At 32.9% G+C, this 576,716-nt stretch overlaps 21 protein-coding genes and 2 long non-coding RNA genes across 38 annotated transcripts; 14 read left to right on the top strand and 9 right to left on the bottom strand.

The window, feature by feature from the left end:
• Positions 1-1,253: 1,253 nt before the first annotated feature.
• On the bottom strand, positions 1,254-1,785 carry LOC126738567 (rutC family protein UK114). Its single transcript, XM_050443960.1, has one exon. The coding sequence runs from the start codon at positions 1,698-1,700 to the stop codon at positions 1,284-1,286; it is 417 nt and encodes a 138-aa protein (XP_050299917.1). The 5' UTR covers positions 1,701-1,785; the 3' UTR covers positions 1,254-1,283.
• Positions 1,786-18,027: 16,242 nt separating this feature from the next.
• Positions 18,028-58,433, top strand: LOC126738556 (cadherin-23). 2 transcript variants are annotated; one of them, XM_050443936.1, is made up of 30 exons: positions 18,028-18,290; positions 34,155-34,306; positions 34,360-34,525; positions 34,578-34,715; positions 34,766-34,969; positions 36,093-36,277; positions 36,337-36,534; positions 36,587-36,754; positions 36,807-37,033; positions 37,090-37,367; positions 38,020-38,215; positions 38,272-38,389; positions 38,446-38,545; positions 41,505-41,719; positions 41,785-42,049; positions 42,103-42,371; positions 42,430-42,568; positions 42,628-42,874; positions 48,104-48,251; positions 48,303-48,560; positions 48,616-48,804; positions 48,857-48,989; positions 49,111-49,268; positions 49,320-49,509; positions 49,563-49,691; positions 53,921-54,164; positions 54,217-54,415; positions 54,469-54,664; positions 57,781-57,928; positions 57,989-58,433. In XM_050443936.1, exons 1-30 carry the CDS (start codon positions 18,083-18,085, stop codon positions 58,194-58,196), a joined length of 5,673 nt encoding a protein of 1,890 aa, XP_050299893.1. In that variant the 5' UTR covers positions 18,028-18,082; the 3' UTR covers positions 58,197-58,433. The 2 variants fall into 2 exon arrangements, with proteins under 2 accessions (XP_050299893.1, XP_050299892.1); XM_050443935.1 differs by having other exon boundaries at positions 48,104-48,560.
• A 4,150-nt stretch (positions 58,434-62,583) lies between these two features.
• LOC126738559 (U4/U6.U5 tri-snRNP-associated protein 1) lies at positions 62,584-81,887 on the bottom strand. The gene is made up of 8 exons (XM_050443941.1): positions 81,429-81,887; positions 76,677-77,314; positions 75,162-75,855; positions 74,107-74,316; positions 70,899-71,080; positions 67,765-67,966; positions 67,492-67,697; positions 62,584-63,070 (listed from the first exon to the last, which is right to left on the bottom strand). Exons 1-8 carry the CDS (start codon positions 81,613-81,615, stop codon positions 62,927-62,929), a joined length of 2,463 nt encoding a protein of 820 aa, XP_050299898.1. The 5' UTR covers positions 81,616-81,887; the 3' UTR covers positions 62,584-62,926.
• Positions 81,888-84,950: 3,063 nt separating this feature from the next.
• On the top strand, positions 84,951-133,533 carry LOC126738560 (tyrosine-protein phosphatase non-receptor type 9). Of its 2 annotated transcripts, none has more exons than XM_050443944.1 (10): positions 84,951-85,131; positions 87,139-87,290; positions 92,648-92,887; positions 92,951-93,181; positions 118,707-118,995; positions 122,892-123,216; positions 126,026-126,255; positions 129,800-130,029; positions 130,087-130,294; positions 132,747-133,533. In XM_050443944.1, the coding sequence occupies exons 2-10, from the start codon at positions 87,258-87,260 to the stop codon at positions 132,974-132,976; spliced, it is 2,016 nt and encodes a 671-aa protein (XP_050299901.1). In that variant the 5' UTR covers positions 84,951-85,131; positions 87,139-87,257; the 3' UTR covers positions 132,977-133,533. The 2 variants fall into 2 exon arrangements, with proteins under 2 accessions (XP_050299901.1, XP_050299899.1); XM_050443942.1 differs by having other exon boundaries at positions 92,948-93,181.
• LOC126738568 (uncharacterized) lies at positions 94,228-95,541 on the bottom strand. 2 transcript variants are annotated; one of them, XR_007661381.1, is made up of 4 exons: positions 94,831-95,541; positions 94,723-94,767; positions 94,480-94,661; positions 94,228-94,416 (listed from the first exon to the last, which is right to left on the bottom strand). It is a non-coding gene; the product is annotated as an uncharacterized LOC126738568 (long non-coding RNA). The 2 variants fall into 2 exon arrangements; XR_007661380.1 differs by having other exon boundaries at positions 94,723-95,541.
• Positions 110,776-112,514, bottom strand: LOC126738562 (uncharacterized). The gene is made up of 2 exons (XM_050443950.1): positions 112,037-112,514; positions 110,776-111,650 (listed from the first exon to the last, which is right to left on the bottom strand). The coding sequence occupies exons 1-2, from the start codon at positions 112,212-112,214 to the stop codon at positions 110,851-110,853; spliced, it is 978 nt and encodes a 325-aa protein (XP_050299907.1). The 5' UTR covers positions 112,215-112,514; the 3' UTR covers positions 110,776-110,850.
• Positions 133,534-140,576: 7,043 nt separating the features above from the next.
• On the top strand, positions 140,577-149,168 carry LOC126738806 (RNA polymerase I-specific transcription initiation factor RRN3). The gene is made up of 8 exons (XM_050444247.1): positions 140,577-141,273; positions 142,955-143,060; positions 143,345-143,497; positions 143,553-143,832; positions 143,888-144,087; positions 148,284-148,462; positions 148,520-148,778; positions 148,838-149,168. The coding sequence occupies exons 1-8, from the start codon at positions 140,802-140,804 to the stop codon at positions 149,028-149,030; spliced, it is 1,842 nt and encodes a 613-aa protein (XP_050300204.1). The 5' UTR covers positions 140,577-140,801; the 3' UTR covers positions 149,031-149,168.
• A 4,642-nt stretch (positions 149,169-153,810) lies between these two features.
• On the bottom strand, positions 153,811-157,268 carry LOC126738455 (translation machinery-associated protein 16 homolog). Its single transcript, XM_050443811.1, has 5 exons — positions 157,138-157,268; positions 154,506-154,582; positions 154,302-154,450; positions 154,106-154,246; positions 153,811-154,050 (listed from the first exon to the last, which is right to left on the bottom strand). Exons 1-5 carry the CDS (start codon positions 157,138-157,140, stop codon positions 153,836-153,838), a joined length of 585 nt encoding a protein of 194 aa, XP_050299768.1. The 5' UTR covers positions 157,141-157,268; the 3' UTR covers positions 153,811-153,835.
• A 6,830-nt stretch (positions 157,269-164,098) lies between these two features.
• Positions 164,099-171,195, top strand: LOC126738865 (chromobox protein homolog 1-like). Its single transcript, XM_050444328.1, has 4 exons — positions 164,099-164,247; positions 164,455-164,649; positions 164,744-164,944; positions 170,732-171,195. Exons 2-4 carry the CDS (start codon positions 164,472-164,474, stop codon positions 170,893-170,895), a joined length of 543 nt encoding a protein of 180 aa, XP_050300285.1. The 5' UTR covers positions 164,099-164,247; positions 164,455-164,471; the 3' UTR covers positions 170,896-171,195.
• A 15,068-nt stretch (positions 171,196-186,263) lies between these two features.
• LOC126738406 (vacuolar protein sorting-associated protein 26B-like) lies at positions 186,264-205,937 on the bottom strand. The gene is made up of 10 exons (XM_050443725.1): positions 205,751-205,937; positions 205,577-205,629; positions 200,605-200,748; positions 200,335-200,548; positions 200,090-200,273; positions 192,986-193,161; positions 192,765-192,929; positions 192,471-192,710; positions 191,909-192,027; positions 186,264-186,419 (listed from the first exon to the last, which is right to left on the bottom strand). Exons 2-9 carry the CDS (start codon positions 205,577-205,579, stop codon positions 191,918-191,920), a joined length of 1,236 nt encoding a protein of 411 aa, XP_050299682.1. The 5' UTR covers positions 205,580-205,629; positions 205,751-205,937; the 3' UTR covers positions 186,264-186,419; positions 191,909-191,917.
• A 3,376-nt stretch (positions 205,938-209,313) lies between these two features.
• Positions 209,314-221,654, top strand: LOC126738405 (amidophosphoribosyltransferase-like). 2 transcript variants are annotated; one of them, XM_050443724.1, is made up of 11 exons: positions 209,314-209,636; positions 213,890-214,030; positions 214,083-214,206; positions 214,261-214,451; positions 215,102-215,160; positions 215,221-215,489; positions 218,068-218,187; positions 218,240-218,345; positions 218,410-218,536; positions 218,609-218,718; positions 220,884-221,654. In XM_050443724.1, the coding sequence occupies exons 1-11, from the start codon at positions 209,467-209,469 to the stop codon at positions 221,030-221,032; spliced, it is 1,566 nt and encodes a 521-aa protein (XP_050299681.1). In that variant the 5' UTR covers positions 209,314-209,466; the 3' UTR covers positions 221,033-221,654. The 2 variants fall into 2 exon arrangements, with proteins under 2 accessions (XP_050299681.1, XP_050299680.1); XM_050443723.1 differs by having other exon boundaries at positions 215,102-215,489.
• Positions 221,655-233,920: 12,266 nt separating this feature from the next.
• On the top strand, positions 233,921-246,328 carry LOC126738951 (uncharacterized). The gene is made up of 9 exons (XM_050444451.1): positions 233,921-234,189; positions 239,314-239,587; positions 239,685-239,870; positions 239,932-240,147; positions 242,773-242,919; positions 242,973-243,311; positions 243,370-243,594; positions 245,804-245,995; positions 246,056-246,328. The coding sequence occupies exons 1-9, from the start codon at positions 234,106-234,108 to the stop codon at positions 246,226-246,228; spliced, it is 1,836 nt and encodes a 611-aa protein (XP_050300408.1). The 5' UTR covers positions 233,921-234,105; the 3' UTR covers positions 246,229-246,328.
• Positions 246,329-248,898: 2,570 nt separating this feature from the next.
• LOC126738952 (spermine oxidase-like) lies at positions 248,899-260,053 on the top strand. The gene is made up of 7 exons (XM_050444452.1): positions 248,899-249,153; positions 255,465-255,691; positions 258,700-258,928; positions 258,982-259,197; positions 259,250-259,416; positions 259,468-259,662; positions 259,718-260,053. Exons 1-7 carry the CDS (start codon positions 248,971-248,973, stop codon positions 259,956-259,958), a joined length of 1,458 nt encoding a protein of 485 aa, XP_050300409.1. The 5' UTR covers positions 248,899-248,970; the 3' UTR covers positions 259,959-260,053.
• A 5,965-nt stretch (positions 260,054-266,018) lies between these two features.
• Positions 266,019-268,693, top strand: LOC126738953 (uncharacterized). Its single transcript, XM_050444453.1, has 2 exons — positions 266,019-266,188; positions 267,229-268,693. Exon 2 carries the CDS (start codon positions 267,574-267,576, stop codon positions 268,405-268,407), a length of 834 nt encoding a protein of 277 aa, XP_050300410.1. The 5' UTR covers positions 266,019-266,188; positions 267,229-267,573; the 3' UTR covers positions 268,408-268,693.
• Positions 268,694-272,160: 3,467 nt separating this feature from the next.
• LOC126738950 (sushi, von Willebrand factor type A, EGF and pentraxin domain-containing protein 1-like) lies at positions 272,161-295,481 on the top strand. The gene is made up of 26 exons (XM_050444450.1): positions 272,161-273,076; positions 277,168-277,299; positions 277,362-277,620; positions 277,675-277,854; positions 277,914-278,456; positions 279,374-279,571; positions 279,743-279,844; positions 279,896-280,048; positions 280,101-280,331; positions 280,408-280,623; positions 280,677-280,768; positions 280,825-281,161; positions 281,213-281,374; positions 284,033-284,183; positions 284,249-284,424; positions 284,559-284,792; positions 284,844-285,069; positions 285,123-285,369; positions 287,906-288,015; positions 288,875-289,047; positions 289,100-289,317; positions 290,154-290,346; positions 290,401-290,574; positions 290,629-290,799; positions 294,530-294,796; positions 294,851-295,481. Exons 1-26 carry the CDS (start codon positions 272,684-272,686, stop codon positions 295,201-295,203), a joined length of 5,691 nt encoding a protein of 1,896 aa, XP_050300407.1. The 5' UTR covers positions 272,161-272,683; the 3' UTR covers positions 295,204-295,481.
• Positions 295,482-300,452: 4,971 nt separating this feature from the next.
• Positions 300,453-353,657, top strand: LOC126738949 (spectrin beta chain). Of its 7 annotated transcripts, none has more exons than XM_050444443.1 (13): positions 300,453-300,616; positions 320,594-320,756; positions 325,859-330,586; positions 332,704-333,496; positions 336,712-337,083; positions 339,365-339,581; positions 340,465-340,645; positions 343,741-343,827; positions 346,792-346,935; positions 347,342-347,442; positions 347,502-347,668; positions 347,736-347,981; positions 352,900-353,657. In XM_050444443.1, the coding sequence occupies exons 2-12, from the start codon at positions 320,627-320,629 to the stop codon at positions 347,923-347,925; spliced, it is 7,110 nt and encodes a 2,369-aa protein (XP_050300400.1). In that variant the 5' UTR covers positions 300,453-300,616; positions 320,594-320,626; the 3' UTR covers positions 347,926-347,981; positions 352,900-353,657. The 7 variants fall into 7 exon arrangements, with proteins under 7 accessions (XP_050300400.1, XP_050300402.1, XP_050300403.1 ...); XM_050444444.1 differs by lacking the exon at positions 300,453-300,616 and adding an exon at positions 300,665-300,773; XM_050444445.1 differs by lacking the exon at positions 343,741-343,827.
• On the bottom strand, positions 313,400-313,820 carry LOC126738954 (uncharacterized). Its single transcript, XR_007661498.1, has 2 exons — positions 313,748-313,820; positions 313,400-313,698 (listed from the first exon to the last, which is right to left on the bottom strand). It is a non-coding gene; the product is annotated as an uncharacterized LOC126738954 (long non-coding RNA).
• A 4,136-nt stretch (positions 353,658-357,793) lies between the features above and the next one.
• Positions 357,794-378,255, bottom strand: LOC126738644 (sorting nexin-25). Of its 2 annotated transcripts, none has more exons than XM_050444067.1 (14): positions 377,812-378,255; positions 376,184-376,365; positions 374,302-374,433; positions 374,047-374,219; positions 373,829-373,997; positions 373,512-373,767; positions 368,898-369,141; positions 367,356-367,660; positions 366,965-367,138; positions 366,590-366,895; positions 363,318-363,451; positions 362,990-363,261; positions 358,803-359,113; positions 357,794-358,337 (listed from the first exon to the last, which is right to left on the bottom strand). In XM_050444067.1, the coding sequence occupies exons 1-14, from the start codon at positions 378,049-378,051 to the stop codon at positions 358,290-358,292; spliced, it is 2,946 nt and encodes a 981-aa protein (XP_050300024.1). In that variant the 5' UTR covers positions 378,052-378,255; the 3' UTR covers positions 357,794-358,289. The 2 variants fall into 2 exon arrangements, with proteins under 2 accessions (XP_050300024.1, XP_050300025.1); XM_050444068.1 differs by having other exon boundaries at positions 362,990-363,258.
• A 6,044-nt stretch (positions 378,256-384,299) lies between these two features.
• On the top strand, positions 384,300-511,385 carry LOC126738976 (titin). Of its 2 annotated transcripts, none has more exons than XM_050444488.1 (11): positions 384,300-384,518; positions 390,157-391,814; positions 394,358-394,492; positions 396,640-396,799; positions 493,984-494,177; positions 494,235-494,579; positions 498,042-498,261; positions 498,320-498,804; positions 501,942-502,775; positions 504,790-505,121; positions 507,394-511,385. In XM_050444488.1, the coding sequence occupies exons 2-11, from the start codon at positions 390,162-390,164 to the stop codon at positions 507,584-507,586; spliced, it is 4,551 nt and encodes a 1,516-aa protein (XP_050300445.1). In that variant the 5' UTR covers positions 384,300-384,518; positions 390,157-390,161; the 3' UTR covers positions 507,587-511,385. The 2 variants fall into 2 exon arrangements, with proteins under 2 accessions (XP_050300445.1, XP_050300444.1); XM_050444487.1 differs by having other exon boundaries at positions 498,039-498,261.
• A 3,513-nt stretch (positions 511,386-514,898) lies between these two features.
• On the bottom strand, positions 514,899-526,211 carry LOC126738802 (synaptotagmin-12). The gene is made up of 9 exons (XM_050444240.1): positions 525,925-526,211; positions 525,504-525,696; positions 525,186-525,445; positions 523,009-523,226; positions 521,587-521,746; positions 520,695-521,037; positions 520,512-520,640; positions 519,361-519,480; positions 514,899-518,895 (listed from the first exon to the last, which is right to left on the bottom strand). The coding sequence occupies exons 2-9, from the start codon at positions 525,690-525,692 to the stop codon at positions 518,719-518,721; spliced, it is 1,596 nt and encodes a 531-aa protein (XP_050300197.1). The 5' UTR covers positions 525,693-525,696; positions 525,925-526,211; the 3' UTR covers positions 514,899-518,718.
• A 5,571-nt stretch (positions 526,212-531,782) lies between these two features.
• On the top strand, positions 531,783-555,182 carry LOC126738844 (synaptotagmin-5). 4 transcript variants are annotated; one of them, XM_050444308.1, is made up of 10 exons: positions 531,783-531,949; positions 537,361-537,566; positions 547,872-548,099; positions 548,151-548,503; positions 548,614-548,840; positions 549,313-549,548; positions 550,616-550,811; positions 550,866-551,014; positions 551,071-551,228; positions 554,113-555,182. In XM_050444308.1, exons 2-10 carry the CDS (start codon positions 537,375-537,377, stop codon positions 554,144-554,146), a joined length of 1,773 nt encoding a protein of 590 aa, XP_050300265.1. In that variant the 5' UTR covers positions 531,783-531,949; positions 537,361-537,374; the 3' UTR covers positions 554,147-555,182. The 4 variants fall into 4 exon arrangements, with proteins under 4 accessions (XP_050300265.1, XP_050300263.1, XP_050300264.1 ...); XM_050444306.1 differs by having other exon boundaries at positions 537,350-537,566; XM_050444307.1 differs by lacking the exon at positions 531,783-531,949 and adding an exon at positions 537,146-537,220 and having other exon boundaries at positions 537,350-537,566.
• Positions 555,183-561,775: 6,593 nt separating this feature from the next.
• LOC126738964 (probable DNA-directed RNA polymerases I and III subunit RPAC2) lies at positions 561,776-566,427 on the top strand. The gene is made up of 3 exons (XM_050444468.1): positions 561,776-561,979; positions 562,040-562,140; positions 566,232-566,427. Exons 1-3 carry the CDS (start codon positions 561,965-561,967, stop codon positions 566,425-566,427), a joined length of 312 nt encoding a protein of 103 aa, XP_050300425.1. The 5' UTR covers positions 561,776-561,964.
• Positions 566,428-566,429: 2 nt separating this feature from the next.
• Positions 566,430-571,212, top strand: LOC126738961 (separin). Its single transcript, XM_050444458.1, has 3 exons — positions 566,430-566,897; positions 568,812-569,153; positions 570,223-571,212. The coding sequence occupies exons 1-3, from the start codon at positions 566,430-566,432 to the stop codon at positions 571,195-571,197; spliced, it is 1,785 nt and encodes a 594-aa protein (XP_050300415.1). The 3' UTR covers positions 571,198-571,212.
• The last annotated feature ends 5,504 nt before the right edge of the window (positions 571,213-576,716 follow it).

Here is a 576,716-nt window from a genome sequence, read left to right as displayed (position 1 = left end):
TTCGTCCAGAACGCTCAAGATCTCTGAAACTTATGTATTTGGAGGAAGGTATATTACAATTAAGACCATTTTATCACCGTAATATCAAACATAATATCAACCGTAATATCAAAATTTACAAACAAAAGCAAAAATTCAAAATTTGCATTTATTTACATTATTTTTCACATATTAGGTTTGCTCTGACGTAAGCACCTATACCGACTTCAGCTCTATTCCCTCTATTTCTCCAGTAGAATCTGTGACCTGTTCTAAGTTAAAAAAAATCTTTTATAAGGAACCTGTGGAGTGATTATTGAGAAGAGACTCATGTCTAACAAACATTGGCGTTAGCAGATCAATATTAAAAACTAGGTAGATAGATTTCATTAAATCAACAAGATATGTGCATATTTAGAGCATTTCGTTACTCAAGAAATTCACAAGAAACTTCAAATGTGAATGCCGTAAAAACTGTAATAAATAAGCAAACGTTAACATTTGCTCCCTATCAAACGACCAATAAACGCATTTCCCTCCACCGAAAACAAAACCCCATAACGAACAAACAGTATTAGTGAAAAAGCCATCCACTTCTTCAGCGGCCATAAAATGGTAGCAAAACATCAGTCTATCGAGGCACGAAATCGCTACAGTTCGCTGAATAACTGTGCGCCGCGGTCTCGAGGAAATTTTATATTTTTCCTGGTTTATTGTAAAGCCTGATGCGTTTTGTGGTTAAAAAATGGAAGTTTAGTGGGTTCAATAATGACATTTTTAATATGTGATATCGTCGAATTTTTAAACCAAGTAAGTAATCTATTTTTTTTGTTTCAACTGTTTTTTTTAACAATTATTTGCTGTAAATCCTAAATGTTTCTTTATATTTCCACTTTGCCACTCATAAGCTTCTAACTCCATTTTACATATGAAGCCATTTACCCGCCATCCTTAAGCAGGATTAAATATCTATATCCAATAAAGCTTTTCACCAAATACTGAAATATTAACCAAAGGGATTCTCACCTTTAAGCGCAAACCCTTCATTTCCTTCATAAAAAAAACACCAGACTGTCGAGGTCAATGGCAAACTAATATTTGTATTCAAACATAAATAAAGGGGGGAAATCGTAACTTCATCAAGCGGAAGAGCGAATATCGTATCGCACAAAGTGAAACATGTGTGGCGTTGCCAGGAAGTGCTCATCGCGTCACGCTACCCAAAACTCATTCTGAAAATTCGGAAACTCAACCAAGCATATCATACCAAGGGCAAAAATACTAGTATATATTAAAATATAAAATTAATGTTTACAACAAACGGTTTTTAAAGTACCTACGGCTGCTACCACTTCAATTTCCACTCTAGCATTTAGTGGTAGTTTTGCCACCTGAACGGCAGACCTAGCAGGAAAATCTTTGGTGAAAAACTCATTATAAACCTGATTTATAGCGGCAAAATCATTTATATCGCTCATAAATATTGTTGTTTTGATTACTTTATCATAAGACGTTTCTGCTGCAGTCAAAATATGTCCAAGATTCCTCAAAGCTTGTCTGGTTTCAGTTGAAACGTCCCCTTCTACCAACTTCATGGTGTCCTTATCCAAACCTAAACATCCAGAAACATACAGCGTTGACTCTAATACAACTCCTTGGTTATAAGGGGCTATAGGCCTAGGGGCGTTGTTGGTGTTGATTATTTTTCTTAATAAAGGCATCTCATTGGGACAGCAGACTGAATTTAATGAGTAGTGTTTAAATACGTTATGAAATGTTTATTTATATATTTTTAAATACATGTCAGAAAACTAGCATCTGTCATTTATATGAAATTGGTGTAGCTTGTTCTGCTTTCTGATTTGAAAATTTAGCTTTCGTTATGTCTTAACGAGTGTAAAATTGGTGGATAAGAAATTAACTGGTGAACTCAATTCAATATTTATTGCGTCTAAAGATACCAGAAATTAAATTAACCATACTCGTGTTATGAAAGATACAGCATATAGCATACAGATTTCATGTCAAATCATCATTTTATCGAACTAATTTCCGATTCATGTCAGGGGCTATCGTAATTTCAATCAAGCTCTTCGTACCTTAAACTCCTTAGGAAAATCCATTGAGAAGCTGGCGACAATATAAAGGTTCGATGTCTAAGCAAAAGGGGAGAAGTGAGATTGTAGAGCTTTATCCATAAATTTAAAGGAAGGCTTTCTAGATAAGTAGGTATTAAAAACAGCAAGATCTGGAAATATTGGCTGTAGGAGCGTGGGTAGTCATATTGGCGGTCGGAGTCAGTAATACTTGGATGGGCAGGTTTTTTGAAGTAGAAACTTCAAGTAGAGAGGAATGGTCCGAAATATAAGCTGAACATCGAAGAGGCTTACTAATCAGATACAAAGATTACTTCAAAATAACCCACATAGGATAGGATTCAGGAGGAGGATATCAATAGCCGGTGTGAACAGGAGCAATATTGATAAGAGAAAGATTCTTCTACTACTCAGGCATGCAATATCTTTCAAGCAGAGATATTTGTCATTCTAGAAGTAGCTACAAGGAACGAAGTAAAGAAGGGCCCTGAAAAGAAAATAAGTATATATTCTACAGCCAAGTGATCCTAAAGACTTATCCAAGGACTCAAAGCTGAGAGAGAGTGTAAAGATGCGCTGGATGAGTTAGGCAGAAGGAAATCAGTTTGATTATCCTTAGGACATTATGGAGGGGAACGAGAAAGCCGATAAATTTGCAACTTCGGGGATTCGGCCTTTTATTAGAAAGATGGGTCTAGAATCTTATCACTATATACCGAGATTAGAGAAAAGGGACTTTTAGATCTACTGGCTGGACACTCGTCTCATTTCCGTTACTACTACTACTACTACTATTTTGTCCAAATGCTTTACTTTAAAAACTAAAATTGAAAATCAACGGAAAATCTACATCGTTTCGGATCGGTTCATAAATACCGAAATAGGTCTTTTAAAGGACAAGCATCCAACTCTATCCTTCACAAATGAAGGGTATAGGCTAAAAAGGGGGAATGTCACTTTTTGCTCATTTTGAGCTGTTCAGTCCGTTCAACTTTTAATAGACAGAAGTATCACCTAGTAACATTATACACGCGAAAAAAGGGAAGAGTCGCCAGATATCGACAATTTAAATTAAGCTGTACTGGCTAAAAAGGAGGAGAGTCCGCGCGCCACATGGTAAGAAGGGGCAACGTCACAAATGCACGTTATTCAGGAACTATCAGAAGGCTGTCTTGACTGCAGTTACTTTTATTTTCTGATTGTGTTTACCGGTTCTGGTGTTTATTTATTGTTCGTCAAACTTGTGGAAATATAAGTGACAAGTCGTATTTTAATATTGTAGTGCTAATAAACAGTATAAAATGAATCCAAGTGTCAGTGACAGTGAAGACTTTCTTGTTATGCCAGTTCAGGGAAAAAAGAGGAAAAGTTACGGAAGACTAACCGATGTTTCTAAAAAACTTAACCTACAAAGCCACGTGACAGAAAGCGACTGCCAATGTAAACGTCTCAAGTGTTTTGATAAAGTTCCACTTGGTACAAAACAAAAGATAATAAGTGAGTTTAATTTATTAAAATACGTGGATGAGCAAAACATCTATTTGTGTGGACTTAGTGTCTATCCTGTACAAAAGCGATGTCCACGTAACGCAGAAGAGGTCGCAAGATTACATGAGAGTTCATTTGCTTATCGTGTCAGAATCTCTTTAGATGGTGAGACAACAGAAGTACCAGTTTGTTTTAAGACTTTTCTTTCCTTATATGGTATAACCAAAAAAAAGCTTGACATTCTCCAGAAATCTTTAAAAATGATTGGTAGCGCCCCAATTGATAAACGAGGAAAACACTTAAATAGACCTCTCAAGCTAAAACAGGAAGCTAAAGATCTAGTAGTCAATCATATTAGTTCTTTCAAAGGACGACAAAGCTATTACAGCCTAAAGGATTCTTCAAAAACCTACCTGCCCGAAGATTTAAATATCAGAAAAATGTACAATATGTACAAAAATACCGTTACAGATCAAAAATATTGTGTGTCATATGAAACATATAGATCTATTTTCTCACGAGACTTCAACATTTTATTTGGTTACCCAAGGTCGGATACGTGCAGTATCTGTGACGAATACTTGGCAGATATTAGGTCCCTAGAAGCCAAAATGAAGAATGTGTCAGAAAATGCCATAGAAAAAAAACAATATTCATGTTTTGTCGACTAGTCAAAGTATTTTCTATACTTATCCTGAAACAAACGGTCGAAAGGCTCTGACGATGTATGTTCGATGTTGCATCATTTTATTTACAACTTTCTACCTAGTAGTGTTCGAGTCCTCGATATATTTTGCGACTCATGTGGGGGACAGAATATAAGAATTACACAGTTATCCGTTACCTCCATCACTTAGTGCATGTGCAAAAAATGAATGAAATCAAGATCAGTTTTTCCATTTATGAAATGCGACAAGGATTTTGGACTAGTTCAGCAAAAGTCGCGTGTGGAACTTCCAAATGAATGGGCTGAAGTTTTCAGATCTGCACAAGTTAAACCAAATCCTTTTGATATTAGGGAAATCACTTTCGATTTTTTTAAATGCTGGACTACACATTTTTCTACACTTTACAAAAATAAGTGTCCAATGAAGATCGAGCCCATACGTGAACTAAAAGTCGTTAAAGATCATCCCAGGCTTGTCTACCATCGATCAACATGAAATGGTATGTGGGAATCGGCTGTTTTGATTGAACCGAAGAAAAAATGTATCAATAATTTACCAAACAATTTGTTCAAATTACCAGGCCAATTATACAAAGATACCTAACTATACACATAATATTATTTTCCAATGTTAAGGATGTTTTATCTATTTGCAGAACTACTGCCTATAACACTAGCCAAGTATAATGACCTGCAGTGCTTAATGAAATTCTGTCGCAATCCAGCCGCTAGAAAATATTTCTCTACATTAAAACATACCAGAATTGTTAAAGACAAGGCTTCCTTTCTAAAAGCTTCGTGTGTAAGAAGCGCAAAAAAAGTGTTTGAATTTTTTCTGTATCTTTCCCAATTAAATGAGAAATTCGAATTAACCTTTGCTGTTTTGCTTTAGAATTGCTTGTGTATAAAAAACTGATGATCCCACAAAACTACAGTGAAAATATGTGACATTTCCCCTTCTTGTTCGCTACAATCTGAACTTTCTTCTTATTTTTTGCTCTAAAAATTTTTTTAAATGGAATTTCACTAATATTTTCTCAATTCCAATCCCAAATAGACATAACAAACTAAATCCATTAATACATTCAACACAAAGTAATAAAATAATAAGTTATTGGGTTTTAAAATTAAAAATTGATTTCCTGAAAATCAACGATTTTTGAAATTCCTCCTTTTTAACCTGTACCCTTCAAATGTCTTGCTTGATGCTTTTGATGCTTTTCCGTTTAAAGCACAGATAGAATAGGCTCTCCGCTTGGAAGTTAAATTGGATATGAGTTGACAATTGATTTGACGGTGAATTCAAAAATTCCTTTTTTATTTTGCAATTTTAAATAAAGATCATTTAGATTTATTAGTATTCGAAAATATGAACCGTATAATTGACAAATCACTGATAATGAACAACATATACAGTGAACGGCAAAAATATGGAAAAAATTCAATAAAACATAAATGAAGGCGTGTTCGAAAAAACGCTTGCACCCGTCGATTAATATTTTTCGTTGCGCATTTTTTCAACAAATACTTGTATAGGGTATACTTGTATACAGGGTGTCTCATATACAAATGGTCAAAACCGACTTTCTTATTTTAAATAGAATACCCTGTATGTAATTACATTTTTGGATTCTACACAAGATTATAAACATTTTCATGTATCATATGCCATATTTTTATTCAACTTTTTCTAAGATATGCGGTTTAGAAAATTGCTGTTTTTATGAATTTAGAAGCCTCAAAAACTTATTGTACTAAAAATAGAAAAAACAGATTTTACTTTTCCATTCCTAATTTTTAAATTTCTTTTTGGAACCATACAAAATATGATACATGTCAAAAAATATAGAGCAAATGCATTTAAAATTGTTTAAGTATTATTTAAGGTATAAAAAGTATATTGTCATGGTAAGTAAATTGTCAAATATGACTTATGTCAGTGCGTATTTAATGTAAATCTGGTTCTTTTAAATAAAACTCAACGACTTGAAATTTTAATTTTTATTAGATACGGATATAAACAAAGAACTCAAGAAGAAATTTGTAATTTGTTTAATCCAAAATATCCGGAAAGGCCCTTTACAAGAAGTACAGTAAGTAAAATTGAATGAAAATTTAGAGAAATAAGGATAGTGAAAAATCGTATACCGCCAGGTCGTCCAAAAATTAATGAAAATACAAGATTGAATATTTTATTAGAAGTGGAAGATAATCTTCTAATTCCATATTTCGTTTTCTGAAGTAGCCTCAAATAATGTTGTTAGCCAACGAACAACTTTGCGTCTATTGAAAAAAGAAAAGTATTATCCATACAAACTTAGATTACTGCAGGAGCTAAACGATGATGATTCTGATCGCAGACTAGAATTTTCTGAAAATCTGAAGAATGTGTAACTTAAATCCATTGTTCCATCGGCAGAAACTATTTAGTGATGAAGCCCCGTTTTGTTTAAATCGTACGGTAAATAAACAAAATTTTAGGTATTATGATAATCCCCATTGGATGAGAGAAAATCGTACACAGCATCCGCAAAAATTAAATGTTTGGTTAGGGATTTTTAACTAATAGAATTATTGGACCTTTTCGATCAAATTCTTACCAGAGACCCATATTTAAAATTTCTTCAAAATGCCTTAATTCCAACTCTCACAATGTCTTTTCCAAATCCAAATCAGCTTAAAATGCCAACAAGGTCTATTTGGTTTTAACAGGATGGTGTCACGTCAGGTATGCAAATATTTGGATGCGCTATTTCCCGGACAGTGGATTGGCAGGAGGGGTCTACGGAATGGCCTGCAAGATCCCCAGATCTCACACCTCTGGATTTTTTTCTTTGGGGGTATTTAAAATCAAAAGTTTATAGAGAGAAGCCACGCAATTTAGATGATCTTAAATTTAAAATCAGATATGATATTAGGCAAATTAATGAAAATACTCTTAGCAATATTTTTGATGCGTTTTTAAATAGGCTACCATTTTGTTAAGAAGTAAATGATGGGCATTTTGAAGCACTGAAGTACATTGATTTTTTTGACATGTATCATATTTTTTATGTTTTCAAAAAAAAGGAATTAAAAAGTAAGCATAGAAAAATGAAATTCTTTTTTTTCTGTTTGTAGTAGAATAGGTTTTAGAGGCTTTTAAATATGTAAAAACATATATTTTCAAAACTGCGTATCTTAGAAACAGTTGAATATATACCATACGTTGTGATACCTCAAAATGTTTATAATTTTGTGTAAAATCCAAAAATGTAATCACATACATAATTCCATATAAAAATAAGAAAGTTGGTATTGCCAACGGCTACAACGGTATGCAAAAATTTTGTTTAAAAAAATGCGCAACCAAAAATATTAATCGATGTGTGCGAGCGTTTCTTCGAATACGCTCTCATTTGTTTTTTATTGAATTTGTTCCATATTTTTGCCGTTTGCTGTGTGTATGATTTAGAGAAATTTGTAAAATTTCGTAAAATTAGATTTTTATAACATAGCAGACGTTATAGTTATTAGTACAAAATAGAATAAATACATTAATTTGAATACTGTCTAACATATCAGAGCCAAAATTAGTAATTAGTACTAATATTTTTTTGATGATCAATGACCTTTTTTGCATTAAAAATACTATCTATTAATCTATATCATAAATATAAACTTATATTCTACTTTTAGAAAGTTTAATAGCAAAACCACAGATGAAATTGAGACGAAATTAACAATAAAGCCGTTTCAGATCTGATTTAAGTATCTTAAATGTTTTCGTTACACTTTAACCATCTGTCGGTCTGAACAGACAATGGTGACTTAAAGAACCGTGATGGATATTAAAACTAGACCCAAATTATTATTATTACTGTTAAAGAAAATTAAGTGGGTAAATGGTACAATCGATAGATTTGGACGGTTAAAATCCTGTTAAAGTAGATCTCTGCACTCCTCTACCAGCTTTAAATAGATTCTTGGTACTTGGATGGCCTTTCAGACCGCTTGGCTCTTAGTGTGATAGTATAAAATTATTTTCTTTTCAGGGGATTCCCTTCTTTACTTACTATAATGTAATTGCATGCCCCCTTAGCACAAAAGTATGTCTCGTATCAATATCTCTCTTGTATATACCTGCAAGTCCTGTGCGAGCTCTTAATAGTCCTGTGCGGGTCATTCTGGAGCTATATATGTATCAGTTTAGTAAGAATTGATAAGCCATTCTTCTCTACTTGGCACTTAAACCTTTAAAGATCATCGCTCCTCAATCCGCCATATTGGCTATAAAAGTGTTCCCACACTTCCATATTCAATGTTTCCAGACCTAGGCGTGTTTCATCCTTATGTAAGATGCGAGACCTTTCTTCCGAATACTCAGATAAAGCATGGGAGCTAAGCAGATTATACAGTGCTGCACCAAGCGTTGATTTCATTGCTACTATTATGCAACGACAGTTTAAACTTTATTTAGTCAGCTTCCAAGCATATACGGTATTTTTTATCGCCGTCTAATACATTACCGAGCTGGTCTCACAGCTGAAGTCACTCTAAGCTAAAAAGTTGTTGTTGCTGGTTGCCATCGTTAGGGCTCATGTTTTAATTAGAAGTAAATTGATCTTTAACATAGTTATACTTTAAATTTGTCATCTTTATGATACATTTTTATTTGCCTCTTACGGTGGGGCTCTTGGTAATTTTACTGTTTTTGACTGCAAGGAACCTAACTGCTTCTTATTAGATCTACATAAAGGTATATTTCTTGTCTTTTTATTTCTTGTCAAGAATCACCATCCAAAGAGTCAAAAGAGTCAACATCCAAAGTCGGTAATTTCCTTAACAATAAACTGATATTATAATTCAGAAGGTTTCTATATAATGACTTTTGTTGATAAACTTTTGCTTATCTGTTGGCAGCTTCATGTATATCATTTTATAAGTTATAAAAGAATAGGCCCAATAATAGATTCTGATTAGGCCCCATTCTGATTTTCTGGGCTGATGATACAAGAGTGGGTGCACTCTTACTATTTGAGTCCTGTTTTACGAGTATGAACTCATCATGTTTTTGCTGTATCTATACTTACTAAGTTTACCTAATAAAATTGCATGGTTAACACAGTCAAATGGTTTAGTAAGATCACACATTAGTACACCGTTAAATTCCAAAGGAGTCAATCATATTGGAAATAAGATCAAGTATTACAAGAACTGTGTTTTCACCTTTTCGGAAACCAAACTGATTTTCAGTACAGATTATTTGATTTAAAATAATGTGTTATCTGCATGGACATACATTTTTTCATGAGCTTTGAAATGATAGGAAGCAGTCTATAATTTTGTGATTGGTTTACGTCACCCTTTTTGAAAATTGGAATTATTATTGCGGTTTTAGCAATGTGGAATATACATTCATCTAATCCAAAACTATTTTGGTTTGTTTTGTTTTCCAAGTCATTTTTCTAATCTCCCACATCTGGTTAAATAAATGAAAAAATATCTGATGCGTTATCCATTTTTATGTAGATAAGAACATCTTTATTTAAAACTGGAATATCTTTAAGTAGGTTAGAAGTAGGTTTAAGTGTTGAGAAATAATCATTAGATGTGAGATGATGTAGTGTGGAGAACATTTTGGATATCACGTTTTGTATGTTTAATAGTGTGTACAAGTGACCAAGTAATGGTCACCCAAAACTAGATAAGTTTTGTAAGTAAGTAAGTAATAAGCAAAAATAAGCAAAGGCGATACTCGCCGATCGTTTCTGCTTTTTGGTTCTTTATAGTAGGACAGCCAAAAAAAAAATAAAGAAATTTAAGCGATCACAAACAGTAGTAAACAACCAATTTAAGTGATTAGCTGTAGTAACTCTAGTTTTAAAGAAAAATACAGCATCTGCACAAGGGAAGCATAATATATGTGTGATAAAACTCGTATAAAATTGTTTCAAAGAAAGAAAGCTAGCACAGACAGTTCCATGTTAAAAGGTTAGATATCACGATACTCCATAAGACAGGAAGCAGAGGAAGTAGTTTTCAAGGTTTTCAAGTTCACTTCTGATTGCTGCTTAAATATTATAAAGACTCTCAGATAATGAATCTCCAGACCATGTTTCTTTGGCTATGTAAGATTCGACAAAATATCTAAATAGTTTTTGTCAATTTTATTTATCAGTTATTGCCATATTTTGGTTTGGATCGATTTCGAGATAAATTCCTGCATAGGCATTATTCTAGCTATTCAAGTATCCATTTTGTATAGTGAACAATATTTTTGCTTAGAGCTTGCTTTAGAGCCATTTTTTATTACTTATTTAGAAACGTATTTGCTGTAAACAGATTGCAAAGTAGTACCAAAAGTTAAACGTGTCACATCATTCGAAAAATTTTGAAATTTATTTTTTAGTTTTAGGAAATAATGATCACACAATAGACTACCATATTTTTTGAAATGATCTTAATATCCATCCACAAATAAGATTACTAATATTTGGATAATGTCACATCTGAAATCTCATCCATCAGACATTAGATCTGCCTCAGAAGTGACAGTTTTTAGGAAAGCATTCTGCTATGACTTGAGGAACTTTTTTTACGGGGTACATACCTTTTGCTGAAAAACTGATCTAATAATGAGTATCTGGTTTTCGTATGAGACTCTTATATAAAAATCTTCCTTTTTTTGAAAGAACCCAGAACTTGCCACTTTTTGGACATAAACAAAAATCTGTCTTATGATCATTAAATATTCTACTTTTGTCCAGTAAAATACCGGCTTAATTATCCTCTTTCAAATAGGACGGGTATGAATAGCATTTCATGAAACCATCCTTAAATTTAAAGCCTTAGCATGTCTAAGAACTAAGAAAGTCGAGGTGCTTTATTTCTATTAAATATTTTGTTTCATGACCAGTCTTCACGAGTATTCTTTCAGTCAAAATAAGATTTTGTTTGGAAACCCTACTCAAACCATTAACCAATTTTCAATGACACTCTTTTCTTTCTCAATAAGTTAAATGTACCTAAGACAATTTTCTATCGAGCAGATTTCTTACTAAATTCTATTTGTGTCACATCATCAAATCAATTGGTTTTTGCAAGACTTGCAAAACCAATTGATTGAGTCCAATAACACTGGTAACTAAGCCCGATTTGCGCCCTGACACTAAAAATATCTAACCTCACTTCACTGTAGGGCGTAGGTGAAAATTATAAAGAGTAAAGAATTAATCCCTATTTGACTGAAATTGAAAATATTCACCTTAGTAAAGTAGTAGACATGGTACATGAACTAAGGTGTAGTCCTAAGATCCACTGAGTAAGGTGGACACATAAAGAAGAGAGGAACTATACGTCCAAGCCATGATTAGAACCTGAGACCAAACCACACGATCACATCGTGAACGTATACTGGTGATATGATAACCTTAACTGTATTGGCTATTTGGTTAAGTTAGCTTTGGACAAATAACGTCTATTTTTCTTATTTCGGGCAACTTTTTGAGCAAGTGGCCTTGCTGGTCAATTACCTCAAATATTTTATTGGACTTGTAGAATTATTTTTTATTCTTATCATTTGTTCTGATTTAAGCAATGTATTCTATTTCACATTCTTTATGTATTTATGAAATAGCTGGACTCCCGAATTAGAGCAATCACTGAGTTTCAATTAAAATTATGGTCAAATTGAACTTGAATTACAATATATGGTCTTGAACTTCTCTCGTTATACTCGTAAACTGAAAGCGTCAATTTTCTAATAAATATATTTAATTTTCTATATGTTTCATTTCAAACATCTGGTGCTGACTGAATTCAGATAACCGTATTGCGTTTCTCTCAACGTCCAATCAATTCCAATTTCAAGTAAAAATTATGGCACTAATAACGTTAATAATAATAAATTATTGCGGATTTGCATTACACGGCTGATCCCGTTTAAATAATAAAGCGAGAAAAACGCGCGTACGATTTTCCTTTCGTTGGGGCCATAAATTATCTGATTTCACGTGCTTGATTTATTTATGCATTATAATGACGTCGATTTCCTCTTTTGTTTTACGTTTTTTTTCAAGTGAAATTTTATTGATCAAAGAACAAAAGCTCCAATTGAAACATTTAGAAGTTTAATTAGAAATTTATGTTTGTTGGTAGTAGAAACACGCCACTTATAAAATGTCAATCGAAAACTTGGACGTTTAAATTAGTTTTTTGAGAAGAATAGAAAATGTAGTTAGAACTTTTAGTTCGGTACAGTTCCAGGTGTAAACTAGTTAGTAGTTTATACTTGGCTCAGAAGTAGTCGTCTTTTTTTAATACGCTTAGACTCATTAGTTAGAGTATTGGAGTTATTAAAGGTAAAATATTAAAAATTTTAATTAAATTGCAATTTAATCATATTAAGCAATACATAATGTCTATTCAATAGTCAATAGTGATTCTTTAAAAGTTACTATAGAATTTACTATACTAGACAGTACATTGATGATGAAAGGAACAAATTCATTTAAAATCCAGGTGTTTCTATTTTTAGACACATCGATTAGTATTGTCACTTGTGCGTCTCCTAACTATGGCGCTAACATTCATTTTTATGTGATTTCTTAAAAAGTAAGTAGACTTTATTATTTGCGAACAGTTTCTAATTTTAGAACTTACTTGATAATTCTTTGTCATGCATTTGTGAGTATATTTGTCATATTAGTTGTCATTTCACGCATCATTTTTTAAATTCATTTTAAATGGAGAACGCTATTTGGACTTTCTTCAGTTTGAACTTATCCCTGCTTTGTTAATTCAAAATAATCACCCATTATTCTCAAAGAGACTTAAATATATGACCAAAGGGGGAGAGAGAAAGTAAACTCAAAGTCTCATAACTCAAGCGTCCATTAAATTACCCATTAGCCAGAATGTGTAGGCAAGTGAATTTACTACCACATAACATTGACGTTTTTAAACTTTCCTTAAATTAATTTAAGAATAAAGTCAAAATATTTTTAAATAGTCAACCTTTGTAATGTTTTTAATTTTTATTATTAAAACTTAGCCTGAATTATTTATGGTTTTCTTCTAAGTAACTTAAGTGTGAATATATGTAATCATCAAGTCTGTGATTGTGCGAAATTTTTTATATTGTCAAAAGTTGAATATTTTTACATAGAAATGGTGGTATATTATCACCGTTAATAAACTATCATTATTATATATTCTAAGAGGCTGCTAAATAACTAAGAAGCATTAGTTCTTATTGAACTCTGCATCCAAGTTTGAAAGTGTCAGTAGTTTCGAGTAGGCTTTCACTCACTGAGGCATTTTGATATACCGGGTGGTGCGTCGCCGAGCGGAACATAGGAAATCCCATGTAAATTTTAATGGGGTCAATTATTGGCTTTCCTGTATATTTTACAGAAAAAATGTAAGATAACTTTTTGAAGAGACCAATTTGGCAAACCCTCGTGCAAAGTTTCAAAAAATTTTAATAAACGAATCTTGAATTATTCAATTAAATGCAATTGCAAAATTACCAAATTTTTGCCCAATAATTGACCCCCTTAAAATTTACATGGGTTTTCCTATGTTCCGTTCGGCGACGCACCACCCGGTATGTATTGTAGTACGACTGAACATCTGAAATCTACTCGGAACTCCGCCAATGCCTTGAACATCAAATTGTTCTTAATAGAGTCAAATGCCTCTGCGTAATTGACAAACACCAGTATAAATGGCTTATAATATTCGGCCTTCCTTCTATCATTTCATTCCCGTCGATATCTTCTTATTGAACTTCGCACCCAAATTGGAAAATGTCAGTAGTTTCGTGTAGGATTACACTTACTGATGCATTGTTTGATATACATATGTAGTGTACTACGACTGAATATCTGAAATCTACTCGGACTCTGCCAATACCTTGAACATCTCATTATGTTTAATAGAGTTTAAATGCCTTTGCGTAATTGACTAACACTAGTATGAATGGCTTGATATAATCGGCCTTCCTTCTTTTCCCTGATGCTTGATTTACCCATATCGTGCAATAATAGTAACATAGAGGATATCTGGATTAAATTATGTTTTTCTTCTCAAAACTTATATTTATGTTAGTACTTATATACCTCCAAGGATGTCATATGACACTTATAGTGAAATTTTTGATACTGCAGAAAGGTATCTACAAGGCCAAAATAATAAAATTCTTATTTTAGGGGACTTTAATATACCCACTGTAGTAGATGTAGAAAATAAGAATATTTTTAATAACATAGAAAGTAGATATTTACAAATGATAAACCTGTTAGACTTGCGAACAACATAATAAAATTCTTAACGACAGAAATAGGGTTCTTGATCTTGTTTTGAGCCAATTTTTCTTTAACTTTAAATAGAAACGACTCTCTTTTTATAAGGGAATATCCGGATCATCCCACTTTGTTTTGCAAACTTGAATTTAGCAATACTTCTAACAAAAAAACTTTTAATAGCCAATATAACTATAAAAAGGCAGACTTTTTAAAACTTTACAGATTGTTTGAAATGTTAACTGGGATGACCTAAAAAGCAGTTCTGATGTAAACAAATATTTTTTACAAAAAAATATATGATATTTTGGATAAATGTGTACCAATGGCACGTGAATGTAAAAAGGATTACCTACCGTGGTTTACTAAAGAAATAATTTTAAATTTAAAAAGAAAGGAAAAGATTGAACACATCTCGTGAGAGTAAAAAATCTAATAGTCTCGCAGATAGAGCAAATTTCATTTATATTAGAAGTAAAGTAAAAAGTGACATTAAAATTGCATATAAAAAATACATAGAGGAGGTAGAAACAAAAATAGCTAGTGACCGTAGTAACTTCTGGAGGTACACAAGTTCAACAAAGTCAGGTACTTGTTCATCCAATACACCATTGTTATACAGAGACCAGAAAATAATCGAGAGCAGGGATATCGCTGACGCATTTGCCTCGCATTTTTCTAGTATTGTTCAATCAGATCCCTCTGGCTACACCCTGGATTTTGCTCCGGCGATTCCTCTGACAAATGCGACTTTGTTCGTAAAGCGTATTATTGTGGAAGATATTAGGGTCACCGTAAAAAAATTAAAACCTAAAAAATCGGTCGGGCCAAATAAGATACCACCCTAGATCTTTAAAGCATGTATTGATTTTCTAATTGAGCCCTTATTAATAATATTTAGCCTAATATTGGAAAAAAAATGTATCCAGATTTATGGAAAACCTCAAAAATAGCTCCGATATTTAAAAGTGGTGACAAGGCTGATATTTCAAATTATAGACCTGTAGCATTAATTTGTTGTCCAAGAAACTGAAAAACAGCACGGTTTTATGAATAAGAGGTCAACAGTCACAAATTTAACCATATTTTTGCAGAAGCTGAATGGCGTGGTTGACAGACAGGTAGATGTTATATATACCGATTTTTCTAAAGCGTTCGATAGAGTCAACTACGACATTTTGTTAAGAAAGCTAGATTGGTTTGGCTTATCGCACGATCTTCTGCAGTTGCTTGCTTCATTCTTGGAATCAAGGATACAGTATGTAGTATATAGAGGGTGTACATACTCGAAGTCTTGTCGCTTTGTCAGGGGTGCCTCAGGGGTCTAACCTGGGGCCATTGCTTTTCTTATATCTTATCAACGATCTACCATTGTGCTTAAAATATTGTGATGGTGAAATATTTGCCGATGATTTTAAATTGTATAGAGCAATTAATAGTATTAAGGACTGCGAACTCCTTCAGCATGACCTGAATAGAGTACTGCTTTGGGCAAAATAAAACAAATTATCTTTTAATGTTGAAAAGTGTATTACAGTAAATTTTACTAGAAAAAAAGTGCCAATTAATTACAATTATAAAATGGGTACTAATGTCTTAAAATGTGAAACAGAAATAAAAAACTTGGGAGTAGTTTTCGACAATAAGTTGCGTTTCGATGCTCATATTAACACAGTTGTTAATAAGGCATTTAAGATTTTAGGATTTATAATTCGTAATGCCTGTAACTTTACTAATTTAAAGACCATTACTACTCTCTATAATGTCTATATTTGCAGCATATTGGAATTTGCCTCGATTGTTTGTTGTCCATTCTATTCGGTTTACGAACAAAAGTTGGAAAAAGCTCAAAAAAGGTTTTTGCGGTATTTGTACTATAAAAAACATGGTGTGTATCTGATGGATATATCTTATGAAAACCTTTTGACAGAATTTAATTTAAAAAAACTTACTTCCGGAAGAACTGTGGCCTGCTATTGTTTACACCTGCTAGGTTTACACATAAGATCCTTCATAATAATATAGATTGTTCATTTCTTCTCGAAAAACTGCTGTTAACGGCAAATATTCATAACAATAGAGATATAGGAACTTTTTATATAAAAAAAACAAATATCAATTTAGGTAAGAAGTCGTCAATCTTTCGAATATCCACTGCCGCCAACCTACTATTTCATATTGACATATTTTACGAACCATTTGGGAAATTTAAAAAAAATATATCTAATGTAGAATATTTTTAAGTTTTTTTTTAAGTTACCTAATGTGTTGTCTGGGGGGCAAAGAATCTATTTTTTTTTTTAATTTTGTAATATGTAGTGCTTACTTACTGTGCTTATTAGTCATTAAGGAGCAATTGTAATCATTTAATGGACTTTGTGTCTGTAGATTGCATAAATAAATAAATAAATAAATAAAATCCGTTATGAGATGCTACTATCAGAATAGGACTCGCTATTACTATAGAGATCTGCGTAAAAATCTCTGACAGTGATAAGAATCTTCTCTTTGTTGATTAAAATGTTTCTATTTTTTTTTAATTTTTTGATCTCTGATTTTTCTTTGAAGTGTCTTTCTAAATATTTTCATACTTTTGTTTTCTTTAATAATATTCGTTATCCCTTGTGTCATTTTTGTAGCTTTTGATATGTTTTTTAATGCCTTTATGTCGAGCCTATATTTTGAATATTGTTGTTGCATTTTTTTTTCGGTTTCATCAGATCGCGTGTGTTTTTGGTGAGAATTTGCTCTTTCATACTTACATTTAAGTAGTGTTTTTGTTAAAATTCTTTTATTAGTTTTTGGATTTTTAACGACTTCATGAACAATTTGCTGCTTGCCTATTATGATGTATTGTATTTTTTGTAGTTGTATTACTTTCCGATGCTGTTGTTTTTTGAGGAAAGAATTCATTGCATTTGGTCGATATTTCTTTGTCATTTCTCTCTCCGTTTTTATGATGACCAAGGGAAAATTAATTGGCATAAGATTCATTGTTTTTCTTTCCCAGTCTTACATTAAAATCTCCCGTCAATATTTTCGTCACATTTGCCCATAAAAGCTTTCAACTACGTCTGAATGGATGGACAATGTTAATATTATATGCTTATAAATTTTAAGTTCCCATGACGTCTTGGTAGTTAACAAGTTTACAAAATGAAATGTAATATTATTACATACTTTTATAAAAACGTTCATTTTCACGGGAATTAAAATATATATCTACATTTTCATAGTTCTGCGCCGTTACGCCGTCCAAGCGCAACACTTGAAACCGTTAAATTTCGTCTGCACCGGCCGTTGACCATGTTTTCGTTATGAATACTGACCACAGAAACCGAGAAACATAAACAGTTTTATATTTTTTTTATATAATCAGTATTTCATAATTAATAATAATCATGATACTGAATTGCATTGAAAATCTTATAATAACCACGATTTTAATGAGAATTTTATAGTGAATTATTAATTTTTTTATTGGATGCCTACTGAATTATTTTAATTTTTTTTCCAGAAGGATAACGTCTTCTAATCATGTAGCCAGAACACCTTAACAAGTTAAAATGCTAAACAACGAATTCCATAAAAGGATATCCAGCAATGTACCTTGCAGCTTTACAAATAGATATAAAGAAACTTATTTATTTATTTTAATATTAGTGATTTCAAGGACAATTAGAGTGGTTTCATGCAACAAACCCCCCAGATTTATGATAGATGGACAAACTGAAATCGTTTTAAGACTGAAAGAGGGCGAAGAGACTCCTATAGGTAAGTAACCTATTATTTATACAGGTTGGGGAATTGAAAATTATGCATTGTCCAAAATAATGGCAACCCCGCTTTCTCTAATCACCTTCCTCTGATGGGTATTTACTGTTTTTATTTTTTACAGAAGTGATTGTAATTACTTATTATGGCTCATACTCCTTCTGAAAGAGTTCAAATTATTAAACGGTTTTATGGAGGCAATTCGGCAGTATAATATAGGGATTTATTTTCAATTACATTTGAAAATAGATAGATTCCTTGTGAAAAAAAAACAATTTTAAATGTAGAATTTTGAGACATCTTTTTGTCTTTAATATTGTCATAAATGCCGCAGTAAAGTGCAGAAACCTTTTATCAAAAAGGTCCAAAAGCAAGAACGACTGAAAGAAATGGTTTCTAGTGCGCAAGAAGTATATTCAACATGATCAAGTGTTAAAGAGGAACTGATCATAAAACTGTTACCTCTATTTGAAGAAAACGTGGGTACAAATGTTTCAAATATTCCAAAGCTCGGTAATATTTGCCGAAGACCAGTGGCGAAGAATGTAATTTTATAAAATCATGATGGAAAAAGCAAATGAGAATAAAATTTGGTTACAAAATACTGTTCAGAAGAATCTTTTTTCTATAATATGTGAAACACAATCCTCCATTGTTTGATATTAGTCTCCAGAAAATGGGTACAGAAGTTCCAGTACCGTATTCAGTGTCCTTCAAAATGAATGTTTGGGCTGGTATTTTGGGCGACCATATTATAGGGCCATTTTTCATTGATGGTACTTTAAACGCCCAAAAATACCTCGAGTTGCTGAAAAGCCAAGTTTTTCCTTGTATTCAAATCCTAACTTAGATCTGGGATTGGTCTATTTATCAACAACAAAACAGGTGTCATGCATATAATACGGTTATGATAAAAGAATTTTTAACGAATAATACTTTTGCTAACGGCCTTATTAGTGGGACTCCAAAATGTCCCCAAATGACTTTAATTTTTGGGACTACCTTAAGAAGACCAATTACAAATACGAATTTAGTAGGCGAACAAATTTAGAGTAGTTGCGAGAGAAAATTGTTGAATGTGCCAATTTCATTTCACCAGAAACTCTTTTGGAAGTATGAAATGGCTTTTATGATAGGTTAACTTATTGTTTACCTAAAGAAGGAGGTTTGTTTGAGCTTTTATTTAACAAGTTAATTTTTATTAAGTAAATATTTTTAAGGGTTTTAATTTTATTTTTGTATAGTGTTTACATTTTTCTACTTTTATCAGAGCATATAAGTTTTATTTTTATTGGAATAAGGCATTAATTTTTATTATGCCATAAACATTTTGATAAAACAATTATATGTGGGTTTTACTTTGATGTATGTAAAGCCTGCATCAGACAAATATTTTAGAACCTACGCGTAATATTTTGCAAAATTTTACTGCAAGTAATACAGTTACCTATATCAAAATTATGTTGTACCGTTGATTGAATATTTGGGAAGATACGCAATCCTGTGTTAAAAAGTGTACCCGGTCGACTATCGGATTGCCGTTCAGTTTCGTGCACCGTGTGGTGCTGCCGCGAAGCGTCATATCTAGGAACGATTTATCTTAGCTGTGTGGACTTGGCTTTTGGCTTCTTTGAGTCAGGTTTTCAACGACGCTGGAATCTCCGGTTACGCGGCCGTGTTGGATATTTTTTTAAGATATGGGATGATGCTGCCAATTATGTTTTTATTATTTTTTTTGAACATACAACACGGTGTCATTTATGTGGTGGTCAAGTGATAAGTGATATACTTAAGGGTGGAGGCATATTGAAATTTCTTAAAAGTTAAATTTTATAAACAAATAATTACTTACCAAAATATGTTTTTGAGACAAAAATTAATACAAAAATATATATAAAAAGCTATTTTTACAAAATTACCAACAAAGTTTAATACAAGTTATAATTCCAACAAACATTGTTTCCTTCATTTTGTGTTCAAGAGGGTCAAGTTTTTAAATAAAAAGCCCGTTGCACTTAATTAACTAAAAACTAATATACAAAAAATATGTGGAACAAATTTTAAGATATAAGTAGGTTTCACGTAAATATTATAAAGAATAATTGAAATAATTCATAAGACTTAATACCGATCATAATATAACTCCTTGATCAATAATTTTTTGTAAAAAGTAACCCATTTTGTCATGTGATTCCATATCTGAAAAATGTGCAGCGTAGTGACATCTGTAAAGTAAGGGGTTGTGAGTGAGGATGTTAATAGAAATTGAAAATAGGCCACATTTTAAGTTTTAAGCGACACAGGAAAATTCTCAATTACCAGTTGTTACAACTATACTTAAAACTATAAAAAGATACCTAGTAACAAAAAAATACATTTTGTTTAAAGACCCCGCATCACGGTTATACAGGACGTCAATAGAGGTGGAATAATTAGAGGAAAGTTGAGCAATATAGTGTCCTTTTATAATAAAATCTAAATACTTCCTAAATTTTGCAAAAAACTGAAATTTGGCAAAATCATTTTATTTTTTTCTGGCGTTATTTCAAAATATATGACAAAAGTATTTATTAAATGAATAAATTATTGTGACCACTTTTTCTCGCCTATACGATGACACCTTTAAAATTTAAAATACGACGTTCTGTCTTTAAAGAGCCATCATCAACTTTGTTTTTCTTTGTCGGCGCTATATTGACCATTTGCAGTTTAACGACGCGGGAATCTTTGGCCGCCCGGCCGTTTTGTTATTTTTTTTAAGACAAGGGCGATGATGATAACAGCGCTTTTATTTATTTTGTTATTGCCGATATTTAAATGCGCTGTGATCTCGCATAAATAACTATAAAGATAGTTATAGATAAATGTGGTGGTTAAGTAATGTATGAATGTTTGAATAAGGGTTGAAATGTTTTGAATAAGGGTGTAACAACACTATAAAATATCGAAAATAGGCCACACTTTAATTTGCAATACAGGGAAACACTTAATTACTAATTCTTAAAACTAGAAAAAGTTAATAAGAAAAAAAAACAAATATTTTGTTTAACAGTATGAAGGGTCTCATCGCGGTTATACAGGATGTCCAAAATAAGGATGAGCAATAAATGGTTTAATTAGGCGAAAGTTGCGCAATATAAATGCAATGATTGAATAAATGCAATCTAAAAATTGGAAAAATGCCAAATACTTCCTAATATTCAGGAAAAAGGTGAAATTTGGCAAAATGGTTTTTTTATTTTTTTCTGGCGTTATTTGAAAATATAAAATAAAATCATTTATACATTATTGTAAACGCTTTCTCTCATTTACAAGTTAACATCTTTAACTTTTAAATACGACGTTTAATAACTCTTAAATCCTTCTTTAGAGAGTCATAATCAACTTTTTTTTCTTCTTGTCGACTCCATGTTGGCCACTTGCAGTTTTGAATAACCCTTTTACAACAAGAATTACTTTTTCAACCAGGTAATTTCTAGTGAGTAGTTGGAATCATCCCTATTAAATATTATATACCTCTCTCTCTTTTAAATACAATTTCGAATTTCAAAAAATTCAAAACATACTTTATTCATAAATACATGGTACCTACTTGTTGACATGGTACTTCTATGATATAAAATAGGCACATTAATCGACATATTACTAACACATAATTTAAAAACAATACACAATAGTGGGTTCAACATATTAGTATAAACACAAAATGTATTTTCAATTTCAAAGCAAGACGACTTAAAAATTTTTTAGAGTAACATCACAAATTCTAACCTTTACATCTTTACTAAAAACTAATTATATACGATTGGCCTGTTCCTAACTATCTTAAAAAAATTCTAATGCTATAAAAATACTTGCTTTTAAGAAGTTTCGAACTTTTTAAAGCGAGGAGAACTTCTAGAGACTTTTATGACATTTGGAAAATGATTAAAAATTTTTATGCTCAAGTAAATAAGAGAATTCTTAGTTGACTTTTCGGGATGGGCATTGGAATATTGTATTCTTTTCTGATATTATAACGTTTTAAGGAGCCATTATTTTGAAGATACAATTTATATTTTTTATATATTAGGCAAGCAGACTCAACAATAAACAAGCAACACAAGGAAAGTATCTTTAAATAGGGGTCTGCATGTCCTGTGGAGATTTATGACACATATATTTAATGGCTCGTTTTTTAAAAACAAACATCGAGTCAAAAAGCCGTTTACTAATGCAACTCCAAAATGTTATTCTATACTGTAGGTATTTTTGTATGAAAGTAAGTTCCAGCTTTCGACAAAAAAAAAATAGACCGTTTTTGCAGATATCAATCTCAGTTCATTTAAAACCACTCTAACAGCATAACATCGTCTAGCCAGTTTTTGCCTCCTGACATATCTCCATAAAACTTACGTTTATGATCGATAACAATTCGAAGAAATCTGTTAAAATTATTCACTTCCAATTCTTTCTTGTGAATCATGAACTGCTCTGAACATAAAAACTTAACAATTTAGTCTTATCTATGTTTAAAGACAACAAATTAGCATCAAATCACTGTTTAATCATTAATAAATCTGTAGAAATTGTTTTTGTTAATGTGCTTTTATTATTGTCTGCCCATAAGATAGTGGTGTCATCTGCAAAAATAGTGAAGAATCCTCTTATCTGGAGAAACGCCAGGTCATTTATATACAATAGAAATAAAATAGGACCGAGAAACGAACCCTGCTTACTACACAAAGTTCAGACAAACTGCCATTTGGCCAAAGAAACTTTTTTCTGTCTAACAAAACAAAATTTTAACCATTCTAGAGCAACTCCCCTAAACCCATATCTAGAAAGCTTATCGAGCAATTTCCATGGTTGACACAGTCAAAGTCTTTAGAGAAGTCGCAGAATACCGCTGCAGCAAAGTGACCTTCTTCAAGCTCAAATATAATCTCTCCAGGAATGAAAACATTACTCGACATTCATTTAATATGTTATTTTTTTTATTAGGAAAGCTACCATTCGTCCTATAACCAGTTTCTCAATAACTTTAAAGGCTTTTTAGGCTTTATTTTTATCTTTTTCATGAATGAATTTCATCATGAAAACAATTATTGAAAATACTTAAAACACTAAAGACCATAAACATAATATATTGATTTAAAATTTTCTTAAAGTAAAAAAAAGAAAAAGAGAAAATGGCTCTCATAGACATGAAGAGACAGTATTTTTAAGAGTTCGGCTTGATTTTTGTAGATAAAATAGATAATTTTCTGTGAGGTTTATAATTAGATTTTTTTAAAGATTTTCTAATAAGATTTTGAGATTCCCATATTAGGTTGTTATAAATCAAAGTCTTAATTAATATACGCACACTGATTAATTTTGCTTAAAGGAGCCATCGTCTCACAAACTAAACACATTTACGTATATCTATCTATTTGTGATTATGATATCCAAGAAAAATTTTTAACAACTACCAAATTGCAATACGGCAAACACGAACCTGTGCAAAAACTCTCCCACACGACTCGGATGATCGGCCGATTACTAATGAGAAGCGACGGACGAAATTATTTTCGCGCATACTGGAGAGAATCGCCATCTATTTTTCACGCATATTTGCGGTCACGCTTTAGCCCATAAGGTTGCGTATCTTCCCAAATATTCAATCAACGGTTGTACTGAAAAACAACGACTTAAAGGTGAGTAGCAGAGCACATGAAATACACGCGTGCGCAGTGTCATATTTCGCTTTTAAGCAATGAAGCGAGATCGATTCCCCAACCTGTATACCCAGCTCTATACAAAACCAGTTATACGGGTCATTTGGATTCACTGCAGTCTAGTTTGTTTAACTGCAGATACTTTTTTATACAGATGCTTGCACCACCACCCATGGATTACACAACTATGATTTATTGGGGTATAACCGTGTTTTTACAAGAACAACAATATCACTTGATATTTTCTTCATTTTGGCTCAAAACTCCTTAATTTTATTTCATCATGAATATTATATGCTGACAGTATTTGGAACTTTATTTAGTTTAGGCATCCATTACATTTATATATAAAGATATATACAGTGCGGCTCTTAATTATCCCTCCTTTTATCTTTTGAATGCGTTTATATAAAAATTTGATTTTTGAATTTTTGAATGTTGAAATTGTATCTTATGTCAATGTCAAAAAACAAAAAAATCAAAAAACACTACAAACTACAACACACCTACACACAAATTACAGCTGAACAGGTGTGGTAAAGAAAATTAAAATCAATCAAAATGCGAAAAATAAGATTTTAAAAGATAAGAGGGGATGACAATTAAGAGACATAATATAATGTTAATAATAAATCTGTTATATTATGTAAGCTTGAACAAAACAAGGCACAATTTAGCTTAAAGATAACTATTCTACTGAACTCTGAAATAATGAATTCCTATGATATACTTAATATATATATATACAGTGCGAACGTAAAGGTTGGAATAAATTCATTTAAAATTCAGGGGTATGTTCAAAAAAAAACGCTTGGACATGTCGATTTTTATTTTTAACTGCGGGTTTTCTTACTATAATTTTATGTATACAGGGTGGCCCAAAAATAAGTTACGGTCATCAACGTAATTTTTTTAAATGTAAACACCTATTTTTTATTTTAGATTTAGGTTCTACATCAAATTCTAAGTACATTTCATGTACCATGTCCTATACCTAAACTCGACCGTTGACGATTGAACACAATAAAAGGCTATTTTTGGAAGAGTTATTTATATCAAGCAACCTATCAGTTATTGTTTGGTTATTTACATTTGTGGTTGGTGTTTTTGATTGTTAACTTGTCACAATTTGTTGACATCAAATAATTTTGAGTAAATTTAGTTTGATTTAGATGCCTAAGCAAAGTTTTGCTTGTGTTAAGTTTATCAAAAGATAAAATTAAAATTTCAAAAAATGGTACGTCTTAGTGAGCGAGAGCGAATAGAGATTTTGATGATGATTGGTTATGGAAACAGGATGCGCACTCAGATGGAAGTCTGTGAAATTTATCATGCCAAGTATCCTGATAGGCCACGTATATCTCAAAGTACTGTCAGTAAAATAGAACAGAAATATCGGGATTTGGGTCATGTCAGGGATAATTATACGAAAGGTCGGTCAAGTATATCAGAAGAGAAGCAACTAAATGTTTTGCTGGCAGTTGAAGAAGATTGCCATAAAACGACTCGCAATATTGCGTTAGAAAATCAGATATCCCAGACATCCGTCGTTAAGTATTTAGGTATAAATAAATGGCACCCTTACAAAGTTCAATTGGTTCATGAATTAATGAAGATGACCCAGATAGGCGTTTAGAATTTTGTGAGAGACTTATGGACTTGTGCCATGCTAATCCACAATTTTCAAAAAAAATTGTATTTTCTGATGAGGCAACGTTTCGTCTTCATGGTAGTGTAAACCGGCAAAACTGCCGATATTGGGCTACTGAAAATCCGCACTGGATGATGGAGTGCCACAGCCAAGTCCCTCAAAAAGTAAATGTTTGGGCGGGGGTGATTGAAAACAGGGCTATAGGGCCCTTTTTCTTTGAAGGATACTTGAATGGTGAGAGGTATTTAGAGTTTTTAGAAAATGACTTGGTTCCATGCCTTGCCACTTTATACCCCGATCCAGAAGACCCGGATATATTAGATAATTCCTTATGGTATCAGCAAGATGGAGCTCCAGCCCATTACACTCGTCCCGTGCGCCAGTACCTGGATACCGTTTTCCCTGGACGTTGGATTGGTCGGAGGGGTGCAATTGAATGGCCGGCCAGATCGCCGGATCTGACTCCTTTAGATTTTTTTTTGTGGGGGTATCTTAAGTCCAAAGTTTATGTTAATCGGCCAAACAACATTGAAGACTTAAAAATTAGAATAACGGAAGAAATAAGATTGATAGAACCTTCTGTCATCGATAACGTTTTACAAGAATTTCAGCATCGACTGGGATATTGCCAAGAGGTTCGTGGCAGCCATTTTCAACACTTAATAAATTAATTAAAATATTTTTATGTATTCTTGCTTGATATAAATAACTCTTCCAAAAATAGCCTTTTATTGTGTTCAATCGTCAACGGTCGAGTTTAGGTATAGGACATGGTACATAAAATGTACTTAGAATTTGATGTAGAACCTAAATCTAAAATAAAAAATAGGTGTTTACATTTAAAAAAATTACGTTGATGACCGTAACTTATTTTTGGGCCACCCTGTATACATAAAATTATAGTAAGAAAACCCGCAGTTAAAAATAAAAATCGACATGTCCGAGCGTTTTTTTTTTGAACATACCCCTGAATTTTAAATGAATTTATTCCAACCTTTACGTTGGCACTGTATATATGTTGGTCTTTCATAATAATAACATATCCTAGGGCTATAATATTTAAAAAAAAAAACTAAAGACATCTCTTGTCTTAGAACTTCCTGGTACCATTCATCTCTGAATATTCGTCGAAAGAGTACTGTGTGGTTTATGCAGTTTTCTTCTTCTTTTCCTTTCATTCAATAATTCTCTTCATCATTCTGCTCATTATTTCCCAATTTTGTTTGCTTTTTATAATAATTAGATTTTCTTTTTCCAATTTTCCTCTAACTGCAAGTTCAGCAAGTATTCGAAGTGGTGAAATCATTCGCAGTAATGAGAGTTAGTGCATTATTTGATATTTGATATCATTATTTGAATCACATTGAATTTGAATGAATAAGCCGCAAAAGAGCTATCACATGTTAGGAATTACGTAATTGGGTGTGGTACTTCGGCATAATCACTTTCAATGTGTTTTCTAACATTGTTGATAAGAGTTTTTGTTCATACTCCAGTTTCTCGTGTTGTTTCTCATTTTTCTGCTGAATCAGTTGAGACTGTGTGATATGGGGTTAGGCCTCTTAAGGCGTTGATTTGTAAGGAATTGTAAAAAAAGTGACAATATTTATTTCTTATTTAATTATCAAAAACGAACTAACGAAGGTTTAATAGAACCCACTAAATAGTCTCTTCCTATACCCGGAAACTGACCCTAAATCTTTCGAGAAATCAGTCCATACAATTAATCGCATACTTGTAAAGATTAAAATAATTATTTAGGTTAATTTGTTGTAAATATAAGATACAACAGAATAAATAATGATAAAAAATTACTTTTATTAGGTACAATAAATGATATACTATTTCACATCTAATACGTAACATTTATTGTTTTACGAAGAAAAAGAAAGTCTGTAGGCGGTATCCTCGCGTTCGTTCCATTGATGATATTGTTTTGACACGTGTGAGAATATTTCAATACTATGTAGGACGCCTGTAGATAGATTATAATTAATAATAAGACAAAATGAAACTAAACAAAATAAACTCGACGGCGCGGCCTCTCGTAAGTAATTCCACATAAATCTGAAACAATTAAATTTGCTGAATTTATTTTTATATAAATATTGGCATATTTCCAACATTGTCACACAAATAGTATAAACACCAGATCACATTAAATAGTCGCGAAGACTTTGAAAGAGTACAATAAATACATCGGAAAACTTCAAGCGAGAAAGTAAAAAAAAGAAAAAAAAACACTGGTAGAAAAAATTCTAAAAAAAACTGGTTGCAGAGAGAATATGCATCAATAAATAATAACATGACATAAGACAAAATAAATTTAATTTAATTAGATGGGAAAGATTAGATTAGATGAAGAAAGGGCAATTAATCTGAAGCTATGCCTGGCAGGAGAAGCTACAGAAATACTAAGAGTGGTGTCACTTGATAGTCAGCTTAATTTTAATGTCTAACGTACCTTAGAGATAAGATACGGTAAAGCTCATCTTTAAGTGTAAGGGGCCAGGCCTAATTTAAATTTAGGAGGCAACAATCCAATCAAGATCTCCAACAGCTTGAAGCCGATTAGTAAATTTGGCTTATCCTTCCACCGCAATAGAATTTGTACTGGAGTATAAGACGGCTTTTTAAGCAACTAGAAGGCAGATCCGAATAAGACAAATCAGAAGTTGGATAGAAAACCTGAAAATCCATTTTTCAGTTAGCTTAATGAATTTCTTTTGTTCATATTTACTTAGTAGATGTGAATGTGATGAGTATGAAAGCTTTAAATGGAAATCTTTTATTTCTACATCGGGTTTACTAAAGGATTCCAACCTCGGTCTTTTATTTACCTACCTTTTACCGATGTGCTATTATAATATAAACAGTATTGAGGACTGCGAAAGCTGTGTGAACTACTTGGAGTTAGTTATGCTGAAAACAGACTAATTACTAAGGCTTAGTCCACCAGTTAATCTAGGTCAAAAATCCTTGACCTAGGATTCTCACCTATCATTATTTCATTATCGATAAATGCTGAGCAACCTTGATGATTAGATTACAAATTTCAACTTTTTTCTTCGTCAACATTAAAAAGACTTGAATTACTAATTCAAAAGCTGTTAATCTTCGTAGCAAATAATCTTTAGTAGCAAAACAGCAGTCTGTCTACTACTTTGTCTGATTAATATTAAAGTATGGCTTCGTCAAAATATAAAACAAACATTTCAGTATAGTATTGATCTGCTTACTGAGCCGATCGTAATCATTAAAAATATTTTTTTTAATGAAACACTAGTGAAAATCCACTCCTTCATAATGAACAACGCACTTGACCAAGAGAAATCACTTTTCTCCTAGATCAGGAATCAAGGTAACTTCTGTCGAAGAAAATATAAACACAAACCAAACAAAATATGGATCGAATGATGATGTGGTCTTAATCACCATTCAGAGGCCGCTAAACTTAAATTAATGAGTCAAAATAAGCATAGGGAATCCTGTCGAAAGTATAATTATAAAGTAAAGAGATGTTTATCATTCTCAAGTCAATAGAAGTAATTAAAGATCATGGAAAAAAGGCAACAGGTAGTTTTGTTTAATTGTTAATTAAGCAAAGTCTAAGGAACATAGGTACGCAAATAAAAAATTAAACGGACTTGGTAATGTAGCAGAGCTTATAATAAAAGGTGATGCAATTAGAGAATCAACTATGTACAAATAATGGAAGAGAAAAAAAATAATTATATTTAACAAATAGGATAGTTTGAAGTGAAGCAGAAAATGGAATACGCGTGGAATAAGGCAGAAATTAAATCTGCTTGAGAGAATTAAGGTAATAATTATAATATTTTTTGAGTCATGTTTGAAGCAGCTGAACCATTTAGCTAGATTATTATAGTAGTAGCTAGCAACTAGTCATTGCAGCAAAGAGGATTAGGATGAATGTCCGCCTCTGAGTCATAAAATGACCAAAAATACCAATTGCAAATGCTCTCCTCTTGACAAACATCTTTCATATCGTACACTTGCACCACTGTATACTTGTATAATTTGTAAGAAAGGGTCTATATATTAAGATATGGCCCATTATTATATGAAGATACTAGGGATAGACAAAACCAAGCCCACCATGAGGAGTTTTTTAATTCCTGGTAAAGCAGTATTTTTGAATTTATATATGAGTTTGTTACAAACTATTAATACGTGAGTTAATTTAAAGTTTCTTGTCTATATTTGGTTCGAGATTCTTGATTACTTCTTGAAGAAAAGCAGTATTAGGTATTATCACTTTATAATTTTTAACTGCCTAGTCTGATATTTTTTTGCAAATGCCGACCAATCACAATCATATTACCAATGTTAGATTAGCCGATCATGTTGGTATTTGTCTACTGACTAAATAGCATACAATGATATTTATACTTAGAGGTCATCAGCAAACAAGTCATACTATTATTATTAAGACAGCTGATATAATGAGTACAAGGTCCGATGTGAAGAAGTGGTCTAAGAGTAGACCTCTGTGGAACTCTCTTTAACACCTTCTCTTCTACCATCCTCCTAACTTGTAACCCCATTCTTCCCCATAATTCCACAATCTGTCTCACATATGTAATTGTCAAATTAATTACACTTCAATGACTGATATGAGTTCATTTAGCAGAAGATTCAGATCTTAACTCTCAAATGTTTTAGTCATATCCAATAGCACACAAGGACAGCAAAACAAATTAACAAAAGCAATGGAAATATCGTTAGTGATTCTTAACGGAACAGTAACACATCCATCATGTGACCTAAAGCCTGACTGAAACTTTGGAAGTATATTTTTTATACAGGGTGTTTCAGAACTATGGGATCAAACTTCTGGGATTGTTCAGTGCAATAGAAGAATCCATTTGAGTATAGGAACCCATGTCCGGAAATGCGTCACTACGCCACTACGGCCCTAAGACGCGTTAAAATTTATAAAAAACAATAATTACCTAAATAGGATCTGCTGCATTTATTTTTACCTTTTGTACATGATACCATAACAACAATTGTTTAAAATCAACGCTTATCAATGTCAATTCTCAATGTCATGTTTAAAAATTTTATAGCTTACAATTTTTAAACATTTATTGCTAATAGAAAACTTTACCAATCAAGAATTGGCGGATATGCATTTAGCATACGGAGCAACAAACTGCAATGCACGAGTAGCATAGCGGTTGTATTATGAACGTTACCCCGAACGACAGCATCCTGGATACAAAAAGTTTATTGCGGTTCATCGGCGGCTCGCTGAGACAGGCATGTTTAAGACCAAGATGCATGATACTGGTGTTGCTCGAACCATAAGAACGGTCGAATTTGAAAAAGAGGTGCTTCAGCGAGTTGCCGATGAACCATCAAATAGCACATGTGACGTCGCTAAGAATATGAATACGAGTAACGCTTCTGTCTGGTGGGTACTACACGAGCAACAACTCCATCCTTACCACTTCCAGAAAGTTCAAGGTATGACTGCAGCTGATTATCATCCTAGAGTTCAATTTTGTCGATGGCTTCTGGATCACATCATTGCACAACCAAATTTTTTACGATATGTTTTGTGGACCGATGAAGCTTCTTTCACAAGAGACGGTATTTTTAATAGTAGGAATAGCCATGTTTGGGACGAAGAAAATGCAATTTTTCCAAGAAAACATCAGAATTGTTGGTCTGTCAACGTATGGGCAGGCATTGTTAATGATTATTTAATTGGGCCATATCGTCTGCCGGAACGGTTAACAGGACCTATTTATCTGCGTTTCTTGGAGGAAGTTCTCCCAGAACTCCTTGAAAATGTTCAGCATGATGGAGCGCCGGCTCACTTTACTGTACAAGTACGCGAGTATTTGGCTCAGCGGTTTGGGCACCGTTGGATTGCCAGAGGTGGAGCACTTTCTTGGCCTCCTAGATCACCCGATTTAACGTCGCTCGATTTTTTCTTGTGGGGACATGTAAAGTCTTTAGTCTACGAAACTCCAGTAGAATCAGAGCTAGACTTAATTGGACGAATAACAGCAGCATTTGAAATCCTTCAAAACGAGGTTAAAATTTTTAGTGTAGTCCGCCGAATTTTTTCCGGACATGGGTTCCTATACTCAAATGGATTCTACTGTTGCACTGAACAACCCCTAGAAGTTTGATCCCATAGTTCTGAAACACTGTGTAGAGAGAAAGTGTGCTCTGATTCTTTACCACTTTGTAAAGGATTTTGGAGTTGCTGGTGATATGCCTATTAACTTGAACTTATTTATACTTGATATATCATTTACCTTTAGGAATGAGGTAATAAGGACTATCTTCAGATACCTGGAAGAGAGCCAGTCTGTCAAGAGAAATTAACTAAGGCCTTTAAACAGATTAATAAACTTAATTAAGTATAAGTAAATAAATATATTTTCTTGCGATTGTCAGAAATATAGAAAAATAAAACCCAACTTAAAAAAAATAACTATTTTAATTACAATTTAAGATTTAAAAATAAAAGGAACAAAAGCAAACAAAATATAAAAGTCACCGGGATCGACTTAAACTTTCAATAGTCAAAGCCAATCTCTCTTTCACTTCATACCGATCATGCTCCAGGACTTTGCTGATCCTGTAAGGTCCTCGCCACTTGGGCAAGAGTTTTCTGCTGGTCCCAGTATTTGGAGACGCTGTAAGTCGCAACAGCACTAAATCACCCTCCACAAACTGATGTCCAGGAATCCTCTTGGAGTCAAATCGGCGTTTTTGCTCAGCCTGATGATTCTCGGCGAGTCTTAACATTTTTGCTCGGATAGCTGTCACGTCCAGCGGTTCCTCTTCAACTGATAAAATCTTGGTACCAACAACCTGTCAATTCCAGCCAGTACGGTCTCACCCATTTTCGAGATGCTTTTAGCCAAAGCACTCGAAGATGAGGAGTACCTTCTAGGGCTGCTTCTAGAGCGGTGATGTCTATCATGCTGCTGAGGCTGATTGTCTCTTCGAGAACGCCTTCCGCGAGCCACCCTATCGTCTTCCACCCTCGACCCAACGCCTTCTCTACTAGAAGAACGACTTGAGCCTCAACGACGATGACGTACCAGGGCTCTTTTATCACGCCGAGATTCGCGTTCTCGATATTCGCGGCGCTCATAGTCTTCCTCGTAACGCGGCATTTTCACACACAATTTTTTTTTTTTTTAGTTTTTAAATAATCTAACACGGCGCGCAAGCGTATAATCCTACTTCTGATGTCAGAAATATAGAAAAATAAAATCCAACTTTAAAAAAAAAATAACTATTTTAATTACAATTTAAGATTTAAAAATAAAATGAACAAAAGCAAACAAAATATAAAAGTCGCCGGGATCGACTTAAACTTTCAATAGTCAAAGCCAATCTTTCTTTTCCTTTAATGCCCCTTCATGTTTAAGCATTAACACAAAAGCTGTATTTCGAGTATTAAGTCAGGATACAGAACATACAGGGTAGGGTATCCCTTTTCAAATGGTCAAAAATGCTACAGTATGTACAGGTACCATAAAAGTGTAGTTTGAGATAGGACATCGATGGTCGGAAGTGCCCGGTTTCCAAAATACAGGGTGTGGTAAATTTTCAAAAAAGTCTTTTTTTCCCTCTGTATTAAAAACAGTTTAAGCGATTTAAATGATTTTTTTAAGTTGTAAATGATATAGGTGGTGAAGCAAGTTTTTGAGGAATTGCAAATAATTTGACTTATCCAAGGACGGATTTGCAGCACATAAATTTTGTATAAAAAAACAGATACGCCACTGTTTTTTTGAAGAAAAAATTGTCTGAATATTTTGTTTATTTTTTAAAAAACACAGCCCTTACATTTTTGTTCTCCGACGCACCGTTTTGTTGCAAAAAAATAAAAATGAAAATAAAAAAATTAAATTTTTAGTTTTTCATGGTAATCTCCATAAAATAAATAATAATAATACAATACTTAATTACAAATAATGTTAAGGCGATAACATGAACAAAAGAAAAATGATTCACAGTAATAAAACAAAAATCACTTTTATTATTATCACTAATTTAGTAGTAATTAAATTAATTAATTAATAATTAATAATTAATTATCTTGGCTTGCGTACGGTCATCTTGGGTCAACAGGTGCAGAAAATGTATGGAAATGCACGGAGGATACCTTGAGCATTTAGTTTGAATTGTTTATTGTTTAGTTAAATTATTTATTTTTTATTGTAACGATATAAAATTTTTTCGGTGTGACAGAAGTTTTGAAAGATCCTTGTAAGGAGTTTATTTTTTTGCACGAAAACTGTGCGTCAAAAATTAACAAAATATTTCAAAAACAATTTTTTTTTAAAAAACAGTGACGTACCTAAAACTACTTCTTTATGGTTCCTCTATATACTCTAGCATTTTTGACCATTTAAAAGGGGACACTCTGTATTTAATAACTTGTTCGAAGTTTAACTTAAATCGAAATAAATTCTTTGTATGTTTTTCATCTAATTTTTTATGCTTTATTTTTAGGCACTCTACTCTATAAGCTCAAAGGTTACGATCCAGATGGCGATACACTAAAATTCGGCATAAAACCCACTATGGACAATGACGTCATTGTCGTTAAAAGCATTTCAAATACCGAAGCCAATGTGTATTTAAATAAAATTCTTGATAGAGAAGTAAAGGAATATAGGTAATTTTCTATTCGACACTTCTTTAATATTTTTTTTAGGAAAGAGACGAGTATGCCTTGGTTCTCACACTTACCGATGGCAACCTTGGCCAAGGGAACTACGTCACTCAAAGCCTCCTTATATTGGTGGAGGACGTGAACGATAATGTGCCAATTTTCAAGAGCCATTCTAGCTCTATTTTACTTAGAGAAGATGCACCCAATGGTACCGTTTTATATTTAGTAATTTTTATATTTATAATATTTATATTGTTCAGGTATAATTGCACAACTTGAAGCAACTGATGCAGACGAGGGACCTTATGGACAAGTGGTCTATTATCCAGCTCCAGATTTAGAAAGAAACCTTTTTAGTATTACTACTGTTGGAGATAAGGCAATAGTTAAACTTATAGGTAATGTTGGTTATATTAACAAAAGAGTATATTAAGTTTTTTTTTAATAGGAAAACTAGATTATGAGAAACAAACAGTACATCAAATCAAGGTTCTAGCAATAGATAGGGCTAAGGAGGGTAAAATTAATACGGGAACTGCGGTGATTTTAGTAAAAGTCCAAGATGTTGAAGATAGGCCTCCGGAATTTGTTCAAGTTACTCCTATTACTCGAATTGTTGAAAATGTGCCAGTGAGAACTACTGTTTTACAAGGTAAAATTGCGTATTATTCAACTTAGTTTTAGTTTATCCCACATTACTTTAACCCAAATGCGAAAGTCAAACAATCGTCAAATAAACGGCATGCATGACGATTATTCCGAGCTGGGAAAAACGAATGCGGACAAACCGCTTAAATTGAGTGTAGTTTTTATCTCAATTAAATAAGCATAATCTACATTCTGTAATTTAATTTTAAGTAACGAATAAAACACATAGGGGTGATGACAATATTTCTGATAAAACAAAACTTAGAAAACTTAAAGCGTTTGCTTCTAGCTTGATTGGAGAATCCAATGATTTTAGTTCAGGAGTAACCCAGAGTGGAAATTTAAAAATAAAGTGGCATTGCTTCTTCAGATCCAAACACACATAAAAATTGTCAACTATTACATCTAGATTATCATTCAAAATTGAAATACAACTAAGACCGAAAGTAATCATTAACCCAATAACTGTTTAGATCTTTGTTTTCTTTTTTGGCTTAAATCTACAAGAATTTTTTTTTACTTTTGAACCAACTTTCCAATATAGGAAGTTCCGTTTCTTCCTTTCGCTCATTTTCTCGCTATTCTTGAACTGATGACAAATTAATTACACAAATAACGTCTCATCTTCCTCTTCTACTTCTTTTTTTTTCTAATAAACAAGTTCTACTTCTCAGCTCGCATATTAATGAACTTACCATTTTCTACTAATTTAACTAAGTCAATCATATACCAAATATATTACTTGTTAGCCAATCCGTTTTTCTTACTACATTACTTCCAGAATTAATAATATTGGAGAATTTACACCAGTGCCTTTTTGTAAAATATAAACAAGCAATTTTGCATGTTCTAATCTCCTCAATATTAATTTATCACTAATTAGATCTCACGTTATTTCTTTAAACTTAATGCACTATGTGAGTGGTGAGTGTATGGTGAGTCTCATAACATGCTCCTTCTTCCTCATCAGAATCTTCAAGTTGAATTAAAACAATCCTCTTTTTTTTTTAACAAACTTATTTTCGTTTTTAACCATTATTCCTTAGTTTAATTCCAAAATCAAACTAAACGAAAAATTCAATCCTTAAAATAAACTTCCAGTGTACTAATTACCATTTTTATCTCAGTTGTTGCTGTTGACGGAGATAGAGGTATAGATAACAAAATACAATACTCACTATCATCAAATAACTTCGAAAATATCCAGGATATATTCGAAATTCAGAAATTGACCGGAAGAATTGTTACAACGTCAGAGTTGGACCGTGAAGCGCTTCCTATAGGATCAAATTCTTACATTCTACAAATTACTGTAAGTTAGATTATTATATAAATTTAATTCCTTAATTTAAATGACTTATCGATATTAAGGCAACAGAACTTGGTAGTAAAGAAAAACCTCCTCCAAAAGCATCCACTGAAGTCACCGTGATAATCTCCGATGAAAATGACGAAATTCCTACATTTAAAAGTGAATTTTATGAATGTGAGATTGGAGAGAATGCCCCTATAAATACCCCTTTAAACTTTATTGGTGATGGAATCCCCGAAGTATATGATTATGATCAGGTAAGTCAAATATATTTTATAATTTTTATGAAGTAATTAACTAAATTTGAAGGGTATAAACGGCACATTTGAACTCTACATCAGAAACGGACAAAATATATTTGAAATTAACCCAAAAAGGGCCACCAATGAAGCACCGTTTACCATCAAAGTGAAAAACAGTACTGCCCTAGACTATGAACGTATCAAAAGTCTTAATTTTACTTTGGTGGCTAAAGAGGTAAGCAAAGCATCTTATTTTCTCCCAAAATTGTAAACTTTAATTTGCTTAGGTGGTGAAGCATAATCCAAAATTTAGCGAAGTACCTGTAAAAGTCTATATCCAGGATCGCAATGATAATTATCCGGAGTTTGTAAAAAACTCTTATGAAGTATGGGTGCCGGAAAATTGCGATGTTGGCACCACCGTAGCATGGGTTCAGGCATTAGATGATGATTCTGGTGTTTATGGAACTATGGGGGTCAGATATACGAATATTGCTGGAAGTATTTCTAATTTGTAAGTCGTCCATTCGTATAATCTAATTAAATTTCAGTAAATAGTTCTTATTTAAGGTTAAATCTTCATCCAGTATCAGGAATAATCACAGTAAAAACAGCCGGAGGGCCTTCGTGGGACCGAGAACAAATTTCCAAGCATTTTCTCACAATAGAAGCCAGGGACGATTTGGGAAATGGCAATCGGAATTCGGTCCAGTTGACCATCAATTTAGAAGATAAGAATGATAATAGCCCGGTGTTTCTGCTTAAAAAATATGAAGCAAGATTACTGGAGAATGAAATGGATTTTCATAATTTATTGAAAGTTGAAGCAAGAGATGCTGATTTAAATGGTAAGTAATAACAAGATTTTTGTTTTCTCCAAGAATATCAAATCAGTAAAACAAACAGGTTTTTGGGATAAAGAAGTCAGTTCACTTGAAGAGCACTCATATCCAAGATTATTTCTTTCTCTTTCCTAATAATATTCTTTTGAGTTCTTCTTCTGCTTCTGTCTTAAATTCTTCATTTGTACAGCTGCCTCATTTTCTAACTAAAGATGAAATTAACAATTTCAAAAGTAATCTATTGAGATGAGCAGTTCAGGTGAGTCATGGTTAGTATCCGGACCGATAAAGAAATATCTGGAGTAGATAGATTTAACAATAAACAGTTACTCTCCTAACTTTACTGTTTTTGTTAAGACGAATGTGAAGATCGTCAGATTTCATCAGATGGATCCTCAGATATCTAGGTCTTTAAAATTTTGGCAGTATCTCTCAATAAAAGAAACATTAGATTAAGTTCTAGTTACTCCTTGGAAAAATTTACATTGAACTATTTCAATTTTGACTATTATAGCGACTGACGAACTTAACAGATTCAGTTAAGTTGCCATAAAATAACTCATATATATAACTCAGGTATATGTTTGTTTTTTTTTTTATCGGCTTAATAGTTGAATAACGTTAAACATTTAGTAGGTATTGAAGTAAGGTTTTTTAGGTACAAAAAATAGTGAAATTTCGTATTCCCTTTCCGGGGAGCTTCATGAAAACTTTACCATCGATCCCGAAACAGGAATTGTTAAACCATTAAGCCCCATAGATTTTGAATTTATCGAAGGACCAGAAGAAGAAAACGTTAGAATTCTCTATTTGACTGTCCGGGCCACTGATTGGGGAGAACCGAGTCTATTTAGGTAAAGTCTTTTAACAATATTTTCAATCGTATTTTTACTGTTTTAATATTTCTTAGTGAAGTTCCGCTACTAATTTATGTTGAAGATGTGAACGACAATCCTCCAGTTTTTGAACAGTTATATTATAATATTAGCATCTCTGAAAGTACTGAGTCTGGTACAGATATTATACAGGTAGGTTCGATGATATTTATTAATTCTAGTTATAAAATATTACATTTCTTTTTAAGGTCAAAGCTATTGATTTGGATGGTTCAATACCCTACAACCATTTGGTTTATAGGATTCAAAAAGGAGCATACGATAAGTTTATTATTGATTCGGAAACAGGTAATTGTACATTATTTATCGAGAGCATAAAGTGACGAATACGTATACATAATAAATATGCAGTTATGAGTCCAAATTTCTACACTTGGATATCTGTGTTACTATTGGAGATTTGTGTTATATATGCTATTTTTATTCAGAGTTCACATTAAAGTTTCGACAAATTGAGTCAACCTCAGGATATAAGATATATAAGAAAATAAAAATATTTTTACATATGCAGGTTGAGTTATCATAAAATATGTATTTTTTTATAATAGATCGGCCTGTTTTATATTTCCTAAATTAATTAAGCATGAAGAGAGCATTATTTTGATAAAACCATTTCAAAATTTTCATGCAGCGTTGTCAGGTGATTAGCTTTTTTTGCTTTTTAGAAGGTTCGTTTAAAAAATTTCAACCTTAATCAAATCATTATATATATTTAACGTTGGAATTTGTCATAAAAATTACGTTATTTTTCTATCATTACGTCTATTTAATTCTGGACTGTATCGCAAAATTTACGTTATCGCTCGCAACAATGGAAATTATCCGAAAAATGTATCCCAGAAATTTTTCCCAATAATTCTCGGTAATGTTTTTTGTAATTTTAGCATTAAAAAATAACGCCATTCAAACGTAACAATTTATTATAAATATTACGTAATTTTTCGTAATTTATCTCTATGTAACTTTGGAATTCATCCTAAAAATTACGTCACTCTTCGTCATTGGGCCTATTTAATGTTGGAGTCTGTTGAACATTAGAATTCCTTATAGAAAATTAAGTATTCTTTACGACATAGGTTGTGCTTGTCGTTTTCATCAAACATCATTCTAACGTAAAAGTTTGCCCTAACAATTACGTCATTTAACCTAGATTTACAAAATTTGTACAATAGTTAGTCTAAGATACCTGTTAAGAACTGGTGGTCATATTTTGTCATTTTTATAGTACAGAGTGTCAAAAATTTTCGAATTTATCAATTTATCAATTAAATACGCAATATTAATTTTTAAATAAAACACCCGACATATTTCTATGTTATTAAATTTACCTGTAAAATACCTTTATTTTTTTTATTGCTCTGGTAGCTCAAGTATGACATCCCAAATTTTATGCAAAAGGAGACATTCTACATATATTAATAGAAAATAAGGCACTGGCTAATATAAAAAACCTTAAATCAGGAGACCAGTTCATTGAAAACATCAACAAAAATAAATAAATGAAAATCGAGAAAGATCCGCTCAGATATAAACTAGTGGTAGAGGACAATCCCTCAGAACAAGTGATGTAATTCAGATGTCTAAGCATAAACATACCGTGCACCCACGAGTCACTTAAAAACCTGAGTAGCCAGATTAACAAATACACTATCAGGATGCCTACAATCTGGTAAAATTGGAACATGCACAAACATAGCAAAATTAGAATTTACAAGACTTGGATCAGACCAATCATCGTAAGGTACAGAAATCTGCGAAGATACCAACAAAACGAAACACACGCTAAGGGTGGCCGAAATAAAAACACTGTGGGCAATAATGGGGAAAATACAAAGAAACGGAGTAAAAAACACAGATATCAGAGAACAATGCGAAATATAAGATATTGTGAGATGGAAAAGACAGTGGTACAACCATGTAAGACGGATGGATAAGAACAGACTTCCGAAAACAATCCGAGAAAACAATCTGCCGGGCTCAAGACCACCCAGGATGCTACCTAAAATAGATCTCCAAGAAGTCCAAGACTCCGAAAGCCCGCCACATAAAAAAATTACTATTAAATAACAAAAACCCTTTCAACTCCGTAAAAGGAATTTTTTGATATCAAAATAAATATACATTTATTATTAATTTATTAATTACTGGGCAGATGTAAGGAAAATACCTGAAATTAAATCAAAGATGCCTCTAAATAATTGGAAAATATGGGGTGTAACTGTTAAAGTAGGAAATAATACAAAAATTGGCTGAGTACCCCAAAATAAATACGAAATATACATATAAAGTAGGTTATTGATGATGGTCTTAAAAGTTTGGAATATAACTAAAGAAAACTACTTAAAATAGTTGGAAAATATAAAACCTTACTGCAAAATGCCTAAATATATAAAAGCGAAACTGCTTGGCAAAGGTAAGATACAGATTTTGTAACGAAAATGTTTGTTCAAAAAGTACATCTTTTTTATTTTATTCGGTTATTTACTTTTTTGTTTATTAAGTTTGCTATTATGTCTTAAAAAAGAGGATCGGATCCACACTTTGCGAAACACCTCATGCCAACTCACTTTTGCCATTGGCAATTTTTTCTTTTAAACTAAAATAGATCTAAGCCTTCTCATATTTTTTGTAACAAAATACACAGTGTCAAACGCCTTTGATAAGTCAGCAAAGATAGACAGCGCTTTTAAATTTTCTTTGACATGAATATTTATGAGCTTACTCAATTTAAATACAGCACTCTTAAAAACCGAATCTTCATAACTATATATAGAAATACCATCTTCCACGCTATCTGATCTGTTGTTAATAAAACCAGTTTCCTTAATTAGTTCATTATGTGAGAGAAATTTAAGGAAGATAGAATATTGCATGAGTCCCCTTCCTTTATTTTATATTTAGAATCAACGATTTTCTTTTGCCATCAACATAGTCTAAGGACTTCTCCAAATATTCACAAAAAACATGAATTTTTAAGAATATAATTTTCAAACAAACATTCCAAAAATAATCAAAAAATTATCCTATCAGATGTCATAGCAATTATGACAAGAAAGGTTACATGTTAACTTCTTACAAATTTATGAAACTATTGGTAATTTCCTCTCATTCTTATCGACACTTACGTTTCTTACCACTTATGCCATACGGAAAACCTTCTCTTCATGGTTGAAATTTCGTAACTTTGCGTGGTTATCGAAAAACAACCTTATACTTAAACTTATAAATATTTTAAATCTATTTCAAGGAGTTATTTCTGTGGCCTATGGAGCAAAACTAGATCCAGACCAAACACAGCCGCGAAAGACCAAATACACCCTAATAATACTCGCATTAGACGGAGGCCAAGGAGAAAATCAACTCCATGCAGCTGTAACTGTGGAAATATTTATCTTTGACGTCAATAATAAAAATCCCCAATTTATGGATGTTTTTGATCTAACTGTACCTGAAAATACTGCGGTAATTATTAATAATACAGTATATAGTGGTATTGATAGGGAGAACCATTTTTCATCCTTTTTCAGGTCGGAACCTCAATAACACAACTTAAGGCAACAGACTTAGACCAAACTGCAAACCTCACCTACCAACTTGACAATGAAAACTGTCAAGCTATCAACGAAAGAGCTATCGTTCAAAATGTTAACTGCACTAGTTATTTTTTAATCAATCCTTATAATGGGGTTTTATTTATTGCTAAACAGATTGACAGGGAACAAATTGAGGAATTCCTTATAGGAGTTATCGTTAGAGATGTTAATTCTGAAACAGAAATACAAGAGGATAGAGGTGATATTGGTAACAAGTGGTATTTCTAAATAAATACATATTATGTTTTACAGCAACTTTAAAAATTCGCATCCAAGACGTCAACGACAACAGTCCAAAGTTTTTCAAGCCATTTTATAAATTTGCTGTACAAGAAAACAGTAAAAATGGCATTTTTATCGGCACAGTTAAGGCAGAAGATCCCGATAAAAATAAAACGGTGTCTTATCAAATGGATAAGCGCTCTAATTATTTCCAGTTGGTACATGTTGGTAATGATAGTGGGGATATTGTGGTAGCTAGCAGGATTGACAGGGAAATGGTGGAATGGTTAAATTTTACGGTAAGTAAAAATGATAAAGTGTTTCACAGCCATTGACAACAAATTTCGTTAATTCTAGATTAAAGCTATAGATGCAGGTCTTCCAAGCAAATCATCATTTGTAGAAGTTTTTATTCAAATCCTGGACGAAAACGATAATAGTCCAATATTTAGTAAGGAGCCAAGTTCGTTAATTATTCCTGAAAATATTCAGCCTGGTAAGTTAGTTCTTATTATAATCACACTTTGATCAAACTAAATTAAGGCAATATTTTAGGTACCAAAATTGCAATAATAAACGCCACAGACGAAGATTCAGGAGAATTTGGAAAAATAACTTATATACTTGACCCGATATCTTCTCATAGAAAGTTTTCCATTGAAAGTGATACCGGTATCTTAAGAGTAGCAGAGTATTTGGATAGGGAAGAAAAGGAGAATTATTTTTTAATTATCGAAGCGTGGGATAATTATCAGTATGGATTTAATAATGGCGACAGTAGAAATTCTTTTAAGCATCTAAAGTACGTATGGGCCTATTAATATATTTTTAGTTAAGTTCGTTTTCTTTCTTGTTTCCTTCTGTCACATTTTCTTTATTTTATTTTGTCGTACTTTTTTTTTTAATAACACGGTTCAAAAACCTTTTCCTTTCTTTTATCGATTTGTAATGTACTGTAATTAATTTTAATGGAATGTACTTGTAAGGACAGACAAAGGGGCTGTTACGCCCACTAATGAACCCGCCGTGTCCCATAAAGGCTTACAGAAGCCTTGATGGAGCCTTCAATATAGTAATTAATAGAAAGTTCCGTTTAAGTTACTGTTTGATTTAATTTAAATTTGGTTATTAATCGACCGAACTTAATTGTCAAGTGTCAAAAATTTATGAAATCTGTTTATATTAATTTCTCTTAAATTTAATGATATTTTTGAAAATTGACAAAAATGACATTTGACGTTTATGACAAAGAGACATGAAATTAGCAAATGACAATACAAAAGTTACTTCCCTAAAGGGATAAAATGGGAGCTTTCATGAAGCGTGAAAACCGGATTCAATATGAGTCTGCTGATGAAATATTTCATTCGACAATCTTTTGACATTTGATAGTTATGACAAACATTTTTGACCAATAAAAATTCACAACTATCCTACATAAGGATATCGGCATTATTTATGTAAATTGTCAATGTCGTTCCATTTGTCAAGTACTAAGAGATCATCAATGTTAAATAAAAAAAATTATCTGTGGTAAGATTTTAATATTTCACATTTTGGTTGAACAAAAATTATTCTGCGCATGAGCAATTCGCTCCCAAAATAACAATTTCCTCCCTGACCGTTGACAGAAGGACATATTTTTATTATTTAACATTTGACAATTGCCATTTGATATTGATAACAAGAAGCAATGACCTTGACAAATAACAGTTAAATGAAAAACCTACAAATGGTTTTTGAACAAAATGTAAAACACTGTCACAAGGGGCTAAAATAGGATTCATGATCCCTCAGAGAGCGTTTTCCAAAAAACCGGATTCAAAATGGATTTGCTTTAGTTTTTTGTTGGAGACAACATTGACACTTGACATTGTTGACAAAAGGAATGATATTGACAAATGATAATTAAATGATATTTTTACAATCTTTACTGGATCTGAGTATGACTCTTTTCACAGCGCTATTAAGTTTGTATGTGAAACAGAAAATTCAAAGGTTCATTACCTTTCTTGATTTCTTTCATTACGGTATAAGAGGTCCGGCTTACAAATGGCCTGAATCATATTTGACAGGTAGAACCCAGGCTGTTAGATTGAGAGTTAGTGGTCAATTGCCCATATCTGATTGGGCAACTGTCGTCACTGGGGTTCCGCAGGGTAGTGTTCTTGGGTCCATTTTATTTTTACTTCTTATTAATGACTTGCCTCTCTTGGTTAATGACAGCTACATAACACTTTTTGCCGACGATACACTCAAAAGCCACCAAGTGTATAGCTGATACTGCGGGGTGGTCCCAGAAAAATGGTCTTTGTTTGAATAGTTTGAAAACCAATTTCTTTTTTTTTTACTCCGATTCGAGCTATTCAGGACCGGAGCTTACTCCTTAGAGAGCAGTCATCAAGTAGCCTCATCCAACAACACTCCACCAAGTTCTTGGAAATTGTAATTGATCGTGGGATCCTCAGGTGGAATCTGTGTGCAATAGATTATCCCGCAGCAATTATGCCATCTTGCAACAGCTTCGAGACTATGTGGATGCATATACACTTTAAAGCTTTTATTATGCCTCAGTGCATTCCACTCTATCCTATGCCTTATTAACTTGGGGTAATTCCTCCAGTGTTGGGGGAGTGCTAATAAATCAAAAGCGCATTGTACGCACGATGTTTAGACTTTGCTTCAGAGAAACTTGCCGTGGTACTTTTAAAAAAGAAAAATCCTAACTATAATTAAAATCTATATCTTGGAGTGCGCATGTCAAGTACATAAAAATCTTTCAAACTACATGAGATCTGCAGATCTTAATTTTTATAAAACTCGAAATGCAGATAAATTATACATCCCTTTTACCCGGTTGTCGCAGGTACAGGATGGTCCGGAAATTACATCTCTCAAATTTTTTAAACATCTCCCATGTAGAATAAAGATAGCTAAGACTTTTCCAATTTTTAAGAGGGCTCCTAGGACCATGTTAGCTGACTGTCCTTTTTACTCGTTGACAGAGTTCTTTAACTGTTGATTTATTGACTAAATTAAGTTAAATTTGTTTCCTTTCATATCTTTGTAATTTTATACTATTTTTATTGCCATTGTAGTTTTTTATTGACAATTCCTATACATTGTTATGATGTCGATGGAAATAAATGATTTGATTTGATTTATTGATCAAAGTACTAATTGGTCAAGTACTAATTCACTTAAATTTGAGATTTATATAAAACCTATAGTAACTGAGAGTGTAATTTTAACTTTTCTTCCAAACATTCTATTAACAAAAAGATTGCTGCATTCAGTTCATTGTTTTACAGACTTTTTAACATTCATCCTTCTTCAAACAACTCTCAGAAAGAACCTGACAATTTATCCTAAAGCTAGAAATAACGAATATCCTGACAACACCATTAATAAAATATATTGAAAACATCAAAATAAATTCTAAAATAAAAAACTTCTTTGCAAAGACATTAGAGAAATCGAATACCGACGCATCAAATTTTATGAGGAAATTTCAAATCAAGTGGCTAAAAGCTTTCAAAAGAATTAGAGTCAAAAACTAAATGTTTATTTCAGAACCTCAAGCTCCTTGTCAAAACCAAAGACAAGATTCACAAGATTCCTGTCACTCACAGATCTAGAGTTTACAGACTAAAATGTTCTCAATAACACTTGAATTGAAACTCGTGTAAAAACCCATACTAAATTAATAAAAACAACTATAAGAAGATATATTCTCATAGGTCTATTATCAATATATCTTCTCCTGTCACTAATCTCACTATTGAAAGGAGAAGATATATTCGTAAGTAATAGATGGATATAAAGGAAGTTGGAAGTTCTGGAAATTTATTTAGTATAATAAAATAGCCTTGAAAAAACCAATGAGACACTCTGGTTTAAAAGATTTAATGTCACTGATTAAACTATAGGTGTTACCCAGATATTTAGACATACCGCGCATGAGTGTTAGGCACTCTCCGAAAATGTGGTTTACATTTTCATTCTCCTCTTAACACCATCGAGGTTTAGGGTTCTCTGTGATTAAGAGTAGTCCGCAATACGAGACTTGTCACTAGTCGAGTTTTGCGTCTTTTTAAGCGCAGCAGTTGGTGAGACAGGCAGAGGGTCCATCTATATGTTCCTTAGCCTATCTCTTACCAGGTGCTTCTGTCCACCTTCGGAAGGCCCACTTGTCCACCAGTTTTACCGTTGATGCAACAGCTACACATTTAGCTATACCAATTATAGGTTCGGATGCTAGCCACCGTTTCGCAGATCTTGATAAATCAAGGGAGTTCGCTTTGTTGTTTCCAGCATAGTGATCGGGAACCCAGACAAGCTGAACCATGCAGTCCACCTAGCTTCTAGAACGTTTATGCAACTCCTTTCTGTCTGCGATATGGGATACAAAATCTTAGGTGTCATATAGTCACTGCTCATCAGGAGAGAACATTGCTGTATGGCTTTTGACCAGATTTTTGTATGATCGGTCTCTTATCAGCCCGCAGTTCACCAAGGACATGTAGCCTTCTGCACCTTGAATTTCACCATAAGGTTCAGACGAAAGGCTCAACAGACTCTTTAGTCAAGCGCTTTAGTTGAGGCTGTTTGCATGAAACCCGTTATTCTTAGGCATGCACGGTGTCGTACTCTATCCAGTTGAGCTCGAATTTTCATTTTCTCCATGCACAGTCGCCAAATGATAACCCCGTATGTGAGAAGAGGTTTGACAATATATAGGTAGATCCAGATACACCCCAGGTGCTACCGAGAGCCCTTTTGCAGGCCCAAAGCGCGTAGATGGCCTTCTTAATTCTGATGTCGTTATGATCATACTAAAAGAGTTTTTCATACTAAAAAAGAGAGAATCTAATGTGATTCCCAGAAATAGAACTGTCCTAGGGTATACCAACTACACACCTCCGAAAGGCACAACAGGTGGTGTGCCATAGTAAGAGCTCAATTTTTTTGCGGTTGATGCTTTGGTTCTACGAATGGTACTATTTTTCCACTATATGCAAGACCAGCATCATTGGGGCCCTGCATTGTGGCGGTGTTCTTCCTTGGGCAAAGGATTACCAGATGGTCAGCGTAGGCCTGTCTGAATAGGTCAGCCTATTTAAATAATTGGTTAGTCTGTTACTACTACACTCCAGAGGGTTGGGAAATACTCCTCCCTGTGGCCTTTATCCATCTCACCAGACAGAGTTCTGATCCGTAATATTCGAGTTCTCGGCAGATTATTGCGGAAGAAATTTTTATCGACTTTTTTTCATTCGTATTTAAAAAAAAACAGTGATGCGCTAATAAATTCTAATATTAGTAGAAAATTTAAATATAATAAAAGTAGGAAATGTATTTTTTTACTTCCTCTTTTTCTGTCTTTTCATGTCTTCTTCTGCTTATCATATATTTCTTTCATGTCTCTTCTTTTTAATCAATTGCAATTTTAAATGGTGAAACTAAATAGAATTAAATTTTTTTTGTGTTTTCTTCATTGTCCTATTTTCTATATTTCCAAATTGATAGGGTCATTCTAAGACAATTTAATACTTAATACCAAAAATATATAATTAGTTAAAGTTGAAGTAATGAATAGTTTGAGGTACTTCTTCTAAAAAAAATATAAAGAGTGTTTTTTTTCGTTTGTCGTGCTTTTCACCATTGTTTTACCTCTTTTGTCCCATCTTGTCTCTTTATTATTCTCCTTTTATCCCATCTTTTTTTTCTTTCTGATTCCTTTTAACCACAATTAACGCTAAAATAAGAAAAGTATATGCTATTGACAATATCTGTATCTCTTATATTAAATCTACTTAAAATACAACCCAACATCTTTCTTCAGCTTCTTAACATACTTTTGATTTTTTTTTACTTTTTGCTTCTTTATCTTTTTCTTATTACTCTTATTTTATATAATTTTCTCATATTCTTTTTTTTCTCTCCTTTTTATTTATTTCATACTGTTTAATAGTAGATGTTCTTAAGCACACCCAACAAATAAATGTCAAACATTACAAAATGTTTTCAGCGTAACACTTCGAGATGTAAACGACAACAAACCAGATCTAATAGTGGACAAGACCTGCATTAATATTACAGAATTTCATGAAGCTGGCCAACCGATAACGATCATAAGATCTTCCGATAAGGATGATCCAGAAACCTTAAATGGACAAGTAAGTAATTTTCCTGAAAAAAATCATATTTGGTTTAACACGATATTGCAGGTAATAATAGATATCGCAGATGGCAACCAGGACAATTTATTCGAAGTTTACCAAATAAGTGAGTGGTCCGTCCAAATCAAAACTACAAAATCGCTCAGGGGAAAACATGGCAACTACAGCCTGGTGATCCGAGCTCAAGATCTAGGAACCCCTAGTTTTTTAGTCGAAGAATTACTTCATGTTTGCGTTATGGATTATAACGATCATCCTCCTGTATTTGTGTCACCTCCGCATAATTCTACTCTAAGAGTACCAGAAGTAAGTTAGAATCTAGTTTATACATTTCTGTGGTTCAATCAGATTTGTTCTTTAGAATGCCACGGTGGGCAGTTCCTTAGTTCAAATAATAGCCACAGATGAAGACACCGGTCTTAATGGGGCGGTCAGGTATAGATTAAAGTCGGATCCAGCGGGTCATTGGAAAACTTTTAATTTGCAACCAGTGTCTGGCATTTTGGAACTGAGGTTACCGTTGAATAGGAAAAAACAGAAAATTTATGATGTAAGACTGTTTCTATTATCTTCAATATATTTTTCAAAACTTCTTTATACAGATTCGCATTGAGGCATATGATTTGGGAAACCCAACGTCATTAAGCTCTGATCTTGATTTAACGGTGTACGTTCGTGATATTAATGATTATCAACCACAGTTTATGCAAGATGAGTTTGTTGTTGAATTTACTGGTGAGATCATCAATTTCTTTAAGACTCTTTATCTTTTTTTCTTATTCTCCTTATTTTTTTGTTCATCTCTTTCTTTTTCATTTATTTGAAGCGGCTATTTATAAAGAAACTATATTTTTAGAAAATAAACAGCCTGGCCTGGAAATCAAAAAACTCCCAGATACAATCGACCGTGATGAATTTGATTATACCTCCACACCTTCCCCAATTTGTTATTTTTTAGTGGGAGGAAATGAAAACGGTTTATTTAATCTACATCCGTTAGAGCACACTTTGCAAGTAAGTTACTTACTAAAATAATTGCACGTATACATAAATGTATTTCTTAAGATAACAAAGCCGTTGGATCGTGAAGAGATGGATAAACATCTTCTCTTAGTGAAAGCTACTGAGGATTGCTCTTACCCGCCAGAACCCAGGAACTTTTTTGATTCAGATGATGATACTCAACTAAAAGTGGTAGTTAAGGTTCTAGATGTCAATGATAATCCTCCTAGGTTTGTCAGAAGAGTGTTTACAGGTAGGTATTTAAGCTATTTCAAGTATTTTTACCATAAAGATGTAATTTTTAAGGTGGCGTCAGTACTGCCACTGTTTTTGGTACAAAATTCATGTCGGTTAAAGCAGAAGATCCGGACTATGGAAAAAATGCTTTGGTGTATTATTATATTATTGGGAATGTACAAATGACTTTAACTGAAGGTAAGGTAAAAAAATGGGAGGATTAATTAAGTATTAGTTTTCTTATTTTCCTTTATTTATTTATTTATCTATTTATTAACAGTATCCACCAATTTTACAAAAATAAAATAATACAAAAGATACTAATATTAATACAACTTAAGCTAGATCATACTAAAACATAAACCAATGTCACAAATTAATCAAAAGAAACATGTTTGTCACGAGTCACTAATGAATTTGAGAGAACTACTAAAACTACTAAAAGAAACGAGCAAGTCAAGACTATACTTATCAAAAGAACGTTGCATTCTGATATCTTCATTATGATATTCTTCTTCGTCTTTTCGATCTTCTTTTTCGCGTTATTGTGTCTTTACTACCTGTTTCTTCACTAAACGCTTCAATGATATGTTCCTTTATAAAATGATCCGATTTTACTTATTTCAGTGTATGTATATGTATACTATATATATTTTTCTATAAAATCTTATATAAAAAATCTATAGAAGCATTTTTGGCTAACTTGAAAGCATCAGTTTCCATTATTTTGTTATACAAAAATATGAAATACATAATTTCGGCTACTATGCGGAACTTCAGAGATGAAAAAGATCACCCTTCTAACGCATTGGCGGATTTGAAATATTCTTCACTTTGTATAACGCTCAGCACCTTGTAGTACTCTTATCTTAAGTTCTTCATCTGATCATCAAATGTTTGAGTGCTGAACTCGTTGGCAGAATGTAAAACTCCAAAATCACTCGTCGTAATTCTTCGAAGGAAGCAACAAGATGTTTTAATTGTCTTTTTGTTTGGTTTCTCTATGCAAACAGCTAAAGAAATAATTATTCTACTGTTCCCTAAGCCTTATTACTGCGATATTTGGAATAGCAATTCTCTTCTACATCTTTTGTTCAACCAATTACTTTCAGTGAGTATTGTTTCAACCTATGGAAAGATAATCATTCTTGGCTATATTTAAATATAGGAAAGTAGGTACAGTCACTATACTAAAAATGTTGGACATAATTGTCAGTGAGATCCTTACATACAATAGACTGTCTCAGGAGCAACTTATAGGTTGATAATATTTATATTGATTTTCCAAAGGCATTCGATAAAATTATATTTAAAAATATTGTTGTAAAAATTAAGTAAAGGTTTGGTGAAAAAAATTATAGGATGGCTGGGAAGTGTATTCGCTTAATAAAAGCAATGTATCAGAAATGAAAAATGGACAAATCGCCAAATACTTCACAAAGTTCATGTCTGGCTCCCTTTTACTTAATCTCTTGTGATGTTAAATATCTCTGAGATTGTTTGAATTTAAAAAGATATGGTCATTTCAAGTTGTTCTCTGGCTTTTTTTGGCTTTAAGAAATCCTGATATTTGAATATACATTAATGAAAGATAAAAATGATAAGGGAAGTCAGCGAAATAAAAGATCTTGCATTTATTTTTGATAGTCATATCATACAGTCAATCATAACAAACAGTTTTTAGAAAATTAGATTTGATTGGGATTTCCAGATGAATCCAGAATTTCCAGATCTATAGAAATTTAATCGAGTCTATATAATTTATTTATGGGGTTTCATAACGCGTGCATATTGATAGACTTAAGATGAAGTTTGACTGGTGATTTCAAGAATGGAATATAGTAGTCAGAATCTCAATGATGAACAACTCAATGATCTTAGGATTTGTGATTTACTGTCCTATAAAAATTTAATTATTATTATTATTATTATTATTATTATTATTATTATTATTATTAAGGTTTTTGGACAGTGTTAAAGGGACAATTCCAGTGGATGAAATAATATACATTATCTTGCCTCCATTGTTGTTTTATCTCGTGAGCCAGATCTGCGTATTTAGCAAGTTTAGTGTGTGTCGTTTCTAGGACATTATTGGTATTTGGCACTGCTATATCAATTAGAAAGGTTTTCTTTTGAACTTTGTTTATTAAGATTGTATCTGGTCTATTTGAAGTCAGCGTCCTATCGGTCAAAACAGTTCTATCCCAGTAGAGGCGAAGGTCGTCATTTTCAAGTACAGTTTCTGGTTTGTACTGGTAATAGGGGCAAGTTTCGCCATTTAGCTGATAAAGTTTTGCCAGTTCTTGATGAATAATTTTTGCCTCCCAGTTATGTCGGTGCAGATATTCAGTAGCGGAGATGTGCATCCTGATGTTATATGTTGAATTGTCTCCGGTACGCGCAGGCATTTTCTACATCGATCGTCGATTACTTTCTCATCTTTAGTAATGTACTTAAGGTAATTTCTTGTAGCAATCACTTGGTCTTGTATAGCCATCATAAAGCCTTCAGTTTCAGGAAATAGATCTCTACGAGTCAACCAGTAGTTCGACGTTTCATAATCGACATGTTCGGCATTAAGTTCGTGAGGATGCTTTCCGTGTATTGCCTTCTGCTTCCGTGTGTTAACTTTAATGGCTGTGTGCTCTGATCTTGTTACAGTAATGTGTTCTGCTATACCTGCACGGAGATTCAAGGGTATGTATCCGTTATCCGCTAGCACTACTGCTCTATGAAGAGAAGAGGTTTCCCTCATAGTGAGGAATTATTTCTAAAGATCTGCTACCTGTTTTTTGAAGAGAAAAGAAATATCAGTTAGTTCTCTGCCACCCTTGGATCTGGGAAGAGTAAGGTGTGCTCGAAACGTCGTTGTTCTGGTCTACCTCTCAATCTCCTCTATATCAGTCTTTGTCCACCTAATGACTCCAAAAGAATACATTAAGACAGGGATAGCGTAGGTATTAACCGCTTTAATCATGTTCTTACCATTCAGTTTAGTTTTTAAAATTTGCTTAAGACGATTGATATATTCCTTTTGGAGGTTCTGCTTCATTTTCTTGTGCTCTGTATGGGCTGACTGATGTACGGCCAAGTACTTATTGATGTCTTGTGTTACTGAAACCAAACCTTATAACACATATATTCAGTAGATTGGCCTCTTTAAAAAATAAAGTACTTAGATACTTCACATTCTTAAACAAAATTACTTTAATGATATATTTTTGTGAAACAAATAGGGGAGACAAAGCGTTTTTACATACAGCATCCCAAGCTGAAATTCTATGTCATTATTGGTTCTACAAGAGCCTGATATAACATCCTTGACATTGTAAAAGACACCAATAACTTTGTCTTTGCCTGCTAATGACCCTTCACACCTCAGTCAAAAGCCTCAGCACAATTCCGATCTCGAAGCAAAATAGCAGTATCATCTGCAAAGCGGACTATTTTGCCACATTTTATGATGATGATCACTTCTTAGATAGTATTGATATGCAGGAAAAAGAATCGGATCCAGGGCTATACCCTGAAAAACTCCACACTCTATAATTTAAGCTTTACTGAAGGTATTTTTTAATTTTAAAACTTGAATACGGCTAGTGACGTACGACTCAAAAAAACTTAATAAAGTTCCCCTAATAGAAATATTTTCAAATTTTCATCAAAGTAGAGTGCTATGTTCCGCCGTATCAAAAGCCTTTAATAGGTCCAGGAAAACCACCAGTGGCCTATATCCATCATCACAATTCTCAAATATAAACTCTGCTACTTTAGAAACAGCATCTAGAGTGCTTAGTCATTTTTTAAGCCCAAACCGAAAGTTTGAAATTAAATGTTCATTATTTCAGAAAGAGAAAATAGATTTTATTAATTATGCTTTTTAATACAATTAGTCTGTTAACCTATTAACCCCTTTTTTTTATTGCCAGACTTGTATATATGGGAATGACAATGGATGTTTCATAAATTGTAGGGTATATAATTTATATATACAGATTGCTTTTGACAATTAGAGCAGAAATTTGATCTTCTCCTCTTATAAGTGATTGGACTAAGAAACATGGAGTCTCTGTTCAATACATAATCCATTATTTTTTCTGTTAGTACTTTAGTTTTACTACCCAATTTATTAGCTATTGTACTAAATTTTTAGAAGGTCAGAAATTTTAATTCAATTTTCACCCATTATTGATTTTTTTGTAGTGGGATTTGATTTCTAAGCTTATTTACAGTCTGCCAAATATTCCTTGAATTCACATATTGTTGAGTAAAAGACTTTTTATAGAAATCAATTTTACCATTCTTTATTAAACTTGATAAGTTATTTTTATATTCTTGGTACTTATTTGAGAAAGTGGTATTATTTAGATCTAGTGACTTTTTTTAGTTTGTGCCTTTTTTTAATGGCTGATTCTCTATTTTAGGATTAGACCATCTGAGTCGTCCTCCTTTCCTGATAGAACCAGATACTGGAGAAGTGCAACTAAACTTTGATCCTCAACAAGGAATGAAAGGCTATTTCGACTTTATGGTACTGGCAAATGACACTGGAGGCCTCGAAGACACCGCCAGAGTTTTCATTTATTTATTGAGGGAGGACCAGAGGGTGAGATTTGTTCTTAGACAGCACGCTCCAGATCTAAGAGATAAAATCGAGGTCTTTAGAGAGTAAGTTTCATGTTTAGAAAAATAAATTTAACTCTAAAAGCTTTTATTGCAGTATTTTAGGTAATGTGACAGGGGCTATAGTAAATATAGACGAATTTAGAATTCATGCAAACCATGATGGAACAGTTGATAAAACTAGAACGGACTTGTATTTGCACTTGGTGGATCGAAAAGATAATTCTATATTAGAAGTTGCAGATGTTCTGAGGCTTATCGATCAGAATACTGAAAAACTAGATGATCTTTTCAAGGTGATAAACTTTTAAAAAATGTATTCTCTGAATAACACGTTGATTTTTTAAAGGACTTCAATGTGTTGGATACACAACCAGGAGAAAGACTGGTGCTTCAATCAAAACTGGAAACCGCTGGAACAACTTTTTGGCTCAGCGCTTCATCTTTGTTTCTTTTTCTGATGCTTTTGCTTGTACTGATTCTGTTTGCTACTCAGAGGCATGCGTATCAGAGAAAACTTAAGGCTGCCACCGCTACTGCTTATGGTATTGTCATTTTTACTATTATGGTCTGTACACATATGCAAACTTAATATTTTGCTCAAAGTGTATTTTGTCAGAAAGTAATGTAGTATAATTCAAATTATTTTTCTTATATTAAGATGCAGGGTACTTATGTACTGTAGAGTTTTTTACCATTCGTTTACTAGTAGTAGTAGTTTAGTAGTTTACTAGTAGGTGTGAATTAAAACATTCGATGAACAAATCGCAATTATTATGGTAGGTGTAGGTACATAATTAAAAAATTACCCCTTTGAAGAATTTCATTGGAATTCTCTGAAATCTTTTCTTACGGAAGAAAAGAGATATTAGAAAAGTCTCCTTGCCTTATGATAAATACAAGAGATCTTGAACAACAAAATATATTAGGGTTTTAAGGGCGTAGATGCAAGAACGTAGGACCTGAAATTTCTCTTTTAGTTCCATTTGACAGGTGTATAGATGAATGCTGTGCCATTTACAAAAAAGAGTTCCTCATAAATCTGTGGTAAACAATCAATATCTCGTAAAAATGTCCTTTTTTATCGCTAGGACCCGTCAATTTTTTTGCAAAGCATATTTTGCAAAAAGAATTATACAGGGTGTCTCAAAAGAGCTTTGCGAAAAATTTTTTTTAAAATCTCAACCCAAATTTTTTGTTGCATTTTTGTATTGCCCTTGCAATTCTAAACATTTTTTATGTAGCATATGCTATATCTAAGTTCAAGCGTTTTAAAGTTATTCTCATTTAAAATTTGAAAATTTATTATTTCGGCATAACTCCTTAGTATGTTTTGTATTTATGACGCGGTAAACAAAAGAATAATTAATGTGAAAAGTTATTATCGTTGATAGTTCAGTGTGTATTTTCAAAATACTATTTTGGTAACTTTTCACTAGTTTTGCGGTCTGCCTTTTGTAACACTAAATTACATTAATATTCGGCTTACTGAGACACAGCGCATAGAAATATTGATGATGATTGACTACTGTTATCGAGTTAGAACCCATCAAGAATTTCGTGAGTTATTTAATCAAAAATAACTCAATATATCAACTCAAGACTGTTCGAGTTTTTCCTTTTAAGTTTTAAATTATTTAAAAAATAAATAGCGGCAATCTGTGTATTAAAGATGGCATTAACAGCACAACTGACTGAAAATGTTAAACGCTAATGCCGTGAGAGCGCGTCACTAGTGATGCTTCAGTAGCGTATTCCATGCTACTTACATTATTTAACTTCACATTATACATACTTTTTCTCTATTTTTTTCCAATAAATATGATTTTTCTTTGCTCTTCCTGCTTGTACCGGGTGTCCTATTTTCGTGTGTTTTATGAGGTTTCTCGATTATGAAAAGACATAGAGAGATGCGGTTTTCGCGATATCATGCTGCTTTTTAACTAAAGATGCAATAATCAGATTTGCCTAAACTATCTTAGCACTTGTGAAGTGTTTAGGTATTTTTATTTTAGTGTAGAAACACTTCGTGGAAAGTCGGTCTCTTTAAGATGTTTAACGATGAAAAAGACATATGAATGATACTGTGTTTTCGTAAAATTCTTATTATTGATGACTGAGGTATGCTCGATTCTAATGCTACTTGCCTTGCCTGGTAGATATTCTTTCAAATTTACCATTAAATATACCAAAGCCACCACTCTTGCTCATACGGATCCAAATTTCTTGAGATTTTGTGTAATTTTCTCGACAGTACTTTGTGTTGGTTTCTTTATCACATTCTTCATAAATAATAAATTAAATTAAATAATCTAAATGTGTGTAACTTAATCGTGCCGGCATGATTTATTATTGACAATTTGCAAATGATAAATGGCCAACTGATACAAGTTAGGCAAACCGTATAGTATTTTTACGCAAAAAAAAAATTAAATCGCTAATTACAAACTTTCGAATGAGGTATCTTATATAGAAAGTTACCCTAGTTTATTCTTAATGCTGAATATGATTAATTCATAAAATAGCAGATTTTCGTTTCAGAAAAGTCACTTTAGATGGTTTTTTAATATTCTTTACACGATATACACAAAAAGTTCCTAGATTCTAATGTTGAATCCAAAAATGCCTTATATAGGGTTTCATTTAAATCAACGAAGTTGACACCTACTTCCATAACCGAAAGTGCTCTTATCTTGAAAATGTTTTAGCCGAGTAGTCCTCATTGACTTAAGTATATTGTTAAATTTTCACATTTTTCCTAAATATAGTTTTCCCACAATCGATCGATACGGTTACTGGAGACTTAACCTGTAGAAAGACAGATTATAGAAATGTATCAATTTAGTACTATTTGCCAGTCTTAAACAATATTGGTCATTAATCATAAAGCCATGATGAGGAAATTTAAATTATGAGGAGAGTAATAAAATTAAAATATATTGCACAGGAAAGATTGTCGTAAGACACTCTAGATTAATTTAAATAAAATACCACATCTGGCAGAATACTGCATAATATGAATTTCACCCTTTTCTTCGGCTGAATACATTACATCTCTAATTTCATTGTTATTATTTGTCAACCATTTTACCACAAAATTAAAACTAAGATTTGGCTCGCTGTCATTATATTTTCAAGAAAATAGATTATTCTAATAAAATTAAATATTGGCCTAAAAACCTTCGCTGCATTAGAAAGTGTGTAATTAACTAATAAATTAGATTAAAATGAAAAAAAAATGTGTGGACTTTCACTAAACTTTTTTAAAAGAGATTTTAGTACAATCGATTTTTAATTAGCGCAGTCGGTAGGATTGTCAAAGATCAATATATCGCCTATTGATTCTTTTGCTTTTACAATTTACAATTACAAAACCACAAGTGTACTAATTGAAGTAAATACATCGTGAATTTAACTGGATAGTATCACAAACCCAGAAGGTTGATACCACATTGACCAGTTTCGCGAGGATTTGGATGAAATCGTCACCTGTAAACTTTCGTTCTTATATATATAGAATCCTTCCGACTGCGCTAATTAAAAACCAGTAGCACTAAAATGTCTTTTTAATAAACACAATTTATTTATTTTTGATTAAATTTGAACTTTCATTAATACTAGCATATTTTGCGTACGTAATATAATATTTTTAATTTATTAGTTAGGGCAGATTCTGAGATTGATGGACGAAATCTGAGCATTCTAAGCGGAAGAGTACCAAACACCAATAAGCACAGCATGGAGGGAAGCAACCCAATTTGGTTAAAAGCTTACGAAAATGAATGGTTTAAAGGACAAGATAATTTAAGGTAAGGAGCATAAAATATTTCTAGAGTTTTTTTATAGTTCGTGTTTTACATAAATTTTAGTACTACTTCTGATCGTGACTCTCTGGACGAAAATGCGGTGTGCGAGGGTGAGTCCACGGTCTCAATAGAGCAGATGCACCAGCCAAACAACGAGGATTTTCATAATGAGAATTTGGTCAACGATTTTTTCACTGCCAGACAGAATTTGTATCATACGTTGCCGCTCCCAGTGCCACAACCGAGGAAAATGGAAACTACGGAATTATGATATTTATTAAAGACGTTATGGAGAGACTGGGGAAAGAGTAAGGTTAAGCCAATGTATAGAAATAAGTAAAAATAAGAATAAGTAACTCATAGAGTTTTTTAATAATTTTTAATTATGCCTCAATTGATTGTAAGTATTTGTCTTAGTTCAGGACAAGTAATTTAAAGTCTGACTTTTTTCCACTTTGTATAGATATAATTTTACCTAAAATAGATAAATAAAGAGATTTGAGAACTCTTTTGATGTCACACCTGCCGTTTTTATGTTTCTTGCCAATTCATTATTGTAATATATAGTTAATTTCATTTTAGTTTTATTTTTAAGAATTTGTAAAAAAGCGTCTTAATAAATTGTACAATTATTAATGCCTTAATTATTATGACTCACCCTATTGCCTTTTTTTGACGTTCTGCTTAATTTTTTAAATTGACTACTGATTTTTTTTAACTTATTTTTAACGCTCGAGAGACTAACGATTAAGCAATTTTTTCACTTCTTCATAAAAATGTAGTAAATTTTTATACGTAACCAGTAAAGTTGATATAAATTCATTTCTTATTCTTTGCATCTATTTAATCACATTTTATATACCAGAAATATATTATACCATCACCAGTTTTCATACACATATTTAACTTTTAATGATAACCTAAAAAAACTGGAGGTATGGATATATTTTTTATAAAATCTCACGTAAAGCAAGATATTTTATTTCCCTAGGAAAGTACTCCTAATGGATTATCCTAGGAAAAAAATGAGTATATAAGGTTCCTTAAAAAGCTGGATCCCAAATGTCAATGTAGATAGACCAAAAATAGTGTTCTAAGTCTTACCAACTAAATCATGATAGTAAAATGGTGACTAAAGAGAATTGGGCCATTATTTGCAATAGTTATTGGTCATTATAATGGCAAATAAGTGCTTAGGAAGTGCAGGCTCATTACTGGAATCCTGATTGTCATACTAAAAGATGGATCAAGTCAACTAAGCCAGTACTATTCAAAAGTTATCGGCACTTATCACTGGGCCATCACTTTATCGCCATTGCTGTATTTACCGGCAACCACTCATTATTTCTCTATTTTAACATAAGTTCAAGTTTTTTTTTAAATTGGTTAAGCTAAGCCAAAATTGTGTACACTTTTTTCCTCTCCTGCTGCCCTAATTTAACAATTTATAGCAAAAAGGGTTAAACCAAAAAAATGTTGAATTTTACTAAAATTAGCGTCGCAATTACACCCATAGTTTAGGCGACTTGTTTTATATGTACATGAAATTGATTCTGTTGGAGATTATTTTTGCTATTTTTAAATGCATTAACGTATAAAAAATATATAACAAGAAGGTTAATATTCCATTTGCCTTAAAAAGATCTCTAACATCTGCCTGTATATTTTGTTAAAAGTGATATGAATAATTTTGCGGTGCTTAAATATGCAGAGAATGGCGGTTAAGAAGTAATTGTAGTCATCAAATGAGAGACAATAAGGAAACGATAAATCAATAGGATTATAAAATAACTATCTTTAGACTTAGATCAAGCTATAGTTAGCACTCCCAGAAATCTTAGTTTTATAGTTGTATTTTGTATTGAGTTCTCTCAAGCTAAATGTCATTTCTATTGGTTTTTCTAATATAAGCAGAGTTTATGTTACACCACTCCTGAGTTCTTGATAGCGCGTATCCCAACTCGATCTTTACAAGAGCTCATCATGTTTGTTAAAATTAATTGCAATTATATCATCAGAAAAGCAAAAGCAAAGTGCCATCTAAGGTCCCCTCAAGATCGTATATAAAAATAAAAAAGAATATGCTTGAGACAATACGTGTGCATAGACCGTTAGATCCAGTACTACCGCTTATCTCAACATACTGTTCAGAAGATTGTCAAATAGGACGACACTCTCCAAAATCTCCAGCTGCAAATCCAGAAACAAGAGAAATGTTTTAGCATCAAAGATTTTTTAATGAAATTACTAAAAAAATCGTCGCCTTCGGTAGGTATTTCCTTTTTTTGCAAATTTTTAAATGGTTCTTGGGGAGGAAATTCGGCAGTACAATGTAGGGATTTGTTTTCAATTATAATGGAAAATAGACCGGTTCCTCGCGAAAAAATAATTTTAACTATGATTTCGAATTTTAAAACATCCTATTTTGTCTTCAATATTGTCATAAAAGCCACACTAAAGTGCAAGAATCTTCTATCGAACAAGAACGACTGGAAGAAACAGTTTGTGGCCTAAAAATGGATTCAACATGATCCAGTAGAAGTATTGTAGAGGAAGTGGGTATGAACCATAAAGTTGATACCAGTATTGGGAAAAATTATGGCTGCAAGTGTTTCAAATATTCCAACACTCGAGAGATATTTTCTAGAGAAAAGCGGTGAAGAATTAAATTTTGTGAAACCATGATGAAAAAGCAAAATTAAACTTAATTTTTTTTACGAAATCTTCTATTTTTAGATGAATTTTGTTTTTCGTTACATGGGAAACACAATCCTTCCGTTGTTTAATTCTGGTCTCAGGAAAATAGGCAGCTTTTTAATCCGTACCTCAAGAATTGAATGTTTGGGCTGGTTTTTTGGACACTACTTTAAACGCCGAAAAATACATTGAGTTACTGCAAAACCAAGTTCTTCTTGCCACAGAAATCTTCTATTTTCAACAAGATGGTTCATAATGCGGTTATGGTAGAAGAATTTTTAACAAATACTTTATTCTAATCCTTTTTGTTAGTGGAACTGGCGATATTAAATGGCCTCCTAATCTCCAAATTTGTTGGGGATTTTTTATTTTTAGAATTATCGTAAAGACATCATTTACAATGACCAATTTAGTAAGCAAATAAATTTAAAGAAGTTGCGAGAGAATATTGTTGAATGTGCCAACTCCATATCACCAGAAACTTTTGAAAATACGAAATCACTTTTGTTACGTTAGCTTATTGTTTAGCCAAAGAAGGGCGTTTAAGCCTAACTAATAAATTTTTATTACTTTTAGGGTCAGGTCTTTTGTCAGAGTTTATATTTTATTTTTATTAGAATAATGCTTTAATTTTCATTAGGCAATATACAATTTAATAAACATTTTGAGATTACGATTCTGTGTGAGTTGTATACTGATGTTTGTAAAGCCTGCATCAGAAAAATATTTTAGAAACGCCTGAATTTTCGCGTAGTATTTTGTTGCAAGTAATGCAGTTACCATCAAAATAAGGTGCTTACTAACGTTGTACTGAAAACAACGACACAGCAGTCGAGTATCAGAGGGCACAAAATGCATGTATGCGCATTCCCCAACCTGTATACGGAGGATGGCAACCTAAACATCCTACACTCAAAATATTCAATTTTTAAATTATTAAAAGAAAGTAACTTGAAATACTGGGCAGTTCAAATGCTACAAACGATTAATAATATGACAAAATTTAATTTAAAAATGCACAACCGACATGTTCGAGCAACTTAAACAATAAAAATCTTTTCCGTGAAGAAATCACGATCGATTTTTCTAAAACCTTAGAACATTCAAAGATCTTTCAATGTTCTAAGTCTAAAACATAATTTTCGAAGTATTTATGAGCATTTTGAGTAGGTAACAACAATAATAAAATGGTATTTTCTTTTGTTAAATTAAAAAAAATGTTTAATCTGTAAGTAGGTATGGGTACTGGGTAGTCCTTTTGATAAGTATAGTTATTAGTAAGTACATTATTAATTAGTGCTATATAATGATATGCATAGGGGTGTATAACTGTATATATATCTTAGGTTGTCCTATGGTTGGAACCTGTGATGTGACGCTCAAATTACGACAGTTTTACCACTAACCAAACGTGTCGAGAGTAAAAATAAAGAATTTTGGTTAGTGGTAAAACTATCTGGTAATTTGATGTTAGGTTGTTTGTTGAGCTTATGTATCTATTGGTTGTTTAGCGAATTTGTTTTTGTTTTTCTTTTTTGTAGTTAGACTAAAAAGTGCCTAAGTTAACAAATGTGCTACAATTAAATAGACTTAATAACATTAAATATATGTTGTACACACACAGATGTTATACATCTAGGTGTAGAACTACATTCAAATATTGTAAAACTATATTTATTTTTCTGTAATATATTTGATTTTTCGAAGCATGTCTTCATTTATTTCAAACTACAGCCTCGTACTGTGTATCAGATGCTTTTAAAAAAATTCATTCTAAAAAAATGTGTTCCCTGAAAATGGGATGATCCGACGGGTAATGTTCGTTTATTAGAGCGGTTCGTGCGAGGACCGCGTCACTGTAAATAAAATACATTACAATTTTTTTTTGCCTGTAGTGTTTATTACGATACTAATCTAAGGGCTATCAGTAATTTTTTCTATTATACAATGAAAACACACAATATGAAACAATGAATATGTAATTAAGGAAACGTGCAAAAAAAACATCTGCCGGTTAACCATTAAACAAATTTACCCATAGATAAATAACAATAATTTAATGAAGTGTGAGTAGATAAAAATACTCAGAAGCGATATATAAAGGTCTCAGGGCTAGCGTTTAGAACTACCTCCTTCTATAATAAATTTCTTCCCAAAACCCCTACGTTGACCTTCAACTTTGAACTCCTCATATAAGAATTGACAGATTCCATTTTAGGTTTTACCTACACAAACAAAATGCAATTTAAAATTCCAGATATTTGACACTTATCGTTAATATAAAACACCGGTTATGCTGCATAATTATCGTCTGCTTTTCGATATGGCAGTTTGTTGCTGCTTACTGCCAGATAAAACAACAAACGGCGACTGGGTTTCTTTTTGTTTCGCTTGCAACATGTTTAGGGTTCCTAGAGGGGTGTCTGTTGAACTCATTTTTTTCATAAGCTGTAAAAAAAATGATTATAAATGTTAATTGCTAAAACATGACAAATAGTAAACTTAATCATCATTTCAATTACAATGCTACAAAGTAAGACAATTTGAGCATGTAACTTCAAGTTTAAATAATTAAATTAATATTATTAATATTATGTATTCCAAAGAAAACTGAAACCTTAAGAAAAAAAAGTAATGCTAATAAAGAAAAAGAAAAAGCAGGAGGTAATGTTTTAATTCTTAGTGCCACATAAGGACAAAGCTAAGACATAGAAATCAATAAAACCACTTGCTTATTTATTATTGCTTAATTTATTGCTTTTTCACTAAATAATTCAAATAGGCCAGGTTTATATAAATTAAGTATTAAAAATATTAATGGTAGCGTATTTGATATAAAGAAGGTAGATAAAGTAATAAACCATAAAGTAGCATAACTCTAGCTGTGGCTTTCAGTAAAAGGCTTAAATGCTTTATTCATAAATTTTATGAGATGAGAAAATAATAAATAATTCTGAATAATAAATAACTTATTATGACCTACAAAGCATTGGTTGAATCAATGATTAGATATGGTATTCTTGTTTAGGGTTCATTAAATGATAATGCTCTTTACGCCATAAGTGTAATGCAAAATTACATATTGAGGATGATATTTAGGAAGGACACATTTTTTTCCACTGCACGTTTATATTGTGACAACTCAATTTTAAATGTACGTCTACTTTATTTTCATGCTACTATCATGGTATACTAAAAAAATCCTCAGCTTAAAATAATTTCAAATCATACGCACAACATGAGACAAAAAAACGAATTCTAAAGGTACAACTTCAGCATACAACAGCAAGTCAAAGATTTGCAACATATATAGGGTCAAAAGTAATGAATATGCTTTCAATTAATTAGAAATATCAAAAACCATAAAAGGTTTTTAATTAAGATTTAATTAAGGTTTTTAATTAAGCTTATGAAAGGATGTTATATTTGTATAGATATATAGAGTAAGTTTTACACCGGTCTTAGTCATAAATTGTAGTGACACACACAGGATTTTGTTTTCGTGTGCATGTTACCTTTCCTATTTACTGATGTAATTTTATGTGATTACAATTATGTACAACAAGATTCCAAATAAGTTTTAGTAAGTTTTTTAGTTTGCCTAAAAATCCCCATATGAGAGCAACATTAATCGAATTTAGCCCCACAAAACCAAACTTCGTCAATTATTTCGCTCTATACCTTTTAAACGAGCAAGAGTAATAACTTGCAGTTTTTATGCTTTTCTTGCAAATGTAGTCAACTTTTCGAGTTCTATATCAAAACTATATCGTGCGATTTAAATCTTGGCAGCAAAATGGGAAAAAGTGTTATAATGAGAACACAAGTTTAAAACAGCTGTCTTTGTCTCCCAAACAAGCTTCAGGTTACTACAATCGACTACAACTTTCAATAGCTTGCTATTATGATTAGTAGGCCAATGAACCTTAAACAAAAATTATGTAAAATTTTCTATACTTTCTAATAGTGTGTCCACAAGTATGAGTGTATGTATTAGTTTTGGACAAGAAATCAGTATTTTATTTCTTTATTAACGCTGCCATGGAAATATTTCACGTTATTCAAATTCATTTTATTTAATTTATTAATTTAATTCATTTTATTCATTATTCACATTCAAGTTACAAAAAAAATATCAGCCGGTAGCGAAGAAATCCCTTGCTTTACTCCTACCACCAACTATATTGCCGGGTCGTTATGGCACATTTTTAAAACCTAAATGCTTTAGTGAGGATATTTTTCAATTAAAATTAAAAATTAACAAACTTCTATACCTAAAAAGGGTGATCAAAGAATCATAACTCACTATGGGTATTTTCGAATAGATTAGTAAAATACTTTGTCCTTAATAAATCCTTAAAATCTATTCAGCTTATCAACATTGTGTTCTTCAGAATAGGTCCACAGAAAACGACACGTTTTTAAAACACTAGTCTCTATAAATCGTTGCTTTAGATTAAAGTCTGCCAACGTTTGGAATTTTGTATTATTTATATTGATTAATGAACAAATGCTATAGTCGGATTACCGAACAGATGAAGTAAATGATGTCCGCGAAATATAGGCCCGCCCATCGATGCAACCTTGGCAGATTTAGACGAGGAGAATTATGCCTACTTATTTTAAATTATTTTACCGTACAGCTTTGCTTTGTAAGCAGCTTTTTTTTAAATATAATATGGTCGCCTGTAAAATGGGTCCAAACCGATTTTGAGGTTGTGCCAGGTAATAATATAATAATCCCTTTTAAGTATTTTGTTATGAAAAGTTATGTTAATATATTGGGGTTTACCGAAAAGGGATAGGTAATCCTTTTAAGTAATCATGCCAGGTCAAACATTTAGGGTGTAATTGGCCAGGTTCATCAGAACCGAGCGCTACCTGAGCGCTGGAAGTTATGCCTATAATAGGAAGGACCAATAAAAATTGTCATACCTGAGCAACAATCGAGCGCTTTTTTCTGATGAACCCGGCCATTATAAAATATAATTTTATGATCATAATCTGGTTTTGAGAATTCCTTAAGTAGCTTTTATCTTTTTTAGATATGTGTTTTAAAATGAAAGAAGGAATAACAAGTTAGGGGCTGCGCTCGTAGGCCTTCATCCTGGGATACACTGTATATTAAAAATATTTATTACATGCTGCTTCTGCTGTAAACTGGGCTTTTTGCACTTTGTTGTATGATGGATGCTCGTTATCACATGTTTTATATATGTTCATAATCACTTGCTTTTCAGCAATGGTCAAATGTTTTCGTACTCTTTTCTTGGGGGGTGACAATGGGGGTGTAGGTGGCGCGCCAACTTTTCAATATTGCGAACATTCAAATATTCGAATAGCAGAAAATTGAACCAACACGATCTAAAGCCGCTCGACTAATAAAATTAAATAAAACCCCAAGTCATGAACCCTATCGTGGCTCTAGGCCACACCTCCGGCGCAGAACAAAAACTGCAAGCTTATGGTATTTATGGCTCACCTGTGAACTCACTAATGTCTTACATTTCAGACAGACAACAGTTCACTTAAATAACAAATAACTAAATGAATATTAAATAGAAATCAAAATTATCCTTTAGGTCCTCGATATTTAATGTTAAATTTGTTGAGTTCCCCGGGACGGAATTCTTTTAAAAATGTTCTATAACGATCTAGCGAATCACATAAATAGTCAGACCGGATTTGCGTCAATTTGCGGATGATACTTCGATCATCCTCAAATTAAAACTAAAGATAAACTACACCCGCTATCTTCTCCGGGAGTTTATGAGATTAGGTAGGAAGAGTGTCCTGCAGTTTACGTCGCCTAGTCTGGTAGGAGGATTTCTACTAAGATTAGTGAACATAACGCCAAAGATAATAAATTTAAAAATACCCAAATTACAGTGACCAGATTGGCTTTTGCTAGTCAAGGACTCCAAACATAATTTTTCTGACAACCAAAATATCAAAGTACTTAATCAGTACAATAAAAGTAAAAAACTAGACTTGCTGGAGACAATGGGAATTAGTGAAGCGTTTGAAAGCCCAGATCTGTCCTCTGTTAATGAAAGGTTCGAATTTGATGGCCACCTAGTTTTTACAAATAATTTTAAAATAATTTTAGACACTCAAATGATTGTAAAGAAATAGTCCATACTTGCAGTGGATTTAAGGTAAAATGAAAATCCTTCAATCTCCCTCAACTTATTTAAATATAGTAAAATTTAAATAAGTGGAGGGAGACTGAAGGATTTTCATTTTACCTTAACTCAAATGATTGTTAGATTTCTGAAATGTATAATAATAGTGTGATAGTTTAGTTAATTTCTTTATGCATAAATATTGCCACTTTATTGTAAGCTTTGTTTATTTATATGTTAGGTGTTTTGTGAATGTTATGGTAAGTTTTTTGTTGAATTTTTCTTTCTTCATATTACATCATCATAATTATTGTAGGTCTGATTTATGTCATGCGGTAGTTTTGTGTTGTTGCTTTTTATTAAACATAATAAGTGTGACTTTTTTAGTATGAAAGACGGCATCCTCTCGAACCCATGTAAATGTTTTCCTATATAACATATATATGAGTGTCAGGGAGCTTCCGTTCAATTAATGTAGGAAACACTTAACTACTAGGTTCTTAATTGAAAGGGCGTTTTATGACTACAATCAATATCTTGATGGGCCTTGATAGGTATTAAGAATATGAATTTTGTGGATTTAGTAAATCGTACTTTTATATTTTAATTTAGAAATGTTTGCATTGACTAGTATTCTCTTTTTTTTAAGTGGTTTGCTATGATAAATAACGCGCTAAATCTCAATAAACTAGGACATGAATAAAATAATAATAATAATAATAATAATAATAATAATAATCTTACCTGTTCTTGTACACTTTTTTTAATCCTTTTCTCCACCTTATTTTTGCCGGGTCCCTTGCCGTGGAACTTGTGCGATAAATATCTAAACGCCTCCTTGGAATTTAAAATATGCCCGTCATCGTCGATGTATTCCAGTTTAACGTTCGGTTTAAAACTTTCCTTCTCCCGGAATTCTTGGATCGGTCCCGAATATCTTTCGCGACCACCTAAAGACGTCAGTTTTTTGTTAGTTTTAATTACTACTGCTTTATACTAAGTAAATATGTAACTTACTTCCTCTACCTCCCCTTTCATTGCCCTCCTCTCCGTAATTCTTATCTTCAATAGAGTAGTTTTGCGCTTGCAAATGAGCAAACCTGGAATTGCTCGGACGATTGTTTTGTTCCTTGTCCAAGTATCCTTTGCTCATTGCCAGTTTTAGTGCTGCGCCCACTCCTGTACTGACATCTGGTTCTTCGTCCAAGATCTGAACCTCCTGAAATAAAGGGAGCATTTATAAGAATATCGTTTAGCCTTAAAAACTACTGAATATGTTTACTAAGGACATATACTTTATTGGATAAAAGTAAGGCAACTTCTATTAAAACATACGATTTATAAACATACATTAGTTTAAAAAGCGATATAGTAATATAATGATAGAGTGAAAAATACTGATGAGTCAGAATAATTTTTTTTTTTGTTTATTTCAATGGCAAAGCCAATTTACAAGAAAAAAATTAGAACAAGAACAGACATACATAAGTGGCAACCATAATAAATATAATAAGTAATCAACGATATGGAAATGAAAAACATTATAGCCAAATAACAAAAATGTGACTTTACAGACAATGTCAGTCTTTTAGTTCCTTAAGTTTTAATTTAAATGAATTAACAGAGTTACCTACGAAGGATCAAGATCAAATTCATTCAGTGCTCTCATAATCTTGGTGATTGGAGACAAGAAGCCGCAATTAGCATGATGAAAAGGTAAACCAAACATCAAGCACCATTCTGATATCTATTATTGATATTGAAATTAAGAGATGGCTCCAAAATCCCTATAGCGCAAAATTCCTAAAACCCAAACGTCCTAATCAGAGCTGCTCGGCATTCATCGGAATTTCTGGGATCCCTATTTTACATTGAACCAAGGATAGATCGGTATTATATATGTCAACTTCGCATTTCATAATCATCATGGCGCCTGGCAACGGTCGGAGCGAGGATCGCCCATACATAAGCGTCGCACTCTTCAGGAATTTTCTACCTGAGTACCCCAATTTGTACTGTTTAGGGTTTGAAGTGATGTAAAAATAGCAACGATTTTTATTGTCTATGTCTATGAAGTATTGGGAAAAATGAGATTATTTAGATGAAATTTATAACGGAAATGCGTCCATTTTTAAATTAGAAGGTGTAAATCGAACTAAACTGAACAGAACTAAACTGAAAACTAACCCTACACACCTACGACGATAGTAGGAGTAGGTACCCGTCCCAAGACCCGACTCCTGTGAAGTCCTCTCAATAATGGCTTGTTAACACGAGCTTAGTGCTAATCATTAGTATTCGATAATCGCACTAATACCATGACGTGTAAACAAACCGAATATGCACTAAGTACTAGCAAAATTTCAAGAGTGAGTCAATAGAAACTGATTCTATTTACCAATCACTTAGTGCGAGTAGCGAGTACTAATGATTAGCACTAAGCTCGTGTGAACAAGCCATAATGAAAATACGAAACTACTGAAAACACTGCTTTTTACTATTCGGATCGGTAGGACAAATAAACATTAGGACAAATGTGGTAATCCCGAAATTAAATGGTCCATTTTCCAGAGTACGAGGGCAATAATAAATTCACTTTCAAAAACTGCATTTCAGAAAGAACTAGACACAATAAAACCTATTGCAGTTATTAAAGGCTTCCTAATTAATTCAATATATAAATAATTTTTTAAATTTTAAAATAAATATAAATTGTCTTCCAACATAGTTCATAATAAACAAATAAACCGAATTTAAAATTCCATTGTCTAGGTTATTTTGGAAACGTGGTTATTTCCTAATAATAAAAATACTTTTTATAATAATTTGTTTATTAATATGGACAAGAAAGGTAACTTAACTTAATCGGGACTGCAATGCGGTTTATGTGGGCCAATCTGGCCGTCAAATTCACAATATTGGAACACTTAAGCCTGTATAACAAGCATAGAGCCTCTGACGTCACGGAAACGAAATCAACTTTTGCTAACCATCTCTTTGCTAATTCTACTACCATACATGAGAAAGTGAAAGTATTTAATAAGTGTCCTAAAGGTAAAAAGTTGGATCTTCTAGAAAAGTTCGAAATAACAAAAGCCAAGAAAAGTCCAATGCTCAACTGTGTGAACGACATTTTTAGTTTTGAACTTCAGATTTTTAACAATTTGAATAGCCTTCAGATTCTCTTTAAATAAAACAAGTGCACTACACTAAGCCAATTTAACGTAAGGCTTAACGCTACCTACTTTTAACACAAGAGTTATCAATTTTAACTCTTAATTTCTACCCTTGACTTGTATCATGTAGTGTGGTTTTTTTTTGCTCTTTGATTAGTGAATACACAGGCCATAAAATTATTAGTTTGTAATTTTAGTGTAAATTAGATTTAATTAATAAGTGTTCCTAAACCTTATTATCCCTGTTTCTTATTCTGGATGATGATGTATAGTACAGGCGAAACACGTGCGATCCTTGATTTTATATTCCAATATATTTGAGATCTTTGTGACTGGGACCAACTTTAACTATGACTTAATTTATTACTATTTAATTTAAGCCAGTTTCTTTGAATAAAAAATAAAAAAAACAATTTCTTTGAGATAGTCCTTGAATGCATACGTTTTTTTATATCATTTATTAACGAAGACAACTGATTTATATGTTAGTACCGTTTTGCCTGTTTTTTGTTTTATCTTTCTTTTTTGTTTATAATCTCAATAAAAGTATTTGTTTTAGTATATCAAAAAAACTAATACTTTATATTAAGTAAATGTAACTATTATTTTTGTTTTTATATACTATATACAATAATTATATATGCAATTTTAAACTCTTTCTTTGATTCTATGAATTTTTAAAATTTTAAATATCTGTAATATTTTATATAATAATTTAATATATGTCCTGAGGATTACCTCATAAAGGTTGAAACATTAACATATTGCAAGGAAATGGTTGTCTAAGAACTTTTTATTTTTGGCCTGAATCTAACAAACATTGATTGTGCAAAATATTTACGCTTAATTGATGCTATTGAAAAATGGCGTTTAAGATTTTGCTGTTGGTTTTTTAATTTCAAATCCACGGCAAGATGTTAAAATGATAACTGTTTAAAAAGACAATTTATAAATAAAAAAGATTATGAAACATACCTGAGGTGCCAATCGACCCAAATCCAACTCCTGAGCTTTTGTATCCACCGAATTCCAACCAGTAGGCTCAATAATTTGACACTCATCGTCACTTTTTTCATCATTCATTCCTTCCTTTTCGTAGTCGAGTAAATCTTCGGCTTCATCACGGTTTCCTGCTTTGCCATATGTAGGAATATCACCTAAAATAAAAAATATAGGTAATATAGGTAATAATAACCGAATTATTCTAAACTCAATTTAAAAGGCACTAACCATTAAGCAAAAAATGTAGAAAATGACGATAAAAATGTTGCCAAAAATAATGTCATAAAATTTAAAATATACTAAACTATAACAGTAATAATAATTCCAGAAGAAACAAAACTTAAATAAATCCTATAAAAATAGTTTTCAAAAAACGAGAAAAAAAAAGTGTGTGTAGCTATTTTCAGTTGAAATTTTCAATTGAAATTTAGGTATTATGGTATCTAACAAAAAGCTGAATTGAAAAAAGGATATCGCCTTTTTTAAATAAATATATTTTCACAAAAAAATACAAACTTCTAATAAATATATGAAAAACAAGATAATAGTTCTTTTGGCACCAGTCGCCATCTTCAGTCGGCCACACAAACTTTTTACTTTATATTCATCAAGTAAGTACTTTTACATTTTCTAATATTAACTATTTTTTTATTAGTAGGTATTTTAGTATTAAGGTACGCTGTTTCTGTACAAAATTCATTCAACCGTCCTAGGATGTCTGAATTGGAAACAAATAACTTTTTCATCTATCTATTTAGTAATATGTCATAACTGTCCCTATTACGTTTTTATTGTAAGAACACTGCATAAACTTGGATTAAAGAAAACTTTTTCACTTTTTACAGGATTTGCACTTTATAAGGAATTTTTGTTATAATATCTGGGCCACCAAGAAATCTTAATTGATACTCTCATATTTTTAATTCTTTCACACTGCCATGTTACACTTTCACCACCTGTTTTACGCTTATTCCATTTTTCCACCATAAACACACTAAATCACGATAAGTTTACAGTTGGAAGTCAGGTTCAGAAAACTGACAAATCCTGGACATATCAAAATTTACAGGTAAATATACACATCAAAATGGTCTAAGGAACACTTAGAAAAATAGTTTTTTTGCCTTATAAATTTTTATATATTTATATTTTCATACGGAATAGATACTAGCTTTAATATTAAGATACCAACGAAGTAAAATAAATATTTGGGTAAAAAAAATCATGCCAGAAAAGCGTTTTTTGCTACTTGCACATTTTGTCGAAATAACGCAGATTATAATTTTTAAATTCTAACGCAATATCGCATTTTCTGTGGTTCCAACCGAACAATTGTGATTTAGTTTTTATTCAATAAAAATGGAAAGACGACATTTAACTCGAGAGGAAATGCTAAGAGCAGTCGGAATGCTTGAGGCAGGAACAAGTCAAAGAGACGTTGCAAGAGCTTTGGATACATCTCCCAGTGTAATTAACCGTTTGTGGACAAGATATAGAGAGACAAATGATGTTACAGAACGGCATCAAGGCCCGACGCGAGTTACCACACCTGCCCAAGACCGTTTTATAACTTTGCAAGCTCAAAGAAATCCCACGGTAACAGCCTCTGTTTTGGTTCAGCAGCTCTCACGAGTGCATAACGTCGAGGTTTCAGGTCAAACTATTAGAAACCGTTTGCATGAGAGAGGACTTCATGCCAGAAGACCCCTAAGTGTTCCTCGGTTAACTTTAGGAAATCGAGGTGCAAGATTAACGTGGTGCCAAGAACATGTTAATTGGAATCAAGAAAGATGGACCACAGTTCCTTTTTACGGATGAGTCTCGATTTTCATTTTATCCTGATTCTGGTAGAATTCGTGTCTGGAGAGAGGAAGGAAATGAAAGTCGTTCGCGTCATGCCCGGGAAGTAGTAAGGCAATGTGGTGGATCACTAATGTTTTGGGGTGGCATTAGACTTGACGGAAAAACGAACCTCATTTTTGTGAAAAATACAATGACTGGAATAAGTTATAGGGATAATATACTACTGCCTGTAATTGTTTCATATTTACGCGAAATGGCCCCAAATTCGTTGTTGCAACAAGATAATGCCCCACCACATCAAGCACGGCTTGTACGAATCGCTATTGAGAAAAATCAAATCAATCTTCTACCCTGGCCCTCTACCTTACCGGACCTTAATCCAATTGAGCATGTTTGGGATTGGTTAAAAAGGCAACTTCTTCAACGATTTGACTTTTTTCAAAGCGCTCTGGAGCTTCGTCTTGCTGTGACACATGTTTGAGAGGAGTTGCCCCAAGACTTAATTAATAATTTAATTTTAAGTATGCCTAGGCGATGCCAAAGTGTTATTAATAATAGAGGTGGACCATCTGGCTACTAGTTTAATTTGTATTTGGTAAATTTTTATTTTTATATTTTTTTTTTAATAAACGGTAATAAATGGGATTTTGTTCGTTATTTGGGACCTAAATTACGAGTAAATTATAGTCTACAAAAAAAGTTAATAAATATATTGTTATTTTATTCGAATAATGTAAAAAAATTGCAATAATTAACTTTTTTCCAATCTCCTCAAATATATTAACATATTTGTATGTGTTCCCTAGACCATTTTGATGTGTGTATAGTATTCGATACCAGTTAACGCGGATTTGTTTTGTTTATAAAGTAAATGATGCGTCTTGGTACATAGAAACAATTTATCGCAAAATGTCAAAAAAATTAAATGGTGGACTACCATTGTCTGTTTTTCCTTTATAGCTGAGTCATTGTGTAGTTACTTCAAAATTCTTAATTCCATATCAAGTTTCAGAAAACATAGGAAGACTAATAATAAGACATAATAAGAATTTTTTTTTATTAAACATCCAAGTAAAGTTATATAGTTTGTAATATTATTGGGTTTAGGGATCAACTAGGCGATCTTGAATAGGATTTGACTTTTATTTTATTGATCCCTAAGCCCAACATCATTACAAACCATATAACAATTGTCAAAATGTGTGCTAATATAATTTAATAGCAATATGCATCAGGCAATTTTTGAACCTTTAGTGGATGTTACATATAGGATGAAGCAAATTTACATGGCAATTTCGGAATAATTCACTCATTGATTACTGCTTTGAGGTTTCTGTTGGTTCTAAATAAACTATAACTATTGTATTTTTTTACTTACCAAGTGTCCTACAAAACTCTGCAGTGGAATTCAAAATAATATTTCCGCTATCTATCCCAGTATCATCCTCTGGTTCCTCTTTAGGCTCAATTTTTAATAAATCGGCAATAATAGTCTCCTTTTGCTTCATTTTTCTAGCTTTATGTAGCGCTTTTTCTAGTAAGTCGTCTTTGTCGTCTTCTAGTTTGATGTCGGTGGGAATGACAACATCTAAACAAAAAAAAAACAAGAATCTTAATTCAAATCATTTTCGACTTAATAGTAAAGGGAGCTCCTCATATTGAACTTGAACAGCAGGTGCTAACTGTTCTCTAGTATAGACATTTAAAATAAAGTGGCACAGTATATATTTAAATAGATATTATAAAAGAGATTTCCGTTATCCTATTTAATACTTATTATTTATATTGAATTTCTGAATTGATGAATAATGTCACTGTTCAACAAGGCCAGGGCGAAAAAACTAAAGCACTATTCTTGGATTTGCAGAGAGCGGTTGATACGACATCTTATTCCTACCGCATTAAAATGCTGGAAAGCAATGCTGTGTGTGAAGAGTTTTACTTTCGTTTTAGAAAAAAATTATCTTACAAATCGTACTCAATTTGTTAAAATATATAATATATCAAGCTCTTCCAAAACACTTAAACATAGTGTTCCTTCAGGTACCTTTCTTGGATCAATTTTATTTATTCAGTCTATAAATATGCTTTGTAATCTTGATGTGGGTATGAAAGTTCTATCATTAGAAGTTTATATGTGATTTAAATAGTAAATTTAGTTGCAACACAATATCACATAACAATCTCAAAAGTCATAAATTAAACCAAATATATAACATTTTCTGTAAAAATACTATGGAACAATGTTTTGTTAATTATTTGGGACCAAAACTTTATAATTTGTTACCTCAGACTATTAGATGCATAGAGAATGTGGGTAAATTTTAAAATAAATTAAAAGAATATATGTTCTAACACCCTTAATTTTTAGAAAAATTTCACTATACTTCAGTCCCTGTAAACAAAATTCAAGTTTAAATAAACTCGACTTACCAGGTACATCGTCAATGCTTATGTCAGGCTCGTTGGCTTCGACCTTTAACTTATTTCTCCTCGACCCGATTTGCTCAATTTGCTGCGACGAGATCAAGTCTTCAGCAGTCAATTTTCCTTTCGCCCGAATCCTCCTCGTCTTTTTCTTTGGTTTTTTAAATTTCGCCAACTCTTCCTCATTGTAATATTCAGAAGCCAAAACCAAATTCTTCTCCGCAATTGATTCAAGCCGTTTTTTGGCCAACTTATCTTTTACCGACTGAACTACTGCCGCCTTTTTGGCTAATAACTTATCGTCTTCTCCGATCCTGAAACTATCTCGTTTTTCCCCGTCAATTTCTTCATCGTATTTAGATAAAAGCGACTTTTCTTTCGGGTTGCCGAATTCGTCATACTCCTGATCTTCATATGCATTGTATAAAATTTTCTTTTTCTTATTTTCCACGTTTTTGGTGTATCTTTCGTTGTCTATCATGTTAACGTTGACTAAAACGTCATCCTCGTTATCAAGTACCCCACTATCTTTTAGGGTTAATATAACTTGTTTCTCTTCGGCAATTGAGCCAATGTCATGTTGCACTTTTAGACCACGCAGGTCTTTTTGGGTATATTGCCTGTTGCGCCGCTCTTTCTGTTCTTGCTCGATTATATCGCCTATGCCAAATTGAGCGTCCATTTCTTCCAACATTTTGGCCTAAAAATAATATTTATATCTAAGTCAAATAATAGGGGAAAAGAGATGTGGCAAATCATAAGCCAAACACAGAAAAAGAGTGTTAGAGCAAAGTCAAAGGAGTGAACTCACTATAGCCCAAATGTTTAATAAACTCCACCAAATCTAACTCTTTATCCAATAGGCACTAACTTTCTAAATAGTAATATAAAATCAATTCCAAATACTTTTATACCTGAAGACTGGCTAAAAGACATTCTAATGACTCAAACACTAATGGAAATATCTTTAACAACATTTTAAAAAATTGTGATATCATACCTCTCCTTCTAACAGCTCAAAAAGTGTTATCATGAATAATTTAGAAGGCTTCATCTTTACAGAAGATTGCCAAGAATATATTTGGGAAAGTTATTTTCTGGTCAAAAAAAATTATTTAGACATGAATGCAATAAGACAAATTTCTTTAAAAATTTTTTTTTTGTCAAAATATTATCAATTAGAAAATATGACAATCTCTGATAAACCTGCCTGTAACTCAAAAGGAGATATGCCTAATGTTAGTAACTTCTTACATAACTTACTTACTAAAATATTTTTTTTCTTTTAAAAAATCTGCACTTCATGTGCTTGCCTAATGGTATGAGAATTCTTGCAGAAAGAAATTCAAAAGAATAATTATTTATTCTACTGCTTCTACCTATATGTATGAATTGTGCATTTATGTTTATAAGAACAAAATTAAGTTCAAATAATGGAATAAATGTCTGAATTTTGTTCTTTGTTTTATATTAATACTGAAATCCTCTGGTCAATACAAAACTACAAATAAGTTGCCTTACCCTCTTTTCAGCTTCCAACTTTGCTTTCTCAATTTTCCTGTTCCGGTCCACCCAATTACTGACATCATCTTCACTATCACTTTCTCCCAGAGTTTTCACTTTCGAGAATTTACTTTGCAACATCCTTTTCTCTTTGTGCTCTGCGATTTTAGCACGGATTTTCTCCCGCTCCGCCTTTTGCGCCCAGTTTTCGGCAGGCTTATGATAAAACTCTCCCAAATCATCTTTTTTCTTCCCATCATTACTGGTTTCAGTTTGAACTTCCAACGGCTTCAATCCCAATTGAGCTCTCAGTTTATTGGTTTCATCAATTGAGAGAGTGTCCTGCGAACCTCCTTGTCCTGATGAAGCATCAGCCGATTTTGAGTCCTGATGAGATTCACGTTTTGATTCTGCCTTGGAGTCATATTTTATTTCTCTGCTATCATATTTGGGTTCTCTGGGCTCATATTTCGATTCCCGTGATTCATATTTTGACGCTCTTGATTCATATTTTGACTCTTTTGATTCATATTTTGACTCTCTTGATTCATATTTTGAGTCCCTTGATTCATACTTTGAGTCTCTATCATATTTTGACTCATGTTTTGATGAAGTTTCAATGGGATATTCTGTGTCTGGGATAACTTCAATGACATCTGAAATTTGAAGGTAAATTATGTTCAAAAATTTATAGTAGTAAATTGATATATTATAGTATTCCTTCCGCTTTGACATTAAAATATAAAAGAACCTAGTATTCAAATAAGATCTTTAGCAACCATGGAATTCTTTTGGATCTTATATTTACATATGTAAGTTTTATTGATGTGAAACCTGCAATAGAAACAATTTTTGAAGATAGCTTACATCACATGGCTATTAGCTTTAACCTTTATTGTTAGGAAGAATGTGAGATAATGAATATAAGAATGAATTTTTTCGTTAAATTAATTAAAAGATTTTAAAGAATTTTGTGTTAAAGGAAAAATTTTCTAAAGAAATATAAAACTTTTTCATCTTGATTTTCTTCAAAACTTTGCCATTTGATTATACAGAAAAAACAAATACATGGGAAGTTTAAAATTAGTGGGCTTGGACAGGTGGATAATGAGCTTTTGTATGCCTGTGTCCTTAAGATATCAGAATGAAGTTTTAAAAGATGCTTCTTCTAAACACTACATTAATAAAATTAAAAAAAAAAACCAAAAAGAGGAAAACAGTGAACTTTGTGTCTTGTTTTTAATTTCAATTCAAAAATGCTGCAAAAGAGCACACTTATCACACTCAAGATCAACTGTCTGTGCTTAATTGTTGCTTAACTTGTTTGGTAACAAGCTTTACTTTATACAAAGTCATAATTATTTTTAACTTTGTGAATAAATTTGTTGAAGAGAGAATTGTAAATGTAATAAAAAATTGTGTAATGCAAGTTAAGGTATGTGAACACAGGTACACCATTATCCTTAAATTTACAGAGTTGTGTCACAAAGAAAGGCTTAGCCTTTAGCCAAAGACTAAAAAAATTTTCTCCAATAATTCAAGGTTCAGTTCAATCAACTTTTTTAAAAAATTTCCAAAATAACCTTACAAAAGACATAAAAGTAATGAAAATTAATCTTTTATTAATATTAGGCACATACCTTCTAAAAGAAACTGACCCAATATTTTGATTTAGTTTGATATTTATGGGCTGGTTATGAACATTGCATATTATCAAGAAATGCTAAGAAATTTATTCCATTTAGTAGTTTAAGGCATGATATAAATCCTGACAAATTAATTCAACAATTTCTGATATGCTGAGGGATCTCTTTGATGAGAAGCTATAGCACATTCAATCTATATGCAACAAAGTATTAAGAAATCATTAATTATTGAACAAATGAATTACTTTAATAATGGACTGGGAACTAAAGTTTTTCACCTTTTGCTCTCCTAAAATAAGCTTTTATGAGCAAAATATTTTTAATAGTGCAATTAATTATTTTTTTAATTTAACTTGTGTTACTATGTACTAACTGGTACTAAACTACTGGCTGTTACTCAGATCTTTTAATGTACGTCCAAAAAAAGCCTAAATCATTCCTAATAATTTAATTGATGCTTATATCATTAGTAAGCATGTTTTTTAGTGAATTTCTGCAAAATACTTCTGATTGCTCTTCTAAAACAAGTTTTATGAAAAGAATATTTTTAATAATGCAATTCAATTTCCTTTTAATATAATTTGTATACTTACATTCATAGCATTGGTGCTAATGCTAAGTAAGTATTTTGCCAGTTTGATCAAGTGTGTGAAAGGGTGTTGTATAGTCCGTATATAACCAGTATTGTCAATTTCTGAACCAGTAGGTCAAGCTTAATAAACCATATTTTCAAAATAGAGTTCAAAAAATATTTTCAAATAATTCTGATGATGTTAAAAATCTTATCTGGAGTGCCTCAAGGTTCTATTCTGGGTCCCCAGTTGTTTATTATCTATCTACTTCTGATATACCTACTTATTTTAACATTTTTTTTTTTAAACAATATGGATGTTAACCTGGATGGTGTGTAATGAAAGGCTAGTAACTTCTGGTATGTATAAACCAGTGTCAGTAAGAATTCTTTCTTGGATGAATAGGGGCCTGCATGTATTCCTAGATTTTGCATTACAAATAGGATGAAGAGCATGTTATTGTAAAATAAAGAGCAATTGAAGAAGATAGTGACCGTAGCATTTCTCCAAAAATGGATTCCATATCCAAGACAAAACTCAATACAACCTGTAGACCAAGTTCCTGGGTTATTGGCCTCACTGCAAAACAACCAGAAGCAATCTTGGCAAGATTTTGTATGTGTTCTTCAAACTTCAGTTTCTCATATATGATATCATCACATGGTTAGTATCAACATAGTACTGTTTCTTCTTGTTTCTGTTTTTTCCCCTAATTTCATTTAATTCTATTTTATTGTTCATTTTTGAATAACTTTTATTTAAATATTATTTTCCTGAATATTGTTTTTTTGTACTACCTAATTATTTTGGATAGATAAGAAATGCACACAGTAAATTTAAAATACCATTATGCATGGGGTCTTTTTAGCAGTTGAGTAGTTGTGATTTTATAATGTTATAATGTATGATTGTATTGTCTGCTGAACAAGTCCTAATTTTTTGCAGGTCGGTAGATACAAAAGAGTAAAGAGATTTGTTGGAAGAGCTGTGCCATAAAATAGACATGTAAACTTTGCCTGTATAAAAAGATTTGCTAGTAATGATCTAGCAAATCTTGACATGCAGCAAGAAAGAATGGGACCTAAAATAGATCCTTGTGCAATGCCCCACTGCACTGCACCTTACTTACAAGCTTGCAGAACTTATAAACACCTGCTCAAACTCAATGCTGAAATTGATCTTTCAAGAATGATGAAAATTAAGAATGCCCTTGACTATGCCACTGAAGCTAAAGAGGTGAAGTTTCTGCAGCAGAAATTTATAACCGACACAATTAAATGCTTTTCATAAATCTTAAAGAAAGTTGTATATGGCATCATGGGTACCCATCTCCTCCCTCTTAAAGGTATGCGTCTCTGTTTCAGTTTTTTATCAATTTGGACATAGTGGATAATAAAGAAAGAGGTCAAAAGGTTTGCAGGGTCTTGAGGGTCTCTACCTTTAAAAATAGGAATCACTTTTACCAATTTCATGCAATTCTGGAAAGTTGTTGAATTTTCAAGATGTATTAATGGACTCAACCAGTGCAAACTGAATCAGGTAAGTTAAGGAATATGTTAACAGAAACCCCAACATCTCCTTTTGCTTGATTTTTGTTTTTCAAAAAGTTTAGTTTTCTTCAATTCATTTAGATTAATTGGAAAGAGAAAGAAAGAGTTTTGGATTAAAGTATTTCTGATGCAAGCAATGGGATTTTAGGTTGTATTGAGGCTTTGGTTCTTTTAAAGGTAATAAAGATCCTAATATTTGGATTACAAACATCTGACATTTCTCATATTTTTAAAGAACTTAACTGGTTGAAGATTGACAGGAGTAAAGAATTGCATATAGGTAGCTTCTTATTTAAAAGAAGTTTTTTTAAGACTATTTAGTTCAAGCCACAGAAGTGGATTTCAGTAGAGTAGCTGTGCGGTAGCTAGACTGTGCCTTACTTTTTTGATAATTATTTTTATAAACAATTATTTTTGTACAAAACAATGAAACTACAGATAGGTAGACTAATCTACATATTAGTGATGGGATAATTCAGATTAAAAATCATTCATAATTTGATTATTTTGAACAAGTGATGGAAAAATTAAAAGATTTAAATTATATTCTTATTATTAAAAGCATTCATAACCTAATAATCCAAGTATTGAAATGTGATTTTTCTCATCACTACTATATACTAAATGTGCATACCCAAAAATAAACAATATCTAGTTTCAGTAAATAGACACATTGGTACTGTTGGTCAGAAGTGTACCTTACTCTCATTGGCTTGACTCACCCTTTGACAGTTAATAGTGTTATTGATTGCAAAATAGTAATATTAATTTCAATGTAATACTGCCACATGCAGAATACCTTCTGACCAACAGGACCGAGGCTGCTATTTGTGAACCCAGTTATAGTTCACTTATGTTTATGTGTTTTACTTATGTGTCACCTCATTTTAATATGCCATTAAAATCCTTACATTTTAAGTCATTTGTTTTTGTGTTTTTTAATTAAACCACATAAATAGAACATATTTTTAATTATTTTATGAAGAAATAGTATGTTCCTACCATCATCAGAATTCTGCCTAGCCCTTTCTTTGGACCTCTCTCTTCTCTTCTCTTTATGATGCCTATGTTTATGCTTGTGCCGTTTTTCTCGGGGTGCATCATATTCATCACTCGGGCTGCCATGGCGTCTCTTTGACGGCCGCGAGGATTCTTTTTCCTTGTACTTGGACTTGCTGCTAGAACCCATGCTCTTTCAAGTAAGTTGAACACACAAGGAAATGCAACTTTAAGAGACACTTGGAAAAATGTGGAAAAACGTACCTATTATTTTCGGGGTGGCTGTTATTAATTTTTTAACAAGTTGGAGACGAGAGAATATATTTTATATTGGATGTTTTGACTTCACTGGATGATAAACTGTGAGTAAAACAGTAAAGGTTTATAGTTTAATTAATCCGGATTTTTACAACACTAATATAAACGGAGGACTACAACAAAATGGACGAATGACACATACCATTCGTGTCATAAGTCAATACTGACATATATATACAGGCTGTCCTTAAAATAATTTGACAATTGACGTATCCCCACTAGTGCATGGTGGTAAGAGATAATTAAATATTTAAGGTACAGTTTCATCAGATCGGCTTGGACCAAATTTCAAACCCTGCCCTGAAACACCTACCGTACAAGGCCAAATCAAATTTATTAAATTATAGTTACACAATTATAATTTAATATAGAGAAGTATAAAATATACAGTTAAAATGGCCGAAATGAATTTGAATTGATTATTAGGAACGAAGAACTAGATAAAAAACTCTAAAAACAGTTTCTATATAACGAAGGGGGAACAAAAAAAAGCATATTATGTAACCCTTATCTGCAGCCCCTTTGATAAGGTGAGATACACCCCTAAAAGCTTAAATAGAAAGAGGGGTCGAGTAATCTAGAAGCTCTTAAAAAATGATTTCCATTGTTACGATAGAAGGCCACATTTCAGAAAATTCTTCTCTGTCTATGAACGAAAACACTAAATAAAAACACTATTTTAAAGTTTTTATTGATATTTAATTAAATATTGAAAATGATTTGCATTATTTTTAAAATTATAATAAAGCCCACTTTCAAATTAACATTAAACTTACATTTGTAAATGTTTCTTTTGATACGGCATTCTTAAAGTATTCTATTCTGGAGTTGGTCTAGTGATCCACAGATTTTAGGTGACCCCAGAAAATGTCAAGAGTTGTAGGTCGGGGGATCTGGGTGGCGATTTAATAGGACCTCTTCCTCCAAACCCAATAGTCCAATGACTCAGCACGGTCTTTATTGAGTTGGCGACTCAGTAAACACAGCTCAACATTTTAACGAAAGGTCTCCATGTCAAAATGGAAGCCCGGAGTATGTTCGTCAACTAGTAGCCAAATTTAAAGAAACTGGTTCTGTCACGATAAAAAAACCAACCCAACCCTTTTAGGCCTACAGCTTTAGCTTCCCCACCCTTATTATTCTACTATTACTACTGCTTCAATGTGATTAAGAACCACTGCAATGCGATGACTGCCTCAGACCCTCTCGTGTCATTAGCAAAAAATGTGTATCTAACTTGAGGATAAATACATAGAAGGTAATTAATATAGTACATCAGATATAAAATAGGGCCAATACTGAACCCTGAAGCTTATCACACTTTCCGGTCGACAAACCAACACCTCCATCACCTGTTATCTGTCTTGCAAGAATGTAGTGATTATGACTTATAATATTTAAATTGTCTGCAATGATTATTTAACAAAAATTTTTGAAAATCTCAATTATTTTTGTAGGTATATTTACTATTAATTCCTTGTAGTATGTTGAGGATTCCTTTATAAATGATATTGAAAAGAAATTAAAATAACGATATTTTAACAAAAATACTTATGTTTTGCTATTTGGAGCACACTTGGAGCTTTGGACTGATTATCAAAGAAACATATGTAATCGTAAATATATTAACAAGTTTCTTCATTAAATAAAGATCGAAAAAAGTTGGTGAGTTCAAAGGAAAATCCAAAAGAAGACAAGCCAATTAATATCGTTGAGAATCAGTCGGCTCAACATTCCTATACCAGACTATCCTAAACATTCCTATACCAGAAAGTTTGTCTTATGGGAGAAATCATTATATTAACAAAACTTGGCATCTCTCAAAATATTTTTAATACAATAATTCCTATTATAAACAACTTGAGGGTACAGGCATGACTAACTGCCTCTCTCCCTTTCTAACAGAAGTTTTCATCGTTTTGTGTTAAATACAATAAATTTCAATAAAAAAATGCAATACTTTTCACGAGTTTGGTTAATATATGTTGATGCACTATTGCTAATTTTGTAGAACAACACAATAACTGCTTTCCATCCATTAAATTTACTTTCGTTCAAAAAACAAATAAATGTTAGAATTGGATACTCATATAAAAGAGACACATAATACTTTTAGATACATAACTAGTGACTGTAACCATTGTTTTCAACATAAAATGTCTAGCATGCATTTGTTGATACATCGTTTGGTCTTATTTCCTCTAAGTTGTAACAACTTTAACAAAGAAAATGAAACGACAATTAAAAGAGTTGCTAGGGCCAATAGTTATGACGATATCATTATTGATAAGCTAACTAGAATATATAAGTTTAAAGCTAGTCTTAAAAACTCTACCACATTTCAAAAAGATGCAAATAAGCAAACTTTCGTTGCAATATCTAAGACTAAGTAAGAATGGTTCTATCAAAGTTTGGAGAAGTAAGAAACCCAATAGATGAAATGAAGACCAATAAAAAATGGGGAACCTATGTACATAGGGTAAACAAGAAGATCAATTAATATCAGATTTAAAGAACATGTAGCCCATGTCAAATCTGAAAGAGTCGAAAAGTCAAGTTTGGCTGAACATGTGCCGAATACTGGCCATTTTGGAGGAACAGATAACTTAAAATTACTTACCAGTTTACAACATTCGAAAATTAGAGGCATATAAAAGTTTAGCGATATTCAAATATCAAAAAACCATTCTTAATAAGGATAAACATTCAATCCTTTATAGACAACTCTTAAATATTAACTTTAGTTAATAATTAAACTTTGATCAGCTTTGCTTCATTGAATTTTTCGCTCTGTTAGTTACATCATTAATATATTATAATACTTAGAACATTGAAAGGCCTTTCAATGTTCTAAGTTATAATACCACTTGTAAGTACTTTTAGTTTCGATTTAATCTTGTTCCGAAGATGCTAACAAGACTGTAAGATGCTATCAAAACTGTTTTGTGATTTAAGTATCATACCAAACGTTCCAACCATAGGACTAATAATACTATATAATAGTGTTTGAATTTTGTTGTAAAAAAATAATTGCGGTTGGACAATACGTCGCATAACCAAAAGAATCAATCTGAACTTGGTCAAGTAAAAATCTACCTTTACCATTATGTGTCAATTTGACTGAATCCAAGGAATGGAAAATGAGTTAGAAGAAGAAGAAGATAAATTTGACATATTTACAAACATGCGCACAAATGACATGTAAAGTAAGATTATTGTTCTAGTGATTGTGGAAATAAAAACATTTTTATTGTTTAATTAAATAGTTATAAATTAATGTAAATGCACCGCTCTGGGCTGGCCTACGTTTTATCTCCAGCTTATCCTCTAAATACGTCATATCCCTTGACGACATGAATGGGAGTATTTTCCTATCTACCTTTGGCCTGTGAGTCTTTACTTTTTTTGTTGTTTATTTGTTACTTTTATACATATTTGTACATTTAATCATTGCGTTATTGTATTGAAATAATTTGAAAAAATACCAACAGATGCCTCCTTTAAAATCCACCTAAATCATTAGCATTTTCATACATTAATAAGATATATATACTTATTTCCAGGTAAATTTTCGTAATGCCTTATGTATATCCAATCGTTTCACATATTTATATTCGTCATTTCCGCCTGTTTCGTTCCATTTTTAGTGTAGGCACAGTTTATTAGACTTCCTGTTAAAGTCAAAGAAAGTTCATTGGTATTTATACAATACATATCAACATTTGTTTTCAGAATAAAATAAGACCCTCATGAAACTATTATTTTTTATAGCAATATTAAAAATATGTGTGTCAGAACATCTGCATATTAAGGATGCTTAAAATTAGATAAATTTATTGAAATTTAAGGATTTTTCAATGCAAGGCAAACCTTTTAGTTAGAAAGATTACACTGACATTTTTTTAAAATTAACTTCATTCTAAGTATATTGTTAATTGCTGCAGTCAGGCACACTACTAAATAATGGGAATTAAAGCACTGAAATCACATAAGTAATGTAATTAAAAGCAATTTTTTCTTAAAATATTCAATATCCTGCTAAGCATTAGTCGGTTTTTAAAATAAATAAAAATAAAAAATGTTATTTACTAGGACCTGAATTGGATATTTAACATTCAGATAAATACCAATGATTCATTTGAGAAGGAAGAGAAACCTGAAATCCCAAAAATATTGCAATTTTATTATCTAAATCTTAGATTTGTTTACCTTTAATTTTGATATTCCAAGAAAACTAGTCATCATGTTAATTTTGAAATTCCCAATTTGGCTTATATTTATTACATGAATTTAATTATCAAGTAATATAATACTATAAATCAACAATCATATAATACTATAAATTTTACCTATAAGTAGAATAGGTTCAATCTTAGATATTTGTAAAACATTACCTCTTATAAGTAATCTAGAATATGCATTTTCTGTTCTTTCTACTTAGATATTAGCATTAAAAGATATTTATAAACAGATTAAATTAAATTTTTATTTAATGCCATGACCAGCTTAAATATGCTTGCTTTGTTGTTAGAATTATAGTGATTGAGCTTTGTTACTCATTATAAAAATTTGTTTATTTTGCTTAGAAATGCCACATTAGCCTTGACTCATGGCTTAGATATGGTATATTTTGGGAATCCTGTAGCCAGGGCCTTATGGAACCTATTATTGTTTGTGTACAAAAAGGCTCTGTTCGGTATATTTATCAGGCAAAACTTCAGGGAGGTTTTCGGGAAATTTAAAAAATATTTTGAGACCAATACTTAGGGTTTTTATTTTTTCTCTACTTATGTAGGTCTCTTTGAGATAATGGACGAGTTCTTTCAGACACATAGGGTGCCATTACCCATTCCCAGATTTAGAATAAAGCATATTTTGAATTTGAAAGAAAATTAGAGGATCATTGTTCAAGTTTTATGACTTGAGAAACATGGTTTCAAGTACTTTATTTAAAAATTGTATTAAGGTTTAGTGGAATCAGTGCTAACATATAGTATCACAGCATGGGCAGCTGCAAACAAAAGTGTAGTTAGCAGCCTTATTTGTAACTCAAAAATATGTAATTAAAAACCACAATGTTGATAAATAAAATGTACCCAAAATTAACCTTATTTGGAGAAGCCAAATTACTTAACTTAAGGCAATTGTACCTTCCAGCTGAACTTTAATATTATTTTCTAATAAGGCTCTTTACTTTTTCATCTGTTTGTATTTTTTGGTTAAGGATAGAAGTTTAGTGCTAGAAGTTATATTGTAATTATTTTAAAAAATGCCTCAATGATCTCAGGATAATGTTTGTCCCCTCTTGTAATTTATTTTTAGCAGTTAGTTATTTTCAATATATATACCTACTGCAGTCATTTAATCAATACTAGTAATTAATTATTTTTTTCAGAATTATACCTAATAAAATAGATTGTGATTCAGTGTGATGGTTGCTATTGCACCAAGGAGCTTTGTCGGCCTACAAATATTTAAGAGCAAGAGTACCAGTTAGCTATTTTTCACTGTAAAATGTCTGAACCATTAACCCCAGAACAAGAACTAGTAAGTTAAATATATTTTAAATTGTTCCAAAAACATGTCTATACTATACAGGATGATTGATTGATAGTACGTTAGCCGTATATGGAAAACGGAACGTACCATTTTAGTACTACAGTTACAGAGTTGCCGCTTATATGGAAAAATGCCAACACCTTTGATTTTTTAAATGAAGCGCTCTATATATATTTTTAATATTTTAATTCCCTGTTTCGTTTTGAGTTTTTCTATAATCATACTTCGCTATACCTATCGCGTGTTTATATGTATTTTTAATATAATTTTGCGTGTTTTTTGTTAAGAACAAGGGATAATTAATTAATTTTATTTTCTACTAGATAGTTAAAATACCTTTAATTTAATATAATACATTCCTATGCCTCAGTAGCCGCGTCTTAGAAATAAATACTTATTTTTATTAAATTTAGTAATTTTAAATATTTTTATTTCGTAAATTACTTAGTTAGCGATGAAAATGTCACAATGGTCTAATGAATGACAGTAATATTTTTAGTTATAGTATTATTATATTTTATAAGAAACATAATTAAAAAAAAGGAACATGTACAATCCATGGATAAAAAAAGCTTATTTATAAATCAAAAATCAAATCAATATATGCTTTATTGTCATAAAAGTAAATTTGTTGACAAAGCTGTAAAAAAGAAAAACATATACACAAACATGTAAAAAGGTTATTTAGCATGCTATGGTCCATTATCCTAAAGGCATTCTGCTTCCATGAATATGGTTTGCCTATACCGGTAAAACCAACAACATCCCCATTTTTCAGAAATACTCCTCCCAGACTCTGAACCAAAACATACAAAGCTAATGTAATGTCAAGAGTATCAATATGTATAACACGATATTATTCACTCCCGAAATATACAATTTTATTAAATGTAAAACAGTAAAAAAAAAAATTAATTATTGAAATAAATTTAGGCAAAATGATATGGTGTAAAAAATATAAAGAATATACCTAAAGTCCTGCAAGAAAAAGGTAAAAATGACTAAAATCTATCCGACAAAAATTCAGTTATTTCATAATAGCCCTTTGCAACTAAGAGTTTTTTTAACACATTTTCTAAAAAGTTTCCAGCTACCTATACCTTTCAAATCTGCAGGAAGATGATTAAAGAATTTTTTAACATCAAATATAAGTTCTTTTAATAAGTGAACTTGTAGGCATAGGCAAGAGCACATCATTAGCTCGTCGACTGCTATATTTATGCCTATTAGTTGTGTTCACATTTCTAAATTTCTTATGAACGAGGCAAACAGATTCCAATATAAATAAGGCAGGAAGGGTTAGGATTTTATAAGTGATAAATAGCTGTTTGCAAGACTCTCTCATACTCACATTACACAGACGTCGGATCGCTCTCTTTTGCAAAACAAAAACACTATTAAATAAGTAATGTGTGCATGCACCTCAGAAACACAAACCATACTGGGACTCAATTAAAGAAAAATAAACATTTCTCACCATGTCAAAATCAACCTCTCCTGCGACCACTTTAAGATCATAACAATTTGCTGATATTTTTCTACACAATTGCGTGATATGGCCCTCAAATTTTAGTTTATTATCAATAAATAAACCTAAAAATTTATTTTCGTCTAAGTTGTTTAGAATGTGATTCTCCAAAAACACATTATTTAAATTGCATTTAAAATTCATAACACGTTTTTGAAATATTTAAACACAGTTTGTTGGAATCACACCATTTCTTGATTTCAACAATATCTCTGTTAACTGTGGTATTTAGATTCATCGCACTCGTGTCATGCCATAAAATTGTTGAATCATCCGCAAACTGGACGAATTTACCTGAGATCCTAAGATTGGCCATGTCATTAATATAAATGAGGAATGGAAGTGGCCCAAGAACTGAACCCTGAGGAACACCATGAGTCACAAGCTGCTCCCTTGAAAGGGCACCATCCACAAAAACACTCTGCATTCTAGTATGCAAATAAGACCCAAACCCCTGAAGAGCCAGACCTCTGAATCCATACCGCTCAAGCTTCCACAGCAGTATTTTGTGACTAACACAGTCAAATGCTTTGGTCAAGTCACAAAACACTGCTGCAGCAATATCACCACTGTTCAAGCTCAAAAATAAGGACTCAAAGAATGAAAAGATTGCATCTGATATTCCCTTGGCACTTTGAAACCCAAATTGCTCCGATCTTATAATTTGCTTTTCAGCTAAATATGATATAAGTCGCTTTTTAACTAATTTCTCGATGATTTTTGAGAGGGTGGAAAGCAATGCTATTGGTCTCTGAGAAAAGGGTGATTCTGAAGCTCCCCCCTTAAACAAAGGCATGATTCTGGCTGTCATTGTTGAAAGAATGATTAATTGCAGATACAAGTACCTGCAGTGCCGAATCAGGTAAATTGAAAAATAACCGTACATTAAGTTCATCATAGCGACATAGCCAGACGTATTTTTCTTCTTTATCTCCTTTAGAGTAGACTTAAGCTCAACTAGATCAGTTGGCAAAAAGAAGAAAGAATCTGGTCCAGCCCTATACTCAAAAAACTGTTCATAGTTGGAAAAACCCTGAATTTGACTTGCTATGTTACTACCTATGGTACAGTAGAAGTTATTCAGCCTATCAGGTTCAATATTTACCTTTACAATATTGCCCCGTTTACCTCTTAGTTCATTTACTATCTTCCAAGCCTCCCCCTGAACATTATTTGAATTACCTAAGCGACTTTTAAAGTATTTTTGCTTTGCAGCCTTAATTGTTAGTCTGTACAGTGCTCTATATTTGTTAAAATAGTTAATAAAAGTTAAAATTAATGTTATTTATATAAAATTTCCGAATATAGTGATCTAAGATTTCCAGCAGAAATTTTCACAAATAATTGCGTGAAATGACTCTAAAGGGCTTGCAGTAGACAAAACGCGCTGCCAATCCTCTGATCTACCCAGTTGCAAAAAGCTACTATAGTTTTTTTTGCTATAAATTCTGCCCCTTCTCTTTCCCCTCATTTGACTCTTGTGACCTATGCAAAGTCACATGCAATAGCCTCATGGTCAGAGAGCCCTGAATTTATAACATTACAATTAAAATCATTTGCATCTATGTTGGTGCACACATAGACAATTTGAGTGGTAGAGTTAGAAGTTATTCTAGTTGGATTATTAACTACAACATTTAAACTATAAGACCTTAAAAGGTAAGTCAATTGGTTTGTAAAATAATTCGTTAGTTATACGTAAAAGTAAAAGAAAGTATTATTATAGGAAATTTTTGAAATGACCCTGAAATAGGTGTTCAGTTAAATTACTTCAAGAATATGTATAGAAAGTTTTGGAATTTTGTATCCATTGGTTTTTGAGTTATGCATTTTGTAAAATTTTTGAAAAAAATTAACCTCTCTAATTTTTTTTTTCTTAAAACTGTGTACATTTTTAAAAAAAATGCTGAAACAAGTATCTTCATACAAGTAAATCGACTTCTCTAAAATTAATTTTTTTCTCAAAACTTTGTTAATTTTTTGAAAAACACTAAAACAGGTGTGTAGTTAAATTATTTCAGGAAAATGTATGGATATTTTCAATTTTTTTTCTTCATTGGTTTATGGTTTATGGGCATTTTATGTTAAAATTTCGGAAAAATAAAATCGACCCCTCAAAATTTTTTTTTTCATAAAAGCTCTATACATTTAAAAAAAAAATGCTAATATGGGCGCTAAATTAAATTATCTCTTAGGAATACGTGTACAAATTTTCAAAATTTTGTTTCAACTGGTTTTTGAAATATAGGAATTTCGTGAAATTTTGGAAAAAAAAGAGTTTTTCCTCGAAACCCTGTTCATTTTCTTCAAAACGCTGAAATAGGTGTCTAGTCAAATTATTTTGACTTTTAAAGATATTTGATTTTTAAAGATTTTCAGAATTTTATTTCACTGATTTTTGAGTTATTTTGTGAAATTTTTGGAAAACCTTTCCAAAAAATATTCTTTTTCACAAAATTCTGAAGACTTTTTTAAAAACTTAAAATAGGCGTCCAGTCAAATTATTTCGGAAATATGTATAGAAATTTCCAAAATTTTATTTCCACTGTTTTTTGATATATGCATTATGGGCATTTTGAAAAAAAATCGACCTTTCCAAGATTTTTTTTTCAAAATTCCGTTAATTTTTTTGAAAACGCTGACAGGAATTATCTTGAATTATTATGTAGAATACGTATACAAATTTTCAAAATATTATTTCTACTTGTTAATATAAAAAAGGTTTTTTTCTCAGAATCCTGTACATTTTTGAAAAACGCTGGAAAAGATGTGCAGTCAATTTGTTTCTAGAATATGTATTAGAATATGGGCATTTTGTCAAATTTTTGAAAAAAGAATCGATCTTTCAAAAAAAACCAACCTGTCTAAAAAAATATTGTTGAATTTTTGAAAAACGTTGAAATAAGTGTCTAGTCGAATCATCTTTGGAATATGTGCAGAAATTTGCAGACCTTTATTTCTACTGGTTTTTGAGATATGGTTCTTTTGTGAAATTTCGAAAAAAAATCGACCCTCTCCCAAAAAAAATCTTTTTTCCAAAACCCTGTATATTTTTTGAAAAACAGTAAAATAAAAAATGTTATGTTATATATGTTGTTATACCATTGTGACATTTTCATAAGTAACTAAGTAATTTACTAAATAAAAAGGTCTAAAATGATCAAATTTCATGGATATAAGTATTTATTTTTAAAACGCGGCTACTTAGGTATAGGAATGGGTTATATTAAATTAAAGGTATTTAAATGTCTATTAGAAAATAAAATATAAGGTGTTCTATTGAAAAAAAATTACTTTTAGCCATATTAGTAAATTAAAAATTTTAATTTAATTTTCGACGATCCTATATAATGCTGATTAAATCAGGATAAAGGCACTATCATGGCTATAATCAAGATGGTTTCTTACAGTGATGTTTAAAATTTGAGTTTCTAAGGAACTTAAATAGCTGAGCAATAAACAATTAGTTATCTCTTGGTTTTTAATAAAAAAACAGGCAATTTTTTTTTCTCGACAACTGTTAGATTCTAGATCAAAACTAAACAGGGAATCAAAATATCTAAAATTATATAGGGCGTTCTCTTTAAAAAACCAAAGATGTTGCTATTTTTATATAAGCGGCCCTGCAGTGTTGAAAATATTTTAGACCTCACAAAAATGCTACGTCCCGTTTTCTACGGCTAACTTATCGGTGGTCAATCATGCTGTATTCCATTGTAAATTTATTAATGACATCAAATGAGCAATTCCCAAAATCACGACATAATCATAATAAAGTATGAAATGAATCTTGTAACTCTTCTTTGTTTTCTTCAAGATTACAAAAGAATTTCTCGAAAGGGTAAATATCCAAAGATACAAAAGAAAATTTGGCTCAACCCCAGTTTCATGGCCTACAGCGGTGCGTTTTTTGTATGCACGAAAATTCGATGTTAATCGAGCAGTTGCTTTGTTCGAGCAACACGAAGCAACTAGACAACGAGAAGGTTTAAATAAGTTCGATCCAAGGGAGGAACCATTGAAGAGCGAGCTGCTTACCGGAAAATTTACCGTGTTGGTAAGTTGAAACGGTAAAATGGTGAAAAACGGTGTTATTGAATATATGGTTCTTTTTGAGCAGCCGGGACGTGATTCAAACGATGCTGCCATAGCAGTATTTACTGCTCACAAACACGTGCCGGCCAATAGTAGTCATCAGACGACGCTTCAGGGAGTGGTTTACCAATTGGACGTCGCACTCCAGGACCATTTAACCCAGAAGTCCGGGATTGTGTTCATTTATGACATGTCCAACTCGAAGTATTCGAATTTTGATTACGACCTCTCTCAGAAGATTTTGACTATGCTCAAGGTAAGTGATTGTTTGTTGATATGTAATTATTATTTGTTCCGGCAAAATAAGCAGTGACGACGAACATACATAAGATATTCTTTTTACTTCTTTTTTTTTTTAATATAAAATTGGAATCAGTTTCCTGAGTAGAAGAAATTACCGCGTAACAGCACCAAACGACAAAATGAGAAACTCAAATCAAATATATTACAGAAAAAGTAATATATCTAAAAATTACATAAATAATAGTTGTACACCTAGATATATATCTGTGTGTGTCCAAGAGAACCTTAAAGCAATCCATCACTTATTATATTTCCTAATTCTAACAAGTATATAAAACTTATCTTTTAACAATTGATGACTTATACACCTAATTTGTTTAGTATAAACCTGAAATGCATTTTTATGACCTGTCCAAGATGTTGGCAAACATCAAAGTTTTGACTCAAATGTAATGAAATTTTTTTTAGTAAATAGATTTCGGTTGTGGATGCGTCTAATATCTGTAGGGAGAATATTGTAAAATTTAGGACCAATATATGTTAAAAATCTTTTATTTCTCGTTTTAGTCAGAAAAGGGATTTTCACATACTCAGACGTGCTTCTTGTATGATAATTTGTTGTATATTGTTGTCTTAAGCCAGGATGTTTGTACACTAATAAAATAATTAACTTAGCATATAATTGTTGTACCGTTATAACTTGAGCTTCCTGGAATAAGAGTTTATTTGAGTATCTAGCATTTTTTTTAAATATGACTTTTAACAGATATCTTTGGGTAACATTGAGAATATTTAAAGTTGTTGAATAAGTTCCGCCCCATATTGACTGATTGATTCCGCCAACGCAAAGTATAGCAATTTCAAAATTTTAGTTGGCATACAATTTCTAATTTGATAAAATTTATAAATTAATTTTCGCAGTTTTGTGTTTGTGTTTATCCCATTTCGTATTTTGATCCATTATAATTCCTAAATATTTAATACTTTCAGTTTTTTTCAAAGATTGGGTGCATTGACATGGAAATTCGTTTAGCAAACAAGGAAGAGTATGCATTTTAATTTCTTCGGCTTCATATTGATAATTGTCAAGAATACTAAAACACATAAATTTTGTTTTATCCATATTTATTGTTAATTTATTCTCTCCCAACCATTGATGAACTTTTGCGAATTCACGTATAATATGCTCGACTGTGTCGCTCCATTTGTCGCTTTGTACAGTGTCATTTGCATACGAGATTAGTCTACCTGTTGTTAAATAAAAGAGATCGTTAATGTATAAAGAAAATAATAGCTGTCCGAGAACAGTACCTTGCGGTACACCATATTGCACTATTTTATAAGTACTTTGCTCATTTCCAATTCCTACACACTGCCGTCGATCTTCAAGATAGTTTCTTAAATTAAATTTTGAGCCAAACCCCTCATACCATAAACTTCAAGCTTTTCTAGAAGAATAATATGACTAACAGTATCGAACGCCTTTACCAAATCTAAAAATATTGCCCTTGGTTTCCTCTTATCATTTATTGAGCTGTAAATAAATTTAGTTACCTCATAAACTGCGTCTTCCCTTGATATCCCTTGGCGAAACCCAAACTGATTCGGCGAAAGAATGTTATGTTTTTCTATGTATTTTGTTATTTTATCTCTTATACATACCTCTAGTAGTTATGACTATATTGTTTATTATTGAGATTGGTCGGTAGTTGCCTGGTAGGTGAGATTGTTTCCTTTTATGGATAGGTATAACAACGGATTTTTTTAGGTCAGGTGGGATTGTACTGGTCAACATAGAAATGTTAATGGTTCAACAATATATGTCTGTATTTCTTTTAGCACCTAAACTGAAAAAACTATTTGAACTATAGGCTTTGTTAAATAAATGACTAATGATCAGAATTTTCCTTTTTTGTGTATAATCAAAAGTAAATTTGTATAAATCAGTTTTCTGTTAATAAATCGGAAAAATTAGGTTTTATAAGCGAAAATATTGCTTGATCAGATATTGATATTTTTGTATTACATTATTTTACATTTTGTTTATCGAGTTTAACTTTAATTGAAAGATTATAAAGATTAAGATATTTCTGATGTTGATCTACCGCATTTTCTTCTACTTCACCTTCATGATACATATTTATAAATATTTTGTGAAGATACTCTTTTTGAGTTTTAATTTCTGTGATATGCAACCAGTTTATTTTAATACTTTTTGTGTCTTTTCGATTAACAATATACAGGGTGTTTCAAATTCGACTCTCAACATGGAGATCTCGGATTCTATAAGACATACGAAGATGGTTAAATTGGGGCAAAGAATTTTTGAGCTTAACAATATTTAATTTAAAAAAATTAAAAATTCGAAATGGTTCCAAATCGATGTTATTATTTTCTGAGTTTATTTCTTATCCGATCCTAAAATAATTTGCACATTTGTGTGGCCACTTTTTTCGTGTTACATGATGGTGTTTTTAGATTTTTAATACGTGATTTCGTCTTTCGCCAACCATCATCAACTTTGTTTTTTCTTATAGGCACTAAGATTGGTTTTTGCATTTTTAAAATCTTAAATATAAAAAAAAATTATTGGAATCTCTGGAACGAGTAAAAATTTCTTCAAATGTCTGAAATAATATATAAAATTAATCCAGTTTTCTGGAAAACCTGCAGAATTACGTTAAATGTCATAAAAAATTACTCCAAGCATCTGGAAAATAGAAAAAACTGATTCTAAAAACCGGGAATAATGACCAAAAACATGCCAATTTTTCAAATTAAAAAAAAAATCCTAAAAGGCAATAGTGTTAAATCAATTAAAAACCTGAAATTAAATAAAGATATTCTATTCCAATATTATGTATTGCAAATACCTGCAAGATATGAAAAAATTATTGCAAAATCTTGGAATAAAACAAAATGTTAGTACAAATGCGTGGAATAATATAAAAATACTCAAAAAGTCTGGAAACTGTTTAAAATTTATTTTAAAACATTAAAATAACTTTTTTTTAAATTACCTGGAAGACGTAGAAAATGATGCTGAAATGCTGGAATAAAACAAGATTTTATTCCAAATGCCTCGAATATTATAAAAATACCAAAAAAACTGAAAAATTTTAAAAATTATTTTCTAAATTTCAAAAATTCTGAAATTAAAAACTGAAAACAAAAACTTATCCTAAAACATTAAAATTAAAACAAAAATTATTTGAAATACTTGGAAGACGTGATAATTGGCCCAAAGTCCTGGAATAAAGCAAGATTTTATCCAAATGCCTGGAATATGATAAAAATACTCAAAAAATCTGGACACAATTGTTTTGGGTCATTAAAATTAAAAGATAAATTATTTAAAATACTTGGAAGACGTGGAAAATGACCCTGAGCTCTAGGATTAAAATGATGGTTTATTCCAAATGCCTGGAATATTGTAGGGATGTTCGAAAAATATGAAAAATTCTAAAAATTTTTTTTGTTAATTTTCAAAACTTCTGGAATTAAAAATTTGAAACAAAAACTCACCCTAAAATATTAAAATTAAAAGAAAAATTATTTAAAATACTTGTAACACGTGGAAAATGACCGTAAAGTCCAAAAATAAAACAATATTTTATTCTAAATGCCTGGAATAACATAGGAATGCCTGGAAAATCCAGGAAATGTTTAAATTTATTTCAAAAATTTAAAAATTCTGACTTTAAAAATTTACAAATACGTGGAATAATATAAAAATACTCAAAAAGTCTGGAAACTCTTTAGAATTTATTTAAAAAATTTCAGAAATTCTGAAATTGAAAACCAAAACCTATTTTAAAACATTAAAATAACTTTTCTTTAAAGTATCTGGAAGACGTAGAAAATGATGCCGAAATCCTGGAATAAAACAAGATTTTATTCCAAATGCCTCGAATATTATAAAAATACCAAAAAAATCTGGAAAATTTTAAATTATTTTCTAAATTTCAATTGAAATTAAAAACTGAAAACAAAAACTTATCCTAAAACATTAAAATTAAAACAAAAATTATTTGAAATACTTGGAAGACGTGATTATTGGCCCAAAGTTCTGGAATAAAACAAGTTTTTATCCAAATGCCTGGAATATGATAAAAATACTCACAAAATCTGGAAAATTTTAAAACTTCCAAAAATTCTGGAATTAAAAATTGAAAACAAAATTATTTTGGGACATTAAAATTAAAAGATAAATTATTTAAAATACTTGGAAGGCGTGGAAAATGACCCTAAGGTCTAGGATTAAAATGATGGTTTATTCCAAATGCCTGGAATATTGTAAGGGTGTTCGAAAAATATGAAAAATTTCAATTTTTTTTTTTAAAATTTCAAAATTTTTGGAATGAAAAATTTTAAACAAAAACTTACCGTAAAATAATAAAATTAAAAGAAAAATTTTTGAAATACCTACTTGAAACATGTGGAAAATGACCCTAAAACACAGGAATAAAACAAGATTTTATTCTAAATGCCTGGAATAACATAAGAATGCTCGAAAAATCCGGAAAATGTTAAAATTTATTTCAAAAATTTAAAAATTCTGACTTTAAAAATTTATTTTGAAACAAAAAAGATCAATTTTTTTAAATAATAATAATTTCCCGGAATTGTCGGGGATTTTTGCTCCAAATGCATTTATTATTTCTGTTAAACATGCCACAGTTTGTAAATGTACTTTTATCGCTCCATATTACCTTTATAATAAAAACAATAATTGCTTAAATTTTTAGTAAAATAACTGTTAGTTTGTACTAGAATACTAAAAAAATATAAAAATATTTAAAACATTTGATATTTAAGACAGTTTATATATTGTCTTGTCAGTTTATTCGAAAAATTCAGGTTATCGTGAAAATTAACTCGTACACGTTTGTTTTTGAATCCGATTTCATTAATAATGCATATTACCTAACAAATAGCACAGTTAATATTTTATAGAAAAGCCCTATGACGTCTTAAAAGCTTTTTAATTTCATTAACGTTACATACAATAAACTTCTATAGCCTAAAATTTAATTAAAATTCAAGCAGTCGGCATCTTTAATATCACGAAAATATTCCGTTTCCTGTCCAATCTTTGGCCAATCTATAACTACCTCATAATAATAAGCAGAAAGAACAATGATAATGGTTGACTTATAAGAGCAATAATACGTTACTGGCTCGATTTACATTATTATTTTTTTATGACTAAAATTCAGATCTAATAAAAATAATTAACGGTTTCAGAAGAAGAATAAAAGGTGCATTCTTCCTTATTGTAATTCGTAAGTTTCCTTTACCTAGTTTCATCTCAAAGACAGAAATGGCTGCAATAGGATCCCAATCCGCCGTTTTTTTTGTTCTAAATACCCCAGTCAAGCCTTAAACATATCAACACGTAATTATTTGAATTCTTAGAATATATACTCTGCAATAAAAACCAAAAAGTGATCATACTATAAAATAAAATTTCAAGGTTCTAGTATTAAGGAGAAGTGGCAAGAATTAAATAAAATAAAACCAATTGATAATTCACGAATTCCTGATAATATGAAAAATATTAATGGATTTAATAAGTATTTTACTAATAGCGGTAATAATCCAACAAAAGCAAACTATCATGAACTTTTACAATTTTACATAAATAACAGTGTTTAAAGAGAAGAACATATTTAATTTTGAAAGTATGAAAGTCTCTAGTAAGTTCAATATTACTAAAAATTAAATCCAACACCTTTGGAATCGACAGTTTAAGTATCTCGCTTGTTCAGCTTTGTTTTCCCATTGTTGTAAAAATCTAACCCATATAGTTAATGAGTGCAAAAAGATTTCCCTAAAATTTGGAAAAAGGCATTACGCTTTTACCTAAAGTCTCAAACTCTTCTGAATTCGTTCGATTTAGATCAATAAGTTACCCACCCTTTCCATAGTACTAGAACGAATTCTGGAACATCAAATACGTCACTTTTTAGTTAGTAATCTAATTTTTCTTTATAAGCAACTGACATAATTGATGAAATTATTGCTGAACGTGATAACGGTAGTCACGGCCTTGATATTACTAGATTATAGTAAGGCCGTTGATTGTGCCGATCATCAACTTCTTCGATTAGCATTGTGGAAGTGAGGTAGCAGTGAATTTTTTAAAATCATTTCTAAGTGACTCATTTTAGAGAGTTAAAATGGATGGTAAAATGTCAAAGGCTCTTGAAGTGACATCTATACGCGGATGATAAACAAAACTACTTTTCATTTTTAGCCCATGAATTAAGAGATGCCAAAAATAAAATTAATGAAGATGTAAAAGAAGAGGTGTCTCTTACATCATTAAAATACATGTCTAAGATTAACTTTCTGATATCTGATATGCTTCTTATTGACAACTTAGCGAGTAAGAATCAGATTAGATTTTAAAATAAATGATGATCAAATACAGATGATCGCTGAAATGTAAAAGTTTGGCATGAATGATAGATTCTACCCTTCGATTTAGAAACCATGTATCTGGAATCCTTGAAAGGCTTACATGGTGCAAAACATTAAAAACTCGCTATGGTTGGTGCTTGGATCAAAGTATATAAATTTCATATTTCATTTTTGTTAGACTGTGCTTGGACTATGAGAATAAAAGAAGAATACAAAAGCTACAAAATCCATGTATTCGACTCTTTTTTGGTATTTGCAGACGAAATCATGTACCACATAGGTTGAGTGAACTAAAGTAGCTGAATATGTCTAACCGCAGATTCATGCATTTATTGTTTTTTTATTATATAATTTAAAAAAACCGTTGCCTACCATACCTTTATCAAAATATTTCCTTTTAGTACTAATGTTCGTTATTTCAATCTTAGAAGAAAAACCCTTCAAATTCTTGAACGAACTGAACAGCAGTAGTGGGTGTGATCCAAAGAGCAGTTTCCAAAACTTGGTATCGTTAAGAACAGGCCTAAGCAAAGTCGCCAAAGGGTCACAACCGAACAACACGACCGTTTTGTATGTCAAATTGCTAGGAGAAATCCAAATGTTTCGCATCCGGAGCTAACACGCCAACTTCTAGAAGTACCGGTGTGAGTGTTTTCATTGAAACCATACGAAAAAGGCTTCGTGCACGAGGTCTATCTAGCAGAAGACAGTTACGAGTACCTGAGCTATCCAGGCATAATAAAATGGACCGGTTAAATCGTGAACATGACTTCCATGTAGTGGTATTCCCATCCAAGCTTGCATTCTTTCTTGCTCGGTGCTATGGTGTATGGGTAGCTCAAGCTCCTGTAGTTTAAGTGGTGTTGAGTCATCTGCTTCTTTATATCGACCATCCCTCATCCTCCCATATGTCGAGGCAGCGTAGTTTGTTCTACAGCACTGCGCGGATGGTGTTTATTGGCTTTCGTTAGGAGGGTTCTTGCCTTTCTTGGCAAGTTCTCGATGTCCGTTTTAATCCATGCTATAATACCAAAAGAGTAAGTTAGTGAACTGACTCCATAATTATTAATAGCTTTAAATCAGTTTCTACTATTAAGACTTGCTTTTACTATTAAGAAGTCGACGCACTCTTATAGTGAACTTAGTAGCCAGCTCATTCTTTACAGTTCTTCTTCGTCCATAGCATTAATTATCTGACCGTTTTTTATCTGAAGTCACCTGGTTGTTGTTTACCGTTCATAATGTTCCCAGTTCGGTACTTATCCAGTCCAAAGGTCATTCCTATATCATCAGAGAATTTTTCCACTCTGTTAAGCATCTGTTCTAGTTGATTTCGTGTTTTTAAATCATCCATATAAAGTAGATGGCTTGCTCTTGTTAGTTCTCTCTTATTATTTTTTAGGCCAAATTCATAGCTAGTTGAAATGAGTTGGCTAGTCAATGGGTTCGTGGCAAGGCAGAACAAAAGTAGACTTAAGGAATCTCCATGGAATATACTCCTACGAAAAGGAATCATATTAGTTCCAATGCAGTTACCGTTAGGCACCTGGAGTTTTATTAATGTTCGCCAAGTGAATTTTAAAAAGGAAATGATGTGGATATCTGTTGAATACAATTAAGTACATTAATAAACCATTTATGTGGAACTGCATCAAAAGCTTTTCAGTAGTCAATGTATGCTGCAACAAGGTTTCTCTTGTTATTAAATGCCTGATTGCGAACTACGAGTCGATAGTTAGCTGTTCTTTGAGCCTATTCGTTGAACCGCTATGATGCTATTTTGGTCACAATGTCTGTAAATACGTTCTGTAATGCAAGATGTAATTAGTATATAGAGTGTGGGTAAGCATTTTATTGGTCGATATTTAGCCGGCTTTTGATTGTGTTGGCAGTCCTTGGACAAGAGATATGTAGTACCTTCTGTTAAAAAATTGGACATATTCTGAGGATTACGTCGTTTAGAAGTTCGGTCAGTTGTTGATGTTTTGACCACAATTTCTTAATCCAGTAACTTTGGACGTGATCTGGGCCTGGAGCTTGCCAGTTATGTAGCTTTTTTATGACGTTAGTCACTTTATCAACTGAAAATGGTAAAAATGGCATTTGATTATATGTTTGACACTTTGCTCGTTCTTCGTCCAGCCATTCAGTGTCGAGGTTTCATTCATTCGGTGTTATTAATTGGGTGCCCCAGAACTTCCGATGTTTTCTTTAGTGGTAAATGTTGATGGCAGTATTTCTTGGATCAGCTTTTGATAAAATTGCTTTTCCAAGCGTTCAAAAAGTAAATTATCTTGTAAATAAATCCTTTTATTACTGGATGTTCTAGTCTTCATTTTGGGTTTCCTGATTTATCACTTCTGGTAACGGTGCCTGGTCTGGTGGGCCTAATTTATTCCGCTTCTGTTCTCTCTTGGTCGGCATTGTTTTGCAAATTGACCCTTACCTCTTTTAAGGCCTGTTGATCATCTAATTCTGCTGCAATTTTCCTTTTAATGGAGTTAATTCGGGTTTCTGGGATCAAGCCTAAGGATGACGCGGTATTGGTCAGCGACTCTCTGCACACTAGTCGCGTTCATATTTGGATATTTTCTGCAGAATTCAACATGTAGCTGTTGTCTGTAGCCAATCATCTATTGTCCCAAATTTGTTACCTTAAAGGAAATGCGCATTATAGATTCGTTCATGGCTGCTGTCCATTTTCAGCACTGTCTCGGTACCACTGGCTGAGTTTCCTGCGCAACATCTTCAGCAGGTTGGGTCCTGGTTGGTGTTTGGTGACCCTGTGCAACTTGAGGTTGTGATGGCTGTGATTTTTTGAATGATATTATTGAGGGTATCACAAAATGTTCTTTCAAAAAGCCAAACTTCGAAATTTCGCTTCGTCTATTTCCAGAGGGTATCTTTAACTTAACTAGGCCCAACCATTGAGGGCAGTCAATAATAGCATTGACAACCCGATACAAGAAACACATGTCAATCAGGGTTTTCCTCGCTTCCAAAGAATGTAAATTCAGACTTGATCTAACCGACTCACAGTCATATTCCTCTCTCTGATAACCACACCTGAAAGCCACAACTCTTAAAAAGTTCCTCTGCTCTCTTTCTATTTGATGGACATAACAAAGATATGAAGGAGACCATACAACCGAACAGTATTCCAAAATTCCTAAATTATTGCCTGAAGAAAAAAAAATTTTGGAGCATTTGTATCAAAATATTGCAGTATTCTATTAGATTCAGGCAACTCAATATATTGTCATGTTCATTGTTTTCATTGTGAGCTTGTTAATATAATAAATAAATTTTATGATTTAGAATTTCCTGTACGTGTTTTTTAAATTTATTACGTACTAATATACTATCTGCATTTTTTTGACTGATTTAATTAAGAAATATTTCGATTTGTGAAGTTATATGATGAAGAGCTTCTAAAAGGAAATTTAAATCACCTGGATTTAATATATAGTATATATATAGTGTTCGTTATTAATATTATCTACATTTAACACAAAAAAATAGGTTTAAACGAAACGATGAGATGTGCAATGAAAATAAACTATTTAGGCACTGCTGAACCCGGAAAGGTTGCAAACAGTTTGTGATTGAAGCAGATGCATGACTGCCCATTGGCATGGCAACCACAAATCTGCCGTACAAGTTAAAAAAAAGTACTTAAGCCACTTTTTTGACAAAAATGAGTTTTTTATATCAATCGATAGCCAAATCCACTTGACCACATCTATCTGCGAAAACGAAAATCTAAAAAAGTTTAGCGTTGTTTTTTTATTTGCATGTTTTATGCGACTATTACTTGAATTTTTCCAAAGAAAAAAGACCTGAGTATAGAAAAAGTTGTAGATATTCAGAAATGTCGTAAGTCGACTTAGGTCCTTTTAACTTGTAAAAGCATCGAAGATCGGCCTTGAGCGTTTTTACAAGTAAAAAATATCTTTGCCGACTTATGACTTTTTTCCCTTATATTTTCATTATTGCACTGACCTAAGTCGTTTTTCTTAGTGCAAGTAACAAAATTATTAAAAAAAATTTAACGGAATCGGAAAGAGCATCATCAATTTTTAATAAAAATGTTTTATCCGATATGGAAATATGAAATTTTAATATGTATTTGGAAGAAAATCGTTTTCGTCGATTTTCTCCGTTCCAAGCTGAACAGACCTAGGTAGTACTTTTTTGACTTGGACGGTAGAGATCTGCGACGTGCTTCGCGTGACGTCACATCGGGTGTATTCGATTCGAGATCCTGAGGAAATAAAGTTTCACCAACGTCGACTCATCATTATTTTACGCTTGGCGAAATTCTCAAAATTACTTTCCGATAAATTTCACTGTACGCGAAACCGGCTGCCGGGTTTTGGCTTGGATGGGAGGTTAATTATGTAGGTTACGAGGGGAGTTTATTAGTTTAATTGTTTATTTTTATTTTTAGCGAATTTAATATTTTTAATTTTATTTTATTTAAGCAGTAGGGGAGTTCGTGCCCCTGTGCTCCCTGGCAGCAGCCGCCACTGCTTTTACGACAGGTAGATAACATACCAGAGGACTATTCTTTGATCCCCGGTTCTCCACGGGGTTATTATTGTTATTATCATAAGTAGTTTTTCTACTCCAATTTCAGATATTTGCACCGAATTTTATTTGCAATCTGCAAATGCCTTGATGCACGCGAAAAATTAAAAATCTCAAAGTTTAAAACGCACATATATAACCGAAGGACGTCTTAATCAATCTCTAATCGATTAAATACAAATCAGGTTCAATTATTAAAACCATCAAGTTATATTCCGTGACCGACATTGAAAATAGAGCCGTCACCCTCTGACCGACCTCCAACCCCAATTAGATCCCGGGGACGCCCGGTATATTAATGAAAAGAGGGCGACGGGCGGCGTCTGCGTCGCGACGCCTCTCGTTCTCTTACGTCATCGAACATCGTCGTCGTCGTCGTTATCGATTCGTGCGAGTCGTTGTGCAGCAGCTGCTCTGCCCCAACTGCATCTATTTTCTCGTCCATCCATCCATTCATTATATTATTAGATATAAAAATATAATAACACGCAACGAATTATTTTTTTATCTCCGTCTCTCTCGTCACAACCGCTCGCAAATAAATAAATAAATAATAACGAATTATTCATAGACGCGTTTTACCTTGGTCCGGTCGTACATGGGTGAGACCGTGGGTCGTCAAGTTAAGTTCGCTTCGAATTTGTTGTAAACTGCGCTCTTTTTTTTCAACTAAATATAGTTTTGTGTGAATGTGCGCGCGTGTACATTAATCATATTTCTATTCGGGAGGATTTTCGTGGAAAACAGGTATGAACCTTATTTTTTTAAACTGTAATAGTGACCCTTATTTGTAGAGTGACGTTTCAAAGACTCCGTCGTCCTCTAATAACTAAAATTGCTATATTTGGTTGTTGTTATAATTGTTTATGATGGTGGTTTGTGTGTAATGTTAGTCTGCACATAAATTTTTTTATTATATACAGGGTTAATCGCGACATACGACACGGAATATTATGGCGAAGCCACAGGGTAAAAAAATAAAAAAATTTTGATCAAAAGCGTTCCAAAATATCTTTTAAAATTATTTTTATGATATACAGGGTGTTTCAAAGTGCAGGAACTTTTTCATTCTATATCGTAAATAAAGGTAGGTTTTATTAAGGTTTACCCAGCCTAAACATTAAAGTTGTCGAAATATTTTGTTTTGTGAAAATACTAAGACAGTTTCAATAAAAAATTGATTAACATGCGTTTTCCCCTTTTTTAGCATATTTGCACTAAGGACCATTAAAATATTAAATTTTACACTTCATTTGTAAAAAAATTACTATTTTATACAGGACATTCAAGAATTAGGTTTAAATTATTAGTTTTCACAAGACAATAAGTTGTTTAATTTAAATGGAAGACCCTGTATTTTATATCACGAATAAACATAAAAATATTGTCTTTTTCAAATTTAATAAGGTCTTCGTATACCCCTAAACCTCATTTTTATAAGAAATAGCAATATTTTAAAAACGAATTTTTTTTAAGTTACAGCATGTTTTATTGATTTTTTGTATGTAAAAGTAACTAATTTATGGCGGATAATCAAGTTTAGGCTTAACTAGATATGGCTTTTAAGGGAAAATGTCATTGTAATTCTAGCTAATTAATTACTATGTTTAAATTAAACACCCGATTATAAATGATTACAGCATGCAACACAATAGATTAGCGATAGGTAAAATTGTATGTATCTATTTTCAACTGGCTAATATAAGACATTATACTTAAAAAAATTTTAAAAACAACAATAACGAATAGGATAAAAATTAACAATTATAAAATAGGCTCAAAATGATGACCATCTAATTGCAAACATCGACGCATCCTCTTTTCAAAATTGACAGCGAGTTTTAACAAAATTTGTGGAGTAATACTTCTAAAAGCTTCCCTTATCTGCTCTTCATATTTTCTGATGTGGTCGGAGGTAACTTAAAAATAAAATCTTTCACATATCCCCATAACAAAAAATCCGGCGCTGTCAAATTAGTGGATCTTGGAGGCCAGTCGATAGGATTATCCCTTCCTATCCAACGATTATGAAAATTATTATTTAAAAATTGTCAAACCCCACGGTGGAAATGGGGCGGAGCTCCATCCATTTGAAGCCACGTAGTTTTTCAAAGGCGTACAAGAACATTCTCCAATAATATCGGAAATTCATTATTTAAGAACACCAATTATTATAAAGCCACCCCCATTACTCCTCCCCATACATTAACAGACCATTGTTGATTATGGACTACGCTAAACACATGCGGATTGAAATTGGAGTAATAATGGAAATTATGTCTGTTAAAAGAGCCTTTATTGTGAAAAGTACATTCATCGGTAAATAGAACATTATTACAAAAAATCGTTATCTGTAACCTTAGCCGAGACCCACATACAAGATTCAACTCTTCTATTAAAATTATTTCCCGAAAGTTCTTGGAGACGATGAATTTTACAGGGATCAAAGTGATTTCGGTTTAGTACCCTAGAAACACTTGCTTGACTTTGTTATGATTTTCTGCAATTTGGTTTTGCCCGATATGAGGAACTTCGACACTTCAGCCATAACGGCCAACTCAATATCTTTATTTTCCGTAATGGGTTTTATTTTAGGATCTGTCTTGCACTCAACACTTCCAGTTTCTTTAAATTGAGCCAACAGTCATTTAAAAGCGGCCTTATTTGGATGATTTCTATTGGGAACCCTTACAGCGTAGATGCGATATGCCAACAAGCTATTTTGGAGAAATTCGCCAAGAATAAATATCATATCAATTCGTTCTTTTATAGGGTAAACTTTAATTAAAGGAACACTTTAAGAAAGCATTTAAGTTATTGACAAATAAATTATAAACATGACCTGCCAACCTGTCATTGCCTACTCAGTGAGTGTCGAATAAACAGCAAAAAATCGATATGTTACAATACAACATGTATGTTAAAAATATAAAACATTAGGTATAGGAAGACCTTATTAAATTCGAAAAAGAATTCTTTATTAGTTACCATTTAAATTAGGAACCTTCTCGCCTTGTAAAAACTATAATAATTTAAACCTAGTTTTTGAACGTCTTGTATAAAATGTACTGTAACTTTTTTACAAATGAAATGTAAAATTTAATAATTTAGTGCTTCTCAGTGCCAATATGGTAAAAAAATAGGAAACATCTAATCATATTAAGGAATTTATCATTGGAATTTTCTCAGTATTTTCAAAATACAAAATATTTCGAAAACTTTAATGTTTAGGCTGGGTAAACCTTAATAAAACCTACTTTTATTTTGTTTACGATGTGGAGTCCAAAAATCAAAGAATATGCAGGGTGCTCTATTAAAAAAAAAACATAACTTCATAAAAATAATTTTAAAATATAATAATTTTAAATATTCTGGAAGGGCTCTGATATTTTCAATTTTTTTTATTTTTTTTTTAGCCTTTACTTGAGGGTAAATCATTCCGTGTCGTACGTCATGAATAACCCTGTAAATTTTTTATAGAAAGTATTTAAATTACGTATTAAATATTAATTTAACACTTAATCTATTTTACTCTTCAATATAAACAAATGAAATTTGGTATATTGCAGGAATTGTTACAAGAGCATCTTTTGACATATTCAATTGTTTTCCATCATGTCCTGTTTAAGCGGGAGTGACATTAACGTTCTTATTTTAAATCAGACACTTGGCATATTATTATGTATACCGATGAAAAATAATATTCTGAGAACATTGATTTGCTACTTTTTGTTTTATACTCATAAAAAAAAATATTTTTTTTTAGATAATAAAATAGATTGAAGATTTTAAGTTGAAAGTTTTAATTTTTAATCAAGTAATTACGGAAAAATAGTTTAATTGTATTTTATGACTAATTAAAGATTCACGTAATAAAATACAATGAATATTATTTTTCGGTGATTACTTCATTAAAAATAAAACTTCCACCGCATTCATGGCACCCTATTTCAAAATTTAAAAAATTGCTTTTTTCTATGAGTATAAAATAAAAAGTGACAAATTTGGTATTATTGTTCTCAGAATATTATTTTCTATCAAAATATGTATTATTATACCAATTGTCCCGTTTAAAAAAAAAAGTTAGTGTCACTTCCGGTTTAACAGGAAGTGTCGAAAAATAACAGAATATGCCAAAAGATGCACCTGTAACTATTTCTCCGGTATGTTTTCTAGATTAACTTAGTTAAATTGTAGTTCTTTGTTTAATATATTACAATTCAATTCACCATGGTTTGGTAACATTCGTCATTTTAGTAATAATTATAAAGAAAAGATTAAGTAATACTGAGTTAAAAATATTACCATTACACCATCAAAAAAATCATTAATACCATAAAGTTTGACCCTTATTTTTTTAACCTCAGCCTTTCTAGACTCTTGATAAGACAGCAGATATGCTGTGGAATCAAGTAGATTGCTCCAACATGCTTTTGACAAGAACCCTAATGTTGCCAAACTAAGAAATTATATAAGAAAGAAAAAGGTTTTTCATGTAAAAATTGCAGCTATGTAGTGTAGAGTCTGATGATGATGAGAACTCGTCGAAATGCATTACTCTTGACAAAAGATTGGCATTTTCATTTGTGGCGAAAAGTCTTCCCGCCCTTCCTAACCCGCCTTATTATAGCCACTCTACTTCAAGAATGGACTTACAAATAAGAAAGTATGTTGATACCCTCAACTGAAAGGATCACTTGCTGTGTAATTTGTTAAATAACTTTCGTTGAAAAATATTAATTAAGAAACTTAACGATTCAGAACCTACATAATTTTCTATTCGCTTATTATTAACTTCGCAATCCTACCTGTTCCCAGACCGCACCCGAAAAAGTCACATAGAACATCTGCTATTGTCAGACTTCTAGATTTACTGGACTGTATTATTTATTTTTAAGATAAATTGAAATATATGGTTTTCGAACGCACATTAGTGATGCACAATAGCTTACCTTATCTTCGTTGGAGTCGGGCTTGGTAGCGCTACCATTGCATCATTCCTTCCATATCAGGCACTCACACTTTATACAGGGTGATTCATTAAGAATGCGCAATCTCTGAATAAATAACAGTGGCTTAGGATTCTTCACTCTGAATGTTTAAAATGCAAATAACTTAAACACTGATAGAGTTACATGAAATAAATAAAAGCTTTTTTATTCAAAATTGAACTGCCTTTTAGATTTTCTAGTCGTTTTAGCCATAACTGATTAGGCAAAAAGATATGTTGTAATTTACCTAACTAACAGGGAGTAACTAACGCCCTGTATGGATAATGCTAAATTCACCACAAAATTCAAAATTTTCATGTCAAAACACATAAAGTCGCCAATTTTCAAGACTGTTTAAAATCACAAAATTATTAAAAAATTTTAAATTAAAATTCCAACTGTAAATACCCTGTATCTCGTAAACCTGCAACATTTGTATAAGACATGTTGAGCTCAATCGCCATATTTTGGAGCATCTTCGGTTCGGAGATTGCCCATTCTTAATGATCACCTTGCATAAAGTTTAACTCTAAAGTTAATTCATTTAATAATTACCGCAAGAAATTACCAACGGTCGATATTTATAAGGCTGTTAGCTGTTTTACAAAACCTACTTACAAGTGTGTAGGTACTAATTCACGTATTTCCTTCCAATTTTTGGCAATGCATTTTATCTGCATTGCGCAAGGTCAGTAAGGTTGCGTATTTTCGCGGACAATATATTTTAAATAAAATAATTAATTATTAAAGAACCATCCTATAATTTCCCCCAGTTAAATTTTCCCAAAATAATTTAAAAAAATATTCCATATTAATTAATTAATCTTGAATTGATATCCAATAACATCTAGAAAATAATTAAATTCGCATAGACGACGTAAATACTTAAAAAGGCATTTACTAATTTCTGCATTAAACCTAATAATAACAATACATTAAGGGTAAAAACACACGAGGCGGTTTGCAAGCGGTTTGCGCCGCGACGGCGGCCGGTGGACCGCCGCTCGACTTAAAACACACGCGACGGCTTTTGCAACTACGAACGGCACGAAAAATTACAAGACCAGTTTGATGTTGCCAAGCTTTGCGTACAGTTTACAGTTTTTTATTTATCGTGAGCAAAATGGACTCCGACAGTGAAGATGATTTTTTATTTTTGTTGGCGGCATCGGCACTGGCATTACGCAAAAAACCAAAAAAAAAAAAAATAGAACGAAACGTAAGCTATGGATACATCCCATAGTTATGGAAAGAAACAAGAAGGGATATTTCAATACCATCTAAAAGGAGATTTGTGAAGATCCGGAAAATTTTTTAAATTTCACCAGAATGTCAAAGGAATCATACCAGGAGTTACTTTTATTGATACAAGAGCCATGTACAAAAGCTAATACCATTATGAGAGATAGCATATCAGTGCAAGAAAAGCTTTTGATAACTTTAAAGTAGGTGATGAATTTATACCTATTTCTACAATTTTTGTCTTTATTAAATTATTGGTTATACCCCGTTTGCCTGCCTAATGAGGATTTAGTTACCTACTCCACATCTACTCGAAATAGTATTAACTCAATGGAAGTCTTAAAAAAACGCCTAAAAATGAACTAGATATAGATATAATATATTTAAACACAAACAAAAACAAACAAAAAAAAACTAAATTAAACTTATATGCCTATAAACTCATATGCTCTGAACCATCAAGAGAATATGGTGAGAATTGGGATTCGGGTGGCGCAACTCGTTGTAGCCCAGAAGGCCCTGGCTGATTCTGAAGGTGTGGTGTTGAAGTTGGTTGATGTTGTTGTGGTAATGAATTCTGTGGAGGCAATGAATGTGTATACCATGATGGTGGTTCAACGTGGGGTTGGAAGTGACTAGGTGGTTCGGAGAATGTAGTAGCATGATGTTGGTGTGGAGGTGGGCAAATATGCCTATTTAATAAAGCCATCAATTCCATTCTGACCAACAACTTGTTATCAATTGGAATTTTTTTAAAAAATGGCAACAATGACAACAAAAAATGCTTGTCATCATCCACACTTTCTTTTTCTTTCATCAGTTTTCCTTTTTGAATATCGGTGTGTGTTTGAAGAGCTTCACACAAAACTGTTTCTACCGAATCATTTTTTTTCTTCTTAATGCGCTCTTCACCATAATGCTGTTGCTGCTGCCTTTTTCGGGATTCCCGCTTGGTTGTATTTGGTTGATCTGGTGGCTCTATCGATGCATCTTCATCTGTACCTTCCTGAGGCGTGGCTGCAGTCTCATCATCTGTGGCTGCCAATTCATGTGTTGCATCGAGCGAACTCTCTGTTGCCCTTCTTTGGACCACATCCGACAAAAATGAGAGCTGTTGGGCACACATATATGGGGTTTTTCCTTTCCGGCCTTGCCCAGATTTGCCTTTACTTTCGGAAAGGTGTTTGGAATATCTGTCCCTGACATTTTTCCATTTTTTTTGTAGCATAGGACCTAAAAAATTAACGAAATTTTATGTTTTTTCAGGTACCTAACAACTGGTTGTTCATTTGTGGATTTGCTCTATGCATTTAGAATTGGAAAATCTACAGCAAGTTTGATTGTTCAAGAAGTTTGTAAAGCACTATGGGCGCATGTTAGGCAAATGGCTTTTCCAGTTTTAAATGCCGAAAAGTGGATGGAAATCGCATGACAATTTGACAGTTGATTCATTTAGCAAAGGGAATCCAAGAGCATTAAATGGCCGAGATAAATTTGCAAATTATTTTGTTAATATTTATCCACTAGAGTGGCAAAACGAATCAATATAAACTATATGTATATTATACCATTATTATTAAAATAAACGTACCTACTTATAGCATATAATATGTACATACCTATAATTTTTTTTTCCTCAACAGAAGCAGCTGCGCTTAGAAATTCTGTAGTAACTTCTTCCCATGCCTGTTTTTTTTTTATTCTGTTTGAATAATTATCATCACGCATATCCCAAATCGCTGGCCTCAATTGAACCTCAGTAATTAATTTTTCTATGTTGAATTCCCTGGTTTCCATAATAAATGAACACTTTTCAACACTGCACAAAAAAAAACGCACCAAAAAACCCTACGTGTGGTTTGCAACACAGAAGATAAGTAAATGATGTGCCGCGGTAGTGCCGCTAAAGCAATAAAAACCAAGCGGCGTGCCGGCGGCCCATGGTATCGAGCAGGGTACGCGCGTCGGACGCCGCGTTTTATGGGATTAGGCGGCGCCGTCTGTTTCAAAGCTCACAAGTCCCATAAACGAGGCGTCGAGCTCGACCACCGCGCGACAACCGTCGCGGCGCAAACCGCTTGCAAACCGCCTCGTGTGTTTCCACCCTAAGTGTCTAGCGAATAACGATATCTAAAGTTAAATTTAATTATTAGAACTTGATGGCTCGAAAGTCATGCTCGAAACTGAAAGAGGTGTAGAAGAAGTAACTGCTGATAAAAAAATGTTCATACATTATTAATTTTTAATTTGTAGCTACCTATCTTACACAACTAATCTACATAGACCTCTCCAAGACTTTTGATAAATATTTCACAAGGGGACGGGCAAACTCAGATGGCCCGAATATTAATTTTAAGTCTAGAAACAGAGGTCACCATTTTATAATTGGACTTTATCCCATTAATATTAAAGTAAATAAACCAAAAATGAACGTAAAAATTACTCGAAATGGTAATGAATCAGCCCACTTTATTATTATGAGCTTTTGAATTTTTTTTTTGGCCATTTTGATTTTTTGTGGTATGTAAAATGTAGAAAAATAGAGATTTCAGACATTTGGTCAACTTTCATTATTTTATTTGTTTTCCAAAATGTAGCTCTATAAATTGCAATAAATTGTATTTTCCAAATACCTTAAATTTAAATCTCTGAATATAATTTAGTAGTCGGTATGGTACGTGATTTCTAGATTCCCATATAATTACACTGAGCCAGTAATTAACATCACATTGTTTGTAGGCAGCATTTCGGTTATACAGGAAGTAGGTGTCACCTTCGTTATTTTCAATGGAACACCCTATGTATTATTACATTTTTTAAATTTTACATCAGAATCTAAATACTTTTTGTGTATAATGTCCTATATCTAAGTCTCACCGTCTTTGACATATTTTAGTTTTTATGTCAAAAATGATGTTTGCAGACCCTACAATAAATATAAATTTTTCCTATAAGGAAATCTTTATCATCATATTTTGGTCGGGTTCCTTGAGTGGGGAAATATTGTTTAATAAACTTTATATTAAATTTCGATAAATATCAAATAATTTTCAATAAATAACACAGGTTGGTCAAAAAAGAAGAATATACATGAAATTCTAATCGTCTAAAGTGACTTTTTTCAAATGGAAAGCTCCTCCTATTTTTATAATTTAATCGTATTAAGTATTAAAAATAAGGCTAACTTTGTATAAGAATCCCTATTGCGAAAATTTGTAGTTTTTAAAATATTTACAACTGAATATTTTTCTATCGTATACGGTTCCTAAATTGTATCAATTACTCTTGCGGTTATACAGTCCTGAAGAAGGCTATGTTTAAATTGTTAAAAATTTATTGAGGGTTGCGGTATAGTTTGCCCCTTTTATAAATTGAGGAGATTAAATACCAATTAGCTTTAAATTATCAAGAAGTGGTAGTTAATAGTCAAACATTAAAAAAATTAAATATTGAAGATCTTGGTAGAGGAGGGGTCTATATATGGGGAAAGACCTTGTACCTACGTTAGAAATTTAAGTTTATGTTATATTTGTTTCACATAGATATAGTATTTTATATTTTTTTCAATTATTGTATAGGAAAATAGTGACAAAGGTATGTTGCTTACTAAAGAAAAGTTAAATTAAAAGATAGCAAATTTAAAGTTAATTTCGGCAATAAGGTGTTTATGGCAATGCAAATTTACATGGCATTATTCATTATTTATTTTAGATCCGATAAAAGCACAACAGTTTATTCGGGAGAAAAAAAGATGGCTTAAGCTCTGGAGGATCAAAAAATTCGACTTCATTTTTTAGTCAAACAGAAAAGAAAAAACAAAAACATCAACTGTTTAATTGCTAATAACCAATTTATTTTAGCGACTGTTTCTTTAGATCAGAATTTTTAAGTGGTGGGGTATACGTAACAGTTACCTGTTACCGTAAAGTTGTCAATCAAAGGAGTAACCGCGGTTCTTACCAATTTCACGCTGAGAATTGGCTAATGTCTCTACTTGTCATCTGTCAATTATCAATAATAAATCATGCCAGGACGATTGAATTACACTCACGGAGATTATTTAATTTTATTTATTAATTACGCAGAATGTGAAAAAGTTATTTTAAGGACCTGTCTTACATTTGCGACCCTATTTACGGAAAACAAAATCATCTCCAAATACTGTCAAGAAAATTATGCAAAACTTTGTCAGATTCGTAAAAGTCAATGTGCAGAAAAATGACCAGAAAAATTAACTAATTATTACCAAAGAAAATATTCAAATAGAATGAAGAGTTACAAAAATTATTTTAATAAATGTTCAAATTGATGCTCTTGAAATTTTAGACATTTCTCGCACTTGCGTAGTAATTCTTAGTGGAGGCTCTCCTTACTGACTGAGAGTTACGTTCTTCAAATGCAGTTCTGACTCTCCACAGACAATCTTCCTTGGCGATTATTGCGATGTTAAAAACGTTATTGTTGACTCTTCGTCCACATAAAAAAATTGAGTACTGTCAGATCTGGGGGGTGAGGTGGCCAAAGATGTGGTCCTGGACCTTGTATATCTGTATTTGTTTTGTCGCTTTGTTTTCTGTTCTTTAAGTAACTTGTTACGTTACATCAGTTTAGAGAGCCTACTAATGGAAATATTTTTTAAAATTTGTATTAGTCACTCATGATTTATCGTATCAAATGCTTTTAACACGTCTAAGCACTTATATATTTCTAATGCATACTCAGAAGACTTTCTTTAAAACCAATTATTCATAGATATATTTATAGTTTCCAACTGCATTTTTACGTAAGTACTAACTAATTTTAAGCAGTTAAGAACATTAAAAAAAAAAAGATTTTAACATACAGAAGGTATTCTTGTATTATATGTTAATTTTAATAATTTATTCTTTTGTTAGGTAACGAATGTACCGCAATGTTAATGATTGGTATTTTCAACACCTAATAAAATCAGTTTCTTAATTATAAATAATTTTCTCACCTAAAGAAACAACTTTCATGTCAAAGTAACTTTTTGATATACTCTGTCTATAGTAAAAAGAACCAAAAGTAGTACCATAAGACCCGACATTGATTTCGCTATAAAACAAATTTGATTAAACGTGAAGTGAAATGGGAAGATTTAATTCTTAATGACCTGGCTTTTATTAAACTGAATTTATCGCAACTCCTCTATTTAAAAGATGTACACATCTGATCACTTCATTGGTTCCACAGGATAATTACCATCTACCCATCCTTACATCCATTATGGTTTCGAGAGGCAATTGGGGTAGATGTAATGACCAAATTTATACTTCAATAAATTGTTACCTAATTAATGAGCTAATAGGTTAATTGGAATTATGTGCTTCAACAAGATTCCCTAAATTTTATGCTAAATTTAGATATACTTTATGCAGTTACACATATTACGTTTCTTTTAAAACGAGTGTCGCGGCACTTTCCAAAATGGTTTTCTTCAGCTCTTAAAAATGTGTTAATGAAACAGGCGCATAAACTATTTAAAAGGCCAGGTTCTAGAGATGACTATAACTTTTTCTAGATTACGCTAGGAATCTAAATTACTTGCAAAAATCTGTTTTGAACGTTATGTTTCTGATTCTTTGGTTGCGGTAGTAAGAGCATGTTGCTAATTCCAATTTCCATTCCAATGGTTATTTGGGCCTAAGTTTATGCAATTTTTATCATAGATTTTTAATTTTTCCGTGAAACTGAAAAACTCTTTTTGGTTTAATTTGTGACCACAGATTATTCTTATTTTTTGCTATGGTGTGTTACAATTCCAAATATTATCTTTTATTAAAACCTGCAGTTCACATTCTAAAATTAAAAATGTTTAATTATAGCATTTAATCTTATGCCGAATTTCTTTAAGCCAGTTTTCTGAAATGAATTATTAAAGCTTTTCCGAGCAATCCCCTACATATTAAATATGTGCGGTGAGGTAATAAAATGTACACTTATAAATATTAAAAGCAGAGGTTTCTAATTAGGTTAATTAAGTTACAATATGTTGAAATATTAATTAATTCAACGAAAGCGTGTGTAAAGATTTTTTAGATTACACATCATTGTTCACTAAAATCTACTTTTTATATAAATTCCCAGAATAAAACAGGACTTTTGCTTTTATTTAAGAACTGGGTTGTTAACAATTTAAAAACAAATTACGAAGGTATTAAAAGACATTGGGTTTAATGCCAAAGAATTCACAACTTGGCTTGTGGTCAGCATTTTTTTAAGTGCAGGTGTAATTTTCATGTAGAATAAAATTAGACAGGTGGAACATCTGTGTTTCATACCAAATTTTGTCTATCATTAGTTACTTATAGTGAACAGAAACATATGGGATAACACAAAGGAACCACAGGTCAAATTACTCACCAATCAAAATAATAATTATGTTGAATGATTTGTTAAGCAGAAAAATATTTTTCTAAAATCGTTTTTTTTTTCAAATGCATTCAAATACATATTGTGTTCTTCCCACGACTATGGCCTTCGGAATAATTTCAAGATAAATTGTCGGTCTATGTTGATTTCACCCGTTCATTAAGTTATTGTGGTTTTTCTGTAAAAATTTAATGTGCAGCATTCCCCATAAAATTTGAATAGTATTTATTAGTGTAATAAAAACATGTTGCTAATAGTTAGAAGGATGTCCTGTTTTTATTTTTTAAATAGTTTGTTGTAATTGTTTTCAGGTAACACTTTAAAATTTATTTCAAATAGAACGTGTGATAGTCCAAAGTTTAATGTTTTTTAATTAGCATAAATAAATTGCCTTGGTTCTTGTTAAAAAAATCATGATTTATTAGAGTTATTATAAATTACAGTTGACACTGAGTTAAGGATTTAGATACAGTTAGGTCAGACAGTTTTGGTTGGAGAATTTTACTGATTTATTTGTGTTTGAACATGTAGATTTTATGCATAATTGGATATACATAACTTAACCCTTAAAGTATTCTTTTATTAAAACGATTACAAAATAGAGGACTTCCTTCGGTTTTAGGGTAAAAATGTGATCATGAGTGAACGATATGCAAATATTTGTTCAACATAAAAACACTTTTTTTTATACTTCTGCAAAACATTTTATTTAGCTAACCGTTTCTACCCTAATAACATCATTAGGATAACTTTTCAGTTTGCTTTTTTTACATTTGTAATTTAAATAAATAGTGTCCAATATATGTTTTTCAGCGTTAAATATATGTATGGATGGACGAGGTCCTTGCAGGGATGGAAAATAGACAGACTCTCTTAATAATTCGTGTATAGTCTCGGGCAGTGGCTTTCAGCATTCTGTAAACATTTAATGAAAATAGTCGCTATTACAGGGGCCATAAAATCAATGCTAAACAAGTATATCATAACTAATCTCATCAATACCTCATACATTTTGATTTAATTTGTAAAAATGATTTATCAACATCATATATACCATCTACAGAAGATTGAGAGAAGGTAATCTAGTGAGGCGAAAGCCTTGGGGATGCTATCCCTTACATCGAGGGAATCACGCTAGTCGATTAGCCTGAACTTAGGAACATGTGAGCAAAATCAATTATTTAACAAAATATTTGAATGCAGGATAATGCGACTCCACACACAGCTAGAATTACAGAACAGAAAAACAGAAAATTTGTGTTTTTTAGACTGGCCAGCTCGATTACCTGATCTTAATCCTATAGAGCATGCCTGGGATATGCTTCATCGAAGAGTTTTTCAGGGCCAGAATCAGTTCCCGAACCGAGATCAGCTATTTCAAGCTCTCCAACAGTGTTGGATAGCAATTCCTCAAGAATATCTGGATAACTTAATCCTTAGTATGGAAAGACGTAGAGCCACAATCAGTGCACGATTTTTTTTCTTTTCTATTTTTTTTTTGTAAAATTTTTGATTTCAAATTTTTTGTTTCGAATATATTGTAAATAAATTCAATTTTTTTTCACGGAAATCAGTATTTTGATATCACGTGATAATTTATTTGTTATGCGGGTATTTTCATTTATAACGGTTACAAAAAATATTTAATTTAAAAATTTAAAACCACTTCCATTAAAATAATGCAATATCCCCAGATTTTAAGCACGTATGTATATCAACTTAGTGATACTGGTTTATCATGACTATCAATTTCATATAGGACGTTTTTTTATAGGAGTAGTATCAATAAAAATAATCGTATAAAAGGAGGTCTTGACGATCATAGCAGCGGAACTTGTCCCTACAAAATGTCTTAATTTACTAAACCAAATAATCTAATATCTTATTTATTTTCAGGGTGGTTACCCAGCCAAACTAAAAAAAGTCCTAATTGTAACAGCGCCGTTGTGGTTCAAAGCTCCATTCAAAATCCTGCGCTTGTTTGTGCGCGAAAAGTTGAGGGAGCGCGTGTACACGATATCGGCTGCGCAACTGCAAGCGCACATACCCCGAGACTCGCTGCCACTACATCTGGGCGGTGTCCACGCGCTGGACCACGATGCGTGGCTCGAGCGCTGCGCCTCCTCGTCGATGAACCACGACCTTTTACTCAGGGCTTCGCCCACCGGTTTACCGCCTTCATATGGTGAGTACAGTTGTATACGATTATGTTATGTACACTATACAGGGTGTTACAGAATCAGATGCTGATCCTTAAGCTTAGGTCATTTTAAGAAGAAAAGTTTAAGTTAAGCTATGTTCTAAACTTTTGAACTACAGGGTGTTTAAATCTTAAGAAAAATTAACACGCTTAAAGGCCCTACACATTCACAGGCGGCCTGCGCAGACTTATTCTGTACGGGCCAAACTGGAATATACATGCGTGGATATAAATGCGGCATTTGCGCAGTTCAAATATTTGGCCAGACGATTTTCAGGTTCTGCTTGATATTTGCCTGCACAGACTTGTCAAAACTGTTAGTGTGGATGCTACAGAGATCGAATTTGTTAGTTTTAATTCAAGAGAAGCAAGGTCATTGGTGTGAATTATGGCAAAAGAATAAAAATAAAGTATTTATTACTGAATTTATTTAATTACATAGGGCACATCCATGTTTATCGAAGGTGAAAAGTAAGTAGTCCATGGACAAACATTAAAAGCAAGCGGCATATAAAGTTCTAATTTAAAAAATTCGTGAAATTGATGAGAATGCAAGTGAAGAAAGTGTGCTTAAAAACATTAACAATTTACGCAGTTCATTTAGAAAAGAACTGAAGAAAGTTAAAAGTTCTATGTCTACCGAAATGGAACAGTTTATTCCCCGCATTTGTGGTATTACACTCTTCTAATATTTTTAACGAATCAAGAAACCCCTAGGCGTGATATATCCAATATAACGTAAGATAGTAACGAAAATGAAGAACCGTTGAATTGTCAGGTAAGAATGCATAATAAAATACACATTCCAAAAAAAAACTATAAAATAAAAATGTGATATACCTACTACATAATTCATTAGTTTATATGGCATAGGAGACACAGCAAATAAAAGCGCGATTTGTAAACGTTATTAAATTGCTAATTAAAAAACAAACAGTATTATTATCAAATTCTAAAAATATCATATTTTGCATACCTACTACTAGATAGCTAAATGTGCATTGTTTTGTAATATCATGTTGCCACGGAACAGAACCTTCGTTGTTGAAATATCTGTAAAACTTTTCCCTTACTGATTTGGCATCAACGAAAGTATTCCAGTTGTTTCCATTATGTAAATGTATAAATATTTTTTGTTCAATGCAAAAGCCTCGTCCCCTATAAACGCATAAGGCAACGTTTTTTTGCACTTATGGCGGTTTTTTCTTCTACAGGCCACTTCAATTGGTTTTTTTAAGCTTTTCATAAAATTTTGTTGTTTCTATTACTCCTCCACCAGATATTCTTTCATTGACACCAAACTCACACATAATAAATTTATAGTTTCCATTCACTAAGGCCGTTAGAACCATACTGAGGCTGTCTTTATAATTATAGAAATAAGAGTCACTATTTATGGGAGGTATAATTTCCATGCAATAAGGCAAATTCCATCTTTGTTCAAAAACATTGGCAATGCGTTTCCATTCTTCACCGGATGGAAACTAGAAAATAAATATTAGTTAGATCCCTTCACAGCAATGCTTCCTGCTACATCATATAATAGTTACAAAATCCACGGGACATCAACATACCCCAGTAAAAAGAAAAGCTACTAAAACTGAGTCTTGAAGCGATCCGTAAAAAATTAGAGCACAGAAGGACGAAGATGAATTTGATGCGAAATAATAGTTAATAAATTGAGAAAAATATCAGATCAACAAAGAATTTTTTAGTGAAAAAATTATTGATGTTTCATTTGAAGCTCAGTTAGGGATACTGAATAGAAATACATTGTCGTTTAATTGTGAACAATACTGCTCAGGATATTGCATTATCTACAGCACTGAGTACGTTCAATTATAGTTATTCTGAGAGATGGAATGCTCAAAGAACATCATCAATACAGGGTGTCAATTTGAAAATTTTCAATACAAATATCTCTCAAACTAATAAAGTTAGCAAAAGGTAATTTGGTACAAATGTTATTCAAGTAGGGGGAACTAGAATCCTAAATTTTATACAGGGTCAAAGAAAGGTATATGTTAAATAAAATAAACTCTGTTTTTATGAAGTGTTATTTTATTTAACTAGATGCTCAAAACGCACTTCATTTTGACCTAACAAAATTATAATTTATTTTCGAACTCATTTCTCACATTTTGAAACACTTCTCTTGGCATAGATATACATTCTGTAAAATTCCGTTGCCGAAGATCATAGAATGAACCTGGTTGCGTTTTAAACACAGCAGTTTTTAAGTGACCCCAGAGAAAAAAGACGAGGGGTGTTAGATCTGGTGATCTCGCCGGCCATTTTATTGGACCTCTTCTTCCAATCCACTGATCTGGAAACGCATCATATAAAAATTAATAAATAGATGCTCGACAATAGTATCATCCAATATTCCCGCCCACACATTGATTTTTTCTGGATACTGTGTGTGTGTGTCCTTCTCTGAAAACATGCGCATTTTCATCACTCTAATATCTACAGTTGTGTTTATTTACAGAACTATTTAAAAAAAAAGGTGCATTCGTCGCTAAAACAAATATTTGTTAGGAACTCAGGAGTAATACGTAATTTTTCTGCCGTTCTCGCAAAATTCTATTCTTCGGTCCGGGTCGTCTTCATGCAATTCCTGAAGAATTTGCATTTAAATCTGGATGGAAATTACTTAATTTAAGTACCAATAGATTCATGACAAATTCCTGTTATCGCTGAGGATTGGCGTAGAGACAATGTAGAATTCATAACAAAATGTCCTAATACTTCTATTTGTGCCGCTTCTTCAAGTACTCTACGCTGAACTCTTTTTTTTTTTTGTTTTCCATTGATCCTGTTTCTTCAAATTTGAGAATTAGCTGCTTCGTAAGTATGACTTACATTTTTTCCAGGATTTCGTTCGTTAAATAATGCAGCAGTCTGTGTCAGTTGGTTTTGAGAACCATAAGTATAAATTATTTGAATTCTTTCAGTCATACTATAAACCATTATGTGAAGTATTTAGGTGAGTCGGTGAAAAGTCAGAAGACAAAATACAATGTAGACTATTCTTTGAAACTAGGTCCAAACATCTACTTTCTGGAACGACCTAAAACCTGCATTCCAACATACTACATTCCAAACTTTTTTATGGGATTTAAAAGATGATTGTTACTTTTGACTTTTTTGAGTGTGAAGTACAATCTGACTCACTTGACTTTATTTGGATATTGATCAGTTGCAAATAGGAATACTCCAAAAGACGTTTAATTTAACGTATCACAAAAGGGGTGGTGCCATTTAAAATTTTGGAATTCACATACATCGGGCCCAAGAGGTAACTCACCCTATAACAAAAATATCGTAGTTACGCTACCCCTACCCCTACCTGTATAACATTTGTACCAAACCGCCTAAAATTCTTAAGGTGGCAGTTAGTCTTTTGTAGCTACTAGAGACGCCATTCTCATTTTTGTATCGCGTTTTTCAGTTATTGAACCCACTAATGTTAATAAGTTCAAATATGTCTCTTCATCCATTCGCAAATAATTAAACCAATCCTGTTTTTTAAATTTTAATTCTTTTAATAAATTTACATGTGAATTTTTATATCTTTGCAGCAGCCAGTTTTTATACCGCTTCTTTTTTTTATTTACGTTTTTTCAATTTCAATTTTACCGTACAATCTTAGCAGGTTCACGTCACTCATTATACTTTATCTGTAGCACTACTTCAAGTCATACACTGACAAATTTAAATTTTGGTTGCGGCTGTATGGATGACAACTATTCAGACAAGATTTGCACAGGCCGCCAGCTAATGTAGTTAGCAAGGATCAGCATCTTATTCTATAACATCCTGTAATCAAATTATTTTTCCTTAATTATCTAATTAATTTGTTCTGTATCTTTTTCTAGACAATAAAAGTCCAACGTCGGGACGTAACCACATCGAGATCCTCCATCAAAAGTCGAAACTCGTAGGTGGTGATGGTGCGGAGGTGAACAAAGGAGCTGTGGTAGTGCAGTTCGGTGGTACTCGGAGTAAAAGCGGCGGTACCTTGGGGGGTGGCGAGGAGGGAGCCGACGTGGATACGGCGGATCAGTGGTCGCACTCGGACGAGACGAATTTGAATCCGCCGTCGTCCGCCTCGAGCGGCTTTAGCGACGACGATTCGCTGCCCGGGGACGGAGCGGCCGTCACGATCGGGCAGCTGGTTGAAATGGTGAGGTTAAGAGGCAGGTCAGTCACTGATATTTTTTTTTGTAAATATTTTGGTCCGCTATTTCACTTCCGCGTCATCTTTCACCCAGTCAACACGTGGTAGTTCTCGTCTTTTCCTATTCTACGGATTTATTTCTTTGACCCCTTGCCGTTAGTACAATGCGCATTTCAGAACTAAACTTTGTGAAATTTTCTATCCCACTTCTGCGTTATCCTTTATCCCATTAACATATGGTTGTTCGTCCTTCCTATCCTTTAAATCCCTTTCCCAGACTTTTCCCTACCCATTGCCGGTGGTAGCTGATCCTATTCACGCCGGATGATGCATCGTGGGGGAGGTGACATCGTGCATTAAAAAATTTCGTATTGTGATTGATGATTTAATATTGTGAAAGTGTCGATTCGAGGAACAGGGTACATAAAGTCCAGTGCAACGATATATTAGAATGATCACCCGTCAAAACACCAGCATTCCACCTGCCAAACAATGTCATCCACCTTCTATTTACATTGTTTGACAAGTAAAATGCTGGTGTTTTGACGGGTGACCATTCTAATATATCGTTGCACTGGACTTTACCCGACGGTTTTCCTGAATCTCCAAGTCGTGCTGGCAATTGCCTCGTAGCAGCGCCATCAATTGAACAAGAACAAATATTTTGGTGCAAGTAAAGGATGTTTCACTAAGAACGCAAGATTTCAATTGCGCACCATGTTTTATCATTAAGTCACATGATTATGACGTGTCAGATCGAAATTGACAGATGGGAGTTCGTAAAGATGGAGCATTAGGGCGCTTTTCAGAATTCACTGGTGGATACAACGGGTTGTACCGGCAGTACAACAAGCCTGTACAATAAACCCCAGGTTTAAAAATTAATGGGTGAAATCAGCTGTTTGAGACCGACAAGGTATCGTATTAAGCAGGATTTTAAGGTGGAATCTTGGTCAAATAGATTCCTAACCTAGTTTTGTATTTTTTGCGGCTGACTTTTTGTAAACTTATTATTGCTCAATTTTCATTTTGATTTTTTGTAGATATTTTAATTTGGTAAGTTAATTTTGGTGGTCGAGTGAGAATAGTAGAGGGATAACATAAAACTTTAATACAAATTTTTTAAATTCTGTTTATTTATAGGTACCGACTATAAAAGCCGCAAAAACTGAGCCGCAAAAACTGATTGCGACAAAAACTGAGCGTCTTACAATGGGCACTTTTCAGAATTCACTAACCGGCTAATTTTTAAAATTTCGGTAGATTTCAGGTTGCCGTTCGATTACTTAAACATTCGGAAACGCTTCGGTTGATTTCCTTAGAATTTGTTTGACAGTCGACAGCTTTAATAATATCGATTTCTGTTTATGTTTATATTTTTAAATTTTTCAAAGCAAACCAAACAAACTATGAATAAATGCTAGAAACGTTGCCACGGTTTTGATGTTTAAGAAACTAAAAATCAAATGGCCACAGTTCCATTGTAAGGGTTTTAATTTTTGTAGCGCAATCAGTTTTTATAGTCCTGTAAACCAACACAAATAATAAACAATACAAATTTTAAAAAATTGTATTAAAAAGGTGTGTTCTACTAGTCAAATAATTCACTAATAAAAAATTCACTCGACCATCAAAATCAACTTACCAAAATAAAAAATGAGCAACAAGAAATTTCCAAAAACTAAACCGCAAAAAATACAAAATTAGGTTAGATATCTCAAGAAGAATCTATTTGACCGAGATTCCACCTTAAAATCTCGGTTCGGGCGCTTTTTAGAATTGACCGGTGGATACACCGGGTTACACCGGCGCGGCGGTAACCCGGTACAAGAAACCCCACGTTTCAAAATTAACTGGTGAAATCAGCTGGTTGCGACCGACGGGGTATCGGATTACCCGGGATTTTGAGGTAGAATCTCGGTAAAAACGATTCTTCCATTTCTTCCTAGCATTCCTAACCTAGTTTTGTATTTTTTGGGCCTTAGTTTTTGTAAATTTATTGTTGTTCAATTTTCATTTTGATTTTTTTGACTCTCAATCAATTAATATACCTTTAATGAAACCTAATAAAAAATAATTATAACAAAAATGAAAACCTGTCAAAAACTATAGGTAAACGAGTAATTTCTAAAAACAAAGTTGATGAGATTTAGAGTGATATCCGGCAGTAAGACTAGGGGGACATTTTTCAAGAAATTGATGTCAATAAAGCTTTCACACGTTTTAAATCACTATAAACACATTAAAACAAAACTCCATTATATTTAGCAACAAAATTACAATTTAGAAGTAAAATTCACATTATTCCTGTTAGAACCAATAAGAAATCACTGTTGTTTTAGCAATATTCAGGAAGGAGGTGAAAAATTAAATTTTGCATAATATCAGATAACTTTATTATTCATATTTTTTTCTTCAATTCCCTAATTGGAAGTATTTGTTTCATATCCAAACATTACGATGACTACTGCATTAGTTTAAAGTTTGAAGTGGCTATGAAATGATAATCTAAGACCCTAGATTATCATTCTTAAGTTTTTCTTTCTCATTACTAATAGTACCCAAGGCTCTACTTTTATTTTTCTCATAAACAATAGATTTTCTTAATATTTCACCGACCTACTTTTCTCCTTTCATATAAGCAATATATAAATGGCATTTTTAATATGCAATCCTTTCATCTTCTCGAATGCATCATAAATAGCGTAAATGTAGGTCATCCCATTGTTTTTAAAAACCGAAACAGCAAAAAAAGAGGAGTTTATTAAAAACTTTCTTTTTATGTGTAATACGCCTTTTATTGTTGTGGTAAAGACAATTTTTGTTTTTTAGATCTGGTTTGGTGCAAGAATACGCCGAAATCAGGGCACGGTTACCAGAAGGTTCGTTCAATGTGGCGAAATCGCGTTGCAACCTACCAAAGAACCGATATACTGATGTGCTGTGCTACGATCACAGTCGAGTGGTCCTCTCCGAAATAGATTGTGATAAAGATAGTGATTATATCCATGCCAATTTCGTCGATGGGTACAAACAAAAGAACGCGTTTATTAATACGCAAGGTATGAAATCAATGCATAAAAATAGTTTTTGTTTGGCACTTTTAGGCTTATTTATAAATAAACCTGTATTTACAAAAATTGAAGTCAGCCAAACAAAGCCAAAGAGAAAAGTCATAATTTGAGAAACTGCTTTTTTTTTTAATTAATTATTAGTGATTAAATAACAACTTTTTAGTTTTTAAAAAATATCTGTATTTAATGGTTAGAAAGTTAACATTTGGCGACTAAAAAGTAGTTTTTAACGGTTAAACAATAGATTTTTCTCAAGTATTAAAAGTAACTTTTTAAAAGTAAATTCTTAATGCCATTAATAGATAATAATGATGCAGACGACAGGCTGTTTAAGTCCATCTCTCAGACAATGATATCAATCAGATTTACCAATTTTTCATAAATGTTTATTTTTCTTAATCTACTGATTTATTAATGTTTTGTATTTTGTAGTTTGTTTTGAGTTAAAAAATATTTGCTATCTAATAATATATACGTTGAGAGGAATCAACAGACTTTTTGTAATGAAAATATTGGTAATAAAAAAATTTATGAACAAAAGGCAAACTGGCAAAGTGGAATACTTGATATGTTTACAACGCAAGTATCCATTATTGTAAAAAAATATGAAAAAGCTATACATAATTGACTATTATGGAGTTAGATTGGCGTAAAATCAATTATTAATTAGCATATTAATAATTGATTTTAATAATAGTTATTATTATAAAAAAATGCTAAATTTAAATAAATCGATTTGGTTTACGGTTTTCAGGTAAATATTTTTACATTTGTATACGTACCAACAGCATTTTTTTTCCTCCGTTTATTGTTAAAAAAATGCTTTTAATGTCGGGAGTGTATTTACTTTACACCCTTTCACCCTTCTTGAAGACTTAATTGAAGCAAGAGGTTTTTTATTCCTTTAAAATAACTTCAATCCTTAATGTAGCTATTCATAACTGCCTTATGATATCCACATCAGCGAATCTAAAATTGTTAAAACATTTACTATATTATTATGTTTTCATGCAGTTTTCAAATCGATTTCGAATATGTATCACAGGTTTCATGAGAAATATTGTAGATTGAGATCTTGATCTGAATACCCGTTTTCGTATTCAAATCGTATTGGATTCTCTATGAAAACGTAGTAATTAGTCATTAACAAATTTTTAAAAAGATCTTATTAAATATCTTTTGTCAGTTTGCACAACTTTGATAAGGTTTATGTTAATGCGTGGTTTTTTGCTTCATAAATAAAAAACAACGATTTTAAATCCTGACCTGATCTTAAAAACAGTTGTATCCATTTTCAGTTTTGTACTTTCTGCAAGTTTATAATTTTATTATTAATAAAAAAAACCCACTGAAATCACTCAAAATATTTTGTTTTAATTCTAATACTAAAAGAAAAAAAAGCACCTACGACACCATTGAAATCAATTCACAAAGTGGCCGTTCTATGTAGAAATTTCAAATTATAATATAGTTATTACACGAATTTTACTCTCTCTTGCCTTATAATATAAAACTTATGTCATTCACATTAATTTAATATATTTTTTTTCTTTTCTTAAAATTAAGTAATCACTGGCAACGCGGATTACTAAGCATGTTTATCAACAAAATATTCCCTCTGCCCCTTGTGTAGCTAACCGAAAACAGCCAATGTCTATTCTATCAATGTTCTAAAATATAGATATTTTTTTATACTAGAAAGACGATATTTAAGCACTAACAAATAATTTCAAAAATCGTAGCAAATCGTTATCTTGTTTCAGACAATAAGAAATACTTTAAATTTTTGTGCTGGACAAAATGCTTGGAACTTTTTATAAAAGATGTATTTTACAGGCACTCTTTGACACACGAGTATGCAAGTGGGTTCTTTTTATTTATTTTATTTTGTTCTACCATGGGAAAAGGCAAGGCCTATTCCAGCGACATTCGCCAAAGAATTTTAGATTTTTACAATCAGGGTGTTAGGCAGCGTAATATTGCTCAAAGACTAAACGTTCCTAAGAACACCGTGTCACGGATAATTAAGAAATATCGTATATTTGGAAATGTGGTACCAGGTAAAAGCACTGGAAGACCTAAAGCCACGACTGCCCGTGTAGATAGGCGAATTTTAAATATTTCCCAGAATGACCCATTTTTGTCATCCTCCAAAATTTTACAAAAATTAAATGAAGGTGAGCCTTCCAATATCTCTGCAAGAACGGTAAGAAGGCGATTGTGTTCTGGTGGACTTAACAGCTACAGACCTGCTAAATACCCTTTGCTGCGGAAGAAAAATGTCAAGTTACGCCTACAATTTGCAATGGATCATCTTAACTGGACTGCACAAGATTGGAAAAAGTGCTATTCAGTGACGAATCTAATTTCAATCTGTTTTCCAGTGATGGAATACTTCATGTAAGACTACCGAAAGGTGAAAGACTCAAGAAAAAGTTTATCCGACCTACGATTAAACATGGAGGTGGTAATGTGATAGTATGGGGATGCTTTTCTTGGTATGGTACTGGGCCAATACATAAAATTGTGGGGAAAATCGATCGATTTATGTATCGGGATATTTTGCGAAATATAATGGGGCCTTACACATTTGAGTGTATGCCAGTAAATTTTGTATTCCAGCATGATAACGATCCAAAACATTCGTCAAAATTGGTAAAAGAATGGTTGGACCAAGAAAAGATCACAGTTTTAAAGTGGCCAGCCCAGAGTCCAGACTTAAACCTGATTGAAAATTTATGGGAACATCTGGGATCGCAAAATTCGGGCATCTGGAACAGTCAAAAATGCTGATGAACTATTTCATAAGCTTGTTGAAACTTATTAAAAACTCAAAATATTAATAAAAATAACCATCAAAAAAAGGTATGAGTCATCAGTTTTACTAAAATTATGAATTCCGAATTAAGCCTAAAGTTATGCATTGAAAGAGTTATTAGATACATTATAATATAAACTTTATTATATATAACTATTATTATAGTATAAACTCGGCATTAAATATTCTATTGCCGGTTATCTACAAGCTTAGTGTAATTTTGTGGTGGTAGTTATTGTAGTTGAACGTTGCTGCCCAACTGTGTATGATTGGAGCTATCACACGTAGATTTTTTTTTAACTCGGTCTTATAAATCCGCTAAAAAGATAAGGAAAAGAAATCGCGGTCTGTAATTAAGGCTGTTCGAAATGGCTTTATATGCTTATTATGTATTTATTCCAGAGCTTAAGTATGCATTTCTACCTGTCGATTGTAACAAATCTAATTTTTAGAGGAAGGAACGTTTTTCTTTTTTAAAATTGGCTTTACAAATATTTGACCATTTTACATTTTGATAGAGAACGTGAGCGTTTAAATTTGCTTAATAAATTACATCTAGGATCATATGCATTCAGATTATTGCTCAAAACAGATGGTCGTTGCTTGTAACTATACCATACATTTAGTTCTAAAAATTTAGGTTTTGACATAAACAATCATACAAAAGGATATTAAAAATAGAATCTTATTGTAAAAACCCTTTTTTTAAATAAGGTCCCTTGGCGAAAACCACTCCCGAATTCTGGCGAATGATTTGGGAACAGCACACCCTAGTGATAGTGATGACCACCAGGGTGATGGAACGGGGCAGACCCAAATGTCACCAGTATTGGGAGAGTGAAAAGGGGGCCGAGGTGACTTACGGTCACTTTTTAGTCAAAACGTTGGATATTGAGACTGATCCGAATTATACTGTCACTACTATTAGTTTGACTAATAAAAAGGTAAATAGTCTTTATTTTTGCAAAGGTAGAAAATGATTTTGGTAAAAAATCGTATAGACAGAGGAAACGAGGGAGGTGTCCCATTGGCAGTTCACATCATGGCCCGATTACGGGGTACCCTCATCGGCGAAGGCGATGTTGGAGTTTTTGGAGCGGGTGCGACGGCAACAAGCAGCGATGGTAAATAATTTGGGAGATACGTGGGCGGGGCATCCGCGAGGGCCTCCGATTGTCGTACATTGTAGCGCCGGCATTGGGCGAACTGGTAAGCTTGCATTTTATTGTAATTACACTATAAAAATTCAATTTTCAATCAAACTGTAATGATTATATTGCTTTGAATTTTAATGGATTAGAGTTATTTATTTGAAATAAATACTAGGAATTAGATTCTAGGTATAGTCTTCTAACAGACTAGGTCCTGTAAGGGAATGAAATGATCTATATTGGTGTGCTTATTTCAAAAAATACCAACAAACTTGAATTTGAAGTCTACCGCAAACCAAGAACTCAACAAATTTACCTCTAATTAATTCCCTTTGTTTTGTCGTCTTTTTAACTTCAAAGAAAGCTTTTCTTGGTGAGTTTGAACTTAAACATACCGCTTTTAAAAATGGTTTTCCGCTTGATATTATTAATCGCCTTTATTTTAAATTTTATAAGAAATCCAAACGCACCTACACTCTAATTCATCACAATAATAAAAATAGCCACCTTTATAGAGCAATATCCTTTTTTGGTAATATTTCTTGTCAGCTTGCAAAGTTTTTTAGGTCTTCAAATCTCACAATTGCCTTCAAAACAATTTAAAGAAACAATTAGTTGTGTGTTTAGTTAACACACTTAACTAAACATCCAGGTACACCAGAAACTAGGTGACAGCCATACTTCTTAGTGATGGTGGTTCAGGCCTGTAAAACAGGACGAATCAAACCTTCTTTATTTCGTGGGGCTGCTCGTTCCCTTTCAATCTTCATTAATCCCCATATGTTTTCAATGGGACTTAAATCTGGAAAGCTGCTGGCCATGGAATTGTTTTCAGTTGGTGTTCTTGCATTCAACTTGAGTATAGGCAAAAGTATGGCATCTTGCATTATTCTACTGAAAAGTCCACCCCTCCAGATATAAAGCTTAGCCGTCTCAAAAAGAAGAAAAGCATTTAAAATATCGCAATAATTTGCACTATTAACAGTGCCATCAACTATACAAAGAGGCGTAATATGGAAATTTGAAGGGTAACATTTTCTCTTGAAAGGATTTTGAGATGGTTTGCAACAATCTGGAAACAACTCTCGTCATTGATAAAAATATTGCTGAAATTATCTCCTTGACAATGTTGACAAAACTATTCTTCGTTGCTTTTGTAGAGGTGTTATTGCAGGGATCTTTTTTCGTTTCCTTTATATGTACCCTTGTCTTTTCCGTGCCATGCGGAGAGTTTTTGGATGCACATTTATTATTCGTTGATTTTTAAATCTGCTGGCCAGTTTTTGATATATATACCATAGGCTCGGATTTTGTCGTCCTAAATTCACTAAAGCGTTCAAATTGTTTCAGCGAATCTTCACATTTATCCCCTTAATTAACCGTCGCCTTTTATTTTTAAATTTTGTTAAAAATTTTTTTTGTTTAAATTTTCTTATTTAAGCTCTCATAACTTAAAATGTTTTTTTTTTAAAAAGATGTTTTTTGTTTTTTATTTGATTTTTTTTTCAAGGCCTTACTTAAAAATACCTTTTACATATATATTTAGTAATTTGAATTTGCAAAATGGATATATCAAACATCATCTAAATTATTTTGTTTTAGTTTTTGTTTAATTTTTTTTTATCAAGCTCTCATAAGCCAAAATGTATTTTTTTTTACAGAGATGTGTTTTATTTTTTATTTCAAGGATGCATCACTTGAAAAAATACCCCTTCCATATATAAACTCCTGGACAAAATTATCGCACCACTAATTATTTTGTCAAGAAAATTTAAATAAAAATAAATATCAGTTAAAACAGTTATAATATCTTTTCTCGTATAAAAAGCAAAACTGGACAAAAACTATGTTTATGCTTTATCATGGAACATGCTGCTCGTGAGGAGTGAGAATACATCCGCAGGAAAGTTTTCATAATTTGATACGAGGAATGCTGTGAAGACTTCAAGCGGTCATTGCAGCTAGAGGTGGCAATACACGTTATTAAGAATTCATTATGGGTCTATTGTTTTATTTTTGTATCAAAATTGAAGTTAGTGAAAATCGATGCTTTTCCTTGTATTGAATTTAGTTACTTAAATCTCGTTTTGTTAAATAGAATATAATTGTTTTTGTTAATTAATAATGCATAGTTAACAATGCTTATAAGTTTGCTTATTTTTTTATCTTTATTAAAAAAAAAATCTCTAAAAATCAAGTGGTGCGATAATTTTGTCCAGGAGTTTATTTAGTAACTTTTAATATTAGCAAATAAACGTTTTGAAGTTAAAGAGAGTTATTAATATAATTTTTAGAGTGCGATATAAATAATATAAACTATAGAAAACAACTTAAGATTTAAATTCCTGTCGATTCTGTTTTTTCACCGAGTGCTGGTTGATATGGTCTATCGAATTTCTTACTTTCCTTTTATACTACATAGTTAATAAAAATAAAGGGTTTTTAGAATATCAAATTGATTTATTACTATCTTGGGAAGATTTATGCTTATCACTATTATTGTTTTGTAGGTACCTTTTGCACCCTAGACATTTGCATATCTCGACTAGAAGATGTCGGAACGGTCGATATCCGCGGCACCGTCGAACGGATAAGGGCGCAACGCGCATATTCGATCCAGATGCCCGATCAGTACATCTTCTGCCATCTCGCCCTGATCGAATACGCCCTCTCCAAGGGCCACCTGCAATCGGTCGATTTGACCGATTTTGATCACGCCGTCGCTGAAGATTCCGATTAACTCTTCTTTATATGGTTAAAATTATTTTTTACCGCGTCGTTTTACTAATTTAATTGGAGAAATATTATGTATGTATATCCGAGACTTACCCCCTCCTCCCCCGCCCTGTGAAGCGTAATTTTTGTAATTTATCAGATTCAAGGTGTGAAAAATAAGGGTGTGTATGTCATACTTGACAAGTGACGTTTGAAGATCTGTCGAAAAAGTTTTCACCAAAGTTGACTTATTATGTCAAAAACTAATTTGAAATAACCGTTATTTTTCGCCGTTGATCATTATTACGCCAAAACTAATAGAATTAGGTAATAAATTAATATTTTCAATGTTATATACCGAATATTCCATGTCTTTTTAATTATTTATTATTTATATAAAACTTTAAAAAAAATATATTAATTAAGTAAATTGAATATCGATGTGACCATGGCAACGTTTATTATCTTTATGTGTTCGGAACGTAAGTAGATCATGAAAAGTGACATTCATTAATGGTGTATCGTATTAAAAGAAAAATTGTGGTCTATTTTTAATAATAAATGTCTTCTCTTCAGATATAAGAGTTTTATTCAAAAAAGGTACATATTTTTTGTTTATTGTAGGTGGCCTAATTTGGAAGTGAAAAAGCTACTCAAAATATACGATGAACCAAAGAATATAAGTTTTAAAATTTTTAGCAAATTTACTCTACACGTATTTCTGTCTATTTTTTAATGTGTGTAATAAATTTTCTAAAAAAGAATTCTATAGCCAAGATATTAAATTCAAGCAGTTTTTTGCGAAAATTGTTAGAAAAGCATTCCAAAAGCGTACAGGCTTTTTGGAAAAAGGACGAGAATTGTAGACATGATTTTCTACAACTTCTCATTGAGTCGACTTGCTGCGATGAAGAGTACAAAAAGTAGATGGCGCCAAAAATACTCAAAGAAGTGTTTTTTCGCTTCTTGTGCTATTTCTTTTATCGGAATAGTGACGATGAGAAAGTTGTTGGTCTCAAAAAAACCTAGAAAATTCATTTAAAAAATTTTTTCTTGACCGATAAACCGCTCATCAGTTATAGAGTTTTATATTGTAGCATTTTTTCCGTTCGTTAGGTGCAAATTAAAACACTCGATGCATAAAAATAGTCAATTAATTTATTTTACACGTACACACAAGCCACGATCACTTAAGAAAGACTACCAGAAATATTTATTTATTACTTTTTATGTCGATTTTAAAAGTCGCGCCAATATTCCGAATTCAACTGGACTCCCGGCAGCATATTTATATCTTTCACAGGCTATTGCAAAGCGAGCGATGCCCGAACGCAGTTCTTATCTATCACATGTTTTGCAAACGCGCCTCCTTAACTAGCACATGCGGTCGCCAAAAATGTTGTCTTTCCGATTAAATGCATTAATCGGCGGTCATTAAAAAATATAATATTTCGAATGCCTGCAATGTTCTTTCGGAACAACAGAAACACATTATCTATAAAATAACGACTGGGAAACCAAACCAACCTAATTTGCTTAAACCCCTTCTACTAAAAAAACATGTAACTGATGTAGAACAGAGTGTACCTTCACCCATAAAAGAAAGCCGGAATGTAAAGCTCAGTAACGATTTTGTTGTTAATATTGGGCACCCAGGGGAACAAGATATTGAAAAAACTGAGGTCACAGGCGTTTCAGCCGAGTGGAAAACATTAGTACACGAATTGGATCTTAATGTTCAACAAAATCTTTTAGATGATCCTGAGAACTTTGTAGGTGGGGTAAAGGCATTCATGCAAAACTCCAAAAAAAATATTAACAGTTCGTCGTCTCTTCTGAGTAGATATCACACAGCCTTTAAACCCTGCTGCTCATCTTTAAATAGGAAAGTGGTACACACAACTAGAAAAGGTACCAAAATTTCTGTCCAACCCGGAAGTGTAGCAAGGAGAAAGACCAAATTTACAGGAAGAAGACGATTTCAGTCTGGAAGAAAACCGAACAAATCAACCCATAACGAGAATCTAGCTCCTCATAGCCTTAAAAGTTGTGTCACGCAAAATCGAGCTCTAGGAGCTAGAAAAATAGCCAAATAATGTCAGGTTCTTATATTTGTATAATATACGAGTAGTATGTAGGTTATTAAAAAAAAATGCGAAAAATTTAAGAGGTAATTTTTTGTTCAAAATAAAGGGTAGTTTGTTGTATAAATGTTGTGTCAAAAGTCAACGTAATTAAAAGTAACTAACCATTATTAATCCGATATCTCCCTAATGTTTATACAACAAATTACCCTTTATTTGAACAAGGAATAACCCCCTTAAGTTTTTTGTACTTTTGTACCGTTATTTTGCTGTTTGTATTCAGATGTTTCTAAATGTTTAAAAAGTTTTGTTTTTTTTTATTATTTCATTTGATAGTTTCATGTACTATTCATGTCAAATAAAACTTGAGACATTATTGTCGTTATTATTTTGATCTATATAGTACTATAGGTGTACTTTTATACTGTGGTACTATACAGGGTGTAAATAAATAAGTACGAAAAAATTCAGGGTGTGACTCTTGGGTTAATTTTAAGAAAAAAACTTTATATGAACGTATTTCCTAGAAGTCCTAACTTTTGAGATACAGGGTGGATGCACAGAAAATGCATACCAAATTATACTACAATATCTACAGGGTTTCACAAATATTATAAAAAAACATATGTTGTTCTTAAATATTTACCACCCTGTATCTCAAAAGTTAGGATTTTTAGAACATACATATGCGTTCATCTAAAATTGTTTTCTTTAAATTTACCCAAGAATCACCCCCTGTTTTTTTTCGCACTTATTTATTTACACTGTGTATTATAGGATACAAAAATCGAGTTTGGAATTATAAATTTCCAATAAAATGTCATCATTCATAATATTCATAAAAAAGGTGCCTCTTTTAATCTGGAGATGAGAACACCTGGTTGCTGGCTAGGCTGCTGTCTACCTATATTAGAATCTTTCATGCAAGATTACTCGTTCTAAGTGCAAAATTCAAAAATATGATATTAATAAATCTTAAAGCATTTTTCTATATCTAGGGCATAACATCGCCATTTGTTTGTTTTTTTCTTGTTTTTGATTTTAACTTAAAAACCAGGCCCAAAAATAAAAGTAAAACGTGCTGTTATGCCCTTCATGCCTTCATCAATTGGCAGTACTGGCAATAAGACCACAACAGACTAACAACTTCGAAAAAAATAGTAAACATTTATTTTCCTTGTTTACTATTTTTTTCGAAGAAATCCTGAATAAACACGTTTTTTTTAAACTGTTGTCCTATACTGACCCCTGTTCGCAAGAACACAAAGCTAACGATAGATTGAATTATCAATCATTAATAAATATTGTGCACATACGATGCCATCGAGAGAGATACATATACCTGGACTGAACGTCGAGTTGAAAAGCCACGTAGTGGAGAGCGCTTGTCTTGTTTTCGCTAGGAAATTAAAATACAGTTTATTTAGCGATTACAGGTGATAGTTATGAAGGCGCGTTTGGCATAACATGTGATAGATAAGAAACTAAGTTCGGCTCTCGGGATGAGCGATAGCGTGTGATAGATATAAATATGCCTCCCGGCAGCAGAGCTCCTTATATACTCGGCAAACCATTCTGGAAGATAACCTTCCATGGGTCTACAGATATGTGCGGTATAACCGCTTACGTCACCGTGATGTTTTTAAAATGACGAAGAACAACTGATATTATATAAGATACATCTGAATTCAGCTGGTGTTGCCAATATCGTTATAGTTGTTTAATGAAATCAATTCTTATTCAAAACGTTTAAAAATGTTCTGCCATATTGACAATAGGGAAAATAATCAAGAATAATGTAGCTTCTTTACGATTAGGTAGGGGTGAATTAATACTGGATTGCACAAAAATAGTCAACTAATTTATTTACTTAACTATGTATGCCCGATTTAAATCTCGCGCTAATATTCCGAACTTTACTGCACTAAACTGACAACTCACTCCGGAGGCGACGTGGCTCCTTATATACTCGGATCATGGTTCGGTAAGATTCACTAACCTTCGAGACGTCGCGCGGTGTGCCACTTGTGTCTTTCCGGAATGATGGAAAATTAGTTGGTTTCTCAGCGTTTCCAATATCGTTAGCCTACTCCGTCTCCCACCCTAAGCTCATTTCGTCCCGAAATGATTCCATAAATAATGGATGTCGATATCCGCAGAAGGTTTACCTCTTGTAGAAATAACAATTAACTGTTTTCTCCAGAGAACGACGCTGGAGAGTCCAGGTTATCGAATCCGCATGCGAGCTTAGGAATTGCTAGACTTCTCAGATCCTCTTGCCCTAATCTGAGGTTAGACCGACGCAGTTCTTGTATTTTTTCCGAACTTTCTACAATAGAAAATCTTTACCTATTCCTCCAGACATTTATAAGCTACACATTATTCCGGAGCATACTCAACTGAAGCAGTAAACAGGTCTTGTTGCACTTCACAGATCACGCCGTACCGACTCTTTTGGCTATTAGAATGGGTTATGAAAGTATCGAATGCCAAATCCGACTCTGTTGGTATGTTAGTATCTGTTTGTAGCTCAGCGTCTTCGTTGTTTCGATAATAGGGAGCCAATCCGTTAATGTAATGAATGGCTTGAGCTTTCTCCTCGGCGGGTTTTGTATTCTGTAAAGAACATCGTTGATGATTTCCAGCACTTCGTATGGCCCATCCCAGGATGTTTGAAGTTTCGGGGACAGATCCTCTTAGGGTCCTAGAGTTGGTCACCGTTGTTGTACCTCTGGTCTTTGGTATTAACATCATATGCGTCTTTCAGCCGACCGCTAGCATAATGGAAATGCGCAGCTGAACATGAATAAGATCCATTCTCCTACCCAGCTCACATATTCCTCCCCGGAAACATCAGTTGTTGGGGGGTAACCAAACTTCAGATCTCATGGGAGACGGAATTCTCTTCCCTTCATCAATCGAGCCCGAGACTCGCATGTGCTGTCATTGATGACCGATCGAAAAGGCAGCAGAAACAAACGAAGAAACCTATCCTAGTCTCTGCCATATGCCTGCGGGTGGAATGCAGTAGCACTGGTTTTCTGGATTCCAAGCATCTTACAGATGTTCTAGAAAAAGCTGGGTACAAAATTTGGTTCTAGGTCTGAATGCAGCTTCAAAGGAACATTCAAACGACAGATCTATTATTTTATTAAGGCGTCGACGATAGTAGAAGCCTCCTGGTTTGGTATGCCTCAATCCATTTCCTGAAGTAGTCCATAACAACCACGATGTACTTATTCCCTGCTTCTGATTCGGGAAACGGACCAATAACGATAATAGCAAACCTCTTAAAGGCACTCCCACGTTGTGCAGATGCACTAAAGCCTTCTGCTTCCTCTGCAGCTCATTACTTGCCGCACATAGAACGCATATCCTGCACCAGTCCTTTACGCCTGCCTTGCTATTAACCAGTAAAATCTTTCCCTTACTTTTCCTAGGGTCTTTGTTACTTCAAGTTGTTCTCCTGAAACACCGGCATGCATTTTCTTTACTGAACTTTCTCTGAAATCTGACATTTAGGCACAACGATTTGCCTTCTTTTCTCTTTCGCATCATGATCAATTATTTTCTGCCGCAAGATTTCTTCTTTATTAATTATTTTATATTGGGAGAATACTTGGCTTCCCAAGTTGGCTTTTTCCCTTCCTTTATCTATACGTTAGGACTATCTGGATATCAGGGTCTTCTTCTTGGTCCCTTATAATAACTGAGCATTTTACTACTCTGCTCGCTTACAATGTTTGCAGTCCTCTGGACAAGGTCTTCTTGATAGAGCATTTATATTGATTCTCTGTGCTCGATATTCAGCGTCACAGTCACATTTCTGTAATCTCTCTATCCATCTTGGCACTTGACCTTCCGGATTTTTAACACAACTAAAATAACTTAACTCCTTGTTTATAACAATTTCAGGTTTAGTAATAAACACGCGTCAACTATTGCCAATATCTTTACAAAAATATTTAGCAGGCTGCCTGAATGCATATGCCTAGTTCTTATAGGTGAAAGTAGATTTGTTTAATGGAAATTTGTTTTATATATACCATCCATTGATTTTTATGATCATTCATTTATTTATTTTTATTTTTTTTATAATTTAGAGGGTCTTCTTTGAGTTGGCTCAGCTCCTACCCATCAGGTAGTGTCCATGTTGATTTTGGTAGTCACTGCTCTAAAGAACTACAGGCAGAGAACTACTACAGGGGTTTCCCAAGGTTCTGTACTGGGGCCGTTATTGTTTCTTCTTTATGTTAACGACCTTCATTTGCTCCCCAAAAAGGGTAGACTTACTATGTTTGTAGATGGCACCTCCATAATTTGGCATAGAAAACACATTGACCAACTGAAAATGTTTCTGGATACTGACTTGCTTATGATTAGGGAATGGTGCAATGCAAATCGAGTTTGTCCTAATACGTCGAAAACAAATCTGTTAAGTTTCAAATGTTCAATGAATTCTGTCACTCAATGAGAGCCGATTTCAACTCCATAGTGTTGCAGGTTTTTGGGATTGACAATTGATGGCAGACTCCAATTCCAGGAACACATAATTAAAGTGTGCAGTGTAGGGTGTCATCAGGTTGCTATGCCCTTAGAATAATTTCTAAGAACTTAGATGTTTACATTGCAAAAAAATGCTTAGCATACCATTGTGGGGTCACATCTCCGCTATGGGATTTGTTTCTGGGGATGGTGTGCTCACTATCTCTTTAATGCAGTAGGTACTTGTTGTCAGCATCTGTTTGTGCAAAATAGAATTTTGACCCTTTGTTGCTTGTATATGCTTGAAACAATATTTATGGTATTCAAAAAGCACCAGCAGGAAATTGTAGGAGATAGTTCGTTTGGTACTCGTTTTACATACACCCTTCTGTTACCCATTCGACATTCAGAGCAAGTGAGAAGTTGTTTTATTTGCATGGATCACCTTCCTCTTCATATAAGAAAACTCTTATATTACATTTAAAAAACCATTTAAAAAGTATACTATATATTAGACGAGTTTTTTAATGGTGTTTTGTCCTGATTACCAAATATGAATGTGTGATATGAAAAAAAAAATAGTGTAACTCTATTTGCTTTCTGATATCTATTAGTCCTAAGTTTTACTGACTTAGATTAATTAGAGCTTTGTCAATAACTCTGTTTGGGACAATAAAGCTACTTTTGGAATTTGAATTATTTTTAGAAATAACCATCTTGTTTCTAAAGGTAACTTAAAAAATATAAAGAAAGGGTGTTGCAATAAATATTCTTAGAATTTAAACTTCCCGCCCTTAAAGAAATTTCATTTGAACCTGATTGGTCAAATAGTAACCAATAGTCGCGGCTGATAAATGTAAACATTTTTCACAAATTTTATCGTGCATAGTCGATACCTTTTTGTCGAGTTACAAAAGTCGCGTGCAACTCTAATATAAGTGGACGTGATAGGGCAACATTTGCAGCGCGACATATATGCTGTTGTCAAGATTGACTTACCCTTATTGCCAGAATTTTTGACAGATGGCTTTTAAGATTAGAGGGAGGAGCGAGAGGAAGAGTCGAAATTCGCAAGAGAGATAGAAAAGTGAAACGTCAAAAAAACGTGCGTATTTGTGAAATCCTGTGAAACATTTTTCAAGGGAATAATTTCCCTTTAAAAACATTGTGTAATCTTTTTAAACCAACTTATAAATTTTTGTGTTTACCACCGAAACTTCATTAGTACTACTCAAGCTGGCGAGCCACCATAACCTAAAACATCCCTCCAAATCGGCGAACATGTATTGCAAAGATAAAACCCTGCTAAAAACAAGTTCCAAGGCTCGTAGTTCCGTAGGAGGCTCCTCAATTCTAAAAAAGACCTCCAGCATCAGACGACGTCTGACCGAAATAGTACAGACTCCTACAAAAGTGAGATTTCAGTTGCCCCATTCAAGGCGAGTAAGAAATATTCTTGAAGCATATGTCTCTTCAAAGGAAACTAAGGAATATTTGAGTTTGGTTTGTCTTATACGGGATGCGCAGCTTCTAGATTCAGACTTATCATCATTGATCAATGAAGCAACTGAATGTATTTCATTGCTGAATCAGGATTTGCGTCTATTTGTTGAGGCATTACTTTCAGTGAATTGGGTGGACCGCAGCTCAGATGTTGTCAAGGAGTATCAGAGTTTTATAGTAAATTTGCTCAGTGCACACAACTATCATGCTAAGTATGTGATTGATAAGTTGGTGGGGCTCTTTTTGCCAAGTAAGTATTTATTGCATTATTTTGTATTTCAATCATTCATTCCTCACTCAATCATAACATGATCTTTTTTAAATTCTAATTCATTTTTGAATGGTGCTTTTGAAAGTAAAGTTTAAATGAAAGTGTTTTCCTGTAATGTCTTTTGTTATGATTAAATATTAAAGATTTAAAATGCTGGCTCATATTTTCACAATCTAATAGAGTTATACAGTATTATCCCTTTGAAAATATAAAAATGTTACTTATTTTCAGTTATTTCACTATTTTGCTCTTATTTTGTAGTTTAGGTGTGTTGGTTTTTATTTAAGGTTGTAGTTTAGTTTATTAGTTTTTCCAATAGGGTCTAATTTTTAGGACTTGTTTAAGGTGTGTCTCAAATTTAGGTTACTTTATTGTTAATTGTCATAGTGTGAATTTTCTAGTTTTAATCATCATCTTGATTTTACTGTCAACTGTCTCTTGAATTTGTTGGTTCCCATCATTTAAAACAATCTGAAATGTTTGAAGCATATTATTAAGATTATTCCAGAGCCCATAGAAGGATCCAAGTTTAGTGATATTGTACTCAGTTCGGTTTATCCAGGAGACAATTCAAAGGTAGACAAGAAATAAAAGTGTTCCTGACATAATTCTGGTTTGAACAAATGTTTACTACCAATAAGTATGATCATATTTTCCATCTTTTTACAAACTACAATTGGTTATGAATGGAAAATCACAGACTGTAATATGAACTTTTTTTTTTTTAATTATTAGCCTCTCTATATCTAATAAGTTAAGAAGAACATTTACTTGATACAACTGTACACTTGGTCGGGACATTAACAGAAGAGACAGATATATATTTATATTATTGTAATAGTGTTTCTTTTTTCTTTTATTTCTTTAATTCCTCTTTTTGTATTACCTCCTTTATTTTAATATGGTTTGTTATTAATTTTGTGTTCTTTTAATAATCATAAAGTACACTAGAGATGTTATGCCCTAAATAGGCTGTCTATATTTAACACTATATACAAATCATTACAAATATTATTTGTCAACATTTGATTATCAATAAATTCAGTCACAAAATGCTTTATATAATTTGGCAAAGCTAACATTTAAATTCCAATTTATTTATAATAGGAAAAGTTATAATTAAATTACTTGTAAAGCTGTTAATGTGATGTTTAAAAGTTGAATTTGATGTTTAAAAGATGTATTTTATTTTAATACCTGAATGTCAATGGCTATTTGGATCCTTTAACAATTTACCATGATTTCAATAAACTGCCTATTGCTGTTTATTTAGTCTAGAAATCAATAAATTTTTTACTTTAAGGCAACATGAGAATTTTGTATGTATTTTATTTTAAACTTCTTAAGGATCTTAAGTACAAATTCTGCTACACTAAAATACTGTCTTTGTTGTTTGATAGTCCTGTTTATATTTCATTGTTTTTGACCATTTGAGATCTCAAGTGAATGAGTTTTAATCTTGATTTTAAAAGAAAAAATTAAAATTATTAGATTTTATTGTTTCCAGGAGTTATTGTGCCATATGTATTTTCAACTTTAAAACCCAGATTCATATGTTCCTAATAAATGTTGCTTCTAAAAATTATTTCAATAGAGGTAGCTCAAACTAACACATTTATACTAATAAAACAAGGTAGTATTAATATAAATTTTTTTCTAGATCCAAAAGATCCAGTATGGCCAGATGGAAAAATTACAAGTACAGACCTGCCAAAATGCCTAAATGTTCATGTAGTTATTAAAATACTTCTTGATGTTATTCCTATGTAAGTTATAATGATTAGTAATCTCAAATGCTCCATGCACACTAGCATAATGGAAATGAAAACTGGCAAAAATATTCAGATAAAAACCAATCACTCATCGATTTCATAGCTCAGTGTCTATTTTCACTGAAAAACATATTCCTGCTAATCAAAAATCGGCATTAAAACTTCTTTATTCTCTAATGTAAAACAATAATTTGGAATTTACATTTGTCACTGCCCTAGTGTGCTTATAGTAACTCTTCATATATGAATAATTTTATATTGTATTAATTATTTTTTAGGTGTAAAGATCTGCTATTACAATCTTTAAGTAAACAGTACCCATATTATAATAAACCCACTCATATTCAGGAGTATTATTTATATAATTTATTGATGTTACTTTCATATCAGCCACATTTACGGCCTGATATTCTGCATTTAGTATTTTCAAAGTAAGTAATATAACAACAAATAGTCAGCATCTTATATGTTTTCTCTCATTTTAAGATTAATTATAATGGATGTAAATGCTCCAAAAGAAGACATACTGAAACCATTGGAAGAAGATGAGGACATTTTCCAAATGGATGACTGTGATAGTAAATCAGTTAAAACTGTTCACACTGGTTTCACAGAAGTGAATAGAGCTTCTTTAGGTGTTGCTCTGGATGTTTGTATGAACAAAATATTTGAATTTATTGTAAAAGAATGTAATGGGGAAAATGGAGAACTAAGTTGGGAGAATATTAAGTCAATTTATCACGATTTGCTGTCTGTTTTTGATAAGGTTAGAAGATTTTGCTGGAAAATGTCTTCTTAATAAAGAATTATGTAAATTACAGGTGATCTTGCCTACTTACAGTTCCCTTCATGTTCAATTTGTGATGTTCCTGTTATGTTCCCTAAAACCAGCAGTAACTGAAGCTTTTTTGAATTATTTGTGGAAAAAAGTGTGTAATCCTAATTTGGCCATAGTGTTAAGACAGGCAGCTGTGACTTATATTGCCAGTTTGGTTGCCAGAGGAATGTTTGTATCTTTACCGTAAGTATTCAGATGAACATTTTAAATAGATATAATATTGTATATATTTGCATAACTGGTTTTGTATTTTCTAAAGCATTATATTATTAAGTGTTGTGCCTATTGTTCAGATCTTCCAGATTGAAGGTTATACGCAAGGTATTATAAATATTATAATATGTGTATCAAAATATAATCCTTTCTTTATCACTTTTAATTTGTCTTTACAAAGGCAAATTCTATATCAACTTAGCAAATATAGCACAATATCCTTATAGATTTTATTTGTGTTTTTTATTATTATTTGCATTTTCCAAGAAGAATGTTTTACTTGCTGAAATTATTTCAGACCATCAAATGATATTTTGTAAAGTAAATTCAAAAAATGAAAGCTGTACTACCAGTGTATTAAATATCATTGTTTTTCAAATTTTAATGCAGATAGTGTTAATGTTGATCGCATTTTCTTGTAAACCCTAATGAAATAAATAATTTTTTTGATACTTTGTCTCAAATTTACAGATTGTGAAGACCATATTTTCTCATTCTTATAATGACCATTTTTTTGTATTTACCAAGGTTTTTGCATTTAAGTTTAGTGATGTAGTAGAAGTAAATACAATTTTGAATATTATAAGGACAAATACAACTGGTACAAATAAAATCTCTATTTTTACTAGATTTATATTTAACAAACATCATACTTTCTTTTTCATTCAGTTCAACAAACTTTCCTTATCACTGGAAAACATCCATTGGAAAGCCACTCAGCAAACTTTCTAATCCTGTAACATTACATGATTCATTATTTGGAAGTGTGGTATATCACCAGATTCATAACTATTGTAAGATTAATGATATAATATCTAACATTCAATGGGGTTTTCGAAAAAAATTTAATACCATAGTAACCTCAATAACATTATCTAACGTAAATGTTGATGACTTGAACTTCTCTCCCCTTGAAGTTATTGTAATCCAATTTTTTTTTCTCTGATAAAATAACATTTATCCAACTGATAACCTGCGTTCACCAAGGTTCTATTTTGGGACCGTTTTATTTAGGCTTAAGCTTTTGGATGGACTTATTTATGATCAGTTGCATTTTCATTGTAAGTAGTTATTGGTGGGTGAGCAGCATGGGTTCACATCTGGAAAATCAACATTGACAAATTTGCTGATATTTCATTAGGATTTACTAACTGCCTTGGGGAAGGGGTGTCAGGTGGATGTCATCTACACTGACTTATCCAAGGCTTTTGATAGAGTTAATCATGGCATATTACTATGGAAGTTGGAACTGTTTGGCTTTCCTGGGAGATTAGTAGGGGAAGGACCCAGCAAGTTTGCATTGGTAATAACCAAGTTCGGTTGCAGCAGGATTTAAACAAGTTGTATGAATGGTGTATTAATAATTATGTATTTTTAAACATTAGCAAGTGTAATATTATGAGTTTTTACAGAGGAAATAAGAGGAATGATTCACCTTACAGTATTGCTGGCCGTAATATTCAGTACTGCAGCACAATAAAAGACCTTGGGATATTTATTTATTTTGATGAACAACTAACCTTTAATACACACATTAATAATATAATCTTAAAGTCGTCCAGGGTTCTTGGCTTTGTGGTTTGCAAGTGTAGAGCTTTCTTACTGGAGACCTGCAAGAGAGTTTATATCTCACTTGTAGTTTCTCTGCTTGATTATGGTTCAATGGTTTGGTCGTCATTTTACATGAACAGCTGTTTAGCCTTGGAACGGATTCAGAACAAGTTCGTTAGATTTTGTCTGTTTAAGCTAAATATGAGAATCCCTGATAATCATATATGTGACCATGCATTGGAGATGCTAAATCTAAAAACTTTAAAACAAAGACGTTTACATTCAGATCTTATTTTTATATTCAAGTTGTTAAATGGTCATATAAATTGCCCTGAACTCCTGAAGATGATTTTCTTTGTGCCAACTAGAAACCTAAGACATAATCGTTTGCTTTCTCTGCCTTTTCGTGATACTAATTATTCATCTCACTCTCCAATTGAGAGGACTTTAAGATTGTTAAACTCAGGTGAAGTGGATATTTTAGGCATTAGCTTGTCTCAGTTTAGGCATCAAATTAGAGAAATTATTTGAATCATTTTGCAAATTTTTTTTACTTTTGATTATGGAAGGTATTTTAATTTTTAATATTTGTTATGTTAGCTTTTAGTGCTTTGGGTGGTAGTTAAGTTATCAGAGCCAAATCAGTGTTAATGACAATTAAATGATTAATATGGTTGTTAATTCTGTTAGAATTTAATAGTTTATTATTGTGGTTAGGTTAAATGAATTATTATGTTCTATTATTCTTTTTTGTAATGGGGTTGATCACGTATAATAATTATAAAATTAAAAAAAATATATATATGCATGGTAGATCTTAAGGGCATTAAAATATGTTAAGTTATAGGCATTTGCCTATGATACGTAAATCTATTATATTTTATATTCCTTTATTTTTAAATTTATTACGACGTTTCGGTTGATGTGTATCTCCAACCGTTATCAAGTGATTATGTTAACGCCGAATTGTGTACAATTCAAGATTTAAAAAGACTGAATTCATTCTGAGAGAGTCTTATTTTAAAATTATTATATTATCAACTCTCCCCAATGTTTAGTTTACCCTTTAATCTAGTCAACTATAGGCTTGTTTCTCCACTCACTAGGATATTTCATTTATTTATTGAAAATAGCTTAGATTTATTTTCCAGTGGCTTCCGTTCATTCTTTTTAAGTTCAAGACTTTAATTTATGTTTGGTTACCTGAAAAATGAAGTGTTTACGTTTGTTAATGATTATTAGTTCTGAATTAGATTTCTGAGGCTTTATCTTGATATACTAGTATAAATATTTTTGTTATTCTAGTATTATTTTTGTATTATTATATTATCTAGTATTTGGTATTATCTAATATTATTTTTGTAAATTGGCTCTACCGCATATGATGTATACAATGTTTAGAATTCAATTGTGAATCTCTTGTGCTGTCACATTTTAACAACTATGATTTGATTTATGGTTGGATTTGGAAAGCAAAACCCGTATTCAAAGATCCAAAATGAATTTATAGGTGTTGGTTGGCTTAACTCTTTTATTTTGGTGTTTTGTAATTTAAAATAATTAATGAACTATCCTTCCCAACTTCTCTTAAAGAAAGATTAGTATTTCAAAGCAGTACTCCTAATTTAGGTCTCAGGTTTGGTAACAGATTAACAATTCCTCCTCACTGAAGTGTCATATGTTAGACCTTGTCTTACAATGAAAACTCTTATAATAGTTTCATTTAGTGTTTTAAATGGATATTTTGGCCTTTTCTTATATACTCATACATAACAATATACAAGAAAACTCTCCAACTTTAAAATTGTCCCTGTCAAAGCCTTGCAGAACTCGATATTGGTTTAAATCGCATATATTTGGTGATCCTCGTCGAAGGCATCTAGAAGATTCTCTGTAGTACACTGTTTCTGCAAAAGCCGAATTGTAGTTCACCTGCCAACCCATAGACTTATAACCAAGGATGATTCGAAAAGATTCGAAATTCGAAAAAAAAAAATTCGAAAAGATCCTTGGTTATAAGTCTATGTGCCAACCCCTTTGTTTGATAATGTTAATTGAGCTGAATCCGGACAATTTTGTCAGTTTCGACTGAACATAGTTGTAAATGTAAAAATTGTGTTTTTTTGCGTTGAAGTCTTATGGACAGATTTTTGTTGTATATTAACTTATATTAAACTTATATAAGTTCCTTTAAATACTTAGAGCGGCGACCAGAGAGGCTTGTTTTCGGAGGGTTGAGGAGTCGACTAATACCCCGGATTGTCAAAGTTAAGAGGGATTTTTGTGTTGTACGTGCTTATTTACGTACCTACGTGTGAAAACCGGCTACACAATAAACATGATTTCATTAAGTTTGTTAAGATTTGTCGCTGTGTTTTATCTCCTGTTTTGCACAAAATTCTCGATACTGAAATTCGAGAGTGATAAATTTTTAATTCACTCAATCATTATCGAGTGGTGTTTTTTCAAAGGAATGTAAAAAAAGCCACATAACACCTGTTCTAAAAAATGGCTCGCTATACTTATATATTAACTATATTAAAGTCCTGAAAGTTCATTCTTGGTCGTTAGTTCTGACTTGTAAATTAATAAATACTAAAAGATTCGTTTCACAGGGTTGTCAAGGAAACAATGCGTCAAATGGCCGAATGGATCCACTCGTACATCGGTAGTCAGGACAGTTTAGACAGTGTAAATTCAGACGTGCGAGTTCACACAGTATTTTACAGTGTATGCCAGGCTTTGTTTTATCTAGTTTCATTTAGGCACAAGGATTTAGTAGATAGGAAAAAAAGTAAGCATATTTCTTAACTCAAATAAGTTTTTTTTCTACAGAATGGTGTTTTTTTAGATATTATTTTCTTGGAAAGTCTTCAGTTAGGAAAAATAGTAACGAATCGCCTGAACCCCCTTAGAGTCTGTCAACCGGCAGTAGTTCAGAATTTTGCGGCGGTGACCCGAAAGTACCAGTTGGCTTATTGTTACACGATTATCGATCACAATGCGAGAAATTGTATGCCGACAATACACCAGGACGAAAAAGGATCGCAAATGATTTCTGATCATATTTTGAGCGACTTCTATCCCTTTGATCCGTATGTGTTGGAACGGTAAGAGGCATAAATTTCAGTTTTTTATTGTTCGTTAGTAATTTATAATGTATTTGTAGATCGGGTGAAAAAATTCAACCCTGCTACCGAGATTATCAAGAAAAACCGTATAGTAATGCAATGGAGGTGGACCAACGACAAAATGAAATAGATGATTTTTTAGAAAATGTCGAGGCTTCGCCCAGTACCAGTCATAAAAATGTATATAACTTTTCCTATAGTACATCGCCAGGGTTTAAATTTAAAATGTAATAAAATTATATTATTAGTTAAATTGAAATAATTTGAACATAATTTGAATTAGCTAAGTTGTAAATAATGAATATCTTTATGGGATATAATTATAGTGTTATTATCTTTTTAATATTATTACTACTAAACACGTTTTCATTTCTGTTTTTCATTCGATATAGATATAGAGCTTTACAGAACTTTTTATTTTACATATTATAATAATATACATATTTATTTTACTTTTCAATAAAAGAAATAATTTCAATGAAATAAAAGGTATTTTATTTGGCACGAAGAATTATTTTTAAGAAAATCGAAAATTGTATTTCATCGTAAAGGTGACTATGGTCTTTGTGACTCCTCCAACGTACTTACTGTCTGTTCGTAGACATTTTAAGAGTGCGGTCCACCACGTGACAAAATCGAAGCGCGACAGTAGTTTCGTGGCCGGTGCAGCTTTCGCTGAAAGTATCAACACTGGCTGCCGTAATTACCCACTCCATCGTTCTCTTCTCCCTGATATATCGAATCTCGATTACCAGGGACGCAAGTCAACTGGTCTTACTTCTTGTTAGGTTTATTAACTACTTTGTATATTATAAAGTTTTACATAATGTACGGACAGCGTGTTTCGGGAGGAAAGTTAAATTTTAATACTGTTAAAATTACGGATTTTCGGTTGAATGAACCTTCTCTACAATTAATCCAAGAGGGCTCCATACTACAAAGAAACAGAATTTTCTTTTAGTAACTTGCAACTGTCTTTGATAGTAATAGTTGTGGTTCCTTTTTAGATGTAAGGAACCATTTTCAATGGTAGCAAATGTAAGTTTTTTTTCTCTAATTCCCATTTCAGGACTAATTTTTGAAATTACAAATGGGCATTTAATTTCAATAATTTGAACGGAGACTCGTACTTAAATTTCTTACGAAATGAACTTGGAGGTCTTTTAGAAGATATACCATTAAATGTTAAGCAGAACATGTATTTTATGTAAGATACATGTTCGCACATTTTTCTCGACAGGTACCAGTGGCGAAGCGTGAACTTTTTTTTCGGGTAGACAAACAATAAAAATCGTTAATTAGAAAAAAATATGTCTTCAATATTATTCACTTTAATGAAATACAGAATGAAAGCGCATGAAATATTAACTCAAAGAGAAAAATTATGTAGTGATATAAAAAAGAAATAAATAATTACTACTAGCATAAAAAGATAGATAGATAAAAATAAATACTACTTACAAAAAAACACAACTAAAATAAAATTGCCAATATCGAACAGTCGTTCATAAATAACCACTAAAAAACCGTTTCTATACACCCAAAAATAAAAATACTAATTATTAAATTACTATAGCACGCGCCCCCACCAAATGCAGACAAAACTGAAGATGTATTGCGGCTGACCAGATCAAGCGTGTCCATAAACAATAACCCTCAACAGCATAATAAAATAGCTGGTCGACTTCGATAGACAAAAGCTCGAATGTCTTCCCCGCGAATAATTTTTGCATACGTAATAGGCTGAATGCGGCCGGACCTCTGTAGCCTGCTCGATGCGTATTTGGTTCGATATGCTCCAAATTTCGGAAGACAAATATCAATGTGTCTTTCTGGGGCTCGTATACATTAATTGGGTGTCAGCACTGTATTTTTATCTTAATCGGTGCGGCAGGCGGGGTGCGCCTTCGGATTAATCATGTTTAGATACTATATAATAATAGTAAGGATAGCAACTACGTTCTGTGTTATTTTTTTTAAATTTTAATTCAACAATTACGTGATAAATTAATGACAAATAACTGGATAATTTTGGGTAGACAGTGTCTACCTTGTCTACTCGTACGCTTCGCCACTGACAGGTACGCAATTATCTTGACGAACAATATCCCGAACGTTGGATTGGCCGTGGAGTGTTGAAATTTGTGGATTTGGGAATAGCAAAATAAAAGCAACGCTTCTGGTTTAGAGTTTTAATACGTACTACTAACAACTTCTTTAATACATAAAGTTAGGAGGTCGACAACCGTGCAAACAACAAAAGTGATGTCATGGGCACATGTACATATAAATGTATAGATGGCGCTACATATATTACGGTGAAACATTTTTTGATATACTGCAACATGGAGGACCTTTGCTTTGGCCTGCGCGTGGTCCAGACTTAAACCCCATGGACTTCTGTATTTGGGGATATTTGATATCAATTGTTTATGATAGTCCTATAAATAATTTAAATGAACTAAATGTAAAATCTGTAAATATGTTAAAAAATAATGAGTATCTTCTTTTTAAAATACGGCAGATATAAGAATTAACAAAAGTCGTAATATTTTTTTAAAAATAATCTTAGGTATTAATTGCATTGCTAAAAATCTAGTAAATTTAAGTCATTCACATATTATGAAAACTAACGCAACGAGCGCCGTCTACCAAAAAACACGAAAACTGTATAAAACTCCAAGTCACCGGTCTCAAATAACTTTAAAATTGTATAATAAATAAAATCGGTTACATATTTCGCTCTTATTACGAGCCTCTCTAGACCATATACAAATTAACAATATGGAAAATTAAAGAAAAGAAACTGACAGTGATACAAAAAGATGCTCGTAAAAGAGCGAAACGGGTTTTGTTGAAGGTAGATGTAAACCATAATTTTAACATTTACATACTATAAAATTTTAATTAAATATTAAATACTGCTACTTTGGAGTTTTATTCAAACTTATAAAAGATTGCTTTGTACTTTGTTTTAAAACCCCAACTTTTGTCCATATTTCACCAGTTATGTATCAGTTCGACGATTCCCGAATTCTCCAATGTTGGCCCATAAATTTGGGACACCTTGTACACTTATTAATTACAAAAAACAGCATTGTACTTACCAGACGTTTTTTGAAACACGTTTTTTACTTTTACGAAAAGTAGCTAAACCTAAATGTTTTTTATCCACAACGTTTCCTTTATTACGACCCATAACGAAAATTTTTAAACGACGAAAGTACACAATCACGAAAGTACAAAACACAATGCACTTATAAAATAAAGGAAAATAATAATAATTGCGAATATCACTTAGAACAAAATCAAGACTACTTAGCACTACCCGTTTATCGAAACCTATGGAGACCCAATTTTTAGCCAAAATTATTATAATTTTTTGGGTTAGGTTTTAAAAGAAATGGTTTCAAAAATGTTTACAACATATATATTTCGTGGGTTATGTTTTATTAGATTTAAGGAACAGGGGATGGTCAATTTTACATTGTTTTAATAAAAAATAAAAATTCTCAACACTGGTTTTTTTGATTTTCAACATTTTAGATAGCATCCCGCCTAGATAATCCAATAAACTAAAACCTACACAAAATTTGAGCTGTCTAACTTTTTTTGTCTTGGTACAGGAGCTAACCCCGTTTTACGCAGGTAGACCGCCCTCTTAAGGCAGTGATTAAAACACCATTAAGTTAAGCAACCCTAATTAGGGATCGTAATAAATACCAGATGGAAATAAAATCAAAGATGATAACGATAAATTCATAATAATCAGGTCAATTATCCTTCTAGATATTAACGTTATTTTGACGTGCGCTAGAGTCTAGCACACGCGTCACCTTCAGCATGACGTTGCTCAAGGATTTGCTATTAAAACATTTCCATTTGTGATGTATGCTAATGGCCTGCCCATGTTTCATCCGGATGCTTCTTTTATCTGTATGATAATATATAACCCATTCATATAATATATAAACTTCGACTTCTCTAGGAGACTAGGCGACTTCTAATAGATGACTTAAATGCTTGACTCCAAGCTTTTTTCTCGCCCTTCCCTTTGTCTCGGTTAATACCTGTAAGTCTCTTCACACTTCACACAGCTTATTTTGGATATTTTCATTCCTTAGTTACATACAATCTAATAAATTGGGACACTCGGCATTATACTAGAAGTGGCAATTCGTGGGTGGTAGCATCCACCGTTCACGTAGTAGCATGTTTACCACATCCGCTATAGACTTCTTTATCAACTCTAATTCAACTAAACTATAGAATGAATGAATGTATATTACTTTGGATCAACTCTACATACATATTTGCAGCAATTCGATTCATGTTGCAACGATTACAAATACAAGCAACAATTAATTAGGTTAGTACTAGAAATACTCTGCGCTAAATCTCCTGCAAACTGTTCAGCCATGCAGACAAAGACACCTTTGTTTTGTTGGACTTAGGTTACACAATTTTCTGCCTCTCTTAGATTATGCTTTAGATCAAAAAATGATTGTCAATTAAACATATGTGTATTCAATACTGAAACTCAGTGACAAATTTTGTAAGTATTTTATTAATGGCAAATTCTTCAATTTAAGTTTTAACTTTTCCTAAAACACTTTTGGCGTTATTCTTCTTCAGGTATGTTTTAATTTAATATGATAAATTGTATATAAGTATTTTGTACTTTTGACACTAATACATGAATTGCAATACTTCAACTTTGCTTAACTATTCTTTCTTATCCCTTACCAGAGTTACAAAAATCGTTTGATCTCAAAACATTTAATAGCTTTTATTAAATGAAAAGTGTGTTGCTACTAGCTAACACCGCCGAAATGTGTGTTTTGAAATATTTTCCTTATTTACTTAAGATTAATTTTTAAAATCTTAAGAACAGATTCCACCTTATTAAATTTGTTATTTCTTTATATTAGCAACTTAAAAAAGATAAAAATCCAACAAGAAATTTAAAGACTAACTAGATTCAGGAAATGTTTTGAGGTATCTAAACAAGTTTATATTTCAAACTATTTTATTTATCAACTGTCGATATCCATTGTAACTGATTTATCACCTATACTAATTTCTTGTTTTTCTTGCTTTACCTTTTCCACATTGTTCCCAATTTTTTCATTCTCTTCTTTCAAATGCTGTAAACTGAACCTCCTCAATTTGAAATTTTGCAAAAATCTCAACTCTCCATTCCAGGTTTTTAACATATTTAACTGACTGGCATTAAGCAAATCAGGAATCTCTATTTTAAAAAAATTAAAATATTACTTTTATTTGAGTACGCAAATATTTCTTACCAATCCCGCATGTTTTAAACTCTTCTTTCTCCCTCTTTAATGTCATATTAATAATGTCTTCCCGACTGGCATGTTGCCTATTTTTTCTCTGACCTATAGAGTGTTTTAATTTGATTTGCTCCAGTTCTTCATCAAAACGACCTGAAATACATTATTATTATAATAAACCCTGTCTGATAAGTACATTAAAATTAACCTAAATATTTTAATATTAATGTTTTGACCTCTGATGGTGAACAGGTCTTAGCATCACTATTTAAATTGTCTCGAAACCAAATGCATTTTTCTCCCAAAAGGTTTTGTTTTATTTGAGTGCCTAGTTTGGATTTATCTTTTGTACTTTTCCTAAAAATAAAAAAAATTTATACATTCAGTAAGTGGGAACAATTGAGTCTTTTACCTTTTTAACTGCTTGGCCAGAGCTTTTGTTTTCCTACTGTTTGGGTGTTTTAGTTTTTCTAACTGTTTGATTTTTGGCTGAAAGTATATTATTTGATTTACAAAAAATATTGTACAACTAGGAATATCTTTAATTCCAAAAAAATATTAAATTTACAATAAATGTGCATGGACTTGAAATGTTTACTTTTGATTATTGGGTCTGTTGTAGAAATAAACAATGTTCATGAAAACTTATCATGATTGCTTTAGGCACAATTAGAGCTGTATGCTGTAGTCCTTATCTTTTGGATTGTGTTCAGGCAGTTAAGTTTACTAGTGATACCTCTGAGAAACTTAATGTAAATGTAGGTATGCTGCATTGACTTGGTTCTCTTCTTTTCCCTCATTTATGTAAATGATCTTTTACAATTACAGATATCCTCTGGCATGACTCAGATCTCACTCAAATGGAGGCTTATATAAGAATACATTAGTTGAGAATAAAAGACTGGTGTGACGCAAATTGTTTGGCATTCAATGTTTAAATTTTAAAACCAATATCTTTAATTTTAAATGTAATAAAAATGGTATTTATTTGAACAATGACCCATCACCATGCCATCCTTTAGTGTTTTTGGGTGTTTCAATAAACAAATCTTCAATTTAAAAACCATATTGCAAACATATGCAAGAAAGTTTCATCTGGCTATTATGCCCTCTGAGTTATTGCCACCAATCTAGTTTTCCATTGCCAGATATGCATATTTTGCAATTATTGAGTCCCATCTTTGATATGGAATTTGCTTGGGGTTCATGCTCAAATTACCTTTTTAATTCAGTATAAGTTTTGTAGAAAAAGGCCATTACATATCTTTGTGGAGCTAAGCTCCATGACTTGTTGCCCTGTTCCTGACTCATAATAATTTAACTATGTGTTGTCTTTTTAGTCTGGAAACAGTTTGTTTGGTTTTTAGAAAATAATAACATGAACTAGGATTAGGTAATCAGTAAAACACTCAACAAAATTACCACCAACTCCTCAAGCTGAACTTATATGTGGCTCTACTGTACATGGAGGCTAAAAGTTATTTAATAATCTTCCACTAGAAATAAGAAGACTTAAGGCTGAAAAAAGCCTACATATGAAAACAAAAAAAATTATTGCTAGTAAAGATTACTACAACTTACTGGTTTAAGGGAAATTTTCAATGACTTATTTAATATTTTTTACATTTTAGTCTTAGCTTTTTTGTAACTTATTCTAATGTTTTGTAACTTATATTGTTTTGGCTTTGTCTACAACTTTTTTGTTTATATTGACAATAAATCATTTTTTGAGTTTGATAAGATTAAAACCCACATATTCAAAGTTCCTAGCATTAATGACATATTTTTATTCCACCTTGATTATCTGGTTTTTAAAAAGTTTGCATTTAACTCAATATATCTGAAACTTAAGCTAATATCTGAGGTTGCTTTGCAAGGTCTGTTCTAAGACTGCAACATATCAAGATAACTATACTGACTCCTAGATCAAAACATTTGAATGTATGAATTTAGAAACAATAGAATCCAATCCATCTCCCTGAATCTCAAGCCAGCCATCAGCCTGATACCCATTCTCTGAAGCCCAAAAAGTCTGGATCCTAAAATAAAACCCCATACCTAAGAGCATAATGAAATATAGAGTGATAAGTCACTATGGAAGGTTGTGGAGAACAAAAAAAAGCCCCTTTAACTTTAGCAAAAATCTGGCTTATTCCCATTTCAATGTAGAACACTCTTTCCAATTTTTACATTTCCAGAGTGTATGAGAGAAAAAACAACTTTCTCTGTTTCTGCCTCATTCATGATCAGCTGCCTATCCTCATGGCCTATAGTCACCTGATAAACTAATCCCACTGACAATGAGACTGTGGTATCATCTGCAAAAAGGGTATAATTTTCCTACTGTCTGTTTAAAGGAAGATCACTGATGAATTAAAATAAGATTGGGTCCAGAATAAATCTTTGAGTCAGTCCTATGTTTAGAAATCTTTCAGCTTAGCAGACCCCATTCACTCTTAACAGTCTGCTGGGATCTGTTTCTTAGATATAAATCCATAAGTCCAATACTATAATAATTAAAGTTGTAGTATGGCAGTTTACTAAACAGAACATCATGGGCACACAGTCTAATGCTTTCCCTAAGTAAGATTTAAAACATCCAAAGTAGTGTTCCTACCAGTTCGAAACCAATATTGAGCTTCAGCAAAGCATTCATTACTCTCAAGGAAATACATTATCTTCAGTGCCATGAAGTTCTCAAAAAGTTTTTGACAAAAGAGTAGGGAACATTGTAGGTATAGAAGTTGTATCTCTGGTAGTGATATTGGGAATGACATATTACAAAAAATATATGATATACTTTAATTCAATTTGGCATGATACATACAGTTAATTATTTATTGTGTATCAATGGGTACTAAGAGAGCCCAGACAACTAAATTCTCTCATATAACATATTAGAATCCCATAGGCAAAATAGATGTGAATTGTTGAATTGTTTTCCTAAAATAATGGCACCGCCTAAGTAAAAACGCATAAACGACAAGACATAAACACATGTAGGACATAATTCTTTTGATAATTAATATTAATTAATTTTTTACCATCCTGTTTATCGGTATTTAAGCAATTTGGGTAATCTCATCTGGGAATCGCAGTAATATTTGTGTGATTTTTTTTTCACCTAACCTTACTTTTACACGTGTCATTTGACACAAATCTTTACCTATTTGTCATATTAACCTTGACAATGTGCAGTAATTAATATGCGTCTTTACATGAAGCGAATTGCGATAGCGTATGCGATTGTCACTAGCAAACGCATGGCAAGAGGGCTGCGAAATTTCCAATTGCTGGCACATATGAAGAATTGTACATTAAAAATTCAATTGATCAAAATAGCGTCAAAATATTATTTAAAATTTGAAGGAATTAGCAGGTACTTAAAACAATACATACTTTTACCAGTGTAATAATTTAAAATTTTAACAATTACATTAAAGACTCGCAATTATTACGCTTTAATTAAAACCATTTAGTTGGTTGCTAAACCAGCTAATTATCTTACTTGTTATTTTTTTATTTCAAGAGGCAATTAGGATAAGGCATCTGCAATATTTTTCTCTGTCTTTATTAATTGAAGTTGAGTTGACCCTGAGCTTCATATCGACGTCGCCTTATTACAGGAGCTCTGAACTTACCAGGGCTCTGTTAAAGGCCTGGGTTTAACTGGCGGCACAATACATAAACATGTACCTTGTGAGAATCCCCGCGCAATCATCCTTATTAGGAATGTGCGGTGCTTTCTCCTCTCAGGGAGTCTCTCTACAAGGGACCTAGTAGCCGTCAAACTGTCAATGGATACGGGAAAGGATCTGGTAGTCTGCTCTGCCTACTTTCCCATCGAAATTGAATCACCCCCCCGGCCGTCACTGCGATGGTCAAATACTGTGAAGACTTGGGTCTCCCACTTCTCATGGGCTGCGATTCGAATTCACATCACGGCCTTTGGGGATGCGGAGATGAGAACCCAAGGGGCCGCTCCCTGGTTGACTTCTTGTGCTCAAATGGCCTAGAACTACTCAACCGAGGCAGTGTCCCAACTTTCTACTGCAATAGGCGTCAATCAATTATTGACCTTACTATCTGTTCACCTAGTAGTGTGAACCTTTTCAGCTCATGGAGAGTGTCTCTTGAGATCACAATGTCGAACCACAGGCACATTCTTTTTGAATTAAAGAAGCAGGCTCGGTGCGATACCCCAGCCTACAGAAACCCAAGGTGCACTGACTGGGACCACTTTCGAGAGGAACTAGTCGGTAGTTTTGCGGACATGCCGGCAAGGTACACACTTCCGGCTGACACAGAGATCGGGACTGTCAACCTGACTCGTGCAATAGTCGCGGCATTCGAGGGCAGCTATCCCCTCAGACGGAGACCCGCCAATACCAAGAATGCCTGGTGGAACAGGAACACGGAAAAGCACCGTGACACTACGCGTCGGCTCCTTCGCAGGGCTGAGCGCACTAAGCTTGGCACTGACTGGGATGCGTTCCAAAGCTCAAAGGCAATACAAAAAGACACTCAGGGACTCCAAAAGACAGTGCTGGAGGCGGTTCTGCGATGACGTTGAAAACACACAATCCGCAGCACGACTGTGCAAAGCACTGTCCAAGGAACCTGGAACTAAATTGGGGTCGCTCTCACTTCCAGATGGCGGCTTTACTACCAATGAGCGGGAGTCACTGGAGGTCATGCTGCGCACTCACTTCCCAGAGTCCAACTCATCTCACGATCCTCCTAGCTGTTCTCGGACTCCGATTCGCTTATAGTTCGAGACTGCTAGAGGAATAATACGAGAGGGTGAAATGGGCAATCAAGACATTCCCCCCCTTCAAATCTCCGGGCATGGATGGATTATATCCATGCCTTTTGCAAAACGGGTTAGAAGTACTAACCCCACACATAGTCAGACTAGTCAGACTATTTAGGTCGTCGCTTGCTCAGGGCTACGTCCCAAAGTTATGGCGTCAAGTGAAAGTCGTCTTCATTCCGAAACCCGAAAAAAGCGATTTTACAGATCCCAAATCGTACCGACCTATCAGCCTTACCAGTTTTATGGTGAAGGCGATGGAGAGGCTGATTGATCGATACCTTAAGGAAAGCATCCTGGTCAACAAACCACTGCATGTGCACCAATACGCCTATCAAGCGGGCAAATCCACGGCCGCAAAGGTAAGCTCCAAGCTTGTACTAGAGTGCATAAAAGTCCTGAAAAAACTGGTACAGGTTTGATGCAGGGTCCAGCTCGTCTGGATACATGCAGGTAACGAGGAAGCGGACTCTCTTGCCAGACTGGGATCCGCGAATGTGCCAACGGGGCCGGAACCCATAGTTGCTATCGCCAAATGCGTTGCGGTCGCGTCAATGAAGGGTCTGCTGGACTAGTGGACCCACCGAAGATGGACGGAGTCCCCTGGTATGAGACAGGCCAAAGCGCACATAGGTGGGCCCTCTGCCTGTCTCACCGAAAATCTACTACGCCTAAAAAGACGCGAAATTCGGCTAGTGACAGGTCTTTTAACCGGTCACTGGCACTTAAGAAGCCATCTCCATACTATCGGTATTGCGGACAACCCGGAATGCCGATGGTGATGTGAGGAGGATGACCATGTAGTCGGGGAGTGCCCAGCACTCACGCGCGCCAGGTTCAAATACTTGGGTAACACTTTCAGTATACCCAGCGACTTTAAGTCCTTCAGACCAGAGAGCCTTATCGGTTTCTCTAAGGCCGTTGGGCTCTGGTAACCCCCGGTGGCGCATGACGGATCCATCAGGAGACCTATATGCACAACTGCCTTAGCAGCCCACTGTTTCGTCAATTCAATTCAAATTATTAATTGAATTTCGTGATAATAGGGAGTTAAAATAATGTTCCATCTACTTGAGGCATAATTGAAAATCCGTCTTTTTGATGAAAAATTTGTTACAAGAGCTTTACTAACGCAGAACAAAAAAAAATCCAAAAAGATAAACATGGAATTTTTTAAACAAGAAATTATTCCTCTCCTTCTGGGTGTCAAGCTGACTATAAAGCTTTTCGGGATCTGATAAGGTGCGAGAAGCATATACTATAGAGTGCACCTCATCATGAAGATAAACATGCGAAATGAGCCTCAACAGCATAAGAACTTCCATCGCATGTTAGTATTACAGACAAGTAAGAGTTATCAGCACTTTGGCAGAAACTAATTCACTTTTTATTTTACAAAAACCATCATCTTGTAATTCAGTGCTTAAATCTGATGAATTTGCTATAAGAGTTAACCAACCTCTACATTTTAAAGTGGTAACATTACTTAGACCAATTGGAGTAAAAATTGCATTTAGTTTATCTGGCAAATGCTCGGTTATTTTTTATTAATAGCGTAACCCCGCAACTTCAAGTGTTAAAAGTAAGAACGGTCTAATAGGGAGGAAAACAGATACACCAATCAAGAAACTCCCAGTTCAGAGCATGCCTTCTAATACCTAAACATTCCAATTTGCTTAGAAGCAAGAAATTGTTGACTTTATCAAAAGCTTTTAAGTAATCAGCATAAATATTGTCCACTTGATAGTCCGTAAACAATAACCCTCAACGGCATAATAAAATAGCTGGTCGACTTCGATAGACAAAAGCTCGAATGTCTTTCCCGCGAGTAAATTTCGCAGACGTAATAGGCTGAATGCTGATGCGGCCGGACCTCTGTTACCTGCTTGATGCGTATTTGGTTCAATTAGATGCTCCGAATTTCGAAAGACAAATATCAATGTGTCTTCCTGAGGCTCAGCCCTGCATTTTTATTTAAATCGGCGCGGCAGGCAAAACGCGCTGTGAAGTTTGAATATATTGAAATGTTTAGATATAATAATAGTAAGGAGAGCAACTACGTTCTGAGTTATATTTTTTAAATTTTAATTCAACAATTACATGAAATAATTAAGTGATAAATTATTGACAAATAACTGGATAAATTTGGGTAGACAGTGTCTACCTTGTCTACTCGTACGCTTCGCCACTGGTGTTGATGCAATTTTACTTTTTCGCTGCAGTTTTGCCTTGTTAGTTACTACTTAGTAATTGGTGTAATAACAAGTTCATCGTGAAATGCATTTGAGTCGTTTTAATCAGACACAGTGAATAGGATCGTAATCGAAAATGCTTTAAAAAAATATTAAGACGCGATAATAGGCCTTAAAAATAAAAAATAAAATGGTAAAATGAAGCTGGTTTTAAAAACTGGTAAAAACCTATTAAAGATATGTTTAAAGACGATATAAAATTAGATGAAAAAAATTATGAGTCTGAATTGCATACAATACATGTAAAATTACAGCAGGAAAGCAAAACATGCAAAATTATATCAAAAATGCATACGTGCATTTTTGACTAATTTTGTCTAAGTTGTTAAAAATATTTACATATTGAGTGTTCTTATGTGTTATCGTACCTAAAATTATGAGTAAATGCTTAAAATGTGGGCAATTTTCCGAAAAAAATATTTTGATGGCGGAGTAGCGAAACTAATGAACAAAAAAATTATTTTTGACATTAACGCATTTTAATCGTACCTGGAATTATTAACCCAACCCAAATTTTAGGCCCGATTTTCAGAAAAGTTGCTACAACAGGAAAACTAGACCTTTACTGGATATTTTAATACAAAATTAGAATCCATTACTACAATTTTTTTTAAATTGGTTCAATGTCATTCAGACAAAAACGTCGATGAAGAAGTGATTGGCGATCCTGCCGAAGTCATTTATGGAAAATAATTTATATTTTCGATTCTTCTAGGATACCTACCTCTAGACAACATCATAGATTTTGGTTTAATGTAAACATGATTAATGTATTCATGTAAACATGAAATGATTGCTCACCGAAGGAGAAACCTCCTCAATCTTAAATGTTATGAATTGAATATCCTGAATTATAAAACAAAATTGGTGGATGATCAGCGAAGGCTGTCTTGATTGTCAGTAAATAAGTAATTTAAATGACGGCATTAAAAATGAAAGTCTTTTAGACAAATAATGAAAGAAAATCGTGTTATTTAGTGGCCTTTTAGATGAAAATTTATTGATTAAAGATTTGGGATAAAAAAATTGTGATTATCGGAAAAGTCAAATAGAATAATAAACGTATTCAGCGTAAGCATATTCAAGAAATATTATTTCTTACGCTGAATACGTTTATTATTCTATTTGACTTTTCCGATAATCAATTACAGTCTGATAATCAATTACTGACGAAATTAAAAAAAAATTGATTCAGGAACCGATGTTTTAATGTATAATAATATAAAATTTAATAACATGTTCATTTTTATTAAATATTACTGTCAATATCCGAAAATCGATGAAAGTCGGAATGATGATGTTTAGAAAAGTTAAAGAAACATTGAAGAATATGGGCCCTATAACTTGCCTGTCAATTATGCCAGCCCAAACATTAGTTTTCTGGAGATATTGTGTATTAGTTTCCCTTACCCAGTGTAGGTTCTCGTTAGACCAGTAGCGATAGTTCTGCTTATTAACATGGCCATTTAGGGTGAATGTAGTCTCATCAGAAAAAAGGATCCACTCCGAAGATATGCGATTTTCGTCAATGGCGTTCATCATTAATTCACAGAACTGAACTCTGCGATCTGGATCGTCTTCCAATAACTCTTGAAGGAGTTGCATTTTAAAGGGTCGTTTGTTTGCACTTTTTAAAATTTTTAGCACAGATTTATGATGAATAGAGTGTTCGCGAGCTACTCTTCTAGCTGCAGTTACCGGATTTTCTTCCATCGCTAACAATACATTTAATTGGGTGTTTTCATCGATTTTAGAAGACCTTTGTCTTGAAACATCCCTCACGAGCCCAACTTCTCGAAATCTGCTTTCGATTTTACTAACCGTACCTTGGTTAATAGGTAGCAGATCCGGATATTTCTGCCTGAATAAGTGGACAACCTCTAGCTGAGTACGACTTCTGTCCCCATAACCAATCATCATTAAGATTTCAATCTTGTGGGATTCGGATAAATAAGGCATTTTTTCAATATAAGTTAACTTATTTAACAACTGGCTGAAATTCACTTTAACAGTGACACTACAACAATGTCAGGAAATGTCTCGATACCAATAAAATAAACAAACACGCCAAAAATTTACCAACACAAAGTTTGGGTTAATTTGGACCCCCCCTGTAGGTGAAAAAATACAAAAACTATCTTGAAATGTGAAAAAAAATAAACAAAAATCGACGGGTCTCAGGAATTTTGCGAGATAAAATTTGATTAGTTTTAACTGAACTTATTCCAGTTAAAGCCACCACACTGTATAAAATTTAATAACATGTTCATTTTTATTAAATAATACTGTCAATATCCGAAAATCAATGAAAGTCCGAATGATGATGTTGAGTGGGATTTCATTTAGATAATTGTGTTTACCAAACCTAATCCAATCTTACTCAAGTTACCCAATCCAAAGGAGAATTTCGGTCTTTCACTATAACATATACACATGTTGTTGGTTTTCATTATATACCATTTTATTGTTTTATTTGTACAAAAATAAACATTATTTGCTAAATTCAAATTTATTATATTTGTATAGGACATATACATTCACAACTTTTCTTCTTTAAAAATCAAACACTTAATAAATAAAATTTAATTAAAAAAAACCTTTATATCAAGATATGATTTGTACCATTATTTTCCCTAAAATTTGATAATTCTGGCAATGCTGCATCATAATTTCATTCTTAACATCTGACTACCTATAGTGTTCTTATGCTGTGATCTCTTCAGATAAAATGCCTCATATAATTTGAATCAAATTTCACATAAAGTCTGATCCCATACATTATGTTGAAATAAAAATAAACAATATTGAAAACTGGCCGTCCAAAAAAATAAAGTGTTGCGCAACTAGTTGCCTCAAAAGATCAGAGTTGCGCGACTAAAATTATGGTGTGGATCAGGCGTAACATGTCAAATGTCATTATTGTCAAAAAGAAATGTCACGTTGTTTGGGAATTGTTTGGAGTCGGGTTTCGGCTTATTTATTGATTTATTGCTTTGAAGAAAAAACTTTTCAATTGGAAATATTCTATCTTTGATTTATTTGACTGCTTATTCTCATTCTTTGGTAGACATTTCACCCTTGGTCCTTTGGTAAGTTTAATTCTAAACATAATGCGGTTATTTTTTTGTTCCCTCCTAGGAGCTCTTACCAGATTTTCAAGTTTCTTTTTGTTTTTACAAGATCTGCCATTGTATATTTTATGTTATTTGCGAAAAGATTAACTAATGCATATGTTTTGGTTTACCAACCCATATTTCTTTAAAGTATTTGGCCTGTTATCTGAATTATATTTTTAGGACATTCTATAACTGAAATGAGTAAAAGAAACAGCCCAGTTCCTCCAGCAGAAGTCGAGGCTCCAGTAACTGAAGAATATGTTGTTGAAAAGATAATTGATAGCAGAATAAATGAGAAAGGAGTAAAAGAGTACTTTTTAAAGTGGATTGGCTATGATGATAAAGATAATACTTGGGAACCAGAAGAGAACTTAGGTATGAGTTCAGTTTCAAAAATCCTTAGTCTCCTCATATCACACTTAAACTCTTTATTTAAATTAGCAATTGAGTTTGATTGTTTTTTTTTAAGATTGTCCCGGATTGATAGCAGCATTTGAAGCAGATAGAGCAAAAAAGAAGGAATCAGAATCAAAAAAACGGAAATTGAGCACAGGTGCACAGGAAAAGGAAAATAAAATCATGAAACCTAAGAAAATAGAAGAAAAAAAATGTCTTGGATTTGACAGGGGCTTAGAACCAGATACTATTATTGGTGCCACAGACAGTCCTGGTAAATATATTTTAGATAAATATTGAGTGTTTTATAAGCTTAATTGTTCAAAGTTACAAATGTATTCAAAATTAATTGTAGTACAATTCATACACCCAGTTTCCATGTAAATTTATGAGTCATGAGCATTGGGTAAAGCTTAAATATTTATTTATTTTAAATAAGCAAATAATGGTTTATTGGGAAAAAAAATTCTGTATTACATTACTTCTTACTTTTGATCTTTTTTACAGGTTTAGATTGTTTTCACATTTTCATCATTTTTTAAATAGTAAAAATTTGTTATAAAATACAGCATGTATTTGAATATATGCCCAAATTGTTTTTATAAAAAAAAATTTACATGGGTACTATATTATACACAGATATTTTATTTATTTATTTATTTATTTATTTATTTATTTATTTATTAACAGAATCCATTTACAAAAGTGTTACATAGCATACCCATACAAACATATATATTCAGATACAAAACTATCTATAAATCAGTGAAAGGTGTAGATGAGTTAATTAATTAAAGCCCCTATGAAATAATATTCTTTAACTGCCCCTTAAAAGATGTTATCCTAGAGTCAAAAAAGTTTATCTGTCCTGACAGACCATTAGCACTTCGAGCCATTCGTGTAATTGGCTCATTAATGCCATAATTGGTATGATGGAATGGGACTGAAAATATTTCTGATTGTCTATTCAATCTGGAAGGCACCCTAAGTTTAAAAAGAGACAATAACTCGGGACAATCTATAGTAGCATTTAAAACCTTATGCATAAAACATAAGTCAAGTAATGTTCTTTGTGACTCTAATGTGGGTAAGTTCAGGTTATCCCTGACCCACTGATAGTAATACTCCTGTCTCCTGTAACAACATCTAAAAGCCGCCACCCTTAAAAATTTATTTTGAGTTTTTTCAACCTATCAATGTAGCAGTTATATGACTCAAGTTATATGACTCTATTTAATACTATTACTAACAGGGACATTTAGGATTAAATGCGGTTAACAGAACATTTTAAAAAATAGTAAATTCATAGGAATGTGGAAATTACTTAAAATTTACAATTTTGGCCGCTTCTCGGTAGTGGGCGTTAATAGGTTCGTTCAGACAGTTAACTTGTGTATTTATTTCTAGTTTTGCTATTTCTAGATTTTCTAATATATTTAATTTTTTGCTTTTATTTAGGTTGTGGAAAACTTTGAAATTGTCATCTGTATTAAATGAATGACCTGTTTCTCTTGTAATCCAAAGGCAGATCTTTTATCATTAGGCGACTTCTGAGAATTTAAATGTTCTTTAATTCTTATTTTGAAATTTCTGCCGGTTTGACCAGCATATTTGGCTGGACAAGAGTTGCATGATAAGAGGTAAATGCCACTGCCTTCTAATGGGCTTACAAAGTCTTTTAATCTTAAACAAAGATTTCTTATATTTTGAAAGGACTTTTACACAATTTTTATATTGTTGTCTAAGGACTAAGTAAATTACCTATTCTTAAAGAAATCGGACCAATAAAGGAAATTTTTACATATTTCGGAGGTTGGTAAGGATGGATGGTTTGATCAAGGGGCTCACCAGAGAGGGACTGAAATAATATTTTATTGAACTTTTTTCTAATCAAATTATCTATTAAAGACTTTTTGTATCTTTTAAGAATTCCAAAGGTGAAAGAGGGATCGTAAAGAGTCTATCAATTAATGCGTGAAAAGCTGCTAGTTTATGTCCAAAGAAATGGTTTGATTTTGCAGGAATTACATTGTCGGTTTGTGTTGGTTTTCTATATATGGAGTATTGTAAGCTCTTACTTATCTATTTATAGTTAGATCTAAAAAATTTAATTTATTATTGCACTCTATTTCGACCGTAAATTGAATTTTCGGATTTAAAGAGTTGAGAAAAACGTGAAATTTCTGCAATTCTGCTTTGGAACCTGTCCAAATTAAAGAAATATCATCCACAAACCATCTCCATATTAAAATCTTGTTGATACGATTGTATTGTGTGTTAAATAGTTTTTCTTTAAAATCTGACATAAAGATAACAGCCAGTAGAGGAGACAAACCAGAACCCATTGGTAAACCATCCAACATTCTATAATATCTATCATTAAACCTAAAGAAATCTAAATTAAGGCACGCACGCAATAAATGTATAATTCCCGTTTTAGTTCTGGGTGTTAGATTTTGATGTTTATATAACTGACTCCTCAAAATTTTTGCTACATGAAATAAAATCTAATACTTTATTTTGATAATCCTTTTTATCCAGAATAACCAAACAATTGCCCTTATCTGCTTTTCCCAAAATTAAGTCACGAGTTTTAATCTTTCGTTTAATTGAAAAAAGTGTTTTTGAATCTTTGTTGCATTTTTTTGTGTGTCTCTTATTTGACTTGCCTATCTTGCTAATCAATTGTCTACAATAACCTCTTATGGAATTTGTTAATTCAAACGTATCATAACCCAAATCCACTTCTATGTCAGCCAATAATGAAGTAATACTTTTTTCATCATAACATATTTTTGGGCTATATCTAAGACCGTTTTCTAAGAATTTCAGTTCTATAGGAGAAAATTGACAGTTAGATAAATTTAAAACTTTTTGGTGGAAAACATGGTCTGAAAATTTACGTTGATCTTCCGTATGTCGTTCTTGTTTTGCTTGAGTCAAAGTTCTTAATTTTTTATTTAATTTTTTAAAGTGATTAGATTTAAATTTACTAACTTTAAGTTCTAGGTTATTTTTAAAAGCATTTACTTCAACATTGGGTAAATGAGTGTAACAAAGACAAAATAAAATTTATTTTTAAAATTAGTAAGGACTTTTTGGAGAACCATATTTTATTTTCTTCTTTTAGAGCTAGTCGTTTTAGCTTTTGTAAACTGTGTAATGAGCTGGAAGGTAAATACGTTTTCTTCTTAAACTTGTGTTCTAAATAATTTGATGTGATTCCTTTCTTTAAACACTGCAAGTTAAACCAAATGTGTCCCTCAATTTTTCCTCTTTTATAAGACAGTTTTGTGTATTGCTGAGTAGGTTGTCCGGACTTGCATTTCTAAGATTACCATAAATTTCTCCAGGGTGAAGTACCATTATGCAAAGCAAAAAGACGGAGGGTCCTGTTTATTTCAAAATCTTTATTTTAAGAATACCGACGCGTTTCGGGATGAGTATTGCCACTCATCATATAACTATGCAAGCTTGAAATATTCTAATATAAGTATTAAGAATGAAAATTTTTGAAATTATTATTTCTTCTCTAACTACTTGTGACATAATGAATGGTTGGCATATTAACCACTAATGTTAACTTATTTTAATTTTTTTTATTTATCAGCTGAGAATTGGTAAATTATTTATCTCAGGAGTAATATGCAATGGTTGGGCACTAATTGAAACTGAAACTAAATTGAAACTTTTTGGGGCTAAAGAATATTAATTATTTTACATTATATTATACATTGATTATTTAGCAGTCATTTTATCTTTCTACTCTTATTAGCATTTAAGTCATAACATATTTATCTAAGCAGGTATTGATTTTAAAAGTTTATCTGTCTCAAGCAGTAAAAAATATAAGTTATCAGTTTTGATATGATAATCTATTTATCTCATAATAACTTTATAATTTTTATTTTAAATTTCCCTTAACAATATTTGCTTATTAACGGGTTGATTTGCTTGTATTGGAATATATTGCATATATTTATAAGCAAATCAGGAAACTATAGATTTATTTAAATTGTTTAAACAAGTCAATGTGCACCATTCAATTTGATATATAAATTATTTATTTTGACTCCCTATACAAGGTACACCTTAATTAATTGAACTTATGTAAAAAATGTGCCACATGTTAAATATCTCCATTTGTAACATTGGCATTCTCCATAAAATAAAGATAATAATTCTGATGGGACTGCAGTATTATTAAAACAGTCTCTACAGGTATACTGGACCTTTTATTTTATTATTTTTCAGGATAGCGCAATCAATTTCAAATAAATAAGGTATAATCTGTTTCTGTGTATACCCAAGCCAATATTCTCATGCAGAATGTTGCTATATGCAGTTCTACAGGGCATGAATACTTTTTCCTTGTACTAAGCTATTATGATGTACATCCTATATCCCTTTTCATTTAAAATCTTCTAATTTCTGTAAAATTAAATTTTGTCCCAGGAAACTTCTAAATGTTGAAAAGCTAAGAATGTATTTGTACTTACAGGGTATAAGTAAATTTGTACCAAAATACTCAACCAGATTTCACACACTTGTTCCTCATTGAAAAACATTCAAAAAAAAGTTTGTGTAGATGATTATTTAAAAATGCATAGTTACCATTAAAATTTTTTAAAAATTTAATCAATGTTCTGTCATTATTTTTTGAAATTTTCAGGTTCTATTAAATGTTTAAGTCAAGTCTAGAGGAATAAGTAAAAGTATCTCCTGTGACATAAAATATTGCAAATTGCTGCATTATTTTATTAAGTTTCCATTTTACACATTACTTTTACACATTAAGTTTTAATTTTATAGGTTTACATATCTTGAGTAATATGCCACTTGAATTGTGGATAATTTCATTATAGACTCAAACTAGGTTATTAACAGTAAAAATAACATTGATAAATTTGAAGAAAATTGACTACAAGGTAATTAAAATAATTACACCCTTAAGTTTAAGCCCCTGGATCTTATGAACCATGTTTACAGACACTTCTTTCCATATACACCCTATACAATGCAGGTTAGAGAAGTGGAGAAGCCCAAATGTGACTTATATATTTAAGTCCGGAAGATTACAACTATGACAAAATGTATACAGTATCAGACAAAATTTTAAATTTTACAGTTTTTGCTTTAGTACTGTTGAATTCCTCTACAGGTACTTTGCTTCACTCCTTTCAAATAAAGGTTCCTTTATTTACTTGAAATGATTATATGGTGTCCAAAAAAACTATGACCAATTAGGGCAATTATTACCTTTATTTTGTAGCCCATATCAAAAATAGAAGTATTTTTTGGTCCAAGACTCTCTGCAATTAACACTTGCCTAATATTAGCATGTTTAAATATGGCCTATAATATGAGGCATGTTTTTTAAATAAAAGCAAAACAAGTATACATTGTTCCTTCCATGCTGTCACATAAATATATACAGTGCTCTCATCTCAAAATTTCAAAACAAACCACCCTTAATAACTTCTTAAAAAAAAGAAAACAGGTCAATTTAGATATACAGGGGGATGTTGAATTTTATATTTGACAAAGTTCTGTCAGTCACCTCCTCACCTCACTTTGATATGTGAAATGAGAACCGCCAGCTATGGCTATGTTATCAAATGGCTATCCTATAGTGTGATACATCACCCCCCGAAGGAAAAAATCTAATAGTGTTAAGTCTGGCGACCGTGCGGGCCTTTCAATTGCACCACGCGTTCCAAGCCAAATCCCTGGTGCATTAAGCCACTCTCGAACTGTCAAAGCGTAGTGCGGGGGAGCTTCATCTTGTTAGAAATACTAATTATTGTCGCAGTAGATAGGAGATTGTATGCTCTTTAAAATGATGTATCACACTTAAATTAAACTTCACCCTGTATATCTAAATTACCGTGTTTTTTTTTAAAGAAATTATTGATGGCGGTTTGTTTTGTAATGAAAGTACTGTATTTTTTTAAATATAGTTTCTATAAAAACGGTACTTACTTTAAAAGCACGCCTCATAATGTTTGTGCAATATATTTTGACATTATTTTAGTTAAATTAAGCTTCATTTCAATTTCAGGTCAGTTAATGTTCCTGATGAAATGGCACGGAACGGACGAGGCCGATTTGGTACCCGCCAAACAGGCAAACCTAAAATGCCCCCAAATCGTCATTAAGTTTTACGAGGGCCGTCTCAGATGGCACCCCCCTGCACAAGCCACTGGCGAAAATAAAGAAAATTAAAATTACTACATTATCTCACTTTCATACTTGAGTTTTCCATTTATTAAACGGCATCGAAACGAGTAAAACATTTTTCTTCGATGCCGTCGATTTTAAAGTTCGATTATGAAAACTACATTCAGTGTATCATATTTATAAAACTATTGATTTGACAAATCTGGAGTTGATAAGTCAAAAGTTTACTTTTCTATTAGTTAAAAGTTGTGTAGATTTTTTTTTGTTTGGTAGAAAGGCACATTTTTTAATGACTTATGACATACAGTACAGTCCAATAGTTGCAGAATAAATGTTATATATATACTCAACTGTTTTTTGATAAATCGCTGTTGATCGTAAATTCTTTTGATTGATAAAACTTTTAAAACAAGAAAAAACTCATGGCATTTGCAGTTTCTCGATTAAAATTTCTTATTTTTTCAGGTTAGTTCATAGCTGTTTAGCTTGAAATTAATTTACATACATTCTAACCTATAGCATATGATAAAAAAAAATTAGAGCTTAATGGAATATTAAAATGTCAAGAAAAGTACTGAACTAAATCCGGTTGCTTTAGTCACATGTATTCCCAATTATTTCTAAGAAGTTTGGAAAACCAATAAAACTTACGGGTTAAAGCGATTTTTTTTTCAAACAGTAACTACAGATTATATCTTTCGACTTCACTCTACACAAATTAGTTAAAACTATATAAACTTTCTTTATATTTTCACGATTTCATCATGGGTATTTCTGTCTTCGAATGTAATCTTCAAGGTGACTTTATTAGATTTAAACTGCTGTACAAAATTATTTCTGTGTAATAATATGTAAGTTTTTATTTTTAGTAGTTTAATATGACACATTTTCAAGTGTGTGCCATATTAATAAGTGATTTTATACTTTCTTGTGCATTAGTTCTAAGATAAGATAAACTTTCCTTAGAATTAAATCAGATTTTTAAAAACTATACTTTCGTTTTTGTTTAATAATAAGCAGAATCCCAATTTGGAACAATATTTATTGACAAACATTGTAAATTACTAACCCACAGAGAGGAATGGTTCAATAATAATGAGCTTTTATATTGTATAGGGAGGGTAAGTTGTTGCGGATTGGAGTCACTGGTGTGCCAAAATTGTTTCCAGAATACTTAAAGGGTGAAAAGCAAATCTTAGAGTGCTTTGGCAAAATAAGTACAGAGTCGGTTGTCACGTGTGACCTCAGCACTCCATTCTAGATTTGACATTGTCCTTATACAGGGTAGTTGACAAACAATTGTACGTTAGCCGTATATTAAAAATGCAACGTACCATTTTTCTGAAATTTGGTAGCCATGGTAAAAGACGCAGCGTTGTGGCTTATATAGAAAAATGGACAACTATATAGGATTTAAAAAATCAAAACCAATAATAACACCCTATATATATTTGGATATTTGGATTGCCTGCTTCATTTTGAGTCTTTTTTAATCATACTTTTCTCTAGTGGTTTTCGAGAAACAAAAATTTTGCCTTATCTCCTAGCTATTCAAGTTCCTAAAAAGCTCAAATTTTAAACAGCTTGATTAACTTCCCATAGCTTGATTTAATCAGCATTATACAGGATCGTCGAAAATTAAGTTAATATCATTCATTTACTAAAAAGTCAATTTTAAGGGAACACCCTAATATTTTATATTATAATGGACAGTTAAAATACCTTTAATTTAATATAACATATTCCTATACCTAAGTAGCCGTGTTTTAGAAATATATACTTATTTTCACGAAATTTGATAATTTTAAACATCTTTTATTTTGTAAATTGCTTAGCCATGTAAATGTCGAAATGCTTTAATAAATGACAGTGACATATTAAGTTAAAATATTAACATCGTGTTTTATGAACAACTTAATTAAAAAGTCTAAAACGATGATATTAACTACTCATGAGCTTTTGATAAGGCTATTTATTTTCCACGAATAGAAAATGTATCCAGATTTACCATCCATGAATCGGCGAAAGTTTGTAAGGTTACAAAATAATTTGATAATTATGATTCTAAATTAAAACCTGAATTAAATAACACAACGCTAATTACCAATGAAGAAGTTAATATGAATATTTTACTGCATATCCAAAGGCTTCAATTAGAAGTGCTAAGGATGATTTAGGTATGCCTTATTATTCAATTCAAAAAATATTAGCCATAAAATTCATCCAGACAAGTTCACCAAAGTTCAGGCTTTGAAGCCACAAGACTATCACAGAAGAGTAGAATTCTGTGAAAACATTTTGATCAATATTTATGAAGACTCTGACCTTCTAAGAAATTTGTACCGACGAAGCAAAATTTTCAATAGAAGAAATAATAATTTTTGGGCTGATTTAAATCCACACGCGAGAAAAGAAATCGGTTTTCAAGAAAAATTTAGTTTAACTACAATTTTTAATTTGGTTGTAAGTAGGTAATTTTTTGGATATCTGTCGTTGCAAGATATTCGTACTTGGTTTCAACTTGACAGACCTCTCCCTTACTGTGGAGACAGTTTAACAAGAGAACTGGACGACATGTTTGATGATAGATCGTTTAGGCGTATGAGACCATGGATCGGCCGACGAGATCGCCAGATCTGACACCCCTTGATTTTTATTTGTGTGGTGGTAATATAAAGGAAAGGGTGTATGCAATACCAGTAAACAGTAAAGAAGAGCTACGTCAGTGAGTTACTACCTGTTTTGAAGAGCTAACTAAAAGCAAAATTAGAAGAGCAACGAATATATCTACCAGAAAACGATTTTATAAATGAACAATGCTAGTCGTTTCAAAAATTTCCTGTAACACTTTTTTCGTCACTTTTACGTATAACTAACGAAGTATAAAAATAAGCGTTTTTTATCCATTGGTTGTAAATCTAGATACAATGTGTTAAATTTTCCACATGTATCTAGTGTTTTCATTTGAGCATATTATCCTTGGAAAATAAATACAAAACTTAATAAGTAGGTAATATTATAACTATAGCTGTCAGTGTCATAACTAAAAATGCCACTGTCATTTATTAAACCATTGCGACATTCTCATAGCTAACTAAGTAATTTACAAAATATAAATGTTTAAAACTATCAAATTTCAAGAAAATAAGTATTTAATTCTAAAACGCGGCCACTTAGGTATAGGAATGTGTTATATTAAATAAAAGGTATTTTAAATATTTAAAAAAATAGATTTTTCGCATAGGTCATCAATCACCCTATATATATTCACTCAATTTCATAGTTAAAATTAAACTATTTGATAATATATAATAAACCTACTACCGATGATCAAAAGTTAGAGATTTCCAGAGTACTCAAATACCTAGGCCTTCACCTTGCCGAAACATTGCCATGGTGAACGTCGCATACAGTGGTGGCCAACTAATTAGAACAGTGTGAATAAATTAATAAAAATCATAAATCTTTTGTAAATAAAATTGTTTATTCTTAAATTTCTCGCCCATTGTCGTAACTAACATTTACCTTTAATATTACCATAAAATTAGTGGATTTGTCTTCACATAATATACATTATATACTTTTAAAAAAAAGTTAATTTTTTATACAAATATTGAATTGGACAACTAATTAGAAACCAAAGAATTATCAATTTAAAAAAACAAAATAAGAACTGTAAACCCTAAATAAATCAATATTTTGTAGCAAATCCCTTATTTTCAATGACAGCTCTACATCTCCTGGGCATTGACTCCACCAGATGTTGACATCTCGCTAGTGGTATCGATTTCCATGCCTGCTCTGCTTCTTCCGCCAGATCTTTAAGGTTTTTAATATTTTTATGTTCTAAAAGTTTTTTCAGGTCTCTCCAAGATTCTCAATGGGATTGAGATCCGGACTACATGAGGGCCAATCAAGTAAATCAACATGGTTATCGTCAAACCATTTTTTTACAGACTTAGCCGTGTGCTTGGGATCATTGTCTTGTTGCAAAACCCAAAACACCGGCAAAGTTTCAACAGCAAACGGCAACATATGGTTCTCCATAATATCTTTATATTTTTCATGGTCAAGAATACCGTCAATTTTCACTAATGGAACAACACCACACCACGAAACTAAGTCAAAACCGTTGCAATTTTCCCGATAGTGCCCATAGAAGCCGAGATATGGACCTCCAAAGTTTGGGATTTTTCATTTTTAGGGTATACCCCCCCGTATCGAATTTTTCACCAAAAATTGATTTTTTTCGAATTTGAACTAACTATACCAGCGGCTTGATCCCATCACCTACAACACGAAAACACCGGGTTATAATGAGTTTCGAGAAAAACTAAGGGAATTAGAACACTTTGAAAATGCGAAAAATCGATTTTCTTTAAACCCGAAAATAGCTATAGAAACCCTTATCAGCGGCTTATTCCCATGACCTACATTACGAAAAGACCGGATTATAACGGAATTCGACCAGAACAAGTGGAATTATAGCACTTTGAAAATTCGGAAAAAAGTCAATTTTCGACCCCGTTTTTGAGTCCAAAAATGGGCCACAAAAATGCGAGATCTCAGCTAATATGGGAGCTACGACCTTGCGGATGGTCTCGTTGGATTCAGAAGGGCGAAACTAAATCAAAACCGTTGGAATTTTCCCGATAGTGCCCATAGAAGCCGAGATATGGACCTACAAAGTTTGGGATTTTTCATTTTTAGGGTATACCCCCCCGTATCGAATTTTTCACCAAAAATTGATTTTTTTCGAATTTGAACTAACTATACCAGCGGCTTGATCCCATCACCTACAACACGAAAACACCGGGTTATAATGAGTTTCGAGAAAAACTAAGGGAGTTATAGCACTTTGAAAATGCGAAAAATCGATTTTCTTTAAACCCAAAAATAGCTATAGAAACCCCTATCAGCGGCTTATTCCCATCACCTACATTACGAAAACACCGGATTATAACGGAATTCGACCAGAACAAGTGGAATTATAGCACTTTGAAAATTCGGAAAAAAGTCAATTTACGACCCCGTTTTTGAGCCCAAAAATGGGCCACAAAAATGCAAGATCTCAGCTAATATGGGAGCTACGACCTTGCGGATGGTCTCGTTGGATTCAGAAGGACGAAACTAAGTCAAAACCGTTGGAATTTTCCCGATAGTGCCCATAGAAGCCGAGATATAGACCTCCAAAGTTTGGGATTTTTCATTTTTAGGGTATACCCCCCCGTATTGAAATTTTCACCAAAAATTGATTTTTTTCGAATTTGAACTAACTATACCAGCGGCTTGATCCCATCACCTACAACACGAAAATACCGGGTTATATTGAGTTTCGAGAAAAACTAAGGGAATTAGAGCACTTTGAAAATGCGAAAAATCGATTTCCTTTAAACCCGAAAATAGCTATAGAAACCCTTATCAGCGGCTTATTCCCATCACCTACATTACGAAAAGAGCGGATTATAACGGAATTCGACCAGAACAAGTGGAATTATAGCGCTTTGAAAATTCGGAAAAAAGTCAATTTTCGACCCCGTTTTTGAGTCCAAAAATGGGCCACAAAAATGCAAGATCTCAGCTAATATGGGAGCTACGACTTTGCGGATGGTCTCGTTGGATTCAGAAGGGCAAAACTAAATCAAAACCGTTGGAATTTTCCCGATAGTGCCCATAGAAGCCGAGATATGGACCTCCAAAGTTTAGGATTTTTCATTTTTAGGGTATACCCCCCCGTATCGAATTTTTCACCAAAAATTGATTTTTTTCGAATTTGAACTAACTATACCAGCGGCTTGATCCCATCACCTACAACACGAAAACACCGGGTTATAATGAGTTTCGAGAAAAACTAAGGGAGTTATAGCACTTTGAAAATGCGAAAAATCGATTTTCTTTAAACCCAAAAATAGCTATAGAAACCCCTATCAGCGGCTTATTCCCATCACCTACATTACGAAAACACCGGATTATAACGGAATTCGACCAGAACAAGTGGAATTATAGCACTTTGAAAATTCGGAAAAAAGTCAATTTACGACCCCGTTTTTGAGCCCAAAAATGGGCCACAAAAATGCAAGATCTCAGCTAATATGGGAGCTACGACCTTGCGGATGGTCTCGTTGGATTCAGAAGGACGAAACTAAGTCAAAACCGTTGGAATTTTCCCGATAGTGCCCATAGAAGCCGAGATATAGACCTCCAAAGTTTGGGATTTTTCATTTTTAGGGTATACCCCCCCGTATTGAAATTTTCACCAAAAATTGATTTTTTTCGAATTTGAACTAACTATACCAGCGGCTTGATCCCATCACCTACAACACGAAAACACCGGGTTATAATGAGTTTCGAGAAAAACTAAGGGAGTTATAGCACTTTGAAAATGCGAAAAATCGATTTTCTTTAAACCCAAAAATAGCTATAGAAACCCCTATCAGCAGCTTATTCCCATCACCTACATTACGAAAACACCGGACTATAACGGAATTCGACCAGAACAAGTGGAATTATAGCACTTTGAAAATTCGGAAAAAAGTCAATTTACGACCCCGTTTTTGAGCCCAAAAATGGGCCACAAAAATGCAAGATCTCAGCTAATATGGGAGCTACGACTTTGCGGATGGTCTCGTTGGATTCAGAAGGGCAAAACTAAATCAAAACCGTTGGAATTTTCCCGATAGTGCCCATAGAAGCCGAGATATGGACCTCCAAAGTTTAGGATTTTTCATTTTTAGGGTATACCCCCCGTATCGAATTTTTCACCAAAAATTGATTTTTTTCGAATTTGAACTAACTATACCAGCGGCTTGATCCCATCACCTACAACACGAAAACACCGGGTTATAATGAGTTTCGAGAAAAACTAAGGGAGTTATAGCACTTTGAAAATGCAAAAAATAGATTTTCTTTAAACCCAAAAATAGCTATAGAAACCCCTATCAGCGGCTTATTCCCATCACCTACATTACGAAAACACCGGATTATAACGGAATTCGACCAGAACAAGTGGAATTATAGCACTTTGAAAATTCGGAAAAAAGTCAATTTACGACCCCGTTTTTGAGCCCAAAAATGGGCCACAAAAATGCAAGATCTCAGCTAATATGGGAGCTACGACCTTGCGGATGGTCTCGTTGGATTCAGAAGGACGAAACTAAGTCAAAACCGTTGGAATTTTCCCGATAGTGCCCATAGAAGCCGAGATATAGACCTCCAAAGTTTGGGATTTTTCATTTTTAGGGTATACCCCCCCGTATTGAAATTTTCACCAAAAATTGATTTTTTTCGAATTTGAACTAACTATACCAGCGGCTTGATCCCATCACCTACAACACGAAAACACCGGGTTATAATGAGTTTCGAGAAAAACTAAGGGAGTTATAGCACTTTGAAAATGCAAAAAATAGATTTTCTTTAAACCCAAAAATAGCTATAGAAACCCCTATCAGCGGCTTATTCCCATCACCTACATTACGAAAACACCGGATTATAACGGAATTCGACCAGAACAAGTGGAATTATAGCACTTTGAAAATTCGGAAAAAAGTCAATTTACGACCCCGTTTTTGAGCCCAAAAATGGGCCACAAAAATGCAAGATCTCAGCTAATATGGGAGCTACGACCTTGCGGATGGTCTCGTTGGATTCAGAAGGACGAAACTAAGTCAAAACCGTTGGAATTTTCCCGATAGTGCCCATAGAAGCCGAGATATAGACCTCCAAAGTTTGGGATTTTTCATTTTTAGGGTATACCCCCCCGTATTGAAATTTTCACCAAAAATTGATTTTTTTCGAATTTGAACTAACTATACCAGCGGCTTGATCCCATCACCTACAACACGAAAATACCGGGTTATATTGAGTTTCGAGAAAAACTAAGGGAATTAGAGCACTTTGAAAATGCGAAAAATCGATTTTCTTTAAACCCGAAAATAGCTATAGAAACCCTTATCAGCGGCTTATTCCCATCACCTACATTACGAAAAGACCGGATTATAACGGAATTCGACCAGAACAAGTGGAATTATAGCGCTTTGAAAATTCGGAAAAAAGTCAATTTTCGACCCCGTTTTTGAGTCCAAAAATGGGCCACAAAAATGCAAGATCTCAGCTAATATGGGAGCTACGACTTTGCGGATGGTCTCGTTGGATTCAGAAGGGCAAAACTAAATCAAAACCGTTGGAATTTTCCCGATAGTGCCCATAGAAGCCGAGATATGGACCTCCAAAGTTTAGGATTTTTCATTTTTAGGGTATACCCCCCCGTATCGAATTTTTCACCAAAAATTGATTTTTTTCGAATTTGAACTAACTATACCAGCGGCTTGATCCCATCACCTACAACACGAAAACACCGGGTTATAATGAGTTTCGAGAAAAACTAAGGGAGTTATAGCACTTTGAAAATGCGAAAAATCGATTTTCTTTAAACCCAAAAATAGCTATAGAAACCCCTATCAGCGGCTTATTCCCATCACCTACATTACGAAAACACCGGATTATAACGGAATTCGACCAGAACAAGTGGAATTATAGCACTTTGAAAATTCGGAAAAAAGTCAATTTACGACCCCGTTTTTGAGCCCAAAAATGGGCCACAAAAATGCAAGATCTCAGCTAATATGGGAGCTACGACCTTGCGGATGGTCTCGTTGGATTCAGAAGGACGAAACTAAGTCAAAACCGTTGGAATTTTCCCGATAGTGCCCATAGAAGCCGAGATATAGACCTCCAAAGTTTGGGATTTTTCATTTTTAGGGTATACCCCCCCGTATTGAAATTTTCACCAAAAATTGATTTTTTTCGAATTTGAACTAACTATACCAGCGGCTTGATCCCATCACCTACAACACGAAAACACCGGGTTATAATGAGTTTCGAGAAAAACTAAGGGAGTTATAGCACTTTGAAAATGCGAAAAATCGATTTTCTTTAAACCCAAAAATAGCTATAGAAACCCCTATCAGCAGCTTATTCCCATCACCTACATTACGAAAACACCGGACTATAACGGAATTCGACCAGAACAAGTGGAATTATAGCACTTTGAAAATTCGGAAAAAAGTCAATTTACGACCCCGTTTTTGAGCCCAAAAATGGGCCACAAAAATGCAAGATCTCAGCTAATATGGGAGCTACGACCTTGCGGATGGTCTCGTTGGATTCAGAAGGACGAAACTAAGTCAAAACCGTTGGAATTTTCCCGATAGTGCCCATAGAAGCCGAGATATGGACCTCCAAAGTTTAGGATTTTTCATTTTTAGGGTATACCCCCCCGTATCGAATTTTTCACCAAAAATTGATTTTTTTCGAATTTGAACTAACTATACCAGCGGCTTGATCCCATCACCTACAACACGAAAACACCGGGTTATAATGAGTTTCGAGAAAAACTAAGGGAGTTATAGCACTTTGAAAATGCGAAAAATCGATTTTCTTTAAACCCAAAAATAGCTATAGAAACCCCTATCAGCGGCTTATTCCCATCACCTACATTACGAAAACACCGGATTATAACGGAATTCGACCAGAACAAGTGGAATTATAGCACTTTGAAAATTCGGAAAAAAGTCAATTTACGACCCCGTTTTTGAGCCCAAAAATGGGCCACAAAAATGCAAGATCTCAGCTAATATGGGAGCTACGACCTTGCGGATGGTCTCGTTGGATTCAGAAGGACGAAACTAAGTCAAAACCGTTGGAATTTTCCCGATAGTGCCCATAGAAGCCGAGATATAGACCTCCAAAGTTTGGGATTTTTCATTTTTAGGGTATACCCCCCCGTATTGAAATTTTCACCAAAAATTGATTTTTTTCGAATTTGAACTAACTATACCAGCGGCTTGATCCCATCACCTACAACACGAAAACACCGGGTTATAATGAGTTTCGAGAAAAACTAAGGGAGTTATAGCACTTTGAAAATGCGAAAAATCGATTTTCTTTAAACCCAAAAATAGCTATAGAAACCCCTATCAGCAGCTTATTCCCATCACCTACATTACGAAAACACCGGACTATAACGGAATTCGACCAGAACAAGTGGAATTATAGCACTTTGAAAATTCGGAAAAAAGTCAATTTACGACCCCGTTTTTGAGCCCAAAAATGGGCCACAAAAATGCAAGATCTCAGCTAATATGGGAGCTACGACCTTGCGGATGGTCTCGTTGGATTCAGAAGGACGAAACTAAGTCAAAACCGTTGGAATTTTCCCGATAGTGCCCATAGAAGCCGAGATATAGACCTCCAAAGTTTGGGATTTTTCATTTTTAGGGTATACCCCCCCGTATTGAAATTTTCACCAAAAATTGATTTTTTTCGAATTTGAACTAACTATACCAGCGGCTTGATCCCATCACCTACAACACGAAAACACCGGGTTATAATGAGTTTCGAGAAAAACTAAGGGAGTTATAGCACTTTGAAAATGCGAAAAATCGATTTTCTTTAAACCCAAAAATAGCTATAGAAACCCCTATCAGCAGCTTATTCCCATCACCTACATTACGAAAACACCGGACTATAACGGAATTCGACCAGAACAAGTGGAATTATAGCACTTTGAAAATTCGGAAAAAAGTCAATTTACGACCCCGTTTTTGAGCCCAAAAATGGGCCACAAAAATGCAAGATCTCAGCTAATATGGGAGCTACGACCTTGCGGATGGTCTCGTTGGATTCAGAAGGACGAAACTAAGTCAAAACCGTTGCAATTTTCCCGATAGTGCCCATAGAAGCCGAGATATGGACCTCCAAAGTTTGGGATTTTTCATTTTTAGGGTATACCCCCCCGTATCGAATTTTTCACCAAAAATTGATTTTTTTCGAATTTGAACTAACTATACCAGCGGCTTGATCCCATCACCTGCAACACGAAAACACCGGGTTATAATGAGTTTCGAGAAAAACTAAGGGAATTAGAGCACTTTGAAAATGCGAAAAATCGATTTTCTTTAAACCCGAAAATAGCTTTAGAAACCCTTATCAGCGGCTCATTCCCATCACCTACATTACGAAAACACCGGATTATAACGGAATTCGACCAGAACAAGTGGAATTATAGCACTTTGAAAATTCGGAAAAAAGTCAATTTACGACCCCGTTTTTGAGCCCAAAAATGGGCCACAAAAATGCAAGATCTCAGCTAATATGGGAGCTACGACCTTGCGGATGGTCTCGTTGGATTCAGAAGGACGAAACTTAGTCAAAACCGTTGGAATTTTCCCGATAGTGCCCATAGAAGCCGAGATATAGACCTCCAAAGTTTGGGATTTTTCATTTTTAGGGTATACCCCCCCGTATTGAAATTTTCACCAAAAATTGATTTTTTTCGAATTTGAACTAACTATACCAGCGGCTTGATCCCATCACCTACAACACGAAAACACCGGGTTATAATGAGTTTCGAGAAAAACTAAGGGAGTTATAGCACTTTGAAAATGCGAAAAATCGATTTTCTTTAAACCCAAAAATAGCTATAGAAACCCCTATCAGCAGCTTATTCCCATCACCTACATTACGAAAACACCGGACTATAACGGAATTCGACCAGAACAAGTGGAATTATAGCACTTTGAAAATTCGGAAAAAAGTCAATTTACGACCCCGTTTTTGAGCCCAAAAATGGGCCACAAAAATGCAAGATCTCAGCTAATATGGGAGCTACGACCTTGCGGATGGTCTCGTTGGATTCAGAAGGACGAAACTAAGTCAAAACCGTTGGAATTTTCCCGATAGTGCCCATAGAAGCCGAGATATGGACCTCCAAAGTTTGGGATTTTTCATTTTTAGGGTATACCCCCCCGTATCGAATTTTTCACCAAAAATTGATTTTTTTCGAATTTGAACTAACTATACCAGCGGCTTGATCCCATCACCTACAACACGAAAATACCGGGTTATATTGAGTTTCGAGAAAAACTAAGGGAATTAGAGCACTTTGAAAATGCGAAAAATCGATTTTCTTTAAACCCGAAAATAGCTATAGAAACCCTTATCAGCGGCTTATTCCCATCACCTACATTACGAAAAGACCGGATTATAACGGAATTCGACCAGAACAAGTGGAATTATAGCGCTTTGAAAATTCGGAAAAAAGTCAATTTTCGACCCCGTTTTTGAGTCCAAAAATGGGCCACAAAAATGCAAGATCTCAGCTAATATGGGAGCTACGACTTTGCGGATGGTCTCGTTGGATTCAGAAGGGCAAAACTAAATCAAAACCGTTGGAATTTTCCCGATAGTGCCCATAGAAGCCGAGATATGGACCTCCAAAGTTTAGGATTTTTCATTTTTAGGGTATACCCCCCCGTATCGAATTTTTCACCAAAAATTGATTTTTTTCGAATTTGAACTAACTATACCAGCGGCTTGATCCCATCACCTACAACACGAAAACACCGGGTTATAATGAGTTTCGAGAAAAACTAAGGGAGTTATAGCACTTTGAAAATGCGAAAAATCGATTTTCTTTAAACCCAAAAATAGCTATAGAAACCCCTATCAGCAGCTTATTCCCATCACCTACATTACGAAAACACCGGACTATAACGGAATTCGACCAGAACAAGTGGAATTATAGCACTTTGAAAATTCGGAAAAAAGTCAATTTACGACCCCGTTTTTGAGCCCAAAAATGGGCCACAAAAATGCAAGATCTCAGCTAATATGGGAGCTACGACCTTGCGGATGGTCTCGTTGGATTCAGAAGGACGAAACTAAGTCAAAACCGTTGCAATTTTCCCGATAGTGCCCATAGAAGCCGAGATATGGACCTCCAAAGTTTGGGATTTTTCATTTTTAGGGTGTACCCCCCCGTATCGAATTTTTCACCAAAAATTGATTTTTTTCGAATTTGAACTAACTATACCAGCGGCTTGATCCCATCACCTGCAACACGAAAACACCGGGTTATAATGAGTTTCGAGAAAAACTAAGGGAATTAGAGCACTTTGAAAATGCGAAAAATCGATTTTCTTTAAACCCGAAAATAGCTTTAGAAACCCTTATCAGCGGCTCATTCCCATCACCTACATTACGAAAACACCGGATTATAACGGAATTCGACCAGAACAAGTGGAATTATAGCACTTTGAAAATTCGGAAAAAAGTCAATTTTCGACCCCGTTTTTGAGTCCAAAAATGGGCCACAAAAATGCAAGATCTCAGCTAATATGGGAGCTACGACCTTGCGGATGGTCTCGTTGGATTCAGAAGGACGAAACTAAGTCAAAACCGTTGGAATTTTCCCGATAGTGCCCATAGAAGCCAAGATATGGACCTCCAAAGTTTGGGATTTTTCATTTTTAGGGTATACCCCCCCGTATCGAATTTTTCACCAAAAATTGATTTTTTTCGAATTTGAACTAACTATACCAGCGGCTTGATTCCATCACCTACAACACGAAAACACCGGGTTATAATGAGTTTCGAGAAAAACTAAGGGAGTTATAGCACTTTAAAAATGCGAAAAATCGATTTTCTTTAAACCCGAAAATAGCTATAAAAACCCCTATCAGCGGCTCTTTCCCATCACCTACATTACGAAAACACCGGATTATAACGGAATTCGACCAGAACAAGTGGAATTATAGCACTTTGAAAATTCCCCATAATTTTATATTTCCACCTCCATGTTTGACTGTGCTGGTTGTATACTTCGGATTATTTTCTGCACCCCTTGGTCTTCTCACAAATATTCTACCATCACTACCAAAGCGATTTATTTTTGTCTCATCAGACCATAATACTTTTTTCCACTCTTTTATGGTCCAATTAATATGGTCCTTAGCGAATTTTAATCTAGCCTGGCGATTTTTCTTCTTTAGCAGTGGTTTCTTGCGGGATACTCGTCCAAATAAATAGGTTGGCCTCATTAAGTCGTCGTCTTATAGTTCGTGATGATATCGCGATAGCTGGAGAAAGTTCGTCTTTAATCTGGTTGGAGGTTAAAAATGGATTCATTTTAGCCACTTGAACAATAGTTTCATCAGTTCGTTGGCTGGTTTTTTTAGATCTTGGAATATTTTCGTACGTTTTATGTTCTTTTATGTGTTTGAGTGCATAGAAAACCATTTTTTTTAACATTTTAGGTGGTCAGCTATTTTACTATAAGTCCAACCTCTTTCCCTTGGCGTAAAAATTATTTTACGCATTGACGGATCACAATTTTTTTTTCTACCCATTTTAAACTGTGTAAGACACAAAGACAAGGCTTGTAGATACAAAAAACACAAATTGTTACCAGTACAAAGGTTTGAAATGAACTATACGCGCGTTTATTTTCGTCGTTTCTAAGTAGATGGCCAACTGTGTTATCTATAAATTTTGTTTATATTCTGCATTCCTTACAAATTTCTTAGTGGAATGTCTATAAATAAATTATATATTGCTGTTGTGATGAACAATCAAAATTTTACAACAAGTTGACTTTAATTTATTTTAAAGAACTGAAACATTGAATAAAGTATTTTTTTAAAATCGTTTCTAATTAGTTGGCCATCACTGTACATATACAAAAAAACATAGTTGCACCAATAGGTAGACTGACAAATGTGCACTTTTTTTGGCTTAAACTTATTATCCTCCATACCTTTCCAACAAGCTAATTAAACATGGAATTGTGAGCACTTGTGGAAGATTTAGTTCTTGTTATGATATTCCCTCTTATTCCAATATTGTAAAAATATTAAATGCTATTCCTGTAGTCATAAATATATGACAAGTATATATTTTTTCTTGGAACATCATGTACAATATCTGTTAATTTTAGGGTATCCTGCAGAAAAAAAATACATGAAACCTCTGGAAGTTCTACAAAATTACGCAATAAATAATCTCCTCAAGACATTAATACAGAAGATTTATATAAAAACTATAATATTGTGCCAATTGAGAATATTTACAAAAGTCGTGAATTTCATTATTTTTTAAAGGGGGTCGTACGAGTAAATATTTGCTCAATCAGTTATAACAAAACACATTTTTTTTTAACACTTTTTATTTCAGCTATTATGAGAAATAATAATATACAATAGTGATAATAATAATAATAATAATAATAATTAAAACTTGTGTAAATCGTTAACCTCCCAATATACAGAATGACAGTTCATTATATTTATATCTTGTGTCTAACAATAAATATGTAACATTATTTACAAATTACTTTAAGCCGTTTTTTATGTAGAATTTCAAAAAAAGCTCTTATAAAAGTTTCATTGTAACTAATAACATAAAATAATAAAAATAAAATGACGCATCCTGTAATGCAAGAAAACTTATACAACTAAACTCGTATTATATACATAACTATATGAAAAAATATATTATATGAATATATTAAAACAATTGCAACTTATTCCGACATTCTACATTCAAACAACTATTTATTTGTTTTTTTTTCTTCTCTAAAATTAAACACATTCGCCCACGTGAATAGGTAAAAAGAAAGTAGTGACGAAAAAATAATGGGTGATGCGCGCGCCCTCCAGTGTATTCATAGTGTCTTTATTCATTCGTTAAGCCACCACTTTTATAACATCACAGCTGTTCTGTTGATTCACACTCTAAAACAAATAGAAGAGTTAGTCGATTTAGTTTTTTTTTTAATTTATTTATTTATGGGATATTCCATCACAACAATATAACTTGTATATTTACAAGCATAAATAAAATTTAATTGAGTTCCAAAACTAAATAACAAAATTGGGAAAATTAGATAGAATTTAGACCATAATTCGTACGGTTAAATACAATGTGAAAAGATTGAAAATTCCTAATTAATTATTTTATTAAAAATTCTAATAATTCTAATTACTGATTTCAAGATTCTATTTCTCGTAGGTAAATATTCACGCACTCTAATAAATCACTACAATCCATTTACAAGTTTACGTATCCTCGCTATATTTCATCTGTTTAAATTAATCGTCATTCTCAATTAAAGAATACTCTTAATCGACAACCAACAAACCTTAAATGCACAAAATCTTAAAAATATATGTTTCTTTCAATTGATAGGTTAAGCACTGCCTGATAAGGTGACCAGATTATGGAGGCATATTCAAGCTTAGAGCTATTGACAATATACTACAGTATCCAATGAATAGTCACTAAAATGTCTCAAAATAAATCTGAGCATTTTGGAAGACTTAACTATGGCATCATTTAAAAGATCCATGAAGGATAGATTTTCTTGAAAAATTACTCCTAAAACCTTTACTTTAGTTACATATTGCAGCCATTTACTGTCAACACAAAATTTGCGGATGAACTTGGGATTTACCGTAGAGTCTCAAATTTGGATGATTGCCTCAAACTGGTTGGTGCACCGCTAATAATATGGTGTTGAAAACCAGTAAATGTCATTCCATACTTTTCACTCGAGGTACAGGCCAGCTCAATCATGTTTATACCATTAATGGCACTCCTCTGGGAGTGTTATCTAGTATAAAAGGCCTTGGTAGAACTTTGGACTCCCAGTTACATTTTTCTCTTCATGTCACAACAACTGTATTACAGGCTATGCAAATGCTGGGTTTTATTAAGAGGTACACCAGAGATTTCCTGGACATTCCTTCTATTAGGCTTCTTTACTGTGCACTAGTTCGTCCTCACCTAGAGTCTGGTTCATGTATTTGGTCACCTCATTATAACAATCACATTCAGATTTGAGAAGAATGGATAAGATTTTTGTTTCAAGCTGATCTATCAACCTGATATCTATTCACAAAGGGATTTAATATATGATGCTAATACATCCATGTCGCCGAGAAATAATAATGTCATCTAAGATTATCGAAAATGTGTTTTGTCACCAGCTTATCAAAAATGCTGATTGAATGCGTCCGTATGTGCCAATATTTTCCCTTTCCATTATTTATGTATTGATGTTTCAAAATGATGGAGATTGAAAGTTCCGAAACCAAAGACAGTTCAAAAAACGTATTTTAGAGGACCTGTTAAAAAGCAGAGATGCACAAAACGATAGGGAGAACTTTATTAGTTCCAGTTGAAAATTTTAATGGAGTAAGAGATAATTCATCAAATGCTTCTTGGTATTTACTAAATATTGTCTAAGAACATGGTGATAAATTGGCAAATCATAAATATTGTCTAGTAGATAAATAGCATGGTAAATAAATAAGACTGTTTTAGTTGTCCATCCATCCATGGTTCTAGAATTATCAAAATGTACCTCCTAAGGGTAACTAGTGGTTTTTGAAATTAATTTTCCCCAAAATTTTTAGGATCATGCTGCAAATTACGTTGATGCCTTCTAATTTTTCAAAACTAAGACTGTTTAGAAAATATATAAGAAATAAAAAATATATATAAAATAGTACAAATTTAAATTTAGTTGTGTTAGATTCTAAACACAACTTATATAAAATAGTACAGAATCAGCAGAATGCAGGCAACAAAGTCACACCCCAAATACAAACACGTAAAAGAGTAATTTAAAGCATCAAGAACAATATTTAGAATCATCAGTCAGAGAAAATAAAACTGCTTTCCAAGTATTCCTCAAAATAATAAAAGGCACCATTTACTAAATATAAAATAACCAATATAATTAATAAAGGCAACATTTACTATATATAATAATATAATAATATAAATATAATTCACTACGGGAAAAGTCCCTGAACAATTTAAAATATCAATTGTGTCACCTATTTTTAAATCCGGAAAAAAAAGTAATATAAATAATTATTGACCAATCAGTGTAATAAATAATTTTGCTAAAGTTTTTGAGAAGTGCCTGAAAGATAGGTTAATGACATTTTTGCAAAGTAAAAACTTAATATCGAAACGACAATACGGTTTTCTTAGTGGGTCAAGTACAACAGATGCCCTATATCAACTTACTAAACAAATAACAGATAAACTGGAAAAGAACAAGAAATGTATTACAGTATTCCTGGATTTGGCAAAGGCCTTTGATACTGTGCCCTATGATCTTCTCTTGGATGTTTTATCTTCAAATGGAGTTAGGGGCCCAGTATTGGAGGTTTTTCAAAGTTATTTAACTGGAAGGCAGCAATATTTAAAAATTGAGGATACATTAAGTGAACCATTAGAAATAAAAATAGGAATACCTCAGGGAACCGTGTTAGGACCTTTACTGTTCATTACATATATTAACTCACTAACAGAATTAAAAACTAAAGATGGTGCTGTTATATCATACCCAGATAATACGGCAATAATTTTCTCTGGAACAACATGGGAAAATGTGAAAGACAGTGCAATAATCGGAATACGTAAGATAAAAAACTGGCTAGACACTTTTAAATTATCACTTAACATATCAAAAACTCACTATATTGCATTTTCATTAACTGAAGCAAACCGCTTATCATTTAATTCTCTTGATATAGAAAACAATACACAACAGGATAATATTATTAAAGAAGTTTACTTCACTAAATATTTGGGTGTTACTATTGATAAGCATCTAAAATGGAATCACCACATTTTAAATCTAACCAAAAATATTCGAAAACTCTTACACAAATTTTACATTCTAAAACAAATCTTAAGCCGGAAATTGTTGGTTGCAGTTTATAGGGCATTGGTTGAGTCATTGATTAGATACGGTATTGTTGCATGGGGTGGACTGTACCAAACTTCTTTGAAACCCTTAAATGTGGTACAAAATTATATTTTAAAAATCATGTTTGGGAAAAATAAACTATATTCAACCAATTTATTGTACTCATGTGATATATTTGATGTCCGATCACTTTATGTTTTGGAAGTTTGTTGCTTTGTTCATAAAAATCCTGAACTGAATATTGCTGTAACACATACCTTTAATACTCGCAATAAGATGAATGAACACTTAAAAACTCCCAAAAGTAATACAAATTTAAATAAGCGTTTTATAAATTATTTTGCACCAAAAATATTTAATTTAGTTCCAAAAGATATAAGAAAAATAGCGAATAAAAAAAAATTTAAGAAATCTTGCAGACATTATATTTATACAAATAATAAAAAAGTTAAAGAACTATTTAACAGCAGTTAAAATTATAAATTGGAATTTATATAGGTTAGGTTTAAGTAACCGAATATGTAGTTTAGGTCTTAAGTGAATATAAATTAGCATCAGATGGATTTATTGATATTTTGTAATATAAAAAATCTTGTTAACAGGCTCATTCAGGTTTTAAGTTACCTAGGTGCCTATGAGTATGTTCCTACATTCCTACATTCATGTAATTTATATTATTATGTATTGATGTATGAATATGAATAAATTAAAAAAAAAAAAAAAAAAAAAAAAAATTAATTTTCCTAAAAATTATCTTAGCTTCAAGATTTATTATATAGACTGGAATAACAATAAAGAAGGGGACACAAGAGTAATTGGAGCCTCGTCTGGTTCTAGAGAGCCTGTGATAATGTTATTACTATGCCTGGTATTGTGAAGGTGTATATCTGAATAACTTCTAAACTATGAGAATGTGAATTAAACATTGATATATATAGGCGCAAGGAAATGTAAGTATATGAAAACAATATATTGAATTTTATTGAATATATGAATACAACAATACCTATACCCCAGGCCAACCATAGTCCTGATACATCTCTGTTAAAGCTTAAAGATTTCCTGTGCATGGCTAGAATAGCTCCAGTTCAGAATAGCATAACACATATTTGCAGAAAAGTAACCATGGTAGGCAGTACAGTGAAAAAAAAGGTAGTAGCCCTTAAGGATCTTATCATGAAAAGTTTTAATTTATTTATTATTCTACTTAGCCTGCCTAATAGGTGATATACCTGTTCTTTCCATGTTAATTTAGCCTCTAAAATAAGTCCTAGAAATTTTGTGTGAGGCCACACCTGGTATATTAAGTGAATTTCTTTTTAAGCCGAAGTTTAACTTGCTGGTCTTCGATGTATTTAGGAAAGTCTATTGGCCAAAAACCATTCATGAATATTTTCATTGCTATGACCTACCATGTCCAACACAGGATCAGCAGAGGAGTACCTAATAACATTACTAGTATCATATGCAAAAAGGATAGGTATTAAATTTTGAACATTAGGAAGATCAAATGTATATGAGAAATTGCAGAGGACCAAGGACATTCACTTGACACACTGTTCATAAAATCAATATATTGACTGCGACCCTGAAGTTAGTCTTATACTATTAAAATCCAGATGGTATAATTTAATTTCCGGACAAGGTAAGGTCATAAAAAGAAGCATATGAATCCATACCCAATTCCCATTCTTCCGTGATAATTTGTGAGTCTGTCTATTGCCACTGTTGTAAAGTTATAATTTCTAAAACCAAATTGAGTATCTATAAATAGATTGTTTTTTTTTTCAAAATAGAAAGTTAATTGATCCTTTAAAATTGACTCAAAAATTTGAGAAACTATAGGAAGGAGAGAAATTGGGCGATAACTTATTAGTTCATCCTGAGATCCCCTAACCTTAAATATAGGAACCACTTTCAGTCTTTTAAGTATATCCGAAAAAATACTACAGAATTACGCTGGTTTATAAGTTTGATCAACGGAACAACTACACGGAACAACAAACTAAGTTCCTTAAGTTTGATCTATTAATATCAAAGAATTCTCTACCTCTACTGTTTTTTAAACTTTTAATTTTTTCTCTCATAATATTAAAGAAAGTCGGCTGAAATGAAAATAGAACATTGTCCATAGGAACAGCCATGTAATCAATTGGATGAAGTAGGCATTCTGCTAAGAATATTGTCTGCAATGGATGAGAAAAACGAATTAAAAGATTCTGAACTTGAAGAATGTGTTTTTAATATTACTTAAAACTTGTCTATTGGAGTTTAGTTTTTGCACATTGAAACTTTGTTATTGGAGTTGTTTATGTAAGAGTCCTAGGCATTTTTCTTTGCTTGACATATTTAAGCTTATACTTTGGTTTATATTACTGTTAATGATTAAATTATCGAAATGATCTGTGCGAAAATGAAATCTCGTTGAACTGAATAAATAAAATGAGTTTAAAGGATGTAATTTCCTTAATGTGATAATAAAATAAAATTGCTCACCTGGCTTTATCACTCAACGCTATTCTCGTTTGCTGTATCATTTTGTCCGTCACCTTCTTCCCTTTTCATGTTCTTAATTTGATTTTCGGGACTTCTTTCGGAGGGCGGAGATGTCGTACCTTTAATTTAAGAAAAAAATGAAAATATATAATTAATTTGGCCGACACTAATAAGGCCAAAATTGAGTGTTCCGAAGACTTTATAACGGTCGAAACATCGATATTTCAATATCTTTTTATGAAAGTACCTTTTGTTTTTGTTATTTGGACTGCATTCCATCAATTCCTTATATAAAATTACCATCGAGCGGCAAAAATACGCAATTGCAATAAATCGATACAAGAGTGCCTAACCATTTGCAGGTTTCAAATTTTAATTCATTCTAGACTGTCATGAAAGTTTTATTCAATTATTAATAGTACAATCATGGAATTGTCCCATCTTTTTCTAAATTAATGGTTGATTTAAATAAAACTGCAACGTCGTCAACTTTTTAATAAAACTTGGGAACATATTTCCACCACTCTTCAATTCAATTATAAAATAAATAATGAAGAATTACCTTGATCAAAAGGATCCGTAAGTTCACTATTCAATTTATCATTCGATTGCGACCTTAGAAAATCCTCCTTTAATGGAGGCCCCTTTTCACTTTTCTCATCACTATTAGACTCACTGGACCCATTCGAACCTTCCTGGTCTCCGTTCTTTTGTTGCCCGTAAACGGCCGAAGTATTTTCGAGATTCTGAGTTCCGGCCATTATGGCTGGAGACTGGACGTTTTGCTTCCTCACTTTATCCCCTAAATATAAATAATCAAATATAGTGATTGGTAAGAATTAACATGATGCAGCACCTCTTCTCCACAACGTAATTTCTTGCTGCTTAAAATATCTTCTGTCTTCGGTGTCCATCAGCACCAGATTTAAAAAGTACCTCACAGAGAATTTTTTGTTTATGTCTCTCATTGTTGGGGTCAGGTCGTAACCCGCCAAAAATACCCTTATCGGGATACTTTCACCTAAAAACGGGAAAAAAATATTGAAAATCAATATAAGTATTACGAGACCATCCTACCTCTAACAGGTGCTCCGTCCATTATTTCATACTTCGCTATGGTGACGTTTTCCGTAAAAATATTAGGCCCAGATCCGGTCGTTTCCCTTTTTATTATCGCAATTTCCATGTGTTTGATTTTTATCCTTACTAGTAAAAAGTAGATTTTGCCCACTATCACATCCTTTAAATGATACCTGATAAAGAAAATAGATAGAGAATGTAGTTTCTAATTCGAATGTGTGCAATAAAGTACATTTCATATTAGTGTGCCTTGTACAAGGTGCTCAACAAGAATTGTAACAATAAAATTTTTAATTTTCTAAGGATTCAAAATGAGCCTGAGCTTGTTAAACCTAATACCTATACAATAAGACCAATCATAAGGAACATAATTGAATAAAGGTAAAGCTAAATTTTCATGAAAATAAATCAAGCCGCAAAAAAGACACAGTAATATTATTAAAGAGTTGATACGTAGCAAAACTCCATTTAAAAAATCGTTATTATATTGTATCAACAGTTTGCAACCAATTACAGATACAAAACAAAGGTGATTTTTATGATCAAAAAGACCGGTTGGGTGAATAATTTAGACCATAAATAATTTTTTAATTATAAGTGAAGGTCAAATCTTTGAAAATTATTGTCAAATAAATAGACTTCTTATGAATGTAGATAAATGCTATTGTATCTCTTTTACAACAACTAGTAACAAAATTAACTAAAGTTACTGTCATTATTAACTCAATTGTAAAAAGAGTGCAGGTGAGTAAGAGACCTCGGTATAATCTTTGACGATAAATTGTTAATTGATAAACATGTTAATTATTTGGTTTCAAAATGCTTACAAATGCTCGAGTTTATTAACAGACAATCTAGGTACTAAAATGCTAAATCACATATTTCTTTCTATTATGTATTTGTCTAGAGTAAATTAAATTTAGTCCACTTATAAAAGCTTTGTCACTGATAGGAAACAGAGGGTTTGTTTGGATGGCAAATATTCAGAAGATGGGAGTGTTTTATGTACAAAAGTAAAGAGTAAGAAACAAAAGGAAATAGTAGGAAACAGAGGAAAGTATTTTGGGTCCCCTGCTTTATTCTATTTATACGTTTCAACTTGTTATGTGTTTAAAATATTCAAAACATCATATTTACGCTGACGACACCCAGATAATTTTTTCCTTTGATCCCTCTAATCCTGAATAGGCCAACCATTGTTTAAATGAAGACCTAAAATTGCTGTATGACCAATCCTTTGGCATTGTTTTCAGCTAAATACGAAGAAGTCTGTCGCTATGTTATTTACTAAATAAACTTTAAGACAAGACCTTCTTAATCGCATTCAGTTGCACATCAATAATGAACCAATTTCATTTGAAAACATGAGTAGGATTGGTGTATACATGGATATTGGCTTGAAATTGTTTCAACATGTAACAAAAAAGTTACAAAAAGGTTATTCCACGCTTAAATCCCTTTATTCCCAAAGATGTGTTGAATATAGAAACAAGAAAGATGCTCTGCGATTCCCTGATTCTTTCACATCTGAATTTCTGTGATACTGTTTATGGTCCTTGTCTTGATCATAGGGACAAAAAGCGTGTGCAAAAACTTCAAAATGCTTATGTGAGATACATATTTGGAATACGAAGACAACATGGGGTATCACACAAATTGAAGGACTTGCACTGGCTGAATATGTCTCGAAGAAGAGAATTCAATTACACTGTGCTTTGCTATAGAATCCTAAAAAATAAATGTCCTCCCTACCTAATAGATAGAGTTAAGTGCAGGGCTGTTACTAGCCGAGTCAATATAAGACATCAAAATCCTCTGGAGATCCCACGGCATCACAAAGAAATTTTTTAACGTAGCTTTTACTATAATATCGCAACTTGTGTGAATAAACATATAGCGGACCTCTCGCCATCTATAAATGCTTTTCGAAATAATACAAGGAAAATGCTTATAATTGGTTTGTTCTAATATTGTTTTAAGCACATACAACTTTATATTTTTGTATACCTATTGCTTATAGTCAATTAAATATTAAGTAGCAAGAGTTAGGTTTAGTTGTTTTTATTATACAAATTTTATTATCTATGTCTGAACTTTTATTACTTTAATTACCTAAATTTACAAATTTATATTACACCTATACCTTAAGGTTGAGACTTGTGTTTGTTGTAGGTTAGTATATTAGTTACCAGGATGCAACAGCTCTTAACTTTCTGTTTAGAAGCTGAAATTTGCCTTTTAATCCATGTCCCTATTTTCGCTGACAGATGTACTGAGATTTTCTTGAGGATTCATAAACGTTTTTATTATTATTATTATTATTATTATAAAGATAGAGTTGAAAGAGTGCAAATTAAATTTTTGAAAAGTTCATTTTACATGTGAAATTTAAATATAATTACTAACAATATAGAAGATATAACAATTCATTTAAAAATATTAACTCTCGAAAAGAAGAGGAAACTAGTGGATATTATACAGTGTGTTAGGGGTTTGATTTCTGAGACTTTAACCACCTGTTGTACGTCCAATTTTATCGAAAAAAAGCCATATAAATGGGGGTCGCACTCTTCACCTCTCAGAATGAGAGCCATATCAAAATTTAGTTTCTCGAATTTTTACGGGTTCACTGAAACTTATTTTTCTATCACTTTTATGCTCTCCACATGCATAAAAGTGGTCTTGTTTTAAATGTGATTCAATTCACCACCTTTTAAAACCAATTTTACTAAAAATTTACTTTAAATAATAAACGAAAAACTTTGATTTTGATGAAAAATTTGGTAAAATTGTGTGCATTTCGCAGTATTAATCTTTAACTTAAAAACCAGGCTCTTAAAAAATCCTTTTTTTCTTTCAGTTTGCATGCAACGCTAACAAATAAAATGTAGGTAATATTTCGTTAGGTAGTAAGGGAAAGAGATATTTTTATGATAGGGAAAGGTAAGGGCACACATTGATACTCATTATATGGATTTGCCTCGCCACCTCGTTCTCCCAATTTATCTCCTCTAGATGTCTTTTTTGGGAACTATGAATCAGAAAGTTTACCAGGAATTCCAAAAGTTAAGTTCAATAAGTTTTAAATACCATAATTTACTTGAGGTATAATAGCATAGCTTACTGCATAAAAAACTAAAAGAAAAAAAAAAGATTTAAGGGCCTGATTTGTAGTTAAAGCATAATACCTGTTTGAAGCAGTTCGTTTTCGATTGTGAAGAAGCCTATTTAATATTAAAATGCCTCGAGGTATAAACTTATCTGAACAAATAAAAAAAAACTTAAGTAATAATTGAGAAGCACAATGCGGGAGTGAAACAAGTAACAATCGCTAGAGAACTTGATCTTCATAAAAGTGTCATATTATGTAAACAAATCAAATTGTGGCAAACTAGAGGCACTACTGCCAGCATCTCTAAGCCAGGTAGACCCAAAAAAACAACATCTGCAACTGACAAGCTAATTAGGCGATGTTCTATAAGAAATCCATTTTTCTCCGCCGAAACTATAAAAAAGGCATATCAAATAGCCAAATTCGTTTAAGATTCGCAAAAGAACACTTACATTGGACCTATAATCAATGGAAAAACGTTTTATGGTCAGATGAAAGTAAGTTCAATTTATTTGGGTCAGATGGTATGAGATGGGTTAGACGTCCCGATCCCGAGAATGAAAAATTCGACCCAAAGTACACTATTCCCACAATCAAACATGGAGGCGGTAATGTGTTGGTGTGGGGATGTTTTTCCGGGCATGGCGTTGGACCACTGGTGAGAATAGATGGGATCATGAATAGCCAATATTATCTAAACATCTTAAGGAATAATATGCTTCCCTACGCCGAGGATAATTTGCCGTTAATTTGGTAATTCCAGCATGATAACGACCCCAAGCACACTTCTAAAATTGTTAAAAATTTCCTAACCTCTCAACAAATTCAAGTTCTGAAGTGGCCAGCTCAAAGTCCAGATTTAAATCCCATCGAGAACTTGTGGGAGCACCTAGACAAAAAAGTTCGACAAAAAAATCCAAATAAGTTCCGAAATAAAGACGAATTATTCCAAGTCCTAAAAGAAACATGGAGGGAAATTTCCGGAGATATTATACACAATCTTCTTGAATCTATGTCAAGAAGGTGTAGTGAAGTTGTGAAGAATAACGGTTATGCCACAAAGTATTAGTGTGCTTTTATCCACATTTTGTATTATAACATAATTATGTCATAAAAATAAAAAGTTTCTCCATTTTTGTCCTTAGAGATAATAAATTTTGTTTGCATATTTTGTAATAAATTATTTGTTTTCAATTTTTTTTTCTAATTATTTTCGTCACTACTAGATATAACCATAAACATTTATACAATTACTTCGAATTAGTTTTAATAAGAAAAAAATAAAAATATTAAAAGTTATTATTTCTCCACTTTTGGCCGGCACTGTTCAAAGTTTCACCTAGGCAGCTTAGGCTTAGATATCTTTTCCGTATACCGAAAATGATAAAGATTTCTTTCTTCATTCTCAAAATGCCTTGAAGAAGTTGTAGTTTTTTTTTTGGTTGACTGTCAGTGATAATGACTTAATTTTTTTAACACGTAAAACACAGTAGCTGGATTGTTAAACAGTTAGTACTGTAGTGGATTTACTGTTTGGGTCCCAAATAAATAAATAATTAATTATAATTGCAATTAACTGTTTTGGCAATTTATATAATACTCTGTACGTAATAGCTTCAAGCTTAATATATTAAATGAATCACACTTGGTTAGTCCCCCATTACATTTGGTCAGTTCCTCTTTGTCGATATTCATAATTTATGTTATAAATATAAAAGTTTTACAAATTTTACTGAACCCACATTGGGCTGGCATATAATAATTTTTATACTACAAACGATTTATACAAGGTTATCATTACATCTATATTATCGAAAAGCTTACTATAACATAAATGTCAAAATGCTTTAGTTAGTTAGTTAATCCTTGCTCTTTTTTAATATAGGTAAGCGCTAAATGTTTTTTGAATGCTCCTTCATGGCCTACTATGACAGAAACAATAAATTTTTATAAAAAGGGACTTTTTGACCATAAGACTTTTTATATATTATGTGTGATACATCGTTGTAAATGTCATTAAATAGGCTTTCATGTAGTTTTTTTTCGGTCCATATAAAAAATAAAAGTTGATAACAAAACGTCGGATTTAAACTGTCTATACATCAAATTGTGAAGCAAGAAAAGTGGCAATGAAAGAGTACTTTCGTTTTTTGGTATCTGTTAAAAAAGAGCTGGTAAAAAATAAAAACCTAAAACAAGATATCTCCGGAGGTATTCGGAATTTTAAAATGGTTGAAACTGTATTTAATTAAGATGATTACTGATGATCTGAAGTTGGTTCGTATCATTTGTACTATGCTGGACTGCCTGAAGCTGCAAGAGGACATGAATAGGGTCTTTAAATGGTATGACAGAAATAAACTACCCCTAAACTGTGACAAATGTAAAAAAATGACAATTTCCATTCTTCATGAAGAGATTTTATACCCATATATATTGAGTGGTTCTCAGTTGCTAGACTGTTCTTCAGTGAAGGATTTGGGCGTTGAAGTAGATAAGAGGCTCACATTCAACCAGCATGTAGCACAGGTCACTGGTTCAGCCTTAAAATCCCTCGGGTTTATAGTAAGGTCCACTTCTCAATTTAGGAATATGTCCAGCTTGACTGTATTGTACAATGCATTAGTAAAGTCTAAATTAATGTATGGCTCTATGTTGTGGTTCCCCATCTATGATGTTCATGTTAACAGACTGGAGTATGTACAGCGCAGATTCTTAAAGTTACTTTCTGTTAAGTTGGATGGAGTATATCCAGTAAGAGGTGTGGAACAGGAGTACCTGCTGAATAGATTCAACTATTTGTCACTAAAGCAAAGTACTATTCTCTCTAGTCAGATATTTTTATATAAACTTTGCAATAATAAAATTGATTGTTCTGAGCTCTTAGAGAGGCTACCTCTATTTGTTCCTCCTGCCAATACAAGGAGGCACCATATATTTTATCCCTCTCTTAACTTAACAAATCTGTCCAGCAAAGCTCCACTGTGCCGTGCGTGTACATGGTATAATCAGATGAATGCTATAGATGTCGACATCTTTAGCAGCACTGAATATGTTTTTAAAAAAAGGATGTGTTCCTCTCTTAATTTGAATGATACCTGATTATTTTTCTGTGATTGTTATCATTTGGTTAGTGTGTCTTATATTCTTACAATTATGCTATTGTTTTAAATGTTGTTATCACTCTATATTGGATCTTATATTATTTTTTTATATTATTTTTTTTTGTACTACTTATTTAAGGTGCTTATAACTTGTACTGTTTTAATTTTAATTATTTCGATTGTCTTGTAATTGGAAATTTTCCTGTTGGACAATAAACTATTTGAATTTGAATTTAATTAAGGATCGAATTGCGCAACTTTTCTCTAATTTAACCGACCTCGTATCTCCTACCGTTTCCGAGATCCCCATGCAGTTCATCCTTATCTTGGACATCCTGTATAGTTTGTTGAAAGGTGTCTATTTTGCATTTACTTATATGAACAGTAACTAGTAGATAGCATTACAAAAACCATTAAATGAATAAATTTAGAAATTACGTCCTTACCGATCTGTAATACATAACAATTTTATTATTGCCTTTATATGAATATTATCAAACACATTAAAAATATGTTGTTACGAAATAAATTACATTGCTTAGCACAGATAAACCAGGACATATGATATTTTCTTCAGATCTATATAAAGTTTCAAAGCCAAAATTACAAATTTAAAAGACATTTCTTTAGACCAAATTAATGAAAACAAACCATCATTTAAATTACCATTGTGTTAATAATCAATCAAAATTTGATGATCAAAAAACTGACCTTGATTGTGACCCTGAAGTGTTTAATATACTATAGGAAAATGATATGATAAATAAAATTAAAAGCATTAGAAAACTTCACATCAATATTATCACTAAGTTACCATGAAAGTCTATGCAAATCTTAAGAAAAAGATAACTATTTTCTTACTTGTAATGATTACAAAATACTTACTTAGATTTATTATATTCGAACTCAATATGCAAACAGTCTTCAATTCCAACTTCCATTTTAATGGAATTATTCATCTCAGGATAGCTACATAAAGTATGGACAGCAATATCCACTTCTTTTACAATGTCAGACAGCCGACGTACAATCGTTACACGAAGAAAATATCGTAGTCTAACATTGCTTCCTGTAAATATAATAAATATTAAATTGATATTTGATGAAGTGTAGAAGATTTTTATACATACCTGTATAAACCTCAAAAGGCTTTTCAACATTACTAAACTCAAAATTATAACTTGTATGAGCAATCATCTCTCCAGGCCGAGCCAATTCCTTCAATAAAGAGGTGAATTCATGATGGGTCCCCCTATCATAAAACATCTCTATTTGACCAATGAATTCGATTTTGATACCCTGGTGTTCTAGCTTGCTACCTGGCTTTTTAAGACTTATATTCACCTAGAAAATTGTTACATTAATATTAAATGTATTACAATATTTTCGCATAGAATTACTTTGCCAGAAACTGTCTCTCCATCATAGTAGAGGAGCAATCGCTCTTTTTTGCCATCTTCAGTTTTCACTTCCGCAGTTTTCCTTGTTTCTTGGCCGTCGAGGTAGATATCTACTTCGGCAGACTGGCCAAAGCCAAAAAAACTCTGAAAGAACAATACCAAAAAATGTGTACAAAACAGTAAGTTAATATAGGAGGAAAATAAAAAACAAGTTTGGGGTAATACAACCTATTTATTTATTCTTTAACCGTTAAACGTAGGAGAATAAAGTGGATAATTGAATTTTTTCTATTTAAAGTTCTCCAGGAACGTCTTTGTTTTACCGGAAGGAGACCGAGCATTGACATAAAAAAGGAAGGCTTTTTTGACGCATTTTCATTGACATTTCTAAGACTTATTGGTCCTTCACAATATTAATTCACATTAATTGTTGGATGTGGGTTGAGAAAATTACCAATAAAAATATTGGTTAAATTTTTTGAGCCTAACTTGTCTCAAACAACTGTGTCATAACTTTTTCAACAGAATTCTAAATTTTTGCCTTTTCTAGAACACTTTGTTCTGGTTTCTTCCAAACCATGCTTTGAAATCATAAATACTCACTACGAACCTGAGAATCCAAGAGAAATAAATCAAAAGACAACACAAAATCTTGGTCTCAAAAAAATTATTTACTTTTATTAGTCAAAGTCGCGACACGTGTTTCGCTCCTAAGAGCATCGTCAGATCTTAAAAAGGTTAAAACACGACCGACTGGTTCAATTATAAAAATTTAAAATTTTGTGTGTACATTTTTTTGAGACCAAGACTTTGTGTTGTTTTCTTTTGATTTATTTATATCAAGGTCTCTTTGAGAATATGGACTTTGAGACTTCTTTCAATCCAAGAGAAATGCCAGACTTCTTGAATTCTCTTACATTTAGATACATTTGTACTTGTAGTTACATTTACATGAAATATCCACTTCATAATTTTAAATTAGACACTTTTAACTCTTTTTTTTTAAATACTTTTAATTAACATTATATTGATATTACAGTTCATCAGAATATTCAAAATGGTATTTATTTTTGGTTAAAATTTCATATATATTACCATAAATTGATTGCTTCAAGCTTGTAGGAATGAAGCTGCCACATTTCATAGTTTTTCCTAGAATTTGACAAGTTGTCATTAATTAGTCCTGAATAACAGCTGACATAAAATAAAATACAGAACACACAACCTTCAATTTTCACATAAATGGCTCTAAGTAAGTTTTCTTTAATACAAATAAAGTCATATCCCTTTTGGTAAATTTGATTCAAATTAGGAGTGCTGTCAAAATAATTAAAAATGAAAAATCAATAGCAACAGATAGTCTACCTGTATATATTATCAAGGGTTGTATAGATTTGTTGGTTAAGCCTTTGATGTTTATATTTGACCTTTATATAAAAAGTGGGTCATATCCAAGTAAGACAAAAATAATGTTATAAACTATACCCAATATATATATAAATCTTTTAAAGCTTCTAGAAGCTTTCAAGTTGAGGTAATATAAAAAGATATCAAAAAAGGTTTTTGATGTTGTTACTTATTATTGTATGTCAAAAGTCAAAGTCAAAATATACTTTATTTGCTAAGTTTACAAACTTGTGCTAAAAGCTTCCTAATCCTTGAATCTATAATACTAGTAGTTATTTGGTTATACAGGATACAGAATCGATTTTGATTGTATATAGGAGCATATTTTATATAATCAAAGAAAAAACTAAAAAAGAAGAAAAGGCAAGAACTAACATAAAACAAGAATAGTAATAAAAAAAATCTGATCAACAGATATATAATTAATTTTAAATATTAAAATGTTGTTAAAATTCTCTTCAATGCTGTAGTAAGCTTTTGGTAAGATTAATTTCTTTAGTTCCCTCCTAAACTTTTTAGGGTCTGTAACAGTCCTAATTGAAAAAGGAACATGATTAAATATTTTAAGACTAATAAATATAAAAGAGGTTCTTGTAAGTGAGGAGGTGGGGATTGGAAGAGATAAGTTGTTTACTTGACAAGTATTATGACTGGCGCAGGATGGTGGACTAACGGACTTAAGTATGAGTGTAGCAGTATCCAATATAAAGAGTGAGAGAACTGTTAAAATTCTTTCAGCTACAAAAAGAGGTTTAGACTCTCAGACCACCACCACACAGATACCTTATTGTTTTTTTCTGAATAGTAAAAATGATGTCAAGGAGTCCCTTGGAGCACAAACCCCAAAATGGCAACCCATACTGGATATGAGAGTCTATTAAGGCGAAATAAACTGAATGAGCAAACAACCCCCCCTAACTCATGTCTGGCAACCCTGACTGCAAAACAACCAGAAGAAAGTTTAGCAGCGAGGTCCAAAACATGGTTGTCAAACCTTAAACTGAGAGTTCTAACTACTTGTCTTTGCTATGCCACAGAATTGTAGTATCATTGGCAAACTGAACCACTAGTCCATGCAGTGGTAGAGAGCTTAAGTCATTAACGTTTAATAAAAGTAAAATAGGAACTAACACTGACCCTTTAGTTACACCACAGTTAAGGTGTGCTATCCCTAAAGAAAATCCAGATGCAACCACCCTCTGGATGCGACCAGACTGGTATCACTTCAACCACCTTACTTATAGCCATATTTATATAACATACTTGATTTGTTGAACTTCAAGGTTCCTCATCAAGCAGTTAGGTACACCCCAGCATCTGGTTCCAATTTAGGAGCATGATTTTGCATTTTTGTGAAAATTAATAATGTTAAAGATTGTAAAATGATTATAAACAATGCAACAAAATTATATGAGTTTATAGTAAGAAATTGTAAGAGTTTTACCAATACTAAATGTTTTAGATCTATCAATGTGTCACACATAAGAAGAGTTTTGAAGTATTGTTCCATTGATTGGTGCCCTTGTTATAACCTGCATATTTTAATTATCAAGAGAGTGTAGAATAAACTATTAAGATATAATATTAACTACAAGGATACAGGTATGTATGAGCTGCAGATTCACAAATTAGAGATAATGAATAAATTTAATTTAATGAGTCTGGAAAGGTAAAGAAAGTTGGCATGTCTGACATTTTTGTCCAAATTAATTAGAAGCAAAATAGACTATCCCAATTTATTGAGTATGACAGCTCTTAATGTACCTGTGCATTGGACAAGATGTCCACTGCTATTTACTTGGTTCTTAACCTACTCTATCTATAATTGGTTTCATACTATATAGTTTGTAAATATATAAATAAAATAATAAATAAATATAATCCCACTTATGGTATAGGTTTTTGGGGATCTTGCGATAAACAGCTAATGCATACAGTATTTATCAAACAAAAAAGCAAAACCATGAGACTCAGGCAAACAACATTTATATTGAAGACTGTGTCCTTCATTCATAAGAGGTATAGGACTACCCTGAGACAAAATTCATCTACATATACCACCAGACAAACCTATAAGCTATTATTATTAGTTCCCAGAACTTTCCACTTGACTGTTTTGTTTGCAATGGATGAAAACTTTTTAACCTTTCAAGTAAAATCAGAAAGATGTATGAGGAAATGGAATTTAAGAGGGAAGTCAAAAGGTTACTTATTGCAAGAGCCTATTATGACATTCAGGAATATTATAATGACTAGTTTTAATACTAATAGCCTTGAAATATATGTATATGTTCTATTCAAATTTTTACCAGTATGTGACATTTTAGCTTAGGTATTTTGTTGTTGATGTATCTGCAAGTTTTTTGTAGTTTTTTATATTGGGTTTTGTATTTTTTTTATATTGTCTTGCATAGTAATTATTTAAAAAAAAAATATGACTGGTTTAGCACTATTATTTGTAAGTTGTGTTATGTTTTTTAAGACAGGACAGTTTTAATTTGACCATTTTAATTTGCAAATATTTTTTCAGCTTTGTTGAAAACAATTTTGTTAGAAACAATAAAGCATTTTTTGATTTGATGATTAGTTATATTGTGTACAACTTTAAGAAACATTGTAATCCATTTGACAATTTTGTAATGCCATTAGGCAAGTTCAAATAAGGAAAGTAATTATAATAATAATAAATAATAGATCAGCTTATTTACAATAATGAAAAAAAATATTACAAAATGATTAATTTCAATTTACCAGTAAATATACAATAATCACAGAAGTAGTAGTATACTACTTGTATGTGATAACTTATTACACCTATACATAATAATAACAATAACAAAACATAGATAAAGATAAAGAATAATAATAACAATTGCTTCCCGGATTTAGGTCATAGCTACAGGTAATTTAGATTTTGACAAGTTCAGTAATAAATGTCTTTTTTTTAGGATTTGGGTCATATCTGTGTATGTCTTGTTCGGTGTTTGTTTTTTTGTAATATGTAATTCAACTTGGGAGATCTGCAACTTCTTAGTTTAGTTTAGTTATCCTATGTAATATTTATTAAATTATTAAAACTTTCTCTGCCCATCTGATGTATCCAATCTCTAACATACATTTTAAAATTTTTATTATTTAATTTATCTCAAATATTGTAGGGAACAAAGTTGAAAATTTGTGAAATGTAATGCTTACTATATTGCTGACCAATAGTTTTACAATTACTGCACAAAATCAGTTAATTTGATAGATATTTTTTCGCAACAATAATTCATATTATTATTTCTTAATTTTTGTGTTAATTTCATTAAAATAATATCAATGCAGTTTAAATAATGGTTACAAGTGATTCACTACATCCAGTGTATAAAGTATAGTAAGATTTACAGATTAACTGATACAGTCATGAAAACATTCATTTAAAATAATCAGATTTTTTTTTCTGCAGATCAATTAAAGTTAAACATTCATTGCAAAGGATAAACTACAAATATCCGCCTCCAAATTAATACTTGATAGGGAACAATATATATGATAGTATTTTTTGTAGCCTGGACTTACTTACCATTGTATCCCAAAGAGGAGTGTGGTTTTAACTTCTAATACTTTGCAAGTTAGCTAAAATAAACAGGAAATTAGGTAATACCGCCCCAAAAGTTCGCATTTAATATTAAAACAAGAATATTGATAAAAGCTTCTCTGACGTTACCACCATTATTAAAAAAAAATATAAAATTACTTTAGGAATGATGCCCGGCGCTGAACGATGAAAAATCCTGTTCCATATAATAAGCAAACGTTTTCTTACAAGATTTTAATAAAAATATCGCAGGAAAAATGGAAATAGTTAGCAGAAAACACAATTTTTATTGAGATTTTCCTCAAATAATAACATGCAGAATTTCTTTTGACGTCTATTCGGTAAATTCGATTTGACGTTTGACACATTATCGCTGATAAGACAGGGCCGGGGATGTACAGGTGACATAAGTGACGCCATTAAGCTGTGTCTACAAAGATGCGGTAGTTACTAATTACGTTTCGTTTTTTCTGGTCGTCTGACCATACCAGCTGCAGCAGAAGTGATAATTTTCTGCGTTGCGTAGAACGTTTTTTAAGGTGCACGTACTACACGTCCATCTGTTTTCACTTAATGGTATCCTTAGACCTAACTACTGCCAGATATCATTAACACTAATTGAAGATAAATAAAATGGACTGCAGCTTCTTTCTTAAGAGAAATTCCAGACAGTTCAGACAGTAGTACACAGCATTACAAGTCTTAAGCTGAGACTCATAGAGCTGTTTCTTTATTTTGAAGAATAAACCGACTTGCATAAACCATATTAGTTTTTGTTTAATGTAAATTTGAAATGCTCTCTTTTTTATTTTGATTTTTTGCTGTTGTTAATGTTCGCCTGCCTCATGCATATCTTAAGTTTTCTCTAATAATTGAAATTTACATTTCATTATTTTGTTTTTACTTGGTTCTCGGTGTTCTTTTCTCCCCTTTTGCATACTTATTGCCGTTTTTCTTGCTCCACTTTATGCCTCTTACCTGTAGGATGTATAAGTTTTCCTCCTAATTTACACTTATATGTGTCAGAATTATATTTAATTACATTTTATTTAGTTAACCTGGTTCTAATATTTTATATTTGAACTATATCTCTATATATATTACTTGTAAAAGTATTGTAGAGAGCAGGGCTACTTCACATAAGCTTATTTTCAAACGAGTCTTGTGGATCGTTTATACAATCGCGAGATGCTCTTTATTTGTCATATTTTTTCTATTATTATTATGTTATAACGATAAATCTTTAAGGACAAATAAAAAAGTGTTGAATTTTAATTTAATTTGAATTGCATTTCTATCTGGGTTCTTTGGAGAAGTCTCTTTATATGTTCTTTAAATCGTAATCATTAACTACAAGCAGTCCAAAGTTTTTTGAGCATTCTCAGAATGTTGAAACTTATTAATAATCCAACATAAGCCTAAGAGATTCTTAGAATAGACTAACAGTATCTCAGTATTAACTTATCATGAATTCTTTACGACCATTCAAATCGTTTTGACCACACAATGTAACACAGTCTTAAATTCATAAATAAAATATAAAACAAAAAATGCTCAAGAAAAAACTCAGTGCGTCCAAAGCAACCAGAAATCCAAAGCAACAGAGAAAAAAAATCATATATATAAAGGATCGACAACAGGATCGGACAACCACAATCTCTGGTACCTCCAGTTTTGGAGAATTTTTTTAAAATTCAACTTACCGTCCTTTTTCTAACTTTTTTTAAATAAATTATTTAAAGATATTGCAGTTTGAGCATCCGATCAAAGCAATGTAAATACTCGTATAATCTGATGGTTATTACTGTACATAAAAATCTGAAACACTATTATATATATGAAATGTATATAATAAATATTACGTTGCTGTTGTATCAATAAAGAGGTGCTAATCAGGTGGACCCGACAGCATCTCTGACGAAAGTATCTGGCATAAAACAGGCGAAGGCCCACATAAATGGGTCCTCTGCCTGCCTCACCAGTCAACTACTGCGATTTAAAGAGACGCAAAATCTGGCTAGTGACAGGTCTTTTAACCGGACACTGGCATTTAATACGCCATAGGTAATGCGGACAACCCAGAATGCTGCTGGTGTTGTCAGTATGAAAAAAAGAGGAAATTGCAAATTACCTTATCGCGCTAGATTTAAATATCTTGGTAACGCCTACAGGTTACCCAGTAACATTAAGTTCTTCAAACCAGAGTGCCTCTTTAGTTTTTCCAAAGCAATTGGCCTCTGGTCACCCTCGATGGATGACGACTTTCATAATGCTTCATAATTCAATTCAATACTTTATTAATTACAAAACTCAAGATTTGCAATTTAGAAGATAAAAAGTCATCTGCCCAACACATCAAGTCTTAAACAGAGTCTAAAACAAATATTTAAATCACAATAAAATAAAAGGTATAATATTAATTTAAAAACTATTGTAAAATAGATCTTCCAGATCAGATTTTTAGTGGTCTGTTTAAACTTATGTTATCATGTACAGATTGACAGTGTATAATTTTGTTGCAATCGCGATAGAACTTTGATATAATGATATATGAGAGTCAATGTTGTGTTAATAAAATATTTTAAAATTTTTATGATAATATAAAAGTTTGATGGTTAAGTCAGTAATGTAACTCTATATCTAACTAAAAACCTAACTAATTTGTTTTCTGTCTTTCTTTGAAATGTAACTAGTTCTGATTAAATTAAATTAAGGAACCTATATTATTGTCAGAAAATAGCATGCAGTTAAGTGTTGCAGTAGAGATTAGTAAAAATTAGGGTTAGTAAAAATAAAGGAAAGTAAAACTGTAGTCTCCATAACAATCTGGATTGCTAAAGAGAGTTTAGTGGGAGAAATAGTCAAAGGCTTTTGTGAGATCACTAAAATTGCAGACACTGACTCCGCTTCCCTTGAAAGCTTTTACCAAATAGTACACTAATGAGCTGATAGTCGATATCCTATTTAGCTAGTTTAAGTTCAACTGGTTTAGTTAGTGATTGGCATTTTTGATGGAACTGGGGCTCTCAGAGTTATCTTTATTACCCCTCTTAAATATTGTTATAGCTTTACTTTACTTAAGCTACAAATATACTATATACGTATTAACGATTATTGATAGTAGTAGAACTTCAGCAAGGGTTAGATTATTATTGTAGATTAATTGACATACTTATCTTTAATATGGCAGACTTGCATTTTTTAGATAATTTATTTACAGATTGAGGCATATTTGTGGGAAGATTCGCAGATGTTTGTAGTATTGATGGATTGTTCTTGAATACAGAAGAGAAGTAAGAAATGCTAATATCATTTCATCAATTCTGCTCATGGAGATGTATCTCATTTGGAATAGTACACAGAACAGCCACCAAGAATGTCTTTTTCTTGTAATCTTTGTTTTATGATCTTCTTGTAGTCATTTCTAGTCGGCAAAGTAGTCAAATTGGATTATATACTTTTAACCATATGAATAATGTGTGATGTTACCGTGCTGAACTGGTGGATACTAGAGCATTGTTATTCTCAAACATTTTGCCTTTCTGAGCTTGACTAAATGGTAATTCTATTAGACCATACTCGGAATAAAAAAATTTTAAATACTACCCGATTTATTTTTTATTTTCCCGCCAATTCAAAATCCAGAGTGAATTTTTTCAAATATATTTTATTCCAGTGTACCCCCGCTACTGATTTTATCAGACCTTAGATAACCTCAGAAAGTCACATGCGACAACACTGTTGCTTGTTTTTTTCGCAGTGCTTTTTATTTCTGAGTATTTTCTTATTTCTTTTAATTTCTGGAAAATCTTTACATAACTTTAGTAATACTAAATTATTTGTTGCGCGTTAATCAATTACTTACATCAATAATAATGGAAAATCAAGTGCCACATTTTCCAGAAAAGCACAAGAACAGAGGCCAAGTGGACAGTGGACTTACACATGAATGTGGCGTTTTTGGGGCCATTGGTAATGAAAGCTGGGAAAGTAATACCGAAATTGCGCAAATTGTCATGATAGGGCTGCAGGCTTTACAACACAGGTAGAATTAAATAAATATATTTTTAAAGGGCATTTATTTTATTTTTTGTAACAGAGGTACCTGATATTCTGATTAAAAAACAATTTTGTTAAATTCTACATGTAAAAGTTTGAAATAATAAAACAGTTAAAAGACAAGTATTTTAAGTAAGTTCTTATCAATACTCTTCAAGCCCTCTTTTAAAAGATCAAATATTATTTACCAAAAGTAACAATAGGAAAAGCGAGGTTTGAGAAATTGCACCTAAAATTATTGGCAAAGGCTTAAAAAATTATTGCACTTTTGAGTTGTAAGAAATGAAATAAAAAATGAATGTAATTTTACCCAAAACCATATTCCGATGGTGGAGTGGTGAAATGTCAAGTGGATTTTTTCCAAAAAAAAAAGAATTTTTTTTTCTACATTTATACATTTTAATTGCACCTAGAATTATAAACTCCATCCAAATTTTAGCGGAAACTTTCAGAAAAGTCACTAAAGTAGACCTTTACCCAAATGTTTAGTTTACATTTTTCATTTATTTTTTTTATTATTTTGTTTTATTTATTTATTGTTAAGGTATATAACATTTGAAGTATAATAATTAACAGTAATCTAAAGTATTTCAAGTTTCTCTAAAAATAAAGTGTGCACTTCTGAAGAGGTTGTTGAGTATTAAAATACCTACTTTTTTAAATGTTAGATAGTGCCTCAGGAATATGTATTATTTTGAAATTGTAATCCTTAATATATATATTCATTTACCAATTGTCCTGATGATGGTAAAGGAACTCACCAAAAGGTTGGCATTAATTTGAATTATTAATTTGTTTAACTACCAGTAGACAAAAAACATGTATATTAATTTAAGGTGTATGACAGTATTTACATTATATTTCATAATCTGTTGAATAAATCCTATAATATAGCTTAATAACCAAAATAGCTTAAAGCTCGCAACTTTTTAAAAAAATTGTATTTTTTATAGATTTACATTTTGTGGATACTTTTACTCTCTTTTGACAATAGTTAAAAACTTCACATAAAAAATTTGCATTATAATAAGTGTGACATTGAACTATTTCTTGTGGTTTTTCAAGATATTAAATGATTTAATATCAGCTAAGAATCAAATTGAGAATAATAAACATAACATGAAAAACACTTTACAAAATAATTAAAATCGTAAATGTAATAATAATTTTTTTAAATTAAAAAATACGGATGGTGAGAATTTTAGCAGTCCACTTGAGGCATCCAATTTTTGTAATCATTACTACATTAGTGTGGGGGTGAAAATGGAAAGAGCAATTCCACCGCCACAATGTACACAATAGTTGGAGCCTCTCATATTAGATTCTATTAACCTAAACCTGATAACAAAAAATAAATTAATAAATTATATTTCAGAGCTAAAAATAATAGTTGACCTGGATATGATGGTATAAATACTGATGTTATAAAAAAGACCCATTTAGAAATTATGAAACCACTTTTACCTGTACTAAATTTAACATTAAAAACAGGTGTTAAATTAAAACTGCAATTGTCAATCAAAAATTTTTATTTACCTCACTAGCATTGTAATGTATAATTTTATTTATATTGTTGCCAATTGGATTACTATCGTAAAGTGACATATTATATATAATCACAGATAACAACACATCATAATGTTAAAAAAGTTGACAACTTCAATCATTAAGCTTATTTTCCCTGTGAATGTCCAATGAACCACTTTATATATTTCAATTCAATATTTTTTATTTTATATATTTCGATATATTCAACTTCAATATAAAATATTACAATTCTAAGAATATAAAGCACCTAGATACCAGAGTATCTGTATGTGCTATGGTAGAAACAATTTAAAAATTCTAATATATCAATGTTGTTACCCTTAGCAGGCCAGCCGTTATATAAATTAGTTCACAATATTTAACATTTTAAATAAGTTTACCCAAAACTACATAACAAAAATCAAAAACCAGACAATAAAAATGAGAAAAAGAGAAAAAAAAAAAAAGATTCATATACTATACACACATATACATTTTAACTACAAAGGTATTATGTAGTATTTTACAGAATTTTCTAGTCTTTGGTACCTAAAACCTATAATATTTGAAACAAAATAAATAATTGAATAAATGTCCATACTGAGATTTTTTTCTTTTTCCCTTATGTATTTATGTTGTGATTGCTATCGAGTAAGAAAATAAAAAGTTTGGTGAAAAGCAGAATATTGATACAAGCACATATGATCAATCAACAAAATTTTCTTTTGTTTCCTAATATATAACTTAGGGCATGCTCATTAAACTTTTTGTAGTATTTCTGTTGTTTGACATTTTCTGGGAGAAGGTTATAAAATTTTGGAGCTAAAAATACTGCCAAATGTTGACCAAAATCTCGAATCATATAAGGTAGTACAATTTGCTGGTGTTTATTAGCTCGGGTTTGGTGTCTATGGTCATTACAATGTATATATGTATAGAGTCATTACAATGTAATTTTCCTGTTTTTTTTTTATTTTAATTTGTTTAAATCAATTGAAAGTATTTAAAAGTGCCATATGGATGGATGTAGCATGTTTCATATATGTATAACAAACAAGTTAAAATTCCCTTCAGGTAAAAATGAAAATGAAACTAAAATATTTTAGTAATTTGAAAATGTCAAAAATTGGTTTCATGGATAACAAAAATCTATTTGAAAAATACATTCTTCAAAGAATATATTTTCTTTTCTCCTCTTAGTACATTTATTGCATCCAAACTCCTATAATATAATTCTAGTTAAATAATTTGCCATTCAAAGCACCATCCTGGATCCTGGTCTTTGTAACTTTCATGAAGTGATTATCACAGAAGCACAGACTTTCAAAATTCACCAGTTTACCATTAATAAATAAGCCTCAAACTAGTTTCACTCAATAAGTGTGTCATAGCTGGTTTAAGTTGCTTATACTCCTGACACTGTTTCTGTGTTCTATCCTGATTATTTTTTAATTAAATATATTTTTTTAATTTGAATCATTTCAGACGTTTAGCATTGTGTAATATAATGTTAGTGAGATTGGTGAATGTTCATATCACCTTAATACATCTATTTTTTGCTCTTAGTCCTTTTTTTCAATTATAATTCTAAATACACCTAAATAACTTATTTAATATAATTTATGTCCATGTAAGGTTTTAAATGGGGAAAAATTGTGGTGGTGAATATTATATAGTATTAGAGAGTATATTATATAGTATTTATAGAAGTATTATTGTTATATATTAATAAAGTATAAATAATTAAGTATTTCAGAGATGTAAGTGAGGATATTCACATCATGATAAGTGAAATCCACCGAAGGTTATTGATTTTAAATTTTTGTAAAAAAACTCATGATTGGAGACATTCTCTATCCCATAAACCATTATATTAACATTTTGAAAATTTTATTTAAAAATTCATTATTACAAAATCTTTGAAAGTGATTAAAAAACTTTAACATCCTTCTTGACATAACATATTTAACACATTCTGTTTTTGTTGTTTCACTTTTTACTTCATCTTCCATATATAAGTTATACTGACTTAAAAAGTGGTGATAAACACTTTATGTTAAATGAATGAATACATCGTCAAAACAAAGGTAAAAACACAAAGTCACAGTCTCATCAAATCCATATAATTTTTCTTATTTTTTTTTATTTAAAAGCTACATGTGTTTTGCTCCTATCGGAGCATCATCAGGCCTAGACCGACACAGATCACATTACAACTCAAAAAAAAAAATTATATGGATTTGATGAGACTTTGTGTTTTTACCTTTGTTTTGTTTTCGTTTGGTCTCTTAGAGAAAAAATGGATGATACGCTTCTACTTGAATACATGGTTCCTATACTTTGTAATTGTACTGTAATAAAAGCCTTTTTCTGATGTGAAAACACACTTTGCTCCAGTTTAATCAGGCTATTAATATAGTTAGCAGTCTACAATGAGATCAACATACTTTTGTTGAGGCATTTGATTTTTAATACAATTATAGAAATTGTATTATAGAATACAAATTATAGAAAGTTGTAACAAATTTTTAAATAAGTCCTTAAAGTATTCCCATTATGAGAGAAATTTATGTATAAGATTACAAAAATTAGAAAATGTAGGATATAACTTAAATCTTTATTTAAGAATGTAAATTGGTACAATGCTAGATACTGATAAATTTACGTTAGTAAGAATTATTAACAAGAAATATATTTTTAAATATTTCAAAGGGGCCAAGAATCCACAGGAATAGTCACCAGTGAAGGACACAATGAGTTTAATGTACAGAAAGGAATGGGATTAGTGAAGAATGTTTTTACTAATGATAACATTTCCCACCTTACTGGAACTATGGGAATTGGACATACAAGGCAAGTTTTAAAAAAATACTAATTTTAAATTTAACTAACTAATTTTTATTAGATACTCAACCAGTGCTAAATCCACTGCAGTAAATGCTCAACCTTTTGTCGTACATTCAATGCACGGCTCGTTAGCGGTGGCACATAATGGTGAACTGGTCAATGCTGCTGCTTTAAGAAAACAGGTAAAAACTCAATATTTTCTTTTTATAGTCCAAATTAAATAAACAAATACTTAGGTCTTAGATAGAGGAATAGGTCTGTCAACTCATTCAGATAGTGAGTTGATTACTCAAGCCTTGTGTCTAATTCCGCCAGAAGGTGAGGTTGGAGGTCCTGATTGGCCTGCTAGAATAAGACATTTGATGCAATTGGCACCACTCAGCTATTCATTGGTTATTATGTTAAAGGATAGGATCTATGCAGTAAGGTATACTTTTTTTATATTGCATATATAGTGGGCAATTTCATTATTTTTATGTAAAACTTCACTTATTTGTTATTTTCTTCTTGCTTTAACTCCAATACCTACAAAAAGGTTTAAGATGTTGATAATTGGAGAGGCTGGAGATAGGTGACTAGACTTTTTTTATGTAAATTGGATTTTTGGATCTATCTTAATTTAATGCTCTTGGGAGAGTGAGATATTGTAGTTAATAACTTGGCTTTTCCACAGTCAAAGTATACATAGAATACTAATAGAATACTAAGACCAATTTTGAATGAGTGTCACAAAAAATACCATCAGGTATAACAGAAGTAATCTAGCGGCCACATTAGCTGCTCAACCAAATTTTATTGATTGTGATAATGTGTAAACCTCAAAATAAATAAAATAAAATTTTAAACAAAAAAATTTAAAATTTTAAAATATAAAAACCATTATAGGTCTATTATATAAGAAACATAAGCTAATACTTTCTACGACTCTGCTGCAAGAATGTTTTAAAATAATAAGACGATTATTACATATGACCATAGAAACTTTTTTTCCAGGAGTGAGTTAGAATAAGAAACTCACTCCTGAATTTTTTAATAATTTTGCAATATTAAGGAAAAACATTGTTTTTGAAATTTTAGGGATCCTTATGGTAACAGACCATTATGCTTAGGTAAAATCCTAGCCTCGACAAACGAAAGTGAGTTTTTTTTCTTAAAATTAACTATTTTTACCGTATACTCAATTATTAATAATCTAGTGGTAAACGGGTACTCGGAAGACTTGGTGAACAAAATAATAGAGTCTGAAAAACCGGCAGATGGATGGGTGGTAGCATCAGAGTCCTGCGCATTTATGAAAATCACCCGGTATTCGAGAGAAGTTCGACCAGGAGAGATTGTGGAGTTAACAAGAAATGGACCAAGAACTATTGATATCATTCCAACACCAGAGGGCAGGCATTTGGCATTTTGCATTTTTGAGTATGTTTACTTTGCTAGGCCCACGAGCATTTTCGAAGGACAAGAGGTACGAAGTCACAGTTTCGAATAATGTGTATCTTAAATTACAGTTTTGCAAAGTCTAAATCTTTGTTATACTAGGCTAAAATTACGCCGTATTAAACAAAATCTATTTGGAACTGAATTATTGATTAGAAGAAAATACAATTTGTCACCTAATAGAATTAATTAATAAAAAAAGTGTTCATACCAAAATTTTATAATTTAAATTTTTAGCTCGCGTGAGAATCGACATTCTGTTAAATATTATTACAATCTTGAAATCTTTTAGAAAACATTTGTTCTGCTTTTAAAATTTCTTTCTGATATACTCGTATTATTCAATGTACATATCAGGTCATCAAAAAGTATCGGACCCACCCCTCTTATCAATGAAAATAGGCGTTTTAGAGAAGAATACTTCAGTTAGGAATACTAATGTTATTTCAAGGTCTTCCGCAAAACTCCCAGGTCAGCTTCAGGGTCCCTTCTGGTCCTTGTCTAAAACCCTGAAACATTTTTTCCCGAAAACGCATATTGTCGTAGCTATAGGTTTTCATAATACCTGGTAAATGTTATGTCAACATAGAGAAAAGAGCGTTAGCACATTGAATACACTAGAATAAACATAGGTTGTTTTGGATTGAGCCCATTGTTGATAAACATGCTTAGTATTCCTCTAGTGGCCTCTAGTTATTCTAGGCATTCAATGTTCTAAGGTTTTTACATAACATTTTTAAAAGCAGTTACCGATTTTAATTATTTAACTAATTTTACTAATTAATATATCTCAAGTAAGTATAATCAAATTTCAAGTTTAAAGTTTATTTAGAAGTCCTTTTTAGAATTTCTTTAAGAGCATGGTAAATTCTGTTTTTGCCCTTTTCAGAAAGAATTTTTAATTTATTTTAAAATACCGGTATGGAAACGAAAGCGCCAATCATAGGAAATTACATCATATTTTAAAGCATATGAAATATTTAAGGTGGTTGTATCTCGTTCGGGATGGTCCATGTACTGTTAAATTCCATAGCGATATGTCGCATTTTATTATTTTATATTTCACGCACTGTTTGTTATGCGGTTTATGCATTTTCTCGCTCTCTACGAAGACAACACTTTCCTGAAAACAGGTGCTTTTTTCCTAAAGAAACCCGGTACCTTATCAAGCCTAGAATTCAACCGGTAAAAAGCGATAATACATCTAGGAATCTAAGTCCCGGTCTGAGATTGATTCATTCTTGAGTCAGTTTACCCACATTCATTCATTTACCACACTTGACGCTCTATTTTGGTAATATACCACTAGTTTGGAACAAGTATTTAGTATAGTACCACATGCCAGATTATGTGTAGAATTATTTCATTTCCATGTTTTTTATTCCGGATTGAGCGAAATAAAACTATATATTCTTTAAATAAAATAATGTTTTATCCTTAAAACAGTCTATTCAATTAGATATTCAAAAATATCACAGACTTGTGCTGAACAATATCTCAGCCTTGTTGTAGAACTTCTGGCGAGTGTTCTGCATCATTTTGTGTAGAATATTATTCAGTGTTATACCTAAAGGAAAAAATCATTTGGAGATAGATCGGAAGATCTACGAGGCGATTTAATCATGCCCTTTGTGCTAATAATGCGACCAGTGAATGTAGCTTGTGAAAAGTTGCGAACATGGAAAAGGATGATGAATTGGCTGATTTTTAAAAGGATATATAAACCTGTCAATTAACTCTAGTGCGAAACTAGTTGAGCAGTACCCTTTAATAATTTGTTTTTTTCGTATAAAGAGACCTGGTTCAATGTCCTGAAAAAAATTTAATTGTGAACTAATAAGTTTTAGGTCTTGTAGCAAATTTTGCTTTACTATATCTCACGTTAGTTTTATAAATATTTACATGCGTTATAACTACGTTAATCTCTGTGTCTTCCTCAAAATATATCACACAAACAATTAATACGAAGACTTTAAATATCCTATTGGCTCGTGGGATTCCTCGGCTACTTCAAAATTCGATGCTCACTCGTTACAATTTTATCTAAAATTACGGGATTTCTCTGTCGGACAAAGCTAACAAGCATTTAATGAACGACAAAATAGGTGTTTGGGCTTAAGGAATAATCATCTTTGTGATGTGATGTGAAAAATATACTAGCCGAATTGACATAACAATAATGTATATATCTTCAAATTACAAGGAAATTGCATTTTTTAAATTCTAATAATTTGCCCGATATGCCATCTATCTTCTCAATTTTTATATTTATTTCGATTTCTATAAATGCGACTAGAATAAAAAAATTTAGCTTACAATTGGCCGACAATATTTTCTTGACTATTCTCTTGAGTGTTTGTGAAATGTAATCACAAGCAACTTAGTATTTACGCAAAGCCCGTGGCAGAAAGTAAAATAAAATAAATCGATCGACTAATAAAACGACGCGCTCGTTGTAGAGTTGAACGTTACTGGATATTATGTGGACCTTGATAGAAGGGATTCATTACATGTATTTCCTATGGTCGGCGCTTTCATTTTCATACCGATATACAATCTATTCCTAGTGACCTAATATAGAATAAGATAGTTTTGATTTTATCAAGGTTTATAATGCAAGAGTTCACTGTGGCAGACAATTAGCCTTAGAGCATCCTGTAGAGGCAGATATAGTGGGTTCTGTGCCAGAATCTGGAAATGCGGCCGCACACGGATATTCTTTAGAAGTACGAGTTAGAATATTTACGTATGCTTGTATTATTCTTTTACTTATTTTAGTCAAAAATTCCACAAGGCGAATTGCTAGCTAAGAACTCGTATGTCGGTCGGACTTTTATACAGCCGAGTAACAGATTAAGGCAAATGAATGTTGCTTTAAAATTTAGTAAGTTATTTTAACAATAGTTTTTTTTTACCAAAAGTTCGTTTTCAAAATTTTCTTTGTATAGGTCCGATACTGGCAAATGTGAAAGGTAAACGAGTTATCTTAATAGATGATTCTATTGTCAGAGGTAATACTGTGGGACCAATTATAAAATTATTAAGGAAAGCTGGCGCCAAAGAGGTTCATATTAGGTAAGAAAAATGTTCTGTATCTAAATTCAAAGAAATAAGCTTTTACAAAAATTGCCTTTTATTACAAAATAGAATTGCCAGCCCCCCGTTGAAATTTCCGTGCTATATGGGAATTAACATTCCTACAAGGGAAGAATTGATCGCAAATGCGAAAGACTTTGAAGATATTGCTTTAAAAGTTGGTAAGTTAAATTAACATTTTCTTGAAATCGCTTTTTCTTTATAGGGATTGTGTTTTACAAAGAATTTAGAATTCTTTCGTTTAGCAATTTATAAAAAGCAAAACTGTTTTGCAATAGGGTAAACATCGGCATGTTTGTAAGTGAGATTCATAGGATTCTCCATAGGAGAGAACTGTGATGACAATTGACTAACAACAATACAGATTTTTCACTTATAACAATTGACCATAGTTTTTTTTTAAAATAATTAAATCGTGCAGATTTAAAACGAAAGTATTAGAAGTACAACTAAAAATATATATGCAAAATTGATTCTAAAATCTAAAATTCTTGAAAAATTAAAGTGCAAAAGCAAATAAATGTGTAAGTCCTCAAATAAAAGATTTAAAAAGAGTGCAAAAGAAACAACCTTACAAAAGGAGACACCAAATGTTCAATATTTTTGCTGACTTCCTAGCTCTTCTATTTCTTCGAAGTTTTCTGGTCGGCTTCAGTTTAATAGAGGATTACAAAATTATAACAATTTATGGTTGAATAAGTGTCCTCCCCCCGTAAATTAATAATTTCGGGTAATATTAGAATTTGTAGATCTGTAAAAGATCTCCGGTTCACATCGAAATCTTTTTTTGTCATAAAAAATCCGTGGCCATCACATATTTTTTGAAAAATCTATTGCTTGAAGATGAAAATCTTTATAATCGTAGTCAATATATAGAAATTCATCGTGAAAAGTCCACACCTTATAAGGTGACACTGTTAGTTCCTCATGGAAGTGTGATTTTTAATTATGTGATTAATGATATTAGTGCTTAACTTTATTGTAATTTTTTTACTTTATGTGGACGCCATTAAACTGTATACATGGTTAAGAAAAGGTGATGATTGCATTAGATCGCAGTCTAATCTTAAGCTAGTTAACAAATAGTGTTCTACCAATAGTCTAAAATGAAATTTTAAGAAATGCAATGTAATGACATTTTTAAAAAGAAAATAACACCTGTAATATTTAATTACATTTTAGATAATTAAATATATAATTATAGTACAATACGGGTTGATTCCTTTAAGGACCTAAGTGTATTGTTTAATCCAAAACTTTCCCTTAAATTACCTATTGAAAATGGCTAATCTAAATTATACGGGATTCTCATGAGAATTTCAGGATTCTCATAAAATTTTAGAAATTTAGATGCAGTAAAAATTTTATATTTCTCTTATTTACGTCCAAATTAGAATGTACGAAAGTGATTTGCTCACAGAGTTATGATAGGCACTTTTACACAGAACAAGTACAAAGAAAATTTGTGAAATATTTATGGTTCAAATGCGATAATGTTTACCCACCTCAAGACTTATTAAATGGTTATTTGGTTCAAAGGTTTAATGTTTGCAGTTTATAAGTCGATAGAAGTTATTTCTCTCTTATGGTGCTATTCAAATTATTTCATAATGCTTTTTCTTTAAAAATCTTTTCTTCCAACCTCAAAAAAAAAGAAGAAAAAGACACAAAATATAAATTTTGTTTATAATTCATTGTTTATGACAGGTGCTCAAATTGTTGGTCTCCTGCATCCATTCAATAATAAAGATTTTGTTCAAAACGGCCCCGGACATTATGAAGCATTTTTGGTGGAATGGCCCGACATTCAATGATGCGCTGGCGTAATTCGTTTATGATTGATGACTCTCGCTGAGTTTTATAAATTTTGCTTTTTAAGTGACCCCATAAAAAATCTAAAGGGATCAAGTCAGGTGATCTTGCAGGCGATTTAAATATTCTTGAATGGCAAGGGTATAATGAGGAGCTGAAACACAACTCGGGAGCTATCTAACGCCCGATTCATGCCAGTCCGCTCGCCACTCGATCTTCAATTTCGGTCTGATTTCCGCACCAAAAATGCTTTGCTGGCTGGTATATTGTGTCATCCCCTAAATTTATCTAAATCTATTTAATATTGGCGCGAAATTTAAATAGTTGTAGTAAATAAATACCTTTAGTAGTCGTTGAGCTTTCGTAGTGAAGTGTGTAAATAACTTAGTTGACCATTTTCGATTGTTTTAATTCACACCTAACGAACGGGAAAAACGCTACATTATGAATATTTTTCTTGAATGGAAATAACTTATTATAATGACTTATAAGTCAAATAAAAAATCTGTTTTAGGTGCTGATAGTCTACACTACCTAAGTGTTCAAGGCTTAGTCCGAGCGGTCCAAAAAGACATCAAAGTTGACGGACGGGAAATAGGGCATTGCACCGCTTGCCTTACTGGCGATTATCCTGGAGGTCTGCCAGTGGAATACGAATGGTAGACTTAATTTCAACATTTCACCGTTCGTTTTATAGATTCAGTATTTTTGTTGGTTATAGATTAAATTTTATGTGATTCCAATCAAATTGGAATTAAAGAAATGTTAGTTAATTTTTATGTAAATCACTTGAAGGCAAATCTATAGATTTAAAACAATCAAAGTTATTACGGAATATTGAAGCCTTGAAGTGTCTAATCGCTAAGTCACTGGTAAAAAATCTCATTTTTTGCTTTTCAAATTATTTATTTTTTAAATTGTTCTTTCTGAAAAAGAAAATGAAGTGCAAAATGCAAGAAGTTTAATAAGAAATTCAAAAGTAATTAACTATTTAGTAATTACTTAACTAAAAGTAATTGACTTAGCAAATTTAGCTCTAGGGCGACAATACAATAAAAAAGAACAAACAAATCAATATTCTTCAGTAGAATCTCAACTTTATAAATTTAGGAAGAAAAACCTAGTTATATTAAGCCGAAATTTGTAAACCTCGTTTTTATAGTATTAATTATTATTTTAAGGCCTACCACTTTCCTATCAGGTATCCGTTTGTTATAGTTTGTAAAAGTTGTCTTAAAAAATAGATTAATAAATTATGAATTCTGATTGGAATTTGTAGATACAACTATGATGTTTTTTATTTCGACCCATATAAAAAAATCCAAACCGCGCTTTTATGGCGCTTTTCCAGAACTTTCCCTTTTTAAGTCGGCATTTTGCATAATAATGAAAGATCAGATCAAAATTATCTGTGGAATAAATTAAAAAAAAACGTTTTATTTTTAGACAAAAAAATTGTTTTCAAAATAAATTTTTTTTGTTATTTGTTGGACATTTCTTTCAACATACCTTATATTAAGTTATTTTTGTTCGGCAATATTTTGACCATGATCCATAGTTACAAAGTGTAAACATCCGTGACTTTGCAGAAGTTGTAAATTCTACCAAGGGCATTATAGGTAGTGTGTGAAGAGACTGGTGTTGCAAGTGAAAGATATATTAGTTCAACATCAAAAGCAACAGAACTTATAAATTCAAATCTTTATTATCCAAAATTGACACAATACAGTGTATGGAATTCGTCCATGTTGAAAGAAGCTAAAATTTCAAACATTATATACTTAAATCTATCTACACTATCACTAAACCTAGTTTACATACTCAAAGAAATTATTAAGCATATAAAACAGTAACAAATAAATAAATACGTTACAGCTAGTTATTACTCCGAAAGGTAGGTCTTAATATCATAGCAACACTTCAAAACTAAAAAAGTTTTCAATTTTTTTTTTTAAATGTTGATAAACTATTACAATTTTTTATGTCATTTGGCAATTTATTAAATATTTTTGGACATATTTTCAGGATAAAATTTTTTGAAAGAGTTAATCTAGTACGCAACAAAAATAAATCATTTTTTAGTCTAGTTGGATAATTATGAAAAAAACCATTTGTCACAAATAAATTAAGATTCTTAAAAACAAATAAACACAATATACATACACGGAACAGTTAAAATCTCAAAGTGATTAAAAAGCGATCTACAGGAAGTTTTAGGGGGTACTCCCGCCATACATCTAATAACTTGTTTTTGACCCATAAATACACGACATGCATACGCTGAGAAACCCCAAAATTGGAACCCATACAGAATCCTAGAGTGGATTATGGCATAGTATACACAAACTAACTGGTTTTTATCCATTAAGGACATAATATTTCTTATGGCATAACAGAGGCTATCTAATTTTAATGCCAAATCATTGCAATGTGCCTCCCATGAAAGAGTGCCATTTAGTATCAAGCCAAGAAACTTTGTTTGTTAAATTTGCAAGAAACTACCGTTATTGCTCAAATTCATGTCAAGATCAAGATTTAATTGACCCCGATGAGTGCAAAAGACCATATAATTTGTTTTCTTGGTATTAAGAAAAATTTCATTTAGAGTAAACCAGTTATTTAGCTCGTGCAATGCCTTTCCCGCAGTAATGTGCATATTTTCTGTACTTTGTTGCCAAACAAGGGCTGATGTATCGTCCGCGTACATAGTAACGTGACTATACAGTAAATCTGTAGGCAATGAATTTACAAATATAAGAAACAACACAGGCCCGAGCACCGAACCTTGAGGTACTCCCAAATCAGTGTGAAGATTGTTTGAACAATATGAACCTAATTTATTCCTTATTTCCACATATTGTGTCAAATGTGTAAGGAGGCGAACCAATTTAAGACGACACCTCCAATGCCGCATGACTCTATCTTGCACAACAAAGCATCATGATAGATTTATTACGAAATGCTAATATTACTTCCAACCAGCTAAAAAGTGGACTTCAAAACGTTCATGTAATTAGCGTCAAATAATAAGGAATAGGCTACATGAAAACCATCTTGACTCCAAACGTCCAATTAAAGCTGCAGTATTCTAAGCGTCATTTCTTTTTGCGTGTTTTCAGATTTCTGAAAAATATACAGGGTGCATCCACGTATAAAGCTTTACAAAAACTCACCTATATATAAACTCAGCTATTATTTTAATTAATATGCTTTAGATTCGACTAGCCTCAATCAATTTAGGACACTCATCACGAATAAACTTCATATCAACATAACATCCTGTTTCTCTTACGTTTTTTTTTCGTTTTAAGTTTAAAGACTCTTAATCATGCAATTCTAATAATTTTTACCTTATTATTTTAATATGTGTGTTATATAGATGTCAGATATATACTTAGTTGGTACATTTTACTTTAGTATTTAGTTGTTTTTTAACTTAGTATACTTTATATTACTTAGTATTTAGGTAGGTAGCTGCAAGTAGCTTTGTTTTAAATAGAACACCCCATTTATTAATGCATTTTTGGATTTTATAATAAATTCTAAACACATTTCATACCCTATACCAATCTTGAACTGTTTTCGAAATATCAATTATTGAAAATCAACATTTTTAAAAACTTTACCAGACTGTAAAATCTAAATGATCTAACTTGAAGAAATACGGCTTGCACTCTCCCATCTTAGTTTTTCATAAACTATCGTTTAATAATAACTTTAGATTTAACTGAAGCTTAAATAAAAAACAAATTTCTAGTTTCAAAATGTCAAGCACATAACGCCCTATTTTAATAAAGGTATTGTAATAGAAAGTTTGGTACAAAGCAAAACTATTTAATTAAATGTTCAAAATGCTTTTCTTGCACTTCCTGACAATACACAAGGTTGAAATAAAATTTGCCAATAACGTTTCGAATCATTTCTTGTGTAATTTGGCCAGCTTCATTTGTTGTGCGTTGTTTTAAGTCCTCTATATATTCAGGTTTAGTGACAAATACTCTATTTTTCAAATGGCCCCAATAAAAGTAATCTAAAGGGGAGAGGTCTGGGGACCTAGCTGGCCATTCTATGCTATCCCTTCTGCCTATTCATCTATTTGGAAAAGTGAAACTTAAATAATCACGCACCTCTCGACTATAGTGCGAAGGAGCTCCACCTTGTTTAAACCATACTTCTCTGTAGTTTGGACCAGCCAAACGTCTAATTTCAGGAACTCGAAGCATTTCTAAATACTTTACGGAAGTGACCGGAAGTCAGGTTTCCCTCAATAAAGTACGGGCCAATTATGTGCATTCCAAATATCGGAGCCCACACATTAACTTTTTGGCGATACTGGGTACGCACTTCCCGCATCCAATGTGGAGTTTTATCGGTCCAGTACCTGCAATTTTGGCGGTTTAAAATGCCATGAAGCATAAACGTAGCTTCATCCGAAAACACAATATTATTTAATAAGTTTTGAGCTTGGACTAGTTTTGCCATGATTGTTTTACAAAATTCGACCCTCCTGTCAAAATCATCTTCCAAAAGTTCTTGCACCAAGTGAATTTTATAAGGACGGAATTTATTTTGTTTTAAAATTACTTCAACCGATGATTTACGTGTGCTCATTTCTTGAGCAGTTTTTCGCAACGAACTGTGGTCATTTTTAACAAAATATTGGAAAACTTCTTTTATCATTTGTTAAGGATTTTGGCCGATCAGATCTAGTCCTTTCTTTAATGCTGTCAGTTTTGTCGAACATCTTTACTATTTTCTGAGCAGTTAATAAAGTAATTAAATTTCAATTTGGAAATGAATCATTAAAGAAATTAGCGACTTCTTAGTATAGTCTAACACGATCTCCATAACCCCTTAACCTTATAAATGTAATATTTTCTCTTTCATTTAATTGAGCCATTTCGGACAATATTGAACTTATCGCGAAGACGTCAAATACATTAATCCCACCTGTGACACAAAAAAGTAATTAGAGTTAAATAATTTAGATTTAAAAGCCTCGTAAAGTTAAAAAAAATGATTTTTAATTGTTGATATTTCGAAAACAGTTCAAATAGGGTGTTATACATGAAATGTGTTTAGAATTTATCATAAAATCCAAAAATGCACGAATAAATTGGGTATTCTGTGTAAAATATTATTCAGAAATCTGAAAACATACAAAAGAATAAAAGAGAATTGACGTGTCCGAGCGTTTTTTTTCACCAGGTAATTCGTTTACCTGTAAACGGTATTTTTCTAGACTTTTTGGACACACTGTATAGAGCTCATATATGTATAAGTATATACATTCTTATATGTATCTACATATATCCAGTATATTTAAAGCTACTATTCCGTGGAAATCGCGCAACGAAATTAAAATGGGCCTAAGAATATCAGAATTGCCAAAAGCGTGAATGGGCATGCATTTTTTACCGATGAATCAAGGTTTGGTTTCCGTCCTTAGTTAAGATGGCCAAGGATGTGACGAATGCCTCAAGTTGACAGGTACCATGGCGGGACTTTGGTGGTTTGGGCCGCCCTTTCGATAGGTTTTCGAACTAATTTGGTTTCCACTAACACCAAACGAATATCCCTGTTTTTTGTTAGGGATGGAACCCATTGTCCGTCGACGCGCTCCAGAATTTTATTAAAAATGTATACTTATGCACGTCCGCATGCTGCTAAAAACTTTTTGAAAGAGTTGTTAAATTGTATGCAGAAGCAATGTCAATATAATAACAGCTTATGTTGTATTGTTACAGGAGGTGGTCATACTCTATTAATAATTACTTTCTTTCCTATTAACTCTTCTTTAAATTTTGTTGTTTCGAGTTCTCGATATTTTACTTCTATAAATTGTCATATTTTTAAAAGAAGGATATAGTACGTATAACAATCAAACCAGAGGTAAGATATTTATTATTACCTTGGCAGAGCGCTTTCGGCGTCTGAGCCATCATCAGTGCTAACTGAGAGGGAGTTGTATGTGTATTTTTAACTCATACGTCGAAAGCGTTCTGCTAAGCTAATAATACATATTTTTTCAGACTACATCTGGTTTGATTGATTTCCCCAATATACTACGATGAATTTTTGTGTTTTTTATGAATTATTGATCAGCAGTGTTACCAAAATGAATTCGGATGTGGTTAATTTCAATATTTTTTTCAAATAAATAAGTGTTATTCGCGTGACACGATCTTCCATAACACCATACATTTAAATATACAATTAAGGTAATGCATAATACAGCACATCAGACAACAATATGTTAATAAACATGTCAGCCAAATTTGCATTTAAAACAAACAAAAAATTAAATAGATATACAGGGTGGGCCAATCAAAACGATACAAGGCTGATATTTCATATAACACTTGTTAAAAAAAAGCACTTAGACCCGTCGTTTTTATGTTGAGAGGGAAAGATTTTGTCAATTTTTTAAAATTGTCATGAAGTCATTTTTGAGAAAATAACAAAAAATACAATTAAAAAAAAACCTTTCTCTTTAGTAAACGATTTATTGCATTTTTTTGAAAAAATGTAAAAACCTGTTGAGTTCCACTTAACCTGTTAAATCTTGAAGTGTTTGTCGCTAAATTTTATTTAATTCTAAAATAGTTTATTCTAAAATAGTTTATAACTGTAGAAAGAGTATCGCTGATTGAACTATATTACGAAAATGGTAGATGTACTATGTAATGTTGCAGCTCAGATATTTAATCAAATGAATGAAAATTAATAATTGAGCTGATGGCAAAGTTTTTGAAAGACAAAATCAGTTGCAAGCCGAAAACCAATCACTCTAAATTGATGGAAAACGAACTTAGGAAATTGCAGTTTTGGATATATATATATTTATGGACCCTACATTAAGCACCCGGCAGCGACTTTCAGTGTATAATCCATACGAGCATTTGCAGAATTTTAAAGATACATAAAATACACTTTTTTAATCTTTTTGTTGCAGATGAAAGTAGTGCTTAGAATCTCGTATCGGTCGTAATTTTCTAGGCAAAGTAAATAATTGCCTATATCTATTATACGCTCGTTATTTAAGTTCTATGTAAGTCGTGTTAAGCTTCATTGTTTTTAAAGAAGCAAATTGATGAATAATTTTAATTATTTATCTATATTGTCACGAAAAATCTAAAATAGGAAATTGACAGCTATCTTTCAAAATTATTGCCAAGAGCTACAGTGTTTCTGACCAAATTTTTCCTAATTGAAGGGTATGTTTTTTTTGTATTTATGTATTTGTTCATACATATTCCAAGCTACACAGGCACACTCATATTCAAGGGCCTCTCTCCCTGATCGTTTTAAAGGAAATACGTCCCTGGTGTACTTTAAATATAAAATTATCTGAAAAAACATATTTTTTTCTTCCTTATCTACGGACTCGTTACCCAATAAGCCTGAGTGACCTTTTATCCATATAAAGACAATTTTTTTATTGTTTAGGCTAAGGTCAACCGGAGTGGGTTTTAATTTATTAAACTTAAAGATGGTTGGATGGTTAAAACTATGTTCTTTATTTAAGGGTTGCCAATATAATTTAAAAAAAAGGGTACTCGTAAAGTAGGACTCGATATGCCATGATAATGTATATTTATTTAGGTGTATCAAAAAACCTATTATAATTATTTTATATCCAAAATTTTGTATGAGTGGTCCTGACTACATAAGCAACTCGTCGCAATCGTAACTCGAGGTTTTTTATAAATGTAATTATAAGTACAGGTTCGAGTATTATTGAAAATACGTTGATTGTCTAAATAAGTAAATACTCAAATTTATAGAAAAATCTTGTTGATAAAATGTAATTTTTGTATCATATTAGGTAATATAACTTAATATTTGTTAAACAATCGGCGAAAAAGAAAAGAAAAATTGTTAATTCTTCCGATAATTTATATTAATTACTTGTTAATAATGTTAACTCTAATAAAAGCTAAAAAGAAAAGTCTTTTATTTAAACATATTGGCCTGCAGTCATTTTAAGACATTTTTTTTACTAAATACGGTGTAAATAAATACCTCTAGTCGTCTTAAGTGAGGGTGTTTAGTGTGTACGTGTAAAATAAATCAGTTAACTACTTTTGTGCTTGTAGTTTAACTATTTAACTACTAATTTAACTATACCACTAAATGCAAATTTTATTTTCATAACATTCTGACAACTTCTGGTTAGAAAAGGGGAACCCCGTTTTACCAATAGTTATAAATATTTAAATTTGACGCTTTATTAAATATTTAATATAGTTGCCCAGCTATCACTTAAGGGATATTTTGATTTAAATTTGACTTAAATCAATTTATAAACAGATTTAACCTATTTGACCTTTTCAAAGAAAAAAAGATTTAACACGTTCTGAGTTCTTAAAAATAGTTAAAGATACATTAACCGACAACGATCATCTTGAAAATATTGTATTGCTTAACGTGCAAAATTTAGTTTTCATAGTATTCAGCTATTTATGTTTTTTTAAAACCTAATTATAATTAAAGGTTATTACAAATATTCATCACTATTAGGAATATAATTTCCCAAATAGACCGAATATTAAAAAAACTTACTTATGATGTAAATATTTTTTCAAAAATATTAATGAGAACTCTTTATGTTATGGTTATAATGTAAAACTTTTCCCATTTCATGGTTTTTCAAAATTCCTAAAAATTTACCACCTGTTTGGGACACCCTGTAGTATTTAATTGAATAACATTCATAAATTTGTCTTAATAGTTATAGCTTTGTTTAATATAAATACAATAATAAATTCAACGGTACGTACAAATTTGCAACGCGATGGTCTATCAACAAAGTTTAGTTGTCAACCCACGTGACAAATAATTTATGATAATTGTATGTAATAAAATTAAAAAGCGGAATTGTCGTGACGCGGTAGTAAAACTACATAATAGTTTAGTTATATAATTTAAAAAAAAACATTATTCGATGCATATCTCATGACACAAGAATTATTATCATATAAGCAATGATCAAAATTAAATATATCTAAAATATGAGGAAACTAAAAATACACAAACAATTTTAAATATATAGTTTAATAAATATTTGAAATCAAACCTAAATGGCTTAAGAGCACTATAAGCCAGATCTCTAGAATTATTATAGTGTTTACTTTGTGTCATGCATAAATACTTTTAAAGCTCGACGTCATCCAAATTTTGATAGTACTGTTTAAAATAATCACTAACTAAATATATGTTATTTGAATCTTGAATCCCAATGTCATATCGTATGTTGATCATCGAGAGATAATGTGATTTTTCGGTACTTAAGTGGTGTACTGGGCGACACAGTTAAATCTTTCGAAAATTTGATATCTTGTAGTAATTTATGTGTTTTTCGAATTTATGTTGTGTTGATTTTGCAACAGTCTTTCCAATAAAATTTTGAAAAAGCAATTGATAAACATTATGAAAATGTTATTTATATTTAATTATAAGAATGGTGCTTCCAATCATGAGCATAAGAAAAAGGTACCTAAATAGCCCTAAATATTGAATCACAATCTGGTGGCAGCAGTGAGTCAAGTTGCGGTACAAGACTCAGATAAGGAGGAGCAGGTCTTCAATTCTAAGCTTGCAGTTGCAGTTAACTCTTATAACTCTTATACTCTTATATAACTTTTCAGTATTACAGCAGTCAGCTTCGATTGGCTTCAGCAGAATACTTAGTCCTTTCAAGTAAATGAGACTTGCAGTTCTCCGGCAATAAAAGCGGTTTATAAGTGCCCTAAATTCTTTCCTGGAAAAAGTTTAAGAACTTCGTATTGCACGGCATGTTTCCAAAGGGATGCTCTTGGAATCCTGTAAATGTAGATCTTTTTATTGGTAAAGCGGAAAGCCTGTCAGCTTTATCTGACCTACAGAAATAACGTCAAAACTTATGATGAATTTCTTAATTTGCGTCGTGAGAAATTCCAACCTTGTAACTCTAACGAGAAACTTTTTGATAAAAATTGTAAGAGGACTTAGGGTCAGGATGAGAGGATTTCTATTTATTTAGCAGTTACAGCTCGTTACTTTAAAGGATTTACTGGTCCCATTTCCGAGGAGGCTAAACCAAAATTTTAACGAAATTTTTTGTGCATTTTTCTAAAGTGCGTACATATTTATAAACTACTAAATCAAACTGTATTCTCTTATTGTGCTGAGGTTGAGATAAGAGCCCCTTAATACAGTTTTCTAAGATCCATTCTCTCTACGCTTTTTATAAAGGACATGCCTCCTTTTTTTAAAGGCTGTTATTTAACCTTTTTTTTAGATGACACGTCAGTTATAGTAGCAGGTCAATACTATGGATGAAAATCTTCCAAATGTTTGTATAATTTTTTTTGCCTTAAAATTTTTTATTATGCTTATAGATTTCATTCTGCTGTTTCCTTAGGCTTGTCTACTTGAAGCAATGAAGCAATTTTTGCAATGTCGAGAAAGTACTCCCAATCATCATTAATATTTACCTTATACAATTTGCTTGTGAAATTTTTAAAAATTCTGGGTGTGAAAGGTAGAGACGTTAGTAATTATAGTACTAGAAAATGGATATTTTTTCAAGACCAGTTTGATTTATCAAAAAACATTAATGATCCTAGACAAAACACTACCACTTAAAAAATCAATAATTATAATCGAAATCCTCCTAGAGCTCGTTCGTATGAACTATGAAAGTTATGGCATTGCCAGTAAGTAATCTGCTGGATGAAGTTCGCATTTTTATTCCTAATTTATTTGTATACCACTTACACGTATAAAAACTGTATCACTATGATATCAAAATTGATACTAATTCTTAAGAGGAGGTTCGAGATGATCCCGGTAACTACAGACCGGTATCTCTTTTATCTATGGTGTCGAAGCCCTTCGAGAGGGCCTTGTATACTAGACTTTTGATATTCCTCATAAATATTCTTAAAAGCGACCAGTTCGTATTCTACACAAATGGTTATTTTTCATGCCCTCTCAGAAATTATTGGAAAACTCGATAATGAGGCTGTGACGGGTTTGTACTTTAACATCATTGATCATGCACTGCTGCTAAAAAAGCTGAAAAGTTATAAAGTTAGAAGAATGACACTTAGCCTATTTCACTTATATGTTAAAAATAGACATCAGTTGGTAAATTTAAGGATTAACGGACAAATTATTTATCAGGTATCACAGCTACATGTAAGGATGTCCCGCAGGGCCCAAGATTGGATTTATTGTTATTCTTGCTGTATGCGAATGTTCTACCCGACTCTCTGGAGAGTAGTTTGCAGTGCCGGTTCACTGATGATATGTGAGTTGTGGTGACTCAGTTAGTACTTTCTAGTTTGTCGGTGGAGTGTTCACGTACAGTAGAGAACATAGAACGATAAACTGTGTTTAAATACTAATAAGATAGGTCTAATGTTATTCTATAAAAGTAAACATTCTACTGAGTGTCTTTATGTCCAGTATAAAAATAAATCCATTCTAAATGCTAACTTGAAATTTCTGGGGGTGTACATTGAATCTGCAAGGGGTGTCATGTCCGGTGAGTAAGCTGGCTATTCTGTCGCACCTCTCGCACCCAGTCCACTTACTCGGATAAGTTACATCAAAATGTTTTCTTTTATGAGAATAGGTATTTCGGGATATTTCGCAAGTAAAGAAGCAGAAAAAAATGTTAAATAAAAAATAAGTTTTACTTGCCGACGTGTGTTTCTACTTATTGGGCTCTTCAGGGCAAGACAACTAGAAAACCAAAGGAAAAGGGAGAACGTATAGGGATCATAGATTACAATATTTAACTGAATTTCAAAAGAGTTTCGAACAATATTATCGTCAATAAGAAAAGAAATATTCTGTTGAAGGATTCGAAGATCTGTGCGAAATAGATGAGGGTTGATTTTTCACCTTTCTATTGAAAAAATGATACTCTAATCGTTCTTCCCTAACATGCTGCAGGATTGCAGAGGATAGCTCTGCATATACACATTAATCACATATACATTATTGTCAATGTATTTATTGTCAAAGTTCATTCCGGACGTTCGCAATAATGTTTGAGTTGTTGAATTAAATTGTAAGAAGTCCCCAGCCAAGGGGCTGTTTTGTACCGTAGGTCTTTTAATGGACCTTTCATGCCCCACCAATGGTTACCAGAGGGCAATAGCCTTGGAAAAACCACTCTGGTTTGAAGTTTTTAATGTCGCTGATAAATGTTACTAATTTAATACTAGCGCGCGTGAGCCTGGGCATTTCCGGATATCGTGATCTGCAGTTTTATCCTCCTCCCAACACTACCGGCATTCCGGGTTGTCTGCAATACCTAGCCGGGATTCGCGTTCCTTTATGCGCAGTAGTTGTCTGATTAGAGAGGCAGATGTCCATTATATGTGCCTTATAGCCTGTCTTATGTCAGGTGCTTCCGTTTATCTCCGGAGGGTCCACTTGTCCAGCAGGTTTTTCATTAATGCAACAATGATTATAAGTTCTGGGCCTACCGGCCGGCCGTTGGGCAGATCTTATTCTAGCAAGGGAATCCGCTTCCTCGTTTCCAGCATAGCTTAAGTGGCCAGGCATTTAGACAAGCTGAACCCTGCAGCCTACCCTCACCAGTTTCTCCAGAATCTTTATACACTGTAGTACGAGCTTGGAGTTTACCTTTTCGGCCGTATTAGTCTTAATGGCAGTCCTGGTCTCCAGCTCCAAGCAGATTGATACGGCAGTATTGCTGTGTCCGCAATTTTGAATTTTCTGTCCGTATTTCAATACACTGAACGCTTTGACCTGGAAGACAGTAGCGTACTTCGCCAGCGAGTATGCCCTTCTGCTGCCTCACCACAGAACCCTGCACTTGCTCTGTTGTTCATTCTAAAGTTATCTGTATACCACATAGTTTTCCTGTTTAGCAATGTAGGCCCATTGGAGTTGTGTCACTCCTCTCTGCCTGCGATATGGGTCACAAAACCCTTACAATCTACTGTCTCAGGTGTCATATTCTCAGAAGAAGAGGACATTTCATATAAGTATGAGATCTAATTTTTTTTTACTTTTTCTTAATAGAAGAACGCGAGCTGTGTCACCATGTTTCTTTAGTATTCTGCTAGAGATTAACCACTATAGAACTTGCAGTTTGACATATTCAGCAATTCTTTGGTAATTCCATATTTTGAGGTGTTTTTTACCGTAACTAATACTCAAAAAATTTGAAGTTTTATTCGAAAAGAAATTCCTGTTTACATGTTGTTCCGGAAACTAAAGATGCGAACAGCAGTGTCATAATTACCACTAGCCTCGCTAAAACCGCTCTAATTTTATCTTTTAAATGTTTTTAAATAGTTAACTTCTCTCTTCATTCTACTTAAATTCATTTGGATCACCGTATAAAAATTGCATAAATATGTGTTAACCCATCACAACCATAACAAACCTAATTGCAGGTGTACATCCAAACAAAAAGATTAAACGTCAGCTTTTCTCGTTGGCGCAGTAAAATCTAAACTATAATTTTTTTTCTGTTGAAAAAAATAAAAATGGGCTTTTTTCTCTGCTTATAAGCGTCGAGAGTGCGATAAGAGAATGAGTTGTTTACACACGCTCATGATAAATCAGTAGGTTGTTTTACGATGCTTCAAATCCGTCTCTCTTAATTATTTATTCGATGCGGTCCTAATTAAATTTTATATTCTATGAATGTTGGGACAAGACATTTTGTGTTACTGTGAGATGTCTGGAAAGTGAACAAAAATTCGATGATTCAAGCAATGGAGACGGTGCTTAAGCCTCCCGACGGGGGTTACGGTTGGGTTATAGTGTTCGCTAGTGTCCTAAATAATGTAAGCTTTTCTTTAGCATCAATGTTATACATATTCAAGCTCGCCTGCCACATTTTAAAACTATTTAAAAAATATGTTTTAATACATTTTGCAAGAGTGATTATTGTACAGGTCAATTATATATGTTAATTATAATTGAATTATATATGTGTCAATGATTATATGGTATTCATTCGTCCGGTTAATCCACTCATCTCCTGAAGCCACTTCATTTTTGGATAAGAATATGTATAAATTTTATGATAACATGGTATCATCCCAACTGGAATTTATTAAAATGAGAAAAAATCCTAAAAGTAAAAAATTGTCTTGTTTTTGTCTTATTTAGCATTGTTTAGTATTTTTTGGTTTAGTTTTTTAGTTGCATAATTCTTAGAGTTGGTTTAATTTTTTTTAAATCTTTGACTATTTACTAGCTATTGTTTTATTTATATGTCTTACTTATATCGTTTGGATTTACTTCTAGATGTACAATTTTAACACGTTAACGATCAGCCCTAATATTTGAAACTTTACTCCTGGGCCAGGGTATTATTTTTCTAAATCTTGGTAAAAGACCGTTTCGCGTCATGCGCACCAATTTGGTATACACGGTCTGAGCAGGAGAAAAAACAAGTTAAGTTTACCACAGACCATATATACCATATTAGCCCACATCCAGGAATGTTTCTTTTATATTTTATTTTGACAAAATAAACTAGTGATTCTCGTTATAAAGATAACATAATATTTCATACATAGAAAAATACAATTATTAGCCATTATGACTCTTAATGGAAAAAATTTGAATTTCAAAAAAACACTTTACACACACTATGTAACACTTTCAGAGCATGTAGGGCAAAAAGGATATACTTTTTTGACATTTTTCATAGCTGATTGGCATCCTTCTCTTTCTGGGAAATTTTTATAACAAGTTGAGTACCTTCCTCGAGTTTCCTTCTCCTCTAAAACATGTTGCACTTGTATGTTATTTTTAGGTTCGTTGTCCAACAAACCACATACGATATTTTTGCGAAATTATGTTACACTCATGTTCTTTCCAATTACTTCCTTGAACAGGACCAAGGCATTGACTGAAACAGTGTTTGTCAATAGTTCGACGATAATTTTCCTATAACATTTGACTCCGCCGCGTACTACGAGAACTGTAAGCAGCTTTTTGATCTGAATATCGACAAAGCCTTTTGCTGTATTGTAATCCACTATTGTTAATGGTTTTAATATATTTCCTATTTTTGTTGGAACCTCAACCATTTCTGGGATAGCTTGCGTTGTCAGAAATAGAACATCGCGCTTATCCTTCCATTTTCCAACTACAACTTTCGTGTTTTTTTTCATCTTCATTTGGGCCTATTTCAATTTGGCTATTATAACTGCCTTCGGATTAAGTTTTCGATTTTTACGAAAGTTGCCAACTAAATGTATCTGGCTTTGATTTAGCTCATTTCAGCTTTTTTTAGTTTATTTTATTTGTAATTTTAAACTTAAAAATGTAATGATAAACTATTAATGGTGTTGGTATAAAATTCACTGATAAAGTTAAAAGTTCATCATTTCTTTATTTACAGTGAAAAATAAAATAAAAAAATTACAAAAATCCTAATTCAAGGCAATTTTTTGCTTCCCAGGGACCAGACTAACCTGACAATACATATAAAAAGCACGTAGCTGCCTCCCTTTTAGACCCACACAACTTGGAACATTAGAATCCACTACGCCCAAATAGAGTCACACGGTCTCTGCAGAAACCAGGGTGTGCACCAATATGGTGCACATGTAGATGTTCTTTCTAGGTCCTTGGGCTGTCAAGTTGATACTATTTATACAGACTCCGAGGCATTTGACAGCCTTTCTCACAGATTGTTGATCCACAAACTCAAAAAGCTTAAGAGAAAAATTTACAAATTGACACATTTACACTCCAGTTCTATCAATCTGTGGTAGTCTTAAGGGTTTTTCTGTATCCATTCCTCAAATGTCTTTGTTTGTAAGTGTGTTTGTTGCTCCTGAATATACCAATTTATTTTCAATATATGATCAAACAATGCCACCTTAAAAGGATACCATTTATCAAAGATTTGGGACTCTGCAAATCCTAAATGTATTAGGCTTTAACCTATTATGTTTAACCCAAGATTTTCCAAATTAACAGATTTAAACATATACTCAAGAACAAATATAAAGGGTATATATAAGGTCCATTTTCACAATAAATCTATAATATTATAATATAATCTATAATATAATAATAATTATTATTTATTGAGTGAATAGCTTGTACAGATGATACCGCATACTGATAGGATGGTAATTTGCTAATGGTTGTATTGTTCCATTATCCAGTTTAAGAGCTTCAATGACCACCTCATCTTCTCTCGATTTAATTAATTTAAAAACTCGTTGTATTTAATTTAAAAAATTGCCATTTGCATCTAATAAATTGTAATTTCTGGGATTTCCTCTGGTCTCTGATTTATACATTTCGGAATTGGGTCACGGGTACGTTTCCTTTTATATGTAGCGTATAGTTCTTATAGAATTCCTCTACTACTTTTATAATTTATTTTTTGTCTGTTGTTAAGATTTACTACTCTATTTTTTTGGCTAGTTCTAGCACAATTTACTTGGTTTGCTTGTTTTGTAATATCTACTATGTTTTCATTTAGTTCGTCAATATCCAATATGCAACGCTGATTCTTTTCTTTGCTCTGATAGGTGTTCGTTAATGTCGTTTCAAAAAGTGCCTGCGTTATTGGGTGGAGTCCATTTCATGTAATTAATCTTTTTCACCATCTTTATTCGCTCTTCTTTAATGTTGATGGCTATTTTTGATTTTACCATCCCGTGGTCGCTACCTATTAAAAAGTTGCTTAAAGCTGTTACATCATGGACTCTTTCCTTTTTGTTAGAGATAATGAAATCTATGTCGGTTCTTGCATTCCCAACTGAGCTAATGCACGTCCATTTTTGTTGTGACTTTTTACTAAAGAACTAATTCCTAAGAATTCGTTACTAAGAATTAGTACTCTAAAGTAAAGACCATTTTCTTATTAGAGAAGTCGCAAAGGTGGTAACCTTTTTCGTTTCTCTTTCCATATCTGCTTTATTATCTGTATTGCCTGAGGAATTTTCCGACTAGTCTTGTTTTCTACCAAGTTAGGTACCTATTTAAATCGCTAGTAAGATGTAATGAGTAGCACATATGTTTAAGGATTTATTTAGGTTATCGTAGAAGACCTCCAATTGCAGACTGGTATAATTTTCATGCTGTATCTTGCATTTAAGTTCACAATGAGGTAGATAACCCTGATGTCTTCTCTGATATTCCTCTTTATATATGAGATTTTAATAGTAGAACTCCGCGTTCTTGGGGTATTCTTATTTCTTCTAAATGTAGCCTTTCGGAATACGTCTTAACTACCTTCTTCGGAAATACCTTCAACGGATGACAATCGTTGTTGCATATAGGTTGCATATGATGTTAGTATGATCCCCGGTTTGGTAGATGCAAGCTGGTTGGGTTCATAGTGTATGTACATACATATTGAGAATTTAATCCTGTATATATTGTCCAGTATTGGCTATGACGCGAGATAGAGATAAACCTATTGCTAATGCCTATTGCATTATGTACTTTAAAATACGACGCGACGGAGCTTATTCACGTTTATCTTGAATTTACACATTGTTCACCTTTAAACTATATAAGCTCTATGTTGAGCCGCATTATATTGGCTATTGCATGTTTTTTTGTAATAATATAATATTTATTTATTTTACGCTACCGATATTTCAAAACTGGGATCACGATAAACGTGTTTTATCTAAACTGATTTAAATCATATAGTTTTCGTTATAGTCTACGTTTAATTGAAATGAAAACGAGATCTTGTACATACTAAACCACAAAGGTTAAAATGGTAATTGTAACCTTTGGAACCGCTAATTAGATTTTTAAAAATAACCATTGCATCATTTGAAATATACACAGTGTCCATTTTTAACTATTGTTACCTGCATATCGGAAGCCGCACTGTCAAAATTGTTCTATACTCTTTCCTACAGTTCAGAAAATTTCAGAGGACTATTCCTATTCAAAGAGGCTCATATGTGTTTTTTTGAAAATATCTATTGAAAGGCAATTTTTTATCATACTAGCTGCCAAAACGGCACAAGCTCTCAAATTTTCGCTAGTAGAAACTACTCTAAAAATTTCATTTTATGTCCTTCAGGTTAAGTGACTTTTATATTCAAAATTGTCCCATCACATATATTCTTTCAAAGGGGGGGCAAAGGCCCCTGACAGATCTGCTTAAATTAATTTATGACGCTTAAACAAATATCGAACATATTTTCAGCACCACTTTATGATTTTTGGAATTATGGAAAGAAGACAGATTTTCTTGTATTTGATGACTTCAGATTCAAGTGAAATAACCGGAGTCCTTTAGAAGTGAGTTGAATTGTTGAATGAGAAGAATGGTGGAATTAAATTTTCTTTACAAAGAAATTATGTGGGATTCACTGGGCAGATTTAAATAGATCTTCTAATTATTGCTTTTATTTTTGGACAGTATTTTTCAAAAGAGGAGGATGGTGTTCAACTTTATACCATTGAGTCAACCAATATATTTAAGAAGTCAATAAATCTAAAATCATCTGCGAACAATTAAAGATAAGGTTAATATAAGTTCCAAATAAGAAGATACATCAAGAAGATTAAAATTTGCTTCAAAATTCACTTCACTTGATTATAGCAGGAATTTCTTCTTACTCCACTAATCACCGCATTTGCATTCTCATACTTAAGTATATATCTCATTCCGCCTCAAAATGTCTTAGTTTGAAAATTGGACTCAAATTCTTCTTTAAGTTAAATAATAATTCAATTATATTTGTTGAAGTGAAATCGGAAGAATGAATAATTATTAGAAACCCGGGTTGACAGGGCATTATCTCTCTTTTACCCTGTCCTTGTTGCTTACATCTTCCTAAATCAGATGTCTAAAACGGTTTTAGTTCCATTCATGATGATGTACGATGTCAGATATTTCATTTCATTCCTAATAAAAGAGCTTAGAATTTAAATATAATATTTAACTAAATGATAAATCATTTTAGTTCTTAATGGTGCCGCTAATCCAGAACGTAGTTTTAATCTTCAAAGACAAAATGGAACTGGAAATCGACATGACTACCACCCAGATGTGGTTTGCCTTGAATGTTAACACATGTTTCGGCCAAATAACCGCTTTATTCAATAACTTATTGTTAAACAGATTTGGATATCGAAAGGTGACTCTCGCGGGAGTTACTTTTGTCTTTTTTGGTCTTGGCATGAGCTCATGGATCCATAATTATTTGGGGTTTATGATCACTTTTGGATTTGTTGCTGGTAAGTCACTATGACACTATTTTTTAACATAAATTTATCATTTCAATAAAGCATAATGTAAAAACGGCAATAAATAATACTCATTTAAATCTTATAGCCTTAGGAGTTGGCCTAAATACATCCTCATACACCCTAGCCATCAAATCTTACTTTGTACATGAACAAAACAAAGCGATTGGTCTCTCAATGACGTTAACAGCTCTCGGACCGATTCTGATGCCCCAAATTATTAATTTGTTAATACAAAACTATCATCCTGATGGCGTTATTCTGATTTTAGCTGGTAAGTTCAGCTTATATTTAGTACAGGCCTAATATGATTGATTGTCTGTTTTAAAATATAGGTATAATTGCTCATGGATATATAGGCGCCATCTTATTACAACCAGTAAGGTGGCATATGAAAAAGGTACCAAAAACCGAAGAAAATCGGACGGATGTTGAAGGAGCTGTAGAAATTGATAAGAAACAAACTGAACAAAATACGTTGGAAACGAACGAAGTTTTGGATCCACTAATACTCCCTCAGCAAACAGGGCCTGCCAGGCAATATCAACTCTGTAGGTAAAAAAGACCAATGATGATCCCATTTCGTATCTATATATCTGTATAGTTCTAAGACTATACAGCATAATGTTTTTGAAAGTGGTAGACATTCGAAAACTTTAATTTGGTAATCATTTTCTTTATTTTCAATTTAGCACAATATTTCGGCTGGAAAGTATCTCCAGCCCTTATCAAGTGTAAACAAACAACAAATATTCTACAGGCTTATATACTAGAGATGTCTGGTCATGTGTGAAGTGCTTTATATGTAGCTGTCCTGAGAGTCTGAATCTCCAAATGTTGGGAATATCAACACAGGGCTGGCGAAGATTCCTTGGTTTCGTATGATATAAGTTACAGGAATCTTTTTTTCTTCGAATATTGATCCAAATGCTTCCTTGTTAGACAAAATCTTTGCTTCTGTCCAATATACAATGTTCGTCAAAAACAAAACTTGCCAACATGAACATGAACCCCGTAGGAAACTCAGCTCATTTCCTCAAACTCCTTTAGGCTACTAAGTTAACATTAGTCTCACCGATAAGATAGTCAGCTTTAATGTTGAAAGTCTTTATACAAATATACCCATCGGAGAATCCCTTAACATTATCAGGGTAAAACTCGGACAGGATTCAACACTTGCAGAACGCACTGAACTTTCCCTGGAGAGAGTGTTTGACCTTTTGGAAGTTGTCTAGCTCGTACTTTCGATTGAACGATAGGTTTTACGCCCAGGATGAAGGACTTCCAATGGGATCAGCATTATCTCCAATGGTGGCCTGAATGGTGGCCATATACATGAAGTGGTTCGAGGAACACACTTTAAGGACAGCTCAATCCAAACCCAAGGTCAGGCTTCGATATGATAATGACACATATATTTATTAGGATATAAAGGTAGAAAACTTTCTGGAGCACATCAATAACATTATGCCAGGCATAAAGTTCACGATGGTGTTGGAAACTGAGTCAGCATTACCCTTTGCTTTTGTAAAGAGAATAACAATGCACGCCTAAGGACATCAGTGTATCACAGGACAATACCTACAGTACAACTCCATTATTATGGTTCAACAAAGGTGAGAATCATTAAAACCCTGTATAGGAAGGGATCCACAAGATGCAAAATCAATTTTGACCGCAACAGCGAAATACAAAATATCACAAAAGCAGCGGAAATAATACGGAAAGAGTCACAGCAACTAAAGGACCTACAGGATTCTTAACGGATCCGTACCTGAAGACAACTTTGAAGAAAGCAGAGAAAATGCTAAAAAATTGTCAAAAAAATGACATCAATATAAACAGTAAGAAAAAGGGTACTCCTCATCCTAAGCTATCAACAACCATATTGGGGAGGAAGGCAAGGAAATTGCTTGCAGCCCATTTTTCAAGTTCTCTCCTAAGGTCATTACATTTACTCTTTAGCATGTTCGTGAAACTTGAAAATTGTATTGATTTATGAAAGAACAGCTACATTGCTATCATCTGCAAAGTTTCTTGATAGGGAGGATGTAAAGTATAAAGGGATTTTTAACCAATCCTTAAATGCTTTTTGGTTGAAAAAGATTTTTGCAAAGATTTGATAACATGATAAACGGAGTTGCTAATGCTTTTACCTTGGTGGGATATGAGACATAATTATTTAAAATCTTAGAGAACAAAGTTCAAGTGTCGATTTTATTCACAAGGACTTCTGATAGTGTAAACTTTTTGCTTCTTAATCCGCTGCTATTGGATTCCCTGTACATTTCACCTTAATTCAAAACAATAACAAAATCTCTTTGAACATCACAAATCACACTTCTTTAGTGAAGATCCAAAATTCTACAGACAGTTTCGAAATCAAAGGAATGAACGCAGACGTGTCTCCCAGCAGAGAAATGGTCATGTCGGTATAATAATCTACTAACTATATGTCAGTGTATAGGTTTATTATACTGATCTAACAAGAAAAATCTTAAGTATGTAAGGAGGTCATATTTTCTGAATACTTAAACTTTAATATCGTATAATATAAACTTCTCAGAGAGATATGACCATCATGGGGTTTACCTTTAAAAAAAAGTAAAAAGTTCTCTTTTGACGGAAAATATTATATTGCTCATTGATGACGTCTACTATGGTTTTGCAGTCTATAAATTTTTATTCTCTTCTGAAAAGGTCTAGCCTCAAGATGGGTTGCAAATTGTCATAACTAGGCGCATTATCATTTTTATATATAAGTTAATAGATGGCAGTCCAGTCACTGTCACTTATTCACTTCAATGTTCCAAACTGTAGGTTGTGAAATTTTCATCTGTATCAAAAACATTCCACCAATAATAGGCAAAATTTTCCTGTGGATATTGTGTGAAAGATATTCTTAATTTTTCACTGGATGTTGTTAATTCCTGGGTACTGCAACTATAATAACTTGAGGAGAGAATTATTTTGTTGTAGTATATTTTGATGATTCCACTTTAGTGCTATATCTGATATAAGTATGATTAAAAAGGACAGGGTCCCTATTATTTTATCTGATACGGTATCATTGACCAGGGTTCTTAAAGAGAGAAATATTCATGCAACCTATACATTTTCAAATTATAAAAATAATAAAATTTCTTATTAGGTTTATAATACAAAAAATTTTTTAGTCCCTCCAAGGGAGTTCCTAAGCAACCGGAAATTCCCTGGATTCAGACGTAAAGACTCAATCATTTCCATCAATTATGAACAGGAAAATGCTGCTATTATGGGACTAGACTCTGCACTTGGAGGAAGTCTCTATTCATTAGAATCTGGTATACTAAATAAACTGCTTGGAAATTATTTGATTAATTTTATTAACTTTCAGTTGGTCAAAGACGTAGCTCTTCTTATGTTGCTCCTCAACGGGTGCTCACAAAAACAACTTGGTGGAAAAGTGAGGAAAGTGTCAACCTGGAAAGCTGTTACAACCTTTTTGACGACAAAACTACAGAATCAGAACATACAACAGTCTCTGAGCTTGTAAAAGATAAACATAGTAATGAAACTATCAAGAGAAATATCGACTTTGAAGAACACATGGTGTATAAAGAGCTAAGTTTTAACGTTCATAGTTTACCGTGGTATAAAAGTTGGATTTATCAAGCAGTTGAAGTATTTGGCTTGGATATATTTTCAGATTTAAGATACGTCAGTATTATGATAGGTAAAGTTACATGTTATTTGCCTACTTCAAAGGTATAATTTAATTGATGGTTTTACAGGAATCTCGTTTGCTATAGTGGCGGAAATGAATTTTACTGTATTGCTACCATTTCTGCTTTTTGAATATGAACTAACTATTGCCGAAATTGCAGCATTTTTATCACTGTTGGGAGCAGCTGATATATTGTTCCGATTTCTCGCTCCTCATATTGGGGATTGCTTTAGGCAGCCGGCCAGGGTAATGATCATTGCTGTATTACTTGTTATTATTTTGGCAAGGTTTGGTAAGTTATTTTTGTACTTTTTTGGGAAATAGTGCATCTCTATATAATCTAAATATATGTCATCTAATATTAATGGACAGTTGCCTGGTTATGCAAACTTGAAATGCAAATGTCCATGAATATTTTACCTGGAATTAGCTAGAGAAGTAGTCACTGCATTTGATACAATGTTTCATGTTTGATGTTTAATTATTACACTTTTACCATCATTTCCATCATCAAAAACCATTTTCCATTAATGTTGTGCCTTTTCTATTAGAAATATAATAGTTCCATTTAAGTTTTATAATTCTAATACCACTTTGTAGTCTTCAAATTTCTTCGCACAAATATGTTCTCTTGACATTCTTCTTTTTTTACTGCGCATCTTCTTCATCACTTCAAGAGACTAAAAAGTTAGTCAAAATAGTACACTTAGCATACATTGCCTCTTACTAAATTAAACACTATTTAACTAAAGAACACTATTTAGCTCTTCATAAATATGTGATGTTTTATCATAGTTATATTAAGTTTTGTAGATAGAAAAAGATATAAGATTAATGCAATTGCTATGGCTTTTTCCCAAAATTCTTTCTTCATAGTTCGTACAAAAATATATTCGGGACTCATTGGTTGATTAACTTCAAGTAATTTTTTTGTTCTTCGTTCCTAAAACAAAGTTTTGTCGCTTATTACCTTATTTGCTTACCCTTTAACAATATTTCATTGGATTTTTCCCCTGGGCTTCTATATCATCTATTCTCTTGATAATACTGCTCTCATTTCCACGATATAACTTTTAAAACTTTAACTTCTGTTCTCTTGACTGGAAGAAAGTCTAAGTTAGTAATTTATTTGTTTATATGCCAAAATAGTTACACCTGATTGATCTTTTTGACTCTTTATTTAGTACTTCTCTTCCTATAAGAATGTTAGATATACAGGCTCTTAATGGCTAAATAGGGAAGGCAGCAAATATATGACGCAAAACATATGTAGCAATGTCTTTGAATTCTGGATTTAACGGAAGTCTGTTGGATTGAGTCAGTGGTTTAAAATTTAGATAGTGGTTCAAAAAAATATACTGGGCTGGTGCGTGGAGCTGGGAGTCTCAGGTTCGATCCTCATTGATATTTCAGGTGCCACAAGAACACAAACTGGTAGTTATATTTATTGAGTCAGTGGTTTAAAATTTAGATAGTGGTTCAAAAAAATATACTGGGCTGGTGCGTGGAGCTGGGAGTCCCAGGTTCGATCCTCATTGACAAATCTTTTTTTATTTATTAAAGCCTTATATAATGGTTTTTCTTAAGGAGTTTTTGAATGCCAAGTCAGATACAGTTGAACAGATCACAGGACGGTTATATCAGGATTGGCCCCAAATTTTCCTTTTAAAACTCCCTAAAGGGCTTACTACATTATATAGCTGTTACCAACGCAAGAATACACACCAAATAGTAGAAGAAAAGTAAAATGAAAATACATAAAATAAAGCATAATCACAGTCAGTACACTCGCCACTGACTGCACAGAGAAATCAACTCTCGGCATAGTTGCTCAGCGTAGTAAATAACCCTTTTCTGTGCTGTTTATCATATAAACGTAGTTGGGCGATACAAAGCAGGGCTGCAAATTTAATATTAACACTGCTCTCTCGTTGCGACATAGCGTTAGGCCTAATGGGAGAATAGGCTGCAGTATATGCAGTCCGAGCCATAGAGAAAGTAAAAAGGTTTGCATTTTATTATTATTTTCATTACCTTTTGAACTCTGATACGATCAAATAAATAGATGCTTAGGGTATTATGAAGCGATGTTTGGCTGTCATGACGGTTTTGACGAGTCGTTGGTAGCAGTCTAGGAAAAATTAATTTTAAACAAGAGGATTCCATTACTATTTTCTTATTTATCTATCAGTGTACAGACCCTTCATATCTCAGGAACCGCCACTGATTATAGTCTTTATTTCAGTGCACAGCACTAGTTGTGGTTCGTCGTATCGCACTGTGAGATATCTATTTTTAATCTCATATTTTCCATGTTATCCGCGCATAGGTCTACTATCTTTTTCTTATCAAGAATTTATTACTTCTTACTTATTACTTACCAGTATTCGTGGTTCAAGGTACAAAGAGTGATCAGTGTATATTTTGCTATTTATTATAATAAGTTATTGACCACACCCCAAGCTGAAAGCTGTTTTTATTACCCATAAACTTATTTTTAGCTCTGATCTACGTAACCCACTATCCATCCATACTACTAATAGCAGTAATCTTGGGCTGCGTTAAAGGCCTTAGAGTAGTCTACATGTCTCTAGTTATCCCCAGTTACGTACCAAAAGAACGACTAGCGTCGGCGTCAGCAATACAAATTATCGCTAACAGCTTAATGTCGTTACTGAGCGGTCATTTTATTGGTAAGTAGATACTAACAAGTGTTTAATTGAACTGATCCATATTAATTTATGATATTTCAGGTGTCACAAGAACACAAACTGGTAGTTATATTTATTGTGTGCAATTTTTGAATTGTTTAACTGTCGTGACTATTGTTATGTGGTCTATAGACATAATTTTTAAGAAATTTTTCCGAAAGAAATATTTGGATGAGAAAGGGGAGAATTTAGTGGAGCCTACAGATGTTTACTAGGAAAATTTTAAACAATAGCAAAATAAGTGAAAAATGTACTGATAGCTTAAGATTATAAAATATTATTTAAATTTGTTTTCAAATATACTGATTGAAAATATTGTATCCTTTTTCCCGTTCGTTAGTTTATTTACACATTTACACTACGAAAATCGATCACTCACGACTACTAGAGATATTTATTTTTACTGTATTTCTTTACAACTATTTAAATATCGCGCCAATATTCCGAACTTTACTTCACTGAAATGACAATTGACTACTGACTTTCATCGGCGCGGCGGTCCTTTATATACTCGGCAGAACTCTGTGCGATGGGCCACTTGTGTCATTCCAGAATGACATAGTTGGTTTCAGAGTGTTTACAATATCATTGTTTTATCTTTTATTTTGCACTGGCGTAGGTACAATTTTTGCATTATAAAAAAATGCGCAATGTAAATTAAGCAACTTAATAGGAACCAATAAATTCTATTGCCTAATACAATATATTGTATTGTGTAGTGTGTTATTGAACTGTCTGTTGAACCTTGAGGACATGAGGACTGCGTGCAAAGGAATGTCCTATCCTTTTGATAGGGAAAAAATATATGACACCTGCTATGGCGTTAAAGACTTCGTGAGCCATATAGCAGGTAGCCTGCATTAGTAAACAGAGGGAGCGTCCTGTACGCAGATGGCTCCAAATGAACAACAGAGCTAGAGCAAGCTTCTGTGGCGAGTCTCATATACCAGTAGAGTCTATATACTGAGAAAACACGCGTCCAATCTAAAGTATTCGCTGTATTAAAATGCGCACAGAAGAATATTAGTTGTGAACACCGCAAACCGCAATACAGTCGATTCAATCAGCTCGAACGTCATAGTCCGATAACCGTCTCCTAAGGGAGAGTTCCCTCAAAAGATGGTTATGGTCAAAATATTTAGGCTATTCAAACCACATTCTGCGTCGTATATGTGTACTTAGCGAGGGATTCTATTTCAATCTTTTTTACCCAGGCCCCACTGTGTGAAGTTAGAGGTTCTCAGTCTAGAGACGCTGTAATCTGCTTCTCCCACGATGCATTTGGCCTGGCCACCGGTATGAATAAGATTAGCTAACCACCGGCTATGGGAGGAAACGAGTTTGGGAGGAAAGAAAAGGGAAAATAAGAACCATTTGTTGACTGAGTGGAAGGTGACACGGAAATAAGAGATGCTATTAAGGCTATTGCGTCCAAAAAAGTGAACTCCAAGTTTGAACTGAAGTTAATGAAGGTCTTAGAGGAACTGGTATGAAGAAGGGCTTTAGGGTTCAACTTGTTTCGGTACCTGGCCACTCATACTGTAAAGAGGAAGCGGACTCCCTTGTTGAACTAGGATCTGCTAAACTGCGGGTAGGCCCCACACAGAAAGTCACTTTGAGGTGGATGAAAGCAAATGGCATGACACAAGCTACAGCACACATAGGGGGCTGCACCTAAAGGACAACGAAATTCAACTAGTGATGATTTTTTCAACTTAACACAGACACTTAAGACGCTATTTCTAGCTGGTTTCTCTCAATCGATGTACTGCGAACAACCCGTAGTGTCATTGGTGTTGGAAGGAACTGCTGATCACATCATTTGAGTGTTTCACACGCGCTAGGTTTATATATCTTGGGAAATACTTAACTTCCCCAGTGGCAAAAGCGTGCAGAGCACCTTATGGGCTTTTACAAGGCTATTGGCCTCTGCTAAGCCTCCGTGGGATACGACGGACTTAACAGGAGATCAATATGCACAACTGCCTATTTGGCCACCTATTCTTCCCCAAATTCAATTCAAGCCTAATATTATCATTTGTTTTCTAGTTATTCCATCTACAACATATTTCACTGAACATATTAGTATTTGGTTAGAAAATCAGTTACCTACTTATGTGAATGTTTGTTCTTAGATTAATGTAAAATGCTCTCCAAAGGCAAACCAAATCAGGTTGCATGAGAGGCATGGTCTCTTCGGCTATTCATAACTATTAATTGTAAGTCAAATCGTTAGCTAACATAAAACATATGCTATATAAAAAAAATACTTTAATGTCATCAACAAACGAAGAGGTGATGTAAGGCCTCGTTGACGAGTACTAGAACATACTAAGATGGAGTCAGATAACCACCAATTTTAACTCTTTGATCAGATAATAATTTTTTAAGTCATTTAGCTAAGTTTGCATGTAAGCCAATTGACATTTCGAACTAATCTGTAACTTGTTCGCGATTTTACATTTAATTAATTATATCGGATTGATAGCAAACCAAGTTGATTTCAGTAGGTCTTACTATGAAAACCATTTTCCATCATTTATTTAGTTACCAGCCGTAAATGCATTTTAAAACTGTTATACTGTGAATAAAACTGATCGTATTAGTTATTTTTATTTTGTTTTGTTATTTTAAATGCCTCTACATACTTGTACTGTCGATATTTACAAATTTTTTCAAGGTATATTATAATAATCTTTAAAGTACTTCTGTTTCGACTAAATAAATCTTTTCTAATAAATGCTGATTTGACGTATTATTTTAACTTTACTTTAAACTTTTTATTTATAGCTGCATAAAACGAGATAGTTTACTATTACGATAAGAAATAGCCAGATAAAGTCTGATAAAGTATCGTGTTTCGTATTTGTTCGAATCTTATCAGCAATATTTTTCTGAATGGTGTGACATAAGAATTAAACACCAACCAAAACACAGCATTTTCTTTGTGTGTGAAAATGGCCAAAAATCAGGCGAAAATCTTAATTATCGGTGCGGGCGCGTCTGGTATTGCGGCAGCCACGAAACTATACCAAAACGGATTTAAGAATTTGGTAATTTTGGAAGCCGAAAACCGAATTGGTGGAAGAGTGTGCTCCGTAGAGTTTGGAAGCAGTTTTGTGGATCTTGGAGCAACATGGGTATGTTTATTATCACTAACTTTGGAACTAACATGTTTTTTTTTCTGTCCTCACCATATAATAAAGTTAGAAGATATTTATAATTTTGTTTTAACTTTACTTAGATTGTTTAGAAGGCATCTCACAAATTGAATTTTATGAGAACTTAGGAATTAGAAATAAGGGATTTGGTCTCGTAGTACAGAAGGAGAAAAAATATTGGATTGAATTTAATTGGCTATTAATTTAAAAAGTTATTTAAGAAAAAAAACATAGAAACCGTTTTGCTTCATTACATCAAATGAACACGTTCTTGAAAACGTTCCAAATTTTGTCGTGATATTAAAAAAATAATCTATAGATTGTGATATATTCCGTTTGCCCATAACATTTTTTTAAATATATGTATTTTTTAGAAAATAGGGTAGAAAAAGGTTGTAGATACTATAAGTGAATACAGTCCAGCAACATAAATTATAAATAAAAGCAAAATAAGAAAAAATACATCAACAAAAGGTAATATTTGCATAAGCGTTCTGGCATCCTACACTGATAAAAGTTAATAATTTTAACTTTTTTTTTTGTTTTTTCTTTTATAAAAAGTGTGTCTATATTTTTTTGTATCAGGTCATGTAATAACCCTTAAATAACATGTAAATATACATATGAAAATCTCGCTATCAAGATGACGGGGAAGCAATGAAAACCTAATTTTTATAGTAAATTAGAGAAATTCTGCTGACAATATATCTGTATTCACAGTTCAGGATTAATACTGATTTTAAACGAAGATTCGAAAGATGGATTTTTATGGAATACCTTTAATTGCTTATAGATAAAAACAGTACATAAATATAAATTTAAAAAAATTAAAAATGTCATAATAAATGTTTGATAAGCAAGTAAAAAAATATAACTGTTATCTTTTATTATGACTTTTTTCAAAGTAATTAATAATTTTTAAGGGTTTACTGGTTTAATGCTCTAAAACTTCCTTTTTATGTATTAATATTTTATTTTAAAAAAATTAAATAAAACGGCGTATTACTAATAATTGATAATTTTTTGCTTTATTTTCCAAAAAAATTTGAAAAATTTTGCAGACAAAGCTAGTAAAATAATTTAAAAAAAAAACACACAATACAGAATACACATAAAAACATAAAATATAAATACACGCAAATACATACTATAAATCTTTGTACAATAAAATACACAATATAATAATTATAGTACATAGTATAGTAGGGAAGAACAAATCAAAAATTTAAGTAAAAGAATATTTATAACGTTTAATTAAGTTATTACATAAAAAAGTCTCGCGCAAAACGAACAGTTAACAGCAACTCTTATATAGTTTAAAAATACGCACATGTACACATGTGTCATGTCGCACAACTTGTACCCCAGAAGGGAAGAGCTTATCTGAGGCGCGACTCAAAAAGGGCGTTATTACGTCCTTTTTGAGCCTATTGATTGATCTAGACGTTCTTAAGCTTAACTTCCTGAAAACCGATCAACAACATGCAGAGAAACATTTTTTGAATAACGCATCGATGTGCAAGTCCGTCCCATTGGACTTGTCTACAGTCTCAGTTCTCTAAGTCTAAGTCCACATTAGTACGTAATTACGGATACGTGAGGCTGTCAAATCTATCCGTGACTTATATCCCATCCACTAGAGGCATGCGTATCCGTGAAATCACGTTATATGTTTATTCGAGTTTTTGGTGTTTACAGTTTTGACCTTTCACAATTGCTTCAACCTATTTTTATGCCTTGATTATAAAGGGCTTCTCGGATCCCATAAAGGTTTTCTGACATAAATAATTTGCTGTTTTTTTGGCCACCAAAGTTAAAATATTGTCCTCATTGGCGCAAAGCTCGAAGGTAAAACCCTAGTTCTCCTCCATATATACTTAGAAACTTTGGTGTTCCAAATAACTTTGGCACTGTCTATTAATTAAAAAGTCGCAATAGTAACATTTAAAATATGTGGAACCCGGTGTTGAACCCAAACTCGACATTCTAAAAAAGAATGGTACAAAATAACAACTAGTAAACAAAATTTGGTAAAAACTCAGAAATAACAATTAGTAAAACGGACCAAAAAACTGAATGAAGTATCAATATGGATTCAGTCCCCAAAACTTCACAGATTCAACGACGACTGAATTGGTGTTATGAACTACAACTGGTTCCAATCTATTATTGTATGACACTAAGATTTAATAGTGTCTAGCTCATCTGATACCATTCTATATAATTCATTAATATCCGAATTGCTCCAAGTAAACTTGTATCGTCTGCTAAGAAATAGGTTTTATTATGATGTCCAGACTAGCGATATCATTTATAAAAAAACGAAATAACATAGGCCCCAGAACCTTGAGATACCCCGTATGCAATCGACTTATAAGAAGTCGTCATCAAATGAGGAGCAACTATCCAAAACGCATTAAATCCAGTTTTTAACATTTTTCAGGTGAATATTAAAATTTCCTGTATTTTAGACAATCTATTATCCTGACAGTCCAGTTTCATCAAAATGATTTAAATCCATTAGAAACAGCTATAGTGAAATCATGAAACATTTTAGTATCCCTTTTGTTGTGTGGATATGAATGAAAGAAAACCCACGTTTTATACATGGACCAAAAATATAGCTGGTAGAGGGGTCGTTGAGGTATCATCTACACTTTTGGCCCATCTGAATTACCTGGACCTCCTAAATATACAGAAACTTCGCCTTTTCTGTGACGGGTGTGGAGGGCAAAACAAAAATGCCCATGTAATCCATGCCCTTTATTACTTTTTAAAAAAACAATCACCCGAGAGTTTAACAGAAATAAATATTACCTTTCCACTAAGAGGACATAGTTTCTTACCTGCCGATAGGGTATTTGGCCGAGTAGAGAAAGTCTTAAGAAAACAGACAACAATCAAGTCTACAGAAGAATAAAACAATATACGTATATAGCGAGTTTGGAGAAGTAAAATATCTTGGGGAAGACTGGCTACTTTATAACATCAAACACCTACAAGAATTTCTAAAAAAGACTGACAGTATATCCGACATGAAAAGGGTCGTGTTGCGAAAGAATCAAGCTTCACCCATCTCCATAACACTCTTCGAAAACCTTAGGTATGAAAGTACTTCTGAAACTCCAAAAACTCTGCTTAAAAAAGGTTAAAAGGACTCTCAGCTACAAATGGAACTACTTGAACTTGGAAGCCTCTTAAGGAAAAAAAGAAAAAATCTTTAAAACATTTATTGGCACAAGAGTTTGGTAAAGAATGGGAGCAAGAAGATAAACTGGAATGGTACAAAATATTTTGGAAACCAGTGGAAATGAAATAGAGGAAGAACAACACGACAATGCTAGAGTTACCTGTGACTGCTTAGAAGAAGATGTCGGTTTACATATTTGATTTCTTTGTAATTTTCTTAATAAAATAAATTTTTCACTAAAATTTCAGATTTTATTAACCTTTTAAATAATATGAAATATTTGTTTTGTACAAAACGCAATAAATCCAAAAAAGAATTGAGCATAAAAAAATAAATCCACACTTACTAAAGCAAAATGACATAAATCCGCATTCCAATTAAGCAAAACGAATTAAATCCATTAAAAAAATTAACTAATATTTCTATTAATGTTATACATTTTATAATGGAGCCGCACCTTTTTTGCGATAAAACTGTTTTTAAAATCATTGCTTTACAAGAACAAATTTAAATTTTTTCTTTCAAACACTTTTGCTGGTTTTTAAGGTTTTACTCAAAACAACATATTATGAATTTAATGCCTTTTGGATAGTTGCTCCTCAAATTTACTCCTACAATCTAACTTCTATTATAAAGATATGACTTAAGCCATTCGAGAGGTGTTCCTCTGAACCCGTAATGCTACAACTTATTTATTGAGATATTAGGATTTACACACTTGAAAGCTTTAGAAAAAACGTATAAGATTGCTGCTGCAGAAAATGTAGTGACTCTCTTTTAAAGAGGGATATACTATACTAAAAAGGGAAAACAGCATCGTTGGTGCAATTGTTACCGAAGAGTTTAAATTGATGGGGAGTAAGTATTTTATATTTAAACAGAAAAAAAAAGAATCCTTTTTTACCCAATCTTTCAATGATCTTGGATAACGTGGGAAGGAGTGCAATTGGACATTAATTCGACACTTGATCTTATCTTAATCTTTTTTTTATATCTCTCTAGCTCCATCTCTATTTTACACTTCAATTGATTTCAATACTTTATTTTTGAAGTTTTAAGTCTGATTTAATCCTCAGACACGAAATTGGAATAATATATTGTATGATATAAAAGATGTATATTTGCAATGGACATTAGAGGTGCACTACTTCTAATTCTTCTGTCCTAAAGATGGCCATTTGCAATTAAAAAATTATAAACTGTAATAATAATTTAGAAATAAAGTAAAAATGTGTAAGTTTCTAAGAAATTGTCAGGCCCAATGAGAAAAATCTTAAGAAAGTTTTTGCTGTTGAAGAAAGATTAACTCCATGAATAATTTGAGAAGATGAAAATAGGTTTATTAAATAAGATCTTATTCAAGCCTTTGCCTCAGCTAAAGTAAGAAAGGCGAAACTCGGAGTGTCACGTCCCTTATTTCACAACCTTTGTCACTTTGGTCACCGATTCAAGAATACAAGAGTATAATACAAGAATAGTTTATTAAAGACCTTGATGTACTATTCTATTTCATTCGAATTTCAGAAAATAGTGTAACGATATTGTTAACACCAAGAAATAATTTGCCGAATATATAAGGAGCCGCATCGCCGATAGTTGTCAGTTCAGTAAAGTAAGATTCGGAATGTTGGCGCGAGATTTAAATAAATACAGTAAAAATAAATATCTCTAATAGTCGTGAGTGATCGTGTTTTTGTAGCGAAGTGTGTAAATATATAAGTTGACTATTTTCGATTGTTTGAAGTCACAGCTAACTAACGGGAAAAAAGCAACAATTGATTATTAAACTCATCTAATTTTTAGTCTTTAATTAAAATCTAGATTATCACTTTTTTGCGTTTGACTGTAGTTAACTTTTATTCTTTATTAATACTTAATTAAAGTTAAGGACACACATAATATGTAAAGTATTTGATGTAATATGACGCGTATATTTCTGCTAAACCTTGTATTTCTGAATCAAGCATTAATGAAGGTAGAAAGAAATCCAGTTTTTCTGTATAAAACCCAAAACTTCCAGGTTTCTTGGCAAACTTTAAAGTATTTATTTGTAAATATGTTTAAAGACCATTTAAAGCGAAAAAGACCAAAGCAAGATTCCATCGTTTTATAATTATATTTAAGATATATATTACCAAAGGAAGAGAAAGTTAATGAAAGTCAAAGTCTCACAAATCAAGCGTCTCTTAAAAGGTTATGCGTTTCGCCGCATTAGGGCATCATCAGACCTCATCTGAGTACAAAAACTACACACTACACTTCTCACTAACATAAATAAAAATATAAAATATAATATGACTACAATATCGTGTACCGTTATTGACTCAATAACAAAATTCACTCAAGAGTGAGTGACTCTTGAGTGTGAACATGTGAACACATATCTAAGTCTCTTTGAGAATAATGGATGATTATTTTGAATTAAGATATATATTGTCGAACACAATTTTAATATAATAATTTACAATATATGAGTTTTTGTTGCAATTTTTTCTATTTTGCAAATACATAAATTTAAGTCAGTGCCCCGGTAAAATTACATGAGATTGATGAAAGTAGGTATATTCAATATTTGAATGAAAAAAAACTAAATTTGAAGTTATTTTGCCATCAGTTTTATAGGAATACAGTACACCCCATATTCCTTCCATATTTAAGTATTATCCTTTAAGTGTTACATAATTTTATATACAGGGTGTTACTTAAAGGTATGTCATAATTTAAAAGGGACATTCCTGGACCGATTTTAAGTCAAAAAGTTCCTATAAACATGGGTCCTAAAATGATTAATTTTTAAGATACAGGGTTTTATTTGTTTTATTGTTTTCTTCGTTTTTAATAAATTTTTCAAATACGGTTTAAAATATTGAACTGAATTTTGGCACAGGATATTATTGTATAAAACACATTTTTTAGATGTTCACCTACTTTTTTTTAGCAACCAGCTTATATATTTTATAGCATGACTATAAGTGTTATGCTATATGACTTACAGTTCATTAATCGACCACACCAGAATTATATTTTCTATATTATGTTACAATGTTGTATATGCACCTGGAGTTAAGCAGTTGAAATATATTTGTTTGTTAATGGGTAGGTTCATGGAGAAAAAGGCAATATAGTGTACGAAATGGTAAAAGATCTGAACTTGGTGTACCCGTGCCAGCTTCCTCCAGGACCAGGAATGTCATTTTTTCATATAGACGGTTCCCAAGCAGACAAACAATTAAGTGACCGATTATTCGAGATTGCGATGGCAATAAAAGACGATCAAGAACAATCTAAGAAACACGGTGGCAATTTTGCAGAATATTTCCATGCTGAGTAAGTAATTGTACCTATAAGGAACAATAGAATATATATGAATTGTACCTTAAAAATATTATCGTTAAATTTGCACTGTATGTATTTGCCATAATTTAGGAACACCGCCAATTTTGCAATAACTCAAATATATAACTAAAATAAAGGTCAAACCAAAGATCCTTTGGTTTTGCTATTCGAAATCATAAGAAAAGAATCCTACAAATATTAACTTTTAATATACGTTTTCACTCTTAATTTAAAATGTCCCACTATTGTACACATCTTCAAAAAGAGTGCTCTAGATTTAAACTATAGACCAATACTTTCTGTTTTGTTAAAGAAATTTGCTAAGAATTTATCCCTATTTTGAATTAAAAACCTTTTTACATATTACAACTTAGTAACTTATTAAGCTCAGTTATTTACATGACATACCTAATTTTTTATATACATACACGTCGTAACAACTAAGTAACAAGCTAAGTTATCGTTCTCTATTTGAACGATAGCGTTTTTTCTACTTTGCTCTGTACTAACTAGATTTCGACCCTAATCAAACGAAAAGGCCACAAGGCGAGAAAGGACTGCCGGAAATGTACCATCAAGGCGTCCGTCGTTCCCGAGTTTTGTTATATTCACTACCAAAAATATATTCACTTTCTTAGTGACCCGAGTAAGTGAAATCAAGAAATCGATGAAGGTCAGTCATATAGTTGATAACATTAAGAATCTTGCTGTGATTTTCGAGGAGGACTTGAGATTCAAAATGCACGTTTCTGACATAATTAAAAAATCCTATTTTGCGCTCAAACCATTGTCCGTTAATAGAAGTATCATTAACTACAAAGTACCGAATCTTTATCTTCATCAGTTGGCCGTTTTTGTGCATCGATTGCTTGGTACATCCTCCTCTGCTTACCTTCGTGAAAAATTCAGTTTCCGAAGAGATGGTGCACGACGCCAATCTAAGATGTATAAGTAAATTATCGGCTTCTCGTTTACATTCTGCTTTATTTCACAGATGTTTTCTTTTTAATGCTGTTTCAGAGTATAATGAATTTCCGAATCCACTTAAGTGCATGTTCATTGCTGGTTTTAAAGTAAAAGTAAGGTCGCATTTTCTCACGTTACGATGTTCTCCTTATAATTTAAAGGGAAAATGTGTACATTTTTTTTTCTTCTTTTTTAGTTTTATATCATTGCTTATTTTCCAACTCAAGATAGATTTCATGGATTTCACCGGTTTTCTATTATATTCTTTCTATAACTGTTATCTATGTAATTTGGTATATATTTTTGTTCATGTAATTAGAGGTTAAGTTGATTAGCCCTAGGCTAGCCTTCGCCTTTGTACATTTTGGTATAATAAAGACAATATTTATTTATTTATTTATTTATTTATATGTATGAGATTTTATACACTTAGGAGGACTTTGAGAGAGGTGACTATTTTGCGGAGAACTTTTAATTTTTTTAAAACCTTTTAACGGCCAAGCTTCCAGCTTGGCTTCAAGAATTCGGAATTATCACAGTGGAAGATGCTAAATGATAAGGATGGGTGAGATGTAGTCAGAATAGAGGAAATTGTGTTGGAGTGCCTGACAGAAAGCAGTCCGATAAATATTGGTGTTTTTTTGTTTACAGTAAGGATCTGTTCCTATGTACTCCTGGTTTCAATTTTATCCTCTTCTCTAATGATACCACATTTTCCTGCCATCTGAAAGCGGTGATACAGCTAGTGGAGTTTCGAGGGATGCACTATTGTCAATAAATTGTTCCTAAATGGTTTTGGAACAATTTATTGATTAACCAACCTCTTGGTTTTTTGAGTCTTAATGTCATGTTTGGATGTACCGGCACTGTACTGGATTACTCATGTGTATTGCTAAACAGGGTGGTACAAGCCACAATTTAAAAAGAAAATTATAACGTTTTAGCTCCTCCTCCAATAACTAGAGTTCGGCACAAAGTAACTGTAGAGAAGACCAAAAAGCGAGAAGTAACTGGCAGAAATGCACGATCGAGTCATGTGATCGATCCCGTAAGTCGTATGTCATATTATTCACTACGCAAAAATATACCTCCTCTCTCAGCGACCTGCGAAAGTGGAAAATCTGGAAATTATTGTCGTGGAAATCATTAGGTGAAGCATTGCTCTTCTATTTTTAACTTTTTAAGCTTTGTCTATGTTCTGTTGCATATTAATGCTTGTGTCTTTCGACACTTGCATACTTCGACATTTTCACCCCTTCGACTGTTTTTTTTTTTAACAGTTTTTTTAGAAAACTCTTAAGATATGGCTTCAGGGACTGGGAATTATATCAGTCGAAGATGAAAGTCGGTGGGGAGAAATCAGACGAAAGGGGATTGTGTGTTGGAATACCACAGGGATCGATCCCGAAATCTTTGATGTTTCTGGTTCACATATTGTATATTCCTGGTGCCCATTTCATCTTCTTGATCCAAACTTGCCTACCCATCAGCTATAGGCACTGAAAATGTGGAAGAGCAGTGGTTTCTAGCCAATAAACTTTTCCTAAATGTACTATTCTATACTTCTACAGTTCTAAATATCAGATTTGAATTAGTATACCTTACTGCATTATCGTTTGTGCTACAGAATACATCATTATGTTCAATTCCATATTTTCGTACACAATCTGAAATACGACATTTACCAGTATTGTGCAGATCGCGCCTTTAGGTTCGGATTTATAGATCTGTTATTTACGATTTTAATTGTAACTACGATGAGATCGGTTGCGTTTAAGTTTATAGTTAATGAAATAGTACTTTACACGAATTATACAAATATAGATAATACCTATTCAATTTAAATACAAAAAGATACTCAATATCCACACAGTTTGTCTGAAACCACTTTCTTGACGCAACAGAAAATAATTCCCGATTTGCCGGACTTTATCTGGGTCAGAGTAATTCGTGCTATTACTAATAGTGACACACACTGTATGTACAAATATTGTATGTACAAGTATTGTATATCTGTTCCTTCTAACTTCTAGATATAAGGAACGCATACAAAAGGAATTTGGACCAATTCCTGAACCCAAAATTATACAACTAGCAACCCTCGTAAAAAACTGGTTTAAAAAGTTTATGGTTTTACTAAATTCAGCTGAAAACTGGAGTCAACTGTCTACAACCAGTCATTACGCATTTAAAGGCTATGAAGGTGACCAATTAATTAGTTGGGGCAGTAAAGGATATAAAACTATATTGGATGTTATGCTGGTAAATTTCTATTAATCATGCTATTACATTCAGTGCAATTTCAATTTCTGCAGCAAAAAATACCTGATCCATCTCAAACGCTTCCTATCGAAGAAATGATAGAACTAAACAAGGAAGTTAATAAGATCATATGGAATAAGGAGGAAGTTACCGTAAAATGTACTGACGGGTCGGTGTATAGTGCCGACCATATGATTATGACTGTTTCCGTAGGCGTACTAAAGGAAATGCATAAGAAGGCTTTTGTACCAGGGCTACCAGAACAAAAGGTTTTTTTCTTTCTTAATTATTTAGAGAATTCTGTCTTTACATAATTTTTAGGTGAATTCGATTGAAGGTATTCCATTAGGTACAGTTAACAAAATTTTGTTACAATTCCCACATAAGTGGTGGCCGGATGATGTCAAGGACATAAGCTTTCTGTGGTCTGAAGATGAAAGGGATGAATTGATCAAAGAGTTTCCACATGGTCCGATAGTGAATGGAAGGTACACAGGGAACTCTTGTATTGATATAAACATATATTGTTTTGCTTTTAGGTCATGGTTGGAAAACTTATTTAGTTTTATAGCAATAGATAGCCATCCTACTGTGCTTTTAGGGTGGGTCAATGGTCCCACAGCTAAGTTAGTAGAATTATTACCCGATGACGTGATTATAGAAGGCACGATGTACATGCTGCGTAAATTTGCCGGAAAGCAATATGATATTCCGGAACCAAACGGAATTCTACGGTAATTTGTGAATTTTGCATTTGACAGAATTGGAATGATAAGATATTTGATGCAGGTCTAAATGGGGTAGTAATCCACATTTTCGTGGCTCATACGTACACGTAAATAGTGAAATGGAACGACGAAAGGCAAACGCTTACGATCTATCTACTCCCTTGATGGGAGAGAATAAGGACCGGCCTCTTATTTTGTTTGCGGGAGAAGCCACGCATTCATGCAGATTTTCTACCGTGGATGGTGCCATTGAGACTGGATACAGAGAAGCAAACAGGATAATCAGTTTTTATTCCCAATAAATTGCTTTTATAAAGTTTAATTTGATTTTATTTGATATTTTGTAAATAAATTATGCCTTTGTAAGGAAACTTGCTATACAGGCTTAATTAGTTAATAGTCTCCTTTCCATTTTCCACAATATATCCTTTGATAGCACAATGTCATCAATGTTTAATGAAGGAATCCCAAACATTACTTATAGAGCTCTTTATTTAAGCTTGTCTTTTAAACTCGTATTGATTTGAAAAGAATGACATAATTTACTGGTATCTGCTCAGTTGTGACTCGTCGTCAATCAGCCTTGCAAACGTAAATCTGTACTGCACCTCACAGTTACATTACAGAAGCTTATAACATTTTTCTTCTTACCTTCACAACTTTCCAGCTGTAGCTCTTAACTTGTCCAGTAAATTTTCACTTATAGTTTTTAACGAACCTTTTATCTTGCCTTTGAATTTGTGCTCGAGACCTGTAACTTTAAGATTGACTTTTATTAGAACATTTGACTGTTACTTAAAATAGTCTTCCCACAAAACCACAGTATGGTTCAGGATCTATTTATTTGTGAATTGCCTACTGTCTGCTGTTAAGGTATGATCAATGAACTCTGCTGCCCCAGTACCACCACTACCACAAACTGTTACTCTACCCATACCTAGATATTAGATATTAGAAACGTCGATTCCATTAAAGCTGCTGCAACTATAAAGTTACCACCCTGTGACCCAATCAATAAATTTACCGGCACCAGAACTGAAAAAATAGTGAAAATTAACAGGATGGAAACTAAACATCGCGCAGAGATTGAATGAGGCACCGAGAACCAATGACATGTTAACCACATTTAGCAAAATTGATATGACGTATATTATGGAGTTCTATTATGGAGTTCATCGGGCATTCTTGGAAGAAATATAGAAAAAGGTTGGATTTAATGCATTTCTTGCAGGATTAAGCTATTGTTAAAGCAGTTATTGATGAAGGCGAAATTGTTATAGAGATTACCTGAATATATCAATGGTTGCAACAACTTTTATAGATCTTGTTATACCTGTAGAAACGAAGAGATTATATGCCAGATTATATTACAGCATCACACTCCTTCCTAAATTAGGGGCCACATGCATCCGAAATATCAGTAAGGGATCGAGGGATCAAGCTTTGTGACTAAAATCAAGCTAAAATCAAGCACTTGAAATTTTCAGAGTTTTCGACGAACTTTTGGACATTACGTGATGTGAATAGTAGTGCTGATTTTTACATCAATTTGAAGATATTTTCATTAAATATAAGTCGCTTAATGTTCTCGGATCAGATAACCCGGAATTACTGCTGTTATTTAGATTAAAACAGTCTGCACTTCTCCATTCATTTCCCATTGCCTTCGAATCTGGTGTTCCAAATCTCTATATTTAACGATCTTTTCATCGTCATTCACTCTTCGCTCTACTATATTGTTGTTCAAGTATCGACTCCGGGGGCATACTTGTAATACGGTACCTTCTCTGTTGGTAACATTTGACACTTGACGCAGTATTCTCGTTACTAGATTGTGTTGCTCTTTATATTCTGTTATCGCAAATGTCTGATAAACTGTATCCTGAAACATCCATACAGCATATAACCTATACGGGTATTTCACATTCGTACCTAAACGTCTGTTAATAAACTTCAAATAGTTCAAATTAGTTTTTGTGTATTTGTTTTTAAGATGTACTATTTTTTATATCAGTATTTTTAATAATTTGAGTTTTTTAGACAGCTTTAACCTCAAAGTAGTGTGTTTTTATTAGGAGATCTGATGGTGCGCTGATATAGTGCAAAATACGTGTAATCAACTTAATACACCCCTTTGTGTCAGCCTCTGTGACTTCCTTTTTCGAAAATCCTTTTTTTAACTTGTTTTAGGGAAAGCTGATCTGACGTCAATACTGTACTCCTATCGATTCTCGTTGACATGCCTTCCATGTACTGTGATGGGTTTGAACCTGGAGCTTCTGAAGTTTAAGTGCTGTTAATAAGGCATCCGTTTCACATACTGCGCGATATATTTTAGATCTTTCAGCCTTCCTAAAAAAGAATTATTTCTATTTAGTTAGACATTTTCTAATCTAGTTGTTTGCTTATTGATACAAATCCTTTTCCCTCCATTTCGCAGCAATGTGATTCACTTAACGCTACTTCGGAGGTGATCTTTTTAGTCTTTGCTAATGAAGTTCGAGCTTTTTTTTGCAAGTTATCAATGTCGCTCTTAGTCTATTTTACAATACCAGAGAAATAGGTTAATGCAGTAATACCTTAAATGTTTATGGCCCTGAATAAATTCCAAGAATCGGTTTCAGAAGGTCTCTCATTCTTTAAATGAACTTTTTACTTCATTTTGTATAATTCAATGATCTATTCCTTGGGTTTGTTTATTTGTAAATATTTACCGGTTAAAAAGTTTGAGACTTAGAACATGGAAAGGCGTTTCAATGTTCTAAGGTTGGAGAAAGGCTGAACCACCTACGTTTTGCCGATGATATAGTGCTGATCTCAGACTGACTTGACAAGGTTATCTTCCCAAAACTTAAAATCAACATTACAAAGACCCATTTAATGAAAAACTTAGTTCCCAGCTATAGCCAAGAATGCTAAAAAGAAATCCAATACGTAATTTTTTACAAATATCTGGGACACGTAATCGAGTGGGAAGGGACAATCAGACTTGCAAACTAACCAAAAGAATAGGACTAACTTGGGCAGGCTAAGGCATATGTTCAGATCAGATACACCGATCTGTTTTAAACGATATGTTTTTGGCCATTGCGTCCTCCCAGTATTGATGATATATAACTCGGAAACACTTACATTAACACAAAAAACGACCAATAAAATAAAAATAATCCAACGAGCCATGGAGACGCCTAGGAGTGACATTGCAAGATAAAATTCGGAATGAAGAACTACTTACAAAAACGAAAGTTATGAATCTAATTGGAAGAATCACTAATTTAAAATGGAACTGGGCTGTCCACGTCGCAAGAATTCGGATAACACATGGACGAAGAGAATAATAGAATGGTGTTCAGAGATGAAGTACACAAAAATAGGGGACGACCACCGATTCAATGGATGGACGATTTGATATCTTCAAACTGGATCCAAGACCAAGCGAAAATGGTTTAGGTCATGAGTAGTAGTTTAATCAACTCGAAAAACTCATCCATTATCCCAAAGATGCTGGTCATACACTTTTATAAAAGGTAAGAAACACGAAATCTGCAGCATCACAAATACATTTAATAAAATAACGAAGGTTACATGTTTAGCTCGACTAGAGCATCATCAGACCTAAACAATTTTAGTCATGTTTTTCACGATAGATTTATGAACCTTAGTGATGTTTCTTTTTCTGAAGTCGAATTAAAATTTCTTAACAACAATTTAAAATTTAATCTTCCTACCAGAACCGACCCATGTGTTAGGGAAACATTGGCTGTAGAGGCTGAAAATGCTCTACAGTCAACGGATATATCAAATAAGAACATTTTAAGAGCAAGAATAATTTCCTTTTTAAATCAAAATTGTTTCCTTAACAATAAACAGAGAATAAATCAAAACAACAACAAAACATTAAGATCTATAAAAAAGAAAATGAGGGACAACGATATAGTTTTCACAAAAGCCGATAAGGGATCATGCTTACTTGCCTTAAAAAGAGACGATTGCATAAATAAAGTAATGGATTTTCTAAACACAGAAGACTTTGAAAAGGTCGACAGAGATCCGACAGGTCCATTCTTTAATAAATTAAAAAAAGTCTTAGACATGAACTTGGTAACCTTAGAATATTTTAATTCTACAAAACAAAAACTATATCCCATGAATCCTAAAACACCTCTATTATATGGGTTGCCAAAAGTCCATAAAACTAGCATGCCAATTAGACCTGTGGTTTCCTTTGTTGACTCCCCTTGTTACCAGTTATCATCTTGGCTTAACAACGTTCTTAGAAATATCTCAAACTTCAAAGCACCATATTCTGTAACAAATTCAGTGAATTTTGCCAAAAGCATTCAGAATGTTCACGTTCCAGATACAGCCCAGCTTATATCGCTAGACGTGAAAAACTTATTTCCAAGCATTCCACCCGCTGATTGTCTGGTCTTAGTCAAAGATCTTCTCAGGGGGAAACTTGATTCACTTTTGGTGGAAAATCTACTTTTGCTTCTTTCTACTGTGTTAGATCAATTTTTTTTCCAATTTAACAACCGTTTTTTCAAACAAAAAGAAGGTCTAGCAATGGGCTCTTGTTTATCGCCATTTCTTAGTGAAGTATTTCTTAGCAACTTAGAAACAAAAATAATGAGCAGTAATTTTAAAAATAACATCATCTTTTATAAACGGTATGTGGATGATATATGTTTGATTTGGAATGGAAGTGAGGTAGAGCTTTCAAATTTCCATAATTATGTCAACTCTCTTCACTCTAAAATTGAGTTCACAATCGAACGGGAACAGAACAACACCTTACCATTCTTAGATTTATTACTTAAGAGGGAAAGAAATAAGATATCCTTTGAAATATTTCGTAAACAAGCAACAACAGATAATATTATACAATATAATTCAACATCACCGTCCTTACATAAATTTGCTGCTTTCCATTCTTTATTTTACAGACTTTTTAACATCCCACTTTCTCGTGAAGCTTTTAAAAAAGAATTCCTTACCACTAAACAACTAGCAGTCAGTAACTTTTTCCCTCTTAAACCTATATATAAAATGTATTTTCAGTATGTGAACAAGTATAAATTATCATTTAATTTTATCAGACAACAAACAAACAATATCAAAACTTTTAGGTCGTTTACTTATGTTGGACCAATTTCGTCACAATTATCCCGCTTTTTTTCTCCCTTTGGCATAACCCCAGCTTTTAAAACCAATAATACCTTAAATAGACATCTAATTAAAACTAAAGATAAACTACCCCCGCTATCTTCTCCAGGAGTTTATGAGATTAGGTGTAAAGACTGCCCTGCAGTGTACGTCGGCCAGTCTGGTAGGAAGATTTCTACTAGGATTAGTGAACACAAGGCCCAATACAATAAATTTAAAAATACCGAAATCACAGTGACCAGATCAGCTTTTGTCAATCACCTTCTTGACTCCAAACATGATTTTCCTGACAGCCAAAATATAAAAATACTGCATCAATGCAACAAAAGTAAAAAACTAGACTTGTTGGAGACAATGGAGATTAGTAAAGCTTTTAAAAGCCCAGATCTGTCCTAAGGATGTGCGATACGATACGATTTTCTCGAGTACCGGTATTTTTTCTTCCGATACTCGATATTTTGTACCGGTACTTTAACGTACGATACGGTCCGATCCGTTTGAGTTTTATGCAGTACCTATCGTATCTTGTATCGAAGGATGCTATAAAATAAATTTAATTTAATCAAAAAGATACCACATAAATTAATATGAATGAAGCAGTGAAGCACGGATTTACTCCTTCTGTCTTTCTGTTTATCCGTAGTGTTGGCAGGTGCAACCCATATTCTGAACGCCTATTTTCAAAGGCTGATGCGATAATGGATGAATGCCGTAACAGACTTCTTGGAGATAGACTTTCAAGGCTATTATTTTTAAATTCGTTAGAATTAAGTTACTGGAATTTGTAATTATTTTTCAATTTCTAGAATAATTATTTTTGTCTTACGTTTTAATGTTTTCTGTTGTTCGGTTTTAATTTAAGTGACGACATATGTGAAATTTTCACTTGTAGTTATTTCGAAATAAATGCTGTTAATAAATAATATTTTAATAAATAATACTAAAAATATCAGTATTGACCATACCAGTCCGCGCTAATTTTAAAAAATTAACATTAAAAAAAAATATATATATATTTACAAGTAGTTAAGTTGTAGTTAAATCGTACCGGTACTTGGAATATCGGTACTGAACTTGTCGATATTGTACCCAACCGGTACTTTTAAAACGATACGATACGATCCGAAATACCGGTACTTTGCTCAGTATCGCACATCCCTAAATCTGTCCTGTGTTAATGAAAGGTTTGATTTTGATGGCCACCTAGTTTTTAATAACCTCAAGTAGTTCTAGACTCTTAAATAATGGTTAGATTTCTGAAATGTATAAAGGATTTGATTGTTTAGTTGAGTTCTTTGTACATAGATAGTGCCACTTTATTGTAATCTTTGTTTACTTAAATATTAGGTGTTTTGTGTATGTTATGGTAAGTTTTTGTTGAATTCTCCCTTTTTCGGGTTACATAATTTTAATTATTGCTTAAATCTGATGATGCTCTAGTCGAGCGAAACATGTAACCTTCGTTATTTTATTAAATGTATTTGTGATGCTGTAGATTTCGTGTTTTTTACCTTTTATAAAAGTAGTTTAATCAAGTTTAGTAGACGAGACAAGCTGCTATATCATGATGATGTTTCATAGATTTCTTCGGCGTTCATTGCTGCAATGATCCATCCAATTTCCATCTGAGAATTAGTTGATTACAAATCACTCATTTCTTAATGGTGGGGCATTTATCTAATCCAAAATGCATTCCTATGTCGCAAGCAAAAACTCTTCCACTGTTTTTTAGCATTTGGTTTCGGGTAGACGTTAATAACTTAAGATCATTTTTATACAGTAAGTGATTAAGGCTGGATAGTTCTTTATGGTTGTCCTTAATAGCAAATCTATATTTACCTGAATTAATTTAAGTCGGCTTGATATTGGATTCATGGGGAGGCAAAACCGCAATGGGCAAAGAAAGGAAGCTGGAATTAATCGATATCTAAAGTTGACACGGTGGACACTAAAAAGGAAACGATGGCTTATAGGTATATTAAATTCTTCGCTGAATAATTTAAGTATACCTATAAGCCATTGGTGTGGCACCGTATTAAAGGTCTATCGGTAATCGATATAGGCAGTGAAAAGATTCCTCTTTTTATTCTAGGTATGATTGCAGACAACAGAGTTAACTGTCAGTTGCTCCAGTCTGCCGCACCGCTATGATGCGCCTTCAAATAAAAACGATTCGCTCTTTACTTAGTTATTGTGTTTTTTTAAAATTTTTTATCGTTCATCATCTATTTATCTTGCATTAAGATAACACTCACTTGGTTTTGTTAGTTGGGTACCTATTCCAGAAATTTTGTCTTTTTAAGGTATGAGTTATTGTTCTGATCTGAAGCAGGATGTTTGATAGAATATTTTTTCTGATCATTCATATACTGCGTTGTACTGTTTTAATTTTTACATTTATTTTAGGTTTCCTGCATTGATTGCTTTGGAATTTTTACATCTGGAAGTCTAGACTTTGAAAGTGTTAGAAGTAAGGGATAAGCGGTCTAGCTAAAACTAAGTGCAATTTTTTAGATGGCCATTATCTGGATTAGATGCTTTAAAGATGTTTAATTTAGATATATATATGTCTCAAATTGTTTTATTTATAATGAGTGGTTATTATTGAAAATATACTGATCTACTTTGCAGTGTTAAGAAAGAAAGAAGAGAATAAGTTTATATGTGATTTCAGAATTATATTGGTTTGTTAGTAAGGGTTGTTTAAAAAAGGGGGAAAAGAAGCAAAGAACCGGTGACGATCCCCGGGTAATGAAGACGAGCAAGTCTGCAAACATAGCAGGGCAAGCCACCAGCTATGCAAAAGCGGCAAAGCTCATCAGAATCGGAGTATTGCCGGAGGACTACCCTGAGGCAACTCTAACCTCCGAACAACTCACAGATGTGGAGGAAGCAATCGTATCAGAAATGATCAACAGCACAACAAAGGGCCTGCAGTTCTCAGGTATTCATTTTCGCTCGGGAATGATACTTGTGGACTGCGAGTCGGAGCAGACAGCAGAATGGCTGGCTCAGATGGCACCTAGGTTGAAGGAATGGAAAGGGCCAGCGCTGGTAGCGAAAAGAGGAGAGGACATCCCAAAAGCGCATACCATCAGCCTTTTTCTTCCACGGAGCAAAGGGCAAGACACCACAGCTCTCTTGAAACTCATTGGAGTACAGAATCCAGAGATCTCCACCGAGACCTGGAAAGTAATAAGCGCCAAAGGAAATGGCCACGGTCAAGTGCTTTCTGTTGGAATCGACACCAAATCTGCGGATAGCATCCAGGCAAAGGGATACACTATCCACTACAGGTTTGGGCAAATCCCCGTATCTGGCCTCAGAAAGCAGGAGAAGGCAAAGAACGAAAAGATGGAGCTTGATCCATCCACTTCAGCCTCTACCTCCTCCGAGCCAGTCGCCAATGAGAACACCTCTACGGCGACTGAAACACAAGAGACCGAGGGCATGGACCTCGATCTCAATGTCAACCCGACCACTTCCGCTGAGGAGAATGTCATCAGCAGCGAAGAAGAAGATAGGCTTCTGGGACCTAATGTAGACCATCAGGGGGACGGACCGGATGGCCCTGACAAATCATAAGAGGACTTCACTCTGCCAAACCGGAAGCCTTTAAATTCAGCAAATTAGCACAAATAAACCTGCAACACAAACGAGCATCCTCCGATGTGATTGCACGGATGTTTGTCAAGCAAGATCTGGGACTAGTCTTGATCCAAGAACCCTGGATCAATCGGGGGCAGATCAAGGGTCTGTCAAGCAAAACGTCAAAAGTAATATATGATACCAGGCAGGAATCACCCAGAGCCTGCATTCTTATAAGAAATAACATCAATTACATATGTATTTCAGAACTCATGACACGGGACCTAACACCTATTGTCGTAAATCTCGACATTGGGGACACAAACAGGACCATAGTAATTGCGTCAGCATATTTTGCTGGAGATGGGCCTATGACACCACCAGCAGAAGTGCAAGAGCTGATTCAATACTGTAGCAGATTGCGTCTACCACTCCTCCTAGGCTGCGACGCAAATGCTCACAATATCACATGGGGAAGCACAGATATTAACTTTAGAGGTGAGTGTCTGCTTGAATATCTAACGACAACCGATCTCGAGGTTCTGAATGTGGGAACTACACCAACATTCGTAACTAAATCGAGATCGGAAGTATTAGATATTACTTTAGTCAGCTCCAGTCTCAGAGACCACATCAAGGAATGGAGAGTATCAGCTGAACCATCACTGTCCGACCACAGGATTATCGAATTCAAGCTGGACAGCATTAAATACAATCGACCCGAAAGGAGGGTCCCAGGAAAAACAGACTGGGAATTATACAACACCAATCTGGAAAACAACTTAAATTATCTAAGCTTAAATGGGAAACCGCACCATCTAGACTTAGAGCAGGACTCACAAGCTGTCACACGTGCAATAAATGAGGCGTTCGACTCAAGTTGCCCAGTGACCAGTGAGAGACCCGTTAAAGACGCCCCGTGGTGGAATACACACCTGTCAAAACTAAGGTCAAAAGTGCGTCATCTTTTCAATAGAGCGAAAAGAGACGGTAACTGGCAGGTATATGCCGAAGTGCTTACTCTTTATAACAAAGAGATAAGAAAAACCAAAAGACAGCACTTCAGAACTTTCTGTGCGGAAATCGCTAACACTCCGACTGCGGCTAGACTGCACAAAGCAATGGCTAAGGGAGGCACATACCCAATAATGGCCCTCAAAAAGCCAGATGGCACCTACACGAAGGGAGAAGAGGAGCAAGCCATCCTATTACTTCAAACACACTTTCCAGGGTGCGAACCTATAGAAACGGTCCCAATAAAGTACACCAATCCTAAAAAAGAGGACTGGGAAGTTGCAAGGACCGTCTTTACGACAGAAAGGTTGAAATGGGCAATAAACACCTTTCGACCGTACAAGTCACCGGGAGTGGATGGAATTTTTCCTGCTCTCCTACAAAACGGACAAGAGAAAATCCTTCCTCACCTGAGTAGAATAGCAAGGACGAGCTTAGCGTCGGGATACATTCCCAGTAGCTGGCGAAGGGCAAAAGTCACCTTCATACCGAAAATAGGAAAAAAAGATGGGACTGACCCCAAATCTTTCAGACCTATCAGCCTTACGTCTTTCATTCTGAAAACAATAGAAAAAATTGTAGACAACCATATCAGGAATGACATTCTGGAGAGAGCACCTCTACATCAGTGTCAACATGCTTATAGAGCGGGCAGATCCACAGAAACCGCACTATATCAACTGACACAAATCATCCAGAAAAGCCTGAATGAGAAAGAAACAGCCATCTGCGCCTTTCTAGATATATCTGGGGCATTTGATAACACGTCACATGTAGCGGTAAAAAATGCCCTGGAAAAAAGAAATTTGAACAAAACCATAATCCGATGGATTTGTCAAATGCTTGCCACGCGTACGGCTGAGACTACTGTGGGCGAACAGACCACAGGCATCAAAACTACTCGTGGCACGCCTCAAGGAGGGGTAACTTCACCCTTACTATGGAGTCTAGTAGTCGATGAACTACTTGAGATATTGACAAATCTCGGTTTCACCTGCATAGGATATGCTGATGATATCGTTATTATAGTCAAAGGCAGGTATAAGGGCACTTTATACGACCTCATACAAAGAAGCCTAAGCATCACGGAAGAATGGTGCACATCAGTGGGGCTGAGCATAAATTCAGCGAAAACTACTATCGTACCATTCACTCGTAAAAGGAAAATGCAACCCACCAGGGACATCCACCTGGGCGGACAAGTTGTACATACATCGGATGAAGTAAAATATCTAGGAGTGACACTGGATAGTAAGCTTAGTTGGAACAAGCATCTAGAATTCACAGTAAACAAGGCCACTAAAGCCATTATGATCTGTAGGAACCTAGCGGGTAAAAACTGGGGATGCTCCCCAAAAATACTGCGATGGATGTACACCATGATGGTTAAACCCATAATCACATATGGGGCGGTGGTGTGGCATGACACTACAAAGTTAAGTACAGTAAGGCGTAAACTTGACAAGGTTCAAAGACTTGCATGCGTATGCATTACAGGAGCTATGAAAACATGCCCCACAGCAGCACTGGAGGTCATAGTTGACCTGGCACCTCTTCACCTGGCAGTAGAGGGAGCTGCTAAAAGGGCCATGTTCAGATTAGCAGGGGATAGAACGAACAGTAGGGACATTGATCAGAGAGCCTGGGTATCTCAAACAAGATCCATTCCCCTGTTCGATCTTCCCAAGGACGATATAACTCGGGAATATCACTTTGTTAGGAATTTCAGTACAAAAATTGACAGCAAAAGTGACTGGGAAAATGGATCTGTCGCCCGCTCACTTAAGCAGAATACTATCAAATGGTACACAGATGGTTCTAAAACCGAAAAAGGAACAGGAGCTGGAGTATTTGGGCCTGGCACCAAATACTCAGAGCCACTGGGAAAATACACCAGTGTCTTTCAAGCGGAAATACACGCTATAGAAAGATGCGCTCAATTAATCCTGAACAAAGACTACCTCAAGCAGGACATCGCAATCTTCACCGACAGTCAAGCAGCCATAGCAGCACTGAGTTCACATGTCATCAGTTCTAAAATGGTAAGAGACTGTTTGGGCAAACTTAATGAGGTAGGAAAGAGAAACAAAGTCACAATATTGTGGGTACCTGGACATACAGGCGTGCAAGGTAACGAAGAAGCCAATATTCTGGCAAAAAAGGGATCTGGTTCTCAATTTGTAGGACCGGAACCTTTCTGCGGCATAGGAAAGAATACTTACCTATATGAGCTTACAAAAATGGAGGATCAACTCAGAGAAAGCCTCTGGGATGATCATCCAGGGTTGAGACACTCCAAGATGTTCCTTGGAACCCTCGACCCAAAAAAATCTAAAGCTCTAGTAAGTTTAACTAAAACTAAACTACGGATTGTAACAGGATTCCTAACAGGGCACTGTCACCTTCGAGAACACCGCAAGAAACTAAAACTAGAACAGACAGGTGAATGCAGATTCTGTGGGGAAGAGGAAGAGACCCCAGAACACCTAGTAACTGCATGCGAAACAGTTGCCGAAAGTCGTGCCATGCACCTCGGTAATTATGAAATTCCAGAAGGAAATATCTCATTACTGGAACCGTCACAACTATTAGCCTTTATTAAAGCCATAGGATTGTACGAAGTAATTTGACTTGAGAATAACATCAAGCAGTAATTAGAAAGGGGCACACAATAGATCTTTTAGGTCGCAGTGAAACTTCACCCTTATTTTAATCTAATCTAATCTAATCTAAGGGTTGTTTTCCGAAAATATCCCGAACAGAATTTTGGTGCAGAGATTTATCAGGAGTGCATATTTCCAGATGCTCAATAATAAAAAGTCTTGTATTATATGTGATGCGACAAAATAGTTTCTTCTGCAAGTTTGGCCATGACGGCAAGTGATTGTTAAATTAGGAATTTTTTTTCAAAAATGAACGCAAATATATCAAGTGAGGAACTCATTCCATAATTTATTAAAAAAACACCTTGTATAGCACAAAAATATATCAATGTATACGTTCATCATTTTTAATTATTTAAAAATAAACTAAAACAAATACTAGGAATTAATTAAGGGAAAACAAATTAAACAAGCCCGAATTGCCAACGATTAGAATACGGAAGCCAGACAATCAGTAGGCGCCATTTCTAAGAAAGCAAAAAAATACTCAATTATACTATCCAGATTATATTCTCCAGATGTAAGGCAGATGTAAATATTAACAGTCAGACAGTTTTAAATTGAAACTCTCGGCTAACACAGCGTTTCGGCAAAAAATGGGCCGGTTCATTTTTCTAATTTTCGTAATAATTCTCTTGCCTGAATTCAGTTTTCAGGAGAAACTTAATCTAGACGCCCTAAATAACTACAGCGAATTTCTCAATTTCGGCAATAAGAAACTTCATAAAATCAAATCTGGAAAGCAGCTCGAAAATCAGATTTTTAAGTCGAAATTGGATGTGTTGGGGGAACTTTTTAAAAGACACGTAGATTTTTTAAAAGTTTCTCAGAAACTGGATATTGTGTTTCTGGTGGACGCCAGTTCGAGCGTTGGCGATAAGAACTTCTTAAGTGAACTGAAATTTATCAAGAAGTTATTGAGCGATATTACAGTAGATTATAATCATACTAGAGTAGCTGTCGTCAGTTTTAGTTCACCTAGTAACACGGTAAGTAAAGGTCAAAATTATTTAAAAATTTGTTTTCATAAAAATTAAATAAAATTATTATTACCAAGGAATATTTAATATAAACGACTAAGATGCCTGAAATATCCTTTTTGTACCATCACATGTATATTTCTGACGTAAGTAATGGCTGCAAGAGAATTAAAGGAAACATTTCAAGAAATGCAATAATAAAAAATTATTAGTCTTACAACTGAAGGTAGTTTCAGAATCTAACATTTATATTTAACTTACTTACAGCCAATGAGAACAAAATCAGTGATAATGTAACTTGTGAATATCGAGATTATCATTGATTTTATTAATATCGATTTTGATCATGAAGATAGTATAGCATTTTTATCCTTCGTTTAGGTGTAAATTAAAACACTCGATGCACAAAAATAGTCCGCTGATTTACTATAATACGTTATTGCTACTATTTAGTTGGATTCAGAATTTTGCCCTTAAATATACCTCTAAAGGTAGACCAAATCAGCGACAGTAGAGGCTTCCTGGTTTGATAGAGAATATCCTGAACCCATTCACTGAAATAGTGCATCACGATTATGATATTCTACTTCTGGTTAGGAAAACGGCCAACGATCGTTTCAAAAACAATTCTTTCAAAGGGAAACTTCTTCCCAAGTTAGTTTCTTCTCTTTCTTTATGGGATGGATGGATATCGGAATTTCCTTCTTGATCTTTTTTAAGATCCTCATTTCGACAAGTATAGTTAACGATGGTATGCTTATAGCTTGCAGTCCTCTGCACTGGGTTTTATTGACAGGGCATCTGTATTTTTATGGATTTCCCCTCGGTGTTCAGTATCAAAGTCAAACTACTGTAGCCTCTCTATCCATCTTGTAACTTGACCCTCCCGATTTTAAACTGAAGGTGCTATTTTAAAGCTGCATGGTCAGTTCGCAGCAGGAACTTTCTCCCACAGAGGTACTAGAAGTGCTTCCCCACTTTGACAACTAGCGTCCTAGGAGTAAATAAGGCTCTTTATATATTAACTATTGTCCCGGAAGAATCGATAACACTCCACGTGTCTCCAAAGATGTCACGCTGTTTACCTACCATTTGCTCCATCGAGGTTATTCCTGAATGACGGAGAACAGCTGGTATATTCGCGACGGTTAAGATTGTTACTCTGCCTCCACCCTAAGCTTATTTCGTGCCGACATGATGCCAAAGATAGAATCTTTAATAGGACGTTTTTTAGAAATGACAATCCACGCTTTTCTCCAGAGAGCAAACGACGTGGAAGAATATACCACTTCACTAGAGCTTGCATGCCTACAAGCCTGAAAACTACTTCTAATATACTTTATCTCATCCTCCAGTCTAAGTTATCGAGTCCGCTTGCCATCTTGGGAATTGCCAGGCTTCTTAGGTCCTCGGCAAGCAACTCCTCCTTTGGAGAATACAAAGCATGCCAACATCCTTATTGGTTGGATTCTCTACTTCTTTATAACCATGTAGAAAGTCTAGGGTTAGACCGACGCAACTCTTAATTTTTTCCAAACTTTCTGCGGAAAACATTGACTATTCCTGTAGACATTTGCAAATTTTTAGCCACACAATGTGCCAGAGCATACTCAGTTGGAGCAGAAAACATGTCTTTGTCTAATAATTGTCTAATGAGATTCATGCATCTACACGTACCTCTAATATAAAATAAGCCTGTAAAGTAGTTATTGCGCTCAATTTACACTTGATAACAGTTGGAGATACTTGCCAATCGAAACGTCGTGCTAAATTTAAAATTTCTAAGGGAGGCTTAAGCTACCTAGAAGATAAGAACAGCTTCTCGCCTTACTGTAGACGTCAAGTTCTGCCAAGCTATAATGCTTTTTCCTTTTTGTCTCATTGTAAAAGAGTTAAATAACCTTTTTTCTTATTTCTTGTAGTAGTTATAAACATATTGCGAATATTTTTATAAACTCTCCAGTCGTAAATATTTCCCGTAAGGTAATGGTGAATCAAGAAGCTTTTCGTTCTGTAACTTTTTCATTAGCGCATGTTTGTCAAAAAGCAGAGTTACATTTTCAATAAAACGTAAAATTTATCATCCACCTCTGTAGGACGAAAAACCTCTCGTCCTGTTGATTGGGAACTCCAAAGAGATCTTGATCAAAAGCAGCGCAATCTAAATGGTTAAAATTTATGTAAGCAACAATATTTTGAAGGATTTTACGAACCGTTTTGTTGAGAGTGCAGTGGTTCTATGTCTTATGATTCAATTCAAGCATTGCAAATAGTTTTAAGAGTTTAACAGTTAGAGAGTTTAACATTAAGAGTTTAACAGTTTTAAGAGTTTTCGTACATGTCAGCTCTCAGAACCGTTGACTGAAAGACAACGAGATACAGCATGCCAACCTTCAGTTAACTACATTATATGGAAAAATTGGAAGTGAATACATTGCATCTATTGTTCTAACAGTTGTTTTTTATTCCGAATCACAATGTCGGATGCAGACAGGCCCGAGCCAACTTTTGCCCATCTGGGTAAACTATATATTTCAGTTATTTCTAATACAGTATATTCCTATAATTCAGTTTATTTATTGAGTTGATATTAAAAGTCCGTTCAACTGCTGCTTTTTTACTTTCATTACAATAATTGAGGTATCTAGAATCAAAAAGACAAAATAGTCGTACAAGTCTATAACATGGGCGGAATTCAAAATTCGACACCCATAGAACCGCTCCCTCGCAATAATTAAAAAGTGGAAAAGTTAGTGCCCCTAATAGCATACAACATTTGCAGAATATTAACTAATTTAAGTTAATATTTGAGTGTACTTAGTGTTCCCTACTACAAAATCATTAGACTTGACTCAAAATATCAATAACCTCTTTAGACCTACTTTAACAAGTATTTAGACCTTTACTACCGGAGATTTATTGTAGCTTCTCCAAACTGTATTTAGAGACTTTATATCAGCCTGTCTTTGTAATTAGACTCCAGTTTGTCTATATAATCTACGTATGCTTCTGGACTTGCCTCCCACAGTTGCTGGAACCTAAGCCTGCATAATGCTTCGCAATTACAACATCGGCTTCTTCTTCGTCCTGATATAGCTTACAGAGACTCTCTTCTGAGATTATTATTTTTAATGGCAGGTGATTATTTAGCTTATAGTCTGTCGAACTTTACCATAGTAGATCTGCAGAAGTGTGCTAAATTCAGGCTTCTATGTTTTTGTAAATCATTTAGCTTGTCGATCTCTTGGTGCCTGGAATAATCAACGAGGATACCAACTGTGGAACCAGCGTTTAATTGTGGCTTTAAAGTCTCTTTGTAATACTCAGGCTCTGGGGGGCCTATTAATATGTGACTTGAGCCTTCTCTGGCTTATCCATTCCCTTATTTGTTTTGTGGTGGCTTGGAACCCAGGCTACATTTAATGTGTTGATCATAACTACAGTTTCTTCAGCCTTTATGCAGTTGGGACAAATATAGAATGATTAACGATTTGTCCTTGGTTCGTCATCATAAATACCGGCATCTGAGTCTTTATTGGTTCAAATTAGTCAAAGGTTTATTTGCTTAATAGCCAGATTAAGTCAGTATATCAGACCAGGTATGCTTTTATCATGATACCGCCTTTCACTTTAAGATTGTTATAAAAAAATTATTTTTTCTCATGTCTTGACATCTTAATCCCTTATTTACTAGTCTTTTTAGAAAACTTACGTTTTTTTTGAACTTATATTGGGGTGCCTTTATGTGCCTGATGTCGAAGTTGTTCAAGGCTCTAATTATAAACATGGCAGGCTTTAAACTCATTGTTACTTATTGATTATAGCCTAGGTGATTTTTCAGCTAGGTTTAGTTTCTACCTATGATCTAACACTCTTCTGCATTTCGTAACTAATAAACCGACTTCAACTATGATGCGACAGGGCCGAACTTGAAACTACAAAAAATTTCATTCAGTTAATTGTATTTTAACTTCGTATATCATGAAATATGTGTGACTTGTGATACTTGACCAAAGCTTAATAAGAGCTTGCATAAAAAGAATTAAAATTTGTAAAAAAAAGTCAATAGACTGTGCAGATATAATCATTTTTCTTCTTAGATTAAAAATATTGATGGAATAAGCTTGCCATCCAAAGATCACGATAAATGTTTTCTGCTAAACGACCAGCTGATGAGTCTAGAATATACGGGGGGAGAAACTTATACAGTGGGCGCTTTCCAAAAGGCCAAAGTAAGTTTTTTTTTCAAATAATTGTTTAATTCTCTCTTTTCGTGGCATTTATGTCATTTTAGGAAATATTCGATTCGTCCCATCGCAATGACTCGAAAAAAATAATTTTTTTGGTGACGGACGGTTACTCCAATGGCGAGGATCCTGTCCCATTATCAATTGCCTTAAAAAATAACCAAACCACCATATTCACCATTGGTATCCGAAATGGCAATTACAAGGAACTCTACGAACTTTCGTCTAATCCTGGGGAGTTTTACAGTTACCTTCTAGATAGCTTTGAGGAGTTTGAAGGTTTGGCTAGGCGCGCTTTACATGTCGGTAAGGATATTTTACCTTAAGCTAGAGCTCAGCAATATTAAGGTGTTTTTTTAGATCTATCCGATGGAGATTACATACCGTTAGGGGTAAATCAGCCATGCAATAAACTGTGCGAAGAGGGTGAAGATTGTTGCGATCAGAACGCTCAGTGCTCATGCGGCACCACTACCGGACATTATTCTTGCACATGCCAACCAGGATACTATGGATCTGGATTGAAAAATGATTGCATGCGTAAGACATGCGCTTAAAAAACATCATCTGCTATTAAAAATGTTACTTTTCTTTTCTAGCTTGTACAGCAGGAACGTACTCAGATGGCCCCAATCTCTGTTTACCATGCCCGGATATCCAACATATCACTATACCGCCAGCAAGCGGAATAGAGAGCTGCACCTGCAAAAAAGGCTTTCAAGATGATGGAAAAGGTGGCTGCAAAATACTAAAATGTCCAAAAATTGATGCCCCTGAACACGGCTACATCGTAAAGAAAAAGGAGTGCAATAATGTATTAAACAGTGCTTGTGGCATGAGATGTGAGGTAGGGTATACCATGGTTGGTAACAGTATCCGATTATGTCAAGCCAATGCGACTTGGAGTGGGTCAGATCCCACTTGTGAGGTGAAAACCTGCAATAAGCCTCCTACTCCTAAATATGGATCTGTGGAATGCAAGCAGGAGGATCTGGGAGTAATTTACGATAAGAGTGAGAAAAAGTTGCCAGTCGATACAATTTGTACGTTTGAGTGTGACAAGGGACACTTACTTATTGGATCACATCAGAGAACGTGTTTGCCAATAGCACAGTGGGACGGATTAAGAACAATTTGTAAACGTAAGTTAATATTAATTTATTTGTAGTTTTCCAAGTGAAGCGTATTAAATTAAGTAATTTAATGCAACAGACTTCCATGCCTTCTAACGACTTTGAAGGCCCTTGATGAATCAGAAAAATAGTTTAGGAGGCCTTATCCTTATACATACTCTAGTCGAACACGTCTGTAAATGTTTCTCTATGGAACGTTGTATCAAGAATGCAATAGAACGTCGATCCGGTCTCAGATCAAAATCTTAATATCTTTGGTATAAAACACAAATTATGTTTTCTTGGCATATCTGTGTTTTCCACTTCAAACCGAGTTAACTTGATATAACTAAGGGCAAGAACATCAAGTGCAAGAGCAAGAACAACAAGTGCTAATACTAGACATAATTTTACTAAGATCTTCTTATTTAAATGCATTACAATTTATTTATATCAACCGCCATGAAGACCAACCGAAAAGACACTAGTCAAAATATGAGAACTCCATAGTGAAATTAATGTTTTATTGAATATCAGGATGACATATTAAGAATGGGTTATAGATAAGATAAGACTTTCTCACCAGCACCTTATCTTCAGTTAACTAAGCTCGACTTGTTATTCCTAGGTAGATCAGCTTCCAGAAATAATGTTCGTCTTCAGTACTTTTAGGTTTTTCTTATTCCTATTAGAACCTGAAGACTATCTGCAAAGGACTGACAAATGCAGCAGAGACCAGTGCGATGATCACTGACATCTGAAAGATTACTCTTGAGTTTCGAAATCTTTATATCGTTAGTTCACTTCCTTTAGAAGATTACAGTCGTACTATTTCCTCAAATAGAAAACTTATATTGTTTTCTGATTCATTTTTATTTATTATTTATGTATAATTTAAATATATATTCGTAAGAATTCAGATTTTCAGTTACTAGTATGTTTTATAGAAACAAAATGTAGCAAACTCTCCCAAATAAACTATGCCAGGATCGAACCCAGATCTTGCACTTCTGGAAAACAGGATTATGGAAAAAGTTGCAAAATTGTTTGCAGAGACGGATTTTGGGCCACGGGGCCTACTGACAAAGTGTGCGGCAGTAACGGACTGTGGGGAAAAAAGCACGAGGATGAAACTTTTTGTATAGGTAATTTTTTATGCAAATCTTATTAATTGTCAAATGATGTAGGAAACTTCTGGAAAATCCTTATGCACTTCCACAACAAAAAAATTGTTGGAGTTATATAATTATGCTATTAAAGTTATACAGAAAAAAATGTGGTCGTTACGTTTTGATGCAGCTTTTCGTATGTTCTAGATGTAACCCCGCCAGACCTAGACTGTCCTAATAACGTAACCGGTAACACGATACCAGGAGCGAAATATGGACAAGTTGCCTGGCAAGAACCCGTAATTACAGGTTAATAATATTTTTAAATTTCCAAATCAGTGGTATACCTATTTTTTCTAGATAATTCTGGACAAAACGTAACAAGCTGGATACGGCCTACAATAGTCAAACCAGCCGATTACAAATTCACAATCGGATCCACTCGTGTAACTTACTTTGCTCAGGATGTATTTAATAATGTGGCCAAATGTCATTTTTATGTTGAAATAATTGGTAAAATAAGAATAGATTTTATAAATCACAACTTAAAGTTTTTTTCATGTAGACATCGAACCGCCAACAATAGAAGGCTGCATCAGCCCTCCACCCTACGAGAGCAAGTCAAAGGAAAACATAACCTGGGATGAGCCCAATATTTTTGATAATTCCCAAAATGTAATAGTTACAAAATCTCACGAATTTGGCAGTTTCGAGGTTGGTACTACTGAAGTGACTTACACTGCCAATGATTCATCTGGAAATGTAAATATATGTCGTATAAATATCACTGTCGAAGGTAATAACTAGCAATTCAATGGCATTTTTTCAAAGATTTGCTGGTAGGGAAAAGTATTCAAAAAACAATTTTTTAGAATTTCATTGTCTAGACCTAATATCGCCCCTCAACGGCCAGTTACAATGCGAAACACTGCTAAATAACAGCGTAAAATGCATTTTGTCATGTGCCGAAGGTTATGCGATACCACTTCCAATATCTGATCTTGAAAACAACAGCACCACTTTTTTTTGTAACCATGCTGAAGCATTATGGTTTAACGAGGATGGATTGGATTATCCAGAATGTTCAGGTAGTCATGATATTAAATTTAACGACAGAAAGTTCTACATTTTTTTAATGTAGCTATCGTAAATGGTGAGTCTGAAAAGAAAGGAAATGTTGATATGGACTTGGGCGGTGGTACATCTTGCAATAATACTGACGAAATTGAAAAGGTCTATACTAGGTTAACAAAAAGTGCATGTCTCGCTCATCTATGTCTTAATTTTAGATTCAAAATAACCTTAAATCCACCCTGGAAAATCTAATGTGCTACGGCGACTGTTTGATTGATTTACAATCTGAATGTAAACTGGAAGAAGCCGAAGAAGATACGAATGAGCTTGCCTCAACGAAGCGTAGAAAAAAGCGAGAGGAGGAAGTTGTTTCCAAGCGCATTCATAAGAAAAGGAAAAACCGCCTCAGTATGAAATTCCAAGTCAAGGGCAAATATATAAACGAAACAAACCTTAAGGAAGTGAACGTACCGGGTTTAAACGGAACTATGCGACTAGAGAAGGCAAAATTTATATGCCCAAATGGGTTCATACCTCGGAAAAATCGATGCGGTAAGTATTTTGTGGATTAGGGAAATTTTTTCAAATTTTATTTCATTTTAGTTCAATGTCCTCGAGGGACGTTTCACAATATAACAACGAACATTTGTCAAAGTTGCGATTTTGGCTCCTATAATGATAAAGTTGGTCAAACGAGTTGTATAGTATGTCCCGAGCATCACTCGACCAGAAAGATGCACGTGAAGAGTTTTAGTGAGTGTAGAGGTAAGGGTTTTCTTCTACTAGAGGTTATCGGGGTACTTATGTATCTAAAAGTTTATATTTGGCTATTTTATTTTGACTAAGCATGACTTACAAAACTATTGAACGCAATCAACCTAAACTAAGTAATCAACAAAATATTATTTATACCATACGAAATTGACAAAAAAATAAAGAAAAACACAAAGTCACGGTTTCGCAACATGTAATTAAACGGGCTACACGTGTTTCGCTCTAGTTAGAGCATCATCAGGCCTAAAATAAAAATAATACTTAAACAAAACTAAAAACTTATATAAAACAATAAAAAAAACCTTTAGAAGCCATCCACACACTTCACAGTACATAAATAAACAATAATTTTAAGGTTATAATTGTACAAAGCAAAAAATAAAAAATTAAAAAGTGGAACGCAACAACATAGACTCAACGAGAATCGAACCCGGTACAACAAGGTTATAAGTACAAGACGTGTAAAACCTATCGGCTATACGGACCTAATACTAAAACAACTTAACACGTTAGCCAATGTAAATTGAAGAAAGTGACTACACTACAAGAAAAATGTTAAACGATACTTAGCTAAATTAAATTGTTAAAAATTAAATTAGGTTCAAAAGTAAACACGTCATTCACACACACGAAAACAGGACTCTTTTTAGCTTTTGTAATTTCCATTTTCTCCAGAAGGTCAAGCTTCTTACCTTTAGGGCATTCATGAAGCATTTCAGCTCCCACCCCCGGAGAAAAATTATGAGTAGAGGCCAGCAAATGATTTGCAAACGCTGATTTGGTATCACTGACATTGGTGATTTTAAAATTTTCAAAAAGCGCTACGTATTCTTTAATGCGTGTAGAGATTTTTCTTCCAGACTGGCCAATGTATACTGCGTTGCAATCGTCACATTTTAAAGAGTAAACTCCTGATTTAGAAAGGATGCCTGCCTTGTCTACTCTATACGAATAAATATAAATATCTCGATCTTAACATGAGATCACATACTAAAATATGGGATGCTTTGGTACTTAAGAAAGTGTGGACGTGACGAAACATTGCGATACATATTGTAGCGGACCTTTTGCATTTGGGGTTGGGTAATTTATGGTAATACAAAGTTACAGTATTTTGTCATCAATAATGTCTTAACTTAAAGGATTCCTCTCTCTTTCTCTCTTGAGCAAAGACCGTAATAATATTCGAACATGACCAAATATTGTAGATAAATTATGCTTTTGCATCTGCGGTTTATAGTAGTTGATTACATAACAAAAAAAATGAAATTCCAAGCATTTCTTAGATTTTTTTGATATCTACAATAGTAAGGTTGACTATAGTAAGACTGCATACTCTTCTGCCATACTCTTTCTATGAATTTGTGATTAATGAATATCAAATTTGTAAAATTGCTAATAAAGTTTCTTTATAATAATAAGAATTTAAATCTGCTTGTACGGATACAAGGCATAAATTACAAAAGGGTCCTTAATTCGATAAAGCGCATATATTTTCCCTTTTTTCAGTTTTGTCCGAGTATTATCAAAATGACGGGGTTTCTAAACGTGTATAAAATAAACAGGTGTTTAAACAACTTACATCTTAAGTGCACAAATTAATGTATTAACTTGCGATAGGAAGTCACAAGCCAAAAAGAGACTAGAACAAGAACCTTCGGGCTCGGGATCTATCGGTCAACATAAATGTGGTAACGGAGAAGCAATGTCCTTTTATCCTTAACTTAAGCCTTTGTCTAAGATTTCCTGTAGCGTGTTAATGTATAAGTATTGCAGCAATTAAGAAAAAAAATTACCAGTCGTATATATTCTATAAACTAAAATAAGGTTAGTCAAAAAATATCAATATCAAATATTTCCTAAACATTTTCAAATAAAAATGCAAGAATATTTGCAAGGCTTGGAACATTTAAACAATGGTAGAACTTTGACAAAATGTTCTCTGAGTGAAGATATGCAACCTCGTCTCGCTGACTTATCAATTGTTGAATTGTTTTCTCTACTGACCTTTTGTGAACGATTACTGCTCCTGTACTTTTAGTGATGCCATATTCAATGTGTGCTAGGTTACTTTTCCATCAAGAATGTCACCAAAAATTACTCATCTTCCCTCGCAAATAATAAAGAGACTTGCCGAAAAGATTTAGAGTTGATATCTTCCGTCTTTGCACTTTTTATAGATAAAACAACTTCACCAATCTTCTACGATACTTCTGTGGGTATAAATCTCTGTTCTGCTTAGATTTAAAATAGAGTTCGTTTTCTTTCATATCGCACAATAGAAGCTAAAGGATCCCTCTCTCAATGTACAGTTTTGCCACACTGGTCTGTTTTCCTCGGAGTATAAATCCGTTGGCTCTAAAAATTGCGTTGACATCGAAGTATCTATAAATTCCTCATTTTAATGTAATCTTAGGTCAATAGCTTCTACTAAATATTCCAGCAGTAGTGATTTTGCTATTCGTTTACGTAGATAATCTTGCATAAGCTCGCAATTTTCTTTGAAGGAAATTATCCCTAATATTACTCCCAATTAGTATTTTAAATGCTTTTGCCTGCTGTTGTTAGTTTTTGGGAAAATAGGATTTTGCTCAATATAAGAAAATAATGGAACAAATGCCTATTAAACAAGCTTTTTGCAACTTTTAGAAATGTGTCCTCCCGGTACTTACGCCCGCAAAAAGAAAATTAAAGTATCGAGACAATCGAATAATACGAGCACTATAGAGAGAGCGACTTTAAGTCCTTATTGCAAATCTTGTCCTGTTGGAAGCTATCAGGCAGGATATGGAACATTCAGGTAATGCCTTAAAATAATTATTCTTAATATAAGTGCATGTTTTTAGCTATTCGACCTGTTTCTAGCTGTAATCCATGCCCCAACGGATTCACGACCGCAAAAGTACATTCAACATCTTTCAAAGATTGTATTCCCAAAGCCAAAGATTTATGCAACTTAAGACTAAACATTTGTAACAATGGAAAGTGCATCATTGAAAATGAATATGAGTTCTCGTGTGAATGTTTTGATCAATATTATGGTAAGTAAAATATCCCAAGATTTACAGGTACAACTCATTAATATGACCATTTTATCGGTATAACTTAAATTAATTAAGTTTTTTACAAAGTGCTCCTCCACCAAAGGAGAACATAAGTCTTATTTATCTTGAAGGTCCTTACTGCAAAAGCCGCTTCTCCCCATGCGATTCGCAACCCTGCCAAAATAATGGAACCTGCATTACTAATTCCAGTGGATATTCTTGTACGTGTGCAGAAGGATATTTCGGAAGGCAATGCGAGAATGTCCTAGAAAAAGATCTGGAAATTCCTTGCAATTTGAAATGCGAGAACGGCGGAACATGCCTAAATATTGAAGAGAACGAATTGGTTTGTGTTTGTCCTCCTGGTAAGTTATACTAGGCTATATTAAGAAATTTTTAACTAAATTACTTTAAAGGATTTTATGGTGATTTATGCCAGCAAAAAATGAAATTTTGCGATAATTTAGTTTGTGAAAATAATAGCACTTGCACCGAAACAAGTTCCAGTTTCATTTGTGCTTGCGCAAAAGGTTTTATGGGTAGAAGATGCAATTTGGTGCCCTGCGATTATAAACCTTGTACAAGCAATAATAGTATATGTGTTAATTTAGAGAAGGAAAATACTACCAGAAGTGATTACAAGTTAGTTTTATTTTATTTGTCTTGAGCAATATACTTACTATATTGATTCTTAGATGCGTTTGCGCAGCAGGATTTACAGGACCGGATTGCCAGCAGAAAATCGATTACTGTCAAAACTTGCCTTGTCAGAATAACGGATTGTGCCGTAACGGGGAGTTTTCGTATAAATGTCTGTGTCCGAAATTGTACTACGGTGAAAACTGTGAATTCACTAGAGACACGAACCTAATATTGCAGTTTTCAAGTTCCAACATTAACGATTTTGTGAGGTGGAAAGGTTTTGAAAAGAATCTTAGTGAGGTATTGGATTTGATTGAATTTATTGGCTAACAAGTTAGCCAACTTAGCCAATCTTAGTCGTCTTAAAAATAGTCTTGAAGGTGTAGAAATGTTAGATCAAACGTGCAGAAATTGCATAGTTTTGAGGGTTTAAAAAAAATGGTATTTTATAAAGGAGTAAAATGTTGTCTTAATAATTGATTAATTTTTAGTTGTTTTCTTAACAAATGTCAGATATATTGCAGAATATTCATAAAATGCTTGTTAATATCTACGCGAACCTTCCGCGAATGATCATAAAATATATTATGCTATTAGGGCATATATTTTGTAAGATTATATTTGATTAGTAATTATCCTTTTATAATCTTTTAATAATAATGAACCTAATAAACGACGACTAACGAAGTATACATGGTGACTTCAAAGGTGAATCATTTATTTTGGTTCCCATTATGAAGCCTCGTGATGATAAAAATGCACTCTTGGATGAATAGAGGCTTACATGAATCCCTGAATTTTACTCTAAAGAAAAAAGGAAGTGCTTGTGCTTGTAAAAACCATAGCTAATACGTGACTCAATCACCGTAAAATAGATTAATCTACCAACTGATGGATCAAGTTCCCGAGTAGTTACATCTACAGCAAAACAACCCACAAACAAGGTTACACCTTGTTGGCAAGATTAATAAAATTTTGTCCAAACATAAGGTCATTTATCTATGATTAGACCAAGACAACTGCCTCTGTCAAACTAGGCAATTGCAATGTTCTGAATGGCTACATTGCTAATGTGACTTTTAAAATATAAAACTTGAGTTTTATTAAAATTCAGTAACCTAAAAGATTTCAAAAACCACATCTTCAGTTCCGTAGGTCCACTAACAGAGAGGAGTGCAGAGATCTACTGTCTATATCACGGAAAGCTGTGCCCGTAAAGTCCTAGAGTCCAAGTTTTCGGAATATCATAAGAAAGACAAGTAGAGTCCTTTGATAGGTCGCAAAAGGCCGTCGCAGAAACTCTTCCACCATTAATCTGGTCATACAGGCTATAAAGAAATCCGGATATGGCGTCATTTGTACTCATCCCTGTCCTAAAGCCAAATTGGGATACACTAAAAATATTATTCGATCTTATAAAACTCGCTATCCTATATTTAACTAAGTTTTCAATCAACTTAGATATTATTGACGATAGGTCTAGAATTTGAAGGTTCCTTGGATTTTCCAAATTTAAAGATATGAACTAGTCTGGCCATTTTTAGGCAATGAGAAAATATTTCCGTTCAAGATACACTTTTTTATTTAACTAGAAGTAATCATGTTAAAGGCCGTTGTAATATTAGGTACGGTCCTATGGAATTATACGTCGTAATAAGGTGAATTTAGGACAAAACATTTATTTAGAATGTGGATACGGTAATACAATCGTATCAATTTGCTCAGACAGCAGAGCCTAAGGCTGAACAGGTGAGCTTCAAGCTTGTACTGTAGTCTATAAAGGTTCTAGAGGAACTGGTGAAGAAGGGCTGCAGGGCTTAGCTCGTCTGGCCTGTTACTCAGGCAATGCTGGTAACAAGGAAGTAGACTCTTAACCTATAATCGGCATAGCGAAATGTGTCGTTGCTGCATCAATGAGTCTGTTTGATAGAGAGACCTTCCGAAGATGGACGGAACCACCTGGCATGAGACAGGCCAATGCGCACACAGATGGCCTCTCTACCTCTCTACCTGTCTCATTAAACAACTACTGTACTTAAAGAGACGCGAAATCCGGATACTGGCAAGTCGTTTACTTGGACACTGGCATTTAAGACGCCACCTCCACACCCGAGATGTTGCAGATAACCCGGAGTGCCGTTGGTGTTGGGAAGGAGAAAAAATCTGCAAACCACGTCATCGGGGAGTGTTCAGTTTAAATATCTAGGCAACACTTATGGTTTACCAGCTACATAAAATTCTTTACTCAACCGACTGATTGGCTTCTCCAAAGCTATGAGTTTCCAGAGCTTGGAAATCTTCAGGTCCATCAGGAGACCCATATGCATAATGGCCTGTTTGGCTGCCCACTGTGCCAATTCATTCATACATGACGTGCTATCTATTAGTTAAATTGCAGTGATTTCAAATAGTTTTAGGAACTATTAAACTATTTTGTTTAATAGAAATTTCGAAAGAGTCTGATTAAGTTTATGTCCTGTTTTGCAATCAAGTTTTGTTTTATTACGACTAATTTTAGCCTGAAAGTGTTTAAGATCGCTGTTATTAGTGGTCCCAGAACCATTATGAGATTTTTGTTCCAACCAATTATCTTAAAAAAAATTTCTTTTGCTTAATTATATTAGGTAAAAATGTATAAAACTCTTTCTTATGATCTATTCAAATCCCAGAGATTTTCCTGGGTCATTTTGAATGGGGCTGAATTCAACCTTGATTGGAAAAATTAAGTCCTGTGTATAAAATGTAAAAATGCCTTTCCAAAATTAAACATTTCTACACCTAATGACTATTAAAAGAAAACAAAATTAACGACATCATGTTTTTGTAATTATTTCAGATAAGCATTTGCCTCTGGATGCAAACCAATGACGACTTCAATTACGGCACCCTCGTATCCTACGCTAATAAGTTTACAGATAACGCTTTTACATTAACCGATTATACAGGGTAAGAATATAACGTCATCGATCTAACCGCCTTCAATCTTGTTGTCAACATTATTTCTATTCATCTGACATATTGACAATATCATCAGCTGCATTATATTTAATCATAGATATAAGAACACAATTCTGTTGAACACTCTTTATATCTACGGTTTAATAAAATTTAATATTAATACAAAAATTATGTTATAAACCCGAACGACTTGTTTGGGCCCTAGTTTTTAGTCTCCCCTTTACTGCAATTAAGCTTTAATTGGTTCACGGTCAACTCCACATAAGCATTAGGTTCTTACATATAAGATCGGTACAATGCCGAAACAATATTTAGATTTTGCGCTGCACTAAGTTAAAAGAATGAAAAATAATATGTTGTCAATTACTTTCCCTGAACAGCTGAAGTATCTCACAATAGCTATCTTAAATATACGACATACTAAACTACCATGGGTGGGAAAAAACGCCATGAAAACAGACCAATTCTATACGAATAGCTCTTGAAGACCATTAAGAGAGCTAGTAGCCATTTCCATAAGAAATTTGGTACTTTTGATTTAAGTGTTTTACTATAAATAAAAGAAGTTATTAATCTATTCAGATAAAAGTACGCAAAATTTAAGGGGATATTTAAAGTACAAGAATACAAAGCGATTCAATAAGCAAGTGACAAGGTGATATGAATGAGAAGAGGTTACAAGGGACCTCCGGACACAACCCAGATTGATTACTATTATAGATTTGCTCTATGAATTACTTCATTTCTATTGAAAACAATAGTCTCAGTTTTTAGTATCATTGATTCTCAATGATTCTACAACTGATATAGATTGAGACAATTCATTACTTTATAATATTTCTTACAGGTTAGTATTTTACATAAACAAACAGCACGTTGTAACAGATGTGGTGCTAAATGATGGTTTTTGGCATCATGTATGCAGTATGTGGAGCAGTGATAATGGCGCTTATCAAATTTTCGTCGACGGAGCAATGGTTAAAAATGGAATTGATTTAGCACCATATACTCAGATAGAAGGTAAATTGATACATGTCAATTGAAATGTAAATAATCCTTTAATTCATTTCAGCTGATGGCTATTTTGTGATTGGCCAGGAGCAAGACTCTTTAGGAGGTCGTTTTAGTCAATCAGAGTCTTTTGTAGGCAATTTGGCTTACGTAGACGTTTGGTCTAGAGTTTTGACTTTTGAAGAGATTCTCGCCCATCAGAATGATTGTAATGACGTCATTAGTGGTGACGTTTATGCTTGGGCAGAAGTTGCCGACCATATTTATGGAAACATTCAGGTAAATTTGAATAAGAGGTGATTGATTAATTAATTATTAATTTTTTTTCGAAATATGGATGCAAATGGCCAACTTGGAAGCTCCAGAAAACTTGTACTTCTGGTATAACATCAACTATTCAAGTTAAGTGTTTACCTTAAAAAATACGCAAATGTTTTAATCGATAAACTCAAAAAACGATGATTTTTCATCCAACGAGTTGTAACGAAGATGAAAAATCATGTAAGAGTTAAGTACTTATTATTTTCTTCCTTTTAAGTATCAAATGACCCCTAATTACCAACTCCATTAATCCTGTACTATTTAAGGAATTTTCCTATAAAAATGAGGTAAAGTCAATAATACGGACATGTTGACTGAAACTGACTGAATTCGTCGGGCCAACCCTATGGGGTGAAAAAAATTATACTAACCTCATTTTTCAATTTTTCCACTCCGGTTCGATCTGGTAGCAAACCCCACAGTCGTCACAACTGGCTGCCCTTCACCCCTTGGTATGTTTATTACCAACTGTTAGTAATTATCTAAATTATAGGTGGCGAAATAGTTGCTTTGTTTTAAATATCGCGAAAAAGGTTTAGAAAAAATCAGCTACAAAATAACGTAAAAAAGGAACGGCCCGAAAATAGAGCCTTTCGGATTACCTTGCTTGAGATTCTACCATTCTGACATTGATACACTACCATTTTTTCTGACTAATATTAAACTAGTTTCTTGCATCCATATTTTATGTTTTAACTTATCTAGTAGTAACTCAATATTAAAATATCAAAAGCCTTGCAACTTACATTTTATAAAATATGACATGGACTTTTTTATTGCCCTGTATATTCTAGCAACTCCCCTCACATTTTTGTCAAATTTGTGAAGATCCAGAGCCACTTTTTCACGGTTTTGTGCATTTACAAGATAACCGGGCTTATTACTCTTGCTACGAAGGCTACGAGCTGAGTAACAGTAAATTTGCCAACGGCAGAAGATGTACTAAAACCTCCAAATGGGAAGGTTTCTATGAACCCTACTGCAAGAGTATGTTTCTCTTACATTTTATAAACCGTTGTCTCTAATAAATCAATATTTTAGAAGTTAACTGTGGCTATCCAGGCATTGTAAAAAATGCTTATTCTATCGGAAATCGGTATTTCTACAACGATAAAGTCACATATCAATGCTACGATGGTTTTAAAATGATAGGAAATATGACGATCATTTGTAAAGAGGATGGAAAATGGTTTCCCGAAAAACCTCAGTGTGTCGGTAAGTTGACCAATGTGGTAATAATCTATTTAAAAAACTAAAAAATTTAAATAGGAATTCAATGCACCCTACCAATAGTTCCGAATGGAAAAGTTCAAATTATATCAGACTTGTTCGAGGAATCCGGTAAAGTTACTATGGTTGATACAGATACGCAAATTAGTGTAATGTGTTATGATAACGCCACGTTAATTGGAGATGATGTTGCTACTTGTTTAGAAAATGGTAAGGTATCAAAAATTTTTAGAACTTCAATGATGATAATAATTATAATGTACGAGGAAGTCTACAGTTTATTATAAGTAAAAAAACATAATATGTTCAATAAGAAATTGTCGGAATTGCATTGCCTTCATCTTTTTACACAAAATTAATACAGCGTTTTGATTTATTAAAGATCTCTAACCGTCAACAGTATAAATGTCAACTCTATTCTAGAGGCTTATGTGCGATGTGCCGATGTGACTCCTGGCTCCTTTGTGATGGGTGCTTCCGAAATTTTCGCATTTTTCCTACTGCTTCCTGCGGAGAATCTTGGCTTGAGAACAATGGATATTGTGGCCGTTTGACCAAATATATTCTGTTAGCCCTAATTTAGAGACCTCCTTTCTGATTTCGTTTATTCTCCATGCTCCTTCCTCCTCACTTCCAAGTGAGGATTCTGATAATAATTTCTTGTTTTTATTACTCACTTTACGAAGCTTGTCCATATTGAGGTTGTTACATCTAGCGAATAAAATGGTCTCAGTGCCTTAAAAAAAACTCAAGAGCAAAGAGATACAGGTTATAACGCAGTGCCTTCTCTTCTTCTATGTGATTGTGATTCTGCATTCGTAGTTTAATTATTATTCGCAATATATTGAAAATTATATCGTCTAATCTTCATACTGTCCAAGGCTTCGAGACCTGCATTCATAACAACCTGTTCACTATGTTAATCTTATTTAGCAAAATTTTCGAAGGTTTTTTAAGTCCAGATCTACAATTACCAAACAAAAACAAAAAAACTTGAAAGCTAAATTACTGGAAAATTTTATTAAACAAGAAGAAAACTCTGCGATAGAAGGCGACAGAGTGTCAACAAAAATTAGTCAAATCTATCAGTCCATGGTCTTCACCGGTAGTCCTGGTAAAAAAGAAAGGCGGCTCGACCAGATTCTGTATAGATAACCAGCAGCTAAATAACGTGACTATAAAGGACCGCTATCTTTCTTCTGATTGAATCAAATATATTTTTTACGACTAGACTTGAAAAGCGGATATTGACAATGGTGGATGTTGAGTTGGTCCTTAAAGATTAGAAAAAACCGTCTTGTTCGATCGTCGTTACGATGAGTTCTGGATTATGGCAATATGTTTTAGAGGGCTATGCAGTATCTGGGTAACGACGTTTCTAGTTAAGCAGTTGCGGTTAACAAGGCAAAAATTTAGACTAATTCCGAAAGACAAATATGAGCTATGCAGCTTCTTGGGATTATAAACTTACTACCGACACTACGTGGAGGGATCGCAAAATCATTGCTGACAGAAGGTAAACGAAAATTCCACTGGTTCCAAGACTATCAGGAAATGTTCGATCACCTAAAAGAGACCCTTATCTGACAAGCGCACTTATCTTGAGCTATTATCTACCTGCAGGAAAATTTCTACCACCGGCTCTAGAAGAGGGGCTAAGAGCCGCGCCATCTCAAATCCAGGATGGCCAAGAGGAAAAATCATTGGCTATTTTAGTAAGACGATGTTCAAGTCCGAGCGTAAGTATTGCGTCATCCGCCGAGCTGTTATCAAAGCAAAGAAGCACTGGTGCAAGTACCTCTTTGGGAGGAAGATCTTGCTATGTCCTGACCATGTAGGTTTAAGGTTGCTACTTCAGTTCAAAAAGCCCGAGATTGTAAAAGACCAAGATGGAAATGCAGATGCCCTCTCAAGAAGAACCTGTTCAGAGTACCGCAAACATTGTCAGCGGCAGAGTAGAATGATGCTCATTTGTTAAGAACAACCATTGCAAATCATATTTGGCAAAATGAGGATGTTATAAAAGACTAAGACGAAGATCATAATATCAAGATAGTCCTAAACTGGCTAAAGGAAGGGAAGAAGTCACCAGGCGAAAGTTCCCAAGTATTTTCCTAATGTTAAGTTCTAATATCGTTTGATAACATGGTGGGCACAATGAGACTCTCTTATCATGGAAGATGGACCCTTGCGGCGGAAAATAGTTGAACACGGCATCAAATAGAAAAGAAGGCAAATCGTTATGCCTAAATGTCGATTTCGGAGTAACTAGAGGAAATCCATGGCGGTGTGTCAGGAGGATATCTTGGAGTCACAAAGACCCTGGGAAAAGTGAGGGAAAGGTTTAACTGGGTCGATAGCAAGGCAGACGTAAGGGATTGATGCAGGAAATGCTTTGTAAAGTGTTTTCCATTTTTAACGCTCGCTTTTTGACAATAACGCATGACCAAAGCAAGAATGATACAGCCGTTAATCTCGGCAGAGTACTTAGTCAGTAGTGACATTTTACAGTGTTCAGTTTATGATATATACAGTGTTTAATTTATGATATTCACGATCGTCCTGCAGTCGTCCTGACTTAACTATTCGTAGTTTAATAACGAAATTCGAAACAACCGGCTCGGTGGTAGACCAAGTAAGGCCTATACATAATCGAAACACAAGATCACAAGAAAATCTTGCTGCAGTCCGGGAAAGTGTGTGTCAGTACCTAAGACAGTCTATTCCGCGTCGTACACAAGAACTTAGACTTACTTAGACGTCTGAAATCCAACGACCACAGACAACGCTGCATATTTGCTGACTGGGTTCTAGCGCATTTGGGCAAAAAATTATAGTTTCTTACAAGTCCCATTTTTGGTTCAGAGGTTTTGTTAATAAGCAAAATTATCGGATATGGGACGATGAAAACCCACGGGACTCACCCATCAGGTTCCATTGCACTCTATAAAAGTTACTGTTTGGTGGGTGTTTTGGCCCGGCGGAATAATCGGTTTTTATTTTTTTTGAAAACGCAGAAGAAGTCGCACTTACTGTAAGCGGTGATCGATATCGGGGCATGATAATTAATTTTTTTTGGTCAAAACTGGATGGGATGATTCTGCAAAACATGTGGTTGCAACAGGATGCGCTACGTGCCATACTGCACGCGAGACAATAAATTTACTACGTGAAAGGTTTCCGGAGGTTCCGTTATATCGCGAGGTGCCGAAATCAACTGGCCACTAGGTCCTGCGATTTAACTCCGTTAGATTTCTTCTTGTAGGGCTACGTCAAATCTCGAGTATATGCGGACAAACCACAAACGATTGCTGTCCTAAAAGCCAACATAACTCGTGCCATTGATGAGATTGGGCCAAATTTGTGTCAGAACGTGATCGTAAATTGGATCTCTAAGATTCGAATGACTCAGCGAAACCGCGCCTAATATAATCTTTAAAACTTGATGTTATTAAATACACTTTAAAATTAAAATAAAACCATTGTAATATAATTTTCATAATTTCCTTTATTTTCATTCAAACGTAGAGCGCTAAAAATGGAAAACCCTTTATCTGCGGCAAGTAATGGGTGGCAAAGAAAACAGCAAATTTTTGTGCATCGAGCATTCTATGGTTTGCAGATGACATGATATATCTCTTTCGCACTATCGAAAGGTGTATCATTCCAACTCCAGTTGATTTAATGATGTTATGTACAGTTTGGTGTGGTTTTGTCGGTTATTACTGATTAAGGCTGTAACATTGTATTAATTTTTTAAACTTAAGTCACACTAGATTATATTATCTGTATTTCAATTGTCTTCTTGGTTAGGATTTCTGTTCTGTAAGAAATAATATTTTGATTATTTTACTTAGCATTTCATTCCATATTTCGATCTTTCCTCTCATTTATTTCACAAGTTAATTTACTTTATACATATTACATTCAAATCTTTAAGGAACATGGGACAACTCTAATTTGACCTGCCAACCGAAACAACCAAAACGCAAAGAAATCTTTATGCCTAAATCAAACTGCCCCATGACTAGAGTGCCCAAGGCCCCAGAAAACGGTTACATCGATGATGATAGCTTATCGTTAGTTAAAAATGGATTGACGGACTGGGTGGAGTACAAATGTCGTCCTGGATTTTATAAGGTCGGCGTAAGCAGATCCACTTGTATCGTGGACGGATATTGGACTGAGATTAATATGACATGTGAAGGTATTAGTTTTTAGCTTTACAAATAAACTCTTTAATTTCAAAACTATGTTTTAGCAATTACCTGTGACAGACCGCCATCGTTTGAGAACATGGTTCTTCAACACAAAGAGCTATTAACTGGCAAATATATTTTTGGAAATTTGTTGACTTATGAATGTAAGGAGGGATTTTTCATGGTTGGCAGGAGTTTGATTCGTTGCACCACTTTTGGTAGATGGAGCAAAATGCAAGGGCGATGTATCAAAATATCGTGTGATAAGCCAAAACTATCACTAGACGCTAGAATTATTGGAAATTCTTATTTTGTTGGAGATAGTGTTACCATTATATGCCCTAATAAAGCTGAATTTACTTTGATTTGTGGAAAAAATGGTACGTGGGATGGCGATATTGATCCTAAGTGTTAGAGCTATACATTACGTGAGATTACATTAAGAATTAATAAAGTTTTGTGAAAAAGAGTGTATATTTTTGTCATATTTTGGATAAAACGATTTATAATATTTCCAAGTTTCCTGAGGTAATATTACTAACATTACTACAAGAATTTTAAAGTGTCTTAAAGTTATATTCTTAAAATACGACTCCTGGAGGATATTGTCCATGTTCTGGAAAACTTTACTCTAAGGAGTATAAAATTTGTTAGGTCGCAAGTTGTTGCCATTAAATAAAAAAAATTTAATTACCATCTGATCATTTTTATTGACATTACTTTTAAATTATGTTCTAAATTAAAATATATATGCCAGAGATGAGAATTGTTGAAATGGGTATAATAAAAACCGAATGATAGGATTTTAATAACCTTTATTTTTAGCTAAGTTTGTTAAGTAAACAGTAAACACAAACAAAAATTTAAATAAGACCATCACTGTCATGGTATTAGGATTCGTAAGATCCAAGTTTATGAGAATAATAAAAAACATATTTTAAAGGGGATGCATTTATCCCAAGTTAATTAAAACTCCGTAAATTTTAACGAAATTCTTAAAGTACAAGAAAAATCTCAGAACTAACGCAACTTCTTAAATTTTTAAACTAAATGTAACTATCAATTTTGCTTCTGTACCCATAACCTCCCAAAAACTTTAATTTTTTTATTATTCTGCGGTTGGCATCACTGAAATTTGTCAAAGTGACCAACATTGGAAGGACATAATCACACAAAATGGCAGCCAGTAGTGTCGCTCTCTCATGACGTTGGCGCGTAACATATTCAGTCAGTTGTGTGTAACCACACTATTTTAACTACTTTTAACTAACCAATTGCTGCTATTTCTTTTTAATAATAGGGAATTATTGGAATAGTCAAATAGGGCTTTTTTTTAATTTTTTTTAATTTTTATGGTAAACACAAGCACAAGAGGAAAGTCCTATGTCACTCTTGGAGTGGTGCTTGCGCGAAGATTCTTGTGGGCATTTATCTTGAATCGCTGTAGGTTGTATGCGTCGGAAAAATATGTGAGGTGGAAGCCAGTTCCACAAAGAAGATGTTCTCCAGATGAATGAGTCCCGATACAGCGACGTCCTTGGGGTAGGCAGGTGGACTCGATGTTGATGAGCCGCAACTGCTAGATGCGTCCTTCTTGCCGGAACAGCCCTGGGTGGAATCAGGCCTGCCAGCTCAGAGGAGTACTTACCGTGATAATAACGGTAGAATAAACAGAGATCAGCCACCTTTCTCTTGTGCTCCAGACTATCCAGACTCTCTGTCAGTTCTGGTTTGTCGATAATACGAATAGCTCTCTTCTGTATAGAATCCAGCAGGTTTAAACTATGCTTGGGTGCAGAGCTCCTGACATGCGAGCAATACTCGAGGGAAGGGCGTATTTGAGCCTTATAAAGAGTCAGCAGGTGTTCTGGTGTATAAAGTTTTTTCGTTTTGAAAAGCACTCCGAGTTTTTTGGAAGCCGCCCTGGCGACCTCGGCAACGTGGTCATGCCAGGACACACTGTTTTCACCTCGACTCCTAGAAGATGTAAAGATGATTTCATTGGCAATGTTTTCCCTGCCATAACCAGCTCCGGGCCACCAAGGTTAGTCTTCATCGTAAATACTGCAGCCTGCGTTTTTTTAGCGTTAAAATTAACCAAATTTCTATCGCCTCACTCCAAGATTGTTCTAATATCGTTGTTGGTTGAAGCTACTTGTTGCTGCCTAAGATTCTGAGAACTTGCGGCTGTCGTTGGTTTGGCGGACTTAAATGTGGAAATAAGTGTGCTATCGTCCGCAAAGCTGTAGATTGGATTGACAGTGGTTCCTAGCAAATCGTTGATATATATCAAGAAAAGGGTGGGGGACAGAATGCATCCTTGAGGGACTCCAGCGTTAATATTAAATTTGTTGGAGAGGTATCCATCGACGGCTACTTGGATTGTTCGTTGCTCAAGAAAACTTTTGATCCAATTCAATAATGAGTTTTGTATGCCGATTGAGAAGAGCTTGGTTAGTAGTCCTCATACCACACTCTGTCAAATGCCTTGGAAATGTCAAGAGCGACTGAGCGGGACTCGCCGTGCTTCTCCATGGCCTCCGTCCACAAGTGTGTGACGTAGGCAGAAGATCGCCGGTGGATCTAAGCTTTGGAAACCGTATTGATGATCGCTGATTAGTCCTGATGATTCCAGATATCTTAACAGTTGTTGGTTGACTGCTTTCTCCATAATCTTCGATATTACTGGAACTAGTGCAATCGGGCGATAATTGGAGGGCATCATCTTCTTACCATTTTTGGGTACAGCTTGCACTCGAGCAGTTTTCCAGCTTGTTGGAAATTGGCCCTGCGTATACGATGCCGTGAACAGTCTACATAAGGGAGGAGTCAATTCGTCTGCATAACGTTTTAGTATTAGGGCTGGAATTCCATCGGGTCCAGAAGCTTTGTTGGTGTCTACGCTTTAAGGAATTTTATTTATAATTCGTTGGGGAAACGAAATTTCTCCTATCGATGAATTCACCCTTGGCAAATATGGCGGTGTTTTGCCTTGCGAGTGCAGAGTAGAATTGGACGCGAAAAGTTTACCCAGTAAGTTGGCTTTTTCCCTTGCTGTTACCGCGATAGAACCATCATCTGCTGTTAGGGGTGGCAAGGCCGACTTAGCAAATCCTTGACTAACGGCTTTCGGCTAGCAGTATTTAAGGAAAAAACCGTATTTTATTACTGCTAAACCTAAACGCGTGTATGGGAAAGGAGTTATTGGGGCGTTCGTGTTCGTGTCTTCTCAGACATCCATTTTTCTAACAAATAAAATAACCTCATTGCCTCATTTCTCATTTCGTTAGGACATGTGTAATGATGATTTCTTCAAATGTCAAAACTGTCAAAATAAGGAACCAAAAAACACTGGATCATTAGCAGTATCGTTATTAAAATTTCCCTTATGCAAAACTACTTCTCCGCTTGCGTAAAGGTCAAAATACAACTGGATTTATTACTGCTGGACCTTACGTGAGTTCCAATAGTTCCCTAATATAAAAAAACGCGTGGAAAAGATGGAAAAACTACTGCCAAGTCTTGAAAACTGGATTGGTTCCAACTGATGTCTATTAAAAAATTTATGTGAAGCTAGTTTCCGATGTACTCGCCCATAACATTTAAAAAATCTCAAGTGCGTTAAAATACAGTGCGAACGTAAAGGTTGGAATAAATTCATTTAAAATTCAGAGGTATGTTCAAAAAAAAACGCTCGGACATGTCGATTTTTATTTTTAACTGCGGGTTTTCTTACTATAATTTTATGTATACAGGGTGGCCCAAAAATAAGTTACGGTTATCAACGTAATTTTTTTAAATGTAAACACCTATTTTTTATTTTAGATTTAGGTTCTACATCAAATTCTAAGTACATTTCATGTACCATGTCCTATACCTAAACTCGACCGTTGACGATTGAACACAATAAAAGGCTATTTTTGGAAGAGTTATTTATATCAAGCAACCTATCAGTTATTGTTTGAGTATTTACATTTGTGGTTGGTGTTTTTAATTGTTAACTTGTCACAATTTGTTGACATCAAATAATTTTGAGTAAATTTAGTTTGATTTAGATGCCTAAGCAAAGTTTTGCTTGTGTTAAGTTTATCAAAAGATAAAATTAAAATTTCAAAAAATGGTACGTCTTAGTGAGCGAGAGCGAATAGAGATTTTGATGATGATTGGTTATGGAAACAGGATGTGCACTCAGATGGAAGTCTGTGAAATTTATCATGCCAAGTATCCTGATAGGCCACGTATATCTCAAAGTACTGTCAGTAAAATAGAACAGAAATATCGGGATTTGGGTCATGTCAGGGATAATTATACGAAAGGTCGATCAAGTATATCAGAAGAGAAGCAACTAAATGTTTTGCTGGCAGTTGAAGAAGATTGCCATAAAACGACTCGCAATATTGCGTTAGAAAATCAGATATCCCAGACATCCGTCGTTAAGTATTTAGGTATAAATAAATGGCACCCTTACAAAGTTCAATTGATTCATGAACTAAATGAAGATGACCCAGATAGGTGTTTAGAATTTTGTGAGAGACTTATGGGCTTGTGCCATGCTAATCCACAATTTTCAAAAAAAATTGTATTTTCTGATGAGGCAACGTTTTGTCTTCATGGTAGTGTAAACCGGCAAAACTGCCGATATTGGGCTACTGAAAATCCGCACTGGATGATGGAGTGCCACAGCCAAGTCCCTCAAAAAGTAAATGTTTGGGCGGGGGTGATTGAAAACAGGGTTATAGGGCCCTTTTTCTTTGAAGGATACTTGAATGGTGAGAGGTATTTAGAGTTTTTAGAAAATGACTTGGTTCCATGCCTTGCCACTTTATACCCCGATCCAGAAGACCCGGATATATTAGATAATTCCTTATGGTATCAGCAAGACACTCGTCCCGTGCGCCAGTACCTGGATACCGTTTATCCTGGACGTTGGATTGGTCGGAGGGGTGCAATTGAATGGCCGGCCAGATCGCCGGATCTGACTCCTTTAGATTTTTTTTGTGGGGGTATCTTAAGTCCAAAGTTTATGTTAATCGGCCAAACAACATTGAAGACTTAAAAATTAGAATAACGGAAGAAATAAGATTGATAGAACCTTCTGTTATAGATAACGTTTTACAAGAATTTCAGCATCGACTGGGATATTGCCAAGAGGTTCGTGGCAGCCATTTTCAACACTTAATAAATTAATTAAAATATTTTTATGTATTCTTGCTTGATATAGATAACTCTTCCAAAAATAGCCTTTTATTGTGTTCAATCGTCAACGGTCGAGTTTAGGTATAGGACATGGTACATGAAATATACTTAGAATTTGATGTAGAATCTAAATCTAAAATAAAAAATAGGTGTTTACATTTAAAAAAATTACGTTGATGACCGTAACTTATTTTTGGGCCACCCTGTATAGATAAAATTATAGTAAGAAAACCCGCAGTTAAAAATAAAAATCGACATGTCCGAGCGTTTTTTTTTGAACATACCCCTGAATTTTAAATGAATTTATTCCAACCTTTACGTTCGCACTGTATATGCTTACTAACAAGTTCACAGATAACAAATTATTTTTTTTTTAAACAATTATTACTTATTCTCTATCCACTTTAATAGTCGTATATTAAACAAGTGATTTCCAAAATGGCCACCGTCGTATCGCGCACGCGGCCTCACGCCCAATCAGTAATCAGTTTACGTTGATCCGAGCTGTCATGCAGGGCGTTTGCAGCAATAATTTAGGAAACTGCGGTGGTATTTAGTGTTTTAATTTGGACTTTTGGTGCTAAGGGGAAACGAAATAGGTGCCTGAGGCCCCGGAGCCGAAAATTGACAAGGTAAGCACCCGATTTCAGTGACGAAACCGTACCGAAAAAGTCCAATTTTCGTACTTAAAATGGCCGCAGTGTCCTAATAGGTGTAGCCTCCAGTGTGATATTTTCGGCGATTGAAAGTGTTTATTTAGGTCAAAATTTTAATCATTATTACTGTTTTGTAAGTATTGAAATAATTCGTGAGTTTATTTAATCACTTTAACAGCCTAAGGGGCTTTACAATTGTGGTGAAAGTTTATGCCAGTCCCAGTAGGCTTGTCAATAATTGTTCAAGAATGAAGTAAATCCAGCCCTAGTTCTAGTGTCAGTGAACTTTACAATGAAATTAGATCAATATTATATTTCAAAAATGTAGATATTTATTAATTAACCCACCCCACCCACTTAATAACCTCTTCAAAACAATATTCAGAATTATTATACACACAAGTGCTATTTATAACCAAAAAAAAACTTATTAATTTCGTCATGTCAATGTTAATGGTTCTAGCCTGTAGTAGCGGTTATCTTCGAGCAAGTAATTTAGTGCTTTTACATCATGATGAATCATTTCTTTTTTTATATAACTGATCTGATTTTGCCCTTGAAATACTTATATACAGTAAGCATTACCAATTAAATCTTTTAGTACATATAAATATTATTGAAAATAGTACATAATAATGTGTATGAAAGATACATCCATTGCCTATGTAGTTACTTACAAACCTTAAGGTATTTCATTAATATTGGACTAGAAATCTTCATACTTGATACTGGAAAAACAATATGGAAGGTACCTATGTGCAATTCTTTAAGAAGGTGATGGATAAGAGAACAAATTTTAAATATTTGAAGCCATACATGTCTAGGTTGATATCCTTTTTTATATTTTTTATTGCAACTTTTGCATTTTTCCTAATAAATACGTAAATTTTACACTTAATCAGTAATACAGCCCAAGTTACAATTAATATCTAAGTTTCAAAGTTTACTTTGACTTTTGACTATTTTGTTTTGTCTAATGTTTATGTAATCGAATACCATGAATTTTAAGCATCTGTTAACTGAGAGAAAAAATAGACATTAAAAACTGACAAATTATTGTACAGTTGAAATAGGTAAAATACAAGTTATCATTCATTTATTTATTATAGGAACTATTATTTATTATTTATAGGAACAAGTTTTGTTCCATGTAAAATCCGCTACATATGAACTCATTTATTGATACTAAGATACCATAAAATGAACTTATAAAATAAATAGTAAATACAAAATCAATTAAATACCTAACATTACTACTAGTCAGTTCAGTTTTGTTTCAGTATATTTAGTATTTCTGTCTTAAACTGCTTCAGACTAGCTGACAATTAAAGTCAATATTGGAAGCATACCGGTTAAAATATTCACAAAGTTTGTAAATGAAAAACTTTTATACAGTGCTGGCCAAAAGTAGAGAAACTTTTAATTTATTTTCTAATTTAATAATCTATTCAAATTTTTGTGACAGCATGTATTAAAAATGTTTATCTTAGCCTAAACCATAAATTCATACCAAAACAGTTTGAATATTTATCACAGGAATGTAAATAGTAAACAATGTTTTTTTTTACTTGAGGACATAAATAGAGAAACTTTTTGTATTAAATATTTTAAATTAAATAGGTCTCTTTTGAAGCAGTTCGTTTTCGATTGTGAAGAAGCCTATTTAGTATTAAAATGCGTCGAGGTATAAATTTATCTAAACAAATAAAAAAACTTATAATTGAGAAGCACAATGCGGGAGTGAAACAAGTAACAATTGCTAGAGAACTTGATCTTCATAAAAGTGTCATTTGTAAACAAATCAAATTGTGGCAAATTAGAGGCACTACTGCCAGCATCTATAATCAATGGAAAAACGTTTTATGGTCAGATGAAAGTAATTTCAATTTATTTGGGTCAGATGGTATGAGATGGGTTAGACGTCCCGAGAATGAAAAATTCAACCAAAAGTACACTATTCCCACATCAAACAGGGAGGTGGTAATGTGTTGGTGTGGGGATGTTTTTCTGGTCATGGTGTTGGTCCACTGGTGAGAATAGATGGGATCATGAATAGCCAATATTATCTAAACATCTTAAGGAATAATAAAGTTCCCTACGCCGAGGATAATTTACCGTTAATTTGGAAATTCCAGCATGATAACGACCCCAAGCACACTTCTAAAATTGTTAAAAATTTCCTAACCTCTCAACAAATTCAAGTTCTGAAGTGGCCAGCTCAAAGTCCAGATTTAAATCCCATCGAGAACTTGTGGGAGCACCTAGACAAAAAAGTTCGACAAAAAAAATCCGAATAAGTTCCGCAATAAAGATGAATTATTCCAAGTCCTAAAAGAAGCATGGAGTGAAATTGCCGGATATATTATACACAATCTTCTTGAATCTATGCCAAGACGGTGTAGTGAAGTTGTGAAGAATAATGGTTATGCCACAAAGTATTAGTGTGCTTTTATCCACATTTTGTATTATAACATAATTATGTCATAAAAATAAAAAGTTTCTCCACTTTTGGCCGGCACTGTATATCAACCTTCATAAAATAAAGGTTGGTCTCTAGATAAGCTAAAGAACTTTTGGATTGTGAGTGTTTGTTCTTTTATTTCTTTAAAATCAAAAATCATTTATTTTTTTAGATACTAGAAACATAGCATAGACACATCAAGATCACAAACATAACATACAAAATTTACAAAATCACAAAATAAATTACATCCTAACCCTAAATGTATATAATTATTCTGCCATCAACAAATATATTAATAAGATATTGTATAAGGAACTTAATCTATTTAATAACCAAATTTTCTATAAATCAATAATATATCTATCTAAATGTATATAAATATGTAGCAGCCCAAGATATACAAATAAGAAAAAACTTCCAATAACTTGCAAAAACCAACACTAACAAAAAACTTCCAAAAAAAATATAAAGCATCTAAAACCATACCATTAAAATAATCAAAATAAGAAAAGTAAAAGCAATCAAATTTATTTGATACTGAACTTACGCACTCAGACACCTTTTAAGTTTTGAAGGCTTTAAATCCACTAAGTCAAAAGTCTGATTAAATCTATTTCCCAACATGTGGTGTTGATTAATTGGAGAAAATTTACCATAGTTTGTATGGTGATATACAACCAATATATGAAATGATAAACATCAAAAGTTCTAACACTGAAATTTCTCACACTAAAATGTATACACCATAATATTTACATCATTTTAAGAAGGTTTCAAACTCTCCAACTGTATAAAAAAAAGTTGCTGAAGAGCAGTGTTTTAACTTTAGTTTTAAAATTTACTAGAGATTTCACCAATTTTACATCTGTAGGTAACAAATTAAAAAAGATGGTTTCCAGAATACAAAGGAGATTTTTTATAAAATTGGTGAGTATGATTAGTGAGAAGTAAGTTGGTTTTACCACAAGTATTGTACTGATCTCGATCACCCAATGTAATCAATTTACTTTTATTTTCCAATCCAATTTGAAGAACCTTTAAAATATAAATACCCACCACTGTTAACATCTTTTTCTCCCCAAAGAATCTTCGACAAGACTGTCTGAATGGTATATAATAAATTAAATTCTAATTATACATTTTTGAGTCACAAACCCTCTCTCCATATCCCTGGCCTTACTCCATAATACTATGCAGTAATACAATGTAAACCGAGATATAGTACACATCCATCAGTTCTTTGATATCAAGTAAATTTTTAAGTTGATTTATAAGATGGACACTTTTATTTAATTTTTTACATATAATATTAATAATTTCTGACCAATCTAAGTTAACTAAATTCTGTTTAAAACAAAAGGATGAAGAACCTAAAGACAATCTATTTTGTTTTTCAGTATATTAAAGAGTGCACAAAAATATTTTAAATCTTCTTTTACAAATGGTCTAAATTATCACAGCCTCTCTGGGATATACCAAATTTGCTGAAATACATGTACTTCAAAAACCTCCTTTGAACCCCCTGAATCATTGCTATCCAGGCACTGGACTGAGGGGGACCAAATAATAGACCTATATTCCTCCTTGGTGGTAATAAAATTAGTAATAAATCCAGAGATTTTTGGGTATTTTCTAATTTAAATAGAGATTAGATTTTTTTAATAATTTAAAAAAAGTCAAAAAAGGTTTGTTTGATGAAACCAATTTTTTTGAGTCCCTATTTTTTCTCTTGATTAAATAAATATTAAACAAGGCAATAAACTTAAAAACTTAAGTATCAATTGTAACTTGCAATTTACTACCAATTAAGTGTGAAATTTTAGTATTTATTGGAAAAAATGCAAGTTGCAATAAGAAATTTAAAAATGAATTTTGACCTATATATACATGTTTGGCTTGATTTGTAGTGTAGTGGGCAGCTGGAGGTGGTAATGCACATAGGTCTCCTGAAGTATCTGTCATGCCCCACTGAGACTTACTAAGTCAAAGTCAAAAATAGCTTTATTGTCACATAACATATTGTTTACAAAGCATTATATAAAACCTTAAAGATAGTTGACAACATAATCTTTTACGAAAATATAAAAAATTTTAACAATTCTTACATACATAGAATATAGAACACACCCAACACAATTAAAAAAGTAAAAGAAGAAGAAAAGAAAGTAGTTGGAAGTCACATCACCCTATGCAAATCTCCTCACTGTCAAAAAATGGTATTCAAATACTCGTCTAGAGAATAATATGCTTTAGCAAGTAAAAGTTCCTTTATATTTTTCCTAAAATGTTTGTCACAATTCAATCACTAAAGGCCAATAGCTTTGTGAAAACCAATAAGACTCTCTGGTTTAAAGGGCTTAAAGTCACTCAGTACACTATAGTCAATACCTAAGAATTTGAAACTAGCAGGCCTGAGTGCTGGGGAATCCCCGATAATGTGGTCTGCAATCCTACCAACACCATGTTTGGCTTAAAATGTTTAAAATTGGTTCAGCTATCATCCCCTTGAAAGATTGCACCTACCTTTCGGACACCCTGTATTTAGTGGAGTAGTTATTGGAATTTTAAAAGCCATAATCCATTGTGTTTTCAGTTCTGCTTTTACAAGCCTACTGTGATTTTGAGTAACTAAAAGGCTTTCTCCCTGCATTAATTAGTAATAATAATAATAATAATAATAATATCCTTTATTTGCCAACAAAATCGTATACAGGACGACAAAGCAACGTCATACAAAGGAGGATCTAGCTCCGATGGGGTACATTAATTTTTCTTATCTAGAATTCATAGAGGCAATATACTTATATAAACAAAATAACAAAATTTAAAATAAATATTCTAAATATCTAACACAAGTTAAAATTATTATTCAAAAGTAAAATTATAAAAACATTTAATCTGCAACCAGTGGTAAACAGCTTTTTTAAATTGGACTGTAGATTCAATGCTTCTAATATCAGCAGGTAGCATTCTATAAGCCCTGATGGCCATATAATGAGAACCTCTTTCATAGTAAGCTGAATTATGCAATGGAATACGGAGATCGCTTCTATGTCGTGTAATCATAGTCACATCCTCAGCGTACATTTCCCTATTCTCAACAAACAAATGATTGTGTCTCTTCACAAATAACACCAAGGAAGAAAAGTATAGGGAGGGAAGGGTGAGTATTTTTAGTTTGCAGAAGTAAGGCCTACAGGAAGTTCTGTAGGTCATGCCCAATAAACAACGAATGATACGCTTTTGCATTCTAAATATATCTAGAGCTCCTCTTGCAGATCCCCAGAAACAGATACCATATTGTAAGATCGACTGTACCTGTCCGAAATAAAATAGGCGAAGAGATACCTCAGACACTACATCCCTTAATCTTCTAATCAATCCGTAGTAATTATATTTTGTCTTTCACTATCTTTCTAAACCACATTAATGGCAAATACAATTTAAAATTCATATTTGGTAAATTTTATGGAAAAATTAGAAAAAGAGGTACATAATATGCACAAGGTGATTATTTAAAAAGATCCCCCATACCATATATTAATGTTATGGACAAATAATCCAATGCTGTTTGTTTACAGGTTACTTATTTACTAACATATAAGGTGTTACAAAATAGTAGGTGAGTCTGTTGTATATGCTATATCCTTTGTATCAAAATATGACATTGCCTTTATAGCACTTTTCTCAAAATTGTCCCCTTAGAATTAAAGAGTTTTTGATTTGAATTGATTATTTTAATCAATATCTTTTACAATCTTGGCTTGATATTTAAAACAAATTTTACTGCCATCAATAAAAATTGATCTAATAGACCCTATTTATAATTGATTGACCCTATTTTTTTTTTTTAAGATGGTTTATCTACAATTTTTGGTAATATGAAATTTTTATTTGATGTATTACATTTTCTAATATACTCATAAGGATAATCATGGAAGAAAAAATCAAATGCAAAAAAATAATTCTAATAATAAACAGAAAAATATATTATATTAAATATAATAATATATTCCAATTCACCTTTATAAATGTACAGTTAATGTATGTTATATAGGAAAAGAATTTAAAGGGACAGGCATTAGGAAATGTCCTGGACCTAATACCTAATTTGGGGTCCAAGCTTTGAGGACAGTATTAAGATCTTTATGGTAAGAGTGTGTAAACCATTTACAGAAACAACGTGTTTTTAATGATATCTGCTTCCCATAAAACCCCCCTCCCCCTCCCTCAAATTTGAAGAGCAGGAAGTGACATTCAATATTTTCTTCTTGATTGGGAGGAGATGCATATATGGAATTTATGTTACACTCTTAATATATTATAACTTAAACTAAAGAGTGATTGCAATATGACCCCAATAACTCCAATAAAATACAATAATAAGTATTTTCAAAACTATATGTTATGCCAGCTGAAGATTGAACCAATTCAATATTTTTTAAAGCAGTATAGATAAAAAATTATTATATAGTTCCCTCTACTAATAATCTATTTATGGTTTTTTTTAATCATCAAAGGTGCAGCTGGCGGAGATTTCCAGCGGCACCTTCAACAAATAAGCAAAATAGAATATTGGCAGAGGCAACTATATGTAATAATTTTTAATTATAACTTAGCAGTGTAATCTCCAAAATCTAAGTCTTAATTTAACATAATAAATTAGTTTTTATTAGATTAATAAAAGTTATGTTCTTATCAACAACTCCATATTTTATTACATATATATAGAATATATCTTTTAGGTGAGTAGCATTATTGGAAACATTGCTAAAGTAGATTATTGATTTTATTAGAGCATTCATCAATGCTGTTTTTTTTTTTTGGCTGGCTGAACCTCAAAAAGCTGTCGGGTATTATAACTAGAACTTTTATGTTATCTGATTAGATCAGATAAGTTTATAAAGAACACTAATATTTTCTAGAGATAGAAATGTCATCATTATAGTGCAATAATTATCAGCATATAAAACGTACTTGGGACGACAATATATTGATTTTGTTAGACTTTATTGTTTCTTCATGTATTAAGATTTTAATGCTAATATTGTTTGGTATTAGGTCATTATGAGAGCTGTAGTAAGGAATAACGTTCTGTGTACTATCAGAATTAAATTTAATAAATTTTGTTTTGGCAAGGTATTAGAAAAGTGTCAAACTTTGTTATGTCAGAATGTGTGAATGTGAGAAAAAATAGCTATAAGCTTCATGGATTTGTGTGAAATCTGGTGCATTCTTAATAAATTCTATTTGATTTTCATTCCTTAAAGAATCCAGTATATCATATATTTCATGAAACGGGTTTAAAACGTATCATAAATTATATTATAAACCTATTTAATTACTGCTGACTATTATGCAAAATATATGGGACAATCTTAAACCACTGAAGGGGTCACATTTCTAAAGATCTTAGCAGTGAGTATTAAATTTAAGTCAATTAACATGCTATAAGCAAGAACTGGCAAATCACTGAACATCAAAATAATTGATAATATTCAGTCAGAGAGATATGTAATCAAAGTCAAAAAAAGCTGTATGGTTTAAAAATTAAGGTATTAACAGAGCCTACATGTAAATCATTAAAAGGGAACACAACCTAAAAATATATGAGGTAAAATGGCATTAAAACATACAAAAGAGGTAGAGTAGTGACATTAGTGACAGATATTTGAGTAACAATGGCAAAAAAACTAAGAAAAAAAGACATTAATTAGAAATTAAACTACATTAACAAAAGAAATTCACAAAATTACCTTTATTGTTCTCATCATAGGACTGTTTATATAAGTATATTTTCATAACAGCATTGAAGACAAATATAAAAACTAAATAGCCTTAACTGATATGAACAGGAAAAAATTATATTTATAAATGGTTAGAATAAGCTTAGAACATTGAAAAACAATGTTCAAGTTCAATGTTCTAAGGAAATAAGTAATACCTATTTTACCATAAGAATTTTGATAATTTATTCTCAGATGCCAATTATCATTTAACATTTTTCTTCCTTAAAGTAAGTCAGGGCAATATTCAAGTGTTACAAACAGCTTTACCGGTGTTTATGATTTGATGTATTGAAGATTAATGAGTCCAATTAAGTGGTATTTCACTTTATGGAGTGATGTTAATTAATGATATCACAAAATCAATTTTTTTGTACTACAGCTTTTATAATCATTATTGAAGAATATAGTAAAAAATTAAAGCAACTTGAAAAATTCTCGAGATCTTCTAGATTTTCACTCATAGAATTATAAATTTTTAAAAACTTCACAAAATTAACCTTTGCTTATTTATATCTGCTTGAAACTAAAATAGCAAAACAATCTCAAGGATATTTACTACATTTATATATGGCAAAAACCACATTATATATAATATAGCTCTACAAATTACATATGCAATTAGGATAAGAAATGTTTACTTTTTTTATGTGTCATCATATTTTACAGGTTGTAAATAATTTACAATCCTATTGAGTTGTGTGTATTGTCAAATAAGGCACTGTTCACTGGGGCATAAAATAAAAAAAGTTGTTTTTGGCACCATATTGCATAGGCATCCTTTAGAAAATAAAAATAATTGAGCAAATTATGGTTTTATTGAATAAAAAAAGTCCACAGAACTGAACTATTTCCAAACTGAAGTATTAAAAATAAACAACAAAACACGTTCGTTCATTGTCCGATTTACATCATCGTCATCAACAAGGCTATTACATCATCAGTCTACCACACACATTTAAAAAGCTTGTTAAAATGTAAATAAAGCTAAATGGTCCGTTCACACAATCCCGCATCTTACGTATTCTTATACAGAGTATTTTAAATTAATTCGCCCACTTGCACCTTAAATTCGTAAATTGACCTTTATGACTGTTAAATTAATTTATATTATTGATTATTAACGTGACAAATGAACGGGTCCACATTTGTAGTTAGATGCTCTTTATGCCATCAAAACCATCGCTTCATAGATGATTTTGCTTTTATTGTGGGTAATTATACAATTCATCAAAAGAGTATGTTGTTTACATTTATTCATCAGCAGTTAGGGATGCTAAAATAACCCTAATGGTAATTACTTGCCTTATAAAAGTGGTTAATGGTGGTTTCAGAAAAACTTATTGGAGCTAAATTTTATGATTTTAGCAAAGCTTTTGATTGTGTCCACTATGGAACTCCTGCAATAAAATTAGTGTTAAGATTTGCATTACATTTCTTTTGAAGGAAAAATGCATTTATATAGTACAGTCCTTTAATATTGAATGTCATTAGTAAATGTTTAGCATACTTGTGTAACACCACTCTTGCCATTGCTGCCCATAATTTCTTCTGAGGATTGTGGAACTTAAAACCTTGTTTCAAGTAACTGTTTTGATATTCAAAAGGCTTTAACTACCATTAATAACTTGATTCTTCTGAATAAAAAACAGCTTACAATTTTAGAATTTGAGAATCAGCCTACACTTATTGCTTTAGATTTTTAATATAAATGATGTAATCAATTATGTAAATGTTTAAAAATATCTGCAAAATAAATAATATTTTATTGAAACTAACTTGGTTAAAGTCATGGCTTTAAAATAGAGACTGTGTGTATTATTACAAAACAAAATGTGCCTATTTTGAATTGGAATAAATTATAACAGGAGGCCCCCAGGGACGTATTCTTGGTCCTACATTATTTTTAATTTACATTAATGACTTGCTCTTATTCATGTTAGTTGTGTTTCCCTTTTGGCAGATAATACTATTGTTGAAATATAACATTCGTTTTTGTTCATTTGCATTTGGTACTTTTCCAAATAGATGTTTGAATTTGACAAAAACTTCTGCTGTTAAGTCAATTTTGATGAGCTTCATTAATTGGTAAATTTATATATGTATCCAGGAACTTTCCAATTGGTGTGCTGGAATTGAAAATTGTAAGCTCTTTCTCAAGGTGAAACAACCCACTTTTATACAGTTTATCCCAATAGTGATAAAAGTCTCCTCCTAACAGATACTTGTACTAGATTAAATTGTTGGTGCCTAACCATTAACTTTTTGGGTATTTGTATAGATATATTTTTTGGGTGATGCTCATTTTGATCAGCATGTGCTAAGGTTGTGTCTGTAAATTAGTGTGTACTTTATTTCAGATGCTTAATTATTAAAGAATTCTTAAAAATATTTAATTATGCATATGTTAACTTGCCCAATTTACAGATCAACTTGTTCAAGTTGCACAGAAAAGAATTTTCCATATTGCAGTTTTTGTTGGTTTGTGGTATCATATGTTCTTCCAATCAAATTACATACAGAAAATGACAAAATTTGTTAATATGATAAACAAAAACCTTGTTAACATTAATTATTATGGGGCGTTAAATTTATCAACTCTTCTAATGTTTCTCCGTATTTCTTTGTTTAGAATAACTGGATGCAGATAATAACTGCACATTTCTACCTGTATTTCTACTTAGATTTACCAGTTATAAACAAGGAACAAGTTTTTTGTTCCTGTTTTGATTAGTATATTAGCAATATTAGCAACAGCTGTTCAAACTCCTCTTATCTTAAACCTGTTCTGCAAACATAGCCAAAAGTGTATTTTTGCTGCACTGCAATTGTAGATAAAGTGACTTAAGGGAGCAGGTCAACTTGGGAGTTATAAGGTTAAATGGCCTTAAAATGAATGAACTTGGAGATATTGTTTAAGGAGTACAGTCCAGAGATGGATAAAGTTATATCTTGGTTTTAAATCTCAGATTGTTTAGGTCTTTTAAAGTGTTCAGTTTCTCCCTCCCAGTTTATTCCCTTGGAGGTATTGATCTGTCTATCCACCTCTATTATTTGTTATTGACTTGCCTTGTACTGTGGATCACAGAGAGCATCCTATCATGTTTGCTAATGACAATTTTTGGCTATGATCTGACTATTCCATTATTGATTCAGATAGGAGACTGCATACATTTTGCTCAAGGCTTTATATAAAATAAAATAATCTTTATTGTATGCAACAAATAAATTACATATATTCTATATACATACAAAGGTGGAAAGTACCGCTAGGCGTGTTTTAATAACCACCACAATAAATAATAAAAGGACATATTTTACAAGGTTAAAAATAAAAACTTAAACAAAAATGATTCAAAATAATAAATCTTTAATTTTTGCAGGTAAGCCATTGTAAATACAGGCAGAAGTATATATGAAAGAACTTTTCAGAAATTCAATCTCATGCTGGGGGATTGCCAGTATGCTTTTACAGCGAATATTTACATTATTTACACTGACATGAACCCTTTGAGGCAAATTTCTAGTAAATCTTACATAGGAATTTTGAATTTTCTGGATTTTATATTTATTTTGTTCAGTTAAAAAAGGACCATATACAATATTTAAGTATCCAACAATACCAAGCACTAAACTCTCTGTAAGGATTTTTTTGTACTAGCAGGCAAAATATCCTTAAATTCATATAATGACTTTAATTTATAATATGCAACTGTTGATAAATCTTATTTACATGCACATTAAATGACATTCGATTATCCATACAAAGGCCCAGGTTTTTACTTGATCTACCCATTCCAATTCAACACCATTATTATTTAATTTACTTGGTGCTCCATTATTCAAGGTACTTTCATTTCTTGAGAACAGGATTGCCTGTGTTTTACCAGAATTATTAAAAAGTGAGTTTTGGTCAGCCCAATCAGAGGTAATTAATTAAATCCAAGGCTTCAGGCAAACTAAACAATGATGGCAGATAAATTTGCAAATCATCTGCATACTTGTGGTGGTTTATTATTTATTTTTTGTTGAATAATTGAACCATTGCACATTGGGCTAAACACACTAAGGTTCTGGGTCTAAACTTGGATAATGTAATCAATTGCAAAATTTATATTAATGAATTATGTGACAGACTGCAATTTATAGATTTAGATTGATTACAGGTAAAAGCACTGTAATGGCCTATTATCATGCTCAGGTTTGATCTAGAATTAGATATAGCATATTTTAGGCAGGTTCAACAGAGTTTCTGAGGATCTTTAGATTGGACTGTCCAAAAAAAGTATAAATTTGTGTTTTTAACTAATGATTGTGGTAGAAATATGTACAAATACTTGGAAAAATTTTCTATTCAAATCACGTGTAAACCATTTGCAAGGTTTAATGATGTATAGTAGCATATATTTTTTTATAAAATACTTAGTAAATTCGGATTTTGTAGTGGTTTTAGCTGGGTTGAACGATGCAGATGTTTCAAATAAAACTATATCTACTTTGGCAGACAAATCTTTCTTTACCAATCTTATTGTTTGTAATCTACCCATCAATACATATTTGCAAAATATTAACAATAGGTTTTACTTTATAAATAGTAAAATTTGTCATTGTGTCTCAGGATTATGTTTTTATTTACTTAATATAATATTTGTTTGAATCACAGAGGTAGATGGCAGTTGGCAGGCTTACTTTATAATCAGGTTGTTAACTTTTGTAACTTTGACAAATCCAAAACCCTCACTTATGTGGAAACTACAGATCTTGCAATGTTTATTTGGAGTATTCAGAGATTTTGAATGATTTGATGACTAAAATTATGTCTTCAGAAACCGATAATTGTTTGAATTATAATTTTACCTTAATAGAGACCCACTTAAGGTATGGAATACAATTTCGGGGTTTTGCATGCAGTCATTTGATTCAGTCGCTTCAAAGCGCGTTTTTGTTCTTCAAAAACGCGCTTTGCGTTACTTGTGTGGTGGGCTCTAGAAAGCACTGCAAGCCTCTGTATATTCGCAAAGGAATATAGACTTTGACTTCGCTTTTTTTTCTTACAAAGAATACAAAAAATCACTAAATAGCAGAACAAGATTTGGAAACAATAATTTGGGATTACCCATTCCAAAAGCTTCCTCGACTAAAAGTTCAATTATATACTAGGAAATAAAAAAAAATAAAAATTAACCATTTGCCTCTGGAAATGAAAAATTTAGATAGTGAGACTTTTTAATAAATAGGTCAAGAAATTATTGTTAATCAAGGCCTTTTATTCTCTTGAGAAATTTTTATCATGCAGCATTATAAATTGCAAGCTTTGGTAACCCTCTTGTAAACTTATAATTGTTGTTCTTGTTTCTTTGCCTTTAATTGTTATTTTGGTATATATAAAAAATACTAATTAATGTTTTTTTGTACTTTTATTCAATATTTTTTCTTTTTTAATACAGTTTTGTAAATAGGAGTGTTACAATAAAGCATAATGCTCCTCGTACAATAAAGCATAATTGCAAAGCGAGCAATTAGAAGTATGATAGGGGAGATCAAGGTCATCTTCTCATAATCTATTTAAAAGCCTACAGAATTTTCTCTAGTTTTTACATAATGGACTTTATGTGACTTTGTAAATTCCGATTAGGATTAGCAGTTTTATGTGATATACATACTTTTATGATTTTTTTCACCATATATATTAATAAGAAAATTAAAGAATATGTTTTTTTTTTAATTGATTGCACATCCTGTTGTCCCTTTAGGAACCACTTATATTTATTTATTCAGTATTGTTTTAGTGCATTTTAAAGGTCAAAATTTACAATTTGAAAATCCTCAAAATTTCAGTAGATACACAACATTTCTGGTTGAAAAGGGTCAGGATTAGAGCTGTAAAATTTAAAAAATGCCGCAATCTCATTTGGCCTCTGGCCCGGCGTGGCGCCGGGATGTTAGCTAGCAACCCGGCGTCGTCGCCACTTTTCAATCGATTTGCCACAAGCCCCGAGGGCCGGTAGTAAAACGATCCTTTTTGACGGTTCCAATACTCGTATAAAATTTCATACACTTGATAAATTTTAATGAAATTGTGTAGAGAGGGACATTTAGCTTCAAAAATATATATATATAAACAGTCTTTTCTTGGACATTAGCCTAGGAGAGTGTCTTGTGGTTAGTGTATTGTGTTCAATTTTCTGTAGACTTCACGTCTATTTCCATTTTCTTGGGGTCTTCCCAGCAATTGAAACTGAGACCAAATATTAGTCTATATTAATAGGGGAAAGGATGGTCGAAGATATATAAACGGATGGTATACCTTCTTAAGGTAATACGGGCATACAGGGGGTTAAATTAGTGGGTCAATTTATAAAATTCACAATGACAGAATGACACATTCTTTATCTCTTTTCTTTTTGACGCTTCTTTTTCAATATATTGTGTCAATGATATATTTTAATTAAAAAGGTGTTACTTTTTATCTAATTAAATCTGCTACTTTTTCTTAAAGCTAAAGATGCCGTTAATAGAATTTTCATAGCCCTTTTAGTTTCTAAGATACAGGGCATTTTGGAAAATGTTGCATTTTAGGACCCCGTTGTATCTCCGTTATCCTTCAACTTATCGAAAAGGTAAAATAACAATCTCTTATAATTGTTTGCTGTAGAATGCAGTGGTGTATAGATGATATAACACCCTGTAGGCTAAAATTTTTTTTTTAACGTTTCAAAACTGTATAACAGTATGACCTTTTTCTCATAAATATACACATAAATGACAATTTTCTAAAATTTATTTTCTAATAATAGGCGAGAAATAACAATAATAAGCAATAGATAGTTACATAATTACTGACAAAGAATTGGATACCTTGCAAATAGGTATATCTTTAATAAATGCATTTTCACAATATTTAGACTTTTTTTTATAATAATAAGTTCTTAACAACAGTTTTGTAAAATAAGCAGTAAGCAATATAACAAACATAAAAAAATAACTAAAAAAAATCTAAAAGTTGCTGTTCAAAATGAGGACCATTTTCTCTAATGAAAATTAGCACATCTTTGTAATTATTTGAATAGCATTAGAATCGTTGGTCTCCTTGGCATTTTGAAAGGCTAAATTAATTGCTTCTAAAAGTTTAGCTCTCATATCCTGTTTTAATAACTTCATTTGGTATATAGCCCCATAAAAAAATTTAAAATTGAGAGAACAGGCCTGTTGTACCTATTCATCTTTTAGGAAAGTTATTATTAAGAAATGCTCTTAAGAACCTAGAGTTATGACTTGGTGCACAATCTTGCTGTAGGTATACAGCAGTATATTGGGCTGATGGAATATTTTCGAACAGTTCTGGAATAACTTTCTATTACTATCTAGTTACCTACATGCTGTAAGACCTCCTTCAAAAATGCTATAAATTCTTTATCTACCAAACTAAAATGTGACACTCCAACTCCGAAGCGTCGTTGTTGTGCCCTCTCAAACATTAAATGCTTATGCCAGTTCCTGGTATTGTGACAATTAAAAATGCACGCACTTCAAAAAAAAGCATTCGTCTGACCAGGTAACAAGTCTTCCAAAAAAATTGTTAACATCGATTTGCTGCAAATATCACTGGCAAAACAGTTTCATATAGATGCACTATATGAAAATTGTATCGATGGTACTTTTATTTCTTCAAGATCCTGTGTGAGTCAGATTTTGGCATCTGAAGGAACCAATGAAATCTGAAGGAATTTTACTACATAATGACAAAGGTGTTGCTTCTATATATACCAACACATCTATCTCTTCTTTCCCTGTTCTCTTTATTGTATGTTTTAGGGTGCAGATCAACAAAGGATTTGTGCTCAATTAAATTTAATTTTAAATGAGCAAATATGTTCAAAAACGGATTGGTCCCTTCTTTTTGGTTATCTAACATGCATAAACTTATAAAGATATTAGAGATTTTCATAGCTATAATAGCTCGCATAGCTTTGGAATTATAATTCCGAAGCTTCTTGAGAATATTCATTACTTTGTATAACAGCATCACATATTTTTCATAATTTTCATACACTACCATTATTCGAAGAACTTGATAAATATCAATTCAATAAAAATGCCAAAAGAACGAAAATAAACTAGTTCTGGAAAATAGACCAAACATCAATCAAAAACGCGATAAGATATACGAATATTTGACATTTGTTGTATGTCTTAAACAATAGCCAGGTATCAACCCTACATATCACAGCCTTCTATCAAATTATACATTTACTTTTAGAAAATTGTCATTTATATGCATGTTTATGAAAAAAAGTTCATACTAATATATATTTTTTAAAAGGTAAAAAAAAGACAAATTTTATAGTTTACAAATATACAGAATGTACCATTTAAAAAAATATAAGTTTGCATGCGTTACACCACTACATTCTACGGAATAGTTGAAGAACTATATAAGGAGATACAAGAGGAAGTCTCAAGATGCAACATTTTTAAAAATACCATGTATCTTAAAAACTAAAAGAGCCAGAATTTTCTTAACTGTACCTTAAGCTGCATGAAAAGTAGCACACTCTCGCGAAAACCGCATCCCGTTAACGTTAAAAATAACGACGATACGCCGCAAAAGTACCCGAAATGGGACATCCTATTTCCAGTGGAGATTTATAAGATTAGATTTATATCGCCAACACTCGTCTCATTTTATCATATCCAAAATCTTTGATAGCAGGCATGGATCCAGAGGAAATCTTAAGGAGGAATATAAAAATGAAATGCTGGAGATTATTTTGTTCTTATTAAATTCGATGTTTTCCTTTTTTATGAAATATTTTCAGACTTAACATGCATGTTTAATTTAATTTACAATAATAAGCAGTAGGATCCTTCTGGAAACCTCCTCCCTCTGAACGAGCGACAGTGGTTGCCATCCAAAAATTCTTGCTTGTGAGTATGTTTAATAAATTAAATATCTTCAAACTTTCCCTTAGATAGTTCATGCATTCAGTTCCAAGACTTAGACTAAAGTTGTATCTTTAGATTTTTTCCACTAGCAACTAATGGTCCACACAGTCAAATGCATTACAACATGTACAATATATTATAAACAAGAGTACTGGATAATTGTATGAAAGGATCGCAGAATATATGAGAAATGTTAAATATTGTTTTTATTCTCACACTTATTATCTAACAGTGACAGGCAGGTATATTACTCCCGATTTTTGTCACTAGATTTTTGTTTATAAATGTATGAGAGCAAAATGAGTTCAAAATTTTAAGCAGTTAAAATTTGCTATATTTCAAGGAGAACGTGAAAATAGAAAACATTTAATGGATTGACCTACATACTGGTTTGTATTTAATCTTCAAACATTTCTACTTCACTCTTTTTTCTTGCAGAAATCGTCTTACTAGAACTCATGCCTTTAGGCATATGGTTTCGAAACTCTCGAACGAAATTCTCAAGTAGTAGCAAGCAAATAAAAAAAAATCATAATAATTATGGGCCAGCAATTCCTTTTTAGCAATAACTGTTAAGTTGGTCAATCAACTGCATAGGTTAACTGCATCTTATGTTATTTTTTTTTTAATATTTTTTTGTGATATTGGGTTAAGCCCGTTGATTAATAAATAAATAATCCTTGTACCAAGTTCAGTCACGCTTCCGTGAGGTGCAGAATTTGGAATTATTCCAAGAATTACTCGTTTGGCACAGTTCCCTGGAAATTTTTTTGTTCCAAATTTTATTGCCATTGTCTGCAAAACAGAGATTTTTGAATATGTGAAAAAGTAGGTAATAACACGTTTCAAACTCAACGTTAATATATATTTTTTATGTATTTAATTGATGGGAAATCCTCATTATCTGTATAGTAATTAATTGAAAATATAAAGTTAGGTTACTACAATTAACTATAAAGGTAATATAATAATAATAATAATAAATCGTTTATTTACCACTGTTTACATGATACTACTTAACTAAAACTATCCCACTATTGACAAGAATGCCAAAAAAAAAGGTTAAAAACAATTTTAAAAAGATACAGGTTTAACCTCCTGTTTAAACTAAATTACATATTTTAACAAGAAAAAACCAAATAAGTTAAGTCCAAATTAGCTATACATATTTACATAAGAGGATGGGAATAAAGTGATCTTTTTCGGGTATAATTAGATACATTACGAGAGAAAAACACTATTTAGAAAATTAAACAATGATACCTAAAAAATAGGTGGAAATATAGTCATACAATATTACTCATATAACAATCCTATACTATTCCACACATACGATGTACATATATATAAAAATTTCTAGCATGATCAATAGGTACTACAGCAACACAAGAACGCCCAGTGCCAAATGAATAGGATAACATTTAACAGCAAATCATTCTATAGTAAAAAATTTTTATAAAGATACTGAAATCAGCCCAATGATTTGAAGAAAAATTTGGTTATGTACGATATAAATATTGAATGAAAATGATCGTTCGTAAAAAGATGTTGTATGCAGCGGCGGAGATATTAATCTTCCATCTCTTAAATTTAAGTAATGAACAATGAATATCCGTTCGGTATTAAATTTTGTTTGTCAAATACGAGAGACAATTAGAATGAATTACTGAATAAAATAAACTTGCATCATGTAATTTTCTTCGACATTCCAAAGAGAGCCACTTGGTTTCACGTAGTTTACAGCAAGAATGAAAGTATCATACAATAAAACCTTACATCTAATAAACTGGAAACAGCGATCAATAATGGTACAATCAATGCATCACATCTTTCCAAGGGATTACGGACAGGATGACGTAAACCTTGATAAGGAATTATTTGGTTTACTCCTAAAGATAAGAGATTGCACCTGAGATATGTCGACAGACCTTTTAGTGGTAATAAAAAAACTGTCTTTTAAAGTCCTTGTAATCATGCTCTGGAATGTGAATATTGTCAGTTCAAGAGGCACCATATCTCAGGATGATGTATGTTGGACACTTTTTTTGTGTAATAATGAGGTTATTACAAAAGTATAATTATGTCTATTTGACCTGATCTTGTCTTTTCAATAATATAAATTTTACAGCGGTGTTTCCAATGAAAATGAATCAAATTGTATAAATTATATTAAGTTAATATGTAAGACAATTATTGGTTACTTACAGCTTCTAGTAAAAAAATACAGTTCTTAAAAAAAAATTAATCACGATTCTGACCGTGGGGTGTACAGGGCTCAAAACCATATTGTTAGTTTCATTTCTAAAGGTAAAATATATAAAAAAGTAATAATTCTCTAGTAAATAATGATTTTAACTGGGGAGTAAAAACGCTACTTAATACGATATCTTATCTAACTCATATATGTACTTAATGTTAAGCAGTTATAAAAATACGTTTGCAACAGTAATTCTTACAACACTAATTAATAATACTGATTTTTTTAAATAATGTTTAAGCTATTATTCAATATAGTCCAAAGGAAGTTTTCCAAAGGCCATCGAACTCTCACTTGAACCTAGCGCATCAGTGAAAAAAGGTGACCTTTAATTCCGTTACGACTACATACGTCCAACAATGTTATTTGCTCTATAAATATATTGATCGGTCAATTACGAATGCAATTCTTACTGTTAGTAATTTTATAAATACCTAAGTTTTTCCAAGTTCAAAACTAGATTTTTTCTTTTATATTCTTTATCCTTTTGGTTTTTTTAGGTGGCCAGCCAGAGCTGGTGAAAAGGGGCAGCTATGACGACTGATATCAGTATAGTGCGGTGGGATCCCACCTTGCAGCAACAAATCGAAGAGGACTATGAATATGATGGAGGAAACTCTTCTTCAAGACTGTTTGAGAGGAGTAGAATTAAGGCTTTAGCAGGTAATCTTCAATACCAATTTTTTATAAAGCATTAAAATTAGAGGTTTAGGACATATGTTGATATGGTTGATATGGACTTTTCTGCATAAAATTACCCCAGGTTTAATACCCTATATTATTGGCAAGTTCACAGTTAATAAATTATGACCACATTAATTGAGAATCGAATAAAAAGCTTAAATATTTTTAAAAGTCATTTTAATCTGTTAAATAATATTCATCATAATATACACAGCTTTAATCTTATTGTATATACTCATTGAATTTTCCTCGAGCCTGTAGATGAATACAAATATTTATAATTATAATGACTCTGTCAAGTACTCAGCTGGTATGGATGAAATTTCTATTTTTTTATTAAAGCATATTGCATACTATACTTTCTCAAATTAATGTCCGATCCCTAATTCCACATTTCGCTGAATTTAAAACGACTGCTTTGAATAAATATTTCGATGTTATTGGTGTGACCGAAACTTGACTTTCTAATAATATATCAGATACTAATATTAAATTGGATAACAATTTAGAAAGATGTGATCGAACGTATGGATGCGGTGGTTATATAAGAAGTGATCTTAAGTACAAGGTTCTTTTTTCTGAGTGTCGTGACTGCCTGGAATGTATATGGATTAAATTATTTATAGGAAAAGAAATTGTTCTCATAGGAGTTATTTATAGACCACCAAAATCCAATAGTGACCTGTTTTTTAATAAACTAGAAGACATTATTTCCAACCTCTATTCCCTGTATGATAATATTTTTTGTATGGGTGATTTTAATATAGACATCCTACATTCTGACAGTCATTTGACCGAGAAAATACTTTTGACATTGGAACCTTTTAATTTGAAACAACTGGTCAGTGAACCAACTAGAGTACCTAACTAAAATGACATTTTTACTTATCAACCTAATATTTACTAATTTTGAGTGAATTGTCAGTAATGGAATTATAACCTGCAATTATTTGATCATTTTTGGATATACTGTAAAGCACACATTTTTCGACCTTCTTACAAACCCAAGACTACTACATATAAGAATCTCAATGACATAAACTATGAACTCTTTCAACATGATCTTGAATCAATTCCGTTTAATAACATTTATAACTTCACTGAAATTGATGAAAAAAATACATTCTTTAATGATGGTCTAGTTAATCTTTATAATATCCATGCACCTTTTAAAGCTTTAAAAAACTTTAAAGCTATGTAAAAAACCATTTCAACCATGGATCACCGAAACTATTAAAAAAATGCAAAATCTAAGAGATAAAGCTTTTCGCGAATTCAAATGTACCAATTCTCCGGCAAATGGGATATAATACCTATTTATATTATTTATATCGACATAAAAAAATTTTAGACATAAATAAAAAATTAAAAATTGTAGTAGCAAAGAAAAGTGGCAAGAACTTAATAAACTTACATCATCGAAAATAAAAACGATTCCTGAGTCCTGATGTCCATCTTTTTTTATTTATTTTTTTGATTTTATACAATTTTTACATAATAGCAATTAATAATATTATTAATTTAAACAAGGTGGTATAATGATAGCATTAGATAGATATTAACCAATAACTTGAAAAATTTGTATTAAAATTCCAAAGGTTCACGCTTTCTTAACTGTTTTGTACTTGATTTAGGAAATAATTATTCTAGAAATAATAATAATGTCTTGGTAAATTACAGAAAGGCGACGTTGAAGCTATGTTTCCTTACTTAATATACATATATATAATAGACTTACAAATATTTCCTTGGTATTTATATTATAAAAATAATAAAAAATTATGGATGGATACATTTTAGACAGTTGTAAGCTTGGCATTAGCTTCTAAAATATTCTCTGGTTGAAAAGTTATGTTGATATGGGTGTCATCAGCATAATATTGAAAGGAGACATGTTTAAGATTAGTGGCTATTTGAAAATTCTTCTTTAGATTTTCAGTACGTTTTTTAGGTCTATAGTTCCTTCTTGTATTTATTAGCCCAATTTAAAATTTGGGTATGGATTCTGGCAACTCTGGTTCATTCTATTTTTGTTTAAGGAATTACTATTAAATAATATTTAAAAAAAATAATTATTTCAATAAGAGCCTTTAGAAATTTTACTTACTTGAGTAAAAAATAATCCAGACAGCCAAGAATAAAAATTCCTAATTAAAATCCAACCAAAACTATACAAATTGGATAAATATTTTCCTAAACTAAACAATGTTCAACTGTATATAACCTTGATGATGAAGCTTATTTATATTCTATAGTAAATATTTACCAATTCTATTTTGGGACATGCTATTTGTTTTACTTGACAAGCATTCATGCATATACTAGGAAACAATTCATTGGTAGTTCATTGTTTAAAGGAAATATTAAATAATTAAATATTAAATAATAAAAATAATTCAAAATTTGTAATATTTTTTCCCCAAATTATAAACCCACTTTATTGATGAATAGGACGGATTATTCAAAGTCTAATATGCCTCTGCTGTTTATTTGTTCTATCTAAATTTAGATAAAAACCACATTTACTCAAGCAAACAACCCTTAACTGATGCTTAAACTATTATGCACCACATTGGTGTTATCAATTTCTCTAATTAGTTAGAAAATCAATTTATACCAAATATATATTTCTTAGTATCTGTAAAACCTTCCTTTTGTTATTTTAATTTTCCTTTTGTTATTAACTATAGAGTACTGTAAAAACGTGCTGGGTGGGAAGTGAAAAAAAATGACCATAGTGGATAATTTTGAAAATAAAGTCATTAGGCTTAGAGGTATATTTTACATTTTGCTTAATTTGAATTTTTCAGGAGGGCAAGTCTGTGTTAATTTAAAAAGTTATTTCTAAGATTAATTAATAGATATCCGAAATAGTATGTCACGTCCATATATTGAGACATCCGGTTTTGCTTATTGAGACCGTCAATGTTGCCCTGTAATTAAATATAGCTGAATTAATTATGACGTTATTACGTTATTATGTCTGCGGATGTCTGTATCGAATAGAAGTGCCTTATAACGCTTTCAATTTGACGTCATTCCACCAAACTTCTACTAGTCTGAACTCTCAACGAATAATAAGGTGCACGACATGAGAATTATACGATAACCAGCAAATAATTTGGATTTTGGCGCTCTCAATAAATCTCCGTAAATTCAAAACAGGCTTTGCATCAGATAGCAATTTTTTTTAGTAATATTGATTGATGTAGAAAAAGCAAGTAATAATCCTTCTCTTATTTACTATAATGTTTCTTCTTCAACTTAGTTCTTCTAGTATTGAAATTATTAACCTTCACTTTAGAAGAAACTTTTTAGCTAAATATTTTTTCTAAATCCAATAGGGATTTAGCACTTCAGCTAATTGGGTCATCAATCTGTCGCAATTTAATATCCCATTAGATTTTGATAAACAAGTTACAGAATATGGTTATCCAGGAAAAACTTTTGCAGTGATTGCAATCATACCATATAGGGAGAACAAAAGTGAAGCATATTCAGGGATTTCATTTCTTTGGCATCAAGGTTCCTTCAGGTGTTCTCCAAGGTTCACACTTGTTTGCTTTCTTCTATTGTTTGCTGACGGCCTTAAGACATATTTCAAACCTAAGGTAATAATATGGTGAATACTTGAAATTACAAGCAGATTTAGATGATCTCGTAAGTGGTGTGATCTTATTGCAATGGATCTGAATGTAAAAAATGTCATTTTATGGTTTTTAGTTGTAATAAAAATTCTATTACCTTTATTTATACTGTAGAGTAGAGGTTGTCTTCATATACAAACCATCAAAACTGTGTTCTATTTTCTATTATAGGGGTCAGTTTAAGAACAAAATAAGGAAAATTTTACTGTTAAACAGCTTTCTTTATATGATGAATTTTTGCGCTATAAATTTTAAATTTCTATATTAAATTTTGTACTAATTTTTAGAAATTGTTATAACTGTAACTATTTGTTTGTAAATTTATAAGTCTTAATCATTGACAAGTGTAAATACTATATGTATAATGACATGAATAAATTGAAATATTAAGGCCACACTAAAAAATTAAACACTCATAATATATTTTCAAAAATACATGTAAAATGATGAAAAAAATTTATCTATACCTAAGCTTTGCAAATGATACTACAAAGTCATTTATTGCATTCATGGGCAAATTGGGTATCATTCTATTGATAATTATGGACATAATTCCTTCTTATCTAGAATATCTAGCAGTAGGCTTACTAATAAATATTTTGCTAGGTTGGATACTTTTGAAAGTCATAGGGTTTATCAATTCATTAAAATATGTTTGCCATTACTATTGTAATATGTGATTTTAATTTGATTGTGCATTTTGTGATAAAACTATGGTAATTATTTTGATATTCTTTATTGTTTTTTGTGTTTTATTACAAATTCCTCTTAAAATTATTTGTCATATTAAAACTGAAGCATTTTGTTCATTTTGAACTTTAATTGGCCACCATTTATAAATAAATATTTTTACACTTGACTGTTTTACAGATAGATATAATAAATTCAAGCTTTCTATATATATTATTAATGTTTATTGATAAGAATTTTTATGGAAAAAGCCAACTTCTGGCTTTTACAAAAAGATTTTGAGTAATTTTTAATTTGATAGCTGTTTGTCCTCTTTCAAATCTTTTTTTTTTGTTAGAAGGTTTTTCATTTCATTAATTTGCATTAGTCAAAAACACTGTAAATCAAAGGTAAACTTATTTAGAAATTCCATATTTTAAAGATAAGCTTACTAAAAAGGTTTTACATGCTTACCTTGGCATTTATAATCCTTGTGTTCAATTGAACAAATAAATTGTAAATGAATTAATTTTCATTAGATAGATGCTTTGATTAATTTCAATTTTTACTGAATTAATTGAATAACAGTTTTGTTAAATTAAATTGTGAATATTTTAATGACTGAATTATTTTTTGAAACAGGCCAAATAATAATGAGATGGTGTATCCCATTACCTGTCACATGGATAGAATCTTATAATACTGAAAGTTAATTATTAGTTTAATATATACCTTTATTCTAAATAACATTTTTTTTTCTTCCAGATGAGCGTGAGAGTGTTCAAAAGAAAACCTTCCAAAAATGGGTAAACTCCCACCTGGTGCGGGTTAACTCCCGCATTGTAGACCTTTACACAGACCTTCGGGATGGAAAAAACCTGATCAAACTCCTTGAAGTTTTATCTGGTGAACGTCTACCTCGCCCTACCAAAGGCAAAATGCGTATCCATTGTTTGGAAAACGTAGATAAAGCTCTGCAATTCTTAAAAGAGCAAAGGGTGCATTTGGAAAACATGGGATCACACGATATCGTAGATGGAAATCCCAGATTATCGTTGGGGTTAATTTGGACGATAATCTTACGTTTCCAGATCCAGGACATTACCATCGAGGAAACCGATAATCAAGAAACAAAGTCTGCGAAAGACGCTTTACTTTTGTGGTGTCAAATGAAAACTGCCGGGTATCATAATGTGAATGTGAGAAATTTCTCCACTTCATGGAGGGACGGGCTGGCATTTAATGCCCTAATTCATAAGCACAGACCGGATTTGATACAATTTGATAAGTTATCCAAGTCTAACCCTATTTATAATTTAAATAATGCCTTTAACGTCGCCGAAGATAAGCTTGGCTTGACAAAATTGTTGGATGCTGAAGATATTTTTGTGGAACAACCAGATGAAAAATCCATTATCACTTACGTGGTGACGTACTATCATTACTTCAGTAAGATGAAGCAAGAGACAGTGCAGGGCAAACGTATCGGTAAAGTTGTTGGAATCGCCATGGAAAATGAACGAATGATCAAAGAGTATGAAGGTCTTACAAGTGATTTACTTGCATGGATTGAAGCGACTATTGCAGCTCTAGGCGAACGAGAGTTTGCAAACAGTTTGGTCGGGGTACAGCAGCAGCTAGGACAGTTTAGTAACTACCGAACCGTAGAAAAACCACCGAAATTCGTGGAAAAGGGAAACCTAGAAATTCTATTATTTACCCTTCAGTCAAAAATGCGTGCTAACAACCAACGTCCATACACTCCAAAGGAGGGCAAAATGATTTCCGACATCAACAAGGCCTGGGACAGATTAGAAAAGGCCGAGCACGAGCGAGAACTAGCCCTTAGAGAAGAACTGATTAGGCAAGAAAAACTTGAACAATTAGCCGCTCGTTTCAACCGTAAAGCCAGCATGAGAGAAACCTGGCTCAGCGAAAATCAACGATTAGTCTCGCAAGACAACTTTGGTCAAGACCTTGCGGCAGTAGAAGCGGCTGCCAAGAAGCACGAAGCAATCGAAACTGACATTTTCGCTTACGAAGAACGTGTACAAGCGGTCGTGTCCGTCGCCGCCGAACTAGAAGCCGAAAACTACCACGATATGGAGCGTATTAACGCTAGAAAAGACAACGTACTGCGCCTCTGGAATTACTTATTGGAATTGCTTAGGGCACGTAGAAACCGACTAGATTTGTCGTTGCAGTTGCAGCAAAACTTCCAAGAAATGCTGCACATTTTAGATGCCATGGAGGAATTGAAGGCCCGATTACTGGTGGACGATTACGGCAAACATTTGATGGGAGTCGAAGATTTGCTTCAAAAACACAATCTGTTGGAGGCCGATATTAATATCTTGGGCGAGAGAGTCAAGGCGGTAGCTAGTCAGAGCCAGCGATTTGTAGATGAGAACGATGAGGGCTATAGGCCATGCGATCCACAATTGGTGTTGGATCGGGTACAACAACTAGAAGAAGCATATGCCCAATTGGTGCGTTTGGCTGTCGAACGCCGTTCTAGACTAGAAGAGAGCAGGAAATTGTGGCAATTCTATTGGGATATGGCAGAGGAAGATAATTGGATCAAAGAGAAGGAACAAATCGTTTCGACCTCCGATATTGGACACGATTTAACTACAGTGAACTTACTTCTGAGTAAACATAAGGTTCTTGAAAATGAACTGTCTGCGCATGAGCCGCAATTGGAAGAAGCATTAAGAGTTGGCGATGAGCTGATACAGTCGGGCCACTTTGGAGCCGAAAAGATCCAGGAAAGTTTAACACAGATCCGCGATGCCTGGAAGCACCTGCTGGACTTGGCTGCATTCAGACGTAAACGGTTGGAAGAAGCTGTTGACTATCATCAACTGTTTGCTGACGCAGATGATATCGATATCTGGATGTTGGATACTTTACGGTTGGTTTCTAGCGAAGATGTGGGACGTGACGAAGGAAACGCTCAATCATTGCTAAAGAAACACAAAGATGTCACGGACGAGCTTAAAAATTACGTTAGTGTAATTGAAACTTTACATCAACAAGCCGATGCACTTGGGCCGGAGGTCGCCAACTCGCCAGAGGTGTCGCAAAGACTTGCTTCAATCGACAATCGTTACAAAGAACTGTTGGAGCTTGCCAAATTACGCAAACAACGTCTATTGGATGCCTTGTCACTGTATAAACTCTTATCTGAGAGCGATGGAGTGGAACAATGGATCAGCGAGAAGGATCGCATGTTACAAACGATGATCCCGGCAAGGGATATTGAGGATGTAGAAATAATGAAGCATCGTTACGACGGATTTGAGAAAGAAATGAACTCCAATGCATCGAGAGTTGCTGTGGTCAATCAACTTGCAAGACAATTGTTGCATGTGGAACATCCTAACTCTGAACAAATCACTGCCAGACAAAATCAATTGAACCAGAAATGGGCTGAGCTACGTGAAAAAGCCGAAGCGAAACGCGAGGAGCTCAATTCGGCACACGGAGTCCAAACCTTCCATATTGAGTGTCGTGAAACCACTACTTGGATTGAGGATAAGGTCAGGATCTTGCAAGAAACTGACAGTCTTGAAATGGATTTGACAGGAATCATGACGTTACAGAGGAGGTTGAGTGGTATGGAAAGGGACCTGGCTGCCATCCAAGCTAAATTAAACTCTCTACAAAAGGAGGCGGATTCCATTGAAGGCGAACATCCCGAAGAAGCCGCCGTAATCAGGGAAAGAATCGTGCAAATCCAAATTATTTGGGAGCGACTCACACAAATGCTTAAGGAGCGTGATGCTAAACTGGAAGAAGCGGGAGACTTGCATCGTTTCTTGCGCGATCTCGATCACTTCCAGACCTGGCTCACTAAAACTCAAACCGACATCGCTTCGGAAGATACTCCCAGTTCTTTGGCTGAAGCTGAGAAGCTGCTATCTCAACATCAAGCCATTAGAGAGGAGATCGACAACTACACAGATGATTATACAAAGATGATGGAGTATGGAGAGAAGATAACAGCTGATCCCAGTACGCAAGACGATCCGCAATATATGTTCTTGAGAGAGCGTTTGAAGGCTTTGAAGGACGGCTGGGCAGAGATCCACCAGATGTGGGACAATCGACAACATTTGTTGTCTCAGTCATTAAGTTTGCAGTTGTTAGAACGCGATGCCAGACAAGCCGAAGTGCTTTTGAACAAGCAAGAGCACACATTAAGCAAGGATGAACTGCCAACCAGTCTAGAACAAGCAGAAAATCTCTTAAAACGTCACGAAGCATTTTTGGCTACCATGGAAGCTAACGATGAGAAGATTAACCTGGTCGTGGACTTTTCTAGACGATTATGTGATGAAGGTCACTTTGCCTCAGATAGAATTGGTAAACGCGCGGACAATCTGGACGAGCGTAGACTGGCCAACAAAGAAAAGGCTCAGGCGTTATTCGAGAGGCTCCGCGATCAACTGGAGCTGCACCAGTTCCTACGCGACTGCGACGAATTAGGTGAATGGATCCAAGAGAAGCATATCACTGCCCAAGATGAGACTTATCGCTCCGCTAAGACGGTACATTCCAAATGGACTAGACATCAGGCTTTTGAAGCGGAAATTGGAGCTAATAAAGAACGTTTGTTAAACCTCCAACATGCCGGAGAAGAGTTGGCAAAAGAAAAACCAGAGTATGCGAACGTAATCAGTCCGAAAATCGAAGAACTTGCTGATCAGTTCGATGTCCTGGAACAAACCACTAAAGAGAAGGGCGAGAGGCTGTTTGATGCCAACAGGGAGGTGTTGATTCATCAAACTTGTGACGATATCGATTCTTGGATGAACGAACTGGAAAAACAAATAGAGAGCGACGATACCGGATCGGACTTGGCTTCCGTAAATATTTTGATGCAGAAACAACAAATGATCGAGACTCAGATGGCCGTGAAAGCCAGACAGGTGGATGAATTGGAAAAACAAACGAAACACTTGGAAACGGCCGCACCAGACAAAGACATCAACGAAATCAAAGTCAAAAAATCCAAGGTGGAGCAACGATTCGAACTGATCAAACAGCCACTGATCGAACGACAACGCGTTTTAGAAAAGAAAAAGGAGGCATTGCAGTTCCGCCGCGACGTCGAAGAGGAATTGTTATGGATCGCCGAAAAGATGCCCCTAGCGAATTCCACCGAGTACGGCAACAATCTGTTCCAAGTGAACACGTTACAAAAGAAAAATCAATCGTTACAAACGGAAGTTGAAAACCACGAGCCTCGCGTGAACACCGTCTGCAATAACGGACAAAAGTTGATTGACGAGGGACACGAAGACTCGAACGAGTTCAGCAGGTTGATCAACGAGCTGCACAAGGCATGGCAGGAATTGAAGGACGCGATAGAGAAGAGGAGGGAGAATTTGCTGAGGAACGAGAGGGCGCAGCAATATTTGTTCGATGCCAACGAGGCCGAGAGTTGGATGAGCGAGCAGGAGTTGTATATGATGGTCGAAGACAGAGGTGAGTTTTTTTTTTGTATAATATAGGACATTTTAAGATATATTGTGGTTCGATAGCAGATAACCGACCATATTATTGTTAAAATGCAGTGCGTTGCAAAAGTAATGCATAAATCAAATACTAATACTAAATGAGAGACTAATACTAAAAGAGGCGCGATTTTTTTTTTTTTCTGTGAAACTATCTATATATTATGAATTTTTTCAATTCTACATAAAATTCTAGACACATTTTATGTACATATTCCATTTAAGAGGAAAAACGGCATCCTTTTTTAATTTTTGTATTTTACCTAGGAGAATTTGAAAATCGTAATAAAAGAAGAACACAACAGTTACGCCATAATTGTTGCGTTTTCTAAATGGAACACCCTATTTATTATTAAATTTTTGGATTCTGTGGTCCTTAGAACATTGAATGTCTAGAATAAGCCTAGCTGCAAACCATAGGCGAGGTTGTTTGAGTTCATCATCTCTCAGACAATGATGTCAAATCGACTTTCCAATTTTTCTTAATCCAATGAATATTTTTTTAATGTGTTTTATTGTTACACACAACACGTTAAAAATGGACTCTTTAAAAGTTTTGGTTATTTGCTAACTAATAATATACCTAATAATATATATAACTAATAATAGTATACTTTGAAAGTAATCAACAAATTCATTGGCTCGTATCTCGATCTTAAATCAGATCTATATTTGATGACAATAAATCATATTTCGCCTATTTTGAAAACGACTTGGTTTTCCCAAAATTGTCAGCCGCGTGGGAGGTATTTAATAACGTTAGTTCTGTGCCAGTTTTTACGAATTAAAAGCAAAACTGTGCAGCAATGACTAGCAGCACTCACACAAATACAGATACAAAAAAAAAACAATATTTTTTTATACATAAAAAATAACTATAATATTTTGGTATTGTTTAATGATTATAATAATAATAATAAAGGTCTTTTATTTACGAAAAAAATGCAATTATAAAGTTAATAGTTTAAAGGCGAGATTCAGCGCACAAAGATTCAGATATCTAAATGCCTGTTCAATCCAACCTAATTATCTATACTATACTATACTAAGTTTCAAAATAGGAATAATATAAATGCTATAAACTATTATACATGGATCAATTTGAAAACGTACCATCTTTCATATTTTGGTCGTAATATAGTAAATCAAAAATATGAAAAAACATGTTAAATTTATTTTAAACATTTGGGGCATTTTACATGCTGATTTTCAATTAAATTACTAATTAAATTTTCAATTAATCAACTCTTTAGCGAAAGCGGAAACGATCCCTACAATCCTTAATGTAAGAGAGGGTTGAGTTACACTTCGTTTTAATTTCAAAACGTTGGTATTTATCAGAAGAAAACTCGTAAGGACCTTTTTGGAAAAGACAATCACTAGCTATCATATCAAACTAATAAAATCATTACATGAGTTTTTTTTTCATATAGTTAACTTAGATTCTTGTAAAGCGAACCCAAGTCATTTTTGGGATAGAAACTCATCAGCCTTCTTGTGTCTAACGTGAAACTAAAATCAACAAAATTTACAGTTTTCCAAATGTTAAGATTGATTCTCAATATATTTTTTTTATATATCGAATAAGTACGATACATCATTGAAACACTAATTTAAGGGACTATTTCTAGTATAATTCAATAAGGTGCCCATAACAAAACAAAATTTGATGATGAACCTTAAAAGACCAAACATCATATTATTAATAAATTACCATCATCTAGTGTGACTGCAAATGGCCACCAAATTTATTTTGCTCTATGGCTTAAAGTAAGCTCAAAAATTTTTTTTATAAATTTTTTAAAACACCCTATACCCACTGACAAATGAGAAGGGTCTAAATAATTTGACATTGATTTGGACAGTGAAGTTTAGATAACGACTATTTTTCTATAATAAAGAATACTATTCTAGTTAAAAGAAGTAAGTTTTATTTTGGAGTTAAATACCATATGCTTTACTTGTTTACAATACTGCATACTGCACAATTTTTTGACGACAGAACTTCTCCCAACACATCCAGTTTGGTTGTTTCTCCATATGGTATTAGTGAAAGTACTCCCTCATGATTACATTTTTGTTCTTTAGGGAAAGACGAAACAAGCGCTCGCAATTTAATGAAAAAACACGAGAGCCTCGAGGCCGCAGTGGAGGCCTACGCGGACACTATACGTTCCTTGGGTGAAACCGTCAAGGCGCTCACGCTCGAGGGTCACCCATTAGCCGAACAAGTCACGGTCAAACAATCACAATTGGACAAACTCTACGCTGGTCTCAAAGATTTAGCTCAGGAGCGTCGGGCGAAGTTAGACGAGGCCCTCCAACTGTTCCTTCTCAACCGGGATGTAGGTGATTTGGAGCAATGGATCGCCGATAGGGAGGTGGTTGCCTCGAGTCACGAATTGGGTCAAGATTACGACCATGTGACCCTCTTGTGGGAGAGATTCAAGGAGTTCGCTCACGATACGGAAACAATTGGCAGCGAACGAGTGGCTCAGGTGAACGATATCGCGGACTCACTTATTTCCACCGGTCATTCTGACTCGGCAACGATAGCCGAGTGGAAAGACGGACTTAATGAGGCATGGCAAGATTTACTCGAGCTGATCGAAACTAGGACTCAAATGTTGGCCGCCTCTAGGGAGTTGCACAAGTTCTTCCACGATTGCAAAGATGTTCTCAGCAGGATTTTGGAGAAACAGGTGGCGATGTCCGACGAACTGGGCAGAGACGCTGGGTCTGTTTCCACTTTACAGAGGAAACATCAAAATTTCCTGCAGGATTTGCAGACGTTATCGAGTCAGGTCGGACAAATACAAGAGGAGAGCGCTAAGTTGCAAGCCAGTTATGCTGGAGATAGAGCCAAAGAGATCACCAATAGGTCAGTAAAGTCTGAATATCTGAACTTTAATATTTGGTCAAAAGTGAGTCAATTAATTTGTTTTTTTTTTATTCTGAATTCTTTGAGTTGGGTCTGCAGTAGCTTTTTTGTAAGTGATATGATTACTAAGAAGAGTTTTAGCTTTGCTAAGAAACTTTTCTTTCTTCACAATTACCGTCGTGTTACCTTATCAGCAGTTACAACAATAAGGTGAGGGATATAATATATAATTTAATATATAATTAATAATATTTTTTTATTTTATTCCATGGGAAGAACTCTTAAATATCAATATTGATAGTGCAACTAAAACTTTTTATCAAGTAATTGAAAAAGCATGTACTCTCTATGTGCCTTTAAAGTAAAGTATCTCAATTTATCTCTTGGTTTAAAAACCAAGAGATTAAAACAACTTATCAGGGAAAAACAGTTACCTCACTATCAGTATAAGAAAGACAAGTCTTATGAATCATATTTGGTATTTTGTATTTTTCGTTAAAGATGTAAAGAGCTTGCCAGTGGGTATCGTCGAAACTATATTGTCTGTCTAGAGAATCGGTTAAACTCTGATCCTGCTCAGTTTTAGAAATTTGTTAATTCATCTAGATCCAAGAACAAAATACCATATATCTTGGTACCTCTACTGCTTCAGAGGGTAATGATGTTTCAAACCTCTTTGCTAGACACTGCTCTACCTGCTATAGCGACAGATGCCTCAATACCAACAAGGTATATGATATAATACCATTCTCAAGCTCTAATCTAGATAATGTCAGTCTTTTCTTTTTAAAATGCTGTGTGTACTCACTATGTAAGCCCTTCAGATACTGTTTAACAAGACCATCATGGAAAACGAGTTTCCCGAAATGTGGATTTCCAGCTACATAGCCCCTATATTTAAGAGTGGACATTGAAATAATATTGGACACTACTGACCATTAAGTGTTCTATCATCAATTTCTAAACTTTTTGTTATTGTAAATTATTAATACCATCCTTTATTTGGCATGGTAAGAGAATTTGTGATACTAGACAGCATGGGTTTGTTTCTCAAAGATTAACAGTTCGATCTACTTTTATATCAACAAGGCATCTTGCAGACATTTGAGAAACATTCTCAAATTGACTTAATTCAGACTACTCCAAGTGTTTTGATTGTGTTAACTTTTCTATGTTATTGTCAAAACTTAAAGCCTTGAGTTTTCCTTACTGGCACATCAAGTGGCTGGGTACTTATTTGATTGGTAGAACCCAATGTGTTAAATTAAAAAAAAAAAATTCAGAACAGATTTCAGTTCTGTCCGGAGTTCGTTGAACATTGAGAGTATTGAGGACTGTGACAAACAAGGCTGACATTAATACTTTGCTTGCATGGTCTGTTCAAAATGGAATGTTTAATTTTAACACTGGGAAATGCCATTGCATAATATTTTCACGGAAGAAGTCGCCATAAATAATATATAATAATACCTAATTATTATATAGACTCCACAGACCTGAACAGGGTCAATATCATTGCCGACCTAGGGGTGATTTTGGATAGTATGCTTTCATTTAAATCCGGGATTCATTCACTTGTTTCTAGAGGTTTCTTTTGCGCAATTCTGCTAAACTATCTGTGTTTTCAGTACGAATTCTTTATATCTCCTTAGTAAAGTCATTGCTCAAATATGCACCTCCTGTGTGGTCTCCCTTTTACTACGTGCATATTGACAGGATTGAAGCTATACAGAATAAGTTTGTGGGATATTTTGGGGTTAGGCTTCATATTCCTAGAGAACATATGACATATATGGAATATGAGGGCAATGTGCAATGTAAGAAGTCTGAAAGGTGATCGACAGTTTCCTGATTTATGCACATTATTTAAACTGATTTCAGGTGATTTACACTGTCCTGATCTTTTGAGTAGCATCAATTTCCGAATTCCAAGCCGAAACACTACAAATAATGTTCTTTTCCATATCCCTTACCATTAAACAAACTTTATGTATAATATTCCTTTGAGCCGTTTTTTCAGATTGGCAAATGGTGTTGGTTGTGACTTCACTAGCTTCACTAGTGAAACTTGAATTGCGAGAAATGCTAGTGAAGTTACCAACCGCATTTGCCAATCTGAAAAAACGGCTCAAATGAATATTATACATAAAGTTTGTTTGATCTAAAGGGATATGGAAAAGAACATTATTCTAGTGTTTCGGCTTGGAATTCGGAAATTGATGCTGCTCAAAGGATCAGGACAGTGTAAGTCACCTGAAATCAGTTTAAATAATGTGTCATAGATTAAAATTAAAAAAGTAGTCCATTTTTCTCAAAGAGAGCTCTTAATAATGAAAATTTAGAGATTGGAGGGACATAAAGTAAAATTATAATTGAGACCATTGACTTTGTGTCCCTCCAATCTCTGAATTTTTATTGTCATAGATTAGTTTAATTTAGGCTAAGTTGAATTATCATGCTTAATTGTGAATATTTTTCTATAATTTCATACAGGGTGTTAATTAAAAACATCTTGTCGGACTTGCATTGTCTTATTTATTTAATGTAACACGACGTTTCGGTTGGTAAGTATCTCCAACCGTTATCAAGTGTAAACTGTTCTGGAAACGTCGTGTTAGATTAAATAAATAAGACAATGCAAGTCCGACAAGATGTTTTCACTGTACCATTGTCTACCACCTTCAAAAACGGGTGTTAATTAATTGAGTGCCGATAATACAGGATGTGATTCCTTGGGTGATTTAAAAAAAAATTATATCAACAAAATGTGTCCTAAGCCTCTTAGTTTTCGAGCTACAGGGTGTTAAAGTTTTAGGAAAAAATATGTTTTTTAACCATAAAAAAGATAATATTGAAGATATGTTTATGAAATTTGCTACACACTTTTTGGTCACTAAGGAGCAGCTTCTGACGTAATAGATGGTTTAAAACTTTTACCAGTAAAGTCAGTATGGGGTATGAACTAAACATTTTTGAAGAAAAAACTATACGCCACTGAGTTTTCTAAAATCCAAAATTGTTTTTGAAGTCCTCTACGATAAGTTGCAATGAAATTGCGTGAAATGGGACGCGTTGAAACTCTTTTTAGGGATCATACAAGGTTACTTCACACCCAATTCCAGAAGTAATCAAAAAGTAGAAAAACAAAAAAAATATTAGAAATCGTATATAACTCAATATTTTTGTAAAAAAAAATGTTTTTAAAAATTGTTTAGGGAACATGAAGTTGTGTCGGCTTGGGCGAACCTTCAAGTGGCATGTGACCAACGCAGAGCCAAACTGGCCGACACCGGTGACCTCTTCAAATTCTTCAACTTGGTGCGCACGTTGATGCAATGGATGGACGACGTGGTAAGACAGATGAACACCAGCGAAAAGCCGCGTGACGTCGGCGGTGTCGAGCTGCTGATGAGCAATCATCAATCGTTGAAAGCGGAAATCGATGCGAGAGAAGACAATTTCACTTCGTGCATTTCTTTGGGGAAGGAGCTGCTTAGCCGAAATCATTATGCCAGTGTCGAGATTACTGACAAGTTAGTGACGTTGAACGGACATAGGGAGGCGTTGGTGCAACGGTGGGCAGAAAGGTGAGAATATTGATTTTATTTATGCATCTTTTAAATAAAGTTGGCATTTTCACATTTGTGAAGGGTGTTTGTACTAAGATAGAAAATATTCATGTCTACCAATGTGCAGGTAAGGAAGATTGAAACAGCTTTCTTGGACTAGATATTTTAATGATTTGATTTTAAAAGATTTATTTTGCTACTGTTTTAAACTGGTCATTGTGTAAATCCCATTTAAGAGATCATGAAGATTTGTTAATCCAAAGTTTAAGAAAAACTAGTAACAATTAATGTTTGTTTAATAATATAAAATACTCCTAAAGATTACCATACATACCTTAAACCAGATTTAATTTTTGAGCATAGGAATCACTAAAAGATGTATGTGTGTATATTAACATGGATTCTATAATGAGTCTCTCATTATTCATAGAAGGTTAATGAGGATAGGTGTTTGCTTTTCTCGAATGATACGAAATTATGTTGTTTTTGCCACCATTTTCAATTTTTTTTCATGTAGCCATCATGTAGTGCAAAAAAAGTGTCAGTGAAAAAGTTATTTTGTTTTCAAGCTTTGAAATTAGAAAGAAATTTAAACGGTAGTTTAATAACCATGAAATTACCCAATTTTTCTGTTAATTAACCGAAGTTGTATCTTTTATAGATATTTAGATCCCACCTTTTTATTTTACAATTAATTAACTTCTATGGAATTTTAAATGGGCAAATAAACATTATTTATTAATGGCTATTCTATAATTTGTTTACACTCAAATATGAATGAACTATGAGAATATTATCCATTATTCATTGGTCGCTGGTTCGTTCTCAATTGTCTCCGTTGTCATTTCTTTTTTTCTCTATTTTTAATTCTAAAATATTAGAAAAATAGAGACGAATTTAAATACATAGTATGTTTTATTTGTCACAGATAAACTAAGTAGATGCCTATAGTATATTATTCGCATAATTAAATATAAAATTGGGTAATGTATTACAACAAAAATCCTTGACTTTAAACATAAAAATCACAAAAATTAAATAAAAAAAGTTGAATGGCGGCTCCAGGTATCGAATCTTATATCTCATAGTACATAGCCTCACCGTGAGCACTATCAAGCCTAACAATATGCCGTTTGGAAAGTTCTATAATTCCGAGTAGTTCCAGAAATATGCCTAAATAACCGTATTTGCCGATTTCGTTTTTATGTTTTTCTGGCGTTGAAAGATTTTCTATTCGACGTTTCGTTTCGGAGAAACCATCAGCAGCTTTTTTTATATGGGGCGTACAAAGTATACCCTGTATTAAGTAGCATATTCTAATATACAACAATGTATAGAATACTATAGAATACAACAATGTATGACACAATATGATTCTGCAATATTTAAATTGAAAAAAATGAGGTTTTATTAAGTATTTTATAGTTTCGAATGTTTTGGTGTAGTAGGTAGTAAAATGAGGAGCTGAGAAAATGTAAAATTAATTTTATTGACGTTTTTTTACAACAATGCCTCCCTTACCTTGGAGAATTATCTCAACTATTGGAACGCAATTTGAAAGAATCCTTGGACAACTTACGCTTGCAAAGATTAGAAACTGTTGCTTTCAGCGGGATGGCACACATTCCACAGTTCCGTGGCCTCCTCGTTTGCCGGACGTAACTCCGCTCGATTTTTTTTCTCTGGAGGGGTATTCCAAAAATTATGTTTATAGCCATGTTTTTGAATCTGAGGATCAGCTGAGGAGAATGAAGTTGAAGCGCTCGAGAGCATTATACATGATATGTTAAGAAGTGTTTTAAATTCGACAGTTAGAAGGTGTTATCTGTGTTTGGAGAATGGTGGTAATTTGTTTGACCAATATCTAAAATCTAAATTAGTTTTTTTGGGTTTCTAGTAAATAGTTCCTAACTAATTTGTTTAATTCGAAAAAATCATCCATTATCCCAAAGATGCTGATCATACACTTTTATAGAAAAGTAAAAAACACAAAATCTACAGCATCGAAACATTTAATAAAATGACAAAGGTTACACGTTTCGCTATTTTAAAACTTTTTAAACGGAAACTTTTCTCTAATTTCAAATTTTCTCTAATTTCAAAACCATCTTCAAATCTCTTTTGTTTTCCAAGATTCCCATGATAGACATCTTTATATCTTGGATACACTGCATATGCTCTTAATAACATACTATAATTTATGATACAATGATACAAATTTAAAAGTAAACCTTTAGGCGAGTTAAAATCCTGATAGAGGCCAAAGGACAAAAACATCACCTATTGCATTTTTTTTCAGATGGGAGAACTTGCAATTGATTTTGGAAGTATATCAGTTCGCGAGAGACGCGGCTGTCGCAGAACAATGGTTGATCGCCCAAGAGCCCTATCTGATGAGCACCGAATTGGGACAAACTATTGACGATGTGGAAAATCTTATAAAGAAGCACGAGGCCTTCGAAAAATCCGCTGCAGCGCAAGAAGAACGGTTTAGCGCTTTGGAACGACTAACTACTGTAAGTATACATCGAAACGCCTAAATCGTTATTTAATTAAGTCAGACAGGGTGTCATATACAAGGGTAAAAAAGATTTCTTTTAGAATAAAATGAGGTTAAGTAAAATTTTCCTAGTCCGAAATTCAAAGACATCCAAGATACAGGGTGATAAACTTAATGTTTTTTTTTAAATTTTGGCCATACATTTGGACAATGGGTTTTTTTATATGGCAAATCTTAAAATTAATTTTAAGATAAATAAAATTAATTCTTTTTTTAAATTATTTCATAGTTGCGTCACCACATTTTGTTTTTTTGAAAACTCCGTAACTTTTTTAGGATTTAATTTTTTTACTTAAAATATGCATTGTGCAAACAATTTTGCTTAAAAAAGGTATACTTCAAAAATCTTGCTAGAATTCACCTTTTCGAGATATTGACATTTAAACTTTTCGATCTAGACAGAAGACATATGACTTGTTTTTTAAGTATAGGGATGGTATTCCCAATTACAGGAATTTTTAATGTAAATAACTAAAATTTGTTGTGAAATATAATATAAGTTGTTATATAGAAGCAAATATTAACTTGGCCAAACTACATATTTATTTGTTAAACTTAAATGTAAAGATAATAATTAGAATTTTTTATTCCATTTTTTTTGACTGAATAAAACACGACAATTCAGAATTCATCAATTATGCCAACGAAAAAGTGATATTTTCCGTTTTCGCCCTGTATCTCAGAGGCAAAACCAGTTATACTTACAGGATTATTAGCTATAATTAAAATATGGCACAGGTTCCTGAAAACTGCCATTTTTCATTCAATCTTTAAAAATAACCGATATACCCGGGCAAAATGGGACAAAGTATCCTATTTACTTTTTTCTTTTTAAACAGTTCGAAATTCGCGAAATGGAACGACGTGAAGCCGAAGCTTTAGCCGAGCGACAACGAAAAGAAAAAGAAGAAGCCGAGCGACGAGCGTTAGCTGAAGCTGCCGCCGCCAAATCGAAGGACCCCGAATCAGTTTCGTCTGATAGACCTGATGCTGGCGCAACTGCTGCCGAAGAAAGACCTGGTAAGTTATTATTATTGATTAATTTTTACAGAAGTAATGTTATTACTGTTTCCTCGATTATTTCTTAATATAATCATAAAATTTAAAAAACAAATCGCTCAAAAGTCTCTCGCGCTCTCTTACAAGCAGCTTTTGGGGCGCAGAGGTCATCGGTGAAGGCCGCCTCTCCTGGTGATGGTGAAGGTAATTTAACATTTAGAATATGAAATTTTTTTCACAGCACCAAAATAATAACTTAACGGTAACTTTGGTTGAAATTTATAGAAAGTGTGTCCGCGTTAAGGTGAATCATCCCTGGAGAAACTTAGAGTTTCATTATTGGTAGTTAACTTTAACGCGGACTTACTATGTATATACTTCACGAGGAGAGTGTGAACCATTGAGGACTCCAAATTACCTACATTTAGTAAATATTTGTCACTATAAAAGGATATTAGCAAATATTTGCTAAAATAATTATTAAATAAGAGTTCTACCAAACACGAGTGTTTTTCTTCAAGTAATTAAAATAACTCTATAAATTAAATATACTTTAAAAGACTATTTGTTTCATTAAGATCTTGATAAACTGTTTTTTTTTTTAATTTAAATTTATTAAAACATTTTAAATAAGGATAGTTTCAACTCAATTTTCCAAGAACTGAATAAAACGATATAATATATAATAAGTAAAATACAGCCAAGATAAATAATGAACTACTGATTCATATAAAAAACAGAGACCTTCTTCAGGTATTGAGTGACAATACAACCTGTTTGGAGCCTCAGGATTCCCTATTTCCTGGTATACTATAAATTGCGATCTTAGTTACCTTTGTACCGTCACATATCTTATCAGCTAACATAAAAATATCTTAAATGTTTGCACCGATATAACATAAAATGAATATCTTCTTCACCGTTTATAAATGTCACCATAAAAATTCCTTTAAAGTGTTCAGAATCTTGGAACAAATAGTTGTATTTTTTTCCTTTATTTATGGTTTTAGATTCGAAAAGAAACGATTCAGAGAGTAATAGAAAAAAAAACTGAAAATAAAATAACAATTCAGACTTGATCCCAATAGTAATATACAAATGAACTCTACGATTATGAAATTACACTTCTCTACAGCAGAGTGTGTGATTAATTTATTTTCGGATTAACTGAATTGTTTTTAAACTTTTTTTCCTACTTACCCTCTATTAAAAATTGATCTACAGTTGTGTTCAGTGTGCCATGTGATAAAAAATACATTATTAAAATGGCTTGCTCATGATAATAATATTAAATATATTTTTATAGAATGAAAGCTCGGCTTGAACTAAAATATGACTTTAATCCCATAATACCGAAAAAAATATATTTCTGTAACGAGTTGTTTTAGAAGAAGTTTTAACGAGTTAGTTTTTTTACTTTATTTGGATACTTTTGCTTGTATCCTTGTTGAGTCCAATTGTTAACCATATTTCACTTACCGGTAATCTCTAAGCCACCATTTATCTTTAAAGCTGGATTTGTCCGAAGAAAAAGTCGCTGCTTTTATTTTAGTCCCAGTTAGTCTAGGACGAAGTCATTTCAATAGAATTGTTCTTCATAAGAAACAATATCTTCTCTAATTTCATTGTTTATATTTGGTATTAATTCATCTTACGCATTAAAATCGTTCTGTTTGTGTTAATTTATTCTTTTTAGAGCATAATATCAATCACAAATTTTTCGTCGTTATCTCGTTAATGAAACTAAAAAATGGTGAAGAATAGATTTTTCAAAAGCTCTAAAACCTTTGTAACATGTACTTGTTATGATTGGTTCTCTGTTTTTTTATTGCTATGAGTTTATAGTGGAATATTTTCGAATTATCAGTAAACTCTTTCGATTTTATAGTGCAATTACTGTAATTTTTTAGTAATTTTACTTGTGGAATATTTTTTTATCCAATAAGGAAATATTTTTACACCTGAATTTTCATTGATCCCAAAAAGGTTCTATAAATATGTATTTAAATACTAAAGGACAACGTTAGAAACCCACTATATACCCACCTCTACAATTAGAAAATAAAAATCTCTAATACGAATCTTGCCATTTACGCTTATTTTTTTGTTAATTTTTATGTCAAATTAAAATTTAAACAAATTTTTATATAAAAAAAAACTTGTTTTAATAAAATACAATTTTGCTTAGTTTCTTTTAATATTCCAAGCTACATATAATTAGATTTACATTTTATGAAATTACCTTTTATATTGACCACAGCTGTATGTAAGACACAATAAATTACTGCACAGATTAACATTGTACATGGTTGCGGTTTTTAATCTCACTCACTTAATAATAATTGGGTTGGTCATTTTACTTTAATTTTCATAAATGCTTGAAAATATTGACTTGGTAAGTAAAAAAGTTAATTATTTGAGTGCTATTTGCTTCGCTACTAAATTTTTTTGCTGCTATGCTTGCTTCCTCGTATTTGCTAATGGTTTAAAAAGGTATGGACAAATAATGTCGTATAAGGTTGTATGTTATGACATAATTTCATGTTGTATATTTTGGTACTCTTATATTTACTGTGTTATACAAATAAAAATTACGTAAATTTTTGCATACAAATTTAGAGCTTTTAAATCGCGATACATTAAAGCCATAATAGACACAATTTCTTTTACTTTGGATTATATTTTAAATAGGTAAAAAGTAATAAAATCTTATAAGTATGTATAAGGAATTATACATACTTATAAGATGTTGGTGATCCACCAATAATATATGCTACTTCCATAGTTTTTTATAAAATCAATACATTAAGTCGTAATTTCCTTAATTCGCCTATAAACTATTTTAAAATCTGAAAATATAGGTTCAATTTTATTAATATATATAACAATAAAAACATTCTCAGCTTTTTGTAATATACCAAGCTTAATGTATAATTTGTAATAAATATAATGTATACTTTCATAAATTTTCTGATACTTTTACGCTTATACCTTTCTAATATCTTTAACGCTTATGTTTCATCATATTGTTCTTACAGCTTTTGCATGTATTTTTATACAATAGTTTATTTTGTATTTTAAAGCATGCGCATGTTTATTTATTTATATATCTGTAGTGCATGGAACGTCCCCTCGGCCCCAAAGTATCGGAGGTATGAGTCCCTCGACTCCTAAAGGATCTAGTAGTCCTAGATCGCAAACACGTAAGTTGATTTTGATATACGTCATCTGTTATAAACGCGTTACTTTTTATGATTTATCTTAAATTTTTTGTTATCTCTATGTATATTATTTTCATTTAAAGACTTCATACATCTATCCTGGTCTGCTCTTTTCTTCTTTTAGTTTATTCCTACGTTTATTTCATTTATGTCCCATTTTTCTTTAATATCTAAATGTAATTTTGTTCTTCCTTCTTTTCTTTGCTATCTGTTTCCTCATACTTATCTTATTCTTTTTTTACTCTTTTTGAACTTTTAATCTCGTCTTAATACTATTTTGTTTTTTATATCATTTGTGTTTATTTTATTTCAACGTTTATTTAGACTGTTTTTGCGCATTGGTAAACTTAGTTTGTTTTGCCTTTATTGGTGTTGGCATATTTTCATGAAGTGACTATAAATTTACCGTATTTATTACGTATAGATAAACTGATATTTGACATAAGTAAAATATTGGGGAAAACAATTAATTACAATCTGATGCGATTTCATGAAGTTGAGATTTTTTGTAATACGTTTTGGTGATACGATTATTAAGATGGCGGTATTATTAAGGCGGCATAAATTTATTTTTGTGTTTTTTTTAAGAGGTAGGTTCAATATATTCTAGGAATATATTAGGAAAATGGTGCCGTATTATCATTAACTATAATCTTGTATTTAAAGGAAACTTAAGGCACACAAATTTATGCTAAACTCCAGTTTCTTGATTATGAATTTCTTTACAAGGTTACCATTTGTTAATTGATTGACACAAGCAAATTTATTTCATATACATGGATCAACAGGCAGCTGAAATATATAGGCGGAGCCTAAAGTTAAAGAGAGAACGACGAGTGGATATACCACATGTAGTTGTTAGTTAATAGAGAGTAGGAGTAGCGTTATCCTTTTTTAAGTTGTGACTTGTTTTTGAAATTGCTTTAGTGTTGAACTAAGGCCTAGTGCCATGATTTGAGACCATTCTGCAACTAGGTTTAACTCTTTCTGAATGCACACATAGTATATGCAAAATCATCCTATAGAACTTTACATAATCTGAAAACATTAGTTGCTCTAAACATATTTCAAACGGAGTTTGCAATTTTTACTCTTGTGGATTGATTTTCTCAGTAGATGTTCATCCACCCAAGTATATTTAGATTAATAACTCGAAATTTAGCCAATATGGTCATACACATAAAGCGTAAATATTCGCTTTTCCTTGTTGTCGTTTACATTTTTCACCTTTATCACTATTTAGGATATCCCAATAGTGACCACCTGTTTAGATTGATAAATATTTATTTTGAAATTATCTATGTGTTTTTGAACGTCTCATTTAAAGGCAACTATTCAAATGAACTGAAATTCATCTTCTGCTTCAAAAAATTAACCTTCTGCCAAGGTCGATAAATAAAACTTACAAATAAAAAATACAATATCAAATAAATCTACTCCCTGAACATTCAATTTGTCGATACCGGCTCTTCCTCGAATGTAGTTACTTCTTAATCCACGAGATACAGCTTTGTGATCAAACAGTTTTTCTTCTTACGTTCAATCAAACTTCTAAAATATGTGAAGTTTAATCCCTTCTCAATCTGCCACTTACTGGTATACTTTCTTGTCTTTTTGGCTAAACCACTGTAAAAGGCCTTTATCAACCTCATGTATTTATGAGCTGATTTGCTCGGCCTTTTGTATTTACTATTAAGTTTATCATATGAAGATCAAATATCTTCTTTATTTTATGACAAATAGCAGTTTACAGTTTTATGATGCAATTGATTTGAATTATGATGTTACGGAATTTTTTGAATAGTATATTCTATCTTTAAATAAAAGTGCAACATAACAAAATATAAAGAATATTTCAGCGTTTTATCGTGAACTTTGCGAATTTTTTAAAATATCCTATATTTTTTTAAATACCTTATGGTTGCTTTTGGTATACCGTCACCTTAGTAATGTTTTATCATTCTATATAACATATTTTAATCATTCTATATTTTATTATACTATTTTGTTTAAGTGTTTCAAAGAAAAGTGTAATAAAATCTATCTAACTCTACCTTTGTCCTAAAATTCATGACAAATATAAAAACTCATTGAAAGAATCTAGAAAACTGTAATAAGTCTACATATAAAAACTATATTTATAAAACAATCTAGAGTCTTAGAATTAAACAGCCCGATAAAATCAACCGAGACCAATGTCCTTATATAGAAACCTGTTTTGAAGTTATGTGTGTAGGTTAATTTTCCACAAAAAGGACACTTTGGATCGTAAAGTAAAAGTCATCTTCTTTCAAATGAGTTTGCTCCAATCTTCCATTTATTCGAGATTTCACAAATTTTCCAGTTTTCCTATAACTGTAATATCATGGAAATAACACATGATGCAATAGATCAACAATTACATTGCAACATATTAACAACCATAAAAGTGTGATATGTGAAACTAACTACATATATTCTAGCAAATTTGACGTCATTTAAATGAGGAAGACTTCTACTTTAAGATGTAGTACCCGTGTGTATTTTTTTTTTTTTTTTGGAAAAAATACTGCTTTGCATATATTTTTCTGAAAAACGGGCAAAACACAAAATCCTAAAGTAATTGAGCAATTACGAGACTAGATTTGGATTGAGTGCACCTAAAACCTTGGGGTAACATTTTTGTTGTGCGTTATCCTACTGATGATACAAATCGAAATTGCACAACCTTTACTTGAAGTTTTTCTGGGAGCAGTTTAAAACAGGACAATTATTTGTTCCGCTTTTTCTTTATTATACTTTTCTTCCGAATATTATAATAATCAACTATCAACAGTTTTTCAGAAGCAAAAATCTTTTGATCAATGCTTTTCCTAAATATATAGTCACTTCATTAAACTCGCTTTTTTGCATATTTATGTGTTTTGCTTATATTATTATTGCATCTGTTTGTCATGGATGGTAAAGTCTCGAGATTCGAAGAGAAATCGAAACGTAAAGACCGTTCAAGAAGTAAATCGCCATTCAGGAGCTTCAGGTGGAAGAAAAGCAGCCCCAAAACGCTCTCGGGAGCCCACAGTGACGACGAGGGAGTTTTGGCATCGAGACAAGGTATTATTACTTTTTGGCATAAACCAACAGTTATTTTGTGTTATTAGTTAAATAATAATCTGGCAAAAACCTTTGATAGTAGAATGTTAACCTGAATGAGTTCATGGTATGTATAGATTTGGGGATTTATATATATATCCGTTCTTTTTAGATTTAGAAAATATTACAATATGTACCATGTCTATTATACGTTAATCTGTGTTTATTTGTTGTGTCGCGATGTTTTGTTATCAATGTTAGGGAAAGAAAAAAGGTGATGGTGAACGATATGATCAACAATAGTTTTTCCACGAGGCCAATTGTCGGTTGTATTCAACTTTAGTTGTTTGATATAAAGCTATTGATGATTTTTCAGTTGTTTTCTGTAATTAGCAGGGTTTAATGGATTTGTTTTAATTTAATATAGAAGGATCTAGCCCAGATGATGAAGGTTTTGAGGGCAATTTAGTAAGGAAACATGAATGGGAAAATACAACTGTCAAGGCAACTAATCGATCGTGGGATAAGGTACTAATTAGATAAATTCAATCATTTTTTTCCATATATTTATTGTATTATTTGGGCAGGTTTACGCGGTTTTACGAGGTAGTAAATTATACTTCTACAAAGACGCGAAAACGGCCAAGTCTACCCCCGACCAGCGATTTAAGGGCGAGGCCCCGTTACAGTTACACGGCGCAAACGCGTCAATTGCTTCGGATTATAAGAAGAAAAAACACGTATTTAGATTGAAGTAAGTTGTTTGGATGTTTTTTTTTTTATATAATGTCGATTTTAACGATTACTTTTTTATCCTCTAGGTTAGAAAACGGCGGCGATTTTCTATTCCAGGCGACGAACGACGCCGAAATGTCGACGTGGATTTCGCATTTAAATGCGCACGCCGATCCCACGTCAGCCTCAGGTCCGTCGCGCTCTCAAACGCTGCCTGCCTCCGCTCAAAAGGAGGATCAGAAACGGCGCAGCTTTTTTACATTAAAGAAAACATAAATTACCACTGACGCTGCTTTAAATGCTAGTACGTGCTAGGTTAATCGAGAATTAAGGTAATTTAATTTCGGATTTTGTTTATACGAGGATCGCTTTTTTATATGAATAAGAAAAATATTTACACTGAATAAAAGTGCATCATACACTTCTTTACTTTTAAATGTAAAATTTAATTGGTTTCTTTCTCCCGAAAGAAAGTCTCTTGCCATGTTATTAGATCCACGCTCAAAAATGAAGTTTTCCTGACTTATACACGTCAGTAAATATTTAAAAGGCTATTTCATGGTGAAACACTACAGAAATTTGTTATAAATACAACAAATGTCACATGTGTCGAGGCAAACTGATGAGATACGGAAACACTTTGACCGGTTTAATTATCCTCAACATAATATCAATAAAGTAACAACACACTATTATACCTAATATATAATATGTAATAATTTTTAATAACGACGGCCATACTGAAAAACTATCGCCCGTACTGCTTAGCGCGAATCGTACCACGCCGCTATTCTTGCCTGCGAACTATAATTCCCTTGTCGTCCCCGGAATTTTATACTCGACTCTTTTTTTTGCTTTATTTAAGTTAAAACCATTTTTTTATTCTTCGTCACACTGGACCACACCGCGATGAGATCTGTCCTCACACTCGATGCTCTCTTTCTCTGCAAATAGCAAAATCAATTAAAAACAATCTTGATATTTCAATTCATTTTTTTTTGCAGTTTATTCCCAACAGATACTTTATTTTCCTATTTGGGCCCATAAACGCAACCTTTTCATATCTCAACAAAGTCATTTATTGTTTGGGCCTTCATTGCTATTTCCCAACAGATACAAAGCCCTTGCTTCAGTATTCGGGTCTCAAGGCATTTACGTTTAATATATTTCTTTATTGTTTAACTGCCCAACAGATATTAGAAACACACTCTTATTCTAATATTTGAACCTTACATAAAACTCAAAAGCTTACTTAAGTACCGTTTGCATACCTCTTAACAACATCCTTGGTTTCACTAATATAAATAATAAAATAAATAATTAATACTACGTTTTAAAAAGCTACATTGGCTTAACTTTAAAGTTAAGTTAGATTTTTGCAAATAAGTTAATACCGTTTTTAACTTAATCAAAATTTCGTCATAGTTGTGTCCAGGTATTATCAGGTCATCAAAATAAGCATGAACTATTTTATTTAAATGTCCACCAAATACATTACTAATAAGTTTTTAAAAGACTGCGAGGGCATTTACCTTGATTGAGTCTACTGCCATTGGGACCTGATAATATTAAAACGCAAGATCTAGCGGAATAAAATATTTGAGCCCTCCCAACATATCAATCTGGTCTTGTATTAATCGAATTGGAAATTTTTCTTTGGCAGTTATAAGGTTTAAACGCCGGTAATCAATACACATTCGATAGTCCTACTTGTTTTCTTTTTCCCAGCAATACCGGACTAACATACTAATATAACAGAACTAGACCGGCGGATAATATTATCCTAATAATAAGTAACTCTTTTAATAAATTATCTAAAATATTTCTTTCTCAAATTGACATGGGATAAGGGTTATACATTACGAGTACACTGGTAGTGCATTTAATATGCATGGTTGCAAAATCACTTTTACCTAAGTCCTTTAAAGTTAATGCTATATTCTTATAAAAGAATATGAATGGTACATGTTTCTTCCCTTGTAATATTACCAATCTTAATTTCCTTTTGTGGCTGCTGCAGCGGTACTTCATCTAAAACTAAAACATTTCTTAATGAAAGGGTACTTTCAAACTTAAGCATAACAATATGCGATTGGTTTAAATAATCGCAACCAACAATAACATCATGTGTTAAATATTTGTCTTCTAGAATATAAGCATTTACTTGTGCAGATGAATCATCAATGTTTATTTTTACTGTAGCGCTTAAATTACAATATATAAAATTTCAAAGAAAATAACGTAAGATAATGGGTGTTTTTATTTCAATTACTAAAAATTTTATTTCCTTCCAAAAATCGATCTTTTTTTTACTACTTTTTCTATTTTTTTTTTATAGAGTAGATAGCATAGATATAGGTCTAAAGTTTAATGTTCTGTATAGGATACCGTTTTGTGCAATGGGATCACTATTCAAAATTTCCGGAAAGACCCCCAAATCAAAACAATGATTAATAGCATAAGCCAAACAATCACATCAATATGAAATAATACAAATGTTTCTCCTACATGAGAATTTCGTAAGAACGTCAATGGATCAATTTCAGGGACAAGATCCTTAGCAAGCTAAGCTGGTAACAGTACAGTAAAATTCATTTAGAACATTTGAATCAATTTGTGGATGGGTTTTTAAAACATCATTCTTTTTTCTCAACCCATTTACGTGGTCTCTATAGAGAGCACGCTTCTTTTGCTCTACTTATTGCGTTCGAAATTCTAGTTCTGTAAAGTAACTGTTTAGCTTTTTTTATTACTTATAACTTTTATGATATATTTAAGTACTTAATTCTCCTCTTAAGTGAAATTTCGGTTAATGCAATGTGTATTCTGGCTGGCGATCTTAATGTACATTTTTTAGACAAATCTAATGGATCAAATCGAATGCTTTTTAATCTGTTAAACTCATTTAATTTTAAGATGCACGTCGATCAGTCAACCCGGATTTCAGCATTTTCTTCCTCACTGATAGATTGCTTCTGTACGAATTTTAACCAACACGAAAATCAGTGTACAACAATCAATGCCGGTTTGTCTGACGATGAGGCAATAGTGGGATTAGTAAAGCTTAATAGTGCAGCTAAGAATAAGTTTGGACGCGATAGACTATACTAGAGCTAATTTCCGCAAATTCTCTTTGCTTTGCAATATGTCAAGTTGGAATAATGTATTGACTACTGTTAACCCACTGCATAGCTTTCATCAAATAGTATTAAACAATTTTAACACTGCTTTTCCTGTTGTCAATATTAAAAAACGAAATAGAAAACCTTGGTATACTAAGGGTTTACGAGTATCTGGGAAAAATATGCGCTCCCTTTTTTACATTAGGAAATACGCTATGAACAATGCAACGTTTTTAAATTATAACAGATACCGCAAGATTTACAGAAACTCAATCAAAATGGCCAAGTGGACCTACTTTCAAAGGAGGATATATAAATCCTCCAACAGAGCAAAAGATCTTGGAAGATTTTAAATGAGCTAAGGGGCAAAAATAATGTCTTGGTTATTCCAAGTACCTTAGATTCCAATGTCCTCAATTCCTTCTACTGTGATATTGCTAGTAACCTTGCAGCCAATCTGTCACAAAAAATAGATCCCAGGAGCTATCTCAGCAATGTGGTAGTAGCCGAATCTTTCTTTTTTGCCCCCACAAGTGTAGAAGAGCTTAAACAGTTAATGGTTAATATTAAGAATAAGAGTTCATCAGGTTGGGATGGGCTTTCTCTTAAAATATTTTCTACTTTAGCTCTTGTTGCTTTGCAAGTCTTAACCGAGTCAATTAACTTTTCATTAATGTCTGGAGTTTTCCCAGAGTGCTTAAAAAGAGCAATGATTATTCCTCTTTACAAGGGTGGCGATCGCGACTGTCCTTCTAACTTTAGACCTATAGCGTTATTGCCTACTTAAGCCAAGATAGTGGAACGGCTTGTTAAGGTGAGGATGATTTCATTTTTAAATAGGTTTGGCCTATTAAGTCTTTAGCAGTTTGGCTTTCGTGAGTCTGTGAGCACAAATGATGCTCAGCTTTCTAGAGCACCGGTACAACCGACTGAATGTTGGTGAAGTTGCAGCAGCGGTATTCTGTGACTTGTCCAAAGCATTTGACTGCGTGAGTCACAGAGTGCTGCTGATGAAACTGGAGCTCTATTGTTTCAGAGGAACTGCCCTTGAGTGGTTTCGTTCCTACTTATCAAATCGTGTCCAGGCTGTCAAATTTAATGGTGGTATCTCTAAGGAACTTAATATAAATGTGGGTGTTCCGCAAGGATCAGTACTTGGTCCTTTACTTTTTCTCATTTATGTGAACTTTCTGCCACAACTGCAGGTAACTGGCAAATTTACATTGTTTGCCGATGATACCACCATCCTCTGGCACGTGCAGATTTGTTAAAAATAAAAGACTGGTGTGATGCAAATTTTTTGACATTTAATGTTTCCAAAACAAATAATCTCATAATATTTTAATCCTGTGTTGTATTTTTATTTTCGAAACAGTTTGCTTAGTTTTTAGAAAATATAAACAGGAACTCCACTTAGGAAGCCGCTATAATACGAGACAAAATTATTTGTATTTGGCTACCCATTCCTCATTTTGAACTTGTCCGTAGCTCTATCATAAATGGAGGTAGAAAGCTGTTTAATAAACTTCCACTAGAAATAAGACAACTTAAGACTGAAAAAAGCCTACTTACAAGGACGAAAATATTTCTTGCTAGTAAAGCGTACTATAGTTTAGGTGAATTTTTTAATGATTAGCATTTAAGTATTTTTCAAAGTTTTATATAATTTTATTTTATTTTAAATTAGTTTCTCGTTTTTATTCCTTTAATGTACAGTCTTTTAGCTTTGTCTACAACTTCTATGTTTATATTGACAATAAAGCATTTTTGAGTTTGAGTATATGTAAACTACAGATATAGTAAATCTAAAAATAGAATGCAAAAATCTTAAATTTCGGGCACTGATCTTAATACCCTTAGTTATCCACAATTTTTTAGGTTGTGGATAACTAAGGGTAGTCTAACAAAAGTCAAAAGATTTTGTTTTCAAGTAACTTACCTTGCCTTTTAGTGGCTTTTGTTGTATATAATAAATGTAGGTTACATATAACATAACATCGTCTTCTAAATGTGACTGTACGTGTCATTAGTCAGGAAAACTTAATTTTTGAGCATATGGATCTTATAATATGCTAAGGTACTTTATTTGTGGGTTATTCAAAAGTATAATAATGTATTTGTTTTTCAGATTTTAATGGAGCTATATTTCCTTCTTCACTAATTTTACCACGCTTTATCTGACTGGTCTCAGACGAAACAAATACTTTCCTGTCTTCTACTTTGCATCAAACGGAAAAAGGAAACGCAAACCCGTTAGCGTTATGAAAATAATTAATGTTAACTTTTCTTTATGTCTTGTAGAAACTGCACTATAGAATTTTCGATGTATAGTACATACCTTATAACGATAATGTGATTTTTATATTAATTATTGATAATATGATATTTCAGTGGGGTGAGGCAGCTCCACTAGTCAATATGGCTTTTTCGGGGTCTTAAAAATACTCTTTCTTGTCAGCAGCAGCAGCTAACCTTTAATGCCAGTGTATTTATTATTATTAGTATAATCGAAGAATAAATTAAATACATAATAATAAAATGTTGTTATAGAAGATTGGGTTTCTAAAGAGAAACTAATAACTGTATCTTGATAACTACTTGTATTTGATAATATCGACAAGTGTATTTTTATGTTACGATCTTAAATTTTTTATTTTTTGTTGCGATATAGGTTTATATGATTATATTTATAAGTGTAATAGTTTGCTTAGCGGAAGAAGGTGACAGTCATTTAAATAATATTTACATATATCTTCTTTACGTCTTCGTTTATTTGTATTTTGTAGAGTTACGTCTATTTTACATAATTATATTACTGTCGTCGCCGTCGCTTTTAAATTACAAATGGAGTTATAATAAAAAATAAATATTGTTTTTGGTAATAAATTTTTCGTGTCTTTTTTCACATCAGGAAAAACAAAATAAAATATAAGATAACGTTTTTTATGTCGGGGTAACATTCAGTTAAGGGATTTCGAAGTGTTTGGTCATCTTCAGAGCGGCTGTCATAATAAATAAAATATAGAGTGACCAAATATAAAGAATAATATACCTGTCAAAAAGTTAACAGGAAAAAAATATACAACAAAGAACGCAAAAAATATGATATGGACATACCATTTTTTTAAATCAGAAAAGGTTCACATATTCAAAATCTGAAAATCAGACGTTAACATATAGGGATAACATATTAGGTTTTTTCCATCTCAGGAAAGTACATTTGTAAGAGGCTGCGTTTATTACGGAAAAGGTTTTGAAATTTAAATTAATCTCTTTCGTTTATTATAAAACGTATATTGAATAAATTCTCAACGGGCAGCGACTATCGGCTAGTAAAACCAAAAATAGCAGTAAATTAAAGAACCAGACAAAATGGTTATAAAGAAAAACTACATAAGATGTAATATACCAAAGAAAACACATGAATATGAAGTTGAGATATCAAACCTTCTAGAATAGAAACATTTCATCCATCCTTTCTCCAAGAGACCACACAAAAAAACAAAATTAAGATCGCCAAGTCAGGGTCTCATGAAACATATATATAGTTTTTAAAAAGCTACACGTGTTTCGCTTCTATCGGAGTATCATCAGGCCTAAAATTTGACAAAAAAACAGCCTTAAAACCTACTAGAATACAACGACAATGACAGTACCCTCCCAGATAACATACTGTGAAAACTACAGTGGAAAAGTGTTTTCCGAAACAAAAGAAAGATAGAAAATAAATCAAGGAACAAAGCTCCTAATGAAGTAGACGAAAAGTAGAGACAGACAAGACCAAACAGGAATATATGAACATCAATAAAGAAATACAAAGGGAAAAAACAGAAGACATCGGAAATTTTATAGAGGAAAACAGAAGTCCTGAGAAGCACAAACGCGATAGGAACGAAAACAATACATAGAGTGAAGAATAAGGAAAGAAGATTAATAAACAAAATCAATATTATAAAACCAGTAGAAACCTTTAATAAGGAATTATATTCATCAGAAGATTCACAAACATATAAATATTCCGAAAGTTTTAAATCAAAGGTCCGAAGATATCCTCTTAAGCGAAGATATCCTGTTAAGCTAAAGCTCCTATAAGGAGCTAACATATCCAGAGAATACAAAGGTTTATTAATGGGGTAAGAAGATGTTAGCCACAAGCCTCATGAGGGAGGCTAAATGGTTGAATATGAGTAATAGGCGCCGGTTTCATTGTGTTAACCTGTATCATAGAATTATAATTAATTAAAAACCTTATTTATTTCGAAAAATTGGATTTAGAGATGGTGTGCATACTGTCAATTTTAGGCTTAAGGGAACCCTGACCACACCATTACATAGGACAGCACTTTTTGAGAGGTAGTTTTCTTAACCGACAAAATCCTTGTATTCTCAGGACTTTCAGTGCAAACCAGTATATGTGTTTGATAACAATTTTAAAAACATTCCGAGTAATTCAATATAAATTATACAAAGCTAAACGTTTTTTTGATAATTTTCCTTCATTTTAACAGTATCAGTATAAAGTGTACTCTTATATAGATTTCACTCCTCTATCAACTTGGTCTTCGTTTAACGATTTGTTTTTAATTCGTTGTTTTCATTTCTCCAATTTTAGTTCATTTTTTAAGTATCTTTTCCTCTATGTTAAAACATATTGTTGCTGATAGATTACTAGTAATACGTAGTAGTTACCTCAGTTAATTTACAATATATATTTTAATTTTATTATTTATTGTAATTAGTTATGAGTGAGGCTAGTTATGAGGAGTGAGTGGAAGAAAACTTTAATGAAAACTGATTATTACTAAACTCCGCTTTTCCTTCTGTTAGCCTGATTGTTTTGCCCTTTAGATACTGTAATTCTATCTTTTTGCTGAAAGAAATAAGAGTATTGTTATTACACCGCCCAACAGCATGTATGTTGCATGGAATATTTTTATGATTCTAGGCTTATTTTTAATGCTGATATTAAATAATGTCATCAGTTTATATGTGTCAGCTCTAGTTTTTCAGTTAAAAGGAGGGAGTATTTTTTGGGAATTAAAAATACACTCAACGTACAAACATTTTTAATTACAAGAACTATACACTCAGGAATTTTCTTTTATATGATTTTCTACTAGTTTTGAATGAACTGCTACTCTGAATACTCCAGCAAAAATCGGCCAACATATGTGCATCCCAGCGACCCTGAAATCGTTCCTCCATGGTTCGAAGATCTTGGTGGAATCGTTCACCCTGTTCTTCACTCATGTCACCGAGATTTTCAGGAAAATGGTGTAAATGGCTGTGTAGGAAGTGCACTTTGATGCTCATGTTACATCCAAGTCGCTGGAAGTGTGACAACATCTCTTCGACGTGCGCAATGTAATCATCACCCTTCCTATTACCTAAGAAATTTTGGATAACCCAAACAAAGGAATCCCATGCATTCTTCTCAATTTCTGACATTGAGCTGGTGAAATTAGGATCGTTTACCAACTTGCGAATTTGTGGACCATCAAATATACCTGCCTTGAGTTTTTCTGAACTTAGACTTGGAAATTTCCTTGAAATATATTTGAAACATTTACCATCTTTATTTAATGCCTTAACATATTGCTTCATTAAACCTAGTTTAATGTGCAGGGGTGGCAATATGATACGATCTCGTGGCACTAGAGGTTCATTTATAACATTAAGACTACCTGGAAGTAGTGCTTCCCTAGAGGGCCATTCTTTTTTTGACCAATGTTCTGATTTTGCTCTACTATCCCATAAACACATAAAACAAGGATATTTAGTGTAGCCTCCTTGTTGTCCTAAAAGGAAGTTCACCATCTTAAGATCAACGCAAATCACCCATTTATGATTGTTATATAATTTTGTTCATGACCAGTGCTATTGTGGGGTATTCTTCCTTAACTTTAGTTGAATGTGCTATTGGTATGGAGTCTAGTTTATTTCCGTTGTGCAATAGTAAACACTTCAAACTCCGTTTTGACGAGTCAATAAATAAACGCCAATCGATTGGTTCATATTTCTGCAAGCCCATGGCAGTCATTAAACCAGAAATATTAGTACAAAATACAAAATTATCCTCCTCAGCGAAAAAGGGAAGTAAGTCTTTTTCTCGAGTGCGGTAATAAGAAACTTTAGTTTCTTTAGTTAAAAGATTTCTCTCTTTTAATCTGGAGGCCAATAATTCAGACGAAGTTTTGGATAGTCCAAGGTCTCTAATTAAATCATCAAGTGCACTTTGATCGAATGGTTTTGGTTCAAAGAGATTTTCTGGAACAAACTCGTCATCGCTCATGCTACTCAGTTCATTCAATTCATCAGAACTTTCTGTAGATGTAGATGGTAATGGTAAAGATGTATCTTTTGAGCTCCTTACAGGCCTCACAGCTGATGTTGATGTGGGGTAAATCCATTTGGAGCGGTTCGTCTTGTTGATTCCTTTTATATTAACAACGCAAAAATAGCAGTCATCGTGATGATTTAAAGGTTCACGCCAAATCATTGGGGATTGGAATTTAAAAGAGAGTCTCTTCTTAGTGGCCCATAAACGTAATTCTTCAACACAAATTTTGCACACAATATTGGGCACCCAGCACTTGTTATCTGTTTCCAAAGGAAAACCAAAACACTCTAAATACGCTCGTTTCACAAAGTCTGACATATTCAATCGAAATTTTTGAAAAACATATTCACCACAAATATAACAAAAATAATTCGGATCGTTAATGCAGACCCTTCTTAGCGAAGTCATGATGAAAATTACAATAATTTATCTAAAACGCGACTATAATAGATAAAAAACCAAAAATAAAGATAAACGAGAAGAACGTAGCTATATCTAAACAACTCGAGCTGTTAGAGTAAAACTGACGACATATTCGAAATCAGATGCCTCGAATTAGTAAACAACAATAAAAATATTTCAGTCAACATAAAATAACCTTCGATTTGTTGTGCAGTGTTATTATTAAAACTGGGGATGGTTAAGTACGATTGCCATTTTTATCACAGAAACCAAAAAAATGTATAAACAAATATTTTTATTTAGTTTACTAACATTTATTGTCTTACAATCTAATTAACTCTGCAACATAAAACATTATAGGTTTATTTACAATTAGAGAGTTTTTTATTCAGTTATTAAATTAATGCTTTGGTATATGTAAAATTTTAATTATTATTAATGAATTAATGTAGTACTGGCCATCAAAGACAGATTTCAGGTACTGGCAGTGCAGTGTTTTTAATATAAAGCATATAAATAATATACTGCCTAATACTTACTACATGGTTACAATAAAGTTTTACCATTCTAGCAACCCTAGTGTCTACTGATATATTTATTATTAATATGCATTTTTGTACGTTAAAATTGTCATGATAGTTTTATCTGGAATGTTAAAACGAGAAATAAAAATAAATATCACATAAGTTAGCATCATTTGGTAGAATAATAGACCATAAAATACTGACTTAAAATAATGTACAGCTACATTTAGATTAGGTTTAATCTAACTAAAGTCAATGAAGTTCTGGAAATACGGAATCCAGAATGACTTCTAATATTTCCTGAAAAAAAAAATAAGTATATTTTATTAATAAGTCAATGGGCTGATTTTGAACACAGTATTGTGTTCAAAATTGGTGATGCACATATTGCGATCTCGAAAACTGGTAGAGAATGAAAAACTATTAAATTGGAAATGGCAGTTGTATGTACAAATAAAGGCAGTTAATTTTGCAATTTTATCTCTTGTGTTTTTGAGAAAATATTTGAAAAAACTAAAACTCCTAAAATACTCAGTGGTTTCTTCTGAAAAATCTGCAAAACGTTCTTTACAAAAATAGGCTCCTTATAGATATAAACATCGAGAATGACATTCATGAATAAAGAAACTACGGACTATTTTCAAAAATCTATCACTAGTTTAAAAAAAAATTAAACTTCGATTATAAAAATTTCTCTTCTCATAAGAATGACGCTTCGTAAAAAAATTGGTGACAATAATATTAGTTATTAACAATAGAACTTACATAAAACAACTGTTTATTAAAATATCGGTCTTGCAATGCATCAAAGATTTTCTTGGCACCCTCTTTAGCCGCGTTGCCGCCAACTAAGGTGACCAAAATCTCCGGCACGTTATTGACTAGATTTTCGCGGGCCTTTTTCGCCGTTTCTGCTCTCTCTTCATCGCTACGGTTCAGGTTGCCATCCTCGTCATCGTCGAGTGGACGTCCACCTGGCCAAAAGTGCCTCAGAATCTCTGCGATGTAGAAATGGAGCATCTCTTCAGAAAAGAAATAGGCGACGCTTTCGTAAATTTGGCGGTTGATGCTGCTACCTAGGAGTGATAAAATTAATTCATTGACTGACTTTAAAAGAATTGTTTAATGTTAAACACAGAATACTACAGTGATGAATATTCCCACACACACTTGACGACAGGGTGACCTACAGGATGTCCAATTTTCATATGTTTTATGGGGTTTCTCGCCTATGAAAAGAGACCGAGAGATGGGGCTTTTGCACACCACTTTTTAAGGAAACCAAAAATGCATTAATCAAATTTGCCACAGCTATCACAGCTTTTGTTCTATAGGGTGATTAAAAAAAAAACCTTTTCAGTCATCTCCTGTAACTCTGCTATTATGAGACATAGGTATTAAAAAAAGTAAAAACTGCTATTTGTAGATTTTTTTGCGTAAATTCTAGTGGCGTAGTCAAATGTTCTTTAGAGATCACAGATTTTGACACAACATTCTTTTTTTAATGAAACATCCTATATATTTTTTAAAATCTGTTTTCGATTGCCAAGAGACGTTTAAAAATATAGCACAGTCCATATTTATTTTTAGAAATAGCGTGACAAAATGATTTTTTTCTATAATTTAAATTGATAATAGTGGATGGATAACTATGGTAACGCAAAAAAAAATAAATTACTAACGTTCTGTCAGTACTCACATCAATATTTGATTTTTGAAGCTTCTGCTTCTCTAAAATTAGTCCCAGTTACATTTTCCCAAATTTAGTACTGATATTTATTGTCATTCGTAGTTTTTGCTTATTGTCATCAAAAATTTGAAAACTTTGAGGAAATATGATATAAATACCTGCTTCATATTTTCTAATGAATTTTATACATATAAATACCTATTTTAAGTTTACAACAAAGATATCGAGGAATGACAAAAGACAAAGATTAACGTTTTGTGCAAACCACTCCCGAATCGCAAGAACGAACACGCGCTGGTATGAATTACTCAATATTATGAACACAATATGCTTTGCATTGAGTACCCTGTAATATGAACAGTTTATTTGGCGAATTCTATTCCCCAGGCCATAAGTATTTTGATGCATGAGTAGTGTGGATAGGAAAGCTGGTTGATATTTGTGACTGGTATTAGTAGTTGTGAACTTATTTTCTACTTTTTGTGCGCCACCAGAAAATTTTCAAAATCGTCAAAGTGAAAGGTAAATGAAAATGTGTCTTTCCCTTTCTGAAAAGGCTACAGGTTCGAGAAGACCTTAAGAAGGGTTAAAATGTGACCTTATTAGCAAAAAAATATGGCTTTAAAAACCTACTCAAAAATGTACCCTGCGAAGAGCTAGATTTCCTGAATTGGAAATACAACTTTATAAATGGTTTCTTGCCAAACGCGAAAGGAATATTCTAGTATCTATATCAGATTTTAGAGCTAGCGATGGATGGCCTCAACGATTTAAGAAATGTTATGGCGTAAGATTTTTAAAAATATGTGGTGAAAAGCATTCAAGTCAGCCAGAACTTATTGATCTCTTTAAGGAAAAACTAAAAAAGATTATTCAGGAGAATGATTTGAACAATCATCAATTATACAATGCCAACGAAACAGGATTGTATTGGCAATTATTATTATCGAATAAATTATATTATTAATTATTATCAGATAAAACGTATGTGTCCTTAGTAGAAAAACTGCCTGAGAATTAAACATTGCTAAACGAAGAATAACATTTTTGGGCTGTTCTAATACTTCAGCATCTCATGGGGTCAAACCATTAGTTATTGGAAAAGCTAAGAATAAAAGATGTTTTAAGAATTTGAATAATCCGTTGGCATACAGGAGCACTAAAAATGCATGGATGACAGGTGAACTTTTTTAAAATTTTTCAACAAGCTGTTCCTGAGGTAAGTTTGTTTTTTCTACAATCTTTGTCTTATCATTTGGACGTTAATTTAGGGGCCAAATTCTTCCAGCAAATGTAATTTTTGTTTGGGACAATACATCTTTACATCCATCCGCTGAACAATGGAAAACTAAAGATGGAAACATTTTTGAATGTTTGTCTCCGAACGTTACGCCTTTAATAAAACCCATGGACCAAAATATATTAAGGCTCAGAGAAATCTATTATAGGAACAGTCTTTTTAGTTCGATTGTCACTGGTAATGACGCGGTGGGAGCAGCCCTTAAAAAATTACATTAGGGGATGCAATTGTGAGAGAGATGCAACCAGCATTGTCGAGTAAGCAATTATGCTTCTACAGGCCATAGGACCTGATGTAAGTTATACAGTTTATGTATACAATGAATACACAGCTAAATACGTGGAAAACTGGAATCAAGATGAAATATTTCAAGACGCCGCCAGGGATAATTCTGAAAAGGAGGTGAAATCTGATGAAAGTGGCCTTGAAGAAGTAAATCCAAAAGTAACCCATATGGAGGCAGTCAAAACTCTTAATGTGGGAATTGAGTGGGCCAAGCAGAATACATTGAGCATCAGTGATATTATAGCTCTCAAAAACATTCATGAAAAAGCTGTTTTAGCTAACCTTTCTAGTAAAAAACCCAATAGCAAATAAAATAGATTAATAAAGATTAGTTCTAAACATCAAGTCTGTATCTAAAAAAGTTTTTAATAAACAAAGTGCAATGTGTGCCCATTTTGCATTATCTGTAAGTTTTTGTTTAATCCCCAAAAGAGAAATAAATATATTTTTCAGACATTCAATAATATGAACAAATTCGGTTATATGAACGGCACAGGACTTTTTTGTGTTCATATTATTGAGATTGTACTGTATATCAAAAACTGTGACCTCTAAAGAAAATTTGAGTACGCCACTGGGTTCTACGTAAAAAAATCTACAAATATCAGTTTTTACTTTTTTAATATGTCTGACAATAACAGAGTTACAGGGGATGACTGAAAATGCAATTTTTTTTAAAATCACCCTGTAGCACAACAGCTAAGATAGTTATGGCAAGTTTGATTAGTGCATCTTTGGTTTCACTAAAAACTAGCATGGTGTCGCGAAAACCGCATCTCTCTACCTCTTTGTATAAGCCAGAAACCTCATAAAATTTACGACGTGTGGAAAGTTTTATGACTCTGTTTGTAGGCATTTGTTCGCTTGTGCGAATCTTTTTAGTAAAGCACCTTTTTTTATTTTACCGAAAACGTGATGGCAGATTGTCGAGAGCAACGCGCGACTGTGAAATGTTATTTCACGTTAAGGAAAATGGGCTGTGGAAACTATTTTTATATAAGACTAACTATATTTTATACTAACTTCAACAGGTTAAAAGATACAATTGGTTTAAAAAATTATAATGAAAAATTTATTATAAATAAAACATGCAAATACTAACCCACAAAAAAGAAACGATACGAAAAAAGTAATGTTGAATTAAGGTATAGCATATGTTACATGAAGCTGTGTTAAAATTTTACGTAGAATCGGAAAATGCATAAAAATGTACCATTCTATTTAAAAAAAGGCAACTTTGGTCTCTACTACTGTTGTGATGCCGCCTATATAAGCGAAGTTATCTTCCTAATGTAGATCTGAAAGAGATCTATAATTTTTATTTAAGACACTTTTTGATAAAAGGGTGCATTCACAAATATTAAAATAGATGTATCATTTTCCTTAAAATCGACAGTCTTATCTATTTCAGGTACATCAGAAAAATAGGGATTAATTTGAGAGTTAATTAAAAATTTGTATCAGAATTATGCCTTACTATTCACTTTCCGAGAATAATAAAAATGTATTTTAACTGTTGTCAATAAATTGCTTTTTGTGAGTGACACAACATTGTATAGTTTCCCGTGTTAATCGTACTTTATTTTTAAAGCTTTGTCAACAACAATTACTTGTTTGAAGAAAAAAGCCAATTTTGACTTTGACGAAGCTATTAACATACATCCTTAATAAGCTTACCATAAGTAACTTGGACAAATCCGATGAGAGTTTTCCTCAAATACTTGAAGAGTCCCTCCATATCGAAAATTTCGGTTAACAGAGCGTAAAGCGGCTCAGCAATGGTGTCCCGCGGGTCCTCAGACACTTTTAAAGTCTGCGTCCCACCACTGGCAGAAGTTTTGATGAAATCAATCGCTTCCACAGCGCCTGTGTCCAAGCTATCTAAACAATGAGAGATATCTTCGTTCGATGTGTCTTTTAGCAGGGAAAATGGTAGGCCCAGTTCACTACTAAAAAAGGTTTTCATATATTAAACATAATTATTACAATATTGATCATAACTTACGTTTTAAAGATTGTAGCGAAGGAAAATCGTGATTTTTTAGGACTCGGTGTGGAATGTTTCAAGTGTTCCGAGCTTGGACTGAGAAATGCGTAGACTGCCTCACTTTGGTTCAATCGGTCGTTTTTTAATACGAACTGAAATATTACGAGATAAATTAGCTATCGCGTCTTGGTAATTATAATGTAGACTCATTTATCTCTTTTTAAGTATCAAATATTTATTGGATCTAGGGCTGCAGCAATACTGAGGGAATTTGTTAACGTGATAATGATGAAATTATTATCAAATGATAGTAAAACCATCCCGGTCGGAAAAATACAGTCAAATTTAGACAGTGACACTATTACATAGTATGAAGGTTAAATGGGTTGTAAAGGCCTGATGATGCTCAAGCCAGAGCGAAACACGCGTAGCCATGAGACTGTGACTAGGTGTTTTCTTTGATGTCAATTTTGTATGTTTTTCTAACTTTTGTAAGTCTCTTTCTGAAAAATGGACATTTTTATATTAAGTGATCAATTAATCACTATCAAAATTACTCACCAACTCAAACTGATCTATCAATTTTTTTATGCCAGCATATCTCCAAGAATAATTTTCACATTGTTTTTTGTGAAATTTTCTTTCAAGAAAAAGCAATTAGTTTCTAGAATTGTTAAGCTCAAATCTTGTTTATTATCTAATACGTGCTTTAGGCGAGTAAAACATTCAAAAATTAATGCCCCGATTCATTAGCATAAATTTGCAAAAATTTTCTATCTAATATCTTTATTATTCAAATAATACACAATACAAAATTAAATATATTTCATAAAAGTATATTATTGATGCGAATCTACACTGGCCCGCAAAATTAACCGGGCAATAAAAATTTAGTTCAAATTCAATCCTTAATAACTTTTTCAGTATTGCATCGATTTTGATTTTTTTTCGAGTTTTAGGTCATTTTATTATCATAATTTTTTCATATCGAAGCTAAAAAAATTATAATAAAAAGTTAAATTTTAATCTAAACTTTTAAACACCCTGTGGTAAAAATTCACAACCACATAATGATTCGTTTTGCTGCATTTTTAAGCCCCATATTTTCTTAACAACTTGTTTTTGATTCATTTCGATATCTGTATTCTTAAAGAAAAAGCACCGGCTAAAAAGAAACAATGCAATAATGCTTTAGTAACAAGAATTTGTTTTTAAAAATATTGAAAAGTTGACTGCTATGACAAAAAAGATATGTAGGAGTTTCCATGGCACCGTGACATGTCAAAAAAAATTGTTATCAACAAATTACAGATTTAATTTTTTTGCTGTACATTTTGTAGTTTTTCGAAGGGTTTTTTAATTTATTTTTGAAAATGTGTCTCGAAGCTGTTGCGTAAGCGATACGTTTAAAAACGATGAGCCCAGAAGAAGTGGCACAAGCCGTTGCTCTACGAGACGATGGTCATCCGATTAGGTATATTGCAGAAAGGCTTGGTGATCTAAGCAGCACGATATACGGTTAGAGCCACAAACGCAGTTGAGGATCAATTTCTTCATCTTTAAGTTTTTCGAGAGTGAAATACTTTGGTAAGAAGACTGGCATATGTTCACGGTACTTGGTTTCACCTGATACCATACGAAGAAGGTTAGTGGATTAGAATTCAATTCTCGTGCACCTGCTACAGGTCATCTATTAAATGCGGGTTATCGAAGGCTGCGCCTGGGATTTGCTCGAACTCATGCAGATTGGGACATGGACGAAATGTTCTTTTTACAGACGAGTCTCGTTTTACGAGATATTCACCTGACGGACGTCAAAGAGTATGGAGAACGCCCGGAGAAAGATACTCTCAATTTTGTATCTCTCTTAGAGTGCAATTTGCTGGCGGAGGGGTAATGGTGCGGGATGATATTTCATTGGAAGCCCGTACAGACCTTGTTACACTTCAAGGGGGTATTAACGCCGATAAATACATTGAGTGCTTGGAAGAACATGTGGGGCCTTATTTATAGGAGAACATTTTATCTTGATGTACAACAATGCTCGACCGCCCATAGCACAAATAACAAGAAAATATTAAATCGACGTTGACGTTCATGTATTGAACTGTCCCCCAAGAAGTCCAGACCTCAAACCTATTAAGCACTTGTGGCATATACTGGAAAGAAGAGTTAGGCAGAGCTACGGCGAGTTTCAAACTTTGGCTGCATTAGAAGAAGCACTGACAAACGAGTGGTAACAAATACCCTAAGATGCGATTGCTTATTTAATCGAATCTATGCCCGAAAGAATGAGATTATTCAAGATCGTAATGGAAATAAATGGAAAAAAATTGTTTCTAATAAAGCATTATTGCATTATTTCCTTTAAGACAGTGCCTTTTATTTAAGAATACAGATATCGAAATGAATCAAAAAACAAGTTGTTAAGAAAAGATGGGGCTTCAAAATGCAGCAATAAGAATCATTATTTGCTTGTGATTTTTTTCCACAAGGTGATTCAAAGTTTAGAGTAAAATGCGACTTTTTATTAACCCCTGTATAATAACAAATCCGTTGGAAATTTTTGTAGCTTCAATATGAAAAAATGGTGACAATAAAACGGCCTAAAATTCGGCAAATTATCAAAATCGATGAAATACTGAAAAAATTATTAAGGATTGAATTTGAAAAAAAATTTCGTTATTCAGTTAATTTTTATCGGCCAGTGTACCTTTGTATTCACCCTCATCCAGAAAAAAAGGCTCACGTAATAACTAAAGAACAGTAGCTCTCATTCCACACGCAAGCAAAGTATTGAACGTTTTAAAATGTCTACTTCTACTTCCTCAAAACACGAACAGAGAGGGTTCACACCAAGTAAAGATCATTGAAAACGCGAGAGAACACAACTTAAAATGATATTTGTGCTTTGTGGACTATACGAAAACATTTGCACTAACAATTTACAATGCGCAGCAAAATAAGCATTTCGTTAAGAAAAATTGACCTTATGTTATCTATTAATTAAATATTCAGAACAAATTAAAGACATTCTAGATTGTAATTTCCTTAAATTTTCTCTACTTTGTCCGTTAGTGATAATTTTAGATATGAGAATACAATTTCAAGTAAACCAAAAAGGATATCTAGAAAAAATAAATTAATTTCATCTATGGCAATAGAATAGATAATTTGAAGAGATACAAGGAAAATTTTCGAAGAAAAGTGTAAAAATATGAAAACTTAAATATTCTTTAAAAATCAAAAAATAATAACATTTCCTGAGGAATAAAATATTCAAAACTCACATCTAGGTACTTCTGTATCTGTCCCTTGGCCCGATCCAGAGTAGCTTTGTCCGGTTTTCCAAACAAAAATTTAGTGAATAAAATACTCGAGGGCAAATCGAGACTTTTCACCTCAGCACACAACGGTCTCAATTTCTTGTGCAACTCTTGAAATTGAGTTAAGCTCCGACAAACGACCCAACCTGACGCGATTTCTTCTCTTTTGCCACCGCCGTCAACAACGTTTTCCCCATTCTCATTAGTATGGTCATTCTCAGACATTTGAACGACAAGGACGAACTGAGGCGGTTCACGTTCATCCGGCACCTATTTTAGATTTCATAAAAACAATTAATATTAAACAAATACTGATGAAAACATGAGTTAAATTATTACTTCAGCACTTTGAACTATCGCAGTCCATTTTCCTAAATTTTCCGACCACATTTCGGTTCTGGACAAATGCGCCTCTAGCTGGCGCTTCTCGCCTTGGAGCCATTCCACTTCTTTTTGCAGTTTCTTTAGAACTTTTGAATCGGGTCTCATGGAAGCCTTTAAGGCCGCAAGAGCCTACGTTAAAAAAATTATGATAATAAAAATATATTATTTTAAATAAGGAGCAAAATAACAAACAAAAGTTTAAATGTATTCACAAAAACAATTAACAGCTTTCTCATTTATATCATCGCCCTAAAAATGATACCAAGCGTCTATTGAAATGTAGCCCAACTAAAGTGTAGTTGGGATAATTTTAAAACACAAAAAAAATTAAAATGCTTTTTCTCACCTGCACCTTATTATTCAACTTCTCCTCCAACTGATCCAATTTTCTCCTGGCGTAGTTCGAATGGTCCTCTACATTTAAATTGATGCCACCTCCTCCCACTCCCGGAAACAATTCGACTACCGCCAATAGAGGTTTCTCCTCGGGATTAGTATTGTCAGTTTTATTTAAGGAACTTTCGGCTTTCTCTATCGCGTTCGCCATTTCCTTATAATAATCGCTTGTCACGAACGAATGAAAATATTTCTCCTCAATGGTCAGCATTACTTGTTGTTGGACCTCAATGAATACTTCTGGGCCGTTATCTCCTAGAAAATATAAAAAAATTTGGTTGAAATTATTGCAATTCAATTTCAGGATCTAATTCCAATTTTCAAGATCTCATATTAACCTATATTTGGGATATGAGTTATACGAAATTAAGTTTTAGCCAAGTGTTACTAGTCAAAGCATGACTGTAACGATTTGAAACCTTGAAACTCGTTTAAATGAAAGTCGTTTTAGGGTTCAGATGATTTTTTGATAAGGAAACTCGTTCAAATGCTGAGACGACTTGACATATAGCAAAAAGACATACGCTGTATTGAGAACTTGTACTGGAACCAATCAGCTGCAGTTAGATTTGACAGCAAAGTCCCAAAGGCACAGAAAATTCTCCAGAGGTGTAAGATAGAGATGTCTTCTCTTCCCATCTCTGATTTATAAAATTTACTCTCATAATATCTTCCAAAAAGCTCTCGAAGTACAACAATTGGCACATAGATCAACAACATACGGTATACAGATGACACACTCCTGATAGCAGATAATATGACTGGCCTCCAAAGGCTCCTGGACATAGTCGGAATGCAAGGCCAACTTATGAGAATTAATACCAACATAAAAAAGACAAAATTTCTAGTAATAACCCGCAAATTGGATAAGTTCCAGATCTATTCTTTGATAGATCTACATTTCAAATGTAGATCTATCAAAGAATCTTGAAAGTCTTTTTGAGAACTTTTGAGAAAACTTTTAAAAACGATATGGAGAAAATGCGAATTGCTGGGGACGATAAAACTCAGGAAAACAATCTACCTGGGATATATAATAATACTCCGAAATATCAAAAATCAGATAGGAATAGGAACCACAGAAGAATGAATTCACACTACTAGAGATAGGGAAAAATAGTCAGAAGTGATTGCAAACGAGAAGCAGTTGATTTTCAAATCCTGTGTAAAAAACTTTCAATTAAAAAATCACCTAAACCTTCAATAAAGTGGTGAAACTCATGCTTTGACCCTGAAAAAAAAAAGAGTCTCATGAGAATTCTACTACTTTATGGTACAATTATTGGATTTTTTTTCTCTAGTAATTATAGCATAAAAAGAACTCTACAGCTTTTCTTATGGATTTATTTAAAACATATTTTATAAAAAGCCAAAAACAATAATTTGTACCATCTTCAGTAATGGACAAATTTTTCGGTTCGAAGGTAAATTCACCATTTCAAAACGAATTCCATAAAGACATTGCATACGTTTTAATTAACAAAACTCTCACCAAGTAGAAACGATTCCATCCTCTTCCGGTCCATTTTGTCGACTTTAATTTCAGATACCGGATTTCGAATAAAAGTGTAAAAAATTTCGGCACCAAGTTGGTGCCACTGGCTTTTTGGAGCCGTCCTTAATTCTTCTACGGCTAACCAGAAGCGAATCAGGTCGTGGCTAGCTAATGTTTGTAGGTATTGTGACAAATACTTGCGGCCTGTTATGTTTTCTAGTATTTGCCTTAATGGAAGGACCTAGACAGGTTGAAAAATATATGTAAAAATGTGATCGTTTTAGTAATATTATTTTAAATTACATTTTGATAATAATAGAATGATTTTGATTTAAATGAACAGGATATAAAGTTTAACGAAATTACTGTGTAAGACTTTAATAACTAAACAATAAAGAAAAATATTTCAAGTTCAATTCAGATTCAACACAAGCAGGGTATTGTTGTGTGTTTTCAGTTTCTCATCAATTTTTGACAGTAAACAGCAGTGCAGACATTTATTTCTGGTTTTGAATTTTAAACCAATAGTTGAAATTGATCAAAGAATTTTTAAGAAATTTTCTTAGGATTAAGTTCACGTAAACTGATTCCACACGCAATTTTTACAACGTTCCCTTCTTTTTTACGTTAGTCGATTAAAATAATGTAAATACCATTTAGTTTGTAGCGTTCTCTAATTTAGCTTAAAGATCTTAGCCTATTACACTGTACCATACTAGGACAGTAACCATACCAACACATGCAAACTAATATTCTTTGTATCCATAGTTATCAGATATCACCCATTAGACCGTATCGTCAGCTAACACCTACTGTAGTTCTTTTGACACAGCGCTAACACCGCGTGAAAAGAAAAGAAGAAAATGTACATACAAACAATTATAGAATCGAACTGAATGACTAGCTAGCAAACCGATACGGTACGATTATCATGCGCCTTGTATAAGATAGAATACTGTTTATCCATAAGAGTGGGTATAGATAGTAATAGGGACGTCTGCCACATCCCTATTACGGTCCTAGTATGGTACGGTATAATGGGGAGATATATTAGCAATCTTTTTTTAAAACAGTAATTACAAAGAGATTGTGATGGATACATGCAAGGCCGATGTCCGAAAAACGTTGTAGTCAGACTGCGTTTTGTCAGTTTGGCAGAAACTCATAAAAACAAAAACGCCTTACAAAATATTCTTTTGTACTGCTAATATAGCGACAAGTGCCAATAGTAAAGGTGAGCCGTTCGTAGCCTATTCGTGGACAAAAAATCCCCGTGTAAATTGTAAAAAATCTAAACTGTATCAATTCAAATAAAATAAAGTGTCTCAATGTTCAATATTCAATATTCTGGACTATAAGTGTCACAATATGGTATACTGTCACACAAGACGCTTCTTCTGGCACGTTGCCTTCAAATTAAATATTCCAATTGAAAATAATTACAGTGAGCTTCAAACTGTATTTAAATTATGAAAGAAAGAGTTTGAAGAGTTTGATTTAAATTATGAGAGAAAGTTAGCACGTGGCAGAAACGTGTTTCTGCCACAGGCATAATAAGCTGTATTTCTGTTCCACTCGCTGAGCTATTATTAATAGAATTAATTTGCTTCATTAATTAATTTTCTGTGACAGGATTGAAGAAGATCTCCACCATACAGATTGTTCGCTTCCGAATTACTTATGCCAACCCATAACACGCTTAGAAATCGCGCCATCAAGCGATATCGAGCAGCCGCTGCTGAATTTCCGCTGTCCGTTTTTTAAATGTTATTTAGCATTTAATCTAGTTTAACTTCGCGAATGCCAGACGGCTTTCGCGAAGTGACTATGAGTTTGCCAAAAAATTGACAAATTTTGAAGAAATTTAAAAGAATATATATATTCTCATAAACAACAAGATTATTATAATAAAAGGAAACATAACTCAATAAAAATATGTACAAATTCAACTTCATTAGTTTAACAGTATGTTATATGTATGCGTGTTGTATTGCAGTCGTATCCATGAAACAGTTTCTGCGCTAATAGAATTGATGCACTTAGTAATTTGTTGTCTTAATTCCTCTAAATTGGCTGGCCTACTGCCGCGGAGACGTCACATTGTCTCCCATTATATTTTTGGGCATTCAAAGAACCAATAATAAAAAATTGTCTTATAACATGATCTTCCAGAATGCTTACTATATGCCAGAATACCTGCTGAAACATATAGTTTTTGAGGATTAGATAGAGAGAATACAATAGAGTCAGAATTTGTTGATCAAAATGTTTAGCTTTTAATCACTTTAGTATACTTCAATTTTTCAAGAGCATGGATTTTGGATACTTAATAAAGTCTCAAAAGTCAATTGGTCAAAAAAAAAAGAATGCTCTTCTGAGAGTTATATATAAAGCTGGCCCGTCCCACTCTAAAAATGTATTCATTGTGTAAATATATCTAAAACTAGGCCGCACAGCAAGACCGGCCAGCAGACAAAAAGCGTGACGTCCCAATAACCGATCGATTTTCACGCTCATTGCTGGTGCGCTTAAGGCTTAATGTATGAATTGACAAAGTTTGCGCCTAAATAGATTCCTAAAAAGAGACACAAAATAATATGCGACAGTAGCGTTCTATTGACCAATTATTTGAAAGAAAACATTAATATTTATCCTAAATAAAGATGAATACAAAACATATATGTTTTATAATTGTATTTGTACCAAATTCGGCAACTTAACGTTAATAAAAATAAATTCTATATTAAAAAATAAACAATAAAAAACATAATTTAACAGAAAATTAATCATTTTTTACTTAAGCAACAGTATGACACAATAACAAAAGTATGTTCGCAAAGGTGCTTGCAATATTCTTGCTTAAGGAATTCTATCTAATAACTAACTTTATCACAAGGACAATGATGTGCTCTATTTAACATAGACTTAGTTCAAGGAGAAAAGCTTTATGAGCTTGTAAACTGATTTTGAAATACCTTCCTTAAAAGAATTGGTAAAATTGTATGCATATGTAGTTATACTAACAATATATTCTTTGGGCCATTTAAGATCACCACGATCGGAAACATGTTGCTGATAAATTTTAATTTCTAGGATTTTTTTCCCATGGAAGATATTCTTTACAAGAATTGTAATAAACGGCTAAGGATTGAATCTACAATGTACCCACAAATACATGTTAAAATAGATCTATCATTTTCATTTAAATTGACAATCTTAGCTACTTTCAGGTACATCATAAAAATATGGATCAAATTTAAGAGTTATTTAAATTCGTATCAGAATTATCTGTAGTTATATTTAAATCTGCTAAAAAATTACCACCTTTGGTAGATTTAAATTTTATTAAATTTTAAAAATTTAAATCTCTGTTAGATTATAAGACCTGACACAGTAATATAATAATTTGCTCTACTCATTTGTCTATATTGGCCAAATTTTGCTTCTAGGGAATCTGTAGGAAATGTTCCCACATATGACAAATTATGTTATATACACGCTCGTCTAATAGCGAGATTTCAATGGGTCAGTTATCGTGATGTAGTTGGCGAGAAAGACAGAGCTATATGCGGACCTGTATTTCCGTGCGACCTAGTCTAAAGATAGGCATAGCTAAAGTTTGGATGTTCACGACTCATGCCTGGATAGAAAATGCACCTGTTTTGTGAAAATTTGTGATGTGGAGAATAAAAAAAATAATGATTTCTTTGATTATGTACTGCTCAAACAAATTAACAAATGGCTTTAGATTTTACAAATGAATGTGGTTTTAGATTTGCGTGTGTTAAATGTGCAAACCTATGCTCGAATACGAAAAAAATTCAATATGTGCAAAATAGTTGTTCCAGATTTGTATATGAATGAATTAAGAAAATATGATCATGTTTCCTAACATTCGATAACATCCTAAAATGTTAGCTATAGGGAGAGGACGAGTTAAAGTGGTTTCACTTGTTATTAACAGTGTCCTATTTTCGGATGTCACTTGTATTCACAAACCTTATTTCTTTAGTAATTGTTTTTTATTTTACAACTTTCTCAGTAAAAAAATTATGTAATGCATTGGTCTTGGGGTTACTTGCAGATATTCTATTCAGTTCTCTTTGCCATATTAATACTACAACACGTTTCATGAAGTCATCCACGGTGAATCTAGCGAAATTTTAATTTAAATGTTATAGAAGTTGTGGATGGCTTATGTTTCTGACGAACTTTGACTATACATTTTGCAATTAAATTTGGAACACTATCAGACTGATTTGAATTTTTAACATTTGTTGTAGGCTAGCTTTTGAAAGTATTAATTTTTATTTATAAATTTTGGATCAGCAAAACCAAGTTGCATATTATGTAATATCTTATAATGCTCAAAAAATACTTTTTTTTAAAAGCCTCTTTTTCCTCCTTTTAATAGCGATGTGCTATTGAGAATTAAATAATACCAATGAAATTATTGACATTGGCTGATGTTTTAAACTAGGTACTATCATTATTTAAAGGTCTGATGTATAAACTGTATAAATATCTATCTTTGTTCAATAGAGTAACCCGTTTACTCTTAAATTATTTTAAACCATATAAAAATTAAATTTTCAAAGTAAAATAAATTACCTTCTTAACATCCTCTCCACCACTTTTTTGTCCATTATAACCGGAAACGCTACCCAAGCTTGACAGTTTTTTCTCGCACAATTCTTTGGCCCTCGTTAAATGACCGATGGTTTTTTGAAGGCGTTTGGCAGCATTGATATCGGATTTTAAAACACCAGAATTTTGCATGCTCTTTTCGTTATCCAAATCTAGACCTTTAGCACGATTTAGGTTTTGCAAAGTCGTTGCTTGCATCAGTTTTGAGACCACATTGGAACTAAAAATATAATGAAAACGAGAATTACAGATTATTAAAAATGGTGTAAAATATTGTTTACCGTATCTGTTCTAATATATGGACGTCATTGATTTTATCGATGTACAGATCTACATGGTCCAATGCTTTTTTCGGCAAGCTGGCCTGCTGGTTATTCTTGTCGAAATATGCCAATATTGAGCGGTTAAAAAAGTCCGGATCGGTTATTTCATCAATGGCCTCTTTGAATACTAAAGCACCACTTTATTATTTAATAATATTTCTAAAAATTACACTCACCTTTAAAACAAAGCACCTCCCTCACTAGCCCTTTAGCAGGTGATAAGGAATATCCTTTAGGCAATAGTAGCACCATTAAAATCTCACTCACTGTTCTTAAATATTCCAATTCTTTATCCTCACTTACAACGTGAGGGGCTAATTCAAATTCTGGCGGTTTATCTAAGTCTGATCTAAAATTATTTGCTTTCATATTTAAAAATGTATATCTTTATTTTAAAGAAAATTAAAATTTTAATTACTAGCATCACTTACGTGATTTTCATTTCGCGTATCTTTTCAAAATGATGCGTGATAACTGTGACAATATCGCAAGCAATCAATTTAGCGTGATCGATTCGGGACAATCGGTGGTGCAGTTTTCGAATACCAGACCATAAGTCTTTTCTAGAACAAGCGGAAAATGGTATTTATATTATATAAATAGGCTGAAAATAAGTTTGTATCTTAAAAAGTTCGATTAAAATCTTTTTTTATATTATGTTTAAGACACCAATCTTGAGGCTGTAATTAATTCTTATTTCCATACATAATTCATTCCTGGTGAGCCACAGGGGGGAGGCACTTAACGTTAATAAAAATTGATTCGACAAGATCTTAAGAGTTTAGTGAATCATACTAAAAGAACCAACTTTTTTTGAGCTTGTACAGTTGTAACAATATGAGATTCTATACCTTTCAAAACTAATTTTTGATGACTAATCATTGGCTTATCTAGATGCGGTATGTAAAGTAAGTTTTGGCTCTTTGGCTCATATAAAAATACACTAAATTAATTTCAAATAGTTACCTATTTTGAATTAGGTTTGTAATTTTAGACTAATATGAATAAAACTTTGTAAATACAAAGACCTATGAAAAGAACTATTATTTACCAAGTTTTCAATTTCCAGAACAATTTTAGCATATTGTTTGTGTAACTCCCTACTGAATACAAAATAAAACTTCTAGATATTTACTCCCTAATAATAATGTAATTTTCAGATTGGTTATGTAATTAGAAGGTCTCTGCATAACAAATATTCAGAATAATGTATTCAGAATATTATATTATAGAATACTGGTGCAAAATGATATCTACAAGGTGTATCATAAATGTAAACATTTTTCTAGTCTTATTTGTATTAACATTTAGAAATGCTGATATAAGTAAAATATCTTGGTATATACCAAAAGTGAAATGGCATTACTTTGGACTTTTTCTTAATTAAAGAGCCATTTCCTTATCTTAAAAGTCTTTCAGCATATTTTGACCTTTTTAGTTTAGATGCTTCTAAAATATGGCTTCTAAATTTCATGAAATAAGCACTACTGCATGTGATCATTTGTACAGTTTATAATAGTACATTTATTAGTTTTTTAATGATATCACATTTGAAAAAAGTACTTTTGGGGACAATGTTATACCTAATAATAGCTGTCATTCTCTCATGACAAAAAAAATTACCTAAAAAGTCTAGCATTTTTTGTCATATAAAATGACCTTTCATAATTAAGTATATAACCTATAAGAAAACACAAGTATATGATTAAGGTCAAATGGTACTAAATTACATTACCCTATTCAAGAGCACATTTAATAAAAGTGAATAAAACGTAATTGTTTAATTTCTTGATTTGAGAGGCTAATAAGAATTTATTTGGCAGGATTCACAATTTTAAAAACATGTAAACAGTATTATTATAAAACATACAAATGTTCAATGTTGCCACAATTTAACATTTTGCAATTCTCCAATATTTTAGGAGGTTCCCCAAATTAATGGTCATTATGCTTGAAGGTGCTGTTAGCTGCTGTCTAAATTTTACAATAGAAACCTGACAAACTCTTACAATAGAATTGAATTAAAAAAATTTAATTCAATTATCTATTTATAATTCAAAACAGTAAATTATGACTAATAAGCATACTTTTTTTAATATAATTTTTATCAATGTCTCAATATCATTTTTGAAACAAAGTAGTTTTTGCTAAAACTGGGTTTTATCTGTTATAACTCTGATATAGCATTGCTGCTAATTTTATATAGAAAAATGAAATTCATTTATTTATCTATGTCTCCCTTACTTTAAAAATATTTTAGAGTAGTGTATTTTATATCTCAATATTTCTTAACAATATTAATATAGCACTTACTTGATGCTCATCTCAATTGATTCAGTATTGTACACCAAATCTTTCAAATGGATGGCAATATGATCCCTAATGACAAACTCCAATAGCTGTTGAAACAATACATCCACAGTTCTGCCAAATATTGGTGGAAGATTCTTTTCTCTTTCTTGTTCCTCTCTTAATACTCGAGACTCATATTGCTTCTAAAAAGGCAAGCCTAGGTTTTGTGAATATTCTTTAAATGCTTTTTAATATGTTAAAATTTAAAAAATAAATAAACTAGTAATAAATATTGAATAAAATGTGTAATAATACAATTTTTTGTTTATTAATTTCATTTGCAGTGATTTTTGGTATTGGCATCTTCTGATCAAACTATGTTGTATTTTGTATTCAACTCTATTTTTTTTTTAACAGGATAATGGCACTTATATTTAGTATACTTATATATTTTACAACATTCTCAGTAATTAAATTATGTAATGCATTGGTCTTGGGGTTACATGCAGATATTCTATTAGGTGTATCTCTTTGCCATATTAATACTTTTAATACCTTTCATGAAGTCATCCACTGTGAATCTCGCAAAATTTGAATTTAAATGTTATAGAAGTTGTGGATGGCTTATTATATTTCTGACAAACTTTGACTATAACTTTTGCAATCACCAAGTTCATATTATGTTCATATAATCAAACTATGTTGTATTTTGTATTCAACACTGTTTTTTTTTTAACAGGATAATGACACCTACATTTAATATACTTGTACTTTTTGGTGATACACATTAGTCACATCAATAAAATAACAGGTGTTTTGTGGGGTTTAGAAAAAGCATTTTCATTTACTGAAAGATAATTTTTTTTAAACTAAAATAGTTGTTATTTATTAGATTAATAAAAGTGTTATTTTTGTTGTAAATTTTAATGTAATATTGTAAATCTTGAGTTGGTTTCTGAAATCCTAAATTGTATATCTGACGAACCTGCTTGCCAGGCATACACTTGTTTTGTTAATGGTAAAACAATAAAAAAATGCCATCAGACTGAATCAAGCTTAAATGAGGTTTGATTGTTGCATTGTGTTTAAATGGTGTAGAAATGGTAAATGTCAGCAATAGGTTTCACATGCTACAAACAACCTAGAAATATAGGACTTCAGTAGCATCTATATGCCTTTCTGTTGACTGACTTTCTCTTATGGAGCCAACATATTTTATTGCACTGTAAACCTTTAATCTGTTATTCTAATAATTTTTTTGTAGGAAGTAACAATAGGTTTTTCTAACTATTAAAACTGGCAATATCATTAAATTTTCATTTTATTTATGTATTGGAAAAAATCAATAATATTATTTGCCTTTTTCACTTGCCTTTTTTTTTGCTTCTTGAAAAGTAAAGCATACATTAACATTAAAAGCAATCTGGCAGGTAAAACGAATAAGCTTAAATGACTTAAAATTGGCAATTTAACACAATAAAATAAGCAAACTATGAGGCCACTAAATATTGGTGCAACATGTCAAATTATTAATGAGAAGTATAATAAATTGACTATATAATTATAAATAGTCAATTACCTTAATGAAGTCATAACAGAAAGCCAGTGCAAACTATTATAAAACACATACATTTAAATGGACTACTTACCATAATCTTACTATGAAAATTCTCAGCCTTTACCAGTGTCTGCTTGGTTCTTTCTATCCCATTCAAGGGTGAGGCAAGTTTGATATGCACCCATATGGCAGAAGCTAAACCAGACAAAACTATGACTACAAACCATACTAAAAAAAGCACAATGGAAAAGAATACGGGCCAAATATATAAACAAATTGCAGAAAAGCCAATTAGGGCACTAAGAGAAAGACATTTTCTTTGGTTTATCATATTGAGTGGAATGTTTCTTTTAATATAAGTGCAATTTTAACGTGTTAAAGAGCCGGTAAGGGCACTGGACCATTTAAACCCATAATACAATGCCTCATTCATTGATAATTACAAAATTGTTATTATATCTTATCATATTGTTTATACTTATTTTTATTTATGTTTCCTAAGATTTGCAAAAAAAAGTAAACAAATCGACTTTATGACGTGAACCTTGCCAAAGTCAAACGTCAAATATAGGGAGCAATCAGCAGGAGGAGACGGCTGTAAGATCATATCCAGATGTGCGCGTAATTCAAGTTCAAATATGTTTATTGTCTAACAGAAATCTAATCTTAACCACTAAGACAATATATGAAAATATAAGTAATAATAATGAATATATATCACGAAAAATAATAATAATCATATATAAAAACATAACTAATAGGTAATTATTAAAATATGTACAAGAAAAAAAAGTACAAGAGTTTTATTAAGTAAATAGGTTTGACAATAATTTTTTTAAATGTCGAAAAGACATGATACTCAATGTTACTCCATTCAGACTGAAATGGACCAAGTTAAGCCAAGAGCATGCTCTGTATAAAGGCTCCTTTCTTTGCTAAGTTTGTGCTATATGTTTGTAAGAATTAAAAAAGTTTTGTCTTCTAGTATTAATGTAAGGTACAACAAAGTGTAGAGCTGCTAGCAATTCCAGGCAGTTAATATAACCATTACATAATTTGAAAAGAAAAAGCAAACCTGCACTAATGGTTTCCCGATGAAGGGAAAGCATATTGAATCTGCTGAGTAACAAGTGCTGATCGTATCCTTGTTCGGGGTAAACTCCATCAGTTTTAAAAGCGATATGTTTCAGAAATTTACGTCCTAGATCCAAGTCTAACAATGTGAACACTATAGTTTGGATACTAGAGTGAAGCCGCATAGTAATCGCGATTTTATTAGGGAATCAAATAAGATGATTCTACTTAATATATTAGTGAAATCTGATGTAGCTCTTATAATAAAACCAAGAGATTTTAAGGATGCCTTTATGACGTTATCTATATGATTGCAAAAATTAAGCTTCCTCTCAATAATGACACCCAAATTACGAACATAATCACAGTTAGAATGAATTGTACCATTTAATGTATAGTCGAAGCTAATTTAATTTTTCAGCAAAAAAATGGACATGTTTTTACACTTTTTAATATTAAGAGGAAGCCAATTAATCTTGCACCAGTTGTAGATTAACTTAATATCGCTTTGGAAAAGCAAACAGTTATCCCAATTAGTTACAATGCGAAATAGTTTTAGCTCGTCAGCAGACAGAAGACTATTGCTTAAAGTGTTACCAGATATGTCACTGATAAAAATGGTAAACAAAAAAGGAGCAAGATTGCTACCCTTAGGAGGCAGGGATAATTGGACAATATTTAGTACGAACCGTTACCACCTGAAGGTGTTTACAATTTCTTGAAAAACAATTGCCTATTCTGCTGAAATATCTTCCATTAGAAACACCCATAAATATGTGGTTTATGCATAATGGCACTCCACCTCATTTTAGCTTATTAATTAGAGAGCATCTAAATAGAGTTTATGGAGACCAGTGGATAGGTCGATCAGGACCTGTATTGTGGCCGGCTAGATCACCAGATATAAATCCTAAAGATTTCTTTTCCTGAGGTGAGTTAAAACGACGTGTTTCCGATACGCCTGTGGAAACTGAAGGTGATGTTCGTCAAAGAATTTTCCACTAGAGCCAGAAAATGAAAAATAACATCCAAATGCTGTGCGGAGTGCAACAAGGATTGATTCGTCGAGCTCGAGAGTGTAACAGGCAAGGTGGTGCTCACTTTACGCAATTTTCGTAAATTTCATAGGAAAATAAGATTTTTTGGTCAGTTGCTCTATCTATATAGGATAGCACAAAATAGTTTTGATTTTGGTCTGTAGTATCTCGTTTCGAGATTTTTCAACCTCTCGCAGACATCCTGTATATCGGAGTCAAGAAATGTGTTTTTCAGAAGTCTTGAAAACATTTAGAATCAAAAGAGATTATGAAATATTATTATTATATTATTATATTTATATATATATAAAACAAAATAGATAATGTAGAGGTTTAGTTGGGGAACACGCACAATTTTACAATCAAGATTGTAACCGAAATTATAATTGGGAATTGGAACTTTATATTTTTCATAAGTAGCTGAAAAATGATGTCAAACTAATTAACTATATCCTGACCACCTACAGCAAATCTTCCATTTAACTGCATACAATTGGAATCGAAGTTTGATCTTCGTAAGTTGTTTATGTATTTCCCAAAATTATTTGAATTTTGCTAAATCATGATTCATTTTAGCATTGTAGGATTTGCAACAATTATCAGTTACAACCTTGCACCTACTTCTTAAAGTAGAAACAGTTTAACAACATTTGATAACTTATTGTCTGAAAAAATATTTGAAATTTCCATTGTCTACCTTCTATAGACTGAATCTCTTCAGTCTATTTTCAATTCCTTCTGTATTGACATGCATCTTAATTTACCTATTAGAATACCTAAAACTAGTTTTACTACCGTCTACGTCGTGTCATCTTTTAATCCGGAATTCGCTGACTGTACTGTTTTTAATTCTGTTTTTTTTGATCATGAAGCAGTGCTGACTCAATTTTCTATAAAATCCAAAAAAATAAAATGGACAAGCAAATTACGACGTATTTTTGGAGATAAAAATTTTCTAAACTTCAAAAACTTATGTTAAACCACTGATTGGAACTTCCTCTCTGATGATGTCGATACTGAGTTTTCTAGGTTCACCAAGTCATTGTCTAGCCTTGCTTTCCAAGCCTTTACTTTTCGACCTGTCAAACTTAAACATCCTGGACCCTGGTCTTACGTTTATCTGCAAAGAATATGCGCTCATTAGGACATTTAAAGAAATTCTTGGACAGCGTCTTCTTACATGATTATGTAACACTTAACGAAAAAATGTATCACATTATACCATAAGCGCTGCCAAGGACATTTATTATAATAAAAGGCTGACCAAAGCCGGTAATGTTAGCAGGGAAACATGGTCCTTTGTGAATGACTTAAGAAATAAGCCTTCTTCGTCTGGCTAAACCCTTACTTCACCTGATTTCCTTAATAATTATATGTTAATAGAATATGTAAATGTTGCAAAAACTTGAAGAATACCATAACTTCTTCCTATGATCTACTTTTATACCAAATTTAATAAATAAGTCATTTCAAAATGGAGCTTTTCCAAGCTGCCTGAAGACGGCTATTAGTATTTCCCTATATAAAGAAGGTGTTAAGGAAGAAGTTTCCAACTATCGTCCAATTACACTCATCCCCACATTATTTAAGACCATTGAACGACTGGTTAAAGGAAGACTTCTATCTTTTCTGTTTAAATATAAAATACTTACTTCCCATCAATTTGGATTTTTGAGTAACAAATGCACCAACGATGCTTTGTTTTAAAGAAACGCCTCTCGAATGATTTAAGACTTATCTTAATAATAGAAGTCAGCTTGTAAGGGTTAACACGACGACGTCTTCTTGCAAGCCGATAGAATATGGGGTGCCTCAAGGATCAGTCTTGGACCCTATTTTATTTTAACTGTTTATAAATGATATCGCTAGTCTGGACATCAGCGGTAAAATCTGTCTGTTTGCGGAGGATACAAGTTTTACCTGGATCAACCCGGATATTAAGGCACTACATAGAATCGTATCAAATGACCTAGTCACAATTAAATCGTGGTGCGATTCTAATCTTCTGTGCCTTAACGTTTTTAAAACGAACGTTTTGTCTAAAAGAAACACGTTGGAACCTTTTGTACTTCTTAACACCAGTTTAGATGTCGTTGGTACTGTGAAGTTTTTGGGACTTATTAATTGTCGACAAGTCCTTAAAATGGGACTTGCACATTAATGCCTTATCCAAAAAATTAAGCTCTGCATGTTTTGCACTTGGATCGGTCCAGATAATTAAACTTGGCAATATCTAGATCTGTGTATTATGCTCTTTTTGAGTCGGACCTCCGATATGCCTTTCCATTCTGGGTACGTGTTGTGCAAAATAATTTGAGAGCATCTTTAAACTACAAAAGAGAGATAATCGTTCTTCACTGAGAGTAAGTAGTAGAACTCTCTGTTAATAATTCTTTAAAAAATATAAATTATTAACTTTTCCTTCTTTATTTATACTTGAATCCATTTGCTTAATTCGCAAGCATGTATCAACAGTTCCCGAAAGGCCTTTTCTCAAAATTACCTACTTAGGAATGGGGACATGATCTTTATCTTCCAACTACACGGTCAGAGTTAGTTAAAAGCTCTATCCTATTTATTACAAAAAAAATGCATAATCATCTTCCACTTGAAATCAAATCCATATCATCTTTTTCCACATTTCCCGAAGCTTTAAAATCACACTTTGGGGAGAGCATTATATGCAGTGAACCATTTTTTTAAATTAAATAATATTAGAAAGTTATAAATATTCATTTAATTAAACTTTTTACTTTTCTCACTTTTCTCTCTTATCTTTTTCTTTCTTTCTTTCTTTTTTCTCTCTATGTTTTAACTTTTATGTATTGCGATCTTTTGTATATTTTTTTAATTATTTTATAGCTTTGTCTACAAAATTTGTAATTTTTTTTTGACAATAAATCAGATTATTACTATTATTATCATTGAAAATTCAATTTTGGAAGTTTTATATTTTTTATGTGCTGATTTATATGCGTATCACTGGCTAAGTGAATGTCGATATAAAAGGGTCTTTTGTGCAAACGATATGGCGAGTTTGGTCCACTCACAACACATGTATTAATTTATTCTTTGTTCTGATATTAAAGGATAAATAATAGATTAGAAGAATAAACACGATTTTTATTAAAAGTAGATAAGCCGATTTTCGATATTTAACTTCTCAATTGGAGCACTGCATAAATGACATGACGTCGCACTTCTGTACTGGGATTCTAAAATTACGATTCGACACGATTACTCGATATGACTGATTCTAAATAAAATTTCCAATCGTGAGTGTCTTGCGGATTGTCTTGAATGTCTTGTCGATTTGTCGACGACACGCCTGGGTATAATTTTATATCGTATGCACCAGACTATATAGCTTCTTCCTTATTTAATACTTGCATAATGTGTCAGCATCATTTTTTAAACACAGTTGTTTCACATACGGTTTTCATTTGTATATCAAGAAGCTTTCTTAAACACAACAACTAATAGATCTAATTTAACCCTATTTATCACAACCTTCTGGTAATACTAGAGGCAGAGGAAGTAGAGTTACCATTGAATGGGCAGTTTTAGTATGTCAAGATTTTATGCCACAGATTGTTAGCAAAGAAGCATTAGACAAGATTTTAAATTTAGAGTTAGGGAAAGTAGGGAGTCGTTGGATCTATAAAATAACTGAAATTATTGACAATCACCTTGCTGATCGATTGATTAATTTTCCAAATATAAGAAATGAGAGACAACTTAATAAAGTAACATTTATAGAGAGATCCAATTTCTCTTGTGTTTTAGGTCCTATTATTTGCACCCATGTTGCCATATTAAAACCAAAAGTGGATGAACACAACAAGTTTTTGTGATTTTCCATGAATTCAATTATTATTTCCCAATGGATAGTGGCGGTTTTAAACGATTTTTTTTTATTTTAAAGAAATAGCAGGCACATATTTAAATTAAAAAACACGAAGGCGAAACAAATTACCAAAATAAATGAAAATTCTTAGTGTTTATCAATAGAAAAGATAATTGACGATTCCATCTATCAAATATTGGGGAAAATAACAAATATATAAAGTCCAGTGCAACTATATATTAGAATGGTCACCCGCCAAAACACCATCATTCCACCTGCCAAACAATGTCATCCACCTTCTATTTACATTGTTTGAGAAGTAAAATGCTGGAGTTTTGACGGGTGACCATTCTAATATATCGTTGCACTGGACTTTACCAAGAAACCTAAATCAAATCAAATAAAACGAGTTTAGCAGACGATTGAAATTTAGACTCACCCTTCTCGTCGCGATCGAATTCGAAATCGTGATCGTATCGAGATCGAGTCGTGATTTTATCCCAGCCGTTTCGATTTTCCGATATTCGAATTTCTGAGTATCGGCAACGCTGCAACTATGTCAATGTCATCCCATGACGAGAAAAAACTGGAAACGTGCTGCCAAATGTCAAGTCAAAATGAAAATACACTGGACTGACGGGAATCTGGACGGACGACGGACGGAAGGTACTGGCGTTTAATAGGGCGGGGAGACTTATTGTCCCTAAAAGAAACTGAAAAAATCTGTGAAATTGACTAATTTATTTGTGCTAGTGTGGCTGCATTTGAGCCAAAGTGTATAAAGTGATCGGTGTTCTGGATAATTGAAGTTTTCTGGCATTATTCACCAATACATTCGAGGTAAACATTAAAATAATGGGCTTCTTTGGATAGTTTTTGTCTCTTTGTTTGATATTGTTTTTCATCATTTTCTCCATTCATTATGAATATCTTTTTCAATTAGTCTTCTGGCTACAATTTAATTTCTGTACCTGTTTAATAATATTCTCTCTTTTCAATATAAAGTGGTGTTTAAAATGTTTATTCCTTCAGATTATCTAGGAAATTCTATTGACCAATTAATATATCTCATTGTACTAAATTAAAGTTACCCATAGAGTTTCTGTAACTTAAAACTTATAATAAATGATAATAATAATAAACAATCTTTATTTCATAATTATGTTGATACTTAAAATAAAATAGGTATACAGAGTACATCATAAACATAATAATATAGGAAAACTTCACAATTTATTTACCCTATCAAAATACTCATGAATAGCGTGGGGTTCAATTTTTGGCAATGTTTTAATGCTTACTGGTATAGTCTACCAGTAAAATGGTTCCTTTTTATGCACAACAAGTCTGTGTTTGGGATATATATAGTTGTATGTTCATTGTATAATGTAAGCATTCTTGGATATATATGGCATATAGGATGGTAAGTATTTTCAATTCTTTAAATTTCCCCAACAGGACTCCCTAGAATTAAGCTTTATTATTGTCCTAATTGCCCTTTTTTGACTAATAAATTATTTGCCTATATCCATACATTCTCCATACATCATAATGGCCTGTTTTATATGTGACTCAAAATTTTCCCGATATACCATTCTTGTTGTTTGACTGTTTACATATTTTGAAACAATTCAGAAAATATAACTAAATTTGTTTAGTTTTCTAGCCATAAAGTCTACATATTGGTCCCAGGTTACAGTATGATCTAATAAATACCTAAAAGTTTTGTTTTATTAACTATTAATATTTTTTCCTTTTGGATATTTATATGTTCTAGTATGTCCAATGCAGATCTTAGAGTTTTAAAAAGTTCCATGCTAATATTTGATTTATTTAAAACTAATTTAGCAAGCCAATTATTAGCTAGTATCCTAATGTCTTCTGTCTTGAAGAAAAGGAATGTTACAAGAAAACTAGTATTGTCAGCATAGTTGGTGATTTCAAAGTTATTACTCCTGTAGAAATCTTTGAGGTCATTTATGTAAATAAGGGCCTGATAATACTGTGCTGTGGGATATGTAAGCTAATATTTGCAATTTCTGAAAAGACCCCTTTCAATAGCTACTTTTTGTTGCCCTCCAGATAAGTAAGACTTAAACCACTTTAATGTTACATTACAAATTTCCTATAAGAATAACTTTTTAAATTTTATAATTTAAAGTGTCATATGCCTTGCTTAGATCAAGATAGACAACCCAAACCAACTCATTGGGATTTCAACTCTATCCGAAGATCTAAGTACATAATAAATTCAAAAATGTGTAGACTTGTTCTTTAAATAACTATGTTGTGATTTGCTTAGCAAGTTATTAGAAAGCATGAAATTTAAGATTAAGTCTATAATTGGTCTACAATTCTCAATATTAGACTTATCTCTATTTTATACATGCATGTAACAGTTGCTAGTTTAAGTTGCTAAAGCAATTTGCCAGACGAAATTGAATTATTTACAATGTATACCAATGGCTTAATGAAAGCTGTTATTGCATGTTTAACTAAAGAAGGCATCATAACAACTGCTGCACTTATTTTTAAAAAGTTTTAAGTATGTCAAAAATTTCTTTGTCATCAACCAACTCTAGAGGAATACTTTGTTTTATTGTCACTGCTTATGATTTTATTGCTGTAGTAATTTTCCTTTTTGTTAGTTTATAGTTTATCATATTCCTTTTTGGATTCTATATACATGTTCTGAAATATGCTATTTCTATTTTTTTAAACATATAACCTATCTAAATTAATTTTGCAATTCTCAATTTCCTGATCACACTGCCACAAAGTTTGGATTTATCTTTATTTTTAATATTAAACATTTTTAAAGGAAAACATCCATCAAATGTATGCACAATAATATTTTCAAAGAAATTCCACTGTTCATCAAGACAATTGTCTTCAATTTGATATAATTGTTTTCACCTATAATCTACATGTTTATATCTTGATATATGTAATATATAATTGCAACTTTACAGTGAATGAAAGAAAAAAGGCAAATATCATTAAACAGGCCAAAACATTGAAGTTCTTAAAGAATTTATCTTAGTATTATAGGAATGTATATTTTCATTACAAATAAATTTAGATATGTTGTTTTTTGCATATGACAAATATTCAAAAATAAAAGTGTAAGCACTGTTAATCTTCGGAGTTTTTTGAAGATATTTTTACATGATTCACTATATGACAGCTTTGTAATTACCTGAATTACCACTTTTTATTGTTTAAAAAGAGTTAAACCTAAAGTGAATTTCCCCAAAACGAAAGGAAATTGGATTTATGATGGGTCTTCATTTCCTCTTAATGATGCTAATTAAATTTTTTCTTGTATTATTGTTTTTTTTATTGACAACTTTGCAAACACCATTAAGGTGATTAATAACAGAGAAGTAGAATTAATACCTACATCCTATAGAGAACATAATAAAGAACATGAACACTGCTAATAACATAACATAAATATATATTAATCACCTAAAAATTTTGGGAATAATAAAAACTGAACCCTAATCTTAAACTGCAATTAGTCAAGCAGTTCATGAATAAAAACTTTCACCACAAATCTGAAGGAACAAATGTGGAAAATGTTTCTATGTGTGATTCCTAATTTACTGTTTAATACCCTGCCTTACTTGATTGGTTCAGGATATCACCTTCGATGAATCAATCAAATTCAATGAAAAAATTTTATTTGCATTCAATTACAACTTTACAGTGTTAGTTAGTTGCTAGCATTATCACAAAGAAAAAAGTAGACATATAAACAGGACGACATAAAAACATAGCCTAAGAATTCATGTGTAACATAAGAAAAATATAAACAAAATAGGTCCAAACAAACCAATTTCTTAAACAACTATTCAATTTCCAGTGATTTATCCAAAAATTCTTGCTATGTGTAATGAAATTTAGAAATTATTATGTTCTTTATCCTTATTTTAAATTTTCTTAACTGCCTAAGCTTAATGCCATACCAATTTTACATGATTCACTCTCTGACAGCTTTGCAATGATCTCTTTTTGAAGATTAAAAGCAGATAAAACACCCATAGAGATTCCCCAAAGACCATATACAAAACCATAGTCATCCCATATAGTGATTGGCTATGGAATATTCTCCTGTGTGGTTTTCTAATAATTTCTTGAATACAATATGTCACCCTTATCTTTTAATCTTATCACTTTTATCTTAGTATCAGAACTCCCATGCTTATATTTATTATGGACCATATCCACTGTCTGGCAGAGGCAGATCCACAACTCATTTTTGGACAAGGGGAGTTTCTTTTCCAACACAGTAGGTTAATAGAAATATTACAATACAGTGTAGCTAACCTTATAATAATGTATGAGTCACATAGCTTTTTAGAAGGGAAAATTTCCCCTGTTTCCTTCCTTTGGATCTGTACCCTGCTGCTGCTCATAGTGAGGATCCTTGCATAAATAAGTAGAGGTCTGCAATGCATGGAGTAAGGAGATTTGAGAAATTCTGTAATTCAGATGTGAATTAAAGAGAGCACACACTTATTTTCCAACAACTAATCCTAGCTCCTGGACCCTGATGACCCGATACAGACTGAAGAAAGTTTTCTGGCAAGAGTGGAAATATGCTTATTAAAATTCAGAGATCAGTATTTCTTGGCTTTCCTCTTGTTTTGCTACTATATGTAAAGATCCTTGCAAATCTTACTATAAGAGGATATTTTATCATTTTTGCCTTCAATACAATCATTCTGTGATAAAACCTGGACGTACAAGCAATTCATCAATCAGTATGATTGCATAAAATACTGCTATGACCCTAAATTCTTAATCACTTAATTAATTTAGAGGACATATCAGTTGGTTCTACTCCCACTGAACCAAATTTCTTGGATTTATTGTATTATTTAAAGATTTTAAGTATAATCTATCATCACCATGGTCAAAAATAGTTCAGATGTAAGGCAAACCATTAAATACAAAAAATGGATAAAAGACCTCAGTTAAAAATAAAACTTAAAAGGTATATCTTCTATAAAACTGCCGGAACAAATATGTTATGCCTAATTTGAGTGCTTTGGCCATTTAATTACCATAACATATGAAGGATAGCCTCACTTTAAAATTTATGTTTAAAAAATAAAATAACAGCTAGTCAATTTAAGTTTCTTATTTCTAGTGCTAAATAAATCATTATACTATTTTTATTTTCATAGCAATGGATAATAATAATACTAGACAAAACTACAATGTTTCAAAACTCATTCTAAGGAATGAATGAAATAACACTCCTAGTTACTTGTCTAAGTTTGGATATTTTTATTAATCTTCTAAACCTGATTAGTGCTGGAAAATCAGTCAGGAAATATTTTTAATTTAACAAAAATGCAGAGTAACTATTTGTCTAATTTTTGGTTCACAATTTGCCACCTTACAACTTTCTTTTACCTTCATCAAACACATTAGCCCTCTCATGATCCAGTTTCAAAAGACAACTAATAAATACCCAAACATTTTAGTAATTAGCAGCATTCAAATGCTGCTAGTTTGTTTAAAAAGTATATAGTAATTTAATAGCAAAGACATTTATGATATTATTTAACATCTTAACATTCAAAAAAAAATACATTTGAACAAAAGGATAGGTCTGTAGGGATACTCTGTGAGCCAAAAAGCAGAAAATATGAATGTAGTACTTACTGACTTTGTTTCTTCCTATTGGCTTTTTCAGATCTAACCTAGCATAAATAAGTAGTCAAAAAGGGCTCTAAAAAGCATAAAGTCTCTATTTATAAAGCTCTTAAAACATTATATGAAAAATAACAGATACCTGTCATAACACAAAATAGAAAACTGTAATACTTTGCCTGAAATATTTGGTAGATGACAATATCTCAGTTTTTAAAAATTAATGAAGACGCCTCCAATATGAAACAGCAATTTAAACAGTGGTCTACATGCTTAATATTAAACGATTTAACATGAAATTATTCATTGAAGATGTGACAAGCTTTAGACAAAATAAGTTTCTTTCTTGGATTTCTAAATATCCTTAGACTTACAATATTTCAAAGTCAAAAGGGGGATTTATAATATCAGTGAGTTACTGAGGAAGGAAGTTATTAAATTTGCAGCCTCAAGATAGAAATGTAGTCTCTAGGTTATAATATAAATAAAGAGATTACACAATTTCCAAGTAGGCCTAGCACATACCTAGTGTCTTTTAGTGGACCATTTGTCAAAGGCATTTGATTTTGAGAACCATTGAATTTTGCTGCACTACTATTGAGTACTCATAGATTACTATGAGTTAATAGAAATCATCATAGCTTTAATAGATCTTCTTATAGAAGGATTTTATTTATCTCCTTTTTCTCAAAAATATTTGCACCACATTTAATTATTTGAAAATTGTTTTTGTCCTTGTTGTTTGTAAAATTAAATTGTTTTGTAAAATTAAACATGATTATTTGTTTTAATATACTTCTCTTTATTTTAGGTTAAATGAAACAAAATGGTGGCCAACAGAGGCCCAAGATCAATAAAAAAACTGCAGTTAAGAACAATAACAGTAAAAAGAAACGATTGCCGGTAAAAACAGCTGGCGTACCTCTACGGGCAAATACAAAACCGGTAGCGCGAAAATCCTCTCTAAAAACAATTATGAAGAAGAAAAAAGAGCCTCCGATTAAAGATACCGTCGCGGAAACGATCGCTTTTGTTATAAAAGGTAAACTAACCCCAATTAAACCTTCTGAGCCTCCAAAAGCTCAAGCGAAGAAAGTGAAAGATAGAAACGACGTCGTTGAACCTAAACGGCCGAAAAAGAAACGCAAGAAAGACATAGATTTATCCATTAATAAAATTATTAATAAATACGCCAAGAAACTTAATGTGAAAACGCAGAATAAGCCGCAAAAGACTAAACTTAAAAAAAAGAAAACTGAGATTACAGATGAACCAAGTATAGCACCTCCTATTAAAATTAAAGAAGAGAAAGTGGAAAATGACTTTCCTATCGCTACCGTAGTTAAAATTGAAGTGGAAAGCGATAAAGAACCCACTACGACTGTAGAAGCCAAAGAGGTTAAGAAGGAGGACCAAGAGGAACCTAATCAATCTGTAAAATTATTAAAGAAAAAATCACAACCCCAAATAAAAAAGAAACATGCTCAAATGGATGAAAAGCGTCGAGCTAAATTGATTCAGTTTTGGAATAGTCCAAAGCGTCACCGTGAGGCTTCTCTAAACGCCATAGCTAAGGTGCATTGTCTTTATGAGAACGAGTCGAAGGCATCTTTTGATAAGATGGCGGAAAATGCAAACGCGATTATTAAATTTGAACCGGGAAACAATATAAACCAACTTAAGACGCAACCCGTGGTGGATACTGATTCAGATGAAGTATCCTTACCGCCGGTTAAAAGGAGCTTAAGAGAGGTGCCAGGATTAAGAGGAGTGGGCAAACACTACGATATGTACGAATACATCGATTCAGATAATAGCGATATTGAGTTGTATAAAATACCGCAAAGACCTCGGAAGGTGGTCAGGGTTAAGAAGGAGGTAAAAGAAACTAGTGAAGAAGAAGAAGATGACGAAGAGGAGGTGCCAAAGAAACCAGCCGGCAGGCCGAAAAAAGATCCTGTTCATCAAAAGAAACGTAAACCGAAATCTGAAGAAATATACATGGATCTAAAAGATATGGTGGTGAAAAAACGGATGGCCAGCTTAAACGCGACTGCCATCTTGGCAGCCAGTTACTCGTCGAATAATAAAAAAATGAAAACTAACAGTAAAACGAGTTGTAGCGACGACTCTTCTGATACAGACTCTGACTCTTCGGCTGAACAGTATTTCGCTGCCATTGACAAAGTAGATTTGACGAAGGACGGAAAGCCGGAAGAGGAAGACAAGAAAGATATTATTGAAGTGCACACTTCTCCGAATAAAAAAGTGTCAGTGTTCTTAAATCAGGATACCGACGTTACTATTACCGGAGTATATGTAAACAGTACCACCAGATCTACGCATCACGAAGGGTATTGTAGCATAGCCGGGATGCAGTACCGGATTTCGGCCACTAGTCATACTCAAACTGCTGCGACTACTGTATCTTCGGAAACGGTAATCCAGTCCAGAAGCAGCTCAGAAAATGTAAGTTCTTTGTTTTCATATCTGTTTAAATCATTTTTGATAAATTTGAACCTTTTTAAGTTTTAATACTAAAGGGTTTATTAGGAGATTTAGCATGCCAAATCTTCTATTAATTATTATCTGTAAGGACTTCGAAACAAAGAATTTTTGACACATTTTTAACCTCCTACTCCCACCTCTATTTTCCTGATTTTTAATTTTTTTGACTGTTTCAATTTTTGGCACCAAAAAGGATAATTAAAATTTGAATGTGTAATGTAGTATACTCGATGTACTGAAAAAGTATTGCTTTTACTAAGTTGAATGTTTATTCAATAATAATAAATACATTTAATGATACTTTCTTTATATATTAAATGTTATTTTTGAGAAATATTTAAAACTGTGTTAATATAAATTTTGTTAATTTTATTTCCAACTACATGTAGCACAGCATAATTCAGAAGTATTTTAATTAAAACTCCAGTTGCCTGTGAAAGTTTTCTCTTGGTGTTGTTCTCTTTTGATTTATTCACAATTGTTTGATGAAATAGTGGCACAGGCTAGTGAAAACCACAAGTTATATCTTTAATCTCCCCCACTACTTACTCATACTCATATATTACCAACATTAAATTGGTACTACATGTTTATATTATACAAAATTGTTATGTTTACTATTGTAATTATATTAGGTACCTAGAAAACCTAATTTCTGTATGTACTATAATACCTATAATACTAAGAGTTTAACAATAAAAACTAACTGGATAAATATTAAATTAAGATATAGTTGTGCACAATTTGCTCAAACTCATAACAAAACTTGATTAGCTTGATAATTGAATTAAAAAAAAAGTAGTTTTATTACTTTGAATGAAGAAAAACGATTCAGAGTAACGTTGAAAACTTTTCGAAATTATGAGCTATAAGTGATATATTCCTTATAAAAAGCTTTTCTGTTCCCTGTCATCCTTACTGTTAGCGGCAAAATGTTGTATATTTTTACACTAAGGTAGTGAAACGACTTAAGGTTTAGGTTGGTAGTACTATTGGGAATCTGTAAGTTTACTTCAACATTAAACCTGGTAGAATAAGTATGACTAACATGTACACCTATTTCACGGTTTTCATATATAAAAGAACAAACACCTAAAATATATAAAGATCCAATTGCCAGTATTCTTTCACTGTAAAGTAGGTTTGTTGGAAACACTTTATCCTTTCTAAAAATGATTTTAAGAATGTAATTTTGGATTGTCTTTAAAAGCTTTAATGCATTTTCGTAAGAACTTCCCCATACTATTATAGCATATCTCAATAAAGACTCTACAAGAGCTTTGTAAACGCATATCAAAGGTTTTTTGTTTAGAATTTCCCTAATCATATAAAATTTCCGAATTAATTTTCTACTGTTATTAGTTAATCTTAACACATGTTGTTTCCACTTAAGGGTTCTGGTCGATGATTACTCCAGCTTTATAGATCGGAGTAACAACTGAGGTTTTAAAATATTTATGCCCAATGTAAATATAAGATTGATTATATGTATTAATGGATTAATCATATACAGGTACTCAGGAAAGTAGGTGAGAATCTGTGAAAGAACAGAACAATTTCTCTTCAAGCTGATACTAGATTAGATTGTAATAAATTTAGGCGACAAAAGAAAAATACTAAAAGCATTTTTTCCTTGGACATCATTTTATGGTCTTGTAGAACCATGTAACTTTTCTCCATAAGATTCAGTCTACTGTCTCTTCCTCTACAGGAGACTCGAGTTGACCTTGTCTCGCCAATCTTTGCATTTAACAAACCCTACACAATCAACATAAAAAGCATTGCTATCAATCTATACTTATTACAATAAAATATCTATACTTATTACAGACAAAAATCTAATTGAAAGAAATAAAATAACGAAAATACTTAAACAAAATGTAAATCAGCTGCACCCTACTTAAGTTAAATTCACGAAACATCCGCCGTCTTAACATCTTTTTAAATATTGAAGGTTTTAGTACTTTTAATGAATAAGGAATAGTGTTATACAGCTTATAAACGTTATAAGAAAAAATTTTTTGTAACAGAGATGTTTTATGTGGTGGTGGAGATATAAGACCCCTGAATCTTAGGTTTAAGCTGTGAACATCGGTTCTATATATTATATTATTGATCAAGTATGGTGGATTGTTATTCAAAATAATATTGTGAAAAAATACCAATTAGTGCATTTTACGTCTAGCCTGCATATTTAAGCCTTTGGCATCATGTAGCTTCAAATTATCCTTAATGCTTACTCTTATCCTACGGTATAATTACTACTAACTTTTTGATACCTTTTTTGTGGCAACTGCATCAAATTTTTACGTTTTAGGACATACGCGACTCGAGGATGGAAGTTGGTACAGATAGGCCTCAATCCTAAATCCACTCCCATCCAAAACAACTCCCACCAATACATCCATGGTATCGGGCTTGATATGTTGTTATCATATAAGCATGTAATCCTGTTTTTGTATTTTTTTTTATATACCGTTTTCTAATAATAACATTATTATCAGCCTAATTCAGACGCTCAATCATGCTCGTCGAAGTCCTACACGCCATTGGACGCGTTGTCGAGCATGCAACCCCCACCGGGCCCTGGAATACACAGTGGCGGCCCCCAACCCGGACATCCGGCATTAAATTGTCAGGTTAGTAACAAACTTTCTTTAGTTGTATTAATTCTTAAGTCACTAAGTGACATCACTATTATTAGTCATAATATACAGGTCTGGGTAAAGTAGGTCTACCTAAAATCCATAAATAAAACTGTCCTGTGAGACCCGTATTTTCTTATATCGATTCTCCGGCCTCAAACTCTCCTGTTGGTTATATTTTCTAAACAACGTTTATATTTTCTAAATACTCAAAAGAGAGTTGAGATATTCTTCAGGGTGGAGTGTTATATTATTAAGGTAAAATAAAAAAACAATCTTTTTTTTTTAATTTGAGATTTGGATTTTTTTGACTTTAGCCTTAAAAATACTCAAAAACCTCACGGCATGAAACTAAACTTTTTCGCGATTTCACTTACAGCCTTCAATGTAAACCGTTAACTGGGACTTTCTTAAAAGGCATGGACTTCTTAGCGTCTATCAGTTTGGTTTTCGAGAGAGAGTCGGCACGGGCGATGCTTTTTTCAACCTTTTGGAGAGCCTCTACTTGGGGTTGAATTCTGGTGGATGTGCAGCAGCGGTTTTCTGTGACTTATCCAAAGCTTTTGATTGTGTGAGTCACAGAATTCTGCTGCGGAAACTCGAGATCTATGGTTTCAGGGGAGTTGCTCTTAACTGGTTTCGGTCCTATCTTTTGGGTAGAACTCAGAGAGTGCTCTTTGGTGACAATAATTCTGGTAGGCTACTCATTGATGCTGGTGTTTCCCAGGGTTCTGTCCTCGGTCTTATTTGGTTCTTGTTATACGTACGATCTGCCTTTGGTCCCTGTTTCTGGAATGTTTACACTTTTTGACGACGATACCACTATACTTTGGCATGATACCGATCCTGAAAGAATGAGAGTTGCCATTGACAGGGATCTGACTCTTGCTAAGCTGTGGTGTAATGCTAACAACTTCACCTAGAGGCAGTTACTTTGCATAATAATTCAATCAGTCCATTGGCCGCAAGCAAATTTTTGGGTGTGACGATCGATAAGCTTTTAAAATTTAAAGACCACATCTCTTACTTGCAAAAAAAAAATATGTAACTGTTATGCTATTAGAGTAATTGCTAATTCCTTAACTTTGTTGTAGCCAAAAATGCTTACCCTCTCATTGAATCCCATCTTAGGTATGGAATTATCTTCTGGGGAGTTTGTTCCCAGTATCTGTTTAATTCTTTATTTGTTATGCAGAAGAAGGCAATTCGCTATATGTGCCGTGTCCCTTTTCGCACTTGCCGGGATCTTTTCCTGAGGCATTCCATCATAACGTTGCCCTCCTTATTTGGAAACATCTTGTATTGTTCATAAGAAATACAAACATGAGCTTAATTCTCCATCTGAGTACAATCTTCGTAACACATTTTCTCTGCCTCTTCCTATTCCAAGAACTGAGAGGGTAGGGGCCTCGTTTGTATACGGCGGGCGGCAGGAAGCTTTTTAATCATTTACCTATTCATTTGAGGAATACTGAATGTGACTTTAAATTTAGGAAAAAATTAAAGACATTTTTACAAAGTGAAGCTTTTTACTCATTAAATAAATTTTACGCAGACACTTTTAGTCATATTGTTTTGTTTTATATGTTATTTTTATTATTGTTATTCAATTCAACTAGTAGAGTAAATGTAAATGATAACTAGTAAATGATACACGCATTTTATAAGTTTTAAAACATTTACCTGTAAAGTTTCCTTATTTTGTTTTATAAATATTTCCACTATTTTCTTTTTTTTGCAGCCTTGTTAACAACTTTTATGTTTATAACAATGACAATAGAGTAATCTGCCAACCCCATAGGCTCATTTTGCTTCAACCAATGTTCGGTTAGGATTACAATATTTGGGAATCTTCTAACTCATTTACCTTATTTCTAAAATTCTGAATATTCAATAAAATTAAACTGATAGAACCTCCTTTAGACCTCCATCTAAAAAATTGCCACTTGATTTTCTATTGCATGTCAATGCATAAGTATTTTCTGAATCGATGGATGCTACTAACACAAATTGAAAATATGTTTTCAATGTGAAAAAATTACAACTTGTTTAAAAAAAAAATTAATTAGTGACTTGTGAAATTATAATTTATATCCTTTCAACAACCTGAAGGTATCCTGTATATGCTTGTTCTTATCTAGAACGGATCACAAATGGCTTCCCCCACCCAGTTGCAGCACGGACCAATGAGCGCCTTCACATCACCGCACCATCCTCAACAGCAACATGGTGCTCCTTTGCTGAGACAACAGGGATCTTGTCAGCCAGTTCCTGGGGATTCTCCCTTAGGACTAGGATCTGGTAAGTGGATTATTCTTACTTTACTGTTTAAATGTTATGCATCTATTAGTTTTAAAACCTGTGAACATATTTTTATAAATGATTGGGTGTTTTTTTCTCTTTTTTCTGTAGTAACAGGTTTAAATAGCCTGCATTTTGCCGATATATTTTATTTTTATGAGATTTTACTTTGAAGATTTCTTTAATTTTGTTGGTGATATTGGTGTAATCCCAACTAGTATTCTGTCCGAATAAACCAAACAGGTTGTGTCAATAAGTAGTACGCTTTTTATAGTGCTTAAACGATACGAGAATAGAGAAAGCTTTAAACTGACTAGTATACTACAACAAGTGCGCAGAGGCCTGAGCAAAGAGGTAGCCCGAGCCGTTAGGCAAGGGGATTGAAATGTTGAATTCCGCATATGCAATAGACTACTTCTTTTTATAATTCATGTAAAAATGCATGACTGTTGGACAGCGTCACGGTATACAAGTGAAAACTGAATATTATTATATCATTAGCTCATGCCCTGAAGGGTAATTCTTTTAATAGACTTCGTTAGTTGTACACTGTATTTGACTATCGGGAAAATAAAATAAAACACGTAAAATATAACTTATTCAGCTTTGTCTACTACCTTAGTAGGCGAAGTACGCCTTGGTTCATGCACAAATTTTCAAACAAATCTCATCAAACGATAGTCTACGATTTTTTTTTGTTTCGTGGCTTTGAAAAAGAAAGGGCTTGGCAGATTTTAGTATATTTTTTTAACTCTGAACACATGTTTTATTTTATTTTTACTTTCCTGATAGTCAATTACAGCATACAAGTGACAAATTCTATTTAACTGGAGAAAGAATTTATTTAAGAAATAATAAAACGACAAACAATAGGATGAAGCTACGAAATCAACTAATAATGAATCATTAGTCAAAACTATCTGCAAAAAGAATACAAAGACATCAAAGCAAAGTAACTGTAAAAAAAAATTGGAAAATATTAGGCAGAAGATAACAGGTGCCATCGATCTTTCATAAAACATCAATAATTTGTACAATAAACATTTGTTTTTTTTTCATGAAAAATGGTAATAAAAAAGTTACCCACATTATTTTTCGACATAGCCTCCTTGGAGCTCTATATACTTAATTCGAAGGTATTCCAACTTCTTTATGCCTTCTAAGTAAGAAGTAACTAAATTCATAACATTGTAATCAAACAGATAGTAAACAATAGTCTTCTACAGCAATAATAGACACTTCATCTGATGAAAATATCTGACCTTCGAAGTCCAATCCAGTTTTTTAAGTCAGGAAAAAAGGGTACTAAATAGTCACTATATATGTAGCTACCAAATCTGGCCAATAATTGGGCACCATTTATATAATGTTGACATTGTTGTTGCAACTGTGCAAATGTAAACTCAAACATTTGATAAGAAATAGCTTTGAATATATAAATTGCAGTGTAGTGGGCAGCCGGAGGCTGTTATGCACATAGGTCTTCTGATAAGCCCGTCGTCCCCACCGAGTATTACCGAAGGCCTATCAAGGCCTTGGCAAAGCCAATAAGGCTCTCTGGTTTGAAGAACTTAAAAGCACTTGGTAGAGTGTAGCTGTTACCTAAGAATTTGAACCTAGATTATGGGTTCAGGCCCCAAGCCTGGTCAGGTTCGGCTGCCCTGCTGTCCGAGCAGATTGATACGACTGGGTTGCAGTGTCCGCACTCTAGGATTTCCTGTTCGCATTTTAACACACCAAAAATTTCCATTATATAACGGTGTAGGTCCATTGGAGACGTCACTCCTATCTGCCTGCTATGTGCTCACAAAACCCTTGAGTCTCAGGTGCCATATAGTCACTGCCCATCAGAAGAAAGGGTACTCCTGTACAGCCTGAGACCAGATTTTTGCATGTCTCACCTGCCCTGTTTTTTGCTTTCTCTGTACATGGCCACCAAACAATAAGTGCAATGTACAGAGAAAGCAAAAAACAGGGCAGGTGATACATGCAAAAATCTGGTCTCAGGCTGTACAGGAGTACCCTTTCCTTCTGATGGGCAGTGACTATATGGCACCTGAGACTCAAGGGTTTTGTGAGCACATAGCAGGCAGATAGATGTGAGAAGAGGTTTGATAATAGATTAATGTACCAGTGAAGGATCTTAGGGGACAGACCCCAGGTATTGCCGAAAGCCCTTGTCTGCAGGCCCATAGCGCGCAGGTGGACTTCTTAATTCTGGTGTCTGCGTGATCGTACCAGGCGAGTTTGGAATCTAATGTGATTCCCAAAAGTCAAACTGTCCTGGAGTATTGCAACTGCACTTCAGAGACACAGCAGGTGGTGTGCCAAAGTTACGTCTCCTCGTGAATAGTAGTAGCTCTCCTTTTTGGGGATCGATGCTGAGACACCCCGAGAGGCATCATTTGTTCACTATTCGCAGAGCCCTTATCATCGGGCACTGCATTGTGGCGGCGTCCTTTTCCGGTCACAGGATTACCAGGTCATCAGCGAGGGCCTGTGTATAGGCCGGCCTTGTTTAAATATTCGAGCTTCGAATAATAAGCTGTCGACCATCAGGCACCACAAGATTGGAGATAATACTCCTTCCTGCGGGCTGGCTCTAGCAGCCAACGTTTGGACAACCTCGCTGTTGACACCCATTTTCAGAACCCTCCAGCTTTCTCAGAAAATGATGTGGGCTAAATGCGTGGATTTGCCCACCTGGCAACAATATTTTTTTTTGCACGTGCAGTGGTCTTTTGACCAAGATACCTTCTTTTAGATATCGATCATTCAGCCTCTCTATTGTATTCAGAAGAAAACTGTAAGACTGATTGGTTGGTACGATTTTGGGGTCTGTGTGGTCGCTTTTTCTTGCTTTCGGGACAAAGAGAGACGTAGCCTTGAGCGAGGAAAGTCCTGAAAAGTCTGACGATAAGTGGATACATCTAACCCATTTTGTAGAAGGCATGGATATAACCCATCTACTGTACGAATCTACTTCAAAAATCTGCTGGATTACGTTTAATCAACAATAAATATTTGTCCTTTCGGATGAGTGTGTTGAGATGCCTACACATTGAGCTGCTTGAATTTTGACCAAGTTTAAATTCGTTTGCACAAAAATAAATAGTCTTAAAAGTAGGTGAACAGCATCAAACTCATGTGGCGCTATCTATGGGTAATTTAGCTTACTTATTGAAGTACCCCCACACCTCATACACGTATAATATATAGGGCATCGCGAAAAAGAAAACTGTTCTTACTATATTTTTTTTGTTTAGTTTAAGTTTTTGTAAATTACTTTCAGTTTAGAGATTTTTCTTAAGGCTTTCTTCTCTACCTCGTATCGTTTAGGCGCAATCTTAGCTGTACAGGGTCCTTACAGTTATATAAATATCAATATAGAAGGTTAAACGGATGCAAACATTAGTAAACATTAATTCGGGATGGCTCTAAAGTCCTAATAGACATTTGACCACAACGTTAAAATAATTGTTTTAACACTACTACAAACTACAAACAGAGTTCCTTAAGAAACGCTGGTTGTCAGATCTAAGTTTAAAGATCTTAACTTAAACCTAACCTGAAATAAGTGTCCGGTTACGTTTTTTCGGCCATTCAAGTAAGTAAAAATTATGTTATTTACTACCCAGAATAAATCGTTATAGGTTCGGTACGAAAAAGGTTAAAACATAGGTTTGATGCAATTCCCTCAGTTAACAAAAAAACTGTTTGTTGTGGGTGTAATTAAAGGCCGTTGCTAAAAGGATCTCAGGTTGAAATGCGTAGATTGCAGTATTATTTATTTGTGGTAATTTTAGTTATCACTAAATTTATGGAATATGATAAATTATTAAATATTTATTAGATACTACTTTATATAAGTATTTTTACCTGGTTTAATTGGTAAATATAGCAAACGCGTCAAAAAGGCAATTAAATATTTGCTTCTAATTTTAGTGTTTTATCCAGAGTGAAATATTTACTAAATAAAAATAAATGTTTCCCCATCATTCACATGTTGTCGCCATTCTCCTTTGATTAAATTTACAAAATGGCTAAATGTGCCAAGCACATGATCAAAAAAACGAAAAAAAAATAAGTATCAAAAAGTTAGGCATCAAACTTACCATAATGTGGATTCATGTTAACAAAAAATTTTCAAATTTATTATCAGTTAGATGTCCTCATATTATTTATCCAAATATTATCTAACTGAAATCCTGAGCGGGTTTATGGATTTATTTTTGGCCCAAACAAAAATCTAAATCCAGATAAAACTTGTTTACATTATGAGCTACGCGATTAGAGGGACAATATAATAAGCACAATGTACGACAGAGGGGGATATAGGACATGGATAATATGGAATAACTGAGTACAATCAATACTGTACACAAAGTTGTTAAGGACTTTGTAGTCAAAGTAAATATCGAAGCATGCTTTTCTACTAGCCAAAAAGGATATGTTTAAATATAATATTGCTTGTTCATGTGACAAATTTGTTCTGTTTTTGGGTAAAATGTACTTTACAGACTTTATAAGATTATAAAACTTAATTTAGTTATCTTGAATTTGGTAATATGGTGGTGGGACTATACAAATACATTTTATGAAAAATCCTCATAGCTTATCAATTGTTTATTTATTTGGCATTTGCACAAGTAGCCATAAAAATTTATATATATTAGTCTAAAAACATAATACAATAAAACTAAACAGATAAAATAGTACTTATTTCATTATTTTTATAATTTATTCAATGTCAAATATAAAAATAGTATTTACATACAGTGCGGTTCTTAAGTGTCCTCCCCCCTCTTATCTTTTAAATGCATTTATATAAAAATTTGAAATCTGGCACACATCATTAGTAACCTAAATACTACTTTTTGGTTCCTAGCTCATTTTGCAAAACGGCGGCGGAAAGCCATTTTGAAAAATTAAATTAAATAGAATGACCCTCTCATGCGATACATCGTTTGAAAGCTCCTGCTTTATGGTCCTAGAATATTAAGTCATTACTTTTACCTATAGCAAAATGGCAGCCTTTCTAAATCTTATTTTTCGCATTTTTATTTTCTTTACTACATCTGTTCAGGTGTAATTTGTTTGTAGGTGTGTTGTTGTTTTTTTTATTAATTTTTTTTTGTTTATTGATATTGACAAAAAATGCAAACTCTACAAACAGCAACAAAGAAATTACACCTGAGCAGGTGTAGTAACGAAAATAAGAAGTTTTGCAAAATGAGCTAGGAACCAAAAAGTAGTGTTTAGGTTGCTAATGATGTGTGCCAACTTTGAAATTTTTATAAAAACGCATTCATTATCTTTTGAATAATTGAGGGGGGTGGGACCATTAAGAGCCGCACTGTATGTCAGGATGAAATAATACCTAAAATTAAAATTTAAAAAAAGTACACATGCTGCATGCATGCGTCAAATGTTAAGTTAACATGTCAACATGCATTACAAATTAAAAGGAAAAGCATTACAAAGAGAGACTATAAAAGGCACTTTGTAAGAAAATATGTTTAACACAATTTTTCAATGAATTAATGAAAAAAGATCTTACTGGATAACCAAAACCAGTTATAAGACTAAGAGCCCTCCTCTGAACCCTGAAAGCTCTAGCAGCATCCAACTATATTTTATTATTTATTACATATCATGTACCTTGCGCACTGAAATTGTCAATTACCGAATGTTATACTCTTATGATTTATACATGTGATTTAAAATGGGCTATTTATAATTACTTTCAATCGTACATACTTTCCTTCTGTTTTTTCCCGTGATTTACAGTTCATACGAACGAACGGGGTAGATTTAATTTGTTATTACTAAATTCAGTTGAAAAATTACTATTTTTTGCAAATAACTTGGTTAAAATACGTTTTATGGAAAAAACACAAAAGTACTGTTCTATAGATCTGTCAATTTTCTAAAAAAAATACGAATACCTAAGTATTCCTGTGTTTTTTTGGTGAAATGCAACAGTTCATAGCAATAATCGGAAATTATGTAGCAAGTAAAAAGTACTCGATATTCATATTCATGCTTGTAATATAAGTTATTTCAATCGAGAAATTTTTGGATTCTATGATAAATTCTAAACACATTTTATGTATAACACGCTAGTTCCATCCTGTTTTTGAAATATCAACAATTAAAAATCAACATTTTTAAAAACTTTACCAGGCTTTAAAATCTAAATTATGTAACTCTCGGTACTTTTTTCTGTCACAGGTGGAGGTGAGACAGTGTAAAATGGTTCAGTCAAATGAAAGATGAAAAATTATATTAATAAAGTTAAGGGCTGAGAACATTGAAAGGCTAGAATTAGCATTGTCATGGAACTACGGGCAGTTTTTTTGCTTGCAACATTTCTGATGCAATGGTGCCAAATGCTTATGTAGAAATGGTTAAAAAAACACGATAATTTAATATCATAAAAATTTGTCACTTATTTGTACAGACGCAAAACAATACTATTTCTCTTTAATAAAATATGAATCATTTTTTTTTCCATAAAATATGATAAGATACTCTATAAAGAAGTCAACATTCCAAGTTAAACGTATGTAGATAATGTATATTAGAGAAAAAGGCAACAACATCGCAACGCCGCTCGATCCCATTGTTGATTCCATCGACACAAGTTATCGTTCGTACCAGTGACGTCGTCAAAAAATATTTACATGATAAATATTTATTATTAATAGATTATGCTTTAAATTATAAACAATATTACTGTTTATGAGCTCTTATGCGTTTTTTTAACGTACTTGATTAGAGTAAATGTACTTTAAATTAAATATCTTATAATTATTATAAATATGCTTTTTATTAGATAAATACCTTCACTCTAATGAAGTACGTTAAAAAAACGAACAAGGAGTTCATAAACGGTAATATTGTTTATTATTTAAAGCATAATCTATTAATAATAAATAATTAACATGCAAATATTTTTTGACGACGTCACTGGTAAAGATTGCTTGTGTTGATGGAATCAACAATGCTATCAAGCAGCGTTGCGATGTTGTTGCCTTTTTCTCTAGTATACATTATCTACACTCATTTAACTTTGAATGTTCACTTCTTTATAGAGTATCTTATTATCTTATTATATTTCATGGAAAAAAATGCTATATATTTTATTAAAGAGGAATAGTATTGTTTTGCGCCTGTCAAAATAAATATAACTGTAAAATTTTTATGTTATTATAAAGTGTGTTTTTTTTTGCTATTTCTACATAAGCATTTGGCATAATTGCATCAGAGATGTTGGAAGCAAACAAACTGCCCATAGTTCCACGGCAATGATAATTCTAGTCTTTTAATGTTCAAGTTTATTATTTTTTATTCAAAAAATCTTAAACCACTTGGTTTCACTGAATACTACTGTAAAATTCGATTTTTCTTAAATGAATTTATAAATTTTTTGGGAACAAAAAATTATAATGGTTGGTCTAATATGTTTAATCGACTGATAATTTATATGCATTATGCATGTTGCAGTAGCAGTAAATATTTCTTCAGATCAAGTAAAAACGCTGCCTTAAAACCGTACGACGAGGAAACGCGCCACAAACGTTTCGTTTTCCCTAGTCCCCTCCCGCTCCTCCTTTTATCCTCCTCCTCCCCCGCGTTCCCGGTTTTACGTCATCGCATCATAGCCGAAGCCTACTTGTTTTGACCGAGCGAGTGGATTGCGACAACCAACAGCGTTTTGTCGGTAAAATAATAATTTTCTCGGGCCACGTGTTTTCCACCAATATTGTTGTTATTCCGTTGAGCTATAAACACCATCTAAACTAGTGCTTGAACTATAATTATTTTTACACATTTTAAGTTGTTGTGCTCTGCGACCGTTTAATCGGGAATTCACTGGAGTGTCTCGCGTTTTGCATGTATATTTTCTTGTGGCGTCGTAGTTTTAGGGTTTGTTTTTGAAAGGCAACTTGAAGGATGGATTAGGCATGATTTGTAAGAGATTATTGAAGACAGTTGAAGGCAAGTTGTTAAAGTATTGTAATTATTTATAAAATATGACATTATTAGTAACATGAGAAGTTTGGCAAGTGTGGAAAATATACAAGCTATTCAAAAATAATAAGGAATTACCATTTGTATTTTTTGGAGTGTGTTGTTGGTAACCCCATTATTTAATTGTTGGATTTGAGGTCAAATAAAACTCAAAACCTTAATATTGGCGACGATTCAGTCTATATTGGGTTACTCTTAGAACGCTACAGTGATTAGTAAACAATCAGTAAATTAACTAATTAACTTACTAAGCCTAGCGCATCTACATTACTTCTATCTAATAAAAGACCACGATCGTTCGTATACAATTACATTAAAAATTCAGAAAATTCAGATTGCTTTTGACGCTTTATCTCATTTGTTTTCATAATAGCTTTTTCTCTCACCCTTTCATTCACTATAAGGTCGTTAATATCCCTCTTATTTTGTTCGATCCACTCCGCTACATTAAAAGCATTTTGTAGAACTATCTAATAGAATTTTAATCATCGGTTCAGGTTCAAGAAATTTTTTCTATTATTTCGTCAGTTTGACTTGGTTTAAAATCATTATCATATTAATTATATGATCTTCATGTGAATTGTCTCTAAATCATTCGGCTAATGGCAGATTATCACAATTAAAATTGTGTCATCAAAAAACGCCGTATCGTGCCATACGTATAACATTTTTTACATCCAAGAGTTAATAGAAAAATATTGTCAACCGTCAGAAATAAATATGTAAGATGATTCGAGTATAGACTTCTTCTTCTTAGTCTTTTTACCCTCTGGAGGCTGTAGTAATTGTAGCTGTGAGATTCAAACATTATTTAACATGTGTTTGAATTTGTTGTTTCGATGCGTTCCTATCTCGTGCTAAATGTATCATGCATTGAGTATCTCTTCATTTCATTTAATCTATCGGTCTATTAAAGACTGTCCTCTAGGTGTTTTTCCGTCGACCATGAGGTTTTCCATTTCACCTGTTCTAGGTATGTCGTCAAAGTAATTGAGGTATGCTCTATTGATTTAGTTTAGTAGATGATTTTTGATTTTTAGTTCTTGCATAAGAGAGGCGTTTGTTCTATGTTCAAGTCATAACACTATATTAGGGTTCGTCTAGGCTTCAATTCTTTTTTGATCTGTTTTTTTTTTGTGCATTTGGGAAGATCAAGAAATTGACCAGCGTCCATCATTGGATATCAACGATTCCATCTACAAATTTGTCCACCACATCATATCTCGGCTACATTTTGATATCGGATATGCCATTGGAGCGATCGATGATTATTACTTTGGTTTTTTTTGTTTTGGTGATTTTTAAACCATATTCTCTAATTTGTTCATTTTATTTATCAGTTATTCTTCCCAATCGTCAAGGACTTTTCTCACGATGTATTCGCTATACAGGGTGTAAATAAATAGATGCAAAAAAATTCAGGAGCTGATTCTTGGGTAAATTTTAAGAGAAAAACGTATGTCCCAAAAGGCGTAACTTTTGAGATACCGGGTGGTAAAGATTGAAGAAAAATATATGTTGTTTTTATAATACCTGTAAAACACTTGTAGATATTTTAATAAAATTTGGTATGCATTTTCTATGCATCAAAAGGCATTTTCTGAGGCTCACTAATTTTTTTAATTTGTACCAGTGACGTTCGTGTAAGGTGTTAACTAAATATTTTTGATGAAAAATATAGTACGCCACATTTTAAAAAAAAAAATTTGTTTTTGTAATTCTCATTTATTTTTGAGCAAATTTGATCTCTTGACTTTCTTTTGTCCGAGGTTGCGTATTCGATTAAAAAAATAAAATCCATATACCTAAATGTATTACGTGTTTATTATTAATGTTTAGATGTGATTCTAATTTTTATTTTAAACCAAATGAAAGAAATTAAATAATTATAAAAAACGTTGAAAATGACCACCCTCTGCCATTATGCAAGAGTCTATTCGCCGCCGGATTTGTAGACGAATCCGATAAAAAAATTTCGGAAGAATTTTGAATTACGGCACATGAATTAATGATTCGATTTCTCAAGTCATCAATATGCAGTACCGGGATCCTGTACACCAAAGTTTTTAAATGACTCCATGTGGTAAAATCTTGTTGATTCATATCGGGTGACCGAGGCGGCCAAAACTAAGGACCGCCTCGGCCTATCCAACGATTTGGATATGTTTCGTCTAAATAACGAAGTGCTAATAAACTAAAATGGGCAGGAGCCCCATCGTGCATAAACTACAATACTCTACATCTAGGGGTACCACCTCAAGAAGTCCTGGATGGTATGTCTTGGAGAAAACAAGTGTTTGTTTCCCCATTCAATCTCTGTGGTAGAAAAGGTGGGCCAATAAGGTGGTCTCCAATGATTCCAACCCATACATTTAAAGAAAATTGTTGTTGGTGATGAGCAGCTCATAAAGGTAAGTAAGGCTCAAAGTAAAGGCGCAAATGTTTCATTAAATACGACTAGTCTGGACACGAAGAATTAGTTTTTCTCTGCCATTTTTGGTAAAATTAATACTTTCCGCATATCAACTGTAAAAATATTGGTATTACTGGACTATTTATTATTTTTATCTTGAGTATATGCTTCTCTCGCATTAACATATCTTTCACGGCGAATTTTAAAATTATTGCAATTGTCACAATCTGTAACTTATTTCATGTTGATTTTCTTCATGCTGGTTGGTATTTTTCCCGTGGTATTTTCCAACGCGGCTTACGCAATTTTCCTTATCCTGATGTTGCTTATATATGGAACATTTACCACATTCATCTTGAGAGGTTGTATCAAAAGTTTGGCGATATTTCTCATATGATACCTTTTTGATGCTGCTGCAAAAATCGGACCACATTTTCCTTATTGATAAGTCGCAAGGTAAATACCTCCTTTTTGGGGCGTGCAATAATTTTTAATGGGAGATAACGGGTTGGTATTTCTCAACGTGATTTTTAATTTCTTTATCTAGCTTGTCATTATTTTCATTTTTTTTGTTGCCTAGCTTTTTCACCTCTTTCATCCCTTAATTTAGTTATTCCTTGATTTTTCTTTTTAGATGAGATAAAAATGTGTGATTTGTCCATCTGTTTTCATGCCAAGTGTTTTTTAAAACATGGATTTACATACTGGTATTTTCTCTTCATTATTAGTGCTAATACTAACATCAGAGGTTTGGACACCTGGTAGTAAATATAATAAGGTAACATTTCTCGAAGAATCCCCAGGTGCATTAATCACAGTTCGACATTTAACAACGTTTTCTTTTATGTGTGCATCAAAAAAAGTTGTGTCTTTGAGATAAATTTAATTAAGAGAAATGCTTAAATACTTTTAATCTTGCTTCATCTGTTATACGCTAGGAGAATTTTTGACGACAGGTTTTTTTGCGTGGTGAGTGTATAGCAGACTATCTATTCTGTGTTTTTCCTATTATTCTTTTTTTTACACTTTTATTATATTTTTCTCCACCCTCTCATCCCTCTCACAAGGTTTTTAATAATATCTTTCATCGCATCTTCATCGAAAACTACATCTTTTTCTAAAAAGTTTTCTTCAGTATTTCTCGCATATTATATCATACTAAGAAATATATATTATAATCACTATAAGGATTATTAATATTATAATATTAATAGATTATTATAATTACATTAATAGGGATGTAGAAATAAATAGCACCTTTAGCATTTTAAAAATTTCTATCTTCCGTCTGTTGGGGTCTAATAAAGTAACTTAAATTACTAGTATATGATATGGTAACAAAACGATTTTTGTAAGTTACTAGAAAAAGTAGGTTGTGTAATTTTGGTTGCCTAACTCTTAGAGACAAATCACTAATAGCCCCATATAGAAAATTTTACGTACGTTTCAATGATGGATACAGACTAGATAAAACCTAGTAACTCGAGTTACTATGTTTTAAAAATGCACTGGAGAGCTTCAACTATGGCATGGGGATTTTCTGCCCAAATGTGGTTATTATGGTAGTTAATGATTGCCTCTATGGCAAAATTAGCTTCGTCGGTAAACACAATCTGCCTTAAAACCTGAGGGTTTTGTTCAATGACTTCTAACATCCAACGAGAAAATTCAAGACGCCTAGGAAAATCTCGTGGAAATAGAGCCTGGACTCGTACGTGATATGGATATAATAACTGATCCTTTAAAAATAGTCCATACCGTCATATGATTGACATGTACCTGCAGACCAATTTTTCTAGTACTGCTGTCAGGTTGTTCATCAATTAAATTAAGTACTGCTTCTTCCAATTCCGGTGTTTTAATATCGCGTTGACGACCACAATCATGCTTTCTTGGAAAAAGAACTTTCTTTCTTAAAAAGTTCCAGTTTCCCGTAGTCTTTGATGAAGGCGTGCAAATAATGAATGATGAGGTGCCATTTGCTGAGGGTACATTTCAGCATACATTCTAGATGGTCGCAATGAATTTCCGTTAGCAAAATCATAAACTAAATGCATATCGGTCATTTTTACATTTGAACAATTTGCCATTTTCATGAAATGGATCAAAATTGTACAAAAAAGTTTCTACTTTAAAGGAGGCAGGAACTGACAATCATCAGGAAACATTTAACAGGTTAATACAGATTAATAGGTTAATACATTATTTGAAAGGTTAAGTAAAAAACAAATAATGTTAAACGGTTAAATAAACAGTGGTGTACCATATTTTTCATCAAAAATATTTACTTTAAACCTTGCACGAACGTCACTGATACAAATAAAAAAAATTAGTGAGCCTCAGAAAATGCCCTTTAATGTATAGAAAATATATACCAAATATTACTAAAATATCTATAGGGATTTCACAGGTATTGTAAAAAACTTTTATGACATACATTCATCAGGAAATCAGTATCAGGGAACTCAAGAATCAGCCCCTGAATTTTTTCGCATCTATTTATTTATACCCTGTATATGTTGTGAAGCAGAGGTGAGAGTATTCATACTGCCTGACACCGTTCCCTATCTTAAAAGTTGTAGACCAGTCCTTTTTTAGTTTCTCCTGTTCTAGCCTTGGCTTTGCTTTTGTTGGAGTCTCTTAATTAAAAATATCAGATGCTTATGACCAATCATTTCACCTATCACTCCACAGAAGTGACCAGTTCACAAAGTCGAACGCTTTCGTATTTTATGTTGTGTCTACTTGCTTTTTCAATGATTTTTCTTTTACCTGTCATAAGCCCTTTCTTGTTATCCGATATTTGTGGAAGAAGAAATGTTGTTTTCAAACGTTCATTAATGACATGAGTAATACTTTGCTTGCTCGTGGAATGGGAGTTCCTGATCTTTTTTATGGATGGGGATCGACATAGATTTGCACCATTCCATATTGGCCATTCGCCCGTTTACCATATTTGAGAGCATAACGCTTCCATTAGATATATTGCGTAGTGTTCCATGGCTATTAGTGTTTCAGTTGTAATGCCGCCCGCGCCCTTTTTTGAAGTATTGTAGCTTTTACTAATTTTAAAATCCCAGGTTCTCTCTCTTGTGGTGCTGCTTGTTCTTCGGATGTTGTCGAGCTAACTAACTTCTAAATCTTTGCAGTATTGTCTCCATATTTCCGCTATTATAATTGGATCTACTCGAGGATATAATCTTTCCTTTTTTGCGTTCTTTATAATCTATGTTGGTGGTTTAAATTCTCTAGCTGGATATGGTACTTTATCATACAAATCGCGAGACTCTTCATGTTGGACGTGATGTTGTAGTTCCGTGCATATATTTGTGAAATGGTCGTTTTTGTCCTGTCTAGATTCCCTGTTTGATTTGTTTATTAATATGTTTAATTACTTGTCTTTTTTCTTCTTCATGCATGTTTGAGTTGTTAGTTGATGTTCTTTGGTCTATCAATTTTATTGTGATTACTTATATATTGGATTTTTCTTGATTAGTAGTGTTATCGGATGTGCAAGATTTACTGTAGCTTTTATCCAGTTCTTTGTGCACATCAATAGAGTGTTGGGCTCTGTAGAGGTGTCAGGCCTTCGGGTTGTTCTTAAATGTTATTGAACAGTTTCTGTGTTGGTAGTTTCTAATTTAGTATTTTTGGTTTCTGATGTTTTAGGTGTTCGTATTTTGCGGGATTATCGAGACTAATAATATTCCTGATCCGCACAGAGCACGTGGTTTCGGTTTCACGTTTCTGTCACGAAGTTTTCCATCTGATTTTGATTAGAAAATAATCGATTGGTTGTTGTGCTTTCTGTCCATCTCGACATAGCCAGCTTATTGTTTACTGCAAAACGGATCAGACGTTCTCCTCGTTCATTTCTGCTACCTATCTTGGCATTGATATCACCCATCACCATCAGTATATATTTCTTTGGTGCTTTTGTTTGCTAATATATCCTCTATATTGCCGTATCTCTTTAATTTCGTTTTCTGTGGGTTCGTTTCTCTTCGATCCATAGGCTAATGCCCTTATAACCGAAAAATGTTAGGAATGTTCATTTAAAGATTTAAGACGTATTCGATCTATTTATGTAAATAATTCTAAATTGTGTTTCATAAATCTTTTCATAAATGGTAATAATAATATACCAAAAGAATAATAAGTATATTTACGCTGAAGCCTCATGCCTAATAGTGCGCAGGCTTATTATAGAAGATAAATTTATAAATAAAATTAAAGTTTATTTTTTAGTATCTATCTATTTGGAGCGTGTAGGCGGTTGGGCTCGTATTTCATGGGTTATATTGTTTTTACTCGAAATAATTTACTCTTTATTTTTGTAATAAATTATTACGTAATTCATAGACGTACACAGTTGAATATTATTATACTCGGTGTTCCATAAATATAAAATAAAACAAATTAATAAGGTCTTTATTACAATTGAATACAATATTAAACATATAATATAAGTTGAATACGTTAATTCTAGTCCATTTTGTTATACTATGATGCATTTGAAGAGGTCATTTGATGTCATAAGGACGTTTTAACGGAAAGTCAGAAAAAAGTCTCAAGGTAAGTAAAACTAGGTTATAGGGTATTTAAGTAAAAATGTCTAAAATGGCCTTAGTGTGATGCGGCAGGTTTTGTGCTTCACCACGGTTTTGGTATCGTCTATTTTACTTTGAAAAACCATATGGTGCTTATTATTAATCAATTGATTACATCATTCCCTTAGAGAGGAAATTCACTCGTTCCAGATATCTTAGAAGAGCTCTGTGGAGAACCTTTTCGTATTATTGACCCCTAGGTTACGTTGGCTCATGCTTCTCCAATAAACTTTTGAACTTCTATTTTTTCTGAACTATTCGTGATGTGGCTATTATAGATGTTTTCTATGATTTCCAGCTTTTTGATGTGTTGCACCACCACTCCTGCTAAAATGATTTTGAAGAAACTCTAGAGATTTTCTGGTTCCCGGCTGCCTTTCAATTTTTACTTAATCAAGATCTCGATCTTTGACGATTTTCGCATTGCATGTTTATTTTGCGAGGCTGCTATTATTTTTAGGAATTCCGACATTAATTAGTATTGCTACCTTGCGCCTACAAGTACGATCTGTGATCTATTAGGGTCCACTAACTGTTCTGCCCCAGTTGAGCATATATTCTTAATTTTCCAACACTGACTCCAGCGAGTAGTTAAATCCACTCGTGTGCCAAACACAGAGATGTTAAAGTTTTAAGAAAAAAATGTTTTTTAGTCTTAACTTTTTTATTACATCAGATATTTTTATGAAATTTAGTACACGCCTTTGGAGTAACAAAAAGCATTTTTTGATCTGAAGGTTTTTTAAAATTTTGAGCAGTGGTGTCCATGCGTGATTTTTAATTTAATGTTCTTGAACAAAAATAGTACGCCACTGCTTTTTCTAAAAACAACAATTATTTCTAAAATCCCCATTCAGTTTGGAGCAATTTTGATTCCCTGCCTTTCTTTAGACGATGCAAGGTTTTCGAGTAAAAAAATAAAAAAATGTCAGTTTTCTTGCAGAAGATCCGCACTACCTAAAGAAAAATGTTACTAGAGATAAAATACATTTTTTCTGAGATAGAAACTCATTATTCATTGTCAAAAATTATTGATCCATTAATGCATTCCATCCATTGGAAGAGTGCACCAAAGCAAAAACGATTCAATATCCGAATGATTGTTAGTATAATTCTACTGAAGTCAGCTAAATTATGAAGAATTCCTAGCTATCTTGGATATGTTGGCATGTTCAGCTCTATTTAAAGGCTTAAATCATTTGTAAGAAAATTAAAGGTTAAGTACTCAAAGGACTAAAATGTGAAACATCTTACATAAGACTCATGATGAATCACTGGAACTTCAATAAAGTTTCCAGAGGTCAAAGGAGTTAAGGAAAATCCAACGAAGTGTCCTTGTCTTATATGGATGTAATGTCCTTGAGCAATCTGTAAAACGTAAATAGATTCTAAGGAAATGTCATGAACCAGCAATTTACATAAGGATCGTGATGAATTTCTAGAGCCTCATCTAGAGTTATCAGAGGCCAATGAACTTGGAAATGGTAATGTCATCTTGATTTTATGTCTTGGACTAGGTGTAAAGGGCTTCGTCTTTATTTTTTCACTCGAAAACCTTGCATCGTACGAAAAAAGCAGATAATTAAATTTGCTTCGAACTGAATGAGGATTTTAGAAATAATGTTTGTTTTCAGGAAACGCAGTGGCGTACCATTTTTTCTTCAAGAAAATTCAATCAAAAATCCTTTTTAGATTAAAAAATATCTTTTGTAACTCCAAAGCCGCGTATTAAATTTCATAAAAATATTTCAAGTAATAAAAAAATATGACTTTCACAACCTGTGTTTCGAAAATAAAGCACTTCTTTATGATACAGTTCATAAAGAGTTACTTAGCTTATTCTGAACACAGAATGCGGTGTTGAAGTTTAGACACTGCAATTCAAAACACACTATATACAACTCAGAATTGGAACGTTTAACTTTTCCGAAAAAATTAATAAACGCAATTTAATTAGTGGCTTATTCCCTTGCGAAACTATATCTGTCAGTCTGCTTCCTCCTTGTTGTCTTAGCAATGCTTCTCACTCGGTAGCAATGGGAGAATCATGTCCAGATTTTCATTTTAAATTTTGGAAACCAGTTTTACTCCATCCAATAGTACCGAAGGAATAGATAAGAGTTCATCAGTTAGTATTAAATCAGATATCTGCTTCGGCCAGTCTGCAAATTTTAAGTGGAATTTCAACCCACTAGGTGCATCATATTTTGAATAGTATAAATTTAACTTCATTTAATTAACTTTCTTACCTCCGAACCTCTCAACGACGTTTCTGAACCTAAAATGTGCCCATAGTTTTAATCCATTTACATTCGTTATAACGAAATATGTGGAATCAATCCGTTTCTATTATTAAACTATGTTTGTTCTAATTAAGAACGCGATTACCGCTTGAATGGGCATTTGGAAGGATATAGTTTTATTACACCCTGGTGAACACGGAGTTGCCCGTGTGGTAACTCTGAGAATTAATTTACTTATATGCTTAACTTAGTTATAGCTCAATTTTTTAGATCGTAATTCTAGTAGATGAGCTTTTCTCCAGGAAAAGCTGATAAGCTTTAAAGTTGTAAACTGACTTATTTTTAAATAAACATAATTATAATCCTTTAAAATAATTAATATACGTACGTAAATTTTTTTCCCAGAAATATATGCACTAGTACAATATTTCTATTATTATTATTATTATTATTATTATTATTATTATTATTATTATTATTATTATTATTATTATTATTATTATTTCTTGGCGGTGTATTCCATAACACTTTTCGCAGTATATGTGCTGTACTCAGCATTACTGCTTTCTGCATACTCAGGAGAATGTATTTTCCAGAGACTGTATTACGTTGCCTGTGACTTGGAGATGAATATAATGCTTTTTATTACGATGACGGTTAGGAAGACACGTTCCACATTCTTTGTAGATCTTTATTTTCAAGCTTTTTGTCTGCTTCTTATTGTGTGATGTTGTTGTCTGATGGGACAGCGACCTCTATTATAAGATATTGTTTTGCATTATTATCTTCTAGTACCAGGTCATTTTATTTTTCTGTTTGTAAAGTCTGAGCTGTCGACTATTGGTTGTTGATCATACCACTTGTCTTTCACTTTGATGTTGTAGTGGGAATAATTAGAGTTCAGGAGAATAATTTTGACTTTATTTTTAATACAAATACATACATATTTTAAAATAAATAAAAAATGCCCTACTACTTATAATATTTATTATAATGATCCAAACACCTCACATATAGAGGTATGTTAGGAGAGTGCTAATTTTCGGCTCCGTGACTTTAAAAACTCTTTTATGAGTTTTTTATATTCAATATTTTTGGCAACATCAGGCTTAAAAAAAGTTGAAAAGTGTGAAAGTTTACTAATCCTATCTTGGGTCATTCGACTTTGTAACCACGTTTTAATTCTTCGCATTGTAGAAAGTATCAGTGCTACTTAAAGCAGTCTGAATGTGTTGGATAATGTGCCTTTTGTCATAATAGATTTTAAGTTTGAAAACTTACCAGGTTTCACTGACATTACCCTCCATGCAGGTTTTAATTGCCTGCATCTCCGCGATTAGGAAATATTTGAAATTTCTATTCTGTTTTCTAAGTTTCCCTATTGGACCCTTTCAAAAAAATAATCTGTTACGATAGCGAGTTTTTGACTGATTGACAATACTGTAGCGTTTTTCCCGTTCATTAGACGTAAATTAAAATAATCGAAAATAGTCAACTAATTTCTTTACACACTTACACTTCTAAACACGATTATTGCGACTACTAGAAATGTTTATTTTCACCGTATTTTTTTACATCTATTAATGTCTGATTTAAATCTCGTGCCAATATTTCGAACTTTAATTAATTGAACTGACAACTGACTCCCAGCGGCGACGCGGCTCCTTATATACTCGGCTGACCGTTCCGGAAGATTCGCTGAGCTTCAAGACGTCGTGCGGTCTGTCACTTGTGTCATTCCGGAATGACGGAGAATCAGTTGGTTTCTCCGTGTTTATATGCGATATTATCCGTCGATTAATCAGAATTGTTTCATTCATTAAAACTTGTTCCTGTATATGTAATGCAATATCTTCATTTTTCGTATGGCTTATAATCGACATTACTGCGTATTGATTCGAACTTGTTGAAACAAACTTTTTTCTGATGGATCATCTTCTAGTATCCAAGATAATTTCTTGTTCTTTTGCCATTTTTTAAATATTTTTTCATAGTTCATTAAATGATTCGTCGTTTCCTTTACTTTCCAGAGTTTCTATAGTTCCATTTATTATTTTTGTGAGCGCTCCTAACGTATTTACTTTGCTCTGTAATTGTTTGCTTGAAATATTGACAATTGCCAAAATTTCGGTTAGTAAAAATAGATTCATTAAAAACTTGCTGGTTCTCATAGTTGCTAAGAGACCAAGAGTCTTTACAATTTTTCTATTTGAAAAAATGTATGGGCCATACAATGAATATAAACCGCTTATAGGATATTTTTCAATAATCTTTGCTTGTAGGCCGTTAATACTTCACGACATAACATTTGCACCGTCATAAGGTTGTGCAATTATTGGTATATCTTTTATACCCAGTTTATCCAAAAATTCTATAGTTAAATTACACAAGCTTGATGCGTCACGTTGTTGATTATTTGTGAAACGAACGCTGATAATATTGTGGTAACTAATACGTAATTACTGTTTTTTTTTAACTTGAAATAAACATTCAAATATTATTAGGTACTTCCTTTGCTATATGACCATGTATAGGTTGGCTTTCCATTTTGTTATTAACTTTTCTAATATCGCTTCCCTCATCTTCTGTTTTATTTATTTTTTACTCTATTTGTTTTAGGTTCATTGGTATTTGACTCTTCAATAGGAATTGCAATTGGTTGCTGGCTCTGCCGATACACCATGCCTAAGTATTTGAGTTTATCTTTCAGTTTTAGACAGTCTGAGAGTCCTATTTTAGCAATGTTATATGTGGTTTCGAGATGTGCCATACCTCTGTCTCCTTCTTGTCTTGGGATATAGAGTCTGTCGACGTCTGCTCGCATGTGTAGTGCGTCATGCATTGTAGAGAGTTTTCTTGTTTAGGTGTCTAGTTGTCCAATTTCTGCCTGGGTCCATTTTTTTATTTATTTATTTGTTTATTAATGACGGGATACCCCATTACCTAAGTTAGCAAAATAATAACAGCATTCTACAAGCTAACTTAAAGTTATCTAAGATAAGCAATATAATAATATAACAACAACAACAACATATAAACAAATCAAGTTACAAAAAATATTTAAATATAAACCTAAATGGTTCAAATATTAAAACTAAATAACAGAATTGACCAATTGCTTCTTAAATAAATTTACTGACAGGCCAAATACTTCAATATTGGAACTATTTATGAGTTTATAGTAACGATCTGTGGAAGAATTTTGACCATAGTACAGTGAAACGAAATACGGAAAGATTGAAAGGCACCCCTTCTAATCCTAGCTGGTAAATCTAGGTTTATGCACTGCAACAAGCTACTACAATCTATGTAACCATTAATTAGCTTATGTACAAATATCATACCCAACATACTCCGCCTACGTTCCAACGTGACCAGATGTAAGCGACTCTCAATTAATGCATAATCATGATCAGCAATAAACAAACCTATCCCAAATGCGCAAAATCTTAAAAATTTATGCTGAACTCTTTCCTTTATAGTATCCAATAAAAAATTCTTACAATGCCTGAAAACAAATCCAAGCATCTTTGATGATTTAACTGTAATTTCGTTTAGATGTTCATTGAAAGATAGATTCTTTTAAAAAATGACCCCTAAATCTCTTACCTTGGTTACATATTTTAGCTGTTCCCTATTAATAGGAAGTAGTGTGTTTTCTGACCCCCTTATAAAAGCTAATAAAACAGTACTTCGACACATTCAGACTAAGCTTACTATCCCTAAACCAATCGGCAAGTCTATCCAAGTCTTCCTGCAAAATTATCTGATTCTCTTGACAGTGAATCGTTTTCATAAATCTAAAGTCATCAGCGAAAGCCAAAGCAAAACTGTTCTGAAAGCAATTAAAGATAGTATTTGCAAAGAAAATTGGGGAACGATGTCCCTCTTGAGGTACCTCGGAAGTAACAAAAATTGCTTCAGACAAAAAAGAACCTATTTTCACCCTCTGCTGATGACCCACAATAAAACTAGCGATCCAATCGATAGCACCAAAACCCAAATCAAAAAAAACCTCATGATTAACCCGATCGAAGGCCTTTGAAAAATCTGTATAAATTGAGTCAACCTATTTAAAATCCTCCAAGGCTAGGTCACAACAAATTTGCGACTGTTGATCGAGCAGAAAAAAAGCAATGCTGATGCATATTGACTAAATTTCGGCACATCCACCTCAATTGATCACTTACCAAGCTATCAGAGACTTTGGGAATAGAGGGTTGAATGCAGCCACCTCTGTAGTTTCTGACCTCACTCTTTTCCCCATTCTTAACAACATCTTATGACATAATAAAATCGCATTTTGTGTGCTGTAGTCTATTACCGGCACTTCGAGGGAGTTAATAGGTGTCATCTTATTATTTGCGATCAATTCGGTTTTGAGTATTGCTCTTATTCGTTTGTAATATTCTTTCTTTAACTTCGCTTTTATTAATAGTGTTGTATTCCGCATGTTCGTCGATACTTAGATATTTTTACACGTCCAGCTGGACATCTGATGTTATCTGTGCCATTTAGTTCAATGTGTGCCTTTGATGTTTGTTTTTCGTTCTCTAATGAAGTTTTAACTTATTTATCCAGGCCAATTTACATTTTAGTGTCATCCTTGAACTCTTTTACGATTTCAGTAGTCTTCTATTTTTGTCGTGTTATTGATTTGTAAGTTTTCATGAAAATTTTGTTGTTGGTTTTATGTTCATGTTTCAGGATTAAATCCTTCATGTTTTCCAAGTGACCATGGTTTTGCTGAAGTTCAGTATTGTTTCTATATTTCCCAGCTGTGAGGAAGCTTGTCAAAATGATTATTATTATTATCATTAATATTATTATTAAATATCATGAAAAAAATTTGAGCTCTGAACCAAATGTGATTCTAGAACATCCTCGTTACCCTTTCATTATTTTTTTATTAAGCCACTTAAACGGAATAACAAAAAAAAGAGTAAAGAAGGGAGACCGTAATCATTGTTTCCTGACCTGAGAAGCAGCTGGTGGTTGCGACAGCTGCTTTCTCGACATAATGCGAAAGAAAGGAAAGAAGATGAAGCAGAAGAAAAAGAAGAACGTGCTACTACCGAACCTTTTTATTATATTTATAAAGGGGGTCAATAAAGCCCTTTTTCTAGTATAGCATCTAACAGCATCTGGTTTTATAGGGGATTTAAGATAGTTTCACCTGCTCCACACACAAACGGTTTCATCATCTTTTACCTATTATAATTAAATGGTCAGTAAAGTACAGACCGGGGCGATTCGCCTTATTTTTTAAGCACGTGCCTTTAACAGCTGTCTTGACGTTGAGTAATGATGGGGTCTAGTATGTTAACTGCTTTCTAAAATTCTTGAAATATATGTTTCAGTTGACGGGTTAACAAAAAGTTAAACGATCAACCTTATATTGAATTGATAATTAATTTTGTCGTTTTATTGGAATATTTACATGGATTTCTTAAATTTATACAAATAACATAATAATCTTGTTACTCCTTGTGAGGAGATTATTCAAAATCAACTGTTTAGAATAGTTTTAAAAATCCTTAAATAGGAGTTGATCAGATTCGCAGATATTTAAAACGATTAAGTAAATAACTAAGAAGTACTCAACTATTAACTTTTAGCACTTCAATCATTTAAACGCTCAAAGGCCTTTAAATAGTCTGTATAAATATTATCCACATGCAATCCATTCTCTAATGCATAGATGATCATATGCTGATACCATAACAGAGCTGGTGTGGCTGGAGTGGTCATCGTAGAACGACCTGGACATAATCCAAGCTACTCATCCACTCTAATGCCATTGCACTTCGCAAATAACTGTTTCAAAATCAGTTTATCGAATTCTTTTGCTATCGATGTCTGGATACATCTTCACTCCTATAGTTTTCAATGTTCTTTCTATTTCAACTTACAACATACATGAATTGCTAACTGCAGAAAGGGTGCATGTCACATTAAACAAAATGTTCAGGAAACGGAACAAACCTATTCAGTTTAATTTAAATACTCATTGTCATTTTAACTTGCTAATGGACTGTACTTTCCGGTGAGTTTAATGAAATGGTATCATTTAATTGCATCTTTGGAAATTTATAAAATGCCATTTTTGACTTATGGATATGTCCCCTTTTTGCAGTAAAATAAAACTTCACTTGTGAAATATTTGACATTTGATTTATTTTAGTTGTTTTAAGTTACACTTTGGTATTAAACACATAAATTAATGCATACAAACACTTATTCTAAATTAGAATCCCTGTTGGCCAAGATGAGATTTGTTGCCAAAATTCTTCAGGAATCAATTTATGTATTTAATTGTCGGCCATTTTCTTTTTATTAATAGGCAGTTTCTCAATGTAAGCTTTTTTTAAACTACCATGGCTCAACCCCACCTTAGTATTCTTAAGACGAAAAGTGTCAATTACTGGACAGTTTATAAATTCCCGGCAAATTATTTTATTCATTGTCAAAATACTAAAACGGCGAGAGAAAGCAATAGTAACGTAAAAAAAAAATTTGAGAGCGTGGAACCATTTTTTCGTAATATTCGTTGCTAAGACATGATGTTTTATAAAACTTCGGCCACCAATTTTTAAAATCATACAGGGTGTTTCAGAACTATGAGATCAAACTTCTAGGGGTTGTTCAGTGCAACAGTATTTGAATCCATTTGAGTATAGGAACCCATGTCCGGAAATGTGTCACTACGCCACTACGGCCCTAACACGCGTTTAAATTTAGAAAAAATATTAAGTACCTAAATAGGATCTGTTGCATTTATTTTTACCTTTTGTATATGATACCATCACAACAATTGTTCAAAATGTCTTCCTCCAACCTCGATACACCGATTTAAACGTCACACATGATTTCGGCGGACTACACTAAAAATTTGATCCTCGTTTTGAATGATTTCAAATGCTGCCGTTATTCGTCCAATTAAGTCTAGCTCTGATTCTACTGGAGTTTCGTAGACTAAAGACTTTACAGATCCCCACAAGAAAAAAATCGAGCGACGTTAAATCGGGTGACCTAGGAGGCCAAGAAACTGCTCCACCTCTGACAATCCAACGGTGCCCAAACCGCTGAGCCAAATACTCGCGTACTTGTACAGCAAAGTGAGCCAGCGCTCCATCATGCTGAAACCACATTTGCTGTCTAACGTTCAGTGGAACATTTTCAAGGAGTTCTGGGAGAACTTCCTCCAAGAAACGCAGATAAATAAGTCCTGTTAACCGTTGCGGTAGAAGGTATGGCCCAATTAAATAATCATCAACAATGCCTCCTGCCCATACGTTGACAGACCAACGATTCTGATGTTTTCTTGGAAATATTGCATAAGGATTTTCTTCGTCCCAAACATGGCTATTCCTACTATTAAAAATACCGTCTCTTGTGAAAGAGGCTTCATCGGTCCACAAAACATATCGTAAAAAATTTGGTTGTGCGATGATGTGATCCAGAAGCCAGCGACAAAATTGAACTCTAGGATGATAATCGGCTGCAGTCATAGCTTGAACTTTCTGGAAGTGGTAAGGATGGAGTTGTTGCTCGTGTAGTAGCCGCCAGACAGAAGCGTTACTCGTATTCATATTCTTAGCGATGTCACGTGTGCTATTTGATGGTTCATCGGCAACTCGCTGAAGCACCTCTTCTTCAAATTCGACCGTTCTTACGGTTCAAGCAACACCAGTATCATGCATCTTGGTCTTAAACATGCCTGTCTCAGCGAGCCGCCGATGAACCGCAATAAACTTTTTGTATCCAGTATGCTGTCGTTCGGGATAACGTTCATGATACATCGCGTGCTGCTCGTGCATTGCAGTTTGTTGCTCCGTATGCCAAATGCATATCCGCCAATTCTTGATTGGTAAAGTTTTCCATTAGCAATAAATGTTTAAAAATTGTAAGCTATAAAATGTTTAAACATGACATTGAGAATTGATATTGATAAGCATTGATTTTAAACAATTGTTGTTATGGTATCATGTACAAAAGGTAAAAATAAATGCAGCAGATCCTATTTAGGTAATTAATGTTTTTTATAAATTTTAACGCGTCTTAGGGCCGTAGTGGCGTAGTGACGCATTTCCGGACATGGGTTCCTATACTCAAATGGATTCTTCTGTTGCACTAAACAGCCCCCAGAATTTTGATGCCATAGTTCTAAAACACGCTATATATTATTTCATGTTCTCTCATGCGAAAATATATCTGAATATTTGTAAATCTTTTAAGCTCCTCTTAAGCTACGCTAAACTCATTAAAAAGCGAACAACTGTATTATTTTTATTTTGACCACTACAGTTGTGACAAAATACGTGAGGGTTTGTATATTCTTGAAAATCTTCTTGATCAAAATAATGTTTAAGGAAGGAGCATACGTCATTTGCACCTTCTTATCTCTCCTTCATGATAAACGTAACATGTAATATTCTTACTTTTTAAATTATGTATTTAAAAATTGCAAATGGTAAGCTAACGGAAATAATACAGATCCTGTACAGGAATTTTTGGAAGGGAAACATTAGCCATAAAATCAATACAGATTGCTAATGTTTTTTCATCCTTTTCACAAAGTTTTTTTTTCAGAATCAAGCGCCGTATAAAACTTCTTGCTTCGTTGTTTGCGGACAATAAGTTCAGCAATTGCAACTTGCTTGGCATTCTCATTAAGTGTGTCACTTTTGATTTTGGCATTAAGTTCCTCGCAGATACCACAGGTGTCTTTTGCTGGTCGTCTAAATTTCAGATTATAACTCTCTTTAAAATATGACCAAAAAAACTAATTAAGTAAGAACGTTTATTATTTGGATGCTTCTCTCTAAACATTTCGTATATTATTATTATAGATAAGTTACAATCCAAATAACGAATTTCTTGGCTTGTGTAGTGGGACAGTTTTACAGGGTAGGATTCAATATGTTTCCGAATATTTGCAATATTATTTCCTTTTATTGCATTTCCGCTTATATTTCTACCTCGCAAATCTTTTGCTGTTTGGTTATTTTCCAAAATATTTACTATTCGCTCGCAACGCTTTTCAGAGATACCATAAATTGAAGAGCATAACTTCTAAAGGGTCTAAGTGCCAAAAAAGCTAAAGTTTGAGAAAATCGGTAAAAACACTTTAAAATCTTAATAAAACCACTAAGGTATATATTTTATTTATTTAAGTTTTGTTAGTATATACAGTATTAAAATATAAAATACTAACATGAAAATAAACTTAAAGCAAATGAATGAAATTTAAAAAAAAACACCAAACAAAATGAAACATCCTTAAAGGTATCTAAGTGCCAATATTATCTGTTTGCAAAAAGGGTCTAAGCTTGAGGTGTCTTCTCTATAAGTTTGTCGTAAAAAGGCAGATGTTTGAGAGGAATACAGTCCATCATATCTTCTAAATTTTTTAGTTTTTCTTTTGATATTTTATTTTTGCAATTTAGTTGCTCGAGATGCATACTTTTCAGATCTTCTACTTTTCTTCCTTTTTTTATAACATTACATATTGTCCACTCTTGCAAGTCACTAAATGATGTTTTAGTAAAAACTTTGCCAGGATTTTCATGTGAGACTCTTATCCAACAGACCGAAGAAATGTTAAGTTTCGAAGTAATTGTGTTGTTGTGTAAACATAGTGTTGTAACACAAAGTGTGTAACACACTGGCTTTATTAAAGTCCTTGAAATCCTCTTCTGTCAAAGGAACTACAGTAAATGGATTTTGATGACGTGCACTTTTTATCATATTTTCGATATCACTTGGCACATAGTTTTTCATTACTTTTTTTCTCTTTTCAATTTGAGCAAAATCGCGGTCGCATGGCAGAAAAGAGTGAGAAAAATTAAGAAACTAAGTAAAAATTTTTGCTCGATTTCTTGAAAGACACCATTTGCCACAAGATAAAGAAAAAGAAACAGAAGCATACGGTTTTTGTTCTGTCCAATGCAGTTATCAGACCAAATAGTAAATTTTGGTTTCAATCGAAGATCATTTCGGCGTAATACTTTGAGCAATGCTGATGCAACTTTATTACCGCCTCTTCCTGAAATTGACTCATTCCATAAGCACATATAGGCGTTTCCATTGTCTGACATGTGAACACAGACATTATAGCAGGAAAGCTGGCGGCTATAAAACATCTGGCTATGTGTTAATGTAGGAATAAATAGGACTTGTTCCATATCTATAGATAAAACTAAGTGGTCACTATTTGGCTTCTGTGATTCCACCTCGTCTTTCTGCATTTCACTCCTTTTCTGCCTTTCTGTGATGAAACTCTAACTGAGAACTAAGTGACTGTTTAGAGTTTTCATCAGTTGCAGCTTTTATTTTATTTTGATAACGGTCACAGGTGGAACATGTATCTGATTTTGGTCTGCCAAATCGTAAGATGGGAAAATCCTTTTTAAGCACATCTGAGAAATATCTGTATGTTGCCACTGTATCAGGACATTTATTTTTAAAAGCTATAAATAACCGATTTATATTAAGTTCCGCGCTAAGAAATTCCTTAGAAGATTTAGTCCTACTGTAGTGGTTTTCTTTTTTTGGTAATGAATTAATGTAAGTTTTAATTTGTTCTCTTAAGCTCGGAAAATATTTTCGTGCCTTATTTGCCTTTCCTCTACAATCCTTGTAAACAGTGTCCCCTTTCTTTTTCTTTTCAACTAAGACTTGAACTCTCTTATGGGATAATGCAAATATAACCGAAAATGTTTTACGACAAACTTGGACATGCTTACCAGTACCATCAGGAATGGTGTAGTATACTGTACATTGCCTGCGACTTTCCCTAGGATTTTCATATTTGCCATGACGCCGTCTATTGACCGGTACAACTTGAATCAATCCAAATAAGTAAGAACTTTGTCAAATATGATCTTCCATTTTGTAGAATTCGTCAAACAGGAGCATCTTTTGTGCAGCCGAGATCAGTTTACATTTTAAATTATTACCGGTTTATAAATAATCCATGTTGGTGTTTTTCTTTTGGAAACTAAAACGCCTTTATAGTTTGTATATTGCTTTCCAGATAGCCTCAATCTTTTTCTTTCATTTAGGATACTTTCCGTATTTCTTTTTCGCCTTTTTCTGCCAGCAGCATTTTCCACAGCATGTTTACTGTTTTCCATCGCAGCGCCACGTTAGTCTACTGAAGTTTAATGATTAAATAAACAGACCCACATTGGTGGCACATAGACCCTTTTAACTTAAACGCAATGCTGGGAGTTAGACCTTGCGCCATCTTTCTTCGCGTTGCAAAAGCACATTCTTGCGATTTGGCACTTAGACCCTTTTTAAATGCATTGGGGCCAACAATTAAAACCTTTTTCTAATAAAATATAAAATTGGTAAAATTGGCACTTGGACCCTTTAGAAGTTATGCTCTTTAATTGCTAAAAACACTTTTTTTGCAAGTGTGTACCCTTTTGGACCCATTTGAAATCAAATAACTAGCACTAAGTGACCTTGGCTTACTAGTATCAGTCATCACATTAGGTCTTTTCCGAGAAACATAACTTATTTCTATAAACCTTTGTAAATACCAATCTTAAAATTCCTTACTTTCCATATTACAAAAAAAATTAAGCATAGCTTGTTTTTCATTTGGAGTAGAACTGCTCAAACACTTCTCGTGGCAACTAAAAGTAAATCACGATATTTTTAACCATAACAAAAATATGGATTGATAAATCTTACCATAGATCACCAGCAACCACTTTTGCAGAAATCTGTTTGCCACAATAATTCACATACTCTAATCCTCGCTTTCTGGCTTTTTTAATAATTTTTTTTATATATAGCACTAGTTACAACACATTTCTTTCTTTTTTTTAATATTTTTACATTACTTTGGCTTAAACTCATTTTTATCTCAATTTATACCGGAAAAAAAATTTTTTTCCAATTATCATTTGTTTACATAAACAAGTCAACTGCGAAATTTAACTAAATGGCTAAAACCTCATAACACATGTTTTCGCGTTTGCGCCTAGGGTCGCAGAGCGAAGTCGGTATTTTCATTTTTACTGCAGAAAAACTTCTGGTCATGCCCCGTTTTTACCGTAAACGAAGTATCTTCATTATTAGAATAGCTATATAGGTCAATCTCAAATTTGCTGAAAATAAAGGTATCCCCTTTCTGCAGTTAGCAATTCGCATGTGGCTGGATACCTATAAAACCTGTTAGACCTGTTCATGCATATCCAAAATAGATCTAAAAATATGGTCTACATGATGCACGATGGGCCAAACCACAAATACGTATCAAGAGCTTCTTCTGTATACTAAACACTTAGTGAAGTATAGGCTTAATGTGCAGCATCCCTCATATGAGAGCAACCCAATAACAATTTTGCACACCAGTTTTTGCAGAAACTTATTGGGACGTTAGTCCCAATTATTTCATTTAAAACAAATATTTCAACGAAATCTTCCTTAAACTTGATTATACTGATCTTTCTGATGTTAAATGTTAATTTTTACAAATTCCTTAAGGAGGGTTGCCAGATGTGATGCCAAAGAATTATCCGAGAAGGAGTTGCGACCTTAAATAAATAATGGCAGGAAAATCTTTAACATAAATAAGTAACAAAATAGGAAAAATCCCCGATAAATCGCAGAAGACAAGTAACTGATTCTGAAAACGTACCACCTAAAGGCGTTTTGACAAACATTATCTATTGCAGAAAAACACCTCTAAACCTATACATAATATGTAAATCCTTTTTTTGTTTTTTTTTTTGGTAATATTACATGATCAGCGCAGTAAAACACCTTACAAATATCGCAAAAACGGCGTATGTCACTTTTTTTAAGGTCTAGAACATTAAAAATTGTATCGTCAGTGTTTCTTTGACGACCAAACTGAGAGCAGGTATGAAGTTTTTAAGCCTCATCTCTAAAGATGATTTTCATGTGGAATGTGTGGTATAAGTATATATATATATATATATATATATAAATTATGCAATCATTTTTTCACGTTAAATACCAAAAAGCTCTACAAGTCAAAAAAATCAGTCAGAGTTACTATCCTTAAAATATTAAAATATGCAATTAAATAATTTTAATACTAAAAAAGTTAAAATCTACTTAAACAGTTCACACTTCTATACATGTAGAAAGTTTGTTAAAATACGCATAATAAAAATATAAGGCACTAAACATTTACAATCAATAAACAGCATAAATTAGTCACCACTGAAAGAGATATTTTCTGTGAGATACTGCATGTGGTCATATAAGGGCTTTCTTAAGAGCACTTATCGAATCCTGCTCTTAAACAACCTGCCAGTTAAAGCCCTTAGGGTATTTGGAAGTTTGTTGTAATATTTTATGCTCCAATATCTTGGGGCGCTTTAACACCTCTCGGGATATTAGTGAAGTGTAATTTAGATTTCTAAATAGACTCGAAAAGATACAAGTACTGTTCGCACTAAATATCATTTAAGATGCCTTCAATTTAAATATATTTGTTTCACAGATTACAATCAAGCGTTTAATAGGAACCGACATCATCTTATCAGAATGAAAAGATATTCAAATTAAATCGAATTTGTATTACAATCAAAAAGTTGTAGTCCTAGTCCAAAGCAAGACGATTCAATAAATCGAATTAAAGATGCACACTTAAGACACATATATCCGATATAATCTCTACTGCGAGAATATAACAATAGATAGATATGCCTAAGACAATGTTCTTATGTCAGAAACGCAATAGGATTAAATGAAGACTATGGATTATCACTAAACATAGGAAATGTTTGTTAAGATCAAAAATAATGCAAAAATGTCCGGAATATTGGTTCTTGCATTCTGTTTTAGGAGGCATGGCAGAATCATAAACATAGTGATGGGAAGAATGCATTATGAGGAAAGGGATATATTTACAATTAAAAAGGAAAAATTTTATTATCTGGGACAAATTGCGAGAAGAGAAATATTCAAACGATCAATAATAAAAGTTTTATTCGCCCAATGGTAAACTTGTACACTCAAGAAGTTTAACAAATATTTCCCTTAAGCACGGAACGGAGTAAATTTTTCTAATAGCACAAAACATGATAAAGACTGAAGGTAGTTGTGGAACATGGAAACTCTTACATAAGAATAGTAGTAATTTCTTCACTACTATTCTTTTCATCTGAGACCATCTAGATCTAGAGCTGGAGTTGGAGCTGGAGAGGAGAAATATATGTTTATACTTCGATTTATTATGCAAAGAAAAATTATAGACCTATAGGTAAAAGACGAAACTGCTCATTAAAGAACTTGCAACAACGGTTTAATTGCAGTAGTAACCAGGTGTTCAGATCAGTAAATCATGAAAATACTTGGCAAAGACCTGAATGTAGCAAAAGAATAAGAAGAACTTAGAACCCACTACAAAGCCGCTGTATAATAGTAGAAGAGGCGAGGCTCAATTGCATCGACCATGACCAATCAATGTTTTCATCAATTCTTCATGATTTCATTCATGGATTATGGGAACGCTTTCTATTTGATTATCTAAATCTTAAACATACATTAAGTATCGCGTTTTTTTGTACTCATCACGCAATATCCCATAATAATATATTCTACTAAAAGGCAATAAAATTTATGTACAAGGTATAACCTTGCATATACGAGCCAACAAGACTTCAAGTGTTACTAAGGCCACCGCTCCGAAATTCAAGGAAACAAACGCTATAAGACACTGAACTATGTTAATTACCCGTGCGGTAGTTTTTCAATCACATCACTCGCTCTCTTTTTTTTGGGGCTATCGAATAGATCCTGTCTTATGATGGCAATGAACTGCGATTTTGACCAATGTTGCGTTCACGGTTATTTTTGTGTTTTTTTTTTCTCTCCTCATAACCGGAGATGGAATATTTATTCAATTAGGGTTAAAACACTCTGTATTAAACTTGTCCGTAACTAAAAATTCCCACAAACCTAAAGAGTATCTAATTATGAGGTTAGGGCAGACCCCTCTTTGTTCGGATCTTCCCCTTGTTAAAAACAGAAACCGGAAGTACAAGTCGTTGGGTCCATCACGACTGACTTGGTCTTTTTTTCTTTTCTTTTCAGTATTTAAATAGTTTGTATTTCACGGTTTAGTTCCATTATTATCATTACTATCAATGATATACCCAAGAAGAATTAAATTGGAACTCATATTGACAAAATAGCCTTTAAGTGAGACAATGCAATTTATGTGTCCAATAGTTTTTTCCGGCACTTTTGCCTTTAGAACCAGCTTCCCAGATCCATTGGACTTTTGAATATTGGAAGTTTTGCGCTATTATTATTGTTTGTTATATCATTAATGTAGTAAAGAAGAATTGTATATCAGGTGGAACTCGTGATGACGAATAATCTTTGATGGGATAATCTTTAATTAAGAAATGTCTTGTAACAAATTATTGTGTATAATACATTTCTTAAAAATAAGACAAGGTAAGTGTAGAGGACAAAACCCATAAACTTTCAGCTTATATTCAAATAATTAGCACCTTGTGAAGAAACGGTGATAAAAATGACTTAATGAGAAATGGCGAGGAGTCTATGCCCCTAGGGACTTGCTTGCCAGATTTAACTTCATTAGATTTTTACATATAGAGAACACCGAACTGAAATTCCAAAAATTAAGCATGGAAGTAGAGTGTACTAGTTAAAATAAAAATGACGTTGCTAGTAAAACCTGGAAGTGATCATTGATACAATTCGCAATATACTTTTAATATGCTATTCATTACCAAAAATCCTGTTTATGAAATTTTTATTTGTTTTTACCGGCGATCCGTTGACCATTTATTATGATTTCCTCTTTGACGGGTAATAATATTCTGTCGATAGCAAACTACAGTTTCGGAAATATTGATGAAACGTTATTGATCCTTCGGCAATAGACCAACAGAGTAATTTAAGTGATCCAGCACCAATTTCTCATATGATAATATTATGACAGCGCATAATATTTATTGATTTTTTATCCTTAATTCTGTAAGAGAAGACTGTACTGAACAAATTTAAATTCGGGCTTTCACCACTATTTAACGGGGATGAAAATATAAAAAATGTTCTTTACAGATCTTGATAAATTTGTGTCTCTTGCGAAAAGTATTCTGGATCCACAGAAAATAAGCGAAGAATCTGATTCTAACTAGAGGTGGAAAGGTGGTTTTGGTTGTGGGGACATGGTTATTAGAACAATGTGTGTGGAATTGATATCAAAAAGTGATGAATTATTTGGCTTACTTAATATTCAAGAGGAATCTGTAATGTCAGTATGCTCGTCGAATTTATTAATGGTATTCACCAATTTTACAAAAATAAAATAATACAAATGATACTTATATAATACAACTTAAATCAGTTAATACTAAGACATAAATCAATGTTACAAATTACTTTAAAGAAACATGTTAAAGTCACGAGTGATGAATGAATTTGAGAGAACTCCAAAAACAAGCTAAAATAAAATAATTGTAAAGCTGACTCAAGAAGTTTTAATAAATATTATCTTTAATGAGTAAATTAATGTAATAGTATGAAACATGTTGCAGACAAATTGGCTTAGACTATTTCCCATATTAGACCACCTAAATATGTGGTTGATAATAAGCCAAGAAGGTAAATTTTAGGAAATTCAGAAAAAGAGCTGGAAGAAATCTGATGTTTCTTGGAATTCATGAGTAACGACTTCAGTAGATGCTTAAGACTAAGTTCTGTAATTCTCTTTGCTGAAGGACATAAATTCCCTCTTATAATGACAATAAGTCAGTGATAGAAGGTAAAATTGCTCTGGGAAAAAAATAAATTTTGATAACGTGTCCAATAAAACCTCTGAGCCGGAAACATTTTAATCATCGGTGAAATAGTTAAAGAGAAGTAGAAATTAGTGAAATAGAGAAATTTGGTATCTCTGATATTTTCTTGGTCTTCACGAGTATAGCAAAATTATTTACATCAGAAAAAGGGATAACTCCTCAGAAAGCAGACCAAAACGATGACGATATAAGTAATGGAACTCATATTACTAATGTATATGACGATTACAATATTTAATTTAGGGAAACAAATAACGTTACTAAATGTGGAAATTGTACATGTGGTACTATTTCTTCTTATGCGGGGACTAAGTATGAGTATATTCGATTAAAAAAATAAAGTCCATCTACCTATCTATAGGTTAATACATCTGTATTAAGTGTTTATTATTAAATCAAATAAAAGAAAAAGAAAGTAAATAATTATAAAAATTTTTGAAAATGACAATCCTCTGCCGATATGCAAGAGTCTATACATCGCTGCATTTGTCGGCGAATCCAATAAAAAATTCCGGGAGAATTTTGAATTACGGTACATGAAATTGATTCTCATTAATTTCATGAAATTAATAATAGATTTCTCAAGTCATCAATATCCAGTACCCAAATCCTGTACGCCAAAGTTTTTAAATGACCCTATTTGGTAAAATCTAGTGGATTTATATCTAGTGCCGAGGTGGCCAAAGCTAAGGACCGCCTCGGCCTATCCAACGATTTGGATATGTTTCGTCTAAATAACGATGTGCTAATAAACTAAAATGGGCAGGAGCCCCTTCGTGCATAAACCACATTACTCTTCTAACATCTAGGGGTACCGCCTCAAGAAGTCCTGGAAGTATGACTTGGAGAAAACGAGTGTATGTTTTCCCATTCAATCTCTGTGGTAGAAAATGTTGGCCAATAAGGTGGTCTCCAATATTTCCAACCTATACATTTAAAGAAAATTGTTGTTGGTGATGAGCTTCAACTATGGCATGGGGATTTTCATCTGCCCAAATGTGGTTATTATGGTAGTTAATGATTGCCTCTCAAAAATTAGCTTCGTCGGTAAACAGAATCTGCCTCATTAAAAACTGAGGGTTTTGCTCAATGACTTCTAACATCCAACGAGAAAATGCAAGACAACTAGGAAAATCTCGTGGTAATAGAGCCTGGACTCGTTGTACGTGATATGGATATAATAACTGATCCTTTAAAATAGTCCATACCGTCATATGATTGACATGTACCTGCAGACCAACTTTTCTAGTACTGGTGTCAGGTTGTTCATCAATTAAATTAGGTACTGCTTTTTCCAATTCCGCTGTCCTAATATCGCGTTGGCGACTACAATCATATTTTCTTGGTTAATAAGTTCCAGTTTCTCGTGGTCTTTGATAAAGGCGTGTAAATAATGTATAATGAGGTGCCACTCGTCTACTTTAAAGAAGGCAAGAACTGACAATCAACCAAAAATCATCAGCAGGTTAATACAGATTAATAGGTTAATTATTTTAAAGGTTATGAAAAAACGAAAAAGTTAAGTAAACATTGGTGTACCATATTTTTCATCAAAAATATTTACTTTAAACCTTGCACGAACGTCACTGATACAAATAAAAAAAATGAGTGAGCCTCAGAAAATGCCGTTTGATGCGTAGAAAATGCATAGCAAATATAGTAGATTCGCGTAATACTGAACACACTGTCTAGGGAACTATTCTAAATAGTGAACAGACATTTTTTCCTTAATGTATTCTGTCAAGTGAACAAATTGATTCTCGAAATAGTAAACCCAATAGTTTTATTAGGTAAACAAACAAGTTAAGACAAGAAAAAGATGTTAAACGGTTTGTTTCTTTTCGGGCAATTAGTTTTCTTTAGTATTTGGGTGCAGTAGGTCGCGTCACGCCGCCAGAATAATTATGGCAAAAATTAGAAAGCATTTAACCCTAAGCGATAAAGCCAAAATATTAGAAGAATTAAAGAAAGGTGTCGGAGTGATCGTTTTAGGATACGGAATTCCTACAGAGCCAAAACCTTCCAGTTAAAGCCAATCTTTTGTTGGACAACGCAGCAAGCCATCCACCTCCAGAACAGCTAAAAAGTGATGATGGTTCCATTTTCACTGTTTATATGCCACCTAACGTTACTCCGCTAATCCAGTCAATGGACCAAAACGCTATTCGTCTGACAAAACTATTTTATCGAAAAAATGTGTTATCACAAATTATTGGAACTAACCAGGATTTCGGAGATGCTCTAAAACATATTTCGTTAAAGGACGCCATTCTAAATTTGGCTTTGGCGTGGAGAAATTTAAGGCCTGAAGTTATAGAAAAATGCTGGCATAATTTACTTTCACCATTAGCCGACGAAGTTGACGATGAGGAAGATAACATCCCCTTAAGTGTTTTACGGAGCCGAATAAGAAATGGAGACATTGACACAGTGAGAAATCATTTTTTTATTGCAGACTTTTAATCCAAAAGTTCATATTCAACCTATTGATGTAGACGATTGGAATAAAGATAACTTACCTGACACAAAAGAAACTAATAACCAAAGTGAAAGTGATGGAAACGATCAAGATAATGGAGTACAAGAAGAAATGGTAGTAAATAAGGAACGAGTGACAACAAATTCGGCAATAAAGTCGATTAACAACATCCTTCAATGGGCCGAAGAAAATGAAGATAAAGTGGAATATTCTAGTATACTCGTTTTACAAAACTTAAGGAATACGATGGTGCAAACAGGACTAAAAACAAAAAAGCAAACAAAAATTACTTCATTTTTTGAAAAAATAGATTAGATTGCCGTTTTTTTATTTTATTTTAATTACATATGTAATATTTTTTCTGTTTCGCATTAATAAAGTTAGTTTTCTAAAGACAAACGTTGCTTTAATACGTACATTAAAAAAAAAATTGATAGAGTGAACAAATCGATATAGTGAACTGGATGTGCATTAATTAGTTCACTATATCGCGAGTCTACTGTATTACTAAAATATCTATAGGGGTTTCACAGGTATTGTAAAAAAACAAATATTATTCTGCAATCTTTACCACGCGATATATCAAAAATTAGGACTTTTAGGACATACGTTCATATAAAGTTTTTCTTCTTAAAATTTACCTACTACTATATTGTACTGTCTTAATTTGGCTAGCCTTTCTGGCTCTTGCCTATTTTGATTGCTAAAGGTCTTTAGCTAGTATATTTTTTAATACTTTTTATTTTTTTTTAAATTGGTTGCTGAATGAATTTACCCAATAATCAGCCTCTGAATTTTTTCGCATCTATTTATTTACACCCTGTATATGTTGTAAAGCAGAAGTGAGAGTATTCATCCTGCCTGATACCGTTCCCTATCTTAAAAGTTCTAGACTAGTCCTGTTTTAGTTTCTCCTGTTCTAGCCTTAGCTTTGCTTATGTTGGTAGAGTCTCATAATTAAAAATATACGATGCTTAGGAGCAACCATTTCATCTATCTCTCCACAGAAGTGACCATAGTCCACAAAGTCGAAACGCTTTCGTATTGTATGTTGTGTTCCCCTGCTTTTTCAATGATCTGTCGGGCATTGAGTAGCTGGTCTCGTGTACCTTTACCTGGCATAAGGCCTTTCTTTTTATCCGATATTGGTGAAAGAAGAAATGTTTTCAAACGTTCATTAATGACGTTGAGTAATACTTAGCTTGCGCGTGGAATGGGAGTTCCTGGACTTTTTGGATGGATGGGAATCGACATAGATTCGCATCTTTCTTTTTCGTTTACGATATACCCAAGCGTATCGTTTATCGTTTACACATCGCTAAAAACCAGGCAATCCGCTATATATACCTACTCACAATGGAAAATGTTATTTAGACTCGGTTATCATATCGAGTGATCGTGTCGAGTCGTGATTTTAGAATCGCAATGATGGTTTAACAACAATATCAAATGAAAAAAATTGATTTAGTTTGTGACAGGTCAAACGTTAGTGTCGTCAACTTCATTACGGATATTTAATATATTGTTTGTTGGAAACACTGAAAATGTTCAGAGTGACCAACATCAAAAGGACACAACCACTATAAAAATGGCGGCCACCAGGCAGCGGACATTTTTGGGTATGGTGGCCATATGCATTAGCAGTCCAAGTATTTTATTGTATTTTATTTTTATATTGTATTATTAAGTTCGTGGATTTGGCGCATTGTGTCGACTCAAAATGCCGCGCAATTTACGAACTGTTTCCACAAAACATTCTCCATATTTGTAGTCTTTCTTAACCATAATAAGGCGTTGCTCGACTGTATATTTTTCCATGGCTATTCGCAAACTGTTTACATTATTCTTCTAATTTTTATTTTATTATCTAAAATGTGCGTTCCTATTGGGACACCCTTTTATAACAAAACATGGCGGTGATGGCAAATAAAATTGTGTTTTGATAATCCACAAATCACACCGCCACTTAACCCAGTAGTAGTTGTGACTATCGTCGCCCGCCAGTCATTTATTTACCATTCCATCAAAAGCGTTCGTCTATACCGCGTTGCGAAAACAAACACATATTAAACTGGTCTTGTCTCTTTCGCTCTTACGTTAAAATCGATTCGATTTCGTCTCTTTTGCACTAACTAGGACTATAATAGTACATCAGCTGCCGACGTCAAGTGACGTAGCGGCAACCTCGTTTTCCCATTGGCCGACAAGGAACGAAACAAAATAATGAACTCCGCGACGATTCGACGAAAGGTTAGTTTACATCAGACTGTCGGTTTGGGGTACGGTTTTACGCGGCTTTATTTTTGCCATTAATACGGTTTTTACGTCGTCCGTACGTACTTTATTTCTGTTTTTAATGAATATTTTTTATGCGCAACATACTGAAACGAGATTCGCCTAATAACCCTTTTTGAATTTTCGATATTATTTTATTGTGTTTTAACGCGGTTTAATGTGCATGTGCTAAAAGTTCCGAACAAATCAGTGAGACGGTTTTACGCGATTTCTCTTTTGGCGGTCATGTAACGAGCGCGAAAGAGAAAGACGTCAACAAGTGTAAAGTGCTGGTTATTATACAAATACAGGGTGATGGATAATAATTAACAGGTTAAATGACCAATGGGATTCACTTAAGAAGATCTTATAGTGGGAGAAATATGCTACAAATCGTTAATTTATGAGTTTAATATTAATTAATTCGATAACTTCTAAAGAGCGTTTAAACAAAAATAAGAAAGAAAGACAATAAATGGCATTAATATACATAATGATTATCTGTGCTTAATTTATAAATAAAACACCAGTTTTTGTATTCAGCGTTTAATTAAAAATAAAATTGCTGCCTAGCGCTTTCAGCACTGGGCTCAGGACACTAACGTAGAAGAACAAAAAAGCAGCATTTTAGAATTAGACAAACGTCTTAAAAATATAAATCGTAAAGTTATATTTTTAAGATGTTTATTAGTTCTTAAATGCTCCTTTTTGCTCTCCTCATATACATGGCGTTAATTAAATATGTACAATAAATTTGACAGGCGATTCTTTAAGTAATATTAAGACAAAAAGTTTAAATAAACATGTGTCCACAACGGCTATGTTTACGAGGTACAGGGTGTTAAATTTAAATAATAAGAAAATTGGTTTTTCTTAAGTGTCATTCAATCATGGGCGGAGTTAGGGGGGGGGGCTTGGGGGAGCTTAGCCCCCTTTAAAATGAAATTAGCCCCCCCAAAAAAATTGTTCAAAACGTAAAAAAAACAGAAAGTATAAGACTTAAAGAATATGTGGTTGAAGCTTCCACTTCCGCAGTACACGAAGAAACGTTCTTAAATTCACCTTTGATAAAAAATGAGGTACAAAAGTTTTGGCTAATTTCAATTTATTATAGGTCTCTCGACAATATAATAAATCATCTAAAAATAAGATTTTCTTCCGAAAGTCAGAAATTAGCTAAATCTGTCTTCAATTTTTTGCAGATGGATTTTGATGGTAGTTTGGAATTCATTAAATTGTATGGAGATACCTTTTCAATCGATAAGGAGCTATTAAAAGCTGAAATGACCGTTATTGGGAATTGCATAAATAAAAGCCAGAGCCACAACATTACCATTTCTGATATTAAAGATGTATTAAGAAAAGAGACTTTTCCAAATGCATATACCCTTATGCAAATAGCATTAGTTTTGCCAATTTCTTCAGCGTCCTGCGAACGCTCTTTCTCAACAATGAGAAGAATTAAAAATTGGTTTAGGTCAACGATGGGTCAGGATCACTCTTAGTATTGAAAGTGGTCTAACAAAGTCATTGTCGCCAGATGAAATTTTAAAAGAGTTTAAAAAAAAAGGAAATCGAAAACTTTTATTAGCGTAGTTATAAGATAATTTTATTGGATTTCATTTTATTTAAGGACATTTTAAATAAATTTTGCTTTTCCTATTTTTGAAGAATTATTGCGTTTTCTTAAAATGATATTGGTTTTGAAGGTGGCAGACAATGGAGTAATAATATCTAATTGTCGGATTTGCATTGTCTTAATGAATTTAAACAAAGTTAAACACGACGTTTTGGTTGGTAAGTATCTCCAACCGTTACCAAGTGTAAACTGCTAGTTTACACTTAATATAACATTTTAATATAATAATGGTTGGAGATACTTACCAACCGAAACGTCGTGTTTAACTTTGTCTAAATTAATTAAGTCCGAAAATTAGATATTAAAATGATATTATTTTGAACTTTGAAATTTTTCTTGAAAGTTTAATTTTTTTTTTAAAACTAGCGACTTTTGACTTTTGCTGTGTATGCAATATACTCCAATATATATACAGAATGGTTCATACATTATGTATATTGCAATAAAATTCAGAAACGTGTTCCTTGGATGAAACCTAATATGAAAATAAAAATAAAACAAATTCATGATATTATGTATATAGTATAGCAAATTAGAATAGAAGCTGTTAAAGACTATTCTTTTTTTTTTAATAATTTTAACGGCTTATAAGTGAAAAGGTGCCCACCAAAAAATTTGTTACCTCCGGCGGCACCTGCGGCTGACTTTTCTTTGATGGCCACCCCCTCACCTCTTCGTGTAACTCTGTCCCTGGATGGGGACTTTAGCCCCCCCATTTTTGAGGCTCTAACTTCGCCCATGCATTCAATTTTGTAATATTCATTAAATTTTTTTGTAATTTGGCGGAGTAATTTGTACTAGTAAGATGTCGATTTAGTCCTAGTTTAATTACATTGTTTAAGTCCACTGGCATCCATAATGGTACCTAAATGACTATTTTTGACTAGAAAATGCGCGCCACTAAGTTTTATGGATATTTGTTAAATTTATTTTAGATAAACCAATTAAAAATACAGATTTTTTATCTCTCGAATTTTATTCCTATCTTGCTTAGTTTTTGAGAAACAAAATTAAATGCACTTGATTGCATTTTATTTCTACTACATAAGAAACTTGAGAAAAAGTTTCTTTTGAAAATTTTCACCTTTTATAATTTTTTTATTAGGAATTACGTAACAGCACAATCGATTTTTAAAAACACTAAATATTGCATTACATTAATATCTAAACTAAAGATTTTTACCGTAACTAAGGAATACGTATTTGATAGCCTTGGAAAACAATTGCAATGTTTATTAATCAACTTGAGAGTTGTCAGCCTATTCTTGTTGACAGTTATTCTTATTGTTAATTGTGGTTTTTCTCTTTTGGAAATTTTTATCTTTTATAATTTTTTATTAACAATCACGAAATCATTAGAAAATGTTGTCATATTTTTCGAAAAAATAGCTCTCTTATGTAAAAAATTAGCTAAAATTTGTAAAATAAAATACGAAAAATATCCTAAATACCCGATAATTAAGTAAACATATTAAGAAATAACCACATGTTGAATAATAAAATACTTTACTACAGCTACTGTCTAAAATCAGAACGCTAAAATACATTTTTAGTAAATAACGTTTTTTTTATATAAATGTTATATAGGGTTAATGCGCTAGTTCTCGACCACTTGAGCGTTTAAACATTAATGATAAGAAAACAATCAGATTTTTCGCGCCGAAATCATTTGGATTTGCTTCTGACACCTTTTGATCATCGGTAACACTTAGCGCCCCCTACATGATACTAAAAGGGTTACCTCAAAAAATCAGTTGACATCGTGCCACAAACGCATTAGCATTATTGTGTATATTTGAAAAAAAGTTGTAAAGCGTGTTGCAACAGAAAATAGCGAGTAAGTGAACAGATTTTTAAAAAAAATTGTGTGTCTTTATTATATATGCTTTAGAAAGACTTTTTGATAATTTTCTCAACAAAATTTTGCTCAAAATATATTTTTTTATACTAAATATTAGGTGGTCGCGAACTGAATTCAAAATAATAGTCATTTTTAGTTCTCGGCCGGGTGGTCGAGAACTAAAGTTTTACGACCATTGTTAAATCGTTAATGTTAAAATATTCATTTCAATTAAATGTGGTGATAGTTCTTATATCTTGTAAGAAAAATATGATATTTCCATTAGTTTAGTTCACGACCACCCTTTTCAAAACATATAAATTATAAATTTACTGCTGAAGTTTGGTGGTCGAGACTTCCAAAACTTCAATTTAGTTCTCGACCACCCAATTTTTTGATGAATTCTATGCTCGATTCTATGTGTTTCTGGAGCGTTAAACTGCCTCGCCTGAGGAATTGCCTCGCGAGGCAAACAGGGTCGTTTGTGCAAATGGTCTGTACTAACAGTTATGTTGTAGTATGTCACACTATATCAGAAAAAATTTATAATACTGTTGAACTCTAAGGAATGCCTCGAGCGAGTCCGCTCGTTCGGAACTGTCCTCTATCTTGATTGCAAATGTTTTATTTTTCCAGTGGCACGTAATAAGAAAAATTCTTCTCGCACTCGCTCAAAAAATGCTGCTCCAAAAAGAAAGATGTTTACGTATTCACAAGAAAAATTAAAAACGGCTTTAAAAGACATTAGAGAGAATGGACTTAAAATTCGTGAGGCCAGTAGAAAATATCTGGTACCAAAGACGACACTACTTGATCGGTTATCAGGAAGAAGGCCTGAAGAACTTAAAAAACCTGGACCTACTCCCCTCCTAACTCAGGAAGGGGAAAAACGTATTAGAAATTGGATTATAAATATTGCTAAATGCGGGTTTCCAATACAAAAAGATACTCTTATAGAGACGGTCTCACTGATAGCGAAAGAATCTGGCCAGGAATTATTTAAGGACAACACACCAGGAAAAAGCTGGTATTTAGGATTTTTAAAAAGGAATCCGGAGATATTTCTAAGAGAAGCGGAAAGCGTTAATAAGGCTAGGGCAGTGGTCAGTGAGACTTCAATACGAAAGTGGTTTGTAGATTTGCGAGAATATTTAACTAAAAACAACCTTATGCAAATATTTAGTGATCCCACAAGAATCTTCAATTGTGACGAATCCGGGTTTTGTTTATGCCCTAAATCAGGAAAAGTTCTGGGACCTAAAGGCTACAAAAATCTTTACGACATTAAACTTGGAAACGAAAAGGAAAATATAACTGTTCTTATGATGTTTAATGCAAGTGGAAACATTTCCTCACCTTTAGTATTATTTCCATATGTGAGACCCCCAAGAGTTCTTGTCGAAAATATGCCACAAGGATGGGTGTTAGGGAAATCTGAGAAAGGATGGATGACTTCAGATGTTTTTTTTTAATACATCGTGAATGATTTTCATAAATGGACATTGGAAAACAATATTCTTAAACCACTATTTATTTTTATTGATGGGCGTAAATCCCACATGACTATGTCGTTAAGTAAATGGTGTGATGAAAACCAAGTTATTTTATATGCGCTACCCCCCAATACAACTCATATAATGCAACCTGCAGATGTAAGTTTGTTCAAACCAATGAAAACCGATTGGAAAAAAACGGTTCGCAACTGGCAAAGTAGACCAGAGAATATTAATTGTCCAGTAAGCAAAATAAATTTCTGCAGTATTTTCAATGAAGTATTGTCGAACAATGTAGAAGAATTTCAAGCGAGTATCAAAAATGGGTTTCGGAAATGTGGGTTGTTTCCGTTAGATGCTGATTTTGTTGATTATACAAAATGTGTCAAGGATATAGCTGAAGCTTTTTCAACAAACAAATTACCCAGGCAAAGGCGATCAAGTGAGGGAAGGATCTCACAAAGAGACTTCACATCAGCAAAAAAAGTAATTCTAACAATTAAAGAAAATTTACAATCTTATGGAATTAACCCTGATGTAATTCTAAATGAAATACAACTTCTGCAAGAGAATATTGAAAAACAAAGTCCAAAAAAACGCAATAGTATTACGAAAAATCCTGTGATAGAAGCACCAAAAGCTCTAGATGATTCTCAACCCTCTAGTCAAGCAGCTACGCCTCATGAAGTAGAAATAAAACCCTCTTGCTCAAGTAAACCTGCCTTGCAAATAATTGATAATGATTTATCAATTAATAATGATATAAATCAGGTAAGCGTTGACTTACTGCCAGATGTTAATTTAGGTGATACTTTTACATCATCTTTTATGAAGGACTTAGAAAATAACGAACTTGTAGTGTTTGATTTTCCTAACTTTAATGATGACATTGTGTCAAGTACTCCTACGTTAATTACATCTGATAATAACTCTAATATAAACAATGATAGTACTACTGGTAACCTTAATATACAAATTGATTCTAGTAGAGCATATTTAAGTGATGACCTCGATGATGTCATTAATATTACCCCTAATATTGAGCCTAATATTATAAGAGATCATTTTTCCAGTGATACAAATGTCGATACCACTTCTGATAAAAGCAAGAATGATTGTGATTAATTAACTATTTAAAATTATCAGCTGTTAAAATTACCGCTGCAAACATCAAATAAACCATCATGTTCTTTTACAAAAGCATTTGACAATCATTTGGTATACCCTGAGCCAATCAAGCGAAGTAGTAACACTAATAGAAAAAAACCGTTCTTGAAAACACCTAGCGCGATTTCATCTAGTGAGTGGAGGAAATATTATGAGGAAAAAGAAAATGAGAAAACAGAAAAGAAACTTAAAACAATTCAGAAAAAAAGAAGAAAGAGAAAAATTAAAGGGAGAAAAGCAAAAACCTTTAAAGGCTTTGAAGAAAAAACAAAAAAAAGTGGTGAAAATCCTGAAAGCTTGACAGAGCAGAGTAAGATACCATGTGCAACATGCTTCGAAGAACTTAACAGTGATACGGACGACGATGATAAAAAAAATATAGGATGCGACTATTGTGAAAAATGGTATCACTAAAAATGCACCAAATTCATTGATACCCCATATAATATTGCCGCAATTCAAGACTACAAATGTGATGAATGTTAAAGTATGTTATTTTCAAATTTAGTTTTAACTTTTTACTTTATTTGTAAGCGCTAATTTTCGTTTTATTTTTTATTATTAAAAACCAACCCACGTGTTTTTTTCTTTAAATTTTTTGTTCCTATTTCCTATCTGGTTTTTTTTTACTTACATAGAGGATTTTTATTTGTTTTGTGTTTTTTTTTAAATAAATAAATATTTGTTTTTGTATTTTTGGTTAAGGCTTTTTTATTAAGGTTGCCTATACTATGCAATTCAATCGCCTTAAAGTTGTTGTAAAAAAAGTAAAAAAAAAGCGGTCGAGAACTAACATTTAAATGGTCGCGAATCATGTGGGGTGGTCGAGAACTAGCGAAATTGCACTTTTTTACTATTTTAGTAAAAAAAATATTTAGAATACACTACAATTAAAAATATTTATTTAAAATAATTTAAAACTGTTTAGAGATTTAGAAAAAGTCACTATGGTAAGTGATAGTTTAATATTTCAATTTTCACAACATTTGAAGGTGAAAATTTTACTAAACTGGTAGAGAACTAGCGCATTAACCCTAATGTTAATGTAATATAAATGCACTTTTTTCGCTGATTTTTTTTATTTTTAAAATTTCTAAAAAAGAAATGCCTCTTAAATACCTGAAAATAACTAAAAGATATCAAAGAGTAACCACACCTCCAAAAACCTCGAAAAACTTTATTATATTAATAATTTAATAACTTCTAACTATAGCTAAGTTACATGTTGGTCATGAATGATTTTTTAAAATAACTCCTGGTGAATGACCTTTTATAAAAAAATGCAAAATAGATTTCTTTGTTGTTGATACTCTTTTGTTCTAGTAAAAGAATGTGACTGACGCACAGTTTATACGTGTATTATGACATTTATAGATTTATATGGATGGGGCCATGCATTTAATGGCCCACGCATTTTATATAATAGAAAGCTTTAAAATTACGTCGACAACATTTTCAAATCGTCCCCGCTGTGAAAAGTTTTCAAAGAACAAAACTTCCGTTCACTTTTTTACGCGTACGTTTTAACTGTTGTTTTGTTTTTTCAACTTAAATGAGCCGTCAAAGTAAGTTTTTTTTAAGAAGTTTAATAAAACTTAACAACTTTTTATCCCATGGTAAAAGCTACCTAATTGTCAAAATACATACTATCGTGCACCTTTTATATGTTCTAAAACCAAATTGCTGATTACCTAGTAAATGGTGTTGCTCCAGAAATTTTAAAATTCTTTTACAAAATTTTTGACAAAACTGGTAACAGTCAAATAGGTCGATAATTGGACACATTGTTCTCATTTGCCTTCTTAAATATGGGAATATCCAGGACCTTCTTCCAGGTATTTCAAATATTTATTATGTTTTGTCATAGGCATAAGGAACTATTCTTAATCATTCTTTACTATTTTTATTTTGGATTTTCCAAAATATATTCCTTAAATCTAAAATCTAAATAAAAGAAAAATCTTTGATTTCGAAAGGCACATTTGTAGCAATGTTCAAGTGAACAGATATGAAAGAGGTATTACTTGATAATAGATTCGGAACAACATTTACGAAAAAACTCATTAAACTCATCAGCTGTAAAGTTGGTTGTTTCTGGTGAAGCTTTTTTAGAGTTTCTGTGGCAATTGTATAATCCCATGTGCATTTTAGATTTATTATGAGCATTGAGCATCAAGTTGTCATTGTAATTTCATTTAGCAAGAGTGATAGCAGTTTTATATTCTTTCCTGATTGAATCCTTAGGATCAATCAGGAAAGAATAAGAAAATAAATAAGAAGTTGCAGGATTACTTTTTTAAAAATCGGAAAGAAAACTCCAATGATCACGCATTAAAGACAGTTCGTTGATAAAACTTTAAAATTGTTGTCTCTTTTATGATATTATAAAAATTATTTCCAAATGTCATTCACATTTGCTATTACATCTTAAAATTTCATTTTATGAATCTGGTCTAAGTATCTTGCTCCCAGCATTACTTACTTTGATAGCGGGTATATCAATTTGTTCAGTTAAGTGGTCTGTGTGTTAAAATACACCACATCCACCCGAAAGTTCATTAAAATATTGTTTAGACGCTCATTAGTTTGAGTAAGAGAGAAAACCACCTGTTTCAAACCAATGGAGGTCAGGAGATCACAAATCGTAATCAGCTTTCCCGGTTTCAAAATAAACATTAAAATCAGCAATCAACATGGTGTTCTTTTGTAGTGCTATAGTTTGAATAATTATTTCAATTATATTACGAAGTAACGCAACATCAGAACTTGGAGGTATACACGCAATACAATACACACAACATATATGCAGTGCTTTCATTTTAAAACAAACCACCAATAACAAAAAAACACGTCAATCACTTCCAGCTAACCTCACTTTGATGTGTCAAATGGTGTGACAAATCATTGTAAGCGCTAAAAAAATTAAATCCATTGACGGACCAGCGAATAGTAACCAAAAATATCTGGGAATAATGGATATTTTATCGACCTTAAACTTTTGTATTTTAAATGCCTACCCTAAGTGTAATTTTAAAATCATTTTAAAAGGGCATACAATCTAGGATCCAACGGTGTATAAAAAATGTAATTTTATAGACTTATAAACAGTAAGGGTGTAAAAAGGTGTTTAAAAAATAAACAATTTAATCAGTTCATATAATTTATGTTATTAAGTGATCAAAATGTGCTCCGTTATTCGCGAGATAATAATAAAGTCTGTTTTGGAAATCCTCACTGACATTGGCAAGTGTTTATCCGCTAATGTCTCTCCATTCGCTAGTAATTCGATCCTTTAAATCATTAATATTTTCAGGTCGGGTTCTATGAACTTTGCTTTTTAAATACCCCAAAGGAATCTAGTGGTGTTAAGTCTGGCGACCGTGCGAGCCATTCAATTCCCTAGAAACTATTCATTAAGCCACTCTCGAACAGTCAAGGCGTAATGCAGGGAACTCCATCTTGTTGGACATACAAATTATTTTCGTTTAATATCCAAACACCATTTTCACCCACTTGGCTTTCCAAAGATTGGACGAATGAAGGATATATTTTATTTTCGAGGAGATCTAAATAAATTTGTCTAGTTACTTTTTCTCTCTTAAAAAATGGCCCGATTATTTCGTTACCATAAAGTCCTGCCCATAAATCAATTTTTTCAGGATACTTTTTGTTTTGCGATATTGTTTGTCATTTAAAATATACGACTATGACACTATGAGGCAACCATTTGACCTACCAAAGTTTAAATTGATAAAATGTCTTTTATTACCACATATTTTTGCTTACTGTTGGCTCATACGTCAACCGATTTTGTTTTTTTTTGTTTTGGTGCCCTTTAAAATAATACTACAGTTAGGGTAGACATTTGAAATACAAAAGTTTGAGGTCGATAAATTATTCATTATTCTCAGACACTATTCGCTGGTACGTCAACCGATTTAATTTGTGATGTGTCACACGATGGGGGTTCCTATTTGACATATCAAAATGAAGAACATAGTTGGAGGTCAGGAGAGGATTGACAGAACTTTGTCAAATATAAAATTTACTTGACTACTAAATTGACTTGCTTTTAAGAACGTATTAAGGGTGGTTTGTTTTGAAATGAAGGCACTGTATTAAAATCAGTTAAAAAATACTAGACCGTTCTACAACTGACAATAATTTAGTATTATTCAGCTCCCTATAGTTGGTTCTAAAAAGATTCCACATCCGCCTCTCCTGAAAACTGGTCCAAATCATGGAAGCACCCAACAGGTCTGAGTGAGAAAATATGTTTGTTTTGTTATTTCTTATATTTAGGATTTTTGATAAAGCCTATTTAAATATTGAACTGTGAAAAAAATGGTTTTTAATACTCAAAGAGACATAACTGACATATATGATTTTTGTGAGGAAATATAGAAAAATTGAATCAAGATTAGAAAGAAATTATAAGTATCTCCTGAATTACTCTAACCCAATGGCGCCAATTTCGGAATTTGATTAATAGCCTTCGATATACTCGATTTCAAACGAACGATTTTTGCTTTCTTCGCAAAAATAAACCAATAAATCTATAGGCTAATAAAATTTGTCTCTGAAAACTATTACCTAACTTTTCGAAAATAAATACGTTAAAAAACGAAACTAAGAAAATATCTAAACATACCTCCTTGCTTTCCAAGAAAAATGCCTACAGGTTACATAATATGTATAATGCGTCAATTACTTATTAAATAAAGTTACTACTACTTACAAAAAATAATAAAATATACTTCCAATAAAAAAACAACACTAAATTAACCTAAACTCTTTTTAAAAATGACATAACAGACGTTATGCATGCAGTAAAATAACTTTAGTGGTTTCTCCTTTGAAAAACTCGTCGATCGCAGACAATTCTTTCATGATCCAATGAAAAATGCGTTGCCACACGTATCCAAGCTAAAAAATATTTGTCTCTTTGTTGGATCCCGGAAACTATAATAGGACTTTTAACTAGGAAACATATTGATGGATATCCACTGTTGTGTGAACTTTTGAAGTGTTTCCATGACAATTTTTCCACTTGTTTCAAACGGGAATTTATTTGTTTATTTTTTCACTATAAATGTGCTAAAAAATATTAGAAAAAACGTGTGAAAATTGATTGAATTTTAATGCAAACCGAATTTTCATCTTAGCAGCATCAGGTTGAGATTCTTGAAATCTTAAAAAACGACCCTGTCGCACTGAATGCATAGGATTGGTATGAAAACGTCTTCATAATTAATTCGATGCTCAGGCAAACCTAGTTATAATATTATATTTACTTCAAAAGAATGACATTTACCTGGGATGAAGATTGATTTTGGACCTGTGTTCCATCGGATCAACTTTACCAGAAATTTCCAGTACTGCGCATGAGACGCGCCAACAAATTTAAAAAGAAATATATTTTTACAGCTTGCTATTTTTTGTTTAGCTGTTAATCTTAAATAGTACATAAAAATCGAATATAAGTACAAGAAGACAAGAAGAGCATATATGAGATCAGGATGAGATGATGAAGATGTATTAACCTTAAAACATTGAAAGGCTAGAATTAAATAAAATATGAAGCATTTTCTTTAATATATAATATAAGATACGCTATAAAGAAGTTAATGTTCGAAGTTAAATAAATGCAGATAATGTATGTTAGAGAAAAAAGCAACAACATCACAACGCCGCTTGAGTGCATTGTTAATCAACAGCGACACAAGAAAGAAATCTTTACCAGTGACGTCGTCAGAAAATATTTACATGATAAGTATTTATTAATAACAGATTATGCTTTAAATTATAGACAATATTACCGTTTATAAACACTTTATACGTTTTTTTACGTATATTCGTATGTTTTTTTAACGTACTTAATGGAGTAAAGGTACCTATAAAAATAATAAAAAGCATTTTTATGGTAATTAAATATTTTATAATTATTATAGATTTCTTAACAAGTTTTTATTATTCTATGACAGTATTATGATGTTATGACATTATCAGTATTTACTTTTGAAAAGATTGGCCTGAATCGCCTTTTTCGTATGGTGCGGCACAAACCGCACAAGTTTTTACTATCGTAACAAAACACTCAAATGAGACCCTTTACCCTTTTCAACCAAAAACTAAAGAAAAAACGCAGAACTTCACAAATGCCGAATGTAAACACAAAGCTATTTGACAAGTTACATTAGTTTTTGCTTGCGGTGTTGCCATTCCATATAAAATCTAACACCAATAAGTTAAATTAACATCATGCGTTGATATATAGCTGAAAATTTTATTTTTTAAAAATCTGTATAAACTTGACAACAGAGAATCAACGAATATGGTTGTAAACAAAATACCCCCCTTGCGTTCTGTGGACATGTTGAACTAAAACAAAGTTGTTGTGTTTTAATTCTAATATTTCAATGTTCTAAGATATTAACACATTTGTTTAAATTGCAAAACCCAAGTAAGAACACTTGTTAAATAGCTAGCACAATACCTAAAAACAAACACAAGTTAAAATAGTAATAATTAACAGCCATAAATAATCGAAAATCCTATACTCAACCGTGGATATGAAAATTACCTACCGGTCTTACTAATCTAAACATGTGAGGTAACAATATTTCATTTCAAACTCATTTGGGAAAAAAACGATTAAATAATGTAATAATCCGGTTTACTCGTTCATTTTTACCAACTTTGGTTTTAAATGGTCATAGAAAATATTATTAGAGCTGTCTGGTTGGTCGCGCAGTAGAAGGAAATCTGATGAGTCCTAGCAAATCAAAAGTCAATTTGATGATTTAGTATTTTGTGTATCTCTGGTTGATCTTTATATTCCAGTGATTCTTGAATAATAAGGTCCTGGCTTTGGCTGGACCGTCTCTATGCGATTAACAGGAATTCGATTCATTGTGTCTAACTGTTCGATTAATTAAAGTGGCGACTATCCTAAGGAGGCATATACCATAGCTTAGTACATGGATTTACAGGATTCGATGTCTCTGAAATCCCAGCACTATCACCTGAAAGCTTTTCGATATGGTCGCGATTAATTGTGAATTAATAATATTAGTCCCAGATGAGAGGAATTTTCTTTAAAGCTACTTTTTAGACACTTTTATTTTAAAAGCACTTATTAAATGCCGTATATCTTTGAAGGAAAATACTGAAAAAACCACACAACCGAGCAGACATCTAACGAGTTTTTTAGGATTATAAAAATAGTGCACATCTGCGCGGAACCTTCTAAAGCCAGACAGACTGGAAGTAAAAGCGTCAGGCAAATCAGTGGCATTTATTAATCTTACGCCTATCCCAGTAGTAGTCATATAGGGGAGTTAACGACTGTGTTAATTGGAAGGGTAAAAAAAAATAAGTTATTTCTTAACGGATGTCTAGCATCCACATTATTATTCTAATTTGCCGCGTGATTCTGTGGTATTCAGTCCTCAATATATTCAAGTAAAAAATAACGACTTGTAACAGACCAAAAATTTTATCCATTTCAACAATTAATATAAAAGAGGAAAATATAAAAGCTTAGTTGTATTTAATACAAATTTTCGCAGCTTCTTTCAATAGCGGCTTTATCATTCTTGGTTTAATATTCTAAAGAAAAGCAACTTTTTTCACATACTTCTCAAGGACCAAGTACAGAAAACAAGTACATTCTCTCCAAGAGGTCAGTGTTAAAGTTATACAGGCAATAAAATATAAAGTCAATTAGGAAGTTTCAATTTTTTTAAATTTTTTCTTAATATATAGTTCTAAAAATATGTTCTTATTTTTTTAAATTATGTTTAAAAATAAAAAAGTTATTGCCTTCCAAAGTTTGAGATGCCGCGGTGATTCGATGACGTCACAATACACTTCTTTGACCTCGAGACAGGAGCCCGTTTAACTAGAAATAGCAATTTTTGTTGCGTTTTATGTACTGTAACGTCACTCGGTGATTCAGCTTGTCGCACAAGAAATTGCATAGAATATTTGAAATATTAAGTTAAAGAGTATTAAATAATGTCGAAATTACATAATATTTCCAATATAGGAATCTTTCTAATTATCTCAGTCTATATTAGCTTATCAAAGATTACACGTGTTTCACCCACCTAGCTTCCATCTGAAACTCTGGCCTTGTGACGCTTATTTCAGAACATTTTGTTATTTGAGCATAATTTGTATTATTTACAGTGAGAAGAAAACTCGTGTGAACACTTGTGGGATGATTTTTTACGATTTTGATCGTGGATTATGAAGACTGGAGTACAACCAACCAAAGACTGCGATCCTTCCCTTTAGGAGCTTTATCATTTGCCACTGTGAAACGCTAAACGCTGTTATAACCAGTTTCATTCCGCCGTATTATGAAAGACGAGATCATCAAAAAGAACAGTTGTTGTTCCAGAAAGCACTGATGCTTTGCAAGATCGTCAGGTGATTTGTCGTGAGATTAAGGCATTCTTGAGAAATATCAGATGAGAAATATAAGATATTGCGAACATCTTTTAACGTCTACTTCAGAACGTCTCGTCATTTCAGCATAATTTATATTTTTTAGAGTGACTCGAAAACTCCTGAGCACTTTTGTGTGATGATTTTTTACGATCAACGTCCGTCCTTTTGGCGATAGAACTTCATCATTTGACACTGTGAAACGCGAAACGCTGGTATAAGAACATCAAAAGGATTATATTGCATGCACATTAAGCTGCAAAAAATAATTTCGAATTAAATTGGTGCTAAGAAATTCTCTAAGAAATATAATAACGGAATATCAAAAGTGGTATATAACCTGTAAACAGGCGACGAATCTTAGATCTAAGAGTATGAGTTCAAAACAGAACAATCCACTGTAAAGTACCATTTACACACATCAATCACGTTTCAGTTTTATTTAGTAACATCTCTAATTGCTATTCATACAAGTTAGTCAATCTTTCTGCTCTACGTCTAAATAATATTTATTTTTTGTTCTAAAAATTTATTCAATGGAGAATTTTACATGTAATGAAAACCTATAGATAAGGAAGAAGATGAAACGACACGAACCCCAAAGAAGAAGTGGGTACATAAGGCTTGGTTACTGAGGGAAAATTTATTTAACACTTTAAGGAATTAATCGATGGAAAAAAATTCAAAGCGTATTTTGTATATTAAAGATTGTTTTGATACACTTCGACACCCATTTAAAAAAAAAAATTGGAGAAGTGTTTTTACGCCAACCGCAGCAACTAGATGTGTGTCTTAGGTGAGTAAATTTTGAAATATCTATGCTCTTCATGCATATGAACATATACACGGTGTCCGAGACAAAAAAACAGTCCACACTGAAAATCTTTGTTGAACTTTGAAAAATAAATTGTTTAGCCAAAAACAGGTCAAATTTAATAATGAGGGGGACATTTTTTTGACGGAAATTCAAAGATCTTCAAGGGAGTTAGGCTTTGTGGCAAATACTTTGTTTTTTAGATGACCCCATAAAAAATCCATAGGGGCAAGATCGGGAGATCTAGAAGGCCATTCTACGGTATCTCTCCGGCCAATCCATCCTCCAGGAAATACGTCGTTCAAAAAATGACGAACGGCAACAGCATAATGTGGTGGTGCCTCATCTTATTGAAACATCAGTTCATTTTCTAGAAGGTTATCTTGTTTAAGTAACTCAGTTATTCTGGGATTCCAGCCCATAACTTACGTTTTTGAGGTCGCTGCGTATGTGTTTCTCGAAATTAATGAGGCTTAGTATCGCTCCAGTATCGATAGTTGTGTCTTGATTTCACTATGCAAATAAAAGGAGCATTTGTCCGAGAAACAATCATTGTACAGGAAATTTCTTTCACGATTTAATTACTAAAGTACTCACAAAATTGTACGCGACGATCAAAAGCATATTCATTTAGCTCATGTACTAGTTTGATTTTGTAGGCATGATATTTGTGTAATTTTAAAATTTTGTGTGGTACTTTTAGACATGGTATCAATTTTTCAAGCAGATGTTTTAGGTACCCAACCCAACCCAACATTGCAATTTCTACAGCTTCATTTCTTACTGGATGCTGAACTTCATTTTTTCTGTTTTTACAGACTCTGTTTCTTGAAACTTCCTCATCAAATCCATTACAAAAGGATGATCTACTCTTTTATCCGGATGATTACCATTAAAAGCACGTGCTGCTGCTCTAGCTGACTTATTTTGTTGATAATAAAGATTAGCTAATCCCTCAATTCTTTCTTGCAACGTATAAAACATTATTATCAATACTATCTGTAGGTAGTATTGATAATACTGCTACTGTAATTACTGCATATTTTGACGTTTTCTTAGAACATTGAAAATTTATTTCAATGTTCTTCAATTTTCGTAATGTATTTTTTTTCTTGATTAGAGATAACACCTGGATAATTAACAAAAAAAATTACGCAGGCAACCAAATTGCAAGAATGCTACGTTTATTCACATTTCTTGAGAACGAATTGGTAAAAAAAAAAAACAGAAGAAAATTATCTTTAATTCATGGTATCACTCGACTCCTATTCCCATTGAAAAAAAATTGACAGGGGGTCTGGGGGGCAAGAGAATAACGTCAGAGAAACGCAATTTCTGTCAATAAATGTCCTCCTCAATTTTAAATTTGACGTGTTCGATCGTTTTGGGATAAACAGTTTATTTTTCAAGGTGGACTGTTTTGTCTCGGACACCCTGTATTTGAAAATGAATTTAGGACGTGATGAATAGGACAGGAACCAATATTCTGTTGTCGACCCTTACTTCAATGCTTTGAGGGCTTATTACTTTGGTTTTAGTTAGATTAATTTCAAATCCAACTTGGTGATGATGCATGATGTAGCTCTTGAAGCATGATGTTAAGTTCTTCGGCAGAGTTGTATACTTAGGACACAAAATTAAGTTAGGGAAAGAGAACCAAACTCTTGAAATCTCCAGAAGAGTAAGTCTCGGCTGGGCAGCATGTGGTAAATTAGGATTTATACTAAAATCTCAGGACCTCTCTATAAATCTTTAAAGGATAAAGGAAAGTTTTGAATGCATGTATATTGCCAGTCCTTACGTATGGTTTAGAAACAACAGCATTAACCAGTAAATCGACTAAGATCCAAATAGATGGAGTAACAGAATACTGGTTTGGCAACCAAGAGAGACTAGGAGAAGTGTAGGAAGACTCCAAAGACGGTAGCGTGACGGCATTTAGGGGATCGCAGGAAAAAACTGGATCCAGACTGCTGCGAACAGAGAGACGTGGAGAAATTTGGAAGAGGGCTATATCCAGGAGTAGATTAGTACAGGCTAAGAAAGAAGAATCTCGAACCAACTTGATTAGTTTTTCGTCATTCATTTTTTCCTTTTAAGAAAATAATTGGTTTTTTATGAAAAGATATCAGTCAAAACAAGAGATGCGTGTTTCGGATCGTTATCATGTTGAAAGTAGTGGTTGATTGGCATAACTTCATCAGCGTAAGGTACCATAACATCCTGCAGTATGTCTTTATACATGAAACACTCCCACAGCATCACGGAACCACCTCCATGCTTGACTGTAGACACCGTATATTTAGGATCATACCTTTGGTTCACAGGACGCCTAACATATCTTTTGCCATCCGAATTAATCAAATTGAACTTTGATTCATCACTAAAAATAACCTTTTTCCATTCGGAGACTGTCCAGTGACTATGTTCTCGAGCAAAGCTCAATCGCGCTCGTACGTTTTTTAAACTTAGCAGTGGTTTCTTTGCAGGGCGTCTTGTTTTTAAATCACTATATTGAAGTCTCCTTCTAATGGTACGACAACTAACTGAACCCACAACCCCAAGCTGCATTTCTTCTTCCAAATGCAGATTGATTTCTTTTGAAGTTGCGAATGGGTCAAGTTTTGCTTTTTTCAAAATTAATTTGTCAACACGACTAGTGGTCTTCTTTGGTCGGCCAGTTTTTTTTAGAGGAACTACACTTCCACGGAGATTAAATTTTTTTATTATTTGACTTACTGTTGCCCTCAAAACAGAAAATTTTCGAGCAATATCCGCCTGTTTAACCCCTTTTCGGTAATCGTCGATTATTCGCATCTTAATATCGATCGATAAAGTTATACTACGTGGCATTGTGAATATTTTTCAAAACTAATAGTAAGGAAAGTCAAATCAACAGAAACCAACGCATAAAACTCAGAGACTGAATAAATATGTTGTTTGTCAATCCAATTTTGGCCACCTAGCAGTCAAATTATTGGAAATTGATAAAAAAAATATTGAGAAAAAGTGCAAGCAATAAAAATTATGGATGTTGTTTCTTCAATCCATAGATTTTTGAACACTAATAAGCTCAACCGGTTTTTCCTTTGCTTCAGATAAAATATATCCATCAAAATGGTCAATCTCAGTAAAATTTGTCAATCTACTTTTGGCCACCAGTGTATGTAAAAAGAAGGAACAACAGAGGGTCATTCTTCATTATTAGAGTGCAAGCTCCCACACATCAGCTGACACAACAACCTATTGGACTGGTCAAAGCGTTGAGTTGATGGGTTATTCTCCGTATATACAGTCCCGATTTAGCACCAAATTATTTAATTTTTTCTTCCCACTTGTCAAAGAGAAAAGTGTATGAGCGCAGGCAAAAGTCTATTAATCAACATGGAGAATACTACGATAATAAATTACCGTTGTTTCAGTATTAGGCTAAGAACATACATTTGAGTACAACCATCATTACTTTACTAACTATACTTCATAAAGTATTAGAATATCTGAGATACAGATGCGTTTTATCCAGTCAAGCAGTTACTATTAAAATTCAAGTATTACGTATTGAGTCAATAATGGTTACTTGTGTCAATTGCCCCAAGGTGTTTAAGTATGTTTGGAAATTGAGAATATCAGTTACGTTAGAAATACGTTTGACAGCTTCGGTTTGTCAGCGGACATAACATAGTTTGAGCAATGCAGGTAATAATAATAATAATAATAGTCTTTATTTAGCACTTGGCTAATAAATTTAATTTGCTAAATTTAGTAGTATAAAAAATAAGTAAAACCTATATTAATATATAAATATTGTATATCACATAACGCTGTTTCTAAATAAATTATTTTTAACATTCTTATTAAATAATCTTAGATTACTTGCATTTTTGATTTCTAATGGAAGAGAGTTAAAAACTCTCAATCCTTCAAAAAACAACGATTTCTGCAATAAAGCAGATTTAACTCAGAAATATGATAATCATTTCTTGACCTTATATTATATTGTTGAAAGTTGGATATTTTCTCTAAAAAAATGTTGCAGATATGATGGCATAAATCCGTGCTCTATTTTATAAATTAAAATTAATTTTGCCTTAAGAATATTTTGCTTCACAGGAAGCCATTTTAATATTTGAAGCATTTGATTGATAGGTGTACATACTTATTACAGTTAAGAACAATTCGTATTACTTTATTTTGTTGAAGTTGTAATTGATTTATATGTTCCTGAGAGCAAGATATAAGTAACGAGGAACAGTAATTAAAGTGCGGCAAAATGATTGTATTGTATACTAACATTTTAGTCCATTGAGACAAGCAGTTAGAAATTCTCCTAAAAAACCCAACTTTCTTGGCAATATTTTTACAAATATAATTAACATGACCATGAAAATTTAATTGTTGATCTAAGAGTACTCCTAAATAGTTTATTTCACTGACAAATTGAATTTTTGATTTATTAATTTCAGTATTTAATGAATGAAGTAGAATGAAGAGAAATTATGCGATGAAGAATTTGACGATGATGACTCTCATTGGCGAGTAAACTTAAAGTGCATCAAGATGTGCTCCTAAACCTGATGTGATCTGAAATACTTCCGAATTCGATTAGTGCTTATTTACTATTTGCCTTACACCCTAGACTTAAAAACAGATCAGTTAAAAGTTGTACTAATTGTTTCTACGGACCCTATTTATTACTTCGAAAACTTTCAAATATTATTACCATCCTAAAATCCTTTAAACTTTAATTCAGAAAGACATTTTAAAATCAATAAACCATTGCAGAACACAATTAAAATCGTTAACTTTCTGTATTGGAAGAAAATAATCTTCTAATAGTTTTCTTATCTTATTCACTTACCAATTCAATAAAATATGTTAAATTATTAAAAGTTTTGACCCGACAGAAAGCTAAATCATGCAAGGTTAAAAAGCAATCATAAACAACCGGATAACAAGTATTGGGTAATTTGAGATGCATCCTCTATTTAAATATACATTTAAGTATCCATTTTCGCCATTTTCTTTTTATTTATAAGATGACTGTTTTGTACCATAAGTAAAACTCCCAATTACAATTAAAGTTGAAATAGGCATTTTTTCAAACACTGCTGAAGGTGCTGTATTTTTAATGTTTGATAAATCATTAGTACACGCAAATCTACAAACAGCTGCAACAATTTTTCCTCTATCTAAATGTGTAGCTAAATAGTCCATAAGATTAACTGTTGAAAGAACCCATTTTGATATTTGCCGCTCCCTACATAATTTTCAATAAATGATAACAGTATTTATTATAGTTTCCATTATTTTTGATAAGTCACTTATTACAGAAATGGGTCGATAATTGTTCATTTGTACCTTAGATCCAGATTTATGAATGGGACATATATTTTCTTAAGGCTCCTGGAAAAACAGAAATGTTTTATTTGGAATATTTGACTCGTGATTCAGCTTTACTAAGCCAAATAGAGCTTCTAAAACACTTTTTAATAATTAAATTACATATTAGAAAACCGCTGTTGACTATGTTTCTCTAATTAAAACAAAATTGTATGATGTGTATTCAACTATACTAAGAAATAACTTGACGGGCTCGGCGCTATTTATATTTCATTGATTAAGTTTACACGGACGGTTAACATAGTTCGTGTTTGCTAAAAATACACTTTTCGTTGTTTTTACACTATTGGTCTAAGAAAAGATGTTTACATTAACGTTGATATTTATACGTTAAAGGGATCTTGTTTTATTTTGAATTTGGTTTTAACGATAAAAACAACTATTTAATGTACTCGTAATAGATCAGAGTAGACATAGATTTCTTCGGAAACTCTTCTACAATTAGTCAAGTATATGCCTCGTGTATTACAGACAGTCTTACCTGCTAATTAGTTTTCTATACAAAATAACTAAGATAGTACTAATAGTACAATATATTTTAGAAAATAATAAAAGTGTTCTTATTTTACTCAACGTTTTTAGCCTTGTAATACAAATATCTTATCATTTAAAAATATGAGTCTTTCTTTTGAATAATAAATAGATAAATATTCATATTCTAATTATGTGTATAAGTGGCCGCAATGAGTGGCAGAAACAAACTATATTATATATTACTCATAAGAAATGCATTTTTTGACCCCAGTATACAGTAGAAAGCCTGAGGGACGTCGTGGGTTTCTAACATGCGATATACTACACAAATCAAAACAGATAGGGAAAAAAGCGGATTTATTTTTAGGCGAAAAAAAAATGTGTTCCTTATTGGTTGGACATTCCTTTTAACATACATTATCATATTAAACTATTGTTCCGTCGTTTATATATAAATAACAATCCTTAAGCGTACGATCTCCTTTAATGTAAGCGCGCCCTCTTTACTAATGTAGAGCCCCTCTCTTTTACATTCATTCAGTATTAAGATTTCAGCCATCATCAACGGCAAACACTTAACACATCACTATCATTTAGTAATTCGACTAGAATTATTTATATTTAAACATAATTTCATGTAAACCAGTAGTTACTCTCTTTAAGTATAACTTTAATTTTAAAATAGTGTTTTTATTGAAAACCGAATCAGAATACGCGTGTGAACCCACATACACAACAACTATTCTTGTTGATAAAAGGTGGTATGAACATCCGCGATGTCGCAGAAGCTGTAACTAGAAGAAGCTTCTTCTACTATGAGAACTATAGGAAGGTTGTGGCAGATATTTGAAGAGATACTGATCCCACAGAATCTATACATGATTTATTCAGGCTTAACAAAATCCCAATATTGCGGCCTACTAGCTAAGCTACATGAAAAGAATATCTACGCCAGGCATCTTTTTAGAGCTCAAGGTTTTCGAATGGATTTGGTTCCCATTTAAGGGTTTTGACAGCAAAAGAATATCGGGATCAAATTCTGCAACCCCTTGTTTATTCACGCGCTACAGAATATGGTAAAAAAATGGTACTTATGCACGATAATGCATATCCGCTTATTGCAAGAACTGCTAGAGACTTTTAGGGCTAGCATAATATTCAGGTATTGCTATGGTCTGCGCAATCCCCTGACTTAGATCCTATCGAGCTCGTTTGGGATATGTTGAAAAGGCGTGTTCCAAATAAGGGTAGAGTTGTATGCAAGAGCAATGGTTAGAAATTGAGCAAAACGACATTGACAATTTAGTTAGAAGCATGTCCAACAGATGTCGAGTTGTTATTATTAACACGGTTAAAAATTCACTCTATTAATAAGGACTTTTACTTTTCTTAAAATTTTGATATATGTAATTGGAATTTTTGATATTTAACTTTTTTAAATGGTTTTCCTCTCATTTTTGTTTTTCGAATGTTTTGATTTTTTCTATTTTTATTCATCCTTTTAAATTTTTTTCTTAAATACGAAATTCGTTATAATAAAATTACCCTTGTTAATTTCCCTATTGAAAGCATCATAAATATTTACAAAAATGTTGATTGAAATTTTCTTCTTGTAATGCATCTCCTAGTATGCGTATATGCTCCGCCTTCCACTAATTTTTCCGTGGACTATGAGTTACAAAAGGGTGTATAATTATTAGTAGTATTGGTCAGGATATACGCCACATGCTATGGAAGCACCTAACATTCCTAAGACTGTATTTTTTGAGAGTCCATGCTTTCACTCCATACATGAGCTTAGAAAAAACGTTAATCCTCCCATGTCGATATCTCTGGCTCTCTCTATTCTTGTTCTTATTTCTCTTCTTTGGTTTGTTGTTCTTTACAAGTTCCTAGATATTTATATGTTGGGAATTTTGTAATTGCCATTAGCTTGATTTTCTTTAAGTTAATTTTTAGTCCGTATTCATCATTTAATTACCATTTAATTTTTCTAACATTTGTGACAAAGATTGTTTGTGAACAAGACAGTTCATCAGTTTCTCCATTTTGAACTATTCCAACTAACTGAATCTCTAGGATTTCCTTCAAAATAGCTTTGCTATAGAGGTTAAATAGTAACGGAGATAGGATGCAACCTTGTCTCACACCACGATGAATTTCTATTTCTTCTGTTTGTTGATGTTCTACTATTGCATTAGCTTTTTGGTCTCAATATAGATTAGTAATTATTCTGATGTCGAAGTTAATGTTTTTGCTTAAATTTTTATTGATCAATACGAAAACCTAATCGATCAGTTAATAATATTTTGTTTTTATTACAATAAGTTTAGTTAACTAAAGTAATTTTTAGGAATTTGAGCCATTTTTATTGCTCTGAATTAATTGGCAAGTTTTGAAATTTTTTCAACCAGTGGAAACCCTCTAGTTTTCTGGGAGCTCGTCAGTTTCAACACACATCCAACATATCCAAGAAACGGTAATCTACCACACAACTTTTTGACATAAAACTTTCACCTTCTTTAACATTTTCCATGCCTTTTTGAAATAGATGTAATTAATTGTAATTATAATAAACTAGATTACATGTTGGTATGCTAGCAATTATATTATCTACCTCTGTTAATTCAACTAAAACGTGAATGATATTTATTCGATTAGCAATAAAATATACATATGTTAAAACACCACAGATTACAGCACCTAGAACAAATATAACCTCATTAGTTAGTAAAGACTTTTATTTCAGGTCATGTATGAATTTTTTGAAGGTCTTAGGAAGAAAGCTCCGTGGGATTATATGTATTCTCATTAATCCTTTTCTGTTTCAAACCCTTTTAAAATCTATCCATCATTCCTCGATAACCTCTTCTGCCGTGAAGCTTATAGTTTCATAATTTATCTTTTAACTTTTATCTGTAACTAAATATTTTAATCTATTTAGCCACCGATAATAATAATAGGTGACATCTGATACTTTATCAGTTTGAGGAAAACATATGTCAATATGTCTTCCTCAAACTGTTAATTAAAATAGTCACTAATTTTGGGTATATTTGTTAGGACTTACTTAATCAGTATTACTTACTACTTGCGAGTATTGGTACGAGTTTATACTACTTATTATTTTGTCACCATCAAACAGGAGAGTTCGAAAATGATTGACTAAAATATTTGCACCCATACTACTTAGTTAACCAAATAGCTTAAAAATTATTGAACCAGTATCTTTAGCTTGAGGGGATAATATAAAGTACTGCACTGAGTCAGTAAGCATTAATTCTATTACAAGGTGTTCCATTTAATCCATACTGGGGGATAAGTCGGAAATGTAGAAAAACGTTTTAGAGAAAAAATTAAGAAGATCAATGCAAGAGCTTAAAAACGTTGACCTGGAAACTGTTTTAAGTCCTGGCAAGGTTTGGGTTATTTTTCCTATGGAGATTTTAAAAGTTCCCAAAAGTCCGTAAAGAAATTGTATATATCAAGGTCACAACAAAGTTAAAACAGTAAAAGAGAAAAGTTATTTGGGATAGCCGTGGCCCTAAAACTGGCTTTCAATATTATTTCAAAGACTTAATATATTTTAAGTTTGAATAAGGCTTTCATGTGATTTTTTGTGTCTTTGAACAATACACATTTTTTTTTCCTATAAAAAATAAGAGTTTCCATTTAAAAAATCACCTAAACCTTCAAACGACCCTCAAAAACATTTTAGACACACTAGTTGTCTACAACTTTTTAGTCGAGTTATCCCCAATTATAAATTAAAATCGGATACCCCGCAGTCTTCACCACATTATGAGCTTAAATTTAATATCATTTCCTATCAATATCACTATTCCCGCAGTTTTTCTGTTTGGTGTGATACGCCACTGTCTTTCCAAGTTTCTTCTGGATAAAGGGAACACTATCAAAAGATTTCTTTTAGTTCTTTGCACAGATCATGCACATTTGTTTTTATCGAAAGTTTTATTCGTAAATAAAAGGACCTACAGAGAATTACATATATCGCAATAAGTTTTAAGTTGGCTTTTACGATTAAATCAACTTGTTTTCCACAAACTGGAGCTGTATTTATTGGTTTAAACTTATTGGGAAGGTTTATGCTTGAAACTTTGGGAACAGTTAAAGTTCATAAAATATTTCGCGAAGAACTCTGACAAATGTCAGTTTCACCTTGTTTTACAATTTCCATCTTTTTTATTCAATATTTTATTTTTTACGTGAAGAAAAAGTTGAAATCTTTGCCAATTATATTATCTAGTTGTTTAAATTTATGTTAAGATATTAATACTAATTTTTAACGTGAAATTTCATTAAGTTCTCATCATCATATACATCTGTTTTTTTCTATAGTTCTTGAACTTTTTTCATGTATAATTTTAATTTTTTTTCTTAATTATATACGCTAGGGGCGCGCAATATTTTCAGACTTGTTAATAGGTACTATCTTTGCCAGATTTCAGATTATTAATCCGAATTATATAAGAAAAAACGCGTTGAGCAAGAAGCTTGTGACAATCAAAAAGCACTTATGGAACCCGATTCGTTAGACGGAAGTCTATTAAAATGTGTGTGAAGGTTATTCATTTTTTTGATCCTTAAGGAACATGATCAGATGGCGAATAACGTAAAAAATGATCTTGAACTAATATCTCAATACTCAAAAGAACATAATTTAGTAATCAACCCCAAAAAAACCAAAATGACGCTATTCTCAAGTAATAAATCGCGTAAAAATATTGGATCGGCAGCTGATATTAAACTAAACAATGTTCAAATTCCTTTTTCTGACAGCGTGAAGGTTTTGCCCCTAATAATAGACAGGACGCTTAGATTTAGAGAACATCTAAGTTTAGTTCTGCAAAAATGTTCTCTCAATTATCCAGTATTGTTTGGTAGTATATTTTCCATGTTTAGATCAGCAGGGCCAATATCGCTTGCTGCTTGTGCAGAATAACTGAGATCTATCTAATCAGATTTATTCATTCCTTGAAATGGTTAAAGTTACCGTATTTATATAAATTTCTGCTATGTACTTTATTATATCGACTTTTTACTAAAAATAGTCCAATATGCCTATTTGAAAAACTGATTCCAAGATATCAAATGCATGTTCGCAATGGTAGATGTAATACTTTAACTATGCTACTTCACTCAACGGCCCTTTTTGGAAGCTCTTATACATATAATGCTGTCAGTCTTTTCAATGCCTTTAGAAATAGTATTTATATTTTTTAAAGAAACTTTAGGAATTTACTTTTGGTGGAATCGTATAGGTGAATGAAATTGTATAAAGAAATGAAATCATATAAAGTTATTAAAATATTTTATAATGTTCATCTCTTCTTCTTGTTAAATCTTGTTATTGTTAAGTGTACTTTGGCACTATTTTAGAAGGTTAGGAGTTTAAGAGTACCTTTAGCTAATCTTCGCCTTCGTAGGCAATAGTGGTGTATTCTATTATTACCTAAATGAAGACATGTTGAATTAAATTGAATTGAAGTTAAAGTCCGATAGGCCAGCAAACAAAAACTAAGGATGCAACATACAAATAGCTGCAATTTATGTGTCAAAGGTAGCATTTGACACAACACAACTGACTGAAGGTAATGAGCCTTTAACGCCGTAAGAGTGCGCGTGCGTTACGAACAGCAATTTCCTTATTTTCAGCACCTCGTTCACATATAATCCTATTAAATCATAAATATTTTTTCCTATACGTAAATGTTATTTCTGTGCTCGTTTATGAAGTTTATATTTTTATATTAAATATTTCTTCCTATACCTCCTCTTCCCCCTATTTTGTGTAGAACTTTTTGGTTTTCGGCTGTATTACTGATGAAAATTGCTATTTGACTTATAACGCATATGTAAACCTGATTATTGAAAACTCCTCTCTATTATAGATTATAATAGGAGAATATTTTTTTGATTTTTTTAAATGTGGATAATTATTATTTTCTAAAAGAAAATCACAAGAAAACTTTTTGTAGAACAAGATCTTCACACAATTTTACACCCTACTATTTTCTTTTAATTATTAAAAATCGAGATATTTGACAAAATAGGTTCGTCTGATCGAATACAGGCAGTGTCAACTCCATTTCCTCAAAAAAATCTTGAATATCAAAGGAACCTCTTTTCTAGAACAAAAACGTATCTACAACTTTATCCCCCATTAACATTTTTGTAGGATTATTAAAAATCGAGATTTTTGAGAAAATATGTTAGTAAGTTAGTTTATTTATTTGATATATTTATATTCACATTGTCCTTATTTCATTGATATTTATTACATCTAATTGGGTTGATAAATAGAGGTTGTTTAGAAACTATTTGTAGCAATTAATTTATACCATATATAATGATATATTAATGTGATTGATATGCGAGGTTAACTAAATTTTATCACGAAATAACTTCACACTTATATTGGAGAATAGGTTGTTCAAGCTAACAAAAAAAAGGAATAAGTACAAAATTAATTAATAAATCATTTAATTCTTGGCTATGAAGAAGAAAATTCCCTTGTATAGATTAGAAGTTTCAAGGCTGAGATTATAATTTTTTTTTGGAAAATAGATCTGTAATGAGAATGAACTTTATTAATTGGTACTTCGATTTGTAGCATATTTCCTTCACTACAAGGTAAATTTTTGATGTTGCATTTTTGGATGGATGGTATTTTGATTTTTATTAGGGCACATTGACAAGCAAGTTGACGAAGTTATAGGTTGTCAAAAATACCTATCATAATGTAAAAAAAAAATGAGACGAAATAATAAAACGGATATATGAGCTCTTTTATAAATACAGTTTCGATAGTTGTCCACGTGTGCACGTATGCAGGTGGTGGATGTGACGGTTGGGGCAATGTTTGGATTACTTTTTAACTTTTGTCTTAATGGGTTTATAATATCGATTAAGTGATCAAAGGCATTAAAGTAAAAAAGTAAGAATTTATGTTGACAAATATAATTTTCATGACGATAAAAAACTCATAGTTCAGTGCTCCTACAAACTCTCAGCAAAATTTCATTATATTCCATATTTTGCAGCGAAATGGAATACAAAATTAAATAGGGAATTCAACCAGAAAAAATAATCAAGAGTTAATTTGAGAAAAATGGATTATTCTCGGAGTTATCGTAATAGAAAACCGGCGAAAATCCCGCGATGGGTTTTTAAGCCGTAATTATAAGCAGCAAAATGGAATCAGCCAAACATTTAAAAGCACTAAAGCCACTGCGTCAGATATTGTTCATGTTGCGGTTAAATGTAGAGAAACTTAATTTTTGAATTTTTTGATAAAATACTTATGAATTCATTCAAGGAATATATTATCTTCAATGTTAAAAGTATAGTTTAAACAAAGTATAGTTTAAACAAGACACAGACAATAAATGGAATTCGTTTTGCTGCTTATTCGCAAAAGGTCACACGACGTATGTGAGCAAAATTTATAAAAAGATACTTTCGGATGGATCTTACCAAGAACTTCAAAATGATCCTACCTGTTTCATTAAAATGTCAAAGAAATCATCAAAACATCTTCACTACCTGAAGACATCAACAGTTCCGTCACACCTCAAGGTATTAAAATCTCAAGGCTCTCTTAATGGATATTTAAGATCGAGGAAAGTCTTCCAAAGATTCACAAACTCAATAATCCTCTTAGGCCAATCATCAGCACCATAATATCTATAGCATATATAAATTATATTCCTTTTCAAAATATCCTGCACAGTGAATTTCTGGGAAAACTGATAAGTCGTATGATATGGTCCAACAACTAAAAATCACATACTTACCCATATCTGGTTAACAATTGAAAGGGAGCTGAGGCATCCTTATCAACAGAGAACCAAATCTAAAGCTGCAAATAACTTACTTTTACATGCCGACATCTGTACGCACTATCGCATCACCATAAAGTCCAAAAAATGTCAATTGTGAACTGACATAACAGAAGATGTGTTATTTCATTCAGTGAAATAACACAGAAACCTGTTTTTGTTGGCGGTTACTATGCAGAAGTGTTGGCATAACTGTTGGTCCTTCGAGCCGATGTAAATAATCTTACAGCACTATTTCCACATTTTTGAAAGTTTTTAAACATTTTTCTTTGACTGAACCTCGTTTTTTAATTAATGTATCATAATCCATTTTGCTTTTTATTTTCAACAATGCTAAAGATAATAAACTCAAATCAACTGCGCCTCAAAGTAATCAAAACATATCGATAAAAGCAAATAAAATAATTAATTCAAATGAGATCAGTCATAAAAAAACGCTTGACAGGAAATGAAACAAAGGAAAATACTATGGAAAAGACACACCTTGATTGTCGTCACACGGCTCGACGATAATTCTTCGTTATCACACTCCAAATGTTTCAATTTTACGCTTCCATCCGGCTCGAAGGACCAAAATGTTGGATTTGTTAAAAGAGGACTTTATATTTGGTTTGTTCTGCTAACGTTAACTAATAAAAGAAAGGCAACTACACATTATATAAAATTACTGTTTTATATTAATAAGCCTTCTTAATATTAAGGAAAATACATTAATATAACTCGTTTTACGCAAGATACAAAGGGAAGAGAAAAAATGGAAGCGTAACACCACGATGATTTTACTCGCAATACTGCCTCCTAGTTATTGACAACGCGCTCAAGGAGATGGGCCGGTGTGCTTGCCAGAAATTGTCTATGATGGAGCGCGGTTGCCGCTTACACTTGTTGTCAAGTCTTTCCAACCGAAGTGTTTTCAACTGAACAATAACTCTCAGGTCTTGCCTTTTAATCATCAGCTGAATAATTATCATATTTATTAATGATTAAGGTTTAGTACACTCTCTTCACCGAGAGCAGCACCAAGGACGATTTAGGTGATTAGATAGAAAGATGATTAATCGTCCATCTAATGGTTATTATCCCCACAGATATTTTAATTTACCATTATCGGAATCAAACATGACAATCGAGTACGATGTTATATCTTTTATACCGTCACAATGGTGGAGGAACAAATAGGGGCTAAATATTGAAGGTTTGCTTAGAATATAATGTCTTTAAGGCAGGTAAAGGCATATAGATCGAACATAAGGTCGAAGAGATTTTTCATATTTGTATCCTTATCAGTATTCAAGAAGCTTTAATAAAAACAAGATTATCTACAGTATTCTTTGACCAGAATCAAAATACCAAATTGATTACAATGGCATCTAATCATAAGATACTTCTAGTCCTACTGGCAAAACTAATTGGTTTTCAAAAATGGGTGAAAATGCAACTTATCTTATGACAGACGATTTTGCAAATAATTTCCAAAGTATTAATCAAGTGTCGCCTAGTCAGTTATTAGAAAAGAAGAATTCCAGTTATGAGAAAACACCCACAATAATGTTATTCGTGTTCATACAAATCCCATTTAACTAACTATATATTTAAACCCGATAAATCTAAATGAAGTAATAAGAAAATGGTAATAGCATACGAATAAATCGAAACATGGCTTACGATCTTTGGGAACAGAGATTCTCGTACTTCCGATAAGATTGTGTGCTAAAATATGGGATGCTCTGGTACCTAAGAGGACTCGAGACACATATCGGGGAAATCTCGTATAAGGATTAGAGTAATTCATGGTTATGTGTTGAATATTTACTAATAAACTGGTGAAACTAAACTACATGGTGACCCCCAAAATTAATTTATTTGGGTAATAAAATAAGTCTGACTGTAAAAGTCTATAACTCGAAATGAAAATATGTTTGAAAAACACATGTTGTAACCGTGCTCACATTGACCCAGAATAGGTTAAAATTGACAAAAAAAATCAGTTTTTCAGAGACTAATGAGTTAAGCAATCACGAATTGAACCGCTTTTTAGTAAAGCGGTCCGGTTTTTCATGGTTAAATGTTCTCGAAAAAAAAAACTAAATCGTTTATACATGGCTATGCGTTTTATCTATCGAAAAATGCAATTCTATTACCTAGTTTGATCGATTACTATATAGTAGACTTAAGAGGTTACACTCATTTAATATTTTGTTATTAATCATCCAATTTTCTTCTTTTAACAGGCTAAATCAAGCCCAACATTAAAAATGTAAAACCATTTAAAATATTTAAAAACAATAACTTTAGTGCCTAAACCATCAACATAAGTAGTGATATAGTGATAAAATTAGTGCTGTGATAAATTTATACTCTCGCTCGTAGAGTAGAATTCCGCGATTGTGATTCTCTTTAGTGATACTAATTTACAGCAGAGAACAATTTATATTTCTACAAGACCAAAAAAAAATGAAAACGTCAAAGTCCGGTTGCAAATTGTGCGAACTGTCCGCCGAAAAGGAGAAGCTGATGGGGGGATGCACCCACGAGGGTGGCTATTTCATGGGACAATTCGGATCTGTGATGCCTTCGATGCTGGGCGGCCATTTTTCCCCTATAAGGGATATGATGTTGGCTGCATATTTTTTAAAAGGTATTTACAGTTATTAGGCATAAAGTAACTCATCGCGATATATCACATATACTTATCTAAAATTAACAGTTTCTTTTTATTTAAAAAACCTTAATAGAGTAGATAAGGGTGAGAAGTTACCCAGTACAGATGTGCCTTCAGCCACGACAAAATGATAACCAAAATGCACTGTTGACGCTCTATCGTCAATGCCAAAATTTGGGGTTTCAATATGGGGTACGCTGCCTTTCGTCAACTGTATTCTAGCAGGTGCAGGTCGGAAAAAGAAATCGTTGATCGCCTGTCTTCAGTTGGAACTATTGTATGATGTAGGAGTCACTCTTATCTAAAAAGCAAATGTTTCGCAATCGAACTTCCACTGCAATGCACTTCCTGTAATTATTATTTCATGTTTATAATTGTCGGAATGACTAGCGAGTTTATATACAGTGAGACCTATTTCCCCAATCCATGGACATCCCAAAATACTTAACCTGCAAAAAAATGGTTCAGACACAAGTTGCCAATAACAATGGAGGCCATCTTCTGGTGCCCATTTAACCTTGAAGCAAAATACGTTATCTGGTCAAGATTCTGAATGTGACAAGCTGACTTAATTCCTAGCGGGTTATTCCTATCACTATGTCTATTTTGGTGGGTGTTATATTACATTTAGAGAAAGTGTTTCGTTTCTTTGCTCTTACTAGATGTTTTCTCCCTCAAATTGCACCACCTGCACAGGTTGAACTGATCTATGTGTTTTACGTCTGGGTTCTCATATTCTGCTCATATTAGAAAACTCCTTGGTCCAATTTTTATTGTATACCTGACTTGAATTATCTGGAACCCCGTCTGTAAATTATTTCACTTTGTCCATTGGTTTATGTATATCACGCTTCCAACTTTTTTGGAATGGCATTCAAACCTTCTTCTCTGGTTTTTCTAAAACCCATGCTGTAATTCAATTTCCAAGTATTTGATAAATGCCTGGCTCTCGAAGCAGATTCGTAGGATCCGGCCCACCACATTTCCCTGTACCATATTTGTTGTACACGTTTCAATGGCAGCCATTTTCGTCTGAAACACTGCGAATCAATTCTTCAAAAGAGACTAAAATAGTCTTCAGACTAGTCCCTAAATCAATAATTTTTACATTTTGACTACTAAATTTCAAGATATTTACTTGCCAATAAGAGACAAATTATTTTGTTCCTTACATGCACTCCTGGAATAACAATTCTAATATCTTGACTTTAAAATGATCAATAATCTATGTGGTAAATCTTCGGAAGTGTTGATTGATATTCCATACATTGTTTGGGCACTTGCTTTTCTCTGCATATTAATTTGATTGAAGATGCTTCTCATAAATTGAGAGAACAAATTGAAAAAAGGTAGTAGGAACAAAAAATGTATATTTTCTTTACCTCAAGAGGTATAAGGGTTAAAGTATCATTATATAAAGCATAATTTATCGATTCAAAATACCCTAAAATATATTTTCTTGTACATTTAAGGTCTAGTACAATTTTTCGATCCAGAAGAGAATACATACGTGCAAGAAAATGAACTTTCTTTAAGTGAAAATATGCTCAATAAGTATAATAATATTATCAATAAGTTGATCCGGAATTAAAGGTTTCTGGCAATCATATCCTGAAATACATTAAGTAGGAACATCTCAAGCTGCATTCCAATCTCATTCCCAAACCTTACTAGTGCAGATCAATCTACAGGGTGTTTACTAAACATGCGGCAAAAATTTAAGGGTTTATTTCTTGGACTATTTTAAGGATATTTTGTCCTTTTGTGATTTTTTGATAGGACGCTTTGTTTCGAAGATGCGGGGCGAAAAAGAAATTTCACAATACCAAAAAATTATATTTAATGTTTCTTAATCGACAGTGTTCAAAATGACGATCGAGTTCCACCAGGATTGTTTCTGATTGCGTTACATCTAGCAATTATCCAATTTCTCAAATCTTCTACATCTTCCACTGGAGTAGTATAAACTAATGACTTTTGGTGTCCCCATAGGAAATAATCCAGGGGGTTCAAGTCCGAGGATCGAGCAGGCCATACGTGAGATCCATCTTTGCCAATCCAGCGATCTCCGTATGTTACTGTTAAAAACTGTCGAGCCTAAATGCTAAAATGCGCTAGTGCACCATCGTGCATAAACCACATTGCATTTCTTGTAGCATCAAATGGTACATCTTCCAGAAATTGAGGTAGAGTTTGTTCCAAAAAGTTGCGGTATACGTCGCCGGTGAGTCTTCCAGGCAGAAACACCGGGCCTATTATAAAAGCGATCTTCAAGCACCTCATGTGGATCTTCTTCTACCCAAACATGATTATTGTGAAAATTCCTCATTTCATTTCTTGAGAAACTGGCTTCAATGGTAAAAAAATAAGAGCCAGTAGTTGAGAGATTTGAACCAATGTGTGCAAAATCCATTAACGGAATGCAATACGTGGTAGAAAATCTGCAGGAAGAAGTGCCTGAATGCGTTGTATGTGGTATGGGTACAACAAATATTCTCTAAAGAGTCTTCCAAATTGTCCTGTTACTTACATTTAAAGTATTTGCAATTTTTCGAGTAGAGGATCTTCTTCTATCATGGCCAGCATATTCTCTTGTAGTTCTACCGTTTTTACTATCATTGGCCTTTCTGGTCATTCATTTCAATGCTTCAGTGCTTCCTGTTTTACGAAGTCGATGGTGTATCTTTGGAAGGTTTTTTTATTAGGTACACTACGATTAGGAAATTGTTCACGGTACAAATAACTAGCTTCTGATGAATTGCCATCAGCAAGTTCATTAATGTAATGCATGTCAGCCATCTCGGCGTTCGTATAGTCATTCATGATAGACGAATTGATTAATAAGACTTGCACAAAGAGACAGAAAATACACGTCTAAATTTTTCTAAAATTGTGACACTGACAAACTCAAGCTTTTTTGGCTAAGTTAATCGGAATGTTTTTAAAAGATACCAACGGAATTGTTAGATTTTTGTGACTTGGTAGGTCCAGTGTCAGTCGGGGGTCCAGTCGGGCTAGTATTACCATTATACTATTTATTTTATTTAAGATATCCTTAGAATAGTTCAAGGAATAATCCATTATATTTTTGCCGCATGTTGAGTAAACACCCTGTATATGCTGTCTTGGCGGCACACCCCTTGATATCAAAATCCATTCCCTTATATCCAGTATCATCCTGCAGTTGTGCGTACTGTTGTTCAAAAGGTTGCTCCCAAAACTCTCGAACTTTTTCGAACTAAAGCCTACATAATGCTTCGTAGTTGTACCACAGATTCCCAGAGGTTTTCCCCCCTCCTAACATATAGCCTACAGACACTACAAGACTGTTATCCTTATATTCCTTCCTGTCGTGGCTCAGTAGGCCTGCAATAAACTCAGCTTTATAAGCCTCTGTTCAGGTGTCTGGAGCCAACTGTCTGGATTATGACACAGTTTTTAATTGTTGATTAAAAAAGCTTTCCCTAGTAATTTGCAACATAAGATTCCTACAAAGAAATAGCAGATTATACTATCATGTGACACCACAGAGACCCAGCTCTTTAGATTTTGTAATCACCTGGTTGATGTAAAGTACTTGTTTAATGACAAGTTGACTTTCAACAACAGGAGCAGTACAGTAAAGTTGTTTCCAATACTAGCTGACGTCGAGTTAATTAAAACGAGTGAACAGCCTTGGTCTATAATTGGATTGGTATGTATGACGATCAGGTCAGGACAGAGCATCAATCTCTGGAAAATTGTCCTTAGATTGCAGTTTATACTATTAAGGCCCAACTGGGTAATTTCTGGCCAGATGTGTTTCATACACGACATAACAATATCTGTTGGAAATCTTGTAGCACGGGTGTTATTCAGCGGGTGTTGTTTTCAGGAGAACGATAGCGAGCGAACCACATGTCTGTGGTTTTACTTGCGGATTCTTGTAGGTCACATTTTGTTTTTTGAAAACAGAGTTAGTACGACTCTGGCATGTATTTTTCTGGTGAACTCAATGTGCTTCATGTTTAAGTAGTTCTTGGATAAATCGCCTTCGCCACACTCTAGTTTTTTCCAAGTAACTGACACCAAGAGGCTTCACTTTATTCCTTAATAATTAAGGTGTCAATTACATTATCTTACTTTCCTCAATTTTTACAAAGAAAGTGTTATCATTCGTCCTTAGAGTTAAATCACTAAGATTGATATGTCACATTCAGATGAAGACTGAATAATGTTCTAGCATCATTGGCGTTTTAATCTATAGAAGAGTACTCTGAGAATCACTTGAATTAGTATAATTTTATTTAGATTTATGTGTCAAATATAGTAATGAAAAGGGAGAAGCTGCAGTATTGTATTATCAGTATGTACGTCTTTGTAAATGAACAAAATCATATTTGTAATAGATTCATGATCAGAAATATAACTTTTTTAAACAAATGCATTGTATACCTTATAATATTAATATTTTAAAACTCTATCATGGATTAATAAAATGACACTAATCCGAACGAGTAGAAAACTGATTCCAGGAAAATAGACCACATCAGATATTCACTTGCTTGTAATTATTACGTCGTAGTTGAGGTATAATATAACGCACGTGTCTGACCTTTTACTCGTTGTGATGTTACTTTCTGAAGTGTCTTATAAATTTTAGGACATTTATTGTATTTTTAAATTTAGACCGACAAAATAACGAAATAAAAATGTAATCACGTATTGTTAGTATATAAAATTAAAAGTGCAGGTTTTCTGGTTTAGCTCACATCAATCCTTGAGACAATAAAAATGTGAGCATTTCGAAGGCCATTGAAATAATACGACGTGCAATGATATTATTGTTATTTATTCTCCGCCGCTGCTGCCTCGACTGAAAAACACCAATTTGCATATAAAATTGACCCATTCGATGCACAATTGCTTTGCTAGTTACTATAAAGTAGATCTAGGCGGATATTTTTTATTACTTATAACAGAACTTTTTAAAAAATATGTTTATATTTTCATTGCTTTATGGTTTTAATATCTGTGAAAATGTGAAGGCGAAGTATTTAAAACAATATTTTATATTTAATTTAAATAAAAAAAACGAGAACCACTGAAGGCCATTGAACATCTTTGGGATCTCTTAGACGGTCGTTTAATATCACTAAAAATCGAAATAAAACAAAAATACTTATTTCAGTTACAACTTTACAGTGTTGGCATCCAGAAAATAAGTCCAAACAAAACAATTATTGAATTTCCAATGGTTTATCCAAAAATTGTTGTAATGTATAGGGACACAAGGAAATTAATATGTTCTTTATCCTTATTTAAAATTTTCTTAACTGCATAAGTTTAATGCTCTCTGAAAGATGATTATATAATTTAGTAGCAGTAATTACAAAATTATTGTGTGTTTTATTTAAGCGATGTTGAGGTAAAACTACTAAAGACTGTAAATTTTCATGATTAATACATTTAGATAGATTGCCTTTTACATAGATATAAAAAGTATTCAAAAATAAAAAGTGCGGGCGCTGTTAACGTTTTAAAATTTTTAAAGTAAATTTTACATGATTCACTAAGAGCTTTGCAATTAGTCTAATTACCGCTTTTTGTTTTTTTCAAAACAGTTAAAATATCCGATATATAGTAATTCGCAATTTTATGACTAGTAATAATAATATGTTAATAATTTTCTGATTAAGAGTTGCAAGCTTTGAAGATAGTTTTTCTGTGTGTTGCTTAAAATTTAAACCCTCAATAAGGTAGATACCCAGAAATATAATATCACCACAATTAAACCAGTTTTTGCCTGTAATCCTTCTGCCAGCATACCTAGGGAGGTCTGAGAGTCCACATTAGAAGCATAAAATGTGGTATCATCCGCATATTGAAATGTGGTTATAGAATTCAACTAAAGAGAAATCATTCGAATATAGCAGGGAGTAATGCCTCCAAAAATGAACCCTGATGAGGTATGCTTATTTTCACCTCTAAGGAGGAGTTAAAATAAGGATAGAATAATGAATATGAGTTTTCTCTTATTCCATATAGGGATAATTTTTGTAGCAGGATATTATGACGGGCACAGTCGAATGCCTTTGAGAGGTCATAGAAAGCCGATGTAAGCTTTCCCTCTCAAAGGCACCCAGCATATCCACAATAAATCTCTCAATTATATCATATGTGGAAAGGCTTTGTCTAAAAAGCCAAACTAGGATGCTGAAAGTAAATAATTTTTGGACAAAATAGGTAGCTGTTATTTCTTTTAATACAAGTGCAATTATTTCCGATAGACCCGGAACAACTGATATTGGACAATAATTACATTTTTCATTTCCTTTCATAATTGCTTTTTAAATATTGCACAAATGTTTGAAGTCTTAACTTTTGAGGGAAAATCACCTCCGGTAACACAAGAATTCATCAGGATGGTTACTGTAGGTACCACACCATTTTATTTATTATTAATTAAATCAAATACCTCTGGCTCAACAAAAGGAGCAAGAAAGGTAAAGAAATAATCTTTTCTTTTTTGTGCAGCTCCTTTGTTATCAAAATTTACATTTTTTTTCTGTTTTTATGTCCAAGGGCAAATATGTAAAAGTTATTAAAATCATTTGCTTTTATTAAATTTAAATGATCCTTATTTTTTGGTTTTACTTTATTTATTATTTTCCAAATCTCTTTTCATTTTTCATTGGCAGTAATAATTTATTCTTCCACAAATATTTGTTGTTCTTTTAGCTTTACTAAATTATTCACTTCTAATTTATTAACTTACTATTATTAACTAGTTTAAACTGATTTTAAAGGTTTCTAATAACGTTTTTACAATCAAGAAAATTAAATAAAAAACCGACGATTGTCTCTGATGGATCTAAGTTTCTTTCCTTTCTAAGTTTCGTTCCTTTGAGTAACATTTTTTTTGTTTATTTGTAGTATTTTCAATAATTTGTAAAAGAATATTTAAGAAGTTAATCAAATTGGATGTTAATCTTTTACCCCAGTTAAAGCTTATCATTTCTATTATAAATTTATTTCTAGCTTATAAAAGGTATTTTTCTAAATTTATCTGCACTTAACATCATAGAAATACTGAAAATCATTCTTAACCTTAGATTTATATTTTAAACTCCTATCAATTCTATCAAATAACAATCAGTATATCTAATATTATTAAGAATTAGTAAGTAGAACTTCTCAATATAATCTATATGGCAATTTGCTTAATTGTAGGAGCGTACTTAAGATGTGGTCTTATGGATATAGTCTAAGTTTAACTTGAAATTAGATAGCAGATGTCACTACATTAAGGAATCTTACCATTCAAGCTATAATCATAAAAAACAGAATGTCCATATTTTATGTGTCAAGGTCATTACACAGGTTTTGTCAACTTTTAGTGGCACATTGTTTGAAGAAAACCATTGAGAAACACTATGCAGGTCCTGCTGCAATTTTATATAATCATCTTTTTCATTGACAGCCTTAAAAATTAGGCTTTTTGAATGGTTATTAGGCAAATCATTAATGAAGATGGTAGACAAGAAGGCCGAAATTACTTCCCTGCAAAAACTGGACGTTGCTATAAATTCTTTGAAATAGCAGCCTTAAATTTTAACTACTTGCATTCTGTCCGATAGATCAGACTGGACTAATAATTTTGCATGGTTAAAGAATCCAAAGAGGTTTATTTTTTGCAGCAACAACCGATGATCCACCTTATCGAAAGCTTTGGCGCAATCTACAAAAATTACGTCTAACTTGTTCATTATCAATTTCTTGTGAAATTTTATCTGTAAGGTAGAGCACGTAGATTAGTAACTGTTGAGTTATTACAAATAAAACCACAAAACATTTTTATTCTAATTTATTACAAACTAAAATTTGAAAGATTTTAGATAATGAATTAATAATGGACCTATAATTTTGTACATTATCAACCAGACAAATATTTTTACAAAATAATGTTTGAAAAGACAAGAAAATCTACACAGCCTTTATAAATTTAGCAAAAGACATTATCCTTACCAACATTTTTATTCGGTTCAATTTTCTTAACTGCTACCCTTACTTGTTCTCTAGTGAGTGTGCCAAACTCAAAAACAATCTGACAATTCCATTTCTTTATTGCATTTTTAGAACCAGGTTCATAAACAGAAGCAAAAAATCAGCAAATGCTTCTGATATTTCAAGAGAACCCTAGTGTTATTATAAATTAATTTCTCCAGGAATACCATAGCTCTCTCATTTAGATTTAATGTGTGTTAAATTCAATGTTAAGTGCGCTCTTTGAAAGGTAAGTGCTGATTGTCAGTTTGAGGTTTCGTTTCTTACTTCTTAGACTTAATAAGATTTAGGCTTGATATGCTAAGAGGCTATTCCTGTTTTAATTAATTTATAGAGTTAAAAAGTTAAACTATTTTGGTAAAATAATTAGGGTATTTAACCTTATTGACATTTTCCCTGCCCTGAATCGGGTTTTTAGGTATTTATTGATAAAGTTGGATCAGAATTGAAACTTATTATCTGGTGAAGAAGTAAAAAGTCACCTCTAGCAATCATAAGTGAAAGACTTACCCAAAATTTCCCAAAACTGAGAAGAAAAACAAGAAATGAAAAAGAGCAATGATAACTGTCCTGTTTACTTGAACGATATACATATTAGATAGAATTAAGTCGAATTTTTTACCCATTTTATTTTCGATGTGATAAAATTGCTATAAATTATTGAAATATCGATGATTATTGAAATTTCAAAAAATCGATGGTTATTACATTCGCTTGTTATATTTTAAGACAGTTTTAAGACGTAAATTAAAGTGGTCACGAATTCCTTCAGAAATTCTTCAAGCAAAGATTCAGAAGCTAATTCTACAAAATGCTAGTAGCGTCCATACTTATTGTACTGAGGAAAAGGTAAACTGGCCGATGAAAATATTAATGTAATGCCGGCTTTAAAACGATAAGATTTATAAGATAATCCTAACTATATTTTTAATCTTTACAAGCGTTATAAATCAACCAAAAATCTAAAAATATATGGAATTTTTCACAAAAACAATAATAAACAGAAAATCGAGGGTCGGTGTCAATGTCAAGCCCATCATAAAATATACATAATAACAGTTTCAAGTACGCGGTAATCGCGTGTATATAATAAAATGCGACGATATACAAAATTGAAGTATTTTATTATACATTAGGAATAATATATTGAAGTTTTAATTTGTAAAGGAACTAGACATTCGGTATAGTTCACGCAAACATTGAAAGGCCTTTCAATGTACTAAAATGTTTGTCTTGTGATTTATTTGATTTACATTGTGTTTATTTAATATAATTATTACGATGACTAATAAGGGCTATGTAATAGCGCAATCAGACGCAATGAAATATGTATGTCATGTCCCATCACCCTGTGTAACTTTTATTTTACCGCATTCTTTTAACTCTATTATCTCATTCTTTTGCTTATTATTATTAATTTATATAAATAAAAGACGCTAATTGGCCTGAAAACACTTCGATTACCTAGCGTTGAGGGTTGAAGCACGCAAAATGTCGGTCGAAAAAATGTCGGTGTACTAACAAGTGACGTCACGCTCCGTAACACTCGTAATATAACGTATTTACCACCGTACAAGAGAAAGTAAATTTAAAAATCGAATGTCGTGAAAATAAAATTATTTAATATTTCAATAATACTCAAATAAATATTTGAATTCAATCGATTTTCCCTGGAAAAAAAAGACCAATTTTCATTAACTTTGAATCTACTAGACGTACGACTTTAAATAGTACCAATAGATTCAGACTGTTATAAATCTTATTGAAACTTGTCGATTTCCCTGAATAAAAACATAAAAAATACCATTTTTTTTCACGTTGAAGGGCATTATGGAACTAAGGGACTATGAGGCAGTAGTCTTGTTCTTCTAAAGGGTTTTTCAAATAAGGCGGGATGTTGACTGTTTGTGGCGGCCATGTTGTTTTGGTGGCATCTGTCAAATCTGTTGTTTATTATTCAGTTACTGATGCCAAATCATCATGACAAGTTACACGATTGAGCAGCACGTCCAAATGATAAGAGTTTATTATCAAAACGAGTGTTCATTAGTGCAAACATTGCGTCCAGTATACGGTAGGCGCGGTGGCCCTTCAAAGTCAACTCTTCAACGTTTGGTGGCCAAATTTGAGATGACTGGTTCGCTAAACAATCAACCAACTCCCATACGTCAAAGGAACGCCAGATCAGTCCAGAACATCGCCGCTGTCCGTGAAAGTGTGAGGAGTTGTTCTTTTGGCCCGAATTGAACATTATGGACATAGACGACATGTGGTTCCAGCAGGACGGCGCTACGTACCACACAGCGAACGACACGATGGACATTCTGCGTCAACGATTTGAGGGCAGGGTTATCTCTCGGAGAGGTGACGTAAATTGGCCACCAAGGTCTTGCGATTTGACCCCGCTAGACTTTTTCTTGTGGGGTTTTCTAAAGTCCCAGGTCTACGCCAATAAGCCGCAATCCACCGATGCCCTGAAAGTCAACATAACCCAGGCCATCGCTCAAATTCAGCCGGATCTATGCAGCAGAGTAATTGAAAATTGGACCACTCGAATCCAAGCCACCGTGAGAAGCCGCGGCGGACATTTGAATGATGTCATATTCCATACATAATGGCATAAGTTGGCCTTTCAAATAAAAAAATAATTTTGTTAATATCTCAGATACAGCTTGTTTTATTCCATTTCAACATCGACCCGCCCTTATTGGAAAATCCTTTACAACTAAAATATTTTACAGAATCCTTGAAAGTAGAGGTACGAACCACTTATTATTTGTCATATTGTACGGTTTAAACAGGTAAATGCCTGGTGAGAATCGAAGTCGAGTAACAGGGTGTTAACTTTTTTTTTCATCAATTTTCACTGAATTTTTAGTTCAATTGAGTTAAAGGTAGTTAAGTTGACGTTGGATAAATTGTTTTTCCTGTAATCCTAAAAATAGCAGCTGAAAAAAAAACTCCTTTCCACCCTCGCTATCAAAACAATAAATATTAGCTTTTCCAGCAGCATAAAAAACGACAAACAAACCGATTAAACTCAAATATTTAAAAAATCAAAAATAAAACGGTTATTAAATTAAATCGTGCAAAAGTCGTATATTCAGTGTGTGAGCCGGTTTAAATTTTAAATTAAATTCAATATTGGCGGTGTGTGCGCTGAAACCTGTTGAATAATTTTTTCCGGCGATTGCCTATTTGGCACCGTTATAAACCCGCGTGTATAAATACAAATATTTGCATTTGCCGGACAATATCAGTTAATTTAATATCGGGAAAATAAACGTTAAACGGTTGAAAAAAAAAGCATCGAAGCACTTGTTTGTGTGTGGATATATATTTGCCCTTAAATAATTCGATGCAGGCTTAAAAATTTGAAATCTAGGCCAAGGATGATGCTTTACTGCTACTTTCTCTCACTCGCGCCCGCAAATAAACTCTGACCTGACTTTTTACCATTTTTTTTTTAAATTTATTTTCAAGGCAATCGATTTTTATATCTGGTTTTTCTTGTACGGTGGTTTATGTAATAAAACAAATCTGAGGTCTATAAAAAGTATGTCATTTAAACACGTGATTACAATCATATACTGGGTGATTCAGTAACTGTGTAAAAGGTGTTGTGTTAAAGGTAATAAGTCTTAAAGGTGAACAATAGTGATAGATATGCCTATATTATGGAAAAGTTCACTACTATGTGTCCAAAGTCAAATATGTAAATAGTTTAAGGTTTGTATAAATTAAAGCTTTGTAGAAATTGCTCTTCATATATACACAATCAGAATTTGAATAAAGCGTCGAATTTCTTTTAATGAAATAATTATAAACCAAAAGGTATTAAATCTTATTAAAACATTTTATGCCATATCAAAATTCAAGACGAAAACTATTTTTCAATATATTTTTTTATTAATAAGATATATTACTTAAAGCGGTCCGGCGTGTGACCTCACTTGTTAGTTAACCGCCATTTCTGTTGCAATTCTGAAACCTGGTGTTTTTACGTTCTTTAATAACATCTTAGGACAGCACTTATACGATTCATATTTTTAGGTAGTAAATACAATAAGTAGCTGATTAATAATGTGCAATTAGAATTTTTCTACTTTTTGCAATTTTTGCGTTTATATTCATTTTCAGTGTCCCTGTACCCCTTGAGAAAATGAAACCCTATCTATATGATCCCAAATTAAATTTTTCCACACATGCACAACTTTAGGATGCCGCCAATAAGCAAAAGTATATAAAAAATGGATTTTGCTCTAAAAAAGTTATTTTTTTTTGGGTTTTCTAATTGATGGTGTCAACCTAAACTCAACTAAGGAAAAGGTTAGTGGAAAGTTTTTCGATCTTGGTCGGAGTTGATTAAAATATTCTATTTGAATTTTATGCAATTTATAAAACGTGTTAAAACAATTTTTATTATTTAAAAACCTCTTTAAAGGATTCTGCAAATTGGAGCGGCTATATAACACAGTATGGTTCTTCGAAGTAAGTTACCCTAAGAACTTTTCCTTCTATTCCTTACCATTTATCCTTGGCCCACCTACTAACTAGACCTAACTACTTTTGATAATTGGTTGTTTTTCTTAAAAATTGCTTCAATTAATTTCATTGACAAGAGCTAGACAAAACTAAGTAGTTCCCACGAAGCAGATGTATAGGAGCGAAGCGCCCATATATGTATTTCTTCCAAAGCTGAACGTCTCGAACTAACTTTTGACGTCACGCCATTAGAAATTTAACTTCAAAAGCCATGTTTCTATGTAAAACTTATAACAACGGATAATTGGAGCTTATTTGTCATAATATATAGGCATAACTTGAAATGCTGACCCATGCAGGAACCCCATTATCCATAATCTTAGTAAAAAAAAATTCTACAAATTTTCTATTGGGTTCAGATTCATTGATTGGGCTGGTCCTCCTATATTCTTTTATACATTTTGCTGTACTCTGGATCATTGTCATATCGTGTGACAAATCTTAGATCCATAATTCTTTTAATTGGTCTCATTTCATATACAGAGAAACAACACTACACTGACAAAGCAAAGTAGTGGTTTATTTTTCATGTAAACATTCCAGTTATGTACTGTAAGAGTCTGATGATGTTGAGTGAACTCATCGAACTCTTGTGATTACTTAGTACTTAAAGATTGACTTTTCATTTGTCGAGAAAAGTCTTTCCGTCCTCCTTAACCAGCTATATTATAGGCAATTCACTTCAAGAATGGACAAACTTACAAATAAATATGGGACTCTTGCATAGGTCACCATTTATAAGTCAATTCTACATAATATGACAAATTAAATAAAATAAAAAATAAATTAAAAACAAAGTTGTTTATATTTCAGGTTTTCAATTTTACATTTGTAATCATTGTTGATTCTCTATCTCAAATTTCCGTGAAAATAAAACACGAGATAAAGGAAAGGATCATTAAAGGAAAATTCTATGCAGTAAAATAATGTGCTTCCCAATTTTCTTTAAATATGAGTTGGCGGATTGCCAATAGCAGGAACATTACAAATATGCTTTTTGACTTAAATTGCGAATTCAGTGTTTAGATTGAAGTAAGTTAATAGTTCTTGGAACAAGGGCGGATATAACGGTCTCAAGTTCCTACATAAATTTCAAAATCAAAATTGTTTTATTAGTTATTATACTGCAGTTATAGCTTGGAGGAAATAAACACAATATGTATTATAGTGTGAAATTATTCTTAGTTTAGTTTTTTTTATTTCTTGCTAGTTTTTAAGGAACAAAAAACTAAAAAAACTTTGATTTAATTGACTAAAAATGATTTGAGTTTGACACCATTTTTACATTCTTGTAGTTGGAGTGAAACAGATGCAATGAGTCCTTTGTATATAATTAGATTTTTTTAATCACCTAATGTACATTAAATGTATTTATATGCTACAAGATTACCAAATACTCATCTTATAGTAAGAATCAAAATTAAACCGCTATTATAAATTATCCAGTTGATTATCCTAAAGCCAATAATCGAATCTCTCAACACAATCCTTGACTTAATCAGAAACGATACAACGTGTTCAAATCGAGCCAATGGATTCTTCGTTATCTCCAGTGGGGGTGTCACCTTCATCATATGGGACAGAGGAGAGAATGAACTTTAGTGCTTTTTTACGTCATCTCAACTACTTAGGAGGCATCAATTTAGGTTTCTTGATGATATCTTAAGAAAGTCTTTCTTCTGCGACGAAAGTTGGAATCATCAGAATTTCACGCAACAGGGCATTCATAATTTGCAATACGACGAAGATTTGAGAACAGAAGTTCAGAATTTATCTTAACAAAAGACCCCAAGTTGGGAAGAGATTCCCAACAAAAACCAAGAGTACTCATAAAACAATCAGAGAAATACCATACGAAATTCAATATTCAAATTAAACTGAGATTCTCTTGTAGGCACTTAGAACAGTCATTTGACCAAATGCGGAGGTACATTTAGAACATGCCTGTACCAAATACCCGCAATATCCATTGGTGCCAAGCCCAGATTTTGTCTAAGTTACAAGAGGAAGAGTAAATCCAGGGATTACAATAGAACATATGGAGACCTCAGTGAAGTGAGATTTAACGTTAAACAAGATGGATATCTATAAGTGGAGGTCATCCTCTGAACTTAGTTTCTCTCACTCCTCTGTGATATTCGATGATAAGATGAGAAGCCGTGAGAAGCGTCAGACATGAGACGAGATGAAATGAGATGTGTATGTGATTTTGTTCGAGTGGTAATGTCCCTCATTATTGTTTATACATATATTGATTGGAATAATGGTTTATTCCTTATAGCCTGGATTATTCAACATATTTGAAAACCATATCCATTTATTAGATTTGTCTTGTTGGCTATCAGCAGTAGTTTAAAAGTTGTTTTGAAAGCCTCATTTTGTAAAATTTGCAAAGGATTTAAATTTGTAGCTTTATTGCTGTTTCCGAGACTGAGATTAAATATAAAATTCTGATTAATTATTTTATAAGTTCATGTGCATTGAGCGAGTAAATGGTCCTTTATGATGTTTTGGAATTTATTTAAGTTTAATTTTTTTTCTCTATATAATAAGGAGGTTTCATCCGCATACAGCTTGATAGCTCCCATATAATCGTAACTAAGAAATGTAGTTCACGTACACATAATAAAAAAATGAGTCAGACCTAAGAGTAAACCTTGGTTTTACCCTCTTTAATCATTACATGTTTATTTCGATTATTTAAATAGTTAAACCCAAGCATATATCTGCGCCGTATCTGAAATTCCCATATTATGAATAATATCTAACAATGTCATGTGATCTACTACGTCAACTGCCTTTTAGGAGCCCACACTATGGTACACATATTGCCTTTAGCAATGTTAACCTGTACATTTAATATCAAATTCAACAGTGCAATGTCACAGGATTCTGAAAACCACATTGATAAGCCCATAATAATTTAAGTAATTTTGAAACCTGTTTTATTATTGGTTACAGCAATATCCATTATTTTACTAAATATGGATATAATTAACATATATCATTAACTGATAATTGTATATTATCTTGTTTTTTAATTATTTCTTTATCACTTATGTTAAATAATCTTGTATAATCCACAGACAGCTTGATCAGCTCGTTTAATCTTAACTGAAAGATGAAGTTTAAATACAATTGGAAAGGAATAAGCTCTGAGAGTAAACTCTAACCGCACTCTATTCACTACAACAAGTTTCTTTCCATTACTTAAATGGCTCTGAAACCGTGCGTGCCATTCCTCTAAGTTTAATGTTATCAATAATACCCAAAAATATCACGTGTGAATCATGTGTCAATGCCTTTTAGAAATCCACAGACACCATAATAAAATATCAATGTTACCTTGTACATATGATATTAAAACCATTATAATAACAATAACATTTATAATATGTTACATTATCTAAATATTCACTTAAAACTAGACAAGGGTTTAATCTACCCAGTTTTTACTATTCTCGTAGGATACTGTAAGCTTAAAACAACCATTAAGCTGGTTAGACCTCAGTCGTCCAATAATTTGGTTTCTGTCTTCTTGGTCAGCAGGAATAAAGAATAAGAACTCCAACATTATATCACCTACCAATCGCAAGAGAGTTGCAGATTTCCTTGATGATAACTAACTGCTGACATTTGCAAAAAATTAGTTAAATGATCTTCCATATCTCTTACCCCTCTCCCAATAATGTTTGTTTGTTAGTGACCATGTTTTATGTGCATTCTTTAAAAGCCTTTCTGACCTTTTTGGTCAGTGTGATCTATTGTTAGTTTTACTCTTAGTTTTTCATTTCATTGGAACATTTCTGTAATAAAATATCCATTTATGTACATAGGTACTGGTATAGGTATAGTATATTCCTCCCTAGGCGTTTGACAGAGTGAATCACAAGGTTTCGTTGAACAAGCTGGGGCTGGGTAAAGTGAGCAGCAGTTTGCGGAGGTGGATTGGCAGCTATCTATCCGAAAGATGCCAAATCGTAAAGTTAAAGAATTTAGGTCCTATGAAGTACAAGTATTTTCTGGTGTGCTCCAAGAGTCCCATCTGGGACTCCTGTGATTTAATATCTTAATTAATAACATCCATGTGTGCTTCCAGTAGGTTTCCCAATTTCTGTTCGTTGAAAAAGATATTCAGAGCTATTTCCTATTAAGGACTGTATTAAGTTGCAGTCGCTCCAGAGTGGTGGGCTGGTATGGGCTTAAATCCAACAAAGTATCATAGCATTCATTATAGCCTAACCCACTTGTCACTCTTCTACTCGCATATAGAGAATTAAAGTCTAAACTGGTAAAAGTACTACTGGCAACGTGAATATATTAGCTGCCATCCTCATTCTGGAATCATCTCGGTGACGCAAAAGAGTACATCGCACGACATCTTTAGAGTCTCGACAACACCTCGAGGAAGGTTAGCGAATCTTCCGAAACCATGGTCTGACGAGTATATAAGGAGCCCTCGCCACTAGTCAGTTCAAGTCGGACCATTGGCGGATTTTTGAAATGGATATAAATAGTAGTAAATAAACACAGTGTAAATAAATATTTCTAGTAGTCTTAAGTGATCGTATTTAGTGTGTACGAGTAAAATAAATTAGTTGACTATTTTTGTGCATCGATGTTTTAATTCAGACATAACGAATGGGTAAAAACATATATTGGGTATAAACACAATATAATATTTCTAGTAGTCTTAAGTGATCGTATTTAGTGTGTACGAGTAAAATAAATTAGTTGACTATTTTTGTGCATCGATGTTTTAATTCAGACATAACGAATGGGTAAAAACATATATTGGGTATAAACACAATATTATTAGAATTTATTTGAACGTTATTGAAGCAGCATATATGTCAGTGTTTTTGGTATTCTAAATATCATTAGATATTCTAAGAAATTTCTCAATTTGCTCTGCATTTTTTATTTTTTTAATATAAAGTTTCTAAGCGCCATCGCGAAAATATTATTCTGTCTGTAACAGTATAATACCTTGCAAAACTGGACATCATAAATTCTCTTTATATAATAAATATATAGAGTATATTGCAGTAGCGTAATATCTACTCGCATAGCAGTAATCACGTGGAACTGGCAGCAGTAGGGCCTTAAATACGAACAAAATACGAAGTTACATTTTATTGGCTCAATTGTTGGAAGCCCGCCATGTCCCGCGATTTCGAATGATATCATCATCTATGCCGCATTTGTGCCAAAAAAGAAGCCATTTTTTCGTGTATACTTTGTATTTTAGTGGGAGTTTTGGTGGACGAACCAGCAAATGAATCAGGAATAGTTTGTCGTAACTCTTCCTCTATTTTGATTGTGTCTATTATTTTCTATGGCTTTTTTATAATTATTTCAAAACAGAACTATGTGATGAACAATAGTTAGGTACTTTTTGCTTTATGGAAAAAGAGCAGTAAAAAAAAATTGCTGCCCAAAACAAAAATGCACCTTTCTTTCTATCAGAGCAGAAAACTGGTATACTAACCTTCAGACTGACTGCCTAGATCGCATGTTTGTCATCCTCGGCTGCCAAATGCGATCCTGGACGTTGGCTTCTTTTTCGGCTTCTTTTTAGGTTGATAATATTGGTTAGCACTATTGTATGAAAAAATAACAGAGTATTTATTTATTTGAAATAGTGCATTTTCTGCCGCAAATAAAATTTGTTCTTTCCGAGCGGAGAGCAACCAAGGAAGGAAAATGGCTCTTTGCTTCAACAATATGATTTTTTTCTACCGTTGAAGTAAAATGTCTTTAGGAGGTCTGGTGTCTTAACCAGAATTGATTTCTTGAATAGTCAGTGTTTTCCTTGTTTGGCAAATTGGCGATTTCCATTTTTGATAGTTTCAGATTGGTGTGAATTTTTTTAGTAGAGCCACATCTCGAGATAAGGACTTATTTTTGGAACTTTCAGTATCACTTATTGTATGGTTTGTTCAACTACTGATGGCCATTGTTCGTGTCAGTCCGCCTGACATGAAGTTCCAGAATCATTCTTAGTAGTGTACCGTTGTTACCGTTGGTGAATGGAAGTGAAACTAGCGCCTTTTGAACTGTCTTTTTATGTGACCTACTTTGTCACATTTTCGGCACTCCAACTTTCGATTCTGGCAGCTATGTTCTCGACTGATTCCTCAAAGTCGTCCTCTTGACCCGAGCCTGGCCGTTTGTTTGTGTTTTTGGCAGCATCGAAATAGAGCTTGTGTTAGTGCATTTCTAGCGTAGGTGTATATGCTAGTTATAAAGCATGCCTCATTTCACCATCGCGGGTCCATCCATGAATGCTTGTAGTGTCAAACGTTCCATAATTTTTTCCGGGACATTTAGATATGCTAGTTAAACCAAACGTGCAAAATCAGCGTCAAATTCTTGCGAGAACTTTTCAACTGCGTGTTGTAGACATGTTTCAGGTGTGACTGGCCATAACGTACATCCAAATATCCACCAGGCAGTCATATCCTTCTTGCTCTTCGGGGATATTTTTTGTAGGAAGGCCAACCTAAGGCCAGTTGCCTTATTCGCATGGGTCACCAACCGTTTGCTTTTGCAGGCGCTTCAAACTAATGCTGACAAATATTCCATGATATTGGACCATCAAATTGAGGCGGTTTTAAGTGCATTAGCCCAACAGATTCCGTATTGGCACAATTCGTTTTTTGTTGTTGACTTCTGAAAGTCTACAGGGTAGCTCATGGAAATTATTGACCTTCAATGTTGCAATTCTGTTTTGAACTTCTTCTATCCTATCCTCCCATAAATAAAATAGTTTTTTTCAGTAAAGACGATTTTCCGAGAATTTATTCTTTTAATTAATAATAAAAATATTATTCGTTTTTATTTATTTATCAAAAACAAATAGGATGTTAACAGGCCGAAACCCAAAGGAACATCCACAAATTACAAAGTGCTAAGTTTCTCATTTTGTATTCTTGTTAATTAGAACAAGGATCTCTGATTCTCTTCTTAGACATAGAAAGAGAGCCGCAAAATAAATCTACAGAAAAAAATTCGGTATTGTATAAGGAAAGCATACGACTTAACGGCGAATTCTTTGCTACATTGGTTCTATTTAAGATTCATACTAAACATCAGCAAAACTTCAAAACGCCATTTTGAAGTTTTGCAAAATGAGCTAGGAACCAAAAAGTAGTATCTAGGTTGTTAAAGATGTCCGCTAAATTTCAAATTTTTATATAAAAGTATTCAAAAGATAAAAGGGGGGAGGACAACTGTATATTTAATAGACGTATCATATCGAGACTACAGACCTAATTTAGTAACCACATTCTAAATATTTATTGATGTAAGATATGAAACTGTCTAGACTATAGAATGCACTTTAATCAGTCGCCTTGAGAGATTAATGACAAAAGATATATCTGTGGATATAAATAGAAATATCAAATCATAGAGTTGCTGCAATTTTAAGGTTAGGTGCCTTTCAGAATCGTATCTGCTTGTCAAAATTTTTCCTAAAACTAGAGCTTCGCAAGACCCATGCTCGCAAAGAGTTCCTAGCAAGTATTTATTCCTGGTAATTACCCTGTCAAGAGGAGCTAACCAGTTAAAAAAAAAGTTTAATTGCAAAAATGATAAGTCAAGTTAACCTTCTAATAACCTTTAGGACACGCGTCAAGGTCGAAACTATTATCATCTTAAGGTAACTCTCGCATTGCTTCATTTTTGTCTTAACTAATTGACTGAAATTCATTCAGTTCAGTAAGTAGACAGTTTTTGAAACCATTAAAAAGTAACACCGGTAATCACTTATTGGCATATATGACATTTGAAGTGTCATTTATCGTATATCTCTACCGGCACCCTCCGCTATCTTACGGACGATAGACAGCCATAAACTTAACGAAACACATGCGCATTTATGTTGTTTATATGATTGTCAAATATTAATTAGTAATTCAAGTTTATTTAAATTCTTTTTGTCGGAAACAGTAAAAAGATTTTTTTTTATTTTGCCTTACACTGACCACGACCAACCCAAATCTAAATTCCAGTGTTATTGGCAAAATTCAAGAAAAATAGGGTTAGATTTAATAATGAATATGACCAAATACTTCTAATGGACATCCTAGCAAATAATCCCTATGTTGATCCAGCAAAATAGAACATCATATACAATAATTTTTGTCTGATTATAGAGCTGCAAAATCCTCATATTGAAACTTTAGGTAGGTACTTGCAAATTTTGAAATAACGCTACCTCATCAAATAATTAAATGTAATATTGTAGACCAAATATTAATAAAATATCTATAGTTGGTTTAATATTAAATAAAAATGAGGTTAGAAAAATTAAGGAGCAATAATCACAATGAAAACGATTTTCTTCGAAATGAAGCTTTTTGCTATTGTTAGGTTAGCGGTAAACGTATCACCTATTTCGAAAACACTCTATGGAGAGCTGTCAGACAGCGGCTAAGATAACGTTCACATCTATGTTAAGCGTCAAAACATATGCATCTTCGAAAACTGTCTACTATAGCACGTAATAAGTTGAAAATCGTATGGGGATTTTTTACATTGTTGACGCGAGAAATCACAGGTCTCTCATGAAATAGGTTAATTTTTTCTCGATGTGCCTTATAGGATTTATAAATCAAATTCAATTTGTTCATTGTGGTCTATTTGATGTTGGCTTGAGTACTGAAAAAGCCATATCTACTGATTGAAAGGACTTAAATAATATAAACATTAACTATTCTACAGGCCTGTATAATAGAGGTGTATTACGTTTAGTCATGCATGAAGCGCATTACATCTGTCCTGACAATAGGGATCAATATCAAGCGTCTCAATGTCAACACTGCCCTGATGAAGATTCCTTGGTTTTGCATGATATAAGTTGCTTCCAGGAATCTTTCTCTTCCAAAGCTGCTCTTTGTATGTGGTGGCCATTGGACCAAGCGTGTTCTGCTGTTGCTGATCTGGAAACCTCCCCTGTGTAGCCACTTTCGATGCTCAATTGCAGTAAAAGTCGCGAATAGCGACGTCGCTTATAAAAACAAGTCGCTTATTACGACGAAATCTGGGAAGTTTGGTTGGAGTTATATGTAACGCAAGTCTAAAAAAGTTTGCCTATAGCGATAAAGTCGCTTTTAGCGTCCTTATGTAAAAGATTTTTCATGTGAAAGGCCGGATATAACGACCGAAAGTGTGTGATTCACACAGCAATCATTTGTAACCAATAACTACAAGGTATTCTTATTATTAAAAAAAAAGAAAAGTTTTGTCCATTGAGGAAAAAGGCTTAATAACTTGCAGACTTGAGGAAGGTGAATCTTGAATATTGCTATTGCAAGCGAGTTAGGCTTATCGCATTCAAGTGTTTTTACAATTATTTGGATGCTATTAACAACTGGGATGCAATAAAAAATGCGAATTTGCTATAAAAGAAACTTAGGGTATCCAGTCATGCAGATATAGATAAAGCATTATTTAACTGGTTTAAAGTTGAAAGAAGTAGAGGATCGCCAATTAGTGGTCCTATACTACAGGCAAAAGCGGAACATTTCGGCAGGGTACTGAATAAAGGACCGGAATAAACCTGCACAGAAAGTTGAATAAAACGTTTTCGAAAAAGGCATAATATTGTTTATGGAAAAATAAGTGGTGAATCTGCTAGTGTACCTCCTGGAGTGACAGAAAACTGGCTTAAAACTGTATGGCCTGAAATAGGAAAAGGGTATACAAATGACTACATTGGAAAATCAAAAAACCCCTGTTGTTTGGATGAAAATGTTAAGACATTACCTATTACCTACATGTCTAACAAAAAGCCTGGATGAGATTGGGAGAGATTGGGACTCTGAGCTAATGAAGAAAAAAAATAAAATCTTACTCCTAGTAGATAATCGCCCAGCGCACCCAAAAGTGTCAAATTTAAACAAGTTTAATCTTCAATTCTTGCCACCCAATACCACATTAGTGCTCCAGCCAGTTGACCAAGGTATCATAAGATCTTTAAAAGTCCATTATAGAAAGTTCCAGTTAGTGAATATTATTGAAAATAATCAGTTATTCTAAGGAGTCTTCCATTAATATTTTGGACGCAATATCGATGATCTCCAAAGCCTGGAATAAGGTATCACAACGAACAATCACTAATTGTTTTAAACATGGCGGATTCCTGGAACAGACACTGGAAACTGCCGAGTCTGAAGAAGACATTCCTTTAGCCGAGTTGGCAAGAAGAATAAGTAATGACTTTGATATAGAAGATTATGTGCCTCTAGCTGTAATTAAAAAAAACATTAAATGAACTGATTTCATAGATTCTGATAGTCACTTAGACACAAACAGTATTTTGGGTGACGAGCAAATTGCAGCGGAGGTGCTTACAATTGAGGATACCCAAGATCACGGTGAAGACGGCAGGTCTGAGGACGGAGAAGAGTTTAATCCACCATCTATTGAAGAAGCTTTACGAGCAGTGAGCTATAAGTACTTTTAAACCCAACCAGTTTTATTGAGAAAAAAAATTGAATCAATTTAGTTTAAGTCGCGTTGCAAAAAACAAAGATAACATATTTTTTACTAAATTAACTAAGTACATAATTTTTTTATATGTACATACAAATGTATTTTATGTACTATGTAGGTTTACCTTACATTACCTGTATCAGTGTAAATTTTGGTTTTTTCTTTGTATGTAAGTATTTTCAGTTTTGTAAAATTAAAAAATATTTCTTACATACATATACAGTATTGTGCAAAAAGATAGCAACATTGAACTTTCCTGTTATATATCTTTTAGTATCTATTTTATAAGTAAGGTTTATATATTATTTACAAGAATAGTTAGAGCCTGTTTATATTTTCATATTATCATATTTTTTGTATCGTAACAAATAAAACACCAAATTGTTTTATGCAAATTTATTATTCAAAAATATAGCAACAAAAAATAGTTTTGATTCTAAAAAAAATATAACCCAACTAAATTAAAATCAATTCAATATTTCGTGTAGTACCCCTTCTCCTTTATATCATCTGCACATCGTCTTGGCATGGACTCAATTAATTTCATAATATAGTCATTGTTCACTAATGCCATACATTTTTTTTAGGGTTTAGGTCTGGCGGTTGAGATGGCCAGACAATTACATTTTTTCATCTTAACAAATTGAGAAGCATGTTTTGGATCGTTGTCATGCTGAAATATGGCTGTTACTGACATGACTTCATCCATATATGGCACTGAATGTGCTAAATGTGTTTGCAGAATGTCTTTGTACATGAAACGATCCATTTTGCCCACTATTCTTACTATGGGTCCCATGCCACGAGCTGAGAAACATCCCCATACAAGAATATTTTCCCCTCCATGTTTAACTGTGGGGCAAATGTACTTTTTGTTTAATCTTTGTTCACTGGGGCGTCTGACGTACATCACTCCATCAAGCGTGTACTTAAAAGTAAAGAAATAATATGGAATAAATAAAGGAGCAAATAATATTTTTGAAAACATCGCTTGTTGCTATATTTATGCACAATACTGTATGTATGTATGTACATAGTTTTATTTGAAGGAAAAAGACGTAGTGTATTTAGGTCCTTTGATAACGACGGCCGTTTATAACGACCCATGTTCAGTAGTCCCTTCGCCGTCGTTATATCCGACTTAATATATCTCTTTATTTTCTTCTGTTAAAATTGAGTAATCATCTGCAACATGGAATACTGAGCATGTTTGTTAACAAAATATCCCCTCTGCCTGTGTAGATGTTGCGCTCTATCCAAAACAACCAATGTTTATTCTAGTTTATTCAATGTTATAAGCTCCTAACGGGACGAATTCATTAATCAAGTAATCGTTAGGTGGCGGCACCGATCGGCTTGCCGCCGTCCGACGACCTTCGACTAGGTGAAACCGTCGAGGAGAAAAGGGGGAAAATGAGTACGTTTCCCCCCGTCCACCCGCCCCTCCCCCCTGTTCCTACTTTATTCGCGACCGAGAATGCGATGGCTGCCCGACGGCGACGTCAGATAAGGACGCTGCCGACGACAGGCGTCGCGAGTGGATAAAATCAACATTTTTGTAAAATATATTGTGGAGTTTGAGGGAAAAAGGGTCGCAGTTTTATCTATAAGCCTGTTGTTGGCTAGGTCCATAATAAAACAGTGTTTGGCCCCTTACGTAATAAAATGTGTATAAATTTGCACGTTTTCGTGCTTTGTCTAGGTTTTAAACGTTTCGGCAGCTTTTAAAGAGGATTTTATTTTTTTTTCATTAAAAAAAAACAAACAATTCTTCCTTTCATCCAGTGCAAGTAGTAACACCCGGTTTTGGTAAAAATCTACAGTATCGTACACAAAAGTAGAGAAACTTAAAAATTAAGTTTTATTTAAATATATGCCGAAATTCCCGAGAGTAATGCAGTTTTATACATAATGAAAATCAACAATATGTTTAAAGATTTTATTTCGATAAAGTAATAAACTATACCGGGTGACACAGAAAAAAGGGAACACATAATAATTTTTTTACTTTTAAAGATAAACAAATAAAATTTGGTGTATAAATAAAATAGTCATAAAAGCATCTTTTGACACATTCTATTATTTGTGTTATTTCCGGCTTAACAGGAAGTGACACTAACTTTTTTTATTTTAAATGGGACAATTGGTATATTATTACGTATTTTGATAGAAAATAATATTCTGAGAGTAATGATACCGCATTTTCCACTTTTTGTTTTATGCTTATATAGAAAAATAATTTTTTTTAAATTTTAGAATAAGGTGTCATAAATGCATTGAAAATTTTAATTTTTAATCAAGTAATCACGGAAAAATAATCATTTACATTTGTTTTATTACTTAAATCAGTTTTTCAGAAATACAGTCAGGAAACATTTCAAATATTAGTAAACATTATGAATATCTTTCAAAAACTACGGCCAATTTATTTGAATAAAAAATAATAATTGAACTTGACAAGATGTCAAGTATTTTGTCAATTGAAAAATAACTCAAGAATGCGTCAAAACGCAGCCTCCTAGTCAACATATCAAAGCCTGTTATGCTATTTCTATTAAGTAAATGCGTTTACTTATATGACTTAATTAAAAAATAATTATATCCAATTATTGGGAAAAAGAAATCGCGTTTTAAAAGTGGTTGTTCCCAATAATGTGCTATTTAAAAAAATAAGGTAAATGCCAAAATTAATGGTTTGGACATTTTAAATAGGCGTGTAAAAGATTGAAATCATAAAATGTAACGAAAACTATTTTTCCGTGAGTACGCATTCGAGGCACCCTATTTAAAATGTTTTTTCTCTATGAGTATAAAATAAAAAGTAGCAAATGCAATATCATTATTCTCAGAACATTATTTTCTATCGAAATACGTAATAATATGCCAAGTGTCCCATTTAAAATAAGAAAGTTTGTGTCACTTCCGGTTAAACTGGAAGTGACGGAAAACAACTGAGTATGTCAAAAGATGCTCTTATAATAAGTTAAGAGGTTTTCAATATGGTTAAGATCGGGACTTTGTGCAGGAAAATCCATAACGCTAATCTTTTCTAATATTCTAAAATCTAAATATTTTCTAATTCATGTAACAGCAGAAATTTGGCATGTTTAAAATCCCTTTATTAACTACCTCGAGTTCAAATTTAATATAAAGGTCGTAAATTTCACCTACGCCTATGGATAACTTCGAAATTCATCCAAATTGGACGGAATTCTCAATTTTATTACTTCATAAATTTCTGAAATATAATGAAATCTTTTCTCTTCGAAGTTTTTTATACCATTATTTAATACTGCGAGAGTGCATTCTATAATATATATGAGCAAATAATTTATTATTAATGTTATTATCATTATTACTATTAATATTTATTTTACTAACTACATTTTGTTTGTTTTAGGATATTATCAACCTGCAGGACCGTTAATCTCTCTGTCCCACGGACACCCTCCACCTACCAGCTTACCTCCTTCGAAAAGCGTGCCTCTTTCAGAAGCCTCTCCCACCTCCATTGGCTCTTCTGTGCATCAAATCAACGTCGCTCAGAACCCTCCTGCGCCTAGTTCGAATAATGGCGACTCATCTGATAATGAGGTAAGTCTTGGTTAAGTCAGCAAATTTTAATTATCATTAAATCACTGTCATTATTAGGTAATCATCACATCTGTAACGGCCGCGACCAAAGATTCACCGTTAAGCGCAGGTGTTGGCGCTCATCAACCTTCTTATCGATATCCGGCGCAATACTCCCAGTACCACGCATACCCTTGCCCTCCGCCTCCTCCTCAATATCATTATCAGACTCCGCCCCCTCCCACTCCTCCATATGCGCATCATGACATGTGTTATCCTCCACCTGCGGGGTACCTGCGACATGCCAAATACCCCCCTTCGCCGGGAGGGGGGTACCATCGATATGGTTACTATAGCGGCGATATTTATGGGGGTCCGCCACCAAGCAGTGGAGGATCTAGTGCCCAAGCTAGTCAACAGGTTGTAAGTTTCTTTGTTATTTATTTATTTGCACGTTACAGATTATATTACAACTAAAAGCAACGTAACTAATCCTATTACAAAGTACAGGGTGTTCCATTTTGGGTACTTTTGCGGGATATCTCCGTTATTTTTAGAGATAGAGAGTTGCGGTTTTCGCGGCACTGTGCTACTTTTCCGTAAAACTAAAGATGCTGTTAACAAAATTTTCATAGCCCTTTTATTTTTTAGGATACAGGGCATTTTTGACATTTTTGCATTTTGGGACCCCCGTCGTCCTTCAGGATATGATTTTCTTGTAGGGAAAATAATACCATCCTTGTTGCTATTTCGTAGCCGAATAAAATGATTTTGCAACCCGTCTATGTACTCTTTTGCAACAACAACTCCATCGTGTGCACTGGAATGAATAAAGTATCGAAAGTTTGATATTTTAAAAGCAATCTTTTGATCTCTTCGAATGTTTCTGCCCAAAGATTCATTACAGAGCATCGTCTTTTTAAAATAAGTGTGCCACCAGCCTTTAAAGATCAATATGTCATCAGAATTCGGTAAAACTACAGTAAATCGGTTCAAACTTTTATTAGATGTTATGATAAGCTCAACATACTCTTTAAACATGTAAATCCTGTCTGATTTTTATATTTTCCTTTTAAGAACGGAAAAATCCCGGTCACATGGTAGAAATGAATGTCCCCCATATGGGATAATATTGTTCAATCTTTTTGAATCTATTGCAGAAGAAGTCTGACCATTGTATGATTCTTGTTCTGAGCAATACATCTATTAGAAAAAAAGTGTAAATTTTCAATTTGTTTGAATTCTGGATTGTTAGAAGAAAATGTAAAAAAATGATACAACTTCATTAGGCCTTTTAGTTCCTGTTCCCTCATGATACACATAGAATGTTACCTCATCTTCTTTCAGATTATGAATACATAAAACATTAACAGTCAGTTGCCTTAAATATAATGTTTCCTGGACAGGAATAACTGGTAGTTGCAGGTTTTGCATATAATCAATGCAAATACCACCTACCTTATCATCTACTTTACAAACTTCGGAAATGGTTTGTTATAAAATTTGTTGGCCGTTTTTTCATGAACCGTTTTCTCTGCTAGTGCCACTTTCTTGGCCGTTTCGTTTAAGAATTTGCTTTTAATTTTCGTTTCTAACTCTTCACATGTGGAGCAGGTGTTGACTTGTGAACGACCGAAAGATAAGGAAAACTGTTCTTTAAAAATCTTTTTGTAATATGAATACTTAATATCATTATGTTCTGGGTGGTGAACCTCTATATTCTCTACTAGTATAATGGGCAGTTTTGACTGGAAACGAAGCAATATGGTGTATGATTGAATCTATAACAAGTGCTGATATTGCATTTCCCGATTGATTTTTATCTCGTTTATCTATAGGAACTTGCCCCTCTCGTCTTAGCGGGGTTAAGCGACGCAACCGATCATTGGTAATATTTTATCAAAAATGGCAATAAATGCTTTTCTACAGATTTTATGTCTACCTGTTGGTCCGTGAACTGTATATTTAAAAGAAGCTTGTCTATCTGGCTTGCAGGAAATATCGGCTGGTTTTATGCGCCTTCGACCTGCAAGTTCATGGACTGAAATGAGCGACTGTAGCAAATAATCTTGTTCGTTCTTGGTGTGGAGGCTCCTGAAGTTTCGGAATAATTGAACGCGTGTTTCTTTATAAATTCGTAAAAAGCATTTTTGGCAACATCTAAAAATAAGTACCAATAAAATTACAATAAAAAAATAATAGACATTGTTTAGCTAGTAAGCGATATTTCAGAGGTCTAAGGCTTACTTGCAGTCAAGTCCCTGGTTCACTTCAGGTGCCAAGGCCACTCCAGCGTTTATAGACAGACCCTTTAACTCTAGAGTTTTTAAAAACTTTTCTTTTATATTCACTGATATTGCGTATTCCACGCTTTCTTTTGCGCGTAGAAGACTCATTATCAACTTCCATAACCTAAGTTATTTTTAATTTTTATAGTAATAACAACAAACAACATGTGTGCATGTGTTCATTGATTTTACCTTTCACTCGAATAAATCATTGTTGTAAAAATTTCTAGAGTCTCTTGTTAAAAGTACAACCCCTGAAATCAAAACTTTATACACCATTAAGTACTAAAACATTAAAAAAAATTAATAACCTGCTAGTATGTAACTACCCTTAGGCCAAAGGCCACAGTACACTGTACAACATGTATGTACTAAATCAAATAAAAATAAATATACCTTTCAGTGTGGTTGCTTACATATAATACTGTATGAAAATTAGGATAGTTACATTAAAAGGGATTAAGTAAAGTAAAATAATATTTCAGTAGATATACAATTTACGTTACAGTGCAAATTGCCAAGAAAGAAATTTAGACACTAGACAGCAATTAATAAATTAAGGAGCCATTAAATGGTATAAATTTGCCAATATGACCAGTCCCAAAATCGAAATAACAATAACAAATCAGAAATTGTAACATTTCTTACACGTTCCTCTTATCTGGCTTCACCTGGTTACCCATTGTGCAAATTCAAGGACAGCAATCGTTTGTGATAAGAGTACATAGGACAAACTAGAAGATCAATTAATGTTAGATTTAAAGAACATGTAGCTCATGTGAAATATGGAAGAGCTAAAAAGTAAGTGTGGCTGAACATGTTTTAAATACTATGGTCACTGGAATAGAGTCAAGAGTAAAAATAAAGGGTTTTGGTTAGTGGTAAAACTGTCGTAATTTGAGCGTCACACCAAAGGTTCCAACCAGAGGACCATGAGAAAACGTTTTACAAAAAATTCTTCAAGAATCTTCAAGAAGAAGGAATCAAGCTTACCTCAAGATGTTGGGAGGGTCTTTAATAAAGTATATTAAAGTAATTTTTCACATTACATGGCTAGTGTCGCCATGAGGTAACCATGAAGTCAAATCCAAGCCTCGAGCAATTCAATTTGTTAACCTGAAAACCACACCTTGGAAAGAAAGCCAAAACGCAATTTCTGGGTACCTCTTCGATAGATAATCGCATGCAGGCCCAGTTTAACAAGAGTTGACAATACAACGTTGCCTTGCTTAGCTTTAAGTTGCAGCGAGTACGGAAATAAATCTAATCCCAAAAGGCAAAGTATTCAAATTACAATAAAAACAATGGCAACAACAGCCCGGTATCGAAAATGCCAATACGTAAAAAGTTGATCACAAAAGTTTTTGATGGAAAAATCACGTTCGTCCGCTAACGCCATCTAGGAGTTCTTATTTTTTTTTTGTAATGCTATCCACTTTAAACTAGATGTCGTGATCAGTACTATTCATACAATATTAAATTATTACATTATAAAAGCAGCAAGAAAAAATAAAAACGCTAAAACCCTCGCATGAATGTTTTAAAAAAAAGTCTTAGTGTTTTTAAAATTTTTTTATGATTTACGTTTTGTTAGCAGATAGTAACAGCTCCTTCAGCAGTATCTGCCAATGGTTCCTTTTCTGCTGGTCCTAACGGCGTCCCACCACCGGCAATTATGGAGCCTTACCCACCTCCACCCCCGGCTCCTCCCACTTTGGTTGACACATACCCACCCACCGGGCACTATTATCAATCGCCGTACAATTTACCACCCTCCTGTTATTCTCACTCACCCACGAGAAGCATTCCTTATATGAGTGAGTTTTTACTATTACATTTCCTTAGTCTAAGTGAAAACTAATAACTATTTCTCAGGTGCACCATATCAACACTGTCCATTAAATTCGTGTCCAAAAAACGGCCATACTGGGCCTCTTACTGGTGACACCACCGGTAAGAGGTCGACCGGAACAAGTGCCGGCACTCCACATTCTTACTCCCATCTCCACTCACACCACCAGCATCAGCAGATCAACAAAGATGCGAAACCTCTGCCACCGGTTGCTCTGGCTCTGCCATTGGAGCCGGTAACATCAACGGGACCGCCGAGTCCTGCCCGCGGGTCTGCTGGTATGCCCTCTGGAGGTGGCGTGCCTCCGCCCACTCCCTCACCGAAACGTGAGGACAGAGGAGCCGCCTACGCCGTGGGCGAAAAAAGGAAAGCCAGAGTGGGGAAAGCGAACGTGAGGAGTACTATGTTGCTGATGTGCAATCCTGTGCAAGAGCAGCAACTCGTTAAGAGGGAGATCGAAAGTCCGTTGTATAAGGAGCAGGAGAGTGAGGAGAGGAAAAAGTATGAGGTTAGTAAGTATGTCTAGTCATCTTTAAATAGAACTAAAGGCAAATATAAATATACTTTGTGGAACACCTGGTATCAAACATTTATTTTGACGAACATTATGTATTTTTTGAGGGTCCGACAAAGGAGAGAAATATTTTCGCATTATTGTTTTTTTTTTTTAATTTTATATAGTAATGTTTTTAGTAATACACCTTGGACTCTTAGTTATCCCTTCAATGCTAGGGATATTTGTACTGCACAATAAATACTGTATATTTTAGATCTCAGTTTTTAAATTTATTTCCAACTTCATATTTATTTCCAACCCAACCACAATCGCAAAAAAACATACCTTAAAAAATTCTTAATCACAATAATATATACAGGGTATCTCTGAAGGGTTTGTCAAACCAGATACAGTGCAGGTGAAAAAAAAAACGATTTAACCTTACTTGCCTTAGTCCAAAACCTGATAATAACCGAGATAAACTTTAGAAATATAAATTACATTTTTCTTAATATTTTTCGATAACCTTTATCAAATTTCACTAATTTTTATATTCGGGGGCTTTTTGGGGTAAGAAATTCAAATTTATCAACGGTTTAGATCAGTGTTTCCCAACATGGGGCCAATTTGATTGTTTAAGGGGGCAATTTAAAAATACACTCAACATGAGTTTAACCATTTTCAAATTAATTCAGACTTGAATTAACTTAATTAAAACTTTAATGAAAATCTTTTTTTTTAAATAGAACATCAAATCCCTATTTACTGCTCATATTTCAACTAATAATTGTGTTCTTGAGGCTAGTTCTCTGTGCACATAGATGAATCAACTTTGAGACAAAGTGAGGCAGTATTGAGAAAGACATATTGATAAAGGGCATTTTGCTGAAGAAGTGTAAAAGATTAGAAAGCATAATTACCTTAAAAGATATATAGATTAAGCTAAAAAACTATTTATATGCCAATGGAAAATATAACATCTTTTTCTGCAATTGGGGCTCTTAATTTGATAGGCAAGAAACATGTGAATTGTGTTATTCATCAGGAAACAACAAGAAGGAATTCAACAGGAAAAAACTTATGTATGCTGTAGCTAAACTACATGGGGGGAGCGGCATAACAATTTTAAAAAGGTTAAGGTGGGGCATGGCACCAAAACGTTGGGAAACGCTGGTTTAGATGTATATTCTAGAATGCGCCACAAGGGGCCATTCAAGTACAGTTAAATTGCAAAAACTTTTTTGCCATTTAACTTTGTTTTCCACTGTTTTCGGGTGGAAAAATATTTTTACGCCTTTTTTCTTAAAAAGGGTATATTTTGTCGATGACCCCAAAACCAATAGTTTTTTGAGAAAAACGCATCTAATGATAATGCAAAAGGTAAAGTTCATGCAAAATTAGAATAAATTGGCAGAGTGAGTCGAAAGCTAGATACAGTGCAGTTGAAAGTAAGTCGATTTAACTAAACTTGCTTTAGTACAAGAAGTACAAGTTTGTAATAACTTTTTTTTGGGATGAATAATTTAAATTTATTAACGGTTTAGTACTCTCTAGAGAGCGTTACAAGCAACATTAGTATACCTACAACTTTTTTTTCACCTCCACCGACATAAAAAAGTTTTCGCGACTTTATAGTTTTAATAAAAGTTATAAACTATTAAATAAGAATATACAAAATAAAGTTTAAAATTTTTACTGCAAAAAGAAAATCTTGTTAAAGGCAATCTAAAAATACCTAATTATTATTGAACTGCCTTAAAAGATGATCAAAATGAATATTTTCTACATGAAAATTATTCAAAATATCTTTAAAGTACATTGCCAGAATTGTTGGAGAATTTAGCTTTAGCTCAGCGAAGAAATATGTGGCTAATGCACAATGGAGCATTGTTCATTGGTCTTTGCTTCTCATTATGCTGCTAATGTTTGGGCCTTTTTAAATCAGCAGTATTCAGACCGATGGATTGGTAGGGGTAACGACACTCTACTAAATTGGGCGCCACAGTCTCCAGATATTACACCAATGGATTATTACCTTTGGGGCACCTTAAAACAAAGGTTTATTCAATACCTGTCGATAATAGTGAAGATGTGTGGCGACAAATTAAACAGAGTACAGGTCATATTAGAAAATAATGAAGCAATTCTGCAAAAAGTACAATTTTCTGTATAGAATTAATCTTTGCTTTCACGTAGGTGGTGTCATTTTGAACTTCTTCTGACGCAGTCCAATAATAATTAGTTTGAGGCATTAGTTAGTTCTACTTTCTTTTAGGCTGAAGCAAAAAGACCATTGCATATTATAAGCATTTTTTAAGGTTGATTAGGTTTTTTGTGACAGTATAAGATTTATGGACAAAAGGTGTTTGCCAAGGATAATATACGCCGAAACGTCGGCAGTCTTAAAATTTAAAACCTGAGTTTTATTTGACCCCAGATCCAACCCATTTACTTTACAATATTAGTTTTTAAGTTTCTTATAGCTTAAGTTTATTTCTGTTGTCAAATTTAAATATTTTACTATTTTGTACTTTTGTTGTCTTATTTTTTTGTATATTTATTTAAGAGTTTAACTTTTTGCAAAAATCTTTAAAACATAATGTACAAAAAAACTAATAATAACTTTCGACTTTCTCTACTTTAAATCTTGTAAATATAATGCAAATTGTAAGCATTATCATAGATGCGTTTTTCTCAAAAACTGTTGCTTTTAGTGACATGTACAAGATATACCTTTTTTAAGCAAAACAGGTAGGACAAAAAGATTTTTCCATCCAAGGCAATTTAGCTATATTCTAATACCCGCTTGTGGCACCCTCGAGACACATTATACGCCTAAATTGTTAATAAATATACATTTCTCATCTCAAATTAATAAAATTGTTAAAAACTTGAAAAGAGCCATCAAAAAATATTAAGAAAAATGCGATTTATTGGTATTTATTTAATACTCTGTATCTCGGTTATTATTAAGTGTTGAACTAAGGCAAGTTATATATTAGGTTAAATCGACCCATTTTCACTTACACTGTATCTGGTAGTACGTTGTACAAACCGTTCAGGGACACCCTATATTAATGAATTTCTTTAATATTCTTGTTTGGTATCATATTAATTTTATTGTATTAAAATCACGAATAATCCTTTAGGTCTTAACACCACCTTTAATCAAGCCTCCGGATAAGCCACCCGAACCGCTTCCGAAAATACCGGAGGCGTGTACCACCACAACCATAGATGATCTTCCTGACCCGCCATCGCAATCGCCCATCACCACAAAAAACCCTCTCGAAAACGTTACAATTCGGGAGGAACCATCTGATACTATTGAAGCGGCATCTGCTATTGCTCAAACTGAGCAGGTAATCGTAGAAGAGGAAAATCCCGCACCTCCCCCTCCCCTTCCGCCGTGCGTGGCAACTGTTGCGGAAAATGTAAAGGTGAAAAACATGAAACGGAAACAGAGCCAGTGCAAGGAGGACGCGCCTCCCCCTCCGCCTAAAAAGAGCAAAAAGATGAGCTCCTATAAGGACTTTATCAGGAAACACACTAAAGGCTGCTTTAAAATCAGCAACAACAAGAAGAAACTCGTGAGTAATAATGGTACAAATAAGCAAAAGAACGCGCAACAAACGAATAATCGCAGGATGAAACAGCAGAAGGTCGGGAAAAAACAAAAGCAAAAAATGTCATCTTCTAAGATTCTCGATTCTCTAATATCTAAAAACAATATCGATAAAGTGATTGATGAAGTGGTAAATAAGGGCACAAAAGTTGTATCAAATACCGTTAAAAAAACGAACTCGAAAATGAACAATAGGAGGAAATCTCTCGGTAGTAGGAGAGGAAGTAGAAGTGTTGGTAGTGGGGAGGAGAAGCTTGAAGTGACTGTTAAGGGAAAAGGAAGTGGAGCGGTGGTGCCGAAATGGTCCAACGGTTGGATGTGGGAGGGAGAACCATATGAAGGAAAGGTTTTTATTAATGTAAGTTTTACTAATGTTACTGTTTTCATTGTTAGTGCTACAAGTCTAATTAAAGTCGGAAAAGTTGTTTACATGACAATATACACGATGAAAGGCATAAATTCATTTAAAATGCAGGTGTTTTTTTCTTCTTTTATTTTTCGGACACGTCGATTAGCATTGTCACTTGCGCATATTTCGCAATAATAATTTTCTATACAAGGTACCTAAAGTAGAAACTATGTTTTACAATTCTATGATATATTCTCAATACTTTTTGTATAGCATACCATATGCCTAAAGTCAGCGGTTTGCCAAATTTGACGTAATAGACTAATGAAACATTAAGAAATAAAAATGTATACAATATTTATTGCAACTGATGTTCAATTTGTTGTCCATTTACTTCAATCCTTTTTTAAGGTCGGTAAATAACTTCTAATTGCGCATTTTCAATCACTTAAAATCCGATTATATGAAGTCTTATTTCTTGTCGAATTCTTTGCTTTAAATCAACATTATTTGGTCTATTCACATACTGATTTACTGATTTGTTTGGTCATTTGTTACTAAATATACAATAGAATAAGACAAGTCAGGGGAAAGAAACTGATAATCTTAACTAACTTATTTAAAAGTGCAAAAACTATTATATAAAAAAAATCTAATTACACACATATTAAACTATAATAACCACAAAAGTACCAACAAATAGTACAAACACTGACACCTAACACTCCTACCTAAGTGGCTTTTAGCATGCTGTAAAATTCGTTGATATGATAGACCACAGAACGTAAAATAAGCCGTTTTCATTTATTTTTAAATATATTGAAGTTATCTATTTGTTTTAACGTAGCAGGCAGATTAAATAAGGTAATTCCTTCATAAAAGGGGGTCTTTTTAATATAAACAAAGTACAAATACCCGTTGTGTCTCTGATCTATTATCCCAAGCAGCAACGTGTAAGGTCAAGAGAGGGTATACTATTCCATAGTACACACTCAATAGACCCTTCATTCCCAGATACCTTTTAAGGGTAAACAATGAAAAATACGGATAAAAAAAACATAAACTATGGACTTCAAATAGAAGGTATAAGGTATATATGAACGTATAAATATAATCAAATAGTATAGGAAAAGTTGCATCAAGATATTGTCGAAAGGCGATGGCGAAGTGAGGAAGTGCCCCGTCTTGTTAAAATCATATCTCGTTACTATGTCAGCCTCTTGTGGATCAGGGAATAAAACAACTAAAGAGGGGATAAGTTCAAACTGTAGATCGTCTAAGTTCCATGTTTTTCGAAAAAAAACTGTACAAGGATTTGATTTTTCACGATACCTGCCCACACAGTATTTTTTTGAGGACTCTGTGTGCTATATTCTTGGGTCTGTCGGTTGCCCAACATTTTCAATTTTGCCTGTTAATGTGTCTCCATTTAACGTATTAGAAAAAAATATATTTTGGATGATATTTCCATTGTCATTGTTAGCCTCAAGAATCTGATTACAAAACTGAACTTGGTGGTCAAAACATTATATGATATTTTCGTGAGGTTAGTGACGAAGTTGAAAATAAATCACAAAAGGCTTTTTCGATAAAAAAATTAACGGGTTTTAACATTTTTTCAAGAAAAGATAAATCGTTTAATAAAGAGAAATCGTTTTTTAATTATTCTGTTTTCACTATATGCTCAAAAATGGCTGCATACAATTAAAAAAAAAAAATGCGTCTAAAAGAGAATTCAATTATCTTTAAAAAAAATGTATCAATTCACCCCTCATATCATTTAAGATTTTGGGGTTGGAGCTCACTCCCGCGAGGGGGTTACAATTGCAAAGCTGATCATGTGCACAAAATCTTTCCCCCTTGAAATAAAAATTGACGGGTCCGAGTGATTTTTTTTTTAACAATCAGAATAAGAAATATCAGTTCTGTTGCGTTTTGTTTGGCCCACCCTGTATATATTTTTTTAAATACGCTATTAACTTTTGATAAGAGCCACAGAATATAATGGGGGAAATTTTTTCAGAGTGACGAAACGACGTTGATCAGAAAATGCTACCCGTCGATGAGACACAAAGAGGGCGACCTGATCAGACCGGGCGACTGTGTTTTATTGAAAGCGGGGCCGAGAAGGAACGATCTGCCCTACGTAGCCAAGATTGCGGTTTTATGGGAGAGCCCTGAAGATGGCGAAATGATGATGTCATTGTTATGGTATTATAGGCCGGAACATACCGAACAGGGCCGAGCGCTGACCGACCGACCCGACGAGGTGTTCGCCTCCAGGCACAAGGACTCGAATTCAGTTGCGTGTATCGACGATAAATGTTACGTCTTAACTTTTAACGAATATTGTCGGTAAGTACTAATATGTTGTTATAAGAAAAAACAAGATAAACATAAGTTGACGTAAGAAAAGTATAATATATAGCAGCTTTAAACGGTTTTAGGTTTTCCAGAAGATAGAAATTTGAACGGAAATGATTGCGATATGTATGTTGCAAATAAGTTAAATGTTAAAATATTACATTTTCATTTAGTCATAAAAATAATCTTTAGTTTTAATGCCTAAAGATACAGATGAAAAAAAAATGACTTGGGTGCTACATGCCCCCTAAAGAAGATACCCAAAAATGCATTTAAATTGTTAAAGATATCTTAAACAGGCTGATAACAGAATGTAATGAGGTAATTTGTTTCGGAGACCTCAATGTAAATATGTTGAATATTGAAAATTATCTAGGTCAAATTTTCAAAAATGTATGACTTTAGAGAGTTAATAAACCCAATAGGGCAGTGTTTCCCAACCTTTTTTATTCCATGCCCTACCTTAGAATTTCTAAAATTTTTATGCAACCCAAACATAATATTTAACTTTTAAATTTGGTTTGTTCCCTTAAGAAATATAATGACAAATTTTAGGAAGAACTCTCCCCTATAAGATTTTTTATCAAATTCAAAATAATTTTAATATTGATTTTTCTATATTCATTCAGTGCGATCCTTGCGCTTGATGCTTGCTGCACAGAGATTTTATATTGCGTTCCAGTTTACTTACTAGCTTTAATCTCAAATCTCCACATTGTTATATCAAGTCGATTTCTTTTTTTTTTATCAGTAAATTATTTGCAGCACTAAATCCACATTCAGCTAAATCTGCGAATTCTTCTTGATATTGCATATTTGATATTTCAGACAAATCCAGTAATATTGGCTGCATCATCTATGTTGGGAAATCAATTTGTTTTAAATCAGAAAATCTTCCTTTTAAATCAGCGGATATTCATGTGATTGACAATAACAAGTACATCGGTGTCAGTTACTTTACATTTTTGGAGCCAATGAAACTGTTAATTGTTTTTGTTCAAGTCTTTGTTGCTAATATGTTTCTGATATAACACTATATTGGTAATGACACCAAATATCTTTGCGTTTGCATCAACAAGTATTTTATTCGGTCTTCGAAGTTACTTATTTCATATATTTAGTTTTTCAACGATATGGGCTAAATAACTTACAAATGCCATCGATCATTTACCATCGATCATTAACAGATACTTTATTTCAGGTTTTTTGCTAAAAAAATTACTAAGAGTATCAAACAGTTGCATAAATCTTTTCAAGCAGTTTCTTTTGGATAGCCATCTTACTTCAGTATGAAGTAAGTCTCAGTTTGTTCTTCACAAAATAACTTAAAAAGATGCTCACATTTGGCACTAGCCTTAATAGCATTAACACACTTTATTACTGCATGTAGTACTTCATTTAGAACAGGCGAGATATTTTTAGCCACGAAGTTTCACTTATGAATAATATAGTGTTCAATGATCATTTCTGGATTCGCATATTTCATGAATTTTAAGCAGTCATTTTTCTTACCCATCATATTAGGGTCGCCATCTTCAGCACAAGATGACATTTTTCAGTTTGAATTAGTTCCAGCATTACTAGCTTTATTTCCAAATCCACTGGACTCAAAATATCCTGACGAAGTTTCCTGCCACTGTGCGTACATTTCTGGATAAAACCTTTTCCAGTCGGTGGATAGAAAGGAGAGGACTCATCGAATGGCCTGCTAGATCGCTTGACTTAATACTAATGGCCTTTTTTTTGTGGGGCTATCTCAAGTCGAAGGTATTTGTTAATAGACTAAATAATCTTGACGACTTGAAAGAGAGGATTCGAAAGTGCGCGCCGTAACTCGAGTAATGATTAAAAATGTGCAACGAGAGTTTATTGATCGCCTTGGATATTGTCAAGCTGTGAATGGCAACCATTTTGAACATTCAATAATTTAATTTTTGTTATTTTTTTTATTTATTACATGAAACGTGCTTTTTTCGATAACTGTTGACTTTAACGCAAAATTTAAAAAAAGAAGATTATTTCATTTGAAAAAATGAAGTTGATGGTCGAAATTTATTGTTGAGCAACACTGTATATACAATACAAACTTTACGTACAAAAAAGTGCAACTTTAAATAAAAATCGACGAGTCCGAGCGTTTTTGATAAAAAACCCATCGCTTAATTTGAAATGAATTTAGACATAACTTTTGGGACATACTGTATAGAAAATTATTATTAGTATAATATAGTCACTATTCTCAATATGTGTTTGAACATTTCAGGTACAAGAAGAACTTGAAACGTCTCGAAGAAGGAATGGATGAGCGACCGAAATACGTGCCTCTTCCAGATCCGTATCCGCGTATGCGCCGACAACCTCCCAGCGGAGGCCCCCCCGTTTCACCCGACATGATCTTCTTTTGTCGGAAAGTATACGATTTCCGGCAAAAAAGGATTGTTAAAAACCCCACTTAAGTTAAGACTTTATTTTTAGTTAGCTATTTATTTATTTATTGTTTTTATTGTTTCGTTTTATAAATATATATAACAGAAGGGGCGGAAATTAGTTATGAAACAAACATTTAAGTTCTAGTCATGATTGGTTGCTTTTTTTACGTAAATGTGCTATTTTTATTTTCATGCTACTAAAAAGTATTGATCGGTAAAAATGTATTGGCGTTGTAGGCTATTTATTTAAAGTGCAAGAATAATATATAAATAGTAGTATGGACGTCTTTTAACGCACCTTCAACGGACAATGGATTAGTTAGGTATAGTGCACTCAAAGATATACCGTTAACTCTTACTACCATAATTATACCATTAAGCCCCATTATGAAAGGCCTTAAAAGGCGATAAACTGAATAAGGTCGGCTTGAAAATGATTCTAAATGAAACTAATTAAATAAAAAATAGTATTTTATCAGAAAAGGTTAATAAGTATAAAAAAATACACAAATTTATATATTATTATTATTTTAAAAATATTACCTATTTTTTTCTTCAAGGTAAGGCAAAACTAGTGAAACGATATACTTAAATAATATTTATTTATAAAAGTATATAAGAGTAAATAAAATAGGAGCATAATATAGAATACAAAAGACCACTATTTCTTATAAATTTAATTCTGTTTCACTGTCACTTAACTTAAACTCATTATTAAGAGCTGAACATTGGTGTTTATAATAGACACGTAAGAATTTTCTACCTTTAAAACGTGTTGTATTGAGTTTTTCCAACTATCGGTTGTAATATTATTTACTGCACTTTTTATTAATTCCACTACAGGTGAATTTAATGTTGGAGGCGTATTATTTCTTTAAATATTCGATTCTACTTGATGCCATATAAATTCAACGGGATTAAACGCACAATAATATGGAGGTAGGCGCAACACTATATGCCCATTTTCCATTGCGAGTTTATCAGACACATATTCTTTATTATGTGTCTGATAAACTCGCAATGGAATAATGCTATAATGGAATAAGAATAATGGCTTTTAAAATATATAAAAAATATATTGAATAATATATTTTTTATATATTTTAAAAGCTGTTAGTACTTCCAAAAGTTCTCGTTTTTTGTACGTCTCTTCAAAATATATGTCATTGTTTACCATAAAATATTTAATTTCTGCGTTAGTATTATAACAAGGTAATTTGACTACTTGACGACTCGGACTAAACTCAGGTATAAATATATATTATATGAATAGAATAGATATACCTCAATATAGATACCTATGCAAGAATATTTACGTTTATAATCGTACCTATTTAATATTTTGCAATGCAGGTAAATATTAAATTTCTAATTCCGGCTCCGACCACAAATCTGATAATTTTGCGTCTTTTTATGACCCAACAGATAATTGGGGTTTTATTGGGGTCAAAAGATCAACGGTATATCTTTGAGTGAACTATACAACAGGGTTAGAATTAATGCAAAACACTTGTTTAACTAGCAGCACACACGGGTCTTTACTTATGTTTCTAGGAAGAGACGCAGTTTTCCGAACTGAAATTTGTTAGTGGTTTGGGTGACTAAAGGCTAAATTGGTTTTTCAATGATAAATAAAAAATGTCTTCGGTTTAATTTGTAGGAACATAAAGAACGAGTTTTTTTTTTTTTAATTTGAAGTCGTTCATCGTTTGGATGTATTTATTCGCGATCTTCTGCTATTTGCAATACATATTCCATATACGTTTGTTATTAATCTAGGACGTTCGGTATATCGGCGTTGCATAAATATGTGTTGTATGATCAGACTTTTTGCCAATATTTAGAGGAAATCAGAGCGATCTATTGGTTTGGAATTTGTATAGCTTTGTTGCAAAAAGTAAGCATTTATTAAGCACGTGTTCATCATTTATAGGTAGTATTACACGTTCTTACCTGCGGAACCAATTATTTGCTGTCACGTTTCTGCTGGTCCTTTACGGGTTTAACTAACCTCACCGAACCTTTATTACAGTAAATGTAAGCATTATACAAATTATTATTTTCGGCATCTGTCTAAAAAAAACTGTACGCAAACAAATACCCCAAGAAAAATTCTTCTGAGAATTATCAATGAAATTTCCAACGAGATCAGAAATAGCTGCAGCTCTAGCCTCTTTCATTCTCTCTGCTCTATTTATCTCATTATAGAATCATGCGATTAGTAAAGTTTCAAATCGTCTTCTTGTTATTGTACACCTGAATATGTCTCTTAAAGTGTCTTCGTTAAATATAAATCCCTAATTTTCAGATTTAGAAGCATTTATCTTCTTGCATTTGTAAAAACAATTTTCTGATTAGATTTTCTTCAAGTTCATTAGTCCCTAACTCACTTTTCTTTAATTGTTCATTAGATTGTTCTGATTAAACAATAATGCTCGGTTCGCATAAAGAATGTAAGAGAACCCGTATTTTGCTTACTTTAAGAGACGTAACTTTTGTCATTATCCTTTCATTTATCAAATTATCGCCTTTCTTTATTAGAATCAAGCATTATTCTTCGAACACTGAGTCGTCTGGATGTATCCAAGATGGCCTCACTCACGCTGACGCTGTTCCCCGGTATGTGATGTATTCAAAAATAGCTCCCAGATCACACATTATAGTACTGACCACCACTGCACTACCGCTATATTGATGCGAACTTGAAAGTTTTCAAATTAGGGCAAGAAATTCAACAGTGGTGGTATGAGATATGAGTATGGTTAAAGCTTAATGCAATTGGTCTGTAATTGATATTTATGTGTTTCACATCATAATTTTTATGTATTGATTTAATTAAAATTGTATTTTTTTTGTATTGGTAAGGTACAATGTGTAAGTACTATCCCATTCTAGTTAAAACGAAATTCATAAATTTCAGTTTAATACTCGGATTTGGAAACATTGTTAAATGTTTGATACAATCCGTGTCAAGATTGCTCCCAAAATATAGAATGTGGAATATCGTAGCTCGATTATATCAGTTTTCAACTCATCATGAGGGTGCGTTTTAAGACGTTCCTAATACTTGTTACACGATTAAATACGAAAAGGAAAGGAATATTAAAAAAAAACATTCAACTCCCAGGAAATGATGTTTTGAAAAATTATTAAGAAAGTTAATAGTCTGTATTTTAAGGCTTTATATTTTCCTTTTTTGACTTGTTTAATTGGTTTGACATGAATGGATCGATTATTTCAAATAATAGACTCATGTTTTAGGTAACAAAAATGACGCACAAATAAATTGAGCCCCTTCTGTACGATTTTTTTTTAAACCCAATCTTAGAACCGAAAAACGAAAGGAGACAGCAAATTGGGACCTTATACAACAAAATAAAACTGTCTATAGAAGATTTATATATTATTAATATATTTAAACATATTTAATGTATAGAAATGTTTAGAAGAGTTGATTATTATTATTACTATTAATATACATATATTTAATTATATAAAGAAAAATATTTAAATAAAATAGAAACCGCTGTGAAATGGGTGTGCTTCATAGTTAAAAATCTGTATATGGTAAATTGTGTTTTTTTCATTCAGTGTCGTCACTATTATATAATAATTATGTAAGTAAACAAAAGAGAAACAGTCAATTTTATGCCACAAAAAGGGAGCAAAAGATCAGTGGCCATGTTTACAAACCAAAAGGACATAATCAAAAAAAAATCATTTATTGCATTTACATTTTCTTTATTAACAATAGAACGACATCTATTATTTAGTTTTAGGTGTTTTGTAAGTACTTTTATTATTAATAATAATTATTATTATTGTTTTTGTTTTTATTATTTTAGTCGGTAAGTTAAAAAGTATTACGCAGTAATTTAATATAAATTAAAAATTAATATATTCCCATAAAAGCTGAAAATGTTAATTTGTACACCGTGTAGCCAAAGTTAACGTTATTTTTTTTAATTCTATTAATTTATTATCGATATTTTTGCAAACTTAGTTGGTTATTTTAGTATTTTTTCCTTTATCTGTTTATAAAAGAAAATATATAAAAAATTACAAAATTGTGTTTTTTTTCCTCAATAATCAATTTCCTGCTAATAAACTTGCGCATTTACGGCAGGCCCCTTTCCACTACACACGTACTACTAATAGCCCATTTCTTTCTGTTTTCACCTCTTTGTATCCAGTTGCCTACACATCTCCTTAGATCCTCCGTCGAACGTGTAGGGGCTTTTCCCTTTCTTGTTCTATCCAGGCACGATACCCACTCATTCCTACCACATGTCCAGCCCACTTCCACTTGAGCTTGTAAATTTGGGTAACTGCATCTGTTACGCCGGTGCTGCTTCGTAAATCTTCATTTATACGATGCTGCAATTACACTCCTTTTGATCTTGCGCTATGTTAGATTCTTCGTACACATTGATGAAACACTCTCCTCTTCAAACATGTAGCATGTCGCTTTAAGAGATTTCCGCAAGCTTTCCATATATTGCCCAAGATAGTGTAATTTCGTAGTGTAATTTTCGCCTTTCATTTCGCAGGATTGGTTGTCTTTCGAGATTTGGACTTTATGACTGAGATAATCGTACTTGTTCACCAGAGCTGTTTGCCTCCTCATCACCAATGTAAATTTGGTTACTGGGAACTAAATTTGTCATATTTTTTTTGAGATACTGATTTTTAGACCCACATTAGAGCAAGTCTTTTGTAGTTGTTTTGTCATATTGTAATAGGATTAAAACTTAAATCGTCCCATAAATTCTAGCGTTCATTAATAATTAAACTAAAACAAAAAAGGTGGTGCGAAGGCTCTTTGACGCTCCCTTGATGACAGAGTGAAATTGCTAGTCTTTGATAAACATGGCTGTATTTTTTGTAGCTTAATTGTTCAGTTTACGTTTCCATGATCTTGGGATAAATTTCCACAAAATAGCACATTGAGTGATGTTGGTTTTAGAAACTTTTAGATATTCACTCATTGACCTTTGTGGGATAAATGGGCTATTTTGAGGCTAAAAATTACTCCGTTCCATGGTAAGCACATTATGATTTTGATTTCGAGTTGTACATGGTTTCCATTTTAAGTGTTAAACTCCACGCAATCAGTTAAGCATTCTTCTCGAGTATGTCAGCAAGAGAAACAATTTCTAATGTTTCTTTTACCGAGGATAGTCAGCATGTGGATGATGAGACATCTGATAAGATAATAGAAACGCAGCATGCAAATAATAAAGACGAGGATAAAACAGAAATATTAGAAAATAAATATGCATTGGCAGATCAGGAAGAAGTGGATGACCAAGATTCTGTCGCTGGTTCAGCCGTTGGTGTAACAAAAAATATCAAATTCACCAAACCGGCCATTATTTCAAAGCGAAAAATTCGTCCAGAAAAAACACAAGACCCCAAACGGCAACATCTCAACTTATGAGTTATATTCTATCAGAGAAAAAATCCGAGAATGATAATGAAACAAATTAGCAGTCGAAAAGGTAGCACAGGCCACCTGTGGATGCATTTTTAAAGGGCATTTCTCCAGTATTAAAGTCATTAAGTCCCTTGTTGTTTCATAAAGCATAAGGTCATACTTTTTCAATTGTCCAAGAATATGAACTGAAGCAGATTATGAGTAGTCAAAGTTCACCAACTTACTCATAGATATAACCCCTGAGAGATACTCCATATTTTCACCATCGACATTTTCTAATACTGATTCGACTTTCCAATCATTTCTTGAGGGCGGCTTAGAAACTACTTATGACGAACTGCATAACTTTATTAGAACCTGCGATTTTTTATACTTTATTAGGTAAATGTTCATTTAAGTACCTACAAATAAATATTTTCTAAAAAAACGTTGCTTAAAAACACTTACCTTAAAGTCAGAACAACTGAACGTTTTTTTGGTGTAATTGATAACCTCCAAAATGTTTCTTTCTTCTTTAACTTTTGTTTTAATTTCTTTAAAAGCTTATAAAATGTTGATGGCGTCATTCGAAAATATTCGTTAAATCCTTCAAAGATTTCAATAGGATTTTTTTTTAAATTCACCCTGTATATTTCCGGTTTTTCCACGCAGGACGTACCCATTTCTTTCTTCCGTTTAATCTTCTTTTTATTTGCTTCTTGATTCGAAATTAGTGCTATCAGAGCCAATTCATTATTTTGAAAACCACTAGCACTCTTGGTTTCAAAAGTTACATTTGCAGGTTATCTTCTATACATATTTGCCCAATTTAGGAAACTACATTAAATTGCAGCCAGCTGCTGTTCTCTTGGTTGAAATATATTTGTATATGAAAAATTTGTTTCTTTTTGTGTAATTCCTTTTATATTTTTTGTAGCATAAAAAGAAAATGTGAAAGAACAAGTATTAATAACCACTTCCGCGTCATCCTTCACCCAGTCAACACGTGGTCGTTCATTTTCCTTTCCTATCCTTCAGATTCCTTTCCTACACCCTTTCCTACCCCTTGCCGTTTTCTATAACGTGCATTTAAGTATTAAATTTTGTGAAAGTTATCGATTCGGGAAACAGGGTACATACCCGACGGTTTTCTCGAATCTCCAAATCGTGCTGGCAGATTGCCTAGTAGCAGAGCCTATAACCTAGCAAGCAAGCATGTATTAATTAATAACAATCTGTTTTAATCGAGTGGAGTACCCGCAGTTTGTGACATTTAGTAGTTTTCTCAAGTTGGGTCCGTCTTAGAATTCGAATTTCCCGCGTTTTATTGAATTCAAAAAATTCAGTGCCGGGTTTGACCACGCCTTCTTTCAAATCTGATTGGTTAGAGGAGTTGCCAATAGTTATGTATGTCTTACAAATGTTAAAATTGGTTCGAATTATTGCACCTTCAGTAGAGGGCCAAAATTTCTTTACATTAACAAGGCAACTACACTTCTATATTTGTGTTCTGTGCTGCTGTCAAGTCAAGTGTGATCTGAGAAATCGTCCCGGTAAGTCGTCCGTGACATTGCCGAATCATGGATCGCTCTCGTTGCGGATATGTGTGTCCGAACCTTTAGGCGACAGGCGGCACGGACACAAGTCCGTTGTGATACGGAATATAAAAATAACTATTAGAACAATACATGCAATTTGTTCGCCCCCAATTTCTTCATCTGCTAATATATCATACTGAACGTCGGCACGCTGTGTCTCATTTTGAACTTAAGTCTCGCAATAGAAAAGTACTTTTTAGGATATATTTGTCTAGTTATTATAATTAGAACATTTTTTTAATATATGGTTTCCCTAAAATCTGCTTAAAGAGTCAATTTGCGTCGATGCGAAAATATATATTTAAGACATAATAAAAACGCAGTCTTAGTTTTTGACCAATTTATTAATATACAGTGTTTTTGATTCCACATAATACATCCCAATATCATTAACACAGAAGCAATTAAAATGGCATAATTACCATAACATTTGCATCTCTCTTTTGGGATACCCTGTTGAACATTCCGCATTACCTTTCTTGCCTCCATACCCATCCGATAGTACATATTTTATATATATACACACATAATAATAATATATAGACTTTTTTGTAGAAGTTTGTGGGCCCAGTATAATGTTTATATTTAAATATTTATTATCACAGCACATTTATACACAAGCAGGAAACATAATATCTTGAGTAGAAGTTGGGTTGAAGCATTTGTTTTAATAGTAATTAATTATGTGAAAAGTTTAGAAATTAACCTCCTAATAAATACTAACTAATACTTAAAATATATTTTTATTGTCGTCAAGGAGAACAAGACCCATTATACAGCGTGTTTTTCTTAGTTACACCCTGCATATCACAGAATCTTAAAAACAACTAAATCCATTCATACATTCGACCTGAGGGAGGTAGAGAAAATTGAAAAAGCTAATTTTATTACTTGTTATTTACGTATTTTACAGTAATTATATAATATAAATTTGATTGTTTGTAGCTATATAGTATATTATTTAAAGGGACTTTTAACGTTACATAGACTATACGACAAATACAAATCTAATAATAAAAATATATTTTTGGTTGATAGCAGCCTGCAACGCCCGCGTTGACTTGTATAGTCCATATGAGACTATATAAACGATGCAAAAAACACGGTTAAAATTTTGTATGGCCGTATTATTGTACAATATTTTAAATATTGCTTACATATTTTGTTTTTTTTTTGGTTGAAACATTTATTTAATTTAAAGCAGCGTATTATTGTTCCAGCGATTGTTGCCACACTATACTTTATTTGTAAAACATTTAGATCGTATTTTATGATTTTATCAGACGACAGTCTCGGTGGTGAATTTACTCTACGAATATAATATATTTTATTCTATTAGAATTTTTCAAAAAAAAAAATGTGGCAACACAGTATACTTGCACATGGCTCAGAGAAAGTGCAAAGGCGTGTAGATCGCATATTATAACGTGACAATGCCAAAATATTGGTGAATCCATTCCAGCGTTGCCAGGACATTTAACACGTTGACTACCCGATGAATTACCGGGGTTGACCCGTCTATGTAACACCATGTATACAGATTTCTAATACGGACCGGACGTATTTTCTCTATATAAGTACACCCTCGCTAAACAGATAAATAAATATGACAGAAACATAAATGGAGAGTCATATTTATGTTTTGCACACGTTGTTTTTTTTGGTTAATCACCGGAGATTCACACGGAAAAGTGAACCTTCAGATTTTTTATATTAGTGCTTGTGTTTTATTCACTTGTTTTTATTTATTTATTTGTAAAAGTTTAACAATTATGAGATATGGATTCCAAGGAGGAAGAGAAAATTTTAAAATGGTTTTATAAACTGGAATCGGAAGGTAAATAATTAATTAGTAAAGAAAGTAAAGGTCATTTATGAAAAATATTAGGTCATATATGAACTTTTATAACAAGATTTTAGAAATTAATTAACCAACATCTTTGATTATATTACCGAAGATTTTTAGCACCCAGATGTCATAGAGGTATTTTTTAAAGTTCTTACGCCGAATTATTACAGAAAATATTTCGAACAACTTTATAATAATCTTCACATTCCGCTTGATTTAGCTTATAAATATCCTTGTAACAAAATGTTCTGAATTTTAGATGAAAATCTTGAAATCTACCAAAATGAAAACAAAGCAAGAATAAAGAAAAATCAAGAATATCAATATGAGAAGCGTAGATTCCGAAGTAGACGATCAAGATTTCGAAGCAGACGAAGATATAATTGAACCGACCACCAAATCCTGAAATGAAGTAAATGAATGATCTCTAAAAAAAAACTTTTAATTTACTGATGAACGAGAAATAAATGTCCTTCCTACAACCTGATGTTGTTATGGCCAATTATAGAGGCTTATGACCGATTTAGATATTGTAGAATTAATAATATTTGAAACAAAGAAAGACGCCAGAAGATACAGGCGAAATTCGAAGGACGTTTCTTTCCAAGAAATGGATAATTATTTTGCTATTTTACTCTATATGTAAGCCCTATCCATGTTTTCTGAAACAAATGTAAATTTCTAAAGAAAATGTTTGGCTCGCTACTAATATTAACTTGAGGCGAGTCAAGAGGTTAAGCTGTTGATTTTTTAAAAATGTTAGAGAACAACTATTAACATCATCCGGTTTTCGAAAAATGGTAATTACTCAACTCAAGATGCTATCTACATGCCTTACATACAAATATTATGCCAACTATTTTTTCTTGTTTTCTGCCCATATACCTCAGAAACAAAGTTTTAATGTGGGAAAGAAAAATGGAAAGGGACATACTACAGATATACACCTAAGTAATCTCAGAAAATACAGCGAAGCAAAGGAGCCATGTAATGCAAATACACATTCCTGGAATATTCTACTACTTCTAATATTCTCAGAATATTCCCACTGGCCATTTCGTATTAATTTTTATACTTTCCGATTTAAATGGATACATTTTAATTTTTTTTACAAACAAAATATAATTTCCTAATTCATTCAATTTCTCTATACCAACAACGCAATAAATATTGGAATATGCCTGGAATGTCTAATAAATTCGGAAAATGCCAATTTTATTCTTGCTGTACAAGATCACAAACTTGACAGACTTTTACAGAGCTGTACAGTACAGCCAAATGCCGTATATTGAATCATCCTATTCAATCATAATGATGTATCATATAATAAACAAAACTGTACTTAGAGTTAAGAAGAATGTAAATTATTAGTACAGTATCTCAGTAGAATCCGTAATCTTACTACTTTTGCACAGCCAATGTTTGTTGAATTTAGGCCAAACATTTCCCTAAACTATGTCAACGTATCGACCTCTTTGAGGTCATCCTCAGGACAATTTACATTAGTCGTCATAATATAAGGAAATGGTTGCCTAAAAACGTTTTATTTGTGACCTCAATCCATCAAACATAGGTTGTGCAAAAATTATTAATGTAATTTATAAGAATATAAAACGAAAGCTACATTTTCTTGAGGTAGATAATTTAAATATAATGAAAAATCCATAATAAAAATTATTTGATTGATATCATAATCATAAATCACTCTAACCCAGATGCAAAAACGTGTTTCGTCTTCTGTGACTTCTAGAATGTAGTCTCAGATTAACTGCATGGATGACGATTATTAAAGCCTAAGAAAAGCGGCTGCGCAGATAAACCGTATGTATATTGAGTATCTTTTTAATTGAATAAGCGTAATCCACGTTAATGTAATTCGTGCGATGGTACAAAACTATTTAATAAACTTAAAGTACACTTAAACGCAATCAATCTTCACAAAGTAATGCACAAAATAAATCGAAACATATGCGCGCGGTCTATACGAACGCGGACCAAATTATTCTTGTACACAACATTCGTGCTTATATAATTACGGCTTAATATAGGATGGTTCTACCTAATTGTAGTGTGGATGTGACAGACAATCCATCGGTTCGAAACTCCCACATCAAGGTTCGAGTAAGGCATAACTTTCGAAAAAAATAATTTTTAAAATAAATGATTTTTTACATAAAATGATGCTTATACCCTTGGTATTATAGTTCATTTCATTTGAACACACAGCTTGAAAATTAGTTTAAGTTTAACTACTACACTGAACAGTATACTTTTTTGCAAGGCTTCATAAACTCTTTTATTTTCTTAATGAGTGCCACATCGCCACCGGTTTCCTCAAAGTAGTAAGCATTTGATTCCAGTGGCTGAGATAGCGACCAGTCGCCTGACTCCCCACTATCACGTGACCAATTGGTGTGGTCTTGGTTGTTTCCTCGTTGGTCAACTCGGCCACCGTAAGTCTCATTTGGATTGTCTTAAAAAGTGTATCAATAAATTTCCATTTACAAAATACCTACATGTTTCGCCTTATGAAGGCGTCATCAGACTCCGGTAGTAAGTAAACGGCATATAAAGTAGTCGTTTACTTATTACCAACTTAATACTCAATCCTAATAATACAGTACATGCCATGAATATTTGTCGAATGTTCACTTAAAAACATTAATTTTTTTTAAATATTTACCAGGGCATTTTACGAAAAATCTTTTCAGTATATCAATATACCGAACATTCGATAGACATTCGAAAATTCCATCAGAATCAGAACATTTATGGTACTTTCAACATATTTGAAACGTAGGACTTTCATGGATTGACCTGTACTATCCAGGGTTAACTGGACTCATCTAATCTGGATAGGAGAAACTTTTGCACACATTGCGTCTACGTGTAGCTTATTTCATATGTTATTAGAGGAATGACGTATCCATATACTTACATTTAAAGTATGGGCAGGTACGCTAAACATCATTGCTTCATTGAATATTGGACAACGCTCACCCTTTTTGGTCGTGGTCTTCTTTTTGTTTACCTTCTTGTTCTGTTGCATTAAATAAACCTGAAACAGTAGTGATGTGGTGGTGATAGTGGGATATCTAACTCTAATATTGGATTAAATGGATTATTTTCTAATAAGTTGGTCCACAAGATCGAGGAATACGTTTACAATCCTTAAACGTTGACAAGAGACATGGCATAAGATCAAAAAGGGAAAGCAAATATTTCCATATATTCAATCACCACAAATAAATTCCAATGATATTTTAAATCATTCCTTTGTACATCGGACAAGTACTAAGAATATTCCAAAATAGTATTGTATACATTCATTCCACACTCAAGAGAGAGGTAAGACTAACGTCAACACACAATAACAGATATGCTGAGTGATAACTACTAGTAACCTACAAAACATTTAGTTAAGTAATTTATATAAAACTACTGGAAATGAAATCGTCAAAAAGCAAAAGAAAAAACGTTAAACATTCAACTTAAATGATTTTGGAAATGCCTTCTTACTGCTCTAACCTCTTGATAAAAGAACATCGTGTCAGAGAATTTTTCCATTATTGAGGGTTGTCTTATTCTGTACCTACATTATTAATACGTTGTCAAAGTTGATTGAGAGAATTCAGAACAATTATATAAACTTGAACGTTGATCCCAAAGAAAAAAATTAAAGGCTGTCAGGTCCGATGTGTCAACTCGTTTTTCATTCGGACCTTGGCGCCTATCTCTCAAATAATGTTGGGAATCAGCATCCTATTGAAACTTATCTTTGATTTAAATTAAAATGGATTTCGAATAATATAATTAATAAACAGAATAAAGTTCTTTTTAAGCATTTGAAGATATGTCGCGTTATTTAAGTTTACTTACAGAAATTTAGGACCTAGAATTGCCTTAACATTTATTTTGGGAAAAAATTGTGCTTATGCTTCGCTATTTATGTGTATATGCAAATATGTGGAACGTGAAGAATATGATCAGATGGAGGATGATGGAAAATCAGACGAAGCTAATCACTCTTTCGATCAGACGGAGTTGCATTCGATTGAATCTAAAAGCCCAGTTGGACGTTTAAATTACCTTCACAAAAACTTCCATGGAATTCTGTTGAAATTTCAAATTTCTTGCTTTCACTACAACGACAGTCAGTCTTTCAGCTGTTGGCAAGTAACTCAACGAGAACATTATTTCCCCAAATTCCGTGCCTCTCTACAAAAAAATACAACGGTTATTAGAACCTAAAAAACGGGGGAAATTACGAACCTGGCCGGTATCAGTTAGCGTCACCCAAGTGGTAACGGGTTGTCGTAGGCTGACGTCAGCTAGTCGCAGTTCCCCCTCCCCGATTAAGGTGTGTGACGTCACATCGGTAGCATACAACTGAAAGCACAACGAGCGCTGCATTTGTTCCCTCGGGTTCAGAGAAAACAAAAAACGTTCCTTGTAATTGGGACTACTGCTGCTTCGATAAATTTTCGTTTGAATAGTGGCTTCTTTGTCCGGTAACAGGGACACCCGTACGTAAGTGTCCAGATAACCGTCGGACCTTACCACTTTACTTAAGTCTTTCGCTTCCAGGACGTTCACTATAAAGTCCCAATTTTCGCTAGAAAATACATGCATCATAATAAGCAAAAGTTTCACGCCATTTCACGAAGTCATTTGGAACTCACAGCATAAACTGTGTTTTGTTTTTTTAATTAGGGTATGGTCAATATACCGCAGTCACGCCTTAAAATCGATAGAAAAATAAACAATGATCGCTCCTCGTAAGTTTAAAGCAGCGCTTCGGAAACATTCATTGATTATTGTCAGAGAAACAAATGTGATAATGACGTAGAAGAAATAAAGATATAATGGCAAACTAATGTCTTAGGTGCGATAAGTATGCTTTTTTTGCATGAATGATTTATTTTTTCTTAAACATAAAGGGTACTAATGCTAATGACATATATTTCGTCGTTCAGGAAATCAATGTCTTTTTCCCCTTGGAAAGTAGCTCTTAAAATACTAACATGATAAATTTCCAAAGCTAATGCTAGTAAGAGGTCTGAACCCGGGTTTTAAAGGGAAGCAAAGAACAAAGAATCACATGTTTACTGGGTGAAAGGTGACGTGAAAGTCCTTATTCCAACTTCAAATAAAATTTACTAACCTGTCGTACTCTAGGCCGATACAAAGATAACCGGTTGTGTTAAATCCCTCCAAGTCACCCAGTCCTACGCTGGTGTCCGAGCAGACGCTGTCGCACGACAGCGCCCTTTTTAGAACATTATCGGATTCATCGAAACTTGTCGTGCTCTCGATGGATTTGTCTAAAATCAAGTGATTGGTTTTATTTCTATCTTACAAACTGATGGATAATAAAAATCGTCCGTAATATTGCAAATGCAAACCAGAAATCATTTTAGAATGTCTTAGGAATATTCTATGATGTCCTAGGACATTCTCTCGATTTCTCAAGCAAAGACTGTGTTACCAAACTATATTCTTGGAATGTCCCATCTAAAGGTCCCTAATATGTTCAACTGTTTTTAGAAAACACAGGTCTATTGGCAATCTCTTGGCCGAAGTTGGACGCCTTGTTTGGACCGAAGATATCGAAAAATGGCGAACTCCGTCCAATAACTCTGATATTTCAAAGGCATTCGATGGAGTATGAAAAGCTCTTAAACAAACTGTATTCTTATGGTTTTCCACCAACTCCAGTTGCTTGGCTTGAAAGCTTTCTTGAGAACCAAACCATCTAGGTTGTCGTTGATGCTTGCAGAGGTTTAGAATTATGGCTGGTGTCCTTTAGAGATGCATCTTATCCTACCCTATTCTTATTGTATATCAACAACCTTCTCGACAAGACTTTCAATCCCATTTATAGCTTTGCTGATGACAGTACATACATTGGTGTCTTTCTTTAAGTCGCTGACATCAGATGACATCAGCGGACACCCAGTGCCATAGGCGTCGCCACATAATAACTAATAACTACATAATAACTATTATGCCGGCCTTAACATGATTTTGGAGTGCAATCTGATTGAGTGCCTCTGCCACCCCAAATCTTAATCTGTCCAGGCTTACTTTGCCAATGTCTTCGTCAGTTTGCTTGTAAGGTGTGAAGGTTACTAAAACAGCTTTTCAAAAACTTGGGTTGGGATATTTTTAAAACGAAAAGGCTGTACACCACAACAGCTTTTAACGCTTTCCAAGTAAATGCTCTTCCGAATTGGCCCAGATCATTCCACCTTGAGCTATATACGCAAGACCTACTCGACAGGCAGTATCGAGTGTCACTATGTCGATGCTACTCATGAAACGTGGCTTTATCTATGTGGGATTCCTTTTTATAAAGAAGTGCAATTAATTCCCAAAGCACGTCTTTCACGTACATTACGATTTGCAAAACTTTAAGAAAAATATTCACAGACACCTTCGTACCACTGGCGCTACTCGTGATACTCGCCCTTACAATTAGCACTTTTGTGTCAGTGTATTTCGAAAAAAAACAATTCTAAATATATTTTGCAACAAATAGCATACTCTTTAAGAATCACCCAATGATTTTTTTATAAATAATTACCTTTATCGTGGCTCTGTTGCTGCTGTTGCAATATGACAGATGATAGTTTTAATGGGGCGCTTTGTGTTCTGGACACATTTCTACCCGGAGACGGCGGTGGCGGCTCTAAATTAACCGGAAATGCTGACTGCGCAGCCAGCGTCGCCACATTTACCGAACTAACCGGCCTCGGAATTGGAGATATGGAGGTGGTTGTAGACAATTCTGTCAACGTATCTCTAAAAATCAGTAGACGAGTTATTACAAATTAGTAGCTCAATACGTTTATTGTAAATCATTTAATTTTTTTTTTAAATATATATAGGATGTCATAGTTAAGTCTGTATAACTATCTAATTCCACTACTCATTGGAATCCCTCGCTGGTTCTTATAAAGGAGAGACGAGGGCACAAAGATTGGTTTCAATATCTTTATAGCCGATTAAATTATAGCCGTCTTCCTGAACTTTTCCAGAGGAAACTCAGGGGACATAAAGACAGATAATTAGCTCTATGAAATTTTATTTCGAATAACACATGAATACAAATTGTGCCTAGCAGGAACATGCAAATTAACTTAGCAAGGAAAACTGGGGAATTAATCGTGCTTTTCAATAGCTTTTAAAGAGGAAATCAATATAAACGCCCTATGTTTGAATTGTGGAAGATTTTTGTTTAAACAGTATATAAAGATCCTTACAATTTATTATGAATTGTAAGAATTGTTAATTGAAATATAACCACATATCTTGATCGAACCTTTACCAAAAGATTAATATCATCAGAATCAGTAAAATAGACAAACATTTTTTGTACAGCCAATGACATCCATTTCCACAGCCTTAGATTCACCATTAAAATATTAGGGTTCAATTTGTCAAATGTTGGGAAAAAGAAGTTGCTATAAATTGCATCTACCTGATAACGACTCTCTAGACACACATGAAGCACTTGAATTCCGTAATCGAATATTATAAGGTTCGTATATTATCAATGGGAGAATGAGACGAAAATTACCAAAGTAATAAGACAAAAGTATTTTGGTTGCAAAGTTCTTGAAGACGAGAGGTAGCAAAAGAACCAGACTGTCACAATTATCAGTTGTGGAAAAGCTGTCAAATAAGTCATGACTTATTTAACAGTTCCAGTTTAAAGCAGAGTTAATGTGAAACTCTTAAACCTTACGGGATTGATTTCTTCTTTTTGTATCCTATATAAAAACTTTAATTTCGAAGAAAACTTTATTTTTCAAACCTACCGTTCTTTTTCTTGGCCCTTACTTAACCAAAGTCTCTTTGAGAAAAGATAACTTTCTGCTTTTTCCTCATTGACAACAAGTATGTTTGTATAACAACAGAATCTGTGACACAACCAGGTGTTAAACTGATAAGTATCGGTGTAATGTTTTTTCTCTAAACAGTAGGGTGGTCTGTAAAAAGACCGTATTTCTTTGTATAACAGTTGTGGGAAATGTCATTAATATCAAGGAGGAATAGTATTGAGCTATTAAGAATAGAGGTTAAATATTTTAGTGCTCTCCTATCCAGAACCTCATCCTCTAACAACTTGGAACAGAAGGAAGTTTTTTTGTTTACACCGACGTTTCGACAACTTATACTGTCACATTCAGACGACTTATTCAAGAAAACATTAAGACGTTGTCCAAGTTATGATTGGATAAATATTATTTATATTTACTGCTTTCCTTTTATATATAGGTATCATTTGACTAGTGAAATTATTTTTCTTCATAAAGACCTGTATTTATCTAATCATAAGATGGAAAGCATCCACATTGTCAAACCATAACTTCAAAAAAAATACTGTTTTTTTTTACTGAAATCCAAATTCTTTCTTATCCAATTTCTCTTTACCTGAGGAATGAATAAGTGCACTACAGTTGTATTGTCATGGCAAGTATGCCAATTTCCTCAGCAGGAAATTATGAAATACGCTGTCGAATGCTTTGGTGAAGTCTCAGGAAACATACATTATGGAGATTTTCACTGAATTTTAAGTGTCAAATGTTTTATTTCTAGATTTAGAGAACCAAATTACTTATTAGGTAACTCAGAAGTAAGGCTTACATCATTTCAGAAGAAATGACATGATTAAAAAAAAGTTAACGCATTAATTTAATAAATTGTAAAAAACTTATATAAAATAAATATTCATTATCATTACATTTTGATACTAACCCTGGAGACTTGCTGCTTTCCGCACTTTTCTCCTGTAGCCTAACATCAGAAGAGGTGCTACGAAATACATTGATGGGAATAGGAGGAGCGGGACGCAGAGGTTGCGGAGGGATTTGCGCCTCCTCCTCCTCATGATCTGGTACCAAAGCCGCATTTAAACTTGTGGTCGCGATCGATAATTTAAAATCGCGATCGATCGAATCGAACCGCTTAAAGCTACCGCTGGACCAGTCCAACTGTATATCCGAATCTGAATGAACCTGATATGTTTTTCTAGTTAAGCGCGTAATTTAAAACAGTGATCATAAAATGGCTTACCAAGTATCCGTTTGCATTATAATGACCCTTCAACCTAGTTAATCCCACTTTTTCTTCTTTGTTGGATGTAAGCCAAGCGTTAATCCAACCGAGGATGTTGAGAGAATTGTAAAAAAATAAAATGGCCGCCAGTACTAGGATCACAATTATGCAAATTATTGTTACGAAGCCGAATTGCTCATTGGCCATTATTCTAAACAAAAATATTAATTTGAGGTTAATGTTATAATTGATTATCTACAGTTTATATTTGCATGGATTCATTATTTGCAACAACTTTGACGAATAACCAGTCTTGTTGTGTATTATAATAGTTTTTAATAAAAACCGCAACAATTTGAATGTTTTTTTAGTTATAAATTCTCATCATATAATATAAATACTTGATAATTTTTGTACAGAAAAAAACCATATAACTTACCTATTTCAAGTAAGCACTTTCTGCTTACCAAAAAAACTATAACAACACTAAATCAAGTCATTTGTTACACTGCTGTATAAATCCATTAAAATTATGTCGAAAACCTCCATTATCAAGAACTACGATCCAGTTATTTGCTTCTACCAGCTGGTGCAAAGAAAAGGTTAACGCCATTTTGCCAACAAGAATGTGTAATGACAAAAAATATTAGTTTTTGTGCGTGTGAAAAACAAGCGAATTTGTAAGTGTGGTGTTTCTAAAGAATATTCGTGTATATTAACGTCACATTGCGGGCTATTTTCTTGCTCTAATATAAGCGGGTGATAGTTGATATGCGCAGATGCGCAACGATTTTCTCCCCCAGCGTATGTCTTTTGGAGCAAACGAGGAGAGAACTTTTCTGTTTAGTTTCGCTGGATTGAAGTTGCAATTTCAACATTCATGCACCCTTCCTCAAGATATTGCTAATATAATTACTGAAAATCAATAACCCTATGTAAAATATTTTAAAATATATTTTTAGGAGTATTGTAAGCGCTGATAACTATGTGTAAAATAAACACAGACATTTATAAGTAGAGATCGGAGATTCGTCTGAAAATGATTCTTTTTCATTCTCTATCTCTCTGTCTAGTTTATAGCGCACAAGCTCGTACTAGCGTAAATCCATGTCCTGAGTTTACAAGGGAGCACTTACCTTCAAGGGCACCGTCACTTAAACTGCTCTTACCATAGAAGTCGCAAACAAGTAAGACCAACCATGGAACTCCACAAACAATCACTCCTGAACTTTTCTATCCGGATTGACCGAGGACAACTCAGCAAAGGATGTTTTAATGTTTAGCACTCGGGGTTTTCCAAAATGTAAGTGTGAGGAGGTTACCATATTAAATGACGGAGTTAAATCATTTAAAATTGGAGTGAAATCTAACGTTATGCTACGGATAATAAATCGTCAGATTTGGCCAGGAGTGTGGTTTTAAAACCGTTTATAAACCAACGGCGCCAATTTTTAACATATAATTGAAAGATCCATAAATACAAGGTATTCCTTAAAACTAATCCTAGGATTGGAATCTTCTGTCTTAATGAGCACTGGTTATCCAAAACAGAGATAAGGGTGACATCTCTGTTTTCGGAAGTGGGACATACGTTGTCACACTTATCTTACCGAACTTTAATCTGAATTCTACATTTTGAAGAGCAGTTAAGACCAGATTTGATTTATCAAATAAGGAGACCAGCAGAGATAGGATTTTTCTATATAATGTCTTTACAAATATTCCCAACTTCTTATCTGGAGCCAGTGTTGGTGATGTCTACCTTCGTTCTTTTAAGTTGAAATCCAAATCAGTTAGTAGCACGCTTAGATTCTTTGACATAAATGCGGTATAAATTTTGCTTTTTAAGGAAGGTTAACCAGTAAGGTTTTAATAAAAAATTTGCGTGCTTGAAAGTAAAAAACTGAAGTAAAACTTCTTTCATATGTAAATTTACGAACAATTTCCGTACGTAATTTCTTCTAAGTTGATGGTCAGAAGAAATGATGAGAAAGTTGATGACTCATATTCAGAGTCTTTATCTGCCATAATTTGTTATTATTCACCCGAAAATTCACAAAATATGAACTTTAAAATGAATTTATAAAATTGTTCAAGAACGAAATGAAATTACGAAATAATCAAGAAATAACCGTTCGCGTAACGCTAGTAAACTCGCAAACGAACTACTGACTAATATATATATATATATATATTTTTTTTCATACACTGACTCTAAGAGTAAGAGAGAAAGAAAATGTGCGCGCGCACGGCTCTTTTTTTGCTCCTACCGTAACTTGAGAGAGAACTCTTTTTATGTCCAGCAACTCATATATCCCTCTCAACTACCGGTTGCCTTGCTCTATCACACTTTTCATAACGCATTCGCCAGCTTACTCCCCAACTCAAGCGTGCGCAAAGAAGTTTTACTTCAATAACGTAACACCAAGTCAAATAAATGCTTGTCATTTTAATAACCCTTATTTATTATCCGACCACCTTAAAATGAAAGCTGCCTACGCCTTCCTGAAACTTTGATCTGTTTGACTAGTAATTATGATCCTAGCTTTGCTGTTTAGTTCTATATTCTATAGTTCTTTTTAGTTCCTACAGTGACTTATACTTAGGTGCGCCAAGTGAGATGAATAATAGTTTAAGTAGGAACCCATTTAATTTCAATCCAGGGCTCATTAAAGCCATAAAATACTGGATTATTGTTCCCTTACCAAGATTGATTAACTTGAGGTATAACAAAGGTCATATCCCCGATTATCTTAAGTTGCAGAAGTCATACCAGTACATAAAAAAATCCAAGATGAAACCTGAGAAATATCAGCCAATTTTCAGTTAAATCTTTGAGACCTTACTGAAGAGGCAAATAGAAGATTAATTTGAGTAAAATTCATTGTTTTAGGTTAAGCAACATGGCTGAAGACATTAACACTCAACGGATACAGTGGTCAGGGACCTGTGTGACAAGATTCGGAAGAGTTTTGAATACAGTTTTCATTCTTAGGCAACATTTTACGATTTATCAAAAGCTTTCGATTGTGTTGAAGTATACATATACTTCTTTAAAATATTATAGATTTAAGTATTAACTTACTCCACTTAACAGGCAGGAGTCAAGATGTTTATTTTGGGAGTGGTCTGTTCTTGGGCCCATTCTCTTTCTGGTGTATGTCAGGAAGATCTTCATAGCTGTTGTCCTGGGTCTATATCTTATATTTATACTGACGACACAAAAAGCTTGATTGAAACTCTAATCTGAGTTATCAAAATGTATATTCTTAATACAATATTTGTCCACCTCAGTTTCGGCTTGCATGCTCAGAGCTGTATATTTTGGATAGTTCCACTCTCTAATGATGTACTGTTTGTTTAATTGGGGTCACTTTAAAATATTTTCATTGCAACGCCGATGTACAAAAGTGATTGCTAAACTCTATAGAGCGTGTTACAGTTTACTTTTTAAAAAACTCATAATTCTTACCACGCCTTGCGCCTATACTTTAGATATGTTAGAAAGAAGAAAGACGGCTTCCCGTTTACTGCTACCGCAGTATCAGAGGCTATTTAGATTCTATAGAGTATATAGTTTCTTAAATGTGTTGCCTCTCTCTGGTAATAATCTGCCCTTTTCTGCATCTAAGATCAAAATTAAAAAGTACCTAGTTAAAAATGTCTTTTACTCATTTGAGGGGTATATTCTGTTTAACTTTTCTAACTTCCTGTGACCCAATTGTTTTATGCATTGTGTTGTTTATTATTTTTAATTGCATTGTTAGTTTTGAGTAATTTTACACATAAGCAATTTTTAGTCTTATCTTATATTGTATTTCTTAGATATATTTGTTTGTATTTTATATTTGTTGACTTGTGTAAAAATGCTTTGCTTGTTGACACTAATCTGAGACTATTCAGGTGTCAAAGAGGTAAAAGGCAAGTACCTAGATATCTATATGTTGGCATACTCTCTATCATGCTGTTTGTCACATGGTTTACATCTTGTAAGAATTTTATAACTACCATGAACTTGGTCATCTTTAAGTTAATTTTTAATCCGCATTCATTGAATTTGCAGAAAGTAAGTTAATCCCTTGTATTTAAAGTCCTTTGTGGAACCCCAATTGTGTATTGCTTATGTCTTCTTTGAGTCTTACATGCCACATACCTTTGGTATTTTTTTAAGACCAATTAAATGCCTAAAGATACATTAAGAAAATTGCGCCTGACTTAATACTGCAACGGTTACATTACATATTCTTGAAGATGCCTCTATCAGCAAGATTCTTTCATAACACATACGTTTCTTCGATCTTTCGCCTATCGAGCACATCTGGCATAGGTAGTTCGATGATACTCCAGGTGAATAGTGTTACAACCGCTCAGTGATCTTCACAGTGTAGATACACATCCACAAGATCTTCTTTTCTGCAACGATTCTTGTTTCTGAAACCACAATAAATCTAGCGATTTATTGTGGTTGTATATTCTATTGAGTCAGATGTGGTTCTTAGCTTCAAACCTATATATCTTAGAACTTAGAAACTTTCTTATTTATTGATGTTTATTGCAATGAATATGTACATTATAGTGTGGAGACCATACACACTCGCTGCTTTCAAGATGACTTGAATATGAATAGTGAATTATAGTTTTTATCGAAAATAACCCACAGGTTGCTGACTTTATCGAAATCATTTACCATTTCATGTCCTAGATTTATTTGGTTTGTATGTACATACACTTCTTAATGTTTAAAGTATCCCATTATTATCACACTATCTCCAGAACCTACCGATGTCCACCTGCTCCTTCATACTCATACTCATATAAGCTGTAGTAACGGATTTAAAAATCTTCAAATCAGCATAGAGGAGGGATTGACCATATTGAAAACAATCTGTTTTCTATCAATAATGTAAGAATAAAGCCAAGGCAGCCGTACCATAAGCGTACCACCCGTACCATAAGCATGCTATTTCTCAGTTAAGAGATTATAATTGACTTTGTGGAACGCCTTGAAAAAGTCCATGTAAATAGAACCTACCATTCTTACGTGTGATTAAAGATCTTCGCAAACTTCCAGAAATTGATGGATAGTTTGTGATATCACCATAATTACATTTTTTTAGAATTGATCTGATAGATGGGTATGACAAATGCAATTTTCCAGAATTTCAGTAAGCATCAGAGAGTGTCTTGTTAAATACAAACCACAAGAGTTTGGAAAATACCCACCAAAGTGCAACATACTAATTAGTATTTTATTCAGTATAGATAATTTGATAAAATATTAGAGCGTGTGCCATGAATATACTTGTTTTGTTTGTTACAGTAGCTATCTAAATGTAATGAAAAAGAATGATAAATGAAGAAATTTTTTCTGGCAATATATAGATATATAGATAGATAGACATGATAGACATGTATCTTTAAAGTTAGCATGAAGAGTTAAATAATAGACTTAACTTTTTCCTTTGGTCTGTTGGTTGCCCTGTCCTGAAGAAGCCAAAAAGCAGAAGGCATATTGGCAGGTACGCCCTTTGTTTCTTCTGCTTCTCGTCTATGGAGTATTCCGACAACTTTATCCTTTATCATTTAACTCTTCGTATTAACTTTTTTCTTTACAATTAAATATTATATTTTGTTTTTTTTTATAGTAATTTATGTAGAGAATGCTAATTTGAAATTTTATTCTCACTTGGTTTGATGTTGTATATGGTGTCATGCTATTGTTCGCTTTAAATTACTGCAAAGTTGATTTTCAGAAAATAATTAATTTCATGGCTGTAAAATATTCAGGTCTTTTATAGTTTTTTATCAAATGAATGCTCATCTTTGCTACTTTTGTCTTTTAAATAGGTAATTGATTACATCTCTGATTTCTGATCATATTGATCAAAAAGATTTTGAATATTTTGAACTCGGCATATTTTAACATAACCGTTACCTAATTTAGATAGGTAGGTACTATTCCCAAATCATTAAATGTCTCAAAACATTCATTTTTGTTTGATCCGTCAACTATTATAAGAAACAATATGATTTTTTTTTTAAAACAGCTAAAATTCATGTATCAGCTGGTATGTTGGTTATTGATTTTAATACAGAGCAAATAACGATCTTTGATTATCGTGTGGAGAAACAATGTAACACAATGTGTTTGTTTATTAGCCATGAAATAACATTTAATCCCGATATCTCTGAGGTCCACCCACAGATATAGACAGGGACCGAAAATGGGCGAGTTCTCCCGAAAATTCCCACCGATTCCCAGTGACTCCCCTTTTCATTCATAGTCGCGTCCCGACCCTGCGAGCGCGTCCACAATTTTCCATATTTTTATCTCCACTCTTCTTCATTCTACTTTGACATACTACATACACCTTATTTTTTTCGCCTTGACTTTAACCTCGTAACAGCTGTTACGAAGGTCCCTTTTTTCTCTTTTATGGTCCAACGACGATAATCTACAACAGGTTGGTGTTTGTTGTTGTTTAATGTCTTTAGTAAACGCTTTCGATGGCACGCACAAATAGTTTGTACGATGCGCTTTCAAGAAAAACACCATATGGCAGCGCTTATTGCGATAGTAGTCGAGATAAACAAAGTACATATTGTCATTGTTGCAAAATTGTTTTTGATGGCTTGATTATGTTAGTTTTTATTGGACAGGATGATTTGATGATACTGTTTGTTACTAATAAATAAATTCACAATAACAATGGAATTGCTGCGGACCACATATTTAAACCATTTAGAATTGATTTAAAAATGGGTCATTAAGATAATGTAGAGCAAAAATCAAAGGCATTCAACTGATATTTCCAACAGCTTCTTAAATTGTAACTCTTAATATTTATTTCCTATTGGGAACTAATGCAATATTTCCATGTTTAAATAAAATCAATGCTGTAGATTCTCTGACAAATGTGTTTACTTGAGTGGTTGCATTTAATTTTATTACATTAAACCATATCTGTAATTAACTAGAATTAACGTTGAGAGTCTTAATGAAGCTCTCATCACTGCTGCGGCTTTTTTATCCAAAATTTTTTTTTCAGATTGATTAATGTTTAAGGTCACTACTGACGAAACTATTCTAGCACTCCAAATCGATATAAAAACTCACTGCTGAGATAAGAATATTTTTGCCTCCTAGCCAATGATAGAAATATTATTTGAATAACTGTGCTTCAAAATCACGGTTAAGATTAATGTTGTGTTGTTATCTCATAAGGATCAAAACTAGTTCTCAAAAGACTAAAGAATCTACTCTAAACTTAATACTAAGATTAGAGATATTTTTTAAGATCAATAAAGTAAAAATCATGTTTTTCACTGGATATAACCACTGCAGTGATAAGTTTTTAAAGCATTTAACCTATTAAGGAAAACAAAGCTTTTTATAGGGTTCTGTTATAGGACATGCCAAAATCACTGTCGTAAATAAATATTTAATTTAATTTAATAATGTCTTTTACGCCTTCAAGACATTTTTTTTCCAAACTATTTTTCATTAATTGCTTAATTTATAAACTGATAAGCCATCATCTATTATACTAAAATTGCTGTTAAGATGAACATTCTATCACGCTTAAACTGATTAAGAGAACATTTACTGTGATGAAATTGATGAATATTTAGTTCTAAATCGACGATAATCTTTTAAAATATTTTTTTTTCAAGCTCATCTATTGTTGCTTAATTTGGTTTGGTATCCAATCCATTTTATCAATTGAGGAGTATCTGAGAACCTTTTTTTTACTTCTATTTGTTTGATAATCTTAATTTGGTATTGCTGGCAATATCATAATTTGAAAATAATCCTAATGTGCTTATCTAATAATTTTTTGTATATGATATGGGCGTTTTTTTAAGAGTTTGCAAGTTTTAGGTAATAATATAAGACAGACATATTGTTGGAATGAATGTTTTATTATTATAATCTGGTAGATAATTTCATAGCAATAATTTTTTAAATATGATTTCTGAGATGTGCCCGCTGCGGCTACGAGTTACAAGGTCCATTTGATCAATCCAGTTTTAAAGGGTTAAAAAAAGGCTTTTCACAATAAAATGAAAAAATCTTTAAAGCTAAAATATATATATATATATATATATATATAAAATAATATTTTTAAGATTTTTTGTATTTTATTTTCAAATTTTCCAAGTAGTCCAAGGATAAGGTTAATACATTTGGAATGGCGACGAAACGACATTTCGACGTGTTATTCGCCCTACAGCAGCAATATTCGCTTCGGTACGCACATGTCTTTGTCTCCTTGATAATTTCGAATCGAGAAAACTAAAATTAGTGCGAAAACGAAAAAATCATTTATATATGAATTGCTTGTTTACTAAGTTGATTATGTTGACTATTGTGATTTATTACAATAACAAAATTTGTATCTGAATTTAATAATAATAATAACAATTTATAATTATAAGAAATATGATTAAATAAAAAAAAGAAAGTATACAGAAGGTCTGAATTAAATTAGTTTTCTTTAAAATTGCTGCTAAATGTAGTGTAGTCTGTAAGATGTCTGAAATTTTTAACAATAATATTCAATGTATACATTTCTTACATTTAAATTCGAAGAACAAAGAAATATATTAATACCAATAAAAATGGTCACTGTACCAAGTAACCTTGTTGGCCTTCTTCGTCAAACACGAGGCAGTGGCAATTAATAGGTTTGCCTGGTGGTGTAAATGTTGACTTAAAGTGCCTCTATACTCTATACAATAAGAGCCTCAAGAATATATTCTATAAGTCGTTAACGTAATTAAGACTCTATCAATACAGATCATGTCTGCCTTGATATACTTCTAATGAGGTCATTTGATATAACTCTCTTTACTTTTTTTCGCGATGTTAGTTGTCTATAACAGACAAGTGATGGTGATGCTTAGCACATATTTGTTTATCTATGTTACTGGAAAGTCGAAAAAAAGAACAGATAGGAATAGATTGTATATACACACTGTATATACTATTCAGATAACATTAATGTAATTTAGTATTTATTCAAACCTGACCCTAGTTTAGCTTGTGATTTCTACTTGTGTAAATGTGAAGTCCTTGACAGGGCCAAATAATTTCTTGCTTTATGATTAGCTAAAAAACCGAGATGTTAAGGCGTTAATTTTACATTGACTATCTACTTAATAATTCATCATCAGAAGTACCTGTTGAATTTAGTGCCCTGTATTACTAGTTGAAATTCTTCATATTTGTAGATGAGATGAAATGAGTGTTTCAATCGGTGTTCTATTTCAAAAGTTCTTTTATTAGCGATACTCATTGATTTTCAGGAGGATCTAAACAGACATTCTCGATGGTATATTGTAAATATAAATAGTAAAAATAAAGTAGAAAATATAGAAGGAATCAAAATTATCATTAAATGGTCTTTACTAGGTCAAGTTGACCATCTAATTTCACTAGTTATCCTTTATTTATTTATTCGTTTTCTTTCATCTTCTCTAAAAACACACAACATAAGGGATAAAACAATCAAATTATAGGACGTCAGCAAACTTGGACCAGAGATAATCTTCAAATGAATAAAGCTCATTTTTAACTATAATCGTGGTAACTCCTTAATCTTAGGCCTAATACTGTAAAGGGCAGGTTCCTAACAGAGACAGGCAATGCATTTAAATATGGTTGTCTATAATGAGATGTGCCATTATGGAAGCTTAAACAAATTTCATATTAGGAATCTTGGTAACTTGGACTATAGTCTTCATCATGCGACCTTCAGGTCAATTCCGAATATAGAATGACATCAAGGAAAGTTACAATTTCATCGAGTCTGTTGGCAATGATTACAATCTCTAAGAGAAAAAAATGTCCTTTTGATTTTTTCCTTACTTAACCTGAATCGATTTGCTACTGCCCACTCTTTCAGGTCACTGCATGACTGATCACCTATATGATCCAAGTTCGATAGGCTGTAATCAGCAATTAAGGATATTTTCTCAGCAACATAGAGATAAAAGCAGCATAAATCTGTAATAAACAAGCTTTTGTTAAAGAATATTATGATAAGGTATACTAACACTAGATGAGAGCTATATGAGAAGGAAAATAAGTTTTACATAAAAAAAATTTTTTTTAGTTATTATAGCGGTTTTTTTGAGATCTTTCTATTTTAATTATTTCACGTAATGGACTTTATTGGTAGAATACACACTTTATTGCAACCTTTTATATATTTACATTTGATGCCAAAATATCCTCGATACAAAAATTAAATCAATGTATCCGAGGATTTAAAAAAAGTACTATTACATAATTACTGATAAAATCAAAGAAACAAAAGTCTCCAGAAACATTTTAATGCGAGAGAAAAACCTCTAAGCTTTACTTTAACATCGTTGGTTATTTTTTTATTATGCTAAATTATTCAGCACTCGTTGCATTCTTGAAATTACACAAAAAAAAACGGAAAATTGAGTTTACTAAATTTTCTTTTGTGATTTCTATGACCTATATTCTTATACCAATTTTTCAATTTCTTTAAAAAAAAAAATAAAAAAATTATTGCATTTTTTATGTTAAATATTGTAACGAGATAATATAAACACCGAGTGGTACACCACACAACATCTCGAAGGTTGGAGAAAATCTTCCGGAACGTCGTTCTGCCGAGTATACAAGCAGCCGCATTCCCGAGAGTAGACAGTTTGGCGAAGTATAGTTCGGAATATTGGCGCGAGATTTAAATAGATACAGTAAAAATAAGTATCTATAGTAGTGGTTAGTGATCATATTTTCGTAGTGAAGTGTGTAAATAAATTAGTTGACTATTTTCGGAAATGCGGATGCTCTCTTAAGAAGATCCTGTCCAGAGGACTGCAAACATTGTCACCGAGCAGAGAAGAAACTACTCAGTTGTTAAGAACCACTATCGTCGATAATATTTGGCATAATAGGGATCTTGTCAGAGACCAAAAGGAAGATCCCCATATCCAAATAGTCCTAATCTAGACAAAGGAAAGGAAGAATTTCTCAAAGAAGATTCACAAATTTCTGAATGCATAGCTGAAATTTTTCAGTAGGAAGTTTGGAAAAATTCAAGATTTGTGACGGTTTAACCCCATAGTCGCAAGCACTCAAGATAACCGATGAAAAGACTGGTAGAAAGATCTTCTACCTGGTTACCAAGGAGGCGTCGTACCGGAACCCAAACCTAGAAGGACGTTGGGACGGTTTGTGTTTTCTAAAGGAGAAGTTACTTGACAAAGATCCGAGAAACCTAGTAATTATCGAACTCGCATTCGATAATGGAGGATAATTCGCAGCATCTTAGAAATGGCCTTAAGGTCTATAAGCGTGCAGGTTTTGGTGTGTTGATTGTTATTTCTACAAGAGATCCATTTGCAAGAGAGAAACCTTTTGCCGATATCATTACACCAGACACATACATTCTTCATCTTTGAAATCATTTCGGAACGAAATGAGCTTAGGGAGGAGGAAACGTTATTTTAAGCACTGAGAAACCACCCGATTCTTTATCATTCTAGAATGATACAATTCATACGCCGCACGATGTATCAAAGATTAGCCGAAATCTTTCGGACCAGTGTTCTGCCGAGTATATAAGGAGCCGCATCGCCGAGAATAGTCAGTTGTCAGTTCAGAGAAGTAAAGTTCGTAATATTGGCACGAGATTTAAATACAGTAAAAATAAGTATCTCTAGAAATCGTAAAGTGATCGTGTTTTCATAGTGAAGTGTGTAAATAAATTAGTTGACTACTTTCGATTGTTTAATTCATACCTAATAAAGAAGAAAACGCTACAATATAATTGATAATAAATCTTTACTTCTTTTGAATAGTTTGAATTAACAAGTTTTATTAGTCTTTTTGCAGATTAATTGTCGAATATGGTGGGTTCGGCTGTATTGGGTGCTGCTCTGGGGACTGGTGTGGCCCTATTCGTCGCAATGACCATTATGATCTACCGCTATTACAGCTACAAGAAAAAGGCAAAAGAATGGCATTCGCTCGACAAGCTGCCCTATCTACCAATAGAACAGAAACCCACCCATAAGCCCTTAAGGGCCTTACCGAAAACGGTAAGTTGTTCAATTGCTTCAAATTTTCGTTTAAAGATTTATGAAAATGTGAATATATGTCACGAATAAAACCAAAACAAACAACAATTAGCTGGATATATATGTGTGTGCGCGGCGTCAGCAGGAGGAAATATCGATTTCTAGTTGGCCGTACGAAAGATATATATCATAGTGCATTATTTTGAGGATAGAAAGAGAGAAAAGGTCAAACAACCTGTTCGCCTGGCCGTGGCTTCGCCCTAGCAGTGACGCCGCGACGCGCATTTATATCGACGCCGATTTCGCGTTGTACGGCGGGATAACTTTAAATCTTTTGTTGGACAAACGTCTATGGATTTATTTTGAAATATCACCATTTCTTTGATTTTAGAAACTTCATTTTTTGTAAAAAAAAGAGTTTTTGATTATTGTCGATGATTTTTATTCATGGCAAAAGCATTGCAATTTTTTTAATAACATGCAGCAAACCGATTAAAAATTACAGTATAAGAAGAACTAATTAGTAGCTACAAGCTGAAACATAATATTACATTAAAAAAAGGTAAGAACATATGAGAGAAATTAGAGAAAAGAAAATATAAATATGCTCCTTAAAGATAATTAAAACACATACTTTTAATAATAAAAAATCATTAAAAGAAATCACGCCACTACATGTAACTTCTTAAATGAGTAAAACCACAAATTAATATAACCCAGATGCAAAAATACCCGATATGTATCTCGATTCTCCGTTACGTCCCCACTATAATTAGGTACTAAAGCATCCCATATTTTAGTACACGATCTCATGTTAATTACGAGAATTATTATTATTCCGTTTATGTTCGCATACACCACGTACTTTTCTTTCCATTCTTAATGATATTTACTATTTTAATTGCTATACTTAATATTTATGGGTGATTATAGTTTATTCAATAGGTTTGTTTATCATATGAATTATATTAAAAAAAATAATGCTTATTCATGCTTACTCCATGTACTTTATCTGATACCAATTTCTCGACGTCACAGAATTGAAGTTAAGTTTTTGCCGAACTCATTGCATCTGGCTTAAAGTTATTTTTTTTATTTCAAATAAATCTGTTGTTTTCACTCGACACAACTTGACAGGTTACAAGAATATCTATCTCAAATCTGAGATGCATTTACGTTTTAAGCTGCAGAGTTAAAAAGAACAAAATCAGTTTCTCGTTATCTTAGACGAGCTTTTATAATAGGTTCACGCTGTTGGCTACCTTGCAAGCCAAACTTACTTGGACCTTATCGTGTAACTTTTTAATAATTGGGAAAAGATGCAGAAGTAGTTCTGTTCTGTTACAATGTTATGTCAAATGCTATTTTCCTAATAATGCAATCCAAACCATTGACAGGTTTCGCCTGGATTAAAATAAATGTTGTGTGTGTTTATACTAATCCATAAGTTTAATATTTTGGTAATATGTCCGTGGAAACTTCGGAATGTTCCACCATAAGTTGTTAACCCCTCTTACCTATTGCTAACTTTTTTTGCGACGTCCTTCTAGAAATTGTTTACTGCAATGACTACTGATGGGTTTTCGATTTTAGATTAGATTTTGAGTCATTAAGCAGATTAGGTTTGGAAGTCTTGTTATCCTTTATTCTCTTAGCTGTCCCAATGAGGCTCCTCTTTAAGACCCAACGAGCACGTACGCGATTTAGGCTGTTTTGCTTAACTGTGAGCAGCGAGTATGGTATGCGTGAGAAAGCTGCGTCATAATTTTTTTAGTTGTGCTGCTCATTTAGCTGTAACATCCTTGAATTGAGCAAACACTGTATGCAAGAAGCATGTTTCATTGTTTTCATAGGTATTGGAACAGTGAATGGGTACGTTGTTCACTTTGAAATTATTTCAAATTAAATGTGTATAAAGAAATAGCGTGGGTCATAACACACATGAAACACAGCTGGTTAAGTTCGAAAGATATTGCCTTCGAGGCGTTGGTCACTCAAGGTCTAACTCAGACAGTAGTAACATTTTATATAGGAATAAGACACTTAATCTTTGTAATGTAATTTGTCAAATTTTCTTTTTTAGCTTTGCCAGTAGAATTTAGCATTGTTATGAGATAATTGTTATTGTAAGGCAGTGCACATAGGTCTCCTATAGGATCCGTCGTATCCCACCGAGGGTTATCAGGGGCTAATAGTCTTGGACAAACTAATGAGCCACTCTGGTTTGAAAGACTTAATGTCGCTAATTCAACTGTAGTTAAATTTATCCAAATATTGAGTCTAGTCTTGAGTCTGCTCTCAAGTACTGGGCAATTCTCGATAACGTGGTCTGCAGTTTCATCCTCAGTCTAATTTTACCCTGCACAAGCTCTATCGTTCATTCTAGAGCCATCTGTATACCAGATGGTCTCCCTGTTTAGCAATCGTAGGTCCATTGGAGTCCTGCCTTTTCTATGCCTCCGCTATGAGTCACAAAAATCCTTGCAATCCAATGTCTCATATAGTCACTGTCCATCAGAAGGAAAGTTTCCGGACATTCCTGTTCGGCCTGATACCAGATTGTAAACAAACAAACAAAAAACAATGTCATGGTCTCATAAGCAAATTTTATTGGCTAGACGTGTTTCGACCTGTATAAGCAGGGCACTATCAGGCCTTAGGACCTACACATATACTGTAAAACTAACAACAATAATAAACAAAGTAGTTTAGTGACTACACTATATTACTTTATTACAGCAATAGTACTAACACGCGTAGCCAATAAAATTTGCTTATATGAGACCGTGACATTGTTTTTTGTTTGCTGTTACCAGAGTTTTGCATGACCATTCTTACCAGCCAGTAGTTCCAGGGACATGTAGCCTATGCCCAGTACTCATTCACTAGTATTGCACCACAAGGTCCAGAGGCGGAGAGCTCAACAGATTCTCAAGTAGATGGATTCTCGACGCAAGAATCCGATACGCAATTCTATCCATTTGAGCTCCAATTTTGGCTTTTCTGGAGGAGGGCCACCAAACGATAACCCTGTATATGAAAAGAAGTTTAACAATAGATAAGTAAGTCCAGTGAAGGATCTTCGGGGGCAGACACTAGGTACTACCAAAATCACTCCTGCAGGATCAAACTGGGCAGGTGTCTTTTATAAAGAGAATTTAATGTGATTCCCAGAAATCGAACTGTCTTAGAGTATTCTAACTTCACGCCTCCCAAAGACACAACAGTAGACACAACACCAAAGTTACGTCTCCCCATGAACATTTGAGCGCTCCTTTTTTGGGTTTGATCCTTCCTTAAGGCCCTTCGAGAGGCACTATTTGTTCACCGTACGCAAGGTTAATCTCATCATTCTATACTGCATTGTGGCGGCGTCCTTTCTTGGGCAAAGGATTAACAGCTCGTCAGCGTAGACCTGTGTATATACGCCAGCCCTATTCAAATAATTGATTGGTCTGTGGACTACTAGGCCTTACAGGATTGGGGAGAATTTTCCTCCCCGTTGGCAGTCCCCGCAATGTTTTTGCAACTTCGCGGTTAAGCCGAGCAAATACATACAAAGCGCTGCGCTGACTCATCTATTTCACCAGACAGGGTTCCGAGCAATGAAATTTGAGTGATCGGCAAATTACTGCGAAAGTGGTATTGTCAAACGCCCCATTATTATCCATAAATTCACCAAGATAGGCCTTTCCATTTCTCAGAGCATCCACCTTTTTCAGGAGGGTCAGGTCCGTGGATTTATCCATTTGGTAGGCGTATTGTTGCACATGCAGCGGGTTTTTAACCAAGGTACTTTTCTAGGTATCGATCAATCAGTCTCTCCATCGTCTTCAGCTGGTACTATTTGGGGTCTATGTGTGATAATAAAGCCTATTTGAATTACCAAGAAGCAGAAATACGTATTGGTTAGTACCACTTTTACTTTTTCTGCCACATTTCCAAAAAAATATTCAACGTAGTGTTTTGTGGGTAAAGTGCTAAAGCAATAATTTGTTTCTTATACCAGCACTTTGACAGCTTCCTTAGCACACAACCAATTGCCCCACAAAATACCACGTCTGATTTACTGAATTAATTTTTTTATATTCTTTTTAACACATCCTATAGATATTCATTTTCCTACAAAAAATTAAAGTTGCTCGAAACTTGAACTCCTGTAATCATATTTTTGTCCAAAACTTCCAAATGAAAGATCCCGCTGTGTACAACACATAGCGTCGTCGCTCGATGAAGAACGAACTTCACCTGTAGCTCCATCTCCCTTTCTCCTCGTTATTATATATTTCGGTTCAGTAAAATTCAAGAACCGTCCCCTGAACACCCTAACGCACCGTCGCGTCGCCTATATGCCCTAAATAATAATTTTTTATTTATATTATAATGTATACCAGTGAGGGGCTAACGGACATAACTGTGTCTCTAATTAAAGTGAGTTAAAGGAACAATTATGTCAGGGTTTAGTCCTGCCAGTTGCTGGCTAACACACAAAACCGTCGAGAGATGGACGAAGGCCGCGAAAGAACGCGCCTTGGGCACCAGAAATGGCAGCAATAGTAGCACTAATAGTTTAGAGGTAATTAAATTTATAGAAAAAAATCAACTTTACTAGATTTGTGTTCCTATTTTCCTATTTCTAGCATAACATTTTTGGTGGTCTATAATAGATTAACGATTATTTTTTGGCGCTTAAAAAAAACAATTTAATAAACGTAGATACTTACTATAATTTATCACTTAACGGTCTACTTTTTAGATATTAAAGTACCTTTTTGGGCTAAAATTAAGTGCTGTTATATTAATTTAACTTTTAAGTGTATATAGATGTAGGTCATTTTAATCAATTATTGTTGTAGTATGTGACGTGATCTAGTACTAATGGTAAAATGAATATTATATTCGCGTTAACATCCCCACTAATAAGAGAACACCGATTTTATTCCGAGATATTTCAATAATTGTCTTTCAAAAAATCAAACATCCTGTAGAACGAAAATCACTAATATTTTACTATAGTATATTACACTTAACCCTTTTTAAGTATCAAAAATTATGTCCAATTGATTACGAAACACCCTGTATAGGATATTCAATAAATTTAAAAGAAAAAAAAATTAAAAGAGTTCTTGAGTCTGTTTTTTAAGTTCAAGGGCACATAAATCATCTAAATCATTTTTGAAATTCAAATTTTCACGCGCGGCCGAAAACGTTCGCTAAATGGTATGACATCAAAAGTTTTCGGCTTTGGGAATATTCCTGGAAAGCCACATATCCGGGGTCCACATATTAGGCACTTCTTAGTAATTGGGGAGTGTGTAATTTAGGTTCTTCTTCTGATTTATTTGATTTGGGTTGTGGTAATTTATTTGTGAAATTTATTTTATCATTTATTCACAAAGATCACAGTATTTCGTCAAGTAAAGACAATACAGTTAATCAATAAGTCTTAGTTATTTTTGCACAAATCTATGGAAAGAAATTATTTGGGTGATATATAGGTTGTACAGTAAGTTTTACAGTTTTTAAATTTTGGATTATTTTTAGACTAATAAGCAAATGAGTGTTGTTTCTGAAAGGCACAATAAATGAGCTTTTGGCAGTGGCGGTTAACCGAAGCTGGCTGTTTTAAATCATAATTGTTCTAAGAGATATCTTCAACCAACTGAAATTAGTTGGTTGAAGTGCTTACGAATGAATGTATTGCGCAATATAAATTGACATGACAATCAACAACTGTAGACTAGAAAAAAATGGAGGATAGGATTCTTTTGAGCCTTTAAATACGATTGTTTGAATAATTTTCTTTTGTTTAATTAGTACTTGCTGTATCGTTTAAAATCGTCCCAAGCCACTATAGCATTATTTAACAATCGGTAGACATAGGCATATTAATAAGATGCTATTACTTTTCTATTAAGTTACTTACAAATTACTGCCTTAAGTTTCCAGATAACAAGATAAGTTTCCAAACTACAATCTATCATAACCCATAGGAATTTATTATTATTTTCTTGAGAAATAGATAGGCGACAATATTTATTACCAGTTCACTATCCTTACCACGGGTACATAAGAGATAAGAGATAAATCAAGATCCGTCTCAATACATATACCTACTATTCTTTCAGTTTCCATTCAAGAACTACTTGGTATAGTTGAAGCCTTGTTATCATCATATAGGATGTTTGAGCTTATTGTTATTGATTCAGCAATGTCACGTATATAAACAAGAAATAACACCGTATAGGACACCCTTAGCTAGATCTGCCATAGCTGACTATTACACAGTGGCTTGCCTACTGGCAGACAGGACTCTCATTGGAACTCTTATGACATAATTTTAAAGCTTTTTTAATAATATGCAATGATCAAATATTGTCCATTTTCTGTATAAATACATCAACAGGAGATACCTGATGTTGAACACCCTTTTTACTTTTATAAAAAATGAAAAATGTAAAAATCCACAGCGTATTATAAGTTCAGTTGATGATAATATACAAAAGTATTTTCACAAGTCACATTAAAATTCTCAATTTCTTTAACGTCTAATTTAAAGTCAATACAGATAGACTTTTTTTTTGGGAGTTTTTCCTCCAAACTTTCTGACTCTGGCTGGCAATTTATTATAGAAAATAGGGGTAATTATTATAGGGGTGCAAGGTATAAGGTCGAATTACGAGAATTAGTTAGTCTGTAAAAACAATCATTACAAGATTACTCCGGGTCTTAGTGTGGTGATTGCAGTCCTGTGTTACAAGACCATACGAATCCACAATAAGGTAAGCTTAGACGAAGCGGTCAAAAATAAATCTTTATGTCTTTGAAAAAAGCGTCTCACTTTTTCCCTGTACCCAAACACGAGCCAGAACTCGAACAACAATTCCTCCAAGCCGAATATTCTGTATGCGTGAGGAGAAAGAACATGCAAACAAGTCATATCTACATGATTTTCAAAGGACAACTTGAAATCCATTCTAACACGCAAAATTTTACTTCATTCAGGATTTGTAAACTTTCATGAGGCCTCAGTAAAAGAATTAAATTGTCTGTTTAGCTCTGTTAAAACGTCCATGCATTCGTTTTGTCCATTAAAGTTTTTTTTAAATGTCGGCATCGTAATTCTTACGTACCCATTTTAGAAAACACGTATCTACAGCCTCTCCGTAACCTTACTCACCCAATGGTCTGATTGCTCTTCTCTGCATAAGCAGAACCTTGTTGTGTGTCATGACGTGCAAAATTATCGTTCTCAAAGCACCTTTACAAAAACAACGAACAAAGTATTGCTGGGTATATACGAAGATCCAAACAAGCCCCCAAAAACGTCAACGTCAAATTCCTTGATATTGCCATGAAATTGTCTATAGGTTAAATATTCTCATAGTTTTTGTACTGTTTTGCCCTTATTTTGTAGTTGATTAGTTATGTTTATTTAGGGTTCTAATTACGTTTAGTTGATTATTGCCACCTATATAGTGTCTATAGTTTTCAGTAGTCCATCTTGTTTGAAAGCTCAAGGGTCTCAATTTACGATATTTTATCATAAATCCTGGTAGCTTATATTTTCTAAAATTTGTATACTCCTTGCTCTGACTATCAGTATTCTGAAATTGAAATTAATTGCTGATCTAATGTTATCGAATTCATGCAAAAGGTCAAAGCCCACATCGAATGGCCAGTAAGCACGTATCCAAACAAACTTGTCTCCTTTATAATGCAAGCGTCCCACACAATTAGATCCACAGAACTATACCAGCCTTAGAACATTGATTTCTCGAAATTTAATTTCTTGTAATTTATAGATTCACACAATAATTAAATGAACCAATCGTAGCGTTATAACTATGATGTAATTTTTACTAAAAAATGTAATGAGGAATTACTTTATATCATTAGTACCAAATTCCATCATAATTAGTCTCCGTCGGCAAAAATAATATACAAGAGTTTAAGTATTTCCAAATTGGGAAAGCAGGGGAAAAATTATTAGCCGCAAGAAAAATCCCTTGGGGACATAATCATTATTTTACTTTTTACTGTCGACACCCCACCCACACTCATAACCTGCTCTTTACTCTGGTCAAATATGAAGTGAGGAGTTTAACGCTATCAGAGTTAAAGCCATATTTCCCAAGTTTTCGGAAATCGGGAGGTAGACAATCGAAGGCCTTGCTCAATTGGCAGATATGTAGTAGTACGTCAATAATCTTTTTTTTTATTGCAAAGATCAAATAATTTTAAAGGTTTTAAGCACGTGAATTATTTATGAAAATACCACAATTACCGAGTGTTTACACTTGTTTCCCCCTTGATTGGTTAACTAACAAGTGATGTCATGCCCCATATCGCTCTGCAAGCGGCCTTTTGGCGCCAATTTAACGAATTCAATCTTTAAGGTAATATAACTTAAATGGTCCCAAAAGATAAAACCATGTTAGACGCTTCGAAAATTCACACTATGCTCCGTATTTATCGGTTTTACAATAAGTGAAAAGAAATGAGGATTTAGCAACAAAAGCCCAATGTAATATTAACTTTATATTACTAATATTATACCTAAATATAAACCCTTAAAATTTAATATTTCCGTTATTAGAAAATTCTTTTATTAAACGACATAAAAGCTTGATAAAATTGTCAGGGTACACGTAATATCTGGAAGTTTTATGTAAAGGCTCTTTAAGGTCAAGGCAGGGAATTTAGTCACAATAGAGTATTGGCTCTAAATCGAGGAAAATCTAACGGGATATACACAATCGCATTTTAAATCATTTTCAAATACATGATTAAATTCGTTTATCCATCTTAAAACATGTTAAGCATATTATAGCTTCTCTTCCACGTCACATCTGTTTCATTACAGTTAGCATATTAAAAATAGCCAAAGTTTTACTAATTTATAAAGTAGTTCTCGACTTACAACTTTAGAGACCCTTTCTCCCTTCTTCCATTAGGCTCTAAAAATGTTTGAACTAGTAATCTATAATTGGATAATAAACTTACTTCATTCATTTGGCGAATTATTTTTAAAATCCCAGTTTGGTTCCAGAATCAAGACTCAGTCGGCTATTTTCGAGTCGTAATAAGTGGTGGCAGTTCCTTGACCTGGATGGATCATTTGACACCACTAATGCATATATATTTTTGTAGAATATGGCTTAAGGAAACCGCATAAAATGAGGAGTTTCTTATTCTGATGGTCAAGGTGCCATTAATAATTGCATTGGAATTGAAATGTCTGTAATTTTTCGTTTGCTTAATTTTACGTATAATGTGGATGAGTATTCTAATAACATAGAAACATGATAAAGATATTCGCTTGCGATAATAGAAACATCCAGCAATGACATTCTTACAGATGTACCAGAAATGTTTCTGGCAGCGTCCATGTCAAATGTTTGTATACGACGAATGTTTCTTTTGAAACATGTAGAGCAATATTTTTGATTATATTTATTTGAAAGCATTAAATGTATTTTATACATAGTTTTATAGAGATAGACAAGAAGAAGAAGAATTTAAGAGATAACAAAAATGACATCTATCTTACATAAATATATTTTTTTTCTTCTAGAACTAGGGGTATAAAAAAGTGTTACCTACCTACAGAAGCAATAGACGAATTTTAAGCCCTTATAACTACTACAACTAATTTCATTCACAAACGCGGAAATTAAACGACAGGAAATTACACCATTGAATCTGACATTTTAAACCACAGATTAATACTTCTATATTTTTTCTCCTATATTATTCTGATATTGAACCGCATCAAAAGAATTAGAACATGTTTGTACCACGTTGTCGCCAAACAAAAACTAACCAAGTGTGTTTTTTTTTTAATTTACCTCAAATGCCAAACATTTAAATTTTTTATTTTATGACGGCTAAAACTTTCACACGTGTGCAAAAAAAGATTAAGTAAAATGTTTCTAGAACATCGCATGAGAATCATACCAGTAATGTTTTACAAAAATCATCACTAGAATGTACGATAAATGTCCAAAACATTTGGTCATAAATAGTACTTAAACCGTATGTTTCTGGCATGTCCTGTGTTATCTGAAAGGTCACTTTGAGTTATTTTTTACCATTTATTTATGCTGATATAAGGGATACCCTTCTCATATTGACACAGCTTAACACTTTTTAATATTAAATATCTATATGCAGGCTGTTCTAATTGAGAACTATTGACTGATTAATTATAGGCTTTATTTTTGCTATAGATGTGATTTAAACATTTTTCCGAAGAAGGAAGTTCAAATGAATCTTTATCGTACACTATTCATACACTTTAACTAATTTTTAATATACATTTAGGACTTTAACGTCTCCAAAGAGCAAATGAACATCCAACCACCAAGAGCCTCCACTCACTCAATGTCAACCGACATAATCAAAACGCCTCTGGATTTGTGCTCCTCCGCCTCCACTTCACCTCAATCGTTACAGCACCAATCGCGATCGTACCCCGGAGGACCGCCACTACTATGTCGTACCCCTAGCGCCTCTAGCCAAAGCAGTTTGGATAGCAGCACTTCTAAGCAGGTACTTTTCTAATAATTTATTTAACAATTGATATTCTTGATTTTATCATAGGGAAGTCATCGTGGGTCATCACCGCAAATCCGCACGTTCGCTCCAGATGGCAAAGCATCTCCCTCTCAGCCGCCCTTCGCGCACCATCATGAGGCTACTCATACCATCAGTTACCCCCTGACTCCCCACCATCATCCTCATTATCACCACAGAGGTGGAGGTAGTAGTCGTTCTCCCTCTCCACATCGTGCCGCCTCGCTCGATATCCGCTCTACGTCACCTTTTGGACATATTATCGGTGCTGGGGGCGATGTGAGGACTCCCTCTCCTTCTCAGTCCAGTTTAACTTCTTTGACCGGTAGTTCTTGTAATTCACCGGTACCAGCCAGTCCCAGGAATAATTCATTTGCCAGGTGAGTAATTAGCACTAACATACCTTTAACATCCTTTGTAACATTAACTGATCTAAAAATTATGATAGCACGCATATACAAACATTATGAATATTTATATTTATTTATAGATGTCTCTCTCCCCTCTTCATCCCTCCATCTAGAGGTGCGACTCCGGACATGACAGGTCCCCCTGCTAGCCCACTCGGAGCCATTCAACCTGATCTCTACGTGAAGAAAGATGGACCTCTATTTATAGGGGAATCGAACAAAGCTGGGGGAGCCAGTTTGGGCCGACTGCATTTTCGATTGAGCTACGACTTTGATCGATCCGATTTCGTAGTGCATTTAATCGAAGGTACGTAATTGGTCACAGTCTTTTAAAAGCGAGCTAAGAAAATTATTGTTGAACACGAAGTTCTCATTTACGGCGGCTTCTTTTTATGTTAGAGAACGAATGACAATGCTTTACCGATTCGCCGTTTTAGCTGGCTGCTAAGAAGAGACATTTTACGTGGTCAGCACCCTTCTCTCTCGACCTTTTCGACGTTCGATTTGTCTCGAACTCTAGATAGTAAAGGATAACGCTATCGTTATCTTTTTAACTTAAAATTTATTATTGCAAGTTAATACATTATATTCCGTATTTAAGACCTGGGTTGATCAGTTCTGTATATCTTTGCATGTACGTCGTGTGGTTACATTCAGTAAGTTCTAAGCCTCTATGATGCCCTCTGTAGGTAGCATTGATAACAAACCACTCTGGATGAACGATAATCAAATGATTTCAGCTCTTTATTTTCCAAATTAATTTTTTTCTTCTATTTCAGCTCATGATTTGGCTGGAAGCGAACAGGGAGGCTTTAACGACCCCTACGTGCGGCTCATTTTAACTCCGGAGGTGGACAATAGGAAAAGACAAACGAACATTCATAGGAACGACGCCAATCCAGTTTTCAATGATATTTTTAAATTTCCTGTTTCGCATGAGGAGCTCAAGTCGAAGAGTTTGTTGTTGCAAGTGTTCGATTACGATCGATTTTCCAGGAACGATATCATCGGCGAGGTAAATGACAATTGCATAAGATTTTTGAAATACAATCGATTTTTTCATTACAATTATTGTTAACATTTTGGCAAAATCATCTTACCCAAGTGTTCGGATAGTTTAAAACCAGCGAAATGAACCTAAAATGGTCAATAGAACAAACCAATCAGAATGCTATGACCAAAACAGATCGGAGCAACGAGCCGCTAAATAAAACACGTTAAAGCGGTGAGGAAGGAATCACGAAGAAAAACAAGAAGTATGGCAGAGCTTCTGTTGCATTAAAAAATCTCTAGCCTCTTGATAAAATAAATATGTTCCATTTCAAAGTCTTAAAGATGTACCGAGAATACAGATACTGGAGAAGGGCACTTTGGAGCATATTAACAACAAACTTTTGTGATTTTGTCAGAGAGGAGGATGACATTTTCAAATGAAATGTTTTGAGTGGTTCGGGAACCAGCAATAATATACCAGAGTCAACTTTGAGTACCATTTGATAAGAATATTGCTATATCAGAAGTTTCGATAAGACTTTTACATTTAAAAACACATAAAATATACAGGACGGTTACCAGAGACATGTAGCCATTTTTCCATCGATAATTGACGCACGCGCGTCTATGTCACCCTGACGGCGGGCATTTTAAATAATGTAGCAACGCAACACTAAGATATCACAGACGAGTTTCCATTATATCGAAATGGGGGAAAAACAAGAATGAGCATGTCAAGAGAACACATGAATGTAATTGAAACATATTTATGCAGATAGATATAGAGCAGTGATTGGTATAAGTTAGGGGTTTTCAAATTCAAAATACTTTGATCCAAAAAAGCTCTACGGTAATATGAAGCAATAGTTTGAAATCAAAGCTTACATATGCTGTATTGGTATGGTGGAAAATAACGGAGAACAAAACCTCAGTCTCAAGTCCTAAATTTATGCCGGCTGTGATTCTGAGATGAATTAAAATGAAAACGTTTTTGTAATTTGCTTTTTGACAAAATACTTAGTGACTTTGTTATATTTCCAATAATTTTAACTACTTACTGTACACATATTAAATAATTGTAAATTTTAGGTTACAATGCCTCTAAGTGAGTATGACTGCGCCAACAGTATCGAAATCTGGGGCGAAATTACCAAAAATAAGAAACCGCCAGAAGAATTGCAGGAGGTTCTAGTTTCACTGATGTACCTACCGTCAGCGGAAAGGTTGACCGTAAATTTAGTTAAGGCTAGGAATCTTTTCATTCCCAGTGAAAAGGACTTTATTGGTAACTCAAAAAAGTGAAACTGAAATCCAAATAATTCATTTTTAATTTATTTAGATCCCTTCGTCAAGGTGAACCTCATAGTAAACGGAAAACGTATTAAAAAAAAGAAGTCCTCATGCAAGAAAAACAATTGCAATCCGGTGTGGAACGAGGCGCTTATATTCAATCTATCTTCGTCCAACGTACAAAACACTGAACTAGAGGTACATGATAGCAATATTAAAAAAAATAATACTAATATAAAATAATGGTTTTGCAGATTTGTATATATGACCAAGGGAATGACATAATGGGAAGCAACCCATTGCTAGGCTGTTGCACCATTGGCCCGAAAGCTCCCTCTAATAGTGGAAAAGAACACTGGACAGATATGCTGCACAGTCCCAGAAAAACGGTTTTTTCTTGGCACACCGTCAGGTACATATCAATATCCTCTTTTGTGCAAAGGCAATTTTTTACGTAGCAAGGAAAGTAAGTAAGTAACTAAGTAGGGAAGTAAGTAGGGATGCGTTCAAAAATAAGATTTACACTGGTTCCTAGTGGTAGATGCGTGAATCATGCATTTTGCCAAGCAACCTCGTCTCATATTTGAGTGCTTTGTCAGAAGCAGAAGTAAAACAGAGAGTGAAGTGTGGGCGTAATAACGTTTTGCCGTAAATTTGCCCTTAGTAAGTGCGTCCAAGTGTGAAATATATAACTGCGACCAAAATTCACTAAGAATTATTTGGTGTGTATGGTGTACATTGCTTGAGTTTCCAAATGATCAGAAGATCGCGAACAAAATGTACTTAAAAAATTTAGACACTTTGAAATTGCAATATTAATGTTCGCGTTAGGAAAAATGTAATAACCGTTTTGGTGAATATGTAGAAAAATATAAAATAAGACACACATTTCAAAAATTACATGTTTTTATAAACTTTTTTTTTACGTTTTTTTATCATGAGTAGCGCCAATGCTACGAAGGGGTCTGAAGATATTTTTATATTTATTTTATATAAGTTCTGCAAGTTGTCGTCATATTCGGGAAAGACGTGCTTTGGGAATTGATTCCACAGGCTTGCACTTTTCTATAAAAAGGAGTCCCGATTCTAGGTGTCTGTAGATGTACATGATATTCATGAGTCGCCTGTCGAGTAGATCTTGCGTGTATAGCTCTACGTGGATTGATATGGGACGGTTCGATAGAGCTTGCCGTGATGGTATCGATCAAACAGAATCGTCCACTTTCCTTCTATGCGCTAAACTTTCAAAGCTTGTAGTTATCTCTGGATTTCCTATAGGACGTATAGCCCTCTTCTGGATAGAAATACGCAGCTTCAAAGTGTACGCAGAGAAACATGTGATAGCAATACTTAAGGAATGGACGAATCTGAGCCCTATAAAGCGTTAAAAGCTGTTGCGGTGTATACAGCGATTTCGATTTAAAGAATGCTTTTGAGAAGTCGCTTTAGCTATTCTCGCTACATGATCATGCCTAGATATATTGCTTCCAACCTCGAAACCTAATAAGTTCGCCGAAGACAGCGGCGAAATGAAAGCGGGAGACTTCTTTCTAAATACACCAAATTGAGTCTTAGCTGAGTTAAACTCAATCAGTTCACTCATGCCACCCCAAAATTATGTTAAGGTGGGCACTAATACTGTGACTAACCTGGTGACGCTTATAGCACTATTCGCTGAAATCATCTAGTGGGGCGACTTGAAGGAAAACACCAATGTAGTCTCATTAGAAAAGCTGTAAATTGGGGATACGAAGTCGAGAAGGTCGTTGATATATAACAGGAGGAAGGTAAAGGACAAGATGCATCCATAAGAGACACCATCATTAATTTGAAACCTCTGCGAGCTGCATCCATCAACGACAGAGTTGGTGGGAAACCATCAGAATACAGTTTGTTTAAAAGATTTTCATGAGAGACTCTATCGAATGCTTTTGAAGTATCCAGAGCTATTACAGGAGATTACTATGTTTTTCGAGAACCTTAGTCTAAATATGCGTGACATAGACCAACAGATTGCCACTTGACCTTTGTTTTCGAAAACCATACTGGCTAATAGAACTAATGCATGATAGGTTTGTAGGGAGACAATAAGGAATAGATTACATGAAAACTATCTTTACATGAGACGTTAGAGCTCCAGTATTATTCCGTCGAAATTTCACAAGGAGATTAAGATGTGCCGAAGAACATTATAGTTGGCAAGAGTTGGGCATTCGCTTTTTTTACCGATGAATCGAGGTTTGGCTTCTGTCCTGATTCAAAAAGCCTGATGGTGTGGCGAATATCTGGCAATAGGTGCGAAACATTTAAGAAGTTGATTTGCAAAAAGACCTTCATAGGGAAATGTCACCCATCCCAGATACTTACATATCCAAGGAATCAGGCTCTCGGAGAGCGCTTTCCCAGTTATCGGGCCCGTGAATATGACCTACGGTATTGGTTCCCAAAAAATTTTGAAGAATCCGAACTGTAGATAGTGGCACCGCTTTCTGTGACTCTTTGTTGATATGGCTGAGGTTTTTTGGTACAATTTCTGTGATTAACAATATTGGTACAATACTAACTCTCGCCGTTCACGATTGCCGCCTCTAGGTTGCAGTATTAATTATGTTTTTGAAGCAGATTATTTTTACTTGAGATAGTCACCTCTATCAACATGGTCTTCTTATTTCTTACCTTGCAATATATTTAATTTTAAAGCCTGCTGTATAATTTTTGCTACCGCATCGGGTTCTTTGTAATCAGTAGATGCAAATATTTGACATTTTCCTGTTAGATACCAAATGGTTTCAGAGCCTTGGTATTCTCATCTGTCATCAGTAACAACTTGCATATGTTCCTACAAATTTTAAATGGTTATCTTCTATAGGTAATAGTAAACCCTCTGTTTCAGGAAACATTTGACCGGCTGTGTCAACATATTCTTGCATGATCTCTTTAATATGCCTTTGGTGTAGGGGTTTTTGTTACCATTATTATTTTTATTTGTATATACTTGGTTCGCCACTCTACATATTGCCAGTTATTAAAAGTATTACTTATCCTAGCTTGATTTCCGAAATTAATGGGAGACTAAGGGAATATTCTTAATAGAGTTAAGTTAATAAGTTTTGAATTGATTTCCAAAGTCTACTTTTTGTGTACTACTAAGTTTTGAAATTTGATCTCTTTTTTCTTTAAACGGAAATCACTACTTGTTGAATTTGTGAATAAAAAACATCTATCATTTAATAATTTTTAATTCGTTTTAGTAATTTTCGATTTGTCAACTATTTTAACATTTATTTTTGTTTCAGGACTATCTGCGATTCAGAGCAAACGTTAAAATAAGAAACAGGCCTAAATAAATTTCTTTTTACAAACATCGAAAAGGTATATTTTTTTTAATACAAAATAAATCACGCTTATTTTTGTATAATATTATAAAACTACTTGTTAAGAGACAAAAAATATTATTTTCATTCAAAATATTACTTTATAATACATCGTCCAGGCATCTTAAGCTGGCCGCATTTTAAGGCTGAAGATAATTTTTTCTAGGCCTTGAAAAAAATTGTATTTTGAAAATATATGTTCCAATTAATTCAAACGTAAACTGAAACAACTAAAAATGTCATACTACATCCAGAAAACATCATTTTATTGAAAGTTTTGAAATTCTTTAGATTGAGATGGGAATACACAAATAAAAATTGAACCTTTTTTTCTATATTACCATTATCTTTTTTTAATTATTGCTTTCTCCATCTTCTGGAAATTATTTAGCATTTCCAGCATAGTTATAATTACATTAAAAAACAGATCATTCTAGGATTCCTTAGACTCCGAGAGCTTCTTTTTAACATATTACGGACAGAATTATATTTACACCAAGGGTTCCAGTCCCATTAAGATCTTTTATATAAAGTTAATTCATGTATGTTGGAATAAGGCCTTAAGAAAAATATTATATGGGCTTAAATAAACATCATTATCATTCGGAACAGGATGAAAATACAATATGAAATTTATTATAAGGTCAAGTAGCTCATCACAAAAATTAGGTATTACGGTATATGTAAAATATTTATTGATATTCAATGTATTTTGCAAATGAAATAAAAAAATACTGTTATAAATAATGAATTCAAAAATATACTTATGAATAGTTCTAAGTCTTTAACTAAAACCTGTTGAATATGGCGACAATCATTGATTTATTTATACTGATTTTGATTTTATGTCAAAAAATTGATCCGTTCTTTCAACTTATTCCAAAAGTATTATTATTGCAAATGAAACGCTTAAGAATTATATCAAATTTATATTATATATATATTTATATAGGAAATATAAGTAAGTTAAAATGATTACTGCTTAGATTATAAGGAGATTATATACAAGGTTTTAAATAGACTGTTAATTTATTTTTGATGATTTAAAAAAAGTTAACTAAGATTTATCCAAAACCTTTAGCATTTGGTATTAAATCAATTTACTTTATTTTTATAGTTGTTCATACCCTAATTAAATACATATCAACTATGATTAGTAACTATTTTTATTTATTTATTGTTCGCAAAAGTTGAAAACTGCATGGGACCATTTTTTTCAGTTCAAATACCCTCTGCTTCATTTTACAGAACTAGGTTATTTTAATAAAGGTAAATATTAAGGAGAATAAAAAATGCCTAATCAAAAAAGTGTTCTTCTTATGAATTATTATAATAAATAATTTAGCTAATGTTAACTTGGTCAAATTTTAATAAGCTTATTTTGGCACAAGAATCTGAATTTTATGGAAATATGGAACAAATATGAAAATTCCCCCCAAGCCAAGACTTTTTAAAATTGGACCCTGAAAATAACAGTTAAATATAAAATAATATATTACATTTACTACGTATTATAAATGTATTGTAATAATCAATAAATGTATCAACAATAATTAATATTTATTATTATTTGTGTATTGTATATGTGGTGATTGTGACAAGCGAATCCGAATTTTAATGTTTATTATAACAGAGTGTACCTTCTATAAATAAAATTAATTTGTCGAAAAAAACTTTGTTTTAATTTTTAATATATGCACTAAATCTCAATACTTGCAGCCCTTACAACCAAATAATCAATTTCCTATCCATAAGGCTACATCTATTTTCCAGGATTCCAGGAAAATATAAAAAGACTTCTTATAACTGATTAAATTTAAAAAGTTAGTTTAGTTAATTCATTAATTAAGTAAATTCGTTATGATAAGAAATTCCAAAATAGAAATATCTACAAAAAATAAATTGTTAAAAGAGATGATTGTACCGTTCGTTAAGGTGTAAATTAAATACTTAATGTATAAAAATTGTCAAAGGACTTATTATACACGTACACACTAAGGCTAGTAGAAATATTTATTTACTACTACTATTTATTTTGGTTAAAAAAATGCGCCACTATTCCCACTTAAACACGCATCCTAGCGGTAAGGACTCCTTACATGCTAGCTAGACCACTTTTCCGGAAGATTCGCTAACCTTCCACTATCAATTCCAAGACATCTATCTCCATAGATGTCGTGGTTGATTTCTACGGCCCTGACTCGTCGAAGTAGTGCTGAAACTGCAGAGTAGTGTCCTAACTCCCTGTCCTTCTTTAACAACACCTGATCTTTTCGACTGCTATCCTTCGACCAATAGTCTCGTCATGCATTGCAGGTTCGAACATAGCAATTTCAACATCTGTGGTCTTGCTATCAATGCAGCCATCCAAAACGACCTCGCTTCTTTCTGGTACCAAAGTTTCCTCCGGAAGTAAGACTGGAACACTGTATCTATATCTCTCTCACGATGCAAGACAACTTCCTCATCATCTGTCTTCAGAACTCCCTACTCAAAGCTTAACTCAAAGCCCCTTGGTATTCATTGTATCCGTCTCGAAGAGGAGAATGAGGTGTCCTCAATCTCAGCCAATATCACAAGATATTCAAATATGGCTTTTCCTATAGTGAACGTGACGTTTCTTTCACTATGGATATTGGCTCGATCTCCCATCGCTGTTCATAGACACCATTGCTACCTAGCTGCTGATTCTACTATGTCGGGTCTTATAGTTTATCTTTGTCTTAAGTTTAAGGACCTGTGTTAGTACTATACTAGTGACTATACTATACTATGAATCTATTTACTAGCTTATAAGTGCTGTTTTGAACCTCTTGGATTCTGTCCTCTATCAATGAAAGGGTTTTTGCTGTTAATATTTTCTTGTTTACTAAAATTTTCTCTTTTAGCCTCTTCCCAAGCTCACTTTTCAAATTGATGAGAGTTTTTTCCATGTTTGCAGTATTTTCCAGCAAATTATCTTTCATATGTTGGAAAAATTGATCGATATCGCTTGCATCGGCAAAAACGAAGTTGTCCGGGTCATCGTCTTCCTCAAGTAATGCGTAACGAAGCCGCTCCTTTTGAGATGTGCCACTTTTAAATCCATTTAATCTCACACGTACACACTAAATAAGATCAGTTAAAACTTTAAGACAATTACAAATATTTATTGACATTGTATTTATTTACTACCATTTATGTTTTATTTTCTTCAGGGATAGCACACCTTAATGTGGTATACCTCAAGGGTCAGTGTTAGGTCCTATTTTATTTTTATTATACGTTAATGACTTAAGCTCTTTAGCACTGCATGGACTAGTGGTTCAGTTTGCCGATGATACTACAATTCTGTGGCATAACAAAGATCAAAAAGTAGTTAGGTCTCTCATAGTAGAGGACCTTCACAAAATTAAAGAGTGGTGCATCTGCAATCAGCTTGTATTCAATGTTGATAAGACTTTTATTCTGGGCTTTAAGTGTAATGTGGAGGGTTTTTTGTTTGATGGGCAGAACCCACTACATGGTGGAGATTATTATCGATTTCTCGGCCCTCTTCATTGATGGGAGTTTAAGGTTTGACAACCATGTTTTGGGCCTCGCTGCTAAGCTTTCTTCTGGTTGTTTTGCAATCGGGGTTGCCAGGCATGAGTTGGGGAGGTTGTTTGCTCGTTCAGTTTATTTCGCCTTAATAGACTCTCATATACGGTATGGGTTGCCATTTTGGGGTTTGTGCTCCAAGGGACTCCTTAACATCATTTTTACTATTCAGAAAAAAGCATTAAGGTATCTGTGGTGTTGGTCTGAGAGTCTCTTGTAAACCTCTTTGTAGCTGAAAGAATTTTAACAGTTTTCTCGCTCTTTGTATTGGAAACTGCTACACTCATACATAAGTCCGTTAGTCCACGATCCTGCACCAGTCATAATACTCGTCAAGTAAACAACTTATCTCTTCCAATCCACACCTCCTCACTTACGAGAAACTTATATTTATTAGTCGTAAAATATTTAATCATGTTCCTTTTTCCATTAGGACTTTCGATTACAGACCTTAAAAAGTTTAGGAGGGAACTAAAAAAATTAATCTTACCTAAAGCTTACTACAGCATTGAAGAGTATTTTAACGACTCATTTTAATATTTGAAATTTATTATATATCCGTTGATCAGATTTTATTTTAATTCTTGTTTTATGTTGGTTTTTGCCTTTTCTTTTCTTCTTTTTTTAGTTTTTTTTTGTATACTCAAAATGAATTCTGTATCCTGTTTTAAGTTTAACCAAATAACTACTAGTATTGTAAATTCTAGGAGTAGGAAGCTTTTAGCACAAATCTGTAAACTTAGCAAATAAAGTATATTTTGACTTTGACTTTGATTTTAAAAGTTGCACCATTATGAGTTCCAACTTGAACTCAACTACCCAGCAAACACTAATTGTTCCCGGCACGTACTATATTGGCCAAATGTCCTGCGTGGAATGGTCCAAATAAAAATACCGTGGGACGTCTTAAATGGGATTGTCAGATTTAGGATGTTCGTTGGATATCTGGTGGATATTTATGATATTTATGTTTATATCCCTAATTAAATGTATATAATTAATTATATCATCTAAAAAAATGTATATATTTTTTTGTTTTCTAATCTTAACTAGTAGTTAAGCAGTAATTGCGAATGTACATATATGAAAACGTAAATATTGTTCCATAAATATCCACTGGACAGCCAATAAGTCATCCGTACGTTTATAGTACTATTCAAAAGACTCCTGTGATCAACTTGGGATGACCCATTGTGTGACCCAAAAGCACGTCCCTGGAAAGAAAAAAAGGATAAAAAAAGCTTTATTGTTTCAACAAATAACATTGTTATAAACGAAGCACAAATTAGGTATTAACTTCACTAAATAAAACAAAGTCCCATAGACCCCATGAGATCAAACGGGACGTCCCTGGGATTTATTCTATACGCCATTTTTATGTCACTGAGACGTCCAAGGGACCGACTTATGTTGACTGGGCTCCTGGCGGCGTACGCTCCTTATACAGGATATCCGAAAGAAAAGAGTCCACCCTGATTTTCTTGAAAAATAAATGGTTTAGCCAAAAACGGCCGAACATGTCAAATTTCAAAGGGCCAGACCATTCATAAAATATAAACCTAGTCCGTAGGTTTATATTTTATGAGACCATTGTTCCGGAATGTTGACTAGCCTTCCACGCGTCTCCACAGATGTGGTGCGGTGTGCCCAAGGCGACTAGAGACAAAAAGACTAATCTGTATGCTAAACGTGTGTACTGTGTACCATAGATAAACAGTTTATAGGGGTTAAAATAAAACAAAAAAAAACAGTTAAAACAGTTTATAGGGGTTGCTGTGTACCCAAAAATGAACGAAAACTAGTTTCAGAAAGTTGCGACATCAGCGCTGTTGGTCAAAAGTGTACCTCACTCTGATGGACTGCACCCACCTTTTGACAATGTTATTGACATTTAATGATAATTAGGCAAATGGAAATAATTATACAATAGTTATTTATGTAACAAGTGTGTAAAATGATCCTTTTTATATGAAAGGAAAATTTGTTTGACTATAAATTAAAAACAAAAATAAAAGTCAAATTCGATTTCCTGATTCTTTTAATGTTGATTTTCAGCAAGTAATGGGCATGCCATTCTTCGTAAAGGTGGCTTCGTATTTGGTAAGTATTTTTTTGTACTCCTATCACGATCGATTACTTACGACTTTATATCCCGACATCTTTTTTAGGAAAGTGTAATTCGCATACATGAATACCTCTTTTAATAGAATCAAATACCTCTTCCCATAAATTATATTACCAATTAATTCCTAGTTATACCGGGTGGTGAGTCGCCGAGCGGAACATAGGAAAACCCATGTAAATTTTAAGGGGGTCAATTATTGGCTTCCTTGTACATTTTATAGAAAAAATGTGAGATAACTTAAAGAGACCAATCTGGCCAACCCTTGTGCAAAGTTTCAAAAATTTGTATAAGCGAATCTTGTATTATTCAATTTAATGTAATTGCAAAATTAGCAAATTTTCGGTTCAGGTAAAACCAAAAGGGGACCAGTAAAATGAATATTGTCACTGACTTGAGGAAAAGTGTCAATAAATCAGTGACAGTCGATATTTAAAAAGAAGTATGAATTATTCAATCGACGAAAAAATAGCCATAATTAAGTGGCATTATGCGGGAAACAGTTTTAGAGCAGTATCTGAAATGTTTTCAGTTTATTTCCCCACCAAGCCCATTCCATCTATTATTAAAAACATTTCTTGTATTCGGCTGTACGTCAGATTTGACAAAGCCTTATAACAAATTGTTTGCTGGTGGCTGGTGTCTGGTTTTACCTGAATCGAAAATTTAATTGAATAATTTAATATTCGCTTATTAAAATTTTTTGAAACTTTGCACGAGAAGCCCATAATTGACCCCCTTAAAATTTACATGGGATTTCCTATGTTCCGCTCGGCGACGCACCACCTCGGCCACGCACATAATAATATAAGTACTGAGAGAGAGTTATACTATAAGTACTAAGTAGAGTCTTAAAAAGAGTTAAAACTCTTTTTTTCTCTTTTTGTCTTCTTTCCCGATCAGAATGGGAACCGATCGTGCAACCGCGAACGTTACAACGCCTTATCCCCATTGAAAATAAAATAAAAACGATTGTTTATCAAAAATTATCTTTTTTAAAACGTTAATATGTGTGAAAATAAAATCCACTTGCGTAGTACCCAATGGGAGCGAAGTACACTTCTAACCAACAGCACTGTGGTGGCTACTCTGCGCACCGTTCGTGTATCGTTCAATTTTGGGTACTTTGCACCTCATTTGGGAAGCGCAGAGATCAGTCTCCTTATATCCCGTCTCCAAAAAAAAAAGGCAGTCCTTGAAAGTTCAAAGTCTTGAAGCTATGATATTTTTTAGAGTAATCTTATGCATAAGATTAAAATTTAATAAATTGGGGTCTAAATAAAAGACTAATGTCTTGTCATTTTGATAAAAAGACATTTTTTCTAAGCATGGAGCCGTCACTCATATTATTAGAGCAAAGATTTAATTGACAACTGAGGAGCATTGAAAAAGATAAGAGAATAATATTCTGGAAACAGGGTACATAACCAACGGTATTCTTGCTACTACGTGACGCTGGTTAAGTTCCTTACTCCCTAGTTGAAGAAGCCTTTAAATCAATAAAAAGTGTGAGAGAGAGGGGGAGAGAAAAGCAGAAGAAGAATTGTCAATTGTCAGTAAAAAAATGGCGTAGACCAAGAAGACTGAAGGGAGGATAGATATGTTGCCTGTGCTGGGTGAGCTAAATCGTATGATAAGTTCGGAACCCCCCACAATGCTAATCTCCGATTGGCGATTGCACATTAGGATAGTACGTAACGTCCGCAGGGCAAATGGAAATTTAAAATCAACACGTGTCAGCGCGAGTGACAGAGAAACGAAGAGGGAAAGAGACAGATGATTAGACGCGTACGAGAGTGGGGAAAATGAGGAGGTTCCTGAATCGGCTCCAGCGCGTTCATAGGGCATAGCAGATATCTCTCCTACCTCCAGTCTTCTTGGCGTAAACGCAAGCTGTCTCGTTGTTTGGTTTAAATTCGAATAACCTAAAAAAATTCAAACTATTTTAAATTAATTTTACTATATTTCCATTAGTTTTTATTGAATTCAATTCGAATTTAACCATTAAAATAAAACGTAGGAAGTTCATATTTAACGAAACCGTTAAAAGCATTCCTAAAAACATTAGATATTATGCCAGTAGCACAGGTAGGTACAAAACGTTTTTCAATTTAAATTTCGAGTTTTTTTATTTTTCCTTTATTTTAGTTAGCAGGGAGCGAAGCCGCTAGTGAAAGCAGCAAAACCTTTGTTTTCCAGGGCGAGGGACACACTTTAGGCAACGCTTTACGAGGAATTATATCTAGCTAGTTAGTACCCTTTTATTTCGTTTTTTTGAGCTCAGTTTATAGGAGTAAGCAATTAAAATAGGTTTTCTATGTGTATGCATAAAATGGGTTTAAAGTAATACATATAGAATAAGAGAAATTGATCAGGATGATTCTATTCTTCAACTGATTTATGTGAAAGGGTCTTTTAATCATACTCATTTGTTTATCTCAAAGTTTTAATAATAGCAGTAGGACTTTATTAATAAATGTGATCTGTCCAAGTCCTTCGATTGTGTGGATCATGGAATACTGAGCTGTCAAAGCTTGATTTTTATGGATTTAGGGGAGTGGCTTTGGGGGGGTTAAAGAAATACCTGTCTGGCCGCACCTAGAGGGTGGCTGCATCTGGATTTTTGTCAGGGATAGCACATCTTAAATGTGGTGTACCTCAAGGGTCAGTGTTGGGTCCTATTTTATTTTTTATTATATGTTAATGACTTAAGCTCTCTATCACTGCATGGACTAGTGGTTCAGTTTGCCGATGATACTACAATTCTGTGGCATAACAAAGATCAAAAAGTAGTCAGATCTCTCATAGTAGAGGACCTTCACAAAATTAAAGAGTGGTGCATCTGCAATCAGCTTGTATTCAATGTTGATAAGACTTTTGTTCTGGGCTTTAAGTGTTATGTAGAGGGTTTTTTGTTTGATGAGCAGAGCCCACTACCATGGTAGGGATTATTGTCGATTTCTCGGCCTCTTCATTGATGAGAGTTTAAGGTTTGACAACCATGTTTTGGACCTCACTGCTAAACTTTCTTCTGGTTGTTTTGCAGTCAGGGTTGCCAGGCATGAGTTTGGGGGGGTTGTTTGCTCGTTCAGTTTATTTCACCTTAATAGACTCTCATATCCATTATGGGTTGCCATTTTGGGGTTTGTGCTCCAAGGGACCCCTTAACATAATTTTTACTATTCAGAAAAAAGCATTAAGGTATCTGTGTGGTGTTGGTCTGAGAGTCTCTTGTAAACCTCTTTTTGTAGCTGAAAAAATTTTAACAGTTTTCTCGCTCTTTATATTGGAAATTGCTACACTCATACATAAGTCTGTTAGTCCACCATCCTGCACCAGTCATAACACTTGTCAAGTGGGCAATTTATCTCTTCTAATCCCCACCTACTCACTTACGAGAAACTCTCTTATATTTATTAGTCAGAAAATATTTAATCATGTTCCTTTTTTGATTAGGACTGTTACAGACCTTAAAAAGTTTAGAAGAGAACTAAAGAAATTAATCTTACCAAAAGCTTACTTACTACAGCATTGAAGAGTATTTTAACGACTCATTTTAATATTTAAAATTAATTATATATCTGTTGATCAGATTTATTTTATTATTATTCTTGTTTTATATTGGTTCTCGCCTTTACTTTTCTTCTTTTTTGGTTTTTTCTTTGTTTATATAAAATATGCTTCTATGTACAATCAAAATCGATTCTGTATTCTGTTTTTGTCCTGTATCCTGTATAACCAAATAAATACTTGTATTATAAATTCTAGGATTAGGAAGCTTTTAGCACAAGTTTGTAAACTTAGCAAATAAAAGATATTTTGACGTTGACTTTGAAGTCTAGGCATAGGCTATTAACTACTTAACATGATTGTATTTATTTATAATCTTGCAAACACTTTTGGTCTAATTGTTAACTAGAAGTAAACATGACTTGTCTATGTTTACTTTTAGAATGTTTTATTGCTCCTTTGTTAGACCAATTTTGGAGTATAGATTAGTTGTTTGGTTCCTAGAGTGATCCCAAGCTGAAAATGAGACAATAAACGGTGAAGGCCAAAAGTGTGAAGTAAAATGTTTACGCTGTGGTTAGGTGATGTAAGCTTGTTAATAAGTTAGGTAGATAATATAATTTCTACCTACTGTACATCTTTAAATAGGCTTTATGAGCTTCTGTGTTCTAGAAACAGCGATTTACTGCCAGCATTTTACTGCACACCTTTGGGCATCACCTTTTAATGTACCCTTCTCAGTTTCGAAGCACTCTATCTTACATTGAGCAGTTGACAAAGTCTAGATTAAAGTTTTAAGAATTGCTGTATTTAAAAGTGGGTATCACAGGAAAGAATATGACTATCCATGACTCACTAATACTCTAAACATGCCCATCTAGAGTCAAAATTAATTCTACTAGATTTATATTTTCTACATAAAGTAATAAATGCTGCTAGAGTCCTCAGTTGACACTTTTTGAACTTAGAATTTCATCTCAAATTATCAGACAGTCTGAAACTTTTGTAATACTGTTTCACTATACTAACTCCAGGATAAATAAACCAACCTCATGACTGGTTCACAGACATAGATAAATCTGTTTGTCTCTAAATTTGGTACTAAACAAAACTATTATTATTATTCTTTCATCAATTGTAGTCTTGTTAGTAATTTGTGAGTGTGTTACAAATTTACTTTGCTTACTGTGATTTTGTTTTATATTGAGTGGTATGGTGTGTGATGCTTTTTATTTAACCTGGATGAAACTTTTATAACTACATTGGCTTGTATTAATAAATGAATAAAAAATTAGATGCATCTAATTCTAACTTACACACTAAGAAATCTTATTAGCTGATTGATTTTATTCTTTGGCATAAAAAATATAAATCTATTTACTTTACAATATTGTTGCAATCTACTAAGCTTATTTATAGAGGTGACTCAGTATTCCTAAATCTAAACAAAACATTGCTTCTTTTTAATCTAGTTCATAAATTTATTTGTAATATATTTTCTAGTAATTTTCGACTGTCAACGTACAAGCTATCTAAGCAATTTTGGGCACAGAGTTAACATTCTAACATCTTTTGTTAATTGATTTAATATACAGGAAATCCCCATTAATTGTTGTAACAATATTTATAATAAATACTTATAGAAAAAGGTACTTAGCAAAAGAAATATGAATTCTACAGAATTACAAAAAAAAAAACTAATCAGAAAATTATCACTACTAACTACACTTTCTACTAAAACAGATTTTTTTTATGTCTTTTAAGGAAACATTAAATAGTTTTACAATTAACTATTGCTTAGTAATAAGTATCTATCTGATGGATTGTTGTTGTCAACTTACCTTCTGTATTTAATTTCACTTCTATAAAATTAAATCTAGAAGGTAAGTTGGTGATGAAGGACTGGATAAGATCAAGCGTCAATATAGATCTTGTTTAAGAGAGTACTGCAATCAATATTTCTATGAATTAATTTGTAATTACACCACTGTTATTTTTATGGCTGCTCAGTGAAGCCAGAGATAACTGTTGCTTAATTGTGTATAATTGTGCTCACAGCTTCTAATGTTTAATATCTCTGATAGAATGAAGACCGAACTGGCAATTAAAAACAACCGGCAGTTTTTAATTACAAAATGTAAAATCCTAAAAGCTTTTAAATATATTGTGCTTAATTTTTTCAATGAATGACAATTTTTCATCAATTATACTTAAATGTATAACATTGTATCTATTCTGTTAGCCTTATGGGTAAAACTAATGAAGCAGCACTTTTAAAAAAAGTTGGTTTTTAATATCTTATTTGAAGTAATGGTCCAAATCTTTCTGAAGCAGCATTTGGTCAACAATACTTATAATTGGCCTCCAGATGTTAATAAGTTTTCTACATTTATTATTTAAGAAGCAGGTAGCAATGTCACCAACAAAAATATTAAACAGTGGTGAGCATGGCACATACTTTTTGAAGTGCCTTGTTTATTGGTATGGTTTAAAATTGAAATTTATTTTATCAACTAAATTGTTATTCCATTTGATTGGATTCTGAGGCTTATATAACCAAGAGAATATGAGCCTAATTGAATATAACAATTCATACAAAACCATTTTGAAAAAATAATGCTATCAATGGAGAAATATACAGAAAGTATATGGAAAATACAGGATGCAGAAGTAGCTCTACTCTATCCTCCAAATAATTAGTTTCTTTGACCTAGTTATATTTTAGTTAATATCTGAAAAAAATTATGAAGATTTTTCTTGTTTATTTTTTCTATTAAGCTTAGAAAAAATTAAAAATCTACATATTTTAATAGGACATTGTTATTTTCAGTCCAGATGTCCAGTTTTGTGGGTATACAGTTCCCCACCCAGCAGAGAACAAGATGCATTTCCGTATACAGATGTACCAAGGCAAGGCAATAGAAGCCCTAAAAAGAGGACTTGAAGATCTGGTTAAAGTCTGTGACGTCACCTTGGACAAATTCGATAAAGAATTTAATAATTTTTGTGCTAAAAGTGACTCTTAATAATGGCAACAGAAATGTTGGACATTGATAGTTTATTAAAAGAAATTACAGGGCTTAGGGACCATAGTTGTAGAAATGGATTCTCGCACCAGAGAGTTCAAAAGTTTAAAGTGCTTAATAGTGATACCAATGAGAGGCAAAAAATTTTACATCTAATTGACTCTCATGTGCCAAGCTTAAGGGAGACTGCTGGTATGCAGTTCACAAAAATCATTGAGCATGAGTGTCTGGGAGATATGAAAGAGTATTTTCAGATGCTGAAGGATGTTATTTCCACTAAATGTACCCAAGGGGGTATGGATGAAGTCTTAAAACAACAATTGGAAATGCCCAAGGAATGGACCGTAATTCAAATAACTCACCAGATCAACCCTGTAGAGCTTCAAAGCCTCGAGCCCTCTACATATGAGACTAATGGGATAGATTTGGTTGTGTTTAATTGTGGGCAGGAAAATGTTGAACCTTTTTTGGTAAGTTACTCATATCTATTAAGACAGTTTATTTCAATAATTATAATAATAATTAGATAAAAATACAAAAGTACAAAGTGGTGTGTATTAATTCTTATTACTACATAATTTGTATTATCACATATTACAACATTGATTTCAAGTGTAATCAAAAGTAATTTTTTGTGACTAAGGTATATATAAAACACGAACAAGAAAAGATTTAACTTAAAATTAATGCACTGCTATGTAGTACAGATTGTACCATGACAAACATGTATACTCTATTAAATAATTATACAGTGCTTTCATTTCAAAACAAATAACCTTTAATAAGTTCTAAAAAAAAAACACGTCAATATCCTGAGGACGTTTAATTTTATATTTGACTAAGTTCTGTCAATCATCATTAAAATGTCTAGTGCTCACAGTGCCAAAAAAATTTTAAACGGTTGATTTACCAATGGCTCAAATCAAATGGCTACCCTAAGTGTGATACACAATTTAAAAGTGCACACACCGAAAAAAAAAACAAAATCGGGTAAGATATAAGCTAATAGTAAGCAAAAATGTATGGTAATAAAAGACATTTTATCATTTTATTCAACTTAAGGTTTTGTAGGACAAATGGTTCCCCCATAGTGTCGCACATTATTTTAAATGACAAACAATTTTCCATCTTACTTGGCAAAAAAATTGGTGCAAGTTAAAGCAATTTACCAGTAAAAATGCATGGTAATAAAAATTTCATTGCGTCTTTTATTTTTTTAATATGCATCTATCATATGTGAGGCAATAATTAATGCTTTTTTGAAATTCTTCCCAAAATTTTTTACAGTATAATATTTGGTGAATTTATGGTAACAAAATCATCGAGCCATTTTTTTTTGGAAGAAAATTTAACTGGACAAATTTATTTAGACGTCGAAAATACAATATATCCTTCGATCGTACAATCTTTGGAAAACCAAGTGGATGACGAAGTGGTGTTAGGATACTATGCAATTCTAGGATACAATGCAATTGAATGGCCCGCACGACCGCCAGTCTTAACACCACTAGATTTTTTCCTTTTGGGGTACTGAAAAAGCAAATTTTATAAAACCTTACCTGAAAATATTAGTGATTTGAAGGATCGAAGTACTCACGAATGTACAGATATTCAAATTTCAAAACAGATTTTATGATTGTCTCGCGAATAACGGAGCACATTTTGAGCACTGTAAACTCATTAAATTGTTTATTTTTTAAACTAGAGATGTTTGAAATTAAATTTTTTATACACCGTTGGGTAGTAGATTGCATGTAAAATATTCATTATTACCAGACATTTTAGCTCACTATTCGCTGGTACGTTAACCGATTTAATTTTTTTTGGCACTGTTGAATAGACATTTTAATGCTGCTTACACTATGGAAGTTCCCATTTGACATACCAAAGGTTAGTTATTAAACAATAAGGTGTGGGATCTTTTTATATAAAATGGGACCAAAATATGTTATGAGTGCCCTAAATATTATATTATGGTATAAATATTATAATGTGGTTTTAATTATTCCCATCTTGTTAAAAAGACATGAAAAATGACTAATTTTACCTAAATTATACAGTTTGTAAGACGCTATAAAATAAATTTGTAATTTGTGTGTCTTTAACTTGCCTTTGTCTTTTAACTTTAATTGCCTTTCTTATACGTAGATAAAATACTATGACTAAAATAATACTAAACTGGTATTACTAATAACATTTTTATATGAGGATTCCAATCCTCAAGAAAATCTTGCACATATGTTTTGAATTGCCCTGTATATTGCTTTTATTTAAAATTGATATGAAATGTATTGTATCAACTAAAACTTTATTCCATTTCATTGGATTCTTCGGCTTATAACCAATACAATATCAGTCTATACTATAAATATTTATATATCTAGGTCAGCCTGTCGTCACCCCCGTCCTTAAACGGTCAAAAATTCGAACTTCTCCAAAAACTGATGGACGTATTAAAATTAAATAGTGAAATGCTAACCTCCACTTCCCAAAGGCATTTTTTCAAAAATAAACGGGAGAAATACGATTACATGCAACGTCAAGAGGATACGGAACTAACGGTACAAGAGTTGGTGAGGGAGGCTGAACATAATTGGCTGAGAGAGTGGAGGTGTTTGTTAGTGGGGAAATTTCAGAGCGAGGAAGCTGAGGAGGAGGTACGAGGGGAGGTATGGAGGTTGGCGAGGGAGTGTCTTAAGGGACATAAGTTAAATGGCAAGGACAAGGTAAGCGCTTTGGGTTCTATAACTTAAATATTCAAAAAGCAAAAATAATTCATTAGAAATTGCCAAAGGGATTGGTTGATAGCAATGAGTTTCTTTAAAGAACCATTTCGTCATTGTAAAAAGTTATGTAAAATAAATAAATAAATGAATTTTATAATATTTATAGTTAGGATTAAAGATTAGATTATTCCTGTTTTTATTTATATGAATAGATATGTACCATCATCCGTTTAATATAAACTACTATAAGATAACAACAATTAATCAAAGTATCTGAAATAAGGAGCACTCATCCGTATAATTTAAGTTGAATACAATTAGCAATAAATTATCATAATTAAAATGTTGCTTTAAATATCATATCACCCAAGTCCTAGTATTAAATAATTATAAATAAATGTGACAAATTTAATAAAAATAATTCTGTAAAGCAGCTTCATACAACTGCGCCCTCACTTAGAGTATGCTTCTTCTGTTTGGTCACCTGGAAATTTTTGTCATATAGGGTAATTTGAAGTGACAGCATAAATTAGTGAATTATGTTACCCATAAATTTTAATTTGACCCAGCTTTGAATTACTCAGGAATAAGAAAAATTCTTAGAATTGATACTTTAGAAGAAAGATCTTTACTTTTTTTTTCAATTTATTGTGTAATAAATTGAAAAATGCAAAATATTATTCATAAAGAATACTATGATTTCTGGAATGGTGATGACTTGACAACTTTTAATTATTTATTTTGTGTAGATGAGTTTTTATCTCACTATTCAAGAATTAAGTTTCTGCAATAGTTCTCTTCTCATTTGAAGGATTTCATTGTGAGGAAAAGATCTAGTCATAAATATCTTCAAACAAAAATTAATGATGAATTCCTCTTCTCAGCGACGAGTGTAAAAGAGAAACACAATTATTATTATACAAATTATATCCACAATTTTATTATGACAACTTTAGTTGACAGTTTACCCTTACCTAATAACTTTCACACTTTGAGCGATACCTGTAATTACAGGGCGACAAAAAAAAAACAAAAATTACATTTTTGTGATTCACATTTTTCGTTGCAGGAACTGTTGTACTACATCATTAAAGGAGCCGATCGTTTGACTACTTCAGAAATCTCCGAAGCCATAAAGTTGTGCTGTGGTGATTTATGCCAAAATACCGCAAAAGACCTCGTCCGAATGATAAAAGAAATAAACGTGAAAATCAACTGCAAATATGACATGTTACCTCGCCATCCTGTTATTCTAGTGTTGGACGAATCCTTGGACGCGATCCCGTGGGAAATGATGGAAATTTTCAATGGAGAACCGGTTACCAGAATCCCCTCTTGGCATTTCGTTTATTATTTATTTAAGGCCCACGAAAAACATATTAAAAATGGACTTAGAGTAATTTCCAGACCCCTTGAGGGAAAATTCATCATCAATCCGGACGGGGATTTAGTCCAAATGGAAAAAAGAATGGTTTCATTTTTTAATTATTGGCTAAAAGGCTGGACCGGTATTAATGGTCGCAAACCAACTAGCGATGAATTTTATGATTATTTGGAACAGTCCGATGTTTTCTCTTACAGCGGGCACGGAAACGGAACCCATTTGTACACTATAGACATTTTAAAAAGAAAAACTATAAAATCGGTGGTGTTACTGTTCGGTTGCGCGAGTACAAAAATAGCACGTCAAGGTCCCCAGTTAGGAACATACGGGAGTTATCACATTTTTTTAATCGCCAGGGCACCGTGCGTCTTGGGAATGCTCTGGCCTGTAACCGATACGGTCACAGACCTTTTAACTACGGGATTTTTGAGCAGTTGGTTGCCCTCTGAAGCTCCCATTCATTGGTCACAAGTGGATAAAAAAGCGTGGAAAAAGGGTGGACCGTACGATAATTTCAGTGCCATTGATGTTCAGGCACCGCCGATTAACAGTAATTTGGAGCTATTAAGGGCGCTGTGGAGCGCTAAGAGCTCGTTAAGTAGTTTTTTTACTAAGGCCGCATGTGTGGTGCGAGGTTTGCCAGTCAAAATTGCTGATTGATTTTTCAATTCAATGTAATTAACTTGTTATACTATATATTTGAAATTAAATTTTCTTAAAAAAAAAGTTATTTATTTGAATTAACAATAATCCTGAATTAAATAAATCTATAATGTATTATAACGTGAATGTCCGGCCGGAGTGTCAGCATCACGCCTAAACTGCGCTACTTACGCTGTGATATATTTTTGACCAACGAAGGTCTTAGGTATAGTTTTAATAGCGGAAGTAGAGTTATGATAATTCTCGTCCCTTTGGTTTGCGGCGTTATTCGATACTAATTATACAAAGTTGATAATTTATTCTACTTCCATGGGACGAAACCGTTTTAGGCTAGCAATCTATAAAATGGGAAAAAAAATAATATATTTACTATGGTGCTTTGATATAAATATTTAAAAAAAAAACAATTACATTGTAATTTTGTCTAATAATAGTACATTTCAGAGCTTAAAACAGTAACGAAATAACTGGTAGCAAGGTCTTAATGGTAAGTTTTCATTTCAACCCAATAACGACTGTAATCCATTTCTTACAAATGTACAAGATTATAATTTTACACTTATATGGAGAACATTATTTAGTCGTTTTATTTAATTTTACATACTTATTTTCTTATATGTATGATATTTGCTATATAAAAATATATTTCATTATCTTGTTTAATTTTTTTCGTTTAATTTTATTATCTTTTAATATAGCACATGAATATTTAATTTTTTTAGCCTTTTAGTTTTAAGTATTTTTTGGGGTTTCTAAAATAATTATTTCCAACACCAATTAGCAGAGTTTTAAGAATTGAACTATACACTTCAACACCTTTATTAATTGACGAACCTTCTGTTTTTTGAGTGGGCAGTTTTATTTCTCATTTACATAATATGTTTCTTAAACTAGTTGACGTGATCTGCGTTTTCAATGAACTTTCTGACGATTCGAGAAGTGGATAATAGCGTCGACTTCTGCATCAGCTTATAGATGCTTTCCTTAAGGTTGAGCAGTTTTATGTTTTCGATCAGGCTTTTTGGTATTACTCCTGGTGTTGACACAATAATTGGGATTGTCCCCACTTCTTTCATTTTTCATTGTTTTCTTATCTGGTGTTCTAGATACTATTTGGGTAAAATAAACTAAAAGGTTGCTCATTTTCGAGTACTGGTTCCGGCTTATAGTTATAATATTGGCTGCTGATAAGAGGTTTAGTTTTTCTGCAAGCTCTTTATATTCTGTTGGCGCAAAAGTTTGACATTCACCGGTGACTTGCTGAATAGACTCCGTTGTCTCACATCTATACCTACATCTCTCACTTTGTAACGTCGCATCGGGTCACCTACGATAAACTTTAAATGATTTCATGTCGGTAATACTTGATCTTAAATAGTCACAAGAAACACTTCAGTTTTGGGGAAAAGCTGTCCCGAACTCAACCAGTAGTTCTTGTTGAACCTCGTGAACACCTTCCATGTAATAATTTTCTCATCCAAGCTTGCATTTTTTCTTGCCCAGTGCTATGGTGTATGGATAGCTCCAGCTCCTGTTATTAAAGTGGTGTTGAGTCGTCTGTTTCACATACCGCACGATGAATGTCTCTTTTCTATGTCGGCCATTCCTCTTCCTCCCGTTCGTTCTACGGCACTGCGCGGATGATGCTTATTGGCTTTCGTTATGAATGTTCTAGTCTTTCTTTGCAAATTTTCGATGTCCGTTTTATTCCATCCTATATAATACGAAACGAGTAAATCAATAAACCGGCTCCATATATATTACTAGCTTTAAATATATTTCTGCTATTAAGACTTGTTTTAAGGAGTCGCCGCGTTCTTGTACTGAACTTAGTAGTCAGCTCATTCTTTATAGTTCTACGCTATATTCTTTGCGCATGTTTCATTCCTAGATATTTGTAGGATTCTTCTTCGTCCATAGCATGAATTATCTGACCATTTTCCATTTGAAAGCCACCTGGTTGTAGTTTACCCTGAATAATGTTCACAGTTCGACACTTATCCAGTACAATTCTACTATTTTAAATATTTGATCTAGTTGATTCGTGTTTCCGTAAGAATTAAGTCCTCTATATAAAGTAAATGGTTTACTCTTGTTGGAAATTATTCTTTTTTAGGCCAAATCCAGACCTAGTTGAATTGAGTTGGCTAGAGAGTGGGCTACGATAGGAATCACATTAGTTCTAATGCAGTTACCGTTAGGCACCTGAAGTTTTATTGATGTTCGCCAAGATGCCATAGTAAATTCTAAGAAGGAAATTATGTGGTTATGAACTGCATCAAAAGCTTTTCGGGTAGTCAATGTATCATAGCTGCGAAAAGGTTTGTCTTGTTAAATGCCTGATTGCAAACTACAGAGTCGATAATTAGTTGTTCTTGACACCCCATGATACCCCCTGTCTGTTGAGCCGCTATAATGATATTTTGGTCACAATGTCTGTAAATTATAGTACGTAATACAAGATGTAATTAGTTTATAGAGTGTGGGTAAGCATGTTATTGGCCGATATTTTGCCGAATCTTGAGTGTTTTGGCACAAGACAAGAGGTAAGTGATACCTTCTGTTAAGAATTTAGGCAAATTCTGAGAATTCATTAGAAGGTCGGGCAGTTGTTGATGTGTTGACCACAATTTCTTAATCCGGTAATTTTGGATGTGATCCGGGCCTAAAGCTGGTAAATGGTATATGGTACATTTTATAAGAATGCCATTCAATTATATGTTTGATGCTTTGCTCGTTCTTCAATCAGCCATACAGTGTCGGAGCTACAGTCACTAGGTGTTGTTAATTGAGTGCCCCAGAATTCCTCGATGTGTTCTTTAGTGACGCAAATGATAATGGCAGTGTTTGCTGGAGCAGTGTCATTATAAGCTTTCGATAAAATTGCTTCTCTGAGCCTTCAAAAAGTAAATCTTGTTTATTTTTATTATTGGATTTATACCTTTTTAAGCGACCCCAAAAAATAGATAACTTTTGTTTAAGAGTGTCTAGACATTGTTCCGGGGTACAATTTTCTGAGTCCCGTTTTATATGTTGTTGCGGGTCTGACGCATTATTTCCCATACTCTTTCTTGCACTTTTCCGTTACTTTTCTATTATTAGTATTATTATTATGTGCGTAAATACTCCCATTTGTTCAACTCTTAGAACATTGAAAGGCCTTTCAATGTTCTAAGGTTCAACTATACCAGCTATGTACAATTATACCCCAGTTGACGGTATTGAGTAATAAATTTCATTTTAATGTTGAGTGTTGGGTGTCCATTTAATTTGCTGATGCCTCATATATTAACTTTTTGACTTTTAAAGTTATTAAGTTGCATGCATCACTTCAATTATGTGGGTATCTATTTTTTACAATAATTTTTGTACATTAATAAGCCATTTATAGAACAGTATAGAACTGCATCAAAAGCTTTTCGATTTCCGCATCAAAAATTTTTAGTCAATGTATGCTAGCTGCAAAAAGGTTTGTCTTGTTAAATGCCTGATTGCAAACTACAGAGTCGATAATTAGTTGTTCTTTACACCCCATGGTACCTCCTGTCTGTTGAGCCGCTATAATGATATTTTGGTCACAATGTCTGTAAATACGTACTGTAATGCAAGATGTAATTAGTTTATAGAGTGTGGGTAAGCATGTTATTGATCGATATTTTGCCGAATCTTGAGTGTTCTGGCACAAGACAAGAGGTAAGTGGTACTTTCTGTTAAGAATTTAGGCAAATTCTGAGGATTCATTAGCACGTCGTTCAGAAGGTCGGTCAGTTATTAATGTGTTGACCACAATTTCTTAATCCAGTAATTTTGGATGTGATCCGGGCCTACAGCTGGTAAATGGTAAGAATGTCATTGGATTATATGTTTGACGCTTTGCTCGTTCTTCAATCAGCCATTCAGTGTCGGGGTTACAGTCACTAGGTAGGTGTTATTAATTGAGTGCCCCAGAACTCCTCGATGTTTTCTTTAGTGGGGTAAATGCTCCAGCAAACATTGCCATTAGTGTTTGCTGGAGCAGTGTCGTTAAGCATTCGATAAAATTGCTTCTCTAAGCGTTCAAAAGTAAATTATCTGGTTTATTTTTATTATTGGATTTATACCTTCTTAAGCGACCTGAAAAAATAGATAACTTTTGTTTAATAGTGTCCAGACATTGGGCCTGATAAATAAAAATCTAGCAATTACTTGAAGCAATTGCTTAACTAGCAAATGCTATAAGTAAAAGCAATTGCTGGATCTTGATATCAATAAAATTTTGAAGCAAATGCTGCTTTTCCTATATGTATGTTATTAATTCTCTTTTTTGCTGTCCTAATTAATTGACGAACTATATTTTTTGGCATATCGTTATTTTATGCGTCAATTTCATAAATAATTTCTTCAATAAAAATGAAATCTTCATCATGCAGATGGTTTGCGATATTATGAAGCACAACGCAGGCAATTATAATCGATGGTGTTTTTTCTAATTTATTTCTAATTTTGTACTGAAGGATAGGAAATCTTGCTTTTAACTGCCCAAAACATCGTTCAGTTATTACACGTTCTCGACAGAAAACATTATTATAATTTTGCTGCTGTTGGGTTGTCGGATTTCTCCAGGGAGTCATAACCCAAGGCGATATTGGCTAGCCCTCGTCTCCTAATAGTACACATTCTTCTGCGCTGTTCTTAAGGATGTTGTATATGTTAGAATTTTTAAAAATTCTGCTATCGTGCACAGAGCCTGGCCATTGGCAGTCCACACTTGTGAATATTTCTTCTGCAGTCGCCTGCACGTTAATACTGGGATATCCTTTTCGGTTTATATATTCATCACAGAATTCTTGAAACTTTGAAATCCTTACGTGTGTGCAGTCTATCATTCCGATGGCATTGGGAAAACGGTATTTCTCTGACCACAACCGTTTGGCTTCCACAACAGCTTCAGTACTTCTAGGAAATTTAATAAAGATATTGGCCTTCTCCAAAACTGCATTCATTACCGAAGTGAATGTCTTACAGATAGTGGTTTGGTGAACACCGAGTTCTTCACCTACAGAATTTTGAAAGCTTGGATCTGCCAATACTCTCAGAAATATTTTTATCTTAGTTTGAGGTGATAATGCAGCTCTTCGTCTTTCACCAGTACTATTTAAGAAGTAATTTTTTAACCAGTCAACATTTTCACGGTCAAATCGACATAATAAAATCATCGTCTCTGCAGTTTTTTTTGTACGTACACTGTATATTTTAGTTTTACGCACAGTCATATAGTCAGCCATGTTAACCGACACACTAAGCTTAGGTTTGTAGCCACAAATGAACGAATTTACTGTTATCAAGCAAAATGATGCTGCGGTTGACCTACCTTAATTTTTTTTAAGCAATTGCTTCACTACAAAAAACAATTCCTTAATTTATTCATAACATTTTCAGCAAGTGATAGCAGTTGCTTCTAATATTTAAGAAAAACCTTTGACTAGAATCATTTTCTGACCTCTTCAGCAATTGCTGGAGGCAAAAACCATTACTTC

This window comes from Anthonomus grandis, chromosome 7, assembly GCF_022605725.1.
Source record: "Anthonomus grandis grandis chromosome 7, icAntGran1.3, whole genome shotgun sequence".
In the NCBI taxonomy this organism is placed as follows: Eukaryota; Metazoa; Arthropoda; class Insecta; order Coleoptera; family Curculionidae; genus Anthonomus; species Anthonomus grandis.
This window is presented reverse-complemented; position numbering and strand designations above follow the sequence as displayed.

What these genes read in the sequence shown, in the direction of transcription:
- LOC126738952 (XM_050444452.1), top strand. Translation starts at nt 248,971, where the DNA reads ATGGCCAAAAATCAGGCGAAAATCTTAATTATCGGTGCGGGCGCGTCT. An exon ending in TGGATCTTGGAGCAACATGG is followed by an intron (nt 249,154 to 255,464) that starts GTATGTTTATTA and finishes GTTAATGGGTAG; the next exon opens with GTTCATGGAGAAAAAGGCAA. An exon ending in GGTCCGATAGTGAATGGAAG is followed by an intron (nt 259,417 to 259,467) that starts GTACACAGGGAA and finishes TTTTGCTTTTAG; the next exon opens with GTCATGGTTGGAAAACTTAT.
- LOC126738951 (XM_050444451.1), top strand. Translation starts at nt 234,106, where the DNA reads ATGATTCAAGCAATGGAGACGGTGCTTAAGCCTCCCGACGGGGGTTAC. An exon ending in TCGCTAGTGTCCTAAATAAT is followed by an intron (nt 234,190 to 239,313) that starts GTAAGCTTTTCT and finishes AAATCATTTTAG; the next exon opens with TTCTTAATGGTGCCGCTAAT. An exon ending in ATACGTCAGTATTATGATAG is followed by an intron (nt 243,312 to 243,369) that starts GTAAAGTTACAT and finishes ATGGTTTTACAG; the next exon opens with GAATCTCGTTTGCTATAGTG.
- LOC126738950 (XM_050444450.1), top strand. Translation starts at nt 272,684, where the DNA reads ATGGGCCGGTTCATTTTTCTAATTTTCGTAATAATTCTCTTGCCTGAA. An exon ending in TTTTTATGTTGAAATAATTG is followed by an intron (nt 280,049 to 280,100) that starts GTAAAATAAGAA and finishes TTTTTCATGTAG; the next exon opens with ACATCGAACCGCCAACAATA. An exon ending in CGAAAAACCTCAGTGTGTCG is followed by an intron (nt 290,575 to 290,628) that starts GTAAGTTGACCA and finishes AAATTTAAATAG; the next exon opens with GAATTCAATGCACCCTACCA.
- LOC126738844 (XM_050444308.1), top strand. Translation starts at nt 537,375, where the DNA reads ATGGTGGGTTCGGCTGTATTGGGTGCTGCTCTGGGGACTGGTGTGGCC. An exon ending in AGGAATAATTCATTTGCCAG is followed by an intron (nt 548,504 to 548,613) that starts GTGAGTAATTAG and finishes ATTTATTTATAG; the next exon opens with ATGTCTCTCTCCCCTCTTCA. An exon ending in CAGTGAAAAGGACTTTATTG is followed by an intron (nt 550,812 to 550,865) that starts GTAACTCAAAAA and finishes TAATTTATTTAG; the next exon opens with ATCCCTTCGTCAAGGTGAAC.
- LOC126738961 (XM_050444458.1), top strand. Translation starts at nt 566,430, where the DNA reads ATGGCAACAGAAATGTTGGACATTGATAGTTTATTAAAAGAAATTACA. An exon ending in AAAATGTTGAACCTTTTTTG is followed by an intron (nt 566,898 to 568,811) that starts GTAAGTTACTCA and finishes TTATATATCTAG; the next exon opens with GTCAGCCTGTCGTCACCCCC. An exon ending in AGTTAAATGGCAAGGACAAG is followed by an intron (nt 569,154 to 570,222) that starts GTAAGCGCTTTG and finishes TTTTCGTTGCAG; the next exon opens with GAACTGTTGTACTACATCAT.
- LOC126738562 (XM_050443950.1), bottom strand. Translation starts at nt 112,214, where the DNA reads ATGGAAACCAGGGAATTCAACATAGAAAAATTAATTACTGAGGTTCAA. An exon ending in TGAGGAAAAAAAAATTATAG is followed by an intron (nt 111,651 to 112,036) that starts GTATGTACATAT and finishes TTAATTTTTTAG; the next exon opens with GTCCTATGCTACAAAAAAAA.
- LOC126738559 (XM_050443941.1), bottom strand. Translation starts at nt 81,615, where the DNA reads ATGGGTTCTAGCAGCAAGTCCAAGTACAAGGAAAAAGAATCCTCGCGG. An exon ending in AGTTGGAAGCTGAAAAGAGG is followed by an intron (nt 75,856 to 76,676) that starts GTAAGGCAACTT and finishes TATTATTTTTAG; the next exon opens with GCCAAAATGTTGGAAGAAAT. An exon ending in AGAGTTTTGTAGGACACTTG is followed by an intron (nt 71,081 to 74,106) that starts GTAAGTAAAAAA and finishes TTTTTATTTTAG; the next exon opens with GTGATATTCCTACATATGGC.
- LOC126738976 (XM_050444487.1), top strand. Translation starts at nt 390,162, where the DNA reads ATGAAACAAAATGGTGGCCAACAGAGGCCCAAGATCAATAAAAAAACT. An exon ending in GAGAAGCATTCCTTATATGA is followed by an intron (nt 498,262 to 498,319) that starts GTGAGTTTTTAC and finishes ACTATTTCTCAG; the next exon opens with GTGCACCATATCAACACTGT. An exon ending in AGGAGAGGAAAAAGTATGAG is followed by an intron (nt 498,805 to 501,941) that starts GTTAGTAAGTAT and finishes ATAATCCTTTAG; the next exon opens with GTCTTAACACCACCTTTAAT.
- LOC126738560 (XM_050443942.1), top strand. Translation starts at nt 87,258, where the DNA reads ATGTCTGAACCATTAACCCCAGAACAAGAACTA. An exon ending in TTAGTTTGACTAATAAAAAG is followed by an intron (nt 130,030 to 130,086) that starts GTAAATAGTCTT and finishes AAAATCGTATAG; the next exon opens with ACAGAGGAAACGAGGGAGGT. An exon ending in CGCCGGCATTGGGCGAACTG is followed by an intron (nt 130,295 to 132,746) that starts GTAAGCTTGCAT and finishes ATTGTTTTGTAG; the next exon opens with GTACCTTTTGCACCCTAGAC.
- LOC126738406 (XM_050443725.1), bottom strand. An exon ending in GAGAGACAGTTTCTGGCAAA is followed by an intron (nt 200,549 to 200,604) that starts GTAATTCTATGC and finishes ACAATTTTCTAG; the next exon opens with GTGAATATAAGTCTTAAAAA. An exon ending in GCCTTTTGAGGTTTATACAG is followed by an intron (nt 200,274 to 200,334) that starts GTATGTATAAAA and finishes TTATATTTACAG; the next exon opens with GAAGCAATGTTAGACTACGA.
- LOC126738567 (XM_050443960.1), bottom strand. Translation starts at nt 1,700, where the DNA reads ATGCCTTTATTAAGAAAAATAATCAACACCAACAACGCCCCTAGGCCT.
- LOC126738556 (XM_050443935.1), top strand. Translation starts at nt 18,083, where the DNA reads ATGCTAAACAACGAATTCCATAAAAGGATATCCAGCAATGTACCTTGC. An exon ending in ATAAAATTCTTGATAGAGAA is followed by an intron (nt 34,307 to 34,359) that starts GTAAAGGAATAT and finishes TATTTTTTTTAG; the next exon opens with GAAAGAGACGAGTATGCCTT. An exon ending in AGAAATACAAGAGGATAGAG is followed by an intron (nt 42,050 to 42,102) that starts GTGATATTGGTA and finishes TATGTTTTACAG; the next exon opens with CAACTTTAAAAATTCGCATC.
- LOC126738644 (XM_050444067.1), bottom strand. Translation starts at nt 378,051, where the DNA reads ATGATAAACCAAAGAAAATGTCTTTCTCTTAGTGCCCTAATTGGCTTT. An exon ending in AGTTGAATAATAAGGTGCAG is followed by an intron (nt 367,139 to 367,355) that starts GTGAGAAAAAGC and finishes TTTTTAACGTAG; the next exon opens with GCTCTTGCGGCCTTAAAGGC. An exon ending in TTAATAAACAGTTGTTTTAT is followed by an intron (nt 358,338 to 358,802) that starts GTAAGTTCTATT and finishes TTTTTTTTTCAG; the next exon opens with GAAATATTAGAAGTCATTCT.
- LOC126738865 (XM_050444328.1), top strand. Translation starts at nt 164,472, where the DNA reads ATGAGTAAAAGAAACAGCCCAGTTCCTCCAGCAGAAGTCGAGGCTCCA. An exon ending in GGAACCAGAAGAGAACTTAG is followed by an intron (nt 164,650 to 164,743) that starts GTATGAGTTCAG and finishes TTTTTTTTTAAG; the next exon opens with ATTGTCCCGGATTGATAGCA. An exon ending in TGGTGCCACAGACAGTCCTG is followed by an intron (nt 164,945 to 170,731) that starts GTAAATATATTT and finishes TTTCAATTTCAG; the next exon opens with GTCAGTTAATGTTCCTGATG.
- LOC126738802 (XM_050444240.1), bottom strand. Translation starts at nt 525,692, where the DNA reads ATGGCCAATGAGCAATTCGGCTTCGTAACAATAATTTGCATAATTGTG. An exon ending in GAAAGCAGCAAGTCTCCAGG is followed by an intron (nt 523,227 to 525,185) that starts GTTAGTATCAAA and finishes ACTGATTTTTAG; the next exon opens with AGATACGTTGACAGAATTGT. An exon ending in ATCGGCCTAGAGTACGACAG is followed by an intron (nt 521,038 to 521,586) that starts GTTAGTAAATTT and finishes TGTATTTTCTAG; the next exon opens with CGAAAATTGGGACTTTATAG.
- LOC126738405 (XM_050443723.1), top strand. Translation starts at nt 209,467, where the DNA reads ATGGAAAATCAAGTGCCACATTTTCCAGAAAAGCACAAGAACAGAGGC. An exon ending in ATGGGAATTGGACATACAAG is followed by an intron (nt 214,031 to 214,082) that starts GCAAGTTTTAAA and finishes AATTTTTATTAG; the next exon opens with ATACTCAACCAGTGCTAAAT. An exon ending in GAATGTTGCTTTAAAATTTA is followed by an intron (nt 218,346 to 218,409) that starts GTAAGTTATTTT and finishes TTCTTTGTATAG; the next exon opens with GTCCGATACTGGCAAATGTG.
- LOC126738806 (XM_050444247.1), top strand. Translation starts at nt 140,802, where the DNA reads ATGTATTGCAAAGATAAAACCCTGCTAAAAACAAGTTCCAAGGCTCGT. An exon ending in CTTCTTGATGTTATTCCTAT is followed by an intron (nt 143,061 to 143,344) that starts GTAAGTTATAAT and finishes ATTATTTTTTAG; the next exon opens with GTGTAAAGATCTGCTATTAC. An exon ending in TGCTGTCTGTTTTTGATAAG is followed by an intron (nt 143,833 to 143,887) that starts GTTAGAAGATTT and finishes TGTAAATTACAG; the next exon opens with GTGATCTTGCCTACTTACAG.
- LOC126738953 (XM_050444453.1), top strand. Translation starts at nt 267,574, where the DNA reads ATGAAGACGAGCAAGTCTGCAAACATAGCAGGGCAAGCCACCAGCTAT.
- LOC126738964 (XM_050444468.1), top strand. An exon ending in CGAGGAATTATATCTAGCTA is followed by an intron (nt 562,141 to 566,231) that starts GTTAGTACCCTT and finishes TGTTATTTTCAG; the next exon opens with TCCAGATGTCCAGTTTTGTG.
- LOC126738949 (XM_050444443.1), top strand. Translation starts at nt 320,627, where the DNA reads ATGACGACTGATATCAGTATAGTGCGGTGGGATCCCACCTTGCAGCAA. An exon ending in TAGAATTAAGGCTTTAGCAG is followed by an intron (nt 320,757 to 325,858) that starts GTAATCTTCAAT and finishes TTTTTCTTCCAG; the next exon opens with ATGAGCGTGAGAGTGTTCAA. An exon ending in CTTTGGAACGACTAACTACT is followed by an intron (nt 339,582 to 340,464) that starts GTAAGTATACAT and finishes CTTTTTAAACAG; the next exon opens with TTCGAAATTCGCGAAATGGA.
- LOC126738455 (XM_050443811.1), bottom strand. An exon ending in ATTAATATTAAAATATTTAG is followed by an intron (nt 154,247 to 154,301) that starts GTTAATTTTAAT and finishes AATGTATTTCAG; the next exon opens with GTCGTTTTGATGAAGAACTG. An exon ending in GTTTAAAACATGCGGGATTG is followed by an intron (nt 154,051 to 154,105) that starts GTAAGAAATATT and finishes TTTTTAAAATAG; the next exon opens with AGATTCCTGATTTGCTTAAT.